This window comes from Musca autumnalis, unplaced genomic scaffold (genome assembly GCF_047663935.1).
Source record: "Musca autumnalis isolate F117 unplaced genomic scaffold, ASM4766393v1 scaffold_1, whole genome shotgun sequence".
Taxonomy (NCBI): domain Eukaryota; kingdom Metazoa; phylum Arthropoda; class Insecta; order Diptera; family Muscidae; genus Musca; species Musca autumnalis.
Window position 1 is genome coordinate 258,308,985 of NW_027411644.1, and position 576,716 is coordinate 258,885,700.

Below are 576,716 nucleotides of genomic sequence, written 5' to 3' on the forward strand. Positions count from 1 at the left end.
AAAAACTTAAAGTCAAAATCGGGAGGCTCGATTTTCACCGCAGACCTATGGTCTAGTGTACGCTCAGTTCTATCCCAGGAATAAGAAACGCGAAGGGCCCATTAAGGTTTTCAAATCGCCCCGGCCTAGTATACATACATATATCCTTACTAGCCTAAAAACTGAGGGTATAAAACCCGGGTAAGCTTCAAGTTGGCATATGGGGATTGCATTGGACCCACGCAATAGTTTTGGTGTGTAAGGATCTTGGCGAAAGTATGAAGGGACTCATTTCCTTCTGTTGCTAAGAAGTTGGGTGATCCTGATGGCATGACTGCAAATATCATATCGGAGTATAGGTTAGGTTAGGTTAGGTTTGGGGATGTGTAGTCAATATATATTGACTACGGCACTCGGAGACCTTTCGGTCCATTGTGATCATCCATAAAAGAGGTTCAGAATTACCTGAAAAGACAAGAGAAGAGAAAAGAGAGAAGAATAAAGAAAAGAGGGTGTGGTTGGGAAAGTAATAATAAATGGATTATTAAAAGATGAAGATATAATAAAGAAAGAGAGGGTGGTTTATTTGGTGATAGTAGAAAAACTGTCAGAGAAGTAGTTACGCTTATGGGTCGCGCCGTCCCAGCCAATTCAAATTTTTGATGATGTTGTTTATGTTTGTTGGTTCCATGTTTGAGTAGAAGGTTAAGCTTGGAGGAAAGCATATTCCTGTTAATCTATATCGCTTTCGAGTTAAAATCGGGCAACGACATAAAACATGCTCAATCGTCTCCGTTTCCTCATCATCTTCACAGAGCCTGCAATAGTCCACGCCATTATCCTGCCATTTGCCGATAAAAGCTAGGATGTTGCAATGGCCGGTAATGACTCCCGTCAATACCCTGATTTCTGACTTATTCAAACTTAAAAGTGAAGTTGTTCTCTTTGTTGAAAGAGTCGGCCAAATGGCCCTTGACACGTTGCACCTTGGTTCATTATGCCATAGTTCCTTGGCTTGTTCTTCAAAGAACGTCTCCACCTTCCGAAAAACGTGACATATGGGTGGTTTGATAGAATCAGTGATAGCTTGACTTGTTGATCCATGTCTTGCCAGTTCATCTGTCTTCTCGTTTCCCACAATGTCACAGTGTCCCGGTACCCAGAAGAGTCGGACAGCGTTAGTGAGGTTCGCCAAAGCAGTTCTACACTCAAGAATGGCCTCAGACTTGATATTGGGGGATTTGATGGCTTTAAGAGCCGGCTGACTATCAACGAAGATAGTCACCGGTTCAAAGATTTCAGCATCCAGACTTTTTATCAACTCTGCGGTCATTTTGATCGCGAAGATTTCTGCTTGGAAAACACTACTGTCGCTGTTCAACCTATATGAGTATTCGAGGCAAAGCTTTTCGCAGTAGACGCCAGCTCCGGTACCTTCTTCCATCTTGGAACCGTCTGTATAGAAAGCCAGACCGTCCAGAGGAGGGTTACTACGGATCCAGTCATCTCTACTAGGGATAACGACCTCAAAATCTTCAAATCTATGGATTGGTGATAAGTAGTCGCTGAATTTCCCCTGCAGATTTAAGCTAAGGTTTGGCCCTAGCAACCGAAGAATGCATGCATGTCACGCCAACGATTCAATTCATGTAGCCTTAGGGCACTACGTGCTGCTTGACCTTTGATGCTAAGTCTCGTGGGCAAAAGGTTTAGCATCGCATTCAGAGCTACTTGTGGTGTACTTCTAAAAGCTCCAGTTGTCAGGATCGAGGCTGCCCTTTGCACCTTGTCTATGTTGCCAGAGTTCGATTTATGTCGAAGCGCATGCCACCAGACAAGACATCCATAGGATAAGATGGGTCTCACAACAGTATTATACAGCCAGTGTATAATAGCTGGATTTAATCCCCAACTTTTCCCAATCGAATTCTTACATGACGTTCCTTTTCCATCTCAATTGAGAATCCAGGATTGTACCTAGGTATTTGGCCTCAGGAGATAGATGTAACTGCACTCCATCCAATGTTGGTGGCATGAAGTCGCCGAGCTTACGCTTTCTGGTGAACAATACCAGTTCTGTTTTCGTTGGATTTACACCAAGGCCATTTGTGGTGGTCCAACGGGACAGCTTTGATAAGGCTTCTTGCATAAGCTCCGAAATTGTGGAAAAGAATTTGCCAGTTATTAGTAAAACCACATCATCCGCGTATGCGACAACCTTGATGCCCTGATTGTCGAATTCCGCCAAAAAATAGTGTTTATCACAAGTAGCCACAGCAGCGGTGAGAGTACACCTCCCTGGGGAGTACCTCTAGTTACTGTCTTTGTTGTTGTCAACTCCCCAATGCTGGAATTAATGATCCTTCTCTCCAGCATTCTATTTATCCAGCAGATCAGGGTTTCCGGGGTGTTGACCGCTCTAAGCGAGAGATGAATGGATTCAAGTTTTACGTTGTTAAAGGCTCCTTCTATATCCAGGAAAGCCGCCAAGGTGAAGTTTGAATTCTCCATATTTCTCTCAATGAAACCCACGACCTCATGAAGAGCGGTTTCGACAGATTTACCTTTCATGTAGGCATGCTGCGAGTTGCTCAGCGAGCTTATAGGTCTGTAGTCTTTCGGTGCAGAGTGACTGGCTTTCCCCGCTTTGGGGATGTAAGTTACCTTTACCTCTTTCCACAGATCTGGTACGCAGGAAAGAAACAAACAGGCCCTAAAGATCTCCTCCAGAATTTGGTATATCTGCGGTGCGGCAAAATGAAGCATCGCAGGAATTTCTCCATCTGGACCAGGTGACTTATAGGGTTTGAATGTACTTACTGCCCACTTTATTTTGTTTCTGCTTACAACCTTATCAATGAGGCTCTCGTCCACTGACTCTTGGACTTGGAAGTTGTCACATTCAATGTGAAGGTTACTGGCGTCCGTGCAGTCAGGGATGTGGGTCTCAGCTAGAAGGTTTAGAGTCTCAAGACCTGAGTCCACGTGCCGTCCGGTTTTTTGATACTACCAATGGATTTGGGGTCCTTCGAGAGTATCTTACGGAATCTGGCAGCGTCGTTTACCCCTTCTACAGACTCACAGAAACAAACCCATGACTTCTTTTTGGCGCGCTTGATTTCACTCTTGTATTTGTTAAAAGTCGCTTTTAACGATTCCCAGTCACTGCCAAGTTTCGTCGAATGCGCCCTGTTTTACAGCTTTTTGGTGTTTTTCCGCAGTTCGCCAAGATCCTTGTTCCACCACACCGGTTGGGATTTCTTCCCGGGATAAGTTTATGGACAGGCATCCTTATGGCAGCGAAGAAGGATTTCTGTTAGGTTGGACACTTTACTGTTAAGCTCAGCAACTGTTTCTATCCTTCCGGAGAGTGTCAGTTGATGGTTCGTCAGATCAGTGAACCTGCCCCAGTCCGTCCTTCTCAGGTTCCTATAAGGATTTCGGCGGACTCCGTTGATAAAGTATATCCTCATATGATCCCAAAAGGAGCATATGTTGGATACCCTCCAGTTCTTGACGACAGAATCATCTAAATTTGACAGAGTTAGATTAATGACCTCCTCCCTGTCTCTAATTTTAAAGGTAGGGTCGTTTCCTTTATTACATATTCTTAGATTGTAAGATAATATAAAATTGAAAATCGACTCACCTCTAGTGTTTGTATCTTTACTGCCCCAGTGAAAATGGTGGGCGTTGGCGTCACATCCAAGGATTACGTTACAAACGCCCAGGTTCTCCTTTAGCAGCCTGTGTACCCCCTGATTTGGTTGATCAGGGTCCTCATATGGCATGTAGATTGAGGACAGGAGAGTGGCCTTCTCTCTACCGTTCTCCAGTCGCACCGTGCACATGTCTTAATTACTATAATTAGATAGAAAGATTAGATTGAGGTTCTTCCTACCTACCACACAGGTCCTCACCTTGTCCCCTTCGGACGATGCGAAGACCTCGAAGTTGGCATTGTTCCGTCCAGAGACCTTTTTTTGTATATATAAGGTTCCTGGACTAGAACAATGTCCACCTCTGAGTTCGTGAGGGACAGGAGTAGTTCGGCGGCAGCTGCTTTACAATGATGCAGATTAATCTAAAAAATGCGTAGCACCTGCCGCCTACCTACTCCTACTGGAGTATATCTAGCGGTTGCATTTAACGTGGTTATTTCCCGTTTGTTTCGAAACAGACCCGAGATGTAATGCTGCTTGAGTCGCCTGTTGGATGAAGAGTAATTCTCATTTGTAGCGGGACATTAGGCTTCTCTCGTTGCAGAAGTGGATTATGGTGTAAGGCTAAGGGGAATCCAACAATAAGGTTATACCACCGCACCATTTTGATTTTACCGAGGGAAGAAGTATGCAAATAGATCACCCCGGCATATTTTGGGATTTCAGGGTGTACTTGAGATCTTATTTATAGGAGCAAGAGAGACAACCTGGATAGATGTGAAGCGAGATTTCCCTCAAGGCTCTATTTCATGGTGGATTCCTTGTTGAGCTGCAACGTTTTAGTGAACAGACCATGAGCACCGTGAAGGTATGGGATGACAGAGATGGTATGAAGTGTCAAGTGACAAAGTGTCAATGTTACAAAAAGGTAGACTCATAGTCATCTTACACTTATTCAAGCTGGTGAGTGAACATGACATAAGGTATGTGAAACAAGTCAAGGAATTGAGACTGAATTTACTCCAAGATTTGATTCGATGAAGGAGAATATGACAGCATTTTATTATCGATTGGGACTGACCAAGTTATCAAAAATATTGGACACATGGTATTCCGAATCAAGTAGATAAATTGAAATGTATGAGCGTATGAACATTTATTCTTAATCCAGAAAGAAAATAAGACCGTTTGTCCTTAGTTAATCGTCAGTTTGTTGTTGAGAAAGGAGAGACACTCGGCACATGTGCCAGGTTTTCCACTCACTAAGTCCGATGTATTTTTTAATTCTAGAATAACACGGAGCAAGCAGATTCTTTCATGTACCGCGCCAAAGTATAAAGAAAACAAAACTGTTCACATCTTAGGTTTACTTAATATCTAAAAAACACATTTTATTACAAAATTACAATTAAAATCTACATAATAATACATTGTTAAATTAGTTGTTATTGTCATTTTCTACATCTACATTGTCGACACAGTAATTTCAAATCTCAAATACAAAAATACAATTGAAACAACGTAAAAATACCAATATTTATTTTGTATAAATTATATCACAGACTTACTAGCTACATACACTACAACAAGTCAAACCAGATATCAACCATATAAGGCTGTCCATTGCGACATTACATGATGACATCTGAACTGACTTTTCCTTTTCAAATTGAAGGCAAAGCTAACTACAACAAAAAATACATTCCTTATTTAATCTTACAACCACGAGTTACGAACTAAACAAAACAATTATCGTATCAAAATAAATTATCGAACTTAAATTAAACTACTTGGGAAAAATAATGGGATTTGTTTTTCTGTAGAATTTTGTGAATTGGTGATTTGTAGAAAACTTTTCCCCTGTTGACTGACCGTGTTTCTTCTTCCATCTCGAAATGTGACTCGTAACAATGAAATATGTAATTGCATTTCAATTTTTGTTTCAACTTAAATTCAAACAGTAACAGCGAGCGATTACGATGAAATGTGGATATGTGTGGTGGTATTTACAATGCTGTATTAACCGGGGCCCCTATACACTTTGGGGAGATGAAGGAGGAGGAGACGATTGTTGTTGTTGCTGTTGTGGCTGCTGTGGAATTGCTGCAGTTGTATCTGTCATATGCTGAGGCCAATAATCTTGATTATCATTGGTGACCAGTAATTCGCGCATGCCATAACGTTGTCTGAAATTATTAAGAAAAGAAGGGGAAGGAACATGAGTTAATACCGGAGAATTAATTTAATTAAAATGAATTAACATCAATTAACAACATTCTAAACTAAATCAAATGGAAACGAGAATTACCGTTAAGTGACAACTAAGAAAGAAAGAATGAAACGATTGTTTGTTTTTTAACTTTACAAAATAGTTTAATACTAAAAATAATACTTACTCAATGTGACTACGCCATATAACAACAGCAGCATATAACGCGATTGAAACCAAAGCCAAAACAACCAAAATTATACTCAAGATCAAATGACTTGTAGCCAGAGCTTTTTTATCGGCCCTCTCCTCCTCATCGGCTGCATTCATTTCAATATTTTCATTAATAAATTCATCCGTATTAATGACTATTGACGGTCCACGATAACGTTCTTCAAGTTCAGAAACTTCAGAACTTTTATCTTCACCTGATTCCAAAATTTCAACATCATATTTGTAATTATCAAAAACTGTTGTTAGTTTTGAATTAGCTAACATATCCTCCTCACCACGATGTGAATAACTTGGTTGTGAAGTCATCGATGAAGAGTCCTGAAATGAGATAGAGAAAGAGAAGAAATGTTAGAGTTGTTATATTCTACTTTGAGACGTAGAGAAAATTGGTTAATAATAATATTGACAGTTCAAATTACAAATTAAAATCGAATTGCTACATTTATCGATTTGTAATTCGAATTTATCCATTTGTAAATCGAATTATTTTATTTGTCATTTGAATTGATTTATTTGTATTTCGAAACATTGCATTTGTAATCCGAAAATTTTTGTTTCAAATTTCAAATGGAATAATCCGAATCATGGTATAAGTAAAGAGGTAGATTTAAATGGAAAAAATCTATAGAACCCTTGTTTTTCCTGAATTCCTAAAACATCAAAATTAGTAAACACAAATGCAACAAGTAGGTTTGTTTACAATACCAATGCTGAGCATTTTATAAAAAACACGAAAAATTAATGAAAGGCCAAGGTTTCTCCACATAATCGAGTTGTGGATATGATAAAATGTTTGTTTCAATGAAAAGCTGACAAATTTCTTCCATACAAATGTTCTAAAAACAAATTTAAAAACCATTGAATTCGATTGATTTTAAAATTGTTTGGCATATTATTCAAACTGCACACACACATACAAAGATTGTGTATATTGTGTTGACGTTTTAGGAACAGTTGAAAGAAAAAAATTAAATTGACAGGAAGCATTAGCTAACCTTTCTTATTAAACCATGATCCGAATTACAAATAGAATAATTCGAATTGTAAATGGAATAATTCGAATTACAAATGGAATTCTCGAATAACAACTAAATTGTTTCGAATTACACATGGAATAATCGAATTAAAATAATTTGTTATTAATTACAACTGGAATGTTTCGAATTACATCTAAAAAAGGTGTAGTAGTAGAGAAATTTACAAAAATTATTTTTGTTTTCCAAAATTGGGGAACAATTTTCATCTTTAGGGACACGCCAATATTTTGACCTATTTTTTGCTTTCCTTAGTTTCAATATGTTAACAATCAAATCTGATATAGAAATTAGCAACAGGTGACGACAATTTCTTCCTAGGTAATGACCAGAGGGGTACAGCACTGGCCGAGCAAATTTATGGCTCCACGTTTTGCACGGTGAACGAAGATGATCCTACGAGGATAAGAGGAGATTGCCACGAATCTCCCGATAACACCATTGTGGCACCAGGTCTGGTAAATAACGTATCCTGGCAACCCGTTTTAACCCCATTTCCCTTGGCTCAGAACATCTTCCTATCATCGTCTCCTTAAATAGATAAACTGACTGAACGCCGTACTGTGGGAAAGCGAATGGCAAGGGTTAAGAGAATTTAACAGTCACCGCTTCAGAGAGCTTCCCATTCCCTCAGATCCTCGGGTAACTGAGAGATCTTTCCGGAACATCATCACTGCAGAAACCGCCCACTACATACCTGCTGGTCGAATAGCCGAAATCAGAACAAATTTCTAGAGTTGGGCAATCTCGTTCAATTGATCGATCCGGATCACTGTCCTCGTTCAAAGACGAATAAGTAACATCATAAAAACCAACGTGTGAAATTAAGTATACGCAATTTTGTCAAAGAAATTACCGGTATCCATTAAACGAGATAGTTATCCGGATCGTTCAATTGAACGAGATTGCCCAACTCTACAAATTTCACAGCCGAGGCAACGAAACTAGCGTGATGAGCTTTGTCGTACGAACCCTGAAGACCCAAAAGTTATAGAACTTAATCTTTAAGCCAAAATACTAGTAGGCGGACATAAGCAGGAATAGAGGATTGAGGCGTGTTTGAAACGTTGGATAATCAATTATATGTGTGGACGCCAGTTGTTTGTAGAATTCAGACACAAAAAGTCAAAAACCCATAGAGTGAAACAGGGACTTCCCCAAGGCGGGGTAATATCTCCGGAACTGTTTAACCTCTACCTTTACTGAAGTCGCTGGCCGGTAGCACTTGGGGTGCTGACAAACAAACCTTGTTGACCTCTTACAAAGCAATATACGGTCTGTGGTATGCAAATGTTAACACTACGCAGTGGAAGAATATTCAAACCTGTTAGACTCCAGTGGACCATCTTCTTGGGGAGACGAAGGTTTTACCGGTACCTCAGCAAAACAGGATGTTGTCGATGCAGTGCCTGTTTGGGCGATATCGCAGTAAGCTTCCCTGTCACGATTTAATGAACAGGCTCCCCACACCCAGGCACATCAGGAAAGATCTTCATGACCAACGAGCGTATCAGGCAGGCATGGATAGCATTCACAATGATGCAGACTCGCAGCAAAAGAACGTCAGCTGCCAAGGCAAACACAATTCGTTTTGGGCCCGAACTGATGCCACGACATCCAGCATATGCCCAGCATGTAGACTGGAGCCACACGACATGCTGCATTTGTTTAGCTGCCCATCCAACGCTACCAGTCCAGGTTGATTTAGCGAAACCAGAATCAGATAACTGAAATAATACACGAATATATTTGGATTGTTACGACAACAACAACTACCGCTAAAGCAGCTGGGGAAAAGGAGATGGAAGGGTTTTAGAGGTCCGAATTTGCAGAAATCTGGTAAACAAATCACTGCAAACTTGGTGGCATCAAACTAGTCCAGCTTCTCGGGGAAGAACAGAGTTAATTGAAGGTGGAAGTAAGGTGCGGAGGAAGTCAGGTGACTTATACGACTGAATCCACGAACGCAACCACTTCATAACAGGCGTGTGTGAAGACAGTTTCGGGTTTCTGAGGATCCACAGACAGATACTAAGAGAATGGTGGAACATCAATTGGGGAAACAGTCAGATTCTAACGCCTATGTGGCCGCTCGCCAAATGGGGAAGGCCTGTAACCTAGGGCAAAAACCACACGAGCCATCAAGACCTGCAAGGATGATCGCCCTAGATGACCTAGATGATGGCAGGATCAGTGAGGGTCACTGGTTGCTGGTGGAAAGTCGCCTGAGGAAGGTCATAACTTCAGACTTCTGGCAGTGTTCTGTCCTACTATGACCTATGGTTGCCTAGTTTGATGGCATACACAGAAAAAAATAATTACTGCGTTTCAGGAATAGTGTTTATAAAGTTTTGACTAGGTTTAAATTTCTGCATTTCATGAACCCCTTCATAAAGCAAAAAAACCCTCAGCACTTATGCTAACGAAGGGTATATACGCTTTGATACGACCAAAAATGTGCCTCATCGAAATAACGGTTTTAGACCCTTATGACTTAGACAGACGGCAGCGTTAATTTGCATTAACTGCTTTAATTCAAATTAATTCGTGCATTATCCACATTCATAATGCACAAAATCAAACTAGGGATACGTAAAATCGACTTCGGTTAATCGATTAATCGATTATTTACCGTAAAATTTCCAAAAGTCGTAGTCGACTATTGACTGTGCGAAAACCGCATAATCGAATATTTTTAGTCGACTTTCGAAAGACAAAGTCAACTATTATTCGTAGTCAACCATTAGTCGTAGTCTATTATTAATCGTAGTCGGCTATTAATCGTGGTCGACTATTAGTCGTAGTTGACTATTGGGTGTGCTAAAACCGCATAATCGACGGTACTTTTTTATACATATAACCATCACTGATCGCATCAACGAAAATGGTCGATTATAGTCGATTAAAATCGGTTTTCGGCAGTTAACGATTAATCGAAAGTCGAGTTTTAAGTTTTTCGCGAAAACCGAATAATCGAAAAATCGATTATTGCAATTCACTTTGTATCTCTAAATCAAACAGAATTTAAAATGAATTTAGATATTTCAATATGGCAATACCTTAAAAGAGAACCCATATTCATGAAGAGAGAAAGCATATTCATGCTCTGAGACACAAGGAAAACAACAAATTGCAGGACAAACAAAAAAAAAACAGTTGTCTACCAGCAATCAGCTGTTTCGTAAATGCAGAAACTGTCGTCTGTCTAGGGCAGCGTCGCCCAACAGAATACCATCAAACTGAAGCAAGTGTTTATGTATAGGTGAAAAAACAACAACCACATGATGTTTATCAGTCGTGTTTTGCTCACGTAGACTGTGAAAGAGGGAGAATGGCAAAAGCAAAACAACTCAGTGGGCGCCCGCAGTATACAGATGGGCGACCCTAGACTCTAGGGTAAAAGTATGTTTGGACGAAAATCGTTTCAGACAATTTGGAGTCGATTTAGCCATGTCCGTCCGACTGTCTGACTGGCTGGTGCGCACGATAACTCTCGAACGGATCAACCGATTCGAACCAAATTTTGGGTATAGTAATATTTTATCCACACTTAGTTTAAGTTCAAAGATGGGCCATATCGGTTCACTCCTTCCGGTACCTACCCCACAAAAGTTCAACATTTTTCTGTAAAATGGTGTGAACGATAACTCTCGAATGGAGCAATCGATTTGGTCGTAACGTTGTACATCGTATTATTCCTTCCAGATATAGATCCGTTTCAAATATGGACTACATCGGTCCACTCCTTCGGGTACATCCCACACAAAATTCGGATAAAGTGAAGTTTAGGAGCTCCTCTCGGATCGTTTCGAAATTTCTCTCAGTAGGTTGTCCTTGCGGCTCCCTTTACGACGGTACAAGTTTTTTCTTGCGCAAATCCAAATTTCCTGAGATATTGGCCTAAAAGCTCCAAGAAACCCTGACGGTGCCAACCAAAATGACAAATCTGCAAGAAAATTCTCGCAGGGAGTTTCTGATTGGTGCAGACTTTGCATTATCCTGTCATGTGTCAGGTTAGAATGTGGACTACATCGGTCCACTCCTTCGGGTACCTCCCACACAAAATTCGGATAAAGTAAAGTTTAAGAGCTCCTCTTGCATCGTTCTGATTCTTTTTCAGTAGGTTTTTATAGCGGTCTTATACTAAAACGGCTACTATATACTAAAATGGCCACTGTGCAATATAACTTTAACACTTTTTCAAAAATTTCTTCCAAACTTAGTTTAGCGTAATTTAATATTTCGAATCCTTTATGAAGAAGTTTGGTTACTAAAAATCAATGGCATATAGATTTTGTATAGCCCCACATTATGGTCTGTACAGATTTCCCAGCAAACTCGTGATACAAAATCAATATATTTTATAAAGGTCAAAATTATTGTTTGGTTTGGAATTGTTGTTGTTTTTTTGTCAGTGGCTGAGGGTATATCTCCGTCAGCACAGCCGACTGATACTTTCTTACTTGTTATTTTATTTTCCTCTCTGCTGGATTTTATCACGCGAACTTCTGATTTGTAGCCGAACACACTATACACTGTGCCACGCGTATGAAAATTAAACGCTTACAAGTGCACTACCAACTGTTCTTAATTTTTTACCAAAAATCTCGCGTATCGATAGTAAGCATTGAACACACAGGCTGGGTTCGAAACCACGTCTTTGAAAAGCATAAGAAAAAAGTGCTGTCACGGCGTGTTAGCGTTCAGAGCCAAACTCATTACTTTCAAAGGCAGCTCTAAGCGTTTGTCATGAAAGAACATTTAGTGCAGATACCCATTGTTGTTGTAAAAAACAAAAATTGTATTTGAAAGAAGAAAAGTTCGATGACAGAGAAGCCACTCCACAGCCGATTAGTCTGATGAGCCGCTCTACCAACGGCGAAACATGCATGTCATATAGTGGTGGTTGTGTGGGTTCGAATCTTCGGCTTTCCTTTTTCACTTGCAAAAAAAGGTCATTAAGCTCGATTCCAACCCTTTGTATTTTGGATTTGTAGTCGGACACACATACTCTGTGCCACCGTAATTATTACATAGTAAGGAGTAAAGTAAGTAGTTATTTTTGTTTACATTATAGAGTTGTGCTAATCTAGTTCAATTGAACGACCTAGTTTACTATCTAAATTTTAGTTGCAATTCGAAAATTCCATTTGTAATTTGTAAGATTTTATTTGTAATTAGAGAATTCCACTTGTAATTCGAAACATTACAATTGTAATTCGAGTTATTCCATTTGTAATTTGAATTATTCTATTTGAAATTCGAAGTATTCTATTTGTAATTCGAATTGTTCTATTTGTAATTTGTATTATTTTATTTGAAATTTGAATTGTTTTATTTGTAATTCGAATTATTCCATTTGTAATTCGAATTATTATATTTGTAATTTCAATTGGAATAATTCGAATTACAAATGGAAAAATTCGAATTACAAATAAAACAATTCGAACTACAAATAAAATAATTCGAATTGCAAATAGAATAATTGGAATTGGAAAACTAGAATAATTAAAATTTCAAAAGGAATAATTCGAATTACAAATGGAAATAAAATGTTACGAATTACAAACAGAATAATCGAATTACAAATGAAATGTTACGAATTACAACTGGAATGTTTCGAATTACATGTGTAAAAGGTGGAGTTCAATGGACACCGGATGTTTGCATGAACAAACTTCGTATACGTAATTTCACACGTTAGTTTGTATGACGTTACTCATATTTTTTGAACTAGGACAGTGAACTATGAACTGGATTGCCAACTCTATTACATTATTTTGTATAGAGTTACATAATGACTAACGGATCTGAATTTATTCTGGGTAATTGCAGCAATGCATCTATGACACATATGTGGGAGGACAACAACATTGAGTACCGAAAAAACTGCAATTAATAACTACTATACTTAGTGTTCGAATATGATTTATGCATACTGTGTGTGTAGTTTAAATCTAAATCCAGAAATGGTTTACCAATAAATCAATACAGACGTTAATTTAGAAAATTGTTGCATTGAAATGAGTAAAAATTATTTATATTTTTTGGGTTCAACTATAATATCCACACTAATATACATATTAACATACAAATTTGTATATGAAGCGCCTGTTTAATTTTGGCACGCTTCTTCAACTTCCTTAAGAAGAATATCAGCCCAATAAATAAATATTTGAAATGCTTACTTCGATCATCATCGTCGGTGTATATATGGCGGCAGGCAACAACACTCGCCGTCACCAAATAAAATACAAAATAAATTGTTGAACATAAATTATTTGAAAATATTTTAATGACTCATACGTTAAGAGAGTGTTTAACGCATTTACCTTTGCCCATTCGACTTCAAAAAGTGTTAAAACGTACCAAAGGTAATTCCAATAAAATTCTAAAGAATTTCATTGTGATGGTACTTTTATAATTCCAATTTGTGGCAAAAAAACAAAGTGAAGCAAATGCGATGAGTAGAGCAGTATTTTAAGGTAATGATTAAATTTGATGTGAGGGAGGAAGAATGACGAGGGGAGCCATGATTGTGTGTTGTAAATGTGGCCGGAAAAATGTATCGATGTTCAAATGGGTTAATCCAATGAATCATATCATAAGGCATCAATGTTGTTATTCAGAGGGTAATAAATTGATAAAGGAAGTGGTGATAATCGTTCATTGACCTGTAGTAAAACAATGAGTCCATTCATGTAGGGGGAATCACATATGTAATTGAAAGGTAAGTCTAATAACTGAGAAGTATTGGTTCTTATTAGCCTTTCAATTGAAGGGGCAACCCGAATTAATTCAAATTGCCTAGAATCAATAATTCGGCATGTTATATCTCGAACGGAGTAACCAACCGATCGTAATATTTCTTCCAAATTTAGATCAAGGTCACACAATTTCGACACCTCCCCTACAAATGGTCAAGAAAGATTCATAAAGTGTCCTTTCACCGAACATTGTCCTTGTGTCCCTAATTACTTACTTACTTACTTAGTTGGCCCATTACAGAACATTTGTTCCATTGACCGAACTAAGAAAAGATCTCCATTCCTCTCTGTTTTTCGCTTGACTTTTTGGTATACCGCGCCTTTTCATTTCTTCATCGACTTGTATGCTCCATCGAAGCTTAGGCCAGCCGATTCTGCGTGCACCGCCATCTGGAATGTATTCATACGCCTTTTTAGCGGGTTCATCATCGCTCATTCTCATGATATGGCCTAGCCAACGGAATCGTTGCATCTCGATACGTTTAACTATATTCATGTCTTTGTATAGCTTATATAACTCGTGGTTCATACGACGTCGATATTCACCGTCAACGTAAATAGGCCCGTAGATCTTTCGAAGAATTTTCCTCTCAAACACACCAAGCACTGCCTTATCTGCTTATGCAAGTACCCATGCTTCGGAACCATACATTAGCACGGGTAGTATCAGCGTTTTGTATAGTGTTATTTTTGTTTGACGAGATGTGGCTTTGTTTTTAAATTGCTTACTTAAACCATAGTAACATCTGTTGGCCAATACAATTCTTCTTCTTATTTCACAACTGATGTTGTTTGTTGTGTTTATGGCAGTGCCGAGGTAGACGAAGTCTTTAACTACCTCAAAATTGTAGGTACCAACTTCCACAGTTGGTCCGAGCTCTATGGACGCTTTGCGCGTCGACACCATCAATTTGGTCTTTTCGCTGTTTACAGCCAGACCCACTTTGGCAGATTCTGCTTCGACCTTCCTAAAGGTATCAGTTACTTCCTCTACTGATCATCCCATGATGCCTATGTCATCAGCATAGGCAAGTAACATGTGGCTATTGGTGTAAATTGTGCCATATCTTTTGACATTTGCATCACGTATTACCTTTTCCAGCAAAATGTTGAATAGGTCACACGAAAGGCTGTCTCCTTGTCTGAAACCTCTTTTGGTACAAAATTCATCGGAGAGGTTCTTTCCAATTTTAACTGAGGACCTAGTATCAGTTAAAGTCATCTTACAAAGCCGGATGAGCTTTGCGGGGATACCAAATTCAGACATTGCATGGAATACCTTTGATCGGAGGGGAGTGTCGAATGCTGCTTTATAATCTACAAAAAGGTGAAATGTGTCGATCTGCATCTCTTGGGTCTTCTCTAGGATTTGCCGCAGGGTAAATATCTGGTCAATGGTGGACTTGTCAGGTCTAAAGCCACATTGGTATGGTCCAATTATTTCTTTGACCATTGGCTTTAGTCGTTCGCACAATATCCCTGACAATCCAATCCAATCGTCGGGTACGCGTTCTTCCTGCCAGATGGTGCTAACTAGCTGATGCATACACCTTATCAAGGCGTCGCTGTCTTATTATTCTTCAGCCGGTTGATTGCTGTTTTTACCTCATCTTGGCCGGGAGGTATACATTCTATACCATCTTCTGGGATTGGATCTGTGGTATCATCGTCTTCGCTACTATTGGATACCAGCAGATTGGAGAAATGTTCCTTCCATATTCTGAGCACGCTATCTGTATCTGTTACCAGATTACCTTGCTGGTCTCTACAGGAGGATGTGCATTTACCAAAGCCCTCTGTTTGATGTTTTACCCTTTGGTAGAATTTTCGGACTTCATTCTGCCTCTTGTACATCTCGATTTTTTCACACTCCCGCTTTTCCATCTCTCTCTTTTTCCTGCGGAAAAGACGTTTCTCCTATCTCCTTTTCTCCCGGTATCTCTCTCGTGCGCTACGCGTTGCTACGGATTGTAAAGTAGCCCTATATGCCGCATTTTTCTCTTCGGTAGCAGCACGACACTCCTGATCATACAACGGATTCCTTGGTGGAGGTCTCTGGTATCCAAGTATGGATTTTGCAGCTATTTGCATGGAGTGGGCAATACTTTGCCATTTCGCTGATATGTTATCGGGATGAGGGGCGCTTTGATTAAGCAATTGGTCTAGTTGAGTGGAATATGCTGTGGCTATCTGTTGTGATTGCAGCTAACCGATGTCCCACTTCCCTGTTGTGTCTGTTCGTACTTTGTTTGTTACGTTTAACCGGGTGCGTACCTTTGCTGCAACAAGGTAGTGGTCCGAGTCTATGTTTGCTCCTCGGAATGAACGCACATCCAACACGCTCGATGAATGTCTTCCATCTATCACAACGTGATCAATTTGATTTCTTGTTTTCTGATCCGGCGACAGCCAGGTGCCCTTATGGATGTCGAGATGTTGAAATCTGGTGCTGCTGACTACCATGTTTTTGCCGCTGCGAAGTCTATCAGCCTCATACCATTGCAGGTGTTTCACTGTGGAGACTGAATTTTCCGACTGTTGGGCCAAAGATATTTTCCTTTCCAATTTTGGCATTAAAATCGCCTAGAATAAGTTTAATGTCATGGGCAGGACAACGGTCATAAATTTCTTCTAAGCGCTCATAAAATATATCTTTGGTCAGTTCGTCCTTGTCTTCAGTGGGAGCATGAGCGGAAATAAACCTGATTTTGAAGAATTTTGCTTTAATTCGAATTGTAGCAAGTCTTTCATTCACTGGTGTGAAGCCGGAGACCAGGTGTTTTAACTTCCGACCAACTAGAAATCCGCAACCAAACTCATCCTTTATGTCATGGCAGCTATAATACAGTGCGTCATCTTTAGGCGTATTTGTGACGCCTTTCCCATTCCATCGTATTTCCTGAATGGCAGTAATGTCGGCCTTGTACTTTTCAAGTACATCTGCGTACAATGCGTAACCTGCACCTTCTCTATAAAGAGTGTGAACATTCCGTTTGCGGGGGTCGTCAACTTTAGAGGGATTTGTTTTTCTTTTCTTTTGTTTTTTCATAGTAGGCTGCTTTTTCTAGGGGAGGGTTACTAACCCTGCGCCCAAACCCAAGTTTTTAACGTTCTTATGGGTGAACGCGCGGCACATTTCAGCTTACTACCTTGAACGGGTGTTAAAGGCAGCTACCCCAGGTGACACCACGGGGAGGTCAGTGTCCACTTGAGACGAAAGAGGGACGAAGATAAATCCTGGACTTTGAAATGTTAAAGTCGGTCAGGACCGTTCCTTGGTATCTTTCATCCCCTACGTCACCTAATTACAACGATATAATTCTTAAAGTTATAAAAATTGCAACTATCGGAGTGGCTGACCTTGGCCCTAATTTAAGCAGTGTACACACCATCAGTTTTGACTGTCGACGTTTGCTGAATAACAGTTGATTGTCAGTATGGCCATTTAAGTGGGGTACACACGATCAGTTTTGACTGTCAGTTTTGCTCAAATAATCGGTTGCTTGCCAGTGTGACCGTTAATTTTTGTCAGTCATCAGGCAACCACAAAATATTTGGTTTTTGCCAGTTTTGCCAGTCATCATGCAACTACAAAACGTTTTGTGGTTCTTGGACGGTTTGACAGCAATCGATATTTTCGAGAAAAAAAAAATCGACAGTCAAAACTGATGCTGTGTACCCCGCTTAATACGTTACGATTGCACCAATACGGACATTGTTAAATTTAAAATTTACATGTCCTTAAACCCAAAACATAAATAATGAAATAAATTTTGCAGAATTCCATTAACCTCTCTCCATACTTTATTGCATATTTGTATTACCTTTTCACAATAAAAAAAAAACATGGCCCAAAGCAAATATACTGTAGTTAACACTAAAATAAAATTACATGCAACAAATCACTTTCTTTTAAACGATATCTTATATTTATTACCTGCCTGCCTGCCTACAAACGTGTGGGGCTGTGCTGTTATTGTTGTTGGTGCCGTTGGCATTTTGACTTCATTTAATTCAATATTTCACAACTTAAGGTGTATCTATCTTATCAAGATTATTGTAAAAAGTACAACAAAAACGCCACAGCAAAATGTATGAATGGTGTGTAAAAAAATCATGAGCGCAATTTTTCATTAAACCTTGTCCAAATGAAATAATAAAGAGACAATTTTTATCTTCAGACATACTTACATAGTATCTTGCAGTCATACATTTATTTACATTTGTATTGAGAAATTTACAATGATAAACCGCTGATAATGTTACACTGATGTAAGACCATGTGATGTTTTTTTTGGATATTTTTGAAAGTTTCCTACAGAATCAGGTTAAAACAACAACTACAACACTATGACACCAATGGGATGTGGATTTAGAATTGAGATTGTACATGTTAAGTATTTAAGTACTAAAATAGAAATTGGTTACAAATCTCAGAAACACCTACTGGCTGATTAATTTTATTGTGCCAAAGAAAGTAGAAATTATAAGCTTTTATTTAAGATGAAGTTACGAATTAAAAGAAGTTTAACGAATTGTCTGTAATTATAAATTAAAAAACAGTTTGGAGTAGAAGTTTCTTAATTCTTTAGAAAAAAAGTATATAATTTATATATAGCTTCTGAATTTATGTTTTACTTAAAGCAAATAAGATGAGAAATAACAAGCCACAAGTTTTATTAATAATTAAATTATTAATTAGGCAGATTGCAAGATATGATTTATATGGAAATTATTGGCCTTATATGAAATATTTATAAAAACAATGAATTGAATGACTTGTTTCCTGTATAAATAACATGATATTATGGTTTGCCAATGTAAGTCATTGTACTCTGCAATTTCCAAGAATAAGAAATTTGATGAAGGGATTTATAAATAACACCCTAAAGAATTTCCGGCATTTGTATATTATAATATTTTGAGGTCCTTGTTATTTACCGATAGGGTGAAAATTATGCACTGATGTATTATAGGTATATAATATATTTTTTATTTTATAAATTTTATTTTAGTTTTTTTATTCTAATTTATTTTTTTTTTCTAATTATGCTTTATAACTTAAATTTTATATTTCATATTTATTATTTTATAATTTATATTTCATATTTTATATTTTATATTTTATATTTTATATTTTATATTTTATATTTTATATTTTATATTTTATATTTTATATTTTATATTTTATATTTTATATTTTATATTTTATATTTTATATTTTATATTTTATATTTTATATTTTATATTTTATATTTTATATTTTATATTTTATATTTTATATTTTATATTTTATATTTTATATTTTATATTTTATATTTTATATTTTATATTTTATATTTTATATTTTATATTTTATATTTTATATTTTATATTTTATATTTTATATTTTATATTTTATATTTTATATTTTATATTTTATATTTTATATTTTATATTTTATATTTTATATTTTATATTTTATATTTTATATTTTATATTTTATATTTTATATTTTATATTTTATATTTTATATTTTATATTTTATATTTTATATTTTATATTTTATATTTTATATTTTATATTTTATATTTTATATTTTATATTTTATATTTTATATTTTATATTTTATATTTTATATTTTATATTTTATATTTTATATTTTATATTTTATATTTTATATTTTATATTTTATATTTTATATTTTATATTTTATATTTTATATTTTATATTTTATATTTTATATTTTATATTTTATATTTTATATTTTATATTTTATATTTTATATTTTATATTTTATATTTTATATTTTATATTTTATATTTTATATTTTATATTTTATATTTTATATTTTATATTTTATATTTTATATTTTATATTTTATATTTTATATTTTATATTTTATATTTTATATTTTATATTTTATATTTTATATTTTATATTTTATATTTTATATTTTATATTTTATATTTTATATTTTATATTTTATATTTTATATTTTATATTTTATATTTTATATTTTATATTTTATATTTTATATTTTATATTTTATATTTTATATTTTATATTTTATATTTTATATTTTATATTTTATATTTTATATTTTATATTTTATATTTTATATTTTATATTTTATATTTTATATTTTATATTTTATATTTTATATTTTATATTTTATATTTTATATTTTATATTTTATATTTTATATTTTATATTTTATATTTTATATTTTATATTTTATATTTTATATTTTATATTTTATATTTTATATTTTATATTTTATATTTTATATTTTATATTTTATATTTTATATTTTATATTTTATATTTTATATTTTATATTTTATATTTTATATTTTATATTTTATATTTTATATTTTATATTTTATATTTTATATTTTATATTTTATATTTTATATTTTATATTTTATATTTTATATTTTATATTTTATATTTTATATTTTATATTTTATATTTTATATTTTATATTTTATATTTTATATTTTATATTTTATATTTTATATTTTATATTTTATATTTTATATTTTATATTTTATATTTTATATTTTATATTTTATATTTTATATTTTATATTTTATATTTTATATTTTATATTTTATATTTTATATTTTATATTTTATATTTTATATTTTATATTTTATATTTTATATTTTATATTTTATATTTTATATTTTATATTTTATATTTTATATTTTATATTTTATATTTTATATTTTATATTTTATATTTTATATTTTATATTTTATATTTTATATTTTATATTTTATATTTTATATTTTATATTTTATATTTTATATTTTATATTTTATATTTTATATTTTATATTTTATATTTTATATTTTATATTTTATATTTTATATTTTATATTTTATATTTTATATTTTATATTTTATATTTTATATTTTATATTTTATATTTTATATTTTATATTTTATATTTTATATTTTATATTTTATATTTTATATTTTATATTTTATATTTTATATTTTATATTTTATATTTTATATTTTATATTTTATATTTTATATTTTATATTTTATATTTTATATTTTATATTTTATATTTTATATTTTATATTTTATATTTTATATTTTATATTTTATATTTTATATTTTATATTTTATATTTTATATTTTATATTTTATATTTTATATTTTATATTTTATATTTTATATTTTATATTTTATATTTTATATTTTATATTTTATATTTTATATTTTATATTTTATATTTTATATTTTATATTTTATATTTTATATTTTATATTTTATATTTTATATTTTATATTTTATATTTTATATTTTATATTTTATATTTTATATTTTATATTTTATATTTTATATTTTATATTTTATATTTTATATTTTATATTTTATATTTTATATTTTATATTTTATATTTTATATTTTATATTTTATATTTTATATTTTATATTTTATATTTTATATTTTATATTTTATATTTTATATTTTATATTTTATATTTTATATTTTATATTTTATATTTTATATTTTATATTTTATATTTTATATTTTATATTTTATATTTTATATTTTATATTTTATATTTTATATTTTATATTTTATATTTTATATTTTATATTTTATATTTTATATTTTATATTTTATATTTTATATTTTATATTTTATATTTTATATTTTATATTTTATATTTTATATTTTATATTTTATATTTTATATTTTATATTTTATATTTTATATTTTATATTTTATATTTTATATTTTATATTTTATATTTTATATTTTATATTTTATATTTTATATTTTATATTTTATATTTTATATTTTATATTTTATATTTTATATTTTATATTTTATATTTTATATTTTATATTTTATATTTTATATTTTATATTTTATATTTTATATTTTATATTTTATATTTTATATTTTATATTTTATATTTTATATTTTATATTTTATATTTTATATTTTATATTTTATATTTTATATTTTATATTTTATATTTTATATTTTATATTTTATATTTTATATTTTATATTTTATATTTTATATTTTATATTTTATATTTTATATTTTATATTTTATATTTTATATTTTATATTTTATATTTTATATTTTATATTTTATATTTTATATTTTATATTTTATATTTTATATTTTATATTTTATATTTTATATTTTATATTTTATATTTTATATTTTATATTTTATATTTTATATTTTATATTTTATATTTTATATTTTATATTTTATATTTTATATTTTATATTTTATATTTTATATTTTATATTTTATATTTTATATTTTACATTTTATATTTAATATTTAATATTTAATATTTAATATTTAATATTTAATATTTAATATTTAATATTTAATATTTAATAATTTAATATTTAATATTTAATATTTAATATTTAATATTTAATATTTAATATTTAATATTTAATATTTAATATTTAATATTTAATATTTAATATTTAATATTTAATATTTAATATTTAATATTTAATATTTAATATTTAATATTTAATATTTAATATTTAATATTTAATATTTAATATTTAATATTTAATATTTAATATTTAATATTTAATATTTAATATTTAATATTTAATATTTAATATTTAATATTTAATATTTAATATTTAATATTTAATATTTAATATTTAATATTTAATATTTAATATTTAATATTTAATATTTAATATTTAATATTTAATATTTAATATTTAATATTTAATATTTAATATTTAATATTTAATATTTAATATTTAATATTTAATATTTAATATTTAATATTTAATATTTAATATTTAATATTTAATATTTAATATTTAATATTTAATATTTAATATTTAATATTTAATATTTAATATTTAATATTTAATATTTAATATTTAATATTTAATATTTAATATTTAATATTTAATATTTAATATTTAATATTTAATATTTAATATTTAATATTTAATATTTAATATTTAATATTTAATATTTAATATTTAATATTTAATATTTAATATTTAATATTTAATATTTAATATTTAATATTTAATATTTAATATTTAATATTTAATATTTAATATTTAATATTTAATATTTAATATTTAATATTTAATATTTAATATTTAATATTTAATATTTAATATTTAATATTTAATATTTAATATTTAATATTTAATATTTAATATTTAATATTTAATATTTAATATTTAATATTTAATATTTAATATTTAATATTTAATATTTAATATTTAATATTTAATATTTAATATTTAATATTTAATATTTAATATTTAATATTTAATATTTAATATTTAATATTTAATATTTAATATTTAATATTTAATATTTAATATTTAATATTTAATATTTAATATTTAATATTTAATATTTAATATTTAATATTTAATATTTAATATTTAATATTTAATATTTAATATTTAATATTTAATATTTAATATTTAATATTTAATATTTAATATTTAATATTTAATATTTAATATTTAATATTTAATATTTAATATTTAATATTTTATATTTTATATTTTATATTTTATATTTTATATTTTATATTTTATATTTTATATTTTATATTTTATATTTTATATTTTATATTTTATATTTTATATTTTATATTTTATATTTTATATTTTATATTTTATATTTTATATTTTATATTTTATATTTTATATTTTATATTTTATATTTTATATTTTATATTTTATATTTTATATTTTATATTTTATATTTTATATTTTATATTTTATATTTTATATTTTATATTTTATATTTTATATTTTATATTTTATATTTTATATTTTATATTTTATATTTTATATTTTATATTTTATATTTTATATTTTATATTTTATATTTTATATTTTATATTTTATATTTTATATTTTATATTTTATATTTTATATTTTATATTTTATATTTTATATTTTATATTTTATATTTTATATTTTATATTTTATATTTTATATTTTATATTTTATATTTTATATTTTATATTTTATATTTTATATTTTATATTTTATATTTTATATTTTATATTTTATATTTTATATTTTATATTTTATATTTTATATTTTATATTTTATATTTTATATTTTATATTTTATATTTTATATTTTATATTTTATATTTTATATTTTATATTTTATATTTTATATTTTATATTTTATATTTTATATTTTATATTTTATATTTTATATTTTATATTTTATATTTTATATTTTATATTTTATATTTTATATTTTATATTTTATATTTTATATTTTATATTTTATATTTTATATTTTATATTTTATATTTTATATTTTATATTTTATATTTTATATTTTATATTTTATATTTTATATTTTATATTTTATATTTTATATTTTATATTTTATATTTTATATTTTATATTTTATATTTTATATTTTATATTTTATATTTTATATTTTATATTTTATATTTTATATTTTATATTTTATATTTTATATTTTATATTTTATATTTTATATTTTATATTTTATATTTTATATTTTATATTTTATATTTTATATTTTATATTTTATATTTTATATTTTATATTTTATATTTTATATTTTATATTTTATATTTTATATTTTATATTTTATATTTTATATTTTATATTTTATATTTTATATTTTATATTTTATATTTTATATTTTATATTTTATATTTTATATTTTATATTTTATATTTTATATTTTATATTTTATATTTTATATTTTATATTTTATATTTTATATTTTATATTTTATATTTTATATTTTATATTTTATATTTTATATTTTATATTTTATATTTTATATTTTATATTTTATATTTTATATTTTATATTTTATATTTTATATTTTATATTTTATATTTTATATTTTATATTTTATATTTTATATTTTATATTTTATATTTTATATTTTATATTTTATATTTTATATTTTATATTTTATATTTTATATTTTATATTTTATATTTTATATTTTATATTTTATATTTTATATTTTATATTTTATATTTTATATTTTATATTTTATATTTTATATTTTATATTTTATATTTTATATTTTATATTTTATATTTTATATTTTATATTTTATATTTTATATTTTATATTTTATATTTTATATTTTATATTTTATATTTTATATTTTATATTTTATATTTTATATTTTATATTTTATATTTTATATTTTATATTTTATATTTTATATTTTATATTTTATATTTTATATTTTATATTTTATATTTTATATTTTATATTTTATATTTTATATTTTATATTTTATATTTTATATTTTATATTTTATATTTTATATTTTATATTTTATATTTTATATTTTATATTTTATATTTTATATTTTATATTTTATATTTTATATTTTATATTTTATATTTTATATTTTATATTTTATATTTTATATTTTATATTTTATATTTTATATTTTATATTTTATATTTTATATTTTATATTTTATATTTTATATTTTATATTTTATATTTTATATTTTATATTTTATATTTTATATTTTATATTTTATATTTTATATTTTATATTTTATATTTTATATTTTATATTTTATATTTTATATTTTATATTTTATATTTTATATTTTATATTTTATATTTTATATTTTATATTTTATATTTTATATTTTATATTTTATATTTTATATTTTATATTTTATATTTTATATTTTATATTTTATATTTTATATTTTATATTTTATATTTTATATTTTATATTTTATATTTTATATTTTATATTTTATATTTTATATTTTATATTTTATATTTTATATTTTATATTTTATATTTTATATTTTATATTTTATATTTTATATTTTATATTTTATATTTTATATTTTATATTTTATATTTTATATTTTATATTTTATATTTTATATTTTATATTTTATATTTTATATTTTATATTTTATATTTTATATTTTATATTTTATATTTTATATTTTATATTTTATATTTTATATTTTATATTTTATATTTTATATTTTATATTTTATATTTTATATTTTATATTTTATATTTTATATTTTATATTTTATATTTTATATTTTATATTTTATATTTTATATTTTATATTTTATATTTTATATTTTATATTTTATATTTTATATTTTATATTTTATATTTTATATTTTATATTTTATATTTTATATTTTATATTTTATATTTTATATTTTATATTTTATATTTTATATTTTATATTTTATATTTTATATTTTATATTTTATATTTTATATTTTATATTTTATATTTTATATTTTATATTTTATATTTTATATTTTATATTTTATATTTTATATTTTATATTTTATATTTTATATTTTATATTTTATATTTTATATTTTATATTTTATATTTTATATTTTATATTTTATATTTTATATTTTATATTTTATATTTTATATTTTATATTTTATATTTTATATTTTATATTTTATATTTTATATTTTATATTTTATATTTTATATTTTATATTTTATATTTTATATTTTATATTTTATATTTTATATTTTATATTTTATATTTTATATTTTATATTTTATATTTTATATTTTATATTTTATATTTTATATTTTATATTTTATATTTTATATTTTATATTTTATATTTTATATTTTATATTTTATATTTTATATTTTATATTTTATATTTTATATTTTATATTTTATATTTTATATTTTATATTTTATATTTTATATTTTATATTTTATATTTTATATTTTATATTTTATATTTTATATTTTATATTTTATATTTTATATTTTATATTTTATATTTTATATTTTATATTTTATATTTTATATTTTATATTTTATATTTTATATTTTATATTTTATATTTTGTGTTGTGTATTTTAAATCTTGAAATTCACTAAATAGAACATCACAAACTTTTTCCCCGATATGAATAAGTGAATCATTCCCGATGATTTTACATTTTTGTAAGAAAAATATACATTTTTATTTTTTGAATTGTTTATTTGACACATACACTATTCAAATGTAGTACACCCCCTTCAGTGTTACGTGAGTTTCCCACGGAAGTAATATGCGGTAATAATTTATAGGTAACTACGCTACACGCCGACTCATAATCGTAAGTAATGTTTATAGCGAGTGACGTTACGTTTATTTAGCTGTTGTTTCATTTTACGAATATTTATTGTTAAGAGGTACTCTTTGGTCACGATCTTCAATGAACTTGCCAGACACGAACATAAAAAACGCTACTGGAATCTCGGGTATTTTGTTCCAGTAGTTACTATCGTTTGGATTAGTTTTTAAGGGAAAATCAAATGTTTCATAGACTAGTACATTTTTTGGAAATGGATATGAAAATAGTAACTGTAATATATAAATAAACTATTTTTGTTTATTAAGTACAATAATTTAAAGATGGCTAAAATGTCAAAGAACAGTTTTAAATGTGTGTTGATAATGAATGTCACGTATGTATTTCTATTTTGTTTGTAGATTTTTTAGTTTTAAACGGAAGTTATGTGAGTTATGTGCAACGGTTAGCATAGGTTTAGTTTTCGTTCTTGGAAAAAAGGTTAATATAGGTTAATTTTCTAAAACAGTTATAAGCATGTTCACTAGTGTCACTATGAAATTAGGCCTTCTTTGATGAGAAGGTTACAATTTCTGAATGTATCCAACGGAAGCAGACATATTTGTCATTACAATAACAATTTCAAAATACTATCGAACATCTTTACGTTCAGTTTCTGTCATTCTTTTCCTCCCATCTATAACATTGGGTGTGTTCGTTTACTCAATAATTTGTACAAATTTGTACAAGTCCAGTAACTTCTTGCAACCGACTAAGGTCTTTTGCTTTTTACTGTGGAGTAAACGAACAACATCCAGTAACAATTTGTACAAATGTTGAGTAAACGAACACACATATTTATTCCAACAAATTCTCCAAAAATAAATGAAATTAGATCGGAGTACATCGATCGGACGATACGAAATGCATAATGTCAAAAAATTAAATCCTAGCTATGTATGCCATACAAATGTTTGGAAAGTTTACAAAAAATTAATGCTTACAAATTTTGAAATTTCTTTCAACCGTTTAAATAATTTTATTAAAAAAAATGTACATGTCGTCTTAATTTAATATCAAATCCGATTTTATCATTTATTACAACACGCATACATAATGAAGTACAATTTATGTTTGAAACTTACCCTCAATATGGCGCTTTCATTCAAATCATTAAGTTCTTCCAGACTCTCTTTAATCGGATCATCTTTCACAATTGTTGTGGGACCGGCAAGGCCTAAAAATTACAAAAACACACAAGAAAACGTAACATGTTAATACCAAAATGTCCATAAATCAGACAGAAAAAAAAACGTTTAACTGAAAACGAAAAAGAAATCCCTGCACAAACACTTCCATTTAAATAATGTCAAGAAGAATTATTTATTCATAGGTATTTACCTATGAATTTATTATTAATTTCAAAGTAAATTAAAATTTAGTTTGGAAATGAAACAAAAAAACGTTAAAGCCGATAAAAAGATAACAAACTTCAATGTGTCCACGGACGGTAAACGACGAAGCACAAAAACGTGTTTATACCCAGCAAAAAAAGTCATTACCAAGTAATGACTTTATTCAGTAAATTTTGGCAGTTGTAACTACTTACTAATTGGCCGTAAAAGTCATTATTTTTACATGGGGATGTCATAGGAAGGAAGTACTTCCTTAAATGTGAACTCAAAGTACATATTTAAGCACTTACCCGTAGTCGAAAAGGACGCTAAAAGCATATGTTCTATTTTTAGATCAATTGAGGTGAAAATATATTCAAATTCAACACTGCACACTTTTTGCTTTTTATTTTCTCCTTTTCTTTTATTTCGGTTCCTTCTAGTTTCGAACACACGAACTTCTGATTTGTAGTCAAACACACTACACACTAGGCCACTCGTACAAATAGTAAGGGTTGTTTAAAAACATTCATGTACATCAACATTTCTTCGTAATTTTGTCAACAAAAAACTCCATGCTGACGGTGAGCTTTGAACACACAAACCTAGGATTTGTAGTCAGACACACTAGCCCTGTGCCACCGTACTTATTCGTTTGTAAGTAAGTAGTAAGTAAGGATGTAACTACTTATATGTTAACTGTTATATATGTACTGTCTGATAATGCGGAGGGAAATGAGTACTCATTACCTGGTAATGCAGAAAGTAATGACATGTGCCTACCAAATTTTTGCTGGGTAGACTTGAAGATGAATGAAATGGAAGTGATTTTGTTTTCAGACTAAAATGTTCATAAATAAAATAGAGCATTATTTACATATTTACATTAAACAAACAGTAAAAGTGCATTCAGAGGAAAAAGTAAAATTATTTATTTTTATTGCTGTGAAACGTGATGCGGGTATTGCTAAAACGTACATCACTCATAGTAAATGTAAGTAATAATATTTTATTTTAATGGGAAACGTTTACGGCCTACCTAGGGTATTTAAATTTAGGTAATACAAAATTTACGTTTCCTATTCACTAGAGAAGAGGGTTTCAATGAATTTCTTTTCATGTCCAGTATTTGTGGCATTTTCTACTTCTTTAAGGAAAAGGACAATACTTCAAATCGGGCATCCGACTAGTATAGAATACATAATTAAACCCCACAGAGAAATAAGAAGGGATTGTTCGTTATACCCATTATTTAATATTTATTTGACGAAACAATTAAATGCATAGTAATTAGTCATCAAAGTATATATCGTCTGCTACTCAGGAAATGTTCGTAAGTCAATTTTTAAAAATTTTCAGGAGGACATTATAAAGCTTTCTATATTAAAGATTTTATTATGGTGGTAAAAGTAGCATTATCCGTTAATGTTTTCCGCTTCAATACCTGTATTTTCTTTGATCAAATTCCATCGCGTTTGGGAGATACATAGTTGGGATATCTTTGGACTCGTATAGCTTTGAATTTTTGTTGGGACTTACGACCTTTTCCTTCAATTTTTGGAGTTTTTTATATTTTACACAATATTTATATATTTTTACTTTACACAATAATGTGCAAAGAATATTATACGTTTTTTTTGTCCAATATTTATGTAACATCGCGAAATATTCGTCGCAGATTCCCCTTGTTATTTTTCATATCCGGGAGAAATAAAGCAATCCGTCCATTAAAAATTTTACTAAAAACTCCAGGCGTCAATTATGGAGCGATCGTCACGAAATTTTGTGCGGAGGTCAAGTTCCGACCAGAAGAGACCCCATTATTCGTTGATGATGACTAGACAGCGGAATCCTATGCAAATGCATATATGGCTAGGATGGTCGTAGAGAAAATCTAATTAGACAGAAACTAGTTTTATCACAAAATAAAACGAATTAGTTTTGTTTTTCAAAATATTATTAGGCCCAGAAATTTTTGCATATTTTTACATATTTGCATAAAATGAGCATATGCAAAACCATATTCAAAAATATATACAAGAATTTGTGGCCTAAAAATCCCACCGAAATGGCTGAAATGTGGTATAAGGTCTTCTTTAGGGGTATGAAACTTTAAATCTGAAATTTGTCAGTAGAGGTCCACGTCTTCATATAGCCCCCATAGAACGGCACCTCTCGATTTCCGATACTTTGAAGGTTGTGACCTCAACACCACACTAAACAGGCTGATATTTTGTACTAAGTCTTTGTTGGGAGTATAAAACTTTCTTTGTCGTACCTCCGGATTTCTGCTATTTAGAAGGTTGTGGCCTCCATATCCCTCCAAATGTGTGATACTTCGTATTAAGTCTTCCTTGGGGGTATAAAAGTTTCCACCTGAAATTTGTCGGTATAGGTCCACGCTTCATATAGCCCCCATAGTACGGTACCTTCCGATTTCCGGTATTTTGAAGGTTGTGGCCTCAATAACCCGCCAAAATGGCTGAAATTTGGCATTAAGTCTTCCTTGGTATTCAGTCGTCCTTGGGGATAAACAATTTCCAACTAAAATTTGTCGGTTTTGATTCGGGCCTTCATATAGCCCCCAAGAACGATACCTCCCGATTTTCGATATTTTGAAAGTTCTAGCCTTAACATCACACTTAAATGGCTGACATTTTGTATAAAGTCTTCGTTGGGAGTATAAAACATTCCACCTGAAATTTGTCAGTATAGGTCCACGTCTTCATATAGCCCCCATAGAACGGCTCCTCCGGATTTTCGGTATTTTGAAAGTTGTAGCCTCAATATCCCACCGAAATGCCTGAAATTTAGTATTTAGTCTACGTTGGGGGTATACAACTTTCCACCTGAAATTTCTGGATATAGGTCCACGTCTTCAGATAGCCCCCATAGAACGGTACCTCCGGATCTCTGGTATTTTGAAGGTTGTGGCCTTAATATCCCTCCGAAATGGCTGAAATTTGGTATTAAGTCTTCCTTGTGGTTATAAAATTTTCCACTTGAAATTTGTCGGTATAGGTCCACGTCTTTATATCGCCCCCATAGTAAGATACCTCCCGATTTCCGATATTTTGAAGGTTGTGGCCTCAACATCACACCTAAATGGCTGACATTATGTATAAAGTCTTCGTTGGGAGTATACAACTGTCCACCTAAAATTTGTCAGTATAGGTCCACGTCTTCATATAGCCCCCATAGAAGGGGGGGTATTTTGAAAGTTGTAGCCTCAATATCCCACCGAAATGACTGAAATTTGGTATTTAGTCTTCCTTGGGGGAATAAAACTTTCCACCTGAAATTTCTCGACATAGGTTCACGTCTTCAGATAGCCCCCAAAGAACGGTATCTCCGGATTTCTGGTATTTTGGAGGTTGTGGCCTCAATATCCCTCCGAAATGGCTGAAATTTGGTATTAAATCTTCATTGGGGGTATAAAACTTTCCACCTGAAATTTGGCGGTATAGGTCCACGTCTTCATATAGCCCCATAGAACAGTACCTCCGGATTTCTGGTATTTTGAAGGTTGTGGCCTCAATATCCCTCCGAAATGGCTGATATTTGGTGTTAAGTCTTCCTTGTGTTTATAAAATTTTCCACTTGAAATTTGTCGGTATAGGTCCACGTCTTCATATAGCCCCTATAGTAAGATTCCTCCCAATTTCTAGTATTTTGAAGGTTGTGGCCTCAATATCCCGTCAAAATGGCTGAAATTTAATATTAAGTCTTCCTTTTGGTTAAACAAACTCTCGATTTTCGGTATTTTGAAGGTTGAGGCTGTGGTTTTTTTTTTCTATTTTATTGACTTGTCTGAAAAGAATTTTAAACAGAAAAATTGTACATACAAACATTTTTGTACCTATTGTTGAAATATTTGTTGCATAGGAAAATATGTAAAATGCTTAAATTTGCACAATTTTGCATATCGCTCATTTACTCAAAGAGTGGCATAACTCAAAAAAGGGGTATTTTGAGTTACCAATTTCTATTTTTTCTACGACTTATACTTTATCTTGTGTCAAATTTTCAAGTTGATATCTCTAAAACTCAACGAGTTACAGTGTATTTTCTAGGAGTTTGGCATAAATCATCAAACAAGTTTTTTGCATGCTTGATCTTGCACAGAAATTTGGCACTGATATCTGGCTAGTTCTCTGCAAAATATGGTTCAACTAGTTATTTTAGCTTTTGTGTAATAATTTTTTTTAAGTTGGGAAGTCAAATTTCAATCGACAACTTAAAACGCGTTTTTCTCGAAACTTGATTTTTTGAAATGTGTCACTCTTTGAGTAAATGAGCGATATGTTTCGATTGCAATTTAATCAGAAGCCAAAAACATGCCCATTCCCAAAATTTGACATGAATCGGACCAAAAATAGGGGTTGCAGAAAATTCCGTTGTCTAGTGATGACTGTAAGGGGTAAAATGGATGTTAGCTCGATTAATCCAATTAATTAATTAAAAACAAAAACAAAAAGGTTATCTTATATTGCAGCGACTCTGGAAGTCGCAATTATGGTTTGATCGGCACGAAATATTAAGTAAGGTTTGTGTTTACGACAAAGAAGAATCTTTCAATTTAACATGATTATGCGAGTTTCAGCCATACCGGGATGGAAACAAAGATCGCTAGGTTGGCACGGGTTAACGTTAACAGAACGCCATAAAATTTGATATATAAGGTTTTTTAATCGAATGGAATAAATTTAGGGGGTAGGAAATCAAAAAAAGAAATGTTGTTTTTTTTTTAGTCACCCTAATGTACATTCTAGTGTGATGATAATCAGATGTTTTTGCCGTTGTACCTGTATTACTGTGCCGTGGTAACAACAGAGATTAACTCCATCTTTTGATTACTTTTCACAACAGATTTTTCCTATCTTATTTATTTACTTCTTTGAAGTTTTAAAGGAAAAAGTTTTGTAGTTGAGTATTATATTCGACAAATGTTCTCTTCAAGGAACACCTTAGGAAAAGGCCTATGTATTGGGAAACTTGTGAAAACTTTTATTAATATTGAGTGCTATTAGAAATGATCCTCGTTCCACTCCTTATGGCACCTCACTTACAAAAATTCAACATGTTCGTTTAAGTGCAAGGTCTGTTCGAGGATCTTTAGCAAATGTTTACCGAAGGTACTCCTTGTGTTTACAGCGATATTTTTTTGGTGAGCGAGTCAATGCATCCTGGTTCAATTTATGGCTCTAATTTATACGTTGATCATCTGAAATGGCTGGCGGGGAAAAGGAATGCCTCCGAAATAAGATCATAATCCAAAATGGAATATTTTGATTCATTTGTTTAGGTACCTCCTCCGCAACACTTTTATTCAAAAGCATATTTTTGTCGGCAAATTCATACGTCCAAAAAGGGCCACCAAGTTCTAAAAACCCCCAACAATTCACGAAGGGTATTTAAAACTTCTTCGTTTAAAGCTTCAAAGACGTAAATAAATAAGATAGGAAAAATCAGTTGTGAAAAATTGCCAATAGATGGAGTTAATCTCTGTTGTGACAATGGCACAATAATACAGATACAACGGCAAAAACATCTGATTATCATCACACTAGTATGTACATTAGGGTGACCCAAAAAAACAAAATTTCTTTTTTTTTTTTTTTTTTTTTGATTTCTACCACCTAAATTTATTTCATTTGATCCAAAAACCTTATATATGAAATTTTATGACGTTTGGTTAACGTTAACCCGTGCCAACCTAGCGACCTTCGTTTCCATCCGGGTATGGCTGAAACTCTGCACATCAATATATTCCGCATGATCATGTTAAATTGAAAGCTTTTCATTTGTCTTTAACCAAAACCTTACTTAATATTTCGTGCCGATCATACCATCATTGAGACTTTCAGAGTCGCTGCAAAATAATATAGCGATTATAATACAATAGGCCCCCTAAATTCGTCTACAAATATGTAGCATTTTGGACCACGGGACATTCCTGAACATTTTCTAAAAATTGCATGAAATTAAGTTCAGTAGTTTCGGAAAAATGTTACTTGCTTATGCCGATGACATTGACATCATAGGTCGATCGGTAAAGGAAGTAACTGATACCTTTGAAAAAGTCGAAAAGGATTCTGCTAAAGTAGGTCTAGCGGTAAACGGCGAGAAGACAACGTTAATGCTGTCGTCGCGCAATGCGTCCATAGAGATCGGGCCAACTGTTGACGTTGCTTCCTATAATTTTGAGGTAGTAAGGGACTTCGTCTACCTCGGCACCGCCGTAAACACAACCAACAACATCAGTTGTGAAATACGAAGAAGAACAGTGTTGGCCAACAGATGCTACTACGGGCTGAGTAAACAGTTTAAGAATAAAGCCACATCACATCAAAACACTGATACTACCCGTGCTGACGTATGGTTCAGAAGCCTGGGTACTTGCGCAAGCAGACAAGGCAGTGCTTGGTGTGTTTGAGAGAAAAATTACTCGAAAGATCTATGGACCAATCTGCGTTGACGGTGAATATCGACGTCGTATGAACCACGAGCTGCTCAGTATAGATAAATGTACCGAGATGCAACGATTGCGTTGGCTAGGCCATATCATAAGAATGAGCGATGATGAACCCGCTAAAAAGGCGTATAAATTTGGGCCGCATGGCGGTGCACGCAAATTGGCAGGCCAAAGAATAGATGGCGCAAACAAGTGGATGAAGAGATGACAAGGCGCGATAGAACGGCCGTGCAACAACCCTCCGGCCAAGCTTGAAACGTTGGATAGTCAGTTATATGTGTGGACGCCAGTCGTACTTGGAATTCAGGAACAAGAAGTCCAAACCCCGTAGAGTGAAGCAGGGAGTTCCCCAAGGTGGGGTGATATCTCCGGAACTGTTTAACCTCTACCTCTTCTGTATTCCGGCCCCTCCAGACGGCATCGAGATCGTAACGTATGCGGATGATTGCACGATCCTGGCGTTAGGTACCTATCCTGATGACATCTGTGAGAAACTGAACAACAATTAAACCAATCGAGGAATATGCACATTTCCGCCACAAAATCAACAGCCACTCTGGACCGCGCAGTTTGGAAGAGAATTCAATGTCGTGATCGGTAGCAGAATTCCGACCAAAAACTACCCCAAAATTTTAGGGGTCACATTCGACACTACTTTCAAGTTGTGCGCGCACGCCACAGCTATCTGCGACAAGCTGAAAAGTAGGAACAAGGTCCTAAAGTCGGTGCAGATAAAGAAACCTTGTTGACCACGCGATAGGTCGGTCTGTGGTGAGCTATGGTCCACAGGATAATGTGATACGAATTGGAAAAAGATTCAAACCTGCCAGAATGCCGCCCTGAGAACAGCAACAGGGTGCCTCCTCAAATCTTCAGTGGACCATCTACATGAGGAGGCAAAGATTCTTTCAGTAAAGCAACACAGTGAGATGCTTTCGTTGCAGTACTTGCTTGGGTGTTACCGTGATAGCCATCCCAATCACCATCTGCTGGCTAGGCTCGACACATTCAGGTATATCAGGAAGGATATTCATGCTCTAGAGAGGGAAGTCCAACAATATAGGAGAGAACCCCTAGATCAACAGGCATATCAAACTGGTTTAAATAGTATTCACACGGATGCAGACCATAAGCAAATATAGTGTGAAATACGTGAGGAGCGTCAGCTGCCACGACAAACTAGAGTAGTTTTGGCTCAACTACGCTCGGGAATTGGAGATAGACGCTGGAACTGGAGATAGACCCAGATTAAACAGAAGAACGAACATACAAACATAATAATAAACACTGTTACAACAACAACAACAGGCGCGGTATTCTAGAAAGCGAAGCACTAAACAGAGAGAGTTGGAGAACTTTTCTTAGAGGTAGTTTACACTATCTATCAATGTCATATGACACGAAATAAAAACATTCCATATTTACCCACGGAGGCAATGTGGAGACGTAGTTTTTTTACATTTTTGCTGGTGTGGACGCACAGAGTAAATGGCGTAAGGAAAATCTCCATTATTACACATATTAGCGAATATATAACGATGGAAAATTTCTTGTCATATGACATTTACATATAGTGTAAACTACCCCTTAGTTCGGCTTATGGAACAAATGTTCTGTAATGGGCCAGCTAAGTAAGTAATAGTGATAATGAATGAATTTTTGGCTATTAATGCCAAAAATAACGTTCATTCAAATTATTTTAAAAAAGGTCACGCACACTTTTGAAAAAAAAAATTGGAAAAAATGCTGCGAAATAAAAAAAATTGTTTCATCCTGAATTGAATGACCTTTTGCCTATTAATAACTAAAATAACTTTTATTCCTTCCTTTATTAGGTGACGTAGGGGATGGAAGATACCAAGGAACGGTCCTGACCGGTTTTAACATGGCAAAGCCCGGATTTATCTTGGCCCCTCTTTCATCTCAAGTGAACACTGACCTCCCCGTGGTGTCACCTGGGGAAATGCCTTTGACACCCGTTAAAGGAAGTGAGCTAACATGTGCCGCGCGTTCACCCATAAGAACGTTAAAAACTTGGGTTTGGGCGTCGGGTTGATAACCCTCCCCTAAAAAAAACAGCCTACTATGAAAAGAAAAACAAACCCCTCTAAAGTTGACGAACCCCGCAAACGTTTTAAGGACCATGATCTGCGAATATGCACCTGGAATGTTCGCACTCTTTATAGAGAAGGTGCCGTTTACGCACTGACAGATGTACTTGAAAGGTACAAGGCCGACATTACTGCCATACAGGAAATACGATGGAATGGGAAACAAAGCATGAGTTTTGTTGCGGATTTGTAGTAGGTCGGATGTTAAAATATCTGGTCACCGGCTTCACCCCAATGAATGAAAGACTCGCTGTCATTCGATTAAAAGCAAAATTCTTCAATATCAGCTTTATTTGCGCTCATGCTTCCACTGACGACAAGGACGAACAGACCAAAGATATATTTTACGAGCGCTTAGGAGAAGCTTATGACCGTTGCCCTGCCCATGACATTAAAATTATTCTAGGCGATTTTAATGCCAAAATTGGAAAGGAGAATATCTTTAGCCCAACAGTCGGGAAATTCAGTGTCCACAGTGAAACATCTGACAATGGTATGAAGCTGATAGACTGCAGCTGCAAGAAACATGGTAGTTAGTAGTACCAGATTTAAGCATCTAGATATTCATAAGGGCACCTAGCTGTCGCCAGGTCAAAGAACAAGAAATCTAATTGATCACGTTGTGATAGATGAAAGACATTCATCGAGCGTGTTGGATGTACGATCGTTTCGAGGTGCAAACATAGACTCGGACCACTACCTTGTTGCAACAAAGGTATGTACCAGATTAAACGTAGCAAACAAAGTGCGAACAGACACAGCACGGAAGTTGGACATCGGTAAGCTGCAATCACAACAGATAGCCACAGCATATTCCACTCAACTGGGCCAACTGCTTAATCAAAGTACTCCTCGTCCCGATAACATATCAGGACAATGGCAAAACATTGCCCACTCCATGCAAACAGCCGCAAAATCAGTACTTGGATACCAAAGACCTCCACCAAGGAATCCATGGTATGACCAGGACTGTCGTGCTGCTACCGTAGAGAAAAATGCGGCATATGGGGCTACCTTACAATCAGTAGCAACGCTTAGCGCACGAAAGAGGTATCGGGAGAAAATGAGAGAGGAGAACGTCTTTTCAGCAGGAAAAAGAAAGAGAGAGAGAGAAATGGAAAAGCGGGAGTGTGAACAAATCGAAATGTACAGGAGACAGAATGAAGTCCGAAAATTCTACCAAAGAGTGAAACATCAAACTGATGGCTTTGGAACTGGCACATCCTCCTGTAGAGACCAGCAAGGTAATCTGGTAACTGATACAGATAGTGTGCTAAGGATATGGAAAGAACATTTTTCCAAACTGTTGCTATCCAATAGTAGCGAAGTCGACGAAGATACCACAGATCCAATCCCAGAAAATGGTATTGAACGTATACCACCCGGCCAAGATGAGGTAAAGACAGCAATAAACCGGCTGAAGAATAATAAAGCAGCAGGAGCTGATGGCCTACCAGCCGAGCTGTTTAAAACTGGAGGCGACACGCTGATAAGGTGTATGCATCAGCTAGTTAGCTCCATCTGGCAGGAAGAACGCGTACCCGACGATTGGAACCTGAGCATCCTGTGTCCCGTCCATAAGAAAGGAGATAAGACTTTATGCTCCAACTATATGGGCATAAGTCTTCTCCCTATCGCCTACAAGATAGTGTCAGGGATATTGGGCGAACGACTAAAACCCATGGTCAACGAAAAAATTGGACCATACTTTAGACCTGGCAAGTCCACCATTGACCAGATATTTATCCTGCGGCAAATCCTGGGGAAAGACCCAAGAGATGCAGATCGACACCTACCACCTTTTTGTCGATTATAAAGCAGCCTTATAAGAAACGTCAAAAGAAGTGGCACAATCTACACCAATAGCCACATTTTACTTGCTTATGCTGATGATATAGACATCATGGGACAATCTGTAAAGGAAGTAACCGATACCTTTATGAAGGTCGAAGGAGCATCTGCTAAAGTGGGTCTGGCGGTAAACGGCGAGAAGACCAAGTTGATGGCGTCGACGCGCAATGCGTCCATTGAGATCGGACCAACTGTTGAAGTTGGTTCCTATAATTTTGAGGTAGTAATAGACTTCGTATACCTCGGCACCGCCGTAAACACAGCAAACGACATCAGTTGTGAAATAAAAATAAGAATTATATTGGCTAACAGATGCTACTTTGGCTTAAGTAAGCAAAAAAAAATTATCTTGTCGACGGTATATGCATTTCAGCAGATTTGGTATTGGGGGATATAAAATAATTTTTTACCAACATCTGAGCAGAATTAGATTTATTCGAAAAGCATGGCCTATAGGTATTTTCGATGCTGATTCCAAAAAAAATTATCCCCTCGACGCACGCGACACCGTTTTTAGACAGTGGACCCAACAGTATATAACACTCCAGCAGATTTGGTATTGGGGGTGTATAAAATAATTTTTTCCAACATCTGAACAGGTTTAGAACTATTCGTAAAGCATGACCTATAGGTATTTTCGATACGGATTCTAACAAAAATTATCGCGTCGACGCACGCGGCCCAGTTGTTGAACAGTGGAAACAAAACCATGTGTACTAAGGCCAATTTCCAAATGTGTACATTTTAAACGATATAATATCGGACGTACTAACATATCTAGAATTTTTTGGAAAGTGGGGTCTAGAAGCAATTTTGATGGCCTTTCCAAAAATACAATACCCATCGACGCACGCGGACCCGTCGTTGAACAGTGGAACCAAAACCAGCAGCACATGTTCCAATTTATTCAAATATTCGTATATAAATTAATTTGTATACTTTTTAATTTAATTTAATATTCTTAATATGTTACAGTTATTTATTTTAAATGCATTTTGAAATATCTCGCTTAATTTAGTTCAATATTATTTACACTTTTTGGTTATTTGTTATCCAATTTGCTAAAATTTAATTTTCCAGTTCAAATTCCAATTTATTTTCACACACATTGAAGGGACAAGGGAGACTTCTCTCATATTAATGAGTACACCCCGATTGGGACCTACTGTTTATCGCCGAGTCCGAACTGCGACTTGTACAGAAGTTTTACATGACTAAAATAATCAGAAAATGTCGCCAACATTACTGAGGGGTATTTTGCAACCGCTGAAAATTTTTGATGTTTCCTGGCCTGGCCTGGAGGATTTACACACCATTGCACAACGGTAGCACCTTTGATCTTTTCCTTACTTTTTTAATATTTAAGTAGAATAAACGTTATTTATTTCATTTTTGCTACAGAAAATCATTTTTGAGAAAAAAAGGTCAAAAAGTCATAACTCTAATAAGCACATAAGTTCTTATGTATGCGAATCTCTGGCTATACCAAACCATTAAATACCTACAACTTTATGGTTATGGTTTTAAATCGAGGCTTAAAAACATTCTTGGAAAAATCCCACTAAAAAGAGTCCCAAAATTACATTTCGCTTTAATGACGTCATTACCACAACATTCACTGCCTTTGCATTAAAAAATCTCCACTAAACTATCCAAACATAGAACTATGAATGGTGGTGTGGCATATAAAAGGTGTCTTGAGACTTTGTCATACACCACATCAACATTTCTAGTTCTTTAATTGCTTGGTGTGTAAAAGAACATCGTCTTATAAAACCATCAACTTGTAGTCTTAAATTGTGAAATTTACAACAGCTTATTAAGATTTTAATGGCATTCTAGAGCTATTTTTATGGCATTTAGTGTTTTTTAGTTTATTTTATTTACAAGAAGAAGACACCACGTACTGCATTCCTCACTCCACAAAGACAAAAGATCATAAACATGGATTAAAATGTTTATGTTCGTAAAAAGGCAAACGGACAGGTGGACAGACAGGCGGTTATAATTTCATAAAACACCTTATAAAGCAAAACGGGTGATATTTTGACCAGAATTCTTTGTTGGTTCTTTGGAAAATATCAGTTTTCAAGTTGAAGGGTATTAAGTTTAATAATTTCATAAGAAAAATAATCAAGCTGTCACAACATTTAATAAAACGTTGTCACACATACATACATACGTACATATGTACACATTCAATTCCGTGTACAATCGGTTAAAACAAGGTTAAAATCCCATTTGCCAAAGAAAGAAGGTATTTGTCTGATAACGTGTCCAGATACCTATCGTGTGAAACGGAATTCAAATAATGTGATAACGTTTCAATCGAACTTGTACTTTGGCCACAAAGCAAATAAATTCCCACCCACCCTAGTCACAACACTCACCTCTTCACCTAATTCCATTTAAACAAATGTTGTTTATAAATTGTTTATAACAAAATCGTGATAATTTTAGCAAAATGACAAACTAAGAATTTAAGTTCTTGGTAGTCAATATTAATAGCCGCTGTTCATTCATAATCACTGCTACAAGAATAGCCCATGTGACAAACGCTTTACACGTAAGTGGCGTACGCAACTACGCTACGGGAGGCATGTGTGCTGTGTTTCTTATTTTCACCGATTCTAGCCATAAATGAGTCATCTTCCACGGATGTTGTTTTTGTTTCTAACCAAAAACAAAAAAAAAACGGTAGCCACTTTATTTGGACAACGGCATGGGAAGCTCACAACCGCACATTAATTTTACTTTACAGTGAAATCGTTTTTTAAAAAATAAATAACATTTAAATCACATTTGAATATTAATGCACTTATTTTTGAATATTTATCTCCCAATTGTTTTTGTGCATTTGGAATGCAACAGGTGTGTTTGAATATTAATTCAAAATGGTCTACCACCAAATTTATTCTACGTTGCGAGCCGGTTTGTAGTACATGTTTGATTTGACATCGTCTGGAGTTTGAAGAATATTAATCAAAATCAAAAATTTCCCGAAACTGCCAAGCGTTATTACATGATGTGAAGGCTAGTTAGTAGAAGTCCTGATTACAACAAGTAAAAAAGTGCCGACAATGATATACTCTCACCTTCGGACCTAAAGAAAAGAAGTAAACATCATCAATCAACCAATTACTTAGGAATTGTGGACTTGCCCCGAAAAAACTGTATCGTCGTAGGGCCGCATTAGAGTGGTTTTAAAAAATCGATTACGGATTTTTGTACGCGGCACCCTCCTAAAATTTTTAGTTTTGTTAAAAATTAAGTTTGCCAAAGTTTGAGCTCAATCGGAATATGTTAACACGTGCCACTGGGGCCTCAAATTTCCATGGGGCCTTTGTATAGCTAATATTAAAATCTGAAAGAAGTAATCCTACAAAAATTTTTGAAAATCGGGTCAGATTTTAATATTAGCTATATAAAGGGTCCGGGTGACGTAGGGGATGGAAGATACCAATGAACGGTCCTGACCGGTTTTAACATGGCAAACCCCAGGATTTATCTTGGTCCCTCTTTCATCTCAAGTGGACACTGACCTCCCCGTGGTGTCACCAGGGGAACTGCCTTTAATACCCGTTAAAGGAAGTGAGCTAACATGTGCCGCGCGTTTACCCATAAGAATGTTAACAAGTAAAAAAGTATCAGTCGGCTTTGCCGACAGAGATATACCCTCAGCCTGTGTATATTGAAACAATTTTTTTCCAAAAAACGCATGTATTTAGGGAGTTTTAAAAATTTTGGTCGTTTGAACTGACAAAAATGTTGATTAGGATTTAATATCAAAAGTTTTGCGGAGGAGATACTAAAAAGAATGGATCTCCAGCCACTACATATGGTACCATAGGGGTTTTTTAGAACTTCAGGGATGTTTGCTCAAGAAGTATGAACTTGCCCCTGAAACAACTTTTACCATCGCAATTGAGGCAGCAATGCAAGTTGCTTCAACAAAAATCAAAGTGATTCGAAAGCAGGTCTTAAAGTGAACATGTATCCGAAATTTTGAGTGGGAGGTACCGGATGGAGTGGGCAAATATAGACCATATTTGAACCTGATCTATATCTGGTAGATATATTAGGATGTGTAAAGTATGGACCAATTCGGCCACTCTCTTCAAGAGTTATCGTACGCACAATTTTTCCGAACATTTTTGAACTTTTGTGGGGGAGGTACCTGAAGGAGTGGACCGATATGGCTTATCTTCGAACTTAAACTATGTTTGGACAAAATATTACTAAGGCCAAAATTTGGACCGAATCGGCAGACCTGTTCGAGAGTTATTTTGCCCTCCAACCTCCTCACACGGTGTCATAGGGGTTTTTTGCAACTTTCAGGCTATTTTCTCAGGAAGTATGGACTTGCCCCTGATGAAACTTATACCGTCGTATGGAGGGCAGTGAATACAAGTTGATAAAGCAAAAATCAAAGCGATTCGAGAGATGTTCCTAATCTGAACTTTTCCAAAATTTTGTGTGGGAGGTACCCGACGGAGTGGACCGATTGAGTCCATATTAAAACCTGATCTAAGTCTGGTACACGCTCCACGATGGGCAAAGTATGGACCAAATCGGTTACACCCTTCAAGAGTTATCGTGCGTACAAATTTTCCGAACATTTTCGAACTTTTGTGGGGGAGGTACCGGAAGGAGTGGACCGATATAGCTCATCTTCGAACTTAAACTAAGTTTGGACAAAATATTACGAAAGCCAAAATTTGAACCGAATCGGTTCATCCCTTCGAGAGTTATCGTGCGCTCCAGCCAGCCAGACAGACAGACAGACGGACGGACATTGCTCAATCGACTCCAAATTGTATGAAACACATTTCGTCCAAACAAACTTGGGGTCTAAAATCATTATTTCGATGAGGCACATTTTGCCCGTATGAAAGTGTATATACCCTTCATAGCCTAAAGGCTGAGGGTATAAAAACATGGGTTTGGGCGTCGGGTTAATAACCCTCTCCTAGAAAAAACAGCCTACTATGAAAAAACGAAAGAAAAGAACAACAAACTCCTCTAAAGTTGACGAACCCCGCAAACGTTTTAAGGACCATGATCTGCGAATCTGCACCTGAAATGTTCGCACTCTTTATAGAGAAGGTGCAGTCTTCGCATGGGCAGACGTACTTGAAAAGTACAAGGCCGATATTACTGCCATACAGGAAATACGATGGATTGGGAAAGGCGTCACAACAACACCTAAATGTGACGCACTGTATTATAGCTGCCACGACATAAAGCATGACTTTGGTTTCGGATTTGTACTTGGTCGGAGGTTAAAACATCTGGTCTCCAGCTTCAACACAGTGAATGAAAGACTTGCTGCAATTCGATTTATTTGAAAATCCCTCCGGCGATTTTTTCTTGTTTTTGGATTTTTCTCATCTATGAACATTGCTGTTTTAGAATCCACAAAAACTTCCCAGTTGTAAGCTCCTTTCATTATACCCTACACCACTATGTGGGGAGGGTATTATAAGTTGGTTTTGGCCAAAAAGTTTGTAACGCATCGAAATAATGGTCGTAGACCCATACATATATATATAAAAATGAATGTCTCGACGAGCTGAGTCGATCTGGCTATGTGTGTCCGTCCGTCCGTCCGTCCGTCCGTCCGTCTGTCCGTCTGTCCGTCTGTCCATCTAAACCTTGTAATCACGCTACAGGTCGCAATTTTGATCGGATCGTCACGAAATTTTGCATGTTGATAGGGGTCCCGGAGGGGAAGAAGCCTATTGATTTTGGTGATGGTCGGATAATATTTAGGGGTCGGAAAGGGCAAAAAACTTAGGTGGATAAAATGACAACGTTTTTTTCCAAAGCGAATATCTCAGCTTCTATACGGGGTATACCAAAAGCAAAACCTGACAATGAAAGAAGAAAATATCACCTTTCTAATGATGTAAAGCAGGTGCTCGTAGGTAATCAAACAACGAAGATATAACAATAGTAGCAAATAAAACCCCAATTTTCATTTTTGCGATTTTAACTATATTGACGAATATCACAGCTTTGGTTGAAAACTTTCCAAAAGCAAAGTCTGACTATGAAAGTAGAAGATCCCGTCTTCACAGTGATGCAAACTAGGTCGGCGTAGGTAACCAAATAACGGAGATATCGCAATAGTCGGTAATACATCCCATTTTTCTATTTTTTTGGAAATCACGCTACAGGTCGCAATTTTAATCGGATCGTCACGAAAACTTAAGGGTTAATGGGGGTCTCACAGATGAAGAAGCCTATTGATTTTGGTGTTGGTCGGATAATAATTAGGGGTCGGAATGGGCAAAAACTTATTTGGAGAAAAGTCAACATTTTATTTTAAAACCAATATCTCTGTTTTTTTAAGAGGTATATCAAAAGCAAAACCTGGCAAGGAAAGTAGAAAATATCACCTTTACAACGATGTAAAATAGGTTGTCGTAGGTGGTCAAATAGCAGAGATATGGCAATAGTCGATAATGCATCCCATTTTCCGATTTTCTTGTAATCACGCTACAGGTCGCAATTTTGATCGGATCGTCACGAAATTTTGGGGGTTAATGGGGGTCCCAAAGAGAAAGAAGCCTATTGATTTTGATGATGGTCGGATAATATTCAGGGGTGGAATGGGCAAACACTTATTTGGAGAAAGGTCAACGTTTTATTTCAAAGCCAATATCTCTGTTTATTTAAGAGGTACATCTAAAGCAACACCTGGCAAGGATAGTAGAAAATATCACCTTTACAAGGATGTAAAGCAGGGTGTCGTAGGTGGTCAAATAGCAGAGATATGGCAATAGTCGATAATGCGTCCTATTTTCCAATTTTTTTGTAATCACGGTTTTTTTGTAATCGGTCGCAATTTTCATCGGATAGTCACGAATTTTTTGGGAGTTGATGCGGGTCCCACAGAGGAAGAAGCCTATTTAGTTTGGTGATGGTCGGATAATATTCAGGAGTCGGAATAAGCGAAAAGCTTATGTGGAGAAATGTCAACGTTTTTTATGCGAATATCTCCGCTTCTGGTTGGAGTATTCCAAGAGGCAGAAGAAAAGATCTCGTTTATATTGATGCAAAGTATGTTGGCGTAAGTGAGCAAACCGAGATATTGCAAAATTCAGTAATATACCCAATATTTCCATTTTTTGTAATCACGCTACAAGTTGGAATTTTGATCGGATAGTGACAAAATTTTTGGGGGTAGATGGGGGTCCTACAGAGGAAGAAGCCTATTGATTTTGGTGATAGTCGGATAATATTTAGGGGTCGGAATGGGGAAAAACTCATTTGGAGACAAATTCAAAGTTTTTTTCTTTGTGAATATATCGGCTTCTAGTAGGGGTATACCAACGGCAAAGCCTGTCTATGGAAGAAGAAAATATTACCTTTACATTGGTGTAAAGCAGGTTGGCGAAGGTGGTCAAACAAGGGAGATACCACAATAGTCGGTAATGCATCCAATTCTTCCATTTTTTGCAATCAAGCTACAGGTCGTAATTTTGATCGGATGGTCACGTAATTTTGGTTGCTTATGGGGGTCCCAGAGAGAAAGAGGCATATTATTTTTGGTGGTAGTCGGATTATATTCCCTAAAAGAAATGTTTACCAGTGAAAAGCTTATGCACAGGGGTAGTGGTGTAGGGTATCACATGGTCGGCTCCGTCCCGACTATAGCCTTTGCTCACTTGTTTAACGTTGATATTGAACCCTCACGATAAAAATGCACCTCATCGAAATAATGTTCTTAGACTAATCATATGTTTTGACGAAACCCGCGTCAAACAATTTGGGAGTCGATTTATTCCAGTTCGTCCGTCTTTCTGGCTCGTGCCTATTATAACCCTCGAACAGATCAACAGATTTGGATCTCGCAATAGTTTGTCCAAACTTCCTTTGGGCAACAGACTTCAAAATGTTTCCCTAAAATCTTGAGCAAAGTCCAATTCAATTTTTTCTAGACCTAGAGTAGGTTCGAATATGAATTATATCGATTCACACCTTCAGATACCTCCAACAAAAAATTTCAATTATCCGATTTGACCGAAACTATAAACATACTAAAATTACGTACATATATCAAGTACCAAGAGGGTCTATTTTGGACAACATCTTCGGATACATCCATCACAAAAGTTCAACATCAGTGTAGTTTAAGGGCTGTTCGAGGAGCTATTGCACTTTTTGACCAATGGTACTTCTTGCGGTCGTGTTTAGAGCGATATTGTATTTTTAGTGCGGAAGTCCATGGTTATGTCAGGATTGGTCCAAAAGCTCTAAATCTTACGCCGACCAACGAAATTGAATTCCAAAATTAGGTCCACTTCCAAAATGAACTATATCAGTCGATACTTTCAGGTATCGTCTGTACAAAAGTGCAAAACTTTTGCGCTTTCATGGAAGTCACATTTTGAGCACAACATAAACATTTATTCGTAACGCCAACAATCGTGAAGTTGTACACCCCAATTTTTTCGAAATTTTTGTCGGAGAGTTTATACGTCCAAAAAAGAAGACGAAATTCTGAAACTTTTTGGCTATACAATTTATAGAAAAAATTGGCTATGTAGCCCGTATTCGATCTGCCTATATATAAAAGTCTCAACTCACACACGCTGAGGGTATCTCTTAGGCAAACCCGACTGTCACTTTTTACTTGTTTTTCAGAAAACAAAAGTTATGAATTTTCATTATTTTGTCTTCGCTGTGCCGACAGAAGTGATTGTTCGTTGGAAAGTTTTTAAGGTCATCGAGTCCATAAACATCTAGTCATACAATTAAGATAGAAATAAGCGGGAACAACAACCATCGCTGGGGTTTTTCGACTTAACCTTTTTTTTCAGGATTTAGCTAAAATGTTGCCGAGCTCTTTTTAGAGATATTTTTAGCGTAGTCTCAAACAGTACTGCGAGTTGGAGTCTATGAGTCGTAGATTGCAACGCCCAGCTCCTTTCACGGACTCTATCATTTCTGGTAAAATAGTAAAGTTTTGGTGTTTTTATGACATTAAAGAATATTATTTTCTTACAATAATACAAGATTTTTTTAAAGTTAGTGTGTGAAATACTTTAAAGAAGAAACGGCGTCATGTTCGGATCGAACTGTTTATATCTTCCAAACACTGTATATATCTGTTCGGCATATTCGTGAATGCAATCCCTGTTCGAACGTGGATCTATTTTCACCACTCTTTTCATGGAAGTTCTCCCACCAAAAGGATTTCCAAAATCCATATTACTGACGATATTTTTAAATACTATGCTAATAGCCTCGAATTATAAAAAATCTTTCAAAAGCTATTCGCTGCGGGATTTAGAACCCAAAATGCCAAGTAAGAGCTAATGTGGTTGAAAACTCTGGGATACACCAAAACGTACATCTATATGGGTAATATTCATTTGAAAGATTTTTTAATTATTGCTTCAATTATGTTGGAGAATTTGGTTAAAAACCTTTGTATGGAGACTATACCGAACGTGGTTTGATATGGTTCATTTTCAATTCTAAACATCCAATGACTAATATATTATAATCAGTTCAAAATTTCAATATTGTATCTCAAATATTGTGATCTCTATCTATTGAATGTATATACTTTGTGGCAATGTTGAATATACATAAAATCAACTAAAAACCCTTGAAATAGCTTTACGTAACGATACACAACATTTTTAATTTTCATGATTTTTGGTCAAGTTGTCAAAACTTAGTTTAACTTCGAAGATGGGTTATATCGGTCCTGCTCTCGAATCACTTTGATTTTTGTTGAAGCCACTTGCATTCGCTACCAACATTACAACGGTTAACCTTTTTTTCTTGGGGCAAGTCCTTACTTCTTGAGAAAACAGCCCTATGGCACCATATGTAGTTATTGCCCTTCGTTTGAAGATGGGCAATAACTGTCTACAACTTCCGGTATTTCTCCCCAATACTTAAAAATGTCACTAAAATGGTAAGCACGATATCTCTTGAACGGGGCAACCAGTTTGGTCCATACTTTGTATATCCTAATATTTTTTCCAAATTTAGTTTAACGTCTAAAATGGTCCATATCGGAGCTCTCCTTAGGGTACCTCCCCCACAAAAGTTCGACCTTTGTGCCTAAGTGTAGTTTAGTGTCTGTTCGAAGAACCTTTGGAAATGTATACCGATGCTGTTCTTTGTGATCCTGTTTACAGCGATATTTTGTTTTCCGTGGACAAGTCTATGTTTCCTGGCATACTGGTCCAAAAGTTATTCGATAACCCACTGAAATTACTAGTGGGCACGAAATCTATCGAAAAGATATGACACCCAAAATAAGATCCACTTCCATAATGGTCTATGTTGGTCCATTCCTTCAAGTACCTCCTCCTCCTCAGAAAAGACACCTCGATTCCAGACAAACAGTTACAACTAATTTCTTGTAGAGTTGGGCAATCCCGTTCAATTGAACGATCCTGATCACTATCCCGTTCAATGGACACCGGTAATTTCTTGGACAAAACTGCGTATACTTAATTTCACACGTTGGTTTTTAAGACGTTACTCATTCGTCCTTGAACTAGGGCAGGGATCCGGATCGTTCAATTGAACGAGATTGCCCAACTCTAATTTCTTGCTTTGTTGGCCCCCTACGGGACATTTTTCCTATAAGCCGAACTAAGAAATGATTTCCATTCTTCTATATTTGTTGCTTTATTTGCCCCATTTAGAATACCGCGTTTTCGAACTCGTTTTACACTTGTCTACTCCATCAAATCCTTGACCTTCCAGTTCTGCGTGCACCGTCATGCGCCGTATTTATACGCCTTTTAAGCGGGTTCTTCTCGCTCATTCTTATGACATGGCCACCGCAATTGATACAGCTTGCGATTCATACGACGTCGCTATGTATCGTTTACTCAGATTAGCCCGTAGATCTTTCTATTAATTTTTTCTCAAACACACCAAGCACCGCCTTATCTGCTTGTGCAAGTACCCATGCTTCCATGCTTCGGAACCATACATTAGGACAGGTAGCAACAACTAATTTCCCCATGAAATCTAGGTTAGCCAAATCGTTTATGTATAATGATAATAATAGTCGACCCAAAAACCTCCATGTTCTACTACTCCAGTATTTAATTTGACACCATAGATCTCTACAACTTTTATTCTTTTTATACCCTCCACCATAAGATGGGGGGTATATTAAGTTTGTCATTCCGCTTGTAACTACTCGAAATAATCATTGTAGACCCTACAAGCTATATATATTCTTGATCAGCGTGCAATTCTACATCGATATAGCCATGTCCGTCGGCCTGTCTGTCTGTCCGTCTGTGGAAATCACTCTAGCGTCCGAATGGATTGAAGTAGGTGGATGAAATGTTGGTAAATTCTATTATATGTACGTAGGACTTTTGGTATTAAAGGGGGCTATGTAGGTCCACGTTTTCGTATAGCCCCCATACAAAGTGACGCGTCGTCCTTTTAAGGAATTTTTATACCCTACACCACTATGTGGGGAGGGTATTATAAGTTGGTTTTGGCCAAAAAGTTTGTAACGCATCGAAATAATGGTCGTAGACCCATACTTATATATACCAAAATGAATGTCTCGACGAGCTGAGTCGATCTGGCTATGTGTGTCCGTCCGTCAGTCCGTCCGTCCGTCCGTCTGTCCGTCTGTCCGTCTGTCCGTCTGTCCGTCTGTCCGTCTGTCCATCTAAACCTTGTAATCACGCTACAGGTCGCAATTTTGATCGGATCGTCACGAAATTTTGGTTGTTGATGGGGGTCCCGTAGGGGAAGAAGCCTATTAAATTCGGTGGTGGTCGGATAATATTTAGGGGTCGGAAAGGGCAAAAAACTTAGGTGGATAAAAATACAACGTTTTTTTCCAAAGCCAATATCTCAGCTTCTATATGGGGTATACCAAAAGCAAAACCTGACGATGAAAGCAGAATATATCACCTTTCTAATGATGTAAAGTAGGTGCTCGTAGGTGATCAAACAACGAAGATATTGCAATAGTAGCAAATAAACCCCCAATTTTCATTTTTGCGATTTTAATTATATTGACAAATATCACAGCTTTGGTTGAAAATTTCCCAAAAGCAAAGCCTGACTATGAAAGTAGAAGATCCCGTCTTTACAATGGTGCAAACTAGGTGGGCGTAGTTAACCAAATAATGGAGATATCGCAATAGTCGGTAATACATCCCATTTTTCTATTTTTTTGGAAATCACGCTACAGGTCGCAATTTTGATCGGATCGTCACGAAAATTTGAGGTTTAATGGGGGTCTCACAGATGAAGAAGCATATTGATTTTGGTGATGTTCGGATAATATTTAGGGGTCGGAATGGGCAAACACTTATTTGGAGAAAAGTCAACATTTTATTTCAAAGCCAATATCTCTGTTTCTTTAAGAGGTATATGAAAAGCAAAATCTGGCAAGGAAAGTAGAAAATATCACCTTTACAATGATGTAAAGTAGGTTGTCGTAGATGGTCAAATAGCAATGTTATGGCAATAATCGATAATGCATCCCATTTTCCGATTTTTTTGTAATCACGATACAGGTCGCAATTTTGATCGGATAGTCACGAAATTTTGGGGGTTAATGGGGGTCCCAAAAAGAAAGAAGCCTATTGATTTTGATGATGGTCGGATAATATTTAGGGGTCGGAATGGGCAAACACTTATTTCGAGAAAGGTCAACGTTTTATTTCAAAGCCAATATCTCTGTTTCTTTAAGAGGTATATGAAAAGCAAAATCTGGCAAGGAAAGTAGAAAATATCACCTTTACAATGATGTAAATTAGGTTGTCATAGGTGGTCAAATAGCAGAGATATGGCAATAGTCGATAATGCATCCCATTTTCCGATTTTTTTGTAATCACGCCACTGGTCGCAATTTTGATCGGATCGTCACGATATTTTAGGGGTTAATGGGGGTCCCACAGAGGAAGAAGCCTACTGATTTTAATGGTGGTCGGATAGTATTCAGGGGTCGGAATGGGCAAAAACTTATTTGGAGAAAATGTCTACGTTTTATTTCAAAGCCAATATCTCTGTTTCTTTAAGAGGTATATCAAAAGCAACCTGGCAAGGAAAGTAGAAAACATCACCTTTACAACGATGTAAAGTAGGTTGTCGTAGCTGCTCAAACAACAGAGATATCGCAATAGTCGGTAATGCAACCCATTTCCCGACTTTTTTGTAATCACGCAACAGGTCTCAATTTTGATCGGATCGTCACGAATTTTTTGGGAGTTGATGCGGTCCCTCAGAGGAAGAAGCCTATTAAGTTTGGTAATAGTCGGATAATATTCAGGAGTCGGAATAAACAAAAAGCTATGTGGAGAAAAGTCAACGTTTTTTCTTATGCGAATGAAAGAAGAAGAAAAGATCTCCTTTATATTGATGCCAAGTATGTTGGCGTAAGTGGGCAAACAACCGAGATATCGCAAATGTCAGTAATATATCCAATTTATCATGTGGAGACAAATTCAAAGTTTTATTCTTTGTGAATATATTGGCTTCTAGTAGGGGTATTCCAACGGCAAAGCCTGTCAATGGAAGAAGAAAATATTACCTTTACATTGGTGTAAAGCAGGTTGGCGAAGGTGGTCAAACAAGGGAGATACCACAATAGTCGGTAATGCATCCAATTCTTCCATTTTTTGCAATCAAGTTACAGGTCGTAATTTTGATTGGATGGTCACGAAATTTTGGTTTCTTATGGGGGTCCCAGAGACAAAGAGGCATATTATTTTTGGTTGTAGTCGGTTTATATTCCCTAAAAGAAATGTTTACCAGTGAAAAGCTTATGCACAGGGGTAGTGGTGTAGGGTATCACATGGTCGGCCCCGTCCCGACTATAGCCTTTGCTCACTTGTTAAGATATATTTCCCATTTGACCACCGAATTGGTTGTTATATGGTATTATGTGTTTTTAGAGGCTAAAAAATATTTCTACCAAAGTTTGTTTATATAGGTCCACGTTTTGGTATAGCCCCTATATAACACCCTGTATATAGTATGCGTCACTTTACAATATTTTGAATGTATTAGTCCCATTTGACCACAGAATCGGTTGTAACATTGTATTTTGTGTTTCCAGAGGCTAAGAAACGTTTCTACCATAAAATGTTTACATAGGTCCACGTTTTGATATAGTCCCCATAGGACGATACCTCCCGATTTTCGGTATTTTGAAAGTTTTAGCCTCATTATCACACCGAAATGGCTGAAATTTGGTATTTAGTCTTCGTTGGGGGTACAAAACTTTCCCCCAGAAATTTGTAAGTATAGATCCACGCCCTCATATAGCCCTCATAGAACGGTTCCTCCAGATTTTCGGCATTTTGAAGGTTGTGGCCACATTAATCCACCGAAATGGCTGAAATTTGGTATTTGGTCTTCATTTGGGGAATTAAACCTTCCATATGAAATTTGTTGGTACATGTCCACGCCTTTATATAGCCCCCATAGAACTTACATCCCGATTTTCAGTATTTTGAAGGTTGTGGCCTCAATATTCCCCAGAAATTGCTGATATTTGGTATTTAGTCTTCGTTGGGGGTATAAAACTTTCTCCCAGAAACTTGTCGGTACAGGTCCACGCCTTAGTATAGCCCCCATAGAACGGTACCTCCTGATTTTCGGTATTTTGAAGCTTGTGACCTCAATATTCCACCGAAGTGACTGAAATTTGGTAGTAAGTCTTCGTTAAGGGTATACAACTTACAACCTGAAATTTATCGGTATAGGTCCGCGTCTTCATATAGCCCCCATAGAACGGTACCTCCTGATTTTCGGTATTTTGAAGGTTGTGGCCTCAAAATCCCATCGAAATGACTGAAATTTGGTAGTTACTCTTCGTTAACTTTCCACCTGAAATTTGTCGGTATAGGTCAACGTCCTCATATATTTATTTATTTATTAATCAACTTTACAAAAATTCTAAGCCATCGGGCCAATTAAAATGAATTACATTATATTACATATATGTATGTTATCACTACTCTGTGTTCATACTTTATATATATGAAATAATCCTATAGTTAAGAAAATACTTGAAGCCATAAGGCAAAAAAAATCATACAAATATTTATATTCCCCCATTGGACGATATCTCCCAATTTTCTGAATTTTAGGAATTCACTTCAATACAGTTCGTGGTGGAGGGTATAAAAAGTTCGGCCCGGCCGAACTTAACGCTTTTCTTACTTGTTTCAATATAACTTTGCAACAGTTGAATGTCCTTTCCTCCCATACCTCCTAAATTTTCATCAAGACCTTTACAAATAAAATTAATAATAATTGAGCACGACTCACTCACTCACTGCCTTTCTTGAATCAAAACTGCAAAGGACACATTTTCCCTGTTTTTCGAACAAGTTGTCTATTAGTGGCAGTAAAGCTATGTCAGAAATCTTAGGTTTTAAATAACTTTTTTTCTTGGGAATATGTATAATTGTAGCAAGTTTTAAAGATTCGTTATACATAGGTACATAGGTATTCTGAAAATCAGCTTTATAGGTATACATTTTCATGTTTTTTATTTATTTATATTAATCTAAGTTATAACGACCAATGTAAGTGGGTTGAACGTTTTGACTTTGTGCATTTGAATCCTTCTTATTGGCATTTTATAAGAAAACCACATAAAATATATTTTACCCCTCGATCCACCCCAATAAACAATGATTATACTCCTTTGAGCTGTTTACTTAAAACGAACGATCAACAAAAGCTAATTTCATAAAATCAATCCTCCACAGCTGGTGGGGAATAATTTATGTGGTAAGGAAACTCAATGTCTGAACAAAAAAAATGTACACATGTATGAACAAAGAAGAGCGAATGTCTGGACATACAGCACAAGGAACAGGCAGGCAGTCAGACGGAAAACTTACCCAGATCAGCAGCAGAGATTACCAAGAATAAAAATAGTAATTTATACAGTGTTGCTTTGGATGATTTCACCGGCATTTTGAGCAAAGTAATTTTGCGCTACAAATCAATATATTTCAAGAATGACGCACACACACTCGCGCACGTTATAAGACAGAAGAATCAGAATATGACGTTAAAAATTGATCAAATTTTCAAGAGCAACAGCAAAAAGGTGGTAGTATATACAACAGTTTTAACACAAAACTATGCACCGAGATACGTTATCAATCAATATGTGCGACAGCTTTAATTCTTTTGGCTTTGTTGTCAATAAAGAAAAAACATTGTAGATAAACACAATAGAAATCTACAAACGATAACAAATGATTTGCTTTCACAAAATCAAAAAACACAAACGTTTTTTTGCACACCAAATATATTTTTTTTGTTTAAAACACTTGGTCCGCCCGAAGGGATTTCTTTTGTTTAAACAAGTCTGAAACAACTGTTTGTTTGTTGTTCGTTCACTCTTGTCGTTTATTTGTATTTTACGCGAATGTCAAATGAATTTCGTAGCCAATTCTTTCTTTTGGTTCTTAACAGTACCGATCTCCAGCTGAATATGTGCAACCGTTACGATCAAATGTCTATCGACAACTGTTATTAGGTTTGTTTGTTTTGCCTCTTGGGGAGACTTGCGCCAAATGATTTGTTTTGTGTGTGTTATCTGATTTGTGTTGGTTTCTTTTTTTATTCGGCTAACTTGTCCAACCAGTTAAGATGATATTCCCCATGTCTCTCCTTCTCTTTTGTTGTGGCTAATTTCTCTTAATTAATTTTTACTGTTAAAATCTCTGAGAATTTTCTGTTTTTCAAAGAGTAACTGAATAAATTGTTTTCTGTTGAGTGTTGCCCACCCTTGAGTTTAAAAAGCACCAAACTTTACTTAGGCGGTCATCAGACCGTCTGCTTTTTCACATGTATGTTGTCACTTTGGGTATACTAATATACAGAACAGCTGATGCCATACATGTGAAAAAGCAGATGGTCTGATGGCGGCCTTACTTAATTGGCCCCTCTAATACCCTAGACAGATGGCAACGTTAATTTGCATTAAGATGTGCATTTAATTTTACCCTGACAGACGGCAGTTTAAGCATTTATGAAACAGCTGGTTTTTGGATAACATGTATTTTGTTGTTGTTTGTACTGCCTTATCATTTTGCACTGCAATATCCACTCCTTCCCAGCAAAAAATTTTGGAAGTTGTGCATGTGGAGTTATGATTTCACAACATCCTTCGATGCAGTCCACACGGAGTTATGAAAAATGCACTGCGTTGGATACAATTTATAAGCAGTTGCTTTAGAGATCCCTACAAAAACAGTTGGTTGATCCCTACCCGCCGCTGGCGAAATCATTTATTCTAAAAATAAGAGAGAGAGTGTATACATTTCTAAGAATTTCTTATTAGATTATTAAAGAACAACAACGGTGATCGTCTAATAGATCTCTGCCAAACATTCGACCTCATAATAGGTGGGTCTTTATTTCCCCACAAAAACATACACAAATACACGTGGACATCCCCAAATAATCAAAACCGTAATCAAATCCATCATTTATGCATCAGTCGTAAATGGAGAGGCTCGTTACAGGACGTGCGAACAAAGCGAGGAGCAGATATGGACACAGACCACGAACTTTTAGTTGGCACTATTAAAATAAAGCTTCGTCGAAATTATAAAGGAAAATCCAAAAAGATAGAGAGGCAACTCGATGTGAAGGTACTCAACAACAATATTCAGAAGAGAGAGACGGTCAGTGAACTCTTGGAAACATGTTACCCACCAACAACAAACCATGGGAGGAAACAGTGAACGTGCTGAAAACAATTGCGGAAAAGGAAATAGGATACAGACAAAAAGAAGCAAGAAAGATCTGGATATCTGACAACACCTGGAAATTAATACAGGAAAGGAATACCTTAAAGGAAAAACTACTCGGAGATGCCAATACCAACCAGGAATACAAAATAAAAGCAAAGGCAGTAAAAAAGCAGCCAGAACCGATAAAAGAAAATATATTGAAAATATAGCCATAGAAGCAGAGGCAGCAGCAGGAGCGAACGATGCCAGGAAAGTCCACCAGGTAATAGGCCGACTATGCAACAACAACCTACGAGCTAACCGAGGGCTAAAAGATCTCAACGGCGAAATAATCACCAATCCGGATGATCAAATCCATCTATGGAAACAACACTTTGAACGTATAAGCAATATTGAGCACGACAACAATCATAATTCCTATATTCATTTGAATACGAATACCCCCATTAACGAGTCGATAGCTGTACATATACCTATTGTAGAAGATATAAGAGACGCCATATTAAAACTGAAGCGCAATAAATCACCAGGAGAAGACGGCATACCGCCCGAACTACGGCAAACAAGTCCCACCGCATCAGCAAAAATTTTAGAACCGTATATGAAAGAAAAGAAAAGCTTAGATCAAATTAACACACTACGTATAATAATAGAGCAATCTATAGAATGGAAAACACCACTATATCTCATATTTATTGATTTCAAAAAAGCTTTCGCCTCAATAAACCGTGAAGCTATATGGGCAACTCTAGCAGCGAAAGGGGTGCACCACCCTCACTGTTAGTCACTGCGGCCTCACAAGTGAACACTTCCATACGAATGCGGGAGTTAAACAAGGTTGCCCCCTTTCCCCCCTTCTATTTGCAGCAGTTTTGTATGAGATTATGGTAAATGTATGTTCCAAAAAAAGAGGTATTAACTGGACCTTTGACCGACACTTGGAAGATCTTGATTATGCCGACGATATATGCTTACTGTCACACAACTTTAATCTAATGCAGAGCAAATTAGACGACTTAGTAAAAATTGCAAAAACTGTGGGTCTAGAAATAAACACAGCAAAAACATACGTGATGCGAATAAATAATACCAACGCAAACAACTTCATGATTGACAACAATCCTATAAAATACGAAAAAAGCTTCTGCTACCTCGGTAGCATCATGTCTGCAGATGGTGGAGTAAGCGACGATGTTGGAAATCGGATCAAGAAAGCAAGATCAGCATTCGGTCGCATGAGAAGAACGTGGAAATCAGCACACATTTCAAAGAACACGAAACTTCGGCTTTTTAACAGTTGTGTAAAATCAACATTACTGTATGACAGCGAGACTTGGCTAATGACCAAAAGCGTGGCACACAAATTACAAACATTTGTAAACAAATGTTTGCGCATCATATTAAAAGTGTTTTGGCCAAACACCATATCAAACGACGAACTCTAAGACAGACAAAGGAAGATCCAATACTGCAACAGATTATAAGACGAAAGTGGAAATGGATTGGCCATACATTGCGCAAACCAATTAACAGCATCACCAGAACAGCCTTGGAGTGGAACCTTCAGGGAAACCGTCGACCCGGACGTCCAAAAAATACTTGGAGGAGAACCATAAAGACTGAATTAAACCAGATAAATAAATCTTTCGATGAAATAAAATTAATATGTCAAGATAGATTAAGATGGAAATGTATTATAGAAGCCCTATGTTCCCAAGTGGAATAATAAAGGAAAAAAAATGTCGTTTTCCAAGAAAACCACAGAAATTTCCTATAAGCCGAACTAATAGTACATTTACTAAATCGAGGGGATTTCAACTGTCAATTCCTTTGTGTATACGTCAAATGAAATCTCATCTGAAATCCATTGCATTTAATTTAACGATTAAGCAATCGATCGTTTTCGATCCAAATCACAGCTTTTGATGTAGTCGTTTGTATTGAATTTAAAGGCACTCTTCGGATTGTGTTTTTAATCAATCTAAAGATGCAGTAAAAATGCAAGCTATTGCGAAATATCCCAGAATAAATAAAATGCACTTATTATTTGTGTAAAACAAGAATAAGAAGAACGTTAATAAAAACATTTCCATTAAATTCAATCACAATTGAATGTAATTCCTCCGTTCTCCATTTAATCCAAGCGCAACTGATTTTGTTTCGTCATCCTTCCCATCACTAGTTTACCTTTAGACTCCAACTCCACTCCATTAAAAAAATTCCGTCTCGTAAATTACCACAAAAATGTTCGCAACTTTAGTTTGTATTTTTTTATTTTATAACAAATTCTTCGCAATATATTCACACTTGTCAAATCCATATGTTAAACGTCAAATGAAATCCAGATGAGATTTCATTTGACGTGTGAGCTATGGAATTGACAGTTGAAATCGAGTGGATTTCGTAAATGTAAACTTAGCATAAGATGTAGCTATTGAGGTAAACTATGCCATTTCTTTTAACATTCGCATCTTGTGGCTCATTTTCCAACAGAATGTTGAAGAGATCACGCGAAAGACTGAAACCACTTTTGGTAGTATGCTGTTGGGAGATGTCCTTTCCAATTTAATTGAGGACCGGGTATCAGTTAGAGTCCAATTACTAAGCCGTAAAGGCCTGCGTACGTAAGCTGCCTTGCCTGCTTACCTTGCTTACTTCTGATAAAAGAATAAAAAAGAAAATGGCAACCCAGTTCGAAATTTCCTCGGCCTTCTTTATTCTTTTATTTTTATTATGTCAAAAATGAAGGAGGAAAGCAAGGTAATCAGGCAGAGCAGCTTATGTACGCAGGCCTTAAGAGCTTTTCAGGGATACCAAATTCAGGCCTGACTTGGAATACCTTTAAACCAGCCGTATGTACGAGCATCCACTGGTGTCGCTGCACGATACTCTTAATTTTTGTTAATTCCCAGCAAAATGTTCGATGCGAAAGATGTCATTCAATCATGGGTGCAAGTGATCTGGCATGTCATCTTTTAGCATCTTCATCGATGAATTTTATATGAGCGTGGACCCCAAAAGATACTATTCATTTTTGGATCCAAAGCATGTAATTTACACCAATGCTTTGACATGTCATTTTCACCAATGGTTTAGCATGTCATATCCGCCAATGCTTTGGCATGTCATTTTTACCAACCCTTTGCAATGACATTATCATACGACGAGAGTTTTTACAACGTTGGTTGTGATTTCGAGTCTCCGACAACATCAAGCCTAATGTAAATAATTAATGCTATATATTTAGAAAAATGTGTATAAATAAAACACAAAATTCGTCTCTATTCTATGTTCAAATGCTGATGAAATGATATGACCTTTCACGACTTCCTTTACATTGGTTCAAATTTTGATGAAAAGATCGGATCTTTCACGAAATCATGAAATCAAGTGATCGCATGGAAACCCCTCCTTCAAATTTTGCTGGGTTCAACAACATATGGACGTTTATGCATTTTTATACCCTCAGCCTTTAGGCTATGAAGGGTATATACACTTTCATACGGGCAAAATGTGCCTCATCGAAATAATGGTTTTAGACCCCAAGTATGTTTGGACGAAATGTGTTTCAGACAATTTGGAGTCGATTGAGCAATGTCCGTCCGTCTGTCTGTCTGTCTGGCTGGCTGGAGCGCACGATAACTCTCGAACGGATGAACCGATTCGGTTCAAATTTTGGCTTTCGTAATATTTTGCCCAAACTTAGTTTAAGTTCGAAGATGAGCTATATCGGTCCACTCCTTCCGGTACCTCCCCCACAAAAATTGGAAAATGTTCGGAAAATTTGTGCGCACGATAACTCTTGAAGGGAGTAACCGATATGATCCATACTTTGCCCATCGTGGAGCGTGTACCAGACATAGATCAGGTTTTAATATGGACTTAATTGGTCCACTCCGTCGGGTACCTCCCACACAAAAATTTGAAAAAGTTCAGTTTAGGACCATCTCTCTAATCGCTTTGATTTTTGCTTTAGCAACTTGTATTCACTGCCCTCCATACGACGGTATAAGTTTCCTCAGGGGCAAGTCCATACTTCCTGAGAAAATAGCCTGAAAGTTGCAAAAAACCCCTATGACACCGTGTGAGGAGGTTGGAGGGCAAAATAACTCTCGAACAGGTCTGCCGATTCGGTCCAAAGTTTGGTCTTAGTTATATTTTGTCCAAACATAGTTTAAGTTCGAAGATAAGCCATATCGGTCCACTCCTTCAGGTACCTCCCCCACAAAAGTTCAAAAATGTTCGGTAAAATTGTGCGTACGATAACTCTTGAAGAGAGTGGCCGAATTGGACCATACTTTACACATCTTAATATATCTACCAGATATAGATCAGGTTCAAATATGGACTATATTTGTCCACTCCATCCGGTACCTCCCACACAAAATTTCGGATACATGTTCACTTTAAGACCTGCTTTCGAATCACTTTGATTTTTGTTGAAGCAACTTGCATTCGCTGCATCAATTGCGATGGTAAAAGTTGTTTCAGGGGCAAGTCCATACTTCTTGAGCAAACATCCCTGAAGTTGTAGTGGCTGGAGATCCATTCTTTTTAGTATCTCCTCCGCAAAACTTTTGATCTCTAATCCTAATCAACATTTTTGTCAGTTCAAACGCCCAAAATTCCCTAAATACATGCGTTTTTTTTGGGAAAAAATTGTTTCAATATACACAGGCTGAGGGTATATCTCTGTCGGCCAAGCCGACTGATACTTTTTTGTTTTTATTTGATAATAATTTATTTAAAGGACTATTTTAGATAAGATTTATAAATTAAGAAAAATCGAGAAATATGACATTTGCCAAACTCAATTCAACTTGAAGACCGTAGATTTAAACGTAGTGGGCTGTCGAAGGCTGCTTTATAATCGACAACAAGATGTATGTGTGATACAGATCTCTTATCCTTATGCCCCTATAGTTAGAGAATACAGTCTTATCACTCAAATAAAACGCTTGAATTTGAATTAAAAATTGTGGCAATATTAAACGGCAAGCGTTTTATTTAAGAGATTCCGTCATGAAAAATTATTTTCTAGTGCATTTATAAATTCTGCTCTGAGTTTTAATTTTTTTTATTTTGTCTTCGAAATTTTGATTTTAGCTTCGAATTATACCGTGAGTTTTGAATATTAAAAAAAAAACAAATTGCACATCCATAAAATTTGACATGTTTTTCCTTCGAAAAATTGACTTTTTCCTAAAAACCTGTCCAAATTACCTATAGTGGACTGTCCAAATGACAAAATAACACACATCGTTTAAAAAATCACAACATTGACATCATTGATTCCATGAGTTTCAATGTAGAAATGTTATTTCCTCTCAATAGGTTTGTTCGTTTACTCAACAATTTGTGCATGTTCAGAAACTTCTTGTAATCGGCTAAGGTCTTTTGCATTGTACTGCATTGTACATCCAGTAACAATTTGTACAACGAACACACATAATAGCTTCGTTCCAGAACTAAAAAGTTTTTACACATTTAACACATTTGAGCGAGCAAAAATGTGCAACATGTTTGCCGGATTCCGATTGGCTGGCACGCCGACTTTGACATTTGTTCCAGCTTTTTTGACGTTTCTGCCATTTTTCCGTTCCCGTACATCTTGGAAAAATGTGTGCGTTGAACTCATTTTTGACGGTTCTCTCTTTTGCACATATTACCATTAAAAAAGTACTGGAACGGAGCTAATGTGTTGTGCTCTAAATTTTAATACATTAAATTTTATTTTATTAACTAGCACACTCGGTTCGACGCTGCTGGCCCGTCCTATTGAGTTTTAATGACAACTTATTATGGACTTTATGCTTTACCATTAAAAAATAGATATTTTCTACCTCATTTCTTCGGGTCCATTGTCAAACCGAGTTATTCATTGCGGATTTTAAATTTATCAACAGATTTTGTCTACAACCTTTCTTTTCTCTTACGGACTTTGTCGGATTGATGCTGTTTAGGATTTATTGTCGTCCATATCCTCTATCTTTATCTAAATCGATTTAATAAAAAACTTAAAAAAAAAAATGGTTGAGTCTATTCTCCCGCTTATTGAGACTTATATGTTTTACCCTCTTATTGAGACTTATATGTTTTTAGTTTCTCATGGCTGATGGACCGTTGAACCTCACCATTTAAGCAAATTTATGAATATATCGTTGTACACTCCCTGACAACTTTAGATTCAGAAGTTTTTGAAATTTTTTAAAAAAATTAAAATTGAAAAATTGGGCGTGGTAACATTTTCTTTGCAAAAAAACCTATGTTGGGTTATGACGAACATTTCAAAAAGAAGTATTATCCAGATTGGTCCAGCCGTTCTCAACTGATGCAATTACCAACGAATGGCATTTGATTTTTGTTTATAAAGATTTCTTCTTATAACAAATAATAATTTTCCCTTTCAAAATATTATCAGTAAAAAATTCTTTTGTTCATGTTATGTAATGTCAGGTGTGGGGTTCGAACCCACGCTCCCTCTCGGGAACCAGAGCTTAAATCTGGCGCCTTAGACCGCTCGGCCAACCTGACTGTTGCGATTCCATCATATTTCCATTAAAAAAATATGCTTGCCCACCACACACACACACACGCAAGTTAACTGAGAAATATTCTATTAGAAAAATAAACATTCATACGCTGTCATAAGTGTGCCATTCTGTTGCTATTTTTGATCTGCGTAATGTTATTAAAATATTCGCTAATAATAGATTATTCAATACACAGAAGAAAATGTTCATAACGCATAAAGGTTTTTCAAAATCTAGGAAAAAAAGTTAACGTCGGGTGTTGATAGAAATTTTCAGTGGAAATTTTCAGGTTTTTTTAAATATACCTATCATCTAACCAAGTTTATTGTCTTACCTAAAATAAAAATATGATAACAAATGTTATCTTTACTGTAACATTACTTCCCACAAGATCAAGTCACACATCTTCTTATTATGAAATGGAAAATCTAAATAAATTATTTATTAAAAGAACTAAAGTTAAAAACTAAAAATATTAGTATTCACTGGAATCATCATATCAATTTAAAGAAAATTCAATTCATCTCTATTAGGAGTGTAATCTGGTAGTAATTCCCAGATTTTCATGCGCCAACGTTGTCTTCTTTCTTCGGTTTCTTTTTCAAGCTGTAAAATTTGCGGTAGACGTTGCCAACAATCCAAAACTTTCCATTTCAAATGCCTAAAAATAATTTAGAAAAAAATATGTATGTATGTATAAAAATTCCACGGACCAGTAGCAAAAACTAATTACAGGTGAAATCGAACAGATTATGAAAGAAGGCCGAAAAAAAGAAGACACGTGTATCGGCGTTTTGAAATATTTTTGGAAATATTCCTGTTAGGATTCCTTGGAATCCTTCCATTTTAGGCATATGGTGTCTTTAGCAATATCACTGTTAACAATGTGAGGAATTTTTTTTAGTTACAAATTTTAACCCTAAAGTGAATCATTAAATTGGTCTTTTTGGTCCCTTTTTCCAAAAACGTTTTAAATCCCCTTTAAAATGTGATCAAATCGGAGTCGAATATTCTACAAAAATGTTCGCCATAAATTTTCACTATAGGCCCTAGAATACATCAGAACTCTATATCTAACCTGAAAGCCCAGAATCTATAAAAATCAAAACACGTTTTAGGGTTAATGTTGTACTTTATCTATGTTTAAGCCAAGTTGTCCCACAAAACATCATATTAGATGGATGACGTCAAAGACAAAAATATTCTGCGTTAAATTTTACTATAAGTCACCGAAGGAATGAAATATTTACATTATAGCTTCGTTCCAGTACTTTTTTAGTGGTAAAAGTTGCAAAAGAGAGAACTCTAAAAAATTGCTTTTATGTGCAACTTTTTCCAAAATGTACGGGAACGGAAAAGTGGTAAAAATTTGAAAAAATGTCAAAATAAAAAATGTCGTCACTTTGTGCCAAACTCTGACTAGAGAAACCTAGCTAAAAAGGACGTCAACAAAAATTAAACATTCCTCCAATAAATGATAAAACAGCTTTTCCATATCCATTTATCATGTTTTTTTACCAAAATTTTTAATACTTTTTATTTTTTCCATTTTATTATTTCCTTTCCGACATGTTTTTGTTTTTATTTCTTTTCCGACTTCTTGTTGTTTTTTTTTTTCCTTTTGTGTATATTCATCATTGAATCATTTTCCTAACTAGTTATCCCTGGTAATTAAATGTCAAATTTACCATTTGCTAGATCTGCAAGTTTCTACACAGCCAAATTTGTGTAGCAGAATATTGCAGAAGAGAGAACAATTCAGCGCCATATTTGTTCAAAGAGAACTGCGAGTTTTGCTACTTTTTGGTGTACAGGAACGCAATCCTATCACAATCTTGGAAAAATAGTACTAATGTGCAGGTTCTGGAACATAACTTATATAACATTGAAATATCTATATCAATTTTGCCAACAAAATAAATTTTACTATAAGTCAAATTTAACGGAGAATATTTTTGCCTTTGCCGTCATCCATCTAGAACAGGAGGAGGCATTGTGACTCACAATGATCTAGAATGATGTTTTCTGCATTGATGCTCAGAAAAGTTGGTGTATTGGTAGTGGTAAGATACTCTTTCCATTGCTAAACAATGGCAAATCAAAAATAAAGAGAGAATACGTGTGGTTTGTTTACACTTTTAAGTATGAGGGCGAGCATCGCTGGTTTTCTGGGACAACTTAGCTTTGTTCCTTTACTTTTTGAATGGTAAGGGTGGTAAAAGAGAAAAGTGTCAAAATTTCTCAAAATTGCTCTCTCATGAACATTTTTACCAGAAAAGTAAAGGAACGGAAAAATGGTAGATCTGGCAGCAATGTCAAAAAGAAACAATGTCAAAAGAATCAATTTTCGTCATTTATTTCACAGTTTTTAATTTCGTTTTGTCAGCGTTCGACTGTTTCTTCTGCTTTTCGTCCATTTTCTTCTTCATTGTGAAATAATCGTCAAACAAAAGTCGAAAAATCAGTTCTGCCATTTTTTACCTGCAGAAATTTTGCTGGTAGCCTGTGGTAGAAGAGAAAGCCATTTTCGTTCTCTCTCACTCTCTTAAAAATTGCTTCCAGTTTTGCCACTTTTCGGGGTTAAGGAACGCTTTGCAGGTTAAAAATGGTAACAAATGGTAAAAATGGTAACCTAAGGTAAGTAAAGGAACACAGCTCTTGTCATAAACATAGATAAAGTACAACATTAACCCTAAAACGTGTTTTGATTTTTACAGATTTTGGGCTTTCAGGTAAGTCCCGGTCCACACTAGCGTGAATTTTATTAAAAAATTTCATTAAATTATGCGTTTTTAAATCGAATTCCCCACTACAGCAATTTTATGATTTTACTCTACTATTGAAGTCGATCTAGAGCATAGCCGACCAAGAAGAGCGAGCGCTTAAATTGTTTATGTGTGGGTAAAATTACACTGACAGAACAGGGTGATGATTTTCATATTGAGTGTGAAATGAAAAATATATTGTTGGCGCGTTCGCTTTGTATGACTTAAATTAAAAATAATATAAATAACTTCATAATTTGAAAGTATTTTTCTTCATATGTTAATTTTTTTGAGAGAAAAAACAAATTGTATATAAAAATGATTTTTTAAGACTTTCTAAGCATACATACATTTTTTATTGATGCATTGCAGACGAGGCATTCTGCGTCATTAAAAATATTAATACAAAACAAAAAATCATTTTCAAATTCTTCCCTCCACATATTTGCTGTACAACTGCAAAATCTTTTCAGTGTACCAAAAAAAAAAAAACAAATAAAGCGGCATCAAACTGCTTGCATGGCATTCAGTACAAGACTGAAGTAAAAAAATTAAAACATTTGCTCTCTTACTTTGCGTTCGGGTCGCGTGTGTGTGATTTGCCGAAAAACTTCGTAACCATATCAATACCAACGAACGGGTTTGATCTAGAGACGCATAATTTCATGCAATTTTTTCAATGAAATAACTCTAATGTTGATCGGGACTAAGATATAGAGTTCTGATACTGACATTTTATGGCGAACATTTTTGTAGAATATTCGGATCCGATTCGATCACATTTTAAAGGGGATTTAAAAAGTTTTTGGAAAAAGGGACCAAAAAGACCCATTTAATTACTCGCTTGAGGGTTAAATTTTGTAATTAAAAGATTCCTCATATTGTTGGCAGTGGTATTGCCAAAGATTCCATATGCCTAAAATGCAAGGATTCCAAGGAATCCTAACTCGAATATTTCCAAAAATGTACAAATAGGGGGACCTTCCCCTACGCATTTAGGGTACTTCCCGGTGCAAACTTTCAAAACGCCGATACACGTGTTTACTTTTTTTCAGCCCCCTTTCATAATCTGTGCGGAGTTTCTTGTAATTTTAAAAAAGTTAAATTTTGTTGTACGTTGTAACCATTGACCACCAATGAAGACATTACTCACCATTCATGATGCATGGTGGCCTGTTTCATTTTTGTTTCTTCAATCATTTTCATGCGTTTAGTATAACCCAACCATTTGCCAAATGTCGATTCTGTCAATTTCAACTCATGATAATCAACTGCCACATGATATTTGCTACGCTCCTGTTCAGCGTAGAATTGCCAAAAATGAAGATATTTCCTTTTTAAAATAAGTTCATAGAAGTCATCAGCCTTTTGACAGCGACGAGTTTTCGAAATGCGATATATACTAAACCAGGCTTGAAAATAGGTTTTCTTGTACAAAGCTTGACGTAGCTCTTCACATTTACGCAAATTATCTCTTTTGCGTTGTATGAGGCGTTTGAAGCCCTCCATACCGATCCGCTTGAGTAGCAAACGTCTGTAAAAATCTTGAGCTTTACGTTGATTTTCCAAATAACGTTGACGTTCGCGTTCTTTGATGATTTTGGCCATTTTCTCTTGACGTCTCTTCTCTTTGAGGGCTTCGATTCGCAAACGTTTGGCTTCTTCATCTTCCAGGCGCTATAAAAATATTTAATAATTTAAAATTTTATTTAAAAACAAATTTTTTCTTACCTTAGCTTCTTCTAGGGCCATTTTTTGTGCCTCCCTTTCAGCCTCCTGCTGCAATCTACGTTGTCGTGCCTGTTCATGTTTAATACTTCGTTCTAAGGCTCTTTCCTGCATACTTTGCAAAAACTTTGGCATCAACATAGCCTTACATTGCAAATTGGCTAAATGTTCGTCTTCTTTATCGCGTAGATTACCAATCAATTGTAGGCATTTAGCTTTCGCCTTTGACTTTGCATCCCCCGAGCGTATAACAGACTTAAGTTCGGTTTTTAATTCCATCCTTGCTTCCCTAGCTTCTTCAGATAATTTACTTAATTTCAGCTCCATTATTATTCGTTCTTGCCGTTCCAATTTCAGCCGCTGTAGATCGATAATATCCTGTTGCACCTTTATTCTGTGAAGAAGGAGATGAACAAAGAAACAAGTAGAAATTCATTCGTGTATAAATTAAATTTACAAATTTCATAGTTTTACAGTCGGTCCTATCATAATAGGCAACAAAATCTTTGGACCATAACAAAGAACCTTTAGGGATCCTGTAGACAGAGATATGATATTATGATATTAAGATTCAAAAATAAGTTTTTTTATTACACCCAAAAGTTTAGAATGTGATAAGATGATCAGTTTATAACAGACGTGACCAAAAAGAGAACAACCCAAAATGTGAATGTATTCAAACTATTGGCAACTTATGACTGTGTGTTAGTGTGTTTTTATGCACGCACGCTACAAAACAAAAACAAATCAAAACATTATCTCTTTTTCGTACGCTCTTTTTTGCATTCGGGTCGTATGTGTGTAAATTGCCGAAAAACTTCGGCACCGCTGTGTCAAAGAAGAACACATTTGGTTTATAAGAGGTTCAGAACAAACAAGTAAGGAAAGCGTTAAGTTCGGCAGGGCCGAATTTTTTATACCATCCACCACGAACTGTATTGAAGTGATTTCCAAAAATTCCTAAAATTGGAAGATATCGTCCTATGGGGCTATATGAGGGCTTTGACCTATACCGACAAATTTCAGGTGGAAAGTTGTATACCCTTAACGAATGCTACAAAATTTCAGTCATTTCGGTGGGATATTGAGGTCACAACCTTCAAAATACCGAAAATCAGGAGGTACCGTTTTATGGGGGCTATATGAAGACGACCTATACCGATAAACTTCAGGTGGAAAGTTATATACCCTTAACGATGACTTACTACCAAATTTCAGTCACTTCGGTGGGGTATTGAGGTCACAAGCTTTAAAATAACCAAAATCAGGAGGTACCGTTCTATGGGGGCTATACTAAAGCGTGGACCTGTACGGACAAGTTTCTGGAAGAAAGTTTTATACCCCCAACGAAGGCTAAATACCAAATATCAGCCATTTCTTGGGAATATTGAGGCCACAACCTCCAAAACACCGAAAATCGGTAAGTTCTATGGGGGCTATATAGAGGCGTGAACCTATACCAACAAATTTCATATGGAACTTTTAATACACCAAATGAAGACCAAATACCAAATTTCAGCCATTTCGGTGGATTAATGTGGCCACAACCGTCAAAATACCGAAAATCTGGAGGAACCGTTCTATGGGAGCTGTATGAGGGCGTGGACCTATACGTACAAATTTCTGGGGGAAGTTCTGTACACCAAACGAAGACTAAATACCAAATTTCAGCCATTTCGGTGTGATAATGATAAAACCTTCAAAATGCGGAAAATCGGGAGGTGTCGTCCTATGGGGACTATATCAAAACATGGACCTATGTAAACATTTTGTAGTAGAAATTTTCTTAGCCTCTGGAACCACAAAATACAAAGTTACAACCGACTCTGTGATCAAATGGGACCAAAACATTCAAAATATCGTAAAGTGACGCGTACAATATACGGGTGTTATATGGGGGATATACCAAAACGTGATCCTATATAAACAAACTTTGGTAGAAATATTTTTTAGCCTCTGAAAAGACATAATACCATATTACAACCGATTCGGTGGTCAAATGGGACAAATATCTTAAAAATTACCTAAAACGACGAAGCGTCACGCGTCACTTTGTATGGGGGCTATACGAAAACGTGGACCTACATAGCCCGCTTTCAATACCAATACGTACATATAATAGATTTTACCAAAATTTCATACACCTACCTACGCTAGAGTGATTTCCACAGACGGACATGGCTATATCGATGTAGAATTGCACGCTGATCAAGAATATATATTTTATGGGGTCTACAATGATTATTTCGAGTAGTTACAAAAGGAATGACAAACCTAATATACCCCCAACTTATGGTGAAGTGTATAAAAAGCACCAACCATTGAAGGAAATTAGTGCGGCCTTTAGAGGAGGACATCATGGCAACACATTGAGAGGAGAAAATAGTACAAAACTGACATCAACTCCACCAACACTCCGGAAAAGAAAGAAATGTATGTAAAAAGTATGTCAGCTTTGGCGACAAAGAGAGAGAGAGAGTGATGACCTAAGCCTCTAATGCTATTCTTCCAATTTATCTTATACTAGCAGACCCGGGACCGCGTTGCTGGCCCGTCGTTTTATTTTTTTAATGGCAACTTTTTATGCCTTTTATACTTTACAATTCAAAAATAGGTATTTTGTATTTCATTTCTTCGGGTCCATTGTCAGACTGAGTTATTTATTGAGGATTTTAAATTTATCAACAGATTTTATCTGTAATCTTTCCAATCTCTTACAGACTTTGTCGGATTTTTCCGCCCAATGATGCTATTTAGGATTGATAATCGTCCATGTTCCCCATCTTTATCCTAACGCAATATATTTATAAAAGTATAAACAAAGTCGAATTCTTTTTAGTTTTTCATTGCTGACGGACAGATCTCACCATTTAAGGTAATTTGTAAATATATCTTTTTTCTTGATATCGTGTCACCTCCGAAATTCATGCCTATGCACACACAAAATTTCATGAAAATCGGTTTGTTAGTTTTTAAAATATAACATATACAAACAAGTTGTCGTAGTCGGACCTTCGGGCCCTAAGTAAGAATATTTGATCGGGAGCGCAACCTTCATTGTCTCGAAAATAAATTTACAAGCCGATGCATTAATAAGTTTAGCAAATATAGCGATTATAAAGCAATTGGCCCCCGAAATTCATCAACAAAATATAAAACATTCCTTATCATTTTCTGAAAATTTCATGAAATTAGGTTCGGTCATCAGTTTTAAAAAGTGGGCGTGGTCCGGTATTTTGGCTCCATATGTGTACCTAAGGTCGGAGACACAACCCATTGCCTCCTAAATTTAATGCTGAAACCGATATGGTCATCAGTTTGTCATATACATATCGCTCATTTACTCAAAGAGTGACATAACTCAAAAAATGCGTTTTCTGAGTTAGCAATTTCTATTTTTTCTACGACTTCTACTTCATCTTGTATTAAATTTGCACGCCTATATCTCTAAAACTCGACGAGTTACAGCTGATTTACTACAAGTTTGGCATAATTCAACAAAAAAGTTTTTTGAGTTTATGAAGCACTAAAACATTTCAAATCATGCTTGATATTGCACAGAAATTTAGCACTGATATCTGGCTAGCTGTTTGCAAAATATGGTCCAAGTAGTTATTTTATTTTTTGTGTTATAATCTTTTTAAGTTGGGAAGTCAAATTTCAATCGCCAACTTAAAACGCGTTTCTCTCGAAACTTGATTTTTGGAGACGTGTCACTCTTCGGGTAAATGAGCGATATAACGTTTTAAAGAAGGGCATGGGTATGGCAAATGTTCAAATTTTATGGAAATCGAGAAATAACATATATAAAAAGTAGGCGTGGTTGGGTCTTTAGGACCCAACGAAGTACATAGATTCTAGATAAATTTGTAAATTTTCAAACAGATTCATTCGTAATTTTTTTTGCAAATATAGCGTTTTTCGAAAATCAACACAATATGCATCCTATTTTCACCGGGGGACATCCCTGTACATTCCCTGAAGATTCAAGAAAATCCCTTCAATAGTTTTAAAGTCTTTGGGTACCAAATAAGTATCTCAAAATAATTTTAAAACCGTTATTACTGCTAATATTGCTCCCTCCGAAATTCAACAAAATATGCACCATCCCTGTACATTCCTTGAAAATTCAATAGTTTTGAAGATAGAATATATTAAAAAGGTTGGGCTAAGACGAACATTTTAGGAAAAAATATCCAAATCGGATAAATCCAGCAGTTCTCAACTGATGCAATTACCAACGAACGACATTTGATTTTTATTTATAAAGATTAAATAAAAGATAAATTTTATAAATAAATATTCTTGATGAGGAAAAAATTCTGAGTTGATGTATGCATGGCCATCTGTTGTAATCACCCTAATTGAGCTAGAGCGCTATGTTTTTGCAACCGAGTGTCTTTTTCCATAGGCAGGTCAAGTTCGAATATGGGCTATTATCGGTCCACGTTTTGGTTTTATCTACATTTTTGGACAGAAGTACCTGTTATTTCACATTTGAGGTTCCCAGTGGTCATACAACATCTCAACTAAAAATGTTCAGCTTAGGTCCATGTTTTGGTATAGCCCCCATACAACATTACCTCCCGATTTTCGATATTTTTAGAATTTTATCTACATTGTTGGACCGAACTATTCGCAATTTAACTTTTGCGATTCCCAGTGGTCACAAAACATCTCCAACAAAAATTGTCAACATAGGTCCATGTTTTGGTATTGCCCCCACATAACGGCACCTTCCTATTATAGGTATTTCAAGAATTTTAACTACTTTCTGACCGAACTACCTGTTATTTGACATTTGAGGTTCCCAGTGATGACAAATCTTCTTCACAAGAATTGGCAACATAGTTTCCTCTGGATTTTCGTTATTTTGAGGGTTTTAGCTACAATTTTAACCGAACTTGCTGTAATTTGATAATTGAGGTTCACAGTGGTCACAAAAATTGTCAACATAGCACTGTGGTGGCACTTACATAGGAAGGTGTGACAAAAATACTTCTAGATAATATATCGAACTGAAATTTGTATCAATAAGTCCTAGTGGTCTGAAAGCACTTTAACAAAAGTATTGTAGTCCTAGGTCTAAGTTTTCGCGTGGTTCCCATGTAACGAATCATCATGAGTTGAAGTATTTTACTGTTACCAACACATTGTTCAACCAAATTTGCCAGTACCGTACCAGTAGTTCTCGATTTATTTCGACAGATGTTAACCAAATATTCAAACCGAATAATATGTGTGACCACACACACCACAGCTTCCACATAGGGTTACCATTTATTTGTCGGTATTTTATAAGATTTAATCATCTTTTTTGCAGAATTAATAACTTATTTTTGGTTCTCAATGTGGGAAAATGTTCACGTTTTGGCATGTTGCAACATTAGGGTGTCCCAAACAAGAAAAAAATATTAAAGTGCATACCCCCAAAACCTTTTATTTTTCTTTCACGAGTTTTCAGTGTGGTTCCAGGTTCCATGATAAAAAAATACTTAAAAATATTCCAAAAAATATAAATTCAGCACATAAAACCAGGCTAAACTTTTGGCCATAACTGCTAAAACCGCAAATGTCCGCAAAAAGTGTAAACAATTTTGAAATCTACATACCCTTGGCTTATTTTGGTACTAGTGGTGATTCTTGCATATGCTTGGAAAGTAACTAAAACATTAAGGAAATTCATATATCTATATAAAACATTTTCATTTTGACCAAGATTATAACTAAAATATTTGGTAACCCTTGCAAATTAGAGGAATTGTTATAAGTAGGAAAACGAAGTTTTGGAGACTTACCCCCAGTTTTTGTAAAAAAAATTATTCTTCTCACACGAATTGTCAAATTTTGTAGATCGATTTACTCGTCTTACCGCAAATGTAGAGCTCTGATTTTTAAATGAGGAATTCTTTACTAAATATGGAACGCGTATACGAAAAATTAGGTCTGTATGTCATTTGGGTGAAGAGCAATGGATGCCTAAATTATTACGAATATTGAGGAACGAACAAAAATTAGTTACAAAAACAGGGGGTAACTAAATCATTCAACATAAGTTAAGGCCTGAATAACAGTCCATTGTTTCCGAAACTCGCTTATAACACTGTGACACAAAATGGAGGAGAAAATCTGGGTCAGAGATAATTCCTTTTGGGGATGAAAGCCCATGGTGAGTATATTAAGAATCTCGAAGGACAGATCCGCCGAGGGTCGAACTTACGAGTTATGGCGTGATGAAGTTTCTGCTGAAGTACCTGTAAGGCATCTGAAATTAGCGTTGTTGTTGTTTTAGCTTATTTATGAGATGACATGTCGAATGAAGATCATTTTCGTAGAGCATTTCGACCTTCTTACTCGCTTCCTTCAATGTCCATTTCGTCCCTTATTTTAAGAACCGCTATAAAAGTACCACAAGTGTGTAGTTAAAATAGATTTACTTTCGAGAAAGGCAGAGAAGACTAGTTTCGTCCCACGCCACTTGGACTCATCTTAGTTCTTTGTATTGAAACAATGAACCAATTTTATGACGACTCGAGCTCAAGAATAAATGTGACCGATGAATTCGTTTAAATGCGAATTCCATAGAAACATTCGCTTTTTTACTTGTTAACTTTGGGAGAGAGGTAAAGTTACGGCCAAAAGGATACTTAATTCTTTAGAAATCGAGCTCATAAGTTACTTGAGTTAGTTCCGGCAGGAGTCATTGGGTCATTATCTCAGGAAGCCCTAAAAAAATATACCATTGTAATAGGAGCCACGAAAATTAACAAGAAAGAAAGGGTTAAGTTCGGCCTGGCCGAACTTGTTATACCCTTCACCACGAGTTGTATTGAAATAAAATGGAACAATTAGTTTCCTTTCGTTTATAAAGAAGACAAAATACCAATTTCAGTCATTTCTGTGGGATATAAAAACTTCTGAACCAAATATTGACTCTCTATCTTTAAAATTGCGAGCTGTATCTTGATTTCAACAGACGGACGGACGGACATGGTTAAATTGACATAGAATTTTGTGCTGATCAATAATATATATACTACTTTATAGGGTCTCCGACGAATATTTCGATGTGTTACAAACGGAATGACAAATTTAATTATACCCTCCATATGGTGGAGGGTATAAAAATTTTGTAACGTTGTGTGGGAGGTACCATATTCGAACCTGATATGGAAGAAATATTAAGATAAATACTTTTGGACCAAATCGGTCGATCCATTCCATCACGCCCACCATTTTCATTTTAGTGAAAAAAGTTAAACTTTTGTGGACCTATCTTCGAACTGGATCTAGGTTAGAACAAAATATTACAAGATCCAACGTTTGGACCAAACAGCCAGACTGACGGGGCTATATAGACTCCAAATTGTCTGAAACGTCCAAACATATCGCACCTATTCAACAAAAGGGTAGTAAATCGAAATTTTAAATAAAATATTTCTAAATTTGTTTTTATTTTCGCGGAAAATCAACAAATATTGAAAAAATTTTAGAGTAAATTTAATTTATTCTAACTCAGAGTCCATATAAATCTCATAAAAATAAATTTAAAATCTCTACAGAATCTAGACAATGTCCAGAAAAATGTGAGACCAAAATTTTAAAGATTGGTTTTTTTAATTTGCATATTGCAGCAACAACAAATATTATAATCGCGAATAAAGGATTACATTTACATATGTAAAAATAATCAAAGAAAATCGCGGTTCAATTCGCGGAATTTTCAAAATATATTTTTGCAGATTTTCCTACTTTCAAGGTATCTATATCCGGCGTTTTAGTGGATGGATTCGAAAACGGAAGGGCTTATTAGATCCGGCACGTAAAAAACTAAAATTACGAGGGGTTCAGGGGTACCTGTACGACAGTTGTAAATTTAAAAGCCGAAAAATAGGTTTTTTTCAGAAAATTTACGGACCAAATTTTCGCCTTTGGACTCCTATTACTAGGAAGCTGTACGGAGCACACTCATGAGATACATCGAACGACGTGAAATCGTGAGTTCTACAATCCTATAAATAGTTTGGATTATTATCTATTTGCACCCTCTAATTATAAGAAAAATTAAAAAAACAAACTGAAATCAAAACTTCAAAATGTCAGCATCGATTTTATCGAGTGTATATATCGAAAAGTCATAAACTAGAACCATGTTGCCCAAGGGGTATTCTTTAGTTCTTTCTTTGAGCAAATGTTTGAATTTTGCGTGGTTCGCCCAGAAATCAAGAAAGAACACAAAAAAACTTGTTTACATAAACACATTTTTCCCAAATTTTTTTATATTACAACCAACGCAGCTTCCACGAAAATTATTTGTTATGGTCCATATTATGAAATCGTGGCTAAAACACTTCAATTAATATAAATATATTCATATTTTATAAAATATATTAACAGTTCGCGACTTAGAAAATGGTGAACCTCAACTTCAACGATTGTAAAACTTTTTTGAATATTACCATATACATACTACTTACTTATTTTGATATTTCTTGTTTATTTTCAGATTCTCAATACTCGATTTTTTGGTCGGCACCAATGAAGAACTAAACTCTGCACCATCATCTTCCTCTTGTAACTTTTCGCATTTCTTACGACGACTCTTCTCCAGACGTATTTTATCTAAGAAAATATTAATTTTTCTTACACGATCAGCATGACCATCAACATGTTCCCTTTCGATTTTCTCCACATGGGTAAAATGTAACCATTTGAGAAAATATCTACGCATTATACTAATCCGTGAATGGGCATTTGTTTCAAATAATTCTTCAATGATTTTATTTTGTTCATGGCTGGAAGATAAATCATCACCAACAGTTGTTTGTTCTTCTGTGGAATCGGAAGTTGTGGAATACAATATTTGTTTACATTGCGGTTTTCCTTCTAGCTGTCTTTTCGCAAATGTTGGTGGCATTTTTCCTTGAATAAACAAATCTCCACATTCCTGATTATTCACATCATATGAAGTACTACTGTTTAAAATTAATGTACTCTCCTGAGAATTTTGTTTATTTGTTATGTCAGTTTCCGACTTTGATGTCATTGTGGAAGATTCTTCTTTTTCTGCTTCCTGTTGTAGTTCCATTAATGCTTCTTCTGCCAATTCAGATATTACAGAATCTATACCCTCACTGGTGTTGGAACATGTAGAATTTTCCCTTTGAAATTGGCATACATTAACATCTTCATCGAAGCGTACACAGCGCAGGTGGAGACCATTACTTTGTTCAATATTCTCTTTTAGGGGTTGTAAAACATCATCTGTATTGGCCAATGGACTTGGTGTTCGTTGTGGTGGAGTTTTTGAGCGACTTTCATTGTTTCTATCAAACTTTAAGATTTCGGGAAATTTAGCTGTAATTTCATCCATTATCTGCCCACACCCATCATTAGATTTTGTATTCTTGGTGTCCGACAAAAACAAATTTTCTGTTTCCATAACTATTTCTTCAATTACATTCTCACTTTCTATTGTTTTCAAATCCTGATGCATCTCATGCCCAAACATTGCATTAACCTCTTCTAATGCCTCAATTGGTGTGTTATAAAAGTCCTCTATGTGGCGTTGTGATGTTTCCAAACTATCCATTATACCTTGATTATCTATCAACAAAGAATTGATTTTCTTTTCACAATAACGATTACGTTGGTTTTGCTTTTGCAAATGCTGTCGAAATTGTTGTAATTGATTTTCTATATAACGCTCCTCCACTGCAATATTATACGATTTGCAAATATCAACATTTTTGGAAAATGCCACCGTAGCTAAGGGTAATTTTCGGGGTATTTGTTTGAACTGTTAGAAAGAAAAGTTAGCATCTGACTAATCTTTGATGAAAATGGTCTCTACTTACCATTTCATGTCTTAAATCCATTACTAGTACGGGATCTAACTTATTTTCGAGTTTAATTGCACCATTCATTAAGTTCTGCTGGTTTTTTCCAACATAGTCGATTTCTATAAAACGTTTAACAGTCTCCGTTTTGAGATTAGCAGAATTACCACTGCCATGACGTTTTCGTATACGATCCCATCGTGTATCTTTATTGTGGGATGTTAATTTATTTCGCTTAATATGGGTCATTTTGTTGTAAATTTGTGAAAATGTTTTAATTTTTCTGTTAGAATGAATTTTTTTCTTCTATTAAAAAGTTGTTTGTTTGTTTGTTTCCGGATATCGTCGTCTAGGAAACACTTTGAATATTTCAGAGTTGTAATAAATGGGGAGCAAAGCAGCAACTAAGGTTAACAATAAAATAACGGTCAGAATAATTTACTTTGGCTTTTGGCAACTCGTTACCAGACTTATTAGTTCTGTTCCCGTACTTGTTTAAAAGTTGCAAAAGAGTGATAGTTCGCTCCAAAAAGCACGAGAACCGAAAAATTACAGAAACGTTACCAAGTGAGACCAAACTTTCCAGCAGAGGCGACGCCTAGCAAATGAACGTGATGAGCTTCGTCGTTCCAACCCCAGTGACCACTAGAGTCAATGAGCTGACACTGGAAGTTAACAGTTGATCGGTGCGCATAAACGGAGCAAGTGGTTAAATCATTTGAAGTGTTGCAACTTTGGAGCCAGAATAAGAAAATTGTGGGCAAATGTTACGTCACTCTCGAATCCTGGAAAGAAGGATGACAGGACCTCAGAGGTTGCGAAGTTATTTCAACTAACAGTTCGTCTAGCACCCTGGAGTGACGGGGCGAAGAGAAGAGTACTACGTCGCATCAGATCTCTTCCTGTCGAGGTTGAACCACCACAGTTTACAATGGATGATGTTGCGAATGCCAAAGACTTTTGAGCCTTCTCTCCTCCCCAGCAACAGAAATAGCTATCCAGAGGCTCAATTCTGTTTCTATGAAAGAGTGAAATGAAAAAATATATAAAGGAAATAAATTTCAAATGAAAAAAAATATAAAGAAAATATTTTACATTTTAAATTTTCATAGAACAAGAATCCAGCCCCAGTTGCCGATCATCAGCATGGATTCCGTAAGCAGCACATCAGTATAACAGCGCTGCACGCCATCTCCACACATACTTGTCGATGACTCAACCAGGATAAGCCGTGTGGTAGGACATTAATACTATGTTTACATTTACGAAATCCACTCGATTTCATTTGTCAATTCCTTTGTGTATACGTCAAATGAAAATTCATCTAAAATCGATTGGATTTCATTTGACGTTTGAGCAATGGAATTGACAGTTGAAATCGAGTGGATTTCGTAAATGTAAACATAGTATAATGGTGGCGCTGGACTTATCAAAAGTCTTTGATACTGTCAGGCATTCCACGCTGTTTGAGGACATTGAGCAGATAACACTCTGGCCAAGTCTGAAACGTTAGATAATCAATTACAGCTTTGTTCAAGGAACAAATTACCCCCAAAATTCTAGGGGTCACATTCAAAAGCACGTACTAGTCGCCCGCGTATGCCGCAGGTATGTTCGGCAAACGGAACAAGGTCCTCAAGTCCCTAGCCTGCAGCATTTGGGATGCAGATAAAGATACGTGGCGCCAGTTTGGTCCGCGAGTGTAAGTGGAACGCAATAGAAAATAATCAAACTTGGCACATGTCTTCAGTGGACCATACACATGAGGATGCAATGATACTTCCAGTACGTTACAATGCTTGCTCAGGAGTTACCGTAAGAGCCATCAACATCACCATCTGGTGGGTAGCCCTAAACATTCAGGTACTTCAAGAAATATCTTCACGTTCTAGAAAGGGAGGTCCAACGATACAGGAGAGAATCCTTAGATCAAAAAGCATATCAAGCAAGCTTGAATAGCATTCACATGGACGTTGTTGCAAAGGTCATTAGCAACTATAGTGAGAATAAAATCCTCGGAATACATCCGCCATCTATCGGAGCTGTAGTGCGATTCTCTAACACATTTTTCGAGTTAACGACAGAAATCTGTAAAATTGAAATGCTTATAAATTCGGTAATTACCAATATTTTTCGGTAAGCTGGCGACCAAACGAAAGTAGTCATAAAGTTCTACCGATAGCAACTGTATTGTCAACTTGTATTTGAACTTTTCATTCATAACTTTCCGTTTTAATTTTACCTACATTTGTCGTTAAGTCAAAAAAATGAGTTACAGAATCGCACTAATAAGGAGCGTTAGCTGCCACGACACACCAGAGTAGTTTTGGCTGAACTACGCTCGGGATATTGCAGACGCCAGAATTGGCAAACTTCTGCCCAGCATGCGGCATGGGTCCGTACAACATACTGCACCTTTTCAACTGCCCTGCCAAAACTATTCATCTAACTCCAGTGGATCTGTGGTTACATCCCATCGAAGCAGTCGCATTCCTGGAACTGGAGCCAGATTGAACAGAAAGAACACCCAAATATACAATAATAAGCACTGTTATAACGACAACATATTTGCTTTGCATTTTTGTTTAAAGAGAAGTGAACATTTTTTTGATGTAGTAGTTAAAATTGTAAAAGCTTTTTAGTTCTGGAACACAACTATTATATCAAATATTTTACGTTGGCAACCCTACAAACATAAAGATTATTGTTGGCAACGATTGGTCTGTTCCTTTACTTTTGAAAGTGGTAAAACCGGCAAAAGTAGCAAAAGTTGTAGTCTGGTTCCATATGAATTGTATGGTGTCTGAAGTAAAGGAACGCTTTTCGAGTAAAAAGTTGTAAAACTTGAAGATTCTTGCACGTAAAGGAACAGAGCTGATGTCTGTTTAAGTGATGTTTACACTAGCCATCAATGTCGTATGTCCCAATTTACATTAGGCGAGTTTACTTGCGGCAATTGTCTGTTTGTAGGTGAGAGAGGGTGCTGAGAGGCAAAGGGTTACCATATGCCTCACCTCTCTCTCCTACAAAATGACAATTGCCGCAAGTAAACTCGCCCAATGTAAATTGGGACTATGAGATGTCAAATTTGCTACCTGTGAATAGCTTTGTTCCAGAACTAAAAAGTTTTTACCCATTTAACACATTTTTCCCCAAAAAGGCGTTCCCGTACGCCAAAAACGTTGCAAAATGTTCACTTCTATTTGAAAAATGGCGCTGAATAGCTTTCTTTTTAGAAACTTTTTACGAACACACCTAATGTCATTTGAAAATAACATTTGCAGGTGTGAACGCACAAATTGAAAGTTGTATGGATTACGCAAATTTTGACAAAACAATGTCGAGTGGATAAAAAAAGTGAAGGCCTTGACAGAATCAGCTCGTCATAGTACGGTTACATTAGAGATTTTTACCGGGTTAACCTACTTCATGAGGATTTATTTGACGTTTGCGTTATGGAATTGACATTTGAAACCCAAACCCACTGGGTTATCCGGTTAAGTGTAACCGGGATATTAGGCCATGTTTATATTATAGCCTTTTGCAGGGTTAACCTTCTTAATGAGGATATATTTGACGTTTACGCAAAGGAATTGATATTTGAAACCCAGTGGGTTTCTTAAATCCGGTTATATATAAGTTTTGTCTTTTTACTTTTTCAGTTATAATGATTCAGTAAATTCTTTTCAGAGAGTAATGCTTCGTTTACATTCGGCGTCGTTTCGTGATTTCGAAGGCGTTTCGTGATTTCGCGCGGAATCAAACTAATTTTATCATGATTTCGCATACAAAAATGAAATCATCTCATTTCGTGATTTCAGCGAAATCAACATCGAAATCACAGTACACATGATATACAACCTTTCTTTTGCCTAAAAAAGTACCAAAAGTTGCAACACTTTTCACGTATCACAATAAACAAGGTAGATGTGCGAATTGCTGGAACAAAAAATGTTAATATCAAAATTTGTAAACAATGTGAAAAAATATTAAATTACATTGTTACAATGATATTTTTCATTGTGTTCCCGTACTTTTTTTAAGTCCCGGTCCACACTAACGTGAATTTCATGAAATTAGGCGTTCTTAAATCGAATTCCCCACTACAGCAATTTTATGATTTTACTCTACTATGGAAATCGATCTAGAGACGCATAATTTCATGCAATTTTTTCAATGAAATCACTCTAGTGTGGACCGGGACTAATGGTAATGTTAGAAAATAGACCGAATTGTCAAAAATTGCTTCCCCATACAAATTTCGTAAAAAATACGGGAACGGAAAAATGAGGGAAATTGCAAAAACTCCAGCAGAAATGTCAAAATCAACGTATCAGCTATAATATTAGATACCAATGAACATATGAACATGCTTGCTGCTAGTTTCTACTAGGCCAAAATTTTATGGCAGAAAACATGAGAAGAGTGTGTTATTCGGCGCTATTGTTGTTTAAAGAGAAGTGCAAGTCTTGCTAGATTTCGGAGTACGGGAACGCATTTTTAGCACTAAATGGAAAAACTACTGCAAGTACTAATATTTTGCAGATTCTGAGCAAAACTTTTATCTATCAAAATTTATTATTATGATGTCTCAACCATAAAATTATTTTTTATTTTTTCATTTGTTAGTACTATACACAATTAATACGATATATAGATAATTTTACGATAATTTTCCAAATAAATTTGTAAAGTTCTATATTGTCGTATATTTTTGACGATTTAGCAATTTCTCAGCAAACAACTGTCAAAATTGTTCTCTCTCTTCGCTCTCTTTTACTGAACTTTTGTGTAAAAAGACGGCATTTAGTAACAAGTATTACAAATTATCACGTAAAAAGACACACCTACTATACTATTACTTGCTTTCAAATAGGCCTGTTCGATAACTCAAAAGTTTGTACAAATTTGGAATGAGAAGTTGTTGCAAGTACTTGCAAATACTTTTTACTTGCGAAGTTATCAAACAGACCTAATGTAAAATTATATTGGGTAACGCCGGCGGAATTGTAAAGAGGCTCTGGCATTCCTGTATAATTTGACATTTGGGAAGCCGGCCGCGACATTGATTGCTAGTGTAAACAACACCCCTTTACGAAAGAAAATTACATCAGCTGACTCCATTATTTGTTTGTATTATTTGTACTGCGTATTTGGCATATTTGTACTGTATATTAAAAGTATATTAAATATGTTAAATTATATAAATTATTAAATTTGGAGCAAGTTGAATGTTTTCATTAAGCTCTGATCGGGACCAAATTTTTTTCACAGGTAGGTCTCGTCACCCTGATCACAAATATATATAACATTTATTGCGGAAGTCCATACTTCCCGAGATATGGGCCTCTGAAGTTCCGAATATTCCTTTGTGTGTAACTTAGCTATTTTTGAACGGATAATGATAATATGGATACTACTGTAAAGCTTAAGGTATATACTATAATATTTATACATTTTATTATAAATAGACGGTCTTCGGCCGAGGATTTAAGACTTTTTCTATGGACAGGTGCAAAATCTAGGGAACGGCAACAAAATTTTCTTTAACATCATACATTTTCTCTAAATAGCCGGCCTTCGGCCGGGGATTTAAGACTTTCTCCTATGGACAGATTCGAATCTAGGGAACGGGAACCAAATTTTCTTTAAAATCACAAAAGTTTCTCTAAGTAGCCGGCCTTCGGCCGGGGATTTAAGACTTTCTCCTATGGACAGGTGCAAATCTAGGGAACGGGAACCAAATTTTCTTTAAAATCACAAAAGTTTCTCTAAATAGCCAGCCTTCGGCCGGGGATTTAAAACTTTCTCCTATGGACAGGTGCAAATCTAAGGAACGGGAACAAAATTTCTTTTAAAATCATACATTTTTGTCTAAATAGTCGGCCTTTAACAAGGGAATTTTCGGAACTTCAGAGGCCCATATCTCGGGAAGTATGGACTTCCGCAATAAATGTTATATATATTTGTGATCAGGGTGACGAGACCTACCTGTGAAATAAATTTGGTCCCGATCCAAGCTTAATGAAAACATTCAACATAAGCCTTAAATTTAATTATTTAAATTTTCTCAATACTCAGAATTCGGAATGATTGCTGGAAGGAATTTAAATCTTCTAAGGAACAGTTTCCTCACAACTACCAAACACATTTGGAACACACCAACTACAAATGCACCGGTCAACAATGCTTCCAGACAACTTTGGGGCTATGTGGCTATTGCATTTAATCGTGTAGATGCTGATCGCCAGAGATTGGTAGGACCTGATCGTCTATGTGCGGAATGGGTAATTAAGAATGGCGGTGGAATCTGTACAGTCGATGCACCTAACCGCCTTATCAACAGCTACAATATATTACCTCCTGAAGACCATAGATTTAAAGTGAAGGTTGTCGATGGGTCTGGAGCATCACTAATGAAAATTGGATTGGAGCATTTTAAAGGCTGTAATCACATAGATACCGTTATTTTTCATAAATGTAAGCACTTGGAGTCGGATGGTTTAAATGGATTGGTGCATCTTAAGGATACACTGAAATCTCTACAAATATCGGAATGTAATAACATTAGTGATGATGGATTTGATGTTATTGGGGAAATGAAAAAGTTGCTTGAGTTGCGCATATTCAATATGAGTTATGTAAAAAATCTGGATGCAATTGTTCAAAATCTCAAGAAGGCGCTGCCAAATTGTCACATCGAAACCACGGAGAAGCAGAATGACGAAAAGTAGATTGCCTACTGCGAAATATTATTAATTTATTGACATTATTTATTTATTGCGTGTAAATGTTTAAGAATATATGAGATGTTAACGAAATTGAATGTGAGGTAAGCCACAATATTGTTTGTTTTTTATTTTAAATAAGAAAAAATTCTTTATTTTTTTATATGTGGAAGATATAAAGATCTAAACCTCAAGAAGGCTCTGCCAAATTGTCACATCGAAACCACGGAGAAGCAGAATGACGAAAAGTAGATTGCCTACTGCGAAATATTATTAATTTATTGACATTAGTTATTTATTGCGTGTAAATTTTTAAGAATATAAGAGATGTTAACGAAATTGAATGTGAGGTAAGCCACAATATTGTTTTTTTATTTTAAATAACTATTAATTATTTTTTTATATGTGGAAAATATAAAGGTCAAGGCACATTTATAGAAGGCAAGAGTACAATCAGCTGTATTTTTACTTTTTTTTTTTGTAAATTTGGTTTTCAAAATGAAATTTGAAACTTCGAAATTTGCTACCATAAAATACTTCTTTTCATCCTAAACGTGTAATAAAAATTACCTACGACAGTTCTAAATGCTTTTTATTTACATTTTGATTCAAATTTCAAATTTGTTCTATTTTAGAGGATTTTCAAAATTTATTTATGTTTTTCCTAAGAACATTTTTGGAACGACCCTGTTGTTTTTGTAAATTTGTTAGATGTGTAATTCATGCATGTACCTTATGTGCCTTGATTAAGATAAATGCGCCTTGATAAAGATAAATGTGCCTTGATAAAGATAAATGTGCCTTGGTATTCTATATATAGAAGGCTGTCTAAATGCATTCTATAGATGAAAAAGCTAATGATCTTATATGTATGGAAAAGCTTTTAAAAAGTCATCTTTACATGGTAATTATTCTTATATGGATTCTCTAGGGAACACATTCTATCAACTACTTGAATGAAGTACACCCTAGCTGCTTTCGAATGGAATGTATCCACCATGCTTCTGAAATGTATAACATCACGGCCAGTAGGTAACGGGGTTTTATATGCAGTAATTTGGTCATTTTTGATTTTGAACTACTTGCTCCATCAAAGTAGATTCTATTCTTCTTTTTTATATCCAAACTGTTGTTGATACAGACGTACCTACCTAATGGACAGTGTAAAGCTTGGGTCATTTCTGATCACATCTTTTAAGACCGCCTCTAACATAGGGTTAGGGATTATTCTGAACGAAAATTTTCCGAGAGTTTTAATTTAATTTATTTCAAGATTGGTAACCAAAACAATAAGGCCGTATATGTTACAAAAACAAACTTAACACAAACCGCCGTTTCAACTTCCCGGTAACCCATGGGATCCAGCTTCGATTGACTTACTACTGTCTTGTCCTCACCCGGACATGCAGTACATTTCCAATACCTTTTCCTGGTATTGGTTCTGTTGTTGTTGTAGCAGCATGAAACCTACGTAGAAGTGTACGTTTGATGCTGTGTTGGCAGCCGCAGGCCGTATTGGTTATGTGGTACCTTCCTCTTCATCACTGGATACCAAATTACTGAAAAAGTGAAATTTCTACAAACTTTGCGTGTTTCCGTTCCTCTATTTGGGTGAATGTGTTAAATTTTTTAACTTCAAAAATTCCCCCCACATTTCTCTTTTTTTCGTGTGCTTAATTTGGCTATTGAATTGCTAGATACTCTTGGTCAAACCACGATATGGTTTCTTTTCAGGCAATTATCCACAGGTTCGACAGCGAAACTGTTGCAACAACGGTACTATTCATTTCTAAATATTGCCCCATTCAAGTTAAAAACATCTCTCTGTTGTAATTTTACTTTATTCCTCGTGTTGTTTTTGACAAATGTATGTAATATCGCTAAAATAATGAATATCGGGAGTTAAAGTTACAATTTTCTGCGTTTAATCATTTTAAAACTAAGAACATTTTTCCTTGTGAATAATAAATTAGAAATACCTTAGAAAATACCATTTCGAAAACAAATCTCCCTTAGAGTTGTCATATAAATTGCTACTGATATTGGGATTTCATAGTGAATTGTTGTATTACTTTTTAAGCGTATTATTATTAGAAAATGCATAATTATCGTTTTCAAATGTTTACTTAAACTATGGGCCTTGTTTTTTTAGTCTAAAATTTATGCAGCTGCAGCATCTTTCTTGTTACCACCCTTGCCAGCCTTTTTGTTGGTGGCAGCAGCAGCAGCTTCAACATCAATAGGAGCAGGCTTTACAAATGGAATCTCATCTTGGTATTTTTCGGGCATATATTTCTTTAGGGGTTCTGGCACCTTAACACCTGTCTCTGTTTGATGTGTTTCCAAGATGGCACAAATGACACGTGTAGCGGCACACATTGTAGCATTCAACATATGTACATAGTCGACAGCGGCATTCATTTTCTTGGTTTGACCATAACGTACCAAAAGACGTCGGGCTTGGTAGTCGAGACAATTGGAACAGGATACCAATTCACGGAATGCACCACTACCGGCAAACCATGCTTCCAAATCCAATTTCTTTGCAGCAGCATGATTAAGAGCTCCCGAAACAATGTTCACAATGCGATATGGGATACCCAAAGATTGGCAGAAAGCTTCAGCATTACCAATCATTTCATCCATCATTTCCCAAGATTTGTTGTCGTGGGGAGAAGTCAAAACGAATTGTTCCACCTTTTCGAATTGATGGACACGGAAGATACCACGGGTATCACGGCCATGAGAACCGACTTCTTGACGGAAACATGTAGACAAACCGGCATATTTGATGGGCAACGATGCTTCTGGTAGCCATTCATCACGATGATAGGCGGCAATTGGTTGTTCAGAAGTAGCAATTAAGTATTTTTCATCCGTGCCAGATTCTTCAGCCTTTTCACTGCCTTTGCCAACTACTTTGTAAAGTTCTTCATCGAACTGGGACAATTGGGCAACTTCTTGCATAACCTCCTTACGCATAAAGAATGGTGTATACAATGGTACATAATCCTTGGCGTACAACAAGTGAAGGGCATGTTGAATTAAGGCCTGTTCCAAAAATACAGCAGGACCAGTTAAAAAGTAACCACGTCCACCCGATACAACAGCGCCCTTATCACCATTCATACCATCGATCATAACAATCAAATCAACATGAGAGTATTTGTTGCGTTTTGTGCAATCACCAAATGTCCTCTCCACCTTGTTTTCTTCTTCATCATTGGACACAGGAACGGATTCGTGCAAATGATTACCCACTTCTCTCAAAGCTTGATTACGTTTTTGTTCGGCCTCTTGCAACAGTCTTTCATTCTCAAGCATAGCTTGGTCAATCAATACACGAACTTTCTTGATTTGATTTACTGTTAGGGTGGATAATTTTTCAGCATTCAATTCGGTTAAATCCTGTTGGACCTCAGCTGGAACTTCTTCAGCTTCATCGCCTTGAGGTTCCTTCTTTTTCATTTTCTCACCAATAACCTTGCTGCAAACATTTTTCACCTTGTTCAGATTATCGGCACGATGACGTCTTTGACGCCACTCGGTATCTTGGCTGATGACAGTCTCGACCAGAGCCACGTCTTTAAAACGTTTTTCTTGATTCTTACGAATGGCATCGGGATTACCACCCTTGTCACTGCGGAAAAGATCCAAATCCAAGACCATTTTGATTTAAGAAATGATGAAATCGGCAGTAATTATCCTTTTTTTATTCCGTAAACAGAATGCAATGCCAATCGATTCGCTTCTTCTTCGTTCGGGTGAATCACAACGTAACGTGGCTGGCCAAATGTCTTGGGTTTTTTCTTCTCTTCAAAAAAAATTTGCGAAACATATGCTTGCCAATGTTACCACATCGAGTAGAGAGAAATACTTAGGGGTAGTTTACACTATATGTAAATGTCATATGACACGAAATAAAAACATTCCATATCTACCCACGCAGGCAATGTGGAGACGAAATTTTATTACATTTTTGCTGGTGTGGACGCACAAAGTAAATGGAGTAAGGAAAATCACCAATATTGCACATATTATGTCATGTTTACACGAGCGTTTCAATTACGTTGTTCGCCTGTCGAACGACGTACACGAATTAACCCGTTTCCACGACACCATTCGTAATTAACAGAAACATAAACAAAATTTCCTTAATTTTTGTTTCCTTGTTTTCTCGAAAATTTGAACCGAAAACACATAAAATATGCATTAAATCAATAGGAAAAGCAATAGACTTTCCTTCAAATGTATCTTCTATATTCAACTACACACATTTCATTCATTTTTTCCATAAATTCAGAATAATTTTGTATTTTCAATATATTTTTATATGTTTCTATTTTCAAAATTAAAGAGAGAGAGACATGACAAAACAATGTTTGTGTATACAGACTTTCAGTTATTTGTTTCCTTTTTGTTTCTGATTTTTTACGCGATTTTGAACTAATGGACATGAAATGTGTGTGGAATTAAGAAGGAAACACAACCATCTTCCATCTGCATCCATATAAAATGTTTAGTTCATTAATTTTCATTCATCTTTTTTCCTTTTTTCTAAAAATATTTGTGTTTTCAACAAATTTTTTAATTTTGAATTTAGACATGTCATAATTAATTTTTTCGATAAATTCTCTCATTTGTTAGAGATGGGACATATTTTATCGTTGTTCGGAGAGTATTTCTAATCGAACAACGTAGAAAAATCGTCGTTCGTTCATAGAATTTTGTGTGGGGAAATAAGTAATTTTATTTATTTATTTATAGTTAGGCTTATAGTAAATATAAGACTAATATACAAAATACAGCATTAGCGACAAAGGCCATCAGCTGATACATTGTGTTTGTATAATTTTTAAATAATTAAATTATTTTGCTTAATATATTGAAATATACAATTTATATTTTGGATGTTGATATTTTTAAGCATTTCCAATCCTTGGTTTTGTAGAATGGTTCGTTGTTGGTGAGATAGAAATCTGCATGTTACGAGAATATGTTTAATGCTGACCATTTCGCCACATTTTGGGCATCTGTTGTCAATATTCCTGTTTATTAGGTATCCATGTGTTAATATGGTGTGACCCATACGTAATCGGGAGTAAACCTTGATTTTCTTTTTGTCAACGTTGGTGGGATATAATGCGATATTGTAAAGTGGATTAATTTCACTGTAGTGATTATGATAAAAGTTGCTCATGTTGTCCTTATGTAGTTGACGCAGTCGATTAAAAATGTGAGTTTTAATATCGAGGGTTTCGACTATGGCATTTTTTATAAGAGGTGCTTTGCATGCATTTTTTGCAGCGGTATCAGCGAAAACGTTCCCTGCTATGCCAACATGGCCAGGAATCCATATTAGTTTAATATTATTATTACTGGATATTAGCTCATCTCTGATTTTATTGATACCAGTCCATTTTGTATTAGAGATATTTCCTATGCATTTCATCGCCGACAAACTATCGGATAGAATTAACGTTTTACTTTTGGTTCTTTTAGCGATATTAACGGCTTCGAGTATACCTGCTACTTCCGCTGTTAACGTTGAGCAATAATTTGATAGTATTTTCGATGAGAGAACTTTACCAGCACTACTCACTACTGCGTATGCCGTGATGAAGTCGTTTTTTGATGCATCTGTAAACAGAGTGTCCCAGTTTGTATGTTGTGCAATTAGACGATTAAAATTGGTTATATATATCTCATTGGGTGTGTTATCTTTTTTGTACACAGATAAAGATATATTACAGGAATCTTCGGAATACATCCATACAGGATATTTCTCAGTATAGCTTTTTGTTTTCCCCACAAAGTTTAATACATTGTTTTTAACACATTCATATATTATAGATGGAACTTTGGGATTCCTTTTCGATGTAATTACTTTTTTGACGTCTTGATTGATTATTGAGGAGGTTATGGAAAGAATTTTAGGTAATAATCTGTTCCTTATTTCAAGGTACCTTTCCTCTAAGGGCGGTAAACCTGATTCAATAAAAAGCGTTTTAATAGGCGTAGTTCTGTATGCGTATATACTGGATCTAACAGAACCATGGTAAACCGACTTAATGTATTTTAATGAAGAGTTTGGACTGTTTCCGAAGAGATAAAGGCCATAATCTATTTTGCTTAAAACAAGTGTTTTAACAAGATAAGTGAGTGTGTTAATATGAGCGTAAGATTTGTTAGCAAGGTATTGAATTATATTTGATCTAGGTATAAGATCCTTTTTTAGCCCTAATAAATGGGTTCTCCAGCGATAATTTTTCTCAAATATTATTCCGAGAATTTTCAATTGAGTTACATATGGAAATGCTATATTGTTGACTGAGAAATCATTCGGTTGGCATTTCTGTTTTCTGCAAACGTGTAGTATAGATGATTTAGATGGGGAAATTCTTGTTCCCGAAATTTTACACCAGTTTAAAATTTCTAATATTATTTTAGAAAACGTGTTGTTAGAGTCGGTGTTATCCTTTTGTTGACTTAAGATGTATACGTCATCAGCATAAAGGCAGTGGTATATTTTTTGGTGGTTGTTGATTATAATGCTTATTTGATTGAAAGCAATTTGGAACAGTGTTACCGAAAGGGGTGGTCCTTGAGGTATACCGTTTTTTAGTGGGAATGTTTTAGAGAAGAAATTGTTGATTTTAACACGGAATTTTCTGTCAGTTAAAAAGCTCTTATGGGTACTTTACACGATATGTTTTTAACATATGGCTTGTCACTTTTTAAATACAAAATGTATATGCAAAGTGACAACCCACATGTAAAAAACATATCGTGTAAAGTACCCATTAATGTAGTTTAATATTTTAGCTCCACATCCCCAGGACGACAAGGAGTCTAATTTATTCGTAGTTATGGGTCGAACAACGAATAGAGAACGAACGAGGTACCGTGGAAACGGGCTATTAGCGACTATATAATGATGGAAAATTTCATGTCATATGACATTACATATAGTGTAAACTACCCCTTAGGCTGCTTTAGACTAAATGGAATTTAGTGCAATGGAACAAAATTACATCCGAAACTCGAATATTTTCTTTTCTGTCGATAGGCCTTGTCTTTCTGTTTACGGCAACATTTTATTTATTTTCTGGCTGGAACGTACCCGTTGAATTGAACCCAAGGCGTATGCTTTTTTTGAACCCAAAGTTTGAACAAAAGACCAGATGTGAAACCGGTTATACCAAAACATACATTAAAGATAGGTCATGTAGACTGCCGGTCTTTGGTGGGTAATTCTGGTTTTTTACGGTTAACACTTAAAATAACAAAACTTTAAAAGGTGGGCAAGTTGGTACAATACTCAAGGCGGAAAATGTAGTCAACGTCCATACTAGAGTAATTAAACTCAATTTTTTTCAAAAACGTGTTAAAAATGATCGAAAATCGCGCTATTTCTACTAATAAATGGAGAGAAAAATAATTGTTCCAGTATCTTGGATTGCTGTAGCATTTTGTTGATGCATCTCCCTGATTAAAGTGTCACGATTTGAATCAATAGGATGGTAACTCTGTCTCATGCCAATCAACCAGAGTTGAATAGTTCATGAACGAACTAGTTCAATTGAACGATTCATTGAAAAGAGCGTATGAACTAAATCAGTCGATATAGTTCAATAGCTCACTGAGCGCCGCCCGAAAGATCCACGAAGAAGATCAACGACAACAACAACGCTTAAACCGCCATGTAGAAGAAAATAATCTGAATAGATCTTATGCCTACAGGAAGCACGTATCTACTTCAACTTGTATCAATGACATACTTCATACAATTAACATTTATAAGGAAAAGAATGATAAAGTGTTATTACTGTCAATGGATGTATCTAAAGCAGGCCTGCTCAAGGTGCGCACCTGAGCTGTCGGTGTGTGTCAATTTTCTCACACACACAATTTAAAAAGAGAGCTTTTGTTTTTGTTTTGAATATTTTCAAAATTAAAAATCAGTCTCTATTGAACATTCAATGAGGAAGGTTCTGTTTTCGAATTTGTCTATGAATTTATATGCGTACACTGAAAAAATGAATGAAGATACTGAATACGAATTTTTATTTGCCTAAAATTTTTACGGCAAATTAGAGTGTTTGGTTTGTCAACGCACTTTGGTTTGTCACGAACTTGATTTGCAACAAATTATAACATCAACAGTCACATTTGGTCAAAATAAAATAATTATTCTACTCTATATTTTGAAATATAAAATAAAAAAAAAACTGTTACGATATTTCTCACAGTATACAGAGAGACAAAGGAAAATTGAAATTTGTGTATTTCAAAACCAACACAATTACAAAATGTGTTTGTATGTGTCTGAGCAGGCCTGATCTAAAGCGTATGAATGCGTCGACATTAGCTGTCTTTTTACCATATTGCAGGAATTGCATATACCTGAACAAATTAGGACATGGATTATAAACTTTATATGCAAAAGAACACTCAGAATGGGAAATTCCCGGCTTAATATATACAATGACATTCCACAAGCAAGTTGTCTAAGTCCCACTCTTTTCAATCTCTACACGCTAGGACTGCATGGCATATCAGACGATAACACCAATCTCTTCCAATACGCGGATGATTTCATCATAATAGTTCACAGCTTCAACTTTGAAATTGTAAATAGGATACTACAGCATAAAACGAATACTTTTGTATCTCTACTAATGAAATTAAATCTTGGTGATGTATGTTGCAAAAGGAGGCCGTAAGAGACCTTGTGTGATGATCAATAGTAACCAAGTCAATGTCGTAACGTCCATAAAGTTTTTGGGCAGGCACATTAAAAATTGTTTAAATTTGAATTTGTTAACGTTTCTGTAATCGTTTTATTTAAGATGTGCGGCTGATTGGGCCACAGCATCCGATCCTAGTGTTGGGGCTGCCAACAAACCCTCTAGGCCGGGTAGCCTTCTCACTTTAGCTATCGACAGACGGTTGTCTGTGCGATATTACCAGGGAATACTTGATTTAAAAAAATCGGAAGTAGTGAGCTGCTTGAAAAGTTCAACAAATGAGTCACCTCTGGCCACTCCCAAGTGAGTGGCGATCAGAGGCTTTCCGTACCGAAGTACACATCTGAGAAAATTCCCATACCGCCCTATGTTCAACATGAACTTTGTTTGTTTTGAGATGTTTTCATATCATTTTGTATCACATTTCTTTATCAAATAAAAAAGGACATATATATACATTAAAAACACAGCCCAATCATGAATGAAAATTCCGTGCGGAATTTCTCTCTTTTCCCGTCTTTGCTATCACAAACAAAAAATCCGCACGGAAAAAAATTCCGATGGAGAAAAAGTAGGTATCATGAACGCTCTCAAACGTGTGTTTTCCTCCAAAAAAATCTCCCTTGCAAAACTGAAGGGAGATTACAAAAAAAGTTGATATTTCCCAAAAATTTTGTACAAAACATGCAAAATAAACAGTTTTGTTGGGTTTTAATACTAAAATCTTCAATTCGCGGTTGGAAATTTATTAAAAAATGAACATATTTCACAAAATAACATTAGTTTGCAAACTCGGTCACTCTCAACTTTTTGTACCGATTAACGAAGGGATGGCAGAATTTTGCATATACAAAACACCGCTTCGCTATTGTTGAAAAACACTGGATAAATGCATATTTTCAATTATTTTTATTTCAACATTCATATTTTTTCAATTTTTGCCATATTTTTATTAAAAACACTTGTTTTTGATACACTCATGATAGTGGCAGTTCCATAGCACAATACACTGTTTCCTTGGAATTTTCCAATCGTATTTGATGATTTTCATAACAAGTAACATCTTCTGAATATCCTTGATGTGTAAAAGTTTAATTTATTTGATTACATTTGTTTATTTTGTCTACACAAACATTTAACATTTTCTCTTTGTTTTCACAACAATTAGGGCACACAAAAACAAATCTGCAGCCAACTTCAGGTTGTATACGAAGAAAAACGAAACAAAACAGAATTTGCCAGTACAGAAGTGTGTGTACCCCCTCTTATTCCTCTCTACTCCCTCGCCCATAAACTCAATTTTCTTCCCCATCAACTTTCCCTGTAAAAACAGGGACTAATGAGTTTTGTGAATGTTTTGGATCACTGTGAAGTGTCAACCCCATTGTAATAAAAGTAATTTCTACATAAATAACATATTTGACATACATATCCCAATATATCGAATCTATTACATATTCAATAGGTTTGTCCTTGTACTTTCTCAGTAAATATTACTCAGTAACTTCTTTTTAGAGAGTAATGCCAAGTTTATACTTGCGCTCCAAAATCCACTGGATTTCACGAAATCCTGAAATACACCCCGGTGTTTACACTTATTTTTTTGTTGATTTCAAACATATCACAATGATCAAGGTGGATGCATATGCGCAGCTGATCGAACATGAATTTTCAAAACAAGTTGTTGTAAATTGAATTAAGCATCAAAAATATACGACAATATAGAACTTTAAAACTTTATTTGGAAAATTATCGTAAAATGATCTATATATCGTATTAATTGTGTATAGTACTAACAAATGAAAATATCAAAAAATGATTTTATCGTTGAGACTTCGTTATAATAAATTTTAGCTCTGTTCCAGAACTAAAAAGTTTTTACAATGTTTACCACTTTTACACATTTTCGTTCCCTTACACAAAATTTATATGAAAATCGTTTACGACTTTTACAACTTTTACCACTTTATAAAGTACGGGAACAGGCCATTTGATAGATAAAAATTGTGCTCAGAACCTGCACAAAATTAGTACTTGCAGTAGTTTTCCCGTTTAGTGCTAAAAATGCGTTCCCATACTCCGAAATCTAGCAAGACTTGAACTTCTCTTTAAACAAAAATAGCGCCGAATAACACCCTCTTCTTCTGTTTTCTGCCATACAATTTTGGCCTAGTAGAAACTAGCAGCAAGCACGTTCATTGGCATCTAATATGATAGCCGATACGTTGATTTTGATATTTATGCTGGAGTTTTTGCAATTTCCGTCATTTTTCCGTTCTCTTATTTTTTAAGAAATTTGTATGGGGAAGCAAGTTTTGACAATTCGCTCTTTTTTCTAACATTACCATTAAAAAGTACGGGAACACATTAAAAAATATCATTGTAACAAAGTAATTTAATATTTTTTTCACATTGTTTACAAATTTTGATACTAAAATTTTTTGTTGCAGCAATTGACCATCTACCTTGTTTATTGTGATACGCGAAAAGTGTTGCAACTTTTGGTACTTTTTTAGGCAAAAGCAGGATTGTATATCATGTGTGATTTCGATGTTGATTTCGCTGAAATCACGAAATGAGAGGATTTCATTTTTGTATGCGAAATCATGATAAATTTTGCTTGATTCCGCGCGAAATCACGAAACGCCTTCGAAATCACGAAACGACGCCAAATGTAAACTAAGCATAAAGCATTTTATACTCTTTCAAAGGAAAAAATTAAAAAAAGTAAAAAGACAACATTCAGTACAAATTTTCAATTTCATTAATATTTACGTTTATGATATTTGAATATTTTAAACTTTTGACAACTGTCTAAAGCTACAATAGTTACTGAACAAAATTCCTTCAGTAAAAATTATAAGTTCTCAGTAATAAAAATTTCTAAACAAGTTTCTCAATTCATTCTCTTTTACTGAACATTTGTGTAAAAAAACAACATTCGGTAATAATTTGTAATAATTATTACAAATTATTGAGTACGCAGACACACTTATGCCAAGTTTACACTTGCGCTCTAAAATCCACTGGATTTCACGAAATCCTGAAATACATCCCGGTGTTTACACTTATTTTTTTGTTGATTTCAAACGTATCACAATTATCAAGGTAGATGCATATGCGCAGCTGATCGAACATGAATTTTCAAAACAAGCTGTTGTAAATTGAATTAGTTATCAAAACTACGAAAATATAGAACTTTACTGCTTTATTTCGAAAATTATCGTAAAATTATCTATATATAGTATTAATTGGTTATAATACTAACAAATGAAAAAATAAAAAATGATTTTATCGTTGAGACATCATAATAATAAATTTTGGTTGTGTTCAGAACATGCAAAATATTACTACTTGCCGTAGTTTTCCCGTTTAGTGCAACAAATGCTTTCCCGTACTCCGAAATCTAGCAAGACTTGCACTTCTCTTTAAACAAAAATAGCGCTGAACAACAAATACCCTTTTCTCTTGTTTTCTGCTACACAAATTTGGCATAGTAGAAACTTGCAGCATGTTTATTGGCATCTGAATATGATAGCTGATACGTTGATGTTGACATTTCTGCTGGAGTTTTTGCAATTCCCGTCATTTTTCCGTCCCCGTATTTTTTCAGAAATTTGTATCGGAAAGCAATTTTTGACCATTTGCTCTTTTTTCTAACATTACCGTTAAAAAAGTACGGGAACACAATGGAACATATCACTGTAATAAAGTAACTTAATATTTTTTTCACATTGTTTACAAATTTTTATAACAAAATTTTTTGTTGCAGCAATTGACCATCTACCTTGTTTATTGTGATACGTGAAAAGTGTTGCAACTTTTGGTACTATTTTAGGCAAAAACAGGGTTGTATATAATGAGTACTGTGATTTCGATGTTGATTTCGCTGAAATCGCGAAATGGGATGATTTCATTTTTGTATGCGAAATCATGATAAATTTTGCTTGATTTCGCGCGAAATCACGAAACGCCTTCGAAATCACGAAAAGACGCCGAATGTAAACCAAACATTAATGTGTTTGGACAGAAAAAAGAATGAAATAAAAAGAAACATACATACACAAAGTTTTTTTTTCGCAGTGATAATTTCTACACAAAACAAAGGATTTTTTTTCAGTCACTTAAATAAAATTCTAATTGCAATTTTTTCCGAAGGAATTTTTTTCTAAATTTACAGCGTGTTTTTGTAAAAAGTTTTTGCCCATTCGTTCGTCGATTTCATGAACGAAGACACAATTTGGTTTTCATAGCGGTTGACGTTTGTATTCGTGTGACAAACAAATGAAAGCTTTTTATTTTCGTAATTTTTTTGGTTTTCGTAACAAAATCAGACGAACGAATACGTCAAAAATAAACGAATGGAAAAGACCCATCGTTTTGAATGAAAATGAAATCATTTGAGTAATAAAGGGCACAAAACACACGAAAACGGGAAGGGAATGCAATTTTATTTATTTCCATAGAAGCACGCGCGTATATGTTCATCCGTTTCTTCATATTATCACAATTATTTTTGGACAAATTTGATTACATTTTTTTCTTATGTTTTGTTTGTCATCTGTTTATGGGGGTTGCCATCAAGTAACACATTTTACGTGCAGATGCCTATGCAAAATTCACAAAATAAGTATCATGGAAACCCTGAAATATAAAAGCTTTTATGAAAGTCCCAATTTACATTAGGCGAGTTTACTTGCGGCAATTGTCAGTTTGATGGAGAGAGAGGTGAGGCATATGGTAACCCTTTGCCTCTCAACACCCTCTCTCACCAACAAACTGACAATTGCCGCAAGTAAACTCGCCTAATGTAAATTGGGACAAATAGACGAAAGCTTTTAGATAAAAACGAATGGTTTGCAAAATTTTACAAGAACCAAATTTTGATCGTATACGTTTTAGTACGAACGGTTCGTGTGGCAGGCAAGCATTTTTACAAAAACACGCTGTTAATGCAAACTTAATCTTTGTTTATGAATGGAATAAAAATATGTAATGCCAAGTTTACACTTGCGCTCTAAAATCCACTGGATTTCACGAAATCCTGAAATACACCCCGGTGTTTACACTTATTTTTTTGTTGATTTCAAACATATCACAATTATCAAGGTGGATGCATATGCGCAGCTGATCAAACATGAATTTTCAAAACAAGTTGTTGTAAATTGAATTAGTCATCAAAAATATACGACAATATAGAACTTTACAACTTTATTTCGAAAATTATCGTAAAATTATCTATATATCGTATTAATTGTGTATGGTTCTAACAAATGAAAAAAAAAATGATTTTATCGTTGAGACATCATAATAATAAATTTTGATCGATAAAAGTTGTGTTCAGAACTTTGCAAAATATTACTACTTGCATCCGTTTTCCCGTTTAGTGCTAAAAATGCGTTCCCGTGCTCCGAAATCTAGCAAGACGTACACTTCTCTTTAAACAAAAATAGCGCCGAATAGCACCCTCTTCTCCTGTTTTCAGCCATACAATTTTGGCCTAGTAGAAACTAGCAGCATGTTCATTGGCATCTAAATACGATAGCTGATACGTTAATTTTGACACTTGTGGTGGAGTTTTTGCAATATCCGCAATTTTCCATTCCCTTATATTTTAAGAAATTTTTATGGGGAAGCAATTTTTGACAATTCGCTCTTTTTTCTAATATTACCATTAAAAAGTACGGGAACACAATGAAAAAAGAATTGTAACAAAGTAATTTAATATTTTTTTCACAGTTTTACAAATTTTGATACTAAAATTTTTTGTTGCAGCAATTGAACATCTACCTTGTTTATTCTGATACGTGAAAAGTGTTGCAACTTTTGGTACTTTTTTAGGCAAAAACAGGGCTGTATATCATGTGTACTGTGATTTCGATGTTGATTTCGCTGAAATCACGAAATGAGATGATTTCGTTTTTGTATGCAAAATCATGATAAATTTTGCTTGATTCCGCGCGAAATCACGAAACGCCTTCGAAATCACGAAACGACGCCGAATGTAAACCAAACATAAATGTAATATTTTTGTAGTTTAGTTATACTATTCTACTGTTTGTTCCTATTTGGTGTGTGTATGTGTTTTCATCAAGCGAACGATTAAGAGCCCGTGAACGATTCTGATCCGAATGATTGAACTGGATAGTGAACTATGAACTAGATTACTGAACTAGTTCAGTTAAAAGAGCTGAGCTATTGAACTAGTTCTTTCAAATGAACTAGATTGTACAACTCTATGCCATATGACACGTAAACGTCAAAAATATTAAAAATATGACGGAGATCTCTTTCATCTATCGAATTTTATATTAAATTTCTCCCGTAAAAAACCAGAAGAAATATTTCTATAATAGAAATATTCCATCTCCTCCTCACCCATTTACCAGATTATGAGTATTATTGAATTTGAAATCGAAGAAGTACGAAAACTTTGTGAAAATGTTGTGCCCAACTCAAAAATAATTGCCTGTACTGCTACTCCTCCAGCACCGTTCATACGTGTTGATATTCAGGAAAACAAATATTTCCGTCAGCTTACGGCTTGTCTCCGTTTTCCATTGGATTATCCTAAAGAAGCGATTCTAATCGAATTGAAGAGTAAAACTCTATCGGATAAATTTCTTCAAGGATTAACAAGTGTCTGCGAAAAACAAGTCAAGCAAGAGTTTCTGGGAAAGCCACAGGTTTTGAAAGTACTCAAGTTTTTGCAACAGTATGTTCAAGATAATCCATTGTGTGTTTGCTTTGATGAGATCCAACAATTGCGTAAAGATTTGGGTCAAGATGCCACTACGGACCAGTTAAAGTTAAAGCAGAAAACGAGTTCAATTAATTTCACAGCGAAAGGTGGAGAATACTATTATCGTGTCAAGGCAGTGGTACCAGATGATTATCCACAACATTGTGTGGAATTGCAACAACAGGAGACAAATCTTCCTGCCATCTTATTGCGGTATTTGAATGGTCAATCTCGTGAGATTGCCCGTCAATGTGTGGAACCTCCATTACGAATGCCCAAGGGGAAGACATTAGCTGATTTTCAACCAGTACCCTCCCTATATCGGGCATTGAAATTTTGTCTTGAAGCTACAAGGGGTTTTCATATCGAAGAATGTCCTATATGCGGGCAATTGGTATTACCCCGTAATCCAAATGATCTGGAAAAGGATGAGAATAAAGACGCATACGTTGAACGTGTTTATTGTGGCCACTTGTTTCATCAAGGTTGTTTAAAGTTGTACCTGTCAGAACCTCCATTCCCCAAGGGTGGAAAACTGTGTCCAGCAAAACGCCGTCATTTACGTTCTGATGCAACATACTATATGGGCGGAATGCAGCAAAATTCAAAAATGCCAACAATTTTGCCAGATGAAGGTGGTGCCTGTGGTATACGTTTGGCCCATGATCGTTGGGTGGTTAATGTAAAAGTCGCCGAGAGTCGTTGGGCTCAAAAGCAAGCACGTCAACGAGAATTGGAAGAGGTTGTGGATTTTTTGAAGTGATGAATACTGTGTACATATGTGGACCAAGTAAATATCATAGAATATGTACATAATTATTTTGTTTGGAAGATTTTTTGGGAATACAAACTTGTTTTGTATTATTTAAATAAATTTGATTAATGATAAGTATGTTGTTTGTTTTTGGAAATGCATATTTATGTTCTTGTCATCTATTGGATCTGCAGCGCATAAAATTATGTTGAATAGATAAAAAACCGAAAGTTATATTGAACTACCTACTATTTAAAAAAAAATCTGAGAAGTGGCCTTAAACTGTATGAAAGTGCCAAAGTGTTGGTCACCACAGGATTTTTGAAAGCTTTTGAACCATTATGTCTCAGGTATCATAGAAGTGCCCACGAAAAAATATCGTTGTAATCAGAATTATAAGGACTACCTAACTTCGATAACAAAGTTCAAACTAATCCTCGAAGAGTCCCTAATTACGACATTCGATTCGATCGAGTATTTACTCGTGAATGAAAAAATCGAACTATGAAAACCTATTCGCGCCACCAACTGTGTATTTACTAAGGTAGATGCATTAGAAATCTGTTACAACAATGTCAACATGTTTTACAAAAATAAATCATTTCGTACATTTTTCTGGCATAACTTCATTCCGAAATTATTACCCAAAATGTTGTTCATCGAATTCAACAAATATTTACATTTTTTCATTATTATTTTTTTTTCTAGTTTTTGCTTTAAAATAAACAACATTTTTTACCATATACCTTCTTAATGTTCTTTTAAACACACATAGGTTTTCATAGTTCGATTTTTCATTCACGAACAAATACTCGATCGAATCGAATGTCGTAATTAGGCCCCTGAACTTAAGCGAACCGACCAGTAGTGTGATTCTCTAACTCAATTTTAAAGTTACCGACAATTGTCGGTAAAATTAAAATGCTTATAATTTCGGTAATTACCGATGTTTTTCGCTAAGTTAGCGACGAATAAAAACCAGTCGTAAAGTTCTACCGATAACAAGAGTGTTGTCAATTTTTATTTAAACTTTTCATTCATAATTTTGCGTTTTAATGTTAACCATTTTTGTCGGTAACTCAAAAGATGAGTTAGAGAATCGCACTACACATCTTAAATTGCACTTATGCGAAAATTTTGTGTTTTTTTAGGAAGGAACCCGAAGATTTTGTCTTGGAAAGTCTTGGAATTTACGTTTGGAAGAAACTCTACGAAGATATTTTGTGTTGTGTATTTAAATTGAAAAGAAGCACGCGTTTAATAAGTTTAAAGAATAAGGCCATGTTTATATTATAGCCTTTTGGAGGGTTCTTCATGAGGGTTTGTTTGACGTATATATAATGGAATTGACATTTAAAACCCAGTGGGTTTGTTAAATCCGGTTATATATAAACGTACTATAATGCTTTATTTAATTAAAGATATAACAACAAAGATGAATCGAATATAAAAATGGGGTCGAACATTTGATATGTTCTGAGACATTTTTTTCACCTACGATTCATTAGGGTATTTAAAAAGAGGAATAAGCCCTAGTCCGTCCATAAAATACTCGAAAAAAATCATAAAGGGGGCGAACAAAATGGAAGTTATTATCATATGTTCCTTTTTATTATTAATTACAATGCATTTTCAAAAAAAAGAGAGACATTTTTCGAAAAATGGACATTTAAGAAAAATAAAACAAACCATTTTCAAATTTGTTTCTTGAGATCTCAATGGAGAAAAATGAATACGAGTTGTTTTTATTTTTACTTACAAACATAGTTAATAGAGGGAATTAATAAAGTTAATTATAGTAGTTTTTTTTCTTTATGTATAATAAATGTGATGGTATACAATAAATAATAAATGAATGAATGGAATACAATAAGCCTTTTATTTCTTAATATATGTTTATACTTTGCCGTTTTTTTAATACGTTGTCAATATTTTGTTTATTAAATTTCTACATCATACTTTTGTTCTTGCTTAAAAGTTATTGTCATATTTTTTATGAATAAATTACGTGAATGTGAATTCATGTTTATATTTTAGATATATACGTAAGTACATCAATCGTCAATTTATTTGTTGCTATGTTTTTTTTTTCTCTTTAAATCGTCACCTAAAGACAATTGCTTCTTTGTTTGGTATGTTGTGGTTATGTTAAATGTAGAATATATATGTATGTTTTCTTTTGTTATCTCTTTTTTAGTTTCTCAAAATTATATTTTCATTTTATTAATTCTAAATACAACAACAACTTTAATAACTTATTAGTCTAATGATGTTTATTGATTAATTCTTTTTTATGTTTTTTTTTTCTTTATTAAGTACATTTAATATGAAGATACAGTCTGTGCCATAAAAGTATCATTTTTCAACAGTTTTCAAACACTTTTTTGGCCATCTGCATGCATGCACTTTTTTATACATATAACTGACTTCACTGAATATAATAATATATTTAACGAATTTTAGTTGTGTATATTTTTTCTGTTTTTAAAAAGGAAAATTATATATTCATGTATATAAGGAGTTTGACTAAAATTATACAGCAATGATTTAAAATACACATAATAATATAATAAATTGCATATAACAAAATGCAAGCAGCATACAATTTTACTAATATATAATACTATTTATTTTAAATGCGTTCATTTTATCTTTTAGTTGTTGGCACAGTGTTAAACCAACTGTAAATAATACTAGGACATCGTTGAGCCAACCAACCGAACATTCAGCTTGGGTTGCCTCCATTTTCACCGTACCCTGTACATTGAGTAACTGATAAACAGCGATGATCAATTTATGGCATTGTAAGAAGAAAGATATTGCTTGATCTTCGGGCAAATTTGGCGTTAAGAATTTCATATTACGACCCTTCATTAAGTCATCAATGGATTTTTTCTTTGGTATAATAAGACTAGTACGTCCTCGTTGTAATGCTCCAATTAATTCGCCAATTATTTGCAGAACTTCTTCGGAGGAACGAAATTTATAATTTTCATCGACATTGTCAATATGATTAATGGCCTGTTGTAAATGATTGGCAGCATCTTGTACTTGTTGTAATTTCCAGGGAGCTTCTGATGTTATTGCAGTTCGTTAAATTTGGGATGAGGAACGTTTCAATTTAAAACTAATTTCCGCTTGTGTAATACTATCTCCAGTTAATGTTAGAGAACATTTTAGTTGATCCTGTGCCGCAACCAAATGAAATTTTTCAGTTCGTTTACCCTCATTGTCGTACAGGGGGACAGGAAAGCGGCGGGCACACTCCACTAAAATTTCTCTTAGCTTCCTCAAAATAGAATGAACCTCATCTCTCATAACCCATTCAAATTCAATTTGTAAGTTTTTCACTTCTTCACTTTCTATGTCTTCTATCATCATTATCACTAAATTGTATTATTTTTATTTTTCCGAAATAAATTCTTTTGATTTTTTTACACTTTTTAAATTAATTGTTAACACTTTTCTTTGAGGAGATTTCAAACAAAACAACAAACAATTTACACGGAAAACTTAAGTACATATGACAAAAAATTTAGTGTGTCTCAGAATATACCCGATTATTTCGGTGAGACACATCTTTGATAGTATGTCAAAGTTTATGTACTATGTTTTATAAAATAGAATAGAAACATCTTTTGTTTTTTCAAAATAGTCTGGCTTAATCCCATTGTTGTTGTTTTAATATTTTAAAACAACTAATTTATTAGTGGAAAAAGTTTGGCATTGGCATAGAAACAATATTTCTATTGTCATTGATCATCGAAAAAAACGCTTGGTTCTCGAAATGGCATTTTTGAAGTCGGTGCCAACGATAGCTCGAAAACGAATTGACCGATCTTCAAACGGTTTGGTGAGCTTATAAAATACATAAAAAGCTTGCATTTAAGCGAAACAGATTTTTTTTAATTTTTTTTTGCCCGATTTTTTGACAAGTACTGTCAATCGAAATTTTGACTTTGACAACTAACGTGTGTTGTTGTTATTGTTGACCTGTTGTGTATTTACAGCTAACAATTTTGTTTAAAATAGATTTACTAAATTATGTTTCGCTAAAAAACAAGATTTTTTTTTAGGTTCTTAAAACGTCCAGAAAAATATACGAGGATCGGCACATCCGTTTTCGAGCTATCGTTGGCTCCGCAAAACGCTCTTACTAAAATAGGGTTTCGCAGGTAGCCTCTCTACAAGTCTCTCTTTCAGATGAAAGAAAGAACCACTTAAAAATATTTGTAGTTTCTTTGAAAAATTCATGAAAAATGATTTTTTTTTGCGTAATGTCATAACAATCCATATTAACGGTTTGTTTGTTTGAGCCGAATAATCAACCAAAAATATTAAAAGAGAATTAAACCAGTAGTAGAATTCTGTAACACGTTTTTCGAGTTACCGACAAATATTGGTAAAATTAAAATGCTGCTGTCAATTTTTATTGATATTTTTCATTCATAATTTTGGGTTTAATGCAGGCCTTCTCAGACACATACAAACACATTTTGTAATTGTGTTGGTTTTGAAATACACAAATTTCAATTTTCCTTTGTCTCTCTGTATACTGTGAGAAATATCGTAACAGTTTTTTTTTTTATTTTATATTTCAAAATATAGAGTAGAATAATTATTTTATTTTGACCAAATGTGACTGTTGATGTTATAATTTGTTGCAAATCAAGTTCGTGACAAACCAAAGTAAGTGCGTTGACAAACCAAACACTCTAATTTGCCGTAAAAATTTTAGGCAAATAAAAATTCGTATTCAGTATCTTCATTCATTTTTTCAGTGTACGCATATAAATTCATAGACAAATTCGAAAACAGAACCTTCCTCCATGGTAGAACAAGAAAAGGTAGCAGCAATACCCAGCTGACTGAACTGGGTTGTAGTGTTAGTGTCAAATTCCATTCGACATTTTATGTATTTATTTCTATGTTCGATGTATATTAGGGATATATATTTTTGAAGAACAAATTTATTCATCAGAAAAAAAAACTATTTCCCATAAAGACGGCTTCATATCATTGACATGTAACCTCCTCCAGGTCCGAACGACATGCCGCACACTAAAACACCGCTTATAGAGGCGGTACAATATTTGTTAATATGTGTGGTATTTTCTTAAACTTGAAAAGAATAAAGCCCTAATAAACATGTGCTTTTTTGTTTTCAAAAGCAAATGATTGAAACATCTTCTCTTTTTTCAATGAATTACCAGCGACCCGAAACATTTTTGCAAGTATTCTACTTTCTGCGAGAAATTATGCATTTAGTGGAATGATATGGAAACATTCAAATTGAAAATCTAACGAGTTTTCATTCATGTTTTCCAAAATATTCAATCAAATGTGAAAAATTATTAGTTTTTTAAATTCCAATAATTTATAGACATTTCCTTGTTTTGTTTACATTTACGTTGACACTAAGGTTTACAAACAAAAACAAATTCCTTTGTGGTTGTTGTTCGAGTTGTATTTTGTGTAGTATTAACTTTACCTTGTATTTGTTCTACCATGACCTTCCTCATTGAATGTTCAATAGAGACTGATTTTTAATTTTGAAAATATTCAAAACAAAAACAAAAGCTCTCTTTTTAAATTGTGTGTGTGAGAAAATTGACACACACCGACAGCTCAGGTGCGCACCTTGAGCAGGCCTGGTTTAATGTTACCGATTTTTGATTTTTGTTGGTAACTCAAAAAAAGAGTTACAGAATTCCAATACAGTAGTGCGATTCTGTAAATTAATTTTTTGAGTTACCGACAAAAACCGGTAAAATAAAAATTCTTATAATTTCGGTAATTAACGATATTTGTCGGTAAGTTAACGACCAATAAAATGTAGTCGTAAAGTTCTACCGACATTAAAAGTATTGTTAACATTAATTTAAAGTTTTAATTCATAATTTTACGTTTTAATCATGGCACAACTACCAGGTAGTGGTATCACACCAGCTGATCGAATATGAAAAGTCAAATCCCTTTATAAAAAAATTATTTTTGTTGTAATTTCTCCAACAACACAAAGAAAGTTTTGACATAACATATTCAAAATTACGATGCCAATACCTGGATAATTGCGCCATGGTTTTAATGTTACTGATTTCTGTCGGTAGGTAAGTCAATAAATGAGTTAGGGAATCGCACTACAGTTCACGAATAAATAACATCAACGCTCATATATGAATTTTCAGCATAAACTAAAAAATTATTAAAAATGCATATTTACACATACATATTTAGTCACATAAATGCCTTGTAACTACATCCATTTGGTTCCTGTAAGTAATACAGAGTTTTTTTATCCTAGGTGCGTTGTGAATTCTCGTATTTCACCCATTTTTACTAACTTTTCTCCATATTTCACATATTTTTATAAACTCGCAATTTTTACCCTGAAAACGGCATTGCTCTTATTTCTGACAATCGTGTTGAAAAAACTACAACCTCTTCTCTAAACATTAGTGAAAAAATCAATCGAATCGTTTCTGTATTTACTGAGATATTCCCATTTGAAGTTGAATATGTGCCATAATCTGCCTACTTTTCTGTTCTGTTCGCCTGTTACATGAAAATGAAAAACTCTGTTTCTGGTTTTGACAAAAAACACAAAATTCATGTAGGTAGGGGTTGCCAACCCTTATTCAAGACTCACATAATGTCAAAGCAATCAATGTAAGTAAAATATAGAGCATACTTTCAGGCGTTTTTATACATATCCAACGTTGCCATATTCTTTCAAACAATTTTGGTGCAAAAAGTTTTAACAATTATTAGCATACTTTAAGGCGCTTAGTAAAGAGCAACAAAAGCAAGCAACATTTTGTATAAAGTACCCTTTATATATCAAATATCCTAATTAAAACAACATTGTTATTTTTTATAGACATATTAATTTATTTCTCTTATAAAATGTGTGTTTTTGTGTCCATTATATCATTTTGTTGTTCTTTAATACTAGGTATCGATATTAATATAATTATTTTTGATTTTTTTATTGGAAACAATTTCAAAATTATTAAAAAAATTTATTGTAAATGATAATACTTACAAGAGTTAATTTATATAAAGGAAATGAAATAATTATGAAATTTTATAACTAACCTAATAAAAATAATGCCCGTTTTTATTGTAATAACAAGGAAGTGATTCATTTAAATTTGTTTACAATTTTCTTGTTGAAATATAAATTTTATGCAAAGATGTTCATTAATTGTTTTATTTTTAGCGTTTCATGTGTGGAAGGATTATGTTTGTATGGTGTTGTCTACATAAAATATACTATCTACTTTGTTTTATATATGTATGATGTTTGTATAAGAATTTATTTATTGTTTCTGTTATGTGTAAAAATATTTCATGCCCATTGAAGTTGGGGTTTTCTTTGTCACATGTGTGTTTTCATTTAGTTTTCTTTTTGTTTATATATGCAATTTGATTTTAATTTAGATTTCCTGTTATGTTGCATTAGTTCCATTTGTTTCCTTTATTTTATAATTTTAAATTATAAATTTGAAATATGTTTGTGTCTTAATTTTTCTTTTCATTATACATTAAAAAATAATTTTAAATATATATTTTTTTATTAATTTATTTAGCACCTAAATTTTTATACGGTTTACCGCCATGTTTTTCCCATTCACGATTAAATTCATGTTCCAGAATTTCCGCACCACGTTTGCGTGTTAGACCGGTCTCTTCTAAACTTAATTCACACATCTGCATATCGTCGATTCCTAAAAAGGATGAAAATAAATTAAAACGTTACTGATGATGTTTTAAAAGATAATAATCAAATGTCATAAAAGATTATTGTGACGATCTCCCAAGCCCAAAGTCTTATTTGATTCCTTCGAAAGTATTCAAAGTTATCAGGGTGATTATGAATGTAAACTCCCCTTGAGTTTTGTCAACTTGAAGGAAAAAGTGAGAAAACTCACAAAGAGTTTATATTCATAATTGGGCTGTATGTTTTTCTTATTTAAAATATAGGGCGTTCATTTCTTTATAATTTATTTTATATTGAAACAAGAACTCTTCCCCCAATTTAATAGCGACGAACTCAAGAATTCATTTAAACGAAAATTCCCAAAAGAGACTTTAAAAAACTTCTTGCTTTTATAATAGCGGTATTCACTCATTGTAGTAGATTTACAACTCTTGTTAATGTACTATATGTACCAGGGTTTTTTTACAACGAAGTGTGAATGTCTTTTTTGTGAATATCGTAAACAAATCAAAGCATCTTAACGTCGTCGTAAGTCTATCTTTTAGTTTCAGTTTTATTACACTTTTTTCATAAAAAAATATTTTTTTCTTGGCCGCCATTATTTTATTATCTTTTATTCTTTTTATTTTTCCCATTTTTCCACCAAAAAACAAAACTCCGACATAAAATAAAACTCACAACAAAGTGACGGCACAACAATCAGCTGTTCTAACCCTTGTAAAAGTACAATGGAATGTTTACAAGACTTTTAGGTCGAGTAAATTAACAACCCTGTGGTAAATTAAACTTTCATGTATTTTGTTGTTGTGGTATTGTAAACACTTGTAGATCTACAATATTAACAACATGTACAAGATCTACAATGCCACTTTACAACGATGAGTGAATACCGCTAATGTAAAACAACAAAACTGAGATTAAGCTAAATTATTGTACCTAATAATATATATTATAAACTGAAAATTCAATATTTAACTCACCAGCGGTCAATAGTATTGGTGGTTTATCCGCATGTAATTCCATTTGTCTGGCTATCCATTGACCATCGAAGTGGGCATACCATAGACCTCGTTTTGCTATAAACAAATAATACAAACAATTTTTAATTTTATCAAATATGAAATTGAATACTTTCGTGCTTACTATTCTCTGGAGCATTAGCTCTCATAAATGGTATGCGGAAATAACGATGCTGGGCAGTTGTAATTTCTTGTTTAGGTTGTACCAATGGCGGGGCCTTAGAAGCTTGAAAAATAAAATAATTAGCATAAATTCTATAATATTTCGACCTTATCTCAAATTTGTAATTACCTGCTTCCATAACACTTTTTGGTGCCCGCTCATTTTCATCCATGGTGGTACGTTTACGGTTCTTTGCCTTCCAGGCATGATAAACCTTCAAGCGACGGTGGAATTCTTGACGGCAAGCCTGAAATTAGATGAGTAACATTGTTTCGCTACATTAATTCAGTATAAAAAAGTTAAAAACAGTCGAAACCCTTGCCAATATTATTAAATATTTATAAAGAGTAGGAAAACCACCGACTATTCTGATAAGAAAAAAATTCTCAATAACAGTTTTATCTGCCCACAGGCCCCGATCGAAAACAACTCCATGTACACGGTGCTCTTGAAGCATCTTTAAATTGAGGGAGCTTACGCCTGGGAAGTTTTTGCGGATTTTGAAACTACAATGTTCATAGATGAGAAAAATCCAAAAAAAAAACAAAAAAATCGACGGAGCGCTTTTTAAAAAATCGCGATTCAAGTTGACATTTTCTGTTTTTTTTTTTAATTTTCATGATATTGCTTGGAAACCGCTATGACAATTCTCTACAAGATTGTCTTTTATGATAATTTCGTAGGTTTTACCGTTATTGAAATATAGAAGTTCAAATTGGGACAATGCATTGACTGTATCGTATACCTTATAAAACAATGCCATACATGGTGCGCCTTAACTAAGTGAAAACGGCTTACACCTGGAAGAATTTGCGGATTTTGAAACAACAATGTTCAAAGGTTAGAAAAATCCAAAAACAAGAAAAAATCGCTGGAGGGATTTTTAAATAAATCGCGGCCAAAATTCACATTTTTAGGTTTATTTTAGATTTTCGCGATTTGGCTTGGAAACCGAAAGTCCAATCACGATTCGCTTGAAAACGGTAAGTCTTATCGAAATGGGACTAGAGAGAATTTGTTAGCTGTAAAAATTCTCTACAAGATTGGCTTTCGTAAATTTTCCTAGGTTGTACCATTTTCGTGATATATAATGGGTCTATCTTGTATTGCCACTAAACTTGAGTTGCGTTGTCAGTTGTCCGCGCGACTGAGACGAAATGTTGTACCATTAATGTCAACTCAACTGGGTGGTCGATAAACATGTTATCGATCAGTGTTTTTTCAAACTTGTGACCTCTATTCACCAAAAAAAAAAAACATTTTAAAAATAATTGCGCTTTAGATAACTCTTTTGTGTATTCTGGACAATATTTTAATATTTTGGCTGAGTTTTCGAGCAAATTTGGAAAACAACCCAAGATTGGAATATAACCTGCCCATTGAATCTTCGGATCGTCAAGTTTTATTTGATGTCCCAAAAAATGATAAGTTCGGTGGAATTATTTTTTGATGATGAAGAAAATGTACAGGACATTGCATATATTAGAAGAAATTTGAGGGACAAGTCGAATCCATTGGAATTGCCATCTGCACTGTAAGCTGATGATCATGCGGAAAGATCTGTATAATCAGTAAATTATTTCAGGTTTAAGGCGTATTTTCGATTGCCAAAGGATCCCGTAGTTTACGTTGTGGAAACGTTAAAGGATGACTTCAAAGTAAGTTACAGATCAACAGCAATACCCCCACTTTTAAAAGTGTGCGCAGCGTTGCGATTCTTTGAGGACGGACGTTTCCAAAAGTCCCATGGCAATGATTTCAACAATTGCATGGCTCAATCTACATTGTCGAGAGTATTGAAGGAAATTGTCCACTTGATAGACGACAAATTGTGTGTTTCGAAGTTGACAGCGGAGGAAAAAAGGCAAAATAAAAACCATTTTTATTCAAAAACGAAATTCCCTGGTGTAGTTGGCTATATAGATGGAGCACATGTGCACATTATGGGTCCAAAGGAGGATGTTCGTCATTTGTACTTAAACTGAACCTACTGTATCTGTCACCAAATTCATTTGCAAAAGATTTGCTGCTGTCCGCTCCAAAGGCGATAGATTCACTTATTGTGATGGACCACCACCAGCGTCGTTGAAGTTTATTTTATTTTGAGGCATTTTCTTTTTCAACTTTGCTTTAAAGTGAATCCAGGCTCTGCCACTCTTCAGGTGTTCGTGTTGGAAGTTCATGGCTGTTTAAACTGTCCGAAATGGACCTCCACGCTTCATCCGCTGTGGCTTTGGTTTCACCAAAACTCCCGAACTCCTCGGGCTAAGTTTGGATTTTCACTCAGTTTATCAATTAATATTTCGAACTGTTGCTTTGTCGTTATTTTCACCCAATTGATACACAAAATTAATTAATGATGCAAAGAATCAATAATTGTTAACAAAATGTTTATTTTTCCTTCTATTTTACTTCTTGTTTCTTCAAAAATGTTCACTGCAACTGAAAATTGGTGGTTGCTGAAAACCAGCCGCTTCGTCAACTGAGATTCGCAACTTCAGTTGAGAGTTGCCAAACGTGGATCAATTTTGACAACTGACAACGCCACTCAACGATAATTGTTATCGATGATCGACCCCTAAGTTTAACAGCCTGTTTCTGTATGTCGAAAGAAGAATGTGTGCAAATGAAACACGCCTAAACTTTAGTTTTACATTTGCTTTTGCTTCAAAACAAAAAAAAAAAAAAAAAAAAAAAAAAAAAATGAAAAACACACAAGAGTTTGGACGTGTTTCATTCGCACACATTCTTCGTTCGACATACAGAAACTGGCTGTAATTGGGGAAATTGCAGTCATGACATTGTTTTATAAGAAGGCGATACAGTCAATGCATTGTCCCAATTTGAACTTCTATATCTCAATAACGGTAAAAGCTACGAAATTGTCGTAAAGGTCAATCTTGTAGAAAATTTTTATATTTTATTTTGATGTTATAGTTGACGTAGGGGATGAATGATACCAAGCAACGGTCTTGACCGGCTTTAACATGGCAAAGCCCAGGATTTATCTTGGTCCCTCTTTCATCTCAAGTGGACACTGACCTCCCCGTGGTGTCCCCTGGGGAACTGCCTTTAACGCCCGTTAAAGGTAGTGAGCTAACATGTGCCGCGCGTTCACCCATAAGAACGTTAAAAACTTGGGTTTGGGCGTCGGGTTAGTAACCCTCCCCTAGAAAAAACATCCTACTAAGGACCATGATCTGCGAATCTGCACCTGGAATGTTCGCACTCTTTATAGAGAAGGTGCAGTCTTCGCATTGGCAGACGTACTTGAAAAATACAAGGCCGATATTACTGCCATACAGGAAATACGATGGACTGGGAAAGGCGTCACAACAACACCAAAAGGTGACGCACTGTATTATAGCTGCCATGATGTAAAGCATGAGTTTGGTTGCGGATTCGTAGTTAGTCGGAGACTAAAACATCTGGTATCCAGCTTCACCCCAGTGAATGAAAGACTTGCTGCAATTCGAATAAAAGCTAAATTCTTCAACATCAGCTTTATTTGTGCTCATGCTCCCACTGAAGAAAAGGACGAACAGACCAAAGATATATTTTACGAGCGCTTAGAAGAAACATATGACCGTTGCCCTGCCCATGACATTAAAATCATTCTAGGCGATTTTAATGCCAAAATTGGAAAGGAGAATATCTTTGGCCCAACAGTCGGGAAATTCAGTCTCCACAGTGAAACACCTGACAATGGTATGAGGCTGATAGACTTTGCAGCTGCAAAAAACATGGTAGTTAGCATTACCAGATTTAATCATCTCGATATTCATAAGGGCACCTGGCTGTCTCCAGATCAAAGAACAAGTAATCAAATTGATCATGTTGTAATAGATGGAAGACATTCATCCAGCGTGTTGGATGTACGATCGTTCCGAGGCGCAAACATTGATTTGGACCGCTACCTTGTTGCAGCAAAGATACGTACCCGTCTAAACGTTGCAAATAAAGCAAAAAAAGCAATAGGCTGCATACACAACAGATAGCCACAGCATATTCCACTCAACTATCCCAATTGCCTTACGCGAGCACTCCTTGTGCTGATAACATAACACAATGGCAACATATTGCCCACTCCATGCAAACAGCCGCAAAATCCATACTTGGATTCCAGAGACCTCCACAAAGGAATTCATGGTATGACCAGGAGTGTCGCGCTGCTTCCGAAGAGAAAAATGCGGCATATAGAGCTACTTTGCAATCAGTAGCAACGCGTAGCGCGCGAGAGAGATATCGGGAGAAAAGGAGAGAAGAGAAACGTCTTTTCCGCAAGAAAAAGAGAGAAATGGAAAAGCGGGAGTGTGAAAAAATCGAGATGTACAGGAGCCAGAATGAAGTCCGAAAATTCTACCAAAAAGTGAAACATCAAACAGATGGCTTTGGTACAGGCACATCCTCCTGTAGAGACCAGCAAGGTAATTTGGTAACTGATACAGATAGTGTGCTCAGGATATGGAAAGAACATTTTTCAAAACTGTCGGTATCCAATAGCAGAGAGGACGACGAAGATACCACAGACCCAATCCCAGAAGATGGTATTGAATGTATACCGCCCAGCCAAGATGAGTAAAGACAGCAATAAATCGGCTGAAGAATAATAAGGCAGCAGGGGCCGATGGCTTACCAGCCGAGCTGTTCAAAACCGGAGGCGACACGCTGATAAGGTGTATTCATAAGCTAGTTAGCACCATCTGGCAGGAAGAACGAGTACCCGACGATTGGAAACTGAGTATCCTGTGCCCCGTCCACAAGAAAGGAGATAAGACTGTATGCTCAAACTATAGGGGCATAAGTCTTCTCCCTATTGCCTATAAGATAGTGTCAGGGATATTGTGCGAACGACTAAAGCCAATGGTCAACGAAATAATTGGACCATACCAATGTGACTTTAGACCTGGCAAGTCCACCATTGACCAGATATTTACCCTGCGGCAAATCCTAGAGAAGACCCAAGAGATGCAGATCGACATATTTCCCCTTTTTGTCGATTATAAAGCAGCATTCGACAGTCCCCTCCGATCAAAGGTATTCCACGCAATGTCTGAATTTGGTATCCCCGCAAAGCTCATCCGGCTTTGTAAGATGACTTTAACTGATACTAGGTCCTCAGTTAAAATTGGAAAGAACCTCTCCGAAGAATTTTGTACCAAAAGAGGTTTCAGACAAGGAGACAGCCTTTCGTGTGACCTATTCAACATTTTGCTGGAAAAGGTAATACGAGATGCAAATGTCAAAAGAAATGGCACAATTTACACCAATAGCCACATGTTACTTGCCTATGCTGATGACATAGACATCATGGGACGATCAGTAAAGGAAGTAACTGATACCTTTAGGAAGGTCGAAGCAGAATCTGCGAAAATGGGTCTGGCGGTAAACGGCGAAAAGACCAAATTGATGGTGTCGACGCGCAAAGCGTCCATAGAGCTCGGACCAACTGTGGAAGTTGGTACCTACAATTTTGAGGTAGTTAAAGACTTCGTCTACCTCGGCACTGCCATAAACACAACAAACAACATCAGTTGTGAAATAAGAAGAAGAATTGTATTGGCCAACAGATGCTACTATGGTCTAAGTAAGCAATTTAAAAACGAAGCCACATCTCGTCAAACAAAAATAACACTATACAAAACGCTGATACTACCCGTGCTAATGTATGGCTCCGAAGCATGGGTACTTGCGCAAGCAGATAAGGCAGTGCTTGGTGTGTTTGAGAGGAAAATTCTTCGAAAGATCTACGGGCCGATTTGCCTTGACGGTGAATATCGACGTCGTATGAACCACGAGCTCTATCAGCTATACAAAGACATGAATATAGTTAAACGTATCGAGATGCAACGATTGCGTTGGCTAGGCCATATCATGAGAATGAGCGATGATGAACCCGCTAAAAAGGCGTATGAATACATGCCACATGGCGGTGCACGCAGAATCGGCAGGCCTAAGCTTCGATGGAGCAAACAAGTGGATGAAGAAATGGAAAGGCGCGGTATTCCAAAAAGTCAAGCGAAAAACAGAGAGGAATGGAGATCTTTTCTTACCCCCAGTTTTTGTAACTATTTTTTGTTCGTTCGTCTATATTCGTAATAATTTAGGCATCCATAACTCAGCCGCCAGATGACACACGGACCTAATTTTTCGTAGACGCGTTCCATATATAGTTAAGAATTCCTCTTTTAAAAATCAGAGCTCTACATTAGCGCTGAAGCGAGTAAATCGATCTACAAAATTTGACAATTCGTGTGAGAAGAATAAAAACTTTTACAAAAACAGGGGGTTAGTTCGGTCTATGGAACAAATGTTCTGTAATGGGCCAACTAAGTAAGTAAGTTATAGTTGACCTTTGGAGTTTATCTTCTTTGATTATTAGTTTGGCTTGAGGTCATCGGAAAATAAAAAAGCAAGTTTTATTTTTGGGGTTTTTTTTTTATTTTATGACTTTATTTTTGGAAAAATAAAGTTATAAAATAAAAAAAAAAAAATAAATAAAACTTGCTTTTTTATTTTCCGATGACCTCAAGCCAAACTAATAATCAAAGAAGAAAATTTTTATAGCTACAATATTTTCTTTTGTCCCATTTCGATAAGACTAGCGATAGGACAAAGCAAAATCGTGAAAACCTAAAAACTTTAAAAATGCCGACTAGAATCGCGATCCGGCGATTTTTTGTGTTTTCTCCTTTTTCCTTAGACCTTCGGGTAGCTGAGAGAATTTTTCGGAATATCACAGCTGTAGTAGCTCTCTACATACTTATTGGTCAAATACCCGAAATCAGACCGGGGACCAGGAGCCCTGGTTACGTCTGTGGGTGAGGGGACTGATAATCGTGATGAGATTCGTGCAAACCCTGATGACCCAACAGAACTTACTCTTGACCACCTGAAGCAATGCAACATTGGTACAGGATTGAATAAATTGTGGACAAATCAACACCATAATCATCCGGGAAAGAAGAATAATATAAAGGGAATTTATTTTCAATGGTGTGGCAGTAACGTATCCAAAGTGTTGTGCGTGTTTTTTTAACGGGTAGTTTGTGGAGCACCCCAAGTATGAGAGAGCGCAGAGGAGTGTGCTATGTCATAGAAGAAGATCCCTCCAAGCCGAGGGAAACGTTGGATAAGCAACTATATGTTGTTGTTGTAGCAGCTTCTACAAGTACGTGTAAATCTTTATTTTATTGATACGGCTGTGCCTCCAGCTCCAAGTTCAGAAAGGACGCCACCTGAATAGGATTAGTCCAAAGAGAGAGAGAGAAAGAGAGGAGTTAAGTCAGTCGGGTTGGCTGGGCAGTTAAACAGGTGCTGCGTAGTATGCGGACCGGTGCCACATGCTGGGCAGATATTCCGCGTGCCATCAATCCTGGCCCAGTAAGAATTGAGGCGGCTGCACCAACCAGATCTAAGTTTTGCCAACACGTTTGTCTTGGCAGCTGTTGTTCTTCCGCTGCCACGGGTGGTGGATGATCTTCGAGGACTATATTCACACTGTAGTCTGCCAGATCCTCTGCAACCGCATCGGTATGAATGTCTCTTAAACCTGCCTGGTATGCACGTTGATCTAGAGGTTCTATTTTATATCTTTGGACCTCTCCATCTAGACCTCTACCCCCCTCCCTAACTTGCCTGGGGGGTTCAGCCATATCCACCAGATGGTGATTTGGGTGGTCTTGCCTATAGCATCCAAGCAAGTACTGCATCGTCAACATCCTGTTGTGACGACGCACAGTGTTGCCTCAGTGGACAAAAATCGAAAAATGTGTTCTTTATTTTTTTATAATTTTATGGTTTTATTTTATTGAGAACACTTCAAAAAGGACAAACCTCAAAGATGTTGTCGATATTTTGTGTTACTATAAAGTTATAGCTCGTTAAACATAGAACATTTTTCGTATGTGACATTTACTAAAATGTATTTAAAAAAGAAACCCATGTTCATGGAAATTTTTTAAAGAAGTTATTGACATATTCCACAACTTTTGAATAGGGAATTAAAGAGTGGTCGATAGTCTTGCAATTTATGAAAAAAAGTTTACATATAATGTGTATACATAAAGTGCCGTTATGTTGATTGAAACAGTAACGTGTTATACAAAACTCACGAATTTCGCTTCTTTCATGGAGTGTATCTAAAAATTTCAGCAAATTGCAGTTTCGACCATTTGGTACATGAAACAGACATCCCTTTCGAATTAAAAAAATCAAAGTTTACATCCTATAAAATCCGATTCTTGGAGCCACAATCATATCATCATAAACATATTAAATTTGAAGGCGGTTCAATTAAAAGTGGCTGAGTTACAGCAAAATCGGGGAAATACATATATGTGGGGGCTATATCGAAATCTGATCCGATTTTTAACAAAATCGTAACGTGTTATACAAAAACTGATCAGAGGCCCAAGCAAATATCGCATATTAAATTTGAAGGCGGTTCAATTAAAATTGGCTGAGTTATAGCAAAATCGGGGAAAAATATATATGTGGGGGCTATATCGAAATCTGATCCGATTTTTAACAAAATCGGTAAAACTGATCAGAGGCCCTAGCAAATATCGCATATTAAATTTGTAGGCGGTTCAATTAAAATTGGCTGAGTTATAGCAGAATCGGAGAAATATATATATGGGGTATATATCCAAATCTGAACCGATATGGACCAAAATGGGAATTTTTCATTCCTATGCCCGCATAAGTACTTGTATAAAAATTCATCGACCTAGGTCAACTCCTTCTATTTTTGTCCGGGTTTACAAGAAAGCGGCAACACTGTGCGACGCACAGGAAGGATCTTTGTCTCCTCATGTAAATGGTCCACTGCAGACATGAGGTGACAACCTGTAGCTGTTCTCAGAGCAGCATTCTGACAGATTTGTAGTTTATCCCATTGCGTATTACTTACGTTAGCAAACCACGCTGGCGCCGCATAGCTTACCACAGACCGACCTACTGCGTTGTATGTGGTTAACAAGGTTTCTTTATCCGCACCCCAAGTGCTGCCGGCTAAAGACTTGAGGACCTTGTTTCTGTTTCTCAGCTTATCAGCAGATAACTTTGTATGCTGCGACGACTTATACATGCTATCGAATGTGACCCCTAGGACTTTGGGGTAGTTTGTGGTCGGAATAATTGCACCGTCGATCTGCACATTCAGTGGGAGCTTCATTTGCGCCGTCCATGTGGTGAACAGTGTGGCTGTTGACTTAGTGGTGGCTATTTTCATATTCCTCGCGTGGGAAAACTCTACAAGATCAATGAGATAGGCATTTAGCCTGTCACAAACGTTACCGATATTGAGACCTGCCGCCATGAGTGTACAGTCATCCGCGTACGTAATAAACTCAGGGCGTGGAATTGCAGAGAGGTAGAGGTTGAACAGTCCCCCTCCTTGGGGAATTCCCTGCTTCACTCTACGGTGTTTGGACTTCCTGTCTCTGAATTCCACGTATGACTGGCGACCACACAAATAGTTGATGACCCAGCGTTTCAGACAAGGCCGGAGGGTAGTATTCTCGATATCCTCGAACAGCTTGGCATGGCAGACCGTATCAAACGCTTTGGTCTGATCCAATGCTACCATCACTGTTCTGTGACATGGTTTGTCCTGGTTGAGTCCTCGTCCAATATATGTGGAAATGGCGTGCAGTACTGTTGTGGTACTGTGCTGCTTCCGGAACTCGTGTTGATTATCTGCAACTGGATAACACGTTCTGATGTGTGGGCGCCAGTCGTTTGTCGTAATGTATGCGGATAATTGTACGACCTTGGCGTCGGGTCATATCGTCGATTACATATGTGGTAGTTTAAATGTCTACATAGCTGACTTAGTTCTTCGATCTAAAGTATATGAAAATATCCGCCGCTTAAGCCACTGCCACACTATTCGCAACCTAGGCGGCTGGAATGAGGCTCCTCTGAAAATATTGGTCGATGGTGTCCTGATTTCGATCAATAACCAGTCGTTACCGATCTTCGTAAACCCGAGGTATATTCGAATATCAAGAACTAAATCAAGGGCACATTGTTTACCACGAGGATTCCAGAGATGAGAATTCCACTGATTGTGAAAAGCTGTTAAACAGTGCCGACAACTAATTATTTCAAAACCCTCAAGGTAAGATCGGATAAGATATTTAGTCGTTAGTAGAGCTGAACATAGTTCACAGTCCTTGTTCAAACAAGTATGAATAACGTCATATAAACTAACATGTAAGATTACGTCATGCAAATGACCTGAGTCCATTGAACTAGGACATTCAATTAAACTAGATTAGCACAATTCTAGTCGTAAGATTCGATAAGAAACTTAGCTTTGTGTCTATGTCAGCTAGAGGAACAAGATGCAGTCGCTGTGTTTTGAAAAGGTTTTCACTTTTGCGACAATAACTAAATAGATCCATAAAAATTATATACAGGTATGTGATGGAAAACGATTCGACTCGTATTCGCATAAATCGAAATCGTGTATTTCGAATTTTGGTGAATATTTAATTGAAATTTAGAATAGATTTTGAAAATATTATTCAAATAAGGAGCGTTTGCGAAGCAAAACTATATACAGTGCTCGACATATCAATGGAAACTTTTTCCGAAAACTAAATATAATCATTTTTGTCGAAGTTCAGTGCGAAATAATAATTCAAACAAATATTTAATCTGTATTCAGCCAATCTACCTAAAACTGCTTCTGACAAAATATCCATTACTTCAAAAGCCTTTGCAAAACAATGGAAACTTCCACAAGTCTTCTCAAGTATTTATGATTACAGATTATTTTTCCAAATTTCTTTCATTATTAATACAGAATAGAATCGGAGTTGAATCAACGGCCCATTTTCCCTTCTATATATAATCCTTTCATGACGTATGAACGGTCGTGGTGTCGATTCCCAGGCCAGGCAACATAACATTTTCAATGGTGGCAAAATACCCCTCAGTTATGTTGGCGACATTTCCTGAGTATTTCAGCCATGTAAAACTTCTCTACAAGTAGTGTCTTAGGACACGCCGTTCGGACTCGGCAATAAACAGTAGGTCTCATATCATAGAGCTAATATGAATCGGCGTGAACTAATTGATATGAGAGAAGTCTCCCTTGTCCCATCTGGGATGTTTGTGGAACAATTATAATTATTAGTTTTCTGAAAAAGTTTCCATTGATATGTCGAGCAGTGAATATCATCAGAGGGACCCAGAATATATACCATTTCTATTCTGCAAATCGAGTCGATTCGGTTTTCATCATTTCTTCTTAACTTACCTCAAGCAATTCAATATCACAGGAAGTGTTAATTGCATCACGCAGCTCCGAATATTTCCATTTTGATAAATCGTATTTTTGTTTTCCCAAAGCCTGTTGTTGAGCACGAACATTTTCAGATCTGTTGTTGGCGAATAAAATATAATCAATTAGTTTCAAAATCCACAATAGAAATGTAAAACGAAAAAAATGTAAATGAATTAATGTTGGTTGGTGAGTAATTCAAATGAAAAAAGAAACCTCTACCTTGTTGATTAATTTACAAATTCCTTAGAAAGAAACATAAATAATATTTTTTTAAAACAAATATGTTTATGTACAAATGTAAAAAATAATTATGTTTTTGTTTTTAATAAATGTTAGTTACGCTACGACTACAAAAATTTCTGAAACTAAAAATTGCTATTAAAAAACACAATTGAAAATGTGATGATCTGATAAAAAAATCTAGCAAATTCTAAATTTTGTAGTCAATAAAAGAACCTGAACTCACTTCTGTCTTAAATAACGAGATGCCAATTCTGAGACATCTCTCGTGAAACTTTTTTTGTTAGGGATAATTATATTTAAATTATTATTTTTTTGTGTTGTTGGTGATGGTGGTGGCAAGTTGTGGAAAAGAAATTAGTAACAATAAAAAATAAATTAGCTTCGATTTGTTTTTGTTAAAAACCTTGTAGAATAGAACCATTTTGTTAATATTGCTTAGTTTTTGTTTTTTTTTTTTAAGAGATTAAAATGCAAAAGGGGGAGAGAAAAGTTGGTGTAGTTTTGTTTTGTTGTTTACTTATTTGTGGTATATACCTGATCAGTTTATTTGGACCCACTGGCGACATATCCGTTTGACCACTGTTGCAAAAAGAGAAACCAAAATAGTACATAATGTGGAATTTTGTTTTAGAATTTTGTTGTGTGGAAATAGGGTGATTCAGCCGAAGGTAGAATAAAAAATGTAAATAAAAAATATACAAAAATAAACATATTTTAAAATAATAATAATTGGACAAGTTACAAAATGTTGTGTTTAATAATAATTAAAAAAAATTATAAATAAAAAATATTCTTCCTCCAATACAATTAATTTTTGTACAAAAGGACAAGAACACAGGTGCATTTGTTGCTTGGATTTTTTTCTGCTTTAAAGCTATTTACAATAAAATTGAAAATATTTTAAGATGTTACTTACTTTCGTATCATTGGCGGACTATCTTCAACTTGGCCATTCGATTCCGTTGCCAATCTTAGAGCCAATTCATGATCACGTCGCTCTTGTTCCAATTGTTGTCTATACTTGGCATCGTCTATTGCCTCCTTTTCTAATTGTGCCTGCAGAGCCAAAGCTGCTCTACGATCCTCTTCTTCTTGTTTCACTCGTTGCACTTCTTCAGCCTTACGACGAGACTCCATTTCAGCTTTGCTGTAAGCATATTCATTTTGTCAATATAATTTTTTAAGTGTTTTGTTTTTAATTAGTATACTCACAGTCGCTTATTTTCTTCCTCCTCACGTAAACGTCGTTCCTCTTCCTCTTTAGCACGACGTTCGGCCTCCAGAGCCTCTTGTATTTTACGCAAACGTTCCTGTTCTTCGGCCTGTTGTTGTTCCTGTAACAAAAAGAAAACGGTTTTAGTTAAATTTGTAAGCAAGGTATAATTCTGTAGTTTTCACAGAAAATGCCAACGCAATTCGAATATTTATTCGGCGTAAAGCAAAGATTCTGTGGTTGCCTATGTAAATTCAATATTTTCGATACACACCTTCAGTTTAGTGTTCAAATCAACCGTAATCTTATTCATATTAGCCATGATATTTGTGTACATGCCATCAATTTCACGAGTGGTAATTTTCTCATTTGCCTAAAACAAAAACAAATATTTATAAAAACATTTTCCCACTATTTCCATTTTTTAGCACACATACCTTAATTTTGCGTATACTTTCATCAATTTGCCGCTCAATTTCAGCAACTTCATTTAGAATAAATTCTCGACCATTTTTCAAGCCACCAGCAATTTCAATGGTCTTTTCGGCATTCGTACGTATTTTATTGATTTTAGAAATACCCTGGAAACGGGGACGATGTTGTTTGCGAGCCAAGAAACCTCGAACCGTGCTTTGTATGACCAAAACACATTTATTGCGATATTTAATACGATTGCGTACTGTGGTAGATAGAAAAGAAAAATATATTTTAAATTTGTTTATAAATTTTGTAAAAAACTCCACTTACACTTGATCACACACACCGCACCCAAAGTAGATTTAACCCATCTGGAACGTATCAACCATTTCTTAACCTTGGCAACAATTGCCAACAGATTCTCTGGATCTGATTTCATAATACGATCAAATTCTACAAATTTACCAGGCCGGAAGAATACTTTGGTTATACCAAACTTGAAATCTTTTGAACTTAAATTCAACGACTGTAACATGGCCTCACAGAAGGTACGTGGTGGCAGTTTAGCTAGTTCAGGTGGCAATGAGGATTTATACATATTATAGAGATCGGAAAATGGTACACGTGAGGGATAACCATGTTCCATCAATTCCAGTACAGAAATTGTACCAGAACATTTAAGTTGTGCCAAGGCCAGACCGCCTTCAAATTCACGATCAATCATTTTGCTATTGGGTTTTATGCAACGTATAAAATTGGTACCCTACAATAAATAAAATTCAAAATTAAAAACAACTTTCTCGTAAAGTGATATTCAATAATAACTTACATTCTTTTCCAGCTTCTCCATTAATTCAGCCAATTGTGTTTTGAACTTTGAACCAACTGAAATGAAATTCAATTTACCCCTTACAGACGTTGTGCCGGAGGAAAACAATGATTTCAGTAGAGGATTTTCACATTCCTGTACCAAACCCTCCAGAGATGCATGTAAAGCATCATTATTTTTCTCAATAAATTGTTCTGTGTTATAACACACAGCTCCTGCAAAGTGGCGTACCAAGAAACCTTCTTCATCGCGCAACGTACGATGGGCCTTAAGACGTGATGAACGCGGTAAACCTAAACGGAAATGATTTGTCCATGCCTTGTGCACCTCGGTGGTAAAATGTACTGCTGCCGGCTTTGGCAGTTTACTTTCCTCATCCAATAAAGTGAAGATACCATTCGATTTATTCTCAATAAGATCGATAATATCTTGATTATCGGTAAATGTAATTTCAGGAACATTAAGACCTTCACGTTTGTACAGCTCTTGTTCATTTTTCAAAATGTTATCGTTAAAGAACTTTTGCAGCTTTTCGTTGCAGTAATTAATGCAAAACTGTTCAAAGGAGTTGACAGTGAAATATTCAAAACCAGCAATATCCAAAACGCCGATATAGAAGTTGGAGGCTTGGAATGGTATACTTTGATTGATTAAAGCCACAATGCGATCGAACAGGCGGCTGTAAATGGCCTTGGCCAAGGCATCGCGAGCATTGGAGGCTTCATAAATTTTAAGGGGGACCCTGAAAACCAAAGGAAATTTTTAAAATCTGGTTGATTTTACAAAAAAAAAAAAAACAAATGAGGGTTGTCACTTACATAATCACGGTTCCCTTGAAACCGCCACCTTTACTTTGCATAACACGTGAAACCAAAGCCTGCCGCAACTCATCAGGATCAACACCCAAAAGACGACATGTTGTTGTTAGTGACTTTTCCGACGATTGTGAAACCTGGCAACCACCTCGAACATCATCGGGTATCTCTTCAAAGGATATATTTCCCAAATGTAGTACTGCTGCCACCAAGGAATAGATTTCTAGCTTTTGTACTTCACTCAAACCAAGACGCCCCAGTGCTTTATCCAAATTTTGAAAATGATTGTAATCATCAATAATGGGATCCTTGAGGGGACCATTTTTAACGTGTGAAGCTGATTTCTGTGTTGTGGGTATCAGTTGTTCTGTCTTGCCATTGGCAAAATACTGGGTACAGCCGGAAAGATACTGAAAAATATATGAAAGATGTTAGGTTGAGATAAAAGGAATGAAATAAAATTAAAGACGAAGAGCGGATTTTGTCAACATTTATCCCAAAGCAAAGTCTAGACAATAATTGTGGGATTTTTTCAAGATTTTTTGGATGATTCGAAATTACGTTTGACAGAGTCTACAGTTCGCTTCGTAGGACAACCAAAAAGCGTGGATTTTTAATACTCCCGAGGGAAGACCAAAAATGGTTAATGAACGAGGATCTCTAAAGGACTTTTAAGAGGACCAAAGAAGTCAAAGAACGTGGATCTTTAAAAGAATTTTACGAAGACCAAAAGTGGTCCATAAAGTAGATCTTTTAAACCCTTCTAAGAGGACCAGAAGAGGTCAATAAAAGAGGATCTTTAAAACACTTTTTAAGAAGACCAAAAGAAGTCAATAATCTTGGATCTCTAAAAGAGGAACAAAAGATGTCAATAACAAGTAAGAAAAGCGTTCAGTTCGGCCGGGCCGAACTTTTTATACCCTCCACCACGAACTGTATTAAAGTGAATTCCAAAAATTCCGAAAATTAGGAGATATCGTCCTATGGGGGCTATATGAGGACGTTGACCTATAACGACAAATTTCAGGTGGAAAGTTCTATACCCTTAACGAAGACTAACTACCAAATTTCAGTCATTTTGGTGGGATATTGAGGTCACAACCTTCAAAATACCGAAAATCAGGAGGTACCGTTCTATGGGGGCTATATGAAGACACGGACCTATACCGATAAATTTCAGGTGAAAAGTTGTATACCCTTAACGAAGACTTACTACCAAATTTCAGTCACTTCGGTGGGATATTGAGGTCACAAGCTCAAAATACCGAAAATCAGGAGGTACCGTTCTATGGGGGCTATATAAAGGCGTGGACCTATACCAACAAATTTCATATGGAACGTTTAATACCCCAAATGAAGACTAAATACCACATTTCAGCCATTTCGGTGGATTAATGTGGCCAGAACCTTCAAAATACCGAAAATCTGGAGGAACCGTTCTATGGGGGCTATATGCGGGCGTGGACCTATACCTAGAAATTTCTGGGGAAAGTTTTGTACCCCCAACGAAGACTAAGTACCAAATTTCACCCATTTCGGTTTGATAATGAGGCTAAAGCCTTCAAAATACCGAAAATCGGGAGGTATCCTCCTATGGGGACTATATCAAAACGTGGACCTATGTAAACATTTTATGGTAGAAATGTTTCTTAGCCTCTGAAAACCCAAAATACAAAGTTACAACGATTTTGTGGTCAAATGGGACTAATACATTCAAAATATCGTAAAGTGACGCGTACTATATACGGGGTGTTATATGGGGGCTATACCCAAACGTGGACCTATATAAACAAATTTTGGTAGAAATATTTTTTAGCCTCTGAAAAGACATAATACCAAATTACAACCGATTCGGTTATCAAATGGGACAAATATCTTAAAAATTCCTTAAAACGACGACGCGCCACTTTGTATGGGGGCTATACGAAAACATGGACCTACATAGCCCGCTTTCAATACGTACATATTACGTACATATTATAGATTTTACCAAAATTTCATCCACCTACTTCAATCCGTTCGGACGCTAGAGTGATTTCCACAGACGGACGGAACTGGCTATATCGATGTAGAATTGCACGCTGATCAAGAATATATATAGTTTGTGGGGTCTACAATGATTACTTCGAGTAGTTACAAACGGAATGACAAACTTAATATACACCCCCATCTTATGGTGGAGGGTATAAAAAGTAAAAGACTTTTAAGAGGACTTTTAAGAGAACTAAAAGATGTCAATAAACGTGGATATTTTAAAATACCTTTCAGAGAACCAAAAGTGGATTTGAAAGGGCTTTTAACATGTCCAAAATACGTCAATAAAGGCGAATCACTAAAAGAGTTTAAAAAGAACCAAAAGAAGTCAATAAACGTGGATCTCTAAAAACTTTTAAGATTACCAAAAGAGATCAATAAATATGAATATTTAGACATCTAAAATGACAAAAAGAGGTGAACAAACGTCGATCTTTAGAAGACTTAAGACATCAGCTCGACCTTTAAAAGACTTTTAAGAGGTCAATAAAAGTGGGTCTCTGAACGATTTTTTGTAAGGGTCAAAAGGCGACAACAAACGTTGATTAAAGGCTTAAAGGTTGTCAGAGTTTTGTGGCTTTGTTGGAAGCATCAACTTGTCGACAAAAATATAGGGCGCTTTCGGAATTCTGGGGTATTATCTTAAAGACTGTAGACGTTTCCAATAAATACCAATAAATTTTAATTTGGATTGAATTGCAAAAGTGTTGAAGTGAGGGAATGGGCCGACATAGTTCATCACTAAAGTTGTTATTATTGTGGGAGTCATCCCGTCGATAGTTAAAGGGTTTAAGATGCAGATAGAACATTACTTTATCTAACAGAGGTCTGCTTTAAGTATATCGAATAAGTAGAATTTATCTATGATTCAGACTAAGGGTAAGAAGATCCCTTGAATTGGGCTAAATAGAAGAACGTGTTGTAGTCAGTGATAAGCGTTAAAAAAACTCCAGACTTTGTTTTCTTATAAATGCCCCAATCCTGATGGCAAAGGCAATCGTTAATCTCTTATGTTTACAAATAAAAAATTAAAGGTCATTTATAACTTTTTTTTGACACATTAAGAACCAAATATGTATGTCACTTATATCTTACGTGACATTATGAACTAAATCTCCGTAATGTAAATATTATCATGCTCCAATTTCTCACAACTTGACAAGTGTAAATTACAAAATGTTTATACAAACCCAAAAACAACAATTATTTAGGCATTTTTGTAATGATAAAAAAATGACCTCAGACTCTCCTCAATTTTCTTGAAAAAATAATAAAATAAATTAACAAACAATTATCTAATAAGAAGATGGCATTCTATGTTATCTCAAATCTTGAGCAATTTAAACAGTTTGTAATTTCCACCTCCCACCCAACAACAAACTAATGACGTAAAGAAATCTAAACACACAATCACGGTAAAAAATAAAAAAAACCAAACGAAAGATAACATATTAAATAATTGTTAAGAAAGCACAGAAGAAGGTGATGTTAATGACGTTGGTTCCGGCTTCACTCACTTCCACCAACACTTACCCGATAATCATCTGGTTTGCCTAAGCTTAATTTATCACGCAATTGTTGTGGCGCTCCAGCCAATAGCATATAGAATACATGATAGTTACGCTCCTCTGCACTTTGGGAACAAATGCGACTTTTCTCCAGCAGATAATGGGAAATATAACCACCGACCACTTGACATTTAGCATCGTAGTGAACTTCAATGAATTTACCAAAACGTGATGAATTGTTGTTGCGTGTTGTTTTGGCATTACCAAAGGCTTCGAGGACAGGATTTGCTATAAGGGAAAATAACAATTCAAGTTCAGTTAAGGACAAGTGTAAGTGTAAGGAGTATAATGTAATACATACCATCTAAGATTTTCTGTTCTATGGGACCGGCACTGTCATGTGAATGACACAAATATTTCAATAGATATTTTGTTGATTCGGTTTTACCAGCTCCAGATTCACCAGAGACAATTATCGATTGGGATTCTTTGTATACGCGCATATCACGTATAGCCTTATCAGCTAAAGAGGAAGAAAAGAATAGGAACGATTTCAGCTAATTAAATTTAATTTGTAAAATTAATTTCTCTTACCTATGGCAAAAACATGGGGTGGCAATTCACCCAAGGAACGTCCATTATATTTTTTAATAGTTGCAGGTGAATAGAGATCTGTGATTTCACGATAGGGATTTATGGCTACTAATATGTTGGCTACATATGTCTGTAAAAGAGAACACAAAAATGGTTAATGCTATTTCAATGAAGGTGTTTAAAAGCCGTTTTGGTTACTTACATAGATTTTGTCCTTGTAATAACGTGTCTTTAAATTATCCAAAAATGTGGCCTCATTCAGTAGCATTAATTCGCCTGAAATAAAGAAGGAAATAAAATAACTTCATTCCACACTAAGTACATAAATAATGTTTACGGGGTTTTATTTAATTAACTTAAATTAGCGTTGGAGATTACAAATTAATTCGTCAGCTTTGCCGACGGAGATATACCCTCATCAGCCCGTGTGAATTGAAACTTTCATCAATTGACAATAACAAATTGAATACCGGCTACGCAACCAAAATCCTTTTTCCCAATAATTACGTATGAGAGGGGTTTACCGATCTTTGTGGCCCATTTTGAATGCCGACAAAAATTATATATTTGGGTTAAAGTTTAAAAGTGTTGCAGAGGTGGTACAAGAAGGAATGGTTCGATATAATCTATTTTGGAAGTGGATCTAATTTTAGGAGTAATTTATTTTCCTCCAGTCATTTCAGTTTGTCACCGTATAACTTTGAGCTTTGTAACCACTATGACAGTAAGCATGAACTTGCCTGCGAAAAACATAATATTGCTGTATACATGACCACTAGGAGTAACATCGCTATTATTTCCCAAAGGATATTGGAACAGATCCTAAACTGCACTTAGACAAAAATGTTGAACTTTTGTGGGGGAGGTAACCTATGGAGAAGACCGATATGTTCCATTTTCGATGTTAAACTACATTTGTATTACTATTGGGAGATACAAACTTTGGACCAAATCGATTGCTCCGTGCAACAGACATAGCGCGTACCATTTTACTGACTTTTTAGTAACTTTTGGGGGCAGGTACCGGAAGGAGTGGACCAATCAATATGACCCACCTTCGAATTTAAACTAAGTTTGAACAAAATATTTTTAAGGCCAAATTTTGGACCGAATCGACTCATCCGTTCTAGAGTTATTGTGCGCTCCAGCCATTACACATGGTGTCATAGGGGATTTTTACACCTTTCCAGCCATTTATAAGTCCATATTCAAACCTGATCTATGTCAGGTATAAATCTTGCGATGTGCAAAGTAGCGAAAAGTTTCGTACTTTTGTGGAGAGGTACCCGAAGGAGTGGACCCATATGACACATCTTCGAACTTAAACTAAGTTTGGACAAAATCGCTTGATCCGTCGAGATCGTTTCTAGATTCCGTAGAAACGTAGGGTTTTGATGTATAAACACGGGCGAACATTTTTCCTTTTCGATCGAGTTGACTCCTTCTTTGTCATCCACAACGGCTCGATAAAGGACAACAGAACATATGCATTTTTGGAGTTCATGTGTTCATACGTTTGCCTCATATCAGAGACTTTCCGGGTTACCTTTCTGGATTAGACTAATGACAGAAGCAAATCACCCAGAAGCAAACTTTCTATAAGAAAGGGTACTCAGGATCACCTGTTATATAAGAAAGCGTCCTTAGAAGCACATGAGAAATGGTTGTTGTTGTTGTCGTGTTGTTGTAACAGTGTTTGTTATTATGTTTGTATGTTCGTTCTTTTGTTCAATCTGGCTCTGGGTCTATCTCCAGTTCCAGGAAAGTAGCTGCTTCGATGGGATGTAACCACAGATCCACTGGAGTTAGATGAGTAGGGTTGGCTAGGCAGTTGAAAAGGTGTTTTGCGTCGTGCGGGCCCATGCCATATACTGGGCAGATGTCTTGCACGGGGCGGTCGATTTCCGCCCAATAAGAATTTAGGTGACTGCAATATCCTCTGCGTAGTTGAGCCAAAACTACTCTAGTTTGTCGTGGCAGCTGACGCTCCTCAGCTGCAATAGATGGGGGATGTATTTCGAGGACTTAATTCACACTATAACTGCTTAAGGCCTTGGCAACTGCATACGTGTGAATACTATTTAAACCTGCTTGATACGCTTGTTGATCTAGGGTTTCTCTCCTGTATCGTTGGACCTCTCCCTCTAGAGCATGGATATCCTTCCTGATCTGCCTGTATGTGCCGGGCCTACCCATTAGATGGTGATTGGGATGGCTCACACGGTAACATCCAAGCAGGTACTGCAACGAAAGCATCTCATTGTGTTGCTTTACTGGAAGAATCTTTGCCTCCTCATGTAGATGGTCCACTGAAGATTAGAGGAGGCACCCTGTTGCTGTTCTCAGGGCGGCATTCTGGCAAGTTCGAATCTTTTTCCAAATCGTATCACATAATCTCGGGGACCAGACTGGCGCAGCATAGCTTACCACAGACCGACCTATCGCGTTATATGTGGTCAACAAGGTTTCTTTATCTGCACCCCAAATGCTGCCGGCTAGGGACTTAAGGACCTTGTTCCTACTTTTCAGTTGGTCGCAAATAGCTGTGGCGTGTGCGCACGACGTGAAAGTAGTGTCGAATGTGACCCCTAAAATTTTGGGGCAGTTTGTGGTCGGAATTCTACTACCGTCGACCACGACATTCAATTCTCTTCCAAACTGCGCTGTCCATGTGGTGAACAGAGTGGCTGTTGATTTTGTGGCGGAAATCTGCATATTCCTCGAATGGAAAAAGGTGGTAAGATCGGTTAAATAGTTGTTCAGTCTCTCACAGATGTCATCAGGATAGGTACCCGACGCCAGGATCGTGCAATCATCCGCATACGTTACGATCTCGATGCCGTCTGGAGGGGGTGGAATACAGGAGAGGTAGAGGTTAAACAGTTCCAGAGATATCACCCCACCTTGGGGAACTCCCTGTTTCACTCTACGGGGTTTGGACTTCTTGTTCCTGAATTCTGGCGTCCACACATATAATTGACTATCCAACGTTTCAAGCTTGGCCGGAGGGTTGTCTGCTCAATGTCCTCAAACAGCGTGGAGTGCCTGACTGTATCAAAGGCTTTTGACAAGTCAAGCGCCACCATCACTGTTCTATCGCACGGCCGTCTCTGGTTGAGTCCTTGACAAATATGTGTGGTAATGGCGTGCAGAGCAGTTGTCGTGCTGTGCTGCTTACGGAATCCATGCTGATGATCGGCAACTTGATAGCTATTTCTGATACTGGGGGAAAATGGTCCTCAGGAGCAGCCTTACTAAAAAAGTCCTCAGACGCACCTTTTCTATAAGATAGTGTCCTGAGAAGAACCCATTCTAAGCACACTTTCTATAAGAAAGTGTCCACAGTAGCACCATTTGTAAGGCTATCAGAATCACTATAAGAAAGGGTCCTCGAATACCAACTTTTCTTGTTGAAGTTCATGTCCCACTCTTTGGCCGGAAGGTGATTAACCCTACGTCTTCACAATACTAAAGGTTTTAGTAGGTCAATTGCCATCTTCACTGTTATGTGTATCTGGATGCCTGGGACGTTAAGTCCTCGGATGACGACATAAATAAAATCTGTCTGCAAGACTTTGCTGGAATATTTATCTGACACCCGTAACATTACCACCCGATTTCCAGCCTGGATGGGGTTACATTAGGGGAGCTTTCTTTCGAAGCTAAATACCTGGGTACAATTCTGCACCACCGCATGAAAATCGAGGATCTGACAAAGATTAGACTTATTGCACTCTATTTCTGCAAGAACTTCATTCGAAAGTGTTTGGGACTTTGACTACATGTCATACACTTGTTGTATGTAACCTTCGTTCTGCCCATCCTAACCTATGATGGACTTGTCTTGCGGCAAACACTTGGGAATAAGGCACTTTAGTTCAAACAATCAAATGTGCAAAGAACTATGCCGCCAATTCTGATCACCGGAACAATCTGCAATCTTTGGATATTCTGGCTCAGCTTCACACTGCTAGGAAAGCTGTTAGACTTCCGAGAGTCAGGAACATGGGAAGTTTCACACATTGGCCATGTCAAGTCATGAACTTTACTAACAGTAAGAGGATGGGAAACGAAATATTTGATGATATAGCTCGGGTGGTTCTAAGTATTCAAGCCAATCCGGCCTGCGATCTCCTAACCTGTAATCATTTTCCATCTCTCACATGATAAGTTAAGGTAAAAATCGCTGTGGGACTTATTACGGGTCACTGCATATTAAGATTTTTAACTGGAAGATGTGATGGCGTGACGTCGACTGCTGCAGAAGTCCAAGTAGAGTAAAAGAGAGATTTCCCCTTAGATGGGGTGATATCTCTGGAACTGTTTAACTTCTAGCTCTTCTGTATTAAACCCCCCAGGCAACATTGAGATCATAACGTCAGGTGCCTTACATGATGTCATTTGTGAAAAGCTGAGCTTCTATTTGGCTTATCGTACCACCACCGTCAGGTGCCTTCCCTGATGTCATTTTAAAAGGCTGAATTTCTATTAAGTTCATCTTACCATTTTTGCCGCGCCAGTGTGGTCCGCGAATGTAAATGCAACGCTATGGAAAACAAGTAAAAAAGTATCAGGCGGCTTTGCCGATAGAGATATACCCTCAGCCTGTGTGGATTGAAGTACTTTTTTCTCAAAAAAAAAAAAAAAAAAAACAAAAAAACACGTATTTAGGAGGGTTTTCCAAATTTTGAGCGTATGAACCGACAAAAGTATGGATACGATTAAAGCTCGAAAATTTGCGGGGATAATGATAGATAGATAGAACTTTTTTTATCACACTAGCCTACGAAAAACATAATATCGCTGTAAACAGGGACACTAGGAAAACCTTCGGTAAAAATGTCCAAAGGATCCTCGAACAGACCCTTAACCACACAAAAATGTTGAACATTTGTGTGGTTGGTACCACAAGGATTGGACAGATATGGCCCAAATTTGAACATAAACTAAGTTTCGACAATATTTAGAGATCCAAAGTTTGGACCAAATCGGTTGCTACGTCTATGAGAAATCCCGCGTACCATTTTAGCGAATATTCTCGAACTTTTGTGTGGGTGGTAACGGAAGGAGTGGACCTATAAGCACCAATTTCATCTAATATTCGAAGAAATAAATCAATATCCAAAGTGTGGGTTTAACGCAGTATTCGGTTCGAGCCCTCCAGCCACTACATATGAGCCCTCCAGCCACTACATATGAAGTATGGACTTGCCCCTGAAAAAACTTTTACTGCCGTAATTGAGGCAGCGAATTCAAGTTGCTTCAACAAAAGTCAAAGTGATTCGAGAACAGGTCTTGAAGTGAATTTATCCAAAAATTTGTGTGGGAGGTACCCGAGGGAGTGGGCAAATATAGTCCATATTCGAACCTGATCTATATCTGGTAGATATATTAGGATGTGTAAAGTATGGACCAAATCGGTCACTCCCATCAAGAGTTATCGTGCGCACAATTTTTCCGAACATTTTTGAGCTTTTATGGGGGAGGTACCTGAAGGACTGGACCGATATGGCACGGTGCTCTTGAATCAAATTTAAATGGAAGGTGCTTACACCTGAGAAGTTTTTGCGGATTCTGAAACTACAATGTTCAAAGATGAGAAAAATCAAAAAACAAAAAAAAAAACAAAAATCGCCGGAGCCCTTTTTAAATAAATCGCGATTCAAGTTGACATTTTTAGGGGTTGTTTAGGTTTTTGCGATTTTGCTTGGAAACCGCAAGTCCTATGAAAATGGGAATAAAGAAAATGTTGTAGCTATCAAAATTCTCTACAAGATTGACCTTAATGATATTTTCGTAGGTTTTACAACTTTTGAGATATAGAACTTGAAATTGGGACAATTCAATTCTGTATCGTCTCCTTATAAAACAATGTCATGACTGCAATTTCTCAACTTAAACTTATATATCTAAAAAAAATTACATAAGCCAGTCTTGTAGAGAATTTTCACAGCTGTAAGATTTTCTCAGGTCCAATGCCGATAAGACTTGTCGTATTCAAGCAAAATCGCGAAACCCTAACAAAAAAACCTAAAAATGTAAACAGAGCTTCTTTATCTCAAAAATGGTACAGCCTGAGAACAAATCATAAACGTCAATCCTGTAGAGAATTTTCACAGCTACAAAATTTGCTCCATTTCGATAGGACTTGCGGTTTCCAAGCTAAATCGTGAAAACCTAAAAAATACCTAAAAATGTGAATTTTGACCGCGATTTATATAAAAATCCCTACAGCGATTTTTTCTTGTTTTTGGATTTTTCTCATCTATGAACATTGCTGTTTCAGAATTCACAAAAACTTCCCCTGTGTAAGCGGCTTTTATTAAAAGTTAGTTTTGGCGTACCCTTCATGACATTGTTTTATAAGTCAGTGCATTGTCCCAATTTGAACATCAATATCTCCAAAAATGGTAAAACCTACGAAAATACCGTAAAGGTCAATCTTGTAGAGAATTTTCATAGCTACAACATTTTCTTCAGTCTCATTTTGATAGAACTTGCAGTTTCTAAGCAAAATCGTAAAAACCTAAACAACCCCTAAAAATGCTAACTTGAATCGCGATTTATTTAAAAAGCGCTCCGGCGATTTTTTTTTGTTTTTTGATTTTCTCATCTTTGAACATTGCAGTTTCAGAATGCGCACAAACTTCCCAGGTGTAAGCACCTTCCATTTAAACTTGATTGATTGAGAGTTATCTTGCGCTCCAACCACTACACACGGTGTAATAGGGCTTTTTTGTACCTCTCAGGCTATTTTCTCAGGAAGTATGGACTTGCCCCTGATGAAACCTATAGCGTCATATGGGGGGCAGTGAATACAAGTTGCTACAACAAAAATCAAAGCAATTCATGAACAGGTCCTAAACTGAACTTTTACGAAATTTTGTGTAGGAGGTACCTGAAGGAATGGACCGATTGAGTCCATATTGGAACCTCATCTAAATCTGGTAGAAATTTCACGATGTCCAACGTATGGACCAAATCGGTTACTTCCTTCAAGAGTTATCGTGCGCATAATTTTTCCGAAAATTTCCGAACTTTTGTGGGGGAGGTACTGGAATGAGGAGACCGATATAACCCATCTTCGATTATTATGTGAAGAATAGATAGTGACGATCGAGCCTTTATTTTGCAGGTGTCCCTTTCTGCAGCAAGACACCGATTACTGGGTAGATATAAGATATATACTCTCATCTTCTTATCCGACATAAATCCCATTACCCTGTTTAAAATTTCCTATAACCTATCATGGTTTGTCAGTAACGCTTAATTTATTTATTTCTGCTCCGGTACTAACCATGCCACAATAATACAAAACTATCCCTCTCCTTTAACAAACAATATCCTGGATGAACCCAAGGGATCAAAGGTCTCAGAGTGAAGTGGAGTACATGGACCCAATGCAAGCTTATGATCGCAGCAAAATTTGCTAAATACAAATATCTTTATTTATTATTTATAATATTAATACCACTCCGAAAAAATATTCAAATTTCCAAATTTATTCCAAAACAAGCAAAAAAAAAAAAAAGAAAACCATAACAACAAATTATGTGCTGATTTTGCATAAGCGATTTATGTATTTTGGCATTTCATTTGCGCTTCTTTCGGTCTCTTTCTCCAATTCATTCATTTTTTTCTATTTATGGTTAAACAAAACAATAGTAAAAGTGGAGTAGTTTTGTGTTTTGTTCAAATCTTTAAACATCTTTCAATGAACGTTCATACGTAAGAAGATACACGGATTGCCTTTTGGAGTACAATAACTGAACCTTAACAATGAATTGCTTAACTCTACACAAGGCATGTCGTTGTCCGCGTCGTCTTCTTCATTGACAATGCAAATGAAAACTTTAAAGCTGGATGGAACGAGATACCAAAAAACGTGACATTTCTTTTACAATCATCAAGTCAACAAGACGACGACAACAACAATCAGAGGCAGGCAGGAAGAATCAACAAACAATGTTGACGATGACGTTGGAGAAATTCATAGACAAAATTGTTCATTAAGAATTCATTGACTTCGTTTTTTTTGCTTCTAAGAAGTTTGCCCTAAAAATCGCCGCATTTACCGCATCCAGCAGGCAGGGCAGTTAGTTAGTCAGTCAGTCACCATTGCTACTGCTTGCTTTTGCTGCTAGTCGTCTGTGTGTCAACATGAGAACGAAATGAAACAGAAAAAACATGTACATGACTGGAAGAAATCGTCAGAAATGTATATAAACCAAAACGTGATCTACATAATACCATTATTTTTTATTACTATTTGGAAGAAAATAATTTTACTTTGTCTATAACGGCCAGAATACCATACCGGTCTGCCAGGCAACCCGTCAAGCAATATAGTCACATCGTTTAGATATTTAACCTAATTTATTTTTATAACAAAATTTGCCTTAACTATTTTTTTTTGTTTCATTCGTACATACTTACATATGTAAATACGCAAAGGAATTATGGCGGAATGACGGACGGGTAGAAGCTCGTCATTATTTGACATTTCCATCAAATTGCAACATGAGCGATTTAAAAAAATTATGGGTACACATGTACTGGTATGTGTATTTTATCACTGAGCACATAAACTCGCTTTAAGCTCCACATTTGATATAAGGTTACTAAAAATGTTTCTCTTGCCGTGAGATATCATAGATTCCAAGTTCAGCGATCTTAATTGTAATTGTCTTTATCTTTTTATACCCTCAGCATTTATGCTAATTATACTCTCAGCGTTTAAGCTAAAGATGGTATGTACACTTTCATACGTGCAAAATGTGCCTCATCGAAATAATGGTTTTAGACCCCAAGTATGTTTGGACGAAATCCGTTTCAGACAATTTGGAGTCGATTTAGGAATGTCCGTCCGGCTGGTGCGCACTCGAACTATCGAACGGATGAACCGATTTCGTCCAAAATTTGGCGTTACTAATATTTTATCCAAACTTAGTTAAGTTCGAAGGTGAACCATGAGATGAGTTACCTTCAGGTAAAGGTAACTCCCCCACAAAAGTTCGAAAATGTTCGGAAAAATTGTACGCACGATAACTCTTGAAGCTAGTAACCGATTTGGTCCATACTTTGCACATCGTGCAATTTCTACCAGACATAGATGGAATTCCAATATGGATCCCATCGGTCCACTCCTTCGGGTACATCCCACACAAAATTTCGGAAAAGTTCAGTTTAGGACCTGCTCTCGAATTGCTTTGATTTTTATACCCTCAGCATTTATGCTAACGAGGGTATATACACTTTCATACTGGCAAAATGTGCCTCATCGAAATAATGGTTTTAGACCCCAAGTATGTTTGGACGAAATGTGTTTCAGACAATTTGGAGTCGATTGAGCAATGTCCGTCCGTCTGTCTGTCTGGCTGGCTGGAGCGCACGATAACTCTCGAACGGATCAACCGATTCGGTCCAAAATTTGGCTTTCGTAATATTTTGTCCAAACTTAGTTTAAGTTCGAAGATGGGTTATATCGGTCCACTCCTTCCGGTACCTCCCCACAAAAGTTCGAAAATGTTCGGAAAATTTGTACGTACGATAACTCTTGAAGGTAGTAACCGCTTTGGTCCATACTTTGCAAGTCGTGAAATGTCTACCGGACTTACATGAGCTTCCAATATGGAATCAATCGGTCCACTTCTTCGGGTACCTCCCACACAAAATTTCGGATAAGTTCAGTTTAGGACCTGCTCTCGAATCGCTTTGATTTTTGTTTTAGCAACTTGTATTCACTGCCCCCCATACGACGGTACAAGTTTCATCAGGCGCAAATCCATACTTCCTGAGAAAATAGCCTGAAAGTTGCACAAAACCCCTATGACACCGTGTGAGGTGGTTGGAGCGCAAGATAAGTCTCGAACGGATCTGCCGATTGGGTCCAAAATTTGGCCTTAGTAATATTTTGTCCAAACATAGTTTAAGTTCGAAGATAAGCTATATCGGTCCACTCCTTCAGGTACCTCCCCCACAAAAGTTCAAAAATGTTCGGAAAATTTTTTCGTACGTTAACTCTTGAAGGCAGTATCCGAATTGGTCCATACTTTACACATCCTAATACATCTACCAGATATAGATCAGGTTCAAATATGGACTATATTTGTCCACTCCATACTGTACCTCCCACACAAAATATCGGATAAGTTCACTTTAAGACCTGCTATCGAATCACTTTGATTTTTGTTGAAGCAACTTGTATTAACTGCCTCAATTACGATGGTAAAAGTTTTTTCAGGGGCAAGTCCACACTTCATGAGCAAACAGCCCGAAGGGTGTAAAAACACCCTATGGCACCATATGTAGTGGCTGGAGATCCACTTCCATAATGGTCAATGTCGATCCATTCCTTTAAGTATCTCGTCCGCAAAACTTTTTCTCTTTAATCCTAATCAACATTTTTGTTGGTTTATACGCCGAAAATATTTAAAACACCCTATATACATATGTTTTTTGGGAAAAAATTGTTTCAATATACAGAGGCTAAGGGTATATCTCTGTCGGCCAAGCCGACTGATACTTTTTACTTGTTGTTGTTACAATTGTATTCGCTGCCCCCATTTCGACGGTACATGTTTTATCAGGTACAAGTCCATAGTTCCTGTGAAAGGCTTAAAAAACACGTATTGCACAATGTGTAGTGGTTCGAGCGCACCATAATACCCCGGATACACTTAACCGGATTAACCCAGTGGGTTTGGGTTTCAAATGTCAATTCCATAGCGCAAACGTCAAATAAATCCTCATGAAGCTGGTTAACCCGGCAAAAAAACTCTAGTGTAACCGTGCTATAACTCTCGAACGGATCAGCGGATTCGTTTTTAAATTTGGCGTTCATAATATTTTGTCCAAACTTAGTTTAAGTTCGAAGATAGACCATATCGGTCCACTCCTTCAGGTACCTCCTCCACAAAAGATTGAAAATGTTCGGAAACATTTTGCGCACGATAATTCTTGAAGGGAGTAACCGATTTGATCCATACTTTTCGTATCGTAATATCTCTACGGTACATAGATCAAGTTCGAATATAAACTATATATCTCCACTCCTTCGAGTACTTCCCACACAAAATTTGGAATGAGTGCCGTTTAAGCCATAAGAAAGGAGATAAGACTTTATGCTCCAACTATAGGGGCATAAGTCTTTTCCCTATCGCCTACAAGATAGCGTCAGGGATATTGTGCGAACGACTAAGGTCCATGGTCAACGAAATAATTGGACCATACCAATGCAGCTTTAGACCTGGCAAGTCCACCATTGACCAGATATTTACCCTGCGGCAATTCCTGGAGAAGACCCAAGAGATGCAGATGGACACCTACCACCTTTTTGTCGATTATAAAGCAGCCTTCGACAGCCCGCTACGCTCAAAGGTATTCCAAGCCATGTCTGAATTTGGTATTCCCGCAAATCTCATTCGGCTTTGTAAAATGACTCTAACTGGCACAAGATCTTCAGTTAAAATAGGAAAGAACCTATCCGAAGAGTTTTGTACCAAACGAGGTTTCAGGCAAGGAGACAGCCTTTCGTGTGATCTTTTCAACATCCTGCTAGAAAAGGTTATACGAGAGGCAAACGAAAAAAAAGAAGTGGCACAATCTACACCAATAGCCACATGTTACTCGCTTATGCTGATGATAAAGACATCATGGGACGATCAGTAAAAGAAGTAACCGATACCTTTATGAAGGTCGAAGGAGAATCTGCTAAAGTGGGTCTGGCGGTAAACGGCGAGAAGACCAAGTTGATGGTGTCGACGCGCAATGCGTCCTTTGAGATCGGACCAACTGTTAAAGTGGGTTCCTATAATTTTGAGGTAGTAAAAGACTTCGTATAACTCGGCACCGCCGTAAACACAACAATCGACATCAGATGTGAAATAACAAGTAAAAAACTATCAGTCGGCTTTGCCGACAGATATATACCCTCAGCCTGTGCAAATTGAAACACTTTTTTCACAAAAAAAAACTTATGTATTTAGGGGGTTTCAAAATTTTGGTCGTATGAACCCACAAAAATGTTGATTAGGATTAAAGTTCAAAAATTTCGCGGAGAAGGTACTTAAAGGAATGGACCGACATAGACAATGGGGGTGCAATAGGGGGTTTTTACACCCTTCGGGCTATTTTTTCAGGAAGTATGGACTTGCCCCTGAGGAAACTTGTACCTTCGTATAGGGGACAGTGAATACAAGATGTCACAACAAAAACCAAGGCGATTCGAGAGCAGGTCCTAAACTGAACTTTTCCGAAATTTTGTGTGGGAGGTACTCGATGGAGTTTACCGATTGACTCCATATTGTAACCTCATCTAAGTCTGGTAGAAATTTCATAATGTGCTAAGTATGGACCAAATCGGTTACTTCCTTCAAGAGATATCGTGCGCACAAATTTTCCGAACATTTTCGAACTTTTGTGGGGGAGGTACCGGAAGGAGTGGACCGATATAATCCATCTTTGAACTTGAACTAAGTTTGGGCAAAATATTACGAAAGCCAAATTTTGGACCGAATCGGCAGATCCGTTCGAGAGTTATCTTGCGCTCCAACCTCTTCACACGGTGTTATAGGGATTTTTATAACTTTCAGGCTATTTTCTCAGGAAGTATGGACTTGCCCCTAATGAAACTTACAGCGTGGTATAGAGGACTGCGAATACAACTTGCGTAAACAAAAATCAAAGCGATTCGAGACCAGGTCCTAAACTGAACTTTTACGAAATTTTGTGTGGGAGGTACCCGAAGTAGTGGACCGATTGAGTCCATATTGGAACCTCATCTAACTTTGGTAGAAATTACACGATGTGCAAAGTATGGACCAAATCGGTTATTTCCTACAAGAGTTATCGTGCGCACAAGTTTTGTGACAATTTTTGAACATTTGTGGGGGAGGTACCTGAAGGAGTGGACCTATATGGCCCGTCTTCGAACTTAAATCGAATCTGGACAAAATATTTCGATACCCAAAATTTGAACCGAATCGATTGATCCGTTCGAGAGTTATCGTGCGCACCAGCCAGCCAGACAGACCGACAGACAGACGGACGGACATTGCTAGATCTACTCAAAATTGTCTGAAACGGATATCGTACAAACATACTTGGGGTCTAAAACCATTATTTCGATGAGGCACATTTTTGGACGTATCAAAGTGTAAATACCCTCTTTAGCCTAAAGGCTGAGGGTATAAAAAGAAGAATTGTATTGGCCAACAGATGCTACTTTGGCTTAAGTAAGCACTTCAAAAACAAAGTCACAACTCGTCAAACAAAAATAACGCTTTACAAAACACTGATACTACCCGTGCTGATGTATGGTTCCGAAGCCTGGGTACTTGCGCAAGCTGATAAGGCAGTGCTTGGCGTGTTTGAGAGAAAAATTCTTCGAAAGATCTACGGACCAATCTGCGTTGACGGTGAATATCGACGTCGTATGAACCACGAGCTGTATCTGCTATACAACGACATCAATATAGTTAAACGTATCGAGATGCAGCGATTGCGTTGGCTAGGCCATATAATAAGAATGAGCGATGATGAACCCGCTAAAAAGGCGTATACATTCGGGCCACATGGCGGTGCACGCAGAATTGGCACGCCAAAGAATAGATGGCGCAAAGAAGTGGATGAAGAGATAACAAAGCGCGGCATTCTAGAAAGCGAAGCACTAAACATAGAGAATTGGAGATCTTTTCTTAGTTCGGTCTATAAAACAAACGTTCTGTAATGGGCCAGCTAAGTAAGTAAGCAGTTTAAGCCCTGCTCTCAAATCGTTTTGCTTCTTTTTGTAAAAACTTGTATTCGCTACGTCCATTACGACAGTACACGTTTTTTCAGTGGAAAGTCCATACTTCCTGAGAAAATAGTCCGAAAAATTAAAAATACCCCTATGACACCATGTGTAGTGATTAGAGCGCACGATAACTCTCGAACGGATCAGCCGAATCGGTCGAAAATTTGGACTTCGAATCCCTTTGGATTTTGTTGTGACAACTTGTATACGCTTTTTCCATTACAGTACATGTTTTTGAGGGGCAAGCCCTTACTTCTTCAGATAATGACCCAGATGATCCAAAAAAGACTGCCGGTACCAACTAAACTGGGTAGTACGTAAGATAACCCTCAAAGAGTAGTACGTAAGATAACCCTCCAGACGTTGTAAATCGTATTATATAGGCGTCAGAAGTACTGTTTGTTGCTTCTTTTTTTAGGTCCGAGGCTGAGGATATATGTATCTCTGTCGGCCAAGCCGACTGATACCCTTAAACTTGTTTGTTTATTATTTTACTTTAAGGTTACATATTGTGTATTAGTATATTTTCCCACCCTGGCTATGAATTTTGGCTATGAAAAAAAACAAGTCCCAATTTACATTAGGCGAGTTTACTTGCGGCAATTGTCAGTTTGTTGGTGAGAGAGGGTGCTGAGAGGCAAAGGGTTACCATATGCCTCACCTCTCTCTCCTACAAAATGACAATTGCTCAAGTAAACTCGCCCAATGTAAATTGGGACAAAAGGCATCCCTAAATGTTGAATTTCCGTAATTTTTACAGGGAAGGTGCACAGTAAAAGACACTGCGGAAATTAAGACTGATATATTTGCTTCACATAGAGTTCGTTTATGGGATAGGTGTCATAAAGAGTGGGTCCAATTATTCCACTGACAGACCCAATAAACACAGGGTTTTTGAAACATTCGGTCCATCATCGAGAGTTGTAGCTTTATAACTAAGAGAAACTTTAGTGGGAGAGGTATATGAAGGAGTGAGAGTACATATTGGGATAATTCAGAGCCCATACCTCATGAAGTATTTGCGTCCAAAACAGCAGAAATATAATTTTGTAGTCATGATCACAAATTAACAGGAAAAAAAGTTCACTGTGACACAAAATGGAGGTGAAAATCTGGGGCAGAGATAATTCCTTTTGAGGATGAATGCCCTTGGTGAATATATTAAAAATCCCGATGGACAGATAAATGCACAAAAGGGCTATGAAAAGGCGACCATATCGATAAGTTGGCAATGAGAACCGAACCTAAAATTTTCTGCAGAACATTTCGAAGCTAAAAAACATCATCTTGTGGTACTTTTATGGCGGTTCTTAAAATAAAGGACGAAAAGGACATTGAATGAAGCGAGTTAGAAGGTTCAAATGCTCTACGAAAATATTCCTCATTCGATTTGACTGAAGACATGTAATCTCATAAATAAGCTAAAACAACAGTTAACAAAGATATAACGATAATTTCAGATGCCACCGTAGTGCAATGGTATGCACACCCGCCTTGCACGCTAAAGGTCGTGGGTTCGATTCCCCGGCCAGTCAACATCAAACACTTTTCAACGGTGGCAAAATACCCCTCAGTAATGTTGGCGACATTTTCTGAGTATTTCAGCCTTGTACAACTTCTCTACAAGTGGTGTCTTAGACACGCCGTTCGGACTCGGCGATAAACAGTAGGTCCCATATCATTGAGCTAATATGAATCGGGGTGCACTCATTGATATGAGAGAAGTCTCCCCTGTCCCGCCTGGGATGTTTGTGGAACAATTATTATTACAGGGTCTTCAGCAGAAACTCACGGCGAATCTGTCCTTCGGCATGCTTAATATACTCACCAAAAGGAATTATCTCTGCCCCAAAATTTCGGTTCACAGTGGTATCAGTCGACGTTGCCGATAGAGTTATACCTTTGTGAATTGAAAGTTCCACCTATTGAAAATATCGAATACCAGCTACGCCAGCGAATGCATACATTTTTGCATATGCAAAATTTATGCATTTTACATATTTTGTTATGCAACAAATTTTTCAATAATAGGTACAAAAATGTTTGTGTGTAAAATTTTTCTGTTTAAAATTCTATTCAGACAAGTCAATAAAATAGAGAAATGTATAGCTACAGCCACAACCTTCAAAATAGCGAAAATTGGGAGGTATCGTTCTATGGGGACTATATGAATGCCTGAACCTAAACCGACAAATCTTAGGTGGAAAGTTTTTTACCCCCAAGGAAGACTTAATACAAAATTTCAGCCATTTCGGAGGGATATTCAGGGCACAACCTTCAAAATACCAGAAATCCGGAGGTACCATTCTATGGTGGCTATATAAAGAGGTGGACCTATACCGTCAAATTTCAGGTGGAAAGTTTTATACCCACAACGAAGACAAAATGCCAAATTTCAGTCATTTCGGTGGTATATTGAGGCCACAACCTTCAAAATACCGAAAATCGGGAGGTACCATTCTATGGGGGCTATATGAAGACGTGGACCTATACCGATAAATTTTAGGTGGAAAGTTTTATACCCCCAACGAAGACTTAATACCAAATTTCAGCCATTTCGGAGGGATATTGAGGGCACAGCCTTCAAAATACCAGAAATCCGGAGGTACTGTTCTATGGGGGCTATATGAAGACGTGTATCTATACCGACAAATTTCAGGTGGAAAGTTTTATACCCACAACGAAGACAAAATGCCAAATTTCAGTCATTTCGGTGGTATATTGAGGCCACAACCTTCAAAATACCGAAAATCGGGAGGTACCATTCTATGGGGGCTATATGAAGACGTGGACCTATACCGATAAATTTGAGGTGGATAGTCTTGTACCCCCAAGGAAGACTTAATACAAAATTTCAGCCATTTCGGAGGGATATTGAGGGCACAACCTTCAAAATACCAGAAACCCGGAGCTACCGTTCGATGGGGGCTATATGAAGACGTGGACCTATACCGATAAATTTTAGGTGTAAAGTTTTATACCCACAACGAAGACAAAATGCCAAATTTCAGTCACTTCGGTGGGAGATATTGAGGACACAACCTTCAAAATACCGAAAATCGGGAGGTACCATTCTATGGGGTCTATATGAAGACGTGGACCAATACCGATAAATTTCAGGTGGATAGTTTTATACCCCCAATGAAGACTTAATACTAAATTTCAGCCATTTCGGAGGGATATTGAGGGCACAGCCTTCCAAATTTCAGAAATCCAGAGGTACTGTTCTATGGGGGCTATATGAAGACGTGTATCTATACCGACAAATTTCAGGTGGAAAGTTTTATACCTACAACGAAGACAAAATGCCAAATTTCAGTCATTTCGGTGGGATATTGAGGCCACAACCATCAAAATATCGAAAATCGGGAGGAACCGTTCTATGGCGGCTATATGTAGACGTGGACCTATGCGGACAGATTTCAGTTGTAAAGTTGCATACCCCTAACGAAGACTTAATACCAAATTTCAGTCATTTCGGTGGGATATTTAGACCACAAATCCTTCAATATATTTTTGCATGTGGTTTTGCATATGCTCAGTTTATGCAGATATGTCAAAATATGTCAAAAAATGCACGATATGCAAAAAATGCAAACATTTCTGGGCCTAATTTGTTTTATTTTGTAATAAAACGAGTTTCTGTCTAATCAGATTTTCTCTACGACCATCCTAACCATATATGCATTTGCATAGGATTCCGCTGTCTAGTAATTATGTATTAGTGGGTTTTCAGAGTTTGTGTCCCTTTGAGACGTATGGAAAAATATATTTTGATTAAAGTTCAAAAGTGTTGCAGAGGAGGTGCCCAAAGGAATGCATCGACATAATCAATATTGAATGTGGATCTTATTTTGGGAGTAATATCGAATACCAAATTTTCGACCGAATCGGCTGATCCGTTCGAGAGTTATCGTCCGTTCCAGCCAGACAGACGGACGGACATTGCTAAATCGACTCCAACCCAGCAAACATACCCCTACTGATCCATTATTTTAACAAGGGCATGTCGCGTGAAATGATTATTTATTTTTTGGACACTTAAATAAGTAGTCGCGACTTTTAGTAACTACCTTTTAAAGTACTGATTTAAGTGGCCAAAAAATAACGACTTACTTTGCGCGACATGCCCTTGTAAAAATAATGAGTAAGTGGGAGGTTTTGTATTGAGTTTTTTTTTTGCTGGGAAATTGTCTGAAACGGATTTCGTACAAACATACTTTGGGTTATTTCGATGAATCACATCATGCTCGTATGAAAATGTATATACCCTCATTAGTCAAAAGACTGAGCGTATAAAAACGCATTAAACAGCTTTGCCTGTGACTGTAAAAAACTTAAAAGTGCTAAGAATAGATCCTCAGTTTTAAAGATAAACAGTCCCTAAACTAGATTTTAAAATGTTTGAGTTTTTTGAGGGAATTGTCCGTGAATTGTCCGGAAAAAAAATTGTGCCGCCATAAAAGAGGCTGCGAACACAACCAGCTGCAAAACATTTTATGATGACCCTAGCAGTGTTCGTAGACTGCACTTGTCCCAAATATTTTGAAATTTTGTGTTGGAGGTACCCGGTCCACTCCGATCGGCTTTCGTAATACTTTGTCCATACTTGGTTTTAGTTCGAAGATGGGCCATCGGTCCACTCCCTCGGGTACTTTTTCCCACAAAAGTTCAAAAATTATCGCAAAAATTATGTGCACGATAACTCTCGAAGCGAGTTACCGATTTGGTCCATACTTTGTACATCGTAATATTTCTACCATACATAGATCAAGTTCGAATATGGACAATCGTTTTGATATTTGTAACAACCCACCGTTGTCACCATTACATGGTACAAGATTTTTCAGGGGCAAGTCCATACTTCCTGAGAAAATGGCTCGAATCTGTAAAAACCCGCTATGGCACCATTTGTAGTGGATGGAGCGCACGATAACTCTCAAACGGATAAACCGATTCGGTCCAAAATTTGGCAGTCGTAATATTTTACGCAAAATTAAAACAACTTGTAAGATGAACCATATCGGTCCACTCCTTCGGTTACCTCCTCCACAAAAGTTCTACACTTTTCACTACAATGGTGCGCACGATAACTCACAAAGGCAGTAACCGATTTGATCAACTCCTTCGGGTACCTCCCGCACAAAATTTCGTAAAAGTACATTTTAGGACCTCCTCTTGAATCGTTTTGATTTTTCTTGCAACAGGTTGCACTCACTCAAGGCCTCTATTACGATGGTACAAGTTTTTTGAGTGGCAAGTTCATACTTCTTGAGAAAATGACCCGTAAGCTGTAAAAACCCCTACGGCCAGCACGTGCTGTGTTGGTCCATACTTTGTATATCGTAATATTTCTTCGAACATCAGATGAAATTCGAAGATGGTGCTTGTAGGTCCACTCCTTCTTGAACCCCACCCCCCACAAAAGTTCGAAAATACTCGCTAAAATAGTAAGCGCGATATATATCATAATCGGAGCAACCGATTTGGTACAAACTTTGGATCACGTAATATATTGTCCAAACTTAGTTTAAGTGTGCGCTATCGGTGCACACCTAAGGGTACCACCCATTGTTCGAGGATTCATTGAAAATTTTTACCGAAGGTGACACTGTTTACAGCGATATTATGTTGTTCGTGGCCAAGTCCATGTTTCCTGATATAATGGTCCAAAAGCTCTAAAGTATATAGTTATCAACTGAAATGTCTGGTGGGCGCGATATCTATCGAGAGGAATGACTACCAAAATAAGACCCACTTCCAAAATGCACTATGACGGTCCATTCCTTTTGATCTTTAATCCAAATCTATATTTTTGTCGGCAACTTCGTGCGCCCAAAGTTCTACATAAATTTTTGGGAAATATTTGGAAAGGACTAATTTTGTAATAGATAAGTGGGTTTCAATGCAGGACATGATCCATCATTAAATCCAACTTTATATTGGCCCATATTTTGTTAACTTGTCCCATAATTATTTGCACATGCTAACTGAAAAAAAGTTTCAATTTGTTTATTATGGATTTGAGTTGATCATCTATGAACCATATTTTCCATATATTAAATGAACTAACTGCTCATGTATGTAAGAGTATTATATTATGTACATTGTCAGTCAGTTAGTTGATACAGTCAGAAAGTTTGACCGATATGCTGCAATGATTTGTAACAATAGTCAGACAAAGGCAAAAACTTTTTGTTGGCTCTGAGGCCATGCTCGAAAGCATGTGAATGTAAAGGCATGTTTACTTCCACTGGCCCGACTGACTGACTGACAGTCTAGCGGGCTGGCATGTTAAACAGGGTTGTGGTGATGGTAGCATGCCGGATAATCATGTTTGACTTTAGGAATTTTTTTTCAGTTTTCCCCATTTCCTTTAATCACTTTTCCATTCTCATTATTATCATCATTATTGTTGTTGTTGTGGTGGTGGTATTACAATAATGCAATTGTGTGTTATTGGGGGCCTGGCGCTGGTTGTTGGTTGACTTCGTTTTCTCATTTTAATATGACTCCATATTTTATTTCAATTATGTGGATAGTTTTTGTATTTTTTTTTGTGTGGAGCAACTAACGTTCATAGATAGATTTGTGTCTGCTTTCTTTAGCCACCAACCACCATCCATTTAGTCATTCATTGGTTATTCATGTTTTCTGTTGTGGAAAATTATGATAATTTCGTGTTATTATGCACGATTTATTCGTTTAGTTTTAAACTATTTCTTTTTCTTAGTTGTTATTTTGTTTTTTTCTTTTCTTGAGGCTTTTAGCCGAATGTTTAATGGCTTGAAGATGTCATGCAAATTTTTGCAACATATTTCTTAATGACGAGAAATGTAAATACATTTCAATTCAAATCAGATTAGAAAGAGATTTTTTTTCGATTATGTTAATTGGTTGTTTATCATGATTATATCCACACCTTATGGCTATATACAAATGTTAACCCATTTTGCCGGGTTAACCCACTTCATGAGGATTTATTTGACTTTTGCGCTATGGAATTGACATTTGAAACCAAACAACTTCTAGTATGCATTTTTTGAAAGTACATATTTAGACTACAAAAACCCTAGTAGGGTTTTGTCCTGTCAGATCCAGTTCGGATTTTATGGCCTCATCTAAACCGGGCTAAACCTACATTTTTTTGCATTTATCAGGCCTTTATCTCAGAAACGAATAGGAATTTGGCCTTGTTGTCTTTAGCAATATTGTAGCCATAAACTAGTAGAACTTATCTTTTGAAAAAACCACATAAGTAAAACTCCATCTAGGGCATCAAAATCTATAAAATATAGAAAATTTTACATAATTGCAGAAATTCTGGTCAGTATCGGCTAAACTATTGGGAATTGAACCAAGTAACCTTTTGCAAAAATCTTTCAAATAAAGTTCTCAACAATTCTTTAAAACATTCTGAAACTCTAAAATGCTTACTTCATGTTGTTTCAGCGGTATCTTGCATAATATCTTTTACAACACGTATTTCAAACACATTTCACACCAACAGTTTATTCTCACACTTCGGATTTCACTAAAACAAAATTTTTCTAAAACAAAATATTCAGAAAAAATTAACGGTTTAGGAGATACGGTGCCAAATGTATAAAAATTCTGGAATTTTTGCATATATTTTGAAATTTTAGGCAATAAATGTAGTTTTTCGAGCTTATAATTTCTCCTAATATTTTATTCTTGTCCTTATCTACAAATTTGCTTCAGAGGTCAGAAGAAGATTCACATTGGTTTCAGAGATATAGCCCCGAATTTCTTTAAAAACTCAATATTTAACCATGTTTAGATGGGTCCATAAAATCCGAGCTGGATCTGACACAACAAAACCCAACTAGGGTTTCTTGTCGTTTGGGTCTGTACTTTCAAAAAATCCTCAGTTCGAATTGTTTGCACAAGATCACCTTAAAAATGTTGCGCAGTGTTATCAAATATGTCCATTTGGGCACGTCCTTGCGTCTGCGTTTGGCAGGCTTGTACGAATAACTCTTGATGAGAGTAACTGATTTGCACAATATTTCTTACCAACAATTTAAAGGAATGACCATATCGGTCGACTCATTCTGTTGCCTAATCCCCGGGTTTGTAGATGAACGCACAGGTTCTGTGTCACCGTTACTCATGAGTAAAATAATGGGTTTTTTTTCTTGTAAAATTTTATAAAATAAGCCATTATTTTTCATCCGAAATCCGTGCAAGAAACAGCTTGATCAAGGAGTACTGCAGGGTGTGCAGTAGGGTTATACTGTTTTTTTTGCATTCAAAAAAATACCACTACATAGGCGTGTAGAGCATATTAACACGCTTAGCGCCGAGAATTTTTTGCGAGAACAATTTTGTATGAAAATTATATTTTTGAGAATTTTTTTAAGAAATAACGTACTTTTTTCAGTGGCAAGTGCATACTTTAATGCTGGGGCGCACGATAACTCTCGATCGGATATGCCGATTCGGTCGAAAATTAGGCCTTCGTAATATTTTGTGCAAACTTAGTTTAAGTTCGAAGATGGGCAATATCGGTCGACACCTTCTGGTGCCAATTGGCTATTATACCAGGGGGAAAATAAAAAGTTTTCCGGGGGAAGTTATTGCTTCCCGAAATATGGGACTTTAAAGTTTCCAAGTACCCCCTTTATTACTCGGCTATTTGTAAAGAGAAAAATCTGAAATTGTATCTACTGGTAAGTCCTTTTGTTCTGATTACAAATATATGAAGTACTTTGGAATGAAGTCCATACTTCCGAGATATGGGCCTTTTATGTTCCCAGAAAAAGAAAATTTTGTTCCTGTTTCTGATATTTGCACCTGTCCATAGCAGAAAGTCTTAAATCACCTGCCGAAGGGCGGTTATTTAGAAAAAAATGTATAATTTAAAAGAAACAAGTAAAAAAGTATCAGTCGGCTTTGCCGACAGAGATATAACCTCAGCCTCAAAAAACTTATGTATTTAGGGGGGTTTTCAAAATTTTGGGCGTATGAACCGACAAAAGTATGAATAGGATTAAAGCTCAAAAATTTGCAGGGATAACGTTAGATAGGGCGTTTTTATCACACTAGCTTACGAAAAACATTATATCGCTACTAGGAAAAATGTCGGTAAAAATGTCTAAAGGACCCTCGACAATATTTAGAGATCCAAAGTTTGGACCAAATCGGTTGCAACGTCTATGAGAAATCGCGCGTACCATTTTATCGAACTTTTGTGGGGGAGGTAATGGAAGGAGTGGACCTATAAGCACCACCTTCGAATTTCATCTAATATTCGAAGAAATATTATAATATCCAAAGTTTGGACGAACGCAGTATTCGGTTCCAGCTCTCCAGCCACTCCATATGGTGCCATAGGGGGTTTTAACAACTTTCGGGATGTTTTCTCAAGAAGTATTGACTTGCCCCTGAAAGAACTTTAACTGTCGTAATTGAGGCAGCGATTACAAGTTGCTTCAACAAAAATCAAAGTGATTCGAGAGCAGGTCTCAAAGTGAATTTATCCAACATTTAGTGTGGGAAGTATCCGAAGGTGTGGACAAATGTAGTCCATAGTCGAACCTGATCTATATCTGGTAGATATATTAGGATGTGTAAAGTATGGACCAAATCGGTCACTCCCATCAAGAGTTATCGTGCGCGCAATTTTTCCGAACATTTTTGAGCTTTTGTGGAGGAGGTACCTGAAGGAGTGGACCGATATGGCTTATCTTCGAACTTAAACTATGTTTGGACAAAATATTACGACGGTCAAATTTTGGGCCGAATTGGCAGATCCGTTCGAGATTTATCTTGCGCTCCAACCACTACACACGGTGTCATAGGGGTTTTTTGCACCTGTCAGGCTGTTTTCTCAGGAAGTATGGACTTGCCCCTTATGAAACTTGTACCGTCGTATGGGGGACAGCGAATACAAGTTGCTACAACAAAAATCAAAGCAATTCGAGAGCAGGTCATAAACTGAACTTTTCCGAAATTTTGTGTGGGAGGTACCCGAAGGTGTGGACCGATTAAAACCTCATCTAAGTCTGGTAGAAATTTCACGATGTGCAAAGTATGGACCATATCGGTTACTTCCTTCAAGAGTTATCGTGCGCACAAATTTTCCGAACATTTCCGAACTTTTGTGGGGGAGGTACTTCGAACTTAAACTATGTTTGGACAAAATATTATAAATGCCAAATTTTGGACCGAATCGGTTGATCCGTTCGGGAGTTATCGTGCGCACCAGCCAGCCAGACAGACGGACGGACATAGCTAAATCAACTCCAAATTGTCTGAAACACATTTCGTCCAAACATACTTGGGGTCTAAAACCATTATTTTGCCCGTATGAAAGTGTATATACCCTCGTTAGCATAAATGCTGAGGGTATACAAATTTAATTTGTATGTTTCTTTTTGACATTGTTACCAGATCTAAAATTTTTCTGTTCCTTTACTTTTCCGGTAAAAGTGGTTTTGACAGTTTTCTCTTTTACCACGTTTACCATTGAAAAAGTATAGGAACAACGCTATTAATATCAATTTCGAATATGGACTATATAGGTCCACTCCTTCGAGTACCTCAGACACAAAATTTTGGAAAACTGAAATTTAACAGCTGCTTTCGAATCGCTTTGATTCTTTTTGCAACCACCCATTACGACGATACATTTTCTTCAGAGGCAAGTGCATACTTTCGGAGGAAATGGACCGAAAGCTGTAAAAAACACATACGGCTCCACGATAACTCTCGAACGCATGAATCGAATTGGTCCAAAATTGTGCCTTCGTAATATTTTGTCCAAACTTTGTTTAAATTCGAAGATGAGCCATATCTGTCCACTCCTTCAGGCACCTCACGTTTGGGGAAAAGGATTTTGGTTTTGTAGCCGGTATTCGATTCGATATTTTCAATGTGCCTCCTCGAAATAATGGGTTCGGACTCCAAGTATGTTCGGAAGAAATCCGTTTGAATTGAATTGAATTAGGCATGAATTGAATTAGGCATGTCCTTTCGTCTGTCTGGCTGGAGCGCACGATAAGTCTCGAACAGATCCGCCGATTCGGTTCAAAATTTGGCCTTTGTAAAAGTTTGTCCAAACTTACTTTAAGTACGCACACGATAACTCTCGAAGGCAATAACCGAGTTGGTCCATGCTTTGCACCTTGTAATATTTCTACGAGACATAGATCTAGTTTAAATATGGACTACATCGGTCCACTAGTTCAGGTACCTCACACACACAAAATTTCGGAAAAGTGCATTTTAGGAGCTGATCTCAAATCGCTTTGATTTTTGTTGTACCAACTTATATTCTTGTATTTTTTTCCAGGGGTATGTCCATACTTGCTGAGAAAATTGCCGGAAAGGTGTAAAAATCCCTATGGCACCATGTGTAGTGGCTGGAGCGCACGATAACTATCGAACGGATCAGCCTATTTGGTCTAAAGTTTGGCCTTCGTATATTTTATCCAAACTTAGTTTAAGTTCGAAGATAATCCATATCGGTGCACTCCTTTAGGTACCTCCCCCACAAAAGTTCAAACCCTTTTGCTAAAATGGTGCACACGATAACTCTCGAAGACAATAACCGAGTTGGTCTATGCTTTGCACATCGTAATATTTCTCCGAATCTTATATAAAGTTCGAATATGGATGGATGGAATCGATCCATTGGATGGATGTCGATCCATTCCTTCAAGTGTCACATTGTTGTTGGGAAGTTCAAATGTCCAAAAAGGGCCACAAAACTCTGAAAACCCCCTTTATATAATTTTTGGAGAGAAGGATTTTGTTTTTGTAGTTGGTATTCGATTCGATATTGTCAATAGATGGAAGTTTCAATTCTGTTGGTAAATCCGACTGATACTTTCTTACTTATTTATTGTTTAAAACACAACAATTGTTTTGCAAAATTATTGAAATCCATTTGATTGTTTTAATTCTTTTCACTTTGAAATATTGGGTATAGGTACAAACTAATCGAATAATTTGTTTATAATATTAGATGAGTCACAAATACACTTTGTTTCCATGGAAGAAAGATTAAATATCACATACATAAGTCACAGCTATTCATTTGGATAAGACTTGCAGGTATAAATTTGGTATTTAAGATTATCACATTTTTCTTGTTTCTTTTTTTATCAAATATAAATATGCACTTACAATTATCATCATGATCCTGTGGTCCATCGCACGATGAGAATATATCATCCATGTGACATGATCGTTTTGGGTATTTGCGATCGAGGGGTGTTACTTCAAAATCTTTAGCACCAATTTCTGATATTCGGCACTGTATATAACCCTCGATGGGATCACGGGCCCACACAAGTTGTGTGTCCATTTTGCGAACTGAAAATAGACAGGGGAAAACAAATGAAAAGGTTAAAAATACATTTCAAATCAAGGTTCCACAAAAAGTCAAAATCATACAATTTTATTCTAAAATTCCACAGAAAAACACGAAGGAATACCAAAAAAAAATAATCAAAGATACACACTCTTTGGTACAGAGGAAAAATATACGGAACAAACATCAACTGAGGAGCAAAAAAAAATGAAAAAAAACAACACCACAAATTGTAATCTTATCAGAGAAATGAATACAACAACATTGAGACAAGTACCTAAGTATCTAAGTCTGTATGTATTATGTACGTATGGTATTGTATGTACGTTTGTGTGTCAGCAAATTAAAAAAAGTAATGTCAAGTCTATGACAGGTGACACAGCTGATGAAACAAGAAGGTACAAAAAAATAACAACAACATCAACGGTAATGAAAAAAATGTTTGATCATTATTTCATTCTTTCTCTGCACCCGAACTTCGTTTTATGACATTTTATTTTATTTACGTGGAGTTTTTTTCCTTTCATATTCCATTCATTCACCTCGTTTTTCGTTTAATTCTCTTACCGGTAAAGTTTTGTTAAATTAAAAAAAAATAAAACAAAAAAATAACACTACAACAAAATATTTCCTTAAACAAAAAAATTGTTAACCGGCGAACGTATAAATTTAGACTAAATGAGCCAAACAACTCTCGTCTCATAACAACCTATCTCCAACCTCTTCCGCCACTCTTAACGCTGAGGAGAGTTAATTTTTCTAGTGTTTTGACGGGTTTTTGTTCTGAGTTTTAATGGGTTTTTGTTTCCCAAACAACCGCACAATGCAATTGAGAGACGAACGACCACCGACATTTGTTGTATTTTGTTGATATCTAAAACTGGTTGAGAGCAGAAAATTTACCCAGGTAGCAGCGAAGTGAAGTTACAAAGAGCATGGTGTGAGCTGATGGTGATTACGATTGTTTGTTTGGGAGTATGAGCTGGAAAAGAAGAAAACACCGAGAGCCAAAGGTAGACACAGTAGTTTTAGACAACGTGGCTGCCTGCAGATATTTTTGTTTTAACAAAAGATCCTTTTTTAATCGAGAAGTAAATACATATCTTTAAGATAGGATTTGACTTAATGCAAAACAAATAAAAACCAGTAATTAAAGGATCAAAGTCGGGCGGGGCCGACTATATGATACCCTACAACACTTAGAATAGGTAACATACATATGGGAGCTAAATCCAAATGTAAACAGATTACGATATAATTTGGCACATATATTTCTAGACCAAACACCGTCACTAGTCCGCGTTTCTGATTCCTGGGATTAAACTGAGCAAAAAAGTCCACTAGACCATAGGTCTACCGCGAAAATCGAGCCTCCCGATTTTGACTTTAAGTTTTTTATCCACGTTTTTTGGACATTTTAGCATATAACGTCCAAACCATTGAGATTTTCTATCCAATACAGAAACCACTATAACTTAGCCATTTGTGAACCGATTAAAAAAATAACTTGTTCGAAAGATATTACTCACCCCTTTGAAAGGAAGAAGGGTCAATAGAAATCCGTTGTGAAAAAAAGAAGATATTCCCGTTTAAATGTGAAAATGTAAGAAACCCAGATTTTCACTACTTTTGACGTTATAAAAAAAAAAATAAAACGTTGTCCATGGATCCCAACACGATAGAATTTTGAATATTTTTCTGGTCAACTTTTGTAGCACAGTGCCATTTATCGACATTTTCCGAAAAGTTTGCACTTTCTCAAGGCCAAAACTGCCGTAAGGAGCGTTCTAATGCTTTTGCGATGTATTAGAGAGTTCTTCTTCTTTTTGTCTTTGTATTGGATCGAAAATTGCAATGGTTTGGCCGTTATATGCTAAAATGTCAAAAACCGTCGATAAAAAACTTAAAGTCAAAATCGGGAGGCTCGATTTACGCGGTAGACCTATGGTCTAGTGGACTTTTTTGCTAAGTTCAATCCCAGGAATCAGAAACGCGAAGGGCCCATTAAGGTTTTTTCCTTCCATACAAATCGCCCCGCCCTAACCGTCACACATTCCAAATTTCATCCAAATTAGACATACATAGCGTCTTTGGTGCATCAAATACCTTAAATCGGGCTAAAATATATATGGGAGCTATATCCAAATCCGAAACGATTTCGATAAAATTTTGCACACTTATTTCTAGACCAAAATCCGTCACACATTTAATATTTCATTGAGATCGGACATATATAAGGTGTTTCGTGCACCAAATACCAAAAATCTGCCAAAAGTATATATGGGAGCTATATCCAAATCTGAACTGATTTTGATATAATTTGGTACACTTATTTTTAGACCAAATTCCGTCATACATTCTAAATTTCATTGAGATCGGACATATATAACGTCTTTCGTGCACCAAATACCAAAAATCGGCCGAAAATTTATATGCGAGCTATATCCAAATCTGAACCGATTTCGATATAATTTGGCACATTTATCTAGAGACCTAATTCCGTAACACATTCCAAATTTCATCAAAATTGGACAGATACGGCGTGTTTGGTGCATCAAATACCTCAAATCGGCCGAAAATATATATGGGAGCTATATCCAAATTTAAACCGATTTCTATATAATTTGGCACACTTATTTCTAGACTAAATACCGTGGCACATACCAAATTTAATTGAAATCGGACATATAAATATATATGGGAGCTATATCCAAATCTGAACCGATTTTCACCAAAAGCAATAGCGTTCTTCAGCCAAATCGAACAATTTTCAGCCAAATCGAACAATAAATGCGACCTGTGCGTTGCAAACGGACGGACGGACATGCATAAATCGACTCAGAAAGTGTTTCTATGCATATTCCTAGAAGGAACTATGGGTCTATCTCTTTTCCTTAGGCATGTTACATACAAATTCACTAACACATAATACACTTACCACAGGGTGGTGTAGGGTATAACAAATAAACAAGTATCAGTCGGCTTTGTCGACGGAGATATACCCTCAAGCTGAAAACACATCCAACGTTTAAGTAAAGTTTTGTGTTGGGCGTTGAGAAAAAAAAACAGGGTAGGGTATAACAAATAAACAAGTATCAGTCGGCTTTGTCGACGGAGATATACCCTCAAGCTGAAAACACATCCAACGTTTAAGTAAAGTTTTGTGTTAGGCGTTGAGAATAAAACAACAACAACAACAGGAAACATGGACTTGCCTACGAAAAACATAAATATCGCTGTAAAAGGGCCACTAGGGATACTTTCGGTAAAATTTTCCAGAGGATCATTGAACAGCCCCTATCCGCACTTAAAGAAAAATTTTGAACATTTGTGTAAGTGGTACCCCAAGAAGTGGACCGCCGATAGGGAGCAGTTTTGACCATAAGCAAAGTTTTGACAAAATATTTCGAGATCTAAAGTTCACACCAAATCGATTGCCCATTTTAGCGAATATTTTCGAACTTTTGCGGGGGAGGTACCATAAGCACGTGACCTATAAGTACCACCTTCGAATTTCATCCAATATTCGAAGAAATATTTTGCAAAGTGTGGACCATCGCAGCACTCGGTTCGAGAGTTGTCGTCCTGGCCATAGTGGGTTTTTAAGGCTTTCGGGTCATTTTCTCAAGAAATAATTGACTTGCCGCTCAAAAAACTTGTATCATCGTAAAGGGGCCTTGAGTGCAACCTGTTGGATGAAACATAAAAACGATTCGAGAGGAGGTCCTAAAGTGGACTTTTTCGAAATTTTGTGTGAGAGGTACCCGTAGGAATTGATATACATAGTTCATTTTGTAACCGGATCTATGTTTCCCAGAAATATTACGATGTGCAAAATATGGATCAAATCGGTTACAGTCTAACTCTCGAACGGATCAACCGATTCGGTCCAAAATTTGGCTTCCGTAATATTTTGTTCAAATTTAGTTTAAGTTCGAAGATGGGTTATATCGGTCCACTCCTTTTGGTACCTCCCCCACAAAGGTTCGAATAAGTTCGGAAAATTTGTGAGCACGATAACTCTTGAAGGGAGTTACCAATTTCGTCCATACTTTACCCATCGAAAAGTTTCTGCCAGGCTTAGATTAGGTTCCAATATGGACCCAATCCGTCCACTCCTTCAGGTACCCCCCACACAAAATTTCTGAAAAGTTATGTTTAGGACCTGCTTTTGAATCGCTTTGATTTTGTTGTAACAACTTGTATTCATTGCCCTCCATACGACGGTACAAGTTTCATCAGGGGCAAGTCCATACTTCCTGAGAAAATAGCCTGAAAGGTGCAAAAAAAAAACCCCTATGACAGTGTGTGTAGTGTTTGGAGCGCAAGATAACTCTTGAACGAATCTGCGGATTCGGTCCAAAATTTTTCCTTCATAATATTTGGTCCAAAATTAGTTAAGTTTCAAGATAAGCCATATCGGTCCACTCTTTCAGGTACCTCACCCATAAAAGTTCAAAAATGTTTGGAAAAAAATGTGCGAATGATAACTCTTGAAAGGAGTGACAGAATTGGTCCATACTTTAAACATCATAATATATGTACCAGATATAGATCAGGTTCGAATATGGACCATAATTGTCCACTCCTTCGGGTACCTCCCACACAAAATTTCGTATAAGTTACTTTAAGTCCTGCTCCCGAATTACTTTGATTTTTATTGAAGCAACTTGCAATCGCTGTCTCAATTACGACGGTAAAAGTTTTTTCAGGGGCAGGTCCATACTTCTTAAGAAAACAGCCCGAAAGGTGTTAAAACCCCCTATAGCACATATGGTGGTGGTAGTGGCTGGAGAGCACAATAACTCTCGATCAACTGATTTAGTCCAATATTTGGCCTTCGTCATAGTTTGTGCAAACTTAGTTTCAGTTCGAAAATGGCCCCCAATATTTAAAAATGTCACTAAAATGCACGGGGCAACCAATTTGGTCCAAACATAGGATCTCCTAATATTTTGTTCAAATTTAGTTTAACTTCTAAAATGGTTCATATCGGTCCTCTCCTTAGGGAACCTCTGGCACAAAAGTTCAACATTTGGTATGAGTGCAGTTTAGGGTCTGCTCGAAGATCCTTGGGATATGTATACTGATGCTGTTTGTTGTGGTCCTGTTTACTGCGATATTATGTTTTTCGTGGGCAAGTCCATGCTTTCTGGCATACTGGTAATAAGTAATACGATGTCTACTGATTGTGAGATATGACTCCCAAAATAAGATCCACTTCCATAATGGTCGGTCCACTCCTATAAGTACCTCCTTCGCAATACTTTTGAACATTAATCCTAATACACATTTTGGTCGGCAAGTTGAAATGTCCAAAGAAGGACACAAAATTCTGAAAAGGCCCTAAATACATTCGATCTGTCCATAGATGAAAGTTTCAATTCACATAGGCTGAGGGTATATCTCTGTCGGCATAGCCGACTGATATTTTTTACTTGTTATTTCACTTTTTTCCATCGTTGAAACCACTGTACTTGAACTGTAATGAGATGACCTTTTGTTTTCGTCAACACAATTGCCACACAACAATTCCTCTCATTTCAAGGTATCTTACCATCGATTTTTCTTCTCTATTCCAAAACAACAACAACAAAACATTAAAATGAATGCATTTGAAATGGGCTTTTTAATGAAGTTTTTCTGGTCTCTACCCAGAATGAAAATGGAAAAGTTAAACAAATATCTATAAAATCGTTTTATTTTATTAATTTTTCAGAAAACCCGAAAATGAGATTGTGCCACGATCGTAAAAAATAAAAAATCCAAACCTACCATTTTATACAAAAACGAAACCCCATGTTCCTCTCTCCACATTAATGGTAGTTGGAGAGTCAACTGTAATTAACTCTTTTTGTTGTTTTGTTAAACGTCACAATTCTACGTGGAACAGAGCGTCGTAGTGAGTGAGTGAATGATTCATATGGATCTTTGGTTCTGACTTGGGTATGTTGTCGTACACTCGGAAACCCATTAACCTAAACCGTTTCACATGATAACAAGGCAATAAATGAAAAATATTGAAAAAAAATAATTTTGGCGCGGTTTGTTGCTCTTTTGTTTTACCACTGTTTGTTTCTATTAATTAAAGTGTTGAATTTTGTTTTATTTTTTTGCGAAGGCCACAATTTCTTTTCAATTACACGAAGAAAAAATGCCAATGATAAGCATTTATTTATGTTTTGAATTGTGAAAACAAAAGAGTGAAAAGAAATATAGAATAGACAAATTAAATGGAAATTATTGAAATAAAATTCAGTTATAAATCCATTACTTTTTGATGATTTTTTAGATTAGTGTTGTAAATGACAACACATAAAACCGGTTCTTTACGACATGTTCTGGGTTATGGTTAAAATGAACCATTATAAACATTGTAAAAAAAAGACATAAAATTGTGAAATATGTGCCATTGAAGTCATGTCAGATGAAATACATATAAAGAAAGTAGATACTTTCAGGGTAATATAATTCTCTTTTACATACATACGGTTTTATTCCCATAAATGCTTCTAAATTGTACAGATAATAAAGTCATAATATGAATGAAACATTTTTTAAGATATCTATCTCCATCATGGCATGTCCATAAAAACCAAAATTTTAAATGAAATAAGTAATAAAGTTTAAAACTACTACATTTAAATACCAGTGTGGGAGGTAGGAACGTTTTGAGAAATTTTCTTGTGACCCATATTTTTTTTTGAAAATTGGAAATTTCAATTGAAATATTTAAAATATTCTATTTTTTCACTCTCATAAATTTGAATAATCTAATGATGATTCGGAATTGATATTGAAAATAAGTAAGTAAGACTTTTAGAAGAACATGGAAAAATGCGCCTCTGTACACATACAATGAGCGTCAAATTAAAGTTTACACCTCTCAAGATTTTTGTGATTGCATTATTTCACCGACATAGAGATATGTATCATACGTATAACATATAAATGTAATTTTTTTAAGTATTTTGTGGTGATTAAAAATCCAGAAAATATTAGGCCCTTCCAACATTTCATTAGGGAGTAAATGAAGATTACCAAAATAACCCAAAATTTGACGCGTCAAAATAAAGTTTACACTTTTGCAAACGCAAACAAAATGAAGGCATATTTTGGGTTTTCAATTTCTTTTTATTACATTCGAGCCTGCAAACAATAAGTCGAAGATTGTTTTGGTGTAATCCGGATTTCCCCGCATTGGACTCGCGGTACCTCTTTCGTCTTATTTTGGCATAAAATAGGCCTATATTTAACTTTCTGTGTAATTTTTTCGGTAAATACTCAATGGATTTGAAGTCTAGAGACTTCAATGAGTGATCCGATATACATATTTGAAGGGACCTCTAATAACTGGTAATTAAATCTAACGAATGGAGTGCCTTTTTCACGAGTCCGTTGGACTGCATCCGGATGTGGGTTAAAATGTGACAAATGGATGTCACTTTTGGGACGCATCCGAATGCTGTTAACATGCTTCCATTTTTTTGCTGGGTAGCTGTACTCCACGTTATAGGCCCAACATTAACCCATAGCACTATAGGTAATTTGCACAGGTTTTTAGGCAAAAACCGATTTTTTCACTTTTAATAACGGTAGTTTTCTAATTTGATTTGAAGAAAGAACATGTCAAAATATAGGGATATGCAATTTGTTTTCAATAATATTCAAAACTTGCGGTATAATTCGAAGTAAAAATCTAAATTTCGAAGGAAATATAAAACATATTAAAAAAAGATTAAAACTCATAGCAATATTTAAACGCAATTTGTAAGAGATTGGTAATAAACAAATACATATACATGATATCCCGTGGGGGATTGCTAGATCCTCTATCGGGACCCTCCCATTGGCGAATTGGGGATGTACGACTCACTACATAAACGAGTCGGATACCAGGGAAATAAAATACCTTGGGGTGACCAAAAACTAGCCTAAGGCACTGCTGCCTGTGCCTTAGTATCGGCGCAGTGGCATCCACATAAACGGCGATTAAACGGCAGCTATTATCCCAAGCCTCTGTCCTCCATGTTAAGAGCGGCTTACTTATCACTGCTAGTCTGGAAGCTTATTTGGCAGCCCCATCCCAGAATCGAGTGCATCAGGGTAATCGCCTGATCACTTTAAACCCCATGATTACAGAAACCACAAGAAGATACAACATTCAAAATCCCCCCTCGATGACGACCTTTGGAATGGAAACAAGGACACGATTTGGAACATGGAATATTCGCACAATGCTTGAACCCTCAAAACTTGCCCAGATAACAAAAGAGTTCTGCAGATATAAACTAACACTCCTTGGCCTCTGCGAAACAAGATGGCCGGACAATGGAGAATTTTCAGCAATCGATAATGTAACCTTTTTATACTCGGATATACCAGCTGGACAGCCAAGATCTAGTGGAGTTGGGCTTCTCCTTTCCAAAAATGCCAAGGAAGCACTTGCTGAGTGGAAACCCCATACGGATCGTATAATATCAGCAAGATTTTGTACGCGCGCTACCGTGATACAGTGCTCTGCCCCAACTGAGAACGCTGAAGATTCCGACAAGAGTGCTTTTTATAGCCAGCTCACAAATGTTTTAGATGCAACGCACAGAGGAGATAAAAAGATCTTAATGTGCGACTTCAACGCCCAGGTAGGACCAGATAATGGAAATTTGGAATGTGTAATGGGCAATCACGGCATAGGAAGAATGAACGAAAATGGTACACTTTCGGCAGAAATATGCGCCAGCAACGCTCTTGGATATCTCCGGATTGTTTAACGGAAAATCAGATAGACCACATCGCCATCAGTAATACATGGAGAGGGTCACTTCTGGATGTGTGTGTAAAAAGATGAGCAGATGTAGGTAGCGACCATCATCTACTGATAGGAACACCCAGGTTTAACGTAGCTGCAATTAGAACAGAAAGAACAAAATAAACGTAGACCACAATATGATGTTGCCAAACTACAAGAGACCGTGCGAAACAGATACTCAAGCAAACTCGCTGCAAAATATGCCGAATTACAAGCCGTCGAAAGTTCTAACGTAAATGATTACTAGGAAAAGGCTAAGACCAAAATTTTAGAAACAGCTGCCGAATATCTAGCTGCCGCGAGAAAAACGGAAAAACATAAAGTCGCAACTAAATGCAGCCAGAACAAGATCGATAAAACTTACCTTAAACAGACACTACAATGAGTTGGATAAGAAAGTTAAAAAAGTGTCAGAAACGACAAAAGACATTGGGCAGAAAATATGACAAAAATAATCGACCTTATTAAGCTCTCTATGATGACTCACACTGCAGAATTTTGCATGACGGCTTAACTAGCCAGAGAATTAAAATATGTGCAGGAGTAAGACAAGGATGCGTATTATCGCCGCTCGTTTTTATACCCTCAGCCTTTAGGCTAAAGAGGGTATTTACACTTTGATACGACCAAAAATGTGCCTCATCGAAATAATGGTTTTAGACCCCAAGTATGTTTGGACGAAATGTGTTTCAGATAATTTGGAGTCGATTTAGCCATGTCCGTCCGTCTGTCTGTCTGTCTGTCCGGATCAATCGATTCGGTTCAAATTTTGGGTATCGAAATATTTTGTCCAGATTCGATTTAAGTTCGAAGATGGGCCATATAGGTCCACTCCTTCAGGTACCTCCCCCCAAATGTTCAAAAATTGTTGCAAAACATGTGCGCACGATAACTCTTGTAGGGAATAACCGATTTGGTCCATACTTTGCACATCGTGTAATTTCTACCAAACTTAGATGAGGTTCCAATATGGACTCAATCGGTCTACTCCTTCGGATACCTCCCACACAAAATTTCGGAAAAGTTCAGGTTAGGACCTGGTCTCGCAAGTTGTATTCGCTGTCCTCTATATGACGCTGTAAGTCTCATTAGGGGCAAGTCCATACTTCCTGAGAAAATGGCCTGAAAGTTACAAAAAACCCTATGACACCGTGTGTAGTGGTTGGAGCGCAAGATAACTCTCGAACGGATCTGCCGATTCGGTCCAAAATTTGGCTTTCGTAATATTTTATCCAAACTTAGTTCAAGTTCAAAGATAGATTATATCGGTCCACTCCTTCCGGTACCTCCCCCACAAAAGTTCGAAAATGTTCGGAAAATTTGTGCGTACGATAACTCTTGAAGTGAGTGGCCGAATTGGTCCATTCTCTATACATCCTAATATATCTTCCTGATATAGATCCGGTTCTACTCCATCCGGTAGCTCCCACACAAAATTTCGGATAAGTTCACTTTAAGACCTGATATCGAATCACTTTGATTTTAGTTGAAGCAACTTGCATTCGCTGCCTCAATTACGATGGTAAAAGCTTTTTTAGGGGCAAGTCCATACTTCTTGAGCAAATAGCCCGAAGAGTGTAAAAACCTCATATGGCACCATAAGTTGTGCCTGGAGATCCACTTCCATAACGGTCAATGTCGATATATTCCTTTTAGTATCTCCCCCGCAAAACTTTTGATCTTTAATCCTAATTAAAATGTTTGTCGGTTCAAACGCCCAAAATTTTTAAACGCCATAAATACATGCCTATTTTGGAGGGTATACCTCACAGGCTGAGGGTATATCTCTGTCTGCAAAGCCGACTAATACTTTTTTACTTGTTTATTAAGAAGTTAAGTTATGGCAAATCGATAACGTATTTCTTACATCTTCTCTCCATTTTATACAGTTATACATGACGACTTATGTCTTCAGAATGCATCTAATGATTAGACGTAATATGGTCAATGGTGGAAAAAGTCAACACCAATCTAAATGTCTGAAGTTCAACGAGGCATAACCAATCACATTGACCTGATGCAATATGTCTGGCTGGCCGGTGATAATGTAAAGAGTTGGGTGACAAAGAATAACATAAAACCCATAACCTTGTCATAGACATGATGAAGTAAACGAATACAGTGGAACCTGTAATGTAAGCTGTATTACGTTCTACTGCACCTATCTCATCATATTTCATAACTTATTCTTTGTAAAGCCATCTAAAAACCATCTATGGACATTTAATATGTTTATGCATGCATGAGAAGTTTTTTGTTATGTCGCCGGTTGGTTGGTCATATGAGTCCTCGTCATGGATTTTGAAATGAAAAACTAAAACTTCTTAAACTAAAGAATAGAATAGAAAGAAGTTGGCTTCATTAGCCACCAACCATGGATAATGGTGAAGACAAGCAATTTTTTGCATTATGATTTTAATGGCATGTAATGTTATATGTATGTAAGTATCAGCGACAGTCTATTTTAACGACACTTTGAGGTATAAATTTACGTCAAAGTTACTTCGTGTGGCCATGATAAGAAAAATCAACGAAAGAAAACTTCTGTTAGAAAAATGAATACAAACTACAATATTCATCAAAGAGTGTCGTAGAATAATAAGCCTAAAAAAATGTTATTGTATTTTTTAATAATTGTTGGTTGTCATCAGTTTCCATAGAGAAATCATAGCTTTTTTATAATGAAATATCTCATATTTTTTCTTAGGTTTCATATATGTGAATGAAAGGTATTTTTGCCACAATTTAATATATCAAATTAAATGAACACTTGCACTATATACCTACAACAAACACACATTCTATTGGAATATATTATTACATTCTCATATTCTCACATTCAGATATATAAAATGAAATTCCCAAATGAATTTCAATATTCCCATTAAATTCAAAACGCGTGAGAATCGTCTAATCTAAACTTCAACACTTTATGGGACATTCATTTTTATTCATTCATTCGCATTCAGATAAGTTATTCTAGGGAGTAGAGAACTTGTATTTCTTCTTTCGCTCAACTCCTACATGTTGTCAATATTGTATTGTTGTCCGTCCCCCATCTTTTTCCTCGTCATCTCTTGTAGTTTGCAAAAAAAAAAATCCCTCTAGGGACTGTGGCCGATTTAAAGCTCACATAAAGCTAGCTTTTTTTTAAACATAAGTGGCATTTTATCGATAATTTTGCCTTATGCCAACTGACTAATTTTACAAGGCGATGAGCGCCTGAGTAGTCAGTATTGTCCAACGCCAGATTACTTTTCGACTGATAATAAACTAACTTTTTTTTGCCTATTTTTAGTCAGTTTAAAACATAATCTGAAAAAAAAAAACCATTTTTGTTTCTGAGTGTTTTTTATTTTTGACTTTTCATATTCTCTCTCTCCCTCTCTTTGTATCTCTCTCTTTTTTGTTAGAGAGAAGAAGGGGCAAATTTGTATGTTTCCTTTGTGTTCCCTTTTAATTCCAGAATAATATGAGAAATATGTACGAATATGTTCAGTCCATCAACGCTGTATTCTATAACTGGATGCTGCATTTATGCGAAGAATATTAAGAAAAAGCAAGTGCGAATTATTTATACATTTGTGCCTTATTTCTTCGACAATCACAAATACTTTGCAGACGGTACATGTTTCTGTTTTCAGAGTGGTTAATCTCTAGATAACTTTTCGACTTACTTTATATTGGTCGAAAAGTTATCCAGACATGCACAATTGCCGAAAATTTTTTCTGTTCAAAGTGGTTCATCTGTAGATAACTTTTTAGCCAGTTTTTAGCCAGTTTAAAAATTATCGATCTATTATCAATCATTTTATCAACTGGTTAATAAAAGTCCGACAGGGAAAATATAAACAATAGAAAACGATTACTTTTGATGCTGGATTTTCTACGTCATTGGTCGTTATTAAATTGTTCTTGTTTTGCATACAATGACCATACACACATTCATATGTATGTTCTAACAAAGAGAGAGAGAGAGAGAGAGAGAGACAAAGAGAGGGAGAGAGACAATATGAAAAGTCAAAAATAAAAAACACACAGAAACAAAAATTGTTTTTTTTTTCACATTATGTTTTAAACTGACTAAAAATAGGCAAAAAAAAAGTTAGTTTATTATCAGTCGAAAAGTTATCTGGCGTTGGACAATACTGACCACTCAGGCGCTCATCGCCTTGTAAAATTAGTCAGTTGGCATAAGGCAAAATGATCGATAAAATGCCACTTATGTTTAAAAAAAAGCCAACCTTAAGTGAGCTTTAAACCGGCCACAGTCCCTACAGGGTATGTACTCATATATATGAGTTAAGATGGCACAGTGTAAGATAAAAAATGAAAATGGAACCACCCTAATACAAAATTATTGGGGAAAATGATTTTGTATTAGGGTGGTTTCAGATATTGTGTCCTTTATGACCGTATGAACTAAAGTTCCCAAGTAACGAGGAGGAGGTACCTGAAGGAATTGATCGACATACTCCATTTTGGAAATTAATCTTATTTTAGAAGTCATTTAGTTGGTCACCGCACAGTGGTTCAGAATCGTTTTTTCCTGGTCAAAATTCTGTAATTTTTGAACGGATAGAGATATTTTCATAATTCTTTTTTTTGTTAAGCAGATAACACAATCAGTTCGGTCTGGTAGTTGCAGAGAAACTCAATGTCAAAATTAAACTTTTGAGTTTTTTTTTACTATTTTTCATCAAAATATCAGTGTTTTTGTGTTTTTTATATCTTCCTTTGTATTAAAGATGGTCAAACTCCAATAAATAAACTATGAAAATACCAAAAAAAAAAAACAAAAAAAAAATTTAAACTATTTTTTTCAAAAAATTTTTTTATTTCATTTTTAAAAAAAGATTACAAAAAATTTTAATTTTTTCAAAAATTAAAAAACACTGTGTGTAATTTTTTGTGTCATGGAAAATTAACCATATTCTGATACCGCAGCGTAATGGAAGACGAAAAATAAGAAGACACATGTCTCGGCGTTTTTCCCTCTTACTTCGAATTTCGCGGTTATGGGCCCCCAGAAACCTTAGGCCTTGATGTCAAAAAGGACCATTTTGTCAGGCACCGTTCAAAATTCAAGAATACAAGCAACTACAAAAATGTACCTAAGATCTCAGTTAACAACTTCCTAGAACATATGAACATTATTAGGAACGGTCCTTCATGTTCAAAATTCACTAACACTAATATTATGGTTAATGCTCAGGTCTGAAATAACAAACTGTTCAACACTCTAGGAAATTTGAAAGGTTTGTTATTTACGGACCTGACCAGGAAAGAATGAGTAAAACTAATGAAATTTTGAGCTTAAAGGGCCGCTCCTAGAATGTTCATATGTTCTAGGAAGATCTCAGTTAAATCTTAGGTACATTTTTGTAGTTGCTTGTATTCTTGAATTTTGAACGGCCCGGTATCTATGGACCAGAATCGGAGAAAAAAGTATAAAAATCGAATATTTTCTAATTTTTTTTTTTGCTATTTTGACCTTTAACAACAGTAGTGGGCTCTGATGTTCCACACAGTTGTATACTGATATATTCGCTACATTATTGTGGTTGAATGTTTTCTTGAATTTTGAATGGTTTAATTTCTATGGAGCAGAAACCGAAAAAAGAAAATAAAAATTGCATTTGTTTTGCTATTTTGACCTTTAAGAACCATTTCTACAGGGTTCGTATGTTCTAGAAAGTTGTTTATTGAGATCTAAGGTACATTTTTGTAGTTGGTTGTTTGATTCAATTTTGATCGGTTTGATATCTGTAGGCCAAAATCTGAGAAAAAATTATAACGGAAACTTGACCTTAACGATTTTGACCTTGAAGATAAGGTTGAATGGATTTTATGTCTTCACAATTATTATTCTTTAAGATGAGAGCTACAACTTTGCCTCCACGAGTAAACCAAAATTCTTGGCGGTTTAGAAGATATGAGTCTGACAAAATGGTCCTTTTTGACATCAAGGCCACAGGTCTTTGGGGGCCCATAACCGAGATATTCGAAGTAACAGGGAAAAACGCCGAGACACGTGTCTTCTTATTTTTCGTCTTCTATCACACTGCGGTGTCACAATGTGGTTAATTTTTATCGTGTCGCACAGTTCACAAAACTTATAAAACTCGTATAAAAATTCATATATAGCATTTCCAAATTAAATGAAACCTTTTCCAAATTGAATGAAACTTTTTCCAAATTGAATGAAACCTTTTCCAAATTAAATGAAACCTTTTCCAAATTAAATGAAACCTTTTCCAAATCAAATGAAACCTTTTCCAAATCAAATGAAACCTTTTCCAAATCAAATGAAACCTTTTCCAAATTGAATGAAACCTTTATTTTTATTAAAAGAAAAAAAGCCAGAATATTTTGAAAAGAGAAAGAAAAAAAATTATATGAGTTTTCACCGATTTTTTACTTAAATTCTAATCTTAAGTAATGACATAAAAGTGTACCTCCCTGCATGTTTTGCTTCCTTGAACTTAAACATTTCATAATTTTTAAAGTTATAGCGAAATAATCCTAAAGAGAAAATTTAGTTTTAAAAAATTCCTAATAACACTGTGAACAAAATGAAGGCGAAAATCTGGGGCAGAGATAATTCCTTTAGGGAATGAAAGGCCTTTTTGAGTATATTAAGAATCCCGAAGGACAGATCAGCCGTGAGTCGAAGTTCCGAGTTATGGCCTGATTAAGTTTCTGCTGAAGACCATGTAAGGCATCTGAAATTAACGTTATATCTTTGTTAATTGTTGTTTTAGGGTTTTCACCAAAAAATTAATCACGCCATAACTCGGAAGTTTGACTCACGGCGGATCTGTCCTTTAGGATTCTTAATATACTCACCAAGGGCTTTCATCCCCAATAAGAATTATCTCTGCATCAAGATTTCGGTTCACATTGTAATAACAGGGGCTAATTGTAGTACCTAATGAAGTGGTTCACGATTTGCTGCTTGGGGAATTCTCAATGGACATGGTCCTTACATAATTGGAGCAGTCGTGTTGATTGAGCTGTTCGATACTGTGCCCAATCACGTCAACGGTATTACTATCTATTGTCCGATCGCGTAGTACCACTTTGGCACACAATTTTATTCTTGAAAGTTTTTTTTAGGATAATTTGTATGCAATAGCTTAATAAGTAAACGAATACACATAATGATAGAATTAAACCGGTGTAATTTGAAATTTTGAGTGCCATATTCAGCAATGTTGAACCCAAAAGTAAAGGTATTTTCAAAAATACGCGATCAGACAATAGATCGTAATATCGTTGACGTGATTGAGCATAGTAACCAACAGGTCAATAAACAGGACTGCTCCAATTATGTAATGAGTATGTATGTCCATTGAAAATTCCACAAGCAGAAAATCGTGAACCACTTCATAATGTAATACAATTAGCCCCTGTTATTATTAGCAACTTTTTAACCCTTAATTCTCTCTTTAGCATTATTTCGCTATAACCTTAAGTGATGCCCAACACTTATGAAATGTTTAAGTTCAAGGAAGCAAAGCATGCAGTGAGGTACACTTTTATGTCATTACTTAAGATTAGAATTTAAGTAAAAAATCGTTGAAAACCCATATAATTTTTTATTTCTTTCTCTTTTCAACATATTCTGACTTTTTTCCTTTAATAAAAATAAAGGTTTCATTCAATTTGGAAAAGGTTTCATTTGATTTGGAAAAGGTTTCATTTGATTTGGAAAAGGGTTCATTTAATTTGGAAAAGGTTTCATTTAATTTGGAAAAGGTTTCATTCAATTTGGAAAAAGTTTCATTCAATTTGGAAAAGGTTTCATTTAATTTGGAAATGCTATACTTAAAACAAGTAAGAACGGCGTTAAGTTCGGTTATACCCTCGACCACAAGTTGTATTGAAGTAAAATGGAATAATTAGTTTCCTTTCGTGTATGAAGAAGACTTAGGGCCTGTTTATGTATGTCGACAAGAAAATGAATACGCAAGAAAAACTACCAAATTTGAGTGTGCTTTTCAAATTTGTTTTTTGTTTTGAAGCAAAAGCAAAGGAAATAATATTTTCAAAACTAAGGTTTGGGTGTGTTTCATGCGCACACATTTTCGTTTCGAAATACATAAACTGGGGGTTAATACTAAATTTCAGCAATTTCGGTAAAACAATGTAAGGCAGCGTTCTATGGGGGCTATATCAAAACGACGATCTATACCAACAAATTTCTGACGGAAAGTTTTTAGACTCAAAGAAGACTAAATACCAAATTTCCTATATTTCGGTTAGAGAATGTGGCTAAAATTTAAAAAAATACCGAAAATCAAGAAGTGCGCTTCTATGGGGATATAGGAAGACGTGGACCTATACTGATAATACTCTTCTGGCATATTTTATAACTCTTGAAAGATGAAATAACGAATTTCAGCCATTTCAGTGGGATGTTGACGTCACAATCTTCAGTATTACGAAAATCGGCAGGTACCGTTCTATGGGGGCTATATCGAAACGTGGACCTATACCGACGAATTCTAGTCGGAAATGGGGCAATATAAAAGCGTGGACCTGTACAAACAAATTTCTGGCGAACAGTTTTATATCACATTGAAGACTAAATACCAAATTTCAGCCATTTTGGTGGAATATTGAAGACACAACGTTTAAAATACGGAAAATCGAGAGGTACCTTCCCATGGGGGCTATATGAAGGCGTGGACCTATACCGACAAATTTAAAGGGAAAGACATAAATCTGGTTCGAAAATAGACTATATATGTATATCCAATTAAATTTTAAAACAAAGGGACATTATATCTCCGGCTGTTATACTGACATGGCATGTAGTCTATTCCTTTTATGCTTATTCGTGTTTGTTTTATGACTTGAGAACATAAAAAAAGTTTTGAGCTGTCTATATAGGCACTACGTCAGTAAAAAAGTCGGGGATATCATACCCCTTTGTGTTCAATTTGAATTAACATTTCCAGACCATTTTTCGAGAAGTTATGATGCATGAGGTCAACTGTGGCGCAGTTCTGAGCATGATATTGCTTTAATTTATACTGCCAGGATAGTTAAATAATGAAACTTGAGCAAAATACCAAATATTTTCAATGACCTTTGTAGTTTATTGATCCTAATATTACGAGTATTGCTAACACTTGATATTTACTCTCAGACAATTTTTGAAGCTTACGAGGGGTCTTACGAAATCAAAAAGTAATTGAAAGCAGTTTTATTAAAAAAAAATTTTTGTTGGAATAATTCTTTACTCAGCGTTTACACATGCCAGTGACAGTTCGAAAAATGCAATACGTGCACAATTTTTTACTATCACAATTAAATTTTTATACCCTCCACCATAGGATGGGGGGTATATTAAGTTTGTCATTCCGTTTGTAACTACTCGAAATAATCATTGTATACCCCACAAACTATATATATTCTTGATCAGCGTGCAATTCTACATCGATATAGCCATGTCCGTCTGTCTGTCTGTCCGTCTGTGGAAATCATTCTAGCATCCGAACGGATTGAAGTAGGTGGATGAAATTTTGGTAAAATCTATTATATGTACGTAGGACTTTTGGTATTTAAAGCGGACTATGTAGGTCCACGTTTACATATAACCCCCATACAAAGTGACGCGTCGTCGTTTTAATTAATTTTTAAGATGTTTGTTCCATTTGACCACCGAATCGGTTGTAATTTGGTATTATGTCTTTTCAGAGGCTAAAAAATATTTCTACCAAAGTTTGTAGTGTAGAGTCCCCATATACAGTACGCGTATTTTGAATGTATTAGTCCCATTTGACCACAGAATCGGTTGTAAGTTTGTATTTTAGGTTTCACAGGCTAAGAAATATTTCTACCATAAAGTGTTTATATAGGTCCAGGTTTTTATATAGACAGCATAGGTCGATATCTCCCGATTTTCGGTATTTTGAAGGTTTTAACCTCATTATCGCTGCGACATGGCTGAAATTTTGTATTTAGTCTTCGTTAGGTGAATAAAACTTTTCCCCGGAAATTTGTAGGTATAGGTCCACGCCCTCGTATAGCCCTCATAAAACGGTTCCTCCAGATTTTCGGTATTTTGAAGGTTGTGGCCACATTAATCCACCGAAAGGGCTGAAATTTGGTATTTGGTCCTCATTTGGGGTATTAAACGTTCCATATGAAACGTTCCCCATAAAACTTACCTCCCGATTTTCGGTGTTTGGAAGGTTGTGCCCTCAATATTCCCCAGAAATGGCTGATATTTGGTATTTAGTCTTCGTTGGGGGTATAAAACTTTCTCCCAGAAACTTGTCGGTACAGGTCCACGCCTTAGTATAGCCCCCATAGAAGGTACCTCCTGATTTTTGGTATTTTGAAGCTTGTGACCTCAATATCCCACCGAAGTGACTGAAATTTGGTAGTAAGTCTTCGTTAAAGTTATACAACTTTCTCCCAGAAACTTGTCGGTACAGGTCCACGCCTTAGTATAGCCCCCATAGAAAGGTACCTTCTGATTTTCGGTATTTTGAAATGACCGAAATGACTGAAATTTGCTAGTTAGTCTTAGTTAAGGGTATACAACTTTCCACCTGAAATTTGTCGGTATAGGCCAACGCCCTCATATAGCCCCCATAGGACGATATCTCTCAATTTTCGAAATTTGTATACCCTCAGCATTTGTGCTAACGACGGTATATACACTTTCATATGGGCAAAATGTGCCTTATCGAAATAACGGTTTTAGACCTCAAGTATGTTTGGACGAAATGTGTTTTAGACAATTTGGAGTCGATTGAGCAATGTCCGTCCGTCTGTCTGTCTGGCTGGCTGGAGCGCACGATAACTCTCGAACGGATAAACCGATTCGGTTCAAATTTTGGCTTTCGTAATATTCGGTCCACTCCTTCTGGTACCTCCCGCACAAAAGTTCGAAAATGTTCGGAAATTTTGTGCGCGCGATAACTCTTGAAGGGAGTAACCGATTTGGTCCATACTTTGCCCATCGGGAAATGTGTACCAGACTTAGATATGGTTTCAATATGGACTCAATCGGTCCACTCCTACGGGTACCTCCCACACAATATTTCGGATATGTTCAAATTACGACCTGTTCTCGAATCGCTTTGATTTTTGTTGAAGCAACTTGTATTCACTGCCCCGCATACGACGTTACGAGTTCAATCAGGGGCAAGTCCATACTTCCTGAGAAAATAGCCTGGTAGGTGCAAAAAATCCCTATGATACAGTTTGTAGTGTTTGGAACGCAAGATAACTCTCGAGCGGATCATCAGATTTGGTCCAAAATTTGGCTTTCGTAATATTTTGTCCAAACATAGTTTAAGTTCGAAGATAAGCCATATCGGTCCACTCCTTCAGGTACCTCCCTCACAAATGTTCAAAAATGTTCGGAAACATTTTGCGCACAATAGTTCTTGAATGGAGTGACCGATTTGGTCCATACTTTAGACATGCAAATATATCTACCATATATAGAACAGGTTGTAATATGGACTTTATTTGTCCACTCCTTTGGGTACCTATCATACAAAATTTCGAATAAGGTCTCTTTTAGACCTGCTTCCGAATCGCTTTGTTTTTTGTTGAAGCAACTTGCATTCGCTTCGTCAATTACGACGGTAAAAGTTTTTTGGGGGCAAGTCCATACTTCTTGAGAAAACAGTCCGAAAGGTATATATAACCGTTATGGCACCATATGTAGTGGCTGGAGAGCACGATAACTCTCGAACTGATTTGGTCCAAAATTTGGCCTTCGTCATATTTTCTCCAAACTTCAGTTTCTGTTCGAAGGTGGGCAATGCCGGTCCACAGCTTTCGGTACTTATCCCAATATTTAAAAAATGTCACTAAAATGGTATGCCTATGTCTCTTGAACGGGTCAACCAATTTGGTCAAAACTTTGGATCTCCTAACATTTTGTCAAAATTTTGTTAAACTTCTAAAATGGCCCATATCGATCCTCTCCTTAGAATACCTCCCCCACAAAAGTTCAACATTTGTGTCTAAGTGCAGTTTAGGGTCTGTTCGAAGATCGTTTGGAAAAGTTTACCGACGCCATTCGTTGTGGTTCTGTTTACAGCGATATTATGTTTTCCGTGGACAAGTCCATGCTTCCTGGCATACTGGTCCAGTTATACGATGACCAACTGAAATGACTAGTGGGCGCGATACCTATCGAAAAGATATGACTCCCAAGACTTTTGAAATTTAATCCTAAACCCCATTTTTTATCGGGAAGTTCAAATGTCCAAATAGTGTTTTAATTCACAGGGGCTAAGGGTATATCTCTGTCGGCAAAGCCGACTGATATTTATACCCTACACCACTATGTGGTAAGGGGTATTATGTGTTAGTGCATTTGTATGTAACATACAAAAGGAAGCGAGATAGACCCATAGTTCCTTCTAGGGATATACATAGAATCACTTTCTGAGTCGATTTATGCATGTCCGTCCGTCCGTCCGTTCACAACATACAGGTCGCATTTGTTGACCGATTTCGCTGAAAATTGGGGAATACCATTTTTTTAGCCGTCGGAAGATCAAGTTCGAAGATGGGCTATATCGGTCCAAGTTTTGGTATAGCCCCCATATAACGGTACCTCCCGATTTAAGGTATTTTAAGGATCTTAGCCGCATTTGTTGCCCAAACCAACTGAAATTTTACATTTGAGGTTCCCAATGGCCGCGAAATTGCTCCACTAAAAATTGTCAAGATAGGTCTACGGTTCGGTATAGTCCCCATATAACGATACCTCCCGATTTAAGGTATTTTATGGATCTTAGCCACATTTTTTGCCCAAACTAGCTGAAATTTTACATTTGAGGTTCTCAATGGCCGCGAAATTGCTCCACTAAAAATTGTCAAGATAGGTCCACGGTTCGGTATAGTCCCCATATAACGATACCTCCCGATTTAAGGTATTTTAGGAATCTTAGCCACATTTTTTGCTTGAACTAGCTGAAATTTTACATATGTGGATCCCAGTGGCCACGAAATTTCGCCACTTAAAATTGTTAAGATAGGTCCATGTTTTTTGTAGCCCCCATATAACGGTACCTCCCGATTTTAGGTATTTTAACGATTTTCCCCAAATATGGCTCCAATTTGCGTATTGGGATGTATACTAATTATTCCATTTTTACATATTTCGACTGGTGTAGGGTATTACATAGTCGGCCCCGCCCGACTTTGGTCTTTTCCTACTGGTTTTTAATTGTTTTTTTTAATTTTTAAAATTTGTCAATACAATTTTTTCTTTATACCAGTGTGAAACATTGGTTGTTTTACCAAATTTTTGCTGGGTTGTGTCACGTAGAATATAAACATCTCCCCCCACTGTACCATAATTTGAAACTACTGTAAACATTCGAGGTACACTGTACAGTCAAGAGTAGTAAATTGTATTGTAAAACAAGTGATGGGTGATGGGCGGTAAGCGACAGCTAAGCTTTGTGTCGGAGTACTTTGCACATATTTGGACCGTATAATAATTTTCATGGCCATTGTGTATATTCATGAATGTAGATGCAGATACATGTTATACACTTTCGTTGTAGTTGCTGTTGTTGTTGTCGTACTAGCATGCAAAATTCCCTTCTAGCTAACAAAAATAAAGCGCATGTATGATGACATCAAAAAAGATTTGCATGAGGGCAACTAAATATTTAATACAGCATGCTAAGATCATTAGGAGGATGTTAATGTTGGAATGAGTGGCATGGAATGATTTTGAGAAGCCCTACATAACTTCTTGGAATCGCAAGGGAAATTATGTTCCCAGGGGAAATATGGTTAAAAATAGTTTAAGATGTTCGTATTACTTCTGCCCATAAATATTTTTATAGCAGCTCTAGAAGTCGTTTTGTCTGACTATGAATATTTTGATTTGTGGGGATATTTAAATGTGACTGAATGGATATGTACCCCTTCTTTTTGTATTCAAATAAATGTATACAAGAGAGAGATATGGAGAAGATACTAGGTACCTACATAAATATTAATAAATTTCACCTTGTTAACCCACTTAGCGCCGAGAATTTTTTTTGCGAGAAAACTTAAAATTTTTTATGAAAATTATATTTTCGAGACTTTTTAAGCATTTTTTAAAAAATAACTTTTTTCTCTAAAACGTATAGTTTTCCTGCAATCGGGTCTTCTTTTAAAAGTGCCAAAAACTTTGGAGGGTAATATTGGTGTATCCTTACATGCCAATCCCTTGGTTTCTGATTGAGAAAATACTCTTACTATATTCCTAACAAATCCCTGACTTTATATGATTCTAACATTTATGATTAAAATTTTATCGCATATTTAAATTGTTCATCAAAAGTCGAAAATTACAAAAAAGTCGATTTTTTTGAATAGCTTGGGTTTTAGGCCAATTGCGTGAAAATGCGTAGATCAAATAAAGCGTTATAAGCGTGAAATGACAGATAACAGACAATGCTATATCAAAATGCAAAAAACCCCACAAAAATATTGGAAAAAACCAGAGTTTTACGCCAATTTTTGCAACCATTTTTTGTGGCGTTTAAACGACCAGTGGCTTTATCTGGGTTAAATGAGAAAGTCAACGTTTTGTAAAATTAAGCTCGAATAATGGATGTTGTTGCTATTCTACCCTACAACTAAATAAACTGATTGAATCATCTTTACATGGCAATGACTTTTTAAGACGACAATGGTCATCTTGGAGGGCACAATAAACAATACACGAAAACCTTGTGTGTCCTCTTCTTGTCCATTCATTCAACTTGCAACTTCCTTGTTTGCCAATTTAACCAACCAGTTATTCTTTCGCTTTTGAGGCTACCCTAAAGATGTAGATCACTTATTATAACGCCCACAACAAAACAACAAAAGTGTCCAGTGTTTAAATAAATGCCATATCGTAGATGTTCCTTCCATCATCATACTTTAGGATTTTCATATCTTAAATGTAAGCAGTTTTTTAAATCATTTGAAATGAAGCCGCGCCGCCAGCTTCATTTTGTGCAACATCAGCAAAAAGTTGTATATTCGCACTACATTTGTTTTTTTTATTTTTGTTGCTGTTTTTTTGTCTTTTTTGTAAACTAACAATTTCCATACACCGACCATGTGTTTGTTCTTTGTTGACAGAGATACAACAATGATGACAAGTTCCACTGAAAAGAATACAAAATTGAAGCAACAATAAACGAACATAAACAACAATCACGACAGCAGCAGCGTGTCATTGTCAATGTCGTCGACGACGCTCAAACGTCGACGTCAGTCGTTTAGTTTGTGATACTAAAAAGGGGTAGGGGCTTGTTTAAGGTATTATTTTAATGCGGAAATTAAAATAGCGAGCAAGTGAAAAATAACACTATGAACAGAAATTTTGGGGAAGAGATAATTCCTTTTGGAGATGAAAGCCCTTGGTGAGTATATTAAGAACCCCGAAGGACAGATCCGCACTATGCAACAAAATGGAGGTGAAAGTCTGGGGAAGAGATAATTCCATTTGGAGATGAAAGCCCTTGTTGAATATATTAAGAACCCCGAAGGACAGATCCGCCGTAAGTCGAACTTCCGCGTTGTGGCGTGATGAATATTTTGCTGGAGACCCTATAAGCCCTCAAGTATTAGCGTTATATCTTTGTTAGCTGTTGCTTTAGCTTATTTTTGAGGTGCCATGTCTGCAGTCGAATCGAATAAGGATTATTTTCGTAGAGCACTTCGACATTCTAACTCACTTCCTTCAATGTCCTTTTCGTCCTTTATTTTTAGAGCCGCTATAAAAGTACCACAAGATGACGTTTTTCAGCTTCGAAATGTTCTGCAGAAATGTCGCTCAGAAAAGTTTAGGTACGACTCTCATTGACAACTAATCGATTTTGTCGCGTTTTCATTGTCATTTTTGACATTTACTCCTGTTTGCTCAGAAAAAAACTGTGTTTTTTTGTTTTTGTATGTTCTGTAACGAATATTCAAAAAAACAAAATATAGTCTTTTCTGAACAAAAACAGGGTAAATGCACAAAACGACCACGAAAACGCAACAAAAACGATTAATTGTCAATGAGAGCCGTACCTAAAATTTTCTGAGCGACATTTTTCCAGAACATTACGAAGCTGAAAAACGTCATCTTGTGGTACTTTTATAACGGCTCTTAAAATAAAGGACGAAAAGGACATTGAAGGAAGCGAGTTAGAAGGTCGAAGTACTCTACGAAAAAAATCCTCATTCGATTTGACTGAAGACATGTCATCTCATAAATAAGCTACAACAACAGTGAACAAAGATATAACGCTGATTCTTGAGGGCTTATAGGGTCTCCAGCAAAATATTCATCACGCCATAACGCGGAAGTTCGACTCACGGCGGATCTGTCCTTCGGGGTGCTTAATATACTCACTAAGGACATCCATCCCCAAAAGGAATTATCTCTTCCCCAGACTTTCACCTCCATTTTGTTGCCATATTCGGCTGATCCGTTCTAGAGTTATCGTGCGCTCCAGGCACTACACATGGTGCGATATGGGTTTTTAAAACTTTCGGATTATTTTCTCAGGAAGTATGGACTTTCCCCTGAAAAAAAAAAAAATTGTGCCCAAACTTAGTTTAAGTTCGAAGATGGCCTATATCGGTGCACTCCTTCCGGTACCTCCCCCACAAAAGTTCGAAAATGTTGGGAAAATTTGTGCGCACGATAACTCTTGAAGGGAGTAACCGATTTGGTCCATACTTTGCCCCTCGTACAATTTGTACCAGACTTAGATAATATTTCAATCACTCAATCGGCCCACTCCTTCGGGTACCTCCCACACAAAATTTCGGAAAAGTTCAGTTTAGGGCCATCTCTCGAATCGCTTAGATTTTTGTTTTAGCAACTTGTATTCACTGCCCTCCATACGACGGTACAAGTTTTATTAGGGGCAAGTCCATACTTCCTGAGAAAATAGCCTGAAAGTTGCAAAAAACCCCTATGACACCGTGTGAGTTGGTTGGAGCGCAAGATATTTCTAGAACGGATCTGCCGATTCTGTCTAAAATTTGGCCTTAGTAATATTTTGTCCAAACATAGTTTACGTTTGAAAATAAGCCATATCGGTCCACTCCTTCATGTACCTCCCCCACAAAAGTTCAAAAATGTTCGGAAAATTTGTTCATACGGTAACTCTTGAAGAGAGTGGCCGAATTGGTCCATACTTTACACATCCTAATATATCTACTAGATATAGATCAGGTTCAAATATGTACTATATTTGTCCACTCCAGCCGATACAAAATTTCGGATAAGTTCACTTTAAGACCTGCTATCGAATCACTTTGATTTTTGTTGAAGCAACTTGCATTCGCTGCTTCATTCAGGGGCAAGTCCATACTTCTTGAGCAAACATCCCGAAGGGTGTAAAAACCCCCTATGGCACCCTATATAGTGGCTGGAGATCCACTTAATAGTCAATGTAAATCTATTCCTTTTAGTATCTCCTCCGCAAAACTTTTGATTTCTAATCCTAATGAACATTTTTGTCGGTTCAAATTCACAAAATTTTTAAAAACCCCTAAATACATACGTTGTTTTTGGGAAAAAATTGTTTCAATATATACAGGCTGAGGGTATATCTCTGTCGGCAAAGCCGACTGATACTTTTTTACTTGTTATATATTTTGTTCATATTCAAACCTGATCTATGCCTGGAAGTAATATTACCATATGCAAACTTATGAAAGTTATGGTCAATTTGGTCACTTTCTTCGAAAGTCATCGAGCACTCCATTTTAGCAAAAATTTATATACTTTTGTGGGGGAGGTACCGGAAGGAGTGGACCGATGTGGCTTATCTTCGAACATAAACTACGTTTGGACAAAATATTGCGATACCCAAAATTTTAACCAAATTGGTTGACCCATTCGAAATTTATCGTGCGCTCCAGCCACAACTTATGGTGCAATAGGTGTTTTTTTACATCTTTCGGGCCATTTTATCAGGAAATATGGACTTGCCTTAAAAAATGTTGTACCGTCGTAATGGAGGCAGCAGGAGGGCCTGCAGCGAATTTTAGTATTTCAATAACGATAACGCATGTATGAGTACAGATTAAACCCTGAGATGCACTCTCTATTGCATCTCACAGAAGTTTGAGTAGGTCGGCCACGGACCAAAATAATACGGAGCAGACATTTCGGAATATGCAACTCCAAAAAAAAAGACTATCGTAAAATATAAAAAGCCGTACACTGATGTGGCAGCCGAGCTTGTTGTTAATAAATGAGAGAAATATTATGATGTGTAAAGATTGGACCAATGTCAGCTACTCATTTCTATAGTTATGTGCCCACCTACAATTTTAGCTGGCCACAATAGGATTTTTAGATCTTTCGGGCCATTACATAAGGAAGCAAGAACTTGACCACGAAAAACATTATATCCCTGCAAACAGGGACACAAGGAGTATCTTCAGTGAAAATCTCAAAACAATTCTCGAACAGTCCTTAAACTTCACTAAGCGACCATTTTGATCTTTTGTGAGGAGTTGTCCAATACATCCCTTCTTAGAAATTCATGTAAGTTTTAAAGACATTTTACATTGTTTCGGACAAATCGGATATTGTGCACATCAATTATTTAAGTAGGTACTGGCAGGGGTTTTTAGAGCTTTCAGAACGCCGCCGGGACAACCTGCTGAAGAAATTTTAAAACGGTCTGAGAGCTGGTCTTAATCTGCAATTTTGTGAAAATGTTGAAAATTTGTGTGGAAGATACCCTAGTCTGATGATGTACATATTCGAACTTAATATATGTCTTAAGAAATATTACGATGTGTAAAGTTTTTACCAAATAGGGAGCACCCTTATTATCGTATGCACATTTTTTGCGAAACATTTTGAACCAACACCAAAACACCACGGATTGGAAAGTTTGGACAAATTCGTTACGCTCTTCGAATGTTATCGTGCGCACCAACAAGTCAGACGTTGATGGACACGATAACAATCGAAAGGAGTGACCCCCTAGACCAAGTTCCAAGATGGAGTATAACGGACCAGTTCTTTAAGATACCCCTTTCAACAGGGGTAGATCTCAAAAAATATATTTTCATTAATGTTTTTTTACATAAAACTACCAAGCTATTTGAATATATATTTCATGTACCAATTTTCTTCTCTATTTCAATTTCTTTCAAGGCCTACACACAAAATACTACGAGTATATTACTCAGACATCATACACATAGCCTCTAAAATACGCTGACTACTTGTGAATATTTGAACGCCCACAGGCATAAAGGCAACGAAAATAAAGTCACTGTCATAGAGTCATAGAAAAAATGAAGTGCTTCTGCCGCTGCAAGTCGTTCGTTCGTTCATCATCAGTACAATATGTCCGCTCAAATGCAACATAATCACTTGTGATGGTGTTGTTGATGATGACGACAATGAGGCATTTTAATATTTTTTTTTTCTTCATAGGTTGTTGTTCTCGAAGTTGTAACAGTGAAGAAAAAATAATAAAGGATGGTACAATGTCGAGGCTACGTTGAACTCTTAAAGTTCGAAGACAGGAGGCGATGAAAAAAGTTATAAAAGAAAGCAGCAACAACGGAAACGGAAGGAAGCATTTCACCATAGATGTTTGTATACATTTTTGTAATGCTGTAATGCTTAACGTTACATGGAATGTTTAAATATTATTTTAACAAAGGAAAAGGGAAGTGCGGTAAACGCATCAACTTCACCATGAACTTCCTTATGTTGTTGAAATACATACATACATATTTACATATACATATTCAAGAAGTCTTCTGTTGTTATTTTTTCTGTGTTAATATATATTTTGTATTTTAATATAGAAGGTATATAGCGATTGTAGTCCTTGTGATCCTGATTACTATGATATACTGTTTTTATACCAATAAATTCCAAGAAGGTCTATATATCGGAGAATTCGCAAAGGAAAAAGGTCAATAAAAGTGGTTTTCACTGGGCTGATCAGGTCATAAACAACACAAAGTAAAAATGTTAGCCTAAGCGCAGTTTTGGGGCTGTTCGAGGATAGTTTTGAAATTTTCACCTATGGCAGTCCTTGTGGTTCTGATATAATTGCCATCGTCATATTTATCTAAAACATAGGTTAAGTTAAGTAAATGGATAATGGTAAATGGAATGGTTAAGTAAATGGACCATATCGGACAACTCCATCGTGTATCTCCCCTACAAAAGTTCAAAATTTAACTTAAGAATATTTTAAGGGCTATTCTAGGAACGCTTTTAAAACTTGACCTAATGTAGTCTTTGTAATCCTGTTTACAGCAATTTAATAGTTTTTGTTGGCAAGTCCATACTTCCTGACTCAATGAACCAAAAGTTCTAAGGTGACCAAATAAATTGGCCTAGGGAATGAACGGAGATGTATAGCGCTGAGCAGATTCATCAATGAGGACGTCTCTTCAAAAATTTACGGAGAGTTCTCCAGCCATATCTATCGTGTCACTTGGTCTGACAAGTGACATCACCTGACAACCCGTCTAGAAAATGAGTGCGATGACCATTAGTGACCAGTGAGTCAAGGAGCTGACACTGGAATTTAACATAACGTTTGGTGAACACACGTGGAATAAGTGGATATATCATCTGAAAAGTTGTATCATTGGAGCCGGAAGTGAATTTTGAGCAACGGTTGAGACACTCTCGAATCCTGGGAAGAAGGAATCTAAAACCTCAGTCATGTTTATCGATGTTGCGCTAACTGATCAGAAGGGTTACGCAAGTTATCAACAGTTTGTCGAGCATCCGGGGAGTGACGGGATGAAAATAAGAGTTCTACATTGCATTGGATATCATCCTATGGAGAAGGAATCTCCCGAATTTACAATGGGCTATGTTCCACCCAGACACGTCAGGAGAGATCTTTATGATCTAAAGAGAGGTCCAAAGGTATTAACGAGAACCTCTAAACCAACAAGTCTATCAGGCAGGGTTGGATAACGTTCATGCAGTCGGGCAGGCATTGCAGAAATACATGAAGTCGAGGGGGTTTTACAAGATTCTCGCCTTGCCGGCTCTAACGATGGTGCACCATTGCACCGGGGGTCGCAAAACAATGCGTCGGCCAGCGCCCCTTTGGAATTACGCAGAGTACTCTTAGAGAGTGGTAGCTCTCCAAAGAGTCCCCAAGTCTATCCCGCAGGTACCAAGTCGAAGATCCACAATTATGGGCGTAGTCGAAACTACTACCAGTTTTTGTTCCAGTTTTTGTTCCAGTTTTTGTTCCACTGATGTAGCAGTCAAGCCAGATGCCAAGGCATACCCGAATGGCTTTAGGCCAGTTAAGATCCGGACGTAAGGGACTTTTTCACCCATTTCGTTTATATCCTCACCCTTTAGCAGAGCTCCGATTTACTCGCGAGTGAAAATTTGGAGGGAGGTGGTAAATTTGTTTGGGTGCTATTTTTTGGTGGTGATGGAGCAAGTTTATTTGAAGGTGATGTAAGTTTTTGTTTGGTGGTGGGGAGGGTGCGAGTTGCCCACCTCAACTTGCTCAATTTCGAGAAGAGTTTCACTCGCGAGTGAAATTCGAGCGAATTGTAGCGAGTATTCGGAGCTCTGCCCTTTAGGCTAACGAAGGTGTATACCCTTTCATATGGACAAAATGTGTCTCATCGAAGTAATGATTTAGACCCCAAGTATGTTTGGACGAAATCCGTTTAAGCGCACGATAACTCTCAAACGCATCAACTCATTGGAGTTGTGCTTAATGATCGAAGATTTTTTGCAAGTGAAAAAGAAAAGCCGATGATTCGAACCAACACAACCACCAAATTATTAACATATCGTCTGTGGAATGGCTTCTCTGGTAATTCCTCGAAACTTAAGCCGGAAACACATCTAACGTTTCAAGGGCAACTTCGATCGATTTGTATACCCTCAGCATTTATGCTAACGAGGGTATGTACACTACGGTTATGACTTTTTTACAACCTCAGAACCCTGTATTATAGTGTGGTGAGTTTCTACAAAAGATTACATAAAGTGTTATTAATAATGAGATTCGGTGAAAAACCTCTCGCACAAAATGATTTTAAAATTTGAATTGAAACTGTAAGCAGATATGTAATTGAAAATAAACTATAGAGTAAACGCTTTTTTCAAAGATAAACTTCTTTACAAACAAGTAAAAAAGTATCAGTCGGCTTTGCCGACAGAGATATACCCTCAGCCTGTATATATTAAAACAATTTTGTCCCAAAAAAAACTTATGTATTTTGGGGTTTTTAACAATTTTGAACCGAAATGTTCATTAGGATTAGAGATCAAACGTTTTGCGGAGGAGATACTAAAAGGAATGGATCTACATTGACCATTATTAAAGTGGATCTCCAGCCACTACATATGGTGCCATAGGGACTTACCCCTGAAAATACGTTTACCATCGTAATTGAGGCAGCGAATGCAAGTTGCTTCAATAAAAATCAAATTGATTCGATAGCAGATCTTAAAGTGAACTTATACGAAATTTTGTGTGGGAGGTACCGGATGGAGTGGACAAATATAGTCCATATTTAAACTTGATCTATATCTAGTAGATATACTGCCCGTCACTTGAATAGGACACCCTACCAATTTTTTTCCAACCTTAATTTTTTCCGGAATTATGCAAAATATAAGTGTTGAAGATTTTTTATATTTAGTTTCAAGTGTTTGGAGTAAACTCAGTCATTCATTTGTATTCATATCTGATTTATATAAGAATTATACGACGAAAGCAAAATAAAGTCAAAAATTCATGTAAAAAATTGCGTCATTTAAATAGGACCCCCCTTAAAAACTTGCGTATACATAAAGATTGTAGTAGAATATCGATGTACATTCACTCTATATTAAAAACGGAATAATTTCAGTAATATTCTGTAAAAGTATATCCCTCCAGATTAAGGATACACCCCTACATCCTGCTTTGGCAAGAAATCGCACAATTTCCTTTCATAATCACGTGTAATGCTTAACAATGCTTGCACTATTCCTTCAATAAGTTTATTTTTGGAAGCGTACTGACTGTCAGAGTCGTAGATTTTACACAGAAGTCTTTCCTATACATTTTAGAAAATATTTACCACTACAAAATATGGTGTACCTTCAGGATATCCCGATTTCTTCTGAGAAATGCTAGTATTCGCTGCTCGAAGTGTCTAAAATGGACCAATATCGTGATGAAATTACCACTCCGGACATCCGAAAATGCTTTCCACTACTGGAAAATACTCTTTTAGAATTCCTTTGTAAGATATCGTACGCATTTAGGGTGAAAGGAATTGATGTCAATGTCCTTCATAATTAGTAAAGAGTTTCAACACCATAAAAGCACCTTCATCGCTACTCAAAAATCTACGACTCTGACAGACAGTACGCTTCCAAAAATAAACTTGTTGAAGGAATAATGCAAGCATTGTTAAGCATTACACGTGATTATGAAAGGAAATTGTGCGATTCCTTGCCAAAGCAGGATATAGGGGTGTATCCTTAATCTGGAGGGATATACTTTTACTGAATATTACTGAAATTATTCCGTTTTTAATATAGAGTGAATGTACATCGATATTCTACTACAATCTTTATGTATACGCAAGTTTTTAAGGGGGGTCCTATTTAAATGACGCAATTTTTTTACATGAATTTTTGACTTTATTTTGCTTTCGTCGTATAATTCTTATATAAATCAGATATGAATACAAATGAATGACTGAGTTTACTCCAAACACTTAAAACTAAATATAAAAAATCTTCAACACTTCATATTTTGCATAATTCCGGAAAAAATTAAGGTTGGAAAAAAATTGGTAGGGTGTCTTATTCAAGTGACGGGCAGTGTATATTAGGATATGCAAAGTATGGACCAATTCGGCCACTTCCTTCAAGTGGTACCGAATGAACAAATTTTCCGAATATTTTTGAACTTTTGAGGGGGAGGTACCTGAAGGATTGGACCGATATGGCTTATCTTCAAACTTAAACTATGTTTGGACAAAATATTACTAAGGCCAAATTTTGGACCGAATCGGCAGATCCGTTCTAGAGTTGTCTTGCGCTCCAAACACCTCACACGGTGTCATAGGGGTTTTTTGCAACTTTCAGGGTATTTTCTCACGAAGTATGGACTTGCCCCTGATGAAACTTGTACCATCGTGTGAGGGGCAGTGAATACAAGTTGTTACAACAAAAATCAAAGCGATTCCAGAGATGGTCCTAAACTGAACTTTTCCGAAATTTTGTGTGGGAGGTACCCGAAGGAGTGGACCGATATTGAAGCCTTATCTAAGACTGGTACACATTTCACGATGGGCAAAGTATGGACCAAATCGGTTACTCCCTTCAAGAGTTATCGTGCGCACAAATTTTCCGAACATTTTCTAACTTTTGTGGGGGAGGTACCGGAAGGAGTGGACCGATATAGCCCATCTTCGAACTTAAACTAAGTTTGGGCAAAATATTACGAAAGCCAAAATTTTAACCGAATCGGTACATCCGTTCGAGAGTTATCGTGGGCTCCAGCCAGACAGACAGTCGGACGGACATTGCTCAATCGACTCCAAATTGTCTGAAACACATTTCGTCCCAACATACTTGGGGTCTAAAACCATTATTTCGATGAGGCACATTTTGCCCGTATGAAAGTGTATATACCCTCGTTAGCATAAATGCTGAGGGTATAAAAAATACAAATATTTGAATGGAATAAACGATATTTTAGTTATTGGTAGGGTTAACTTTATTCATTGTTGCAAAAGTAATAATTTCTGAAAAATATTTTTTTTTCATTTCATATATATTTTTAATTTTTTTTAAATCGATTTGTACGTGGCCTTAACTAACCCAAATGTATACTTTCATACGGGCAAAATGTGCATCATTGAAGTAATGGTTTAAGACCCCAAGTATGTATGTTTGGAAGAAATCAATTTCAGACACTTTGGAGTCGATTTAGCCTTGTCCGTCTGTCTCTCTGACTGGCTGGAGCGAAAGCTGTAAAAACCCTGTATGACACCATGTGTAGTGGACGGAGCAGACGTTAACTCTCGAACGGAAAAACCGATTCGGTCCAAAATTTGGCAGTCTTAATATTTTCCCATACTTAAATCAAGTTCTAAAATACACCTTATAGGTCCACACTTTGGGTACTTTCCCCAAAAAGTTCAAAACTTTTCCCTAAAATGGTAAAATGGTCCCACTCCTTGCGGTACCTCCCCCACAAAAGTTCGAAAATATTCGCTAAAATAGTACGCGCGATATCTCATAATAGGAACAACCGATTTGTTCCAAACTTTGGATTTTGATTATCTATCGAGAGGAATGATTCACAAAATAAGACACACTTCCAAAATCGACTATGTCGGACCATTCCTTCAGGCACCTTCCCCGCAAAAATGTGCCTCATCGAAATAACGGTTTTAGGCCCCAAGAATGTTTTGACGAAATTCGTTTCATACAATTTGGAGTCGATTTAGCCATGTCCGTCCGTCTGTCTGTCTGGCTGGGTGGTGCGCACGATAACTCTCGAACAGATCAACCAATTTTGGGTATCGTACTATTTTGTTCATACGTAGTTTATGTTCGAAGATGGGCCATATCGGTCCACTCCTTCGGATACCTTCCCCACACAAGTTCTACATTTTTCTGTAAAATGGTGCGAACGATAACTCTCGAAGGGAGCAATTGATTTGGTCCAAACTTTGCACATCGTATTACTCATTCCAGATATATATATATATATCGGGCTGGAATATGGACTATATCGGTCCACTCCTTCGGGTACTTCCCACAAAAAATTCGGATAAAGTGAATTTTAAGAGCTCCTGTCGTTTCGTTTTGATTTTCTTTCAGTAGAGTGTCTTTGCGGCTCCCTTTACGACGGTACAATTTTTTTCTTGTGGAAATCTATACTTCTTGAGATATTATCCTAAAATTTTCATGAAACCCAATCAAAATGGCAAATCCGCAAGATAATTCTCGCAGGGGGTTTCTGATCAGTACAGACTTTGCACATCGTATTATTTTATCCAGTCATGTATCAGGCTAGAATATGGACTATATCAATACTTCATGAAATAATGGCCCAAAAGCTCCAAAACCCTGCCTGCACACACTAAAATGACTATTGTGACCAATGACTTTTTCAAAATTTTTTTCCAAACTTAGTTTAATTTAATATTTGGAGTCCTTTATGAAGAAATTTGGTTAGTAAAAGTGTTTGGTGTATGTCAATGATTTGGCATAATTATTGTGTTTTGGTTTTGTTGTTGTTTTTTTCAGGCAGGGGGTGTATCTCCGTCAGCACAGCTGACTGATACTTTCTTACTTGTTTGTCAGCAAGTTCATACGCCCAGAATTCTGAAACTCCCAATGTGTGTGCCCGACTACAAATCCTAGGGTTGTGTATTCAATGCTTGCAGTCGGCACGCGAGTTTTTTGTTAAAAATATAAAAAACAGTTAGTGGTGCACATGTAAGCATTCAAACAACCCTCAATGTGTGTATGCGTAGCACAGTGTGTAGTGTGTTCCGCTACAAATCGGAAGTTCGCATGATCGAATCCAGCAGAGGAGCAAAATAAAATAAAATTATGAAGTGTGTTGAAATCGAAATCAACCTCAACTGGTCTAAAAATAGAACATATGTTTTTAGCTTATTTTTCAAATTCTAGTGAGCACACGCAGAAAAATATATGTTAGAAATATGTTTGAATCCAGTGAACATCTTTTGAAGAAACGGTAAGTTACAATGTTACAAAAAAAAGGAATTAATAAAAAGCAGCAAAATTTGTCTCTGCTTTGTTTGGTGGTGTGTGGTAGTTGTTAGTCAATAAAAACAAAAACTCGCCAAAATTGTTTTTTTTTTAATCTCTCAGAAAAACCAGTATTTTTTCTGCTTGCAAACAAATATATGTTTGCTGCAAAATATGTTTGGGACATATGTTAGAGAGGCCATGTGTGCATAGAATAACTAGTTATTCTAGTGGTTATAGAATAAATAGTTATTCAGTGCGGCATACCCTTGTTAAAATAATGGGTTAGTAGGGGGTAGTAACGACTACCAAAAAGTACTATTAAAACCCATTAATTTGTAATGATTTTTTTTTTTTTTTTGCTGAGATAGTTTTCTATAAACTCTGACATCCAAGGTATTGCTTAGAGTTCTATTGCTCGACATGCTTTTACTGTGAGAATATCTCTTATTCTGTGATTTATGCTGCAAATTCTTTACAAATTGCCACAACATCCAACTTCAATCATAATCCCCCCCAAAACTCTTTCAATTTGCTTCATTAAAAGTTATTAGCAATTAGCCTGCTGCTGCCTATTAACAAACAAAAAATGCCTTCTCTCTCTCTCTAAACACCAATTATTTTTGTGTGTTCCTTCTAAATACCGCAATTAAATAACTGAATAAACAAAAGTCCGCCACCACATAGAAGTTGTATTTCCTCATTCTATCCATCATAAATATGTAAGTATTCTATAGCTCAACATGGGATGTGTAACACACAAATTCCCCAGCTTTGCAAATTAGCCAACAAAACTCGACGATGACACAAGGAAGCCGTAGCTTGTTTCGGTCCATTTTCTTTTCTTGCAGACAATTTAACATAATCTTGACGGGAATGAATGTCATCTTCTTAGAAGTAGGTACGACGTACCACCACTCACTCATCTTGTACACGTTGTCTACTATCATGGGGCCACCACATTCACTTCATAAGTCTGATGATGTTAAGAGAGTGAAGTGAAGAAGAAGTACATGAAGCAGTACGAAGTCAAAAAAAGAAAGAATGTAGACAAGTTACTTGTTGTAAATTGAAGGCGCCAAGGCTCCTCAAAGGCATGCGAAGTAAATGCATTCTTTTGTTTCCTTTGTTGTTTTTGTTGGCGAAAAATAAGTCGAGAGATACAAAACAATTATTCGCTTACTTAAAGGGAGGATAATAACGAACAAAAAGCTACTTTCATGAGAATGATGACGAATATTCTTACTTTGAAGTAATACTTATGAATGTCTCAAGCTATTTATACTAGAATTTTAGTTTGTACAGAATTTACATAATTTGGACATGGGAAAAATGTAGTCTAAAAGAGTATTAACTTTTAAAATGTATGTTAATTTTCTTATTTCAAAGTAGTCAGTCAGTCTCATTCTCAATGCCTGCTGTTCTAATTTCTTAAACAACTTTAATTTATTTATTGAAGAAATATTTTATTTATTTGGTTTAGAGCTGAAAAAAGCAATACCAACGAACTTGTTATGTGACGGCACAGTAAAAAACTACAAATCTCGTTGCTAACCCATTATTTTAACAAAAAATAATTATTTCTGGCGAGATGAAATAAATTATGTTTTGGCCACTAAAATCCGACGAATAAGTATGTACTTAAATAAATAGCTATGACTTTTGTTGATATTTAGTGCCCAAAAAATAACTACTTATTTATGGCGATATTTTCTTGTTAAAATAATAGCTTAGTATGGAGATTTGTAATGAGATTTTTTTTCTGCGAACGTTTGTGCCAAAAATTACCCAGCAAAAATTCGGATCCGTTAGTCATTATGTAACCAAATACAAAGTAATGTAACAAGGTAAAACTACTTACTTCACCACTTACTAAGTACTGAGTAAGGTTACACCGGGCATGTGTGTCCGACTATAAATCCGAGGGTTGTGTGTTAAACGTATCAAAAACAGTTGGTGGTGCACATGTAAGCGTTTAAACAACCCTTAATGTTCGTACGCGTAGCACAGTGTGTAGTGATTTCAGTTACAGATCAGATATTCGCATGATTAAATCCAGCAGAGAGCAAGAAATAAAATCAAAATATGAAATGTGTTGAAATTGAAAACAAATTCTACCTCAACTATTCTAAAAATAGAACATTTTTTTCCTCTTGAATTTTGTGTTTCCGCCGTTTTAACTTAAGGAAGTGAACAAAAAAAAACTCACGGGGCATTTTCGTTCAGAATAACCCCCAGAACAACTAGTTACTCACTGCGACTACCAAAAAGTTTTACATGCAGAAAAATATATGTTAGAAATATGTTTGCATCCAAACAAATATTTGTTTGGGACTGATTGCAAACAAATATATGTTTGGATCCAACAAAAAAAAAATTGTATTATTTATGTTATTCTTTTTCATCAGTGTTCTAGAGAACATCGCTGAGTAAAGAAGGTAAAGTGAGTGAATAAATCAGTATTTTGTCTTTTCTTAAAGAAATTGTGCTTTTTAGTAAATTAAATGTCCAATACATTTTATAATTGAATCAAAAAGGAGAATGGAAATATATTATTGGACAAGGCATTTAATATTGGTAATTACATCAATACATTTTTCATATACATACATACATATCGTCACCTTAAATGCCAAAAGACGTAACCCTCAACATAACCCTTTGAGGGTTACGTCTTAGGGCATATGTGTTTCACATTGACATTTACGCTCCCTTGCTCTCAGAAAGCGCCCACTGGTACCCGTAGAACGGTACCTCCCGATTTTAGGTATTTTGAAAGTTGTAGCCTCCACCGAAATGACTGAAATTTGGTATTTAGTCTTCGTTGGGGGTATAAAACTTTCCACCTGAAATTTCTCGGTATATGTCCACGTCTTCATATAACCCCCATAGAACGATAGGTCCGGATTTCTGGTATTTTGAAGGTTGTGGCCTCAATATCCTTCCGAAAGGGCTGAAATTTGGTATTAAGACTTCCTTGGAAGTATAAAACATTCCACCTGAAATTTGCCGATATGGGTCCACGTCTTCATATAGCCCCCATAGTACGGTACCTCCCGATTTCCGGTATTTTAAAGGTTGTGGCCTCAATATCCCGCCAAAATGGCGAAATTTTGTGTTACGTCTTCCTTGGGGGTAAACAACTTTCTACCTAAAATTTGTCAGTTTAGGTTCAGGCCTTCATATAGCCCCCATAGAACGATACCTCCCGATTTTCGGTATTTTGAAGGTTGGGGCTGTGGTTATACATTTCTCTATTTTATTGACTTGTCTGAAAAGGATTTAAAATAGAAAAATTGTACATACAAACCTTTTTCTACCTATTATTGAAATATCTGTTGCATAATGTTTCTGCTGTCTAGCTATGATGCACATTTCTGGCTTAATGGGTATGTAAACAAGCAAAATTGGCGCATTTGGGTCGAAGAGCCACCTAATGAGCTTCAAGATTTGCCACTTTATGAAAAAGAACAACGGTATGACATCGGTCCATGTTCCTTCTAAATAAAAGGCGGTGAGAACGTAACTATGGTGCCATGATAACCAACTATTTGATGTCTGAAATTGAAACTCTTGATCTCGGAGACATTTGGATTCAATGAGATGACGACTGTGTGGGAACACAGTTTATTACGACAACAATTCGGTGAGCAGATAATTACACATTTTGGGCCAGTCGATTACCCACCAAGATCGTGTGATATCACACCGTTAGTCTTTTTCATGTGTGGATATGATGTAAAGTCGATTCAGGCCTTGTAGCAAAACATCATGCATGTCAGCCACCAAACGAAATGCTGGAACGAGTTATCGAAAATTGTACTCAACGGATGGACGTAGCCGCGGTCATAATCTTCAAAAAATAAATGCTTAAGAATGTTCTGATGATAATAAACATTTCCCGTTCAATTTTAATTTCTTTGTTTTTTTCTTCTTTAACAAGTAGGGAACCTCGAAATGAATCATGCTATATTCTTCCGAATGCTTCCCCTGGTAGCGGATAGATGAATGCCCAGGAGACATATTGGATGCAGTCCCTAACATCTCAGCGAATCTGAAATACTAAAAACCACGTTCACCCCCAAAATCGATAAAGACGGGAAAAACAATTTAAAAAGAGCCAGTCGATTTTGCCGACAGCCAAGTACCCTTAGCCTCTGACTGTACAAACAAGAAATTTTGGACCAAATCGGTTGCTCCATTCAAGAGATATCGCGCGTACTATGTCAGTTAAAATTTTTGAATTTTTATGTGGGAGATACCGGAAGTCGGGACCGTTAAGCAACATCTGCGAACTTTATCTAAGATTCGCAGTAATATTACGATATGCAAATTTGGACCAACGCAGTTCGCAGCAGCTACACAATTCTCAGGAATTGTGACTTGCCACTGAGAACAGCCTGTTTATACAATTCACAACGATTCGAGAGCATGCCTTAAAAAGCTATTTTCCAAAATTTTGTGAGAGAGGTACCCGATATAGTCCATATTCGTACCTTGGTCTATGTCTGGTAGAAATATTACCATGTGCACTATATGGGCCAAATCGTTTGCTCCCTTCCATAGTTATCGTGCGCACCTTTTTTGCGAGAAATTAAAAATTGTTGTGGTACCAGAGGGAGTGGGCCGTTGTGGCTGATTTTTGAACATTGTCTACATTTGGACACAATATTACATACATATATATGTACATATCGTCACCATAAATGCCCGAAGACGTAACCCACAAAATCAAAACTTTACAGGAGAAGCAATAGCGTTATAAAATGAGGGCGAGTATTCGGGATATTATCAATCCTATACGAATGGGAGTAATAAATGAAACCAAAACAGCGGAAACGCTTGGTTTTGGGATCCGTCATTACAAAAAAATCTGCAATATTATCCTATTTTCCGAAATGCCATTTCTTGAATAGGATCGTTGTTTTTGAACGTAGAAGCTTGAAATTTTGACAGAGCATGTATTTTATCTTTATGTATCAGATCCCATCAAAAAACGAATTTCGATTTGCGTGTGGGTTTCGTCTTCGGAAATTTTTGGTGACGATATGTACATTAGACTGACTCAAAAAAAAAAAAATTGGAACTCCCACCACCCTAATTTTTTTCCATCTGATCCAAAAACCTTATATATGAAATTGTATGGTGATCGGTTAACGTTAACCCGTGCCACCCGAGCAATCTTCGTTTCCATGGTAATTTGTATGGGACCAAATGTGCATTTTCACGAAAATTCTCTAAAGGTCGCAATTATGGTTCAATCGATGAAAAAACTTTGCCAGTTCATTATTATGGCAAAAAACGAATCCTACAAACATTTATGAAAATCGGCTCTGATTTTTATAATAGATATATTATAGGGCCCAAATTACCTATAATTGGACATATATGCATATGGAAGCAATATATACACAAAAAAATTACACCAGACGGATGGACATGGTTAAATCGACTCCATATTGTCTGTAACGGATTTCGTCCGAACATACTTGGGGTCTAAAACCATTTTTTCTTAAGGCACATGAACCATAATCCAATAATTTTAAAAATCAAATGCATTTTCGTAGGTTACAAAAGAAGTTTTGGAAGTTTCCAGCGTACATTTTAGGCGTTTGTGTGTAGGTATCATAACCATTGGGTCTAATTATCCCACTGTCATTGAACAAATCAACGCAGCAGTCTACACCAACAAAAATCTTTCTTATATTGCAAGAATGCCACTGGTGAGGATTTTTTTACATTCGGACCATTACACTGTGCGACAAAAAAAAAATGACAAGGAAAAGTGAGTAGATTATGAAAGTAGAGTTAATAGTACGGTCACACTAGAGTTTTTTGCCGTGTTAACCCACTTCGTGAGGATTTATTTAACGTTTGCGCTACACAGAAAAAAATCCGGCAATAAAAAATTATCATATTGACGAAATTATTTGATCGCAAAGTAAAAATACAACTGATAAAATATTTCACATATTGACTAAAATATTTAAAATGGAATATGTGGAATATTTTGATAAATATTTTTGTCAATATGTGAAATATTTTATCAGTTGTATTTTTACTTTGCGATCAAATAATTTTATTAAATTTTGTCAATATGACAATTTTTTTTAATGATAAATTTTTGATTGAATCTTTGAATTTTTTAACGAATGGCTAAAATTTGTTCCTTGTATGGAATTGACATTTGAAACCCAAACCCTTTCAGAGCAGGATATGAAGAATAGTTCTATTAAAAACATTTAATCTTTCAAAAAATCTTTCTACAACATTTTTCGTCCTAAAATTTTACTATAGGTCTCAAAATACACCAAATCTGTAAATCTTAGCCCCATCATTGTATTATTTTGGACCACGTCAAATCGTGCATGTGAGAGCCCATATGATACCTATATTTTCACTGGTCACCTATTTTCACATATAATATAAGCAACCACTGGCTTATCCTAACTACGTAATTTAAGTTTAAAGTACTAAAAATACGCAATCTTTCAAACTCCGGTCTGGCTTTTCTTTATTTTTCAAATATATGTTCACCACAAATATTCCAAAGGCTGTTTAAATGGAGCGCACAACATCTTCTGTATGAATATATAACGAAATCACAACGACAATCTTGATAAAAATTGTAAAATGTGGCCCTAAACCCTATATCAAAAACAAGGGCTGCTAAGAATGTTATATGTTATGGTTACAGATTTCTTTTATTCAAAGACCCATAGTGAAATTTGATTTGGAACATTTCTTTTTTTAACAATATCCCCAATAAGTGAAGGATTTTGTTAGATTTTGATCCAGTATGGAATTATGTAAAATTTACTGTCCAAAATTAAAACAAATAATTTCATCCTAAAATGTATAAATTTGTAATCAAATTTTCTTAAGGAAATAGTATACCTAGATATATGGTTTATTCTGAAATGCATAGTAAATTTTGTGTAGAATTTTTCTTGTTTAAACACTTTTTACATAGAACAAAGTTTTATATTACTTTCATGCATCAAATGGAAAAAAGAAGGAAACATATTTCATCAAAAAAATTGGGAAATATTTTCATGTTTTTTAGCAAAATTGATACTGATATTTTCATGATATATGTATAATGTAAAGAGACATTTCATTTCTTTGGTGACCCACAGTGAAATTTGACGAAGAATATATTTATTTTTGACGCCACCTCTCCAAAATTATGTTTTGTGGGACAATTTTGAATAAACTCAAATGAAGTCCGACTTTAACCCCAAAACTTGTTTTTAATTTTTAGAGATTCCTGGCGATTAGATACAATTTACAGATTTTGTGTATTCTGAGACCTATAGTAAACTTTTATGACGAACAATTTTGTAGAATATTTGGATTTGATATGATTACATTTTAAAGGAGTTTTTGAAAGATATTCGCAAAAAAGCTATTTTGCAAAAAATGACTATGAAGCATCATAAAGCGTTATGTCCAGAGGTAAAAATCAGGGCACAGAAAAAAAATTTTTGCACTTTTCTTTGAAATTAGTTTTGAGAAATATTGTTAACAATGTTTCGACCATGTTTGCTTTTATAAAAATAAAAATTTCAACACCCTTTGTCGCCATTCAAGCTCAAACAGTAATACTTCTTACGAAGCGTTTTGATAGCGACAGTTTAATTATTTAAACGCAGGTGTGTACTGGCTTCTTTCATAAGTAAAATGTCGATTTTACGCCAGATATACTTTCACCCGTGGTGCCACCGTGGTGCAATGGTATGCACGCCCGCCTCGCACGCCGAAGGTCGTGGGTTCGATTCCCCGGCCAAGCAACATCAAACATTTTCAACGGTGGCAAAATACCCCTCAGTAATGTTGGCGACATTTCCTGAGTATTTCAGCCTTGAATAACTTCTCCACAAGTGGTGTCTTAAGACACGCCGTTCGGACTCGGCGATAAACAGTAGGTCCCATATCATTGAGCTAAATATGAATCGGGGTGCACTCGTTGATATGAGAGAAGTCTCCCTTGTCCCGTATGGGATGTTGTGGAACAATGTTTGTTACTTTCACCCGAACTAAGAATTTTACTCCACACAATGTCCTCAAAAATACGACATTGACTGAAAAAACCTTCTATGAATATCGTCGAAGGCAGTAGTATTGTTTGGGCTTGAATACCAACAATGGGCGTGGAAGTTTTTTTTTTATAATAGCAGACATGGTCAACAATGTTTCTAAAAACTATTTTGAAAGAAAAGTGCAAAAACCTTTGTTCTATGTCCTGATGTTTTCCTCCATCAGGGCCGTTAAAGACTAGTCTAATGTGGGGTAAGCCTGGCTGATACAGGACTTTCCATATATCAATAAATTGTTTGTACGAACTCTAGCGATAACCCTTAATGATTTTTCATAGTAATTTTTTGGGAAATCGCTTCAAAAACTAGGAATTTCTAGCCAAATTTCCTACAAAGGGACATTAATTACAATGATGCCAAAATTACGTCATAATTTTTTCTATCGGAATCAATGACAAAACTACTGAAAACGATCATGATAAAGTTTAAAAGCTCTAATAAAGCTTTCGAAAGTTATTTTCAGGTGAAATACAGAAACGTCATTGCTTTCACAGGGAAAGTGCATGTGCGATGTGAAATGGATGCACGGTAAATTCCAGAGCATGCCCGTATGCACCTAAAATGCAGGCATTCCAAGATATCTTATCTCTAATATTTCATAACAACTATTTGGTTACTTTCCGATTTAAACTTTAAAAACGCCGAAGCACGTGTCTCAAATTTTTAGCTCTACTTTTATAATCTACTCGGTATGGGCTCAGGAAATATTGGTTTCCCCTTTGGAAAAAATCATTACTATCACGCGGCTTTAACTAGATTAAAGTGCAAAAGTATTGGACTTTTGTGCAAAAGGTACCTGAAGAAATGGAAAATTTATCTTGAAACTGGATCTAATTTCGGGGGTCATTCCTTTCCACACATATCGTGCCAACAAGTCATTTTAATTGGTCACCGTAATATTTTTGAGAGCTTTTGGGTGGGTCATTATGCCAGGAAGCATGGACTTGCCCACGGAAAAATGGTATCGCTATAATCAGAAGGACATCTTTCGATGAAGATTTCAAAAATATCCTCGAACAGTCCTTAAAATGCAAAATTTTGAATTTTTTGAGGGAGGTATAAATGAACATTTGGAATCATGTTTAATCATATCGGAAGATATCATGCTGATCAGTATTTTTTTTGGTGCCGGTTGGGATTTTTAAAACTTTCGGCCATTATCTCAGAAAGTTAGACTTTCCCCAGAAAAAAAGTGTACTGGCCATTAGTGCTTTAATCCATTGTAGTGAATCGGAAGACAAGATGTCACCTACTATCACAACCCCAGAACGAAACTTATCCTAGATTCGTGGTAGGTAAAAATACAGAGTGTCCTTTGGAGGTGTTTTCGTGATGAGTTTTTCAATCCGTTGCACCCTCTGTAAAGAATTCAGACATTCCACTTTTCTTTTCCATAATTTTAGGTGGATTTAGGTACGTTTATGCAGCCTTAAATTTGCCAACATATTAAATATTCTCCAACGATTCTAATAACAATTTTAAACGATGTACGTTTTTCATGAATTAGTTTGCAGATTATTAAAAGTTTATTGACCCACATAAGAACATAAGATGACTGTCAACAGAGCTGACATGAAGGATGTAGAACATGTTAGTCCTTTGGCAAAGAATCAATTTCACTCCCTCGGTTGTTTTTTTTTGTTCTTAACGATGATATATAAAACCAAGTGCTTTGCAAATAAAGTCAACATATGGATATTGTAGTTGTTGTTGTTGGTTGCTCCACATTTACTAGCTTCAAATTGTTTTACTTCAGCAGCATGCTTTTCAACGTTGACATTACAGAAGTTGATGGTGGTAATATGGATGAGGGAGAAGATTTAAGTGTTGCAAGGATTGTAGATTTTAATGATGATATAGTTTTAATGAAGATAATGGTAACACTCTATGGGGAAGACATTTTTAATTTAGAGATTTATGGGGAGAAGTTCTTTAAACTTCAACAATTGTATAGAAGGGATGGAATAACGAATGAATTTTAGAAAAATCTTTTTTTTTTCATTTTAAAAATTAATTGGACAAGAAAATTAATCAAAAATTGGTAAGACAATTATATAATTTTAATTGAAGGTATTTTAATGACTTATTGATATTTCATGCAAAAAACATATTGCAATTAAATATGAATAATTCGATTTGATATTGGTTGGTTTAATGAACGATATCCTTAATTTAATTAATTGTTGGCAAACAACTGTGAATGAGAAAGAATGTCAGTAAAATGAGCTAGCCGGCGACAAAGAAAGGGCAAAGAACTTAAAAATTAAAAATTCTTATCAATGAATTCAGACATAATCAACAAACCAAACATCAGTTACTAATCTAAACTAATTCAAGTGGTTGTAATTAACGTAATCGTATAAAACATCTAGGGCCGTAAAATATATCAAAATATGAAATGAATGCGACAGTGAATTGGCAGTTGCTTTTAGTCCTTCTAGGCAGATATTTGAACCTCTCACTGCAAACTAGGGTGGTGTTTAGTTTTGTTAGATTTTAAGATTGCCAAAGTGTGGGTACAATTGGAATATGGTAAAATGTGCCACTGGGACCTCAAAGTTTCCATAGAAATGTATGTTGTATGGCACCAAAGATGAATTTTCACGTGTTAACATATTCACATTGTGCTCAAGCTTTGGCAACCTTAAAATAGGTAGATAGATCGATAGATAGATAGATAGATAGATAGATAGATAGATAGATAGATAGATAGATAGATAGATAGATAGATAGATAGATAGATAGATAAATAGATAGATAGATAGATAGATAGATAGATAGATAGATAGATAGATAGATAGATAGATAGATAGATAGATAGATAGATAGATAGATAGATAGATAGATAGATAGATAGATAGATGGTCTTTAAAAGACAGGCGATTGTCTATGATAACGCCGAGGTATTTTAGACTTTCCGCTGTTGTTATTGTGCATTCTCCAATTTGAATATTTATTCTTTCCACCACCCTACGACTTGTAATAAAGACGGCTTCCGTTTTTTGATCGGCTAATGCCAGGCCTTGAGAGAACAGCCATGATCTGACGAACTGTATGCTGGCCTCTGTTACGGCTGTTTTTGCAACAATAACCAGCGCGATATCATCAGCAAACCCTATGATATTAACCTTCTGTGGAAGTTTTAACCGTAAAACGCCATCATACATCACGTTCCATAGAAGCGGTCCAAGAACGGATCCTTGTGGTACTTCTCCTGTTATTTGGTATTCCTTTGTACCTTCTTCAGTTTCATATATCAGGATTCTGTTGCGGAAGTAGTCCTGGATTATGGCAACAAGATATGTCGGGACATTTAACCGTCGCAGAGCCTTTAAGATATTCTCCCAATTGGCTGAGTTGAATGCATTTTTAACATCTAGTGTTACGACCACACAATAATCAGGGTTATCATGAACAAAAATTCCGTGCGGAATTTTTCCCTTTCCCCAATTTCATAATTTTTTTATTTCCATATTAATGTCAAAAAATGGAATATTTTTGTCGATTCGGCAAGAATATTCCATAAATAAGTAGTTTTAGTAGTTTTCAACCTTTTAAAATATTGATTTTAAAATAATTTCACTTTTTTAAATTATTTTCCGTGCGGAAAATTCCGAGGGAAATATTCATGATAACCCTGAATATTCTTTCGTCCCTTTTTTCCAGCTTTGACCATGAATTGCTGCCTTTGCGATGTCGATTACCATTTTTGTTGCATCAATCGTAGATCTCCTTTTTCTAAAGCCAAATTGACATTCGGATAAGCCTTCTGCACGTTCGATGAACTCCTCCAGTCTATCTCGGATAATGCTCTCAAGGAGTTTTCCGCATGTATCTATCATACATAGTGGACGATATGACGGGGGGTTTCCCAGAGGCTTGCCATTTTTATGCAGTAACTCTAGCCTTTGCCTTTTCCATATTGATGGAAAGGATCTAAATTCCAAGCATGTGTTAAATAATTTAAGCAACTGTCCACCACAGCACTTCACAATCTCTTTTAGGACATAATTGGGAATTCCATCTAGGATATACCCTCAGCCTGTGTGAATTGAAACACTTTTTTCCCAACAAACTTATGTATTTCAAAATGTTGGGCATATGAACCGACAAAAATATGGATTTGGATTAAAGCGGGGGAGGTACCTAAAAGAATGGACCGGAATGGTCCATTTTGGAAGTGGGTCTTATTTTTCCTCTCGATATACATATATCGCGCACACCTGTAATTTCAGTTGACCATATAATTTAGAGGTTTTGGATCATTATATCAGGAAACATGTACTTGTCTACGAAAAATATAATATCGATGTAAACAGAGTTATCGTGGCCACTAAGAGTACCTTCAGTAATAATATCCAAAGGATCCTCGAACAGAACTTTAATCGCACAAAAATGTTGAACAATTGTGTGGGTGGTACCACAAGGAGTGTACCGGACCACCTTTGCAAAAAATTAAAAAGAGTCTGCCACAGTGGGTCTGGCAGTCAACGGCGATAAGACGAAGTTTATGCTATCAACACGCAAGTCGTCCAGTAGACTCGGACCAAGTTGATAATTATAAATTTATGTTGATAATTATAATGTTGATAATTATAAATTTGAGATAGTTAATGACTTTATCTACCTCGGCACCGCCATATATAAAACCAACAATATAAGCCTTGAAATAAAGAGAAGAATAATATTGGCCAACAGATGCTACTTTGGTCTAAATAAACTGTTTAAAAGCAAAACCACCTCTCGTCAAACAAAACTTACACTTTACCGGACACTGATACTACCCGTTCTTATGTATGGATCTGAAGCATGGGTACTTGCGAAAGCAGATGAGGCAGAACTTGGTGTGTTTGAGAGAAAAATTCTTCAAAAGATTTATGGACCAATATGCGTTGAAGGTGAATACCGATGTCGTATGAACCACGAGCTATACCAGCCGACCGACATCGATATAGTAAAACGTATCGAACTACAACGATTGCGTTGTCTTGGCCATGTCAGCAGGATGGATAAAGATCCATTTGAATATGAGCCACTCGACGGTATATGCCCCAAGGGAAGGCCAAAACTCCAATGGAAAGACCAAGTTGAAGAAGATATCACAAAACTTGGCGTCCAAAATTGGAGAAGTAAGGCAAAAGATCGCTCCGTTTGGAAATCTATTCTTAGTTCGGCTTATGGAACAAGACGTTCTGTTTAGAAAAAAAAAGTATGAATCAAATCGGTTACAGCCTTCGAAAGTTATTGTGCGCACAATTTTTTCCGAACATCTTTGAACTTTTGTAGCGGAGGTACCTGAAGAAGTGGACCAATATGACTTGTCTTCGAACTTAAACTAAGTTTGGACAAAATATTATGAAGGTCAAATTTTGGACCGAATCGACAATACCGTTCGAGAGTTATCTTGCGCTCCAACCACTACACACGGTGTCATTGGGTTTTTTTGCAAAATTCTGGCTATTTTCTCAGGAAGTATGAACTTGCCCCTGATGAAACTTATACCGTCGTATATGGGATAGTGAATACAAGTTGCTAGAACAATCAAAGATATTCGAGAGCAGGTCCTAAACTGAACTTTTCCGAAATTTTGTGTTGGAGGTACCCGAAGGAGTGAATCGATTGTGTCCATGCTGGAACCTCATCCAAGTCTGATAGAAATTTCACGATGTGCAAAGTATGGACCAAATCGCACAAATTTTCCGAACATTTTCGAACTTTTGTGGGGAGGTACCTGAAGGAGTTGACCGATATGACCCATCTTCGAACTTAAACTAAGTTTGGACAAATTTTAGAGCGAATCGCTTCATTCTTTCGAGAGTTACCGTGCGCATCAGCCAGACAGACAGACCGACATGGCTAAATCGACTGCAAATTGTCTAAAACGGATTTCGTCCAAAACATACATGGGGCCTAAAACCATTATTTCGATGAGGCACATTTTGTCTGTCTGGCTTGCTGGTGCGCACGATAACTCTCGAAGATGGGTTATATCGGTCCACTCCTTCCGGTAACTCCCCACAAAAGTTGGAAAAATTTTCGGAATATTTGTACGCACGATAACTCTTGAAGGGAGTAACCGATGTGGTCTTTACTTTGCATATCGTTAAATTTTTACCAGACTTAGATGAGGTCCCAATAAGGACTCAATCGGTCCACTCCTTCGGGTACCTCCCACAGAAAATTTCGGAAAAGTTCAGTTTAGGACCAGCTCTCGAATCGCTTCGGTTTTTGTTGTAGCATCTTGTATTTACCACCCCCCATACGACGGTACAAGTTTTATCTGGGGCAAGTCCATACTTCCTGAGAAAATAGCTTGAAAAGTACAAAAAAAAAACTATAACACCTTGTGTAGTGGTTGGAGCGCAAGATAACTCTCGATAAGTCTACCAAATATATGTATCTACCAGTTTTGAATATGGATTATATTTGTCCACTCTTTTGCGTACCTCCCACACAAAAATCGAATCACTTTTATTTCTGTTGAAGCCATATGCATTCGCCTCAATTACGACGGTAAAAGTTTTTTCAGGGGCAAGTCCATTTTTCTTGATAAAACTGCCCGAAAGGTTAAAAACCCCATGGTACCATATTTAGTCGCTGAAGAGCACTATAACTCTCAAACTGATTAACCGATTTGGTCCAAAATTTGGCTTTCGTCATATTTTGTCCAAACTTAGTCTCAGTTCGAAGATGGGCAACAACTTCCTCAATATTTAAAAAATGTCACTAAAAATGCAAAACGGAATGCAAGATGTCCCTTGAAAGGGTCAACCAATTTGTTCAAAACTTTGGATCTCCTAATATGTTGTCCAAATTTAGTTTAACTTCCAAAATAACCGATATCGATTTTCTGGTCCAAAATTTATGCGATGACCCGCTGAAATGACTAGTGGACGCGATATCTATCAAATATAGATCAACTTTCGTAATGGACTATGTCGGTCCATTCCTTTAAGTACCTCCTCCCCACCACTTTTGAATTTTAATCCTTATCCACATATTTGTCGGCAAGTTCAAATGTCCAAAAAGGGCCACAAAATTCTGAAAAGACCCTAAATACATTCGATCTGTCCGTAGATGATAGTTTAAATACAGATAGGCTGAGGGTATATCTCTGCCGGCCGACATATACTTTTTTACATGTCTCTCTTTGAGTTAAAACCAGCCTAATGGGGGCTATACCAAAAAGTGGACCTTATAGCCCATCATCGAACTTGACCTGCCTATGCAAAAAAGACACTAGGGTGCAAAATTTTAGCGTTCTATCTCAATTATTGCGGACGCTAGAGTGATTACAACAGACGGACGGACATGGCTGGATCGTTTTAGAATTGTATCCTAATTAAGAATGTATATACTTTATATGGTCGCAAATGATTAGTTCGATGTGTTACAAACAGAAAAAGAAACTTAATATAACTTCAGTAGAGAATATCCACAAACAAAAACACGGGAACTGATGAGATGCAGTGGCAAGGATCGAAACTATAGTCTTCCCTGCTTTACACCTTGGCGAAAAATGACAAATTTTCTTCACCAATAAATTCGTTGCATTAAAATATTAAAACAAAAACATTGGGATTAAGCCACACTATTAAAAAAAAATAAAATAGTTATAATAAACAACAAACATTCAAAACTTACCATCAACATCTTTTTTCGGTTTATTTGTGTAGAAATCCATTTTTTGTTCGATTGAATTCTGTTCTCCTCGATTTTAATGACACAATATGACGATGTTTGTTTGTTTTTTTCTTTGTTGTTAATTAAATTTATTCCCTTGATTAAATTGCAATTAACGCTGAGTAGGGGGTATTGAGTTATGGCATAAGCAAAACAATACGATATCGAAGGCAATGATTTACAATACACTACGATAACTTGTCATTTGGCGTATTTAAACATTTGTGACGTATATTCTATTTATTTATGTATTTTAAAGAAGTTTGCTGCAAATAATGCTGCAGGTTCTGTAAATATGTGTGTGTGTGTTCTGCTTGAGTTTTAACGAAACAAGGGAAAATCAATAAAATGCACTTTTCCTTATCGTAGCCAATATAGGGTGTTTTTGATTTGATAGTGGAGGGTTGTTTACCCCACAACCATTTTTAATTTTCTCCACATTGGGAGAGAGAGAACAATTTGAACCACAACAATAACAATAACAGCAACAGCAACAACACAATACAACAAAATTCATTTTTTGCCCAACTCAAATAAACAAAACATGTGATTGGGGGTGTCAAAAACACAGGGTGGGGGGAGGTGAATGCCCTACCGGTGTTTTGTTTGTTTTTTCTACTTGAATGTGGAATATCGAACAAACAACATTGGTGGTGAGTGGGAAACATGTGTTTTCCATGGAAGCAGAAGAAAACATTGAACAGTAGGAAAACTAGTTTTGTCATTAAGGCTGAGGATAAACCCTGAAAAATTGTTTTAATTTATATAGAAAACATGTTTCGTGTTATGTTTTCTTTGACTTGCTAAAAGCCTAACCATTTTGGTTGGAAGTGTCACCTGTCGACCAGGGTGCGTCACCTCAACAATTATATGTTTGCGTTCGTATATTTTTTCACCATGGGATCGGCATTATATCACGGAATATGTCGCCGCTTTCCAGGAAACAAATCTCACCGTCCCCAGTAGCTTGCAACGTTGCGATGGGTACAACGTTTTGCGAAATAATCTTAGAAGAATCGGAGCAGTAAAACTTGTCTTCCTTATGCACCAGTCTGACCAGTATTTTTTACATACCGCTGATGAATAGCTGTTACTTGCATTATATGCCCGACATTAGTTCGCTTTTGGAGGCCAATAACTAACTGTCTGGTGTTTGGGAACTTCAATGCTCATCGCTAGCTTTGGTATTCAGCCCTTGGCAAAGAAAGTTCCACATGGTGAATGAAGACTTTTCTACGAGGATAAGAAGAAATTGCCACAGCCCGATAAACATTACCATTGTGGCACTTGGTTTGATAAATGACATGTCCTGGTAACCCGTTATTTCCTTGCATCAGACCATGTTCTGATCATTGTCTCCGTAAACAGTCCACTTGAATTCATAACCTTTACCCGTCGTACTTTTCTGAACCATGGTAAATCTGATTTGCAAGGATTCAGAAAAATTCACCTATCACCGCTTCAGAGAGCTGCCCATACCCCCAAATCCTCGAGTAGATGAACGAATTTTCCGAGACATCACCTCTGCCGCAGCCGCTGGCCACATACCTGCTCTTCGAATACCCAATATCAAATCAAAATTCCCAACAGATACGGCAGGACTTGCCAATGAGCGTGATGAGCTTCATCGTCGATTTGAAGAGCATACTCTTGAAGTCAACAGGCCATTGGGCGAACATAAGCGGAAAAAGTGGTTAGACCACTTGAAGCAATGCAACATTGGTATAGGATTAAGTAAATTGTGGGCACTCTCGAATCCGAAAAAGAAGGATGATAGAATGGCTGTTACTTTCAACGGCGTTATAGTAACGGATCCGAAGAGGTGTGCTTGTTATTTTAATCGGCAGTTTATAGATCACCTCAAGAGTGAAGAGGGCGAAAAGGAGTGTGGTACGCCATATAAGAAGAAGCCTCCCAGCCGAGGAGGTACCAACAAAATTTACGATGGGCGAATGTTGCAGACGTCATCCAAAACGGGAAATTATCCATAGCTTAAGCAACTGAATGAACCCGGTTTGAGTATTTAACAAGTGTCCTCAATCTATCGTTACCTACCTATATTGTACCAGAAGCTGAAACCAGTCAAGGATACCAGCAAAGATGAATCTACTGGTCGATTTCTCTCTTGTCGCCAGTAGCAAAGATTCTAGGGATAATACTCCTCCCCATGATGAGAAGCAGTTTCACAACAAATGCGCAGCACTACAACAGCTTTACACGTCTTACCCACACATATCAGTCGAAGACTCAAGCAGAGATGACCTTGCGACCGAACAGTTATAGTGACTCCTGATCTATCGTAAGCTTTCGATGCCGTCAAACATGTCAAGCTGGTTCGAGGATATAGAGAAGAAGACTTCGCTCCAGCTGTGTTTGAAACGTTGGATAATCAACTATATGTGTGGACGTAAATCGTTTTTCGAGTTCAGAAAATAAGAAGTTCAAAACCCGTAGAATGAGTTCCCCAAGGTGGGGGTAACTGATATAACTGTATAACCGTGGTCCTGGCAGAATTTTACTTAAAGGATCTGTGGTTTAAAATAAGTACCCTTACTGCAAAATGCTTTAAAGATTTTATTAGCTCAGGGGATAGCTGTCTCGATAAGCTTTCCAATGGTACCCATGTTGTCTTGGCAGAATTTTCCTTAAAGGATTTGTGGTCAAAATAAGTGCCTTATTGAAGGGTCATTCCCAAACACAATAAATATCGCGACATCGGGCCATATTTTTTAAAGGTTTTATTAGCTCTAGGGATAGCTGTCTCGATAAGCTTTCCAATGGTACCCATGTTGTCCTGGCAGAATTTTTCTTAAAGGATCTGTGGCCAAACTATGTATCCTTATTGCAGGATCATTCCCAAAAACGGTAAATATCGGGACATCGGACAATGTTTTTTAGAAATTTTATTAGCTCAGGGAATAGCTGTCTCGATAATCTTTCCTTAAAGGATTTGTGGTCAAAATAAGTACCTTTATTGCAGGGTCATTCCCAAACACGGTAAATATCGCGACATCGGGCAATATTTTTTAAGGTTTTATTAGCTCAGGGGATAGCGGTCTCGGTTATCTTTCCAATGGTACCCATGTTGTCGTGGCAAAATTTTCCTTAAAGGATCTGTGGTCAAAAATAAGTATCTTTATTGCAGGGTCATTCCAAAAACGGTAAATTTCGCGACATCGAGCAATATTCTTTAAAGATTTTAGTAGCTTGGGGGATTGCTGTCTCGATAAACGTTCTTATGGTATCCATGTTGTCCCTGTTGAATTTTCCTTAAAGGACCTAAAAAGTTATTTTTTTACAAAGAAAGCCATTTTTGAATATCTCTGTTAACTTTAACAGTGCTCTGCTAACGCGCTGTTAGCAAAAGCGTTAACATAGCACTTTGTGTCTCCGCTTGACTTACATTCCAAATTTTAAATTCTATCTTTACCCTGGAACAAGTCTCGTTTAGGGAACTTGCTCGCATCGGGCTGAAATTTACCACAGGTAGTCCTTGGGACCCTGATCTCAACGATATATAACATTTCCGGAGGAAGTCCTTACATCCTGAGATATGGGTCTTGATTTTTATATCCTCAGCATTTATGCTAACCTCATCGAAATAATGGTTTTAGACCCCAAGTATGTTTGGACGAAATCCGTTTCAGACAATTTGGAGTTGATTTATCAATTTGCTTCCTCTGTCCGTCTGTCAGACTGTCTGGCTGGCTGGTGCTCATGATAACTCTCGAACAAAAAAAATTTGGCCTTCGTAATATTTTGTGCAAAACTTAGTTTATGTTTGAAAATGGGCCACATCGGTCCACTCCTTCAGGTACCTCCCCCACAAAAGTTCCAAAATGTTCGGATTTGGTCTGTACTTTACATATCGTGAAATTTCTACCAGACATAGATGAAGTTCCAATATTGGCTCTATCGGTCCATTCCTTCGGGTACCTCCCACACAAAAATTTCGGAAAAATGCAGTTCAGGACCTGTAGGCCTATTCTGTAACTTTTAACAACTTTCGATATTGTTTAAATTTCTTTTGTTTTTGTAACAACTACAAAACAAACAAATGAAATTGTTGTAAAATAAACAATGAGTGAAGTTGTTTAAAAGTTACAGAATAGGGGGGCTGCTCTCGAATCGTTTTGATTTTTGTTGTCATAACTTCTATTAACTGCCCCCATTAGGGCAGTACAAGTTTTATCTTGGGCATACTTCCTGAGAAAATAGCCCAAAGTTTAAAAAACTCCTGTGGCACCATGTGTAGTGACTAGAACGCAAGATAACTCTCGAACGAATCAGCAGGTTCAATGCAAAATTTGGCCTTCGTAATATTTTGTCCAACCTTAGTTTAAGTTTGATGATGATCACTATCGATGCGCACATTCCGGTAACTCCCCCCACCAAAAAACAAAATGTCAAAAAGTGAACGGATCAACTGTCCAACGTTTAAATCTCCCAATATTTTGTTTCATATCCGTCTTCTCTTCCCACAAAAGTTCAACATTTTTGTTTAAGTGAACTTTTGGATCTGTTCGAAACTCCTTTGGAAAATTATACTGATGCTACTCCTTGTGGTTCTGTTTAAGCGATATTACGTTTTTCGTGGGCAAGTCCATGCTTCCTGACATAGTTATACGGTGACCAACCTAAATAACTGGTAGGCACACTATCTATCGAAAGTAATGACTCCCAAAATAAGATCCACTTCCAAAATCTACTATGTCGGTCCATTCCTCCAAGTACATCCTACGCAACACTTTTGAGCTTCAAACCAAATATATTTTTTGTCGGCAAGTTCATCTTTTCAATCCTTCCAATTCCGATTGTCGGCAAAGCCGACTGATACTTTTTTACTTGTCTTATAATAAATTTTTATACAATAAATACGTCAATATAAAAAATTACAAAAAAATATACATTGCGAATTTCAAACTTCTAATAAAATTCATCTTCGCCTTTACAAATTGTATTGAAAACATTTTTAATATTGACCTTCTACAGGTAAGCCTTTAACACAACAGACACACCCTTTAAACTAAACTGTCCATAACAACAACCTACACATCATCAACAACAACATTTTGAATCCTTTCAATTCCGATTGAAAGAAAACATAATCATAATAAATTCAAAGAAGCTCTTTGAAGACATACAATAGCAGGGTTTTCAAACACACATACACATATACACACGCCCACGTTCTAGAATTTTCCACAATATTTGTACATGAAAATCTAAGCTTATGTTTATCCTTGCAAATTTCGTTACCAACAAAAACAACGCTTTTGAAACATCTCAACGAAAAGCGTATTGAAAGTAAAACAGAATACTCGTACACCACCACCTATGTGCGTCAATTGGGTACAATGATGGGTTATTGGAGTGACCCCCACAGCATCAATCCATATGTTTGCAAAAATCTCCAATTACACTTAGCAATAAAGTTGATAACGTCATAAAAAGTGTTTGTAGAGTGAGGAGGAGAGAGGTGGCCAAATGTTGCGTTGTTACTGTTGATGCAACCAATAATATTCATTCGAAAATATGTATGCAACAATAAACAAATGTGTTTTTGTTATTTATTGCAAAATTTTCTTATTTCATTTTGTTTTGTTGTTATTTCACATTGCGTTTCACAATTGCACAATAATCACCTAAATACGTAATATAAACAGACGGGAGAGACCGCCAGCCACACCGACAGACAAACAGCAAGCTTACACTTTAGTGCAAATTACTTTGATTTTATTTTTTTAGTTTTTTTCGTAATTTTCGTTTTCAGATTCAATTTCAAAATAATTTCAACAACACAAGCCATACGCACTCGTCCGTCAGAGCCAGCTATTGTTGTGGTTTGACCATGGCAGAACTACCAGGTAGTGGTATCACACCAGCTGATCGAATATGAAAATTCAAATCCCTTTATAAAAAAATATTTTTGTTGTAATTTCCCCAACAACGTAAAGAAAATTTTGACATAACATATTCAAAATTTTACGATGCCACTACCTGGGTAATTGTGCCATGGGTTTGACCCACATTATGAGGGGTTTGTTTTGCACTTTGAGGTAAAAATTTCAGCTTATTTTTGGATAAATTTGTTTTCAAAACACACGTCGCACGTCAAAGACCACTTTTCAAAAGAAGCAAAAAACGGAACACAAAAAACACCAGGGGGCCTATTCTGTAACTTTTTAACAACTTTACTCATTGTTTATTTTACAACAATTTCATTTGTTTGTTTTGTAGTTGTTACAAAAACAAAAGAAATTTTAACAACTTTTCAATCGATAAAAGTTACAGAATTCCTATACAGGACTTAACACATTTACTCAAGCCAGAAGCTCATTAAAAAAGTTGAAGGATAGCAGTGCCACAATACGGAAGACAGGATAATAATTGCACACTTAACGTACACTAACATTAAAACGCGCACTAACACACGCACGCACACACTAAAACACTGTCGTCACTCGCTCGTGCTGCAGCAACTTGGTAACTGTGTTACTGGGTGTTTTCCTTCGCGTGTGCTTTATATTTCCATATATAGATGGATGACTGGCAGGATGGATATAAAACTTCGCAGATATATCTCTCGTTTTTGTTTCTTTTGCCAAATTTTTGTTGTTTGTTTCCTTTTCGTTTCACCCAGTAACCGACATTATCCACAATGGCTTTTGAAAACGAACCTACATTTGACACTCTCTTGCCGCCGCTTGTACTCTCTTCTTCTCTTCAGCGAACACACACAGGGTGTCACTTTTAATAGAATCCACTTCCACACAATTCAATTTCTTCTCATGGAAATTATTTTCATCAAAACATTGTTCAATTGTTTTCATCCGGTCGGTGTTGGTTGAATGGATGACGAATGCTGTTCGTTCGAATATTTCTCCCGACGACGACGTTGTTAATTTTTATTCAGTTGTTGCCAGTTGAACGTCACGTATTGCACTGTCATGTCGTGTGGCGTTAAAAGTCCAACGATGCACTCACTCACGTTCTCTAGTCCAACACCGCCCGCCACCACCATCATCAGCGTGAAAATTCCATTTTAAGGACTACGTTTTTGTATTGGGGTAGTTTCACAACAAATGCTGGAGAGATGTGAGATGAGAATGCTTACACCAATATCGTTTACGATATTTGCCACAAAGATGCCAGATTTAAATAAGGGATTTTAAAAGCGACCAGAATAGGAACCCTCTATAGATGAGCAGACGACGAAAGGGTGTGTTTATAGATGAACGAAAGGGTATGTTTATACACGCAGAAAAAATATATGTTAGAAATATGTTTGGATCCAAAAATAATGTGTATGTGTCCAAACAAATATATGTTTGCAACATTTTGTAACATATCTCAATTTTATTTGTTTGGGTGGGTACAAACATATTTTTATGTTAGAACATATTTTTTTATGGGTGGAGAGAGGATTTTTATCAAAGAGAGTAACAACAGGGCTCTCGCGGCCGCGGAATGCTGTTTTATAATAAAGAGCTGTACGTATGGTGTAATAGGAGACGCCGTTCAGTTTTCTAAATACAATCGTTGAGTAAAGACGGTAAAGTGAGTGAATAAATCAGTGTTTTGTCTTTTCTTAATGAAATTGTGCTTTTTAGTAAATTAAATGCGCAATTCATTTTATAAATGAATCAAAAAGGTGAATGGAAATATTTTATTGGACAAGGAAGAAATCGCATTTAATATTGGCAATTACATCAATACATTTTTCATATACATACATATGTATATTTGAAATAAGGATGTACCTATTTATTACATTATATAATCATTTGATTCCAAATGCCGATTTCGCTGATAATTTCAACTTTGAGGAAAATGTGTTTTATTTCAAAACTAAGGAGAAGCGTTCAACGATGTTTCTTATCATTTTTATACCCTCAGCCTTAAGGCTAGAAAGGGTATATACACTTTCAAACTGGCAAAATGTACCTCATCGAAATACTGGTTTTGGACGAAATGTGTTTTAGACAATTTGGAGTCAATTTAGCAATGTCCGTCCGTCTGTCTGGCTGATGCGCACGATAACTCTCAAAGGGATGAGCCGATTCGATTCAAAATTTGGCTTTCGTAATATTTTATCCAAACTTAGTTTAAGTTCGAAGATGTGTTATCGGTCCATTCCTTCGGGTACCTCCCACACAAAATTTCGGAAAAGTTCAGTTTAGGGCATGCTCTCAAATCGCTTTGATTTTTGTTGTAGCAACTTATATTCACTGCCCCCCATACGAAGGTACACGCAGAAAAATTTATGTTAGAAATATGTTTGGATCCAAACAAATATATGTTTGGGACAGGTTGCAAACAAATTAATGTTTGGATCCAAACATAATATGTTTGGGTCCAAACAAATATATGTTTGCAACATTTTGTAACATATCTCAATTTGATATGTTTGGGTACCAACATATTTTTTATGTTAGAACATTTTTTTCATGGGTGGAAAGAGGATGTTTGTCAACGAGAGTAATAACAGTGCTCTCGCGGCTGTGGATTGCTGTTTTATAATGAAGAGTTGTGTGTATTGTATAATAGAAGACGTAGAAGCGAAGAAGGGGGCTTTGGTGGCGTGTATGCGACAAACTCGTGTGTTTCTTGTTTTGTTGTTGTTAACCAACTTAGGAGGAGAATAAGAAAAGAAGAAATGATATGAATTATATTTTATTTCTTTCTTCAGTGTTTTAGATGCCTTTGTAGAGTCAAGACGGTAAAGTGAGTGAATAAATCAGTGTTTTGTGTTTTCTTAAAGAAATTGTGCTTTTTAGTAAATTAAATGCCCAATACATTTTATAATTGAATCGGAAAGTTGAATGGGATTATTTTATTGGACAGGGAAGAAATCGCATTTAATATTGGTAATTACATACATACTTATGTATATCTGAAATATGGCATACCCATATTTATTTATTACATTACATAATCATTTGATTCTAGAAGCCGATTCCCCGCTGATGATTTCAACTATGAGGACAATTTGTTTTATTTCACAACAAAGGAGAAGCGTTCAACTACATTTCTATATATTTTTTCTTTTTAAAAATGTGACTATTTACAAATTATTTCAATCAGTTTTTCTTTTATTAAATTGTGTTATGTATTTCTTTGGAATTTTGTATGTACCTATGTGTTTGTTGTTCTTTTGCCTTCCAATAAACAACCTCAACATTTGTGTGTATACTATGGAGATAGCCAGTGAGTTCTTACTGAGAGCAAGTGAGCACACATTTTAAAGTGTTTTACATTGAATTTTACGCTCCCTTGCTCTTAGTAAGCGCTCACTGGTGCATGTGTTTGTTTTTTTTTTGTGCCTTTTGGGTTTGTATTTTTTTGCACCCAAACATATAAAATGTTTGCACCCAAACATAAAATTGTTTCCACCCAAACATAAAATTGTTTCCACCCAAACATAAAATTGTTTTCACCCAAACATAAATATCTTTGCACCCAAACATATATATGTTTGCACCCAAACATATATATGTTTGCACCCAACCATATATTTGTTTCCACCCAAACATATATTATGTTTGGGACTGTTGCAAACATATATATGTTTGCTGCAAAATATGTTTGGGACATATGTTAGAGAGGCCGATTTTTTTTTTGCGTGTACAAGTTTCATCAGGCGCAAGTCCATACTTCTTGAGAAAAAAACCTGAATGGTGCAAAAAAAACCCCTATGACACTGTGTGTAGTGGTTGGAGCGTAAGATAATTCCGAACGGATCTGCCGTTTCGGTCCTAAATGTGGCCTTCGTAATATTTTGTGCAAACTTAGTTTAAGTTCGAAGATAAACCATATCGGTCCACTCCTTCAGGTACCTCCCCCACAAAAGTTCAAAAATGTTAGGAAAAATTGTGCGTACGATAACTCTTGATGGGAGTGACAGATTTGGTACATACTTTACACCTCCTAATATATCTACCAGGTATAGGTCAGGTTCGAATATGGACTATATTTATCCACTCCGTCTGGTACTTCCGACACACATTTTTGGATAAATTCACTTTAAGACCTGCTCTCGGATCACTTTGATTTTTGTTGAAGCAACCTGCATTCGCTGCCTCAATTAGGACAGTAAAATTTGTTTCAATGGCAAGTTTATACTTCTTGAGAAATAAGCCCGAAAGTTGTAAAAACCCCCTATGGCACCATATGTAGTGACCAGAGAGCTCGAACCAAATACTGCGTTCGTCCACAGTTTGTATATCGTAATATTTCTTTGAATATTATATGAAATTCGAAGGTGGAAGGAGTGAACCTTCCGATACCTCCCCCACAAAAGTTCGAAAATATTCGCTGAGGGTATATCTCTATCGGCAATGTCGACTGATACTTTTTTACTTGCTTCTTTTGAAAAGTGTGACTTTTTATAAATTGTTTCGTTCAGTTTTTCTTTCACTAAAGTCTGATTTGTATTTCTTTGGAATTTTAATGTACCTATATGTCTGTTGTTGCTTTTGCTTTTTTTTATGAATTTCAATAAACCACCACCATTTATAAATGTGTGTATATGTTTGATATAGCCAGTAAGGGTTTACTGAGAGCAAGTGAGCATACATTTAAATGTGTTTCACATATACAGGACCCAAACATATGTTATGTTTGGGACTGATTGCAAACAAATATATGTTTGCTGCAAAATATGTTTGGGACATTTGTTAGAGAGGCGTTTATTTTCCTCCGTGTAGATTAGCGGAAGGGAGTTTTTATAGTCGGGCTGAAGAGAGTCTTTATACACGAGCTAAAGGGAGACTCTATAGACGAGCGAAAAGGCAGAATGAAAGTGAGTCTTTATAGACCCGCAGAAAGGGAGGTTTAATGACGAGCAGAAAGGGGGTCTATATTAGACGAACGATAGGGATGTTTTCAAATTTGAGGAGAATGTGTTTTATTTCACAACTAACGAGAAGCGTTCATCGATGTTTCTATATTTTATATTTATTGGAATTATTATTTCCTTTTTTTATAAATTATTCTATTCCGTTTTTCTTTCAAAAAATTCTGTTGTGTTTCTTGTATTTGGAATTTTGTATGTACCAATGCGTCCGTTGTTGCTTTTGTGTTTGGTACTTCTATGCGTTTCAATAAAATAAACATTGTGTATGTTTTTTATGATTTTGTGTTTGTATTTATATTTCACCCAATCAAATATTTGTTTGCACCCAAACATATATTTATACCCTCAGCATTTATGCTAACGAGGGTATATACACTTTTATACGGGCAAAATGTGCCTCATCGAAATAATGGTTTTAGAACCCAAGTATGTTTGGACAAAATGTGTTTCAGGCAATTTGGAGTCGATTGAGCAATGTCCGTCCGTCTGTCTGTTTGTCTGGCTGGTGCGCACGATAACTCTCGAACGGATGAGCCGATTCAGTTCAAAATTTGTCCTTCGTAATATTTTGCCCAAACTTAGTTTAAGTTCGAAGATGGGCTATATCGGTCCACTCCTTCCGGTACCTCCCCCACAAAAGTTCGAAAATGTTCGGAAAATTTGTGCGCACGATAACTCTTGAAGGGAGTAACCGATTTGGTCCATACTTTGCCCATCGTAAAATGTGTACCAGACTTAGATAATGTTTCAATATAGACTCAATCGACCCACTCCTTCGTGTACCTCCCACACAAAATTTCGGAAAATTTCAGTTTAGGGCCATCTCTCGAATCACTCTGATTTTTGTTTTAGTAACTTGTATTCACTGCCCTCCATACGACGGTACAAGTTTCATTAGGGGCAAGTCCATACTTCCTGAGAAAATAGCCTGAAAGTTGCAAAAAAAAACCCTATGACACCGCGTGAGGTGGTTGGAGCGCAAGATAACTCTAGAACGGATCTGCCCATTCGGTCCAAAATTTGGCCTTAGTAATATTTTGTCCAAACATAGTTTAAGTTTGAAGATAAGCCATATCGGTTCACTCCTTCAGGTACCTCCCCAAAAAAGTTCAAAAATGTTCGGAAAAATTGTTCGTACGGTAAGTCTTGAAGGGACTGGCCGAATTGGTCCATACTTTACACATCCTAATATATCTACTAGATATAGATCAGGTTCAAATATTGACTATATTTGTCCAATCAAACCGGTACCTCAAACGCAAAATTTCGGATAAGTTCACTTTAAGACCTGCTATCGAATCACTTTGATTTTTGTTGAAGCAACTTGCATTCGCTGCCTCAATTACGATGGTAAACGTTTTTTTTTCATACTTCTTGAGCAAACATCCGGAAGGGTGTAAAAACCCCCTATGGCACCATATGTAGTGGTTGAAGATCCACTTCCAATGTAGATCCATTCCTTTTAGTATCTCCTCCGCAAAACTTTTGATATCTAATACTAATCAACATTTTTGTCGGTTCAAATTCCCAAAATTTTTAAAAACCCCTAAATACATACGTTTTTTGGGAAAAATTGTTTCAATATATACAGGCTGAGGGTATATCTCTGTCGGCATAGCCGACTGATACTTTTTTACTTGTTTGGTTTGTAAAAGCTCCACTCGGAGTCATAAACTTATGTATACTTATTATGTATGTATATCAGTGAATCAACTAATAAAAACCCAAACATATATTTTTTTGCACCCAAACACATACTTGTTTGCACCTAAACATATATTTGTTTGCAGGGCCTGTTTGCTGTAAAATATGTTTGGGACATATGTTAGAAAGGCCTTTTTTTCCTCCGTGTCATTTTAGATGTCCTTCTTGCTTGATTTCTACTCCAACTACTTTTTCTTCCTACCCTCCTCTTCTGGTTTCTCTCTCTTATCAGGATGAACACAATGGACCGCTGATCACAAAGTGAATTAGTGTCTACAACAACGGCAGCTGCATATGCTACAACCTAAACTGGAACATGAAGAAATATCACGGTTTACAAAGTTTCCAAATTTTCGAAAATTGTTGAAGTAGTGGGCCGATATAGTCCATCTGCAAACTAGATTATTTGTATGGAAGAAATAAATATAGAACTTCTTAATAACGAGGGCCTCTTGCTTCGGTAGGTAGAATATCAATGAGCTAATAGAATCAGAGTGAACTCATCGAGACAAGTCTCCCTTGTCCCTTCTGGGATGTTTGTGGGAGCAATTAAAAAAATAACAAAGTAAAAAATCCGTAAGTTCGGCCGGGTCGAACTTTTTATACCCTCCGCCATAAAATATTCTTAACCAAAATGGAATAAATAAGTAGTTTCCTCGCCTGTCCACAAATGTAGGTGCAAACATTGTTCGATCACGGATAATCCAAACGCAAAAATTATCTAATCTAATTTAAAAATTGTGTTCATTCAGGTGGTAATTTTATATGGGGGCTATTTTAAAGGGTGGACCTATGTAGACAATTTTTTGTGGAAAAGTTTTGTGACTGCAGAGAACATAAAATATCAAATTACTGGTAGTTCCGTCAAACAAAGTAGCTAAAACCCTCAAAATGGCGAAAATTGTAAGGTTCTGCTATACCAAATCATGGACCTATGTTTACAATTTTTTGGATTGACTGCAGAGAACTTCAAATGTCAAGTTTCGGGTAGTTCTGTCAAAAAATATTGTCGAAGCTCTGAAAATACTGAAAACTGTTATATGGGCCCCATACCAAAACATGGACCTATATTGACAACTATTGTTGGAGAAGTGTTGTGACCCCTATGAACCCTAAATGTCAAATTACAGCTAGTTCGGTTAAACATTGTAGCTAAACCCGTCATAATATCGAAAATCGGGGATATGTGGGCTATACCTAAACATGGACCAATGTTGACAGTTTTTGGTGGAGTAGTGTTGTGACCTCTAAGAACCCTAAATGTCTAATTACAACTAGTTCGGTTAAAAAATTTTACCTAAAACCCTCAAAATACCGAAAATCGGGAGGTTTTTTATATGAAGGCTATACCTAAACATGGTCCTGTGTAGACAGTTTCTGGTGGAGTAGTTCTGTGACCCCTAAGAACCCTAAATGTTAAATTACAGCTAGTTCGGGTAAAAATTGTATGGAGGCTATACCTAAACATGGTCCTATGTAGACAGTTTCTGGTGGAGTAGTTCTGTGACTCCTAAGATACTAAAATGTCAAATTGCATCTAGTTCGGTTAAACATTTTAGCTAAAACCCTCATAATATCGAAAATAGGGAGGTACCGTTATATGTGGGCTATACCTAAACATGGACCTATGTTGACAGTTTTTGGTGGAGTAGTGTTGTGACCCCTAAGAATTCTATATGTTAAATTACAGCTAGTTCGGTTAAAAAATTGTATCTAAAACCCTCAAAATACCGAAAATCGAGAAGTACTGTTATATGGGAGCTATACCAAAACATGGGCCGATATAGGCAATCTTCGAAATTTACCGGCCTATAGAAAAGGATACTCGGGTGCAAAAATCTAGTGTTCTATCTCAATTTTTGGGGACTCTAGAGTGATTACAGCAGACGGAAACGGCTAAAAACAAACTTAATCTACCCTCCATACTATGGTGGAGGGTACACAAAAAGTGTACAAGACCCTCTGTAGCCATAGGTATAAAATTAAAAATACCATCGTACTTACCTACTTTAATTTCTTAAAGGGAACAGAACAACGTACCTGAAAAGAAGAGAAATCATCAAATAGGAATGATTCTTGGATACAAATACATATTATAGGATCTTATAAAATTATTACGAAATAATAAATACATTTATAATGTTGAATTGAAAACATTTTCAGAATTATAATTTTGTACCCAAGCAGACGAGTCAATACGAGGAAATACTGGTATTTCCTTAAAATAAAACCATTTTCCGAACAAAAATATATTATTATAAAAATCTGACAACTCCCTTTCCAAAATAATAAACCAGGGAGAAGATTAAAGCTTTTCTACTCTGAGTTTATTTATTTATTGAGATGAGCGCATGCTCCATGGATGAGGTAGAACTTTAAATTGGACTTAATCATTTCCACCACATACACGGACGGATTACATGACACAATGTGCGAACATTCTATAAGGGTAGATTTACAAAGCAACAAATCCACACTATTGTGTTGTAAAAAAAGCCGCTGCAGTGCTGCAATGGCTACAGAAACAATGGGAATAACAGAGGCTGGCTAGCTACCTAACCAGCTAGCTGTGTCATTCGGTCACTAGTTTATAATATGCGACGCAATATGAGATGTGTTACTCTAGAAACCTCAATTTCTCATTGCATTTTTTTCTCTATTCCACATAAAAATAATTTCTATTGTAAACAATAATCAGTTAAGATGTGTTAGATATACTCGCCTCCCTCTTGCCAATTTCACCAGCTAAACAACTACCCACCCACTACGAGTATCATATGTGTTAGACACATCCATGGAAACTGTATTGCATCTCATCATCATCGATTCCAGATGATGATCAGACGTACATAGTTTATAATTTGTGAACGTGAGAGAAATTTACTATGAAGGAGGGTACGACAAAATCGAAATCGAAAGAAATGCGAATAGGAACACATTTCATTCATTTTGTGGTGTATTTCGAGGTCATTGAAATCCAACAAAAACAACAACAAATCGAAACACCAAGAAGGGGCATCATGGAAACCGGGTGTGAAAGCAGGCAGGGAGGGAGGAAGTAAATTTACAAATTCAGCCATAAAGCATTTAGGCATCTATCCATCCTCCACATGTTTTTGATTAGTTTATAATGTGAACTGTTGTTGTCATTGTTCCAGCAGACACCATTGTGGGGGATGGCGACCAGTGTGAATTAAAAGGGTGGTGTGAGAATTCATGTTTTTATGTATGTTGAGAGATGGATAGGGAATTCTTTCTTTCGCCAGTATGACAGGTAGTTTAGGGTGCATTTAGTGATCGAGTTCTAGGTGGTGGAAAAACAGAAATGGATTTGATTCTTGAAGACCATTAAAAAATCAATTTGAGTTTTAGAAAATAATTTTAAACGACTTTTAGAAAATAATTTTAAATGTGGACTTTTTAAAAATATTTATTTAAACGTGGATTTTTTAATTTTTTTTTAAATGTGTGTTTTTTTAAAAAACATTTTCAAACGTGGATTTTTTAAAACATATTTTTAAATGTAGATTTTTTAAAACATATTTTAAACGTGGATTTTTATACACTCAGCCTTTAGGCTAAAGAGGGTATTTACACTTTGATACGACCAAAAATGTGCCTCCTCGAAATAATGGTTTTTAGACCCCAAGTATTTTTGTACGATATCCGTTTCAGACAATTTTGAGTAGATCTAGCAATGTCCGTCCGTCTGTCGGTCTGTCTGGCTGGCTGGTGCGCACGATAACTCTCGAACGGATAAATCGATTCGGTTCAAATGTTGGGTATCGAAATATTTTGTCCAGATTCGATTTAAGTTCGAAGATGGGCCATATAGGTCCACTCCTTCAGGTACCTCCCCCACAAATGTTCAAAAATTGTCGCAAAACTTGTGCGCACGATAACTCTTGTAGGGAATGACCGATTTGGTCCATACTTTGCACATCGTTTAATTTCTACCAAACTTAGATGAGGTTCCAACATGGACTCAATCGGTCCACTCCTTCGGGTTCCTCCCACACAAAATTTCGGAAAAGTTCAGTTTAGGACCTGCTCTCGAATCGCTTTGATTTTTGTTGCAACAACTTGTATTCACTTCCCCCCATACGACGGTACAAGTTTCATCAGGGGCAAGTTCATACTTCCTGAGAAAATGGCCGGAAAGGTGCAAAAAGGCCCTATAACAACTTGTGTAGTGGTTGGAGCGCAAGATAACTCTCGAACGGATCTGTCGATTCGGTCCAAAATTTGGTCTTCGTAATATTTTATCAAAACATAGTTTAAATTCGAAGATGGGCTATATCGGTCCACTCATTCAGGTACCTCCCCCACAAAACTTCAAAAATGTTCGGAAAAATATTGCGCACCATAACTCTTGGAGGGAGTGACCGATGTAATCTATACTTTGCACATCCTAATATATCTACCAGATATAGATCAGGTTCGAATATGGACTATATTTGTCTACTCCTTCTGGTACCTCTCACACAAAATTTCGGATAAGTTCACTTTAAGACCTGCTCTCGAATCACTTTGATTTTTGTTGAAGCGATTTGCATTCACTGCCTCAATTACGATGGTAAATGTTTTTTTCAGGGGCAAGTCCATACTTCTTGAGCAACCAGCCCGAATAGTGTAAAAACCCCCTATGGCACCATAAGTTGTGGCTGGAGACCCACTTCCATAACGGTCAATGTCGATCCATTCCTTTTAGTATCGCCTCCGCAAAACTTTTGATCTTTAATCCTAATCAATATTTTTGTCGGTTCAAACGCCCAAAATTGTTAAAACCGCCTAAATATATACGTTTTTTGGGAAAAAATGTTTCAATATACACAGACTGAGGGTATATCTCTGTCGGCAAAGCCGAGTTATACTTTTTTACTTGTTTTAAAAAATATTCTTAAATGAGGATTTAAAAAAATTCTTAAATGTGGATTTTTTAAAAAAATCTTTTTTATGTGAATTTTTTTAAAAAATACACGCAGAGAAAAAAATATGTTTGATCCAACAATATTCCAAGAGCAAAATATGTATTGTTAACATATTGTTGGATTCCTCATGTAGTATTGTAAATCCAAAAATAGTTTGTGTCAACTGAACAATATTTCTCTCTTCTCTTCGAAAATTTGTTTCTCTTCTCTCGCTATTCGATGCCGTGTTGAAAAAACAATTTTGGTGAGTTGTGGTGTGTTTGTATGACATGCTGCCTTTACCTTTGTTTTTGTGTGTATGTACTTGTGAGACTCTTGTTTTTATTTGTTTCTGTTTTGTTTCATTCTTCTTCTTTCCTTTTCATGTTTGTTATGGTGTTTAATTATTCCTTATGTTGTGGTGGGTTCTTGTGGCTTTTTGTTTGTCTTTGTTGTCAGGCAATGCAGCAAACCATGCATTGTGTTCATCAATGATTGCAATATTATACGCGACATTTATATCCAAGTTATGCGAAAAGTGTATATGAGAAGTATATGCACTCAAATCAAAAATTTCTGGGCTGGTTTTCTGTATTGACAATACTTTTTGTAAACAAAATTAGATTATGATAGTTCCTACAATCGGTATTGTTAACGATTTTAACAATATTGCGGAAATTCGAAAGTTGTTTTTGTTTTCTATGTTTGGAACAAAAGATGGTATTTTTGGATTTGGATTACAATGTTTGAACAAAACAAATACATTTTTGGAACCAAAACATATATTTTTGTTCCAACAAAAGCGAAAAATATTTTTTCTCTGCGTGTATTCTTAAATGAGGATTTAAAAAAATTCTTAAATTTGGATTAAAAAATATTTTAAAACCTGGATTTTTACAAATATTTTTAACCTGGACTTTTAAACAAAGGTTTTTAAAAAATGTTTTTAAACGTGGATTTTTAAAAATATTTTAAACCTTTATTTTTAGAAAATATTTTTAAAAGTAGATTTTTAAAAATATTTTGAACGTGGATTTTTTACAAAACATTTTTAACCGTGGATTTTTTGTAAAACATTTTAAACGTGGATTTTTTATAAAACATTTTTAACCGCGGATTTTTTAAAAAATATTTTCAAACGTGAATTTTTTAAAAAATATTTTTAAATGTGGATTTTTTAAAAAATATTTTCTATATGGATTTTTTTTTTAAATATTCTTAAATGAGGATTTAAAAAAATTCTTAAATGTAGATAAAAATAAATATTTTAAAACCTGGATTTTTACAAATATTTTGAAACTGGACTTTTAAACAACGGTTTTTAAAACATGTTTTTAAACGTAGATTTTTAAAAAATATTTTCAACCTTTATTTTTAGAAAATATTTTTAAAAGTAGATTTTTAGATTTTTTATTAAAAAATAATACAAAATATTTTTTAAAAAATAATAAACATTTTTTTAATATTTTAAACAATTATTTACCATTTCTAATCGTGAACTTTTAGAACAAATATTTTAAAATATTTTTAAAAGATATTAAAAAATATTTTTAAAAGAACCTTTTTAAAAATATTGTTACTTGCATTTGGGTTTTTTAACCCACTTAGCGCCGAGAATTTTTTTGTGAGAAAACTTATAATTGTTTATGAAAATTATATTTTTGGGACTTTCTAAGCATTTTTTTAAAACGTATAGTTTTACTGCAATCGGGACTTCTTTTAAAAGTGCCTAAAACTTTGGAGGGTAATATAGGTGTATCCCAATCCCTTGATTTTTGATTGAGAAAATACTCCTACTATATTCCTAACAAATCCCTTTATTTTTTAGAAAATATTTTTAAAAGTAGATTTTTAGATTTTTTATTAAAAAATAATACAAAATATTTAAAAAAAAATAAAAAAAATTTTTTTTTTAAATATTTTAAACAATTATTTAATATTTCTAATCGTGGACTTTTAGAACAAATATTTTAAAATATTTTTAAAAAATATTAAAAAATATTTTTAAAAGAACCTTTTTAAAAATATTGTTACTTGCATTTGGGTTTTTTTTTACCCCACTTAGCGCCGAGAATTTTTTTATAATTGTTCATGAAAATTATATTTTTGGGACTTTTTAAGAATTTTTTAAAACGTATGTATAGTTTTCCTGCAATCGGGACTTCTTTTAAAAGTGCCTAAAACTTTGGAGGGTAATATAGGTGTATCCCAATCCCTTGGTTTTTAATTGAGAAAATACTTCTAATATATTTCTTACAAATCCCTGTCTTTATATGATTCTAACATTTATGATTAAATTTTTAACGCATTTTTAAATTTTTCATCAAAAGCCGAAAATTACAAAAAAGTCGATTTTTTGAAATGCTTGGGTTTTAGGACAATTGCGTGGAAATGCATAGGACAAATGAAGCTTTATAAGCATGAAATGACAGATAACAGACAATACTATAAAAAAATGCAAAAAAACACAAAAATATTCGAAAAAACCAGAGTTTAACGTAAACTTTTGCAACCATTTTTTGGCGTTTAAACGACCAGTGGCTTTATCTGGGCTAAAAAATATTTTTAAACGTGGATTTTAAATAAATATTAAATAATAATAAAAATATTAAACAATTATTTTTACAAAATATTTATAATCGTGAATTTTTAAAAACTAGTTTTAAACGTGGATATTTGAATAAACTTTTTTAAACATGGATACAATCAACAAATCTAAATAAATAAAAATAAAATCAAAATAAATAAGATTATTTTTAAAGAATTAAAAAAAAAAAACATTTTTAAAAAATATTTGTAGAAAATATTTCCAATCGTGGATTTTTAAAAAATATTTTTGAAAGACATTAAAATTTTTTTAAAAGAGTTTTCTCAAGAAAGATTTTCTTAAAACTATTTAAAAAAATCGTAAAACATATTATTATTGCATTCCTTTAAGAAATATTTTTAAAACAATATTTTTAAGTCATATTTCTAAAAAATATATATTTTTTTATTTTTTCACGAAAAAGTGAATTTTTTAAAAGACAAATTTTCATGGACATTTTTAAAGAATATTTTTCATGGACCATCAGTCCATGAATCATAAATTATTATTTCTTCTCTTTTTAGTAGACATCACAAACAAAAGGATTTTTAGGCTTTTCACAATGGAATGTCTTATAGAATTCCTTGAAATTTGATAGGACAGACATCAGCTTTAAACTTCCCGAAACATATTCCCCATTGGGAACAAAGGGTAGACTAGTAACGCCGTGATTAACATCATTACACCAGAGTTGAGCAAAGCTGATGAAGAACAATTTGTGGTCCTTGTAATCCAAGCCGGGAAGAACTTCCGTGGAAATATTTAAAGCTGCCAACAATGGACTGTGATACCACATATTAAAGGTTTTATAGGCCAAATGTAAACCATCAGTATCAGCCATAGTTTCCAATTCTGATTGCAGCTCTGGCAATTTCCTTCCACCATAGATATAATTGCCAGGTTTTTGTTTCGAATAGCAGAAGTTGCGTATAACTAAAGGCTCTGGAATTTTCCCCTTATTCCAATGGCTATATTGGCCATCATGATCATAGAAGAGACCTTCTGTGTCAATGGCATGCATTATTTCATGGGCTATGAAAAAGCCCAGTTGGCTTAATTTGATCGCAACGGGATACGAGGAATGCCATAAGAAGTTGGGTTGTAATAATCCCACCGGAACCACAAGGGTATTTTCTTCTGCTATGTATTTGGGTAGAAGCGAAATGGATGGGACATCCCAATTGGCAATGGGAGCAGCAGTTAACTTGGCTTTGCTTTCCATGGAATTTAAAATAAATATAGACTTCAAATTACCACAAAAATCATTTACATCAATAAGCAACTGGCCATATTCTTGAGAAAAATCATGATTTTCATGGGAATTTACAATAACCTTTAAGGCTTCCAGTTTATCCTTTATACGTTTCTGCATATTCGAGCGTAGCCAGGTATTTTGACGCAGTGAAAATTCCATGACAGTTTTAAAATCATAAACCATATTTATGACCGCCTGTTCGGCATCTTTGACATTGGTGCGCCGATAAACCATATTGTCCAGAATATTGGCAAAATGTCTCCGTGTAAGGCTAACACAACCCCTTTGCAAAGCGTCAAAGGAATTAGGGAAGGGTGTCAGCATAAAATTCCTCAACAATGAATAGAAAATGTAATTCGCCACAACTCTCTTGGGGGTCCGCTTCATTACTCGCACAAGATTTTTATGGTACATGGTGCATTTATCAATGATTTTACCCTTGGGTAGCGGGGCATCCAATGCCATCTCCAGATATTTCAACAAATCCAATTCTTCTGGATATTCCCTCTTCAAATAATCCACATATTCATAAGGTTGGGCGAAGACACTGGTCTCATTCACCGTACCCATGGCTAGGGCAACTTCAAAACCCAACATTTCTTGAGCCACCTGTTGAGCCACAACTTCATCCATACTTAAATAGTTGCGCAAATGTTCAACAATTGTCATCCGATACTCATCCACCATTAACTTGTAACCGGGATTCAAAAACATTTCCGCCTTCGGCAAACCAAATGAGGGCACATCAAAATACACCGTATTGCGTTTCTTATCGTACACATCTTTGCGCACATATTTGCCAATAATAATTTGTAGATCGTATTTTTTGGATATTTCCGCCACAGTTTTCAGCCAATCGAAATTGTCGTCTGACCAATTTTCCTCCAACACAGGCATTTGCCCAAATTCTGCTATTATTTCTTTCAGTTTTGCCACATACGACCAACCAGATTGGCGTAGAGTCAAACAGGAATTATAAAAGTCTTTAACTTTACGATCGCTCAATGTATCCATGGTGATGTTGGGGCTACTCAACACCGAGAGCATTATGTGTTCCAAGTCACCTTGCATTAGCCGCAAAACACTTGTCTCTGCCTGTTGACCCCAACTTGCCGGGTAGATACGTGGAAAATTGCCACAACTGAATTCATAGAAATTTTTACACGGATCAGCAGCTGGATTCATGAAATTTAGAATATTTTTCGCCTTGTTGGCGGTGGGTAATTCGGCTCCGCGACTCAATGTCACCAGTAAGAAAATTGAAAGTCCTTGCAGAAGGCTTCGTTTAATACGTGTCTTCATTTTAAATGAACTATATGGCATTCTTAATGCTACGAAATGATATTAACAACTGTTTTGTTTTAAAAATTCAAAATTAAAATTTTGCAAATTTTGATTTGTTATTCTATTCTAAGCAAACAAACATTGATACTAAAGGTTATCAAACTTTTATTGTTGTTGACTAAAATAAACTATGTATGATCTGGAAGATATGTTTTTAAGTTTGCACTGTGGGGCAATTTTATAGAACAAAATTAACGAACATTATTTTTTATTTATTTTTTTAACATAAATAAAAAACAATTTTCGTTGGTGACAAAAGAATTTTTGAATGTTTTCAAAGTAAATATACAGTACCATTTGGGGTAGGTATTATAAACAGTGGGCCTATTTGGATCATTTTTGATATAATATTGCGTTTGCATATAACCGTATTTAATAAATCCACTGTATTTCAAATGTCAAAATAGTAAAAAATATGAAAATATTTAGAAACATATTAAAGCACATTTTTATAAAAAAAAATATTCTTAAAAAATTTATTTAAAAAAGTGCTTAAAAATTGTATTTTAAATATATTTTTAAACTTGGATTATTAAAATATTTTTTTTTTTTGATTTAACAAAAAATATATTTTTAAACGCGGATTTAAAAAAATATTTTTAAATGTGGATTTAAAAAATATATTTTTAAACGTGGATTTAAAAAAAATATTTTTAAACCTGATTTTTTAAAATAATATTTTAAAAAGAATATTTTTAATTTAATATTTTTAAACGTGGATTTTTAAACCTGTAATTTTAAAAAATATTATTAACCGTGGTTTAAAAAATGTTTTTAAACACGGATTTAAAAAAATGTTTTTAAACGTGGATTTTTAAAAAAATATTTTTTAACGTGAATTTTTTAAAAAAAAAATATTTTTAAACGTGGGTTTTTAAAAAAATATTTTAAACGTTGATTGTTAAAAATATTTTTAAACGTAAATTTTTAAAAAAATATTTGTAAACTTGGATTTAAAAAAAGTTTTTACATGGATTTAAAAAAAATATTTTAAATGTTGATTGTTAAAAAAATATTTTTAAACATACATTTTTAAAAAAAATATTTTTAAACTAACTAAAAAAAACTAAAAAAAGTTTTTACGTGGATTTAAAAAAAAATATGTTTAAACGTGGATTAAAAAAATAAAAGTTGATTTAAAAAAATAATTTTTAAAAAAAAAATGATTTTAAACGTGTGTTTTTAAGAAAATATTTTAAATTTGGATTTTTAAAACATGGTGTTTTAAAAAATATATTTAAACGTAAATTTAAAAAATTATATTTGTATTTTGTAGGATTAAATAAACATCGTTTTAAACGTGAATTTAAAAAAAAATTAAACTTTGATTTTTTAAAAAATATTTTTAAATGTGGATTTACAAAAATATATATTTTTAAACATGGATTTTTAAAAAAATATTTTTAAATGTGGATTTAAAAAAAATATATATTTTTAAACATGGATTAAAAAAAATATTTTAAAACGTGGATTTAAAAAAAATACTTTTAAACGTGGAGTTTTAAAAAAATATTTTAAACGTGGATTTAAAAAAAAATATTTTTAAAGGTGGATTTTTAAAAAATATTTTAAAGCGTGGATTTAAAAAAATATTTTTAAACGTGGATTTTTAAAAAAATATTTTTAAAGGTGGATTTAAAAAAATGTTTTTAAATGTTGATTAAAAAATATTTTTAAACGTGGACTTAAAAAAAAATTTTAAACGTGGATTTTTAAATAAATATGTTTAAACGTGCATTTTTGAACAAATAGCTTTAAACGTGGATTTTTGAAAAATATTTTTAAAGGTGGATTTTTAAAAAACAATTTTAAACGTGGATTTTCGCAAAAAAATTTATTTTTAAACGTGGATTTTTAAAAAAATATTTTTAAACGTGGATTTAAAAAAAATATTTTTAAACGTGGAGTTAAAAAAAAATGTTTTTAAACGTGGATTTAAAAAAAAATATGTTTAAACGTGAAGTTAAAAAAATGTTTTTAAACGTGGATTTAAAAAAAATATTTTTAAACGTGGAGTTAAAAAAATGTTTTTAAACGTAGATTTAAAAAAATGTTTTAAACGTGGACTTAAAAAAATTAAACGTGGATTTAAAAAAAATTTTAACGGGAATTTTTTGAAAAAAACTTTTTAAACGTGAATTTTTTGAATTTTTTTTTTAAATTTTTATAAAAAAATATTTTTAAACGTGGAGTTTAAAAAAATATTTTTAAACGTAGATTTAAAAAAAGAAATAATTTTAAATGTTGCTTTTTAAAAAATATTTTTAAAGAACAAATATTTAAATATATTAAGAAAATAATTAAAATGTTTTTAAAATAATTAAAATAAAAAATAGTTCTAATCGTGGATTTTAAAAAGATATTTTGAAGCATATTTAAAAATATTCTTAAGAAGCATTTTTAAACAATATCCTTAACAAGTCAAAATCCTGAAGAGTGGAGAATAAAAACACAGCGTTGTAGCAAACAAAAAATACTAAAAACCCTATTGCGAGCTATTAATAGGGTCTCATATCTCATGATATCTATATTCGCTTCCTCTAGACAAAAAATACTGATTCTACTGACATGGAGTGTGGCTGACTTCCGTATCCTCAATTGATTTGTGTTGTTTAAACTTCGTCAACATATTTCCGTTTCAAACTCATACATTGTTCCTCAAAAATGCTAATAAATGCATCAGAAATAAAACTGATACATGTTTGATTTTTACCTGCGTTAAAAATGCGCAATTTTTACGTTTTGAAACACGTAGCTTCGCAGTTGTTAGTACAATGGCGTTAAGGAACATAATAGGTACTTCACACATTTGCAGTAATTTGCCAAGCAACCGACGATACGGAAGTCAGCCTGTATTTAAAAAAATGGATGGGTAAAATTATCTTTCCATAAAAACCTACGTTGGGCTATGACGAAAAATTAAAAAAAAAAAATATTTAAATCGGACCAGCCGTTCTCAATTGACGCAATTGCCAACAAACCGCATTTCATTTTTATTTATAAAGATATCCTTTTTAATACAAAAATATTGTCAAAATTATTAAAAAGCAAAATGTTCGATGCCAAAGATGCCATTCAATCATGGGTGCAAGTGATCTGGCATGTCATCTTTTTACCATCTTCATCGATGCATTTTTATGAGCGTGGGCCCCAAAAAATGCTATTCATTTTTGGATCCAAAGCATGTCCACCAATGCTTTGGCATGTCATTTTCACCAACCCTTTGCATACGACAAGAGTCAAGCCTATTGTAAATAATTAATCTTAGGCCATGTTTATATCATAGCCTTTTGCAAGGTTAACCTTCTTAATGAGGATTTATTTGACGTATACACAAAGGAACTGACATTTGAAACCCAGTGGGTTTGTTAAATCCGGTTATATATAATTCAACTCTATTGGATCGATGGAATGGGTTCAAATGCTGATGAAAAGATCGGATCTTTCACGACTTCATTTGAACCAACGCAAAAGATGCCATGAAATCACGACATCGCATGGAACCCGTTCCTTCAAATTTTGCTGGGATTGCATCTAAAAATAATTTTCTCTAATTAGATGTTTATCACTGGCATTTTAATGAGGTCATACATACAATCAAACAATGGAAATAATGTCAACCATTCTCATTATCCCAATTAACCAATTGTAAAAACAGAGAAAGAAGAACCCTAAAGAATTTCTTTTTTTTTCTAAAAATAGAAAAAATGTCGTCGACCATATATTTATATTGCAAACATTTGGCCAACGGCATCAAGCAGTCAGGTTGGCCGAGCGGTCTAAGGCGCCAGATTTAAGCTCTGGTTCCCGAGAGGGAGCGTGGGTTCGAACCCCACACCTGACAAGAGAATTTCTTTTATTAATTATTTTTTTTAGAAAGTAAATTAAATTTAGAAAGTACAGTCAACCAAAAAAGTCTACATACAGCCTATAAATCTCAAGTTTTAAGGGTAAGGAAACAAATTTATACATACATAGTTCTATTTCATATGCCTAATGAACAAAACTAAATACAACAAAAATATATTCCATAATACGAATAACGGTAAATTCTATAAAAATTAATAGGGAAAAAGTGTACATACACCACAATGAAATATTGAGATTAACGTAAAAGTTATGGAATAAGCAATACAAATTTTACATTTTATTGCTTTATCGGACGTCTTTGGTTGTCTGTGATATCTTTTTGGAAAAATAGAAACATACATACCTATATGTATACATATATAAAATATAAATATAAAATATATTTGTGGATTCTTCCTCTTTATTTACTCATCCGTTATCCGGATATAAGTGATCGTACAATTCATTTTGTTTTTTAATATTTATCGCATTATATTTATGTTATTGTATAGTGGTTGTCAGCTCTCTGTGTCTTGCAGCATTCAGCAGATCCGTTTCGTCAGTATAACCTGTCCAGTCCATGATGTTTTTGAGTCAAGATGTTTCTTTTCTTCCTCTAACACGCCTTCCATCAAGTTTTCCTTTTAAAATTGCTTGTAAAATGTTGTATTTGTTGTTCCTTAATACGTGTCCAATATATGCTATTTTTCGCCTTTTTATTTTTTTTTTATAACTGCCGGCTTACATTCATCCTTCTTAGTACTTCGTCATTAGAAATTTTCGCAGTCCATGGTATTTTCAGTACTCGCCGGTAAATCCACACTTCGAAGGCTTCCAATTTTCTTTCATCAGAGGATTTGAGCGTCCAAACTTCTGTTCCATTTTATAAAACGTACTTTCGTTGTTAAGTTTATGTCATGGCTTTTCATAAGTTTATTGTATTTACAAAAAGCATCTCGCGCCATCTCTATACGACTTTTAATCTCTTTCGAGGGATCCCATTGGTCGTTTACTAGTATCCCTAGATATTTAAAAGATCGCACTCTTTCTATTTCTGTACCTTGTACTTTTAAGGTCACATCTGCATGGGGATTTTTTCTGCTTATGACCATATATTTCGTCTTCTTCATGTTTATTTTAAGGTCATATTTCTCACTTACACGTGCAAGTTTCTCTACAAGTTTCTGGAGACCGGATATGCTTCCAGCCAGTAACGTGGCATCGTCCGCATACCTTATGTTATTAATTATTTTCCCATGAATTTTTATTCCGACTTTTTCTCCTTCTATCGTTTCTTGGAATATTTTCTCTGAATATACATTAAATAGTAAGGGAGATAGAAGACAGCCCTGTCTAACACCCCTTGAGATGCAAATTTCTTTTGTTGGTTCTCCACTTACTTCAATTCTTGCCGACTGATTCCAGTAGAGACTTTTTATGCACATAAGTTCATTGTCTTGCATTCCTATATCATATAGTATTTCCATTAATTTATCGTGTTTGACGGTATCGAGTGCTTTTTCGTAGTCAATAAAACACATGAATACATCTTTCTGGGCATCCCTAAATTTTTGTGTTATAATTTGGATGCAATATAATGCCTCTCTTGTACCCATCCATTCCTTCTTTAAACCCAAATTGGGTATTTCCCATGTGTGCTTCACATATTTTGTATATTCTACTATGAATAATCTTTAGAAATATCTTCAAGGCATGACTCATTAAGCTAATGAGTCTGAAGTCACTGCATTGTTTTGCATTATTTTTCTTGGGTATTGCGATGAAGGTTGATTTTAGCCAGTCTTCTGGATAGTTTCCAGTGTTGTATATGTAGTTAAAAAGGTTGACTAGTAGGTGTATATTGTTGGAATCAATAAGTTTCAGTAATTCTGATGGGATTTCGTCCGGTCCTGTAGCCTTTCTGTCTTTCAATGATTTTATAGCGCGTTCTACTTCGCTCTGCGTTATAGACGTCCCTCTTCTTGGAATTTCCGAAACATCCTCATACGATGATCGTTCGCTATCAGTAAAAAGATTGGTAATATATTCCTCCCATATCTGCTTCCTTCCCTGCATGTCAAATACAGCTTCATTTGTGGATTAATTGCCTTTATTTAAGGTCAGACTTCGCGTATACCTCATTAAAGCGGATCCTTGCAGATTTCGTTGAGTTTTTCAGTCTGGTAGCTTATAAAATACAGTGGGACCAATAATTTTGAGATCCTAGAGCGCTTTGAAGTTGGTCTTGCGGATAATATATGGTCCTGAGCTTCGCTAAATATACGAATTCCTGAGTATTCAAATAAAGTATATAGTTTTCACAGCATTCCAAGGGGAAAATTACATGCAGAAGCCTTGGAATTGCCTTGTAATAAGGTCTGATATAATTTTTGGATCTTAACTCAATCAGAAATGTACAACATTATTCTGCAAACCCGCTCCTAAAGTTTCCAAAGCATCAAGATAAAAGCACCACCAAAGAATGCGTGAAATTTACGCTGTTAACTACTATGCTCTCGTATTATGATCGTTAGGGTCACTTAAAGCGCTATAAATGTCGAATAATTTTACATTGCTGATTCAATGGATGCTCGAGGATTATACCAGACCTTATTACAAGGTAATTCCAAGGTTTCTGCATGTAATTGCCCCTTGGAATGCTGTGAAAACTATAAACTTTATGAGAAAACTCAGGAATTCGTATATTTAGCGAAGCTCAGGACCAAACAATAGAGTTGTACAATCTAGTTCATTTGAAAGATCTAGTTCAATAGTTCAGCTCTTTTAACTGAACTAGTTCAGCAATCTAGTTCATAGTTCACTATCCAGTTCAATCATTCGGATCAGAATAGTTCACCGGCTCTTCATCGTTCGTTGGATGAAAAGGCATGCATACATACTAGGGTTACTCATTTTTTTAGATTCAAAATCTGTGGAAATAGCATATAGGGCAGGCAAAAACAAGCAGAATTGCGTTTTTACTTTTTCGAAATTGTAAAAAAACGTTCCGCACAAAATGCAATTACTTTAGCTCAAAACCAACATTTTTATTTGAATTTTTTTGTGATTTTTAAAATTTGATAATATTTTTTTTTTGATTTCTCAAGCACTAATCCTCTATATCTTTCAATTATATTGATTTCTTTCGGAAATTCGTATAAATGGTATAGCGGCAAAACAGCTTTTTTTATTTCATTCGATATTTTTGACCCAGTTATCGCTGTTTTTTTTTTTTTTTTTTGACATTTTTGCAACTTTTTTTAAACGACATGGCGATGTGAACACAAACTATGAACAAATAATTTAAAACTCAAAACGATATAAATTATGTATTATGACATTACTTCTGTATTGTCAAACCTTTATTAGAGCAACTCGTTTAAAATTTTTAAAACTGGGAAATGAAACCGAGTTGCAAATTTTAAAATCGATGTAGCTTAAAAACTAAATTACAGATTTTTGATCAAATTGCATATTTGAAATCGATGTACTAAAACCAACTAAAAAAAAAAATATTTCCAAGAACAACTATTGCACCAAAAATTTCTCAAATTTAAAAATTTAGCATTTAGCAGCATTTTGTGCTGAAGGTTTTTTTACAATTTCGAAAAAGTAAAAACGCAATTCTTATTAAAAATGACTATTTATTAAAATGACTAACCCTAATACATACACCAAATATAAACACACACAAGATTTTTTGCCAGCCACATAAATGAAGGACGTTTTTCTTAAATTTATATCAACTTAATCTTTCTTTATGAATGGAATAAAGCTATGCAAATGTAATATTTTTGTTCTGGATTACCCCCCTGTTTTTGTAAAAGTTTTTATTCTTCTCACACGAATTGTCAAATTTTGTAGATCGATTTATAGCCCGTTTCCACGGTACGTCGTTCATTCTCTATTCGTTGTTCGACCCATAACTACGAATAAATTACTTATTTCCCCACACAAAATTCTGTGAACGAACGACGATTTTTCTACGTTGTTCGATTAGAAATACTCTCTGAACGACGAATAAGTATGTCCCATCCCTAACAAATGAGAGAATTTATCGAAAAAATTAATTATGACATGTCTAAATTCAAAATTGAAAAATTTATTAAAAACACAAAAATTGTTAGAAAAAAGGTAAAAGATGAATGGAAATTAATGAACTAAACATTTTAGGCTCCGCGAAAAATGGCCCCAATGCAAAATTGCCCCAAAGCAAAAGTGCAAAATGACCCCAAAAAATTGTGTACATTACAACAACACGCAATTTGGGGCAGTTTTTCACAAATTTTTGGGGTATTTTTGCACCAAAAAATTGGGGCATAATTGCATTTCAATAAAAATGAAATATGACCCCAAACATTAAAAATGCAAAAAGACCCCAAAATTATTTTCTGTCGATTTTTGGGGCCTTTTGCGTTTCTGAGATATTTTTCAAAAGTGAAAATTAAATTTTACAAGAGTTTGTTTTATATTTATAATCGTACAATAGCAATTTACGTTTTACTCCGTTGTAAAATATATCAACTTTGCAAACCATTTATTCTTAGATATTCTGTGGAAGTCGTAAGAAGTGTGAATGTGTAATTAAAAAAAGGAAAGAAAAAGTATAGAGTGCGTATTGGAGAGCATTTGATGTTAGTATGTTTATAAGATAACTGAAATATTATAATAAAAAACAAGTATTGGTGAGATTGTTTTAAAAATCGCGCGATTTTTAAAACAATCTCATCAATACTCCTTCACAAGTATTACAGATGAAATACGATTTCAAACAGTTCATAATATCAGTTTTTGTTTTAAAAATTGATTTCAAATTTGTGAATGAGCATTGGTATGACTGTTTTAAAAATCGCGCGATTTTTAAAACAATCTCACTAATGCTTCTTCACAAGTATTACAAATAAAAATCGATTTCAAACCGTTCATAATATCTGTTTTTATTATAATATTTCAGTTATCTTATAAACATACTAACATCATATAAAAATTAAGCGGGGGAAAGATTGTATGATTAATAAATCGGAGAAGCCACTAGAGAAAATTAAAAAATCGCGCGATTTTTTAAGTTTCTCTAGTGGCTTCTTCAATTTATTGATCATACAATCTTTCCCCCGCATAGTTATTTCACATAAAAACAGATTTTATAAACTGTGTGAAATCGATTTTTATTTGTAATACTTGTGAAGGAGCATAGGTGAAATTGTTTTAAAAATCGCGCGATTTTTAAAACAATCTCACCAATACTCCTTCACAAGTATTACAAATAAAAATCGATTTCACACAGTTTATAAAATCTGTTTTTTTTTTTAATTGATTTTAAATTTGTGAATGAGCATTGGTGAGATTGTTTTAAAAATCGCGCGATTTTTAAAACAATTTCACCTATGCTCCTTCACAAGTATTACAAATAAAAATCGATTTCACACAGTTTATAAAATCTGTTTTTATGTGAAATAACTATGCGGGGGAAAGATTGTATGATTAATAAATTGAAGAAGCCACTAGAGATTTTTTAATTTTCTCTAGTGGCTTCTCCGATTTATTAATCATACAATCTTTCCCCCGCTTAATTATTATATATTAAAAGTTACTTCAATTGTATCTGTTTTAATGGTGTCGATATATTTAGATTTTTATCAGAAAGTTAGAAGAAATGTTGTGAATATGTATTATAGAAGGACAATTTTTAAATTGTTGTGATGCTTCCTTGCAAACAGTTAAAGTGTTGTTCAACATTGGGTAAATCGAAACATTTTATTTGTCCTTACTGCATAGAAAGTGTAAACGATACTGTGGTTGGTTGTTTTTATATTACCAATAAAAATTATAAAATTTTTGGGGCAAAATTGCATTTTTTATTTTGGGGTAAAACTTCATTAGGCAAAATTACCCCAAACTTGGGGCAATTTTTCATTTTAGTGTTGGGGCGATATTGCATTATTTTGGGGGGAAATTGTTCGAGGTATATTGGGGTCAAAATTCATTATACAGTTTCACCCATTTTCACAATGCCTTTTGGGGCCAAATTACCCCAAACTTGGGGCAATTTTTCATTTTAGTGTTGGGGCGATATTGCATTATTTTGGGGGGAAATTGTTCGAGGTATATTGGGGTCAAAATTCATTATACAGTTTCACCCATTTTTCACAATGCCTTTTGGGGCCATATTTCCTGGGGCCATTTTTCGCAGAGCCAACATTTTATATAGATGCAGAACGAACATGGATGTGTTTCCTTCTTAAGCTGAAAACAGATACAACGTTTGATTAAAGTTTTGTGTCGTTTTGGCCGTTTTTACACTGTTGGGCATGATGCCGAAAAAGTCAAATTCATTTGAAATATATGCCGGCAAACAGATAAACGCTGGACTTTGGTATCGTCGTCGCCCTGTTGTTGTTGTTTTTTTCTCGACGCCCAACGCAAAACTTTAATCAAACGTTGTATCTGTTTACAGCTTTAATTCCACACACATTTCTTGTTCATTAGTTCAAAATCGCGTAAAAAATCAGAAACAAAAAGGAAACAAATAACTGAAAGTCTGTATACACAAACATTGTTTTGACATGTCTCTCTCTCTTTAATTTTGAAAATAGCAACATATAAAAATATATTGAAAATACAAAATTATTCAGAATTTATTGGAAAAAATGAATGAAATGTGTGTAGTTAAATATAGAAGATACATTTGAAGGAAAGTCCATTGCTTTCCCTATTCATTTAATGTATATTTTATGTGTTTTCGGTTCAAATTTTCGTGAAAACAAGGAAACAAAAATGAAGGAAAATTTTGTTTATGTTTCTGTTAATTACGAATGGCGTCGTGGAAACGGGTTAATTCGTGTACGTCATTCGACAGGCGAACAACATAATTGAAACGCTCGTGTGAACATGACATTACTCGCCTCAGGGCAAATATAGAGCTCTGATTTTTAAAAGAGGAATTCTTAACTATATATGGAACGTGTTTACGAATTAGGTCCGTATGTCATCTGGGGGCCGAGCTATAGATGCCTAAATTATTACGAATATAGACGAATGAACAAAAAATAGTTACAAAAACAGGGGGTAAATTATATATTTTTCTATTGTTTGTAGAAATTGTCATTGAAGAAAAAGCTTTGTGTGTGTGTTTTTCTTTTATTTTTTCCTTTTTTTCTATCCAAAACAAGGCACATTCAATAGGTAATGGATTCTCTATGTTTTTGTAGAAATCTTAAATTTCGAACATCTATTCCATGTACCTTGATCCAAAACGTAAACAGACTCATCACATAACGAAGGCATCACTTAACACAGACGACGGCGTCACTTTTTGCATTTGTGAACGACATGTTGAACTAGAATGTGAATCGTTCGTTCGTTGATCGTACGGTCACCGACACTGATTATAGTTCAGTGAACTATAATGAACTATATCGACTGATCTAGTTCATACACTCTTTTCAATGAATCGTTCAATTGAACTAGTTCGTTCATGAACTATACAACTCTACCAAACAATATATTATCCACAAGACCAAGAATCTCCCCTCAACTGTCGGATCATAATACGATCCCAGTGATCACAGAGTGTCTGAACTGTTTTTTTAATTATTAGTGGGAAAAAGAGGTCTGAGATAATGGAGCTATAAAATATGGTATTAGGGGGAGTACTTGAAAGAAATGGACTGTTGAGCTTTGGACAAATTTAAGCAAAAAATATAGATTTCATTGATATATCGATGCATTACGTTCTCAACCTCGTACCATAAAAACATTAAATTGTTCAGGAGAGATAAAAACAATAATTTGTTATACCTCGAGGTTTGGGTAAAAGGTTAAATAGGTACAATTATTAGCGAATTAGATGTACTCTATGAAATTCCCTGGTGTTGTCGGCTGTATAGATGGAACCCATGGATTTGCACTCAATTTATCAATTAATATTTCAAACTGTTGTTTTATTGTTATTTTCACCATATTTTTGATACACAAAATTAATTAATCATGCAAATAATCAACAATTGTTAAGAAAATGTTTTTTCCTTTCAATTTTACTTCTTGTTTCTTTGAAAATATTCACTGCAACTGAAAATAACTGGTTGCTGAAAAATAGCCGGTTCGTCAACTGAGATTCGCAACTTCAGTTGAAGGTTGCCATACATAAAGTAATTTTGACAACTGACAACTCAACGATAATTGCTATCGATAATCGACTCCCAATATTATCCTTGGACAAATTTTCAAAGAAATCAAAAATTTGGAGAACTGATGCCCTTTCAGGGTTTATCCCCATTTGCAACTTTCAAAAAATCATTAAATATGGAGTAAAAATTTGAAACAGATCGGAGCATAAATTGGCTGACATATCGTCGGTGTCATGCTTAAGTGTTCCATACGCCATTTACCTGATTCGAGAAAAACTCAAGTTAATGTTTAAGGCCATACAGGATAAAAATGGCGCAATAATCCAACACTTTAAGAGCTCAGTTATACTTAACTAAACTCATAGAATATGTCAGTAGTTTATTTTAGTCAGATATCTGTGATAGTCTAGAAGTTATGGCAAATTTTTGTAATTGCAAAAAGTTGCTGAATTGTTCCATGGAATCTTTTTTTCATGTTTTTGGCAGTTTGTGTCACATGGAACACGTTTTGTCACATTTCAACCAAAACACTTTTTATCAATCGTGTTCCACCTCCCTTAATGAAGTGCTACTGTGGAGTTTAAAAATCAGGACTTTAAATGAAACATTTATTTTTCTCATATAAATACAATAACGACCATTATTATAGGTTTATTAAAACATTTATTTAAGGGATTTCCCCCACTATTTTTTGTGGTAAAAATTTCGATCGGCCAAAACGGATTGATATTTTGCATTTCTAAGGTAACATAAAACATTTAAACGCGATTTTCTTATAATACCATTTTTGTAGTCGGTTAGCTTCAAGTCGAATGGCCGTTTTTGTGTATATTTTTATGGACTTTCATCAAAATTTTGTCTTTAAACTATGGATTTTTTGTTTAAACGATTGATACATTCTCGTTTTCATATAACAATACAATATTCAAAAATATTTGGATTTAGAAACTATTATTCTTCAGTTTTTAAACCAAGTCCTTTAAAACAATTTGTTCCATACGCCACACTTGTCCGTAACTTGGCAAAAATGGAAAATTTTTTGTTCCAAACGCCATCATTTTTGGTGCGGAACAATTAGTTTTTGTCTCTTTTTGTTCCATACGCCAAACGACATGGATATGGAACTAAAAAGTTCAAAGTTGTTTTGTTCCATACGCCAGGCTTTATGGATATGGAACAAAACGACAAGATTTTTTGGATCACAAAGCGGATATGGAACATACTGGCATCTGAAGATCTCAGAAACTATAAGAGATATAGAAAAACCGAACAAAAATCTGAAAGAGCATGGTTCAAAACCTTGTAAGGTACCTTTATCTCAAAATGTCAAAAATGGCGTATGGAACACTTGGACACTATGGACACCGACGATATTTATCTTAGTTTTTTGGTCGATTTATGGTAAAAATTTTCCATTTTATCGACATTTTTTAATAGATATTTAACTTAAGGTACTCAATATTAAATAAGGTACTCAATATAAAAAAATACGAAAGTAGGTTAAGATGTCTTATTTCAGATGAAGAAAATTATTAAAAAAAAGTTTGGTAGTTTTCCTGGAAAAACTCTTGAAAAAGTGGATTTTGTTGGGCCCCTTAAAATAAAAATCCAATTTTTAAAACTTTAATAAAAATATTTTTACTATACAAATTATTATTTCCTATTGTAAGCCCTAATGAAAATAACATTTAAAAAACATTAAAGTTAAAATTTAAACATTTTAAAATTTGTAATAAACATTTTTCGACACCAAAGAAACCAATTTTCTACATAAACAACCAGCAGTGTACTTGAAAAGAAAAATCAACAGAACAGAAGCGTCGTCGCTTTAATCACACAAGAGAATTTTACTTACCCTCTTTCCCCTTGCCAACAAACGTCATCATCGTCGTCGTCATCACCAGCAACCAACAGAGTGTAGAATTTTTCGTATTTACTAACATACACACGTACAGTCAGTCATCACTCGAACACAACCGGGTATTTCGCACAACGACGTTGTTACGGATGAGGGAAACGAAGTAAAACAAATCTATTTTTGGATTTTGTGGTGGTTTGGAAATAAATACACGAAGCATAGAATTGAATTTTAGCACATCCATCACAACAGTCAGGTTGGCCGAGCGGTCTAAGGCGCCAGATTTAAGCTCTGGTTCCCGAGAGGGAGCGTGGGTTCGAACCCCACACCTGACAATTTTTTTTTATATTTATTTTAAATATAAAATTATTTTTTTATTTATTTTAAAATTAAATTATTTTTTTATTTATTTTAAATATAAAATTATTTTTTTTATTTATTTTAAATATAAAATTATTTTTTTTATTTATTTTAAATACAAAATTATTATTTTATTTATTTTACATATAAAATTATTCTTTTTCAATTCAATTACAAATATATTTCTTTGTAGTTTTTTAGTTTTCATGGGACACGGTGCTCTTGACGCAACTTTAAATGGAAGGTGCTTATACCTGGGAAGTTTTTGCGGATTCTGAAACAAAAATGTTCATAGATGAGCAAAAACAAAAAAAATCGCAGGAGCGCTTTTAAATAAATCACGATTGAAGTTGACATTCTTAGGGTTTTTTAGGTTTTCATGATTTTGCTTGAAAACCGCAAGTCCTATCGAAATGGGACTAAAGAAAGTGTTGTAGCTACGAAAATCCTCTACAAGATTGATCTTTATGATAATTTCGTAGGGTTTTCCGTTATTAAGATATAGAAGTTCAAATTGCGACAATGCATTGACTGTACCGCTACCTTATAAAACAGTGCTAAATATGGGGCGCCTTAACTAACTTTAAGTGAAAACCGCTTACACCTGGAAACTTTTTGCGGATTTTGAAACAGCAATGTTCATAGGTGAGAAAAATCCAAAAACAAGAAAAAATCGCTGGAGGGATTTTTAAATAAATCGCGATTCAAGCTGACATTCTTAGGCGTTTTTTAGGTTATCACGATTTTTCTTGGAAACCGCAAGTCCTATGGAAATGGGACTAAAGAAACTATTGTAGCAGTGAAAATTCTGTACAAGATTGACCTACATAATATTTTCGTAGGTTTTAGCGTTTTTGAGATATATAGAAGTTCAAATCAATCACTCAGATTTTTTTTCTCAGGTCTTCAGGATTTTGCTTGAAAACCGCAAGTCCTATCGGAATAGGACTAAAGAAAATGTTGTAGCTACGATAATTTTCTACAAGATTGGCTTTCTTTTTCATAGGTTGTACTACTTTTGAGATATATAAGTTTAAGTTGGGTTTGTTTTATAAGGAGACAATACAGTCAGTGAGTGCATTGTCACAATTTAATTTTTATACCCTACACTACTATGTGGGGAGGGTATTATAAGTTGGTTTTGGCCAAAAAGTTTGTAACGCATCGAAATAATGGTCGTAGACACATGCTTATATATACCAAAATGAATGTCTCGACGAGCTGAGTCGATCTGGCTATGTGTGTCCGTCCGTCAGTCCATCTAAACCTTGTAATCACGCTACAGGTCGCAATTTTGATCGGATCGTCACCAAATTTTAGGTGTTGATGAGGGTCCCGGAGGGGAAGAAGCCTACTGATTTTGGTGATGGTCGGATAATATTCAGGGGTCGGAATGGGCAAAAAACTTATTTGGGGAAAAAGTCAACGTTTTATTTCAAAGCAAATATCTCCGCATCTATAAAGGGTATGTCAAAAGCATAAATATAAAGGGTATGCTGATGAAAGTAGAAAATATCACCTTTACAATGATGTATAGTAGGTTGTCGTAGGTGGTCAAACAACGAAGAAATCGCAATAGTCGCTAATACAACCTAACTTTTTATTTTTGCGATTTGAGTTATAATGACGAATATCACAGCTTTGGTTGGGGATCTTCCAAAAGCAAAGCCTGACTATGAAAGAAGAATATACCATCTTTACAATGATTCAAAGCAGGTTGGCGTAGGTGGCCAAATAACGGAGATATAGCAATAGTCGGTAATACATCCCATTTTTCAAATTTTTACAAAATCGCGCTACAGGTCGCAATTTCGATCGGATCGTCACGAAATTTTGGGAGATAATGGGGGTCCCACAGAGGAAGAAGCCTATTGATTTTGATGATGGTCGGATAATATTCAGGGGTCGAAATGGGCAAAAACTTATTTGGTCAAAAGGTCAACGTTTTATTTCAAAGCCAATAGCTCTGTTTCTTTAAGAGGTATATCAAAAGGAAAACCTGGCAAGGAAAGTAGAAAATATCACCTTTACAACGATGTACAGTAGGCTGTCGTAGGAGGTCAAACAACAAAGATATCGCAATAGTCGGTAATGCATCCCATTTTCCGATTTTTTTGTAATCACGCTACAGGTCGCAATTTTGATCGGATCGTCACGAATTTTTTGGGAGTTGATGCGAGTCCCACGGAGGAAGAAGCCTATTAAGTTTGGTGATGGTCGGATAATATTCAGGAGTCGGAATAAGCAAAAAGCTTATGTGGAGAAAAGTCAACGTTTTTTTCTTATGCGAATATCTCCGCTTCTGGTAGGAGTATTCCAAAAAGAAAGCCCGTAAATGGTAGAAGAGCAGATCTCCTTTATATTGATGCAAAGTATGTTGGTGTAAGTGGGCAAACAACCGAGATATCGCAAAAGTCAGTAATATATCCAACTTTTTAATTTTTTTTGTAATCACGCTACCGGTTGGAATTTTGATCGGATAGTCACGAGATTTTGGGGGTAGATGCGGGCCCCACAAGGGAAGAAGCCTATTGATTGTGGTGATAGTCGGATAATATTTAGGGGTCGTAATGGGGAAAAACTCATGTAAAGACAAATTCAAAGTTTTATTCTTTGTGAATATATCGGCTTCTAGTAGGGGTATTAAATTAAATTAAATTGGTGTAAAGTATGTTGGAGAAGGTGGCCAATCAAGGGAGATATCACAATGCATCCACTTCTTCCATTTATTGCAATCACGCTACAGGTCGCAATTTTGATCGGATGGTCACGAAATTTTGGTTGCTTATGTGAGTCCCGAGCAGTGTTGCCGAATTTGACGATTTATCGTCATTTTGACGATTTTTTGGCCTAAAATTGAAAAATGACGATTTGACGATTTTATGGTCCAAAATGACGATTTTTCACGTAATCCCGAATTGCATGAAATAAAACATGATAACTATATTTTGACCAGAATTTCACGAAAGTCTTTAGGGACAGCAATATTTCAAACTCGGTTTCATGAGCTATTTTAATGCTTTTATTTTTTCAATTTCGAGACGGAATGGCTTTATTTAGGCACATACATATCTGGAATAGAGGTATTTTCATAGTTTTGGCCTCATCTTGGATTTACATCAGCTGAACATTTTCATGTAGGATTGTTAATGAATGAATATCTTCCTTTAAAATTTTTCGAGATATAATACTTCCGACCCATGTCATCTTTAATGAGAGTTTTTGTCGATTTTCGACTGCCCATCAACAAAATGTACGTGTACCGACAAACATGGACGGTCACACTGTCAAGCAAGCGAAGTTTGAGGGAACAATTTCTTGATACTTTGAACGCGTTTTTTTCGAAATGGCATTTTTGAAGTCGGTGCCAACAATAGCTCGAAACCGAATTGACCGATCTTCACATGGTTTGGTGAGCTTATTAAATAAATAAAAGGCTGCACTTAAGCGAGACATTTAAAAAAAATTGGCAAAATTTTGACTTTGACAGTTAAATTTTTTTTTATAAAAAAGTTTGTTTAAAATTCTGTTTTGCCTTAAGGTAAGATTAATAGGTTCTTAAAATGCTTACACACATGTGCGATAATCGACGCATTCGTTTTCGAGTCATCGTTGGCATCGCAAAACGCTTTTATAAAAAAGGGCTTCGCAGATAGCCATTTACCACAAGACTTTGCAATATTTTTCAACAACAAAAATACCAAAAGTAGTAGCACATCTTAGCTCTTTCTTTCTTGATGAACGAACTTTAAAAAAATGGTAGTTTCTTTAAAAACAATTCAAGTAAATGAGTTTTTGTGGTCAAACTTTTAAGTGAGATTGGGTTATATTTATTGCTGTGGGTTGTATATTTTATGTTGTCGGTCTCATTGACAAACCTATCGGCTAAAAAATTGCATCAAACGGTAACCAAACCTAGTTTTGGATCATGATGACGATTTTTTGACGATTTTCCAAATTTTGTTGACGATTTGACGATTTTTTTGACGATTTCCGACCAAAAACTGTCGGCAACCCTGGTCCCGAGAGAAAGAGGCATAGTATGTTTGATGGTATTCGGATTATATTCCCTAAAAAATGTTTACCAGTGAAAAGCTTATGCACAGGGGTAGTGGTGTAGGGTAACACATGGTCGGCCCCGTCCCGACTATGGCCTTTGCTCACTTGTTTATATTTAAAAAATGTTTAAACCTATAAAAGTACCATAAATGTCAATCTTGTAGAGAATTTTCATAGCTACAACATTTTGTTTTGTCCCATTTCGATAGGACTTGCAGTTTCCAAACAAAATCGTGAAAACCTAAAAAACACTAAAAATGTCGACTTGAATCGCGATCTATATAAAAAACGCTCCGGCGATATTTTTTTATTTTTCTAATCTACGAACATTGTAGTTTCAGAATCCGCAAAAAATTCCCTGGTGTAAGCACCTTCCATTTAAAGTTGATTCAAGAGCACCGTGGGGACTATATATACATATTCAAAAGACAAAAGACAAACCCTTAAGACGAGCTTTTTTTAAAGGATACTTGAAAATCCATAACTCAAAACAACACATCAAGTTTTTGTCGCGACTATTCTTATCGTCAGGTTGGCCGAGCGGTCTAAGGCGCCAGATTTAAGCTCTGGTTCCCGAGAGGGAGCGTGGGTTCGAACCCCACACCTGACAGTAATTATAATACTTTTTAATTGCAAAAATAAGCAAATCTTCTTCATCCACAATGTTCAAAAATGAAAAAAGGCATTTAAAAAAATGTGACCTTTAATCCTTTTATTGATGATTATTTTTTTTGCACACTCTTTTTATGGTGTTTCCGTAAAAAGTAAACTTAATGATCACAAAAAAGTCCCTAAGATAAATGAACAAACCACATGATCAAATACTTTTTATCTTGCCGTCAGGTTGGCCGAGCGGTCTAAGGCGCCAGATTTAAGCTCTGGTTCCCGAGAGGGAGCGTGGGTTCGAACCCCACACCTGACAATAATTATAATAATACTTTTTAATTGCAAAAGTAAGCAAATCTACTTCATCCACAATTTACAAAATGTAAAAAGGGCATTTTTTTAAAAAAAATTGAACTTTAATCCTTTGAAAACCTTAGATAAAAGAACCCTTAGATAAAAATCCATAAGATAAAAGAACCCACCACATGATCAAATACTTTTTGTCTCGTCGTCAGGTTGGCCGAGCGGTCTAAGGCGCCAGATTTAAGCTCTGGTTCCCGAGAGGGAGCGTGGGTTCGAACCCCACACCTGACATGCAAAATGTATGGATCAACAGGTTTTTTATAATTGGTTCGACAAGCGTAAAAACAACAAATAATTAAGAACAAAAAAGAACGGATTAAAACATCAAATGATTAACACGGTGAGAGCATTCGCATGTTGAATCATGCGAAAACGTAAGGCGAGTGGTCGACGCGTTTATCTCTGGATTTAACACAGCGTGTTGCCAAGCGCCATTTGAAAGTTTTTTGGACAGTTTGACAGTTTTTAGGCTACTCAGGACAGTTTGTCATACGACCTTGTGTTGTTTCCAGTGACTTGAAAAAAATCACTTTGCAAAAAAATGGAATTTACTTGTGAACATTTTCGTCCGATCATTTTTCACAACTTTTTTCGTGCGATTTTCCCTCCATCCAAAAGTCGACCACGATTTTTAGACTTTTAACTGCAAAAAGTCGACTAATCGATTAATCGAAAGTCGACTTACCTATCCCTAACCGTGAGATAGAGGTATTCTTCGGCATTTCTTCTCGTTAGATCCACAAAAATTGGAGAATCGCTCAAAAAGAGGCTCTTTCGGATTTGTGCAAAGAAATAGTGAATAAAAGCTATCGTTGTGCTTCAAACGACATTTATAAGATCGTCCCACGCGACGAATCTTGGATCTATGCTTAGGAGCCCGAAACAAAACAGGAATCGACCGTTTAGGTCTTCGAAAGCGAGCCAAATCCAACAACAGTTTTACAGTGACTTGAAAAAATCACTTTGCTAAAAAAATTAATTTACTTGTGAACGTTTTTCTCCCATCACTTTTCACAACTTTCGACTCGAATAATCACGGAAAGAGTTCATTGATGAAATTAAATCTTTGTATGTCGATAAAGGACCATCCTATAGTACCATTAAAAACTGGTTTAATGAATTTTATCGTTATCGTCGTACAAAAGCTGCCGTTGTGCCAGAAAAAATTAAGCCGTGTGTGAACGGATAATCCAAGATCACCATATTATATACCGTGAGATACAGACATCCTTGGACATTTCTTCCACCAACTAACATACGATGAACACATTGCCGCAAAATGGGGTTTTATCGCTAGATCCAGCCCAATTTGACAATCGCTCAAAAAAGGTTCTTGTCGATTGGTTCGAAGAAATTGAATAAATACGATCGCGGTGCTTGAAACGACGTGTATAAGATCTTCACAAACGAAGAATCTTGGATCTATGCTCTATGCCCGAAGCAAAACACTAATCGACCGTGTGGGTCTTCGAAAGCGAGCCAAATCCAAGGGAAGGCTAATCATTCTGCATCATGACAATTCAAGCTCTCACACATCGATTCAAACCAGCGCATGTTTGACCGGACAAAACGTGGAATTGCTGGGTCGTCCGCCGTACAGCCCTGACTGGAGATCCAATGACTTTATTTGATTCCAGCATATCAAGAAAAAAAGGCGTGGTCAACGATTTTCGTAGCTAGAAGATGCAGTAAAAATTTTCAAAAACAATGTCTTGGACGTTTCTAAATCGGATTGGGAAAAGGGATTCAACAATTGGTTTAAGCGCATGAAAAAGCTTATAAATCATGCTGGAGACTACTTAAGAAAACAATAAAACTATATTTGATGCTAAATATTCGCGTTTTTATTGTTAATCCAGATAGTTATCGTTCAGCCGTCGTAGTGAAAGCAAGAATGGATCTCAAATATGACAGAATTAAATTAAACAGGAAGTAATTGTTTATTATATTGCAATTGTTAAGTAGCTGCCCGTCGTCAGGTTGGCCGAGCGGTCTAAGGCGCCAGATTTAAGCTCTGGTTCCCGAGAGGGAGCGTGGGTTCGAACCCCACACCTGACAGTAATTATACTAAAACTTTTTAATAACAAAAGTAAGAAAATCTACTTCATCCACAATTTACAAAAATGTAAAAAGGGCATTTTTAAAAAAAATGTGACCTTTGACGCTTTGAAAACCTGACATGCAAAATGTACAGACCAACAATTTTTTTTTATTGAAAAAAAAAAAAAATAAGAAACAAGTAAACCGGATGTTAAAGTTCGGATATTGGTGAAAGCAAGAATTGATCTCAAGCGCTTAAATAAGGCACATAAAACAATGTAGAAAATAGTTGGTTTTTATAAACATAATTACGCAGAAGTATATACGTGGTCAGGTTGGCCGAGCGGTCTAAGGCGCCAGATTTAAGCTCTGGTTCCCGAGAGGGAGCGTGGGTTCGAACCCCACACCTGACAAATGAAATATGTTTATTATATTAAATAGTTATTCTTCAGATATTATTGATTTGAATAGAAGGCTCAAATATATATCCAAACGACGATGAAAGAGATCCTAAACTTCGTTTACAAATAGAAGAATTTCTCAGAAATATAATATTGGGGTTTAAATTACGTGCGAGGAAAACGACGTTGGCAGTATTCGGCCTATCTGTACCAGGATAGGGAAGGATAGGTAAGTCGCTTTCGATTAATCGACTTTATGCAGTCAAATGTCTTATGGACAAACATACAATAAAGCATCGACTTTTATTTTCTGCACGCTAGCACGAGATTGAGTATTTACCACCTAGTCGAAGTGAGGTCATGACAAGTATTTTATCGGATAAAGAATAATAAGGTGGATCTGCTTGCGGAACTGTGCAAGACCGCTGGTAAATTTCTGATAAGTACTAGGCATCAGTTATTAACAAAATTTGTTCCGTGCATACGAGGGTCACTTGAAAACCTTCTGGCCTAGGCAGCTTGCAGTGTCGCCAGGTGTCGTTTGACATTTGTTTTTGGAAAGTTTGACAGTTTTTAGCCTAAGCGTACTCAGGTCTGTTTGACATATGACCATGTGTTGGGTTGTTGACAGTGACATGAAAAATCACTTTACAAAAAAAAAAAAAAAAATGGAATTTACTTATGCACATACATAATTTTCGACGTGGATAATCACGGCAAGGGTGCATCGATCAAACTAAATCATTGTATGTCGATAAAGGACCATCCTATAGGACTATGAAGAACTGCTTCAATGAATTCAATCGTGGCGGACACTCGCTAAAAATCGAAGGTCGTGAGGGTCGTCCAAAAACGGCCGCTGTGCCAGAAAAAATTAAAACGTGTGTGAACGGATAATCCAAGATCGCCATGTGAAATACCGTGAGATAGGGACATCCTTGGGCATTTCTTCCTCCAACTAAGATTTGATATTGCATGAACATCTGGCCGCAAAAATGCAATTTTCTCGCTGGATCCAGTAAAATTGGCAAATTGCTCAAAAAATTGCTCTTGTGGATTTGTGCAAAGAAATTGTGAACAAAAACGATCGCGGTGCTTCAAACGACATTTATAAGGTCGTCACAGACGGCGAATCTTGAATCTATGCTTAGGAGCCCGAAACAAAAAAAGGAATCGATCGTTTGGGTCTTCGAAAGCGAGCCAAATCCAACGAAAGTTGTTCATGGAAGAAGACCTTCGAAGTAAATGGTCGCCTGTTTCTTCGGCAAAACTGACCGTGTGGCGACGGACAATACGGTTTGAGATATGTAGGACGGTTAATTCAGAGTGATACACTACAATTTGTTGGTCTGAAGTCTCCTGAGGAATTCGAAAAAGGAACAAGAGAAGACGAATCGTTCTGCATCATGACAATGCGCGCTCTCACACATCGATTCAAACCAGCGCCTGTTTCACCGGACAAAACGTGGAATTGATGGGTCATGTGCCGTACAGCCCTGACTGGGAATCCAATGACTTCATTTGATTCCCAAAAATTAAGAAAAAAAAGACGTGGTCAACTATTTTCGTCGCCAGATGGTGCTGTAAAAGTTAATTTCAATAAGTACAATAGTGAAATTAAAAAGGCTAAACAGAGATCTTGGGTTTGCTTCGCTGAGTCTATAGAAGGAGTTAACGAAGCTGTCAGGTTTCGTAAGATTCTATCCAAGGATCCCAAACCCATGGGTATCATCAAGCGAGAAAACGGCACGTTGACTAACTCTGGTTTAGAGACTCTAAATCTGCTGTCAGAAGTGCATTTTCCAGGCTGTACTGACCAAGAGAGTGACTCGCAGCAAACGAATCACAATCAGGGCTCCACGGCACAGCACGAGCATCTGATTGACGGATTAACTAGCATCCCAAGAATAAAATGAACGATAGACAGCTTCCAGCCCTATAAATCTCCAGGACCGGATGTCTCCAGGACCGGATGGCAACGATAAAGGAGATCAATATGGCCTGCCTGCGTTTATCGTACATACCTAACCCATGGAAGGAGGCAACGGTGACTTACATTCCCAAAGCTGGGAAACCAAGTCACACACTACCGAAGGACTATAGACCCTTCCTCCTCAAAGCTCTAGAGAGACTTACTCGTCTACGACATCCGGTCTCATCTAGATGCATATATTATAAGCAACTCGCAGCACGCCTATATTAAAGGCAAGTCAGTGGACACCGTCTTACACGAGGTGGTTGGATATATTGAGAGGAATATGGAGTGTTCGTGCTTCACACTTGCACCTTCCTCGGTAGCCTTCAACAATGTGAATCTGGAATCCATCCATAATTCACGCAGGAGTTTCCTCTATCCTTGTTAAGTGGGTTGATGAGATGCTGAAGAGCAGAATCATCAACTCCCATCTAGGAGAGAGTTCCGTAAGAAAAAAAGGTTTGCGGGGGTACGCCTCAAGGAGGAGTTTTATCACCCCTTCTCTGGAAATTCAACCAGCTAAGGACGAAGGTGGTAGCCTACGCTGACGATGTTGTTATCCTCATAAGCGGCAAATTCTTGCCGACCATATCATGCCTAATACAACGTGCTTTAGTGCAGCTGTCTCGCTGGGCTCGCGCCAATTTATTTGGTGTGAATCCAGACAAAGACAGAGCTCGTACTCTACACGAAGAAGCGCAAAATTCCCGATTTCTCGTTACCAAAGCTGGACGGTGTTGCCCAAAAACTTTCATCGGAAGCCAAATACCTCGGCGTTATCCTGGACCAACGTCTAAATTGGAAAAGGAACACTGAGGAGGGGGGTTTTATGGGACTCTATTCCTTCAAGAACTCCATTGGTAAAAGTTGGGGTCTTAGACCAAAGATCATACACTGGTTGTATGATACGGTGGTTCTCCCCATTCTTACCTATGGCGGGCTTGTCTGGTGACTTGCTCTCGGGAACAGTGCACTTCTGTCCAAACTATCTAGTGTTCAATGAGCCGCATCTCTGCTAATCTCTGGTGCCATCAGAAGCACACCTCAAGCCGCCCTGAATGTGATACTTGGTCTCCAACCTCTGCACATCACTATCCACTTTCAGGCGGCGAGGACGGCTTTCAGGCTTAGAGAGTCAGGTGTGTGGCAGTGTTCACGATCTGGACATGCAAAGGTCCTCTCCCCTTTCAACGAATTACTTGAGTTTAGTGGATCCAATCGCGTCAGTGATTATATACCCACTGTACTCAACTTCAACCAAATTAACGTAACATTTCCAAGCAGGGATGCCTGGTCTAGTGGTAGCCCTCCTCTTGGCGGTCTGGCCATCTATACAGACGGCTTCAAGGTGGAGGATGGCACAGGTGCCGGGGTCTTCTGCGAAAACCCACAAATTGGGTCTTCTGCGAAAACCCACAAATTAAGCAATCCTTCAAACTCAACGATTACTGCAGCGTTTTTCAGGCAGAGATTTTTGCAATAAAGGAAGCAGTGGAGTTGGTCAAAGAACTTGGGAGCAGCCTCAAAGGACCGGTGACTATTTTTGTCGATAGTCTCGATAGCCTCAAGTCGTGGACCATAAATTCAAAACCTATCCTCGAATGCAAAAACGCTCTGCTTGAAGTACGTGATATCGTTGGACTTTGCTGGGTTCCAGGGCACAGTGATATAGGGGGAAACGAAGAGGCGGATGAACTAGCACGGAGTGGCTCTCAGTCTGTTGACTTACCAGTTAAGTCATCTACCAGACCACCAAAGCGCTACTACATCCGAAAACTTCGCGGTTTCTTTCTTGAGAAGGCAGGACAAAGATGGCAAACGGAACCTGGTTGTAAGGTATCCAAGGCAATCTGGCCCAGCTACTCCCAACATAGAACCAACTCTCTCTTCCCACTAAACAAGTTAGGGATAAAGACCTAAGTCCTACAGAGGTCTTTATCCCTAACTTGTTTAGTGAGAAGAGAGAGTTGGTTCTACCGGTCATAACATGGTCAGGTCCCTAACTTCTAGATGGGACAACAGTAGTGTAGACGACTGTAGGCTATGTCAAGATCCAGAAGAAACGGAGACGGCCGAACATCTACTATGTAGGTGCCCCTCGCTATTCACGAGGAGACATCGATTCTTCGGTAGATGTGAGATAAATTCTCTGACTTTATTCTCCGGCATAGACCCCATCTACATATGTATACCAATTTGCCAAAAATCTCACTTGCGTTTTTATTCTTCAATCAATTTACGTTTTTATTCTTCTTCACACAGGGGGATACAAATCGGCTCAACTATGAACTACACCTTCAGCGGGCACACACCCACATCCACAGTACATCACTCCACTACATAAACATCTTCACCACAACTTCAGCAGCTACACACCCATATCCAGTATTCATCACACCAAACCACTCTACATCAGCAAAACCAGTAATAGACCAACCACCGTATTTTTCACCTCAGAACAAACCAGTAAACACACATTACGCACAACATCAACCACAATATACCACTCTACTTCAACAAACCTGCAATTAACCAACCACCGTATATCACCTCAAATAGACCAGTCACCACCAACAACAATTTGTTTATAAACCGGCATCTATCATCATCACAACCTAATCAACATTACATCAACAACTCTGCAATAGACCAACCACAACACACAACGTTTCTAAGGATGATCACAATGGAGCTCAAGGTCTCCGAGTGAAGTAGCTGCTAACAATGGTAGCTGCGCGTCCTAAAACCAAACCCAAACCAAAAGCGTTCAAAAACCATGTTTTGCAGATGTCTCAATCAAGCCACTGAAAACAACCCAACAGATGGTCGCATGTCAGACTGCCCTGAGTACGCTTAGGTTAAACACTGTCAAACTTTCCAAAAAAATATCAAATGGCACCAGGCGACACTGTGTGTTGCCTAGGCCAGAAGATTCTCGAGTGACCCTCGTAAGAATGGAGACAAGACGTTTTGTGACAACTACAGAGGCCTAAGTCCACTCCTTCCGGGGTTGTACGAACTTGATATAAGTTTGAACAAAATATTACGAGAGCCAAATTTTGAACCAAATCGGTCGATCTGTTAAATCGACGCCAAATTGTCTGAAACAGATTTCGTCCAGGCATACTTGAGGTCAAAAACCCATTATTTCGATGAGGCACATTTTTGGTCGTATCAAAGTGTATATTAGGGTTATGACTTTTGCACCTTCTTTCACGAAAATGTTTTCTTGTAGCAGGAATGAATGAACTTTTGCCTATTAATGACTAAAATAACGTTATTTCATTTAAATATTAAAAAAGGTCACGATTTGGCATGATTTTTTTTTTTTTTTTTGAGAAAATACTATGTATGAAATGAAAAAAATTGTTTCTCTAACGCCTAAAGGGCTGAGGGTATAAACAGTTTTCCATGAGTGGGGAGAAGAAATATCGGTTTATATGAGTTCTCGACTGAAAGTGAGTTTTCAGGTTTTTTTTTTTAAAAAATTACTTCTGATGCTTCCAATAATCGAAATAAAGAGTTTAAGATTCAGTACGATGGCAGTTAAGAGATCATATCCTGTTGCTTTTGTGAATTTGGGACATATTACTGTATTTAAAGAGTCATTGCAGTTCCGTCTAATTCCCGTTTATACTCCTCAGATATTATATTGTATATGAGCTAACATGTAGTCAGGTTGGCCGAGCGGTCTAAGGCGCCAGATTTAAGCTCTGGTTCCCGAGAGGGAGCGTGGGTTCGAACCCCACACCTGACAAACCGAAAACATATTTTTCTACTTATACAATTTCAAATACAAAAAAACACCCCTGCAAAACCATGCCATAATTGTTTCCAACATCCGTCTACAAATAATTACAAAGTAACAATACATCAAAGCTTTGTATGTCGCCTGCCTTTGTGTGCTTGTGAAACAGGAAGAGAAAGGACGTGCTACATAAACAATGGCCCTGGAACAAGAAAGCAAATATGTGTGCTCCACTTTTATTTACGCTCCCTACTCCCAACAAAGTAATAATTGACTGCGAATAGAAAACTGAAAACAACTAACAAAATTTCTGCTCCAATTCATGGCAGACAGAAAGAGGATTTTTTAGTTTTACTACAAACAAAAGTCAACCAACATTCGACAATGTACTTTGGTCTGAACTTTTTAGTTGTTGTTACGCCATGGAAAACAAGTCAAAGTTCATTGCAGCCTCACAAGAAGGATGTGTTGTGGAATGACTTGCAGGGTTACATCCAACTTTGGAGTTGTAAAGTGAGTGCATACATATTTAGGTATGTGTGCGCCTTGTTTTGGAGGATGCAGAACTAATGAATGACTCCTGTGTTTTCAATGGTAGCCAACCCCATGAACAATGAATTCCATTCAGACATTTATATGAACCAGAAGTTTAGTGACACAAACGACGACATAGGAACTTAATCCTTCACCTTTTTGAAGTGGTGTTAAATGGAATGTTGGCAACCAGACAGACGTCAACACTACTAACTTAATAAGAGCTTTGTAAATATCAAATTCTCTTATTTTTGTAAAAGGAATGTTAGACTCAAAGGAACAAAAGGTAGTTCGATTGATTTATTATAGGAATGAAAACATGGTGTCAGGCTAATGGTTTTGGCCTTTAATTATTCGTATGGGGGGAAATTAAAACGAATTCTTAAAAAATGCCGACATCTAAAATACAGAAATTGGTTTTCGGGCGATATTGTTATGTCAGAACATTATTTATTGATTATTAGGATTTAATATTAACTAAACTAGGAACGTATAGTAAAAATATTAAACATTTAGTGTAACAATGATAAACTTTAACGAAATGTCGCTTCATGCACTTTATTTAAGCTAGGGCGGTTCATTGCGAACAGTACTAAATCAGTCGGTAAAAACAAAATTTCCTTTACAATTCCATTTAAAAAAAAAAATAAAAACATTTTTTGCGAGCATATCTACGATTTTTGGTATGGAGTTTAAGGAATATATTCTGGTTTCAAACCTGTTCGCGTTCACAAAATTAGCCGATACGCGCAAATTTTATAGCGGTTTTTATTCTCTTATAAAGAAAAAATATTTTAAAATTTCTTATTTGTTGTATTGAGAAAATGGATGCATAAATCAGTAACAGCATTTGATATCCAACCGTAGATGCACAATAATTTCTAAAATTTGTTTTTATTTTCGCGGAAAATAAAAAAAAAAAATTAAAAAAAAAATCTGGGAGCAAATCTACCGTAGTAGTCCGTAGTCCGTATAAACCTCTAAAAAATAAATTAAAAATACCTGCAGAATCTAAACAACGCGTAAAAAAATATGAAACCAAAATTATAAACATTGGCTTTATAAATTGCATATTATAGCAACAACAAAAAATAAAACCAGTAAGGAAAGGATCAAAGTCAGGCGGGGCCGACTATATGATACCCTACACCACTGTTAATAGGTAAAATATATATGGGAGCTAAATCCAAATGTGAACAGATTACGATATAATTTGACACATATATTTCTAGACCAAACGCCGTCACATACATTCCAAATTTCATCAAAATAAGACATACATAGCGTCTTTGGTGCATCAAATACCTTAAATCGGGCGAAAATATATATGGGACCGATCTGAACCGATTTTGGTATAATTTGGCACACTTATTTCCAGACCAAATTCCGTCACACATTCCAAATTTCATCAAAATTGGATAGATCGGCCGAAAATATATATGGGAGCTATATCCGAATCTGAACCGATTTTCACCAAAAGCAATAGCGATCTTCATTAAGCTAAAGAAATGATCTTCCCCAATTTTCAGCCAAATCGAACAATAAATGCGACCTGTACGTTGCGAACGGACGGACATGCATAAAGCGACTCAGAAAGCCAGATTGTAGCTCCTACTTTAACCTTTCCAAAATGGTGCTACATGTTGTAATACCTTCTCTGGATCCAGAGATGTGGCTCTTAGAATCTTGACAACCCGGTTTCTCTAAGTGGCTATTTATAGAAAAAATTATAATATAAAAAACATTTTGTTCCCGTTCTTGAGATTTGCTCCTGTCCATAGGAGAAAGTCTTAAATCCAAGGCCATAGACACCTATAATGTAAAGAAATGAGCCCTACAGAACCGAGTTGTCAAGATTCTCGGGTCCAATAACCGGGAAACCGGGTCTGTCCCCCAAGAAAAGTATACATTCCCATGATCAGCGCAACAATATCTACCCCTGGAAAAAATTTTCAAAAAAATCGTAGAGCTTTTACTAAACTAGAGTTGTTCCCAATATTTTCACAATCTTTCGTCCGCTTCGAACAAGGAACAGTGATCAACTAACATTCATTTTTTTTAAGTTTTGTTGTTCGTTTGCTTGAAAAATACAATTTTTTTTGTTTTACGAAAATAAATTTGCTACTGTTTGTGTCTAATTTCAAGCACATTCTGTTGCAATTGCAGTTTTTGCAACACTTTATGTTTAAAATTAAGCAGTTTGTGTTTACTTTCAAGTACATTCTGTTGAAACTACTGTTTTTGCAATAATTTGTGTTTGAAATTACGCATTTATATAAATTGCACTAAAATTTGTTAATTTTTACGCACCGCCTTAAAAAATAAAGAAAAAATTACTGCGATTTTCATTGCAATTTCAACCAATAAGTTAGAGTGTGCTGAAACAAAAATGTTGAACCTTTGTGGGAGAGGTAATATAAGGAGAAGACTGATATGGATCATTTTACAAGTTAATATAAAATTTGAACAAAATATTAGGATATCCAAAGTTTGGAGCTAATTAGTTGATCCGTTCAAGGGATATTGTACATACAATTTTAGTGATATTTTTGTAATTTTTGTAGGAGAGGTACCGGAAGTTGCGGACCGATATTGCACATCTTCGAGGTTAAACTAAGATTGGACAAAATATTACGAAGGCCACATTTGGAACAAATAAGTTAATTGGTTCGAGAGTTATCGTGCGCTTCAGCCACTACACATAGTACCATAGGGTTTTTTACACTTTTCGGGCTATTTTCCTTTTTAATAGGGGTAGCAAATACTAGTTGTTGCAATCAAATTAAAGTGATTAATGAGCAGTAGAGCGATTCTCTAACTCATTTTTTGAGTTACCGACAATTTTCGGTAAAATTAAAATGCTCATAATTTCAGTAATTACCGATATTTTTCGGTAAGTTAGCGACGCATAACAAGTAGTCGTAAAGTTCTACCGATAGCAAGAGTGTTTCAAGTTTTATTTGAACTTTTCATTCATAATTTTGCGTTTTAATTTTACCGATTTTTGTCGGTATCTCAAAAAATGAGTTAGAGAATCAGGCGGCCTATTCTGTAATTTTTTAACAACTTTACTCATTGTTTATTTTACAACAATTTCATTTGTTTGTTTATTGTTGTAACAAAAACAAAAGAAATTTTAACAACTTTTCAATCGATAAAAGTTACAGAATAGGCCTACAGTAGGCCGGGGCGATTTGAAAACCTTAATGAGCCCTTCGCGTTTCTGATTCCTGGGATTGAACTGAGCAAAAAAGTCTACTAGACCATAGGTCTACCGCGAAAATCGAGCCTCCCGATTTTGACTTAAAGTTTTTTATCCACGTTTTTTGGACATTTTAGCATATAACGCCCAAACCATTGAGATTTTCGATCCAATACAAAAACAAACATTGTAGCTAAGACAGTGATTAAGAACTCTTTAATACATCGCAAAAGCATTGGAACGCACCTTGAGAAGGTGCAAACTTTTCGGAAAATGTCGATAGATGGCACTGTGCTACAAAAGTTGACCAGAAAAATATTCAAGCATTCTGATGCAAAATTCTATCGTTTTGGGATCCATTGACATCGAAAATGCCTTTAGTTCGTTTGGGTTACTTCCTTTTTTTTATAACGGTAAAAGTTGTGAAAATCTGGGTTTCTTACATTTTCAAATTTAAACGGGCATATCTTCTTTTTTCACAACGGATTTCTATTGATCCTTCTTCCTTTTAAAGGGGTGAATAATGTCTTTCGAACAAGTTATTATTTTTGTAATCGGTTCACAAAAGGGTAAGTTATAGTGGTTTATGTCTGAAAACCCCCACAAAAAAAACTATAACCGAACAAGTTCACCATTGACTAGATATTTACCCTTCGGCAAATCCTGGAAAAGATCTTTAACCGCCTGAAGCAACTTTAAATGGAAGGTGCTTGCACCTGGGAAGTTTTTGCATCTGAAACTACAATGTTCATAAATGAGACAAAAAGTCCCCGGAGCGCTTTTTGAATATATCGCGATCAAAGTTCACATTTTTAGGATTTTTTAGGTTTTCACAATTTTGTTTGAACACCGCAAGTCCCATTTTCACTGCTACACCTTTCATTTAATACCATTCCAATAGAACTTGCAACAAACAACATCGTGAAAACCTAAAAAGCCTTTAACCGCGATTTACTTAAAAAGCCCTCCGGCAATTTTTTCTTGTTTCAGAATCCGCAAAAACTTCCCAGATGTAAGCGGTTTTCATTAGTTAAGACGCATGGTGCATGACAATGTTTTATAAGGAGGTGATGCAGTCAGTGCATTGTCCCGATTTGAACTTCTATATCTCAAAAAATGGTAAAACCTGCGAAAATATCATACAGGTCATTCTCGTAGATAATTTTCACAGCTACAACAATGTCTTTTATCACATTTGAAAAAGTGTCCACATCAAGACTTCTGGTAGACTCCGACCAAGTGTACACCTTTAATGGATCCGAGGCATGGGCACTTGCGAATTGCGAAGAGCAACGGAAATCTTTTCTTAGTTCGGCTTATAGAACAAATGTTGTGTAGAGGGCCAACGATTTGAGTAAGGCATACACAGATGACTTCGACATAATAGGTCGGTCAAAGTGAGCCGTAACAGCCACTTTTGGAAAAATTGAAAAAGAGTCCACAGACTCGGACCAACTGTACACCTTTAATGGATCCGAGACATGGGTACTTGCGAATTTGGGGTGTTTGAGAGAAAAATTCTCCGGAAGACTTATGGACCGATATGCGTTAACGTTCAATACCGGCGTCGTATGAACCATGAGGTACTAGCCTACCGACATTGACACTGTAAAACGGATAGAGTTACAACGATTGCTTTGGCTGGGGTCATGTAAATAGGATGGATAAAGATATCCCCCTAAAGGCATAGGAAAACGAGCCACAAGCCACTTGGCAGTCAAGGGAAGGCCAAAATTTCCATGGAGAGACAAAATATGGCATCCAAAATTGAAGACTTAAATTAGAACATCGGCGCGTCTGGAATTTTTTTAAGAAAGTAAGTAAATATCTATCGACTCCCAGAGAACCAATTTCAATTCCTCAACTATTGCAGTGTATTACAGTATATGTTCTGTTCATTTTTCGTTTCCCAAACATAACTTTTTACACTTGTGGACATTTTAATTAACCAAAAAACGATGTCCTATTTTCTTTTGCACCGAATTTCAAAGCAACAAACTAACAAATAGCGTGGGTTGTTAATAACACTTTAACGATAGCGATCCTGTAGGCTAACATAGCATTTTCTTTAGGCGGTGGTTGTGACAACACCAGAAATTAATTGTATAGGGACAATAAAGTTACATTTTTAGTTCAACTATAGTTTGTGATTTTTTCCAAGTCAACAAAATTAGTTAAAACACCCCTCATATAGTCTCAGTTTTTTTTATCATCTTAAAAACAGACCTAAACATTCGATTGAAAATTTCTCAACATAGAACAAAGAAAAGATAAACTAGAACAAATTTTAACAAATGCACTGAAATATCTGGGACCTACACAGCAAAAATTACTGCAGTTTAGGAATGGTGTTCAACCAGCCACCACACCACCAACCAAACCTTTATATAATGTTTTCATTTTGTATTATTATACCCTCCACCATAGGATGGGGGTATATTAAGTTTGTCACTACGTTTGTAACTACTCGAAATAATCATTGTAGACCCCACAAACTATATATATTCATCAGCGTGCAATTCTACATCGATATAGCCATGTCCGTCCGTCTGTCCGTCTGTGGAAATCACTCTAGCGTCCGAACGGATTGACGTAGGGGGATGAAATTTTGGGAAAATCTATTATATGTACGTAGGACTTTTGGTATTGAAAGCGGACTATGTAGGTCCACGCTTTCGTATAGCCCCCTTACAAAATGACGCGTCGTCGTTTTAAGGAATTTTTAAGATATTTGTCCCATTTTACCATCGAATTGGTTGTAATTTGGTATTTTGTGTCTCCAGAGGCCAAAAAACATTTCTACCAAAGTTGGTTTATATAGGTCCACGTTTTGGTATTACCCCCATATAACGCCCCATATAAAGTACGCGTCATTTTAATATATTTTGAATGTATTAGTCCCATTTGACAACAGGATCGGTTGTAACTTTGTATTTTGCATTTCCAGAGGCTAAGAAACATTTCTACCATAAAATGTTTATATAGCCCCCATAGGATGATATCTGCCGATTTTCGGTATTTTAAAGGTTTTGGCCTCATTATCACACCGAGATGGCTGATATTTGGTATTTAGTCTTCGTTTGGGGTATAAAACTTCCCCCCAGAAATTCGTAGGTAGAGGTCCACGCCATCATATAGCCCCCATAGAACAGTACCTTCCGATTTTCGGTATTTTGAAGGTTGTGGCCACATTAATCCACCGAAATGACTGAAATTTGTGGTGGAGGGTATAAAAAGTTCGGCCCGACCGAAATTAACGCTTTTCCTACTTGTTGTAATTTACCGTTTCTTTTGCAGATTTTCACGGTAGTTGTTATCGTATTGTAAAGCATAGCAGAACAATATGAACCATACATGTTGAGTCTATCTATCAGCACTAGATTGGGATATTAGATGTTGCCTTTATATTAAAGAAATTACAAAAATATTAGATGTGAACTATATCGTACAGCCAATCACTTTTTTTTTACAACGCTCTGTATATGTTTGGTTTGTTAGTTTTTGAGACGGTGGTAGTTTATCGTAAAGCGTTTGATTTATTTGTTGATTGTAAGACGATGAGACCAATCAAAAGAAAAATAGAACGCAGTTGAGAGCATTTACCAAACATGAGAGAAAATATGAGAGCAAATAATGGGAATGTAGGGAAAACTAGGATGGTGATTTTGCATCTCATGAAAATCTTACATATATTTGAAAAAATAGAAGCTTGGATATAAGAAACATCACATGTATTAATAAGTTGTTTGTGTTCTGAATATAGTGCGTATATGCAAATTAAGCACGTATTGTAAATGTAAGCTTAAAAAATAGAAATATGCTAAGTAATCTAAGAACTATTGTTTGACGTAAGTTATCACATTATTGTTTATGAATTCTGAATCAATAAAATTGAATTGGATATAAGAAACTGTACGTGTATCTTATGTGAGGTACCTGTACAGTACGAAAAAACTACACCATAAACGAAAATATGTAAAATTCGTAAAACATTTTTTCTGTGCACGAGAAAAGATTCCTTTGTCCGTCTTCAATAATATTTGGAATCTTTCTCTTTTTATAGCTAATTTTTCTGGAAGTATGGACTTGCCCCATTACGATGTACAACGTTTGGACTAAATCGGTTTCTTCTTTGAGGGTTATCTTACAAACTACCCGGTTTAGTTGGTGCCAGCAGGGTTTTTTAGAGATTTTTTTTTTGGTCATTATCTCAAAAATTACACCGCCGGAAGACGAGATGTTTAACTGGAAATTTTCTAAATTTTATGTTGGAGGTACGGTGAAGGAGTATACCGATTTAGTCCATATTCAAAACTGATCTTTGAATATTTGTGGGGGAGGTATCTGAAGGAATGGACCTATACGGCCTAACATAAACTAAGTTTGGCCAAAATATTACGATGATCTTTGAACTTTTGTGAGGAAGGCACCTGAAGAACTGGACCTATATAGCCTAACTTAAAATAAGTTTGGACAAAATATTATGAAAATTTGAAGCAAATCGAGAGCTACCGCGCCCATCAGGCAGCCAGAGGAACGGATGGATTTCGTCCAAACATACTTCAGGTCTAAAACCATTATTTCGATGAGGCACAATTTTGGTCGTACCAAAGTGTATATACCCTCTTAGGCCTAAAGGCTGAGGATATAAAAAGGGTTCCAGAACCTTAAAGACACTGGGCAGACTTGATAGAAAAAAGTTTCAAAAATAATTCATATTTCCAATAATGTTGGTATAAATAGAAGTTATCAAACTCCGCCTTTGGCTAGCCAATGATGGACTGAATAACCTCTAATGAAACAGTCGTAACATATTATTCGGATGTGTGGGACTTCGCTAGATATTACTTTTTCAAGTTTTATTGTCTCATTTTAGAGTACAGTTAGGATAAAATATGTTGCAAAAATTTTCGAATCGATAGGACAAAAATTATATAAAATTATATATGACCGGTAGAAAGGAAAAATTCATTGTAATTTGTATGTGGCAACGAACGCGGTTTCCTCGAAATGGCATTTTTGAAAGCGGTGCCCACTGTAACTTGAAAACTGATGATCCGATCTTAATATGTTTTTGTGGGATTATTATACACATAAAAAAATTGTGCTTAAACGAGAAACTTTTTTTGAAAAAAAAAAAATGTGACGGATTTATGGAAAAAAAACTATCCATTTTTTTTTTACTTTTAAATTAATAATTTTAAATTCCGCTTCGCTTAAGGACAAGATTATTAGGTTCTTAATGATCCCACAAAAACATACGCTGATCGATTTATTCGGTTTAGAGCTACAGTTGGAACAGCAAACTACTTTAGTGAAAACAGTGATTCGAGGGCGGCCATTTTTTATTTTTCTCATCTAGGAACATTTTAGTTTCAGAATTCGTAAAAACTTCCCATTTTCATTTAAAGTTAGTTAAGGCGCACCGTGAACAATAAATAAAAAATCTTTTTATTGCAAGGATACCACGTGGGCGAGAAAAGTATGCAGAATAAAATTATAGCATTGTACCTAACAAAGTATTAACAAGGAAAAAGGTATCAGTCGGCTTTGCCTATGTGAATCGAAACTTTCATCAAGGACAGATCGAATGTACTTAGGGTCTTTTCAAAATTTTGTGGCCCTTTTTGGACATTTGAACTTGCCGGGAAATATGAGGATTAGTTTAAGTTTAAAAGCTTAGCGAAGGAATGGACCGACGTAGTTCATTATGGAAGTGGATCTTATTTTGGGAGTAATATCTTTTTGATAGATATCGCTCCCACTAGTCGTTTGAGTTGGTCATCGTATTACTTTTGGACCAGTATCCCAGAAAGCCTGGACTTGTCCACGGAAAACATAATATCGCTGTAAACAGGACCACAATGAACATCATCGGTATACATTTCGAATGGATCTTCGAACAGACCCTAAACAGCCCATAGACACAAATGTTGAACTTTTGTGGGGAAGATACCGTAAGGAGAAGACCGATGTGGGCCATTTTAGAACTTTTGTGGGGGAGGTGCCTGAAGGAGTGCACCGATATGGCTTGTCTTCGAACTTAAACTAAGTTTGGACAAAATATTACGAAGACCAAAATTTTGGACCGAATTGGCAAATCCGTTCGAGAGTTATCTTGCGCTCCAACCACTGCACGCGGTGTCATAGGGGTTTTTTTTGCAACTTTTAGGCTATTTTCTCAGGAAGTATGGACTTTCCCCTGATGAGACTTATACCGTTATATGGGGGGCAGTGAATACAAGTTGCTACAACAAAAATCAAAGCGATTCGTGAACAGGTTCTAAACTGAACTTTTCCGAAATTTTGTGTGGGAGATACCCGAAGGAGTGGACCGATTGAGTCCATATTGGAACCTCATGTAAGTCTGGTAGACATTTCACGATGTGCAAAGTGTGGACCAAATCGGTTGCTCCCTTTAATAGTTATCGTGCGCAAAAATGTTCCGAACTTTTGTGGGGGAGGTACCGGAAGGAGTGCACCGATATAACCCATCTTCGAACTTAAACTAAGTTTGAACATAATATTACGAAAGCCAAATTTTGGACCGAATCGATTGATCCGTTCGAGAGTTATCGTGCGCTCCCGCCAGCCAGGCAGACGGACGGACATGGCTAAATCAACTCCAAATTGTCTGAAACGGATTTCGCCCAAACATACTTGGGGTCTAAAACCATTATTTCGATGAGGCACATTTGGCCCGTATAAAAATGTATATACCCTCGTTAACATAAATGCTGAGGGTATAAAAACTACAACGCAAGCGGTCTATGAAGGAGCAGGTCCAAATATTAGGACATTTCGGAACCCATTTTTCAATAAATATTCTTAGGTAAATATTATTATTTTATATTATATTATGCTCTGTTCCAGAACCTGCAAGTAGCTACTATTTTTTACTACGATAACATTTTTATACCCTCCACCATAGTATGGAGGGTATATTAAGTTTGTCATTCTGTTTGTAACACATCGAACTAATCATTTGCGACCTTATAAAGTATATATATTCTTGATCAGGATAAAATTCTAAGACGATCTAGCCATGTCCGTCTGTCTGTCCATCTGTTGTAATCACTCTAGCGTCCGCAATAATTGAGATAGAGTGCTGAAATTTTGCACACGAGGGTCTTTTTTCCATAGGCAGGTCAAGTTCGAAGATGGGCTATATCGGTCCACTTTTTGGTATAGCCCCCATATAACGGTACCTCCGGATTTGAGGTATTTTGACGTTCTTCGCCACATTTGCAGACCAAATTAGCTATAATTTGGCATTCAGGGTTCCTAGTGATCAACAAACTTATATCCCAAAGGATATGGGCATAGGTCCATGTTTTGGTATAGTCCCCATATAACAGTACCTCCCGATTTTCGGTATTTTGAGAATTTTAGCCACAATTTTTAACCGAACTATCTGCAATTTGACATTCGAGGTTCTCAGTGGTCATGAAGCATCTCCACGAAACATCGTCAACATAGGTCCATGTTTTGGTATAGCCCCCATATAACGGTACCTCCCGATTTTCGGTATTTTAAGAATTTTAGCTACAATTTTTAACCGAACTAGCTGTAATTCTCCATTTGAGGTTCTCAGTGGTCATGAAATATCTCCACCAAGCATCGTCAACATAGGTCCATGTTTTGGTATAGTCCCCATATAACAGTACCTCCCGATTTTCGGTATTTTGAGAATTTTAGCCACAATTTTTAACCGAACTATCTGCTATTTGACATTTGAGGTTCTCAGTGGTCATGAAGCATCTCCACGAAACATCGTCAACATAGGTCCATGTTTTGGTATAGCCCCCATATAACGGTACCTCCCGATTTTCGGTATTTTGAGAATTTTTGCCACAATTTGTAACCGAAATATCTGCAATTTGACATTTGAGGTTCTCAGTGGCCGTGAAACATCTCCACCAAACATCGTCAACATAGGTCCATGTTTTGGTATAGCCCCCATATAACGGTACCTCCCAATTTTCGGTATTTTGAGAATTTTAGCTACAGTTTTTAACCGAAATAGCTGTAATTTGACATTTGAAGTTCTCAGTGGTCATAAAACATCTCCAACGGAACATCGTCAACATAGGTCCATGTTTTGGTATAGCCCCCATACAACGGTATCTCCCGATGTTCGGTATTTTGAGAATTTTAGCTGCAATTTTTAACCGAACTAGCTGTAATGATCGGTATTTTGAGAATTTTAGCTACAATTTTGTCTATTCTAAAATAATCGTCAATATAGGTCCATGTTTTGGTATATCCCCCCATATAACTGTACCTCCCGATTTTCGGGAATTTTCAGTGGTCACGAAATTTCTTCACTAAAATTCGTCAACATGGGTCCATTTTTGAGGGTCTACATTGTTTTGATGAAACTAACCTCAATTTGACTCTTGAAGTTCCCTGCAGCTATAAAACTTTTCCGCCAAAAAAATTAAAGATAGGTTGACTCTTTGATATAGCCCCGTAGGTGGTACCTTTCACCTAGCTGAACACATTTTTTTAGATTAGATCAGATAACACTGTGCAACAAAATGGAGGTGAAAGTCTGGGGCACGGAAAATTCCTCTTGGAGAAGAAAGGCCTTGGTGAGTATATTATGAACCCCGAAGGACAGATCCGCCGTAAGTCGAACTTCCGCGTTATGGCGTGATGAAATTTTTGTTAGAGACCCTGTGGGCCATCAGGAATTAGCGTTATATCTTTGTTTACTGTTGCTTAAGTGTTCTACAAAAACAACAAACAAAGATATAATGCTAATTCATGATGGCTTACAGGGTCTCTTGCAAAAATTTCATCACGCCATAACGCGGAAGTTCGACACGGCGCATCTGTCCTTCCGGGTTTTTAATATACACACACCAAGGGCTTTCATCTCCAAAAGGAATTATCTCTGTCCCAACATTTGTGTTCACAGTGTAATTTAAGCAATAGTGGGAGGCAGTAGGAATCTATCCATTGTCGAAAAGTTGTTCCACCTAAAATTGTAAAAGGACCCTAATTAATCCATTTTAATTAAGACTATATTATGGTGGAGGGTATAAAAAATTCGGCCCGGCCGAACTTTACGACTTTTTACTTGTTTCCTTTATGTTATCGAACAAAATAGTAGAAATTAGTAGATTCTTGCAGTACAGGAACAGACCATTATTTTCAACTTCTTTTTCCATAATATTTTTTTTAATATTAAACATTTTTCGACAGCAAAGAAAACAATTTACTATATGTATAAACAACCGGCAGTGTACTTTGATAGAAAAAGCAACCGAACAGAAGCGTTGTCGTCTGCTTTAATCAAACAAGCTGAAAGAGAATTTGTTTACCCTCTTTCTCCTCGCCAACAAACGTCATCATCGTCGTCGTCATCGCCTGCAACCAACAGATTGTAGAATTTTTCGTACTTACTAACATACACACGCACACAGTCATCACACGAACACAACCGGGTATTTCGCACAACGACGTTGTTACCGATGAGGGAAACGAAGTAAAACAAATCTATTTTTAGATTTTGTGGTTGTTTGTACACAGCAAGCAACAAAAGCATAAAATTGAATTTTAGCACAACCATCGCAACAGTCAGGTTGGCCGAGCGGTCTAAGGCGCCAGATTTAAGCTCTGGTTCCCGAGAGGGAGCGTGGGTTCGAACCCCACACCTGACATAGACGAAGCATATGAAAATGGACGCAATTCCATACTTTTTTTAATTTTTATAATTTTTTAAGATATGATTTTTTGTTTGTTGTTGTCATTTGGTTAAACTATTTATTCCATATTTCAATTGTCTTCGAGAATCAGCTTCAGTGTTGTGTTATAAATAAAATTATGCCGTAATTTAAATACCAAACCATAAGCTTTACAATTCAAAGCAAAATACATTTTACTGAATGATAAGACTCGACTTTTGTTTAAATATGCCAAAATAGTTAAGTTGGTCAATAGGAATAATAAAGGGAGAGTGCCTAGCAAACATTGCAATTAATTACTCACTCTTGAATAACTTCCAATATATATTTATGTAGGTTATAAATTCATATAAAACTCCCTTTTGTATAATAAATAATAGTGTGTGCATTACATTGTCACATAAAACCGAACTCCCATATTCTTTTATGCATTCAACCAAAAGGAAATGAGTAACAAAAGCCGACAAATCAGTTGCACTTTTTCCGGTTATTGTACCGTTGCTTTATGTACAACTGCTTCTGTTTTTTTTTTTTTTTTTTTTTGTTTCCAAGCTGGACAAAATATTAAAAATTGTCATACCGCCACCGCTATTGACTGAGTGAGACTCCCTTCCAGCGAACAATATACTGTTTGGTATTTGTAGCAATTGCTTGGTTAGTTGGTTGTTGGTTAAAAGGTAGCCGACCCAGACAGTCAGACGAATTGTGGGTTGGTAGTTAGTATGGCAGATTGCAGCACCACGACCCCCATCCTCATCGTCTGAATCGACTTGGTTTTGTTTGTTAACTGCTACTATACCAGAGCCAGCTACTAGCATGGTCTGATTAGTGTTTTTGTGGAAAAATGTATTTTTTTTTTCATTTAACTTTTTGCTAGACAATAGGAAAAAAATAGGGGAAAAGAAGTATTAAAAAATCATGTCCGTCATTGTGTTATTCGTTCGTTGGGTTAGTCTTTGGATTAATAAATATATATCTTTTTACCTTTATGTACATAAATACAAATGTATTTCATTTTCCCTTTTCCCAATATTACTTGAACTAGTTGTTAACTATTGTTGTTTGCAAAATCATCATAGGGGAAATATGAAACTAACAAGAAAGTATTAATTTTCAGTTGATGGAAATATTAAAGAGAATATTCTTCTTGTAATGTTTAATTTTAAGTAAAATTTAAAAGCTGTGTAGTTCTTATTTATTTAAATATTTCAATTATGATTGAATTCTATATTTGTGCATAATTGTTGTTAAATAATAATGCAATATTTACCAAATAGTTTAACGATAACCGTCTAAATTGCCAGAATGTATTACCTGAAATAAAAAAAAAATAAACAATAAGATTATTTATAACTATCTAAATTAAATACATATATTTCTTATTAAAATTATAAAATTAAAATGCTTTAAAATACAATCTTCAATTTCGCATATAAGTTTTCTAAAAAATTCCATGTAAATCAAACATAGAGAAAATTAAATTTTTTATCGCGCTGCTGATGCAGTTGTCTTTAATTTTTTAAATGCGTTTAAGGACACAAATGGATATCTCCGGATTGTTTTACGGAAAATCAGATAGACCACATCGCCATCAGTAAAACATGGAAAGGGTCACTTCTGGATGTGTGTGTAAAAAGAGGAGCAGATGTAGGTAGCGACCACCATCTACTGATAGGAACACTCAGGTTTAAGGTAGCTGCAATTAGAACAGAAAGAACAAAAAAACATAGACCACGATATGATGTTGCCAAACTACAAGAGGAGACCGTGCGAAACAGATACTCAAGGAAACTCGCTGCAAAATATGCCGAATTACAAGCCGTCGAAAGTTCTAACGTAAATGACTACTGGCAAAAGGCTAAGACGACAATTTTAGAAACAGCCGCCGAATATCTAACTGCCACGAGTGCACCCAGGAAATGCTGGATATCAGACGATGCGTGGATGCTCATCGAACAGCGGAAAAACATAAAGTCGCAACTAAATGCAGCCAGAACAAGATCGACAAAACTTACCTTAAACAGACACTACAATGAGTTGGATAAGAAAGTTAAAAAAAGTGCCAGAAACGACAAAAGACATTGGGCAGAAAATATGGCAGTACAAGCGAAAACTGCAGCCTAATCCAACAAAACAAAAGAAATGTACCAAACATTAAAGAAGCTCAGTGAAAAAAAGACAAAATTTTCAAAAGGTAAACCTTTAGTTGGCCCAGATAGAACATCACACACAAACAGCCAATCTCAACTTGATATATGGGTACATTACTATACCAACATTCTGTCCAGAAACCAAACAGTTCGGAATTCAAATATCTGCAACTGCGAGCATCACGAGACAAGAGATGACATAAGCACAGCACCTCCTTCCATAGACGAAATATGTCATGCCATATCATTTTTAAAAAATAGTAAAACAGCAGGCATTGACGAAATCGCACCTGAAATGTTAAAAGAAAACCCATTCACAAGTGCACTGATCTTACATCCAGTCGTCAACAACTTTTGGAGAAGTGGGGAATTGCCATCCGACCTAAAGGAAGGTCTGGTAATAAATGTGCCAAAAAAGGCAATCATTCTCAATGCTCAAACTACAGGGGCCATAACTCTTTTGAGCATGGCAAATAAAACAATTGCATATATTTTAAACGACCGAATTTCATCAGCAATTGCACCCGAACTAAGGAAACAGCAAGCTGGCTTTCGACAAAACTATTCCTGTGTGGATCACATAAATACTCTAAGAATCATCATAGAGCAATCTATAGAACTAAGATCATCATTATAACTAACGTTCATAGACTTTCAAAAAGCATTCGACACTATATCCCACAATGCCATATGGGCGTCCCTAGTATGTAAGGGTGTTCCAACAAAAATAATCGACCTTATTAAAGCTCTCCTCTATGATGACTCACACTGCAGAATTTTGCACGACGGCTTAACTAGCCAGAGAATTAAAAGGAGGAGTAAGACAAGGATGCGTATTATCGCCGCTCCTTTTTAATATTGGTCTAGACCAGCGACGACCATAGAAATACAACCAAAGCGAAGACATGTATGAACGTATGAGTGAAAAAAGCAACAACCACATTATGTTTTTGTTTGTTTTCATTAATTTACACTGTACGTGAGAGAGAGAAGCAAATGCAAAAACAACTCAGTGGGCGCCCTCACTATACGATCTAAGCAAAGAAGCTCGTCCCTGGTCTAGACACGGTGATGGCTGCTGCGACGCGGGAGCTTGGTGGCATCCTTTGGTATTTAAACGGCAGATTGACTTATTTAGACTACGCTGATGATATATGCCTTTTGTCGCATCAGAACTCAAACATGCAACATCAAATAAACCAAGTTCAGGAGTATGCGCAGAGAGCTGGCATTCATATAAACGTATCTAAGACTAAATGCATTCGCATCAATGCTGGAAACGCAACATCATTAACCTTGGACAACACCCCTTTGGAAGAAGTAGAAGAATTTATTTATCTAGGCAGTATGTTAACGTCGACAGGAGGCTCTGAAGAGGATATATGTAAATAGCCGCATGCGAAAGGCAAAACAAGCATTCGTAGCACTCAACAATATATGGAGATCATCGCAAATCAGACGTGGTACAAAAATACGACTATTCAACTCAAATGTAAAATCTGTCCTATTGTACGGATGCGAAACATGGAACATGTCCTCAAGAATAGCGAATTTACTCCAGGCATTCGTCAATAGGAATACATTGGCCTAATGTGATTACAAACCAATTTCTTTATGAAAGGTGCAACCAAAATAAAATAGTCAAGGAAATCAAACTAAGAAAATGGAGATGGATCGGTCATACATTGAGGAAACAAGAAGGAAATATTGCCAAAGAAGCCCTTGAGTAAAACCCGCAAGGTAGCCGCCGTAGAGGTAGACCTTTGCTAACGTGGAGACGACAAGTTTTAGAGGAACTGAGAAAGGCAAATAAATCATGGAATGAAATTAAAACTTTAGCTTTAAATAGAAATAATTCGAAAAATGTTGTTGTGGCCCTATGTTCCACCTAGGAACCTGGATATTAATAATAATAATAGGACACAAATCGATAATGGAAATACAGTATCGGCCAAAACTAAAGCACCCCCTCAGTAAATTTTTAAATTTTAAATTTTAAATTTTTTTTATGAAAGCTAAATTATAAATTTATTTTTTATTTTTTTTTTTATTTATTTATATCTTTATAATTGAAAAATACAAAAATAAGGAGATCAGAATTTAATAAACAAAAGTTAAAATTCAAAAAACATTTTAGGTCGCAAATATAAGCGGACAAAACTAAAGCACCCCCTCATTTGAGGTACAGCAAAAACTATTGAAATCAATATTTCGTTGCTTATCCTCTATTCTGGATGACACAATCACATCTTTTAGGCATAAAGGATACTAAATTATTAATTATTGCAGGCGAAATAATCGGTTTTCGGAAAATTTAGCTTAAATCCTCATAATACTGAAAATCGGAAGGTACCGTTATATGGAGGCTATACCCAAACGTAGACCCAGGTCCACGATTTTTGGTGGGTATGTTTTGTGACCACTAAGAACCCTAAGTACCAAATTACAGCTAATTTAGTAGGAAAATGTGGCTTAAATATCCAAAATACCGAAGATCGGAAGGTACCGCTATAAGGGGGCTATACCAAAACATTAGCCGATATTGTTCATATTCATCCAAAAGTGATGCTACTGCATTCTCTGGTCAAATACTAAATCCCTTAGGTTTAAAAATTAGCAAAAGAACGAATTGCAAAAGAACGGTAGACGCCGGCTTATTCAGTCGACGACCAGCAAAAAACCTTCTGCCTACATGTTTTACAGCGTCTTTGCAATATTTAGGATTTAACGGTTGCCCATTTGGTCCAAGCCTTTTACCATCTGAATACTTTAAATTAAACATAGATTCGTCGGAAAACAGTTCAAATGGGTCTTGACGAATGCCAGTCTGGCTCCTTCATTTTTAGTCGATATGAAAGGTTTTTTTTTGCTGGTCGTGGACTGAATAAGCCGGCGTCTATCGTTCTTCCGCAATTCGTTCTTTTGCTAATTTTTAAACGTTAGCGTATTGTATTTGACTAGTGGATGCTGTAGCATCATTTTTGGATGAATATGAACAATATCGGCTAATGTTTTGGTATAGCCCTCTTATAGCGGTACCTTCCCATCTTCGGTATTTCGGATATTTAAGCCACATTTTCCTACTAAATTAGCTGTAATTTGGTACTTAGGGTTCTTAGTGGTCACAAAACATATCCACCAAAAATCGTGGACCTGGGTCCACGTTTGAGTATAGCCTCCATATAACGGTACCTTCCGATTTTCAGTATTTTGAGGATTTAAGCTAAATTTTCCGAAAATCAATTATTTCGCCTGCAGTAATTAATAATTTAATATCTTCTATACCAAAAAGGTGTGATTGTGTCATTCAGAATAGAGGATACGCAACGAAATATTGATTTCAATAGTTTTTGTTATACCTCAAATTGGGGGGTGCTTTAGTTTTGTCCGCTTATATTTGCGACCGAAAATATTTTTTGAATTTTAACTTTTGTTTATTAAATTCTGATCTCCTTATTTTTATATTTTTCAATTATGAAGATATAAATAAATAAAAAGAAAAATAAAAAATAAATTTATAATTTAGTTTTCATTAAAAAATTATCATTTCAAAAAAATTTACTGAGGGGGTGCTTTAGTTTTGGCCGATACTGTAGATATTCCAAAGACTCACTAAAATCTTATAAGAATATTGGTCAAACAAAAAAAACTGGCTTGAATATTTGTCATATATATTTACAAAGTCTGTAGTGCGATTATCTAACTCATTTTTTGAGTTACCGACAAAAATTGGCAACATTAAAACGCAAAATTATGAATGAAAAGTACAAATAAAAGTTGAAAACACTGTTGCTATCGATAGAACTTTACGACTACGTTTTATTGGCCGCTAACTTACCGAAATTATAACTCAAAAAATTAGTTAGGGAATCGCACTAAAGATGAACAAAGTTGAAAAATTCAAATACAGATGTGGCATAAAACATAGCACCGTTGCACTTGAGTACATTTCCATTCGATTTTCTTTTTTAGGTTTTCTTGCCAGTTGGACCTATTACTGCACATATCAATAAAATATATTCTATTTTATTAAAAACATTAAAAATAATAATTTATTTATTAGGGTTTCAGGAAATATTTGGCAAAAATCCTGAAAATACGCAATTTTGGCCGGAAAAAATATCACTTTTTATAAAATATACTTTTATAAAATAAAACAGATATTGACAAGCAAAAAGAGACAACAGCCTTGGCACAATATGCAATGAGCACTGGTCACTATTCTGACTTTGAAAATGTCACAATATTAGATAAAGAAAGGGTTGAAAAGAAAAGATTGATTATTAAAAGTCTGAGAATACAACAGAACACTGAAAAAACAATGAATCTAAAAGAAGACACAGAGAATATTAGTTCGTGCTATGGTGTTGCCAAGTAAACAGTGGGAAAGACGAATTCACGGCGTTTTTATAGTTATTAATTTAAATGTAAAACACCTTTAAAATAAAGTTTAAAACTGTTTATATCATTGAGCATAAATTTTTTGTAATCGAAAAACAATTTATATAAATATTTATTTAAATAGACGAATTCCCCAGAGGAAGTCGGTAATAAAAAGGAATAAAATCTTTGTTTTATTTGCTCAAATTATCAGACGTCGGAATGCTTAAGGAAAACCCACAATACAATATTTTAATTTTTGCAAACTTTGATTGAAATTATTGTTTAATTTTATTAAAAACAAAAAATCGAATTTACTAAGTCGTCACATCGATTTATGCTAGGAATCTTTTACCACTGCCGATAGTTCATTATCATTTGCTGGTTTTGCCTCAGAAACATATGTCAGCCCACAGTTTTTTTTTTCAATTGGGTTAGGGGTCTGGTGACTGTGCTGACCATTCCATCACTTGAATACCATTATCTGCAAACCATTGTCCAGTACTTCTGCTAGTATGCTCCGGTTCTCTATTTTGTTGAAAGACACAACGCAACGGCATTTATTTCTCGGCATAAGGAAACATCACGTTTTCAAAATATCTACATAAATATGGTCCATGGGTGTGTTAATCGTGTATGGGACCTACGCCGTAATAATATGAAAAACATGCCCATATCATTATACTGGATCCTCCGTGTTTTATAGTCTTGTTTGTGAATTTTGGGTTATATTGTTATGTGGCCAATCCAATTCCATTTTCGGATGCATATTTATCGCACAATGGGTTCTTGTCTTGTTATCTTGAGTAGGTCCTCGTTAGAAATTATGTTGGGTCAAAATATTCAACATATTATTCGTAGGAAATTGTTCACAAATACTTGTATTCGCTGGGTTATGTTATTGTTCATAAGCCACGTTTCGCCTCCATAGAACAGGTTATATTTTACATAGGAATTGAATATTCGTAACTTTGTAGTTCGAGATCTGTGTTAAGCGCCAACCTGTCAGCATGTCTCCATTGTCGCGTTTATGCCCATTCCGTGTTTACCCATTAAATAAAATCACCCATCGTAAGGAAAATATCGTGCTTTGGAACATATTGTTTTGTAAGAGTTAATTTGTCGAAAAAAAATTTTTTAGGGTGGGTTCAGCATCCTACATTGGACTGTAACATTGTATTATATGTAGGCATCTTCTTATTTTTGTAAAAAGTTTTATTATTACAATGCGTTCTGAAATTCGCTTCCAGTCTTTTTGAGATTGCTTTATTACTTTCGATATTATGAAGCCTACGCCATGTTCGCTCTTCTCTTTCTTGCAAGTATGCAAGATCAGATTTGCATTTTCTGATGTTGTTTAATTGAGTTTTCATCCGATAAGCAGGTGATTATCCTTGCAAACGGAAACGCTTCAGGGTGTTTTTATTCTTAAATTACATTCTATTACTCCTAAAATTTTGTTTGCCTTTTTTCGTGCTGTCGCCTTTTTAGAAAATGACAATCAAAAGAATGCAAGTTTTTGAAGTTTGGCTGAAAGAGATAAAGCGACTACGCAACTTTCAGCGATATCGCAGTATATTTTAAACTAATTAATTTGAATATCGAAAAAGGAAGCGATGAATATGAAAAGGTTGAAAATATAGCTAAGGATTGTATGAAGCCAGGTGCTTTAAGGGTGTTTTTGAAAGTAAAAAAACTTCCCAAGCCAGTTAGCCAATCGATGAGATTATGTTTAGAACAAAGTCAGACGAGAATCGGGCAACATATAAAGCTGCTGTCAGAATGAGTGAAGCTGCAAAAAAGAAAAAAATCGGATCTGGTTAAGAAGAGGTCGCCCTTGCTACAAGAATGAGCTTATACAAAAGTGGCAAACGGAAATAGAATAATGTCCACAAACCGACACTTGAAATGAGCCCATATACCCCCGATGAAGCTTGGCTCTACATATTGATGGCAATTACACTAAAAGTTCCTATATTTTAATAATTAATTGGTAATGGGAAGTGTAAAACACACATTTTATTTCGCCATGAAAGACGGAAAGGTTTTTAGTCAATCATTCACACCATCATGTGGTATTTGTGGAGCAACTATTAATGACATGAAAAATCAAAAAAAAAAAACTTGCAGCTTTAAAACCAAACATTGAAATGTATAAATATGGTTTGTCAACTCTTCACGCTTGAATACGATGTTTTGAGTGTTTACTACACATTTCATACTTACTAGGCTTTAAAACATGACAGAGAGAAATTGAATATTCTCGTTGATATCCCTAAAACAGGATACGGAACAACAAATGATGGCAACACTGCAAGGATATTTTTCATCAAGCCTGGCATACCCGCAGATATTATTGGACTTGATAAGGATTTAATAAAAAAAACCTTGGAATTATATTATCCGTAAAATTTTGAGTTATATATTAGAAACTACTCATGGTACAAAATCCCATCAAGTGCTCACAAAATGGGATGCTCAAATAAGACATGGAGTGAAATTATTAAAGATGCTGCATTACCAATAGGAATGTTTTCGGAAGAAGCATTAGACCTTCGAAAGTGCAGAGAGTTTTATAGCAGAAAAATGTATAGACAGCAGACAAAAGAATATTTGGGTTAAAAATATTGAAAACAATAAAATTTTTAGAAACAGAATAAGTAAAACAAAATGTTCATTAACGAGGTCCGAAAAACAAAATAAAATATTTTACATATTTATATCCAATAAAATTGGTCACAAGGTGCAAAACGTCATTACCGTGCGTGTCCCCAACCGTTTTATGTTCAAAAAACACTGATATTCATTAATTTATTAAAATGTAGGTCTGTCTGGTTACCCTAAAATTTGCAACAATTTGTACCAATTGTTGCTGGAAGTTGTCTGTTAACACAAAAAGTCAGCAAAAGAGAGCATTTCGAGAGAGACATTTTGACAGTTCTTTTAGAGAGAGTTTGCAAATTCTTGCTGGACAAATTTCTTCTAGCAAGAACTTGTAACTCTTCTTCTTCCTGTAAACAATCAATCATCTCTTTTTATTTTTCGTTGATTTATGTTTCTGAAAATTAAAAACAATTTTCTTGCGGAAATAACAAGTCTAATTGTATTATTTTTTTGTAGAACAAAGTTGCAAAGTGGAAAAATCCATTTTTGGGTCATTTTGTTTTTTAATTTTTTAAAAAAATACAACATTTTTGCTTCCTTTGGTTCCTTTATTGGCGGCATTTTGTTCTGTTTGGCAAGTCAGCTGATTGCTTGCTGGGAAGGTGTTTGTTTACTTTTTACAATTTTCTAGCAAAAAAAGAATAAAAACTCCTTACTCTCTGAGAAAACTCTTGCTGGACAATTCTTGGAAAGTAACCGGACATACCTTATATTATATAAATGAAGTACGCCGAGTTATTCTAGAAGAATGAACCAAGTCAATTTTGATTTCATAAAGATAATTTTATTTTTTAAATTATGTTTTTGACACATTTTTGTCGTGTCCCATTTTTTCGTCATTCCCGTGCGCCAATGTGTTTATTAAGAAAAAATGCTTTAAACCGGTTTTTTGAACGACAAATCCCGTTAGTTTTAAAGATAATCGACAGAAGTGAAAAATGTAGTCAGTTGTATTAGAGCTGTTGAAGTGTTCAGTGTTTTTTTGTGCATGTTCCACAAATTTCGTCATTCCCGTGGTGAGTATATTTTCCGTTATTTATGTTATAATTTCCAAATTTATGGTATGTGTATGTTAATCTTTTTAGTCTGTATTTAATTATTTTAAATTTTATAAAAAAAATAAGATTTGCACATTTAAATCCAAGAATACTCACGTTTCCATCATTACCGTGCGTATAATTAATGTAAATTCGAGATTATTCAATCTATGATAATTATTAAATAAATTTATCATAGGATTTTTAAACAAACCATCAAATAGAACATGGAACAATAAACAAAAAGTAGAAATACAGAGGAAAAATAAATATGTAGGTAGGTGCGTTACGATAACTTTTAAATTTAAGTCCCAAGACACAAACCAGATATTTGACCATTTTAGGGCTAAGGGTAACCTCCCAAAATGGTCAAATATCTTGAAAACTAGCTGAACTTTTCAACAGTTTAATTATTTCCATTGGTACCCTTTTTGACCCTGCAGAATTGTCCTTGCGGACGCAGGAGTTAAAATAATCGTCCTGACTAATGTCATGTTCACACGAGCGTTTCAATTACGTTGTTCGCCTGTCGAACGACGTACACTAATTAACCCGTTTCCACGACACCATTCGTAATTAACAGAAACATAAACAAAATTTCCTTCATTTCTGTTTTCTTGTTTTCACGAAAATTTGAACCGAAAACACATAAAATATACATTAAATGAATGGGAAAAGCAATAGACTTTCCTTCAAATGTATCTTCTATATTTAACTACACACATTTCATTCATTTTTTCCATCAATTCCGAAGAATTTTGTATTTTCAATATATTTTTGTATTTTTCTATTTTCAAAATTAAAGTGAGAGAGACATGTCAAAACAATGTTTGTGTATACAGACTTTCAGTTATTTGTTTCCTTTTTGTTTCTGATTGTTTACGCGATTTTGAACTAATGAACAAGAAATGTGTGTGGAATTAAGAAGGAAACACAACAATCTTCCTTCTTCATCTATATAAAGTGTTTACTTCATTAATTTTCATTCATTTTTTTCCTTTTTTCCAAAAATTTTTGTGTTTTCAACAAATTTTTCAATTTTGAATTTAGACATGTCATAATTAATTTATTTCGATAAATGCTCTCATTTGTTAGAGATGGGACATATTTTATCGTTGTTCGGAGAGTATTTCTACTTGAACAACGTAGAAAAATCGTCGTTCGTTCTCAGAATTTTGTATGGGGAATCATGTAATTTATTCGTATTTGAGGGTCGAACAACGAATAGAGAACGAACGACGTACCGTGGAAACGGGCTATAAGGGTAACCTCCCAAAATGGTCAAATATCTTGAAAACTAGCTGAACTTTTCAACAGTTTTATTATTTCAGTAGATGCTACTCTTCAATAGCTTTCCATTGGTATATATTTTGTCCTTGCAGAATTGTCCTTGTGGACGTAGGACGCAAAGGACCTATCGATATACTTCTGTTATTACATACAGGTTGTAAATAACCATAGAGCCGGCCTTCCTTGGTAAACAATAGAAATTAGTAAAAAGTGTCCTTTTTGATCCTTTTTAGGCTGAATTGAGTAAATAAATTCGATTTTGTAGCAAAATCTATTTTGTAATAGCTTTAATGTTATGCGCTGCTAACGCTCTGCCAACTGAGTGGTTTGTGTCTTGGGACTTGAATTTAAAAGTTATCGTAACGCACCTAAAATAAATAGTCAATAAGGAATGGATCATGTCGACCGGGTCCGACTGATACCCTACCACTGTGAATATGTTAAATTGGATTTGGGAGCTATTTCCAAATAGACCAATTTCAAAGTCAAGGCTGTAGTTAATTAAAACTATGAATCTTACAAAATTTAATATTTAAATATCATTCCCGTGCGACTACCGTCATTCCCGTGCTTTGAAAAATTCCTTAAAATCCATAAATATATATGCCCCCCGCATATATCTGCTTTTTCACATGTATGTTGTCACTTTGGGTATACTAATATACAGAACAGCTGATGTCATACATGTGAAAAAGCAGATGGTCTGATGATGGCCTAATTAATGCATAAAATAGTCTTATACTACAGTATCAAACGAAAAATAGTTATTTTTCGCACTTTGCCGTTTTCGACCCCAAAAACGAGTCTTTTCGCAATATTCACCCATTTATTTCATAAACTACTTCTATGCTCAGATCCATTGATATCAAAAAATAACAGCTCATTTTATGACAGAAATAAATACAAATCATGAAACATGTTCGAATTCTGAAGATGAATAGAAATACTATTTAGTTTTAGAATTTTTTTTGTTTAATTTTGAATTATGTTTTGTAAATAAATATACACAACACAAAATACCGTTGAATTTATAAAGGTTTTGAATAAGTTTGTATAAAAACCATTTTTAAAACAAATGAAAATTATTACATTTAAGTTATATTATTAAATTGTTGTTTCTTAATGGACAAATAAGTACCAAGAAGGTAATCCTAAATCCCGGATCATAAGTTTTAAATTACAGCTGATTCGGTCAAAAAATGAGCTGAAAACTGGGAGCCCTATAAAAACGTGGACCTATGTCCACAATTTTTGGTGGAGAAATGTGTTGATCTCTTAAAATACAGTTACTTCTATCAGAAAATAAAGCTGAAAATATCAAAGTACCGAAAATCGAGGCTATCGTTATATGGGGGATATTACAAACAATTTTTGCTATATGAGTTTCTTGACACCTAAGAACCCTTAAATGATAAATTATAGCTAATTCTGTCTGAAAATGTAGCTAAAAACTTCAAAATAATAAGTGACAAAGCGGTCATATTCCTGAACATTATGCATACAGGCATAAGAAACAATCTACAAATACTTTAAAGTTATAAATTGTTTAACCTACTCCGCCAGTGTCCCAATAGTAACACGTAAGTATCGCCTGAATACTGTTGTCTATGATGTTTGTCTTTGGATACAATTAATTTCGGTTCTAAAACTACTCTGTATTCCACATGCCTGCATCGGAACTTGTAAAAGTCGATTGATGTCCGGTGATACGACATTTTGGATCTCCGGGCAGTGACATACATATGTAGTCCTTTTGGGTGTGTCTAGGCAGTCGATCCTGCATCACTATATGGTGATGTATGGTCAGGCTGAATAATGGCCATCGTAAAGTTGGTAATACCGTTGAACGAAGTTGAGCCTTATGACCATGGGGCGATCGTCGAGATCATTGGTGTAAAATTGCTTTATTAACAGCAGAATCCTTCACATTAAAAATACATTAAATTCGATACGTGGATCATCAATTAATGTCGCAACAAAGGCACAGCTATAATATCCATACATACTATACAAACATACATACACATTACGTCTGTCCATCCATATAAATTATGTATGTATTTGGTTGGGAAAGAAGTCCAACTGGTTGTTGTTCAAGAAACCAAAAAAAAGAAAACATTCTTACAAAAAAAAAAGACAAAACACAACGCCGAACATCTTTGTTGCATTGTGAAAACTCAAAAGAGAACGGAACTTGTTCAAAGATACAACATATCACCGTAGTGTGGTAAGAGGAACGAATTAATTCTGCATTCAAGCCACTTAGTCACCGCTGCAGCAAACAACAACGAAAAGGAATGAGGAAAACTCACAAAATAACGAAAGAAACCGTTAAAACATGACGACGATGTTGACTTCATGCATGAAATATATGAAATAATGCAATACTAAATAACAACAACACCAACAACAAACATAACGTAACAACAACATGTGCCAAGAAAATGCGAATGAACTGATTTGCACAAAACAAAAAAAAAAGTAAAACAAGAATGAAATGAAAAAAAAACTTGTTGAACTTGATATTGAACTGAGTCGAACACAAAAAAAGTCGATTTCTTTCTGTCCAAACCATAATAAACATCAAACAAGTTGCACAAATGCTGGTGGTGTTGGGATGGTGGTGGGCATAATAAATGGGGTTATTAAATGTGATGATAATGAATTAGTATTGATATTATTTTGAATTAATGCCTTATAACACCACCCACATATACGGGTCCAAAGACATGTTATTCTGCCAAACTTGACTCTCACTCGTTTTGGGACAAAAAAGTAAACTCTTAAAATTTCGCATTTTCGCTTTTCTTGGGTCAGACTATTTTCTATCGTTTCAGTTCGTTTATAAAGCCTCCCTTCAGCTCGTCTATAAAGACTCCCTTCAGCTCGTCTATAAAGACTCCCTTCAGCTCGTCTATAAAGACTCCCTTCAGCTCGTCTATAAAGACTCCCTTCAGCTCGTATATAAAGACTCCCTTCAGCTCGTCTATAAAGCCTCCCTTCAGCTCGTCTATAAAGACTCCCTTCAGCTCGTCTATAAAGACTCCCTTCAGCTCGTCTATAAAGACTCCCTTCAGCTCGTCTATAAAGACTCCCTTCAGCTCGTCTATAAAGACTCCCTTCAGCTCGTCTATAAAGACTCCCTTCAGCTCGTCTATAAAGACTCCCTTCAGCTCGTCTATAAAGACACCCTTCAGCTCGTCTATAAAGACTCCCTTCAGCTCGTCTATAAAGACTCCATTCAGCTCGTCTATAAAGACTCCCTTCAGCTCGTATATAAAGACTCCCTTCAGCTCGTCTATAAAGACTCCCCTTCCCTCGTCTATAAAGACTCCCTTTCCCTCGTCTATAAAGACTCCCTTTCGCTCGTCTATAAAGACTTCCTTCAGCTCGTCTATAAAGACTCCCTTTCGTTCGTCTATAAAGACTCCCTTTCACTCGTCTATAAAGAATTCCTTCAGCTCGTCTATAAACACCCCCTTTTGTTCGTCTATAGAGACTCCCGTTTGTTCGTCTAAAAAGACTCCCTTCATCTCGTCTATAAAGACTCCCTTCAGCTCGTCTATAAAGACTCCCTTCCCAGCTCGTCTATAAAGACTCCCTTCCCAGCTCGTCTATAAAGACTCCCTTCCCAGCTCGTCTATAAAGACTCCCTTCAGCTCGTCTATAAAGACTCTTTTCAGCTTGTCTATAAAGACCCCCTCAGCTCGTCTATAAAGACTCCCTTCAGCTTCTCTATAAAGACTACCTTCAGATGGCCTATAAAGACTCCCATCAGCTCGTCTATAAAGAATCCCTTCAGCTCGTCTATAAAGACTCTCTTCAGCTCGTCTATAAAGACTCCCTTCAGATGGTTTATAAATACTCCCTTCAGCTCATCTATAAAGGCTCCCTTCAGCTCGTCTATAAAGACTCCCCTCAGCTCGTCTATAAAGGCTCCCTTGAGTTCGCCTATAAAGATTCCCTTCAGCTCGTCTATAAAGACTACCTTCAGATGGTCTATAAAGACTCCCTTTGGCTCCTCTATAAAGACTCCCTTCAGCTCGTCTATAAAGACTCCCTTCAGGTTCTCTATAAAGACTACCTTCAGATGGCCTATAAATACTGCCTTCAGCTCGTCTATAAAGACTCCCTTCAGCTTGTCTACAAAGACTCCCTTTGGCTCCTCTATAAAGACTGCCTTCAGCTAGCCTATACAGATTCCCTTCAGCTCGTCTATAAAGACTACCTTCAGATGGTCTATAAAGACTCCCTTCAGCTCGTCTATAAGGACTCCCTTCAGCTCGTCTATAAAGACTCCCTTAAGCTCGTCTATAAACACTCCCTTCAGCTCGTCTAAAAATACTACCTTCAGATGGCCTATAAGGACTCCCTTCAGTTGCTATAGAGACTCACTTCAGTTCGTTTATAAAGCCTCCCTTCAGCTCGTCTATAAAGACTCCCTTCAGCTCGTCTATAAAGACTCCCTTCAACTCATCTATAAGGATTCCCTTCAGCTCGTCTATAAAGACTCCCTTCAGCTCGTCTATAAACACTCCCTTTCAGCTCGTCTATGAAGACTCCCTTTCGCTCGTCTATAAAGACTTCGCTCGTCTATAAATACTCCCTTTCGCTCGTCTATAAAGAATCCCTTCAGCTCGTCTATAAACATTCCTTTCAGCTCGTCTATATACACTCCATTCAGCTCGTCTATAACGACTCGTCTATAAGACTCCCCTCAGCTGGTCTACAAACACTCCCTTCAGCTCGTCTAAAAATACTACCATTAGATGGTCTATAAGGATTCCCTTCGGTTGCTATAAAGACTCACTTCAGTTCGTTTATAAAGCCTCCCTTCAGCTCATCTATAAAGACTCCCTTCAGCTCGTCTATAAAGACTCCCTTCAGCTCGTCTATAAAGACTCCCTTCAGCTCGTCTATAAAGACTCCCTTCAGCTCGTCTATAAAGACTCCCTTCAGCTCGTCTATAAAGACTCCCTTCAGCTCGTCTATAAAGACTCCCTTCAGCTCGTCTATAAAGACTCCCTTCAGCTCGTCTATAAAGACTCCCTTCAGCCCGTCTATAAAGACTCCCTTCAACTCGTCTATAAAGACTCCCTTCAGCTCGCCTATAAAGACTCCCTTCAGCTCGCCTATAAAGACTCCCTTCAGCTCGCCTATAAAGACTCCCTTCAGCTCGTCTATAAAAACTCCCTTCAGCTCGTCTATAAAGACTCCCGTCAACTCGTCTATAAAGACTTTCTTTAGCTCTTCTATAAAGACTCCATTCAGCCCGTCTATGAAAACTCCCTTCAGTTCGTCTATAAAGACTCCCTTCAGCTCGTCTTGAAAGACTTCAAAATATGTATAACTAAATCTCTAACCCTTTTGACCACTTCCTCAAAGCATTCGACAAAAATGGAAATGGTCAAGACAACAATTATTTCCAGCTGAAACCAAATTGAAAGATCTTACACACAAAAAACAAGTTTGGCCAAAATAAAAAAAACTCCTTGCAAAAATAGGAAAAACTGGAAATAATTAAACAAAATATAACAAAACTGATGACCATATAAACCATAGGAATGGTTGGCATGCATGGCCAGTTATAAAAGTAAAAAATATGAAATAATGAAACCTTTCTTTCTTTAAAAAGAAAGTATAACAATTACCAGAAAAACGGACCATTGTCTGGTGTTTATTACCATAAAAGTATAACCTCAATTAAATATTACTGTTACTGTCACCAGCCGCAGCGCGGCTGGGGAGAACAGACAGCCAGTTGTTGGTTAAAAGAACTTCTTTCTCCTGGTATATTGCGTTGGCTGGTGACTATCTTGCCGACGAACAAGAACAAGAAATGATGTTCTTTTTTTATTCTTGTCGGTCCATAAAAATGTTGCTTTAATTGTTTTAGAAAATGTAATTGTTTTGATATGCCACAAAAAATAATGTTAAAAATATATAAAAATGTGTTGATGTTATCAGAACACAACATTTTGTTTTTTCTCTTTTAATAACTCAAAATTTCTAAGAAACTATTTTGAAATGTAGGTACACATTTATCTAAATTATGTTAAAATGTTATATGTTTGAACTACATATCGAATAAATAAAAAAGTGAAAATGGCCAAGTGGAAAAACTCCTTGTTTGCTTCAGAATAAAAATATAACTATAACAAATTTGCACTTGTTTAAATATATTGTAACATTGACGCATACGAAAAATATTTCTTGTAATTATGGCTCTTAGAATACGAATTACAATAACAATATTAATAAAACATAATATTAAACTTATTCCATTGAATTAAAAAAAATGCAAAAATTAACCCAAATTTTAAATATGAAAAATCTCTCCCTACTCAGAATTTTCTAAAGTGTTGTGGAATAAACAGTTTTGTTAAATGCCAACATCCCAGCTCGAATAATATTCATGATGGGGAGACAGGTAACGAAGCGTAACTCTTTTACCTACAAAATGAGTTAGGGATGGATGATTATAAAACAACAACAATGTTATTTTACGCGTAATATATATCACCTGCGTTTCGCTATCACAACAAATGCCAGACTCTTCGAAAAAAAAAAATCAAAAAAGTGTTAAAATATGGGGAATAATTAAAACAGAGCAAAAACCTCATAAAAATTTCAGATGAAAATAAAAATAATTGCATTTCCCAGAAATATAAACAAAATTAAAATGTATTACAAAACGGCACTCCCTCCAAGTTGTATGTAAAGACACTCTTCTGGTCGCCAATAAAATACAACATCCAGGCCGACTAGAAAAACTCCCTTCTGATCGTCAAAAAAGTCTACATCCAGGTCATCTAGAATGACATCGTCCAGGTCGTCTATACATATCTACTGTAGGTCGTCTATGAAGACTCTCTTCTGATCGTCTATAAAGACTTTACAGGTCTTCTATAAAAACTTCATCAAGGTCACCCATTAAGACTATTTTCAGGCCATCTATAAAGAATTCGTCAAGGTCAACATCAAGACTTCTTACAGAGTTCGCTTTTACAGATTCCAGCAGGAAGTCTGCAACGTTCAAAACGTCTATTACCTCAAACTTGTCTATAAGGACTCCCTCTAGGTCGTCTATAAAGACTATCTCCAGCTCGTCTATAAAGACTCCCTCTAGCTCGTGTATAAAGACTCTTCCAGCTCTTCTATAACGACTAGCTAAAGCTCGTCTATAAAGACTCCACTAGGTCGATAATAAAGGCAACCTCTAGCTCTTCTACAAAAACTTCTTCCAGTTGTTCTATAAAGACTCCTTACAGCTCTTCTATAAAGACTCCTTCCAGTTCTTCTATAAAGACTACATCCAGCTCGTCTTAAAGACTCCCTCGTCTATAAAAACTCGCTCTAGGTCTTAAAAGACTCCCTCTAAGCCGTCTATAAATACTCCCTCTAGGTCGTCTATAAAGACTCTTTCCTGCTCTTCTATAAAGACTATCTAAAGCTCGTCTATAAAGACACCATCTACACCTTTTTCAGATGTAACTCGAAACATTTTAGTTGTAATTCGTAACATTTCATTTGTAATTCGAGAATTCTATTTGTAATTCGTAACATTTTATTTGTAATTCAAATTATTCCATTTGAATTACAATTAAAATAATTCGAATTACATCTGAAAAAGGTGTAGGTCGTCTATAAAAGACTCTCTCTACACCGTCTATAAAGACTCCCTCTAGCTCGCCTATAAAGACTCTTTCCAGATCTTCTATAAAGATTATGTAAAGCTCGTCTATAAAGACTCCCTCTAGGTCGTCTATAAAAGCTCCCTTCAGATCGTATATAAAGTCTCTTTCCAACTCGTCTCTTAAGACTCCCTCTAGGTCGTCTATAAAGACTCCCTCAAGGTCGTCGATAAAGACTCCCACTAGGTCGTCTAAGACTCCCTCTCCTTCTAGGTCGTATATAAAGACTCCCACTAGGTCGTCTATAAAGACTCCCACTAGGTCGTCTATAAAGACTCCCTCTAGGTCGTCTATAAAGACTCCCTCTAGGTCGTCTATAAAGACTCCCTCTAGGTCGTCTATAAAGACTCCCTCTAGGTCGTCTATAAAGACTCCCTCAAGGACGTCTATAAAGACACCCACTAGGTCGTCTATAAAGACTCCCTTCCGCTCGTCTATAAAGACTCCCTTCCGTTCGTCTATAAATACTCCCTTCAGCTCGTCTATAAAGACTCCCTTTCGCTCGTCTATAAAGACTCCCTTCCGCTCGTCTATAAAGACTCCCTTCCGCTCGTCTATAAAGACTCCCTTCCGCTCGTCTATAAAGACTCCCTTCCGCTCGTCTATAAAGACTCCCTTCAGCTCGTCTATAAAGACTCACTTCAGCTCGTCTATAAAGACTCCCTTCAGCTCGTCTATAAAGACTCCCTTCCGTTCGTCTATAAAAACTCCCTTCCGCTCCTCTATAAAGACTCCCTTCCATTCGTCTATAAAGACTCCCTTCAGCTCGTCTATAAAGACTTCCTTCCGCTCGTCTATAAGGACTCCCTTCCGCTCGTCTATAAGGACTCCCTTCCGCTCGTCTATAAAGACTCCCTTTCGCTCGTCTATAAAGACTCCCTTTCGCTCGTCTATAAAGACTCCCTTCAGCTCGTCTATAAAGACTCCCTTCAGCTCGTCTATAAAGACTCCTTCCAGCACGTATTTAAAAACTCCATCAACTATAAAGACTCCCTCTAAGTCGACTATAAAGGCAACCTGCAGCTCATCCCATGTGGATATCTATCAAAATTCGCTCCACCTCGTCCATCAAGACTCCCTCCAGCTCGTCGTCTATAAAGTCTCCATCCTGTTAATTTATAAAGACTACCTCTATGTCACCTCTAAAGACACCCTGCACCTCATCCCTTCTGTTGGTCTATCAAGACTCTCTTCAACTTGTCTATATAGACTCCCTCCAGCTCGTCTATAAACACTCCTATTAGATTCCCCTTTAAAGACTCCATTCGGCTCGTCTATAAAGATTTCCTCTTAAGCTCTTTCATTAAGATTCCCCCTAGAATCTATTTAAAGACTTCTCCCTATGATAACATAGGCTGCCTTCGGAAACGTCAGTTGCTTTGTAGTCGTGCATGAAACTAGGGGTTCTTGGATCGAGTCTCCATTGCTGTAATTTCATAAATTTACTCTAGTATGGAACTCGATCTAAGAACCCCTAGTTTAATGCACGGCTACAAAGCAACTGACGTTTTTAAAGTCAGCCATATTTATAGGAATATAACTCAAATTCTAACGGAGAATTTTCAATATTTTATATTATTTATTACAATGCATTACCAAACCAATCTGGTTTTAATATACGAGTTCATTGACGTCGTTCATTTCTAACATAAAAAAATTGTACATATTTTTTTAAAAATCCTAACGGAAGTCAATAATTGTATGCCAATATCGTGTCATTATAAACAATTGTTAGACGGTCACGGACGGTAAAGTCATAAAATTACAGCACATACTAGTCGTAGTATCTTTGTAACAAACTCAGTGAAACATTTCAAACATTACGGCAGTCAGTGACCAATCCGTTATTAATTAAAAAAACTCAAATAATGAAAAGCAAAAGTTCAATGAAATGAAAATAGTGGTTGGTTGGAATAATAAATACGGAGAGCTATTAAATGTTGTATTAGTTAATAGTTTTTTTGCTATTGTTTTTATTTCCTTTACTTTCATTCATTAATTTATTCCCAGCATCAAAAGGAAGTCGGATGTCCAAACAATATTTAAGACATGTTGTGTCCATTTTTTTGAGATATTAAACTGCGGGCGAGGGTGGTAGTGCAAGAATTGCATGAAAAATGTTCATTTATTTTAATTGTCTTGTTTTTGTTTAAGAAGAAGAAAAAAATGTCTTAATTATGTTTGGAACATGTTGTGGGAATATGCAGTTCCTTATTATGTACGTAAACTATGGTTGAATTGTAAATATCTAATTTATATATATTTTTAATTTATTTTACCACGAAACTTTGGTAGAACATTTTAAAATCAGCTTAAAAGTATGGGCCCAAAATTTTAAATTTTCATGACAATAAAATTAGTTCGTCAATGGAACCTCAGTCTTGTGGCTAAATACTCCCATCCTGTGATCATAGATGGCAAGCGAAGTTTTGCAAGTTCTCAGTACACATTTTTAGACATTTGTGTGATAGGTGCATATAATAAACAGAGGGCCTAATTATTTCACTGACAGACCAATTAAACACACTAACAAATACTACTAAAACGTTAGTGCAAGAGGTGTATAAAGCAGTGCTCACTAGCGAGCCCTTACTGAGAGCAAGAGAGCATACATTACAGCAATGGTGGGCAAATTGCGAGAGACTCATGTATTTTTTACACTTTTGTGTATGAGGCCGAGTATTTCTGCCCAACAGTGCATTACAGTGTGATTTACATTGAAAGTTACGCTCACTTGCTCTCAGTAAGGGCTCGCTGATCAGCACTGGTATAAAGCATAGCCGACCAAGAAGAGTGAGCGCTTAAATTGTTTATGTGTGGGTAAAATTACACTGACAGAACAGGGTGATGATTTTCATATTGAGTGTGAAATGAAAAATATATTGTTGGCGCGTTCGCTTTGTATGACTTAAATTAAAAATAATATAAATAACTTCATAATTTGAAAAGTATTTTTTTTCATATGTTAATTTTTTTGAGAGAAAAAACAAATTGTATATAAAAATGATTTTTTAAGACTTTCTAAGCATACATACATTTTTTATTGTTGCATTGCAGACGAGGCATTCTGCGTCATTAAAAATATTAATACAAAACAAAAATCATTTTCAAATTCTTCCCTTCACATATTTGTTGTACAACTGCAAAATCGTTTCTGTGTACCCAAAAATAAACAAATAAAGCGGCATCAACCTGCTTGCATGAAATTCAGTACAAGACTGAAGTAAAAAAATCAAAACATTTGCTCTCTTACTTTGCGTTCGGGTCGCGTGTGTGTGATTTGCCGAAAAACTTCGTAACCAAATCAATACCCACGAACGGGTTTGGTATAAAGCATGGGTAGGCAATGTGCGCTTACTGAGAGCAAGTGAGCGCACATTGCCTATCCATGGTATAAAGCGGATTCTGAAACAGCTATGTTTGTAGATGGCAAAAATCCAAAAACAAGAAAAAATCGCTGGACGGATTTTTAAATAAATTGCGGTCAAAGTTCACATTTTTAGGGTTTTCACGATTTTGCTTGAGAGCGGTAAGTCCCATGGAAATGGGACTAAAGAAAAAATTGTAGCTGTAAAAATTCTTAAGAGGATTGACCACTCTGATTTGTTCGTAGGTTTTACCATTTTTGAGATATTGTTAGGTTTTCACGATTTTGCTTGGGAGCGGCAAGTCTTATCGAAATTTTATAGCTGTGAAAATTCTCTACAAAACTGACTTCTGTAATTTTTTCCTTGGGTGTACCAATTTTGAGATACAGTCGGACCTCGATTATCCGTGATGGTCGGGACCGGAGGCATTACGGATAATCGATTTTCCCGGATAATGGAGGCAATGCTTTTATGCAGTTTTTGAACATATTTTGAAGTAAAAGCGGCATAGTATCGTACAATAATATGAAAATCTGCAATTTTTTTAAGTTTTTTACCGCAATCCACCAAAATTTGAAAATATACTTAATATTATCATCATCAGATTCATCTGAATTGACTTTGTTCCATGGTTTTTGTGATACCATAAATACACAAATTGTGTAATACGGGAGAATTTCCAGTTTTTGTTTGTTTACCTTTTGTTTGCTTAATCAATTTAATTGGAATGTGTTCTTTTAATGCGGGGGAATGAAGTTTATAACGAAAAATAGAGGAAATGGAACGAAGTCCAACATTTCTTTTCTATCACGGATAATGGAGGTTCCCGGATAATCGATTCACGGATAATCGAGGTTCAACTGTATATAAGTTTAAGTTGGGAAATTGTAGTCATGGCATTGTTTTGTAAAGAGGCGATACAGTCAGCGTCGACGATTATGTCGAACTCTAAGAAGAACAAGAGATCCAGACAGATACCCCGCCTTAAGAGCGGATATCAGGAATCTGGATCACATTATGGAAGATTCCATCCGCATCTTTGAGCAGGATAGGCTCAAAAATTATTTGGGAAATGTAAGGGTTGATGGAAGAACCTTTGCAAAAGTTAAAAGGGCTGCCGGAATTGGTGTTAAAAAATCCATTAGTTCGCTGGTTGACAATAAAGGAAGAAATTTGACGCATGACAGTGCAAAGGCCGAAGCCTTAGCAGATTATGTTCAAGGTACCTCACAGAGCACGGGTGGACCGAGTGGCAGCTTCTCAGGTGGCCCAGTTAATCGGGTCCCTGGGGAGTTTGACTCCTTCCGCGGATCTGTTGACAGAGCTGCTGAAGCGGTCAATGACCGGACACCTATGGTAACATTCTGTGAAACTTTTTCTGCTGATGGTTCCTCAGTTGATGATGATAATTCCCGCTGGAATGACAATGGGTTCCTGCGTGCAAATTGTGTGGGCCGGGCTTTGGCTCTAAGGCCAGCGCGCAAGTCTTCCGGACTGGACAAAATACCAGATGTTGCATTAAAAAGGCGGGTGATGTTATAATAGGATTTATCACAATTTTTTTATTTAATCATTGCCTTAATCTGGGGTACTTCCCCCGGGCATGGAAAGAGGCCATGTTGGTCCCTATTCATAAGAGGGGATCACCCTCCAATCAATGTGGTTGCTACCGACCGATTTCAATTCTGTCTGCCTTCGGAAAGCTTTTCGAAACTTTCATCTTAGACAGAATGAAACAAATAGTTGAGGACAAAAGAGTATTGAAGGACAACCAGTTTGGGTTCAGAACAGGACTATCCACTGTTCATGCCCTCACTGCCTTCTCCTCTTATGTTGCTCAGGGCCTCAATAAACGGGAAGTGACCATTGCCGTAGGGCTGGACTTCACTAAGGCCTTTGATTCCATCTGGCACCATGGGCTAATTTATAAATTGCCTCAGTTTGGATTTGACTGGCAAACCGGCAGATTAGTAGGTAGTTTCCTAACTGACAGGTTCTTCAGAGTAAAAGTAGGCAATCAACTCTCTGGCCTTGGGCCCGATGTTGTATAATATCTTTGTGAGCGACATGCCAAATCCCCCACAGTGGGGTTTGGTATTGTCATACGCAGATGATGTGCTGGTTGCTTTTTCAGGACCTATGCTTCGTGTGGCGGAAGGACATCTGAATGATTACCTGGCTATTTTAGACAGGTATTTTACCGTATGGGGGTTAAAACTAAATGGGGACAAATATTCGGCAATAATATTCAAGGGCAAATACCAACATATGCGGCCAAACTTTAGGACATATATGTAGGCCTGTTATACAAATAGGTCTGAACATTGTTGATGTCAAGGACACTATAAAGTACCTTGGGATCATTTTTCACGAGAAATTTGAATTCAACAAGCATGTTGATTTTTTACTGTCCAACAAATCTTCTTCAGCTATCAAAGCCTTATGAAGATGCGGGGTGGCTTATCTAAACAGGTCAAACTGTTGATATACCGCCAGATAATCAGACCCATTATCTCCTATGCCTTTCCAGTCTGGTTTGACATTTCGTCACACCAGATGGAGAGGCTTAGTAGATGGGAGCGGCAAGTTCTTGCATCATGTTTAGGCATGAGGGGTCTACTGTTAAATAGAGATGATAGTGTCAGAAGACACTCTAATAGAGCCATATACAGTAATGTAGATGATGAACGAATAACAAGTGGTCTGGAATTTCTAGCCAAGAGTGCTAATCTAGATAATAGGGTTGTTGCGGATGCCCTGAGTTGCGATCTAGATGCAAATAATCTCAGAGAATGCTGGCACCTACCACCGGGTGCTTTAAAATGTCTGCTGGACGAGGGCTTGCTGTTTGTCAACGGAGAACTGAGGTTCTATCATCGTAGATACGGAACCCTAGATGTTGAGGATATTGTGTATAATAATACTCAATAAATGATTTTCTATATAGTGTAAATAGTATAAATAGTAGTTTGTAGTACCTAGTTTTAAGTATATTTTTAATTCGTAGTTTTAAGTTATATATGTAGTTTAATATCGCCCATTTTTACTTTGGATTTTTTGGGGCTTACATGAACTGAATTCACATACTATGTTTTTTCTCCTGTCTGATAGCTGCTTGTGGATAACCCACAGCGATGTTTTTGTATATAATGTAGTAGGTGGCGAATAGCTACGTGTTTATTTAATTCCAATAGCACAGTAAGTCATATCTGTTACTCTTACGAATATATTCCAAATAAATATGGCCATTGGCTAAAATGAAAATGAAATGAAACTTCGTAACCAGTGGTAACCGTTTGTTCTTTAGGATTCCCTTCTGTTCATCTAAAAGATTCCCTTCGGTTCATACATAAAAACTCATTTCTGATCGTCTATAAAGACTCCCTTCAGCTCATCTATAAAGATTACCTTCAGCTCGTCTACTTACAGCTCATATATAAAGACTCCCTTCAGCTCGTCTATAAAGACTCCCTTCAGCTCGGCTATAATATGTATATACACCCCTTAGCTCGCCTCTAATGACACCCTTCAGGTCGTCTTTAATGACTCCAATCAGATCGCCCCAGAAAAACTCCCTTCTGGTCGTCTATAAAGACTTAAGCTTTCCCTTTAGCTTGCTTCAAAAGGCTCTCATCAGCTCGTCCATAAATACATGCTTCTTTTTTTAAAAACTCTCTATCCTGAAGTTAATATTCTTGTTGTTGACTTCAATCATTATCATTCACATCTGTTTTAATATCCCTACGTCATGATCTAACATCCCTCCCTACATTTCATAGTCATCTCGTAGCATTTTTCGTGGCACGCGCCACTATTTAAGGGGGTAAATAATCCGGTTTGTCAAACACGAGTATGGCAATTATTATTTTGCAGCTGGCATTTTTGTGCAGCAAAACGATTGAAAAGTTTTGTCAACACACTTAGTTTTGAAAAAAAAAATAGTTCGATATGGGATTATAAAGCTGTGTGTTAAAGATTGATTGTTTGCAAATTTGTGTTAACAGCTTTCAATTTTGATAGAATATTGTTTCAAAAGAATTAAACAGAAAGGTGAAAGTAATTTCATAGAAATTTAGATTTACGAAGCAAGCTTATGTTGTCGATAATCGTTTGTCACTATTGATGTCGTTTAAAAAGATGAATGTTACAAATTTGCATATTCTGGGTAGGTTCAACATTTCCCTTTCATTTGTGTTAATATTTTGGATTGTGTTTTTAAGGTACGAATCAAAACTTTAGAAACAGGTTCACAATTGACCGAAAATACATGTTAATTTTTTTTATCCGGGTTTCGAAATGTCACAGTGGTTAAGTGCAACAATTTTCAAATATGATTAAATTCAATGTGTGTATTCAAAAAGAGTACATTTATAAACTAGGGGCATTTGCAGACGACCAAAAGGTAGATTTTATAAACGACCGAAAGGAAGCCTTTATAGGAGACCAGAAAGTAGAATTTAGCGATGAACAGAATAAAGCCATTATAGACAACTAGAAAGCAAAAGAGAACTGACGGTAGTCCTTATGGACGAGCTTAATGGCATAGTTTTAGGCTACTTGGAAATCAGAAAGAAACACAGCTCATTTTGTTATATTTTTCCTCCTTTCTCTGTAAAATGTTCTGAAGATTGTGTGCATTTATTTTTAGATTTGTTTCGAAAAGTCAAAGTACCCATTAATCATGTTAACGATTATGATTTTAAAACAGTTTGTTAAATATTGGCATTTTTTTAAATGATTACAGCTAAGTGTGAATACGAAGAAAAAGGGTAATAAGCAAATCAAATTAATGTGAAAACAAGCATTTTTTGATTGTAAAAAAATTAACTGTTAACAAACAAAATGATGAGAAACAACAGAAGCCACAAATACGTTTCAGTGATTTAATAAGTCATTGATTTTTTGTTTGTTTTGTTTTGAATTGGTATAAAAAAATATTGAAATTGTTAATCATGTTTCTTTCAAAACGGCATGAAATGACATACCACTTTCATTCTACTTACATACATACAAACATTCCCTCTAATACAAACCTCCCACAGCAGTTTTCAAAAATGAAAACAAATATTCCCAAGTCAGATGGTCACTTAACAGGTCACATTTCTTGGCAACAATTGTCAAAGGGTATTTTTTATTGTAATTTTAAACCCATTTTATAATCCGATTATAACGAAATGCCACCACACATTTTTGAAATGAAGAAACCTCAGAAACATTAACGAACGACATTGACATTGCCCCAAGTCACCAATATTGGCATGAATGAGAATTACATTGCATATCTTAGCTTGCACTGTCCATAAGCTCCAGTTAACAAGACTCGATAACGAATTATGTATGTTTACTTAACATAGATGTGTCAAGAAAACAGAAAGGAAAACACACACAACCCAAAATGGCAAAATAGTGATGAATACCCCACCCATCCGCCTCCATCTATTCCATCCACCCAGACTTGCTGTTAGGAATTAAATAACATCATTTGTGGTCATAACTACGTAACGGCGTTCATGGCCATTGTCAGTTGAACTATGAAATGGCCAACATGAAAAGCCGTCATTTAATGACCACAAAAAATCAATAATTTTTGTATTGCCAATCTAAACGTTGGTCGTAACACAAAGAATAACAAGAAGAAAAAACATCAATACTAAATTGTTAAATTGTCATTTTATTTTATTTAAAAGCTTTTTCGTTTTCATTTTATTTTGCTTGGTGATTTCACTAGTTTTCGATTTGTTTAAATTATTTTAAATCAACTCTTTTACAATTGTTCAATATATCGCATGATAAGATGTCCAAACATGGGGAAATGATTGGAAAATCAAATATTGCGATGTAATTCTAAGAATTTTATTAGGAGCGATAAAACTGTCCTTTATGGACGAACTAAAGGGAGCCATTATAGATGAGCTGAAAGAAGCCTCTATAGATGATCAAGAGCGAATCTCTATAGACGAAAAGAAATGAGGAAGGAAGACTTTATATACGACCAGAAGGTAATCTTTATAGACGAGCTGAAAAGAGTCTTTATAGGCGACCTGAAAGGAATATTTAAGGACGAGCTTAAGAGTGTGTTAGACGACCTGAGGGCAGTCTTTATAGACCATCGAAGGAAACTCTTTATAGACTATCACTCAAGAGAGTCTTTATAGACGAGCTGAAAGGAGTCTTTATAGACAAGTTGAATGGAGTTTTTATAGACAAGCTGGAGGGAGCCCTTATAGAGGGGCTGAAGGGAGTCTTTATAGACGATCTTAAAGTTTTTATAGATGTATTGAAGGGAGTCTTTGTAGATGAGCTGAAGGAGTCTTTATAAACGACTAAAAGTGAGACTTTATAGACGAGCAGAAGACGGGCTGAAGGGAGTCTTTAAAGACGAGCTGAAGGAAGTCTTTATAGACGAGCTGAAGGGAGTCTTTATAGATGAGCTGAAGGTAGACAAGCTGAAGGGACGACCCCTTTAAAGACGATCAGAAGACAGTCTTCATAGACGAGTTGAAGGGAATTTTTATTGCCGAGCTGAAGGGATCCTCTATAGACGAGCTGAATGGAGTTTTTATAGACAAGCTGAAGGGAGTCTTTATAGACAAGCTTGAGGGAGCCCTTATAGAGGAGCTGAAGGGAGTCTTTATAGACGATCTTAAAGTTTTTATAGATGTATTGAAGGGAGTCTTTGTAGATGAGCAGAAGGGAAAGGAGTCTTTATAGACGAGCCGAAGGGAGTCCTTATATATGATCAGAAGACAGTCTTTATAAATGAGCTGAAGGTAGACGAGCTGAATGGACTCTTTATAAACGACCAGAGGGGCGACTTTATAGATGACCTGAAAAGGAGTTTTTATAGACGACCAGAAAGGGAGTTCTTATAGTTTGCCAGTACGATACACTGCACCTTTTCGACTGCCCTGCCAAACCTACTCATCTAAACCTAGTGGACCTGTGATTACATCCCACCGAAACAGCCACATTCCTGGAGCTGGAGATAGACCCAGAGCCACGTTACAATAACAACAACTGAAATTTTTAACAGTCTTGACGATTTTTGTTTCAATAATTTCATTTTGTGTTGACCATAGGCTTTAGTCGTTCGCACAATATCCCTGACACGATCTTGTAGGCAATAGGGAGTAGACTTATGCCCCTATAGTTAGAGCATATAGTCTTATCTCCTTTCTTGTGGACGGGGCACAGGATACCCAGGTTCCAATCGTCGGGTACTCGTTCTTCCTGCCAGATGGTGCTAACTAGCTGATGAATACGCCTTATCAGCGTGTCGCCTCCGGTTTTGAACAGCTCGGCCTTATTATTCTGCAGCCGATTTATTGCTGTCTTTACCTCATCTTGGCTGGGCGGTATACATTCAATACCATCTTCTGGGATTGGGTCTGTGGTATCTTCGTCGTCTTCGCTGCTATTGGATACCAACAGTTTTGTTCTTTCCATATCCTGAGCACAATATTTGTATCAGTTACCAAATTACCTTGCTGGTCTCTACAGGAGGATGTGCCTGTACCAAAGCCATCAGTTTGATGCTTGACTCTTGAATTTTCTGCTTGAATTTTCGGATTTCATTCTGGTTCCTGAACATCTCACATCTCCTGTACATTTCACACCCCCGCTTTTTCATCTTCCTCTTTTTCCTTCGGAAAATACGTTTCTTCTCTCTCCTTTTCTCCCGATATCTCTCTCGTGCGCTACCCGTTGCCCTATATGCCGCATTTTTCTCTTCGGTAGCAGCACGACACTCCTGATCATACCCTGGGTTCCTTGGTGGAGGTCTCTGGTATCCAAGTATGGATTTTGCGGCTGTTTGCATGGAGCGGGCAACACTTTGCCATTGCGCTGATATATTATCGGGATGAGGAGTGCTTTGATTAAGCAATTGGGCTAGTTGAGTGGAATATGCTGTGGCTATCTGATGTGATTGCAGCTTACCGATGTCTAACTTTCGTGTTGTGTCTGTTCGTACTTTGTTTGCTTCGTTTAACCGGGTGCATACCTTTGCTGCAACAAGGTAGTGGTCCGAATCAATGTTTGCGCCTCGGAACGATCGTACATCCAACACGCTCGATGAATGTCTTCCATCTATCACAACGTGATCAATTTGATTTCTTGTTTTCTGATCTGGAGACAGCCAGGTGCCTTTATGGATGTCGAGATGTTGAAATCTGGTGCTGCTAAATACCATGTTTTTGCCGCTGCGAAGTCTATCAGCCTCATACCATTGTCAGATGTTTCACTTTGGAGACTGAATTTTCCGACTGTTGGGCCAAAGATATTTTCCTTTCCAATTTTGGCATTAAAATCCCCTAGAATAATTTTAATGTCATGGACAGTGCAACAGTCTTAAGTTTCTTCTAAGCGCTCGTAAAATATATCTTTGGCTTGTTCGTCCTTGTCTTCAGTGGGAGCATGAGCGCAAATAAAGCTGATGTTGAAGAATTTTGCTTTTAATCGAATTGCAGCGAGTCTTTCATTCACTGGGGTGAAGCTGGAGACCAGATGTTTTAACCTCCGACCAACTACAAGTCCGCAACCAAACTCATGCTTTGTGTCATGGCAGCTATAATACAGTGCGTCACCTTTAGATGTTGTTGTGACGCCTTTCCCATTCCATCGTATTTCCTGTATGGCAGTAATGTTGGCCTTGTACTTTTCAAGTACATCTGCCAATGCGTAAACTGCACCTTCTCTATAAAGAGTGCGAACATTCCAGGTGCAGATTCGCAGATCATGGCCCTTAAAACGTTTGCAGGGTTCGTCAACTTTTGAGGAATTTGTTTTTCTTTTCTTTTGTTTTTTTTTTATAGTATGCTGCTTTTTCTAGGGGAGGGTTACTAACCCGACGCCCAAACCCAAGTTTTTAACGTTCTTGTGGGTGAACGCGCGGCACATTTTAGCTCATTACCTTTAACGGGTGTTAAAGGCAGCTACCCCAGGTGACACCACGGGGAGGTCAGTGTCCACTTGAGATGAAAGAGGGACCAAGATAAATCCTGGACCTTGGTATCTTTCATCCCCTACGTCCATATCAATGCGGCTTTAGACCTGGCAAGTCCACCATTGACCAGATATTTTTAACCTGCGGCAAATCCTGGACAAGACCCATGAGATAGATACAGATCGACACCTACCACCTTTTTGTCGATTACAATGTTTTTACTGCGTTCAAAGGTATTCCAGGCCATGTCTGAATTTGGTCTGAATTTAACTGACACGAGATCCTCAGTTAAAATAGGAAAGAACCTCTCCGAAGAGTTTTGTACCAAAAGAGTTTTCAGACAAGGAGACAGCCTTTCGTGTGATCTCTTCAACACCCTGCTGGAAAAGGTTATACGAGAGGCAAACGTCAAAAGAAGTGACACAATCTACACCAATAGCCACATGTTACTTGCTTATGCTGATGATATAGACATCATGGGCCGATCAGTAAAAGAAGTAACTGATACCTTTATGAAGGTCGAAGGAGAATCTGCTAAAGTGGTGTCTGGCGGTAAACGGTGAGAAGACCAAGTTGATGGTGTCGACGCGCAATGCGTCCATTGACCTCGGGCCAACTGTGGAAGTTGGTTCCTATAATATTGAGGTAGTAAAAGACTTCGTCTACCTCGGCACCTCCGTAAACACAAAAAACGACATCAGTTGTGAAATAAAAAGAAGAATTGTTTTGGCCAACAGATGCGACTTTGGTTTAAGTAAGCAGTTTAAAAACAAAGCCACATCTCGTCAAACAAAAATAACGCTGTACAAAACATTGATACTACCCGTGCTGATGTATGGCTCCGAAGCCTGGGTACTTTCGCAAGCAGACATGGCAGTGCTTGGTGTGTTTGAGAGAAAAATTCTTCGAAAATCTACGGACCAATCTGCGTTGACAGTGAATATCGACGTCGCATGAACCACGAGCTGTATCTGCTATACAACGACAACAATATAGTTAAACGTATCGAGATGCAGCGATTGCGTTGGATAGGCCATATCATAAGAATGGGTGAAGATAAACCCACTAAAATGGCGTTTAAATACGAACCGCTTGGCTGTGTACGCAGAATTGGCAGGCCAAGGAACAGATGGCGCAAACAAGTGGATGAAGAGATGAAAAGGCGCGGTATTCCAGAATGCAAAGCAACAAATAGAGAGAATTGGAGATCTTTTCTTAGTTCGGCCTATGGAACAAATGTTCTGTAATGGACCAGCTAAGTAAGTAAGTAATTTTATCTTGTGTAGACCTCGTTTATTGGGTTTGTCAGTACAATAATTTATCAAACCCACTGGGTTTCAAATGGCAATTCCATTGCCTATATTTCAAATAAATCATCATAAAGAAGGTTAACATTGTAAAAGGCTATAATATAAACAAGGCCTTTTTTTCAATCTTATTTTATTGTTTATTTTTAAAATTTTAAGTCCGTTTATAGTTCGTTTAAGATAACCATTCCTGTTATTGTTTTCCTGCTAAAAATTATTTGTCGCTATTCATGTCCAAAAGGATGTACCTATGTATCATGCCCATTTCACAGCGAAAAAATTGTCATTTGTTTGTTCAGAAAAATGTCATCCAGGTGTTCGACATATTCCATGGGGACACAAATACGCAACAAACACACACATCGTTAATTCCTTCAACTTGAAAAATGATAAAACACAATACAGTTATGCACAAATCCAACAATAACGAAAAAAACTTCCGAAATCAACCAAGCGTTAACCCTTTTCAAACGGCAGCAACAACAATACAAAACACTCGTGGTTAATATCGCAACGGAAGTTCTATTGATAGATAGGTACATATCACGTTGAAATAACTCGTGGACAAGAGTGTACAGCAGCTTATAAAGGGTTCTGTTGGAAAAAGTACATACATATAGACATATAGATATGCCTAGGTACAGGTAACTACAGACGGTCAATATACTGCTGCACAATGAAAGCGCAATCAACCAAAAATTAATCATTGTCCGAATGCAAAAGGAAGGAAATAAAACAACCAGCCAAAATGATAATCCGTCATGCGGATAGGTACGTTATGGTCATATAGGTATCTACACATTAGAGGGACCACTGATATGATTCTATTTGAAGAAAAAGGTGAACAATTATACGTCACACTTTTTTCTTTTCGTAATGGTGACAACATTGATCATTGACAGGGGAAATGGCGCGGGGGAGCATAAATTGTGCGTTCATTCACATGGGGTGTCGCTTAACTGGCAGTTAAATTTTTTGTCGTCATATTCACAGAAGCCGGCCGGTAGTTTTATACTGGACAGACAGACAGTCTTGCTTGGCGTCCACAAGAAATTCTTCTACGTCATCTAAAAATAGACATAAAACGTGCCTAACTAAGGCCAGCAAAAGCGTAAGAGTGCGTAACATTGAAACGCTTAGAAAAGGTGTTGTTGATAGCCGATTGGTTTTTGTTGTTGTCCATTTTTTGAAAACTTGTTTTTCTTATTAATTGCTACTTTGGACAGACTTTTATGGTTTAATTGGCCTGTTGTATTTGGTTAAGTTCGAAGATTTTTTAAACGAATAATATTAGGAACATTTTTAGAATTGATGATAATTATAACATTAATCACGTGCGGTTAATTAGTTGGCAATTATTATGAATAGTTTGACATTGAGGAAAATGTGAAACAGTTTAACAACAATTGAATTCCCTAAGAGAATTTTCGACAAAAATTGGTCAATTGTGAAATTAAAGGTATATGATGGTCGCGAACTCACCGAAAATATTCGACAAAAAATGTAAAAAAGTATTAGTCAGCTTTGTCGACAGAGAAATAGTGGGCCTAACTATCCCACTGACAAGTCCAATAAAAAAATCTACACAAAAAGCCATAAAAACAATTCTCTAGATTGTTATGGAAAATAAAATAATAATAACACAAAGAATACCAAACACTTTAGTGCGAGAAGATTGGTATATTGGTTAGGACGGGGCGATTTGTATGGAAGGAAAAAATGTTAACGGGCGCCTGGAGTTGCTGATTCTTGGGATAGAACTGATCAAAAAAGTCTACTAGAACATATGTCTACAGTGAAGGTTTCAAGTTTTTTTTTTTTTGATATTTTGGCATATAACAGCCAAACCACTGAGATTTTCGATCCAACACAAAGACAAAATCCTAAAATCCTTTGAACAATATTTTTGTAGAATATTTGGATGCTGTAAAATCTCGAATTGTGTTACGTTTACTACGGCTCAAGAAAGAAAGGACGAAAAGGTATGAGATGTTCTACAAAAAGATTCGCCATTCGATTTGACTGAAGAGATGGAATCTCAAAATGAAGCTATAATAACGCTAAACAGATATATAAAGCTATTTTCTCACAAATTAAGAGGCCAAAATTAAACCATTAATCACGCGATATTTCAGAAACTTGACCTATGGTGAAAATTTCCTTTTGGGTTCTAAAAAAACTCACCAAGGGCTTTCATCTCCAAAAGGAATTTTTAACCCACTGAATTTCAGTCCCATTTTGTAGTACAGTGTAATTTATCGATATTTTCCGAAAAATGTGCACCTTCTCGAGGCCATAACTGACTGAAGGAGAGTTCCAATGCCTTTGCAATGTACAAGAGAGTTCTTAATTATTGTCTTGGCTACAATTTTTGTCTATGTGTGGGTTCGGAAATCTCAGTGGTTTGGCTGTTATATGCCACAATATGGCAATAACCTTGAAAAAAACTTCAAGCCAAAATATGGGGGGGGGGGGGGGGTCAATGTTCACTGTAGGCATATGGTCTAGAATACTTGTTTGCTCAGTACAATCCCAAGAACCAGAAACTCTAGGCGCCCGTGGTGGTGTTCAAATCGCCCCACCCTAATATTGGTATATTTCGTGATCCATATTTCAGGCAGTAGTGATTTCCCCTAGCAAAAAGAAAAAAAGAAGTAAAAAAGTATCAGTCGGCTTTGCCAACAGAGATATATCCTCAGCCAATGTGAAGCGAAACTTTCACTTCCGGACAGATCGAATGTATTTAAGGTCTCTTCAGAATTTTGTGGCCCTTTTTGGACATTGAACTTGCCGACAAAAATGTGGATTAGGAATTAACTGCACTAAGACACAAATGTTGAACTTTTGTAGGGCAGGAACCCTAGAGAGGATCGATATGGACCATTTTAGACGTTAAACTAAATTTTGATAAAATATTAGGAGATCCAAAGTTTGGACCAAATTGGTTGCCCCATTCAAGTGATATCGTCATAGCATTTTAGTGACATTTTTTAAATATTGGGGAGAAGTACCCAAAGTTGTGGACCAATAATGCCCATGAAACTAAGTTTAGATATAATATGACGAAGATCAAATGTTGGACCAAATCGGTTGAACAGTTGAACATATGGTGACATAGATGTTTTTTACACCTTTCGGGCTGTTTCCCAAGAAATATGGACTTGGGCTTGCCCCTGAAAAAACTTTTACCGTCGTAATGGAGGTAGCGAATGCAAATCGCTTCAACAAAAATCAAAGTGATTCGAGAGCAGGTCTTAAAGTGAACTTATCCGAAATTTTGTGTGAGAAGTACCAGAAGGAGTAGACAAATATAGTCCATATTCGAACCTGATCTATATCTGTAGTGCGATTCTGTAACTCCTTAACGACAGAATTAACGACAAATGTCGGTAGTTAACGATAATTTTCGGTAAGTGCTATTCTGTATACCAATTTTAACGATTTTTGTCGGTAAATTTTGTCGTTAATTACTGAAAATTATTGTTAAGTTAACAACCAAAAAAAAAAGTTGTCGTAAAGATTTAACGACAGCACATTATTGCAATATTTTGCTGAATTCTTTTAACAACGCGGTTTTTATATGAACATATGTTATGTTAATAAGGAGGGGACACACGGTAAATTCCGCCTTATTGAGAAAAATCTTCTTAAGGCATTTACATAAGGGTTAACTATGTACGATAACATGGGGCAGCTTCGCCACTGTTGTGCTTTCGCCAGCGCCGATTTTATTGAAGCTGCATAAAGATCGCCAAAGAGAAAGTTGTAGATCTTCGATTAACTCATAACTTTCCCTTGGACGATCTACATGTAGCATCAATTAAATCGGCGCTGGCAAAGGCGCAAAAGGCAAAAAACGTTAGCTAAATCTTCAAAAGAACTCAAGTGTGGTACTGTTATATAAGACCTATACCAATGCCCTTAACACTATCTTTCTGAGAGGCCAAAACGTGTATAGTATTCCTATAACCTACTTGGTTCTGTATTAATATTATAGATTTAAACTCAGCATCACTAAAAATCAGAATGCTAAAAATGGCGTATATGTTCGGATTTCCGAACCTTTCATACTCTCCGCTATGAGAAATTCCATTTGATGTGGGCGTGAATTGAATATATGAATATATAAACTCAAATGACGGTAACTTGGATCCACGTACACCATTTTAGGGGCTTAAGTAATTCCAAAACTCAATATTCATATGGCAAAGTTCGTTTTATTGCGGTGTTAAAAATGTCTTGATCTGTACATGCATAATAACACAATTCACTCCAAAGTGACCTTTTGACCAATGATTCTGATTACACTGTCCTGCCCACTCCAAACATATAATGCCTTGTCGAGCTATTACTTGGATGCGAATGACTGTTTATTCATATCCTGGAATAAAACCACGAAAATCTATGAGATTATTTGACTCCTAGAAGTTCATACATACATACACACTTGACGTTTTAGAAGTTGAAATAATACTTGTGTTTCGCATTGTTGGGATACTTGCAGATACTTATGTTAGCGCATTTCTTCAAAAAAACTGACCTTTTTACCTCCCTTACGCGTTTTATGCCTTTATTTGCGAAGAAATAACATTTTTAATTCAAAAATACATTAATAAATATCAAAATATAATATTTGACAATTTGCCTTTCCATCGATATTCGTCGGTATGTGCTAACGATTTCTACAATCGTTAACATAATGTTACAGAATAGCACATTCGTTAACTCAACCGAATATTTTTGTTAAGTACCGATGTCGGTTCGTTATTCAAAAAAGTTACAGAATCGCACTACTGTAGTGCGATTCTGTAACTCCTTAACGACAGAATTAACGACGAATGTCGGTAGTTAACGATAATTTTCGGTAAGTGCTATTCTGTATACCAATTTTAACAATTTGTGTCGGTAAATTTTGTCGTTAATTACCGAAAATTATTGTTAAGTTAACAACCAAAAAAAAGTTGTTGTTAAGTCTTAACGACAGTACATTATTGCAATATTTTGTTGATTTCTTTTAAAAACGGCGTTTTTATATGAGCATATGTTATGTTAATGAGGAGTGTACATAAGGTAAATTCTGTCTTATTGAGAAAAATCTTCTTAAAGCGTTTACATAAGGGTTAACTATGTATGATAACATGGGTCAGCTTCGCCACTGTTGTGCTTTCGCCAGCGCCGATTTTATTGAAACTGCATAAAGATCATCAAAGTTCTCTTTGATCTTCGATTAAATCATAAATTTCCTTTAGACAACCTTCATGTAGCATCAATTAAATCGGTGCTGGCGAAGGCGCAACAGTGGCGAAGCTGCCCCATGCTATCCTACATATGAAGACTACGCTAACCTTTGTTTTACTTACTAAAGAGGAAAAACGTTAGCTAATGCTTCAAAAGAACTCAATTGTGGTACTGCTATGTAAGACCTATACCAATGTCCGTAACACTATCTTTCTAGGAGGCTTTCGTTGGCTTTAATTTAGCATTGAGGCCAACACGTGAATAGTATTACTATAACCTACTTTGTTCTGTGATAATCTTATAGATTTTAACTCAGCATCACTAACAATCAGAATGCTAAAAATGGCGTATAAGCTTGGATTTTCGAACTTTTCATACTCTCCGCTATGAGAAATTTCATTTAATGTGGGCGTGAATTGAATATGTGAATATATAAACTCAAATGACGGTAACGTGGATCCACGATCACTGAAGGGGCTTAAGTCATGTCAAATATCAAAGCTGAATTTCTGTACAGAGCGCCACAACCCAAAATATGATCCCAACTTTTAATTAAAAAAAATACAAATGCGCTTTTAAAAAAGATTAATGATGGTTTTATCACTTTTATTACTTTTAAATCACACACACAATAAAAACATCTTAAGAAATCCTTCTTTACTGGCATCCGTATTCATCCAAAAGACACACATTTGAGCCAAACTCCTTCAAAAATCTGAATTGTTTCCTTCTTAAACGCTTTATGTTTTGTACTCGCGACGAAATAATGTTTTTAGCTTCATATTTTAATTAATATTAAAATATAATATTTGACATTTCCTTCCTATCGATTTTCGTCGGTATGAGTTAACGATTTCTACAATCGTTAACATAAAGTTACAGAATAGCACATTCGTTAACTCAACCGAATATTTTCGTTAACTACCGATGTCGGTTCGTTATTAAAAAAAGTAACAGAATCGCACTACTGGTAGATATATTTGGATGTGCAAAGTATGGATCACATCGGTCACTCCCTTCAAGAGTTATCGTACGCAAAATTTTGCCGAACATATTTAAAGTTTTGTGGGGGTGATACCTGAAGGAGTGGACAGATATAGCCCGTCTTCAAATTTAAACTATGTTTTGATAAAATATTGCGAAGGCCAAATTTTGGACCGAATCGACAGTTCCGTTCGAGAGTTATCTTGCGCTCCAACCACTACACAAGGTGTCATAGTGGCTTTTTGCACCTTTCCGGCCATTTTCTGAGGAAGTATGGACTTGCCCCTGATGAAACTCGAACCGTCGTATGGGGGGAAGTGAATACAATTTGTTACAACAAAAATCAAAGCGATTCGAGAGAAGGCCCTAAACTGAACTTTTTCCAAAATTTTGTGTGGGAGGTACCCGAAGGAGTGGACCGATTGTGTCCATATTGAAACCTTATCTAAGTCTGGTACACATTTCACAAATGGCAAAGTATGGACCAAATCGGTTACTCCCTTCAAGAGTTATCGTGCGCACAAATTTTCCGAACATTTGTGGGGGAGGTACCGGAAGGAGTAGACCGATATAGCCCATCTTCGAACTTAAACTAAGTTTGGGTAAAATATTACGAAAGCCAAAATTTGAACCGAATCGGTTTATCCGTTCGAGAGTTATCGTGCGCTCCAGCCAGCCAGCCAGACGGTCGGACATTGCTCAATCGACTCCAGATTGTCTGAAACACATTTCGTCCAAACATATTTGGGGTCTAAAACCATTATTTCGATGAGGCACATTTTGCCCATTTTGCTGAGGGTATAAAAACAAGTAAGAGAGTATTAGTCAGCTATGCTGACAGAGATATACCCTCGGCCTCTGACCAAAAAAATGAATGAGGGTATAGTCAATAGGTGTGTACGATAACTTTCCCAGCAATAATTACTCAGTAAGTTCCAGCAACCTCTCTCAGTGAATTTTACTCACTCAAGCAAGAAAAATTGCAGAAAGTTATCGAACAACATTTTGCAAAAACTTGCAAGAAAGTCAGCTGTTTCCGAAAATGTATGAAAATTGTTTTTGTTTCTTTTATATTTTAAACCAAATGGAACAAAAACATACATTTTAAAATATCATTTGACTTATTTAAAGCAGTAATCCTATCCACAAAGCATTAAAATCTAAAAAATGTAAAATTGTGAAATCTTCTTGGTCAAAAATCTAAACATTTCAAGTTGTGTACATTGATCAGCTGATTCAAAGTCAGCTGGCCGACCTTTTTACGGGACAAATTTTCCCAGCAAAAATTTGCAAGTTCTCAGTCACAGAACTCTCCAAAAATCTCTCCAAACTCGCTCTCTTTTGCTGGATAATTTTGTTATCGAACAGCATTCAGTAAAAATTTGTATGTACGAATTTGTACAAATTTTTGGGTTATTGTACACACCTTATGTGTGGAAGAATTACTACTCTCTTGCAGAGTTATGGCGCTCCCAAATTTAAGAAAATTTTGAAGTTTTGTGGCGGAGGTACCCGAAGTTGTTGACTTATATGCTCAATCCTCGGACTTGATCTATGTTTGGAAAATATGTTGTGAAAAATTTCTACAAAGTCGTTCCATTGTTTGGACCAGCACCAGCAAAATAATTTCGATGAGGCTAATTTTTATCGTATGAAATGACCGCAATATTCTTTAATAGAACACCAGACTCCTCTGCAGTATCAAAAGATCTACTCATGAAGGCCAATAGTTCATTTCAATGTACATTAATTCTTTAAGAAAATCTCTGCAGTAAATACGCCAACACGCATTCTCAAAGAAGACAAGAAGATCTTTTCATAGAAAACCCACAGGTCTTCTTTTAGAAGACACAAATGTCTTCTCATGAACAACAAGTGGTTTTCTTAAAGAAGACTAAAAGGTCTTCTTATTGAAGGCTAACAGTTCTTCACAAAATACCAAAAGGGATTCTCATGGAAGACTAAAGGTCTTCTCATAGAAGACCAACAGGTCTTTTTGTGGAAGAACAACATATCTTCTTGTGGAAGAAAAACAGGTCTTCTCGTAGAAGATAAACAGGTCTTATCATAGAAGATCCACAGGTCTTCCATAAATTACAAACATGTCTTCTGTGAAAGAATAACAGGTCTTCTTGTCAAAGATAAACATGTGTTCATTTAGAAGACCAACACATCTTTTCATAGAACACCCACAGACCTTCTCACAGAAGAACAAGACTTATCATTGAAGACCCACAGGTCTTCCTGAGGAAGAACAAGAGGTCTTCTTTTGACAAAAAAAAACAGATCTTCATGTGGAAGAACAACAGCTCTACAAATAGAAGACCCACAGGTCTTCTCATTGACTTCAAAAATTCTTGTTGTGTAAGAAGGCAGGTCTTCTTGTAGAAAACCAACACGGGTTCTGATAGAAGACCAACAGGTCTTCTCATAGAAGAGCACAGGACTATTCATTGAAGATCAATAGGGCTTCTCATGCAAAATCCTCTCATAGAAGACCAAAGAAAATAAACATATATTTTCATAGATGACCAGCAAGTCTTATCAGAAAAGACTTATTCATGAAAATCTAATAAGTCTTCTAAAAGAATATTAATAAGTCTAGATCTGATGGAGTATTGTATTCACGACTTTTTGTATGAACAAGTACACTTGGATTCGAAACAACAACAGTACATGACTACGGCTCTGATGCCCTAACATAAAGCCTCAAAAAAAATTATTTATTATGCAGCCTTAACAATACTAAAATGTATGTCTATAAATATCAGTAAAAGTTAATCAATATCAAATCTATTTTTAGAACGAAAGGAGAACTATGGAGAAAAGAAACATACAAAAAATAAACAAATAAAACATCCAATTGCAAAGGCAATCAATGTGGTGCTGTTTAAAAATAAAACTTGGGCTAACTTACCTGTTGCCAATGGTAGATTAGGATTAGAACACAGCAAGAAGAAAAGATGCCCACTAAGTTGACTTGGTAATACAGCCTTAATGTCTGAATTGTAGTCACTGTCGTTCGTTCTTTCTTTGTTCACTATTTTGTCCAATACAGATTGGATATTATTCACTAATTGATGATAATAATGATGATGTCTTTCCAAAGACAAGCTATACACAAAACACAAATGACTTTAATGACTTTAACACCACAAAGTGTAATTCTATGGAGGAAGAGAATCTCAAAATTAAATTGGGTATGCAACAATGAATTTGTAAATTGATTTCCTTTTTTTCTTTGCTTTTTTTAGCCACAAACTATTTTTCCATTAGTATTCTTTTTTGGCTTTATCTATAAATTATCACAAAAACTTCCACCGATTTCAAGTTGTTTCTTCTTCAATGTAATACAAAAAGTTGCTGCGTATTCTCCCAAGATTACACAAGGATTGTGAGAAGACAAGTTTGGTTGCACCAACTTCTTATAAATGTTGAATGTGAAGTTGGCCAATTCTTTACAAGTGGAAAAACTGTAATGAACTTCTTTTTAGATTTGTTTGAAACTGGCTTACACGACACACCACGAACAAATTAAAAAACCCACACAAATCGGTTGGGTTCGTCCGCAAACAATATTGTTTAACCGATGGACTCACAAATGCAACTGACTCTTTACCTGGCTTTTCTAATTTGATTTGGTAAGGTGGTGCTGTGGGTTTGTTTTGTGCCTGTATTGGAATTGTTTGGCTTTACTTGGCTTTTAGTTCTGTTTTTGTTTTGCTGATCTAGCAGTGCCATACATTGAATACATTGAATGTGGCTAACATAAAACCATGGAAAGAAATGGCTAGATTGCACTCAACTCAATGCATAGTGCAGAAGGGGAACAACAAAACCAAATCCAAAGAATGAATGAACGTTATTGTCCACAAATAAAAATCGATCTGAAATGTAGATGTTAAAAATTATGTTTTAAACGTATTAAACCGTACAAGGGTAATATCACATACATACGTATTTCACAAATATTTGTCAACACAATTAAGTTTGGTATTTCTGCAAATCACGAAAATTTCGAAAACTTAACGATTTTAAATTTCAAACAAAGTGACACAAATGGTCTGTTCCAGTACTGCACATTTCTACACATTTTTACTATTTTTTTCGATAACATAAAGGAAAAATCGGTTATCGGAGTAAAAATGTGTAGAAATGCAGGGGTGCCAAGTAGAGCTGGCAAAAAATCGATGGCACTATCGATAAAATCGATTGTTTTTTAAAAATTAAATATCGATAGATAGTTTTGCCTATCGATATTATCGGAACAAAAACCCCCAACCCAAAACTCATTAAAACAAATAAAAATTTCGCTGCTTTTAGGTTTTTGTGTGTGAGAAAATAAGCCCGTAGTCACACGTACATATTTTTCGGAAAGGTAAAATGTATTTTTTTAATATTTTCATAATATAAAAGCAATTTTATATTCTCCTTTGCATTTCTGTGAACTACTTGTGCAAAATGTCAAGAAAAGCATTGACATTTCCGCCATTTTCATCTCCAAATTAATGGTGTTGACAGCTTACCGATAATATCGATAGTAATCGATATTTTAAACTATTATATCGAAAATATCTAATGTTGGGAATATCGATGGTTTGCCAGCTCTAGTGCCAAGTTGGTGGTTTTCCCGCTACTTGTGGTGATTTTTGACGTACAAAAACCACTGTTTAAGCAGTAATGTCAACTGTTTTAAGGTAAAAATCGCTACAGACCTATGGTGCGTATGTGGCTGTAGCGATTTTTACCTTGGAACAATTCGCATCCCTGTAGAAATGTGTAGTACTGGAACAAACCAAAAGTCAAACTGACACTGACACGATGAGAAAAGATATTTGGTCTGTTCCAGTACTGCAAGAATCTACTAATTTTTACTATTTTTTTCGATAACATAAAGGAAAAATTGTTATCGTAGTAAAATATAGTAGCTTCTTGCAGGTTCTGGAACAGAGCAATTATTTAGGTAATAATTACTGAGTGTACGTAACGCAATAAACCCACATTACTGGTCTGTTCCAGTACTGCAAGAATCTACTAATTTTTACTAGCTCTGTTCCAGAACTAAAAAGTTTTTACAATTTTTACCACTTTTACACATTTTGCGTTCCCGTACACAAAATTTATATGAAAATCGTTTACGACTTTTACCACTTTATAAAGTACGGGAACAGGCCAACTATTTTTTCCGATAACATAAAGGAAAAAATGTTATCGTAGTAAAAAATAGTAGCTTCATGTAGGTTCTGGAACAGAGCATACGAATCAGATATACAGTCAGGGACAAAAGTTTACATACACCCCATAAATCTCGACGTCCAGGAAGGTATATTATGAGCAAGAACAACTTCAAAGCTTTCTAGAGTCTCAAAATTTGCCATCTGACACTAATTTTATGCTTTTTATAAAGTACAATACCTTAAAACGCAAAGAATTAAGCAAGGGTCAGCATTGATGAGGAATACAAGAATTCTGACCTTAAATAACGGCATTTAACCCCCCAAAATTATTTTTGTTTCTCTAAAATATATCTTGGACACCCAGAGTCTTTCGCTGAAACAATAAAATTTAGAAATTTTGCCGCTAATTCCATAAATTCTACGGCAATACACAATTTCCTTGGGGTGTATGTAAACATTTGTCCCCACCATTTTTTGGTTTTTGTAAAATTTACCGTTATTTGTATTATGGATTATACTTTTGTTGTTTCAAATATTGTTTATTAGTGAGAAGAAATAAAACTGCATACTTGGAATTTCGTAAAAGTCATTACTTGTCCTAAAACCCGAGATTTATGGGGTGTATGTAAACTTTTGTCCCTGACTGTATATGAAGAAAAAGTCAGTAAAGGGGTGTTTAGACTAGCCATCAATGTCATATGACACGAAATAGAAACATTCCATACTCTTGTGCCAGACACTTTACCACTTTCAAAAGTAAAGGAACATACCATGGTATAAGTAAAGAGGTAGATTTAAATGAAGAAAATCTATAGAACCCTTGTTTTTCTTGAATTCCTAAAACTTCAAAATAAAAGCAACAAGTGGGTTTGTTTACAATGCATTTTTTGAGCATTTTATAAAAAACGCGAAAAATGAATGAAGAGTTAAGTTTTCTCCACATAATCGAGTTGTGAATATGATAAACTGATTGTTTCAATGCAAATCTCACCAATTTCTTCCACACAAATGGTCTAAAAACAATTTTAAAAATCATTGAATTCGATTGTTTTTAAAATTGTTTGGCATATTATTCAAACACCACACACACATACACAGTTTGTTTATATTGTTTTGAAGTTTTAGGCATACTCGCATGAAAAAATTTAAATTGACATAAAGCTTTGGCTAACCTTTCTTATTAAACCATGGAACATACTGTTACGAATGTAACTGATAGGTTTAAGCTAGTTTAGTTTAATTTCCGTTAATTTAAAAATTTGAATTGTAACGTAAAGTTTTTATTACGCAGTTACTTTATTTAAGCAACAACAACTACCATGTAGAACTCTCTTCATTATTCTAGATGTTACTTTACCTTTCATTAATGTGCTTTTATTTTGTTTTGCCATAATCATGTAATTATTGTTTAGTTTGTTACTTCTTTGCACTTGTTTGTTGTAGTTACGTCATATATATGCAAAGTGACAACTCATATGTAAAAAACATATCGTGTAAAGTACCCATTAGTGCGAATGTGCGTCTGTGTGTTCGCTGCACAGATTCGAGATGTTGCCATATGTGTTCTGGAGGACTCTAGAACAGGGAGACTTTGGGGTATAAATACCGGGGAAATGGCAATAACGTAGTAGTTGTGTTTTAAGCGTTGAACTGAACAGATCGGTTAAAGAATAGCTGCGTGCTAACTAGAGACTTGCTGTGTGCTTAGTAATTAAAGTCGGTTCTGAATAAGTGTAATAAAGTAAATAAAGCATTGTAAAACGAACCCTGTTTTATTTGGTACAAATCGTACTGGGGAATAAAACAACGTCTACAGGGAGATTAGTTAAATCTAATTCCGTAACAATACCAAATGTGGAAACGTAATTTCACTGCATTTTTAAGGGGTGTTTACACTATCTATCAATGTCATATGAACTGTCAATTCTTTTATCCATTCGACATCCTTTATGTTTGTCAAACTACATACCACTCTTAGTTTTTGCGTTCACACAAGCATACAATTTCGCATAAATCACGCAACACACACAATTTATTTTGTTAAAAACTTAAATCGCGCGAACATATTCGTTTCATATTTTCTTCATTTGTTGTTAAAATTGTTTTCTTCCAACAAATTATTTCTCAACTGCATACGAAAATACATAGCCGAATAGAACGTTCCCTTAATGAAAAATTTACATATCAGTTGCCACATTATTTTGATAGATGAAAATTTTCATAGTGGTCACACTGTAGCTGTGTTCCTTTACTTACCTGAGGTTACCATTTGTTACCATTTTTAACCTGCAAAGCGTTCCTTAACCCAAAAAAGTGGTAAAACTGGCAGCAATTTTTAATACATACGCACACATACGCCTTTCTCTTCTACCACAGGCTACCAGCATAATTTCTGCAGGAAAAAATTGTAGAACTGATATTTCGACTTTTGTTTGACGACTATATCACAATGAAGAAAAAATGCACGAAAAAACAGAAGAAAAAGTCGAACGTTGACAAAACTAAATTAAAAATAAAAGACGAAAATTGATTTTTTATGTTTCTTTTGACATTGCTACCAGATCTACCATTTTTCCGTTCCTTTACTTTTCTGGTAAAAATGTTCATGAGAGAGCAATTTTGAGAAATTTTGACACTTTTTTCTTTTACCACTTTTACCATTAAAAAAGTAAAGGAACAAAGCTAGTGTAAACACCCTTTAAATGGCGTAAGGAAAATCCCTAATATTGCACACAGCGATTCATGGTACAAATACACAGGTAGCCGCATCGGCAATTGTTGGCAACATAAGATGTCAAAATTTGACATCAATTCAATGCAATTGACACATTATGTTACCATCAGCTGGCATGATAATGCTACCTGTATTATTGTACCATGCAGCATGGTACAAATACACAGGTAGCCGCATCGGCAATTGTTGGTAACATAAGGTGTCAAAACTTGACATCAATTCAATGCAATTGACACATTATGTTACCATCAGCTGGCCTGATAATGCTACCTGTATTATTGTACCATGCCATGCAGCGATTGTACATGGTACAATAATACAGGTAGCATTATCATGCCAGCTGATGGTAACATATGGTCTGTTCCTTTACTTCTGAAAATGGGGAAACCGGCAAAAGTAGTAAAAGTTGTAAACTGCTCCCATATGAATTGTGTTTGAAGTAAAGGAACGCTTTTCGAGTAAAAAGTAGTAAAACTTGAAGATTCTTGAACGTAAAGGAACAGAGCTATAATGTGTCAATTGCATTGAATTGATGTCAAATTTTGACATCTTATGTTGCCAACAATTGCCGATGCGGCTACCTGTGTATTTGTACCATGCGATTGTATAACGATGGAAAATTTCAGGTCATATGACATTGATGGCTAGTGTAAACACACCTTAACGAATGAATGTATAGTATAACAAATCGAAAAAATTGAAAAATATACAAAAAATCAACAAGTTATGATATCGATATAGAGTTTAAAGTAATGAGATGGTTAAAAAGTGTCGCATGCCATTTTTTTAAATTTTTCAATGTACGTTTCTCCCAGCAACCAGCTTTTGCTCACATTGGGTTATGGCTGATGAAAATTGCTATACAACACTAGATGGCGTCCATACACACTGAAGAATTTGAATGACAAAAGCTTCGTTCCCGTACTTTTTAATGGTAAAACTCGTAAAAGAGAGAACTGCAAAAACTTTGTTGTCACACACAAGTTTTTTGAAATAGTTCGGGAACGGAAAAATGGAAAATACGTCAAAAAAACTGGAACAAATGTCAAAGTCGGAGTATCAGCCAATCAGACGCCGGCAACCATGTTACTATTTTTATACTCGCTCAAATGTGTCGCGTAAAAAGTTTTTAAAAAGAGAGTCATTCAACGCCATTTTTGTTTAAAGAGAAGTGAACATTTTACAACTTTTTTGTGTACGGGAACATTTTTTCAAGTAAAATGAAGTCGTAAATATTTTAAAAACTTTTTAGTTCTAGAACACAGCTAAAATTGGGGTATTTACTACCTTCCGTGATTTGCCAACTGTTTTTGTAACTTATTTTTGATCGTTCGCAAGGTACATTTATAGAAGGTAGAAGTGACAATCAGCTGTATTCTTACTTTTTTTGTAAATTTAGTTTTCAAAATGTAATAGGGTCTACTCATGAAATTTGAAACTTCGAAATTTGACTCCATAAAATACTGTTTTTCTTCCTAAACATGTAGTAAAAATGACCTACGACAGTTCTGAATTCTTTATATATATACATTGTCATTCAAATTTGTTCTATATTGGAGGATTTTCAAAATGTATTTATGTTTTTCCTGAGGAAATTTTTGGAACGACCCTATTATTCAATATTTTCTTTGTCCATATTTACATTAGGCAATTTTCCTTGCGGCAATTGTCAGTTTGTCGATGAGAGAGGGTGTTGAGAGGCAAAGGATTACCATATGCCTCACCTCTTTCTCCTTCAAACTGACAATTGCCGCAAGGAAAATTGCCTAATATAAATATGGACTTTGACAATTAATTTTCAATACCAACAATGTTGTTTTTGTAAATTTGTTAGTTGTTGTAATTTATGCACATACCTTCTATAAATTTACCTTGATCGTTCGTCTATGTATGTATATTCGTAATAGTTTTGGCATCCATAGCTCCGCCCCAGATGCCACACAGACCAAATTTTTCGTAGACGCGTTTCATATATAGTTAAGAATTCGTCATTTAAAATCCAGGCTCTACATTTGTGCTAAGGCGAGCAAGTCGATGTACAAAATTTGACAATTTGTGTGAAAAAATAAACAATATTTCAAAAACAGGGGGTTAATGAAAGGATATAATAAAAATAGCTATCGGAAAACTCCTTCATGAAGTCCAATGCAGTATCTCGCATGATTTTGCAATTCAAATGCAATGGATTCTGTGGAAGATTGTCGAACACTTTTTTTTACAAACTGGTGGATTACGTGCAACAGCGTGCATTTTAAAATAATTTTAACAATGTCCGAGCAATAACTGAAACAACGCAATTTTATGACGTATGCAGTTTTACACCTGGTTTGCGAGTTCTTACGAACCGAATTGACCCTAAACCATGGTGTTACGGCCAACGGCTGCTAATCCTGCATCAAACCTATGATTCAAAGTAGGTTTCGTGCTGCTACAACAACAACACATCTGCAGACAAACACATAAGCTTTCGATACCGTCATCCATGCCATGTTCGAGGATATCAAGAAGACTTCCCTCTGGCCGTGTTTTCAATGTTGTATAATAAACTATATGTGTGGAAGCCAGTCTTTTGTAGAATTCAAAAATAAGAAGTGCAATGAAACAGGGAGTTCCCCAAAGCGGTGTGATATATCTTGAACTGTTAATCCTCTACCCTTCTGAAATTTCACACCTCTGGAGGCATAAAGACCGTAATGTATGGGTACGATCTTGGCATCTGATCCTATCGTCGATGACATATGTGATAGTTAAAATGTCTACAAAGCTGCTGCATTTCTTCCATCTGAGGAATAAAAAATATCCGCCAATAAATCCCCTGCCACACTGTTCACCACCTGGACGGCTGAGATGAGTCTGATTCCGACCAATAACTATTAGGCCACAGCTATAAGCGACATGATCTGAACAAAGTTCTCAAAGAATCCTTGTTGACTTTTTATCAAGCAGCCGGTCAGGGTTAAGCTATGCGTTACGCAGTGGAAGAGTATTAAAACCTGCCAGAATGCCACCCTGAGAACTGCAACAGGTTGCCTTCTCATGACACCAGTCGACCATCTTCATGAGTAGGCGAAGATTTTACCGGTACATCAACACAACAAAATATTGTCGATTTCGCCGTGAGGATCTCTGCTTCGATCTTTGCGGACTAGCTTCCCCGCCCAGATCCTCGTGATCTGGAGGGATGGGTGCAAAGATGTAAACGATAACCTCCAGATCAACGGGACTATCACGCAGGCATGAAAAACATTCATTCTGATGCAGTTGCGCAGTACAAAGGTACATTGTGAATGCCGTACTCGGAGACAATTCCCTATTCATCGCAGCAGAAGAATGTCATCTGCCATGGCACACACAAGTGGTTTTAGCCCAGTTAAAGTCCGGACCATGCAGCTGCCTCCATTCATATTGAATGGAATTGATGCCATGATACCCAGCACATGCCAATGTCCTGATTTTTTATGGACACAGCCAGTCCAAGTTGCAGAATTTTTGAATCTGAATACAGTCAAACACGCTCCGCTCTGGAACTTTGGTATGGATATAGTAACATTCTCAATTCTTGCCGAGAACGCATTGGAACCCTCCCCTCAAAGCCACATAGATTCATGGTCTAACTGCAATAAGATGGTGCAGTTTCTCCGCCTGCCCATAAAATCCAATTCTATGTACACAATTATTAAAATTAGTTTTCTTTCCTTTTCTACATTTATTTCTTCAGGAAAGAGCCATCCGACCAGATTCCGGACGAACTGTTACAACAATTGCAGACCCAGGATTGGACACCTACATGCATAGATTCGTCGAGAACAGACCATGTCACAGAAGAGTTATGGAAGCATTGGACTTATCAAATGCTTCTGATTCGGTAAACCATCCCACCGTGTTCGAGCATATCGAAAAAAAAGTATTCTTCCTCCTATGCTGATTTATGGCATCATGAAAAAAAAACTATTCTTCCTCCTATGCTGATTTATGGCATCATGAATTGAATTTCACCACAGATTGATCACAACAATATACATACATTTTATCCGGGGGAAGTACTTACTTCCCAAGATATGGGCGTTAACATTTCCAAAGAATTAAGAATATGTTTTCACAAGAGTAGAGGTTTTGGATACTTCCATAGGTGAAAGACGTAAGCCTCTTCCGATATCGTATTTAGTTGTACAGAATCAAAATGAGGGACGAAAAGAAAGAACAAGTTGCATCCGGCAGACGCTATGAAGGATATCGCGATTCGGAGATTAAATATCAAAAATTACGTTGAAGAAGAACACAACACAAGAAATGAAAATTAGTACATTTTTATTTGGAAAATGTTGTTGTTGCACGTGTAAATTGGAAAACAATTTTTTGGATTATTTGGAAAAAAATATTTTGGAAAATGTTGTTGTTGCACGTGTAAATTGGAAAAAAAAATTGGATTATTTGTAAAAAAAATATTTTGGAAAATATTGTTGTTGTACGTGTAAATTGGAAAAAAATATTGTTTGGATTTTGAAAGTGAAAAAAGTGAAGGACGTTTTCAAAACATGAGTTCGACGGAAAATATTGTTATGTGTGTATTGGACATTCTGCATCGCTGTATGGACCTTTTAGAAGGTTCCGAAGAAATTATTAAGAAATTGCTGGAGGTTCTAATAAAGGTAATGAAGATATTGGGAGGAAAATCAACACCATCAGCAGCAGCGGCAACATAACCTCAATACATCACTGAAGTTGAAAGAGAGAGTATTCATAGCCCTATAGAGGATTCATAGCCCATTGCTCTTCGGTACAGATTCCGAAGAAAGTGATGGGATATATACTCCATGCACCCCCACACCCGTCTGCTCACCGATGCGAAGCCCACTTGGCCCCTCACCTGCCTGCAAACCTGAACCCACAACATACCTCCCCGTGAAGGTAAAAAAAATACACTTTTTAATTGAATTTTCAGAAAAATCTTTATTCTGGGAATTGTGATTCTTTCATAAATAAATTGTATGCTCCTTCCAAATTGTCGGTGCATTCGATGCAGGCATCGAATCGAGCCTTTGCATACTCCATGTTAGATATTGTTGGCATAGAACCTGTTCGTCGTCTTACATCTTGGAAGAATTTTTCAATTGTATGATGAGTTGTGAGGTATTGATAATACACATCACCGTGTTCATCAAACAATTTCTCCCATACAGTTAATGTGGTGTATAGATAATCTAGGGTTTCCAGGAACGATTTGTATTGCCTGATAATTGTTCTTTTATGCTCTAGTGATCTTCCTCCCACTTTTAGAATTCTTAATAATTTTGTATTTATAGATACGAATTTAAATATATTCTGCAAGTCCTTGTCAGTGTTATTCAAGCGCTATTTCTGCTCAAGTTCAGCTGCACAGGCGTTTTAAAAATTTGCTCATATCTTTCAAATGAAAATGTATCGTAGTTGTAAAATTCCAATAGCATAGATTTATTCATGTCGTCCTACAGCGCAAGCTTATGCCGAACGACCAATTTATTGCAGCGTACTTCCTCAAACAAGAAGTGTGCTACTAAATTTGAAAATAAATGCACCATGTCAATAATAAATAGTTTTCCACGATATTTGAAGTTATGAATAGAATAATTTGGTACCAATCCCATGTGCTCGGTAGCAGCATCGCAGACGTTGGCAACAATTACAACGCCGATGCTTTCTGCTGCATCATAAATACGGCAAAGCATTCCGTTGACATCCGCTGTGGTGTACTTGACCCTGTTTTCAATAAAATCAGTTCCAATGAAGAGCATCCACTTCGATTTCATACCAATTAAGAGGAAAGCATATACACCTGTACTCAAAGCATCGAAGGACAGGATGCATTTTTTAATTTCTTCGCTTTTACCAGCGAAGAAGTCGAACAATTCTTTCCGCGTGGATTCCACAAATCCCATCCTGTTCCACGGGTACTACGTACGCTCAACAACATAAAGTGGAGGTGTACCAAGAACAATTTGGTCCTTGGCATACTTCTTTCTCGATTCTAAGGCTTTCAAGATTCTATCCGCTCACACAAATCCAAGTTGTACCAAATTTGTTACATTAGAGTTTTCCAATTCTAGGTATTCCCGTTCGTCGAATACAAAGGGTACCTTATTTAGTACCTTTTGGTACTTTTCGTACGCTTCTACTTCGAATTTCCGAAAACCCAGCCTTATCTCACCCTACACAAATTATTTTCTCCTTCTTTTTTGCAGAAGATGATGTTAAGCAGAAAAGGATAAAGAAAGATTGTTCTGGAAAAAAAAAACCAAAAATTTTCAACAGCCGGAAAGGGTGTACTTATAACGCAAAAGGATATAAACATAGGATAGCAGATGCAATACAAATGATTGATACAACTGGTGCCGCTGGCTACAAGGCGGCCCATACATATGGCATCCCTAAAACAAGTTTATATAGGCACTATAAACAATTCCTCTCAAATAAAGAAACGCCTGCATCCTCCACCATCCATGGTTCAAAATATGCTATCGAAGAGGAAGGGGATCGGAAGTCTTCGCCACCGGCTATATAAATCCCTTTTGTAACTTGTAATTTGAATAATTACATTTGTAATTTGAAGAATTCCGTTTGTAATTTGTGATTTGAATAATTCCGTTTCTAATTTGAATTTACTCTTTTGTAACTTGTAATCTGAATAAATTCACGCATCAAATTTTGGCCCTTAGACTCCAATTACTAGGATACTCATGACATATACGAGTTCTATAATCCTGTTATTATATTGTTGCGCGTTCGTTCAACTCATTTTTACATTTTTGCAAACACATGATGAAAATTAATTTTAATGGTGGACATTATGGGAACTCCTCCCACTTAATTTAAGTTTAAGAATGTATGTGTGAGTTTTGAATGTACTACAACAACAACGTTAGCAACACAAGCCTCACTTATTTTTTACTTACAATTTGACAACTTTGTCTTTACTAACAGAAGCCACTTTGGAATCATCAGGGGCCCAATTCACAGCTAAAACTTCATCATGTCCGCGTAATTCTTCTGCCAATTTCTTTGTTTCCACACTCCAAACTGAAATATAAATATATTTTGAATGTGCTTCAACATGACTTACTTATCTGGCCCATTACAGAACATTTGTTCCATAAGCCGAACTAAGAATAGATTTCGAATTCTCGCTGTTTGTTGCTTCACTATGACTACGGATATATAAACCTACTTTATAGTGTACAATCTTTGCTTCCACTGAGAAGTAATGTAGAATCTGGCGACCATGCCAATGTGTAAACTGCCTCAACATGACCACAGAGATTGTTTAAGAATTGTCCATCTTTGGCCTGCCACAGACGTACAGATTTATCGCATGATGCTGAAGCTATTGCTTTTGCGTTTGGTGAATATTTAACATCATTAACAACATCTAAATGACCAGTCATTCGATGTACACATTTATTTCGATTCGATACATATAGGTACAAAGTATTATCCGAACAATATACCAATGATTCAATGTCATCAGGACACACTTGTTTGTAACGCTCCAATGCAATATTTTGTAATTCCTCCTCTGAAAGATAAAAAGAAATAAATTTATCTTAAGATATGACGATTCCTCGTTTGTGTTAACCTACTCTTTATGTCACAATATTTCTTATTCTTATCCTGGAAAGGACCTGTTCGTAGCACGTACTCGGTATTGAGGGCAATATTATTTACCCTATGAGGATGGCCAGTAAATGTACGACAAAGTGATCAATCTGCTGCACGCCATATTTTAACGTTCTATCTTTCGATGATGTATAAATTAATCCTGCCCCTCCCCAACGCACGGCTGTGACTGCAGTTTCGTGAACTACAAAAACATTTACAAAAGTTAAGATAAAATATAATTATTAACACCACTTTCACTTACTCCACATTTCCATGCAACATTCTCCCAATACTGTGTCCCAAATACGACAATCACCATCACTACTGCCGCTTACAATTTTACGACAATCTGGATTTTTGTGATACGGCTCCCAACTCAAACAATTAACACATTCCTTGTGGCCCGTTAATGTGCGACCCACTTGTTTTCCCGTATCAGGATCCCATAGTATGATGTTACCTGTCTCACAGGAGCTGGCCAATTTCTTTCCATCTGGTGACCATGTTAAATACCATAACCAATTCCTTATGCACACGACATGTAAAATGTGGTGTTTCTGTATTTAAATCCCAAAGCCGTACAATATTATCACCTGAACCACTGGCTAAATGAGCACCATCAGGACTGACAAGTATTGAAATGACAGGCTCAACATGTTCAACAGTTGGTGGTAAATCATCATTTACTTTAACTCTTTTCGCCATTTTTTATTAATGATATCTCCAACTCAAATTTTACACCTGCAATGGTGACAAGCCCTCTTCTTCTTTTCCTATAACAATGCACCAGGGAATGTAACTTGGGATAGGTAAGTCGACTTTCGGTTAATCGACTTTTTTACTGTTTCAGAGTGTACAAAAACATAAATTATGTATTGTGGGTAAGTGAATGTAAGCCCATATCCATAGACTAATGGGTCGATTCCCGATTTCCAACCATCAGTTTTGAATGGAGTTGCATTAGAATTTTCTCGCCTGACATGGAAAAGAAATATTGAAGTGGGGGTAAATAAAGGTCCTATTGCATTCAACTTGTTGTTTTACACATTTTTGTTTAATTAATTTTATTGATTATTGTTTAATATAATTTATAATTTGTTCGTACTTAATTTATTTTAGGAATATGTATATGTATGTATATGGCGATAAAAACCTTAATTTTCTTTTGTAATTTCTTTAGATTAAAAACCAATTTTTAAAAGAATAACTGTACACAATTGGATTATAATAGTAGAAACGACAAGGAAGGATGGGGATAAAAATGAATGAATGAAGTTAAGTAATATACTATAGATTTAGAATTTAGACAATTAATATATTTTTATTTTCGAATTGAAAATATCAGAAATATAAGGGAGTCATTGGGTGATGGAGGTGGTAGCTTGTGTTATATTTCTTTCGTTTTGCAATTTTGCAACTATTCGTTTAACTATTAAGCTAATCACTATCGTAATCGTTTTTTCCAGCCACTGTTAGGGGTCGTCGTGATTCATCCTCCGAACCATAGACAACTTCTTCATCGGAATCATTAATCATGGAGAATGCCGGATTATCTTTGGTCACTGAGATTTCAGCTAAAAACGAGAAAGATATTTAAAAATTCCACATAAAAAGCAACACATGTTAGGCACTTCTTACCTTGTGAAAATCGTCCACTGGGCGCATAAACATAGGCCATTGTAAATAAATAAAAATTTAAAAGGCCATAGAAACACATAAATTGTGCTGAACTTTTATAGGTGGTATTTAAGCTGGCTACAAAATTATCCTCCAATATTCCGAAACCAAAACGACACGTAGTTACCGTTATGGTTATTGATATGACAAAGAGCATTAGAAGGGTTAAGAATTTCAAACGCATATCTGTAATTGTAAATGAAAACGATATTGTTTTTGAAATGCTTCGAGTGGAAACTTTATAATCTTACCAAAGAAAGGCATTGATCTTAATTCTGTATAGGCTCGCAAGATCAACATGGCCAAATACAAAATATACATACAGCCAGCTATGTAGAAGAACATTTTAAAACCCTGCAATAAAAACAAGTTATATTTGAAACTTTGGAAATATAGCTTATATTAATATTTATTTATTGCGATTAAAGCTTTTAAGCCAATAAACATCGCAATGCGTAAAACTACTACAAAATCATATTCTGCATAACAAAAAATCTTAAAACTATTATTAATATATTGGAATATTGAATCCTTCCACATTATTTTTTATTATGTTTGATCTGTCCATTGCAGTGTAATATATATTCATGGCACAATTACCAAGGCAGTGGTATCTAAAGATTTTGAATATGTTATGTCAAAATTTTCTTTATGTTGTTGGGGAAATTACAACAAACAGCTGGTGTGATACCACAACCTGGGTAATTGTGCCTTGATATACTTTCAAACAGCTCGATGAAACTCGGATGACGACATTTTGAAAATGTTGGAGTCCACATTAAAAGATAAATGGATATAAATTCGCTAACCGATTTATATGGTTATCTTTGCCATTTTTCTAATTTCAAGAATCATTGTTCTACTGATTCTAAGCTATGACGTTACATACTCGTCTTGCAGACAAGTATTATTCAGGTACAACGTATAAAGTGGACGGTTATTACATGCTGGGCAGATGTTCAAATATTGATTTGGATCGACCTATCGTGCACATTCAATGAAATCTTTTTCTCTGCAGTCCATGTGGTGAACAATGTTCGGCGACATGGCCTGTCCTTCTAGAGACCTCGTTTATCTTCGCTAGCTGGCATCCTTGCCTAGCCCCAATAGCCAGACCACCCTGCCCATTTTCTAGGCTTAGGGAACTTTTTGTGATGGGTAACGATAACTTGATGACTTTGCCAAGATACACGATTCGTTGTTCATGCTTTAGCATTACCTTTGAAATTCCGTCATGTCTAAGCGCTTTGAGTGATTTTGCACTTCGGATAACATCCGCAACATCACCCAACTTAAATAGTAATTTTTGACTGTTAAAATAAACTGCGTAACTGTACGGATCTGTTAAAACATTCCTTAAGTCCGATCATTCTTTTTCCCAGTGTTCGATAACGCCTTAACCGTTGTTTATAATTCACAACAGAACATCAGATGCGCTAGCCATTTTTAGTTAGTGTTCACCGTCAATGTCTGCCCTAGGTTTCGTACGGCGATCCTCATCATACTCATTTACTATACCCATCGCTTCGCCTAGCAAATTATGTATTATTTCAGGCATTCGACAATATGGCGAAGGCTGCAGCAGTGATGATGTCTCGAAAATTCATCTCTGCTATCCGAACATCAAAGGGATTAGGGACTTTTCTAATGTGTTGTTTGGTAGATTCCCTGAAACCTTGCCAATTGGTTTTTTATGTTTAAGAAATGTATGGCGATCAGAGGTTATGAAGTCGGATGGTCTATTGATTAAAGTGAGGAGAGGGAAATGGCGGGTTGCCAATTCGTTTCATTCGTCAGTCTAGGTGACATAATGGATATGTCAGGCAAGCTATGGCAGTCTCTTCTCTCTATGCACGGTGGAAAATGTGGAGCTATCTACCAGCCAGCGCTATGCCTCTCTGGTCACATCCACCAGATCTTGATAGGCATGCTCCGTGTGATAAGAATCCAGCGGGTACTGCATCGACAACATCCAGTTGTGTACCGGTAAAACATTCGTCTCCTCATGAAGATGTTCCACTGGTGTCATGAGGAGGCAACTTGTTACAGTCCTCAGGCCGGCATTCTGGCAGGTTAGAATATTCCTTCACTGCGTAGCGCGCTTACAACAGACTGGTATATTGCTTTGTAAGAGGTGAACAGGTTTCTTTCAGAACCCCAGAGGTTTGTGCTGCCGGCCAACGACTTAATGATCTTTTTCCTACTTCCGATTAGATGAAGGTGCGCGTCATGTCCGTGCATAGTGCGTGTTCGTGCCTTCTCGAGAAACGCCGTGTTTGTGCGTGAAAGTGCATAAATATTTTGGTCCGTGTTTGTGCATGTTCGTGCCTAATTTTTTTAGGCACGCGCCCGTCTCTACTTTTGATCTTATCGTAAATAGCTGTAGCTTGCGTGGACGACTTAAACATGCTATCGAACTTTACACCCAATATTTTGAGGTAGTTAGGGGGTCGGAATCAGGGTACCATCGACCTATATGTTCAGTGGGAGCCTCATTTCAGCCGTCCTAGTGTTGAACAGTGTATCAGTGGATGATAGTACGATCTTGGCGTCGGGTTGAATGTCTACATAGCTGACCTTGTGCAGTTCTGCCCTCTGAGGAATAAGAAAATATCCGCCGCTAAATCCGCTGTCACACATTCCTATAATTTATTCTATCTCGATAGTTTGACCCTTGAATTCAAGTATTGGTCACTAGATTCAAGCGAGATAGGCATGTACTGGACAGACTGATGCAATACCACCGCCATCACATCTTGTACGATTTAAGAGCAGCGCTTTGTATGATTTGCATATCCGAAGACGGCAGGTGTTGGTCAACTTCGTTTCTTGAATCGCCGCTACCATTATCCTTCTCCGATTCATAAAACCCAAAATTTCATTGATCTTCCCTCGAAGACCATTGCAGTTAAACTGCAGGAATGTCACATTGTTCAAACTCGACGGTTTCACACATGACCGCTGCTCCCATACACTCCAAGTATGGATCACTAGAGTCAATCTCAAGCGATATAGGTCTGTATAAAAGTCTGAAGGCGACGAACAAGAACATGTAGTTGGCGGCTGACGGTCGCCGGTCGACGTGATGTTTTTTCGGGTCAATTCGTTACATGGTTGTTGTTGTTGTAGCAGCATTTAAACCTACGAAGAAGCATGGGTTTAATGCTGGGTTGGCAGCCGCTGGCCGAATCACTATGGTTCGGGTCAATCCGGTACGAAAGAACCCGCTGTCGTGGGATTGTTACATCCATCGCCATTCAGCTGCGATAGATGGGGGATGTACTCAGTTACAAGGTTGGTTGGTTTCGTGGTGGCCATTATGTCCAGCCTGATGATATGAGAAATCTCAGAAGGTCTCCCAGACCTAGTTCAGTTGTCTCAGCGAGATGTTGCAGGAAAAGTCGTCTTAGAACAGCGTCACTTAAGACATTCCCATCAATGTTTTAGTGTATGTGTAGGTTTGAGTGAAGAAAACAACAACCATATGATGTTTATCGTTTGTTTTTGCTCACGAACACTGTAAGTGAGAGAGGGAGAAGCAAATTCAAAAACAAGTCAGTGGGCATCCTCAAGATAATGTCTTTTCAAAGAAGTCCATCTCTGTCTTAATGCTTTCAATCTTCGTTGCATTTGTGTAGAGGAGGAACAGAGGAGGCGCCTAAAATCTTCTTCATCATCATAGCCTTTGTGTGGTATATGTAGGCGCTTTACATGGTTACCAATAGCCCAATGATCGATCCGGTCGCCACGAGTTTCATGGAGCATGCCCATTGACTTGCGTTGTGAACCTAGGGTTCATTTGCATTTAAATAGGACTACGTCGGGTGTTTTTTTTTTAATAACAATAACACACAAAATTCGAAGTTTTGTGCAGATTTGAAAATTCCCAACATAATCACCAAGCAGACTGAACCTACTTTCATTATTGCTTATTTTATACTTACATTATAATTTTTCGTGTCAACAAAATGACTATAGGTTGGATCCTTCAATTCATTGCATTTCTCCCACGTGGCTAGGACAATAGCACACAGCCATATTGGCATTACCACAATTAGTTTTGGCAAATAGAAACGTAAAAACCGTCGCTCATTTTGACGCAGGCCATGATAGATGCATAACCAAAACATTAAGAGGGCACATAAAAATGTTGCCTGCAACACAGCATCCAACATGCCAGGCAACCATGAATTCATTAGGAATATCAATGGAAAGAAGGGGTCTGCAAAGAGTGAAATCAATTAAAAACTTTTCAAGGTAGTCATTTAGAATTACTTACTATCATATAACAATAACAATGGCAGGAGAACTGATATCCATTTTTGTTCTATTGACCAATCATAAATGGGATACTTTCTCAAGCTGTGGGCATACCAACACTGTAAAGGGAAATATGTATGTTTTATAGAAATTTATAAAGAACTCAAGAAACTGCTTTAAAATGTCGAATGAAATCCTTTCATAGAAATTTATATTTTAAAATTACATTGGAGTTCCATTCGACATTGTCTAACAGATTCTCATTCCGTGACCACTTACTATCACAATAAAGGCAAACAGTAAAAATATAAATCGGAACCATATTTCAATTTGTGTAAATTCGGGACTATAGGTTTTGAACTGAAAAGTGGGGAAAAAGAATGTGAACAATTGGTTATCCATGTCCTTTGTTTCTATATTTTCTAGTAATACTCACATAAAATGTTATTCCCGTTATATTATATTTCTGATGAAATGATTCCAAACCGAAAAATCTCACCGTAATTATATAATGGGCATATTCCAGAAAACCCAAATGCATTACCGTAAATTCTTCACAATCATTGCGAATACAGGATAGATGCCTCGTACGATTATGAACATTATTGGAAGCAAGGATACTTAAGGGTTTGTGCTGTTCCGTAATGCCATCGATACCGACACTAACGTAAAATCGTTTATCATATTTTTCATCTGAAAATGGATTAGAGATAAACAAATGAAAATAAATTACTGTGAATGCGGAAACGTTATTCTCTAAATCAAAATAACAATAGGTATCGTCTTTCTCTGATTATAAAAGTCTGAATATTGTTATTATTTCTTTTCTTTCGTTTTTTCATAGTATGCTGTTTTTTCTAGGGGAGGGTTACTAGCCCGACGCCCAAACCCAAGTTTTTAACGTTCTTATGGGAGAACGCGCGGCACATGTTAGCTCACTACCTTTAACGGGTGTTAAAGACAGTTCCCCAGGTGACACCACGGGGAGGTCAGTGTCCACTTGAGATGAAAGAGAGACCAAGATAAATCCTGGGCTTTGCCATGTTAAAACCGGTCAGGACCGTTGCTTGGTATCTTCCATCCCCTACGTCACGACGATACCACAGTCCCAATCCCAGAAGATGGTATTGAATGTATACCGCCCAGCCAAGATGAGGTAAAGACAGCAATAAATCGGCTGAAGAATAATAAGGCAGCAGGAGCCGATGGCTTACCAGCCGAGCTGTTCAAACCCGGAGGCGACACGCTGATAAGGTGTATTCATCAGCTAGTTAGCACCATCTGGCAGGAAGAACGAGTACCCGACGATTGGAACCTGAGTATCCTGTGCCCCGTCCACAAGAAGGGAGATAAGACTGTATGCTCTAACTATAGGGGCATAAGTCTACTCCCTATTGCCTACAAGATCGTGTCAGGGATATTATGCGAACGACTAAAGCCAATGGTCAACGAGATAATTGGACCATACCAATGCGGCTTTAGACCTGGCAAGTCCACCATTGACCAGATATTTACCCTGCGGCAAATCCTGGAGAAGACCCAACAGATGCAGATCGACACCTACCACCTTTTTGTCGATTATAAAGCAGCCTTCGACAGCCCGCTGCGTTCAAAGGTATTCCAAGCCATGTCTGAATTTGGTATCCCCGCAAAGCTCATCCGTCTTTGCAAAATGACTTTAACTGACACGAGGTCCTCAGTTAAAATAGGAAAGAACCTCTCCGAAGAGTTTGGTACCAAAAGAGGTTTCAGACAAGGAGACAGCCTTTCGTGTGATCTCTTTAACATCCTGCTGGAAAAGGTTATACGAGAGGCAAACGTCAAAAGAAGTGGCACAATCTACACCAATATTCACATGTTACTTGCTTATGCTGATGATATAGACATCATAGGCCGATCAGTAAAAGAAGTAACTGATACCTTTATGAAGGTCGAAGGAGAATCTGCTAAAGTGGGTCTGGCGGTAAACGATGAGAAGACCAAGTTGATGGTGTCGACGCGCAATGCGTCCATTGAGCTCGGGCCGACTGTAGAAGTTGGTTCCTATAATATTGAGGTTGTAACAAGCTGACTTTTACACTAGATATATATTTTACAAGAAGTTATTTTATGTTTATTCATGTCTATAGATAAAGCACGAAATGCATTTTCTTCAATTATTTTACTATTATTTGACTGCTATTTATTTGATCATAATTGTTTTCGTTTATTGCAATTATACTCATTTGCTATAATTATTGGTTTCTCTCATTTTGTTATTGAAACACTCATTTAATATTTTGTAACAACAAATCTATTATCATTCAAATGTTCTCAATGTCTCTTTTTATAAAAAACACTCAATTGATATTTTGTAACAACAAATCAATATGTTTTAATCCCTATGTACTCTTTGTCTCATTTTGTTCCCGTTAACTTTATTTTGTCACATTGTAAAATTCTTATAAGTGATGATCATTTCTAAAATCATGTCATTCTGCTTGTGATCGTCGTCAAATAAAGACTTCTAAAAATACAATACCCGCTTTCATTTGGGGTTTTATTGGGATACCAATATAAAATTATATATTATTATAAATAATATTATTCGGGAAGATTTCCAGATTGGACGTTCAACGTCTGTCACGGATTCTCCCTTATAAATAAAAAGTAGGCGAATTTGACGGAAAACGTCTGTTCGGCCTAATAATAAAATCATATATTGGAACCTAAAAGCAGAACACCTCATCTCATGCTCATCCCCCCTTATTACATTGGCGCCCAACAATAAATTATCCACATAATTGGGAGATATTGTTACAGTTTGTAGTTGTTGTTTGGAGATTTGTATGGTTTGTTTGGTTGTGGGTACAGAACATTTATAGTGAAAAGATGATTCGTCGTAGTCCCAGAAACACGCCATCCACTTCATGCAATAATGCATCAACGTCTTCAAATGGCGATTTATCAAGTCAACCTAGGGGTATTCCACGTACTGTCTCTAATATGGCTTCGATAAATCAGAATTTCGCTGCAAGCTCAGCACATAATGCTCCTATCCCAGCTCAAAATATGGATGTTGCCCAAAACGCTGGTAACGAGAATCCAAATCCAGCTCAAAATATGGATGTTGCACAAAACGGTGGTAACGAGAATGCAAATCCATTATTGCAAAACGTAAATGTTTCGCCAAATGTCCGTCCAGCACCCATATTATCAGCACATTCTTCTAGTATGTCGCAAAATTCAAGTATATTTGCTAATAGTAGTCATTCCAACAATAACCCCGTAAATGTGACACTTACCCAGGACCAATTCCATCAACTGATGAATAACTTTAATGCAAAGCCTGAACCAAAAACGTCCTTTGTAAATTGTAGTGCAAGATTTAACGGTGGTCGTAACGCCACGAAAGTCGAAGATTTCATAGCCACGATACTTGTCTACAAAGAGGCCCAAAACGTGCCAGACAATTTAGCATTAACCAGTTTTCCGTTGCTATTGGAAGGTTATGCGTCCACATGGTGGCAAGGAGTCCAACATGAGGCTACAAATTTTGATATGGCTATTGATTTTTTGCGCAAAGCATTTTCACCCCCAAAACCAGATTGGCGCATATTTGCCGAAATAACACAAGATAAACAGAAAATGCTCGAATCCACTGACTCTTTTGTATGTCGAAAACGTCGGCTCTTTGCTCAACTTTCGGAAAGATTGTCTGAGAACACCATGATCAATATGATATTCTTTCAATTGAATGTTTCCATAAGGGAGAAATTATCTAGAGATGATGTAAGGTCTTTTCAAGATCTGCTCCACAAGGCTAGAAATATTGAAATGTTTCTCAAAGAAAACAAAACGCCTAAACCAAGACCAGAATCGTTTGAAAAGCCTACCAATAGATGCTCTTTTTGCCGAAAGAAAAATCACACAATTGATACATGTTACAAAAAGATTGAATCGGACAGGAGAGGTAACATAAAAGAACGAGAGCAGACAATCAATTGCTACGGTTGTGGTGCAGCAGGATATTTTAGAGCAAACTGTCCCAACTGCAACAATAACAAAAACACAAACAGTAGTCCAGAAAAATTGGATTTCAATTCTCTTTCAACTACCGTTGTCGGCAGAAACGTTCCAACAGTTGCTATCAACATAGAAGGCATGAACGGTGAAGCTTATTTTGATACAGCAGCCCGAACCAGTGTGGCGGGATATCAACTTTTTCAAAAACTCAGGGAGAGAAAGTTCGAATTCCAAAGTGTTTCAGCAGAAATAGTTTTAGCTGATGGCATACCACGCCAGGAAACAGTGTTTTCGACCATAGTTAAAATTGTCGTAGGCAAACGATTGCGGAAAATACGTTTTATATGCTTACCAAAAGCTAGAGATAATCGAACGCTGATTGGAATAGATTTTATGGAACAAGCCAATATAGTTTTAGATCTGGCAGATAGATGTTGGCATTTCAAAGATGAACCAAATAAACATTTTGAGTTCAAAATGAACAAACCTGGAGAAATTAGTTCGATACCAATAACACATACTAATGTTAAGAAGCATAATGAAGTAAATAGTTATTTGTCCTGGTTCGAGCAAACCAATAACAAAAAGGTTACCACATCTAACAACGTGACTGATTACTCGCCCAGATCAATAAATCGAATTTTTGAAGACTCTGTCCCACAAAACTATCTGCCTGAGTTTGATGCAAAATTGTTTCCTCCTCCCTTGAAACGTAGAAGAGATTCAGAAGAAGCATTAGAGCTGAATGCGTTTGATTTCACGCTTAAGGATCAAGAAGGAACAAATTTGTCTGTGAATGAGAAAGAAGCGGTTGAAAACCTTTTAACGAGTGTAAAGGACGTCTTCGAAGACAAAATGGAGACAGTTCCATATATTGAACATTCCATAAATACCGGCAATAATGCTCCAATATCATGTCCTCCATACAGACTTTCTCCAGCTATGAGAGAAAAGCTAAAAGTAGAAATTGCTGACATGTTGAAAAAAGACATTATTGTAGAAGGAGAATCCCCGTGGGCTTTCCCAGTGGTCATCATCCCAAAGAAAACAGGTGAAATTCGTGTATGCGTAGATTATAGAAAATTAAATGCCATCACAATAACCGACAAATATCCCTTACCTCGTATGGACGACTTATTGCATGCAGCCAAAGCCACGTCGTATATGTCAACTATAGATTTGAAGTCAGGTTATTGGCAGATAAAATTGGCCACTTCAGATATGATTAAAACAGCATTTACTACACCTTTTGGGATTTATATATTTAAGAGAATGCCATTTGGACTCAAAAATGCTCCGGCAACTTTTCAAAGACTTATAGATAAGCTCAAAAATAGTCTTCCGCAAGTTTTGATTTTGGCTTACTTAGACGATATTATTATATGCTCTAAAAGTTTTGAGAGTCATATAAATGATCTACAATTGGTTTTCGAAAAAGTACGGAAATTCAAGCTCCAGCTTAACCGTGATAAGTCTTTCTTCTGCAGGTCAGAAGTTAAGTATCTTGGTCATATTTTAACGGTTAATGGACTGATGCCAGACCCAGATAAAACGAGTGCTATTATGCAGAGACCACGCCCTAAAAATTTAAAGCAGTTATTGTCGTTTCTGCAAACCTGTTCGTGGTTCCGCCGTTTTATTCCAAACTTTGCTGAAATATCGAAACCAATATCTAAACTAACAAAGAAAGACGCTAAATTTATTTGGGCGGAAGATCAACAACAAGCGTTTGAGAAATTAAAAATGATGTTGACATCTCCACCAATTCTTAAACAAGTCGATGAAGATAAACCATTCAATTTAAAAACAGATGCCAGCGACTATGCGCTTGGGGCAGTTTTGATGCAGGGGGAGAAAGAGAATGAACACCCCATAGAATATGCCAGCCGTTTGATGCTGCCAGCCGAGCGTAATTACTCCACTACGGAGAGAGAGGCGTTAGCAGTTGTTTGGGCTGTGAAGAAATTTCGAGGCTACATTGAAGGTTCCACTATAAATGTCCTAACAGACCATCAGCCATTAAGATGGCTCTTTTCAATAAAATCACCAACAGGACGATTGGCAAGATGGGCTCTCGAGCTACAATCATTCAACATTAAATTTGGGTATACCCCCGGAAAACAAAATGTTGTAGCAGATACCCTTTCGCGTCCTCCCTGTCCAGTAGAAACCCACACCGACACTAAATGTGAATGCTTTTCCATATCAATTGATTTCCCTAGAAAAGGCGCTGCAGAAGTACGAAATTTACAATTGGAAGACAGTGATATCAAAGAAATAATTGATTCATTTGAAGCAAACGACGATAATGTCTTGAGATATACAGGCCGAGGATACTTGTTAGTAGATGGCGTATTATATAGATATTGTGCAGATCAGGATTCTGAGTCAGGTCAGTTGGTCATTCCAAAGTCAATGCGTGCAGACATACTTAAGAGATACCACGACGACCCAATGGCTGGCCATTATGGCGTTGATCGCACAACTCACAGAATAACTCAAAACTACTACTGGCCAAAAATGCGAAGTGAAATAGCGAAATACGTGAAAGAATGTCTGGAATGTCAACGTTATAAGCCATCCAACTTAAAGCCGGCAGGATTACTTCAAACTGTATCAAGTAGACAAAGATTCGAAGTTATTGCTATTGATCTCGTTGGCCCGTTGCCACGAACACAAAAAGGTAATCAATGGATTCTGGTCATAGAGGATATATGCAGTCGTTGGGTTGAAATGTTTGCAATAAAAGAGGCCACTGCTGAACTTTGCTCCAAAATCATACTAAATGATATAATATTGCGATACGGAGTTCCAAGACGGATTCATACCGATAATGGTCCGCAGTTCATATCGGCAATAATGCAAAAACTGACATATTGCTTAAATATAAAACAGTCATTTACACCAGTGTATCATCCAGAAGCAAATCCTGTGGAGAGGAAAAATCGTGACTTAAAAACACAGCTTGCCATATCTGTTGGCACTGATCACACATCCTGGGATTCAAAACTTCCAATGATTCGTTTTGCAATGAATACTGCTAAATGCGAGAGCACAGGGAATTCGGCAGCATATTTAACCTTTGGACGTGAATTAAGGAGTCCCATAGAAGTAAACCTTGACTTAAAAGCTGTTATTTTGTCCGAGAACTTTATACCTCAAATCACGCCTTATTTGTTGAAAATGGCACATTTCTTGGATACAGCAAATGAATCAGTGGAAAAGTTACAAGACCGAAACAAAGTGTATGCAGATTTAAAACGTAGAAAGGGTTCTGAATTCAATATTGGAGACAAGGTTCTAGTAGCGACACATGTTTTAAGCAATGCTGGCAAAAACGTAACATCGAAGTTCGTACCCCGCAGGGACGGACCATATGTAGTAACTGGGAAAAAGGGTTCTACATGTTATATAATTGCATCCATTGAAAATCCTGAAATACCCATTGGAACATACCATGCATCGCATTTAACATCATATGGTGGACAAACCAATAAACCTATATACCCACTAAGAAAAAGGGGTCGTCCAGCTGCAAAATCAACAAATCCCACAAGTTCGTCAGTACAGAACAACGATAAAAACATTGACAATATTCAGATCTCCAAAGACAAACAACAAGACTGTAATAATACAACAACAACTACTGAAGCAAATAATAGCAATTCCAACAATACAGACGACACTGGAAGAGTGCTCCGCCCACGAAAAGCTAAGAAGATGACTTAGATGCTGCCACATCGTCGGGACGACTTCTATGGCAGAGGGGGAGGTTGTAACAAGCTGACTTTTACACTAGATATATATTTTACAAGAAGTTATTTTATGTTTATTCATGTCTATAGATAAAGCACGAAATGCATTTTCTTCAATTATTTTACTATTATTTGACTGCTATTTATTTGATCATAATTGTTTTCGTTTATTGCAATTATACTCATTTGCTATAATTATTGGTTTCTCTCATTTTGTTATTGAAACACTCATTTAATATTTTGTAACAACAAATCTATTATCATTCAAATGTTCTCAATGTCTCTTTTTATAAAAAACACTCAATTGATATTTTGTAACAACAAATCAATATGTTTTAATCCCTATGTACTCTTTGTCTCATTTTGTTCCCGTTAACTTTATTTTGTCACATTGTAAAATTCTTATAAGTGATGATCATTTCTAAAATCATGTCATTCTGCTTGTGATCGTCGTCAAATAAAGACTTCTAAAAATACAATACCCGCTTTCATTTGGGGTTTTATTGGGATACCAATATAAAATTATATATTATTATAAATAATATTATTCGGGAAGATTTCCAGATTGGACGTTCAACGTCTGTCACGGATTCTCCCTTATAAATAAAAAGTAGGCGAATTTGACGGAAAACGTCTGTTCGGCCTAATAATAAAATCATATATTGGAACCTAAAAGCAGAACACCTCATCTCATGCTCATCCCCCCTTATTACAAGGTAGTAAAAGACTTCGTCTACCTCGGCACCTCCGTAAACACAACAAACGACATCAGTTGTGAAATAAAAAGAAGAATTGTATTGGCCAACAGATGCTACTTTGGTTTAAGTAAGCAGTTTAAAAACAAAGCCACATCTCGTCAAACAAAAATAACGCTCTACAAAACACTGATACTACCCGTGCTGATGTATGGCTCCGAAGCCTGGGTACTTGCGCAAGCAGACATGGCAGTGCTTGGTGTGTTTGAGAGAAAAATTCTTCGAAAGATCTACGGACCAATCTGCGTTGACGGTGAATATCGACGTCGTATGAACCACGAGCTGTATCTGCTGTACAACGACATCAATATTGTTAAACGTATCGAGATGCAGCGATTGCGTTGGCTAGGCCATATCATAAGAATGAGCGATGATGACCCCGCTAAAAAGGTGTATAAACACGGACCGCTTGGCGGTGCATGCAGAATTGGCAGGCCAAGGAATAGATGGCGCAAACAAGTGGATGATGAGATGAAAAGGCGCGGTATTCCAGAAAGCGAAGCAACAAATAGAGAAAATTGGAGATCTTTTCTTAGTTCGGCCTATAGAACAAATGTTCTGTAATGGGCCAGCTAAGTAAGTAAGTATATTGTTATTATTATTTTTTTTAACTCAAAAAATTCCAATTCCACGGCGGCAGGTTCTGCGACATGGGATTTGTTTATCTTGTTTTTGTTTATTGGAAGCGGCATATCCCGGAATGTGTATGATTGATCCGTGTCGAGATCGAGCAAAACTCGGCACCAATAAGGATCCACCTCACACAAATTTCGATGAGATTCAATAGGTTTTGGAAGTGGAAACAACAGACACAACACCAATATTTCACGACGCTTTAAGAAAAACCCTTACATAGAATTCTTTTTGCAGATCAGTTGACGTGTTATATTGCATTTCATGTCGGAAGTATATCTTGGTAGAGCCGGTGCAGGTGCGAGTTCAAAAAAATTTAGATTGTTAAGGACTTCATGCGTAATTTTATTTTATTTTTTATTTTATTTCAAAATTCATACATGATACAAAGCCTCAATGGCCAAATAAACGTATCTCAAGACAAAAAATACCTGAGTTATAAAATAATAAATTCAATTCAATTTACTTAAATACATTAATATATAACAATAAATTATTATTTAAATGCATATATATTTCTTTCTTCGGCTCCCCAGCCATAAAAACAGTTAAAGAAGAATAACAATAACAAAAAACAAAAAAAAGTCCAAAGAGTAGTAACTCAACATGTGCTGATTATTCAAAGAGTAACATATTATACATGACTTTAAATATATATGGATTGTTGTTCACGTAGCCTTTGCATGTATCTAAGGATTTTCAAACGAAAAGAGTTATTGGTGTGAGAAAAAATACGTAGTTCTAATGGTAAATAATTCCAAAACCGAGCGACTCTGACTAAGAAAGACCTAGAATATACATCTTTCCAAATCCTAGGAATAAAAATCTGAGGATTTCTGGTGAAGTTTAAAAAAGTAAATATCCTTCTAAGGGCAAACGGCATATTCGTTTTAATAAGATTGTAAAAAAGCAACACACAACGATATTTGACAAACATATCGAATGAGCACCCTAGAAAACGAATGACATGGCCAGACACATGACTTCTTCGCCGAAGATTAAATAAAAAGCGTGTAATAGTATTCACAATACGGTTCACTTTGTCAATATTTTCGCCAATAGTGCCAGAATATACTTCTAACCCATACAAAACTTGAGATAACAAAAGAGAATTCGCCAGCATTAACTTAATTCTGTAAGGAAGATATAAATTTGATCCATAAACTCTACGCAACATGCCCCAGACTCTCCCAGACAAAGCATCAATATGGCTTCCAAATGAAAGATCACAATCAATAATTACACCCAGACACTTATGTTGCTGTACAAAGTCGATTTTAGTGCGATCCAAGAAGATGTCAATATTAGGCAAAAAATTGTTATTGCTGCAAAAAAATAACGCCTTGCTCTTGGAAGGATTGACTTTTAATGAATTCCTTGTCGCCCAGCGAACAAAATAATTTAGATTTGAATTTATATTACTTTCAAGAATATTGATAGTATCACGTCTGCTATTAAAGAGCAAGAATATATCATCTGCAAAAATAAAAGTAGAGCAAAAAGCAGAATTCATGTGAATAGGAAGGTCATTCACATATAGGATAAATTGAAGGGGACCAAGTACAGATCCTTGTGGGACACCAGAGAACAAGGGTAGGAAACTAGACTGACAACCATTTAGCACAACAAACTGGCTCCTATCACACAAGTATGAATAAATCAGTTTACAGGCAGATTTAGAGAAGTCAAACTCATCTCTCAATTTTAATATAAGTGAGGTATAATCAATAGAATTGAAGGCTTTGGACAAATCTAATGATACAAGAACACTAACCATATCATCATTTATGGCTTTACGAATGGAGTCAGTTAATTGAAGCAATAAATGAGTAGTATTATGTCCCTTGCGAAAAGCAAATTGACACTCATTAATCCGACTTTCGCAAATCTGAAGCATTTGATTTTTAATGACATGCTCCATAATCTTAGATACAGCTGGCAAAATAGAAATTGGCCTCAAGTCATCAGATTCCCTAACAGACCGCGATTTTGGAATCGGCACCACGCGAGCCGTCTTCCACGCAGATGGGAAAACTGATGTAGTCAAAATAGAATTAAAAAGATTTAGCATAAGACCTGAGACATATGGAAATACAAGTTTAATGAAGGATATAGGTATGCCGTCAATACCGACAGATTTAGAGGCAACCTTATTCATTGCTTCACAAAGCTCTTCTTCATTAATACAGCGAAAAGAAAAAGACGAATCAGCATCCAGGAAATCATCAACATTAAAAAATAAATCATTAGATCCATCAGAAGCATTAGCAAAGAACTCGTTGATAGTATTTACATCAATATTTATCACCTCATTGTTGTTTCCAACACAACCATGACTTCTTAGAACCTTCCAAAGCCTAGTGGAATCCATTCTCCCATAAAGCCTCGCATAATGAATTCTCCTCTCTTTGCGTATAACAGATTTTGACTTGTTCCTGTACTTACAATAGATCCGCCAGTTATTGCTCTAGCGAATTCTATGGCAATCGTTCATCAAAGAAAACTAAAAATTTTATTTTTGCCTTATTAATACCCCGTTTATATATAACCGGATTTAACAAACCGACTGGGTTTTAAATGTCAATTCCATTGCTTATACTTCAAACAAATCCTCATAAAGAAGGTTAACCCTGCAAAAAGCTCTAATATAAACAGCATATAAGGCGAAGGTCATTTATAGTGAATTTTTTATTTAATTAATTAATTTTCTTTCGAGTTGAGCTTTCATGACCTAAGAGATACATTGAAAAATTAGGATTCCACCGAAGTCCCACGGATCCAACCGATCTTCAGGCGTATTAGGATGTTGTTTTTGTGGAAGACGAAGGCAAAGCTTGGTAACTAGTAGAGTTTTGCCAAAGGAACTATATGGAACTATCTATTTCACTTCGCAGTTCCAAGGCCTACATTTTTTCTTTGAACAAACTGCGTATACTTAACATCACACGTTATATTTTATGATGATACTCATACGTTTTGGAACTAGTACTTCATTAGATAAATGCATATGCGAAATTATGTCAGTTAATTGAAACTCCAAACTTTTCCTATAGTCCTGCTTGGTAATCCCACTTTTCAATGTTCACAAATACTATGCTATACTATACTTTTATTCCTACGTCATTAGTAATTCCTCTTCTAATCAGAAGATTTTTTGATTGATTTTCAATGTATCTCTTAGGTAATGAAAGCTCAACTCGAAAGAGAATTAATTAAATAGAAAACTAAAAATTGTTGTTGGTTTAGGGATTTTATCAACGACCATTTTTAGGTTTGTTTGATGAAAGATTTCCATGGAGTTCGCTAGTGTAATGACGTCTGAAGTCCTTAACAATCTGCAACAATCTTCGTCGGCACAACTACTCTCCGGATATAGTAAGCTACTAAATTCCTACAGAGAACGTATTGTACCTGTTACAAGCTATTGCTGGTGTCATCTAGCCTGCCAAACTGCCAAATTTCAGACAGTTTTACAATTTACGCTTTAGAGAACTGTCAAGAGAACATTCTTCTTTATTTGCCAATTCGTTTTCCGAATGTTAGCGACCAATACAATTATAAATAGATTTGTTTTTATAAATACGTATATATACAATATTTGTTTAAAGATTGCTTAGTATGTCTGCAAACGCATTTCTATCTCTAGCCGTTGATAATAGGGTTGTAGTATCTCGGATGCCCGTCCATTCTGTAATATTATCCATCCATGTTGTCTCCTTTCTTCCTCTAACAGGTCTTCCTTCTATCTTTATTATGTTTTGTAGCAATTTATATTCTTGATTTCGCATTATATGCCCCAGGTACGCAGTCTTTCGTCTTTTTATAACTGAGATAAGTTCTCCTTCGCAGTGCATCCTTCTCAGTACATCGGTATTTGTCATATGGGCTGTCCAGGGAATTTTGAGTACTCTCTTATAAATCCATATCTCAAAAGCTTCCAGTCTTCTTATATCAGCACTTTTAATTGTCCATACTTCCGTTGAATATAATAACACTGACCAGACATATGTTTTGATAAAACGAATCTTTGTTTCAAGGTTAATGTCATGACTCGTAAGTGCTCTCTTATATTTTGAAAATGCTTCTCTGGCCTGTTCAATTCTGCATCTTATTTCTTGCGAGGACTGCCACAGTTCAGTTATTGTAACTCCCAGATATTTGAAACTTTTAACTCTGTCAACATAGGTATTGTGAATTTTCAATGTTGTATTATTGTGTTCATTCTTCTTGCTTATAACCATGAATTTGGTTTTGCGGATGTTAATTTTCAGACCGTATTATTCACAAGGCTCTGGGGTCCAGTTATGCTATGCGCCAGTAAGGTTGTATCATCAGCATATCTTATGTTGTTCAGAAATGTTCCGTTTATATGAATGCCGATTGGGATTTTGTTTATGGATTCATGAAAAAATTTTTCTGAGTAGATATTGAATAGCAAAGGTGACAATATGCACCCTTGTCTCTTTCCCTTAGATATGTCAATTCTATCTGTCATTTCCCCGTCCACTTCTATTTGTGCACTTTGATGCCAATATAGACTTTTGATACAATGCACTTCTTTCTGGTCTAGGCCAATGGAGATGAGGATGTCAATCAACTTATCGCGTAACACTGTATCAAAAGCTTTTTCGTAATCTATGAAGCATAGAAGTGCGTCTTTTTGTGCGTTTTTACATTTCTGGACCAATGTTTGTATCGAAAAAAGTGCTTCTCGGGTTCCCATACCTTCCTTAAATCCAAACTGAGATGTTTGTTAAATGTGCGATGTTTTCGTCATCTATTAATTTAAGGATTTTCGAAGGAATCTCGTCAAGGCCACAAGCTTTCCTATCTCTCAGATTGTTTATTGCTGTTTCAACTTCTCTTCGACTGATGGGATTTCCTGTAAGAGATTGTTGAGTCCGTTGTTCAAAAGTTGTTCGATTTTCATCTGTAAAAATTTGTTTTATATAATCTCTCCAAATAGTCTTCTTTTCGTCTGTATCAAACACAGGATCATTATTATCATTATATAGTACTTTTGATTAAGTTTTGCGGTATACACCAGCCATTTCGTTTAACTTTTTATGGAGATTAAAGTCGTCGTGAAGGCTTTTCAATCTTTCAATCTCCTGACATTGCTTATTTATATGATTGTTTTTCGCCATGCGTATAGCGACTTTGATTTCCCTGTTTAGTTCCCAATACAGTTCAAAGTTCATGTTTTTATGTTTTCGTCTCTCTTCCATCATGTTGAGAATATCCTGTGTCATCCATTCCTTCTGTGTGGATTTTTTGCCGTATCCGAGGGTATTATCTGCTAGGGGTTTGAGCGTAGTCCTTAGTGTGTTCCACAAGTCGTCAATGTTTTCAGTATTTATATTTCTTAGTTCTCGATTTATATTATGTCGAAGATTTGCTTTCAAGAGAACATAAGAGGAAAGAAAATGTAGCTAAACAATCTGTATTGTCGCAACATTGGAGGCGGAACAAGTTAAAAGGTGAAATAAAGAGAGGACATTATTCAAGTTTGGGGACGTTCTTTATTTATTTATTCATATTTAATACAAGATAAGTAATTGCTTTGTTCCAGAACCTGCAAGAAGGCGCCTTTTTTGAATACGATAACAATTTTTCCTTTATGTTGTCAAAAAAATAGAAAAAATTAGTAGATTCTTGCAGTACTGGAACAAACCAAAAACATAGCATGTCTTCATCTCAATAATTCGGCTCTGCCTCCAAGTTCAGAAAGGACCTGTATAGGATTAGTGTAAAGTGAGAATGGAGTTAGGTGAATCGGGTTGGCTGGGCAGTTAAAAAAAGTGCTGCGTAGTATGCAGACGGGTGCCGCATGCTGGGCAGATGTCCAGCGTGCCATCAATCTTGGTCCAGTAGGAATTGAGCCTGCTGCACCAACCAGATCTTAGTTGCGGCAACACGACTCTCGTTTGCCTGTTGTTGTTGTAACAGTGTTTATTATTATGTTTGTATGTTCGTTCTTCTGTTCAATCTGGCTCTGGGTCTATCTCCAGTACCAGGAAAGTGGCTGCGTCGATGGGATGTAACCACAAATCCACTGGAGTTAGATAAGTAGGTTTGGCTGGGCAGTTGAAAAGGTGTTTTGTGTCGTGCGGGCCCATGCCGCTTACTGGGCAGATGTCTTGCACGGCGCGGTCGATTTCCGCACAATAAGAATTTAGGCGACTGCAATATGTGTCGGGCCTAGCCAGCAGATGGTGATTGGGATGGCTCTCACGGTAACACCCAAGCAAGTATTGAAACGAAAGCATCTCATTGTGTTGCTTTACTGGAAGAATCTTGCCTCCTCATGTAGATGGTCCTCTGAAGACTTGAGGAGGCACCCTGCTGCTGTTCTCAGGACGGCATTCTGGCAGGATTGAATATTTTTCCAATTCGTATCACATAATCCCGGGGACCAAACTGGCGCCGCATAGCTGTGTGGTGCCGACCTATCGCGTTATATGTGGTCAACAAGGTTTCTTTATCTGATTCCCAAGTGCTGCCGGCTAGGGACTTGAGGACCTTGTTCCTACTTTTCAGTTTGTCGCAGATAGCTGTGGCATGAGCGCACGACTTGAAAGTATTGTCGAATGTGACCCCTAGTATTTTGGTGCAGTTTGTGGTCAGAATTCTGCTACCGTCGACCACGACATTCAATTCTCTTCCAAACTGCGCTGTCCATGTGGTGAACAGAGTGGCTGTTGATTTTGTAGCGGAAATCTGCATATTCCTCGAATGGAAAAATGTGTTAAGATCGTTTAACTAATTGTTCAGTTTCTCACAGATGTCATCAGGACAGGCACCTGACGCCAGGATCGAGCAATTATCCGCACACGTTAAACAGTTCCGGAGATATCACACCACATTGGGGAACTCCCTGCTTCACTCTACGGGGTTTGGACTTCTTGTTCCTGAATTCCACGTACGACTGTCTTCCACACATATAATTGACTATCCAACGTTTCAAGCATGGCCGGAGGGTTTGTCTGCTCAATATCCTCAAACAGCGTGGAGTGCCTGACTGTATCAAAGGTTTTTGATAAGTCAAGCGCCACCATCACTGTTCTATCGCACGGCCGTCTCTGGTTGAGTCCTTGACAAATATATGTGGTAATGGCGTGCAGCGCAGTTGTCGTGCTGTGCTGCTTACGGAATCCATGCTGATGAACTTGATAGCTGTTTCTGATACTGGGGAGGACTAAGGTCTCAAGGGTCTTTGCTACGGGCGACAAAAGCGAAATCGGCCTGTACGATTTACTTTTGCAGGCATCCTTACCTGGCTTCCGTAGCGGGACCACCCTGCCCATTTTCCAGACTTCGGGAACAATGAGGCTGGCTAGCGACAAGTTGAGAACTTTAGTGAGATACTCCACTCCCGGCTCATCCAGCTGTTTCAACATTACCATGGAGATTCCATCAGGGCCCAACGCTTTGGATGATTTAGCGTTCCTGATGGCATTGGCAACATCATCCATTGTAAACTGTGGTGGTTCCTCCTCGGCAGGAAGAGATCTGATGCTACGTAATTCTCTTCGCCCTGTCACTCTCGGGGTGTCGATTGAAATAACTTGCGCACCTCGTCGGGTCAGTCAACGTAACGTCGCCAGTGACTGAGTTCCTATCTTCCCTTCTTCCAGGGTTCGAGAGTGACATAACCGTTGCCACAATTCACCTATACCGGCTCCAATGTTGCAACTCTTCAGATGATTTAACCACTTGTTCCGCTTATGCTCGCCGACCAGCCTGTTAACTTCCAGTGTCACCTCCCTGACTCTGGGGTCTTTGGGGTTGGTTCGACGAAGCTCATCACGCTCATTTGCTAATCCCGTCGCCTCTGCTGGGAAGTTTGGTCTTACTTCGGGTATTCGACCAGCAGGGATATGGCGAGCGGCTGCAGCAGTGAAAATGTTTCGGAACGTCTTTTTTGCTTCCCGAACATTACGACGCCATGAGTGTACAATCATCCGCGTATGTAATAAACTCACTACCGTCTGGAGGGCGTGGAATTGCAGAAAGGTAGAGGTTAAACAGTTCCTGCTTCACCCGGGGTTTGTATTTCCTGTCTCTGTATTCCACGTATGACTGGCGACCACACAAGTAGTTGATGACCTAATGTTTCAGACAAGGCCGGAGGGTAGTATTCTCTATATCTTTGAACAGCTTAGCATGACTGACCGTGAGAACGGCCTGTATTATTCACCTTTGATCAGATCCTTGTCAGGTTTCAGCAGCGGGATCACCCTGCCCATCTTCCAGGCTTCGAGAACTTTTAGGGTGGCTAGCGATATGTTGAGGACCTTACTTAAATACTCGTCTCCCGGGTCATCCAGCTGTTTTAGCATCACCAGCATAACGGAATTTCGGGTCCGAACGCGTTGGACGTTATTGCTCCTCGGATAACATTTGCAACATCACCCATCGTAAATTGTGTTGGTTCCTCCTCGGCTGGAAGAAATCGCAAACGACGTAAAACACTTCTCTTCTCCCGGTCGCTATCGGGGTGCTCTATAAATTGTGTGCAAAAATAGCCGTTAATTTGACACTTCCGTTGACAGTTGCAAAAACCGTGCTTGTTAGCAATACCAGATGTTTGCAGAACTGCAAATGAAGCGAGTTAAGGGGAGTACACACTAGCAGTCAAAACTGACAGTCGACGTACTTTTAGGACAATTTTCCGGCAAATAACAAGTCCCAATTTACATTAGGCGAGTTTACTTGCGGCAATTGTCATTTTGTAGGAGAGAGAGGTGAGGCATATGGTAACCCTTTGCCTCTCAGCACCCTCTCTCACCTACAAACTGACAATTGCCGCAAGTAAACTCGCCTAATGTAAATTGGGACCAACTTTTATTTAGCTAAAAACGTTTGAAATACAATATTTACGGTATTATTTAGAGATTACAAAACAAATTTTTCAGTTAGGCTTTGATATTCACGAAATAGACCTCGATGACTGTCAGTTTTGCTTGTCAATGTGTACTATACTTTAATGACGTTGTGTTAGATGGAACATACTCAGCAAACATCGACTTGGTTTATAGCCTTGGAAATGTTCGTTCCGATTAGACGTAGCGTTCGTCAAGTACTAACAGCGACAGCAAGAGTTTTGTACATAGGCTTATGAAATATAAATGTTCTGTATCGGATCGCATAATCAACTACTCATTACTAGTGTTGGGCAATCTCGTTCATTGAGCGGATCGATCTTTTTCATTCCGTTCACCAAAAAGATCCGGGTCGTTTACTTCGTTCGTTGGCTCTTTTTCGTTCAACAATACATTTGACTGTGTTCGTTCACGAATGACACAACTGTTGTGTTACTTGCTTGTTTGTGTGCTAATGGGGGTGGTTTTGTTTCTGAACGTAGTGATGGTGGTTTTGATATGAAAGAACCAGATGAACGAATGCTGCAAAAGAAAGATATGACCGAGATGTGCCACTGAATGAGGTGAGTTACTGAGCGAGAGTAGCTCTCTGAATCATTGTTTGTTTTGTGTGGAAATTTGTGCTGCTTCCGCTAACGCAGCGTTTGTTTAGAGTTTGACTGCAAAACCAATGCTGCTAATTTTGTAAGCAGCAATGACTCGTCCATCGGGGATCTAAATGAACAATATAAAAGAATGAGCTGGATACGGATCCGTTCGTTCTTTTCACGGAATCGTTCCTTTGAGCCGGTTCGTTCATGAACGACGCAACTCTACTCATTACACATGTCAGGTATCAAGACATTATCCTGCAAAGGCCATAACCCCCTAGTAGAACGCTCGCTAGTCACATTTTTTGAGTATATCGGCTATGGAAAACATGGTCTGGATGAAACCCGAACTCCATCTCCCCATTACTACGACCTGGAGTGTAAGTATACTTTATATATATCCAGATATATTGACAGATGGATGGACGAGCACACAGAGCTAGATCGCTTAATCTCGTCGAGATATGAAAATCGGTCAGATTATGCCCAAAGCAAGTGTTACATGATTTTTGGGGAAAAACAAAATTAAAATGTGCTCAAAATAAATTGGCTTAAAATACTTTACAACTATGTACAAACGGTCTTTTCATGTCCTTTTGCTTCCGAAGAAGATTTGTGAATTATAATTAGTTCCATGTTTTTTAACCAAAAGAAAAAAAATAAGTCTCATACTCACCATCATTATTATTCGTTACAATTTTGGCAATTAACCACAACTGCTGGGAATACGTTGTCATCAGAGGAGATTTCATGGCAAAAGGTCCCGTTGCCAAAACGCTCGAGGAATTTGCCAATGTTGTACGATTCAATATAGTTTTAGCGGTAATTTCTGTTGTGCTTGTTATCGGTGGACCGGTTAAACCAATTATTATACCCAAACCGAAGCAGGTGAAAAATCCCAAAAAGACCATAACAAATTCACGTTTGTGCATTGAATATAAACGCATATGAACGGAACGTTCACAGCGATCATGATGATATGCTGGAGCTATGTATTTATTAAATTCACTAAATAAATCACTGAATTGTGAGAGGGAATTTTTAAGGCGCAGTAAGATACCTCCGGATGGCAAATGATACGCATAACCTAAGTTATCAGAGGGTGGTTTGGCCATATTGATGATGATGTGGTGTGTTTTGTTGCAGTTGTTTTTGTTGTTGCCAAACTGGGGCCTGTTTGTCTGCTGAAGTCAACAAAGCCAAAAAGGATGTGGGGGGCAGACACAAAGAACCACACTTAAAAAAAGGATTATCTAACGAAATTGCCAAATAAGAAATATTTCCGTTGACCTTATTTAAGTAAAGAAATTTTAAAACTTTTTTCGTTTGTAATTACTTATTTTTAAGACAATAAACCAGGACTTTTGTTTGTTTGTAGTCATGTATTTGCTAAAACAAATAACTTTTCAAGGTTTCGGGGCTAATTTATTTGCTTGTCGTTTATTGTTTTCGCCATCTTTTTTCACTTGCAGTATAAATTTCATTTTTTTCGTTGAGATATTTTTTAATAAAAACATTGATGATTTTTTAATCATTTACACATTTCATTAACTTGCTCATTCATATTTAACCACTTATAATAATTTATTTCTTGAAATTATAATTTTTTATTGATTTTACATTTTTTGCCTTTAACTTTGTGTAAAAATCACGACGAAACTTTGTAACATTTTTTCCAATGGATACACTTACACATATGTTGGTTAAAACTCGATGGGGTGGTTTTTGGCGTTTGTCAAAAATGACAGTATGTTGCATATTTTAAGGCGCATGCCCCGAACCAAATGTTGTGCTATTGATAACTCGAGCATGTGTTAAAATTTGTAATGATGTTTTGTTGTTTGTTTGCATTACCGGCATTTATTTTTTATGTCCCCGTTTAAATTTCTTTTCTAGGGAAAGGTGTGGTGATTTCGTTTTGTAAACAAAGCTTCGCAATACTACTATATCGGGGTACAATAGCCTGCAAACTGTTGATATTTTGTTTACCTTTTTGACACAATGTAGGATCCATGAATATATATGTATGCACATTTTGTATTGTCTTCTTGTATTTATAAATTATACACATTATTTATTCTCATCAATGTGGTCAACTTAAATATTATTCACATAGCATAACATTATAATTTTAATGATATTATTAAAAAAATTAAAACTATTTTTTCTAATTAGTTTCGCAAAAACTCCCAACATTTCCTCTGGACTGCCAGCCGTTCAGTCCCAAAACTTTATGAGGCCATCCCAACCGGCTGTTGCAACTTTACTTGCTTCATGAGGATGCCACAGCGTACTAATACACACACCATCATGTGCCTGCCATTTTTTATACATTTTCGATGTCTTCCAATCCCAGATGTAACATTTACCATCACCATCTCCAGACACTAAATAACTCATATCGGGTGAGAAATCCAATTGACAGGCATAACCGGATACCATATGACCAGTAAAGGATTTCTTGCGATTCATTTTGAAACGATTCAAGGCGGAAAAGATTACAATTTTATTATCCAAGCTCTGGCAGGCTAACCATTTGCCGTTGGGTGCGAGTGTTACGGCAGGCATGGAATGCATAGTAGGATCGGCAATATATTTCATATCGACCGGTATATCCCATTCCCAAATGCGCATGGATTTGTCATCAGAGGTAGTGACAAAACGACGATTTTCATCAACGAATGTAATGGTATTGACAGCTCCCAAATGGCGATCATATTCCTGGACAATATCACCGCTCCGTGTATCCCACTGAAATTAAGAAATAAACAATTAAAAATAAACTTTTATTCTAAAAAATATATAAAAAAATTAAAAATTATCCCTTCCCCGGCGGGTTCTACGAAATCGGATTGACCCGAAACCACACCCGTGTTTTTCTCGAACTCAGGGATACCTGCTCCGACTTTTTTGGTTAGCGCCGTATCGGAAGAAAACCCTAAATCAATATGTATATGTCCGGCCTGTCCCACCCACCATATTCAAACATAGATGTAAATTTGCCAAGGTATATAAAAACTTCCCCAACCATCGTGACACCTGTTCTGACAAACAATTAAGATCACCCCCTTGTCGTCGTCTCCACCAGCAAAACGACGCTGAGAAAGCTAATTGGCCAAATTTCAAAAACAGTTCAAAAACAGATACGTTAGATTACTGCCCAAACCTTCGGATGTTCAGAAAGCAGAACGGAATTTTCGGACATCATCGCAGTAGCTCGCTAAGTACTTGTTGGACGAATATCCGAAGGAAATAAGCGTTGTGATCTATGTCACAAAACAATGTCACATCAGATCTCTTCCTGTCGGGAAGAAACCACTACAATTTACAATGGACGTTGATGCCAATCCCATTGAGAACAGAAATTATGCAAAGCACTGGGCCCTCCGCAACGTCAAAAAAAAAAAAAAAAAACAATCCAGTTGCCAGTCATCATGGTTTTCCTAAGAAGCACAGCACTAGAACATCCCTGCACGCCATCTCCACACATTACATTCGAGGACTCAACTAGAACAAGCCGTTCGATAGGAGGGTGTTGGTGGCGCTCGACTTATCAAAGCACATCGAGCAGAATACCCTCCGGCCTGATTTGAAACGCTGGATAATCAATTATATGTGTGGACCAAGAAGTCGAACACCGTACAGTGAAACATGACATCAAATAAGGTGGGTTGCTAAATGCAGAACTGTTTGAGATGTACTTCTCCTATGTTCCATCCCTTCCATATGGAATTGAGGTCATTACGTCTGCAGACTATATAATTTTTGAAAGATTGAACAACACCAGATTTACGCCCAAATGAATGCGGAGATGAGCACAGAATAGAATGTCTACTGGTCTCTCCGACCATTAATAAGCCCAAGAATCGCGAATGCTACAATTAACAAGTCCCTAGCAGAAAAAGAAACCTTGTTGACCACATACCTAGTCCGCGAAAATAAATGCAACGTAATTGAATTTTATTCAAACCTGCCAGAACGACGCCCACTGGAACAGGGTATCTCCTCATGTTATCAGTGGAAAATTTGAAGATTCTTCCAGTATGACAACACAATGTTATGTTCTCGCTGCCGTACTTGATATGTAATTGCCGTGAGAGTAATCCTAATCACCAACTACGTTCAGAGTTAAGGTTTGGTAACACCGTGAGAAACATTTGCCTATTATGTGGCACAGACCCAATTACATTTAAGTTTCTATTACTTGTATACTTACACAAATAATTTTCTTATCCGATGTGCCAGCAACAAACAAATGTTGTTTACTATTGTCCGGATGGAATTTAACACAGAACGGCATTTTGCGGGCGGTAAAACGTGAAACAACTTCTCCCGTTTCGGCATCCCATAGCTTAATGTAACGATCATATGAAGCTGAAAGAAATTTGCTACCCTTGTTGTTCCAGGCAATATCTTTTATAGCCTGTCGATGACCATTAAATGTGCGTATACACCGACGTTCACCATAGACTTCCCATAGTTTAACACGACAATCCATTGATCCAGATAGTAATAAATGCGCTGTTTTTGGGAACCAACGTATGGCGGAAATGCCTTTTGTGTGGCCAGTCCATGTGTGTATGTGCGCTTTGGGTAGGAAACATTTTGTTGGTGGTGCTCCTGTTCGTAAATTTACATCCAAATCATGGGGAGCATGTAGATATGAACGTCCTTGATAATCATAGGCATCTTTGACTATGGTGGAGATTAAAGAAGTAAACAGAAAATTATTAAATTAATAGATAACTTTGAATATTACCAACTTACTGTGTAATATAGATTTCTCTTCCAATGGTTTGTCTTCTGGTATTCTATTGCGCCGATGTCTTTTAGATAGAATCTCTTCCAATTCAGCCTTTTCTTGTTCATTTGGTTTGGCAACACGTTGTTCATCCCTGTATTGAGCCCATGGGCCAAGAAAACCTTCAATATCTTCAGGATTATCATTTTTCTCTTGCTTTCTTTTCTTCTTCGGTTTGGGTGCCTCAAACACTGTTTTACCATCGTCATCATAGGCCTGTTGTAAATCTCCCACAAACGACCGGCCATCAGCTTCTTCATCCACCGATGGATCCAATGCATAGCCATATGTGTGAAATGTTCTACGTTGATTCTCAAATTCGAATGCATTGATATGTGCCTTCTCCACATAACCGGCCAATGTATTGCGTGGTGCTCTCATTTGTTGCGTCAAGTCGGGGTTTTCAGGACCTTTAACTGGTGCAAACAGTTCTTCATAGCGTGGGTTATATTCCACCTCTTTGAGTGTTGGATCAATGGTACGTTGGACAGCAGCTGCACCCATGGGCACCACCTCTGGAGCCGCACATACTGCCAACGATTTTGCTACCGAAAGCTTTGGGTCAATGGGTTTGAGATAGTCTGGTACTTCTTTCTCCTTTGTTGTTGTAGTTTTTTCCTCAGCAGTTGACTTTTCTTCATTATCGGAGTGTTCTCCTTCGGAAGAACTTCCATAATTTTGTATTCCTAACATATTTTAAAGGGAGGAAGAAATCTGAAAATCTACCAAACACAATGAATGCTAAACAAACGAACAAAAACGTTGTTGTGACATTTCATTTGACAGTTGGCTCGATATTTCGATAATTATCGAAATTATTTATCGGAAGTGGTGAATGACGGACGCTCATAGTTTCAATGCAATGAAAGTATAAGGTCGGACTAGTTTCGGTCCACACTAGAGTAATTTCAATGAAAAAATTTCATGAAATTCTGCGTCCCTAGATCGAGTTCCATAGTCCCGGTCCACACTAGAGCGATTTCATTGACAAATTTCATAAAATAAGGCGGTCTTAGATAGACCCACTGCTACAATTTAATGATATTACTCTACTAGAACTCGATCTAGTGATGCTCTATTGTGGACCGGGACTAACAGCCTGTTTCTGTATGTCGAAAGATGAATGTGTGCGAATGAAACACGTCCAAACTCTCGTGTGTTTTTCCAAATTTGTTTTTGTTTTGAAGCAAAAGCAAAGGTAAAATTATTTCGAAATTATTTCGACATACAGAAACAGGGTTTTAATATAACATAATTTATAATTCATAAATCATGCAAAATGCAGCATAATTTTACTACTAAAGTGGTGTTTACAGTATCCATCAATGTCGAATGAAATATCAAATTTGCTACCTGTGAATGTTGTACACATATGCTCTGTTCCAGAACCTGCAAGAAGCTACTATTTTTTACTACGATAAAATTTTTTCGTTTATGTTATCGAAAAAATAGTAAAAATTAATATATTCTTGCAGTTCTGAAACAGACCAATAGTGTGACCAATATGGAAAATTGTAGCTCTGTTCCTTTATGTCATGTCCACACGAGCGTTTCAATTACTTTGTTCGCCTGTCGATCGACGTACACGAATTAACCCGTTTCCACGACACCATTCGTAATTAACAGAAACATAAACAAAATTTCCTTCATTTTCGTTTCCTTGTTTTCACGAAAATTTCAACCGAAAACATATAAAATATACATTAAATGAATAGAAAAAGCAATAGACTATCCTTCAAATGTATCTTCTATATTTAACTACACACATTTCATTTATTTTTTCCACAAATTCTGAATAATTTTGTATTTTCAATATATTTTTATATGTTTCTATTTTCAAAATTAAAGAGAGAGAGAGAGAGAGAGAGAAAGACATGTCAAACAATGTTTGTGTATACAAACTTTCAGTTATTTGTTTCCTTTTTGTTTCTGATTTTTTACGCGCTTTTGAACTAATGGACAAGAAATGTGTGTGGAATTAAGAAGGAAACACAACCGTCTTCCTTCTGCATCTATATAAAATGTTTAGTTCAATAATTATCATTCATCTTTTTTTCCTTTTAATTTTAGTGTTTTCAACAAATTTTTCAATTTTGAATTATGACATGTCATAATTAATTTTTTCGATAAATTCTCTCATTTGATAGGGATAGGACATACTTATTCGTCGTTCAGAGAGTATTTCTAATCGAACAACGTAGAAAAATCGTCGTTCGTTCATAGAATTTTGTGTGGGGAAATAAGTAATTTATTCGTAGTTATGGGTCGAACAACGAATAGAGAACGAACGACGTACCGTGGAAACGGGCTATTACGTGCAAGAATCTTCAATTTTTACCACTTTTTAACCGAAAAGCGTTCCTTTACTTCGGACACCATACAATTTATATGAAAGCAGTTTACAACTTTTACCAGTTTTACTATTTTTAAAAGTAATACTTCGGATACCATACAATTTATATGGGAGCAGTTTACAACTTTTGCCAGTTTTACCATTTGTAAAAGTAATAGTACGTTTATATATAACCGGATTTAACAAACCCACTGGGTTTCAAATGTCAATTTCATTGCTTATATTTCAAATAAATCCTCATAAAGAAGGTTAACCCTGCAAAAGGCTATAATAGCTCTGTCTGGTTACCCTAAAATTTGTACCAATTGTTGCTGGAAGTCGTCTGTTAACACAAAAAACCAGCAAAAGAGAGCGATTCGAGAGAGACATTTTGACAGTTCTTTCACTGAGAGCTTGCAAATTCTTGCTGGACAAATTTCTTCTAGCAAGCACTTGCAAGCTCTTCTTCTTCCTGAAAACAATCAATCGGCTGTTTTTAGTTTTTTGTTGATTTATGTTTGTGAACATTAAAAACAATTTTATTGTGGAAATAGCATAGTCTAATTGTATTATTTTATGGAGAACAAATTTGTAAAGTGGAAAAATACTTTTTTGTTTCATTTTCTTTTTTATTTTTAATAAAATACAACGTGTTTGCTTCCTTTGTTGGTGGACAAATTGTTCTGTTTTGGCAAGTCAGCTGATTGCTTGCTGGTTTTTGCTGGGAAGGTGTCTGTTTACTTTTTACAATTTTCTAGCAAAAGAGAATAAAAACCCCTTACTCTCTGAGAAAGTTCTTGCTGGGAAAGTAACCAGACAGACTTAATATAAACATGGCCTAAAGGAACAGGACAAATGTTAAACATGCTAACAAAACACTTTCATTATCCACATTTTTATTATTGACAAGAAGTGGATGATGTCCCAACTACAAGCAAAACCGTTTTATCGACGTAAAACCTGCTTACCGCCATACCTCTCACAAAATATAATTTTATAGTACAGACAAACACCTTAACCATGGAAAAGAAATCATAAACTAATGAATCGTATAGACAAAAAGATTGTAGTGTGCTTCTCTTTTTGTAGGTGTCGCCCTTACGGAAACAGCTTAATCTCTTCGCTCAATTGCTCAATGTTTTGGGGTAAATAGCAATATTTTGTTGAATTTGTTTATATGAGGATGTAGATCTGGCCAAAGATTATCCACATGTTTTTTTATCAGAATAAATAGTTTAAAATCTATAGTAACTATAAATAAAACAACTAGCGCCATCGACCAATTTTCGAAAAGTCGAAGATAAATGCTGAGAGCAAATCTATGTCTATACCATGGTAGAATAAAGTGAAGGTAGGCCACAGCTAACAGCTGATTACAATTTTTTTCTTTTTATGGCCTAATCTGTCAAAAGCAGGGTTGACATTTTGTACTGTTTTTGACATTATGCAATCATAAAGGTAGATGTATCGCTGAATTGTTCCAACAAAAAACTTTTGCTGTAACACTATATCTTAAAATTGAAAACAAGGACAAAAAATGTGTATTCGCGTGGCAAAATAAAATAAAACTTACGAATGAACGATTTATCAAATATTGATATTAATTTAAATTTGTTCCAAAAGTACGGGAATGTAAAAATTACAATTTTTGTAAAAATTCTGCTGTCATTTATCTGTAAATCGGATGCCAGCAATCACTATGTCAGATTAGCCAAACTTGTTGTGACAGTTTCTTTTAAGCGGAGGTGGTACAGTGGTGTTGGGCTACGGCTTAGCTCGCCGGAATGGGTGTGGTTCTTTCCGCTTCCACTGCACATATAAATTTATGTACCATCAGGGTTATTTTTGTAACAGAAATTTTTAAATTTAAAAGTTAATAAACAAAGATAAGGAAACGGATGTATTTGATTTCATATCCCCTTTCACAGTTCAAATTAAAATGGATGCTGAGTAGATTTCCATCTTTCTGAGGTTTTTGGTGTTTAACCTCGATGGCTTTTTGCCCTCCCCATATGACATCTTTCAGTCATCCTTGGTATTTTCACGCCATCATCTTTGTTTGAAAATACCCCAAAATCGACTTACCACATACCAAGCAAATATTCAACCCATTATGAAGTTAGATTTCAAAACATTTTGTAATATTAACAAAAAAATTAATTTATTTTGATTATTAACATAATTTTGTTATGCTTTTGCTTTCTTTTATAACATTTTTACGAGAAAACAAGACTATTATATTTACTTTTCAGGTATTTCATATAAATATAATTTTTGTAATTTATGTGGCAATAATCAATTGGGACTTATATAATCATAGGGTACATATATTTATTAGTTACAACAATTTCTAAATTTTGTAAAAAAAAATATATGTATATAATTTTTCTATTTTTTATATAGGTTATAATGGCATGCACATTTTTTTTATGGTTTTGAATATTTCTATATTTTTTTATGTATTTTTAAAAATTGTTGTAAGTACAAGGTTTGTATAATATTTTTTTTAATATTTCATTACTTATTTCTTATTTAAATTTTCTTTTTATATATCTCTATTTTTTATGTTCTTAATTTTAGGTTTTAAAAATCTTCAGAAATTTCACACGTGGGTTCTTTTAGGTTAATTTTACGAAATGTTGTTGTAATTATACTGATTTTTATGAAATTTTCAGATTTTTTTCTTTTCAGCTATTTTTATGGTTTTTATGACACACCCTAATGTTTCCATAGCAAAAGAAACTACTTCATGCCTTAACTTATGCTATACATTCTAAACGAATTAGATCCTTTTGAAAGTAGAGGTGAAATAAACCACGTGTAGTGATGTGGCTCAAATGAAGATGGGGCTTATTAATTTTTTTTTTTGTTGATAATTTGATGTATAGATGGAGGTAATGGCAATTAAATTTTGTGGCACTTTTAACTATTCCAGATCTTAATAGAGGACACTTGTTGCTTATCTTACTTGACAGTACTCACTCATTAAGTTGTTCAATTTTGGACTTTTCTTCCATAACCAAAAATTCTTCATATGGTCCAATTTCTATGCATGTCTCTGCTCTAAGGTGGGGCTCTGAATATGTGATATCATCATCAACATGTCTTTGCCGGCATTTGGCGATTACCGCGGTGATCAAATCGTCAAATGGCCAATATTTTATTTTTCCACAATATTCTATATGGGTGAAATAATAATATGATTCAATGATATAAATTATGAATCACAATTTCACTATTTTTGTTTAAAATATGCTTACCAGAGCAATAATATGCACAACATTAATCAATACAAATCTTCTTAATTCAAATTATTTACTAATTAAGTGATACTAAAAGAAAAAAAGTTAATTTTTTTATAACAATCACTATTTTTAGGACTTATAATTTTCACCTTATAAATTATGGTTTCTAATTTTATGGCTATTCAATGTAACTTAATCGTCACTAGTACCAACTTTAAAATGAATCGAGAAATTTCAAGGTGACTTTGATTGAGGTTGAAACTCACATGTTGGTTTCTAGTGATGAGAGATCTTTTCGGTGTAATTATAGTGATATTGTGATATCGGTTTTATCGGTGTCAGCTGTCGCTAACAGTTGAGTCTTGATTAGTGAACTTGGTAGCACTTTTTAGGTTATATTCTATATCGATTCAAAAAAAAATGTTAAAAGTTAATATTGTGTTTTATATCTTTTCAGAAGATTAGCCCACGTTATTTACATTAAAAAAAATAGTTTTGTCCTTAATATTACTGGATTCTATTGTTATTCTTAGGATTTATCGACCATATTTACTTGTTGGTCATCTTAAAGCCTAAAGTGAACATAAAATTGCACGAAGAACATCTGTAGTCAATTAATAATGTGGCAATTATGACTTAAAATTCCAAATTTACTTGTTTTGATTTTTAAAATTAAAAAAAATCATATAATTATGGTTATATAATTATGGTAATGTAAACACATAGTAAATTTTAGCTCGTTATCGAGTTAAACCTTTTCTCAAGAGGCCTTAACTTTATGCAATGAAATTGGCATTTGAAACTCTAAAGATTTACTAAATCCAATTACGCATTATTAACCATTTTATATCAAGCATTTCTGTCAACAAGATTTAAACGGCACTTGCGTTAGAGTTTTTTGCCGCGTTAAACTTCCTCATGAGTATTTATTTGACGTTTGCGATCTGGAATCGGCATTTGAAATCTAGTGAATGTATAAGATCCGGCTATATGTAAACCGTATATTATTGTCATTTTATTCCGTCAATGTTGAAGGTGTTTTCGTAATAATTAACGCCATCTGTACAATATGCATCATATCATATACTGTGGTGTAGCTACGCCCAGATAAATCACAAAGGTCAAAAATCCACTGCGGAATCCCTTTGTTTACATTTCTTTATTTGGCTGAAGGCAAACAAATTTGAGACCGAAAAGTGAAAGAATATTAAAAATGATTTAACAAAGGAAATTATATTGAAACAAAAATGTGCTGGAGCATTTTTATACCACAGCCAGTGTGGCTGTTACAAAGCCAGCTCTTTTAGCGCAATCTGTGTAGCTAAAAGAGTTGGGAATATTTACTATATGGAAAAAGGAACAAAAAGGTAAACATTGGTGATCTTGTCTAGAAGGTATTGTTAACAATCTCTCTTTTTCTTTTAGGACATGGATAAAATGTGTGTTTATAACACACAAATAGCTTAACAAAACAATATTTTGGTGCAGTCCAATATTTATGAGTGTATGCTTATGGAAATAAGAGGTTTAGGTAGATGAAAACGAATGCAGTCATCATGGACAAAAGTATTATTACACCAGGAAAGTATCTTTCCAAAAATTGTTTGTATGTTTTTATGATACTAATAACCCTTGGTTTCGTTTTCAGGTACGTTACAAAAAGGGTACCGAAAAGATTGTTTTTGTATGGTGTTGATAATTGTGTGCAGGCATAGCTGTTTATTTATGAAAATGATAGATGGTAGTAAGTCAACATGAAACAAAGAAATATATTGTTCATTTTTTTACTTTGCAAGCAACATCGATGGTGAGTATATTGAAGATATGTGCATTAATTGCTGTATTAATTTTTATTTTATATCATTTTTGTTATTTTTTAGATATAACGACAGGAGTGATTTTGCAATTGTGTCAACAGTCTGTTGTGTTTATGAATGAAGATTGCAATGTGTTTTCCCATTGGGTATTCATTGTCAAAGGTGTCGAAAGATGAAATATGTTTGCCTGATTAATTGTGATGAAGAATCTTGTGCGGAAAGCAATAAAATATGTAATCGTTAACACCAAAGTGATGCTGATTGATAACTTTGTGTATTACTGAACGTACATGCCAGGGCAATCCCGTTTGACGTCCTCGCTCAAAACGTATGGGTAATGTCAAATCAGAGTGTAACATTAAGTATACGCAGTTTTGTCATACAAACTACATGAGTCCATTGAATAAGACAATGAACTGGATTGTTCAATTAAACGAGACCGGCACGAATCCAACAAATGTTAAAGTGACATGAATGTGAGTTCTGGATGGAAATGTGGTATTTTCTCTACCAGTGCATATTGCTTTGAAATGTTTACAAAAATTATTATACGGTACGTTAAGCACCATATGTGACCTGATTTGAGCAATTGTATATAATTCAAACCTTTACTTAGTTCAAATGTATTTTTGTTTTGCAGGTAGAATTACTGAAACGGGCAGATTGGAATGTTTACACTCTATGATGTGCATATGCAAACGGCCATAGTGTTTTTTTATTTGTTTGTGGCAAACACTACTAGAAACATGGAGAAATTTTAACTGGGTACATTTCACAATTTTGCCTTGTAGATGCTTTGTCATGTTTGGGCAATGTGCCAGTATGTCGTTGTTAGGACTAGTGACAATGGATTGCAGTCCATATAATATAGTCATTAAGGACATCAATTGTAAAGATAAGTACATCTATTAATGAATATTTGACATTGATACTAATTGTTTTTTTTTTTTCATTTACAGGTACAACAACGATTTTATTTTCTTGATAACTAATTTTTCCATTTCTTTTTCAGATGATTCCCGGGTAATTGGATAAAATGCAATAAACTAACATTGTCATCAATTTTGTGGATTTTACTGCAATAAAATATCATCACTTCAAAACAACGTAGCAGTTATTTTTATCAAATTTGGTGATAAGAGTAGTTATTAAGAGTATTATTAGAATATATATAGACACTTTTACTACTGTTTAAGATGTTGAGCGTGGATAGTTCCTATTAGTTCACCTTTAAGGTTTTCGATTTGATATAAACTGTTACCTAGGGCTTTTCTTATTCTACACTTAATCCATTGTTTGCATAATTTAGAGTTGATCCCCTTTGCGAAATTGCTTTGCACAAAATTCCTGCGGAACACTTCTTGGCCTGGTTTGTAGGTAATAACTCTACATCTTTTATTATATGACCTAGAATTTCGTTCGTATGCTTCATGTAACTTTTTGTTGATCTTATTATGCAATATTTGCATTTGATCCGATTTAGGCAGTAATACTGTTTCACCATCTTCTAAGGAATTTAATTTCTTCAAAATTTTGTATGCATCTGCATGAGTAATCATTTGGTATCCTGTTAAAGCGAAGTATGGTGTTGTACCTGTAGAAGCATGGATCGTAGAACGCAATGCACATTCAATCTTTGGGAGTTTTTCATCCCACCTAGCCTGATCAGTTTGTAAATAGCTACGAATGCTGCTAAGGATAGTTTGATTTACTCTCTCACTTGCATTCGATTGGGGTGCATGTATTGCGGAACGAATGTGCTGTACGCCAAACATTTTCAGTAGCTCTTTAAAGGCCTCAGAGGTAAATTGTTTACCATTATCTGAGTGGATATATTCGGGGACTCCGAATTTGTAAAACACTTCTTCAACTAGGAATTTATTAACTTGAGAGACTGTTGCTTTCGTCATCGATTTGAGCAAAACAAATTTGGTTTTATGGTCTAAAACTATAAATATAAAACTTTTGCCTGACTTTGACCGAGGATACGGCCCTAAAAAGTCAATGTAAACTTTTTGGAATGGCCGAATTGTGATTACTTCATTTCCCATTGGTGGTCTGAGGATTTGCTTAGGATGTTTTATTTCCTTGCACGTATCACAATTGCTTATAAAGTCTCTTATTTCTGTGACCATAGAAGGCCAGTAGAAATATTGTCGTATATTGTATATTGTCTTGGCTATACCACCATGGCATGTGTTGATCTCGTGTGACCTTTTGATGATATCGTTGGTCAGATTACTTGGAATCCATATCTTCCAACAAGCCTCTTCGTTTTCAATGTCTATGGTATTGAACCTAACCCGTTTATAGACAACACCTTCTTGTACCTTTAAATCAGGTAGTCGATCTTTATTTTGTTCAATGGTGTCTATAAGGCTGAGGTAATTTGGATTTTTGAACTCTTCTGAATCAAAGTCAATGAGGGGTGTTGTGTCAATATCAATTTCATCCATGTCTAAACGTGATAGCATGTCCGGTACTACATTTTTTGTACCCTTACGATGCTCGATAGCAAATCTGTACCCTTGTAGTTTCAAACTCCATCGGGCTAATCGTCCATTCAAATCTTTTTGTCTCATCAGCCACTGTAGGCTTGAATGGTCAGTGATGACTGTAAAGTCCATCAACTCTATATATTGCCTGAATCTCTCAATGGCCAGAATGACTGCCAGACACTCTTTCTCTGTGGTAGAATAGTTGCGTTGGGCACTGTTCAATTTCTTGGAGAAGTATTCGATGGGGTGTTCACCATCGTCATCATCCTTTTGAAAGAGAACAGCGCCAACTCCGACGTTCGAAGCGTCACACTGCACAAAGAAGGGTCTTGAGAAATCAGGGCTCGATAACACGGGACTTGAGACCAGACATATCTTTAACTTTTCAAAAGATTCAATTGCCTCTGGAGTCATTACGAACTTCGGTGATTTTTTCAAGGTATCTGTAAGGGCGGAAGTTAGAGTGGAAAAATCGTGAATAAATCTACGATACCACCCTACAGTACCTAGAAATTTTCGAACGTCCTTTTGAGTTTTGGGTATTTTTATATTTACAATGGCCTCAATTTTTCCAGGATCAGGCTTTAGCTTGCCTGCTCCCACGATATATCCAAGATATCGTAATTCTCTATAACAAAATTTGGATTTGTCCATATTTATTGTTAAACCAGCATTTGTTAGCTTATCTCCTACAACTTTGAGCATTTCAATGTGTACATCGAAGCTCTGGGATACCACCAATAGATCGTCGAGATACACAAAAACACGGTCCTTCAACTCTGGAGGAATAACTTTATCCATCAGGCGGCACATCCTTTGAGCAGCATTACATAGTCCAAAAGGCATAACCTTAAACTGGTAGTGGGGTCTACCTTGGACCGTGAATGCTGTCAAAGGACGGCTCGATTCCTCCAGAGGAATCTGCCAAAATGCATCTTTTAGATCTATTGCTGATATATAATGGGTATCTCCGAGTCTAGCTAACAACCCTTCAATATTGGGCAAAGGATATGCGTCTTTACGCGTCACCTTATTGAGTTCCCTTGCATCCAAACATAACCTGTTTTTATTTGGTTTCATGACTAGGGTAACTCTGTTATTCCACTCTGCATTTCGTGCTACCTCGATTACATCGAGCTCGAGCATACGGTCTAGTTCATCGTACATAAGTTTTTGTACCGCTGGACTAACTGGGTAGTACCTCATCTTTTTCGGAGCTGCACTACCGATATCTATCAGGTGCTCTTCCAGATGGGTTTTCCCTAGACCGTACTTCGTGTAGCAACGAAATGAGAGCTTAGCGTTCTCTAACTTTACAGATTGCTCGTGAGATAAATTATGCATTTTTCTGTCTTCTTCAATTTCTAGTATTTCTTTGCCTATAATGTCTGGTTCAAATGAGATTTTAATATTGAATTTCTGCCAAAAATCATACCCTAATATAAGATTTTGTTTCAGATTAGGTACTAAATATAATGTCAGTTTATTGACTTTACTTCCACATTGGACATTGACTACGATTTTGCCTACAATTTGTTGTTGTTTTCCGTCTGCTGTTCTCAAACAAGATTTGAAATTCAAAATTTGAGCATTAATTTTCTCGGCATTTTCTATGCAATTGCTACCTAAACAACTTATAGATGCTCCACTGTCCATTAGGCCAGTGAATTCTACATTGTTAAGTTTTACCTTCATATAAGGCCTTATATCATCGTCGATTTCTAGGTACGCTGATGCTATGGTCTTTCTTTCTGCCTTTCTCTTCATATACCCTTTTCTTGCCTTTGCAACCTTTTTGCTGATTTCCGGTACAAAGTCTTTAAATATTTCCGCTCTTTTTTCATTATAGGATTTCAATCTTTGTTCATATGGAATAATAGTTTTTATTTTTGTTGTGGTTGTAGGACATATTGTCTTGGCTATGTTTATATTAGTTGGTTGTTTGTTGAAAGTTTGGTCGTTATGTGTAGTTTGTGTGTCTGGGATGGAAATGTTTACTGGGATGTCTCCTTCAGCGAACATGGGTTCCCAGCATTTCCCATGCTCTTGAAGCGGTTTCCCACGCATCTAGGGCATTTGGGTGATGTTACTCCATCGAACCCACATTTATAACAAAAAATATTGCGTTGTTCGACTTCGCATTCAATGTATGAGTGGCCTGCTTTCTTGCAATTCCAGCATGTCATTTGCCTTGCTGGTGTTGATGCATGAATAGCTTCAACGTCTGGATTAGGTTCGCAGGACTCATAATCAAATTCTACCTCATGCACTCTCCTAAAATTGCTTTGCTGTTGCCTATAGAGCATGCGTTTAGCAATATTCGCTTCCGCTCTTCTGCATTCCTCTATAAGAGTATCAACAGAGTCTATATTCCTTGGATAAATCAATTGTACAAGGCCTTCTTTCAGATTATCCTTTATAATGCGAACTATTTCAATCTCAGGGATGGGAACCCTCATTTGATTTTTTAGTTTGATTATTTCAGATATATAGATGTCGGCAGTTTCAGAAGGAAGCTGTCGACGATCTATAATCTTTCTCTGGATTTCAAAATCAGATTCGTAATTCCTAAATTTCTTAATGAAACTGTATTTTAAGTATTCCCATTCGCACCAAGGATTTTGCTGACGAAATTGCCATATCCAATCATAGGCTCTTCCTGTCAGCAAATGATGGAATCCTTTGATGAAAACATCCAATGGGCAATTGTAATCCATCCTTAAGGATTCAGCCCTGAAGACAAATTCCTCAACACTTATGTTCTTTGAAGTACCGTCAAACTTCAATCCCCATTTTTGCATCTGAAGTGGGGTTATTGGTTTATATCCAATTGCAAAGTTCTGACTAACATTTTGAGAGTAACGGTTTTGATTATTATTGTTAGTTTGTTGTTGCTGTTGTTGGAAATTGTTTCTTGGGATATATTGAAAATTCGATATTGGTTCTGGTTCGGTTCTGTTTGGGTCCTGAGAATGAAAAGACAAGTGTCTAAGAGAGTCTATAGAACTTCTGACCGCTTGAGGTATCATAGCTGTTAACCTGTCTTCCATTGTTTGTATGGCTTGGGTTTGAGCTATTCTAACAGAGGCAGTTATATATTCCCGTAGACTTGGACCGTCATTGCTATGAATAGGGGCTTCCAGATTTATGGCTTGTAATGCTGGTTGTTGTCTAGAATCTCTCTCAAACTGACTTCTTACCTCTTGAGCAGCTAAGCTACTAAATTCTGGGCTAGCCATATTTGTAGCTGTCTCTGGTGAAGATGCCGTTTGAGGACCTGTTGGTGGTTGGACATTTAATGACATCAATGGTGGAATTCCTGCTTGAACAACAGTTTGGTTTGTACCTTGTGCAGAAATATTTGAATTATTCATGTTGGGCAAAGATTGATTACCAATAGAGTTATTGTATTGAAGTGCTGCATTAGAAGTGCTAGCGATAGGTTGGTTTTGGGAAGTTGCACCAGGATTATTTCTATTAGCAATCCTACTAGAAGACCTATTCGGTAATTGGTTTTGATTTCTACTAGCCATTTTGGAAAATTGGAGGTGAAAAATAGGTGAAAAGAGTTTGTATGACCAATATAAGATTGCAAAAACTATGTATGTATGTGTAGAATTTTCTTATAATTAGAAATGGAATATATATTAAGTTAAATTTTTATATATGTATGTTTTTATAAATTTGTTGATGTAAAGATTATTGATAATATTGAGTTTTTTGAAATTTAATTATAAATAGTTTTATGTAATTATGTAATTGCTAAATAATAGAGCAATTGCTATATATATGTTTTTACTTTTGTTTTTAACTATTTTATATAAACTTCTACTAATTTTTACAATTTTTTTATCTTTATCTTTTCAGATTTTACCACTTTTTGGGATTATTTTCTCGATTTTCTTCTTGTTGTTTCTATTATTTTTAAGATTTTTTTTATGTTTTCTTTAATTTGGTATTTTAAATATTTATATATTTTTAATTGGTATAAATAAATGTATTTTATAAAAAATATTGCATAACAAAAAGTTTGTAATATTTGAATTATTATTGTTTATAATGAAATGGATTTCTGGGTTGAATTTTATTTGCTGGATTGCGGTTTATATATTTTTTTTAAAAGTTTGATGGAAATCTGCAGTACAATTATTAATGTTCTCTAAAATATTAACATTTTCTAATATTTCTTAGAAAAGTAAAAATTTAGGATGCAAATTGTAACGTATACTTAATCATGGTTATATTTTTAATAAACATTTAAATAATGCATCTACTTTAATTTGAGTTTTATTTTTGTTTTCTTTACCAGTTTTTTTTGGGGTTTTATGTAATAAATCAAAATACAATTTGGAAACAAAATTTTATGAATTTGTACCTTTTTAGGTCTATGAGTAACACGTTCATTGAAGTACGAATAAACATCAAGCTCTATAGCCACAGATTATGATATTTCAATGATCGTGATAAACATTTTCCTAAATTGATAACTCGCCATTTCACTATTTCAGGGTATCTGTACAGCGCGTCGTGGCATTATATGTGCCATCCGGGATACCTATACACTGATAATAGTTTAATGTAGAGTTTAGGCTATTAAAAGATCAAAGATTTAAATGAAGCTCGAAAGTTGGGCGCCATATATGTGACAGTTTCTTTTAAGCGGAGGTGGTACAGTGGTGTTGGGCTACGGCTTAGCTCGCCGGAATGGGTGTGGTTCTTTCCGCTTCCACTGCACATATAAATTTATGTACCATCAGGGTTATTTTTGTAACAGAAATTTTTAAATTTAAAAGTTAATAAACAAAGATAAGGAAACGGATGTATTTGATTTCATATCCCCTTTCACAGTTCAAATTAAAATGGATGCTGAGTAGATTTCCATCTTTCTGAGGTTTTTGGTGTTTAACCTCGATGGCTTTTTGCCCTCCCCATATGACATCTTTCAGTCATCCTTGGTATTTTCACGCCATCATCTTTGTTTGAAAATACCCCAAAATCGACTTACCACATACCAAGCAAATATTCAACCCATTATGAAGTTAGATTTCAAAACATTTTGTAATATTAACAAAAAAATTAATTTATTTTGATTATTAACATAATTTTGTTATGCTTTTGCTTTCTTTTATAACATTTTTACGAGAAAACAAGACTATTATATTTACTTTTCAGGTATTTCATATAAATATAATTTTTGTAATTTATGTGGCAATAATCAATTGGGACTTATATAATCATAGGGTACATATATTTATTAGTTACAACAATTTCTAAATTTTGTAAAAAAAAATATATGTATATAATTTTTCTATTTTTTATATAGGTTATAATGGCATGCACATTTTTTTTATGGTTTTGAATATTTCTATATTTTTTTATGTATTTTTAAAAATTGTTGTAAGTACAAGGTTTGTATAATATTTTTTTTAATATTTCATTACTTATTTCTTATTTAAATTTTCTTTTTATATATCTCTATTTTTTATGTTCTTAATTTTAGGTTTTAAAAATCTTCAGAAATTTCACACGTGGGTTCTTTTAGGTTAATTTTACGAAATGTTGTTGTAATTATACTGATTTTTATGAAATTTTCAGATTTTTTTCTTTTCAGCTATTTTTATGGTTTTTATGACACACCCTAATGTTTCCATAGCAAAAGAAACTACTTCATGCCTTAACTTATGCTATACATTCTAAACGAATTAGATCCTTTTGAAAGTAGAGGTGAAATAAACCACGTGTAGTGATGTGGCTCAAATGAAGATGGGGCTTATTAATTTTTTTTTTTGTTGATAATTTGATGTATAGATGGAGGTAATGGCAATTAAATTTTGTGGCACTTTTAACTATTCCAGATCTTAATAGAGGACACTTGTTGCTTATCTTACTTGACAGTACTCACTCATTAAGTTGTTCAATTTTGGACTTTTCTTCCATAACCAAAAATTCTTCATATGGTCCAATTTCTATGCATGTCTCTGCTCTAAGGTGGGGCTCTGAATATGTGATATCATCATCAACATGTCTTTGCCGGCATTTGGCGATTACCGCGGTGATCAAATCGTCAAATGGCCAATATTTTATTTTTCCACAATATTCTATATGGGTGAAATAATAATATGATTCAATGATATAAATTATGAATCACAATTTCACTATTTTTGTTTAAAATATGCTTACCAGAGCAATAATATGCACAACATTAATCAATACAAATCTTCTTAATTCAAATTATTTACTAATTAAGTGATACTAAAAGAAAAAAAGTTAATTTTTTTATAACAATCACTATTTTTAGGACTTATAATTTTCACCTTATAAATTATGGTTTCTAATTTTATGGCTATTCAATGTAACTTAATCGTCACTAGTACCAACTTTAAAATGAATCGAGAAATTTCAAGGTGACTTTGATTGAGGTTGAAACTCACATGTTGGTTTCTAGTGATGAGAGATCTTTTCGGTGTAATTATAGTGATATTGTGATATCGGTTTTATCGGTGTCAGCTGTCGCTAACAGTTGAGTCTTGATTAGTGAACTTGGTAGCACTTTTTAGGTTATATTCTATATCGATTCAAAAAAAAATGTTAAAAGTTAATATTGTGTTTTATATCTTTTCAGAAGATTAGCCCACGTTATTTACATTAAAAAAAATAGTTTTGTCCTTAATATTACTGGATTCTATTGTTATTCTTAGGATTTATCGACCATATTTACTTGTTGGTCATCTTAAAGCCTAAAGTGAACATAAAATTGCACGAAGAACATCTGTAGTCAATTAATAATGTGGCAATTATGACTTAAAATTCCAAATTTACTTGTTTTGATTTTTAAAATTAAAAAAAATCATATAATTATGGTTATATAATTATGGTAATGTAAACACATAGTAAATTTTAGCTCGTTATCGAGTTAAACCTTTTCTCAAGAGGCCTTAACTTTATGCAATGAAATTGGCATTTGAAACTCTAAAGATTTACTAAATCCAATTACGCATTATTAACCATTTTATATCAAGCATTTCTGTCAACAAGATTTAAACGGCACTTGCGTTAGAGTTTTTTGCCGCGTTAAACTTCCTCATGAGTATTTATTTGACGTTTGCGATCTGGAATCGGCATTTGAAATCTAGTGAATGTATAAGATCCGGCTATATGTAAACCGTATATTATTGTCATTTTATTCCGTCAATGTTGAAGGTGTTTTCGTAATAATTAACGCCATCTGTACAATATGCATCATATCATATACTGTGGTGTAGCTACGCCCAGATAAATCACAAAGGTCAAAAATCCACTGCGGAATCCCTTTGTTTACATTTCTTTATTTGGCTGAAGGCAAACAAATTTGAGACCGAAAAGTGAAAGAATATTAAAAATGATTTAACAAAGGAAATTATATTGAAACAAAAATGTGCTGGAGCATTTTTATACCACAGCCAGTGTGGCTGTTACATTGTCAAGTAGAAAATAAGTGAATGACATTTTTTCACTGTCATAAGTTTGGGAAGAACTTTTGCTATTTAGCTAAAGAAATGTTTTACACTATATGGCACTTTTAACATATAAAAAGTGAAGCTCTAAGTTCCATATGTTTTTGTAATACGGGATAGCTATGCAGGTACATCTACCATTATTATTGTACCATGCCATTTGACGTTTTAAGCCATGGCTGCAGGGTGGCATTTCTCAGTGATTTTCATACCTGGCCTATCTCTACTTTATTGTACCATGGTCTATACCATGGTTCAATTATTTAGACGTAGTTTACACTATCTATCAATGTCATATGACACGAAATAAAAACATTCCATATCTACCCACGCAGGCATGTGGAGACGTACTTTTATTACAATTTTGCTGGTGTGGACGCACAAAGTAAATAGCGTAAGGAAAATCCCCAATATTGCACATATTAGCGACTATATAATGATGTAAAATTTCATGTCATATGACATTTACATTTAGGGTGTCACCGTGGTGAAATGGTATGCACACCTGCCTTGCACGCAGAAGGTCGTGGGTTCGATTCCCGGCCAGACAACATCAAAATTTTCAATGGTGGCAAAATACCCATCAGTAATGTTGGCGACATTTCCTGAGTATTTCAGCCATGTAAAACTTCTCTCCAAGTGGTGTCGTAGACACGCCGTTCGGACTCGGCGATAAACTGTAGGTCCCATATCATAGAGCTAATATGAATCGGGGTGCACTCATTGATATGAGAGAAGTCTCCCCTGTCCCGTCTGGGATGTTTGTGGAACAATTATTATTATGACATTTACATATAGTGTAAACTACCCCTTAGGTAGAAACCTCAGCGAATTACTACAACAAATCAACTTTTTTGTAATGTTAAATGTCAAAATTTTCGCCAAATGGTCTCTTGTTGTCTCTTTTTATCGCATGTGTTTGCTTATAAAGCGAACACATTCTATCTCTTACTTACCAAATCATATGTTTTTTTGTTTTGATTTTTCATGGCGAATTCTTAGTTTTTTTGACGTTTTAGATTCGATCAGCTTGGCTGAAGCATCTACCTAATGGGTACTTTACACGATATGTATTTTACATATGGGTTGTCACTTTGCGTATACATTTTGTATATAAAAAGTGACATAAGTATTTGTACCATGGTCTATACGATTCATTAGTCTATGAGTTCACACTTTCTCCACAGTTAAGTCAGTAGTCACACGTACAAAATTTTCGCCATAGAAATTGAGTTTTTAGGAGAGAACGGAAAGAAAGGAGCGCTTCTATAGTCATTCCTACATTTTTAAATTCAATTTTTAATCCGTAACCGAGATTTGCACCTGTCTAGAAAGTCTTAAAACCCAGCTGAAGGCCGGTTATTTACAGATAATTGTTCCAGAACTGCTAGAATCTACTAATTTTTACAATTTTTGTCGGTATCATAAAGGAAAAAATTTTATCGTAGTAAAAATTAGTAGCTGATTATATTGGGCCTGTTCCAGAACTACAATAATCTAGTAATTTTTACTATTTTTTCCGATAACATAAAGAAAAAATATTATCATAATAAAATGAAGTAGCTTCTTGCAGTTTCTGGAACATAGCATATATTGGGCCTGTTCCAGAACTGCAAGAATCTACTAATTTTATGCCTGTTCCAGAACATGCAAGAAGTTACTATTTTTTACTACGATAACAAATTTTGCTTTATGTTATCGAAAAAAGTAGTAAAAATTAGTAGATTCTTGCAGTACTGGAACAGACCATTTTACTATTATTTCCAAAAACATAAAGTAGAGCAATTATGTCTGTTCCAGAACCACAAGAATCTATAAATTTTTACTACGATAAAATTTTTTGTTATCGAAGAAAATAGTAAAAATTAGTACATTCTTGCATTTCTGGAACATACTAAGTGTATTCCATAAGCTTTACAATGATATCCATATTATCATTATCCATTCAAAAATGAAGACGTTAAAAACATGGACATTTTCGAAACTTCAAATATATCTCGGGAAGTATGGACTTCCCCCAAAAGAACTTTGTATGCCTGTTCCAGAACCTTCAAGAAGCTACTATTTTACTACGATAACAATTGTTCCTTTATTATATCGAAAATAATAGCTTCGTTCCCGTACTTTTTAATGGTAAAACTCGTAAAAGAGAGAACTGCAAAAAATTTGTTGTCGCACACAAGTTTTTTGAAATAGTTCGGGAACGGAAAAATGGAAAATACGTCAAAAAACTGGAACAAATGTCAAAGTCGGCGTATCAGCCAATCAGACGCCGGCAACCATGTTACTATTTTTTACTCGCCCAAATTTGTCGTGTAAAATGTTTTTAAAGAGAGCGTCATTCAGCGCCATTTTTGTTTAAAGAGAGGTGAACATTTTACAACTTTTTTGTGTACGGGAACGATTTTTCGAGTAAAATGTGTAAAAGTCGTAAAAATTGTAAAAACTTTTTAGTTCTGGAACACACCTAATAATAAAAATCAGTATATTCTTGCAGTACTGGAACAGACCATATATTTTTTTAATCAGGGCAAAAATACATACAGTTAGGCAAGAAATGTATTGCAAAAACCAAAATTGTAGAAAATTTCATATTAATTGTTCGTTATGGCAACAAATTATGTAAAAACTATACGGTTTTTTGTGCAAATCTCTTGCTATAGGTCCTTACAACAATATTCCGTCAAAATATGCAAAGGTTATTTGCGATTTATAACAAATACGGACAAAAATAAGAATTAAGTACTACTTGGGGGTGACAATAAAAGTATTGCAAAAATTACCAAATCGATGGTTTCTTCGAGAATTACCAAAGGTGTGTTCCTTAATGAATTGTCTATCCACTTTGGACATTCATTGGAGCATTAATGAGCTTAGTTAAACCAAAAATTAAGGCTCGGTATGTTCCACTCTAAGGTTACAGGTTCCCCAATTTTTAGTAAATCTTGCTCCTTCGTTGGAGGATGTTTTTGGAGTTTTTTGTTAAATTGGACCCAAACATTTTATGAGGGTTGATATCAGGATGTTGGCCCGATGTATTTAAGAGTTTTGTGTTATTATATTACATCGGCAATTTACACAAATACCTGTAGTGGGATTCTGTAACTCGTTTTTGCTGTTATCGATAATTGTCGGTAAAATTAAAATGCTTATAATTTCGATAATTAACGAAATTTTTCGGTAAGTTAACGATGAATAAAAAGTAGTCGCTAGCCTCTACCGACACAAAGAGTGATGCCAACTTTTCTTTATGTTTTTAGTCATAATTTTGGGATTTAATTTTACCGATTTTTGTCGGTAACAGCAAAATGAGTTACAGAATCCCACTACTGGTCTTTGGAATGGTGGTAGTTGACTTTGTTTGAGCTTTCGGGATAGATTTTTCTGACTTTCAGACTATTGACTATTAAATATTTCTTAATGATGTCAGTGGGGATATTTTCCCAATCATTATTATATCCGTGAACCCAATTTCGCATACTATTTCCTTGTTAATGAATATAGTACCCAAATATTCGGTATTCCAGCTTCACCAGTAGCGGTTTAGTTTCCATATTTGATGGGATTTATTGGATTTGGCGCAATTTTTTGGACTTATTATGATAGCAGAGGACAATATCTATCCACTATATCTTTTTTATTCTTTTATCAGAAGTAAGCAAGGTAAGCAGGCAAGGCAGCTTATGTACGCAAGCCTTAAATTCTTCACAATCTGTCTTATCTGCGTACAAGCCCAGTTGTGGTAGCTGAAAGCTATTCATCGATATATTCGAGGATCAATCATTGCGCTAAATAAAGCCATTTTTCATGATTTTTTTTTTCTTTTTTATTAGATTTTTTTTCGTCTGAAAGAGCACAACTTGATCTACGTTCTGAATTTTTCTTGTTGAAAAATATTACGTAGTTTTGTGGCAATTGACTGTCCATAAAACCCTGTTTTTATTAAAGCATTTTGCGGTGCAAACTTTAACTCGAAAACTAATTAACCGATCGTCATATACAGTGAGTGTCAAAAATATTCGGTTTTCAATTTCACCAATAATAACACCTCAGTATTTTAGAAGCTCATGGCCAATATCCAAAAAACCAAATATCTCCTGAAAAATTACGGCTAAACCGCCTTAATTTTCTTGAAATTGGTCACTGAGTCCTAAATGACTTTCAGAAGATAGCAAATATGCACTTAAATTAAAAAATGTTTAAAAATAAAATTGATCGATCAAGGACTAGTTTTTGATGTCCTTGACAACCCCACACAATTAGAGTTGGGCTATCTCGTTCATAGTTCACTGTCCACGTTCAAAAACGTATGAGTAACGTCATAAAAACCACCGCGTGAAATTAAGTGTACGCGGTTTTGTCTTACAAAATACCGGAGTCCATTGAACGAGGTAGTGAGCCGGCTTGTTCAATTGAACGAAGTTGGCCTAACTCTTCACACTATAGCTCTGTTCCAGAACTAAAAAGTTTTTACAATTTTTACCACTTTGTTACATGAGCTTTGGTAGGGGGTCCTTGTCCTTATGGGCACCGGCTAGTTTGGTCGCCTCTCTGGGTGTGGTCCCAACCCATTGCCCCTACTCCTGACATGTACCAATCAAACAAAGGAAAACTACACACACTGACACTGAATTTACACCAAGATGCATCACCCCCTATATTACCCCCAACTGTGACCCATACACTGCCCACCCAACCATGATCACTACCTCCTTCTGTTCCACTTAGTGACCCCACACCCCGCCCACATCACACCACTTACCTCGCCCTTTAGTCCTCTATCGAAATATCTAACACATCATCTTTTAAAATCTTTATAAAAAATATCAAACCATATTTATTGTAGTTTTAATCCTAACATATAATTAAACAAACATACCAACATTAAACATATGAATACTATTACTAATAAATTTTCTTTTCTTCAATTTAACAAAGATAAATAGATAATAAAAATAGAAATGATAAAAAAAAGCAAATTTTCGTTGTTTTAAATATAATCCTAATTAGGAATTTTTAAAATTTTGGCGGTTATTTACCAACTCAACACAAAAAGCGAAAGGTCTGTTGACCAATAAACATGTACCCTAATGGGCCTATTTTATCGTTCCATTATACTGAACATTAACATAAAAAAATAAATCAACACTCGCAAAGCGATAATAATCGGAATCCACTATGACCGTGGTCTTAAATATCAATAATTTCAAACATTCAAACCCACCCTAATGTCCTCAACAAAGAGCTCTTTTATGAAGGAATCGATGGGGAACAAATTTTCAAAAAAAAAACTAAACTTTGGGAATGCTGAAACAAAGGTTCAAAAATTATCAAAAAAAAATAATTAAAACTAAATATAAATATTACTACGTCAATCTTAAATAAATAGAAGAAATATATTAAATAATACACTAATAATAATAACTAATGAGAAGAAAATAAAAACATAAAACAATGGATATGTCAAGGGAAATTTTCTATTCGCATGTAATCTGCTTGGTTTTTTTGGTTTTGACTCAATTGTCCTTATAGGTTGTCAATTTATTTCTTTTGGTTTGATCTCCAATGATTATTCACATCAATGTGTCTCAAGGCCAGTTTTCTTGCTCTTTGACCTCAAATTTTCATAAATCAAACAAATCTGCTTTCTAATTTCAATGATCTTGCCAGGTGCGCGTATTGGAATTTCACTCACAGTAAAATTAGAACAGCTAGCTGTGGACACTATTTCGTGTCTCGGATAAGGTATAACAGGTATAACAATTCTGTGGCGTTGAACTTGGAAATAATCTTGGCTCATAGGTGGCGCTCAGCCGATGTTTTTAATATAGGGAAATATAACTTCCTACCTTATACCAAGTGGGGTGTTGTCCGGGATGGTTTTAGTTTTACCAATGTCCACTAGATACCACTTGTACAAATTTTTGAGCCGGTAAACATGTCCATACAATTTGGCTTGCCTTTTAACTTTCGCCAGGATTCCTATTAAGTTACGGATACAGACTGCTGACCAAAGCTCTCTTCCATAAACAAAACACTACCTTTTCCTTTTAATCTTGATATGTTCACTTTATTGTTTCTTATAGATGTTATATACTTTTTCAATTATCTTTTAACTCATATAACTTCACTATTGACTGCAATTAAAAGGTTTTATGTTCAACGCCACATTAAAACTACTCACCTCTCTTTAAGGGCTACTCTCTTTTATAGACTTTTCAGTGCGCAGATGTAACTTTCCACTGATGGACATTTTGCAGACGGACACCAATACAACACCCTTTATCCTGCTCTAAATTTGCATAAAGTGTCCCTTTCTACTGCCATTTTCAAATTAGGTTTCACTCAAAAAAAAATGAGAATCTAATTTCTCCAAACTGCCATTTAAGAGAACACACTGTACCGGTAATACAGTATCCCTAATTGGCCGTATATATGGCTGGCAACCCCTATCCATGCTATCGCACCTACGTGCATGACATTCATAGCCAATTGACGTCTAACACATCTGACATTTTTCATTGTTTGTTTTTTCATTTGGTGGTATATCGTTCATTGTCGAGAAAAAAAATTGATTTTACAAAAAAATTAATTGATTTACATTTACTAACCAGATTTTCTTTTTCTTTTCAGGTATTCCACATGTGATGGAGTGCAGGAAAGTACCCAAAATCTCAGTGAACGTGTTCACTGATGGAGTTTGGACAGCTTATGTACTCCTTCACATGTGGATTTTGTTTGCTGAAAAATTCAATCCTGGCCACCATACCCAGGCATCAAGGGTGTATAGCTATACAACAACCAGCGGCACCCCAACGATTGGCATACTCCAAAAAAAGACTAAATCTTTGCCAAAACGAGTTGAATTGGTGGAATACAAAAAAAAATTGCCACCCCCAGATACCCATACACAACAACAGGCAACAAAATTTTGCCTCCCCAACAACACCTAACCATACTAACAAGGCATGGCTAACCACAAAAAAATAAAACTAAGGTTACCCACAGCAAGTGCCTAAAAAAAACAAAAAAATACTAATATTTTTACTAACTTTTAGCTCTTTCTAGCTTCCCCATCTTTACTGGCAAACACGGAAGCTAGGAATAATTTAATTTGGCCGTGGTTTTGAGACCGCCACGAAGGCAAAATGGTCTCCCCTAAGGAACCCTCCACGCAAAATTTTTTTTTGCTGTCCAGGACCGGACTTGGCTTTTAGAGGGCCTCGCAACAAAACTCCATCACTGGCAAAGGATGCCGTCAGTGATGGTGTGCGATGGGCCTACAGAATTTATGCGGCATATGGTGAAACAAACCCAACGTGGGGAATTCTCACGCCCTGAGATAAGCCGGGCATAGTAATTAGGGAAGTATTTAGATATCTTTTGTCTTAAGTTCCGACACTTGGTGACTGGTTCTTTTCCTTTTAGGTATGGGCCTTCTGAATATACGTTATCACCGACATTTTGGACATTCCTAAGAATGAGGGAGGGATTACTTCGAGCCATTGGTTCGGTAAGTCTTATATAAAGGTGTGTATAAAAAGTTAAAAAAAATAGGTGTATAATTACAAAGGGGTGTATAATCAGGTATAGGGTATAATTAGATGAGGTGTAAAATCAGATGTATAATTATTAGGAGAAGTGTATAATCAGGACATTCATGAACATTAAAAATATCAGGTACTTGGTCTATCACAGCTATCAAATCATAATATTGCACTATTAAATCGAACTTAAATACTATTAGGACAACACAAACATAAATGCTTAGTTCTAATAGTATCACAGGTTCGGTTCCATATTGCACATTAGGATTTAATATCCTTTACATGATAAACCCCAATGGGATGTCCTTTAAGATCCTCCAGTTCGTACATATTGGTCCCCACGGGCCTCACAATCCGACATTTAAGAAATTTTTTGCAAAATTTTGCATTAATATTCTTTGCAAAGTCGGATTGGACCATATTTCGCCGATATACTTCCTGACCTGGTCTATATTTCACTAATCGGGCCCTCCTGTTATATCTTTCCGAGCTCCTCTCATAAGCCTTATGGAGGTTTTCTTTTACCTTGTCCCTAATCATCTCCAGTTTTTCATGCCTTTGTAGATCTTTTAACTCATGGTCTGTCATCGAAATTAGCTTCCGCGCCAGATTATAGTCGTGGCCACTGGAAAACATGTGAAATCCGAATAGTGCAAAGAATGGCGTCATTCCTGTTGCAGAATGTACCGAATTACGTAATGCACATTCGATTTCGTTCAAATAGAGGTCCCAGTCCCTGTGGTCCTCTTCTAGGTATGTCCTTATTGCGGTGATTACAGACTGGTTCACCCGCTCAGAGGCGTTGGCCTGGGGGGAGTAGTAGGCAGTCTTTAAATGGGTAATTTTGTACGACTCGATCATATGCTGGAAAGTTTTTGACACGAATTGGGCCCCGTTGTCACTATGAATAACTTCGGGGACCCCAAATTTGTGAAATATTTCTTCTATAAGAAACTGTACAACATTTGCCGCTGTGGCTTCCTTCATGGCCTTTAAAAAGGTGAATTTAGAGAAGTGATCGACAGCAATAAAGATATATGTGTTCCCTTTTTTCGATCTGGGATACTTTCCCAGAAAATCTACATATAACTTTTGGAAGGGTCTGTCTGTAACCACTTCCCTACCGATCTCCGGCATTAAATGTTGGTTACTCGCTTTTGCTTCCTGGCATTTTTGGCAATTTTTGATATACTGCCTGACCTGGCTTGCCATCCTGGGCCAATAAAAAAACCTTTTGATCCGTTCTAGGGTTTTAGATATTCCCCCATGACACGCCGTAAGGGATGTGTGGGCCTTGTCAATAACTTCATGAGTAATCGCTGTTGGTAACCAAAGTTTCCAGCGAAATTCATCGCCTATTATGGGATCCGGAAGAGTCTTCTTATAGACCATTCCGTTGTCTACCTTGAGATCGGGCAGTCTTTGGCTATTCTCATTAACAGTTTTTATAAGATCCAGGTATTCATCGCTCTCAAACTCCGTTGTTTCAAAATCGAGGACTTCTTCCATATTCAGTTCATTTACCTGATTATCTACGGGAGCTCGAGACAACATATCGGCAACGACATTGTCCGACCCCTTCCTATGTTGGATCTCGAAATCGTAGGCCTGTAATTGGAGAGACCAGCGGGCTAATCTACCACTTAAGTCCTTTAGGGACATTAGCCACTTTAAGGAGGCGTGGTCGGTTATCACTGTGAAGGGCATCATCTCCACATAAGGCCGGAATTTTCTAATCGCCATCACCGCTGCCAAGCACTCTTTCTCGGTCACGCTATAGTTTCTTTGACACGAGTTAAGTTTTTGTGAGTAGAAGGCTATAGGGTGTTCTTCCTGATGGTCGTTTAACTGGTATAGAACGGCCCCTATGCCATACTCAGATGCGTCGCATTGTATGTAAAAGTGCTTGGTAAAGTCTGGGTGGCGTAGAACGGGAGCTGACGTTAGGGCCTTTTTAAGATTTTCAAATGCTTTTATGCCTTCTTCACTGATCTCGAACCTTTTCGACTTTTTAAGACTATCTGTTAGTGGAGCTGATATCGTTGCAAAATCCTTTATAAACCTGCGGTACCAGCCCGCGGTTCCTAGGAAGCTCCGAACTTCGCGTGGATTTCTGGGTACCTTTATGTTCCTAATTGCTTTGATCTTATCTGGGTCCGTTTTAAGTTTACCCTGGCCAATGATAAAACCTAGATACTTTAGTTCCTGAAAACAAAATTGGGATTTCTTCATCCCTATTGTTAAATTAGCCTTCTTTAAGCATATTGCCACTTCGTTTAGGAGTCGAAGATGTTCTTCAAACTCACTCGAGATAACCAAGAGGTCGTCCAGATAGATGAATACGTGTTCTTTTAAGCGCTGAGGAATGACCTTGTCCATCAGTCGGCATAAGCGCTGCGCTGCGTTACAGAGCCCGAAAGGCATTACCCTGAATTGGTATAATGGCCTCCCGGGTACTGTAAACGCAGTGCAGGCCTTGCTTTCCTCGTCAAGTTCGATTTGCCAAAAGGCATATTTCAAATCGACACTACTAATGAAATACGTTTCATCTATCCGGCTCAAAATCCCATCAATATTTTGAAGTGGGTATGCGTCTTTCACGGTTAATTTATTTAATTTGCGGGCATCGAGACAGAACCTGTTCTTCCCCGGCTTTCTAACTACAGTTGTACGATTACTCCAAGGGCTCTCGCTTTCTTCTATTACATTGAGCCGGAGCATATTATCTATTTCCCCGTAAACTATAGCTTGGACAGCCGGGGACAACGGATAATGTCGATCCTTTACCGGTTCTGCTCCTTCTACTAACTTTATTGTGTGTTTTTCTAGAGTAGTTTTACCCAAACCTTTGTCTTCAAAAGTATCAAAATTTCTAATGACCTCATTTAGTTGTTGCTGTTGTTGGGGTGACAAATTGTGGGGATTAAGTTTATATGCTTCATCTTCTAAAATATCCTTTTGCACTTTTTCTATATTAATTTCATTTACCTCCAGATCTTTGGGTACCAAATTATATGATTTCCAAAAATCTATGCCCAAATACAATTCTCGTTCAAGGTCAGGACAAAGGAAGAAATCCAAGGTTCTGATTTTATCATTATATTTTATATCTAATTTAACTTTTCCAATTATTCTATGTTGCTGGCCAGAGGCAGTTTTGACGTTGGTGAATAGAGGTTTAATAGCGACATCTATGGATTCTATAAATTCCCTACAACCTTTTCCAATGATACTAATTGAGGCCCCTGTATCTAATAGGCCCCTGATTTTTACACCTTGAACCTCTACCTCGGCAAATAAACGTGGGTCAGAATTAGTACCAAATTGCTTTACTGACTCTATGACCAATCTCATCTCATTATGCTTGTTCTTGAATTTTTGGCGCATTTTCTTGATTTTGGAATCATTTTCTTTTGGGACTTGACTATCTCCCATTATCCTTGCTCTGACTTTATCATAATTTTCTTTTCGCATTTCAAGTGGGACATAATGTCTCATATTGGGTTCATATGACCCGTTATTAGCATTAGAAATATGGTCTAATATAGATCTCTGGTTTGTAACTGGACGATATTGAACATTCTGAATAACCTTTAGGGGTTTGCAGTTGGACGTGGCCCCCCCGTCATGTCCACGCCCCTGTTCCGGTTTCCCTGTTGGCATATATCGCATTGCGGGGTTTTAATTCCAGGCTTACCGCATTTATAGCAAAATAATGCCCTGGTTGTTGCTTCGCATTCGCGGAAAGTATGGCCAGATTTTTGGCAATTCCAACAACTTATATTTAGGTTTCGTTGTCTCCCTGCTTGTAGGGCAGCAATCTCTTCAAACCCCTCTTTATTCTGGTAAGTCTCTTCTTGGTAATAACTCCCGTCAATCTCTATTTCATTCGCCTGTCTCATCGGTCGAGATGGTGGTGGAATGTAAGCTCTATTTTCTCGTCGAAGAAAATTTTTTTCAGCTTCGTTGCATTCCACACGAAGTTGTTCCACTGAAGAGACCTGTATGGGATAAACAATTCGACTTACGTTTTCCCTAATATTTCTCTTCATTATTTTTATCATGTCAAACTCTGACAGTGGTTGAACCAACTTCGCCCTCATCTGACCCATGACATGAAAATACGTATCAATTGACTCACTGGGCTGTTGTCTCCTTTGGGCCAATTCCGTTATAAGCTCCACATTGGTTTTTGAGGATTGGTATTGACTCAATAAACTATGTTTGAGTTCATCCCAATCATGGAATTTATTAGTTTTCTCAAATAGCCAATACCACGACGCAGCTCTTCCAGTAAGCATAATGTGAAAGTCGCGTATCATTTCAGTCCACGGGATATTGTATTGGCGTTGGAAGTACTCTACACGATACACGAACTCTTCGACTGAGAGTCCTGACGAGCTACCGTCGAAATGGAGTCCTAGCTTGTTGATTCTTATACCAAAATTGGGGTCAAATCGTGTCGGATTATTGTTTTGTACCGGACCATGCCTTGCCAAGTGGTTAGAAGTGGAATTGGGCTGTGGGTTTGCATCTTCCCTGTTAGAAGTTACTCCCATTGTCCCGTTGATAGGAGCTAAGGATGTGGGGTCGCTATTTAGGTTTGGAACCTGTCCTGTCAATTGGTTTGAAATTAGATTTAGTTGATGAGTCACCAGTCTGCTAGTAGAAGCTACATTTTCTGCACTATTAGTAAACATTTCTGGCCTTTCAGGTCCCTGATTACGACTTACACCATTTCCATTCCCTTCATTTATCGCCTTCGTCAAATTGATTAATGTTTTCTTTATCTCATCCATTTCTGATTTCAGATTTTGCATTTGATTCTCCAAGATCCGCTGACCTACAAAAGTTCCCTGTGCAGTGGCTTCATTTTCCTGAGGACCACCTTCTGGTGCCCCATGCAAAAAAACTGGCCCTAACGAGTTAGTAACTGGAGAGCCAACGTTGATGGTCGCTGACAAATCCCTAAATTGACCCGGGTTATTTGCGTTACCTTCTGCCATTTCCTGGTTAATATCGTCTTTCTTTTTCTTATTTTCAATTAGTAAGGATCTATTTAAATCAAATGTTTCAGGTCTATCTCTTTTTCTATTCAGATCTTTCGTTTTGGAACGCGTTGATAGATGCATCCCCAACACAACGGTTACAATTTGAACTTCCCTACTAGTAATTCAAAAAAAAACTATTTACTATTTTAATATATGTAATTATTATTCACTAAAGTTCACTTTTTCATTATTAGCGAGGACTTCTGGACGAGATGTGATATGTGCGGTTTTTCTTGGCCTTTCAAGGGGTCTCTCTGGACGGTGATGCATAAGACAACATTAAACATAATCACTAACAAAACTCATAATTTGCGATGTGACACGATGCATCGTTGTTACGAGTACATCCTTAACTATTCAACATGGACAGATACAACATATCCTAACATATTTCTAGGACGGCTATCTAACGTTTGAACAGGCTCACAAAACAAATACACTAACACTAACATTCAAATTTTTTTTTTCCCCAGAAAATGATTTGCAACTACCCCGGTGTACTTTCTCCCACGGTAGGCCAAATCCTTTCCTGTTTTGAATATAGTCATTCCCCACTTTCGCCCCAGTATTCCAATATGTTTCACTCCATACAACAGTCTGGCTCATGTCCAGACTGGCTATGAAGCGAGAACACTTTGGACACTGAAACTCGAGTAGGAGACTTTGGGCTATTTCATTTTCTTTAATGGGCTATTGCCGAGTGTTTTGGTGACATACACTCCGACATAACAACCGATTTTATATCTGGTTCACATTATTCTTGGGCGCCATATTGTTACATGAGCTTTGGTAGGGGGTCCTTGTCCTTATGGGCACCGGCTAGTTTGGTCGCCTCTCTGGGTGTGGTCCCAACCCATTGCCCCTACTCCTGACATGTACCAATCAAACAAAGGAAAACTACACACACTGACACTGAATTTACACCAAGATGCATCACCCCCTATATTACCCCCAACTGTGACCCATACACTGCCCACCCAACCATGATCACTACCTCCTTCTGTTCCACTTAGTGACCCCACACCCCGCCCACATCACACCACTTACCTCGCCCTTTAGTCCTCTATCGAAATATCTAACACATCATCTTTTAAAATCTTTATAAAAAATATCAAACCATATTTATTGTAGTTTTAATCCTAACATATAATTAAACAAACATACCAACATTAAACATATGAATACTATTACTAATAAATTTTCTTTTCTTCAATTTAACAAAGATAAATAGATAATAAAAATAGAAATGATAAAAAAAAGCAAATTTTCGTTGTTTTAAATATAATCCTAATTAGGAATTTTTAAAATTTTGGCGGTTATTTACCAACTCAACACAAAAAGCGAAAGGTCTGTTGACCAATAAACATGTACCCTAATGGGCCTATTTTATCGTTCCATTATACTGAACATTAACATAAAAAAATAAATCAACACTCGCAAAGCGATAATAATCGGAATCCACTATGACCGTGGTCTTAAATATCAATAATTTCAAACATTCAAACCCACCCTAATGTCCTCAACAAAGAGCTCTTTTATGAAGGAATCGATGGGGAACAAATTTTCAAAAAAAAAACTAAACTTTGGGAATGCTGAAACAAAGGTTCAAAAATTATCAAAAAAAAATAATTAAAACTAAATATAAATATTACTACGTCAATCTTAAATAAATAGAAGAAATATATTAAATAATACACTAATAATAATAACTAATGAGAAGAAAATAAAAACATAAAACAATGGATATGTCAAGGGAAATTTTCTATTCGCATGTAATCTGCTTGGTTTTTTTGGTTTTGACTCAATTGTCCTTATAGGTTGTCAATTTATTTCTTTTGGTTTGATCTCCAATGATTATTCACATCAATGTGTCTCAAGGCCAGTTTTCTTGCTCTTTGACCTCAAATTTTCATAAATCAAACAAATCTGCTTTCTAATTTCAATGATCTTGCCAGGTGCGCGTATTGGAATTTCACTCACAGTAAAATTAGAACAGCTAGCTGTGGACACTATTTCGTGTCTCGGATAAGGTATAACAGGTATAACAATTCTGTGGCGTTGAACTTGGAAATAATCTTGGCTCATAGGTGGCGCTCAGCCGATGTTTTTAATATAGGGAAATATAACTTCCTACCTTATACCAAGTGGGGTGTTGTCCGGGATGGTTTTAGTTTTACCAATGTCCACTAGATACCACTTGTACAAATTTTTGAGCCGGTAAACATGTCCATACAATTTGGCTTGCCTTTTAACTTTCGCCAGGATTCCTATTAAGTTACGGATACAGACTGCTGACCAAAGCTCTCTTCCATAAACAAAACACTACCTTTTCCTTTTAATCTTGATATGTTCACTTTATTGTTTCTTATAGATGTTATATACTTTTTCAATTATCTTTTAACTCATATAACTTCACTATTGACTGCAATTAAAAGGTTTTATGTTCAACGCCACATTAAAACTACTCACCTCTCTTTAAGGGCTACTCTCTTTTATAGACTTTTCAGTGCGCAGATGTAACTTTCCACTGATGGACATTTTGCAGACGGACACCAATACAACACCCTTTATCCTGCTCTAAATTTGCATAAAGTGTCCCTTTCTACTGCCATTTTCAAATTAGGTTTCACTCAAAAAAAAATGAGAATCTAATTTCTCCAAACTGCCATTTAAGAGAACACACTGTACCGGTAATACAGTATCCCTAATTGGCCGTATATATGGCTGGCAACCCCTATCCATGCTATCGCACCTACGTGCATGACATTCATAGCCAATTGACGTCTAACACATCTGACATTTTTCATTGTTTGTTTTTTCATTTGGTGGTATATCGTTCATTGTCGAGAAAAAAAATTGATTTTACAAAAAAATTAATTGATTTACATTTACTAACCAGATTTTCTTTTTCTTTTCAGGTATTCCACATGTGATGGAGTGCAGGAAAGTACCCAAAATCCCAGTGAACGTGTTCACTGATGGAGTTTGGACAGCTTATGTACTCCTTCACATGTGGATTTTGTTTGCTGAAAAATTCAATCCTGGCCACCATACCCAGGCATCAAGGGTGTATAGCTATACAACAACCAGCGGCACCCCAACGATTGGCATACTCCAAAAAAAGACTAAATCTTTGCCAAAACGAGTTGAATTGGTGGAATACAAAAAAAAATTGCCACCCCCAGATACCCATACACAACAACAGGCAACAAAATTTTGCCTCCCCAACAACACCTAACCATACTAACAAGGCATGGCTAACCACAAAAAAATAAAACTAAGGTTACCCACAGCAAGTGCCTAAAAAAAACAAAAAAATACTAATATTTTTACTAACTTTTAGCTCTTTCTAGCTTCCCCATCTTTACTGGCAAACACGGAAGCTAGGAATAATTTAATTTGGCCGTGGTTTTGAGACCGCCACGAAGGCAAAATGGTCTCCCCTAAGGAACCCTCCACGCAAAATTTTTTTTTGCTGTCCAGGACCGGACTTGGCTTTTAGAGGGCCTCGCAACAACTTTTACACATTTTGCGTTCCCGCACACAAAATTTATATGAAAATCGTTTACGACTTTTACAACTTTTACGACTTTTACCACTTTATAAAGTACGGGAACAGGCCAAATTATATGACAATCGGTTTATTAGTTTTTGGGGTAGAGTTGGCACCGTTTTCAAAAAGTAATTTCGAGTAAAAACGTTTAAAGTTTCCAAGGCCTACAGAAGGCCTACATTTGACAACAAACATAATAGATTTTACATTATTGTGATCAAGGCCTATAGAAGGTCGGTCATTCAGAGTTCTGTTAACAACTTTTGACAACAAACATAATAGACATGGTACAAATACACAGGTAGCCGCATCGGCAATTGTTGGTAACATAAGATGTCAAAATTTGACATCAATTCAATGCAATTGACACATTATGTTACCATCAGCTGGCTTGATAATGCTACCTGTATTATTGTACCATGATAATAGATTTTATATTTTTGTGATTTGAGTTTCTTTGTATTTTAAATCACAATAATGTTTTTGACAACAAACATAACAATCAGGTGGGCTTAGTGTCCAACTGTATAATTGTGATTTTAGTTTCTTTGTGTTTTAAATCACAATAATGTTTTTGACATCAAACATAATAATCAGCTGGGCTTATTGGCCGACCTTATGTAGGCCTTGAAAGTTTCTATACCGCATACAAATCCCAATGAATTTTTCCCTTATTTGAATTACAACTCAGTAATTTCACATAAAAAAATTTAAAAACTGCTGTACATTCAAGACAAATGTGTCATATAAATACGGTGGTACACGCAGAACTGTAGTGGGATTCTGTAACTCGTTTTTGCTGTTATCGATAATTGTCGGTAAAATTAAAATGCTTATAATTTCGATAATTAACGAAATTTTTCGGTAAGTTAACGATGAATAAAAAGTAGTCGCTAGCCTCTACCGACACAAACAGTGATGCCAACTTTTCTTTATGTTTTTAGTCATAATTTTGCGATTTAATTTTACCGATTTTTGTCGGTAACAGCAAAATGAGTTACAGAATCCCACTACTGGAAGGCCAAGTCTTCGATGGAGCGAACAAGTGGAAGACTAGATCGAAAAACGTGATATTTTCATGGATTGATAAAATAAAATAAGTAACTGATCCATTTAAAAATTCGAAATAAAAAGAATCTGCTAAAGTGGGTCTGGCAGTGCATCCACAGGACTCAGACCAATTATGGACGTTTGTATCTATAATTTGGAGGTAGTTTAAGACTATAAATACAACAAATAACATCAATTGTGAAGTAAGAAAAACAGATGCTTAGACTCGTTGAACTAAAATCACGACAATCTAATATCACATTTTATAAAACAATCGTGCTAATGTATGTTTTCGAACCAAAAAGAAATAAATCAATTGATTTTCCCATTCCCAAACGTTGCATTTCCAGAATGTATGCAAATAATAACACAAAAGATTTAAATTTTTCAATAAAGATTTTTATTAATTTTTTTATTGGCATTCTTTTTTGTGTGTTTTTTTTTCTTCTTCATTATTATAATTGTAAATTTTATAATTATTATAAGTTTGGTTTTTATTGTAAATTTTTTATATATAATAATATTATATGAATGACAAAAAATTCTTACAATTTTGATTAAAATACATAGAATTATGTATATAAGAATAATATACTTTGGTTTATTTTTTATGGCATTTTTAATTTTGTTTGTTTTTTATATATAACACCTTAAACATTTAATATTTTTTAATTATTTTTAATGTATAACTATGTTAAAAAAAGAACATAAAATAAAACAACTTAAAAAACCATGTAAACATAAAAAATAATTCTTATAAAAATTAACTGAATGTAAAAAAATCTCTGTATAATAAATTGTAATAAAAAAATAATACATTATTGTTGTAATTTGTGTGTGTCTGTAGAAATATCTATGTACAAAAGCTTTTTTTTGTAAAAAATAACAAAAATATTAGGGAAGTATAGAGGTTTGTATGGGTGTAGGTAGAGAGCAAGAAATGACAATAATTATAACAATATTTATTTGTAAGTTTATAGTTTAAAGTTATTTTGTGTAATAAGGCCTTAAGGAAAAAAACATAAAGGTTTTTTTGTGTTGATCCTTTGTTGTTTTTTTGTTTTGTTATCTTTGGGATAAATTATGGGTATAGTATTTAAAGAAATGTTTGGCTTAAATAATAATAACAGTTGTGTGTGTTTTTCTTTAAGTTTTCTTTTTTTAATTTTTTAAAGCGTTAAATTATGCTAAATTGAGTTTTTAAGAGTTAAAGGTTTACATCTAAATTTTTAAGTTTAAGTTTTATTTTAGTTTTTTTTTATTAATTAATTTTTGAGCATAAGTTAGTGTATTTGTTGTTGTTTATAGTACAAGAGTGTCTTTGGATTTTCTAGCTTTGTGTGTAGGTTTTTTCATATATAAACAAAATACATTTTTATTTTTTTTAACTTAAACCAAACTTAAAGTATTAAGTTCATGTTGTAAATTTAAACAATAATAAATAAATGCATTTTCATTACAAAAAATATATGTTAATATATTTATGTATTGAGTATTGTTGACGACCCATTTGGAGTTGGTGGTGAGTGTGGTAATTAATTATTTTGTTCGTTGTTTTGGAAACCTTGTTTGTTTTTGGTGGTTACTTTTTTTTTGGGGAGGGACAAATTAACTAAAATAATTTATGTGTTGCAAAAAAATTAGTTTTGATTATCGGCAACTATTGTTTCTTGATTCGTTGTAATTTTCAAAATTTGTGAAAAATAAAAAATATTGAAAATGAATATTTTTCTTAATGTGTTTCTTGTTCTGGGTTTTTAGATTTCATTATATATTTAATTTCTTGTATTTGTTGTTTGGTATATTTTTCTTATTGTCCTTTGAAATAGTTTTATTATTATTTTGCTAAATTTATTTATACTCATTTACATAAATTGTTTGTTTTTTATTTAATTAAAGTTATGCTTGTTTTTTTTTCTTTCTGTTTAAATTACAACACAACTCTTTTTTAAGATTATTATTTTTTGTTTCTGTTTTACTTAATCATACGAAAAAATCTCTATTTGCTTACCATAGAATTAAGTTTTTCTTTTAGTTTTTATTAAATAGTGTTTAAATCTATTTTATTTAAATTAATTAAATATTTTTTTAATATATAAGGCCAAATGAATAAGTTTAAGTTATTATTTTAACTGTTTTTAAGCTTAGTTTTTAATTAATTAATTTTTGTTGTTGTTTTTTTTTCATATAAATCTATCTTATGTTGAAAAAAAGGTAAGAAACTTTCATTGTGTTTGTTGTGTTTCAATAAAACCCCCCTTGTATTGTAATGAAAGTTCTTCATGGAATGATTGGTATAGGTATTTGTTTCAAAAAAAAAAAAAAATTTAAGAAAATTTTGAAAATGAAACTAATTCTAAAATATTTTAAGCCAATTTGTTTCTTTTTTAATTTACAATTACACCAAAATATATTTCTTGTAGTGGTTTTTTTTAATTATTGTTTTCTGTGAACGGTGGGTATTTGTTTTTTATTTTATTATTGTTATTGAAAATTTTGAAGAGAAATGTGATTTTTTTTAAAGTTAATAAATTCTCAACTAAATTTAAAAAATACAAAAAATGTGATTTAATTAATTTTTTTTTTAATCTTAAGTATTTTTTAACTTTACAAAAATTAGGAATACTTTTTATTCATTTTTCATATAAAAAATTGTTTAATTAAATCAAATGATTTAAAAAAATTAATTAATTAATTTTTAATAAACAAGTTTTTAATTTTTTCTTTTTTTTAATTTTTTTTTTTATTAAAAATATTTATATTTTTATTAAAAATATTTATATTTTTATTAAAAATATTTATATTTTTATTAAAAATATTTATATTTTTATTAAAAATATTTATATTTTTATTAAAAATATTTATATAGTTTATTAAAAATATTTATATTTTTTATTAAAAATATTTATATTTTTAATAAAAATATTTATTTTTTTAATTAAAAATATTTATATTTTAAGTAAAAATATTTATTTTTTTAATTAAAAATATTTAAATTTTCTTTATTAAAAAATATTTATATTTTTAAATAAAAAATATTTAAATTTTCTTTATTAAAAAATATTTATATATTTTTTAAATATGTATATATCCCTTTTTTCACTTGCAAAAAAATTTTCGATCATTAAGCTCAGCTCCAACGAGAAAATTATTAAAAAATATTTATATTTTTTATTAAAAATATTAATACTTTTTATTAAAAATATTAATATTTTTTATTAAAAATATTAATATTTTTATTAAAAAGTATTTATATAGTTTTTAATTAATTTTAAAAACTTTCAAGATTTTGAAAACTAAAAAATTTTTTCTTTTAATTAACATAATTTAATAAAAAATATAATTTTTGTAAAAATATTCCTAATTTTTGTAAAAAAAATAGTAAAATTTAAAAAAAATAGAAACTGAATTTTGTATTAAAAAATAAAACTTTCAAATAATTCTGGTGTAATATTTAGACTTGTACTTAATTTTTAAATTAAAATTAGAGAAAATTTCGAGTTAAAAATTGCTTTAAACCCAGCCTGTTGAGCTATTGTGTGAACGAAAAAAGTTAAACAGGATAAAACATTAGCTGAAATACCAGAGAAGTACATAACAACGTATTCAGATGCTTGTTTACTTTGCATTTCGATAAGGCGTTATGTGAGGTAAACCCTTCAAATCTCCGTTAATCAGCCAATGTTTTCTAATCATACAAAAAAAGAGAACATAAATTGCTTTGAAACCCAGCCATAATTGTAATGTTTACAACAAAAAAATATTGCAATATTTGAATTTGTTTTGTAATAAAATAGAAAAATCATTAATTTATTGCATATAATAGAAAATCATTTATATAAAAAAACTTAAAAAATAATAATAAATCAATACTTTTAATAACTAAAAACGTAAAAAGTCACATGCTATATATATTCAATTATATATAACCTATCAGTAAATATTGTTGCAATGAGTATTTCAAATAAAGGTACTGGCCTTTAGTTTGGTTTGTTGCATTTGGCATTTTTTTTTAACTAAAATTAATACAAAAACAAAAGGAAGCTCTAGTGAATTAGTGTCTCTTTCCATTACAAAAACAATAAAAAGAAACAAAAAATATACAAACTTAAAAATAATAAAACTAAAATTATTATTGTACAAAACTAGCTACAAAAAATAAATTCGAAACGAAAGGTTTTTCTTTAGAATTTGTTTAAAAAAATTCAGCAAAATATAAAAAACAAAAAAAGTTCAAAAATAAATATTTTCGTTACATTAACAATGACCATGAAAAAATATCAAAAAAAGAAGAAATCATGTGCCTGCACAAAAAAAAATTAAAAACTATTTTTTAAACCATTTAAAAATTTAAATGTTTTAAAAAATACAAAAAAATAATATGTTTTTGTAAAATAAAATTTCCAGTGGTTGTGTTATAATATTAAGTACGCTTTTAAGTGCGATTTGAGTTTGGCATATTTGTTGTTGTTGGTTTTTTAGATCAGCAAAATGGTGTTTAAAAAATACCTTAAAGCACATTCATTTTCAAAAAAACTTTTTGTTGAGGAAATACAAAAATTAATTTTAAATCTTATTGCATTTTTTTATAAATTTCTTTTCTAGGTGATTTATCCCTTATCTAATTCATTAACATCTTTTGATTGTAAAAGTCAAACGGTGTAGTTGTTGTTGCGGATGCACTAAAATGATGTTGTTGTTGATGGGAGGACGGTAAATTTGTGTGCATAGCAGTAGAAGGTGGTGGTTGACCATTGAAACGTGGCAAACCAAAGAAGCCAGGATTCCTAGTCATTGGTGAGGCCATTGCATGACCGCCAACACCAACGCTATTGCCATGCATTACTCTTGTATTTGCAAAACCAGAAGGATTCAAAAGATTCCAGTTGTTCATTAAGTGTGGAGGCGGTCTTACGGCCGCCGCCGCTGCTGCTTGTTGCTGAAAAACAGCCATTGAAGGTAAATGTGGGATGTTGTGTTGTTGCTGCTGTTGGTGGTGATGTTGCTGATGCTGTTGTTGCTGCTGTTGCCGCATAGCAGCATTGGCCATACTAAATTTTTTATGAAATTCATGCATATTCAGCATACCACGATGAGCTGCTGAATTGCGTCTTGTGGACGTCGCTGATGTTGTTTTACCCATCCCCACCGCCGCAGGGACATTGGTATTATTTGTGGCGCAGGCATTCGTTTGTCCATTGTCGCTTACCTATTCCCTGTATGGTTTGCAGTAAGAGTAACGGTGGTTCATGTGCTGTGAATAGGAGCCGGAATGTGAGAAACGTTTTAGGCACTTGGAACATTGGAACGGTTTTTCGCCGCTATGCAAACGTTTGTGTTCCGTCAAATGATGTTTGTGCTTGAAAGCCTTTGGACAGTCCATACACTGATAGGGACGTTGGCCGGAATGCTCATATTTATGTCTCGCCAGCGAGCTTTGTTTAGCAAATGCTTTATCACATTGATCACAAATGAAAGGCAAATCAGGATCACCAGCATGACCGTGAGTCTCGGCCTTGGCCCGTTTGGGTTTGGGTGGCATAAGGGCGGCGGCGGCCTGAGCTTGGGCATGGGCATATTCATCTTCATGTGATATCCGTGATTCATCATCACGCCATGAACGTTTCTCGGAGCCGGGGCTTAAGCTATTGCCTCTAAAGTCCAAAGTGGAACCCATTTTAATACTGTTCATTAGAGAATGTTGACGGGCATAATCGGCTGATCCAGGTGTCATTTGGAATAGCGCCTCCATGGGCATAAGACTGCGCTGGGCAGCTGCCATGGCGGCGGGCATCATGTATGGGGGTAATTGTGAAAATGAGGGGAATGCAGCAGCGCCTCGTGGCGTGGAAGTTTGTTGGGGACCCAACAGTGGGGCTTCAATGGGTGAGGGAGTTTGTCGTAGATTGTGAGGTAAGTTTGGTGCACCATTTGCCTGTGAGGGAGCAGCAAAGTAAAGAGCTGCCGCAGCAGCTGCAGCCTGGGCTTGTTGTTTGAAAACAGCCGGCACAGAGGCAGCCGAGTTGGGTGACAATGAGGTGGGTGGTGACATTTTGCGGCTTAGATTAATGGCCTCTGCCAAATCGCCAGCGACATTAGCATTTGCTGTCTGCATTGGGGCAATACCATATAATGGAGAATGTTGTTGTTGTTGACCGGAATTTCTTTGTGGCTTAACAGACAAATCCAAAGGCAATTCTTCAGAATTTCCCCCGGACTTGTTTAGCGGGGCATCTTCAAAGTTTTGTGTCTGACCTGCAGCCATTGGTGGCAAAACGGGCAAGGGGAATGCTGGTTTCAAATTGTTGTTGTTATTATTAATATTATTATACTGCATTTTACGTTCCCTTGAACGATTATTTTGGAACCATACTTGTACAACACGAGCATCCAATTGTAGACGAGAGGCAATCAAACGGAATTCTTCACGACTTGGACGTGAATTAATGGCATAATGCTGTTTAAGATGTTGCTGTTGTTCCTCAGTAATGGCGGTACGTACACGAACTTTACGTTCAGCATTACTCTCTCCACCACTGGAACAATCATTGCGTGAAATGGAATCACGCTCATCCTGGTCATCTTCTACATCACTGGCAGCCATAAACGAGCTGGAATTTTGTGATTGATCCAAGACTTGTTGTTGCTGCTGTTGATGGTACTGTTGTTCCAGTTCTTGTTTAATGAAACCACACAAAACTTTTTCATGCTGCACCAATTCTGTGGGATGATTGAATTTCTTATCACAACGACTGCAGCGCAATTCAGCAACTGTCATGTTATTTGCTTCTTCAGAGGTATTTTCTTGGGCTGAGATTTCTTCTTCGTCCTTGTTGGCGGTATCTAATTGTTCTTCAGTTTCTTCTAGTTTTTCTTGTTTAATTTGTGTGCTAATGTTGGTGGGAGTGGTTATGGCATCGCGGCTTTCGTTTTGTTCTTGCTTGATGGGACTGACATTCAAGTGGGGATTTTGTGATATTTCAGCAGTATCTTTGGTAAGTTGAGATTCTTCAGTTTCTTTTTCATTTTCGTTAGTGGACTTTTGGGATGCATTCTGTTCCGCCGTTTCCTTGTTATCTGCATCACCGGCATCCAAATCCATTACCAATTTAGGTTCATCTTGATTATCTTCTTCCTGTAGTTCCACGGATTCGGAATTTAGATCTTCTTCTTCATCACCGGCATTACTGCTATTGGAGATTTTCAAATCTTTGCTGTTATCTTCCTCTTCTTCATCATCATTTTGTGTGGTGTATTGAGGAGGAGGTGTTAAAGTTTGTGATTGTTGTTGCTGTTCGGGTTCTTGATTATGTTGTTGTTGCTGTCCAGCAGCAGTCAATTCCAATAATCGCTGTATACTATATGGATGTATACGTGGATCCAATGCCATACTATAGAATGGATTGGGGAATGATGCTAATAGGGCAGCATTCATGGCACTATTATAATCGCCATATTTAGGTAGTAAATTGGAATAGAAAGGATTCGATTGAGCATTAGCTGCCGAGGCAGCATTTGAATCTCCAGCAAAATAATTCATGGGATTTGTTAGATTGTTGACCATGTTATTAGCGGCGGCGGCATCATTTTTACCATTTGGCGAGGTTACTTTGAGGCTGTTTGGTGATGCGTTGGCAGATTTCATGAGATTACGGCTATTATTGAGCTTGAGACCCATGCTAATACATTTCTTGGAGGTCATGTGCGATGAAAAGGAACCGGAATGCGAGAAACGTTTGCCACAGTTATCACAACCAAATGGCTTTTCGCCGGAATGTATGCGCACATGCTCTTTCAGGTGGTGCTTAAACTTGAAGGCCTTATCGCATTGATTGCACTTGAATTTGCGCAACAAAGCCGATTCATCATGGCTAATCATGTGACGTTGCAGGCGATAGACATTGGCAAAAGCTTTGTGGCAAATTTTGCAACTCTGTAAAGAAAGGGAAAAATAGACGTTTTGTTAATAAAAAACACAGGTCATTGACTTTATTAATTAAACTTAGTATTAAATTTGCAAAATCACTGGCTGCTGCTTATCAGTTTGATTTTTTTGCTAATTCGTTAAACGGCCAAATTCTTTTAGGCAGATAACACGAATTTGACTTTCTGTTCATTTCCTACAGGGTATTATGAGATTGAGAGTAAAATTCAATCTCTCTCGCAATACAATTTTAATTCATTAATTTTATAGTATTTAAGTTAAATATTTACCAAATTATGTCCCATTGATAATTTCAAATTCATTTTGATGAATTCTTCAAAAAAGTTTATTGTATAAAACACATTTTATTGAGATTTTACAACCGTGGTACTCTTGTGATGTTCTCTTCTCTAAACTCAATTTAAGACTGTCAAAAGGTGCAATCACACGTTTTGCACGTTTTGCCTTTGCATTCCAAAGGAAAAAACACGGTTTGGGTTATTGTCGCCAATGATTGCTGTCATCATGTCGCGATCATAACAACATTACTGTGTATGTTGTCTGTCAGACCGGCCGTTGATTCCTCTGTCTCTTAATTGTCAATTAAGCTTTGTTGGAGGTAGAAATTATTTTACCTCAACTAGAAATAAACAACAACAACAATGAATGTGTATGAGAAATGTACCCCACCACCTTAAAAAGTAAAACAACAAATAAACAAAGGTGGGGAATTACACAAACAACAACCACATCAATTACAAATGCAAGGTGTAAACATCAAAGTCAAAAAACCCCCCGAAAGAGAAATAGAACAAAAGTGTGAGAGCGAGAGCATGAGTGAGCAAAACAATTCAAGAAGAAGAGTGCTCCAAATAAAAGTGGGTTCAATGATTGTATTTTGATGTGGTATGATGACTGAACGCCCCCTGCAAAAGTAATTGTTTTATTTGTTTATTTATCTGCAGGCTGTTCATAATAAACACACGCAGCCAGACTTTGGGGAATAGGAAATAAGTAGGAGTTTAATGAGTATGGAGAGTGGAGACTGGCTAGAAAGAGAATGTTGACATGTACGTTGCATTATCAAAACAAAGAAATCATAAATTTATGAGAGTACCAATGAAAAGGTGCAATACTTGCAGATGCTGACATATGGTTGTCATAATTTTGGAGGAGATTTATTAGTGATATAATCAAATAGTGGAGACAAGTACTCGTTGTTGGGAAATCGAATACTTGAAGTGAAATTAAATGAATGGGTATAATTTACCAATCAGAAGGAGTTACATTTTGCAATGACTTCATTATTTTTATTTATTTTTTTTTAACTATAGAAAATTATGAAATAAACACAATAAAAAATCTAAACACTTTTAATGTATACCACTACCACCTATGATTATTGAGTACAATATGTATCCATTCATTGTTAATATTTTTTTGGTTTCCTTTTAAAAAACCGAACGTTTTCATGTGATCGTCCACTTGAAACTAAAATACATTGTAGAAAATGATAAAAACCACATAAGGTACATATATGCAAGCATTTACCTTTAAAAAAGATAACAAACAAAAACATATGCTTAATAATTACTCTATATTGCACACAAGAACAACCTGAATTTTAAAATGTTCCAGGGCCAAAGATTGCCTAGACAAAAAACAAAACAAAAGCAATACTCAGTTTTTTTAAGTGCTTAAATTAATAATTTCAATTAAAAATTGGCGCCTATTTTTTATAGAACATTATTTACTCTTTTTTCTCTTATATTCGTATTCCAACAGTTGTGTGTCGATTTTGCATCGATTGTGTTATGGGGTTTTGAGAAACTGGTAAAAAAATAAATGTTAATTAATTTGCTTCAATTAAAGATGGGTTACTTATACACACACTGAGTATTATATTTGCGGTGTAGTAACCAGAAATCATGAATCACTACCGCCACTTGTATACAGCCAACTAATTATTGTATGTAGCTTTGTATATAAGATGGATGAAATGCTTGTAGAAAATGAAAACATGGCTTGATTGTGGCTTTATTTCCATTTCAGTTTCATTGTGGACAAAGTTCAGTATGAAATGTATTTATACATAGTATGTATGTAAACCTAGGCGTAGACCATGTGTGAACAAACTCATCTCTACGGGAATGATATATCATGAGTTTGTTTGCTGTGTTGTTTTTGTTTTTATAGGTCCATTCTATTGTGTGCCATAAATCGAGCGATATGACTAATAACATTAATTAGCGTTTCGTTTTTTTTTTGCTACGTTTAGTCATTTGAAACCTCTTGAAACTTGTAATAATATTCTAGCGGTTTACAGGTTTTTTTATTAAACGAATCATAAAAGAACAAGGAGATGAGATCATTTTTAAGATGTTATAATTATTTTTTTTGTTTTTGTAAAAAAAGATTCTTTGGAAATTGCGTATAATTGAAGTTTATTGAATTCGTTTTTTTTTTCTTTTCCATATACATATGTATATTTATTTTTTCTACAAAAGAAACAAAAAAACATTTATTTGTTTTAAAAACAAAGACATCTGACAGCGTCAATGTTTTCATGCCGCCGCCGCCGTTCAATTGTATTGTCAAAATATTTTGTTTTCTAACACGAAACCGGAAATTTTGTTTAATAAATAAAAGTCCAAGCTAAAGTCATTAAATGTGTGTCGTTTTTTTTTTTAATTTTTATATTTTCAAAACTTTTATTTATGTTTGGTAATACAAAAAAAAAACAACAACAACAAAAATATGTATCCGTTTCCTTTTTGTCATACCTTGATGATAAGAAAGCTTGGCTAAACACAAAAACAAAATAAACACCAGACATGATGGCTACAAATAAATTTTTCTACATGAAATTGCGCCATATTTTGTTTGCCTTGCATGCTCTGGCCATTCATTGGCTACAAATGTTTCCAATTTCAACTACCACAAATACCTGTTTCCATGACAATGTCTTTTTTTTAACAATTTAAATGGCTGACTTATCTACCCGGTTACCTGTTAATTCAATGGCTGTCAAACACTAAACAACAACAAACACCTGTTCTTTTGTTTCCATTTTAAAGTCACTGTACCAATCACAATAGAAGTAACTAACGGCCGTTACTCACTCTCCCCCCAAAATTTCTGGCTCTCAGAGTTGGAGTTTGGGGTCATTTGACATGTAATTAATCTCTTATTGATTAGTTTTAATTGTCATTTCCGCGAGTTAAGATGTCCGTTGTTGGTCGTTTTTTGTCCGCCGTTAGTTGTTTTTTTTTTGCAAATGCTTTTTGTGCCTAAAGCCAGTAATCAAACGGATATAATTGTTAAAAATACACTTAATAATTGTGAAAACAAAAAACTTGTGAGAAATTGTATTCAAGTTATTGTCATAAATGTTAAAGAAATTTATGTAAATTTCCCGGGAAGTTCGCGTCGTTTTTCGGTAAATGGAGTGTGTGTGCGTTCGTGTTCCGGTTCGTTTTTCGTGTTTTATAAAGAAAGAAAATTGTAACGTTGAAAATAATGAAGTGCTAAATGGAAAATATCGGTTAAATGATGTGGAGTGATGTATCAAATCGAAACAAAGTTGATCATGCTGCAAAACTATTGCCACCCTCCACCCACCCACCAATCATGTTGATAAAGCGGTTATGCATGACATCATCTTCCATAAGTCAAGTGAGAGACTTACCGGTGTACTCGTTGTCTTGTGTGATTGCATTGTTGTTGTTGTTTTGATGAAAGTAACGTCGTGAAATAGAGAAATTATCAAAAAGTTATGGAAAGTCATCGGTTGAAAAATATCATTAAAATGTGGCAAACAAAGTTGATCGTGTCGTAAAATCCCCATCACCCCACCCTTCTATTAGACAATGACGTAATCGTTAGTGAGTCTTGTTGGGATTTGCCGGTGTGTTTATTATTTACGTATATGTGTTGTTGTTGTTGTGATATGGAAAGAAACCCGAATTAACTATCGTAGTACGTTGAGTGAGTCGTTAAAATACTAATGAAACATCGTGTAATGAAGAAAGGCTTCAATTAATAAATGAAAAAAAAAAATAGATACGAAAACGAAAACAATAGATACGAAGACGAAACCGGTCGTCGGGTTTTGTACGTTAAATAGAACTTGGGGGATGGAGTTAAACAGAAGAAATAGTACGTAATGTCATATAAAGGAAAAATGGATATCAACAGAGTTGCAGTTGTTTAATGTTTTGCTAATTTGGCGAGTGGAGATAACGAGAAATCCAAATAATCAAAAAAAGAAAACAGAAATACCTAGGTATTAGCAGATTTGTCATATCGTATGTTTTATGAGTGCGGGAAATAGTGAAGAAACGGAAATAAAATATGTAAACGGAAATACAACTAGAGTTGCCACATTGTTCAGATAAATAGAATACAGGCAAAAACAAAGTAGAACAACACGAATTAATAATAAATGAGGTACGCTAGATAGGTGGAGATAAAGAAGACAAATTAATTACTATGTGTGATAGAGAAATTCAAATAAACGAGAAAACAAAATGGGTGTCGGAAGTGTGTATTAGTGTCGTGTCACAAACATGAAATAGAACAACATGTAAGTGTGGTGAGTGAAAGAGATATCAATAAAGCGGAAATTAAAACAATCGGGAATGCAATAAGAGTTGCCACATCGTTCAGAAAAATAAAAATCAGGCAGACAAGCTGAACGCTGCGCAAGATATATAAATTGTACATAATAAAATATACCTAATAAAGATGAATTAAAAAAAAAAGCAAAGTACCTACATCACAAATTAATAAAAAAATATATTGTGGTTGATGAAAATGACAAACTAAAGCAGAAATTTTTGTTTGCTGAAACACACAATAATACAAAAGACTTCAACTGCATAAGGGTAAGTTAAGATAAAGTGTTTTGTGAAGTAAAAATAAATGTCCCAAAACATATTTTGATTATTTCAAAAAACTATTCTTGGTAATTTTGTGGCTTTTAAAAAAAGTAAACAAACATTTGTTGTGTTTGAATTCGTGTAATCTATTTTTATGAAGCAAGTTTGAGCCGCAACTTGGTTTAGTAATGAATCATGCACAAATATATTTTTTGGTAAAATTAAAAGCCCCAAACATTGTTTAATTATTTAAAAAATTATTCTTGATTATTTTGCGGCTTTTTAGAAAATAAACAAACATTTATTGTATTTGAATTCGTGTAATCTATTTTTATTAAAAACCTTACACCGCAACTTGGTTTAGTAATGAATCATGCATGAATATTTTTCTTACCCAGAGACCTTTACACTAAAATCCCCTTTCTTTAGAATAAAGAAACGTAATTTCCCAGTTGCATTTTATTGCAATAATAACACATGATAACAACGATGTATACCTTTCTTTCATAACAACAATAGTATTTTTAATTGTTATTGTTTTAGAAAAATAATAATAAATTACGCAGAAATAAATAACTACAATTTTAAGGTTTCAAAAACCTCACATTTATTTTAAGAGCCACTTGACTCTGGAAAAAGTAAAACCCAAAACAAAATTGAATAAGATTTCGTAATAATTCTTCTAAAGGCTTTTATTTTTTTTTATTATACTAAAAAATCCCCAAAGGTATTTAACAATTAATTATAATTTTGAGGTTTCGAAAATTCTTAGCAAGGAAAAAAGTAGAAGTAATACAAAGCTGAGTCAAATTTTGTTTTGATTTTCTTTTTTATTATAAAGAAAAAAATCCCAAAGGCGCCAACATTCTCTAATGTGAATTTAAGCTATTTTAAATACCCATTTTCAAAATGTTCAAAAAAGTGAGCCAATATTCCATAGGTGGTATTAAGAAGACCACAAAATCTTTGTACAATAAAATTTTGTTAAAAAAATGTCTTTTTTAATTCTGTGTGACACCCAGCATGGTGGCATATTTAATAGTCATAAAAGCTAACTGTCAAACAATGACACATGGTTGCCAGATTTGCCCAAGATATAGGAAAGAAAGGCGCTTGTTGTTGTGCCTACACTTAAAGAAAACATGTTGGCTATGTCATCATTGTTTTCTGGCGGCTGTCGTTTCTTTTTTGGTTTTATTTCAAAATTGTTGAAATAATTAGCATTTTCAGTAGAAGTAGAGACATACACACAAACACACTCATCAAAGGGATTGACGTGTGTTTTTAAAGAGGGGTCGGTCGGTGGGATGTTTATATTTTTTGTGATGTTGCTCTTTTTGTTATTTGTGCATAAGGCACCTGTTGTGGTCTGGTTGAAACGTATTTTTATTGATGATTTCTTTCAAGAAGCTTTTTTATTTAACATTTTTTTCAACGCAAATGCCAATTGAAATGTTTTTTCGTCTGCAACTTCCCATTTTTTCCTACCTTTCTAAAAATTGTCTTATCAATTTGAATGCTTGCTTTTGTTGTTACTTTTCTAAATATTGAATTTATTGTTTTGAAACAACAACGACCTAATTTTTAATAATTATTATTATGATTGTTTAAACATTTTACTATGAATTTGAGATGCGTTATCACCACAATGGAACAAATCACGCCGTTTTTTGTATTTCTAAAAAGCAAACGTAAAAAAGTGAATGAAATTCAATATTCACAATTACGTATAATGTCGCGCCAAATCAAAAAAGTACCCTTATCTACCTATTTTTATACTAAGGAATATTCAACGTAAAAATAATAAAAAGTTCAAGAAGAATCAGTAAGAAAAGAAAAGTGGGCTAAACATCAAGCATACACACACTTGCATCACACAGAGATCAATCTTGGGGGTTATCATGGACCCCTTCAGAAATATTCTCAATGTGGTTTTTGTCGTCACAACAATTTCACTTGTTTGTTATGTCCAAAAACAGGTCTTGATTTTGATCAATCCATTTCTTTTTTTTTTCTTTTTTTTTTTTGCTTTGGAAATGAAATGAGTTCCATACACTCGACCCAAAAGTTCAATAACATGGATTTTTATATATAGAATAATACTGTTGAGTTGTGTGTTTCACCCAGTCATCTTCATCACCATCACCTATTAATTTACGTAGTACCTATTTTGTCAAATTTTAAAAGCATTTCAATATATTTTGCAAAAATAATTTCCGAAACCACACCAACCATGTCGCCCGGTGGATTATCTTAAATTATGTGGTATTCCAATATATGGAAAATTAATATTTCACTTAATTAAACAATCACAATTTTTGTGGTTTTCTGTCTTACCATCATACAAAAGAAGAAAAATAAATCGAAAACCTGAAATATGAATTCTTACAACAAAACTGTTGAAATTACATTTCTTTCATTTGCCGTTAAAATTATTTACGTTCAATATTTTGTGTCAGCAAATGGGCTGTAATATCAAAAGAGTTGAATTTCCCTATAAATTTAATTTTTTTTTCATTTCTTCATTGGCCAGCCATCTGTCGTCCTCCTGCTCCAAAGAATTTTTCTCAAGATCTCTGCGTTGCGTTAAATTAATTTTTTTGTTTTGTATGTTGAATATTGTTGTAAATAAATGTACCCACAACAAGAGCGGCGGAAAACGTGACGGCAACAACTAATCATTAGCACTTATCAATGGGGAGAAGAAGAAGAACGAAAGACAGATGAGAGGAACAAAATCCCATATGAACCGTTTTTTCAAACCACATAATGTGTGTTGGGGAAATTAGGTCTCCTGGGATCGATGTTGATCTGGTGATAATGTTTGAAATGCTTTATGATTCTATGAATTAATGATTGTGCATATGTTTGCTTGCTTCATTTACTTGTGATTTGTTTTTTTTTTCGTCTCCATAATTTATGGGATTTTTACTAAAATTTGAAATGTAACTCAAGTGTATGGAAATTTAATTAAGAACCACTTGAGGTAAACTAATTAACAGGTGGGTGTAACACAAAAAGGAAATTGGTTGAGTACTATCATATAGAGGAACTTGACATATTTGTATTTAAAGTTATTTGAATTTAATAGTACGGCTACACAAGAATTTTTTGCCGGGTTAACCCACTTCGAGAGGATTTATTTAATGTTTGCGCTATGGAATTGACATTTGAAATCCAAACCCACTGGGTAAATCCGGTTAAGTGTAACCGGGGTATAACGTTTGGAAGTTACAATAAACATCAAACCTTTCTATTTTGTATTTGTAAAATGGCTTTAAATCTAAGGTTAATTTTCTGTTCAGGAACCTTGAATTTATTTAGTTTTCATAATTAAAAGTATGCGTAATTAAAAAGTTCATATCACCCATGAATAACATACATAAATCGCAAGCTCACTTGCTACAAAATTCAAATTGCAATAATTTTAAATAAAGTTGGAGACAGAGAAACAAAGTTTTTAATAATTTGCTGCACGCTCGTGCAAAAAAAAATAAAAAATAAACACATACATGGTCATTTTTTAAAAATTATTGGAGTTCACATGAAAATGAATTCTTTTAGTCCATTTTTTTCCTGCATGCTGCCAGAGTTATATGCGTAAAATAAATTGCTTTTAATTTTTCACTTTACGTGGTGGGGAAAAACGCAATGGTAACAACAATCGTCATCATCAGCATCATTGTTATTTACTGAGAAGAATGAAGATGAGATGCAGAGGGGGTCCAACAAATGCCACACAAAAAAAGTTGACCTTTTGAGAGTTGAACTGAAGGTTTTTGTGCGAGCTATATTTGCTCTGCGTTAAGCACTTGTAATTGTTTGTCTGTGCATTATGAGCTTTTATTTCATGTAGCAGCCAGCCACCAGTCAGTCGTCAGCAGGTCAAAAGACAACAGCAGCATTTTGTTGCTCTGCCTTCACCTAAAGTGGATGCAATTTTTCAATTTCGAAATGTAAAACTGTTTGGTTGTTTCTTTTTTTACCTCTGGACACTCGTCACTGACTGCCAATGGAGCTTGGCAGTGATGTCTTTCCCTCTGCCGCCTGCATCTGTCTGTGGTTTTTACAATTTGAAGTAGTTGAAGGAAAAACAAAAATGAAAGTAGGAGGAGGCAAAACCAGCTTGTGCACACAAAGGTAACAAATGGCTTCAATGGTTAAAAATTGTTTAAATAAAAGATAAAAAACCATCATCAACAAATGCGCAGTTAAACAAATATTTAATTGTTGCAAGCTTCAACAACGATGCTATCTACCTACAGTGGAACAAGTTATGGAGGGTTTAAAGTTCATTTAATTTTTCCATTTATGTGGAGTACCAGAATATTTTAAAGTTTCCACTGTCCAGTGCAGTTTTTTCTCGTATGAAATGAAACAAACATTGACTGAGTGAATGATTTGCTTGTGTTAATGTTGTTTGCTATTTTACTTCCACATAACCTTCCTCACATTGAAATGACAACGAAGGAGAAGAAGAAAAAAAGAGTTGACCAATAATTTATGGCCAGTCATTTGGTCAGCAATTATATTGTGTATGAGGAGTTGGACGAGAGTATTTGACCTTTTTTAGTCCAACTCAAAACTGCAGCATTTCAAGTAAGTCAACAACAATTTATTTATTCACTAACTGAAGTTAAAGCTTAATTTTTTATTTTATATTTGGTGTTTTAGCTCAGATATTTTGGAGTAAATATAACTTAAAATTATTGGCTATTCATCCTGATGTTCCGTAGCTTGTTTACCGATTTTTTAAGGGGATTAGTCTATTTAAAACTTTTAAAAATAAAAATTACAATTAAACCAAAAAAAAAAAAAAATAACCAAAGGGTTGCATTTAAAATATTAATCACATCTACCTTCAATAAATATTTAAAATTTTAATTAATCTTATTTTAACGTAGTACATGATCTTTTTAACAATTTTAAAATTAACATTCTTATAAAATATTCTAATGACCCACTTAACTGTGGAATTCCGTAAGCTTACTAGGGAACACCTTTCTCTCTTAGCCTAAGGCCAAATCATATGTATTAAAAACTGTAAATATTAGTTCATCTGTCCATTTGTTGCTGTGTCTGAACAATCATCTCATGTGGTGTTGACCATTTAAAAAATGATGGTCAACAGAGCTATCAACAAACCCATCAACAGTTAAAAATGTTTAACTGTAAATAAAAATCCCCATTATTGTATGTATAAATGTCTATATATTACATACATACGTAGATATTTAAACATTGTAAACAATTTTACAATTTTTTTCTGTTACTCAATGATTTTTCATATGCCTGAACCGCATCCGAACCCTTGGCGGGCGACCTTTTTCAACCATCACGTGGTCAAGTGGGTGATGCCAAATCCATTTGCAGAGCGGCAGTCATTGCTACTGCTGCTGTTGATACTATTCATTTATTTGACCTATGAATGTTGGCTTTTGTAGACTTTGCTGTCCACTCCGGCTTACAGTTGAGTTAAATTCAGTTTTTCTACTGTTGCTGCTGCATTGCAATGTTGAAAATGTCACCACATAGTGGTTAGCCATATACTTTATATGGCGAGAAATGTTGATGGCCGAACGAACAAACGACTGACCAACCAACCGTTGGCCGGTTTGTTATATAGTAAATATATCACATGTGTGTTAAACTGGATTTAAATAGGCGCGCAACAGCCAGCTTTGCATTGTTCAATATTGGTTAAATTTAATTTTTTTGAGCAACCTCATAATTTGCTTTAATTTTTAACTTTTTTGTATTACAAAAGGACGTAAACACAACAAAGCTTAACGTGAGCTATACATTCTTCTTTTTCTGTTTTGTTATGTTCAGCAAATAGTTAATAAGTTTTAAATGCGATTAATCTGTGCAACAATTCAACCCGCCAAAAGCTATAACATATGCCACTATTTGCATAATTAATTGGTTTTCACACATAATTGTATTATTGTGTCCACCAGTAGTGGTGTGGTGGCCTCTGATGATGTTGGTTAACAAATTGCCAACAATGCCATAAAACTGTTCACACTGGTTCATTTATGATATTGTATTATGTTATGAATTTAAATGTAAAAAAAAATTTTTGCAAATTAATTACTTTTATTTGGTATAGTTCCACGTATTCTCTTGTGTTTATTGTCAGATATTAAAAGTCTTGTAGAAGTTTAAAATATTATTTTTTTTTTATTTCTAGATTTCTTCGTGTTGAATCTCATGCCTAGTTAAAGAACCTGAATTAGCAAATCAATCGCGTAATTTACGTATAAATGGTTGTTCCCAAATTTGGGTTTGCCAATGCACAAAAATAACGTCTAATATGCCTGATGATCGAACTGAAACCAACCATGGAATGTCCATAAAAAACAATTGAAATTGTCAAACTTGACATATTTGCATTTAAAGTTATTAAAAGGAGACAGATTCCTGTAACATCATTTTTTAAACGATATGAGCCGCATAACCAACACCGATTGACTTACATTTGCCATATTTGCATTTAAAATTATTAAATCGAAACAAAGGAAAAAAGGACTCTTAGAGTTGGTCCTGAACAGCCTTAAGAACATTATTGAGACGATGAAAGACTGAAGAATATCTTGATATATTTCCTTTCAAATGTATTAAACAGAAATAAATGAAGTTAGCAGAATTCATTCAAAAATCTTGTAGGTGATCCAGTTCAAACTCTTTGGAAAAGGGGGCTTGATGTAGACATTGAAGAAGAAGAAGCTAGGCATGTTTGGATTTATTTGCAAAGTTAGTAATAGAAAACCACAATAAAAACTCAAAAAAAAAAAAAAAATAGTGGCAAGTCTAACTAGCCTCTAGTTACCCGTAACGTAGAACATCCTCGATTGAGATCAACCCAAACGTAAAATGAAATTAAACCCTTATTTTTTGTCATAAGTATTTTCAAGTGAACGCAAAATCCAATGATTGTGTTTACTCAATTCTTATCTCAAAAATATATTGAAATATATAAAAATACTATGAATGAATGCATAAAACAAAACGTAGGCGTATACCTCTTAATTCGAAAACAAAAACACTTGCATAGTGTTCTTTTTTCTTTACTTCTCTCTGTACCAACCGTATTTCCGTTCATGGTAAACATTATCAGGAGACTAATAAAAAAGCCTAAAGGTTAGTAGTTGTACTAAGGAATGCTCCTCCCCTCTTTCTTAGTAGTAAACACAGTGTGGAATAGGGTTTTTGTACTAGCGAAGATATCATTTGCCACTTGGTCTTGTTTCAACAACAATACAACATGGGTTTTTTATCTCTTCGTCATAACTTTCAATTGTTTGTCTTGTGTGTGATGAGTGGAGGCCATAGTTGTATAACTGAAACTGATAAGATTTCTTATTACAACTACCTAGGCAGGGGCATATAGAGACTAAAAAAACCCAAACAACATCAAATGCCTACCATACTTATAATAGTTTTGTTTTTGTCTTACTTTTACTGATAAGAAGGTAAGAAAACGAAGAACTTTTTTCTTCGCTTAGAAATGGCGTCTTGAGCCATAAAAAAAGCAACAACGCATAACTATAAACACATATAGAGCAAACCCGTTCGTTGGTATTGATATGGTTACGAAGTTTTTCGGCAAATCACACACACGCGACCCGAACGCAAAGTAAGAGAGCAAATGTTTTGATTTTTTTACTTCAGTCTTGTACTGAATGTCATGCAAGCAGGTTGATGCCGCTTTATTTGCTTTTTTTTGGGTACACTGAAAAGATTTTGCAGTTGTACAGCAAATATGTGGAGGGAAGAATTTGAAAATGATTTTTTGTTTTGTATTAATATTTTTAATGACATAGAATGCCTCGTCTGCAATGCAACAACTGTGAGGTAGAAATCGATGTTGTTTAACAATTTTTATTTTTTGTCTAAATTTACCCGAATTTCGTTAATTTTATTTTATTATATTTATGTTAAGACCCTTAATGTAAAAATATAAAAAAATAACGAAATCGCTATCATTAATTAACTCTTAGCAATCGCAGTTTTAATAACAGAAACTGAAGTGGATACTTTTGACTGTGATTCACTGTATATTATTTTTAATTTTAGTCATACAAAGCGAACGCGCCAACAATATTTTTTTTCTATTTGAAAATTTTGCCTTTTTAGGCGAAGATCATTTTTAGTATTATTTTTTTTTTTAATTTATTAATCGAGCTTTTTTATGATCTATAATGCAAATGAAAAAGGAAAGCCGACGATTCGAACCCACACACCCACCACTATGTTTGACTCTGAACGCTAACACGGCGTGACAACTTTTTTCCTGTGTTTTTCATTTCATACTCAATATGAAAATCATCACCCTGTTCTGTTCTGTCAGTGTAATTTTACCCACACATAAACAATTTAAGCGCTCGCTCTTCTTGGTCGGCTATGATATAGAGATGAAAATTATGACCCTCATCCAAAATGTAAGTTTATATTACATTTCACTAAGGTGCTTGCTTGACATTATCACAAAAACATAAATTATAATTTTACTCGCAACACAGCTTACACCCTAACCCAAATAAAACCCACAATCTATGGGTCAGTTAGTTGTTCATGACCATAAGGGGTGGTGGGTAACACCCCTTATGGTCATGGACATAAATTCATTTCTAATGTATGGCGTTTTTTTTTTTTTGTTTAGCTAGGAGTCATTTTTTGTGTTACAAAAATATGAAATAATCTTCACAGATTGTTTACTTAAAAAAGCAAGATATGCAATGCATGTTTAACTTCCTGTCGAATCCCCTTCCTATACTCACAATTGGAGGAGGGTGGTAGAATAGAGGGAAAAGCGATTTCATCAGTCATATTAGAACTTTGCTGGCGAACAAAAAACTAACATGCTACCTATGGCTATGATGAGATTTTGTATTTGTTCTTGAAGTCTCGAGGGCAGTTTTAGGAATATTCGTTCTCCACTTTACTTCCTCGCTTTTCCCTCATATATCATATATTTGATGCCAAAATGTTTATGCAAAGTATGACCGCCTAGAGTTAAAAAAAAACTGGGGGCGTCTACCAAACCAAGAGCAAGAAGAAAAACTCAATTTAAATAGAAACTAAAACTAATTTTGCTAAAATGTTTTAAAAGGGAGATTTTATTAAACACGGTTTTTGCAGATATTCCAAAAAATCTAAATCAAAGATTTTGGAAAAGGTAGGGAGGACATTATGCGTCTACAAAGGGAGTTTTAAACAATCTAAAATGAGATTTGCTATAAATATCCAGTTTTAACGTCTTTAGCTTATTAGAAGTTATCAAAAGTTAAGATTCTACGCTCTTTCTCAATAAAGTTTGACATATTTACATTTAAAGTTATTATTGGACCTAATATTTTGGATGCCTTGCATATTGATTTACTTGTATTAAAATTTTGAGAATATCCATAGTATGTAATTTTCCACAAACTCATAAAAATTCTCAGATATTTAATATGAATTCCTGTTTAGAACCGGAAATGCCACATGCACACAAATATTCGTTTGATTTCGTTTTTTTCTCAGTTCAGATACTGACGCTGTTCATTCATAGTTTGATTAATCAAACAAAAAGTATACAAAAAACAACAACTTCAATCAAATCTTATTCTTGTTATGACTCAAAAGTCACAAATCAATTTTTTTTTCTTGAAAATGAAAGCCTCAATGGTCACCATACAAATGTACATGGGAAAACCACAAGAAGCCATTTTTAAACAGCATTCCAATCACATCAACCGAACAACCAACCCAACTTCTTGAGGTATTTAAATGCTAAACAAAGCTTACGCTTTGTTCTCATTTCTTAGTATGTACATATGAACGTGTAAAATGGAGGCAGGCAAATCGACATGGTACAAAGATCATTCTCAAGATTAAAAAGAAACAGCATTTAAAAAGTATAAGGTATAAAATTATGTGTAGCTGGGCGGCATGGCGGACAATGAGAATTAAACCTTTGTGGTTTTGTTATAAAAATAACGCACATAAAATAATTCACGTTTGTGGTTTTTATATAAATAATGAGATAGTTGCTTTAAACTGATATGAATCAGTGAAAGAAATCACTTGTTGTTGTTGCTTTTTTCCTTTTTCAAGCCTACATTACATTTGAGTGGCTATTTGAAACTTTAAGAAAATCAAGAAATTCCCTGGGCCTTATCAAATTACATCTCTTCAGAGTTGGTTCTTTCTTTTATACTCTAAACAATGTAAACTCTTTGTATTTGTGTTTAATGATCATGGAATTCAACCCCACCCCTTTGTTCTTTCTCGATACTTCTTGTTTTATGACTTTGAGTTACGAGCTCCGTTTTTTGTTGTTTTTTCTTTCAAGTGTACTTAAACATTTTCTTATTTAACGTATCATTAGCACTTGCAGTCATTATTCTTAACATAAAATATTATTCCAAAAGAATGAAAGAGAAACAAAAAATCTACTTACTTGATTAACACCATTTAGGGACTGTGGCGATTGCGCATTGGGTGAATGCATAATTTCATGTTTCTCCAATTCATGACGTGTCTGAAACAATGCACTACAATGCATACACTGATACGGTGGACTTATACTGCTGGCTGCCGAATTGTTATCACTGCCACCACATGAACCGGGACTTGAGGTGGAACGCATTGTATCCATGGTGGTATTATCGTAGGAAGCATGATGTTGCTGCTGTGCATGATGTGTAGGCAGTTGATGATGGTGAGCATTGAAGCCACCTAATAAATGGGATGTGGGTGAAGTATTGCCAGGATGATTTTGTTGTTGGTGCTGTTGCTGCTGCATGGCTAAGGCAGCCATGAATTGTGCTGCAGCAGCTGGATGTAAATTATGAGGCAAATGACCAGCAAAGGGAGATGTAGATAAATCTCCAAGTCCATTATTTGTGTTATGCTCTCCTCGCCCAATTTCTGATGGAGGTGGTGTATTGGGGGCGGAAGATGGGTTGTGATGGGTGGGTGTGTTTGTCTCATTATTAATACTATTGTTATTCTTTTCTTGACTATTGTTGTTATTGTTATTGAACATTTTCGTTTCACTTGAACTTTGTTGACTGTCATCACTATCCACCCCGGGATTTGTGGCATTTTCTGATGCTGTAGCACCGGCATGTTCACGATCCGCAGGCGGACTTGGATAGGAGGGTTCTATGTTGAGTTTATCATGAGGATGTTGAGTGGCAATGTGATCACGTAGGGACTAAAAGAAAATGGAAAGGTATATTTTGAAATATTTTCCTAAATTCTAGCTGAGAAAAGTAATAAGCAATAAAATTTTATATAAGAAAACTAAAAACGATACAAATTTAGGTTACTTATGAGATCAGATATTAATAGTGCTCGGATTTTGGCAATATATACTGACATTGAAGAATATGAGGGCTAACATATGCTGGTTAGTTGTGCTTGTTTCCATTCGTATCAACCTAAAGCCTGGCTTTAAGAACCGTCAAGAAAATCTATGTATGTATACCTCAGTAGTGCGATTCTCTAACTCATTTTTTGAGTTACCGACAATTGTCGGTAAAATTAAAATGCTTATAATTTCGGTAGTTACCGATGTTTTTCGGTAAGTTAGCGACGAATAAAAAGCAGTCGTAAAGTTCTATCGATAGCAAGAGTGTTGTCAACTTTTATTTGAACTTTTCATTCATAAATTTGCGTTTTAATTTTACCGATTTTTGTCGGTAACTCAAAAAATGAGTTAGAGAATCGCACTACAGATAACCTACTTTTTACTACATAACTGTACTGATTTAACTGATTGTAACTGAATATTGAAATTTGGTATTGTCTTTATTCTCTTTGGTATTTATTGACTGGTGTATTATCTCTTGTATACATAAGCTCTCAAAATTATATTTTGCCTTTTCTCTTTTTTTGGCTAATATTAAAACAATGTCAGCTTTATATAATTTATAATTTTCAAAAATATGCCAAATCCAAAGCCTATTTAAAAGTTATTAAAAAATACTTACTTCAAAACCATTCAATCGCACATGACATTGTGGACATGTAACCATAAAGTCCGTCTGTTGAGGTGTTGGGGAAGTGGCGCCCAACGAGGATGCTGGGGCACCATTTGAGTTTTCATCATCAACAGTTGTACTGCCACTACTGCTCTTTGACTGGTGATGATGATGTAATGTGGAGGTCAATGAAGGAACTGAAAAGATAGCAATGGAAGATAAAAATCATTAATTAAAAAATATTTCACAGAATTTTTTCTAATTAAAATAGGGTGAAATTTAAAAAAGTAGCCACTCATTTTATTTAATCAAAATAAATTACCCTGAATGTTATATCGGATAGAAGGAACACATTTGCTAAAGGTATACACCACATTGTTGCCGATGATCTCATTTTGAATTCTGTTTAAAGAAGGCGTAGGAAATTCAACAAAAATATACCTCAATCAAATTCGCTGGATGTACTGGATTGTTGACTTCATTTTCCTCTTCTTCTCTTTCTTATTTTTATGTTCAAAAGGTCGCCTTGCAAGATCACCATGTTGAATTCCATATTCTTCTACTTGTTGTTGCTGCACGCACATACTTAAACCAAGAAGGTGAGACACAAAAGCAACAAAACGCAAAAGACACTACAACCATACCGCACTTAAGTCAAGCTGGGCATTACTTGTGACGGAACACATTGACTCTCAGCCGAGAGAGTAGAGGAAGCTAGTAGGTAAGACGAAAGCCAACCAACCGCACAAAAGACCTGTCAAGTCATGGTGAGACATATACAAAGAAGAAGAAAAAACAAAGCAATCTCAAGATGGTTGTTGGTTGGTTGGCTTGATTGCATTCTTACCTCTTGCTCCTCCTCCTCCTCGTGCCACTTCTTGGCTTCTTCTGGTCCTCACTTAATACTTTACGGTAAACAACAAAAATGGAGTTGATTATAATAACAAAAAAAGAAAACACCAGAGACCTTATCTGTGTGACTGCTGCCTGCCTGCTTGTATTTCTATGTATGAATGGTTGCAGAGTACAGTTGCTTGTATGAGATGACGGTGACTACAAATACGATTTAGTAACGGGTGATTGTTAACATTAATTTCAATTGAGAAAGAAGATTGTGTGTAACAATTTCTTTTTTGTTGTTGTTATTTTTCGAATGTGAGCGACCGGCTCTTCAGTCAGCGAACTTTATTTGTAAAAAATAAAATTCGTAGCAGGCATTAAATTGCCGATCTCCCCCCTCTGCTGTATCATCAGAGAACATTGCTTCATGATCAAATGTCATTTGATCACACAGCCAGGCCTATACTACCTTAATTTACCTCAATTAACAATAAAAGCCGGCATACAGCAGCCTGCAATCGTTGGCTCTTCACTGCTGCACACTGACGCTATTATTCTGCTCAAAAGCATACTGTTACATGCGGGCGTGCGCATGCACTCATCACATACACGTAATGCTTCATATTGGGGAAGGAAGGCATAGCGAGAGGGAATTTATAGTGGTTTTCTGTATGTATACCTTGGAACACACATGCGTGACCGTTGCAAATTTACAATACAGCAGCACTTAATAATAATTCTTGTTTTTTTTTTATTGACAAAATTAATTTCTCTATAAAATTGTACTTTTATTTGTTTTTTTATGGAGCATTTTATCGGGGAAATATAAGGAATTGGACATAGAAGAAATCAATTAAAGGGAGTTATGTTCACAAAGTCAAAAAATGCGGGTTTGAATAAATAAAGTTTGGGGTTGAGTGATCGATCCTATGAAGAAATGTAATTAAGAGACCGAACTCCGCTGTGAGGTGTTTTAAAAAATTCCCAGAAGAGATGTTCCAATACTATGAGGTGGTTGGTTAATAAAATTCCCAGACTCAATTTTTTTTCTTTTTGTTTTAAATTAATTTTTTGTTTATTTGTTGATGGCCAATTATGCCAAATAAATTTGTATCCCGAAAAAAGTGAAAATACATGAACATTTAATAGATTTTAATTGATTGTCTAACGTTTCCTCTACTTTGCCAATCAGAAAGCCCTTACGGACGTAAAAGACACACCAAAGACACGTTGACAGCTCAATAAAAGCTTGGCGAAGATATATTTGAAATTTATTTTAATAATGATATAAAACTTTTATAAATATTTGGACACTTTTGGAGAACTAAATTGTGGTAAATTTCTTTTTTCAGTTAGAAGAGTGGATGAAACTCATGTGGGTCCAATAAAACCTTGACGGAAGCTCTTAAATTAGTTTTTATTTAATCAAATGATAATTATATACTCTATTTTTAGCTCACATCAAATATTGAACTGAACTATTTCCAAAGGGATTTTTTTATTTTACAATATCAATGAAGAAAAACTACAACACTGATGTTCAATGGATTAATGAGTTTGATAATGATTCTTTTCAGATATCCCAAGAAGAAGCTTAACAGTTTCAAGATTGACATATTTGCATTTAAAGTTATGAAAGAACACTCAGTATACGAATGAGCGAACCTAGGTATGAGACATAAAAAACAATAGTTGTAGATAGCCGTTACGTGAATTTCTTCCATCGCAAACTTGTCATATTTGCATTTAAAGTTATTATTATAAATAATATTTCCTTTTTTCCTTCATCAGTAATATTGAGATTTTACTTTGGTAACCATAAGCATTTACGTTGTTCCATGCCTGTCGCCCTTAAAATAACTCCATTTTTAAAGTGAAGTGTTTGCTTAACTTCACGACGACTGTCTTTTTTTGGACAAATTATTTTTTCAATTGTTTCATGTTCCTGGAAATTGTATTGGATAAAAGGATTTACATACACATATACTATATTGCAATTGTAATCGTTTCTTTACATAGTAGGCCTATATGTTTTACTGTGTTAAGTAAATTGTTTGCCAATAGGTTTTTTCGCTTTTTGTTGTGGAACACACAAAAATATCTCTTTTTACTCCCTCTCCCCAAGAACAGACGAAAAATAAAATCAAGTAGATGTTGCTGTCCAAAAAATATATAAAAAAGAATTGCTTTTCGAAACAGTTGTAAAACTGAAAATTGCATGGAATGTTTTTTGAGTTTCAATGGTGAACGAAAGAAAAAAAAAAAGAAACATAAGCCAAACATATGCAAAAATACCTTTTGGGTAAAAATTTGTGGGCCCCCTAGCCGAAAATCTACTATGAAAGTGTGAGTGGGGGTTCCATGCACACAGGAAATAAAATACAAATAAATTCCCAAAAAATACACAAAAACAAACGAAATACAACTGAATGTTGTGTTCTTTCTGTTCATGAAACAAACGAAGATTTTCGGGAAAATTTTTTTAAAGGCCACATTTATTTGTTTCTCTTTTTTGTCTGGCTATCTGTTGGCTGACTGTTGGTATCGAGGAATCCATCCTCCTGTTGTAGAACAAAGCCAGTTTTTTTGGCGTTCTCCTTGCTTTTTTGGGGGGTATTAATTTTAAATAAAAATGTTCGCCATATTATTTAACAAAAGCCTAGCCTTTGGCTACAATGCAACACGACGCCTGCATAATAGTAGATTTTTTGTAAAAGAGAAATGTTACTCCTACCTCCTGCCTTCTTCTTTTTGTTTGGTTTTGGATTTGTTGTGGTTATGTAAATCCACATACCATGTGTATGGATTTTGATGTTGTTTTGTGTTCAATAGTTATAAATTTCACACAATTGCCAAGTAATTGTTAAAAAAAATCGTTAAATACAATTCAATGAAACACATCATGCATTTGGTTAAAGTTTTATGGAGCTTGAAACAAATCAGTAGAGAGCAAAAACAATGAATGAAGCGAAAATGAATAGCTGCAGTAATAGTAATGCTCAAAGGGAATTGTTTATTGATGGCAATTGGAATTTGTGGAGGTTTTTTAGCTATTGAAAAAAATTTAAAGAGAAATATTAAATTCTTTAATATTTAAAAGTGAAATAGGGTTATATCGAATAATGCTAAAGATTCAAACGAAGATATTCTAAAACAGGACTTATACACTAACAATTTGGTTTGCAGTTACACTACAATGAACGGTAATTTGGTCCATCGAGATGGTTTCAAAGGTTATATCTCACACAGAATATTGATACGAAAACCATAATTTTGATGGTGTACTCCTCTATTCAATGAATTGAGACAAATTGTCTCCATTTATCATTTCTCTGAGTTACAATTTGTCTTCTTACCTAATGGAGGGAGGAGAGACGTTCTGAAAAAATTTCTGATTTGTTCTCTAAAATTTTTTAGAAGTTTTCTGTTTTGTTTTTGGCAAAAATTATTCCCCATACAATGTAACAATGTCGCCCATTCCTCAATTCATACAATGTTGTATTGTTGTTTGATAGCACATTTGCGTTGGCCCTGATCAATACCAACACCGAATTGTCTGCGGTATACAAAAATTGTTTTGGTGCGTTGGCTTCCTGGCAATATCACATCTATCATGAGCCGGTTGTGACAAGTCTTCTAACTTAAATGGTGTCTGTCCATACGCTGTTTATGTCTCCCTCCATCTGTTTGACAGACATTACCAACAACTTCAACAACAACAGGAGCAGCTAAAGCTAAAATTAGTTTGTAAACTTTGCAACAAAAATCACAGGTCGGTTTTTACAACACAACCGAGAAGACCATTGCCTTTGTCAAGCAAGCAGTACACATAGTGTTGCACCTTTGCAATGGTTATTTAAAACCATTCAGAAGATATTTTCTGATGCATTACTGCAACACTCAAGTAAAAGTGTTGTGGAGAAGAACACTACTCTGCATAGCAATGAAATGAATCACTTTTCACAAAGAATCAAGTAAATGCTTTTTTTTTTTTAGGTTGGACAGACATGCCACATATGTTGTGGATAGATGGATGAATGGTTGCTGGCTGCTGCTGGTGTTTTTTCCTTCTCCCTTTTTGTAAAAGGCAATTTAAAAATTTACCTAAGATTTTTTTGTTTTAAGTGGCCTATAGCCCAGTGATTATCATATAAATATACAAGCCCACCTACATGCGTACTCATGTATGTACATGATGATAATATTGAAAGTGAATTGAATTCATTCATCTACTCTAGGAACAATAAAATTCAAGCGTAATAAAGGTGCGGTGCTCTGGAATACTGGATATTTAAGTGTTGACTTGGCATTTGTGTTTTACATCACCGTAAAAATCTTACTAAAAATAGTCCCCGGCAATGAGTGACATGATGGAAAAAGGTATGATGTGCTGTGCTACAAAAACAATTATTAGTGGTATCGTTGCATTGCCTGCCTGGCTGCCTACCTACAATTTGCTATGCTTTGCCTTAGGGCTAAGAGGTAATTCAAGTAGAAACATGTGGTTTCAATATGTTTTCTCACCCACAAAAAGAAACAATCTGCCAGAAAGGTGTGTTATGTTTTCGTTTTTTGCCTATAGGAATGGAAATTCCTTTTGAAACCAAATCACAAGACTAGAATAATATTTATAGAGAGGAAAGGAAGATTGTTGAAATGAGGAAGTTGTTAAGTTTTTCGGAAGTATAATTTTTTACTTAGATTGGCCCATGTAAAGGTATCCAAATGATTGATTGGCCAGAATACCACGTTATTTCCATTATAAGCTTGATTTAGTGGTTCGAGTTAGTCGAACGTATCGTGCAATTTTAAACTAAATCATTTGCACTTATTATAATTAAAGAGGGATAGCTGAATGTCTTGGAAGATATTTTTTAATATTGTAATTGTTGTAAATGAGTTTGGCTTAAATTAGTGGCTAGAGTTAGTCGCAACGTATCGTGCAATTTGTAAGCTAATTGTAGGAAATTCAATGGTAATTTTTTTTAAATTAAAGAGACATGACATGAGACTCCTGGGCAACGTTTTTTTAATATTGTAAATTTTATCATTGAGTTTGACCTGAATTAGTGGGTACAGTTAGTTGAAAAGTAACGTGGTATTTGTGTGCTAGTTGTATCGAATCATGAAGAGAACACTTTTTACTTAGATTGAACCATACAAATGATTTGGAACAGTGATTGACCATAATTCCTCATTGCTTCCATATTTGGTTTGCATTGGTGAGTACAGTTAGTCACAACGCAAGGTGGAATTTGGAAACTAATTATAGGGCATGCATTGGCAATTTTCAAAAAAATTAAGCAGATTTATCTTGCTTGTCCTGGACTAATAATAAGCTTGAATAAAGTGGTTGGAGTTAGTTAAAACGTATCGTGAAATTTGTAAATTAATTACTGGGAATTCATTGGCAATTTTGAAATGTTTATGATTAGTTGTTAGAGTTGTTTTTTTTTAATGTAAAGACAGACGAGTAGTAAGTTTTTGAAATAGCCACTGTGAGTTATTCAACACGTGTCGTGCCCATTAGAGAACTGTTGAAGCTACTTAAAAATAAATCTACTTCTACAAAATTTATTTCTTTACCAAAACAATTCACCTGTGCCGCCAACTATGACATTGATGATTTCTGCCATGAAATGGTATAAACTATGGTTTGTTGTTGTTGTTCTTGTTTTAGAACAACAACATTGTATATTTTCAATAGTATGAATTTTATGTTCTTTTTGCGTCATTTTTTATGGCCACAATAAAAACGTATTAATTTTTTTGTGGTCTTTTTGGTGCGTGCTCAAAGATATCTCTTTCCGACGTTGTTTTCTTCCTCTGTCTATCGTATAGAAAATTGTTAATATTTAAAATTTATACTTTGAAATCCCTATGGTGGTGATTTATATTTTTTAAAATTGTCCAAATGAAATGTTGTTTGAAACAGAAAAATTTTATGTTATTTTTGGTATTTTAGTATGTATGAACATATATAGTATTTGTTGTAGACATCGCTATTAATTTCGGTGGATACCTCAAGGTTTTTGTTTTGTTGTGTTTTTCTTGGGTTTTTATGAGCGTCTTTTGTTTGGCAGGTTTGCTCAAAATTAGAATCAGTTGCTGCTAATTTGTACCTGTTGACACAAACATGTCATCAAAGCGATGCCCAAAAATGTCATTGGAAAATTGTTTTCTAATAATTTAATGACAGCCATGTGTCATGATTCCAATACAACAAACATTTTCATAATTTCAATGGTGTTCTTTGATGTCCGCTTCAATTTTTTTCCATTTGCCCACACATTTGTTGATATACTTTACTCATGTTTATGATTTTAATAGTCAATTTTCCGTAATCAAATATCAATGTTTTGCTCAACTTTAATTCCTTATTATTCTTTTCACACTTTCTTATTTTGTCGTGTTTTTTTGCCTTAAGCTACAAAATTTATGTGTTTTTGTGGATTTTGGGCAATTTTTTTAACTCTTTAATTTATTATTATAGTTTTTATAATATCATAAAGGTGTACTCTAGAATGTCCATTGACATATTTTTTGTTGTTACCAAAAGCACAAAAAGAAATCACACAAACAACGTGCAAGGTTTTAAATTCCATCTACCACCTCCTCTTTCCCCATTTGTCTTTCACCATACGCCTTAGTTTTAAAGAGTGCGCCCACTTGCTTTCACAAGAGAAGGAAAAAAACAAAAAAAACTTGGCAATCTTTATGTTAATTTTTATGACAATTTATGGCCATAATGTTGTGTTGTCTCTGCTGTTCTGTTGTTTTGTTTTTGGAAACAGGTGAAAATGTTGGTTTTTTATGATAATTGCTAACAAATTTGATAGCTGAAATAGTCGTTGTCGGTATCTTTTTTATGTTGTTGTTTTGTTTTTGAGCATGCGAATTCCGTGAGAGATGAGAAAACTGCCAATGAACTTTCAAATCACACCTCTTCTTGTTTTGATTTTAACTGGAACATTTTTTGTCCACAAAGAATTTAGTTTTGTCACTTTTAATTTATTTACTCATAAAACAATATGTGTGGCCAAAACTGGACATTTCTAAGTGGTCTTTAAGAGAACTATAATTCGTTTAGTTAATATATTGTCTAATAAACTAGGTCGAAGGACCATTTTTATCACACAATTGATAAGCAACAATCAAACAACGATAAATGTAATAAAAAAGGGGCATACATTAGGAGAAAAAAATGAGAGCTCTAAACGTTGTAATAACAGAAGTTTGAGAAGCAAAGAGAAACGAGAAATGTGGACATTCACCTGCTTTTGATAGCGTCAGAATAGTGGACAAAGAGCGGAAAACTGATGATTGAAATTTTGCGAATAGTATAAACCAAGAGAAAACGATGAACTTGAAAGATGACACTGATAACATAAGCGCCAGTTACGGAGTTGCAATATTGTTAAGAGCTTTGATATTAGTCTTTGATTTTGATAGCGTCAGAATATTGGACAAAGAGAGGAAAAACTGATGATAGAAAGTTTGCGAATACTATAAACCAAGAGAAATCGATGAACTTAAAAGAAGACACTGATAACATAAGCGCCAGTTACGGAGTTGCAATATTGTAAAGAGCTGTGATATTAGTTTTTAAGTCGTGTTTATTGTCTTTTAGGTTTCTTTAGTTTAAAATCAATGTAATGTGTCTTAAAAATAGCATTTGAAGTTATAAGTTGTGGACTTCACCGAATGATCATTTGCAATTGAAGATTTTAAAATGTGAAGTCACCAATAGTCGTATTTAGATTCTAAAAAAAATTGAATTTGTGTAAAATTTTGAGGCCGAAGGAATACGCTTGTATTTTTATTTTTAAACTATTAACTAACTCTGACAAAGCATTTCCTTATCATTTTCTTTTACGTCGGCATTTATACACAATTAGCATTTTATAGCTTTCCTCAGCTTTTTTTATATCTCATATAAATTTAAATTTTAAGACAAATTATTTCATACACACACGCATAAATGTACGCGGGGAGTATATAAAAATGTCATAAAAGTATTTTCGAAATAATTTTGAAGGAAATAAAATTGAATTTTTATGTCACATGTCATAAAGTAAGGCGTCATAAGATGAGTTATGTGTACAGGTGATTATTTTGACAAAAACAAATAAAAAAAAAAACGAAAACAGAATACTAGACTAATCAAGTGGTCCTTCGGGACAAAATTAAAACGAAAAGAAATAAAAAATCGCTCTTGCCGAATTTCCAGTACATTTGTTTCTTAATTTATCAACATTCATACAATTTGTCAAAACAAATATTTTGTTAATTTATTTGCAAAAGCACTTAAGCAAGGGGACATGTTTTCTTCTCCCAAAACAAGTTAATTTTTTGCCACATATTTTTAACATTAACACCTGTTGTTTGTGGCAAAATAAAAGTATATGTATGCTCTTTATGAAAGAAATTTGAAATATTTGTTATGTTTTTGCGAAATGGAAAAATTCCACTCTAAATTTTTTTGTGGATTTAAAATGGAAATTATTTATTATTTTTCGAGATTTCAAAGGTGATGTTGGCGCATATTTCGAAATTTTTCTTCATTATATTCTCTCACTTAATAAAATAATTTTTTTGTCCGAGAATGTGTGTTGAAGAAAATTAATTTTCTATATTTATTTTCAAGTTTTAAATTAAGCGTGAAATATATATTTGTTTTTTTTTTTCTTCTTCTTACTTCATAATTTCATGCTGCCATAAATCATAAGGCCTTAAGTGCTTTTTGTTGGAACATATGAGTGATTTTTTTGTTCACCATATCTGTTTTTTCATTTTTTCAATATTTATTCCACTACCGCTGTCTTTTCAATATTGATTTCTTTAGGATATTTGTCTAATTTTTTTATATTTCTACACGTTTTCGTGTGCCTTTCATAAGATGTTTTGTTGTTATTTTAAGTTTTTTTTTTTCGTTCATGGTTTTCTGTCTTAAAAACACAAAAACGATGAAGACTGTAACAGATCCACCTAAATATTATTTATATCAAAATGTTATACGCCCAAATTTTATATATTTGTAAAGACCATGATTTTTATTAATTTTCTTAATTTTTAAAATGATTTTCATTGCTTTTCTTTGGACGCCACAATATCGTCAATTTTTTATGAAATAGTTGTGGTGTCTTTTTATTCAAAAGTAAAAATTTTCTGCTTAATTTTATGGATTTTTGTATTTTAGAAAAATATAAAACTTCAACAACATTCCTACTGTCCCTATCTACTTATTTTTGGTAAAGGTAAAGATTGGACACAAATCATATGGAGTTTAATTTGCCTATTAAGCCATATGTATATGGATTTTGGTAATAAAAGAAACGAAACAGAAGGATTTTGGTATTTCGATCGTTATTAAACCCGAATCCTACTGTCCCTATCTACTCTTTAACAATATTATTGTGTAAAATTACCGTTTTATTAAAGAATTATTTTGGGGAGTTTTTTTCAATTATGATGGTCCTTCGAGTAAACGTGAACGGGATTCCTACTGTCCCTATCTACTCATTTTATGAATTGTATATTTTTATGACTGCTTGTATGAATCATATAATTTTGTTTTCCTATTAAATACCAATATCGCTCAGATCAGTCGTTGAAATTGAATAGGATTTTTCAATATTTTTAATTCTTAGCTATAAGTAGATAGGGACAGTAGGAATCTCGTTAGTTTGAAACAGTGATTTTGATATTTCGTTTTAAATAATATTTAAAAAACCATTTCCATTTGAAATTTAACAGCATTTTAAATTTACTTAATTTTCCAATACGAACATTAGGGTTATGACTTTTTGACATTTTTCCTCAAAAATGATTTCCTGTAGCAGTGATGAATGAACTTTTGCCTATTAATCACTATGCTATCGTTTATTCCATTGAAATATAAAAAAAGTTCACGCACAAATCGATTTTAAAAAAATAATTTTTTGAAAAAATATATGAAATGAAAAAAATTTTTTTTTCAAAAAATTATTTTTTGTTGCACAAATTAATAAATATAAACCTACTAATAACTATAATAACGTTTATTTCATTCAAATATGAAAAAAGTCGCGAAAAAAGTCACTTTGAAAAAATTTTAAATTTTTTGTTTTTTGTTAAAAAATTATATTTTTGAATAAAAGCGTTTACGACATTTTTACGATTCTCAGAATTGAAGAAAAATAGTGAAAAATAAATTTTATGTCATTTCATTTATGTCATCATGTGGCTCTAAAGTTTATTTTCAATTATATATCTGTTTTCAGTGACTTCATAAAATTGTCCATAATTTTGAGAAATTCAAATTTTAAAATCATTTTGTGCGTGAGGTTTTTTCACCTAATCACCTTATAATTAAGATTTTATGTAATCTTATGGCAAAACTCATCACGCTATGATACAGGGATATGAGGTTGTAAAAAAGTCATAACCCTAATGAACATATAGCATCAGTAGGACTAGGGTCCTTCGAGTACAAATGGGAATCCTACTGTAGCTATATACCCATTTTTTTGCTATCTACCCATTTAATTTGTTGTTTTTTAACAGGTTTTAAGAATGCAGTAAAATTTATGCTCTAAATTTGAATATTTCTTAATTAATTTCCTAATTCCTCTTTATGAGTAGATAAGGACATTAGGAATCTCGTTAGTTTTGAATTTAAATTTATTAAATTGTTTTTTTTTGTAGCTCATTAAAATATCACTTCCATAAACCTTTAAATCGTCTGAATCATTTCTTAGAAGTAAATAGGTACAGTAGGAATTCAATGTCTTTTGAAATATTGAATTTAGTTACTGAGTAGTTATGGACAGTAGGAATTCCGTTACCTTAAAAAAAACTAACAAAAATCCTTTCTTAGAAGTAAATAGGTACAGTAGAAACTCAAATGCCCTTGAAATATTGAATTTAGTTACTGAGTAGTTATGGACAGTAGGAATTCCGTTACCTTAAAAAAAAACTAAGAAAAATTCTAAAAAAATTTTTTCACTTAAAACATTGTAAATCTGTCATATTTTAATGGCCCTATTAATTCCATTCATTTATTTGCCTTCGTCACATCCATTGATCATGAAATATTCTAAAAAAAAAAAACAAAAAATCTTTCAGATATAAATATTGGAATTATTTTTGATTTATTGGCTTGATGGGTGCCAAAATATGCCGCCAGCATCCAAGAAGAGAAAATAAGGCCATAGGTATTAGGGAACCGTATAGAAGAAATAGACAATTTCAAAATGAAAAAAAACATATATTTTGCATTTAGCAGAAACTAATTAATATCGGAAATCCACTTGAGGTGTTCTTTCGCCCAACCAAAAACGAAACGAAATAAAAATATAGGTGCTGGCAGCTGCCTTATGACAATCAAAAACCAAGAAGCAAACCTAAGGTAAATTCAAACTACATCACTTTTTTGGGGGTGTCTAGAGGAGGTGACTTTGAGGTGGGGGGAAAATGAGACAAGAAACCTGTAAAACAAATTAGTGAATTTTCTTTTTGATTACTCTTGCTGTCACCCAGTGATTTTGATCGATTTCATATGAGGTGATTTTTGTTGTTGTTGTTTTTTCATCATAGCTAATTTTAAATTTTCCCTCAGTCAGTCAGGTTTTTCTGTTAGTTTTGTTGTTTGTTCTTAAAGGGCAAAACCAAATGTGGGTGATGCTGCTGCAATGGCTTTGGTGGCTTGTTGTCACTTTGCCTATGATTAAAATACTTGTCTGCCATTCTAGCTGCTGCTGCATATACACGCGCTCACCATCATAATACATGGCATTATACACCTACTAAAACGCCCATAAATTATATTTGTTTTCACATATTTAAACAAATTTTTTGAAGAGTTTTTTTCCCAATATTTTTGAAAAGCACTCACAATAGCTACAGTCGTTGTCGTCGTAGCATTTTATTTTATTTGTTTTTAAATGACGCCAACGTTTCGAAAAAAAGTGCGACGGTATTGCAATATAAACGTGTGGACACTGGGCTATTAATCTTGACAAAAAAAATTTCAATGGAAAAAGTATGTAGCAAAACTGTCAAACATACACACTTAAGCAAGTGAAAGACCCTACAAAAACTTTTTAAATAAATATTTATGCGGCCACCTCAATACAGTTTTTTAACCATACGTTTAGACCTTCCATTTTCGTAAAACAAACATATTTTCACACCTTACCAAATGGAAAAGGCAGGTTCCTACTTAAGTTTTATGAATGATTTTTCATCACTGACACATTTATGTTTTGTTTATAATTTTCATATTACCCAAAGTGCCTGGCTCTTCTTGGCGTTCATAAAAGAAGTGCCTACGATGCCATTGTTTATACACCCATTCCATGTTATTTGTTTAATAATATTTATTCTCCATTTTTTATTAAATACATAAACAATAATCTTATTTCTTTTTCAAAAAACACAACATGCACTAAGTTTTATTAGTTTGTATAGTTTTTTCAGATTTTTTTTCTCTCCTACCGTTTATTACTTAAAGGCGTGAACAAAATTTTCCAACCCAACGAAAATTTACTTGTTTTACTACAATTGATGATGATGGGAAATTTGTTGTTGCTGCTGCAATTTTGGTGGGAGGCGGCGTATAGAAAAGTGATTTAATGTTATATTACTTTTAACAAGCTAATAATAATTTGTAAATTTATTTATGTTTGTATCTGTGTGTGTATAGTACAAGTTGTGTATTATATACAGTAGATGATTTGTGCAAAAATTTATATAGTCAGGCGGCAACAACGCCATCATCATCATCATCTATAGCCAAACCAACACACATCTTTATCATTATTTTTCGCATTAAAGGCGCCATCTCTCAAAATATATACCATAAATCTAAACAGACACACAAACTTTCATTGAAATCGAATGTGTAAATAGTTTATTTTTTGAATGAATTGAAAAACCATACACTGCAAAGAATAATGAGAGGGATTGTATTTAATAAAATCGTTTGGAATAGTTGTAGACATTATTTTATGTCTTATCAGAAAATTATTTAATTTCGTTGGTCCTTCGAGCAAAAGTGATTGGGATTCCTACTGTCCCTATCTACTCATTTTAGGATTTGGGTATTTTTATTTAATTTTTCCCATTTAATTCCAGTAACGCTTACATCAGTCTTTAAATTCTAATGAGATTTTGAAATATTTGTAATTTCTACTTATAAGTAGATTGGGACAGTAGGAATCTCGTTAGTTTTTGGTAGTTACTTTGTTATTTTCTTTTAGAAAATAAAGTAATATATTGGTTTTTAATTTTTATTTTTTTTTGTGCCGCCTTTCAAAATCTATCCGAATCTCTTTAATTTTTCCTTATGCGTTAATAGGTGACAGTAGATATGTGGTCCTTCGAGAAGAAGTAAACTGGATTCCTACTGTACCAATCTACTCATTTTAGGATTTGTATATTTTTTATTTATTTTTTTACTACTTATTTACATCAGCCTTTAAAATATAATGAGATATTTAAATATTTTAATTTATATTTTTTTATTTAAAAATCTAACGAGATTCCTACTGTCCCAATCTACTTATAAGATTGGGACAGTAGGAATCTCGTTAGATTTTGGTAGTGATTTTGTTATTTTCTTTTAAAGAATAAAGTAATGTTTTTGTTTTTAATTTTAAAATCTATCCCAATCTTTTTAACTTTTCCTTTTGAACAATATAGGTTACATTAGAATTTTGGTCCTTCGAGGAGAAGTAAACAAGATTCCTACTGTACCTATCTACACATTTTATTTGTTGAACTGATTTTAAAAATGCAGTATAATTTGTGTACGTAATTTGAATATTTCTTATTTATTTAATCAATTAATTTATTAATTGAATAGATAGGGACAGTAGGAATCTCCTTAGTTTTGACTAGTTGATTTATTATATTATTTTTGTGTAGCTCATTTAAATATCGCTTCTATAAAATTTTAAAACCTTCTGAAACCTCTTTAAGAAGCAAATAAACACAGTAGGATTTATTTATTTTTGTCGACTCGAAGGACCATTTATTTAAATATCAAACAAATTTGGAAGACAAATTGAAAATTTGAATTAAGAAAATATAAAGAATAATTAGCCAGCTAGAAATATCGGTTTATTGAGATTTTAGGTTACTTGAAGGATCATTTTTATTCATGGTCGAAGGACCAAAATACTGGCTATGGATAATATTTAAAGTTTAGTTTATTTTTTGAAAGAAGGGAAAAATTCACTGCGAATAAAAAAGGAAATAAAAATGTTAGGTATTATTTTTTCTCATAACTTTGGCAACCGAAGGACCATTTATCTAAGTATCGGACAAATCTAGAACACATATTGAAAATTGGATATAAGAAAATATTAGGAATAATTTGGAAGTTAGAAATAACGATTTATTGAAATTGTAGATCACTCGAAATACCATTTATAATCGAAAGACCAAAATACCCACCATGGGAATTACATGAAAATTTGGTTTATTTTTTAATTAAGTGGAAAATGCTCTTCAAATTAAACTTTCGTTAAATAAATACAATTTAATTCTTCGCACGTGCTGCTTGATTGAAGGATTATTTCTACTAATCGAAGGACCGAAATATCCACCATGGGAATTACATAAAAATTTGGTTTATTATTTTTTTTTTAATTAAATGGAAAAAACCCTTCAAATTAAACTTTACTTAAATAAATACAATTTAATTCTTAGCACAGTCCGCATGATTGAAGGGTTATTTCAACTAATCAAAGGACCACATAAATCAAGATCAAGCATGTCTTATTTCACCAAAATTTTAACTAAACACAGCAAACTAAAATGTCTTTTGTCTATTTACATGTTTTATCAATTGCAAATATTTTTCTATTTACCTTTGCCACCACTAATCACCTACAATTTGACAAATAACCCCTGTGTAAACTACTTAATAAAACAAAGGTTTATTATCACCGCTCAAAATGAAAACAAAATACCTTTATTTACTTCATTGTGTTATCTACAACAACCGTTTTTGTGTGTGTTTTCCACACAGTAATTATCGTCTCGACAAGTGACCACAAAAATAATCAACGCCTTATTTGTAACTTTTTTTAAAACGCCATTCAAGTTGCATGGCGTCTCTATGGACGACAACCAACCACACTCCTATGCTACCTGTTATAGCTGGTAGCTAGGGCACTTGTGGCTTTGAAATTGAATGAAGGTGTTATCAGCAGGGGGTTTTTCCAGTTTTCTACCTGTTATCGTGTACATGCGCATACTTGTCTTAAGGTGTGTTGTGTTATGGCCATTTTTCAACTTTTCGACTTTATTTGATTGGTTGAGTTGATGGTTGGTTGGTGAGTGATAGAGGGATATAGGGAAATTTCTTAATGGAAATTAAGGCAAGAAGGTTCGAGTGTGAATGAAGAAGTAAGGAAAATTAATTGACTGTTTAGTAGCTCGAAGGACCAAATTTGTCATTGAAGCCCAAAAGGCCATTTCAGAAGATCGAAGGACCATTTCATTATGGAATATTCCCATAGTTTAAATAAAAATCAGTTTATAAGATTTTTTTGTTTTAAGGTCTAGCTCCTAACATATGTATCCACTCGAAGGACCAAATGCATAATTCTAAAGTCATTTTTCATTTATCTTCCTCAAACTAATTTCAGTTAAAATAAATTTTAAATATTTTTCTCATTATCACCTTAAGCCAAAATATTCAAAAAAAAAAAGAAATGTTGAGATTGTAAAAAATTCATTTTAGATATTATTAATTAATTAACATGCATTGTCATGGCATAGTAGATTCTTTAGCATATTTTTGCGAGAGACAAATGTTTCAATTCATTTTGAAAAACATTAACAATTTTGTCACAAAGATTGCCACAATTTAAGATTGTAAATGTGAACAAAAAATGCCAAGCATAGTGTCGCCTGTGCAAAAAAATGAGGCGTAGCCAAAAAGAGAGCAGAGTTTGTGAAATAAAAAAAAAAATATATGGCAAATGCGAAGAAATACTAAATGTAACAATTATGAAAGGCGCTAAATAAAATATAGAATATTTACTGTAGAAAATTTCATAACTTTAAGCTTTTTAGAATTGGGTGGGAAAATAAAAAAAAAAAAATAATTTTCATTAAGTTAGCAAAGCAAAAGTAGTCCTTCGAGCTACTTTCCTTGAGAAATTGAATACACTTTAGACGGGTTTGATTTTCATTAATGTTGTAAAATTAAGTTCTTGGAATATTTTGCAAACTTTATCCTATTTGATTTTAATCTTCATTCCCCTCCTCATTACTATTAACTTTGTTTATAAGAAAATATTAAGGTGTTTATTTTCAATATTGAACATCATCCTTTCCATTTTTTTTTATTTTTTGATTCAAAAGAATTGTTCTTTTGTCTGCACTTTATGGCCATTGAAAAAAATGTAATGTTACCAAACAAAGGGGAGACTTTACTCCTTTACTTTTGAAATTTGATGCAAAATATTGTTTATTATTTCTTCCCTTCAATTTATAATTTTGGCCTCAAGACTTTGTAGATCACACCGCACACACATCTCTCGTATGAAATGTGATGTCTTGTGTATTTTGAAAGTGTGATGGTTTAAGGTGAAATTCATCTGATCGTTTATTGTAAGGATTTTTTTAAGGGAAACAATAACAGTTCGGTGATGTGTGTAGGAGTAGTTTGTTTTTATTCGGATTATTATTGTTAAAGTTTGCAGTTTCAGCAGGTTGCATGCAAGCCATCGAAGGAAGACCACCCAGGTTTTTTGATTCATTTTGGAAATTTTGAAGTATGGTTAAAATTCGATTTAAAAAAAATTAAAAGAAACTCCCAACAAGTTGCATTTAAAGGCCTTTATTAATTGTGTTCGAAGGACCAAAATACGTAAATTTAAAATTGGTTGCATCAATATTGTTTTTTCGATTAATTTTGGAAATTGTGAAGTATAGCTAAAATGCGATTAAAAAAATAAAAAGAAACTCCCAACAAGTTGCATTTAAAGGCCTTTATTGTGTTCGAAGGACCAAATATCTAAATTTATATATTTTCGGTTTGTATTAGACACATATAGAATACAAATTATAAATTGGGTATACGAAAATATAAGAAATAATTTGGATGTTAAAAATGTAGATTTATTGATATCTTAGGTTACTCGAAGGACCATTTCTTAATTTGATTGAACAAAGCCTAATACAGGCCATTAAAGTTACACATAACTAATCTGGAATAAATTGTGTTACTGTAACTCCTGTTTCATTTGGTCATAGCCGAAGTACCAATATGCGGATCTTGAATTAGCAAAGCTTAATACAGTCCATTAAATTTACACAAAACAACTTAACATCAACTAATTTGGAATAAATCGTGTTACTGTAACTCCTGTTTCATTTGGTCATAGCCGAAGTACCCATATGCGGATCTTGAAAATTACCTAAAGACTTAGTTCCTTTATATATAATAACTCATAACATTTAAAGGCCTTTAATATGTGTATTAATGGCGTTCGAAGGACAAAAACATCTAATTTTTATATATTTTCGGTTTGTGTCGGACACATATAGAATAAAAATTTAAAATTGACTATAAGAAAATATTAGAAATAATTTGGAAGTTAGAAATATAGATTGATTGATAGCTTAGGTTGCTCGAAGGACCATTTCATAATTTGATTAATTTCAATCCTAATACAAGCCATTAAAGATACACAAAGCAACTTAATATAACTAATCTGGAATAAATCTTGTTACTGTAGCTTCTGTTTCATTTGGTCATAGCCGAAGTACCAATATGCGGATCTTGAAAATTACTTAAAGACTTAGTTTCCTTTATATATAATAACTCATAACTTTTAAAGGCCTTTATTATTTGTATTAATTGCGTTCGAAGGACCAAAATATCTAATTTTTATATATTTTCGGTTTTGTATCGGACACATCTAGAAAAGACATTTTATAATTGGCTATAAGCAAATATTAGAAATAATTTGGAAGTTAGAAATATAGATTTATTGATATCTTAGGTTACTCGAAGGACCATTTTTTAATGTCACTTCGTAACAAAGCCTTATACAGGCCATTAAATTTAGACAAAACAACTTAACATAACTAAACTTGAATAAATCGTGTTACTGTAACTCCTCTTTCATTTGGTCATAGCCAAAGTACCAATATGCGGATTTTGAAAATTACCTAAAGGCAGCTTAACATAAACTAATCTGGAATAAATCGTGTTACTGTAACTCCTTTTTCATTTGGTCATAGCCGAAGTACCAACATGCCGATCTTGAAAATTATCCAAGGGCTTAGTTTTCCTTTAGACGATCTAAAAGGGTTTAGATATTTATTTGAATGGTGGAATGGAAAAAATTACCATTTTAATATTAGATCGATTGTATTATAATTTAACTGTTCAAAGAAACTAGAATAAGGAGTTATTTGTATTGGAACTTGAGCTCGAAGGACCATTTCTAAACAGAAAATAACCCGTAGTAAATATTCCATAAATATGTCTCATAGTCCAACATTGACGTCGCAATCAGTTTTTATCGATATGAACTCTTCAAAAAATAGGCTCTTCTAAAGTAAACTAAATTTTTAATGCGGCTAGACCTAATCATATCTCTTAATTCAACATTGACGTCGCAAATAAGCCTCTTCAATCAACTCTGAAAATAAATTACGCTGCTGATCTAAAGTAACTAAAATTGTGAATTGGTTAATAACGGATCAATTATTCATTGTTGAATGATTTTTTTATTAAAAGTTATTTTTTGTTTTAACGGAAAGGTAAATTCCATTTGAAAGCAATTCCTTTGGGATCTTCGCAACTGTTTTTTTTTTGTGGTTTTCATTAAACGGCAATTTACTTAGATCAAAAAACCCCTCTCTGGTGACCCTATAGCAACTACATTGGCATTCCCCTTCTTTGAAATAAATTAACTCCTTCTTCCTCTTTTTTTTGGAATTTAAATTAATTAAAAAAGTTGTTCTTTAATACTTACATTGCATGGTGAATGCTGGTGATGAGGGCATACTTTGATTTATAATATTATCCTCTTGACCAAAACGTGATGTTGACGACGGCACCAAACACGACAACATTGGAATGGTGTGTTTTGTTAGGCGTTTTTCTATAAAAGAAAACGTTGATGTTTTGAAAAGAACTCTTGGGTTCTTTTTCTTTGGGGTAATTGGGTAACTTTTCTCGGGTATGTGATATTTGATACTTTTGAGCTAATCTATAACTTTAAAGCTGGACCTTATAGCTTCATCGAATTAAAAAATCACTACAAGGTATCCAAAATTTAGGGTTTGGTTGAGGTTAGAGATTCATTTTAAATCCAGTTTGGGGCTATTGTTAAACTGCAAATAACACTGGGCTCAACATTTTGCTGTTGTTATAATCCAAATTTTAAGTTTGTGTTTTGTTTTTTCAATATTGGTTTTTTTGTCACACACTTGTTTTTCAAAATCGATTGATGTTTGGTTTTTATAAGTTTAAGAACTTTTAGAATTTTTCCTTCCTTATTGGAAAATTGCACTCTTTTTTCTTTCCGTTTTTTTTTGTAAGTAATTCAATTTAATATTTTTTTTGTAATATTTTGTTACAAATTTTTCTCTTTGTTGTTGTTTGATTTGAATTTTTGTTTGTGTTTCTTTGTTGTAATAACTTTAATAATTTTGTAACTTGTATTTATTTTGTATTCTTCTTCTTCAATTGTAATAAACGTTTTTTGTTGTGTTATATTCTTGTGATTCTTCTTTTAAATATTTTGTTGTTTTGGAAAAATAATAATAATAGAGAGGAGAACAGCGCGTGTGTCTTTTCGCCGCGACGTTCTGTTCGCTACTGTGTTAGAACACGTTTGTACGCGACAAAGTGATTCCAATTTTTTCACCGTTGCATTTGACTGACTGTGAATGAAACAGCTCTGAAAGACCGACGATACGAACTGGTGAAACTCAGACAAATCGCACACACAAAACACCACAAATAACAGCAGCAGGCAGGCAGCAGAAAAAAATAACACATCCAGTTGAAAATGAAAGAGGCATTTACGTCGTTGTCGTGTTGTTTCCTCAACAAAACTCTTTTCATCTGCGAGTAACGTATAATACGGTTGTTGTCCGTGTAACGTATTCATTCGTCCCGTATGGCTGTGGTATCAGCAATAAGAACATTTGCACACACACACGCGAACGCATTCAGAGATAGGCACACACACCTACTTTGGGATATACGACAATCAGAAAACGACCCTCTTTTATTAGTATTTACTACAATGAGAAATCTCTCTGCTCGCACACACACACACCCATAACTAGTCGCACTTTATCTCACACGCCCGCCCGCCATGCGACCAACATCCAACTGTAAATGGGATGTGTAGTATGTTGTTGGTGGTTTTCCGTCTGTCCATGCACACACTTTTTACGTAGCCCACAACTCACAAAAATATTCATCCAAGAGAGAGAGCATCATCACAAAACCTCAAAGGGTATATTACGCTCTCACACTTGAACTAGTACAGATGTAAACATCATTATTATCATAAAGATTTTCTCCCACAGCATCTCAAAAAACGAACTAATTTTCTCTTTACAACTCTCTCTCTCGTTTATCAAAGTTCGCTCTTTCTCTGGTGTGCCAAGTGGTTTCTCTCCTCCCAAAACTATTACCGTTAATTATCATTAGTTTTGTCCCGTTAGGTAAGTTGGGTGGTGGTTGTGTTACGGTGCTTTAACGGTGGTTGTCGTGATGCTTAAAAATTCTCTGTTTTGATAAATTTTCTTGTGTGTGTGTAACTAAGAGCGAAAGAGAGAATAACATGATAACTGTAAATTGTTTACATGTTCAGTGTTGTAGGTGTTGCTTTTGTCGTTTCATAGTGACATAAACTTAACAGAAGGGGTATTTTATGTTATTGCCTAACGGTGACAGAAAGAGATGCAAGGTATCGACTGACGCTGCAACACTGTTTTAAGGAGATCACATTTGATATCTACTTCATTTCCGTTTCGGAGTCCAATGACTACAGACACGCACACAAGTTGCTGGTATTCCATGGATTATTTTAATTTAAAACTGCAGCTAAGTGGACAATTTAACAAAAAATACGTACTTCGAACTGAAGATTCGTTCGTTTGGCCCACCTCCTTAACTGTATTGTGGCTTAGAGTTGCAAATAAAATTCAAATCAACGAATTTCGCAGATTTCTTTAATAAAATAAATCCGTAACCAAAAAACCTAGCTTAATCTAATATTACGACAAAAGTTTTTAGGCAATATTTTGAAGATTTGGTCAATAACTCCAACGAAGTCTCTCTACCACCACCACAAAACATAGAAGTCGCAGATTTAAATATAGGATTTACTATCCATAAATTGAAGAAAATATTGCATCATTTTTCACAAAATTATTTGCAATATTTTATAAATTAGATCCTAATGAACCAGCGAATTATGGTTTTATCTATCAAAATTACAAATTATGATGGTTCATCAAATCGAGGTGAACGGAGAAATGACCGAGAGTATACCTATGTATACTAGGGTTATGACTTTTTTACAACCTCATATCCCTGTATCATAGCGTGATGAGTTTTGCCATAAGATTACATAAAATCTTAATTATAAGGTGATTCGGTGAAAAAACCTCACGCACAAAATGATTTTAAAATTTGAATTTATCAAAATTATGGACATTATTTTGAAGTCACTGAAAACAGATATATAATTGGAGCCACATGAGATAATTAAAATGACATACTATTTTTCTTCAATTCTGATAATCGTAAAAATGTCGTAAACGCTTTTATTCAAAAATATAATTTTTTAACAAAAAAACAAAAAATTTAAAATTTTTTCAAAGTGACTTTTTTCGCGACTTTTTTAATATTTGAATGAAATAAACGTTATTATAATTATTAGAAGGCTTATATTTATTCATTCGTGCAACAAAAAATAATTTTTTGAATTTTTTTTTTTCATTTCATATATTTTTTCAAAAAATTATTTTTTTAAAATCGATTTGTGCGTGAACTTTTTTTATATTTCAATGGAATAAACGATAGCATAGTGATTAATAGGCAAAAGTTCATTCATCCCTGCTACAGGAAATCATTTTTGAGGAAAAATGTCAAAAAGTCATAACCCTAATGTACACCTATAGGAGTCAGACAGGGATGTATATTTGCTCTGTTCCAGAACTTGCAAGAAGCTCCTACTTTTTACTACGATAACATATTTTTCTTTTATGTTTTCGAAAAAATAGTAAAAATTAGTAGATTCTTGCAGTACTGGAACAGACCATTTGTCTCCAATGGTTTTCAATTTTTATTCCGAACAAATATTTCAGGAATCTGTCAATAGATTTCGAAATGGTATTAATACATGCGGTTCGGTTTTAAACAACATTAAATTGTATGCTAAGTCTCGGTCCACACTAGAGCGATTTCATTGAAAAACTTGTATGAAATTATGAGTCTCTAGATCGACTTCCATAGTAGAGTAAAATCATAAAATTGCTGTAGTGGGGAATTCGATTTAGGAACGCCTAATTTCATAAAATTTTTTAATGAAATTCACGCTAGTGTTGACCGGGACTAACGATACAACATTAACGACAGATAGCAGGTCTCAACTTCAGAACCTTGTGGATACTTTACAGTGAAAAATATGGCTTAAACATTAACAACCAACGCGGTATTAAAAATATACAATTCAAACGTAGAGAGAGGAAAGTGTTTTAAATATCTCGGACCTATAATTAAAGAGCAATGGGAGAAGGAGATAAAATGCTGAATCGAATTGGCGAGAGATGTATTTTTGAAGTGCAATGCCGTTAAATCAGGTGATACTAAAATTCCTACGTTTCAAATGCAGAAGTATTGATGAAGATGCAATGCGAAAGAGAGTTCATCACCGCATAAAAAGGAGAAAAATTGCGTTTTATTAGGAACCAAAAATATAAATTATTACAAATCATAACCCGCATAAAAATTGAAGGAAATCCCATTAGAGGAAGAAAAGAGTTAATATGGATTGATAACATCACGGAATGGACTGGTATCAGCGATGTTACAGACCTATTAAGCACGGCAAGAAGCAGAGAGGCATTTGCTTAATAATTTATGAAAACAATATGTATCTATATGTTAAATATGTAACTAAATTGTATTGGTCGCTTACATTCGGAAAACGAATTTGCAAATAAAGAAGGACATGTTTTTCCTTAGGCGAAATAAATAAAAAATAAGGCAACAGGCGACTAGTTTCATAATCAGCTTTTCGATGCATACAATATCATATTGCATAGCACTGTGAAAATAGCAACAATCTTCAACAAAACAATAATATTCTCAATATATAAGAAAAGTGGTCTAATAACCCAGCAAATTACAGGGGCATATCAGTTTTGAATTGTGGAGTGAAGATATTTATGGGGCTTTTAAATGAAAGACTATATAATTGGATAAAGAAACATGATATTCTAACCAAATATCAAGCTGATTTCCGGAAAAACTATTCAACGATCGATAATACCTTAATCTTGCTTCTATTTTTAATATATTATTGACTTCAACTTTTGACAATATTTCAAGTCAAGTATTTATATAAACTGCGTAAAATATCCTGCTCCAAAAATATCCTTCATGCGTTCGTCTATGATAGAACAATTTTATAAAAATACTCAGTCTACAGTGTGGGATGGAAGTGGACTCCCTGAAGGATACCTTCTATAGCCACTGTTGTTTGCTTTGTAGAAAAATTATCTTCACGAATTCACTGAAGGTGGATTGTTTGTCGGTGATCTTTTATATGCAGACGGACATTTTCTTACTAGTAGATGCTGCCAAATATAATACATAAACTGACGATGCAAAAATCATTGCTAAATGTTGAGTTTGGATTTACCTATCATAATTTGAAATTATGGTATTCAGATATGGGAGATACGTAAATATTAAAAGTCAGTGGTATTTTTATTACAAAATAAAACACAAAGTAAAATAAATAATAAAAAACTAAGGATGGCTATGACATTAATTAGTCTGTCATATAGCAGAAAGTTGTCAGGTTTTACCAATGTGTCACATTGTTGAATAAACTCAGAAAAGGCCACATATTGCCCAATTTTCGTAACCAAGAGCGAAGGATCTTGATAACACTAGAATTTAAACTTCCGTTTACCCTATATTTCGATGAAGTGGATATTATCAGGGAAGAATTCACCGCGAATACAGTGTGCAAAAATTGCTACTCTTCTATTTTAAATTAGTTTCATAGACCAGAAGGAAATCTGGGTAATCTGGGTTAAGTTCCCACATGGTCAAGATGAAAGCAGGTGCTACACTTATATTAATTTCGCTGCTAAGTTAAACAAGAAAAGGTAATCTGATGAATCGAACTTCAGATCTTCAGCCACCGAAGCCTCCGTGTCCGGATTTGAAACTTATTATCCCTTGAAAATACTCGTGATCCCTATTTTGTTCCCAAAGAAGAGCAAGTAACAGTGAACCGTCTATCACAAAACGAAATGGACTAGGCTGGAATGATCCCAAAGTAATTCCGAATTTATGATATATTTTTTGGAAACGGAAGAATCTAATGGAGACAGATCTTAGTTCAATTTCCTATAGAAAACGCCAAGTAGAATTTCGGCTTTTATGCAGCGTGGATGCCAGAACACACATTTCCATATAGCAATGACATCCGATTTTTATACCATTAGCCTCTAGGCTAGAAAGGGTATATACACTTTCATACGGGCAAAATGTGCCTCATCGAAATAATGGTTTTACACCCCAAGTATGTTTAGACGAAATGTGTTTCGGATAATTTGGAGTTGATTTAGCCATGTCCGCCCGTCTGTCTGGCTGGAGCGCACGATAACTCTCGAACGGATGAACCGATTCGGTTCAAATTTTGGCTTTCGTAATATTTTGTCCAAACATAGTTTAAGTTCCTTCCGGTACCTCCCCCACAAAAGATCCAAAATGTTCGGAAATTTTGTGGGCATGATAACTCTTGAAGGGAGTAACCGATTTGGTCCATACTTTGCACATCGTGAAAATTCTTCCAGACTTAGATGAGGTTCCAATATGGATTCAATCGGCCCACTCCTTTGGGTACCTCCCACACAAAATTTCGGATAAGTTCAGTTAAGGACCTGCTCTCGAATCGCTTTGATTTTTGTTGCAACAACTTGTATTCACTTCCCTCCATACGACGGTACAAGTTTCATCAGGGGCAAGTCCATACTTCCTGAGAAAATGACCGAAAAGTTGCAAAAAGCCCCTATGACACCTTGTGTAGTGGTTGGAGCGCAAGATAACTCTCGAACGGATCTGTCGATTCGGTCCAAAATTTGGCCTTCGTAATATTTTATCAAAACATAGTTTAAATTCGAAGATGGGCTATATCGGTCCACTCCTTCAGGTACCTTCCCCAACAAAAGTTCAAAAATGTTCGGAAACATTTTGCGCACGATAACTCTTGAATGCAGTGACCGATGTAATCTCTACTTTGCACATCCTAATATATCTACCAGATATAGATCAGGTTCGAATATGGACTATATTTGTGTACCAGACTCTCACACAAAATTTCGGATAAGTTCACTTTAAGACCTGCTCTCGAATCACTTTGATTTTTGTTGAAGCGATTTGCATTCGCTACCTCCATTATGACGGTAAAAGTTTTTTCAGGGGCAAGTCCATATTTCTTGGGAAAACAGCCCGAAAAGTGTAAAAAACCCCTATGTCACCATATGTGGCGGTCGGAGAGCACGATAACTCTCGAACTGTTCGACCGATTTGGTCCAACAGTTGGTCTTCGTCATATTATATCCAAACTTATTTTCATGGGCAATACCGGTCCACAACTTTCGGTACTTCTCTCCAATGTTTAAAAAATGTCACTAAAATGCTAAGACGATGAATGGGGTAACCAATTTGGTCCAAACTTTGGATCTCCTAATATTTTATCAAAATTTAGTTTAACTTCTAAAATGGGCAATATCGGTCGTAAGGGTACCTGCACTACAAAAGTTCAACATTTGTGTCTTAGTGCAGTTAATTCCTAATCCACGATTTTGTCGGCAAGTTCAAATATCCAAAAAGGGCCACAAAATTCTGAAGAGGCCTTAAATACATTCGATCTGTCCGTAGGTGAAAGTTTCGCTTCACATTGGCTGAGGGTATATATCTGTCGGCAAAGCCGACTGACACTTTTTTACTTGTTATTATTAGCCTTCTGATTGTTTGTACAGGGCCACGAGTTCTGGACATGATTCTTATTCTCTTGGTTGCTGTGCCCAATGCTCTTTTTGTTATCATTTCTACTAATCCTAAATATTTAAGATTTTTTTTAAAGAAATATCATGTCCGTCCACTATAATTTGCGGGATAGTGAAAAAGCGCTTTCTGGTAACTAAGATCGCTTCAGTTTTGGTTGCGGCCAGTGATGAAGTCTTTGATCTTAGCCATCTGGATATTCTTGACAGGCAGTCATTTGCAATGATTTCTATTAGGGGTGCAGTAGGTTAGTCAACAATTAGTGCGACGTCGTCTGCGAATCCGATTAGTTTTGTTCCTTCGGGTCATAGAAAAGGTCCTAATACAGACCCTTGTGGAACCCCAGACGTTATCCCATATTTTTCTGTTCCCAGATCAGTATCCAACAATAGTGTCCTATAGCTGTCTATCATTCTGATTAGATAGCTAGGTATACATCGGTCCCTTAATGTCTGCCTTATATCAAGAGTTATAATTGTACAAAAACGTGTTTGATGCATCGATAACCTAGCTGCCTCTACTACATTTTTTTATGTCATCTACCGTTGACTTTCTCTTAATAAAACCAAACTGCAATTTTTAGAAGAACCCGTTTTTGTTTAGTTCCTCCTCCAATCTTTTTATGCATCATAGATTAAGACAAGTAAAAAAGTATCAGTCGGCTTGGCCGACAGAGATATACCCTCAGTCTGTATATATTGAAACAATTTTTCCCAAAAAACGTATGTATTTAGAGGGTTTTAAAAGTTTTTGGCATATGAAACGACAAAAATGTTGATTAGGATTAAAGAGCAAAAGTTTTGCGAAGGAAATACTTAAAGGAATGGATCGACATTGACCATTATGGAAGTGGATCTCCAGCCACTACATATGGTGCCATAGGGTGTTTTTACACCCTTCGGGTTGTTTGTTCAAGAAGTGTGGATTTGCCCCTGAAAAAACTTTTACCTTCGTAATTGAGGCAGCGAATGCAAGTTGCTTCAACAAAAATCAAAGTGATTCGATAGCAGGTCTTAAAGTGAACTTATCCGAAATTTTTTTTGGGAGGTACTGGATGAATTGGACAAATATATTCCATATTTGAACCTGTAGATATATTAGGATGTGTAAAGTATGGACCAATTCGGCCACTCCCTTCAAAAGTTACCGTACGAACAATTTTTCAATTTGACCGGCCGATCGACCATATGGAAAGATGTGAAAATTGAATAAAATTATAAATACGCACAATGAACAACAACAAGAAAATAACAACTGCCACTACACACGTAGCAGAACTTAATAAGTCAATAAAAAACGACATGGAAATTAATTGCATGTGTAATAGGGCAAATTAAAATTTTATTTAATAAGGATTATGAGGAGTCTATAGTGGGTGCTGTTTTTTTTCTTCTTAAAAATTAAGCTTTTACACTCTGACTGTTTGTTAGCAAAAATAATTTCAAATTATGTTTTTTTAATTAGAAACATTGTGGCGTTTTTATTAGGATAGCGTTTGCAATTTTGTTTTTTCAAAATAGTTGAAATTCGACGACACATAAGTACTAGTGGAAAAGGTTTGAATTGTTTTCGCAGACACTTTCGTCGGAGTTGTGTGAGGTTGCCAAGCAAAAACTTCTCATTGAACTTTTTTCTTTGCTTACCTTTATACTTCGAGCTGACGATTGATGTTTGGGTATAACAAGTTTTTCCGAACATTTTTGAAATTTTGTCGGGGAGGTACCTGAAGGAGTGGACCGACATGGCTTATCTTCGAACTTAAAATATGTTTGGACATAATATTACTAAGGCCAAATTTTGGACCCAATCGGCAGATCCGTTCGTGAGATATCTTGCGCTCCAACCACCTCACACGGTGTCATAGGGGTTATGTGCAACGTTCAGGCTATTTTCTCAGGAAGTATGGACTTGCCCCTGATGAAACTTGTACCGTCGTATGGGGGGCAGTGAATACAAGTTGCTAAAACAAAAATCAAAGCGACTCGAGAGCAGGTCCTAAACTGAACTTATCCGAAATTTTGTGTGAGAGGTACCCGAAAGAGTGCACCGATTGAGTCTATATTGGAATCTCATCTAAGTCTGGTAGACATTTTACGATTTGCAAATTATGGACCAAATCGGTTGCTTTCTTCAAGAGTTATCGTACGTACAAATTTTCCGAACATTTTCGAACTTTTGTGAGGGAGGTACCGGAAGGAATGGACCGATATAACCCATCTTCGAACTTAAACTAATTTTGGACAAATATTACGAAAGCCAAATTTTGATCGGTTGATCCGTTCGAGAGTTATCGTGCGCTCCAGCCAGCCAGACAGACAGACAGACGGACATGGCTAAATCAACTCCAAATTGTCTGAAACACATTTCGTCCAAACATACTTGGGGTCTAAAACCATTATTTCGATGAGGCACATTTTGTCCGTATGAAAAAACACGAACTTTTGAAAGATATTTTGAATAAGATAAAATATTTAGAGCATAAATGAGACATTTCATTTTAAAACTTTAATTTCATTTTGTCGTTAATGCGGCTTTCCAATAATTTTTGCTTTCGATACAATTGGAATTTGAGGAGTAAATGAGTGGTAAAAAGAACTCTCGAAAATGAACCAAGTTTCAACCTGGTTAATGAATCTCTGACTAAAATTAAAAAAGAAATATTGTTGCCCCAATCGATATTAACTAGGGCTAGTGAACATATTTATAGAAGTTGCAGTAAGAAATAATATAGGAAGTAAAAAACTTATGGAATGCGAATATTTCTCAAAATTATAAAATGAGAACCACCGAAAAGCCTGGGATTCCATTAAAGCAGCTATTGATGACATTTTGGGAAAGAATACAGTAAAGGAAGAAATGGTGAAATCTATGCTAACAAATTTTAGATAGATAAATGCGTCAATGACTTTAGAATTACACTTTCTACATTGTATCCAAATTGACGATTTTTTAAGTAATCACTCACCGAATCCAATGAGCATGGAAAATGCCTCTATCAAAATTCTTTACCAATGAAAACATTTGCTGTTAGTTAATTAATTTGTTGGCGGATCCAAAAGTTGACCCAGAACCAAGGTGCATGCGCCCTCTTCTTCATTGGAATCATAGAGTATAATTTCCGAATACCGATATCAAGGCTTTATCACGATGGTTATTATCGCCTTTTTTATCTTGGTTGATTAATTCTTACTAGACATTCGTTTGAAATTGCTCATGGTTTCCGTGAGAATTTTACTAGAAGTAAGCTGTGTATTTCTTTTATTCCTTTCTTAAAGAGTTTAAAAAGGGGGTTCTGTTGATGATCTTATTTACTTTCAAATTATGTTAATAACCCTTAAATGATTTCGTATTGTGATTATTATGATATGTTTTATAAATTATTACATATCAACAGCTAATTGCAATAACTACTTCTCTCTATCAGAATATTCCTTTCCGTACTACCCGTATTTACAGCACATGTGTGTTCGTGTGTGTTCAGAGTCACCTTTCCCCATGCCATTCGGAAAGCAATGTAAAAATAGGGGAAATTCGTTTACATTATCGTAAAATATTAAATCAGGCCATTCACACAATGTGATAACAGAAGGCTCTCCTTTCGCTCTCGCCACCAATATTCCTTTATTTTTTACATTCTGTTATCGTTACAACCGCCACAATAGCATTGCAATGTTCAATACGAGAAATCTTGCTTTCTTTCATGAGGGTTAAGGCATCAGTAACGCCGCCGTCCGCTGTTGAATCCCGGTTATCATGACAGTGCGACGATGATGACGACAACAACTACAGCCACATTTATGTGTGGCAGCAAAAGAAGGTGGTAGTTGTTTTTGTTGCGGAGTTTCCAATTTCAGTTTGACCGGCCGATCGACCATATGGATAGATGTGAAAATTGAATAAAATTATAAATACGCACAATGAACAACAACAAGAAAATAACAACTGCCACTACACACGTAGCAGAATTTAATAAGTCAATAAAAAACGACATGGAAATTAATTGCATGTGTAATAGGGCAAATTAAAATTTCATTTAATAAGGATTATGAGGAGTCTATAGTGGGTGCTGTTTTTTTCTTTAAAAAATTAAGCTTTTACACTCTGACTGTTTGTAAGCAGAAATAATTTAAAAAAATATTTTTTTAATTTCGAACTACATACATACTGCTAACACAACAAAGCGGTGACGATACGATAAAAAATATAACCTCTAGCGGGATATGTTACAAACATTTGAAGCAAAATGAACCTCAAAAAAAAAAATAAATCTGGGAGTTTTATATATATTGCATGTAGATATTTATCTCGCCATCCTAAAATGCTTCAATACGGCACAGGACAGGCACAATGGAAAAGTTCCACAAAAATGAATTGTGCGTCCTAAAACAAACATTCATTAGTTGAATCAAATCTTATAATGGATAAACAAGATATTGCAGACTTCTTTAAACTGCAGGATATCGAATTAAGAAACATAAAAAGATGAATATCAATCTCAACATGGCTATTAATGCAACATAAGTTTATGTTTTAAAAATCTGGGAATGTAAAATAAAGTCAAGGATGCTGGAAGCATAGCGAGCCAATGAAAATCAAATACCAGATGAAATATAACATTTGCAACTCAGATCCCTATATCACATTCAATCTATTTTTAGGGACATTTTGAGTTTTAAATATAGGTATTTGTTTTTGTTATTTGATTATTGAACATACATATTTTCAAGATTTAGAAATGATTATTCAGTTATGAACACTTATGTTACAAAAATGTGTGAAATATCGGAGGAACACATGTTTTAGCCTGCTCAAAACATTGGCAAATCCGTGGTACGAATATCTATTAGTTAAATTTTGACGAGTTTTTTGTATTGATTGGCATCATATTGTTTTTAATCAGAAGAAGGAGGCAAAAAGCTTTCATTAGGGATACATTTTATCCCACCTACGTTTACTTTTGACAGACAAGTATGCCGAAAACAAGACATGTCTAATCTTTTAAGAAAAACTTAAATTATGACCAGAAATTTATATCAAAGCTTTGCTAAAATGTTAATTGTTGAAAATTGTGGATACAACGAAGTCCAAAAATAAACATAGGAACACCACAATATCTAAAACAGAGCTGGATACAGCGTAAAAAAAACTAAAATCGCCATAAGATGGGAAAGAGGTGTAAGGACAACATCTCCAGCAGGGGGTGATCAAATAATTATACGAATTATTAAAATAAGATATAAAATAAGACGTGACACCGATAAATCTATACAAACCCATAAGGTACAAACCAAGGATAACGGTAAACCAAAATGGGCAAAATTTTGGGAAAACATTAATATCCAGGAAAAATGGAATTTTTCATAGAAATTTTGCAAAAAATGTCTGGTTTTGTTTTTGGAGTAGTGTATCCAAGTATCCTTGCAGTAATTGTCTGTTTGTAGGTGAGAGAGGGTGTTGAGAGGCAAAGGGCTACCATATGCCTCACCTCTGTCTCCATCAAACTGACACTTGCCGCAAGGAAAATTGCCTAATTTAAATATGTACTTTGAGCACAATGTTTGCCCAAGTACGGTTTTTTTCCTTTACTATCTTAAAATTTTTGCACAGTGTAATCAGACTTTTTAAATATACATATGTATGTATGTATGTATGTATCTATATACATACATATGTATGTATTATAAAAGACAGTGATGTTAGTTACAACGCGTATAACTCAAGAACGGCTGAACTGATTTTAATAATTCGCACCAATTCGGAATCGCGTCATGGAAGAAAAGGATAAAACCTAAAAAATCGCGAAAAATCTGCGAAACATATTTAAAAGAAAGTTAGTTTTTCCAAACATTTCTTTGAAGAATTTATTGCTATTTTTTTCTTACCACTTTATTTTAATTTTTAGCGAAGAATGTACGTTTACGCACAAACTGAATGTGACATTTTATGTTTCTGCTTTGCCAATATTTGAGTGTTCTAAAAATTATTTTATTTACTACAATACATTTGATTTGCATTAATATTATTTTAAAGAGATAAAAAATATCCAAATTGTAAACACGGTGCCCTGTCTAATAATTTTTTGGGGGATTATTTGGGAAACTAGAATCATTTCGGGGTTAATTTCATATTTTGTAACCGTGAGTAACGACAAAAATGCTTTTCGTGTGGTTGTGATATATTTTCACATATTCCAGTGCCGCGATAAGATTCGAATAAATCCTATCAACTGAATATCCGTAACCAAGATTACGCACAGTGTCATGTTGAAACAGTCAGACTTTGAGCAGAAAGGAAGAAGACAAACAAATTTTTGGTGGATAACCCCATAAAAATACCGAATATCGGGTATCGAAAGGTGTAAGAAATATTTGTACCTCTACCGAAGAGCAATTGGTACTTGCTCTGTTTCTATTGCATAACGTGGCTTACGCTTAAGCCTTAAAAAACCGAAAATCTGGTGATTCCGCTCTATGTTGGTTATACGCAAACGAAACGTCATTTGACATTTTTTGGAAAGTTTTACCGTTTTTAGCCTAAGCGCACTCAGGACAATTTCACATACGACCATGTGTTTTGTTGTTTACAGTGACTTGAAAAAATCACTTTGCATAAAAAAGTGAATTTACTGGTGAACATTTTCGTCCGATAACACTGTGCAACAAAATTCATTTTTTTTCAAAATGATGGGAAAAGTCGATTAGATGATGGAAGTAGAGCTAAAAATATGAGACACGTGGCGTTTTTATAGTTTACGTCGGAAACTAACCAAAGTAGGCAAGTTCCGCCCATTTCTTTTTTCTTCTATTCTTTTCGTTTTTTCCAAAATATTCGAGTTAAGATATCTTGGAATCCTCGCATCTTAGGTATATAGTGTCTTTGATATTTCTGTTAAAATTTTTAACCCTAATGCGGTTCATCAAAAGAGTCTTTTTGGTCCTTTTTTCGAAAATCGTTCAAAAACTCCTTTAACATGTGATCATATCAAATTCAAATATTCTACAAAATTATTTGTCATGTAAATCTTATATAATAGCCAGGAATCTCTAAAAATGAAAACCCCGTTTTAGGATTAAAGTCGAACTTTATTTGAGATTGTTCAAAACTGTCCCACAAAACATAAATTTAGAGAGATGACATCAAAGACCAAAATATTCTTCGTCAGATTTCACTATGGTTTACCAAAGAAATAAAATGTCTATTTACATCATATATGATGAAAATATCAGTATCAATTTTGCTGAAAAAACATGAATATATTTCCCAATTTTTTTGATGAAAAATGTTCCGTTTTTTTTTCGATTTGATGCATGGAAGTAATATGAAACTTGGTTCTAGGTGAAAAGTGTCAAAGGAAAAAAATTAAAATTAAAATTTCGGAATAAACCGTATATCTAAGCATACTATTTCCATAAGAAAATTATATTACAAAATTGTATATTTTAGGATGAAATTATTTGTTACATAATTCCATGCTGGATCAAAATCTCAAAAAATCCTTGACTTTTTGGGGATATTGTTAAAAAAAGAAATGTTCCAAATCAAATTTCACTATGAGTCTCTGAGTGAAAGAAATATGTAACCATAACATATAACATTCTTATCAGCCCTTATTTTTTACATAGGGTTTAGGTCATATTTTACAATTGTTATCCAGATTGTCGTTGTGATTGGACACTATAAATAACTTATTGATGGTTTTTCGTTATGAATTCATACAGAAGATGTTGTGGACTCCATATAAACATTTTTTGAAATATTTGTTGTGAATATATACATATGTATTTGAAAAACATAGGAAACTCGGATCTTTGTAAATTTGCGTATTTTTAGTACTCTTAACTTAAAAGTACGTTAGTTAGGATAAGCCATTGGTTGCTTATATTGTATGTGAGATGTCTACGGCTATGGTCCAGTGAAAATATTAGTGTCATGTGGGCCCTCACATACACCATTTGGCGTGGTTCAAAATAATACAATGATGCGAGTGATTGCTGCTTTGGTGAAATTTACGGAATTAAAACAAATAATTTCATCCTAAAATATACACATTTGTAATCTAATTTTCTAATGGAAATAGTATACATAGATACATATATGATTTATTGTGAAACTCATAATAGAATTTTGTGTAGAATTTTTCTTCTTTTTACACTTTTCACCTAGAACTTTTATGCATCAAAACGAAAAAGAAGGACAATTTTTTCATGTTTTTTCAGCAAAATTGATACTGATATTTTATGATATATAATGTAAATAGATATTTCATTTCTTTGGTAACCAATAGCGAAATCTGACGAAGAATATTTTTGTCTTTGATGCCATCTCTCTAAATTTATGTTTCGTGCAAATGATGAATCTTAGATAAAATCCGACTTTAACCCTAAAACGTGTTTTTCATTTTTAGAGATACCTGTCGATTAGATAAGATTTACAGATTTGGTGTGTCCTGAGACCTATAGTAAAATATTATAACGAATAATTTTGTAGAATATTTGAATTTGATATGATCACATTTTAAAGGAGTTTTTGAAAGATTGGTCCAAAAAAGGACCAAAAAGAACCTTTTGATGAACCGCATGTGGGTTAAAATGTTTAACATATCCTCCTCCGTAAAGTTGCCAAAGACACTATATACCTAAAATGCGAGGTTTCCAAGAGATCTTAAATCGAATATTTCGAAAAAACTAGAAATGGGCGGAACTTTGGTTACTTTCCAACGTAAACTTTAAAAACGCCGATACACGTTTTTCATATTTTTAGCTCTACTGTCATCATCTACTCAGTTTTCCTTGTCATTTTTTTGGTTGTCGCACAGTGCAATTTTTCACAACTTTCGACGTGGATAACCACGGCAAGAGTGGATCGATCCTGAGGGTCGTCTAAAAACGGTCGTTGTGCCAGACAAAATTAAGCCGAGCGTGAACGGATAATGCAAGATCGCTATGTTATGTACCGTGAGATAGAGGCATCCTTGAGCATTTATTCCACCAACTAACATTTGATAATATCAAAAAATAATAATAATAATAATAATAATAATAATAATAATAATAATAATAATAATAATAATAATAATAATAATAATAATAATAATAATAATAATAATAATAATAATAATAATAATAATAATAATAATAATAATAATAATAATAATAATAATAATAATAATAATAATAATAATAATAATAATAATAATAATAATAATAATAATAATAATAATAATAATAATAATAATAATAATAATAATAATAATAATAATAATAATAATAATAATAATAATAATAATAATAATAATAATAATAATAATAATAATAATAATAATAATAATAATAATAATAATAATAATAATAATAATAATAATAATAATAATAATAATAATAATAATAATAATAATAATAATAATAATAATAATAATAATAATAATAATAATAATAATAATAATAATAATAATAATAATAATAATAATAATAATAATAATAATAATAATAATAATAATAATAATAATAATAATAATAATAATAATAATAATAATAATAATAATAATAATAATAATAATAATAATAATAATAATAATAATAATAATAATAATAATAATAATAATAATAATAGTAATAATAATAATAATAATAATAATAATAATAATAATAATAATAATAATAATAATAATAATAATAATAATAATAATAATAATAATAATAATAATAATAATAATAATAATAATAATAATAATAATAATAATAATAATAATAATAATAATAATAATAATAATAATAATAATAATAATAATAATAATAATAATAATAATAATAATAATAATAATAATAATAATAATAATAATAATAATAATAATAATAATAATAATAATAATAATAATAATAATAATAATAATAATAATAATAATAATAATAATAATAATAATAATAATAATAATAATAATAATAATAATAATAATAATAATAATAATAATAATAATAATAATAATAATAATAATAATAATAATAATAATAATAATAATAATAATAATAATAATAATAATAATAATAATAATAATAATAATAATAATAATAATAATAATAATAATAATAATAATAATAATAATAATAATAATAATAATAATAATAATAATAATAATAATAATAATAATAATAATAATAATAATAATAATAATAATAATAATATCAAATTGATATTGCATGAACGCTTGGCGTCAAAAATGGGGATTTTTTCGTTGAATCCCGTGTTGGTCGGTGAAAGAAATTTCGAAAAACTACGCGGTGCTTCAAAAGACGTTTATAAGGTGGATCCAGGTGACGAATCATGAAACTATGCGTATGATCCCGAAAAATCGCAGCAATCGCCAGTAGATGTGTTCAGAAACCATGTTTTGGACCAACATTTTGGAAATTTATGTTTCCATAAATTTGTTATTTAACAATGATGTAAAACTTATTGTAGACTTGTATAACTATTACTAGTACTATTATTAATGTAATTATTTTTTCATTGAAATGACGTAAGACTTCTTGACCAATTTCCGTTTTTTAGAGCACTTTGCACAATAACTCGGAATAAATACATATATGTTTATCAAATTGGAGACCCCGTCAGAACACTTCGGAAGTAGGCTATAACTCACACCTACAGTATATAAATGTCATTCAACTCAGTGATATCACTTAGGTAAGCCCAACGTAGTTTAATGACCAAAATAAAGGGTATGCAGTCGGAAAACCTAGGAAATATCTTAAAATTTTAATAAATAATGTTTCGCAATTGGCGCCCAATCGAGGGTGTGTTAATGATAAGTTCTGTCGCTCAATCGTGCATCCGACAATACACTAATTTTGGCATTCAATTGTTTGTCTTCTCTTAGAGACATTCTGGTTTATCCTCGTGGATCCCTTAAATTGTTCAGGAGGAAACAAAACTCTGGCAGTCTTGAATTCTTTAAAATGAATTTCTGGCGACCAATCCAAGGTCTAAACATGTGTATGAAAACTATTAGGTTGTGTAAAGAATTTTTCTTTTAGCAAAAATCCATGAACACAATTTTGCCCCATCTACATTTTTTATACCCTCAGGCTTTAGGCTAATGAGGGAATTTACACACTTTCCTACGACCAGAATGTGGCTGATCGAAATAAAGGTTGTAGGTCCCAAGTATGTTTGGACGAAACCCGTTTCAGACAATACGGAGTCGATTTAGAGATGTCCGTGCGTCTGTCTGTATTGCTGGAAAGTCCAATAACTCTCGAACGGATCAACCCCTTCTATCCAAAATGTGGGCCTCGTAATATTTTGTCCCAACTAAAATCAAGTTCGAAAATGGTCTATGGGTCCACTACTTCGGAAACCTTCCACAGAAAATGTCCATAATTTTCACAAAAGTGCAGTTTAAGACCTGCTCTCAAAACGGTTTGTTTCCCGGGGGCAAGTCCATTCTTAATGAAAAAATGGCCCGGCATTTGTAAAAAACGCCTACAGCCACCATGTGCAATGGCTTGTGCGTTGGTCAAAAGTAAGAATATCGTAATATTTATGCGAGTCTTCGATAAAGTTGGAAGATTGTGTTTATCGGTCCACTCCTTCCCCACAAAAGTTCAAACATTTTCGTTAAAAATGCGCGCTCGATATTTTTAAACGGATTTGCTCCAAACTTTGGATGTAGTAATACATTGTCCACAAATAGTTTAAGCTCGAAAACTCTCTCACAAAGGTTCAACATTTTTGTTTAAGTGCAGTTTAAGCTCTGTTTTTTTTTTCGTGGACAAGTCTATCTTTCCTGACATAATGTTTCAACAGCTCTAAATTATACAGTGACCAACTGAAATGACTGGTGGGCGCAATATCTATTGGAAGGAGTTGTGATCATTATTCCAAATCCATATTTTTTGTCGGCAAGTTCACACGTCCAAACAGGGTGACACATTTCTGAAAATTCTCTAACTACATAATTTTTGGCGAACAGTATTTTGTTGGTGTAGCCGGTATTCGATCTGTCCTTTCAATTCACACAGGCTAAGGATATATCCCTGCCAGCAAAACCGACTGATACTAATTTACTCGTTAAGATTTTGAGGAACAATTATCGGTTTCCCATCTGTTTTTATACCCTCAGCATTTATGCTAACGCTGGTATATACACTTTCATACGGGCAAAATGTGCCTCATCGAAATAATGGTTTTAGACCCCAAGTATGTTTGGACGAAATCTGTTTCAGACAATTTGGAGTAGATTTAGCCATGTCCCTCCATCTGTCTGTCTGGCTGGAGCGCACGATAACTCTCGAACGGATCAACCGATTCGGTTCAAAATTTGGCTTTCGTAATATTTTGTTCAAACTTAGTTTAAGTTTGAAGATGGGCTATTTCGATTCACTCCTTCCAGTACCTTCCCCACAAATGTTCGGAAAGTTTGTACGCACCATAACTTTTGAAAGGAGGAACCGATTTGATCCATACTTTGCACATCGTGAAATTCCTACCAGACTTAGATGAGGTTCCAATATGGACTCAATCGGTCTTCTGTTTCAGGTACCTCCCACACACAATTTCGGTTAAGTTCAGTTTATGACCTTCTCTCGAATAGCTTTGATTTTTTGCAACAACTTGTATTCACTGTTCTTCATACGGCGATACAAGTTTCATCAGGGGCAAGTCCACACTTCCTGAGAAAATAGCCTGAAAGGTGAAAAAAACCCTATGACACCGTGCGTAGTGGTTGGAGCGCAAGATAACTCTTGAACGGATCTGCCGATTCGGTCCAAAATTTGGCCTTCGTAATATTTTGTCCAAACTTAGTTTAAGTTCGAAGATAATCCATATCAGTCCACTCCTTCAGTTACCTCCTCCACAAGAGTTCAAAAATTTTCGGAAAAATTGTGCGCATGATAACTCTTGATGGTAGTGACCGATTTGGTCCATACTTTACACATCCTAATATATCTACCAGATATAGATCAGGTTCGAATATGGACTATATTTGTCTTCTCCTTCGGGTACATCCCACACAAAAGTTGGGATAAGTTGGCTTTAATAACTGCTCTGGAATTACTTTGATTTTTGTTGAAGCAACTTTCGTTCGCTGCCTCTTACGCCGGTAAAAGTTTTTTCAGGGGCAAGTCCATACTTCTTGAGAAAACAGCCCGAAAATGTAAAACCCTCTATGGCACCATGTTGTGGCTGGAGAACACGACAACTCTCTAACCAAATACTGATCCAGATCCACTCCTTCGGTACCTCCCCCACAAAAATTCGAAAATATTAGCTAAAATAGTACGAGCGATATCTCATAAAGAGAGCAACCCGGTTAAGGGTCTGTACGAGGATCCCTTGAACATTTTTACGTAATGGTCCTGTTTGCAGTGATATCATGTTTTTCGTAGGCAAGTACATGCTTCCTGATATAATGGTCCAAAACCTTTCAATTATATGGTGACCAACTGAAACGCCAGGTGGTCGTGATATCTATCGAGGGGAATGACAACAACTTTCAAAATGGAATATATCGGTACATTCCTTTAGATACCTTACGCGCAAAACTTTTTGAGCTTCTATCCATATCCATATATTTGTCGGTTCATACTCCCAAAAATTTCAAAACCCCTTAAATATATAAGTTTTTTTGGGAAAACAGTGTTGCACAGGCTGGGTGTATATCTCTGTCGGCAAAGCCGACTGATCCTTTTTTACCCGTTATAATATATTTTAGTAGTAAATTTGCGATCGTCGCATGCAGTCTCCCTGCAAAGTAATTTTAAACTTTATTGTATTTAACATTTCGTGAAGACAGATGAGTTTAAAAATATTTAATATAAGTTGTTATTTATTGTAACTCGGATTTTACACTTAAAACATGTGACAACCGATTTTCATTCAACTTGTGTACTTTTTAAAACTATTTTGTAGGGAGTGTCGTAGGATGGCGCGTAGATTTTTTATTTTATTTTTAGTACATATTGTTCTTAACAAATTTGTAAAGTTTCAGCTGCAACAACCTGCAACAAAATTGTTGTTATTGTTATTATTATTTTTTTGATCGAAAATTAGTTGTACCTTTCTGTGGGGGCCATATCAAAACGTGAACATATGCCGCCAATTATCCGTCGCAATATTTTATACTCCCAACGTAGACTAAATGCCTACTTTTAACTAATTCAGTTGGATAACGTGGCTATAACCTTCAAAATTACCGAACTTAGGGGTATCGTTTTACGGGGGCTATATAAAAACGTGGACCTACGCCGAAAATTATTATAGGAATATGTGTATAACACCAGCGGAGACTAAATATCAAATCTAAGCCATTTCGGTTGGATAATGTGGTAGAAATCTTTAAAATACCGAAAATCGGCAGGTACCGTTCTATGGGTAAATATACAAATTAACTAAATATAATAATGAATGGACTACAATTGTCAATCTAGAGCTGTTCTTATCCAAATTATGGACAAACATACAATAAAACATCGACTTTTATTTTTGGCGCGCTAAATCGGTCCTTTTTTCCACTGTGCGGTGGTTGCAGGATATGTTGAGTTCTTTGTTGATCATTTCAGTTTTTGGTTCATACATACTTCATTACTTTAAAGTTACACTCGGTAATGTACACATGTATGTATAACGATAAAAATTAATTTCAAAGATAATATTTCATTATTTCTTCATATAAAAACTAAATCTATTACTTTATTTGTTTTCTTTCCAGAACATACTATTCGTGATTATTTATAAGGTGGGTACTAATATCTCAATATGTATAACTTATTATATTTAAAACTGAATCATAGAGACATCTACATCACACCATGTACCTTATAGGTGTAGGTCCATAGGCTTGTTATTAATGTCGCAGGTATACCTAGAATGTACGAAGACATGGGTATACTGTTTTATTATTATAGTATCAACATGTTTGTGGTTTAAGTAACCTATTGAGAACCTTAATCCGAGCAAACTGATTAATGTGTTTTAACTAGTTGTTACAATGTTTGTTCCAGATGTTTTAATAATTCACATTGTTGTTGCAAGGTGTATTAGTTATTAAAATAAATAACGATGAACAACGCATCACTTATCTGAACCATTTATAAACAATTCCAAGTAAAACCACCGAGATAACAATATTTATTGTTATTTATAAAATATGGGTGTGGTCAAGTCGTATTAGTATAAAGTAAGTAGGCACATCATCTCTCTGCTGCTTAATAGAATACCTTGAGTACTTTATTGTTTCATTTCTTGAAATAAAGAATGCGGTTAACGCCATGATTATTCTACCATTGCCTTGATTTGTTACTGTTAATTACCTCAAGATTGCTCATTATCGACGTCAAACATACAATAAAAAATACTTCATAGATTTGATAATATGTATGTATTTATTGGTATCTGAATAGAAATCAAAACCACAATAAGACAAGTAAGCGTGTCTACATTCCATAATGCACGTCAAGAGCTGAGTCGATGTGGCTTCATATGTCCGTCTCGCTTCATCTAAACCTTGTAATCATTTGATTCGATCCTTACGAAATTTTTGGTGGAGATAGGGGACCCAAAGAAGAAGAAGCCTATTGATTTTAGTGATGGTCAGATAATATTCAGGAGTTGGTCACTTAACTTACCCAATTTCCAATTTATGGAATTTTATTTAAATTTATTGATTTGCTTCTGTTCGATGTATTTCCTGAGCTGACCATGAAATCAATATCACATGTATTAGTGTTGATGGCCAATTATGAGAGTTACTTCAAAATGCTTTAAGAGCTCCCTCAATTTTAATTATTTGAAATTCTTATTTTAACGAAAAATATCTTTGCTTCTATTTGAGGTATTAAAAAGAGCTACAGCAACAAGTGATCGAATGTGGTCAAATATGAAACTCTAGCAAAATGTCCGCTACTTCGTATGCGGAAAGGGAATAATATGGAAATAAACTATATTTAATATGAAAATGGTGGAGACTGAAAGTTTTGTTGTACTAATACCTATTTCGCACACCTACACATCAACAGGGTATTTGAAGGGTAGTAGCTGTAATATCTGAATTTGTGATATCAAAATGGAGAAAACCCTTTGACATGGCCTCTATGTTAACATTTTTTTAACATTTTTCTTACTTTCTTGTAAAACAATAGTCGCATAGATCTACATTTTGAAATATTCTTTCTAAAACGTTCAGAGTAAAAAAGAACAATTTTGTTCATCGTATCTTTGACTTTTTGATTTCAGTGCATTATTTAGAAAACGCATTCGCGTTTACATCCATGGTATTACATGTAAGGCGGATTTTCATAAATATTCTGATCCAATCTCAACAGTGATCCTCATAACAAAATACATTTATCGGTTCTCTCAATACCAGTGCTTCAATATTTAGTATTATTTAATACTTCTAGTACACTTACCGTACTACCACCTCTAACAGTGAACCGGACATATAAATAATAAATCAGAATTCCACTTTTATTCCTTAGCTTATTACCAAATTGATTGCACTTTTGTACTTTCCGCACACAAATTATATAATTCCAGCTTCACCCAACACCAAATTTAGTACCATTTTGTACTTTTCGTATTTCCAACACCAATTCAATAATTCAGTCCTCAGCGACCTCCATACCTAATTTCAGAATTTGTATCCATTTCAAAAACTATATATCTAAACACCAACACAGACCCTTTATGCAACATCAGGACCAAATTTAGTGCTTATAATAGGTATAACTTCAAAAAAGAACGTCCCTATATCTAAAACTATATACCAACCGCGATACTCATTTACGGCTCTATCTGTTCTCACAAAAGCAGTTATAATAGTGTTTAGTTCTTTTCGTATACATACCTCCTCCTTGATTTGTTACTGTTACTAAGTACGAATTTCCAAGACAACATCTATATCTCAATCGTACACTGCAACAGTAATCATTATTCCAAATTTCAGGTTCTCAGTTCTATCCGTTCACCCAAAACCAACCTGTTCTAAATTTAGTACCATTTAGTACTTTTCCCACGCAATAAGTACGAATTTCCAAAATGACCTCAATCTTACACTCAAACAGTAATGTTATTTCCAAAGTTCAGAATTCCATATCTATCAGTTCAATCAAATCAAAATAGTACCAAATTTAGTCTCTTTTTAGTACGAATTTCCAAAAACACCTCCATATCTCAATCATCCACTCCAACAGTAATCCTTATTCCAAATTTAAGGATTCCATCTCTATACGTTCAATTAAATTCAACTAGTACAAAATTTAGTACATTTTAATTACGAATTTCCAAAAATACTTCCATATCTCAATCCTACACTTCAACAGTAATCTTTATTCCAAATTTCAAGATTCCCCTCTATCCATTCACCCGAATCCAAACTGTACTAAATTTAGTACCGCTTAATACTTTTCGTACACATAAGTACGAATTTCTACAACTACCTCAATCCTGTGCTCCAACAGTAATCATTAGTTTAAATTTCAGGATTCCACCTCTATTCATTCATCCAAATCCAAATTGTACCAAATTTAGTACCGCTCAGTACTTTTCGTACACATAAGTACGAATTTTCAAAACTACATCGACCTTATACCCCAACAGTAAACATTATTCCAAATTTTAGGTTTCCAGCTCTATCTGTTTACCCAAATCCAAATTGTACCAAATTTAGTACCATTTAGTAATTTTCATACACATACATAAGTACTAATTTCCAAAGCTACGTCCATATCTTAATCCTACACTTCAACAGTAATCCTAATTCCAAATTTAAGTTTTCCACCTCTATTCGTTCAACTAAATTCAAATTGTACCAAATTTAATACCGCTTAGTACTTTTCGTACACATAAGTACAAATTTCTACAGGATTAACTCCAACAGTAGTCATTATTTGAAATTCCACCTCTATTCATTCATCCAAATTGTACCAAATTTAGTACATTTTAGTACTTTACGTACAGTTAAGTTCGAATTTCAAAGCTACCTCAATATCTCAATTCTACACTTCAACATTAATCCAAATTCCAAATTTCCAGCTCTATAAGTTCACCCAAAATCCAAGCTGTACTAAATTTAGTACTTTTGGTACACATGAGTACGAATTTCAAAAACCATTCTCTTATAAACACCATTTCCTAACCTTGATTTCCATACCAAATTCCAAGATTCTAGCTTTCTAACTTTTAGTACTTTTCGTACACCTATAGGTCGAATTTCCAAAAACCTTTTGATACATCTTTTTAACTTTCCATCAGTGACCCTCATTCCAAATTTCAGAATTCTAGCTCTTCCCGTTTGCCTAATATAAAGGGTACCATATTTAGTACCTTTTAGTACTTTTGGTACCCTTCCAGTTCGAATTTCCAAAAACCAGCATTATCTCACCCCTACACACCAACAGCAACCCACACGCAAAATTTCTAGCTTCAGCCGTTTCGTCTGGGCGATGATCTGTCAGTCACTCACTCATCACTAAGCTCTTTTATATACATATATGTATAGATATGGAACATGTACCTCCACTTATCTGAATAATTTTACTAACAATTCCAAGTAATACCACCAAGATCTGAATAATTATTGAAATGTTTGTACTTGATTATAAAATGTGACTATTATCAAGTGGTACAGTAACTAGGTAGACTCTCTTTATTTTTTCCTTCTTAATGGAATACCTTTAGTAACTGATTGCTTCATTTCTTGAAATAAATAATGCGGTTTACCGCATGGCTATTCTCTCCATTGCCTTGAATCTTTACAGTTAAGTACCACAAGATTTGTCATTATCGACGTCAATTGAATATTCTACGGCTTGGCACATAAAAACGTACCCTGCAAGCAAAAACTATCGCGGAAGTGACTTAGGCGTGTCGCCCAGGGCGATGAAAACAGTCGCGGCGATAGTCGCAGAAGTCACCCTGAAGTGACCTCCGTTGTGAAGAAATGAACCACGCCGGGGTGTCATCTTGGAAGTCACTCCAGCGACACTTCTGGAAGATCATATCCGCGATAGTTCTAGAAATTAAAAAAGATATTTTTTTATTTATTTTTTTCTATTTATTTATTTAAATTTTTTTATTTTTATTTTTTTAGTTTTATTTTTTTAATATTTTTTATTTTTTTATTTTTATTTATTTTTTTATTTCTCTTCTCTTTTAGAGAAATTATTCTTTGCAATTTCCACATACATTAATTTTGTCATTTTAAAAATGTGATGTTTTTTTTGCCTGACTTGGGAAGCGAACCCGGACCTTCAGAGTGCAATGCGAGTATGCTTACCACTGCACCACGGTCTCATAAAATCAACAGATAGAAAATGTTCTATATTTGTTCAAATGTGTTGAATCATTAAATAAATGTAAACAATCGCCTTGGAAGTCACTCAGTAGTCACTCCGAAGTGTCGGCATACGCGATAAAACGTAATCGCAATAAGGCTATAGAAATTGTTTGTGTAATTCACCGACGATCTTCCTTGGGGTGTCTCCGGAGTGACCTCTTAGGCGAGGGAGTGCGAAACTCACTTCCAATTGCTGGCAGGGTACAAATAAATATATAAAGTGGTGGCCAATACATTTGCAAATTTCTCGTTTTAGAAAATTTTATTTTAAATTGATTTTGGAACATTTTCTAAAGGTACATCCTATTTAAACTTCAAAAGGCCAGTATTCATCATTCTGATAAGGCCAATTTCTACGCTCATATGGTTTTCGAAACCCAGACTTCCGAATTTTCTTAATAAATGAACTCTGAATTTTTTTTGGTTTTTTTCATATTTTCCTACTAATAAAAAGATCAAACACCAACAAATATACCAAAAATTAAAAAAAATGTTTTTATACCCTCAGCATTTATGCTAACGGGGGTAATACACTTTCATATGTGCAAAATGTGCCTCATCGAAATACTGCTTTTAGACCCCAAGTATGTTTAGACGAAATCCGTTTCAGACAATTTGGAGTCGATTTAGCAATGTCCGTCCGTCTGTATGTCTGGCTGGTGCGCACGATAACTCTCGAACGGATGTATCGATTTGGTCCAAAATTCGTAATATTTTGTCCAAACTTAGTTTAAGTTCGAAGATGGGTTATATCGGTCCACTCCTTCCGGTATCTCCCCCACAAAAGTTTGAAAATGTTCGGAAAATTTGTGCGCACGATAACTCTTGAAGGGAGTAACCGATTTGGTCGACACTTTGCATCACATCACATCGTGAAATTTCTACTAGATTTAGATGAGATTCCAATATGGACCCAATCGGTCCACTCCTTCGGGTTCCTCCACACAAAATTTCGGAAAAGTTCCGTTTAGGACCTGTTCTAGAATCGCTTTGATTTTTGTTGTAGCAACTCCTATTCAGTGTCCCCTAACTCTCGAACGAATCTACCGATTCAGTCCAAAATTTGGTCTTCTTTTGTCCAAACTTGGTTTAAGATCGAAGATAAGCCATATCAGTCCACTCCTTCAGGTACCTCCCTCACATGAGTTCATAAATTTTCGGAAAAATTGTGCGCATGATATCCCTTGATGGTAGTGACCGATTTGGTCGATACTTTACACATCCTAATATATCTACCAAATATATATCAGGTTCGAATATGGACTATATTTGTCCACTCCCTCGGGTACCTCCCACACAAAATTTTGGATAATTTCACTTTAAGACCTGCTGTGGAATCACTTTGATTTTTGTTGAAGCAACTTTAACGATGGTACAATTTTTTAGGGGCAAGTCCATACTTCTTAAGAAAACAGCCCGAAAGGTGTAAAAACCCTCTATGGCACCATATGTAGTGATTGGAATGCACGACTACTCTTAATATCGTAATATTTCTTCAAATATTAGATGAAATTGAAATTCGAAGGTAGTGCTTGTTCAAAAAAATTCGAAACAAGTTAAAAAGTATCAGTCGGCTTTGCCGACAGAGATATACCCTCAGCCTGTGCAAATTAAAACACTTTTTTCACAAAAAACTTATGTATTTAGGGGGTTTCAACATTTTGGTCGTATGAACCGACAAAAATGTTGATTAGGATTAAGTTCAAAGATATTGCGGAAAAGGTACTTAAAGGAATGGACCGACATAGACCATGGGTGTGCCATAGGCGGTTTTTACACCTTCGGGCTGTTTTCTCAAGAAGTATGGACTTGCCCCTGAAACTACTTTTACCATCGTAATTGAGGCAGCAAATGTAAGTTGCTTCAACAAAAATCAAAGTGATTCAATAGCAGGTCTTAAAGTGAACTTATCCAAAATTTTGTGTGGGAGGTAAGGGATGGAGTGGATAAATATAGTTCATATTCGAACCTGATCTATATCTGGTAGATATTATGAGAATGTGTAAAGTATGGACCAAATCGGTCACTCCCATCAAGAGTTATCGTGCGCACAATTTTTCCGAATATTTTTGAACTTTTGTGGGGTAGGTACCTGAAGGAGTGGGCCGATATGGCTTATCTACGAACTTAAACTAAGTTTGGAAACAATATTACGAAGGCCAAATTTTGGCCGGAATCGGAATTTCCGTCCGAGAATTATCTTGCGCTTCCACCCATGAACATGGTGACATAGGGTTTGTTTTTCAACTTTCAGGATATTTTTTCAGGAAGTATGGACTTGCCCCTGAGGAAACTTGTACCTTCGTATAGGGGACAGTGAATACAAGATGTTACAACAAAAACCAAGGCGATTCGAGAGCAGGTCCTAAACTGAACTTTTCCGAAATTTTGTGTGGGAGGTACTCGAAGGAGTTTTCCGATTGAGTCCATATTGGAACCTCATATAAGTGTGGTAGAAATTTCATAATGTGCAAAGTATGGACCAAATCGTTTACTTCCTTCAAGAGTTATCGTTCGCACAAATTTTCCGAACATTTTCGAACATTTGTGGGGGAGGTACCAGAAGGAGTGGACCGATATAATCCATCTTTGAACTTGAACTAAGTTTGGACAAAATATTACGAAAGCCAAATTTTGGACCGAATCGGCAGATCCGTTCGAGAGTTATCTTGCGCTCCAACCACTACACACGGTGTCATAGGGTTTTTTGTAACTTTCAGGCTATTTTCTCAGGAAGTATGGACTTGCCCTTAATGAAACTTACAGCGTCGTATAAAGGACAGCGAATACAACTTGCGTAAACAAAAATCAATGAGATTCGAGACCAGGTCCTAAACCGAACTTTTTCGAAATTTTGTGTGGGAGGTACCCGAAGGAGTGGACCGATTGAGTCCATATTGGAACCTCATCTAAGTTTGGTAGAAATTACACGATGTGCAAAGTATGGACCAAATCGGTTATTCCCTACAAGAGTTATCATGCGCATAAGTTTTGCGACAATTTTTGAACATTTGTGGGTGAGGTACCTGAAGGAGTGGACCTATATGGCCCATCTTCGAACTTAAATCGAATCTGGACAAAATATTTCGATACCCAAAATTTGAACCGAATCTATTGATCCGTTCGAGAGTTATCGTGCGCACCAGCCAGCCAGACAGACAGACAGACGGACGGACATTGCTAGATCTACTCAAAATTGTCTGAAACGGATATCGTACAAACATACTTGGGGTCTAAAACCATTATTTCGATGAGGCACATTTTTGGTCACTGCGCAACATTTGTAAGGTAATCTTGTGCAAACAATTTGAGCTGAGGATTTTTTTTAAAAGTACACACCCAAACGACAAAAACCCTTGGTGGGTTTTGTTGTGTCAGATCTAGTTTGGATTTTATGGCCCCATCTAAACATGGTTAAATATTGACTTTTTAAATCAATTCTGGGCTATATCTCTGAAACCTATGTGAATCTTCATCTGGCCTCTGAAGCAAATTTGTAGATAGAGACAAGAAAAAAATATTTGGAGAAATAATGAACTCGAAAAACTACATTTACTGCCTCAAATTTTATAAAATATCGAAAATTTTCATAATTTGTATACATTTCGCACCATATCTCCAAAACCGTTAATTTTTTCTTAATGTTTTATTTTGGAAAAATACATGTCATTGTTGTAATATGCCTCTATCACGTTGTCAATAATGTGGTGAAATCCGAAATGCGAGAACAAATAGTTGGTGTAAACTGTGTTTGAAATACGTGTCGTAAAATATATGATGTAAAATAACGCTGAAACAACATGAAGTAAGCATTTTAGAGTTTCCGAATGTTCTGAAGAATTGCTGAGAACTTTCTTTTTGCAAAAGATTATTTGGTTCAGCTCCTAAAAGTTTAGCTGATACTGACCAGAATTTCAGCAATTTTGTAAATTTTCTATATTTTATCGATTTTTATGTCCCTTCTTATGTGGTCAGTTCAAAAGATAAGTTCTACTAGTTTAGAACTGGCTACAATATTGCCAAAGACAGCAAAGCCAAATTCCTATTCGTTTCTGAGATAAAGGCCCGATAAATGCAAAAAAAAAACTTAGCCTGGTTTAGATGAGGCCATAAAATCCGAACTGGATCTGACAGGTTAAAACTCTACAAGGGGTTTTGTAGTCTCAATATGTATATGCTTTCAAAAATAAATACTAGAAGTTGTTTGCATTTTCAGTGTTACATAGCGTCTTTGGAAACTTTACTAAAATCGTTGAAGACCTCGTTTAAAATGTGATCATATCAAGTGCAAATATTCTACAAAATTTTTCTTCATAAAGTTTTATTCAAATCATAGCAAGTCTCAGATTATAGCAAATCTGTAAAACTTCTTTAAACGCCAGGAATCTATAAAAATTAAAACGCGTTTTAGGGTTAAAGTCGGACTTCATTTGAGTTTATTCAAAATTGTCCCACAAAACATAATTTTAGAGGGATGAAGTCAAAGACAAAAACATTCTTCGTCAATATAGGTCAACAAAAAAAAAAATGAAGTAAGTCTCCATTTACATTATATATCATGAAACCAGTAAGGAAAGGATCAAAGTCGGACCGGGCCGACCATATGCGCCTGTACGTTGCGAACAAAAATACATGGACAGACGGACAGACATGCATACATCGACTCAGAAAGAGATTATATGTATATCCCCAAAAGGAACTATGGGTCTATTTCGTTTCCTTTTGTATGTTACATACAAATGCACAAAGACATAATACCCCTTACCACAGTGTGGTGTAGGGTTTAAATATACATAAGTATCAATTTTGCTGAAAACAACAAAAATATTTCCCAATTTTTTTGATAAAATTTGTTTACTTCTTTTTTCGAGTTGATACATGAAAGTAATGGTGCCCGGACATAACTCCCAAAATGATTTTGGGCGTTACGTCCGCTGCGCTTTGCGGACATAACTCCCAAAATTCGTTGGGAGTTATGTCCGCTTTGCTTCACGGACTTTCTTAATTTATAAATTATTTCTTTATTTTTTTTTTTTTTAAATTTTAGAGTAGAAGTTTGAATGTAAGCGGAATTATACATTTGAGAAGGCCTAAGTACCTACCAATGCCAAAGTATCCACAATATACTCCTGATTTCATAAAATTATTTAAAAACGTAATTATGCCCAAAATTATGTAAGTAGCAGTTAGGAGAAGTTTTAAATTGTACAAATATTTGTTAAAAAAATCGCGCGATTTTTTCAAAAATATTTTCGCCTGTGGCGCATTTCATTTTTCAGAAAGTTTTTGAATATCTTTACAAACAGTTTTTATCTTCTTAAATTATTGTAAAAAATCGCGCGATTTTTTTTTTCAAAAATATTTTCGACTTTTTATCTCATTAAATTGTGAAAATATTTTTCTAAAAAATCTTCCGATTTTTTTCAAAAATATTTTCGCCTGCGGCGCTTCCGTTTTTCAGAATTTATTTGAATATTTTTACAAAAACTTTTTATTTTCTTAAATTGTAAAAATATTTTTGTAAAAATTCGCGAATATTTTTACAAAAACTTTTTATCTTCTTAAATAGTGAAAATATTTTTATAACAAAATCGAGCGTTTTGAGAAAGTATTTCAATATTTTTACAAAAACTTTTTATCTTATTAAACAAAGAAAATATTTTTGTAAAAAATCGCGCGATTCTTTTCAAAAATATTTTCCCCTGCGGCGCTTTTCATTTTTCAGAACGTATTTGAATATTTTTACAAAAACTTTTTATCTTCCTAAATTGTGAAAATATTTTTGTAAAAAATCGCGAATATTTTTACAAAAACTTTTTTTATCTTCTTAAATAAGGAAATATTTTTATAAAAAAATCGAGCGATTTTTTTTGGGAGTTATGTCCGCTGGGAAGTATGTCACGGCACAGAAAGTAATATGAAACTCGGGTTTTCTGGTAAAACTAGGCATGACAGGCATTAAAAAAGTAAAGGAACAAAGCTAATGTTGTAAAACATTGCATTACTCAGCAAATGTGGGCAACATTACATTGATGAGTATTTTTGTCACCGTTAAAAAATTGATGTTGTCTGGCCTCGTAGTCGAACCTGAGAATTCAGGGTGTACCATTACACTACGGTGCCACATTATGAATACAACAGGGATGCACAAAGAGAATCTGACACATTTTCTCTTAAATATTTCACACTGCATTTTTGTTGGCTTTTCTTAACTTTTTTATGTTTTAATACTTTAATTGTATTCTAAAATAGTAAAAGTTGCATATTATTAAAAAATATTTATAAAAGAATGTGTATATTTTTTTTTGATTGTACTTGTGTCAATATGGCTGCGATTAAGAGTAATCGACGCTAGAGTACTGTTTTGTTCATCATTGGAATACAAGCATCTCCCGCCATTTCCGCATGATGGGAGCAAATCTCCTAAGTAACGCGTTCAATTTTGCCATTTTGAATTTTGAGAGTTGCTGTGCAAAGAACTCATACAGAAAAACATCTAATTTCGGGCCCTAGGAGGCTGTTTCTGTGTAGGATATTTCACTACCATTGCATTCGTAAAAACGACTATGGTTGCAGTGAAATTTGATGTTAAATTGATTGATATCGAATGTGGGACAAATAGTAAAATACAAATTAAATAATATGTAACAACCAAACAATGTGTAACATATCAAATAATTATTTATTCATTCCATTGCAGAAAAGTAAATGACACGCAAGTAAAAGTAACAACAACAACAAAATAAAAAAAAGAAGAATAACAATCCAATGCAACGAGTAGTCAAAAACAAGAAGAAAAATAATTCAAAGTCGCTGGCATACATTAAAAATAACAACAGCATCAATACTATAATAGCAGCAACAACAGTACTGTTTTTTTTTCACCGACATCTAAACCTCCAACCACAAAACGTTAATGAGAAGATCTTTTTTTGAACACACGACGATGACGATGACAGTGTTTTTTAATTGTTTGTTGTGTTTGCTATTTGGCACAGAATACAGAGTGAGTCGCTTGTTTGGTGGTATGTGATTGGGTTGGAGGTAGGTGGAGCTTCATTTACTCACAAGTGATACGGTTCTGCTACTGCGGCTCGATTCTGAAACTTAACTCGGCTGTTTATCACACAGCCCAAACAACTCTCTGCCACATTAACTGGCACACTTGTGTCCGTAATAAGCCTATGCTGCGTTGTTGTTGTTCCAATGTTTGTACGAATGTTATGCCTTCAATACTCAAGACTTTTTTAGCTCTTTGGCCACAAAAATCTGAATAGCATTGTTGTTATTGTTGTCGTCATTATGTATTTCATTTCTTTGTTTTATCGACGATGTTGTTGTTGTTGTGTCTCAGTGTATGTCATTCGGCATTTTTTATTGCTGTTCAGCTCTTGAAGTATGATGGCTGTGTTTTTTGTTTGTTTTTGCTTTGCTTTGTTGGCTAATACAGGTTGTACATATTTTTGTTGGGTTTTTGTTTTGGGGGACCACAAATACATATGTACATTAGGGTGACCAAAAAAAAAAAAAAAAACAAAAACAAAATTTCGTTTTTTTGGATTTCCTACCTCCTAATTTTTTCCATTTGATCCAAAAACCTTATAGGGTAAGTGCTCCTATCTCCGGCATGTACCAGTAGTCGGCATATTTCGTATTTGAGTTTAAATAACTCAAAATTACTGTAACAAAATATGAAAATAATATCAAAAAGGCTTCAACAGTACTCTCAGCTAACTACATACATACATATGTGTAAAATTTCATTGAGCTAAGACCATTTATTATATCGGAATTTAACCTTTTGTTAGTGAGCGTTTTTCACCACAACCGAAAATGCATGTCTCTTAAGAAAAAATTAGTGGAGACGTCAACATACATAATAATGTCTGTAATTATATTAAAATTAAAAAAAACTTGTACAAAATTGTTGTTGTGTTCGTAGAGAATAGTCAAAAGAACACTTTAGAAAAATAAATTATTAAAAAAATACTTTAATTCTGGTCTTTTTGCCGATGCCGACTTTAGGAACAACAAAATGTAAAGTTTGCCAGAAGTTGGCATGGGGTGAAAAACACCCGACTTGTCCGTTATTTTTAGCTCAAAGTCTAATTAATAAAAATAGTTTGATTAAAATAATGACTTTTTAGTGATTTTAGGCATGGTTTGAAGTGCGTACATTTGTGTCATGCCGGCAATTGGGTAATAGTTGCCGACTATAGCACCAACTAATTTATTTAAGCAATATATTTACAATTTCCTACTTTTATGATGCACAATTATTTGGAATATGAACTAATACTGTAGATACTACTGACCATTCAAGTAATTTAGTTTATGTTAAAAACAAATCTAAAACGAAAAATTTTAAATGAATTCCAAATGTTAACAAAATCTTTATTTTATTTACCTTTTAAAAACAATATCGGTTAAAATATGTATTATTTGAGTAAAAGTGTGCTTTTTGTTATTTAAAATAATAAAAAAGGTAATTTCGCCCATTTACTCAAAGAGTGGCATAACTCAAAACAAACACGTGATGCCGACTATTGGAAAATGGAGCCGACTACTAGCAAAAAAGCACTATTCTAACAAATTCGCAAATTTCACAAGTTTTAAAAGAAATAATTCAACATTTCTTTATGTCATCGGAAAGTAAACTAAATTTCGAAGCAAATAAGCTGTACTTCATTGCAATTGGCCAAGTTGTCTCGGAATGGCGAACGCTTAAAGTGCCGACTATTGGTGCACTTACCCTATATGAAATTCTATGGCGATCGGTAAGCGTTAACCCGTGCCAACCTAGCGATCTCTGTTTCCATAGTAATTTGTATGGGGCCAAATGTGTATTTTCACAAAAATTTTCTAAATGCTTCAATTATATAGTTCTGGCGTTAAACCAGGCTCGAACAATAAAAGTGCTTCTACGGCCTCTTGTTCTTGGGAAGTCAGCTGGGAAATAGTTTTAAAACATTCTCGCCTATATCGAACTTGGATTTGTCGTTCACAGACTATTCTTATAGAAATCGCGTGAATATGTTTGGATGTGCTTCCAAACTTGCAGTCAAAAATCCCTTTCAACAAGACTTCTAATAAGTTTGTACGCAGGTACAGGAGGTCTCGACCTAAGATCTGCTCGAGCTGGTGAGACCCCATTATTATAGACATTCGCACACTGTTATGTCTTGTTTCTCCCCTGAGCTACTGTCAGTTTCAGGAACGCCCAGGAGTTGTTATTTATCCCTATGTGACACTACAACAGCAATCCCTTCTTTCTGCTCTGTTTTGAGAACACCTGGTAAAAGTTTTCCATGCCAGTGCACGCAAATAGTCTCGTTTTTGTGTATCTTAAGACATCCTTCAAGTTGTTACTGTTTGTTGGGATCCTCTCGGAGAGCTTCACGAAAACTATCTGGCCTAGGCAACACTAGAGTTGTGTAGTTCCGGAACGAACTAGTTCCAAGGAACTATTCCTAATAAGGAACTATTGGAACTATATCCAGCTCTTGCTTTTATATAGTTCACTTAGTTCCTTTTGTTCACCTCGTTCTTTTAATTTATCACATACGTCGATCTTTTTTCGTTGCGTTAATTTTTCTTATTTTGCGACATTGGCAAATAAACGTAAACAACATCGCTGCAATTCATATATTATTATGTCAATTCCACTCTCGGAACTATTGGGGAAGAAGGAAACAAAAAGAACGATAATTCAGAAAGATTCATGGAACTATATCGCTCTCGGAACTATTGGGAACGAAGGAAACAGAAAGAACGATGAAAGAGAAAGATTCATGGAACTGTTTCGCTTTTAGAACTATTTGAAACGAAGGAAAAAGGAAAAACGATGAAAGTGAAAGATTCATTGAACTATATCGCTCTCGGAACTATTTAGAACTATGGAACTATATTAACGAACTAGTTCCCTTTTGGTAAAAGGAACTAGAAAGATCGATCCGCTCCGGGAACTAGATTGCCCAACTCTAGGCAACACTAAGTGTTACCAGGCGCCATTTGAATTTTTTTTGGACAGTTTGACAGTTTTTAGCCTATACAGACTCAGGACAGTTTGTCATACGACCTTGTGTTGTGTTGTTTACAGTGAATTGAAAAAAATCGCTTTACAAAAAATGGAATTTACTGTGAACATTTTCGTCCGACCATTTGTCACAACTTTCGACTGCAAGAGTGCATCGATCAAATTAAATCTTTGTATGCTGATAAAGTGTCATCCTATAGGACTATGAAAAAACTGGTTTAATGAATTCAATCGTTGCCGACACTAGCCAAAAACCCGATGTCGTAAGGATCGCTCAAAATCGACCGTTTTGTCAGAAAAAAATTAAGCCGTGCGTGAAAGCATAATACAAGATCGCCATGTTATATACCGTGAGATAGAGGCGTCGTTGGGCATTTCTTCCACCAACTAACATTTGATAATGCATGAACACCTGGCCGCAAAAATGTATTTTTCTCGTTAGATCCATCAAAATTGTACAATCGCTCAAAGAAATTGTGAACAAAAACGATCGTTGTGCTTCAAACAACTTTATAAGAACATCACAGACGACGAATCTTGGATCTATGCTTAGGAGCCCGAAAAAAAACAGGAATCGATCGTTTAGGTCTTCGAAAGCGAGCCAGATCCAACGAAAGTTGTTCATATAAGAAGCGCTTCGAAGCAAATGGTCGCCTGTTTCTTCGACAAAACTGACCCTGTGGCGACTATACGGCTTCAGAAATGTAGGACGGTTAATTCTGAGTGGAACATTACAATTTGATTGCCAGAAGTCTCCTGAGAAATTCAAAAAACGAACAAGGGAAGACGAACCATTCTGTATCATGACAATGCGAACTCTAACTCATCGATTCAAACCAGCGCCCACTGCACTATAGGTCAAACAGCCCATTTTACTGGCCAAAAGTCAGATTTCGGACTTTGTATTTTCACTTATTTTGAGTTACTTTCTTGTAAGAAACACTTCAAATATAATAAAAATAAATTTTGTTTTTGTATGAGAAATTATACCGTTACATGGCAGGCTGCCAAATATGTATTATCCAAATATCTTTAAAAACTTGTTAACGGAATATGATTACTTGTATACGTTCAGGGTGAAACAAAATCACAATATTAGCATAAGTAACGATTAGATTAGAAAGTATTCAATATCTATTTATCAAAAATGACCTCCTATCATCATTTATGTGTATAAATAGTTATTAAATGGGTGTTAACTTTGAATTTTCGAAGAAAGTAGAACATTTTGAGGTTATGTACGCTTTTAAAGTCTCGGCAACGTTCGGCAATGAAAGTGAAAATTGAAATTGGTTCATTAACTCGTGCCGAATGCAGAAAATTTTATGTGATTTTGCGTAAATTTGCTCGACAAGAATTATACAACATTTTTTAAGTTACCATATTTTCCATAATATTGATTTTTTGAACCAAATAATGTTAGCCAATTTAGAGTCTACAACATTCTGATGTGTTCTAAAGTCAAATTATTTACAAACCTTTTATAAATATATACAGTTATAGTCAAAATATGTCACATCATATTGTGGGATTTTCAAGGAACTAATTTTAAGGCATATTCACATTAAAACTAAAACGAAACACAACAAAAAAGCTTCTGAACTTATCGGACGTCGATGCCTTAAATTCTGGAGACAAATAACAGACCTTCCAGTTTTTGTCCCCAAAGGGTTAAGGTACCAGTTGTGTATTTGGTCCATAAAGGGTTAATTTTTTGGCCCACGTTGTTCCATTTTTCTCCCTGAATCTAAAAACGCTATATTAACTTAATCCAAATACTTGTTTTAACTTTAAGACTTTTGGCCAATAAAATGGCCCGTTTGACCTATAGTGCACTGGTCGAAACCACTGATCTAGCGGCGCGAAAGTGCAAAAATCAAAATATAAAATTGCGAAATATTTTGCATTGTATCGATTACAGACACTTTGCTGACAAAAGTTTTGATTTTTCATTTTTGTTGTTGTAAATATTCACTCAGTTATTTACTATCAAATACAAGAAATATGAAAATATGGACCTATCATGAGAATTTTTTGCATGGAGGAGTTCAATCCTAAAATACCATCTTCTTCTTTATTTGCCTATTCGATTTACGAATTTATGGCGATCAGTGCAATTACATAAAATATATTACATTATATTTAGTGCATATATGTATTTATACGTTGTTTATTATTTCAGCAAAAGATTGTCGATTTCTGCACCTGCTGAGTAGAAAAAAAACCATATTATAGCTAAATCCGGTAATAAATATGGGATAATAAGTAAAAATTCAGTGAATCCGGGGTACCATAAAAGGGGGCTACATCAAAACATAAATCCACATTGAAAATGTTTTGTAAGAAGATTTTAAACGCAGTGATAACACGGAATGCAAAATAACAGCCAAGTCGGTTGAAAAACTTGGTCATGATATTCAAAATACCTTAAATCGGGAGGTACGGTTACATGGGTACAATATCGAAACGTGCACCTATGTTCATAATTTTTGATGGAAACGTTTTGTGACCACTAGGAACCCTATGTACAAAATTACAACTAATTGGCAACGAAAATGTGGCTTAAATCCTCCAAATACGGAAAATCGGAAGGTACCGTTATATGGGGGCTGTACCAAAACATTACCCAATATTGTTCATATTTGGCACATTATTACCCACAGACATAGGGTGTGTTTGTGCAAAATTTCAGTTACATATCTCAATTCGATTTTAAGTTATTAATTTCGCGCCGCTAGATCAGTGGTTTCGACCACCGTGCAGCGCCTGTTTGATCAGACAGAACGTGGGCTTGATGGGTCATCAGCGGTACAGCCTTGACTGGGAATCCAATGACTTTATTTGATTCCAGCATTTCAAGAAAAAGAGGCGTGGTCAACGTTTTTCCTACCCAGAAGATGCTGTAAAAGCCTTCAAAAACCATGTTTTGTAGGTGTCTAAATCGGAGTGGATAATAATAGGTTTGAGTGCATGAAAAGCCGTATAGATCATGCTGGATACTACTTAAGAAAACAATAAAACTGTTTTTGATGGTAAATATTCGCGTTTTCATTGTTAGGCATTGTTTTGGGACATTAGCTTTATTATCACGAATTCAGTAATACTTAAGTATTTTGTTTTTGAAAATGAACAGAATGGCCTTTAATTTAATGCATAATACGGGAAATAGCTTAACATATTCCAATTGTGCTTAAATTTTGGCAATATTAAAATCTAACAAAACTAAACAGTTTAGGCGAAACCCTTTGCCTAAAAAATCCGACATCGATTTGTTCCCTATAAGTTAAAACTAGCCGAATGCTACAAATTAATACAAAGAAAATATTGCTTTGTACATAAAATGTTTCATATTTTATAAAATTTTATATTTTTGCATAGTTTAATAATAAAACAATGGTATTACAATACCATATTTGTATACCCTACACCACACTGTCTGCTAAAAAATCGACGTTAAATGGCCAACAATCTTAATTTAGAACACTTTGACGATTTTTCAACTTTAATAGACAATTTTACGATTTTCGGCCAAAAACTGTTTGCATGTATTTTGCATATTTTTTGCATTTTATTGACCCCAAATATCGAAAAATTTACCCAGAAACATTGTGGCGTTTTTTTTTTGGGATAGTGTTTGCAATTTTGTTTTTTCAAAATAGTCTGGCTTAATCCCATTGTTTTTGTTTTAATATTTTAAAACAACTAGTTTATTAGTGGCAAAGATTTGGCATTGTTCGTCAAGGGGTAAGGCAGGGAATACTATAGTTTCGATTCTTGCCACAGAATCTCATCAGTTCCCTTGTTTTTTGTTTGTGGATATTCTCCACCGAAGTTATTTTTCAATAACTTCTTCAACAAAAAACTTGTTATACCCAAACATCAATCGTCAGCTCGAAGTATAAAGGTAAGCAAAGAAAAAAATTCAATGAGAAGTTTTTCCTTGGCAACCTCACACAACTCCGACGAAAGTGTCTGTGAAAACAATTCAAACCTTTTCCACTAGTATGTGTCGTCGAATTTCGACGAATGCACACACCAAAATTTGGTTGGTCTGCTTTACAGCAAAAACAACGCACGTCGTGCCAGTGTCTTCAATTAGAAACATTGTGGCGTTTTTTTTGGATAGCGTTTGCAATTTTGTTTTTTCAAAATAGTCTGGCTTAATCCCATTGTTGTTGTTTTAATATTTTAAAACAACTAGTTTATTAGTGGACAAGATTTGGCATTGTTCGCCAAGGGGTAAGGCAGGGAATACTATAGTTTCGATTCTCGCCACAGAATCTCATCAGTTCCATTGTTTTTTGTTTGTGGATATTGTGTGAGGTTGCCAAGGAAAAACTTCTCATTGAACTTTTTTCTTTGCTTACCTTTATACTTCGAGCTGACGATTGATGTTTGGGTATAACAAGTTTTTTGTTGAAGAAGTAATTGAAAAATAACTTCGGTGGAGAATATCCACAAACAAAAAACAAGGGAACTCTTGGCGAACAATGCCAAATCTGTTCCACTAATAAACTAGTTGTTTTAAAATATTAAAACAACAACAATGGGATTAAGCCAGACTATTTTGAAAAAAGAAATATTGACCCTTAAAACGCCTAGATCCAAAATTTAAGTCAAATCGGATAAAAAATAAAAAAAAACATGCAAAAAATCTGATGTCTACCGATCGCCATAAAATTTCATATATAAGGTTTTTGGACCAAATGGAAAAAATAGGACGTAGGAAATCCAAAAAAAAAACAAGTGAGCCAAGGCTATAGTCGGGTCGGGGCCGACTATGTGATACCCTACACCACTACCCCTGTTCATAAGCTTTTGACTAATAAAATTCAAAATATTAAAATTGGGATAGCTTAGCGCCTTTGCTCTGAATGTCTTCATTAACACAGGTCAATTTTTTTGAAACGCATTTAAGTGCATCGACAGTACAACCCAATTAAAAAATGGAAAAGTGGGATGTATGCCAACCATCAATAGGCTTCTTTCTCTGTTAGACCCCCATCAACCCCCAAAATTTCGTGAGGATCCGATCAAAATTTCGTAGTGTGATTGCACAAAAATGGAAAAAGGGATGCATTACCGACTATTGCGATATCTCTGTTGTTTGACCACCTATGACAACCTACTTCACATCCTTGTAAAGGTGATATTTTGTACTTTCCTTGCCAAGTTTTGCTTTCGATATACCTCCTACAGATGGGAGATATTAACTTTGAAATAAAACGTTGGTCTTTTTTCCAAATATTTTTTTGTCACATTCCGACCCCTGAATAATATCCGACCATTATCAAAAATCAAAAGGTTTTTTCCTCTGTGGGACCCCCAATAACACCCAAAATTTCGTGACGATCCAATTAAAATTGCGACCTGTAGCGTGATTTCCAAAAAAGTGAAAAAATGGGATGTATTACCGACTATTGCGATATCTCCGTTATTTGGATACCTACGCCAACCTGCTTTACATCATTGTAATGATGGGATTTTTTACTTTCATTGCCAGACTTTGCTTTTGGAAGGTCCCGAACCAAAGCTGTGATATTCGTCATTATTATTAAAATCGCAAAAATGAAAAATTGTGTTCTATTAGCGGCATTCGCGATATCTTCGTAGTTTGACCACCTACGACAACCTACGTAACATCGTTGCAAAGGTGATAGTTTCTACTTTCATTAGTTTTTTGCCCATTCCGACCCCTGAATATTATCCGACCAGCACCAAAATCAATAGGCTTCTTTTTCTGTAGGATCCCCATTAGCCCCCAAAATTTCGTGACGATCCGATCAAAATTGCGACCTGTAGCGTGATTACTAAAAAATGAAAAATGGGATGTATTGCCGACTATTGTGATATCTCCGTTTTGTGGCCACCTACGCCAACCTACATTGCATCACTGTAAAGATGGCATTTTCTACTTTCATAGTCAGACTTTGTGTTTGGAAGATCCCCAACCGAAGCTGTGATATTCGTCATTATTATTAAAATCGCAAAAATAAAAAGTTGGGTTCTATTAGCGGCTATTGCGATATATTCGTTGTTTGATCACCTACGAGAACCTACTTTACATCATTAGAAAGGCGATATTTTCTACTTTCATGGCCAGGTTCTGCTTTCGGTATACCCCATATTGAAGCTGAGATATTCGCTTAGGAAAAAAACGTTGTCTTTTTCTCCAAATAAGTTTTTTGCCCATTACGACCCCTAAATATTATCCGACCATCACCAAAATCAATAGGCTTCTTCATCTGTATGACCCCCATTAACCCTCAAAATTTCGTGACGATCCGATCAAAATTGAGACCTGTAGCGTGATTTCCAAAAAAGTGGAAAAATGGGATGTGTTGCCGACTATTGTGATATCTCCGTTATGTGGCCACCTACGCCAACCTACTTTGCATCACTGTAAAGATGGGATTTTCTACTTTCATAGCCAGGCTTTGCCTTTGGAAAGTCCCCAACCAAAGCTGTGATATTCTTCATTATAATTAAAATCGCAAACATTAAAATTTGGGTTTTATTTGCGACTATTGTGATATCTCGTTGTTTGATCACCTACGAGAACCTACTTTACATCATTAGAAAGGTGATATTTTCTGCTTTTATTGCCAGGTTTTGCTTTTGGTATACCCCGTATAGAAGCTGAGATATTCGCTTTGGAAAAAAACGTTGTCTTTTTATCCACATAAGTTTTTTGCCCATTCCGACCCCTAAATAGTATCCGACCATCACCAAAATCAATAGGCTTCTTCCCCTCCGGGACCCCCATCAACATCCAAAATTTCGTGACGATCCGATCAAAATTGCGCCCTGTAGCGTGATTACAAGGTTTAGATGGACAGACGGACAGACGGACGGACGGACGGACTGACGGACGGACACACATAGCCAGATCGACTCAGCTCGTCGAGACATTCATTTTGGTATATATAAGTATGGGTCTACGACCATTATTTCGATGCGTTACAAACTTTTTGGCCAAAACCAACTTATAATACCCTCCCCACATAGTGGTGTAGGGTATAAAAAAAAATAAATGTTGTGTTTTTTATGTCACCCTAATGTACATTGTATATCAAACTCAACGTTATGGCGTTCTCATTTGAAAACATTAAGTGTGAATGTATGTGTGTATATGTACTATGTATATAGGTGTAATGTAATTATAATTATGTATTCATTATACAATGTACATATTTACTCCCACTACCAATGTGCTGCTTATAGGTATTATGTCATAAAAGAGGTGTGTGTTTAGACAAGTGTTCGTTCGTTTATTCATTCGTTGTGTTTTACATTTTGTTTGTTTTTTTTTCTCTAAAAAGAGAATAACCTGTCGGTTTTAGGTGTGTTCTTATTCTTTCTGTTGCATTTGTTTTTGGCTAAGTTGCGAAGGTGTGAATTGTTAATAAAATTAGTGGGAGTGGTCTTTTTGTTTGGTCGGAAAGCACATATGTAGGTATTTTCAATTTTTTTACATTATTTTATTATATTTAGGCACATCTAAATCTGTGTTTCCTGACCATCTAGTCACAGCAGATACCATGTTAAATGGTATCTAAAAAACCTTGTGAAATTCCTCAAAAGTCCACATTTACTTACTTGGCCCTCCAATAAGCCCAACAAAGAGAAGATTTCCACTCCTCTCTATTTGTCCAATTTAAAATACCGCGGTTTTCGATCTCGTCTTCCACTTGATTACTCCATCGAATCCTTGGTCTTTCAGATTTTCGCGTTCCGCCATGTGGTCCGTATTTGCACGCCTTTTTAGCGGGTTCATTGTTAATTGTTTCATAAGGAGAAGCAAAAAAGTTATAAAATGAAAAACTCTTTTATGGAATATTAATTTTATGAGGGTGAGTTTTTGGGATATTATCAATCATATACGAATGGGAGTAAGTAATGAAACCAAAACCGCGGAAACACTTGATTTTGACATCCGTCATTACAACAAAATCAGCAATATTATCCCATTTTCCGAAATGCCATTTCTTTGATAGGATCGTTTATTTTTAACGTAAAAGCTTGCAATTTTGCAGGAGCATGTATTTTAGTTGTAGTTGTATTTAGATTCAATCAAAAAAACGAATTTTGATTTTTTTTGGAGATACGACATCGGGCATTTATGATGACGATATACAACATGTACTATGTGTAATATCCCCCACATTATTCCTCATACTTTTGGACTGGGTAATGGAGGAAACAAATTCACAAGTTCCTGAGGGTATAAGATGGAATTTAAATAGTTTTCTTGGTGATATTGACTACGCAGACGACATCTGTCTGATGACTCATAAACACTCTGTTATGGAAGCAAAACTTATCCGAAAACGCGAATAAGGTCGGATTACGAATAAATTTCACCAAAACCAAACTAATGCGTATATGTTCCGAAAACTCAACCCCAATGACAATCAATGGTACAACTATTGAAGATGTGTCTTCATTCAATTGCCTAGGATGTACAATATCTAGAGATGGCGGTTCAGCGAAAGACATAAATGATCGTATCAATAAAGCGCGATCAGCATTTATGAAATTATATAAAATATGGAGATTCAACACCATATCCATGAAAACTAAACTTAAAATATTCAACAGCAGCGTCAAGTCTGTTTTGCTATATGGATGTACAACATGGAGCTTTACAAAAGCAACGCAATAGAAATTACAATCATTTGTGAACCGCTGTCTGAGGCAAATATTACGCATTTATTGGCCCAACTGGATCTCAAACGAAGCTTTATGGCAAATGGCAAACTGCAGACCATTACCCGTTGAAATAAGGAAGAGAAAGTGGACATGGATTGGTCACACGCTTAGACGACCACCATCAGAAATGGAATGGAATCCTCAAGGGCACCGCAGCCAAGGGCGCCCACGTAATACATGGATACGATGTGTGAAACAAGAATATGAAGCAGCTCAACTTTCATAGAACCAAGTCAAGATGCTAGCAAGAAATAGAGAGAGATGGAGAGATTTTGTTAATGCCCTATGTTCTTCGTGAACGTTTTGTTTGTGTATATAACAATTGTATTAGCAAAAATTATACATAAATAAATAAAGTACATATATATATATATATATATATATATATATATATATATATATATATATATATATATATATATATATATACAACATTTGAAATTAGAATCTTTAATACATAGCGCATTAAAATAAAGTTAAAATTTGTTCGGTGTTGTGTTATTATGAAAGTCGCCAGCGCCTAGGAATGTTTTCCGACTTTTTTAGAAAATCTAAACTTTCCTTTGAATTTTTCCAGCCCAACAAAGCCATTTTTCATGATTTTTTTTCCAAGAAAACTTTTTTCGTAGATTTTTATTTCATCTAACATAGAACATCTTAATCTTCTTTTTAAATTGTTATTGTTTGAAAAATATGACGTAGTTTTGTAGCAAATGCCCGTCTACGAAAACCTGTTTTTATTACAGCGTTTTGCGGTACCAACTCTAGCTCGAAAACGAATGAACTGATCGTCATATATTTTTGTGAGCTTATTTACAACATAAAGATCTAGTCCTTCATCGATCGATTTTTTTAATATTAGGTTTTACGAATTGGAGGACCAAAAAAATCAACATTTCAATTTTTTGCTTAAAAAAGTGATGCTTTTCGGTCATAAAACGTGCAAAAAAAACAATATATTAAAAACGATCGATAAAGGACTATATTTTGATGTCCTTGATATGCCCACAAAACATGGTGCTCTTGAACTAACTTCAAATGAAAGAAGCTGCCATCTGGGGAGTTTTTGTGGGTTCTGAAACTCCATCTCATCTATGAGAAAAATCAAGAAACAGAAAAAAATCGAGGTCAATGTTCACATTTTTAGGGATTTTAAAGGTTTTCACGATTTTGCTGGGAAAACGCAAGCCCTTTCAAAATAGAATTAAAGAAAATGTTGTAGCAGGGACATTTCTCTACAATATTGACCTTTATGATATCTTTGTAGGTTTTACCATTTTTGAGGTATAGAAGTTCAAATCGGGACAATTCACTGACTGTACCGTCTCCTTATAAAGCAATGACTGCAATTTCCTAACTTAAACCTATATATCTCAAAAATGGTACAACCTAAGAAAAAAATTGCGAAAGCAACTCTTGTAGAAAATTTTCACAGCTACAATATTTTCTCTAATCCTTTTTCGATAGAACATGCGGTTTCCAAGCAAATCGTGACAAAAACCCTAAAAATGTGACCTGAACTTCTATATCTCAAAAATGGTAAAACCTCACGGTGCCCTTAAACCAACTTTAGATGAAAGGAGCTTACAAATAATAAGTTTTGCGGATTCTGAAACTATGTACAATATTCATAGATGAGAAAAATCGAAAAACAAAAAATTCGGGAAAAGGGATTAGGGAAAATATTGTAGCTGTGAAAATTCTCTACAAGATTGACCTTTACGATATTTTCTTAGGTTTTACCATTTTTGAGATATGGAAGTTCAAATTGGGACAATATACTGAGTGTATCGCCTCCTTATAAAACAATGTCATGTACGGTGTGTCTTAACTAACTTTAAATAATACCCGCTTACACCTGGGAAGTTATTGCGGATTCTAAAACAGCAATGTTCATAGATTAGAAATGATTAGATTAGAAAAATCCAAAAACAAGAAAAAATCGTTATAGGGATTTTTAAATAAATCGCGGTCAAAGTTCACATTTTTAGTTTTATTTTAGGGTTTCGTGATTTTGTTTGTAAACCGCAAGCCTTATCGAAATGGGGCTAAAGAAAATATTGTAGTTGTGAAAATATCGCCAAACAAATGTCGAAAAATCAGTTATACCATTTTTTACCTGCAGAAATTTGTCTGCTAGCCGGTGGTGGAAGAGAAAGGCATATGTGCTTTCTTCCTCTCTTAAAAATTGCTGCCAATTTTACCACTTTTTGGAGTTAAGGAACGCTTTGCAGGTTAAAAATGGTAACAAATGGTAAAAATGGAAACCTCTGGTAAGTAAAGGAACACAGCTTTAAAAAGAGCTTAGGCGATTTTTTTTATTTTTTTTTTTTTGAAAAAAGGAAAAAAAAATCTCATCTATGAATATTGTAGTTTCAGAATCCACAAAAACTTCCAAGGTGTAAGCTCCTTTCATTTAAAGTTGGTTCAAGAGCACCGTGACGTAGAAAAAATCATAACGGTCAATCCTCTATAGAATGTTCACATCTGCAACATTTTCTTCAACCCCATTTCGATAGGACTTGCAGTTTCCAAGCAAAATCATGAAAACCTAAAAAAATCCTGAAAATGTGAACTTTATTTAAAAAGCGATCCGCCGATTTTTTGTTTTTTTTTTATATTTTTCTCAGGTGTAAGCACAATTCATTAAAAGTTATCTCAGGCGCACCGTGTATTTCTTTCTTTAGAAATTTGCAAAAATTACGTATTTTCCAAAATAGCGAAAATTTTCCGACTTTAGAAATACGCCACGCCCACAACTTCCAATATTTTAACATAGTTTTTTTTTTTTTTTTTGGTTTTCTTGGTTTCAATGTGATTACTATCGAATCCCATATAGAAATTAACAAAAACAATTAAAAAAGAATCAGAGATATACCCTCAGCCTATATTTAGGGTCCTATCAGAATTTTTGGCCCTTTTTAAAAATTTGAACTTACAGACAAAAATGTGGATTAGGATTAAAGTTGTATTTGAAGGAATGGACCGACATAGTCCATTATGGTAGTGGATCTTATTTTAGAGTCGTATCTTTTCTATAGATATCGCTCCCACTAATCATTTCAGTGGGTCATCGTATAACATTTGGACCAGTATACATTTCCAAAGGATATTCGAACAGACACTAAACTGCACTTAAACAAAAATGTTGAAGTTTTGCTGGGTTGGAACCTTAAGGAGAGGACCAATATGGGCCATTTTAGAAGTTAAACTAAATGTTGACAAAATATTAGAAGATTCCAAGTTTGGACTAAATTGGATACCCTTTTCAAGAAAGTGTATCGTGCATACCATTTTAGTGACATTTTTTACATTTTTGGGGGCGCCACTACACATGGCGCCATAGGGATCTTACAACTATCGGACTATTTTCTCAGAAAGTATTTACTTGCCCATGAAAAAACTTGTACCATAGTAAAGGGGCTCAGTGAATGCAATTTGCTTCAATAAAAATCAAAGTGATTCGAGAGCAGGTCCTAAATTGAACGTATCCGAAATTTTGTGTGGGAGGTACCCGAAGGAGTGAACCGATTGAGTCCATATTGGATCCTCATACGTCTGGTAGAAATTTCATCATGTGCAAAGTATGGACTAAATCGGTTACTCCGTTCAAGAGTTATCGTGCGCACAAATTTTCCGAACATTTTCGAACTTTTGTGGGGGAGGTAGCTGAAGGAGTGAACCGTTATGGCCCATTTTCGAACTTAAGCTAAATGTAGGCAAAATATTTCTATACCTAAAATCTGGGTCGAATCGGTTGATCCGTTCGAGAGTTATCGTGCGCACCAACCAGCCAGCCAGGCAGACGGACGGACATTGCCAAATCGACTCCACATTGTCTGAAACGGATTTCGTCCAAACATACTTAGGGTCTAAAACCATTATTTCGATGAGGCACATTTTGCCTGTATAAAAGTGTATATACCCTCGTTAGCATAAATGTTGAGGTTGAGGCCAGGTAAAACGATTTCTGAACCATTGTGCGACGTCGATATTCACCATCAATGCAGATTGGTGCGTAGATCTTTCGAAGAATTTTTCTCCCAAACACGCCAAGCACTGCCTTATCTGCTTGCGCAAGTACCAAGGCTTCGGAACCATACATTAGCACGGGTAGTATCAGTGTCTTGTAAAGCGTTATTTTTCTTTGATGAGATTTGGCTTTGTTTTTAAACTAGTTTACTCCATATTTCACAACTAATGTTATTTGCACTTACGGCGGTGCCGAGGTAGAGGGAATCGTTAACTACCTCAAATTTAAATGAACCAACGTTCACAGCTGGTCAGAGTTCTATGGCCCGTTGGCCCCATACAAACTACTATAAAAACTTTGGCATGTGTTAACATATTCCGATTGTTCTCAAACTTTGGCAATCTTAAAATCTAAAAAACTAAACACCGCATAAAAAAATCAGACATCGATATTTTAAAACCACTCTAATCCTACACTCTCGATGAATCTTTTTCCATCTATCACAACGCGATCAATGATGATTTCTTGTTCTTTGATCTCTGGACAACCAGGTACCCTTATGAATATCCAGATGCTTAAATCTGGTACTGCTAACCACAATGTTTTTTGCTGCGAAGTCTATCAAACTCATTTTATTGTCAGATGTTTCACTGAATTTCCCGACTGCTGGGCCAATGATATTCTCCTCTCCAATTTTCGCATTAACATCGCTTAGAATAATTTTAATGTCATGGGCAGGACAAAGGTTATATGTTTCTTCTAAGCGCTCGTAGAATATATCTTTGGTCTGTTCGTCCTTGTCTTTAGTGGGAGCACTAGCGCAAATAAAGCCGATTTTGACGAATTTTGCTTTTATCCGTATTGTAGCAAGGCTTCCATTCATAGTACGTTGCTTTTTGAAGGGATGGGTTACTAGCCCAAAGCCAAACCCAAGTTTTTAACATTATTGTGGGCGAACGTGAGGCCCGTGTTAGCTCGCTAGCTTTAAAGGGTATTAAAGCCAGCTTCCAAGGTGACACCCCAGTTGTCCACTTGAAATGAACGAGGCGCCAAGATAAGTCCTGGGCTTTGTTAAGCCGGTAGGGCCGTTGCTTGGTATCTTTTATTTCCTACGTTACCCAGAAGTCCACATTTGACCCCAGAAAATTTTCAAGCAAATACCTATTCAAATTGATGCACTCTACCTTGAGTAGTGATGCTAAACATGCCACTTTCAACCTAACCTTGTCTCGTGCCATATGTTTTGCTTAATAAATACAGTTTGACAAGTAATTGTTTTCAAACTGAGAAAACGAACACCTTTCATGCATTAATTACTAAAAAATGACAAATAGTTGTGATAAAAATGTCGGGTTTTTTGCAAAAATTAGTTGGTCGACTTATTTAAGACCAAAATGAATGGATAAATAAATAATTAACCCGCTTAGTTCAACAATAATAACCAAAAGAATAATTAACATGTAATGCAAGGTGCCAAGAAAATGTTTTCAAAATGTAATTGAGGTTCCAAAAACCCCATTTTTTCGGTAAATACTTAAAAATCATGACATTTTATGAATTTTATTCTTAACAGGGATTAGTTGCTAACAGGTATCAACAATATTAGGCATGGAATATCCCCACTAAGAGGGTTACCATATGGACCAAGGGGGTACCAGTTCATATTACATGTAAACGATGTCCTATAGGTCTCAAACCGGGAATATCTGAAAACTAAGACATTTTATGAGTATTTTTAGTTCACCAGGATGGACTTCCATCAATTACAATAAATATTGCCTACAGAATAGCTCGATCAGGAGGGTTGCCAGATCGACTAAAATAGTACCAGGTCTTATTAACATTAAAAGGGACCAACTAGGCCCACAACTACAGCCTACAGGTGGTTCATTCAACTCAAAATTTATTAAGAGATAAGAATATTTCATGAAACAGTCGAAAATAGCACATTTGGAGACTACTATTCCTTAGAAATTTGTGGGGTACAGATTTCTACAATTTTCGCAAATGCTTACTATTACCTACTGGAGACATTTTGTGTACTGTGAAGTAATACTGTGACAAAAATTTCTAAGTGATGGGGAAATAATGCTACAGTGTTACCATGGTATACCATCAAAGCCAAAAAACTTCCGGGAATTCCTCAATCTGGCTGTTAATAGATAAAATTGGATGTCTATAGCAAGCTCATTATAATATAGCAATATCTTCCACATGCATTTCTAACCGATTTTTGTACTTCTTGGTTATATTTTGGTTTGTTTTAGTGAATATCCTTATCCCTAAATTAAATTTCAGTTAAATAAACTACTTTTAAGATCTAATTGTGGGCCTAGGAGATACAGTTTACTGTTATTAAGACCTGGTACATTTTTGTCGATCTGGCAACCCTCCTGATCGAGTTCTGCTGTAGGTAATATTCATTGTAATTGATGTCATACCATCTTGGTAAACCAAAATACTCATAAAACGTCTTAGTTTTTAGATATTCTCGGCTTGAGACCTATAGGACATTGTTTACATGCAATATGATCTGATACCCCCTTGGTCCATATGTTAACCCTATTAGTGGGGATATCCCATGCCTAATATTGCTGATACTTGTTAGCAACTAATCCTTGTTAAGAATGAAATTCATAAAATGTCATGATTTTTAAGCATTTACTGAAACCATGGGGTATTTTGGAACCTTAATTACATTTTGAAAACATTTTCTTGGCACCTTGCATTACATGTTAATTATTCTTTTGGTTATTATTGTTGAACTTAGCGGGTTAATTTTTTATTTATTCGTTCAATTGGGTCTTAAATAAGTCGACCAACTAATTTTTGCAAAAAACCCGACATTTTTATCACAACTATTTGTAATTTTTTAGTAATTAATGCATGAAAAGTGTCGTTTTCTCAGTTTGAAAACAATTACTTGTCAAACTGTATGTACAAAATCCTTTTGTACCTTTATAAGGATTATCGACACTATCAAAACAACGTGTTTCTCTCAAAGAGCTATAGACAAGCGAAAGGTGTATTTTCAGGCAATAGATTTCCCTTGAAACGCGTGTCAATAACCATTCATATCCTGAGTGCATTTATTGTCCTCCATCCACATCATTGTCATCTGCAGCATCTTCAATGCCGCCCTACAACTCCTCTGTTGGATCTTTATCATTCCATTTGTATGAAATGAATGAAATATTTGTGTCAATTTATTTGTCTCCCTTTACCGATTGTTTGCCATTCTGTCTGTCCACTCATGCACCCCTGTCTTCTATTTGTGTATACGGACGGATTTTCATCAACTTCATCTGCATTTTTATTTACCGCATAAATGCTGTTATCCTTGCGTTTGACATTAACATTTCATGTGGCAAACACTTTAAGGATTCTAAGGATGCCATTGTTGAGGCATTTATGGAAAAAGACATTCTTAATGCATAACCCAAATCCAATACCGCTATGCTAACACACATCGAACGGCACAAGACAAGGCACCCGTACAACCTCAATTCCGAATGACATTTTAAAGAGTCACATTAGTGAAATATTTATGAATGATGGCCTGTTTTGCTTGCACCACAGGCAAGGATAACAGATTTCAACCCTTATGTATGCATTCATCCTTTCACCCATTAATAAAGTGAACATCGGTTTTTAAACAGAAAAGTCCTGCTACATAACAGGATTTCTTTTCGATTTCAATACCTTGAGTTTGTTTGATTTGAAGAGGAAATAGAACTCATTTGCAATATGTTTCATATGCACATAAATGGCCCGTGCTAAATGAAAATCATCTGCTTAATGTATTGACTGGTATTTTATCATATTTGCGTAACTCTTTTATTAGTAATACCGTTCTAGTGCCATAATACAGTTAGAATGCTGATCCTATCGATATTTGCAGAGAGAGTATGTATGAATGCATTCTTTAAAAGTATTCCAGATGTTTCACAATCTAATTTTATTTCATATTTTATATTTTGTCACTGCAGCTTAATTTATGTTTGGTTATTTTTAAGTAGTGGAGAAGATTTGGCATTGTTCGCCAAGGGGTAAGGCAGGGAAAGCTAGTTTCGATCCTCGCCATAGTAAGGCGTATTATGTCTTTGTGTATTTGTATGTAACATACAAAAGGAAATGAAATAGACCCATAGTTCCTTTTGGGGATATACATATAATCACTTTCTGAGTTGATTTATGCATGTCCGTCCGTCTGTCCATTTATTTTTGTTCGCAACGTACAGGTCGCATTTTTTGTCCGATTCATCTGAAAATTTGGGACTAAAATTTTTTTAGCCATAGAAAGAACGCTGTTGCTTTTGGTGAAAATCGGTTCAGATTTGAATATAGCTCCCATATATAATTTCGCCCGATTTCACGTATTTGTTGCACCAAACACGCTTTATACGTCCGATTTTGATGAAATTTTGAATTTGTGACTGAATTCGGTCTAGAAATAAGTGTGTCAAATTTTATCGAAATCGGTTCAGATTTGGATATAGCTCCCATATATATTTTCGGCCGATTTCAGGTATTTTCTGTACCAAACATGCTATATATATATCCGATTTCGATGAAATTTGGAATGTGTGACTGAATTCGGTCTAGAAATAAATGTGCCAAATTATATCGAAGGCCAGCTTCCATCACACATTCCAAATTTCACAGAAATCGGGCATATATAGCGTGTGTGGTACATTCCAAATTTCATTGAAATTGGACGTACAGAGCGTGTTTGGTGCATCAAATACAGGATATCGACCGAAAATATATATGGGAGCTATCTATATTCATATCTGAACCGATTTCGATATAATTTGGCACATTTGTTTTTAGAACAAATTTCGTCACACATTCCAAATTTCATTGAAATTGGACATACATAGCGTGTTTGGTGCATGAAATAAGGAAGTCGGCCGAAAATATATGTAAATGGGAGCTATTCCAAATCTGAACCGGTTTGAATATTATTTGGTAAGTTTATTTCTACATCAAATTCCGTCACACAAACCAAATTTGGAGATTGTATCTGTAACAGTTCTAAAGATATTTGCATTCAAAATCTAATTTTTTTGGAGGTATCCCCGGTTTTGATGCTATATCTCCAGATCAACGCGGAATTTCAAAAAATGATATAGCCTATTTTCATTCCAGGCGATGTAGCAATATACCCCAAAAATTTTCAGGAAGATCGGCTCAGCGGTTTTTGAGTCTATAAGGCACAAACAAACAAACGTACAAACATTTTTCTATTTTATATATAGACTAGCTGAACCCGGTGCGCTTCGCAACCCCAACTAAGACTAAATATATTTGAATGAACTTTAATTACATAAATGTTTAACCCAGATAAAGCCACTGGTCGTTTTAAAGCCACCAAAAGATGGTTGCAAAAATTTACGTAAAACTCTGGTTTTTCCAATATGTTTGTTTTTTTTTTTGTTTTTTGCATTTTGTTATAGTATTGTCTGTTATCTGCCATTTTACGCCTATAAAGCTTCATTTGACCTATGCATTTCCACGAAATTGGCCTAAAACCCAAGCTATTCAAAAAAAATCGACTTTGTTGTAATTCTACTTTTGATGAAAAATTTAAATATGCGATAAAAATTTAATCATAAATGTTAGAATCATATAAAGTCAGGGATTTGTTAGGAATATAGTAAGAATATTTTCTCAATCAAAAACACTTTTAAAAGAAGGCCCGATTGCAAGAAAATTATACGTTTTAGAGAAAAAAGTGATTTCTTAAAAAATGCTTAAAAAAGTTTCAAAAATATAATTTGAATAAAAAAGTTTTAAGTTTTCTCACAAAAAAATTTCGGCGCTAAATGGGTTAATTTCAGCAGTTATTCAGTTTTTAATAAAAAATAAGTCGTTTAAGTATATTGCATATAGTGGCAGTCTTCTGTGCCTACTCTAAAGTATATAAGATAGTAGGTTTCATTTACCAAGGTCTAACACTTGAAGGCTATTTCGTCATCTGCTTTAAAGAAGAGCGTTTCAGTAGAGGATAATTAAGTTTGAGGATAATTAAATTTAATTTCATAGTGGTAGTAGTGGTAGTAGTGTTTTCCAAGTGCATACTTCAACATTTTTGGCACCGTAAATTGTTCTTTGGCTAACTCTCTGTTGTATTGATTATTTTTACTTAAGTAATGATTTAGATACTTCCTTACTTACTTAGCTGGCCCATTACAGAACATTTGTTCCATAGGCCGAACTAAGAAAAGATCTCCATTTCTCTCTATTTGTTGCTTCGCACTCTGGAATACCGCGCCTTTTCATCTCTTCATCCACTTGTTTGCGCCATCTATTCCTTGGCCTGCTAATTCTGCATGCACCGCCAAGCGGTCCGTATTTATACGCCTTTTTAGCGGGTCCATCTTCGCTCATTCTTATGATATGGCCTAGCCAACGCAATCGCTGCATCTCGATACGTTTAACTATATTGATGTCGTTGTATAGCAGATACAGCTCGTGGTTCATGCGACGTCGATATTTACCGTCAACGCAGGTTGGTCCGTAGATATTTCGAAGACTTTTTCTATCAAACACACCAAGCACTGCCATGTCTGCTTGCGCAAGTATCCAGGCTTCGGAGCCATACATCAGCACGGGTATTATCAGTGTTTTGTAGAGCGTTTTTTTTGTTTGACGGGTTGTGGCTTTGTTTTTAAACTGCTTACTGTTGGCCTACAATTCTTCTTTTAATTTCACAACTGATGTCGTTTGTTGTGTTTACGGAGGTGCCGAGGTAGACGAAGTCTTTAACTACCTCAAAATTATAGGAACCAACTTTAACAGTCGGCCCGAGCTCAATGGACGCATTGCGCATCGACACCATCAACTTGGTCTTCTCACCGTTTACCGACAGACCCACTTTAGCAGATTCTCCTTCGACCTTCATAAAGGTATCTGTTACTTCGACGATCAGTAAGTCCCATGATGTCTATATCATCAGCATAAGCAAGTAACATGAGATCGCAAGAAATGCTGTCTCCTTGTCTGAAACCTCTTTTTAACTGAGGGCCTCGTGTCAGTTAAAGTCATTTTACAAAGCCCGATGAGCTTTGGGGGGATACCAAATTCCGACATGGCTTTTGAACTTTTGAACGCAGTGGGCTGTCGAAGGCTGCTTTATAATCGACAAAAAGGTGGTAGGTGTCGATCTGCATCTCTTGGGTCTTCTCCAGGATTTACCCCAGGGTAAATATCTGGTCAATGGTGGACTTGCCAGGTCTAAAGCCGCATTGGTATGGTCCAATTATCTCGTTGACCATAGGCTTTAGTCGTTCGCACAATATCCCTGACACGATCTTGTAGGCAATAGGGAGTAGACTTATGCCCCTATAGTTAAAGCATACAGTCTTATCTCCCTTCGTGTGGACGGGTCACAGGATACTCAGTTTCCAATCGTAGGGTACTCGTTCTTCCTGCAAAATGGTGCTAACTAGCTGATGAATACACCTTATCAGCGTGTCGCCTCCGGTTTTGAACATCTCGGCTGGTAAGCCATCGGCTCCTGCTGCCTTATTATTCTTCAGCCGATTTATTGCTGTCTTTACCTCATCTTGGCTGGGCGGTATACATTCAATACCATCATCTGGGATTGGGACTGTGGTATCTTCGTCGTCTTCACTGCTATTGGATACCAACAGTTTTGAAAAATGTTCTTTCCATATCCTGAGCACACTATTTGTATCGGTTACCAGATTACCTTGCTGGTCCCTACAGGAGGATGTGCCTGTACCAAAGCTATCAGTTTATGCTTGACTCTTTGGTAGAATTTTCGGACTTCATTCTGGCTCCTGTACATCTCGATTTTTTCACACTCCCGCTTTTCCATCTCTCTCTTTTTCCTGCGGAAAATACGTTTCTCCTCTCTCCTTTTCTCCCTGTATATCTCTCGTGTGCTACGCGTTGCTACTGATTGTAAAGTAGCTCTATATGCCGCATTTTTCTCTTCGGTGGCAGCACGACACTCCTGATCACACCATGGATTCCTTGGTGAAGGTCTCTGGTATCCAAGTATGGATTTTGCGGCTGTTTGCATGGAGTGGGCAATGCTTTGCCATTGCGCTGATATGTTATCGAGATGAGGAGTGCTTTGATTAAGCAATTGGGCTGTGCTGTGGCTATCTGTTGTGATTGCAGCTTACCGATGTCTAACTTTCGTGTTGTGTCTGTTCGTACTTTGTTTGCTACGTTTAAGCGGGTGCGTACCTTTACTGCGACAAGGTAGTGGTCCGAATCAATGTTTGCGCCTCGGAACGATCGTACATCCAACACGCTCGATGAATGTCTTCCATCTATCACAACATGATCAATTTGATTTCTTGTTTTCTGATCCGGAGACAGCCAGGTGCCCTTATAACTACCATGTTTTTTGCAGCTGCAAAGTCTATCAGCCTCATACCATTGTCAGATGTTTCACTGTGGAGACTGAATTTCCCGACTGTTGGGCCAAAGATATTCTCCTTTCCAATTTTTGCATTAAAATCGCCTAGAATGATTTTAATGTCATGGGCAGGGCAACGGTCATATGTTTCTTCTAAGCGCTCGAAAAAAATATCTTTGGTCTGTTCGTCCTTTTCTTCAGTGGGAGCATGAGCGCAAATAACGCTGATGTTAAAGAATTTAGCTTTTATTCGAATTGCAGCAAGTCTTTCATTCACTGGTGTGAAGCTTGATACCAGATGTTTTAGCCTACGACTAACTACGAATCCGCAACCAAATGCTTTACGTCATGGCAGCTATAATACAGTGCGTCACCTTTTGGTGGTGTTGTGACGCCTTTCCCAATCCATCGTATTTCCTGTATGGCTGTAATATCGGCCTTGTACTTTTCAAGTACGTCTGCCAATGCGAAGACTGCAGCTTCTCTATAAAGAGTGCGAACATTCCAGGTACAGATTCACATATCATGGTCCTTTAAACGTTTGCGGGGTTCGTCAACTTTAGAGGGGTTTGTTTTTCTTTTCTTTCGTTTTTTCATAGTAGGCTGTTTTTTCTAGGGGAGGGTTACTAACCCGACGCCCAAACCCAAGTTTTTAACGTTCTTATGGGAAACGCGAGGCAGTTCCCCTGGTGACACCACGGGGAGGTCAGTGTCCACTTGAGATGAAAGAGGGACCAAGATAAGTCCTGGGCTTTGCCATGTTAAAACCGGTCAGGACCATTCCTTGGTATCTTCCATCCCCTACGTCACCCAAGATGTTTAAGATACATTTTTAAATAAAACAACAAAACAAATGTTAATAAATGCAACGTATTATGTTTTTGGTAAAATAGCATATTTTGCATAGTGGTATATAGGAAAAACTTCATTAATAAATTTTGAAAAATTTTGAAAAAATAGTTATCATTCGAATCCCACAACCAAACAGGGCTTAAAATTTTTGTAATTGATCGTAGTTTAATACAAAAACAAAATTCAAGAAAACCGAAGGGGTCAATCATTTTTAAAAATTGATTTTAATTATTAAATCGCGAAAATTGCGTCCAAGCCCACTGTTCAAATTTTTTTCTATTTTTATTAAATAGCTGATAAAGAACAAACCATACAAAAAAAGAGTTTTTCAAATTGGACCAATATTAAAGAAGTTATGAGTATTTTTTTGCATATAGTTTTTACAGAATTCGAATTTTGCAAGGCGCGATATCTCTGGAGCCGTTGGTCGAAAAAAAGAAAATTAAAAACCTCATTTTGAAAATGTGTCCGATTTCACTCAGAAATCCCCATATATAAGTTTTATGTTAATTTTTTTTTTTTTTGGATTAGCATTTGAATTTGTATACATATTTCCATTATAGTGTTGTCAATATTTCCAAATTCAATGTCCCAATTTACTCACCTTGAAATTGTAAAAATTTGCAAATATTTTCCCACGACTCACAACACCCACATTGAAGTTGTCTTAAATCCCCTAAAAACGCAAATGTAGAATGTTGAACGAAATTAGAGCATTCTCCGTGTATTTTGAAAATCCTTTGTCATTGATTTTTAATATTAAAAGTCCGTACGCTACATATAGTTTTACCGTTCATTAATCTTTTGAAGTCTGCTGGTACCGGCATAAACAACACATATCCGACAAGCAACAAACCGTCCAACCCATTGTGTTCTTCCGTTTCAACATTGATAGGAAATAATCAATAGTCCATCATATTTTTGGCATTAAGGAAAATAATCGTAACTTCCCAAAGTACTTGGGAATAGTCTCATTGAGATAAATGAAATTGAAAAAAAGTGGAAGTTGAGTTGAAACTCTATATTGGCGATTAGCAATTGAATTGATGACAGCAACCACATTTATTTTATTTTTTTTGGGTAAATATCTGTTGCGTGTGAATATTTTTTGGGCTAGACAGCAGAAATACCAGCGTTCACTTAAAGGGGTTTTCATGCTGAGCCCAAAAAGAAGAACTTAATTAAAAGTAATATAAAATTCCCGCATAATGTCTTAGAGAAGAAAGAAAAGTCCTTCGTTTGCCCATTATCGCACCTACATATGTACATTCCTACCAAACCACCCTCCCTCCTTCATTGCCTTTGATTGCTTACCTCTTCTTGAGCATTATTGACATAAACTACTTAAATTTCACACTTTAGAAACAGAGTTTATTTTCTTTCCAAGAGGGCCCCCTTTCTTTAAGTAGGTTCGTTGTTTTTGTTGTTGTTATTTACAGTAAGTGTGTGAGTGGGATATGTAAGTGGGTTTTTCATTTCGTACCATAAACCTTCGTATGTGTATATTTTCTTTCTCACACATAAATTTTATTTGGTAAATTTCAATGTCAATGTATCAACCATACATTGACTTTAACTTCCGCCTATCCTTAGTGGTTTACCCTTCATATGCTGGGTGATTGATATGTTTCCTTGTCTATAGGTATGCGGTGCTTTGAGATTTTTAGGAAGATAAAATATTCTAAGGCTATCCTTTATATTTAGGTTCTTATTTGGATCTCTAGCGGACAGTCAGTCTTTGATTTTTAAAATATATTTTAAATGAATATATTTGTATTATTATTGTATTATTTATTGAGACTTCTTTCGTTTCATTATTCATTTAAATGAATATTCTTTTCAAAAATCGTGGATTTTTTAAAATAATTTTTCAAACGTTGTGGATTTTTTAAAGAATATTTCTTTAAATTATTTTTTTCAAAAATAGTGGATTTTTAAAAAAATATTTTTTTCAAAGATCATGGATTTTTTTAAAGAATATTTTATCAATTAGTGGAATTTTTTAAGGATTATTTTATCAGAATTCGTGGGTTTTGTTTAAAGAATATTTTATCAGAATTCCTGGATTTTTTTAAACAATAATTTTTTTTCAAAAATCGTGGTTTTTGTAAAGTATATTCTTTTTCAAACAATCGTGGATTTTTTAAATAATATTTTTTTGAAAATCGCGGATTTTTTAAAGAATATTTTTTTAAAAATTGTGGATTTTTTAAAGAACATTATTTCAAAAATCGTGAATTTTTAAAGAATATTTTTTCAAAAATCGTGGATTTTTTTTTCAAAAATCATGGATTTTGCAAAGAATATATTTTTCCCAAAATCGTGGATATTTTAAAGTTTTTTTAAATATCGTAGATTTCTTAAACAATATTTTATCAGAATTCGTGGATTTTTTAAAAAATATTTTATCAGAATTCGTGGATTTTTTTCAATAAAATTATTTAAAAAATCGTGGATTTTTTTCAATCTTCTTCTTCTTCTTTATTTACTCATCCGTTATTCGGATATTGGTGATCGTACAATAATATTTCAATGATACATATATGATACCAAGTATATATTTATAATTATTTGTTGTTACACAATGATGTTCAGCTCCCTGTTCTTAGCGGCTTGTAAAAGTGTGTATTCATCATTATAGCCGGTCCATGTCTGGATATTTTTGAGCCAGGTTGTTTCTTTTCTACCTCTTCCGCGCTTTCCGTCGATTTTTGCCTTAAGGATTGTTTGTAGAATCTTGTATTTATTATTTCTAAGTATGTGTCCAAGGTATGAGACTTTACGCTTTTTTATTGTTGAGATTAGCTGTCGGTTCACATTCATCCTTCTAAGTACTTCGTCATTTGATATTTTTGAAGTCCGGGGTATTTTCAGTACTCGTCGGAATGTCCACATTTCAAAAGCTGCCAATTTTCTTTCATCGGACATTTTAAGTGTCCAGACTTCGGAAGCATATAAGAGGACTGACCAAACATAGCACTTGATAAATCTTATTTTTGTTGTCACATTTATGTCGTGACTTGTTAATACTTTTTTGTGTTTAAAAAAGGCATCTCTCGCTATTTCTATTCGGCTGTTAATTTCTTTTGAGTAGTCCCAACGGTCATTTATTAGTACTCCCAGATATTTAAATGTGTGTACCCTCTCGATTTCCGTTTCCTTTATAGTAAGCTTCACGTTGCGATGGTCGTTTTTTCTGCTTACTATCATGTATTTAGTTTTTTTCATATTAATTTTTAACCCATACTTTTCACTTGTGAGTGCCAATTTTTCTATAAGTTTCTGTAGACCTGATATGCTCTCAGCCAGTAGTGTGGTGTCGTCTGCATATCTTATATTATTCACAATATGTCCATTTATTTTTATTCCAATATTTCCTCCATCTAGCGTTTCTTGAAATATTTTTTCCGAGTACACGTTGAATAGTAATGGGGACAGTATGCATCCCTGTCTAACTCCTTTTGAGATAATAATTTCATCACTTTGTTCACCATTGACGTCGATTCGTGCTTTTTGGTTCCAATACAAATTTTTAATACATCGTAATTGTTTTCCTTGTACTCCGATAGATGTCAAAATGTTCATTAGTTTATCATGGTTAACCGTATCGAAGGCTTTCTCATAATCGATGAAGCAGATGAAAACATCTTTTTGGGCTTCTCTGCATTTCTGGACTAAGACTTGTAAACAGAATAGAGCTTCTCGGGTACCCATCCCTTCCTTAAACCCAAACTGCGTTTTTCCCATAGCATGTTCGCACTTGCTATATATTCGTTGATGTATTATTTTTAGGAATACTTTCAGTACGTGACTCATTAAACTTATTAATCTGAATTCACAACATCGTTTTGCATTGTTTTTCTTGGGAATGGCTATGAAAGTAGATTTGAGCCAATCTTCTGGATATTGTCTAGTGTCGTATACATGGTTGAAAAGGGTGATGAGGAGTTCTTTATTGCTGGAATCTATTAGCTTTATGACTTCAGAGGGTATTTCATCAGGTCCTGTGGCTTTTTTATCTTTTAGAGTTTGTACGGCGCGTTCTACTTCTAATCTTGTTATTGATGATCCAACTAGATAATTGCTTAAATTATTCTCGAGAGGTGCTCGCTGCTCATCCGTGAAAAGTTTTTCTATATAATCTTTCCATATAGTCTTTCTTCCCTCCATATCAAACACTGCTTCATTATTATCATTAAATATAATTGCACTTGTCTTTCTTTCCCAGTACCTTTCATAATTTATATTTTTATGTCTACTTCTTTCTTCCCGAAGTTCTCGAATTTCGTCTGTTATCCAGTCTTCAGTTCTTGCCATTGATCGGTTTCCCAGGATGCTTTTAGTTACTGTGTTTATAGTAGTTTTTAGGTTGTTCCACAGTAGATCCGGATTGTCTTCCTTGATGTTTTCTAATTCTCCATTGATTTGATGTTGCAGTTGGTTTTTTATGGTAGGATCGCTAAGTTTTCCGATATCGATTTTTGGCTGGGTTTTCTTTTTCCGTATAAGCGCGAGTTTGAGGCGCAGTTTTGAGACCAATAGATTGTGGTCTGTTGGAACATCTGCACCTGGATATGTTGTACACTTGGAAACACAGGAGTCATATCTTTTGTTTATCAATATATAGTCTATTTGATTTCTTACTATATGTCCATGGTTGTCTTGCGGTGATTTCCATGTGTATAATCTCCTGGGGTGTAGACGATAAAATGTGTTCATGATCTTCATATTGTTTTCTTGGCAGAATTGGATAAGTCGGTCACCTCTTTCGTTTCGGTCTCCAAGACCATATTTCCCAGTGATGTCTTTAACTTCATCGTTACCAACCTTCGCATTAAAATCACCTAGTATAATATTTATTTCATGACTTTTTGTCATTCTTAATAGTTGCGAAATGTTGTTATAGAATTCCTCGATGTCATTGGCATTTGCATCGCATGTGGGAGCATAAATTTGGATTATGTTGATGTTTATTGGTTTTGCCATTATTTTGAGTAGGATGACTCTATCTGATAGTGGAACATACCCAGTTACGCATGAGGCTATGTGGTTTTTTACAATGATACATACTCCATTTCTATGAAGGCCGCGCTGATTTCCCGAGTGGTAAACAGTGACATTTTCTGATCTAAAATCACAACTGTCCTTCCACCATGCTTCGCTAACACCTAATATGTCTATTTTAAGACGATTCATTTCACTGATGGTGTTGTTCAGTTTTCCAGTTTCATAAAGACTTCGGACATTCCATGTCCCAATTGTTAATTTTTGTTGGTTTTACCTCCGGGGATTCTTAGCACCCTCTCTTGGCCGGAGACTGAGGGCCGTGTATTTTGCGTTGTATTGTTCATGTTTTACGATTTTCAAGGGATGTTACTTCAGTGGTTTCCCGTTGCCTTCTGAAGGGTTTATAGTTATCCGTCTACATATTCAGCCGCTCCAATGGAGTACAGACGCTGTTTGCTGCCGCCGAATCTCGATCAGACGCTGCCTTTTTCCTTTTATTTTTGGTTCGCCCCACATATTTTATTTTTGCGGTACCCGTCATATCTGATGAGCTTTCCCCTATCCACCACCTGGGGAGGCGTCCGATGGGAGAAAAAAAAAAAAAAAACTCAATAAAATTATTTAAAAAATCGTGGATTTTTTTCAATAAAATTATATCAAAAATCGTTGATTTTTTTCAATAAAATTATTTCGAAAATCGTGGATTTTTTCAATAAAATTATTTCAAAAATCGTGGATGTTTTTCAATAAAATTATTTCAAAAATCGTGGATTTTTTTCAATAAAATTATTTCAAAAATCGTGGATTTTTTTACTATTTCTATGTAAGTTAAGCTTAATCCCATATTTGTTGTTTTCAAATTTAACAAACAACAAGTTTAAAGTGGGTGTAGTTAAAATTGATTACTTTTGGGGATGGCAGAGAAGACTAGTTTCGCCGCACGCCACTTGGACTCATCAGTTCTCTTAGTTCTTTGTATTGAAACAAAGAACCCTTCCCCAATTTTATGACGACTCGAGCTCAAGAATAAGTGTGACTGACGAATTCGTTTAAATGCGAATTCAACCGAAACACCTAAAAACTCTCGTAGCCGCATATGTAAACCAAATTAACTACTCCCACTGTCATGTGTCTCCACATTGCAGAGAATGCACATAACTATTTTCATAGTTTTTTTGTTTTGCCTTATTAAGGCGAAGGTCATTTTTAGAGTGATATTGAATTAATTCTCTTTCGAGTTGAGCTATTTAGACCTAATAGGTACATTGAAAAATTAGGAATCCACCGAAGTCCCACACATTCAACCACTATGCTACGTTTCACGGGTGGTTAGACCGATCATCAGGCATATTGAATGGTGTTTTTTAGTGGGTGGACGAAGGCTAAGCTTGGAGACTAGCATTTATATCACAAATCATTCGAAATTTGTATATTCGAATTATTTATTTTTTTAATGTTAGTCATTTTAATTCCAAACCTTTCCTATGGTCCGACTTGGCTGGTAACCCTATTTTTCAATGCTTTATTACAAATACTAAGGCAGCTTTTTTCCACCTTTTTATTTTATTTGTTCTTCTTATCAGAAGATTTTGATCATCAATATTTGTCATCGGAATCTTTGACAAGTTGATGGTGGCTTAGAACGCTAAGACGCCTGCAACCGTGTCACTTGGTTGTTGGGGTCCCAGGTTCGAATCCCAGCCTGGCTCATGCTGAAATCATTTTTTTGTTTTGCCTTATTAAGGCGAAGGTCATTTTTAGAGTGATATTTGAATTAATTCTCTTTCGAGTTGAGCTATTTAGACCTAATAGGTACATTGAAAAATTAGGAATCCACCGAAGTCCCACACATTCAACCACTATGCTACGTTTCACGGGTGGTTAGACCGATCATCAGGCATATTGAATGGTGTTTTTTAGTGGGTGGACGAAGGCTAAGCTTGGAGACTAGCATTTATATCACAAATCATTCGAAATTTGTATATTCGAATTATTTATTTTTTTAATGTTAGTCATTTTAATTCCAAACCTAGTTGTCGAAAAATAACAACAACCAATTCAAAAATCGTGGATTTTTTTTTCAATAAAATTATTTCAAAAATCGTGGATTTTTTAAAGTATATTTTTTTTAAATCGTGGATTTTTTAAAGTATATTTTTTTAAAATCGTGGATTTTGTAAAGAATATTTTTTTTTAAAATCTTGAATTTTTTAAATAAAATTATTTAAAAAATCGTGGTTTTTTAAAGAATATTTTTTCAAACCCGTGGATTTTTAAAGAATATTTTTTTCAAAAATCGTGAATTTTTAGGGATTTTTTTTAAAATAGTGGATTTTTTAATGATCAAAAATCGTGGATTTTTTAAAGAATCTTTTTGTTACATATCTTGGAGTTCTAAAAGAGTATTTTATCATAAATCGTGGAGTTTTTAAAGAATATCCTTTCAATAATTGGAGATTTTTAAAGAATATTTTTTTTTCAAAAACCGTGGATTTTTAAAGAATATTTTTTTCAAAAATCGTGTTTTTTTAAAGATTTTTTCAAAAATCGTGGTTTTATAAAGAATATTTTTTTTTCAAAAATCGTGTTTTTTTTTAAAGAATATTTTTTTTCAAAAAATCGTGGATTTTTTAAAGAAGATATTTTTAAAACAAGTAAGAACGGCGTTAAGTTCGGACGGGCCGAACTTTTTATACCCTCCACCACAAGTTGTATTGAAGTAAAATTGAATAATTAGTTTCCTTTCGTGTATGAAGAAGACTTAATACTAAATTTTAGCAATTTCGGTAAAACAATGTGAGGCACCGTTCTATGGGGGCTAATAAAAACTTCTGTACCAAATAGTGACTCTCTATCTTTTAACTTGCGAGCTGTACCTTGATTTCAACAGACAGACGGACGGACGGACATGGTTAAATCGACATAGAATTTTATGCTGATCAATAATATTTCGATGAGTTACAAACGGAATATTTTTTTTTAAATAATATTTTTTCCGTGGATTTTTTAAAGAAATTTTTTTAAGAAAATCGTGGATTTTTTAAGGAATTTTTTTTTTTAAGAAAATCGTGGATTTTTTAAAGAATTTTTTTTAAGAAAATCGTGGGTTTTTTAAAGAATATTGTTTCAAAAGATCGTGGATTTTTTACAGAATTGTTTTTTTTTTAAACCGTGGATTTGTTAAGGAATTTTTTAAGAAAATCGTGGATTTTTTAAGGATTTGTTTTTAAGAAAATCGTGGATTTATTAAAGAATATTGTTTCAAGAGAGAGGGTGACGTAGGGGATGAATGATAATAAGCAACGGTCTCAGGATTTATCTTGGTCCCTCTTTCATCTCAAGTGGACACTGACCTCCCCGTGGTGTCACCTGGGGAACTGCCTTTAACACCCGTTAAAGGTAGTGAGCTAACATGTGCCGCGCGTTCACCCATAAGAACGTTAAAAACTTGGGTTTGGGCGTCGGGTTAGTAACCCTCCCCTAGAAAAAACATCCTACTATGAAAAAACGAAAGAAAAGAAAAACAAACCCCTCTAAAGTTGACGAACCCCGCAAACGTTTTAAGGACCATGATCTGCGAATCTGCACCTGGAATGTTCGCACTCTTTATAGAGAAGGTGCAGTCTTCGCATTGGCAGACGTACTTGAAAAGTACAAGGCCGATATTACTGCCATACAGGAAATTCGATGGATTGGGAAAGGCGTCACAACAACACCTAAAGGTGACGCACTGTATTATAGCTGCCATGACGTAAAGCATTTGGTTGCGGATTCGTAGTTAGTCGAAGACTAAAACATCTGGTATCCAGCTTCACCCCAGTGAATGAAAGACTTGCTGCAATTCGAATAAAAGCTAAATTCTTCAACATCAGCTTTATTTGCGCTCATGCTCCCACTGAAGAAAAGGACGAACAGACCAAAGATATATTTTACGAGCGCTTAGAATAAACATACGACCGTTGCCCTGCCCATGACATTAAAATCATTCTAGGCGATTTTAATGCCAAAATTGGAAAGGAGAATATCTTTGGCCCAACAGTCGGGAAATTCAGTCTCCACAGTGAAACATCTGACAATTGTATGAGGCTGATAGACTTTGCAGCTGCAAAAAACATGGTAGTTAGCAGTACCACATTTAATCATCTCGATATTCATAAGGCACCTGGCTGTCTCCAGATCAAAGAACAAGTAATCAAATTGATCATGTTGTAATAGATGGAAGACATTCATCCAGCGTGTTGGATGTACGATCGTTCCGAGGCGCAAACATTGATTCGGACCACTACCTTGTTGCAGCAAAGGTACGTACCCGTCTAAACGTTGCAAATAAAGCACGAACAGACACAACGCGGAAGTTGGACATCGATAGGCTGCAAACACAACAGATAGCCACAGCATATTCCACTCAACTAGCCCAATTGCTTAACGCGAGCACTCCTTGTCCCGATAACATAACAGCACAATGGCAACATATTGCCCACTCCATGCAAACAGCCGCAAAATCCATACTTGGATTCCAGAGACCTCCACAAAGGAATTCATGGTATGACCAGGAGTGTCGTGCTGCTACCGAAGAGAAAAATGCGGCATATAGAGCTACTTTACAATACGTAGCAACGCGTAGCGCACGAGAGAGATATCGGGAGAAAAGGAGAGAAGAGAAACGTCTTTTCCGCAAGAAAAAGAGAGAAATGGAAAAGCGGGAGTGTGAAAAAATCGAGATGTACAGGAGCCAGAATGAAGTCCGAAAATTCTACCAAAGAGTGAAACATCAAACAGATGGCTTTGGTACAGGCACATCCTCCTGTAGAGACCAGCAAGGTAATCTGGTAACAGATACAGACAGCGTGCTCAGGATATGGAAGGAACATTTCTCCAATCTGCTGGTATCCAATAGTAGCGAAGACGATGATACCACAGATCCAATCCCAGAAGATGGTATAGAATGTATACCGCCCGGCCAAGATGAGGTAAAAACAGCAATCAACCGGCTGAAGAATAATAAAGCAGCAGGAGCCGATGGCTTACCAGCCGAGCTGTTTAAAACCGGAGGCGACGCGCTGATAAGGTGTATGCATCAGCTAGTTAGCACCATCTGGCAGGAAGAACGCGTACCCGACGATTGGAACCTGAGCATCCTATGTCCCGTCCACAAGAAAGGAGATAAGACTGTATGCTCCAACTATAGGGGCATAAGTCTACTCCCTATTGCCTATAAGATAGTGTCAGGGATATTGTGCGAACGACTAAAGCCAATGGTCAACGAAATAATTGGACCATACCAATGTGGCTTTAGACCTGGCAAGTCCACCATTGACCAGATATTTACCCTGCGGCAAATCCTAGAGAAGACCCAAGAGATGCAGATCGACACATTTCACCTTTTTGTCGATTATAAAGCAGCATTCGACAGTCCCCTCCGATCAAAGGTATTCCACGCAATGTCTGAATTTGGTATCCCCGCAAAGCTCATCCGGCTTTGTAAGATGACTTTAACTGATACTAGGTCCTCAGTTAAAATTGGAAAGAACCTCTCCGAAGAATTTTGTACTAAAAGAGGTTTCAGACAAGGAGACAGCCTTTCGTGTGACCTATTCAACATTTTGCTGGAAAAGGTAATACGAGATGCAAATGTCAAAAGAAATGGCACAATTTACACCAATAGCCACATGTTACTTGCCTATGCTGATGACATAGACATCATGGGACGATCAGTAAAGGAAGTAACTGATAACTTTAGGAAGGTCGAAGCAGAATCTGCGAAAGTGGGTCTGGCGGTAAACGGCGAAAAGGCCAAATTGATGGTGTCGACGCGCAAAGCGTCCATAGAGCTCGGGCCAACTGTGGAAGTTGGTACCTACAATTTTGAGGTAGTTAAAGACCTCGTCTACCTCGGCACTGCCATAAACACAACAAACAACATCAGTTGTGAAATAAGAAGAAGAATTGTATTGGCCAACAGATGCTACTATGGATTAAGTAAGCAATTTAAAAACAAAGCCACATCTCGTCAAACAAAAATAACACTATACAAAACGCTGATACTACCCGTGCTAATGTATGGCTCCGAAGCATGGGTACTTGCGCAAGCAGATAAGGCAGTGCTTGGTGTGTTTGAGAGGAAAATTCTTCGAAAGATCTACGGGCCGATTTGCGTTGACGGTGAATATCGACGTCGTATGAACCACGAGCTATATAAGCTATACAAAGACATGCATATAGTTAAACGTATCGAGATGCAACGATTGCGTTGGCTAGGCCATATCATGAGAATGAGCGATGATGAACCCGCTAAAAAGGCGTATGAATACATGCCACATGGCGGTGCACGCAGAATCGGTAGGCCTAAGCTTCGATGGAGCATACAAGTGGATGAAGAAATGGAAAGGCGCGGTATTCCAAAAAGTCAAGCGAAAAACAGAGAGGAATGGAGATCTTTTCTTAGTTCGGTCTATGGAACAAATGTTCTGTAATGGGCCAACTAAGTAAGTAAGTAAGTTTCAAGAGATCGTGTATTTTTTAAATATTATTTTTTCATAAACCGTGAATTCTTTAAAGAATATTGTTTCAAAAAATCGTGGATTTTTTTAAAGATTTTAAAGTTTATTTTTAAGAAATCCTGGAATTTTTAAAGAATATTTTTTTCAAAAAATCGTGGATTTTTAAAGATTTTAAAAATTACTTTTTCAAAAATGGTGGATTTTTAAAGAATATTTTTAAATACTGTTTCTTAAGGAAGGGATTTTAATATCGTGCATTTGTTAAAGAATGTTAAAAAAATCTTGCATTTTTTAAAGAATATTAAAAAAGTCCTGTATTTTTTTAAAGAATATTTAAATAATCATGTGATTTTTAACGAATATTTTTAAAGAAATCATGAAATTTTCAAAAAATTTTTTACAAAATCTTGGAATTTAAAAAAATCCTGGAGTTTTTATATTATCTAAAAATATTTTGGAATTTTTATAAATCGTGTCATTTAAAAAAGGTGTTACTTTTTAAAAATCATGAAATTTAAAATAAAATGGTGAAATGTTTAAAGAATACTTAAAAATTGTGGATTTTTAAAGAATATTTAAATATTGTAGATTTATATTTTTTAAACCGTTAATTTTTAGAGAATATTTTTAAATATATTTTATAATATTGTGGATTTTAAAAAAAATCGTGGATTTCTTAACAATATTATTTTTCAAAATATATAAATAAAAAATATTTTTTTAATAATCGTAGTTAAAATGGTTGTTTTTTTTATTGTTCTTTAAATCGTGTTCTTTATATTGTCGTGGATCTATTAAAGTAGTCTCGATGCACTGGTCGTTCTAGTTAACCGATAATAGGTCTCATATCATTGAAGAATATTTTATAGACTAATCTTAGATCTATTTATTAATGTTTTTCAAATCTACTTATTTGGATACAAAGTGGGTAAATAAATTTGCATTCTTCTTGCTATACAATTGGAATTTAATTCTAAAATAATTTTCATAAATTTCCACGACTTTTGTTGGGAACATAAACTGTGACCATCTGGACAATTAACTAAATCGAATTCTTCCTCTTCTATTTGGTTTTGTGTTGGTTTATCTAAACAAGTATTTCAACAACTTCCGATTTCCCACAGACTACTTCAATAGTCGAAGAAGAAGAAGAACCAACAATTTGTGTTAGCTATAAAGCTAGCCAACCACATCATCAAAACCACAAAATCTTCCCACACTTGTAACTCTTTTTGTTCTCGTAAAGATGTTCTTTGTTCGTGTCGCTGTGCTGACACTGTGGATGCGGGAAAAACAAATTTAATTGAAAATCATATATCTTTTACCACTTGATATGCCTTTCGGTTTGTTGTAATATGCCAATAGAAGTTTATAAAGGAAAAATCAAACAAAAATTCCATCCAAACATGTTCTCACACACCGCCCCCCCACCCCCCCTTTGAGGGGAACCAATTTCAACTAGTGGCTCCAAATAGCAAAAGAAACACGAATTTTGTAACAAAAGTGTCAAATTGGAGGAAAAATCTCACAATAAAAGGCAAGGGGGGGAAACATTGCACATTATGAAAGAGGGGGAAGGGGTGAAAAATTAACCCCATTTCTTTGGTAGGGAGTTGCAATAGAACATGTGTTGAAAGTATCCAAAAAACGAATTGAAAAAGAAATAATGTAACTTATAGGGTCCAAACATATGTCCGCATGTCTGTCCATTCATTCCCTTGCTTCAAACACCACTTGAAGGGCCTCAGCTTGAATGCTGCAACATTCATGCCATAACCAATTTGAATGAATGAAACAAACTACAAATGGATTTATGAACTCATTACGATACATTTACACCCCTTTCCCGTTTCTATTCGATACAATTCTTCTTCTTGTTTCATTGGTGGGACCCGAAAAAATAATAAAAGATGTAAATACTCCTAGTCACACATTCCGCTGCACATGTAGCGCGGGAGTACTTACATAGAATATTTGTGGCTTTATTTGTTGCTATTGCATCGTCATTTTACAGTCCAACCAGCCAGCCATTCATTGAGTCCAAAGCAAATGAAGTGAATTGGATGAGTGTGTGAATGGAATTATTTGGTGTGACATTAACAAAGAGTTTACTGCTAATTAAAAATGAGTTTATTAATGTCCTAGAATTTGCTGAGTGAAAAGAAAATCGTGTTGTTGCAGTTGTTTTTCTTCAATGATAGTTTCAGGAAGAGAAATATTAATTCGTAGTTTTTTTAATTAGATGGTTGAATATGGATGTTGATTAAATAAACGTGTGAAAAATTAGCAAACAAAATTATTTCCAATAAATTTAAAGAATAGTTTTTCCAATGACTATCACAGCTAACACCGCCAAAGACGGCCCCCAAGTACGGAGGAGGGATTGTCATGAGTGGTTCATCCTTGTACATTCCATGAAAATTTCAGTAAAATGGGTTCAATAGTTTTGTAGATGTAACCTATTTTAAAGAGTGGACGTTGTCAAGTCTTTAGGTCCAAAATATGTATGTAAGGTTGGAGACACAACCATAATGCTGCCATTACCAAGGAATGACATATGATTTTTATTTACTTACTTAGCTGGCCCATTACAGAACATTTGTTCCATAGGCCGAACTAAGAAAAGATCTCCATTTCTCTCTATTTGTTGCTTCGCACTCTGGAATACCGCGCCTTTCCATCTCATCATCCACTTGTTTGCGCCATCTATTTCTTGGCCTGCCAATTCTGCGTGCACCACCAATCGGTCCGTATTTATACGCCTTTTTAGCGGGTTCATCATCACTCATTCTTATTATATGGCCTAGCCAACGCAATCGCTGCATCTCGATACGTTTAACAATATTGATGTCGTTGTATAGCAGATACAGCTCGCGGTTCATTCGACGTCGATATTCACCGTCAACGCAGATTGGTCCGTAGATCTTTCGAAGAATTTTTCTCTCAAACACACCAAGAACTGCCTTATCTACTTACGCAAGTACCCATGCTTCGGAGCCATACATCAGCATGGGTAGTATCAGTGGTTTGTAGAGCGTTATTTTTCACGGTGCTCTTGAAACAATTTTAAATGGAAGGTGCTTACACCTTGGAAGTTTTTGCGGATTCTGAAACTACAATGTTCAAAGGTGAGAAAAGTCAAAAAACAAAAAAATCGCCGGAGCGCTTTTTAAATAAATCGCGATTTAAGTTGACATTTTTAGGGGTTGTTTAGGTTTTCACGATTTTGCTTAGAAACCGCAAGTCCTATTAAAATGGGACTAAGGAAAATGTTGTAGCTATGAAAATTCTCTACAAGATCGACCTTTATGGTATTTTCGTAGTTTTTACCATCTTTAAGACATAGACGTTCAAATCGGGGCAATGCACTGACTGTATCGCCCCATTATGAAACAATGTCATGAAGGGTGCGCCTTAACTAACTTTTGATGAAAACCGCTTACACAGGGAAAATTTTTGTGAATGTTCATAGATAAGAAAAATCCAAAAACAAGAAAAAATCGCTGTAGGGATTTTTAAATAAATCGCGGTCAAAATTCACATTTTTAGGTGTTTTTTAGGTTTTCACGATTTTACTTGGAAACCGCAAGTCCAATCTATTGTAGCTGTGAAAATTCTCTAGAGGATTGACGTTTATCATTTGCTCCCAGCCTGTACCATTTTCGATATAAAGAAGCTCAGTTAACATTTTTAGGGTTTTTTGTTAGGGTTTCGCGATTTTGCTTGTGTTTACCGTATTAGTTTATCGATATGGGACCAGAGAAAATCTTAAAGCTGTGAAAATTCTCTACAAGACTGGCTTAAGTAACTTATCCTTAGTTGTAACATTTTTTTAGACATATAATTTTAAGTTGGGAATTTTCAGTCATGACCTTGTTTTATAAGGGGGCTATACAGAATTGAATTGAATTTGAATTGTCCCAATTTGATCTTCTATATCTCAAAAACGGTAAAACCGACGAGAATACCATAAATGCCAATCTTGTAGAGATTTTTTATAGCTACAAAATTTTCTTTAGTTCCATTTTGATAGGACTTGCGGTTTCTAAGCAAAATCGTGAAAACCTAAACAACCCCTAAAAATGTCAACTTAAATCGCGATTTATTTAAAAAGCGCTCCGGCGAATTTTTTTTGTTCTTTGATTTTTCTCATATATAAACATTGTAGTTTCAGAATCCGCAAAAACTTCCGAGGTGTAAGCACCTTCCATTTAAAATTGTTTCAAGAGCACCGTGTTTTGTTTGACGAGATGTGGCTTTGTTTTTAAACTGCTTACTTAAACCAAAGTCACATCTGTTGGCCAACACAATTCTTCCTTTTATTTCACAACTGATGTCGTTTGTTGTGTTTAGGGAGGTGCCGAGGTAGACAAAGTCTTTTACTACCTCAATATTATAGGAACCAACTTCCACAGTCAGTCCGAGCTCAATGGACGCATTGCGCGTCGACACCATCAACTTGGTCTTCTTACCGTTTACCGCCAGACCCACTTCAGCAGATTCTCCTTCGACCTTCATAAAGGTATCAGTTACTTCTTTTACTGATCGGCCCATGATGTCTATATCATCAGCATAAGCAAGTAACATGTGACTATTGGTGTAGATTGTGCCACTTCTTTTGACGTTTGCCTCTCGTATAACGTTTTCTAGCAGGATGTTGAAGAGGTCACACGAAAGGCTGTGGTCTTGTCTGAAACCTCTTTTGGTACCAAACTCTTCGGAGAGGTTCTTTCCTATTTTAACTGAGGACCTCGTGTCAGTTAAAGTCATTTTACAAAGCCGGATGAGCTTTGCGGGGATACCAAATTCAGACATGGCTTTGAAATACCCGCAGCGGGCTGTCGAAGGCTGCTTTATAATCGACAAAAAGTTGGTAGGTGTCGATCTGCATCTCTTGGGTCTTCTCCAGGATTTGTCGCAGGGTAAATATCTGGTCAATGGTGGACTTACCAAGTCAAAATCCGCATTGGTATTGTTATTATTTCGTTGACCATAGGCTTTACTCGTTCGCACAATATCCGTGACACGATCTTGTAGGCAATAGGGAGTAGACTTATGCCCCTATAGTTAGAGCATACAGTCTTATCTCCCTTCTTGTGGACGAGGCAGGTTCCAATCGTCGGGTACTCGTTCTTCCTGCCAGATGGTGCTAACTAGGTGATGAACACACCTTATCAGCGTGTCGCCTCCGGTTTTGAACAGCTCGGCTGGTAAGCCATCGGCTCCTGCTGCCTTATTATTCTTCAGCCGATTTATTGCTGTCTTTACCTAATCTTGGCTGGGCGGTATACATTCAATACCATCTTCTGGGATTGGGACTGTGGTATCTTCGTCGTCTTCGCTGTTATTGGATACCAACAGTTTTGAAAAATGTTATTTCCATATCCTGAGTACACTATCTGTATCAGTTACCAAATTACCTTGCTGGTCTCTACATGAGGATGTGCCTGTACCAAAGACATCAGTTTGATGCTTGACTCTTTGGTAGAATTTTCGGACTTCATTCTGGCTCCTGTACATCTTCACACTCCCGCTTTTCCATCTCTCTCTTTTTCCTGTGGAAAAGACGTTTCTCCTCTCTCCTTTTCAACCCTGTATCTCTCTCGTGCGCTACGCGTTGCTTCGGATTGTAAAGTAGCCCTATATGCCGCATTTTTCTCTTCGGTGGCAGCACGACACTCCTGATCATACCATGGATTCCTTGGTGGAGGTCTCTGGTATCCAAGTATGGATTTTGCGGCGGTTTGCATGGAGTGGGCAATGCTTTGCCATTGCGCTGATATGTTATCGGGATGAGGAGTGCTTTGATTAAGCAATTGGGCTAGTTGAGTGGAATATGCCGTGGCTATCTGCTGTGATTGCAGCTAACCGATATCTAACTTTCGTGTTGTGTCTGTTCGTACTTTGTTTGCTACGTTTAAGCGGGTGTGTAACTTTGCTGCAACAAGGTAGTGGTCCGAATCAATGTTTGCGCCTCGGAACGATCGTACATCCAACACGCTCGATGAATGTCTTCCATCTATCACAACATGATCAATTTGATTTCTTGTTTTCTGATCTGGAGACAGCCAGGTGCCATTATGAATATAGAGATGATTAAATCTGGTACTGCTAACTACCATGTTTTTTGCAGCTGCCTCATACCATTGTCAGATGTTTCACTGTGGAGACTGAATTTTCCGACTGTTGGGCCAAAGATATTCTCCTTTCCAATTTTGGCATTAAAATCGCCTAGAATGATGTTTCTTCTAAGCGCTCGAAAAATATATCTTTGGTCTGTTCGTCCTTTTCTTCAGCAAATAAAACTGATGTTGAAGAATTTAGCTTTTATTCGAATTGCAGCAAGTCTTTCATTCACTGGGGTGAAGGTTGATACCAGATGTTTTAGCCTGCGACTAACTACGAATCCGCAACCAAACTCATGCTTTACGTCATGGCAGCTATAATACAGTGCGTCACCTTTAGGTGTTGTTGTGACACCTTTCCCTATCCATCGTATTTCCTGTATGGCAGTAATATCGGCCGTTTCAAGTACGTCTGCCAATGCGAAGACTGCACCTTCTCTATAAAGAGTGCGAACATTCCAGGTGCAGATTCGCAGATCATGGTCCTTAAAACGTTTACGGGGGTCGTCAACTTTTGAGAGATTTGGTTTTCTTTTCTTTCGTTTTTTCATAGTAGGCTGTCGTTTTTCTAGGGTAGGGTTACTAACCCTACGCCCAAACCCAAGTTTTTAACGTTCTTATGGGCGAACGCGCGGCACATGTTAGCTCACTACCTTTAACGTGTGTTAAAGGCAGTTCCCCAGGTGACACCACGGGGATGTCAGTGTCCACTTGAGATGAAAGAGGGACCAAGATAAATTCATATTAAAACCGGTCAGGACCGTTCCTTGGTATCTTCCATCCCCTACGTCACCCCCGTCCGTTGTACCCTTTTTTTAAATTTATTGAAATTACATGGGTAAAAAAGTGTGTGTTTTTCCATACCGTTTACCATATTAATTACAGATTTTTTACACAGATGGACAGTTTCTTCATAAATGAGTTTTTGTATAAGTTATATGGGTCTTATGAAAAGCCAAGGAGTATTTTTTTAGTTTCTCAAAATTTCAACTTTGACTTGAATTCCTCCGCAACTAGACCGAATTTGATGTATTGGAAAGCCGAATGTATTATCAGTCGAACAAAAAATTATGGAAATATCTCTATCTGTTTAAAAATTACACAGTTTTGACAAGGAAAAAACTATTCTGAGCCACTGTACCATGTAAACCAACCAACCAATTACAACTATAAACTAAGATATATCAAGCATACCGTGGAAGTGACCGACGTTATATGACAGTGATATTGTAATTTGACGGTATCAAGGCCACTGGGTAAACTTGTCATTCCAAAGATTTGTAAGTCACGCTAGTGCAAAAATAATGGTTGATTCATCTAAATAGACACAATTTCGAACCTCTTCGTGATCGAGTTTTTTGCTGGGTACTTTGTAAAAGCTTTTTTAAACAAATGCACTGCTCTCTGATTAATTTACATTATATTTATATAAAAAGCTCCTTCCATTTAATAATTAAAGGACGTCTATTGTCCATTCACCTTACAATGGCCAACTGACCATATCGAGTTTAACCAAACATTGGCTTCAAAAAATCTTCGTACCTTTCAATTTTTGTTTCCTTTAACTACCGCTCTTCTGCGAATTCTAATTGTTCAAAAAATGGGTAAGAAATCCTACTTTCCGTGTCTCGTTTTGTTATTTCAGCATTATTGTGTGTTTTTAACAAACGTTTGTAAGTGAGTCAGCCTCGTGGCTGACGCACTTTTGCGTTTTTATTTCAAAATTTAGACCTAAAGAATAGAAATAATAAAAAGTGTTTTAGCTTTGATTTTTTGTACCTTTTACCGCTGTAGTGGCATCAGTCTCACACCGAGGGCCTTATTAACTTTGCATCCCTTATGGCGGTGAGGCTTGCACACACACACACGACACATAACTCAATGATGTATTGTCTGAATTTACCTTGATCCTGCTTACCGGAAAAGCAGGAATATTTTTGCTTGAGTGAGTCTGTAATTGTGTATAGAAAACTGGAAGTGTGAGGATAGCATTTGCTTTTTGTGGCATTAATCATTAAATCTTTATCCACATTCGGGCACAACTCACACATACACACACATGCTGCGTAGCGTACACAATAAAGGTGCACAAATGAATTGTATTCATGACCAATTTGGTAAATTTTTTGCTGAAATGCACAATTACACCAGAGCTACACACGTATGTATGTGTGTGGAAAAAGGTGGTTGCAAGGACATTGCTTTGTATATTTCCTTATTTGTTGGGGTAGTCTTACTCAAACCAACAATGAATTTGTCAGTGTACTTTTGGCGGAAGGACATTTGTATCACTGGTATGAGTAATGAAAGCAAAAGTAAGCTAACAGTTGTGGCATCAGGTGAGAAGGTATGAGATTAGAGACTTTGGAAAGGGAAAAGTCTCTGTTTGTATAGTAGAATATGTACAAAGTTTGAAGAATATCAGCCTCTAGATTAACAAGGGTATGTAGACTTTGATACGATCATAATGTGCCTTATCTAAATAAGGGTTTTAGACCACTCGATTTATACGTGTCCGTCCGTCGGTCGGTCTGTGAGATGGTACTCACGATAACTCTTTGTACCTCGTAATATTTTAACCAAATTTAGATCAAGTTCGAAGATGAACCATATCGGTTCACTCCTTCGCGTATCTCTTCCACAAAAGTACAAAAATGTTCGCTAAAATGCAGCGCACGATAACTCTCAAAGGGAGTAACAAATTTAGTCCAAACTTTGCACATCGTAATATTTCTACTACACATAGATTAGGTTAGAATATGGACCATACCTTCTTCGGATATCTTCCATACAAAATTTAAATTTTTTTTCAAAAAAATCAATAATCGGTGTCAATAGTCGACTTTTCGTTCTTTCGATTTTTACATATTTTTACTATTTAATCCTGCTTGATAGGCTTGGTGATCTAGGAGTTCTCTCTTGTAACGTTGGACCTCTCTTGCCAGATCATGAAGATCCCTACTAATATGCCTGGGAAGTCCTGTGATGGCGCTCACGGTAACACCGTAACAGGTTTAAATATTTTTCTAGTTCCACTTGTGATCGCGGATCACACTGGCGCCGCATACCTTACATCAGGCCAAACTATAGCATTATATGTCATCAATAAGGGTTCTATGTCTGCACCCCAAGTCCTGTTGGTTAACGTATTGATGATATTGTTCCATATCTCAGCTTGTCACGGATAGCTGTGGCATGTGCGGACGACGTGAATATGCTGTCGAATGTTACCCCTACAATCTTGTGGTAGTTAGTGGTCGGAATTCTGCTACCATCGACAATAAAATTCAAGTCAGTGCTCACCTCTGCAGTCCTTGTGGTGAACATAGTGGCCGTATATTTAGTGGCGGATATTTGCATATTCCTAGCGTTAAAAAAGTGGTATGATCGATCAAATAAGAGTTTAGCCTATCATAAATGACCTTAGAAAAGGTATCCGACGCCAAGATCGTACAGCCATCATTATACGTTACGATCTCAATGCCGTATGGAGGGTGTGGAATACAGAAATGATTAAAGGTTGAACAGTTTCACACCACCATGTGGAACTCTCTGTTTTACACTGCGGGGCTTGGACTTCTTGTTCCTGAATTCCATGTACGACTGGTGTCTACTCATATAATTGATTATTTAATGTTTCAAGCTTGGCCGCAGAGTAGTCTGCTCGATGTCCTCAAACAGCTTGGAGCGTTTAAAGGTATCAACGTTTTTTGATAAGACAAGCGCCTCCATTACTGTTCTATCACACGGCTTGATCTGGTTGTGTACTCGACTAATACATACATATGTATGTGTGGAGATGGCGTGAAGCTTTTGTCTTGCTGCGCTGCTTACGAAACCCATGCTGATGATTGACAACTGGATAGCTATTTCTGACGCTGCGGATGATTAAAGCCTCAAGGGTCTTTGTGACAGGTTCAGAACTTTAGTGAAATACACGACTCCCGGCTCATCCAGCTGTTTCAGCATAACCATGGAGATTCCATCAGGGTCGACTTATTCCGGCTTCAATGTTAAAACTCTCCAGATGATTTAGCCACTTGTTCCGCTTATGCGTATCAACCAAAATTTTATCTTCCAGTATCAGCTCTGGGATCACTGGGGTTGGCACGGCGAAGCTCATCACGCTCATTTGCTAATCCCGGGAAATTTGACCTCACTTCGGATATTCAACCAGCAGGTATATGGCGAGTGAATGCAGCAGCGATGATGTCTCGGAAACGTCCTTTCTGCTAACCGAACATCAGAAGTGTAGGGCAGATATTTGAAGCTGTGATTAGTGAACTCTCTAAAACTATTCCAATTGTTGAATGATGAAAGTGCGAGGTGATGAAACCTGGCGGTCTGCAGATGGAGACAATTTTTATTATCCAGTATTATTTTTGCCAACTTACAGCGGTAATATGCCAAGTTAAGTCGAAGAAGTTGAGATTGTGGGACCTTAAAAACGAAAAAAGATCCGCAAAGCATTCGTAGCTTATGAGTGAAATTATAGAAAAATTAAGAGGTAAATGTACAATTTCCAAAATGAAACTTATAGTTGATGGCATTGATAATATTCTTACGAAAAAAGGGCAAGTCTATATTTTTTTGTATATACAGGAGAAAGTCTCTAGATTACGATGAAAAGAAATCAAGCTGCCACCATCTGCCACCCTGTAAGTTATTCCCCTTATACCACACCTGTAAAATCGCCAAAATTTCGAAAATTGGGTGGTACGTTTATATGGGAGCAATACCGAAACGTGGACCTATATTGAACATTTTTTGCAAGGAGGTATGGTGTTCCCTCACAACTTAAAACGCAAAATTACAGCCACATCGGTTGGAAAATTTGGCTAAAATCGTCAAAATACCGAATATAGGGAGGTACGTTTATATGAAAGCTATACCTAAACGTGGACCTATATTAAACATTTTTGGCACGGACGTATGATCTTCTTCAAAATACAAAATTACAGCCAACTCGGTTAGAAAATCTGGCTAAAATCGTCAAAATACCGAATATAGGGATGTACGTTTATATGGAAGCTATACCTAAACGTGGACTTATATTGAACATTTCTTGCAAGGTGGTATGCTGTTCCCTCAGAACACAAAATGCAAAATTACAGCCAAATCGACTGGAAAATTTGGCTAAAATCGTCAAAATATAAAAAATCGGTGGGTACCTTTATATGGGGGTTACTATCAAATGTGGACCTACGTCCATTAAATTTGTTTTTCTCCTTTTGGGCTCGTTATAAAACTATGTTTAAAATTGCCAGGCGATAACTCCATTAGAACTCTTTTTGGCACTCTTTTCGATACAAGTTGGACCACTGTGCAGGGGCGTCCTCATTAATTGTGCAAAATGTAGCGCAGTCCATCTGGTCAACCAGTACTATATACCCCTGGTCGTTTCCAAGGACCACCGAATACCACAACACACAATGAGCATTAAGGTGTCCCAAGAGCAGACGGTTATGAACTTTCAAAAGCCGACTAATGTTGGGCCAATAAACTGGAAAATATATATTTATCGGCTAAATGTTTACGTTGAGCAACTCTAACTCGGCCGTTCCAGACCCGTAGTGCGATTCTCTATATCTCATTTTTTGAGTTTACGACAAAAATCGGTAAAATTAAAACGCGCACAAATTTTCCAAACATTTTCGAACTTTTTTGGGGGAGGTACCGGAAGGAGTGAACCGAACTTAAACTAAGTTTGGACAAAATATTACGAATGCCAAATTTTGGACCCGATCGGGTGCTTCGTTCGAGAGTTATCGTGCGGACAAGCCAGACAGACGGACAAACGGATTTCGTACAAATTTTACCCGTATGAACATGTAGATTCCCTCGTTAGCATACATTCTGAGAGTATGATAATAAGGCAGCAGGAGCTGACGGGCTACCAGCCGAGCTGTTCAAGACCGGAGTCGATAAGGTATGTGCCTCAGCTCATTAGCACCATATGACAGGAAGAACGCGTGCCTGACCATTGGAACTTGAGTAGCCTATGCCTCGTACATAAAAATAGAGATAAGACTGTATGTTCCAATTATAGATGCATAGGTCTGCTCCCCATAGCTTGTAAAGTAATATCCATCTATCTATATCTATAGCCAATGGTCAGTGAGATAATAGGACCATATCAATGCGACTTTATACCTGGCACGTCCACCGTCGCACACTGGTGGAAACCACTGATCGAGCGGCGAGAAAGTCCAAAACTCAAACTATAAAATTGCGAAATATTTTCCATTGTATAGATTACAGACACTTTGCTGACAAAAATTTTGTTTTTTTTTTATTTTTGTTATTGTAAATATTCACTCAGTTATTTACTATCAAATACAAAAAAATTTTGCTGCATCAGATTTTAAAAATTTTGTTGCTAAAAATTGTCTCCATATTTGTTTAAATGTTAAATACATTCGTAATAAAAGTGAACCTAATTTATTTTTAATTGATAGCGGAGAGTGTGACTTAAATTATAAAAAAATCGATGTGGTCCCAACATTGCACATCGTCTTATTCCTTCCAGATGTAGATCGGGTTCGAATATGGACTATATTGGTGCACTCGGGTATCTCCCACACAAAATTCGGATAAAGTGAAGTTTACCTACTCCTCTCGGATCGTTTTGAAATTTGTTTCAGTAAGTTGTCCATGCGGCTGCCTTTACAACGGCACAATTTTGTCAAATATTCCAAGTAACCCTGACGGCACCACCCAAAATGGCAAATCCGCAAGATAATTCTCGCAGGGAGTTTCTGATTGGTGCTGACATTGCACATCATATTATTTCATCCAGTCATGTATCAGGTTGGAATATGGGCTATGGTCCACTCCTTCGGGTACCTCCCACACAAAATTGGGATAAAGTGAAGTTAAGGAGCTCCTCGCGGATCGTCTTGTATTTTTTTTTCAGCAGGTTGTGCATGCGGCTGCCTTTACGACGGTACAATTTTTTCTTGTGCAATTCCATACTTCCTGAGATATTGCGCTAAATGTTCCAAGAAACCCTGATGGCACCACCCAAAATGGCAAATCCGCAAGATAATTCTTGCAGGGAGTTTCTGATTGATGCTGACTTTGCACATCATATTATTTCATCCAGTCATGTATCAGGTTGGAATATGGACTATATCGGTCCACTCCTTCGGGTACCTCCCACACAAAATTCTGATAAAGTGTAGTTTAAGAGCTCCTCTCGGATCGTCCTGAATTTTTTTCAGCAGGTTGTGCATGCGGGTCCCTTTACGATGATACAATTTTTTCTTGCGCAAGTCCACACTTTCTGAGATATTGGGGAAAATGTTCCAAAAATCCCTGACGGCACCACCTAAAATGGCAAATCCGCAAGATAATTCTCGCAGTCAGTTTCTGATTGGTGCAGACTATGCACTTCACATTATTTCATCCAGTCATGTATCAGGTTGGAATATGGGCTATGGTCCACTCCTTCGAGTACCTCCCACACAAAATTCGAAAAAACTGAAGCTTAAGAGCTCCTCTCGCATCGTTTAGATTCTTTTTTCAGTAGGTTGTTCTAGTGGGGTCATTTACAACGGTACAATCTTTTTCCGGAATATGTCAGTACTTCCTGAGATAACGGTCGAAGGTCCAAAAGCCTGCTGGTACATACTCAAATAGCTATCGTGCAAGATAACTCTAAAACTTTTTCCAAAATGTCTTCCAAACTCAGTGTAATGTAATTTAATATTTCGAGTCCTTTATAAAGAAGTTTGTTTACTAAAAATGTTTGGTATATGTCAATGACATTACGGTACATACAGATACAAAATCAATATAAAATAAAAATTGTGTTTGGTTTTGTCCGACAGCACAGCTGACTGATACTTTCTTACTTGTTTTTTTCATCTATAAACATTGTAGTTTCAGAATCCACAGAAACTTCCCAGGTGTAAGCACCTTCCTTTTAAAGTTGGTTCAGGCGCTCCGTGTGCCTTGATGTTGTCATAAACAGGTATATCATCTCATATGTAAAAAAACCTAATATCTAAATTTTAAGAACCCACCGTTTGCAATAATTTTGTGGACTAACTTCCCAGCAAAATTTTCGATGCCAAAGATGCCATTCAATCATGGGTGAAAGTGATCTGGCATCTTATCTTTTTAGCATCTTCGTCGATGAATTTTATACGAGCGTGGACCCCGTACATAAAAATAGAGATAAGACTGTATGTTCATTAACATTTATGCTTTGACATGTCATTTCCACCAATACTTTGGCATGTCATTTTCACCAACCCTTTGCAATGACATTATCATTACGACGAGAATTTTAACCACGTTGTAATTTCGAGTCTCCGACAGCATCAACATGGAAAGATCGGATCTTTCACGACTTCCTTTGTATTGGTTCAAATGCTAATGAAATGATCTTTGACGACTTCGTTTGAACCAACGCTAAATCAAGTCATCGCATGGAACCCCTTCCTTCAAATTTTGCTGGTTTTATATCTATATCACAGGCAGATAATACATAGATATGTCATTTTGTAATTCAAAATGACCGTACATCCATTATATGTATGTAAATAAAACATTTTAATATTTACTGAAGATAACTTTGTTACTTTTATGACTGAAGTATTTGATTTCCCATTCTAGCCAATGTCAAGTCTAATAGGAATTTCTTTGGCCCCTATGAACACATATTGCACCCGTATGTGAACTTTTGTTCATTATACGTGTAAAATACGAAAAATTTGTCACGCTTTTGTGTGTGTTTATGGTACAAAATACCACGTTCCAAAATCGCCGTCTGGCTGTTGTCATTCATGCACCGCACCACTAATTTTACCTTTCAAAAATAGTACCTTTTTCATTATTTCCTTACAATCAGAATACCATACGAAGTTGTAAGAGAACGAACGAACCCACTATGTATGCGGATTATATTTATGACTTTTCAAACAGACAAAAGGTAAAGTCTAAAAGTATCATTTACCTGTGACTGCCTGCTGATTTTTCCCTCACCAACCAGCACACACACACATGCATGTATCTCACTCTCATCTGTATATGCCACTCACTTCATACGTATCCTTAATATCCTTACACACAGAAACATCATCAGTGTTCCGAACCACGCATTCATTCATTCATTGATTCGTGGCGTTTTCTGTTATCCTCTGGCTCTCCTGCCCATCCTGATATGTGTGATTTGTGCACAAATATCACGTGCTATTTGCTTTTGTTTTTATTGTCTACCTATCCTCTGCACTTCTTCGCCTAATTGTGTTGCTGCTGCGAGCGAGTAAAGTGAGAGTGCGCATAATTTTGAGGAACATGTGAGAATGTTTGTTGACAGACACATGAAATGCAGTTCCACCATTAAGGGTTGATTTCCAATTTAACTTTGTTGTGCGGAACTCAAACACACCTTCCCATAAAAGGTGATTAACCACCAAAGGTATTTTTAATCGGTGGAAAGGTGTTTAGCGCCGTTGTTATTTTTGGCTCATGCCAAAGTGTATGGATTTGTATTATTTGAATTGTATTTCGAACCCTATATTTTAAAATTACTTTTAGATATATAATTAGTATTGAAATTCAAAACAACAATTAAGTGTTGTTTTCATAGAGCATCGGGGGAAAATGATTTTAGATCCAATAATATAAACGGGTATTTTGTTAACGTCTTTTAAAGAACACTTCAGCAACCAAAGATTACAATAATCCATATACCCAGTAACACGGAATTTACGTTCGGAATAAATCTGATATTTGTTGAAGTGGTCTTCTCATAGAAGAGCAGGACGTCTTTTCATAGGAGGGCAGGATGTCTTCTTATAGAAAAGCAGGAGGTGTTCTTATAGAAGAGTAGGACGTCTTCTCATAGAAGAGCAGGAGGTCGTCTCATAGAAGAGGAGGACTTCTTCTCATAGAAGATCGGGACGTCTTCTCATAGAAGAGCAGAGGGTCCTCTCATAGAATGACAGGATGTCTTCTTCTTGAAGAGCAAAAAGTCGTCTCACAGAAGGGCGGGATGTCTTCTCATAGAAGAGCAAGATGTCTTCTCATAGAAGAGCAGGAGGTCTTCTTATACAAGAGCAGGACGTCTTCTCATAGAAGAGTAGAACGTTTGCATTGAGAAGGGCAGGAGGTCTTCTCATAGAAGAGCAGAACGTCTTCTCATAGAAGAGCAGGACGTCTTTTCAGAGGAGGACAGGATGTCTTCTTATAGAAAAACAGGAGGTGGTATTCTTATGGAAGAGCAGGAGGTCCTCTCATAGAAGGGTAGGATGTCTTCTCCTTGACGAGCAAAAGGTCGTCTCATAGAAGGGCAGGGAGTCTTCTCATAGAAGGGCAAGATGTCTTCTCATAGACGAGCAGGAGGTCTTCTTATACAAGAGCAGGACGTCTTCTCATAGAATAGCAGAGGGTCATCTCGTAGAAGGGCAGGTGGCATTCTCATAGAGTGCTGGGGGATCTTTTTATAGCAAATCTCATACAAGAGTTGGAGACCTTCTTCTAACAAAACTAGAAGACCTAGGGTCTTCTTATGGAAGATCTGAGGCCTTCATATAGAAAAACTGGAGGACTTCTTATAGAAGACCTGAATTTCTTCTGAAGGACTTCTTATAGAACACCTGAATGTCTTCCTAAAGAAGGGCTGGAGGTCATCTTGTAGAAGACGTTGGGAAAGGAGGTCTACTTATACAAGATCTGGAGGTCTTCTTATAGATGATCTAGGGGTTTTACTATAGAAGATCTGGGAGTTAAACAAAGTGAAACATTTCCGTTGGGAAAAATCTATGCCGTATGGCATAATATGAAATATAAAAAATCTGGCAGCTCTATTGAACTATATTTCGGATCTTTTTTTCGTTTTAATTATTAAGGCAATGATTATCTACAAAATTAATTACAAAAAGTTAACAAAAAAGCTTTTTTTGTTAATCCATACATATAAAAGAGCTTAGTGATGACTGAGTGAGTGAGTGAGTGACTGACTGGCATATCATCGCCCAGACGAAACTGCTGAAGCTAGAAAGCTAAAATTTTGGCTGTGGGGTGCTGTTGGTGTGTAGGGGTGAGATAAGGCTGGGTTTCTGGAAATTCGACCTAGAAGGGTGCGAAAAGTACTAAAAGGTACTAAATATGGTACTCTTTGTATTAGGCAAACGGGAAGAGCTAGAATTCTGAAATTTGGAATGAGGATAACTGATGGAGAGTTAGAAAGATGTGCCAAAGGGTTTTAGGAAATTCGACCTCTAAGTGTACGAAAAGTACTAATTTTTGTACGAATTGTATATTTTGAAAGGATTTAGCTAGAAACTTGGAATTTGGTATGGAAATCAAGGTTGGGAAGTGGTGTTTATAAAAGGAAATGGTTTTGGAAATTAGTACTCGTGTGTACGAAACGTTCTAAATGGTACTAAATTTAGTACAATTTGGATTTAGGTGAAAGGATAGAGCGGGAATTCTGAAATTTGGAATATGGGTCACTGATGGAGTGTTAGAAAGATGTACCAAAGGGTTTTTGTAAATTCGACCCATAAGTGTACTAAAAGTTACTACATTTAGTACCAGTTGTATATTTTCAACTGGTATAGCTAGATGCCTGGAATTTGGTATGGAAATCAAGGTTGGGAAGTGGTGTTTATAGAAGGAAATGGTTTTGGAAATTCGTACTCATGTGCACGAAAAGTTCTAAATGGTACTAAATTTAGTACAGTTTGGATTTGGGTGAACGAATAGAGCTGGAAACCAGAAATTTTGAATTATGATTATTGTTAAAGTGTAAGAATGAGGTGTAGTTTTGTAAATTCGTACTTATGTCCACGAAAAGTATTAAATTGTACTAAATTTGGTACAACTTGGAGTTGGATAAACAGATAGAGCTGCAAACCTGAAATGTGGATTATTGAGGTAGCTTATATGTACGAAAAGTACTAAATGGTACTAAATTTGGTACAATTTAGATTTGCATAAATGGATAGAAGCGGAAACCTAAAATTTGGAGTAGTGATTACTGTTGGAGTTTAGGATTGTGGTAGTTTTGAAAATTCGTACTTATGTGTACAAAAAGTACTAAACTGTTCTAAATTTGGTACAATTTGGATTTGTGTGAACGGATAGAGCTGGAAACCTGAAATTTGCAATTAGGATTACTGTTTATGTGCAGGATTGAGTTATGTAGGTAGATTCGGAAATTCGTACTTATGTATACGAAAAGTACTAAAGTGTACTAAATTTGGTACAATTTGGATTTGGATTAATGGATAGAGGCGGAATCCTAAAATTGGGAATAGTGATTACTGTTAGAGTATAGGATTGTGGTAGTTTTGGAAATTTGTACTTATGTGTAGGAAAAGTATCGTGAAATTTGGGATATAATTTGGGATATCGCGATGTTATTTTTGAAACGTTTACCTATTATAAGTACTAAATTTGGGTGTTTGTTGGTTTGTTGGTGTTCAGATAAGGAGTTATTGAAATGCATACAAATTCTGAAATTAGCTATGGAGGTCGCTAAGGACTGAATTATTGAGTTAGTATTGGAAATACAAAAAATACAAAATAGTACCAAATTTGGTGTTGGGTGATGCTGGAATTTTATAGTTAGTGTGCGCAAACTACGAAAGTGCAATAAATTTGGTATTGGGCTAAGGAGAAGTTGTCAGTTTCACTGTTAGAGGTGTTGGTACAATAAGTGTACTAGAAGTATTAAATAGTACTAAATATTGAAGCACTGGTATTGAGAATGTCTATAAAAATCCGCCTTTAAAATGTATGCAGTGTTTCTGCATGTAATACCATAGAGTTTTAAAATTGTATCGAATAGTGTGCTAATGCTTTCATGTTAACGCGATGGTGGTTTCTAAATTTTACACTGAAATCAAACAGTCAAACATATCTTTTGAACAATTTTTTTTTTTTTTTATTCTGAACGTTTTAGAAAGTACATTTAAAAATGTAGATCTATGCGACTATTGTTTTACAAAAAGGTTTTTATCCCCTGTGAACAAAAAGGGCTAAATTAAAATGTGTAAAAAATAACTGTTATATAGGGGCCATGTCAAACAAAGCGTGCGCATTAAGTAACATTTTTGACAAATGCCGAAATTACAGATACTTCGGTTGGAAAATTTTAATAAAATCTTCAAAATACCCGTACCGTTCTAATAAAACATGGACTGGAATTTAAAATGAGTATTTTTTTGGAAATTCGAACATAAGTTACTTAAAAGAAATTAAATGTCAATTAAACAAGTAAAAAAGTATCATTCGGCTTTGCCGACAGAGGTATACCCTCAGCCGGTGTATATTGAAACAATTTTTTCCAAAAAACGTATGTATTTAGGCGGTTTTAAAAATGTTGGGCCTTTGAACCGACAAAAATGTTGATTGGGATTAAAGATCAAAAGCTTTGCGGAGGAAATACTAAAAGGAATAGATCGACATTGACCATTATGGGAGTGGATCTCCACCCACTACATATGGTGCCATAGGGGGTTTTTTACACACTTCGGGCTGATTGCTCAAGAAGTATGGACTTGCCCCTGAAAAAACTTTTACCATCATATTTGAGGCAGCGAATGCAAGTTGCTTCAACAAAAATCAAAGTGATTCGTTATCAGGTCTTAAAGTGAACATATCCGAAATTTTGTATGGGATGTATCGGAAGGAGTGGACAAATAAAGTCCATATTTGAACCTGATCTATATCTGGTAGAAATATTAGGATGTGTAAAGTATGGACCAATTCGGCCACTCCCTTCAAGAGTTACCGTACGAACAATTTTTCCGAACATTTTTTAACTTTTGTGGGGGAGGTACCGGAAGGAGTGAACCGATATGGCTTATCTTCGAACTTAAACTATGTTTGGACAAAATACTACTAAATCCAAATTTTGGACCGAATCGGTTCATCCGTTCGAGAGTTATCGTGCGCTCCAGCCAGCCAGACAGACAGACGGACGGACATTGCTCAATCGACTCCAAATTGTCTAAAACACATTTCGTCCAAACATATTTGGGATCTAAAACCATTATTTCGATGAGGCACATTTTGCCCGTATGAAAGTGTATGGGGATTTCTGAGTGAAATCGGACACTTTTTCATGATGAGGTTTTTGATTTCCTTTATTTTTTGCTGTGGTGATGCTGCTGATTAACAAAACATTTTAGTATATTTTCAGATTTTTTTTGACTAACGGTTCCAGAGATATCGCGCCTTGAAAAAGTCAAATTCTGAAATAACTACATGCAAAGAAATACTCATAACTTTTTTAATATTGGTCCAAATTGAAAAAATCTTTTTTTGTATGCTTTGTTGTTTTATCAGCTATTTAATAATAAAATATAGCAAAAAAAATTGCATAGTGGGCTTGGATGCTATTTTCGCGATTTAATATTTAAAATCAATTTTTAAAGATGTTCGACCCCTTCGATTTTCTTTAATTTTTTTTTGTATTAAACTACGTTCGATTACAAAAATTTTAAGTCCTATGTTGTAATGGGATTCGGACGATTACTATTTTTTCTGAATTTTTTTAAGTTTTTCAATACAATTTTTCCTTTATACCCGAGTGAAACATTTGTTATTTTACCAAAACAATACAAAATAAATTTTTTTATATTGGTTTTGTTGTTTTATTTAGGAATTTATCTTAAACATCTTAAAAAGTGCGTAATTTTTCTATTTTGAAAATGTATTAGCAATAAGTGTACCAGCCGGACAATAAGCTTAATAAATTGATAATAAAATAACCACGGTTTGGGAATTACATGAATGGGCATCTGAGCCAAATAATCTACCAATTATAAAAGAGAGATTTTCTCAAGAAGATGATTATTTAAATTCGAAAGAGGAGTTGAATTTGAGATATGAAGTGGCTAAACTTATCGCGGGCACAAAAAACGCCTTTCAGTCATACAATAATTGTTAAATAGAATAATTGCTAAACCATCTTCAAAATCGAAAAATGTCGCGGTTTTTAAGACTTTTAAGATAAATTCGTAAATAAAGCAACAAAACAAATGTTAAACAAATTTAATTTTGTATTTTTTGTGTAAAATAACAAATGTTTCACACTGGTATAAAGGAAAAATTGTATTGACATATTTTAAAAAATTATAGTAATCGTCCGAATCCCATTACCACATAGGACTTAAAATTTGTGTAATTGAACGTAGTTTAATACAAAAAAATTAAAGAAAATCGAAGGGGTCGAACATCTTTAAAAATTGATTTTAAATATTAAATCGCGAAACTAGCATCCAAGCCCACTGTGCAAATTGTTTTTGCTATTTTTTATTAAATAGCTGATAAAACAACAAAGCATACAAAAAAAGATTTTTTTTACATTGGACCAATATTAAAGAAGTTATGAGTATTTCTTTGCATGTAGTTTTTACAGAATTTGACTTTTTCAAAGCGCGATATCTCTGGAACCGTTAGTCAAAAAAAATATAAAAATATACTAAAATATTTTGCCAATGAGCAGCATCACCACAGCAAAAAATAAAGGAAATCAAAAACCTCATCTTGAAAAAGTGTCCGATTTCACTCAGAAACCCCGTATATACCATCGTTAGCATAAATGCTGAGGGTATAAATAGGTATTAGTACATCAACATTTTCAGTGTACACCATTTTCATATGAAATATGGTTTATTTGTATATTATTCCCTTTCCGCTTACGAAGTAGCGGGCATTTTGCTAGTAAAATGTATAAAATTATAAGTGGTATTTTCATGCAAATTTTAAATCGAAAGAGGAACACTCGCTCTTTGAGACATAACAATGTAAAGGGCCCACCAATCAACATTTTTTTTCGATTTATTTTTATATAACACTTCAGAGAAAAATACAAAATTATTAAAAAAAGGGTACCCATAAGTATTTTGCCTTAAAACGGGTTTCGAAAACTGGCTATGCCATATGACATAGAATCACCGAAAGGGTTAAATAACATTTGTAGGGTTTTTTAGACTTGCCGTTTTCAAGCATAATCCTGAAAACCTAAAAAGCCCTTTAAATTTGAACTTTGACCGCGATTTATTTAAAAATCCCTCCGTCGACTTTCTTTTTTCTTTTTTCTTTTGTTTTTTGATTTCTCTCAGGCGCACCGTGCACGGCAATCGGTTCTATGCACCGAATTGACTTGGACGAATCCTCGACCAGGGGCTGTCACTTCAACAATTATCAGATTTATTCCGACGTAAATTCCCATGAGTCTTCACACTCTCTCCTTTATGTTAAAACCACAGAGAGACAAAACTCACGGGGAATTTACGTTCAGAATAAGGCTGCATGTGTTTGTGTTCGTGTGTTTTTTATTTAAATGTTCTACAATATATCACATATATATCTGTATATACCTGCTTTGCCGTGACAGGATAAACAAGAACACCGGGCCATGGATTTTTCCGATTGCCAGATCCGCATGCCCTAAGGTGAGATGTAATAGATGTATGGAATGGGTACCCTTCTGAGGCTATTAGGATAAGAGTTATGTTGCTGCGGCCGAATGAATCAAGGCGGAGGCGGATCTCAAACTTTGTCGTCGTAGTACTCGTACGAGACACACCCACAGTCTATCCAATGTTGTTGTTCAACGCACCGGAAGATTTGTTTTCCTTAAACGACAGTACGACCAGTACCGACCTATGTATCACGCTTGAGCTTGACCCTAGTGACGTTTCATGCATGGGATAACGGTAAATATGGAAATGCCGAGGTAAAGGTGGTTAATGTGTACATGCCCTTGATGAATAGCTGAGCCTTGCGTTATATTTCTGACAATAGTTTGCTTTTGGACATTAACCGTATGGTGGTAGGGGATTTTAAGGTCTATCATGAACTTGGTATTCCGTCCTAGGTACTGCGCTGGACAAGCAAACTCATACATCCAAGAGGTGATTGCGTCGCCAAACACTAACATTGTGGTAGCCAGCCTGACAAATGACATATGCTGGCGACCCGCCAGTTTGCTCGACTCAGACCTCCTTCTTAAAGCTGATTGGCAAGGGTTCAGAGAATTTACCAATCACCACTTCAGAGATCTGCCCAGTCCCTCAGATCCATAAGTAGCTGACAGAATCGCCCGGAACATTACAAAGTTGCAACCGCTGACTACAAAAAATGTGGATAAAATCTAGGATGACCCACTCCATAACCATTTAAGGCTTCTGCAGTATTATAACACGGCCGCAGGATCTATGGAAGATATGTAATATAGAGATGCAATCATATTGGCACCCAACTACCTGTGTCTTTTGTTTATCAGACTTGAATACCGACAGATAAGGTTCTCGATTGTTTCAGTCGCACATTTCCTGTAGTACACAATATTGCTGTTCTCCCACCTACTTGCCATAGATCTTATGAAACATTGACCAGTAATGACCCCTGTGATTACCGAACAGATTGGTTTCTATAACTTGCACACAGGTCCCTTCGGCCAGATCTTTACGCTATTAAAGTAGAACTCATTGATTTTTTTTAAGGACAATCAAAGCGGTAGCTAGAAGACTGATAGGAAACTGTGAACCCCATCTTGGTAGGCCATCAACCATTTCACTTCCCTCAACATTACCCAACAAAATTTAACAAACATACCACAAGTTTTTAGAATACCATAAGTTTTTGTCCGTGGACCACACCATATTGGGCTTCTACTGTCTGCCACGCGTTCACCTTCGCGTTTGAAGTCGAGTAGATTCTAGGAGGATCTTAACCTCTTTGCCTATGTCTACTGCCAATTGGTCTTCGAGTTTCCACTAGCCTGCCTTGAGGTTGATGGTCCTTAAATAATTTGACTTCTCGCAGCATCAGTCTCTCTCCTCCTTCTAACTCCAACTTTTCAAGGGCTAGACTTGTTTGGAGCGGCCGAAAGTGCAGTGATCTGTGAACTAGTCATATGCAGGTTCGAAGCTCCTTAATATTTCTCGCTTTTGTTTCCTGGATAAGACCTTGTATGGCGCTTCTCCAAGTTGGGAACGGGAGGCATCTTAATAGGTTCCGGCCGTGATGTTGTCTTTGGGGGGCTATAGTGTCAAGTTTCCCCACACCGCCACAGACAGCACTGGTCTCCGCAAGGGAAACCATCAAATTTTCATTTTTCTCTGCAGTCGATATAGTCAGCACATCACAGTCATCGGTTGGAGACCACATCCACACCAGGGGTCGGAAACCGCTCGATCGAAAAGAAACGCTTCTCGACGTTAGGGCATCACCTTTCGAAACGCCATACGAATCGAAGTTTTAATCTAAATTCCCAAAATTTTGTTTGTATGACATAGCTTGGGTTTCTTCCAATAACTTTGTGGCAGTACTGCACTTCGCTGGTCAGGTTGGTACTTCCAAGGGCAGCTAAATAAGGCAAAATCTGTTCGATGTTTTCCCACTTGCTCATGGCAGAACTGTCCTGACTCAAGCTAAGAGTTGTGATATCCTTTAGGAGATGGAACAACTTTCGAGTTACTTTCAACGGCGTGGCAGTGAAAGAGTCGATGAGGGGCGCGTGTTATTTTAATCAATAGTTTATAGAGCACCACAAGAGTGACAGGATGAAGACACTGATACCGTTAACCATGCCAAGCTGTTGGAGAACATAGAGGAGACTTCCCTACAGTCGTGTTTGATCAACTATATGTGTGCATTTCAGTCGTTTGTGGAATTCAGTAATAGAAAGTCGAAGCCACGTAGAAGGAGACAGGAAGGTTCCCAAGGCTGGGTGGTATCTACGGAACTGTTAGAGATAGACCTTTCTGAAACTCCACACACTTCAGACGGCATAGAGATCGTAATTTATGTAGATGATTGTACGACATTGACAGCGTGGTGCAGTGGTAACCACTCCCGCCATGCACTTAAAATGTCTGCGGTTCAATCCCCAACCAGAACATCAACATTTTCGGCGGTGGCAAAACCTCTCAATGTAGTATTGGCTTATATTTTCTGAATATTTCAGCCGTGAAAAACATTTTTCACCACCTGGGCGGGTGAAATGAGGCTCGCCCTGAACATATTGTTCGCTGTGTCCTGATTTCAACCACTAACGATCCCAATATATTGTTACGTTCGATAGCAGTTTAAGTCGCCCGCGCAAGGCACAGTTTTTTGAAATTATAACAGCTATTTGTAAAAATAACAGAGCCAAGTCCTAATGTCGCTGGCTGGCAGCACTTGTGGTGATGACAAAGAAATGTTGTTGACTGGTCAAAAGTTAGCGCTATTCAGTGGAAGACCTGTCAGAAACCTGTCAGAATGCCGGCCTTAAGACCTAAAGCAGGATGTTGTCCCCTCATGTCAACCGTAGACCACCTTTATGAGTGGGCCAAAATTTTACAGGTGCGTCACCACAATAAGAAGTTCGACGCAGTACCTGCTTGAGTGTTATTGCTATTTGTACAATATTTGTACCAGGCAGGTGAGGACAGGTCCAAAGGTACAGATGGGAATTTCTAGAAAGTTATAAAAAATTCTAAGGTAACCAGGTAACTATCGAAAGGAGTAATGTCCCAAGAATTAAATCAAGTTCGAAGATGCAGTATATGTACGGAGACTAATAATATTGGATGAAAATAGAGTACATATACGAGGGCAAATAAATACGTTTCTGTCCTAGGCTACACTACGTGTTGCCTCGCGTGACTTGACATTTCAATTAGAAAGTATGAAATTTTTATACCTTCAGCCTTTAGGCTAAAGAGGGTATTTACACTTTGATACGACCAAAAATGTGCCTCATCGAAATAATGGTTTTAGACCCCAAGTATGTTTGTACGATATCCGTTTCAGACAATTTTGAGTAGATCTAGCAATGTCCGTCCGTCTGTCTGTCTGTCCGTCTGTCTGGCTGGCTGGTGCGCACGATAACTCTCGAACGGATCAATCGATTCGGTTCAAATTTTGGGTATCGAAATATTTTGTCCAGATTTGATTTAAGTTCGAAGATGGGCCATATAGGTCCACTCCTTCAGGTACCTCCCCCACAAATGTTCAAAAATTGTCGCAAAATTTGTGCGCACGATAACTCTCGAAGGGAGTAACCGATTTGGTCCATACTTTGCACATCGTGAAATTTCTACCAGACTTAGATGAGGTTCCGATATAGACTCAATCGGCCCACTCCTTCGGGTACCTCCCACACAAAATTTCGGATAAGTTCAGTTTAGGACCTGCTCTCGAATCGCTTTGATTTTTGTTGCAACAACTTGTATTCACTTCCCCCCATACGACGGTACAAGTTTCATCAGGGGCAAGTCCATACTTCCTGAGCAAATGGCCGGAATGGTGCAAAAAGCCCCTATGACACTTTGTGTAGTGGTTGGAGCGCAAGACAACTCTCGAACGGATCTGTCGATTCGGTCCAAAATTTGGCCTTCGTAATATTTTATCAAAACATAGTTTAAATTCGAATATGGGCTATATCGGTCTACTCCTTCAGGTACCTCCCCCACAAAACTTCAAAAATGTTCGGAAAAATTTTGCGCACGATAACTCTTGAAGGGAGTGGCCGATGAAATCCATACTTTGCACATCCTAATATATCTACCAGATATAGATCAGGTTCGAATATGGACTATATTTGTCCTCCTTCTGGTACCTCTCACACAAAATTTCGGATAAGTTCACTTTAAGACCTGCTCTCGAATCACTTTGATTTTTGTTGAAGCGATTTGCATTCGCTACATCCATTACGACGGTAAAAGTTTTTTCAGAGGCAAGTCCATATTTCTTGGGAAAACAGCCCGAAAGGTGTAAAAAACCCCTATGTCACCATAGGGCCATTACCGGTCCACAACTTTCGGTACTTCTCCCCAGTATTTAAAAAATGTCACCGAAATGCTAGGACGATATCAGTTGAATGGGGCAACCAATTTGGTCCAAACTTTGGATCTCCTAATATTTTAGTTTAACTACTAAAATGGCCCATATCGGTCCTCCCTAAGGGTACCTGCCCTACAAAAGTTCAACATTTGTGTCTTAGTGCAGTTAATTCCTAATCCACATCTTTGTCGGCAAGTTCAAATGTCCAAAAAGGACCACAAAATTCTAAAGAGACCTTAAATACATTCGATCTGTCCGGAGGTGAAAGTTTCGCTTCACATTGGCTGAGGGTACCTATCTGTCGGCAAAGCCGACTGACACTTTTTTACTTGTTTAGTATAACTTTTATACCCTAACTTTTTATACCCTCCACCATTAAATACTCTGAAGCTAATATGGAATTATTAGTTTTCTTTCTGATTCGAAAGTACCTATGGCCACAATTTTAGGTGGAGAAGTTACTTGACCACTAGAAACCCTAAATGCCAAATTATAGGTTATTCGGCCAGAAAATGTAGCTAAAACCGTCAAAATACCTGAAATCGGGCGGTACCGTTATATGGGGGCTATAGGAAAATGTGGACCTATATCCATAATTTTTGGGGGAGAAGTTTCTTGGTCTCTGGGAACCTTTAATGTCAAATTATAGCTAATTCGGTCTGAAAATTTAACTAAAAACGTAAAAATAACTGAAATCGGGCGGTACCGCTATATGGGGGCTGTACCAAACCGTAGACCTATGACCATCATTTTTGGTGGGGAAGTTTCTTGATCACTAAGAACTCTAAATGTCAAATTGTAGCTAATTCGTTCAGAAAATGTAGCTAAAAACGTCAAAATACTGGAAATAGTGCGGTACCGTTATATGAGTGCTATAAGAAAACGTGGACCTATGTTCAACATTTTTGCTGGAGAAGTTTCTTACTCACTGGGAACCCTAAATGTCAAATTATAGTTAATTTGGTCTGAAAATGTGGCTAAAAACTTCAAAATATGTGAAATCGGGCGGTACTGTTATATGGAGGCTATACCAAAACGTGGACCGATATAGCCCATCTTCGAACTTGATCTAAGTGTAGACAAAAACACATTTTTACAAAATTTCAGCCTTGTAGCTCAACTCGTTCGGAAGATAGCGTGATTACCACAGACGGATGGACCGACGGACATCGCTGATGAATATATATACTTTATAGGGTCTCCGATGAATATTTCGATGTGTTACAAACGGAATGACAAATTTAATTTAAACGCGTTTTCTGAGTTAGCAATTTCTATTTTTTCCACAATATCTACTTTCTCTTGTGTCAAAGTCCATATTTGCATTAGGCAATTTTCCTTGCGGCAATAGTCAGTTTGAAGGAGAGAGAGGTGAGGCATACGGTAACCCTTCGCCTCTCAACACCCTCTCTCACCTACAAAGTGACAATTGCCGCAAGGAAAATTGCCTAAGGTAAATATGGACAAATTTTCATGCGATACCTCTAAAACACCCTCCATATTATGTTGGGTATAAAAATAGATATAAGCTAAAAATATGTTCCATTTTCAGAACAGTTGAAGTGGAATTTGTTTTCAAACTTAACACACTTCATATTTTTATTTTATTTTGCTCTCTGCTGGATTTGATTATGCGAACTTCTGATTTGTAGCCGAACACACTACGCACTCTGCTATGCGTACGAACATTAGGGGTTGTTTAAACGCTAACATGTGCATATTGTTAACAACAAGCTCACGAGCCGACGATGTGCGTTGAACACACAGGCTCTGCGCCACCGTACTCATTACTTACTAAGTAGTTTTACCTTGTTCCATTACTTTGTAATGGGTTACATAATGATTATGATTTTTTAATACATAAAACGATATAAAAGACACAAAAATACTCATATGTTGATGAAATAGTATTTTTTACCGTTTTTACCGTTTTTGTTACACCGAAAAGCTGACCGTGTTATCTGTGGAACAATTAAAATTTAAGAATTATGAATTATTAAAAATGGAATTAAAAAAATATCTCTATCCGTTCAAAAGTTACAGAATTTTAACCAGGTAAAAACTGGCATCCTTGCGCATTTTTCCGCCAGCTTACATGAACACCTGGCCGCGAAAAAGGTTTGTTCTCGTTTGATCTCGTGCTGATCGGTGCAAGAAATTTCGAAAAAATACGATCGCGGTGCTTGAAAAGACTTTTAAAAGATCGTCGCAGCTGACGATTCATGGATCTATGCGTATGCGCCCGAAAGGGAGAGCTGAACCTGCTGTTGAATCGTTCAAAAATCACGTCTTGGAAGTGTTTCAATGCGAGTGGAAAAAAGGCTTCAAAAGAAAGGAATACAATAAAACTATTTTTGATGATGTGTAAATATTCCAGTTTTCATTTTTAGACCAGAAACTTATACGAGCAACGTATTTATTCACACCTATTTATAGACCAAAGCTAAAAATAGGGGACAAAGAGTACATCTAATGAAAATAGGGGACAAATAGAGTACGGACACCTTAAATAGAGTACTGGTGCTGGATATCTGTTCTATGAAAATTTTAAATGAAAAATATTTGTCTTATAACATTTTTCATTTGACATTTTTTTCCTTTATAAAAGTTTTCATTTAAAATTTTCATGGAAACAGAATTGAGCCCCTTTCCATTGGAGTGCAGTTTAAGGACTTTTCGATTCTTGATTACAACGATATTTTGTTGTCGTGAGCAAGTTTAGGATTCCAGACATAATGACCAAGGGCCAAGGATCGTGTAGAAATGTTAATAGCGGACAGTCATTGTGAATATGACACACAAAAGTTCAAAATTTTTGTTTATGCGCAGTTCAGGATCTGTTCGACGAACCTTTGAAAAATGATACCGATGTCATTCTTTGTGGTTGTGTTTAAGCGATTTTATGTTTTTTGTGGGCAAGTCCATGCTTCCTGACATCGTGGTCCAAAACTTTTAAGTTATACGGTAACCAACTGAAATTACTGGTGGGCACAAAATCAACAGCTACAAATTTTCTCTATTAAACCACCTAATTTTAAATAAGACGAAATTCATCTGTTTTTCCATATTTTTTTTATTAAATTTTTATAGCAATGCGATACGTGTAACTCTTTCCATTGTTTGTTCTCTCTTAAACAACGCCACTTGAAGTATTTGAAGAACATTGAAAAACTATCAAATTTTGATATTTGTTGGCTCAAGCTAAAATTTACTGTTGAACAAAAAACAAAACACACTTTGATATTTGAGGGTAATATGATATTTTTTGAATATTTTCATATTTATTTAGCGGTTGTGAATGTCAGAGAATATTGGATGCAAACGCATATAATAGAATGCGCACAGCACAGTTTTCAATGGGGAAAGGAGCGGCAAAGAAACACAAATCTGGCAATCAAAAGTGAAACAAACATTTTTTTCATTGTATTTTAGTTTAATACAACAACCACCACAGTTAAACGCTTAAATAGCCTAATAAAACAGCTGAGTAAATAACGCGAACCAAACATATACGAAAAAATGAATGCTTAAATGATGGGTTTTTTATATGACAGAAGAAAAAATAACAGGATGAGCAAATCTTGAAAAGGAAGTTGTTGATTTCGTCAAAATTTATTAACGAGGACGACAGGGAATCAAGGGGTGAGTTGGTGGAATATCGATGGCATCAATTTCTTAGTTAGGAAAAATATAAACAAAAAATAACAGGACTTGAATATGTATCCTTTGGTTGTTTCCAATTGATACTAAAGTTTGCCAGCATCTTTTTCATTAATTTTTAGATATGAAAAAAAAAGAACTGAAACATTGTTGACTGTTTTCACAAGACGTGTGCCAACAAACGCAATAACATTCGTAATGCGCTGTAACGAAAAATAACAAAAATATTTGAAGTAACCGACGTTTTAATAACACAGCAATCAAAACGTAACGCAACATTTGCCCTGTGGACAAATCGCAACAAACTGTGTATCAAAGTCAATATCAAATAAAAAAACAATTGTTTTTTATCTTCCTTTTGAAACGTGGCATACCTTGCAAAGTTATTAATTTGCATTGGCATAAAAGATGGGTCGGAGTTAGAAAAATTTTATATTGAAAAATAGAAGAACTAAGCTAATGATAAATGAGTAGAAATGTCTATTTATATTCTGAAGCATCACGCATTTCAAAAATTGTAGGTCTTTTAAACTTAGCACTGTAATTCAAACAAAACAGAAGAGGCACCTATGAGTACATAAAAATACAAAAAAATTAAAGCTATTTAGGCAAGCGGTAGGTATTATGATATGATATGATAAAATCAGTACTCGTATTACATATTAAAAACAAGTATCAGTAGGCTTTGCCGACAGAGATATACCCTCAGCCTGTGTGAATTGAAACGTCCATCTATTGACAATATCGAATCTACGAATTGCGGATTTTGTAGCCCTTTTTGAAATTTGCCGATAGAAAATATTTTTGCTCAAATGGGTTGCGGGAACGCACTTGAAGGAATTTACCGACATAGTTCATTTTGGAAGTGGATCTTATTTTGGGATTCATTCCTTTTGATAGATTTTGTGCCCACCAGTAATTTCAGTTGGTTACCGTATAACTTAAAAGTTTTGGACCACGATGTCAGGAAGCATGGACTTGCCCACAAAAAACATAAAATCGCTTAAACACAACCACAAAGAATGACATCGGTATCATTTTTCAAAGGTTCGTCGAACAGATCCTGAACTGCGCATAAACAAAAATTTTGAACTTTTGTGTGGGGGAGGTACCCAAGGGGAAGACCGATTTCGGAAGTAAAGCTACATTTGGACAAAATATTAGGAGATCCAAGGTTTGGACTGTTGCTCCGTTCAGCAGATATAGCGCGTATTATTTTAATGACATTTTTACTTTTGGGGGTGGGGGAGGTACCGTTAGGTTCGCACCTACAGTATCAATCTTCAAACTTAAACTTAGTTTGGACCAAATATTGCGAAGCCCAAATTTTGGACTGAATCAACTGATCCGTTCGAGAGTTATGGTACGCATAGTGCCATAGCGTTCGGGCTATTTTCTCAGGAAGTATGGACTTGCCCCTGAAAAAACGTGCACCGTCGTCATGGCGGTAGCGAATAAAAGTTGTTACAACAAAGATAAAAGGGATTCGAAAGCAGGCCTTAATCTGCATTTTCCGAAATTTTGTGTGTGAGGTACCTGAAGGAGTTGGCAGATATAGTCCATATTCAAGCACGATCGAAATATATATTACGATGTGTAAAGTATGGACCAAATCCTAAAGGAATGGAACGATATGGCTCACCTTCGGACTTAAACATAGTTCAAACAAAATATTACTATGGCGAAATTTTAGGCCGAATCGGCAGATCCGTTCGAGAGTTATCGTGCGCTCCAACCACTATACATTGTGCCATAGGCGATTTATACAACTCTCTGGCTATTTTCTCTGGAAGTGTGGACTTACCCCTGATAAAACGTGGACCTTTGTAGTGAGGGCAGCGAATACAAGTTGCTACAACATAAATCAAAACGATCCGAATGCAGGTCCTCAACCGAACTTTTCCTAAATGTTGTGTGGCAGGAACCCGAGGAGTGGACCGTTAGAGTCCATATTGAAACCTCATCTTTGTCTGGTGGAAATTTCAGGATCGGTAGCTTCCTTCAAGAGTTATTGTGGGCACAAATTTTCCAAACATTTACGAACTATTGTGGCGGAGGTACCTGAAGGAGTGGACCGATATGATCCATCTTCGAACTTAAACTAAGTTTGGAGAAAATATTACGAAAACCAAATTTTGGACAAAATCGGTTCATCCGTTCGAGAGTTATCGTGCGCACCAACCAGCCAGACAGACGGACGGACATTGCTATATCGACTCAAAATTGTCTGAAACGGATTTCGGATTTATTTCTTCAATTTGGAATAGCATGTTTCTTCATCCACTTGTTTACTCCATAGAAGCCTTGGCCTTCCAGCCATGCGGCTAGTGTTTATACACCTTTTTAGCGGGTTCATCATCGCTCCTTCTTATGACATGACCTAGCCTAAGTAGTGTTGTATCTCGATATGTTTAACTATACTGATGTGGTATAGCCGATGCAGCTCGTGACGTCGTCATCATATTGGCCCGAATGTCTTTCGAAGATTTTGTTCTCTAAACACATCGAACACTTTCTTATCTGCTTGCGCAAGTACATACATAGACTTCGGATCGACACATTAGCACGTGTAGAATCAGTTTTTGTGACGAGATGCGATTTCTTTTTAAATTGCTTGCTTAAGCCAAAGTAGCATCTGTTAGCCTGTACTAGTCGTCTTATTTGACAACTGATGTTGTTTGTTGAGTTTATGGTGGTGCCGAGGTAGACGAAGTCGTTAACTACCTCAAAATTATTTGAACCATTTTCCACAGTTGCTCCGAGTTCTATGCACGCATTTCTTGTCGATACCATCCGTTTGATTTTGTCGCCGATTACTGCCAGACGCACTTTAGCAGATTCTACTTCGAGCTTCGCAAAAGTATCAGATACTTCTTTTACTGATCGACCCATAATATCAATGTCGTCGACATAAGCAAGTTACATGTGGCTGCATATGTGGTGCATATTGTGTCATTTCTTTTGACGTTTGCATCTCGTATAACCTCTATTAGCAGGATGTAGAAGAGATCACATGAACGGTTGTCTCATTGTCTGAAACATCTTTTGGTACTTTTCTGTTCTTTCCTATTTTAACTGAGAACCTAGTATCAGTTAAAATCATGTTACAAAGCCGAGTGAGCTTTACGGGGATACCAAATTCAGACTTGGCTGCCTTATAATCGACAAAAAGGTGGTAGGTATCGATCTGCATCTCTTGGGTCTTCTAGTCGTTCGCATAATATCCCTGACAGGGATACTCAGGTTCTAATCGTCGGGTACGCTGATGCATACACCGTATCATCCTGTCGCCTCCAGTTTTGAACAGCTCGGGTGGTCAGCCATTGGCTCCTGCTGCTTTATTATTCTTCAGCCGGTTTATTGCTTTCTTTACCTGATCTTGGCTGGGATGTATACATTTAATACCACGTTCTGGGATGGGATCTGTGGTACATCGTCTTCGCTAGTATTGGATACCAACAGTTTGGAAAAATGATCTTTACCTATCCTGAGCACACCGTCTGTATCAGTTACCAAATTACCTTGATGGTTTCTACCGGAGTTTGGTGTATCACTCATTTCGGACTTCATTCTGGTACTTGTACATCTCCATTTTTTTCAGCCTTCCGCTTTGCCATTTCTCTGGTTTTCTTGAAAAGACGTTTCTCCACTCCCGATCGTACCATGGATTCCATGATGGAGGTCTCCGGTATCCAAGTATGGGTTTTGTGGCTGTTTACATGGAGTTGGCAATACTTTGCCGCTGTGTTAACACATTATCGGGACGATGTGGGTTTTAATTAAGCAATTGCGCCAGTTGAGTGGATTATGCTATCTGTTGTGATTGCCGCTTACCGATGTCCAACTACAGTGCACAGAGGCCAATTTTACGAAAAACTTGGCCAAAACTCTAAAAATGAATGAACTTAAACCTTAGCTTGGGTTCTTATATTCTTATACTCAGATGGTCATTAAAGGGGTCTTTTTCGTCCATTCTCCTATGAAATGTGATCGTATCAGATCAAAATATTCTACAAATTTGTTCGTCATCAATTTTTACTATAGGTCTTAGAATACACCAAAACTCTACATCTTACTAATCTCCAGAAATGTGCAAAATTAAAAACAAATTTTAGGGTTAAGGCCGTACTTCAGTTGAGTTTTCGCAAAATTGTCATACAAAACATCATTTTAAAAGAATGGCGTCAAAGACAAAAATGTTCTCCGCTAAATGTTACTATAAGTCACCAAAGAAATGAAATCTCTATTTCCATTACATACCAAGGAAATATCAGTATCAATTTTGCCAAAAAGCAAGAAACTAAAATAGGGTTGCAAGCTTCTGCCATTTCTACAGTTCTGGAAATATTTGGATTAAGATTACTTGGAGTCCTTGCACTTTACTGACAAGAATGCGAGGAATATTTTTCTTAAAAAAATAACCTTCGTGTGAGTCATAAAAGGGGTCTTTTTGGTCCACTTTTCCACTAATCTTTAATATCTCCTATAAAATGTAATCGTATCAGATCAAAATATTCTAAAAATTTGTTCGCCATAAAATTTTACTATTGGTTCTGGAATACATTAACATTTTAAATTCGTTTCACATACTTACGTTTAATTACAATTACAAAGAAAAATATTTAAAACGCGTTGTTTATTTTGGATATTATATTATTAAAAAAAACTTAAATTATGAGAATTTTTTTCCAAATAGGGTCACTTTGACCTGCTTTTATGCCCACTTACTAAACAAGAAGCGTATACATATATTTGTACATAACTACACGCTATTTGGTGTAACTTGATATAATTGTTTTTCGATTTTTCGGCCACTGTGCAGTGTTGTGTCTACTCGTACTCTATTTGCTACGTTTAATAGGGTAAGTAGCTTTGCTACAACAAGATTGTGGTCTGAGTCTATGTTTGCTCCTCGGAACGATCATACATCTATCACAATGTGATCAATTTAATTTCTTGTTTTTTGGTCTGAATGTCGAAATGCTTAAATCTGGTACTGCTAACTACCATTTTTTTTGCCGTTGCGAACCCTCATTCCATTGTCAGATGTTTCACTGTGGAGACTGAATTTCCCGACAGTTGAGCCAAATATATTCTCCTTTCCAATATTGGCAACGGTCATATGTTTTTCTAAGCCCTCGTAGAATATATCTTTGGTCTTTTCGTCCTTGTCTTCGGTTCGAGCAAGAGCGCAAATAATACGCACGTTGATGAAAATTGCTTTTTCCGCATTGTAGCAAGTCTTTCATTCACTAGGGTGAATTTGGAGACCATATGTTTTAACCTCCGACCGACTGAAAATCCGCAACCAAACGCATGTCATGAAAGCTACACTTTCCCAATCGTATTCCTGTATGGCAGTAATGTCGGCCTTGTACTTTTCAGTACAGTATAACGAGTGCGAACATTACAGATGCATTAAAGCTATTGCGGGGGTCATGAACTTTAGAGGGGTTTGTTTTTCTTTTCCTTTGTTGTTTCATTGCATGGTGCTTTTTGGAGGGGCGGGTTACAAACCTAACGCCCAACCCCAGTTTTTAACGTTCTTATGGGTGAACGCGAGGTACCTGTTAGCTCACTACCTTTAACTCATATTAAAGGGACCTCCTCAGGTGACACCACGGGGAGGTCAGTGTCCATTTGAAATGAAAGAGGGACCAAGATAACTCCTGGGATTTGCCATATTAAAGCAGATCAGGGCCGTTGCTTGGTATCTTTCAACACCTACATCACCCACTTTTTATTTCATATTTAATAATTTATTTAATTTTTATATTTAATAATTTTATTTTTTCTTTCTCTTTTCAGGTTAGTGTTTATATTAATATTGTATTATATACGGAATAGTAAGTTTTATGCTAAAATTAAACCACCAATCCATTATCATTGTAGTAAACTATCATAAGGATGAATAATCTATGATATAAACAATATCAAAACAATCCTGCATTTCGGGACATGATTCCTCACACTACCTCTCGCATAGACAATCACACATTTTGACTCTAAACCAAACCCGTTCGTAGGTATTGATATGGTTACGAAGTTTTTCGGCAAATCACACACACGCGACTCGAACGCAAAGTAAGAGAGCAAATGTTTTGATTTTTTTACTTCAGTCTTGTACTGAATGTCATGCAAGCAGGTTGATGCCGCTTTATTTGTTTTTTTTTGGGTACACTGAAAAGATTTTGCAGTTGTACAGCAAATATGTGGAGGGAAGAATTTGAAAATGATTTTTTTTTGTATTAATATTTTTAATGACGCAGAATGCCTCGTCTGCAATGCAACAATAAAAAATGTATATAAACAAAGGAGAGGATTCGAAATGCGGTATATGTATCTGTTTGCTTTGATGAAAGCACTGATATAAGGGACACAAGTCAAATGCTAATTTATATTAGAACCGTAGACAATTTGTTCAATGCATTTGAAGAAATTTTAAAGTTTAAATCGCTATCATTAATTAACTCTTAGCAATCGCAGTTTTAATAAAAGAAACTGAAGTGGATACTTTTGACTGTGATTCACTGTATATTATTTTTAATTTTAGCTCTGAACGCTAACACGCCGTGACAACTTTTTTCCTGTGTTTTTCATTTCATACTCAATATGAAAATCATCACCCTGTTCTGTTCTGTCAGTGTAATTTTACCCACACATAAACAATTTAAGCGCTCGCTCTTCTTGGTCGGCCATGCTCTAAACCCATTTCCATTGCTTACATTCAATAAACATGCATATGAAATCGAAAGTTAGGCCAACAAAGAAATTGTCAACGAAGCGTTCATTTGATTGTAAAAATTCAGACGGTAGGTAGTCTCTGATCCACGTGACATAAAAACCTTAATAACGCATAAAACCCTTCCTAAACAGTTACAAAAATAACAGCCAAAATGAAGAAAGCGCAAAAAATACATTCACAACAGCAATAATAGTAATCGCAATTTGCAATCAGAAGCACATTATCAGCATCGGAGCATGAAACGAAACCGAGCGAAAGAATAACAAATAACACATATGATATGTACGCGGATTTATACACCTTTCAGAGATTTGCACACACAGTTATTTCATTTCATCCAGGTCGACGTTGTCGCCGTCGTCGTGGTTGTCGTTTTATATCAATACACTGATCTTTATCCTTTGGCAACAATGAAAGAAACGGGCACAAACGCATTCATATGTCTCTTCCATGATTGAACGTCCACCATCCCAATAATATTCACCTTTAATTGCATTCCGCAACCCCTGTTTTAAATGGATTTATAACTGGCAAAATTTTAGCCCACCCCTTCTTCTACCTTTCTAATATCAGGCAGGGTGGATTTAATTCCTTCGCAAAGTTTTTTTTCGAGTCTTTTATACCTCATTTCGAAACCATTTACTTTGTTTCATTTTGGTCTCATTAGATCCTTTGTATGCGTGTAATCAGCAAAACGCAAACGTTCGTTGTGGCTTTGTTTTTGCCTTTTTTGCCAATTCGCTTTGAAATCAGCGACATCACATATAGCTTTTGCAACACCGAAAGCAGCGATAATCACTAACGTCGACTTTGGTAATGTCAGGTTATTATGTGATTTTCTCATAAAAAATATGCGTTTCGAAACCCCTCCCCCTCTTGGATCAATTATGCACGGCGTCATTAGAATAAGCGTGTGAGGTGTAAAATTTAAAATATATATAAAACATAAAATATATAATATAAAAAAAAATAAAATATAACATATAAAATAAAATATAAAATTAAAAATATAAAACATAAAATAAAAATACACAATACAAAATATAAAATATATAACATAAAATATAAAATACAAAATATAAAATATAAGATAAAAGGTATATATATATATATATAAAAGAGCTCAGTGAGTGAGTGACTGACATATCATCGCCCAGACGAAACGGCTGAAGCTAGAAAGTTGAAATTTTGGTGTGCAGGGGTGAGATAAGGCCGGGTTTTTGTCCTAGAAGGGTACGAAAAGTACTCAAAGGTACTAAATATTGTACCCTTTGTATTAGGCAAACGGGAAGAGCTAGAATTCTGAAGCTCACTGATAGAGTGTTAGATAGATGTACTAAAGGGTTTTTAGAAATTCGACCTATAAGTATTAAAAGTTACCAATTGTATATTTTGAACGGTTATAGCTAGAATCTTGAAATTAGGTATGGGAATCAAGTTTGGGAAGTGGTGTTATTATAAGGAAATGGTTTTGAAAGTTCGTACTTATGTGTACGAGAAGTACTAAATGGTACTAAATTTGGTACAATTTGGATTTGGGTGACCGGACAGAGCTGGAATCCTGAAATTTGGAATTAAATTACTTTTGGAGTGTAGTATTGAGATAGTTTTGGAAATTTGTACTTATTGATACGAACAGTACTAAATTGGGTTCAATTTGGAATTGGGTGAACGGATAGAGCTGGAATCCTGATATTTGAAATTAAGATTACTGTTGGAGTGTAGGTTTGAGGTGGTTTTGAAAATACATACCTATGTGTGCGAAAAGTACTAAATGGTTCTAAATATGGTATAATATGGATTTGGGTGAACGGAGATAACTGGAATCCTGAAATTTGGGATTTAGATTACAGTCGGAGTATAGTACTGGAATAGTTTTGGAAGTTTGTACTTATGGTTACGAAAAGTACCAAATGGTACTAAATTTAGTACAATTTAGATTTGGGTGAACGGACAGGGGTGGAATTCTTAAAAATCGGAATAACTGTTGGAGATGGTAATTGAAATTCGTACTTTCATACGAAAAGTATTAATTGTATTATGAATAGAGCCGGAATTCGGAAATTTGGTATTATAGCCGCTGTTGGTGTGTAAGCTTGAGATATGAATGTAGTTGTGGATATACATACGTACAATAAGTGTGCGAAAATTACTAAATGATCATTATAGCTCAATTAATTCAATTTAATGAAACTGGCACAGAATTTGGTTCAAATTGTTATTGTGTAAAGGGGTAGAGCTGTAATTGTGAAATTCGGTATTAGTATAGCAGATGGCGTTTATAGTGGAGATACAGAGGAAGTTTTGGAAATTATGTGTACGAAAAATACTAAATCGCAATTTGGATATAGTTTTGGATAAAAGGAAGTAATTTTTTGAAACTTATACATATTATAAGTAGTACATTTGGTACCAGTTTGGTGTTGCATGAAGGGGTTTGAGGGTTTGTGTTGGTGTTTAGATAAGGATTTTTTGAAATGCATACAAATTCTGAAATTAGGCTGGGGGCTGGCTGATTTATTGAGAATTAGGAAATGTACTAAATGGTATTAAATTTGACTTTGGGTGTAGCATTGAAGCTGGAATTACACTATGCAACACTGAAAATGCAAACAACGTCTAGTATGCATTTTTTGAAAGTACATATTTAGACTACAAAAACCTTAGTAGGGTTTTGTCCTGTCAGATCCAGTTCGGATTTTATGGACTCATCTAAACCGGGCTAAATCTACACTTTTTTGCATTTATCAGGCCTTTATCTCAGAAACGAATAGGAATTTGTTGTCTTTAGCAATATTGTAGCCCTAAACTAGTAGAACTTATCTTTTGAAGAAACCACATAAGAAAAACTCCATCTAGGGCATCAAAATCTATAAAATATAGAAAATTTTACATAATTGCTGAAATTCTGGTCAGTATCGGCTAAACTATTGGGAGTTGAACCAAGTAACCTTTTACAAAAATCTTCCAAATAAAGTTCTCAACAATTCTTTGGAACATTCTGAATCTCTAAAATGCTTACTTCATGTTGTTTCATCGGTATTTTGCATCATATCTTTTACAACACGTATTTCAAACACAGTTTTCACAAATTTGATTGCGATTGAAATAAATATTCTCTAAACATATCAACATCGGTTATACGCCAAGTTAAGTCGAAGAAACTGTGATTTGTATGTGAGGCATTAAAAACGAAAAATACATCCGCAAAGGATTCGTAGGTTATGTGTAAAATTATAAAAAATTGGAGAGGTAAATGTGTAATTTTCAAAATGAAGCTTATAGGCGATGGCATTGACAATGTTTTTGTGAAAAAAAAAACAAATTGTTTGAGTGGAGTATTCATAATTCATAATTCGTTTTCTAACTTCATTAAAAATAAATTCTTTATAAATGAATTTTTCTGCTATTTTTAATATAATTACTGTTAATTTTTTATGTTGAGTTTTACTAATTTTGTGAGTATTTGTGAGTCTCGAATTTTTTTTTAAATGCAGGGGAAAGTCTCTAGTTTACGATTAAAAAAAGTCCAGCTGCCCCCATCTGCCACCCGCTAAGTTATTCCTCTTATACCTCGCCTGTAAAATCGTCAAAATTCCGAAAATCGGGAGGTACGTTTATATGGGGGCTATACCTGAACATAGACCTATATTGAATTTTTTTGCAAGGAGGTAGTTTATTCACTCAGAACTCAAAATGCAAAATAACATCCAAATCGGTTGGTAAATTTGGCCAAAATCGTTAAAATACCAAAAATCGGGCGGTACCTTTCTATGGGAGCTATACCCAAATATCGACCTACATCCACTAAAAATGGGTTTCTATCTTTTTGGCTTGTTATAAACCTACGTTTAAAATTTGGAGGCGGTAGCTCGATTAGAACTATTTTTGGCATTTTTTCCATACAAGTGGGACCACTGTGCAACAGTTTATTCTCGCATTTCGTATTTCACTACATTATTGACATTTTTATTAAATCGCCGTTGAAAAATGTGCTGAAAACAACGGCATAGAGGCATTCTACAACAATGACATGTTCCGAAGAGTTGTGTATTACATTCCAGGGAATATGTTTCTAAAAGAAAATATTCAGAAAAAATTAAGTAATTGAGGCAATAAATGTAGTTTTTCGAGTTCATTATTTCTCCAAATATTTTATTCTTGTCCTTATCTACAAATTTGCTTCAGAGGTCAGAAGAAGATTCGCATTGGTTTCAAAGATATAGCCCCGAATTTCTTTAAAAACGCAATATTTAACCATGTTTAGATGGGACCATAAAATCCGAGCTGGATCTGACGCAACAAAACCCAACTAGGGTTTCTTGTTGTTTGGGTGTGTACTTTCAAAAAATCCTCAGCTCGAATTGTTTGCACAAGATCACCTTAAAAATGTTGCACAGTGTTATATAATTAGTGTGTGAAAAGTACAAAATTGCAATAAGTTTGGCATTGGGCTAAGGAATAGAAGTGGAATCCCGATTTATTATTTGTCAGGTTCATTGTTAGAGGTGGTCGTACAATAAGTGTACTGGAAGTATTAAATAGTACTAAACATGAAGCACTGGTATTGAGTGAATCGATAAATGAAATTTGTTATGAGAATCACTGTTGAGATCAGAGGATCAGGATCAGAATGTTTATTAAAATCCTTTATTACATGTAGGAGCCTTTCATACATGGCTCCTACATGTAATACCATTGGCATTGGGTGAACAAGTAGAGTTAAAACTGTGAAATTTGAGCTAAGGTCGTGAAAAGTAATTTTTCAACAAAATTGTTTTTATTTTTGTTGTTTATTCTGAACATTATAGTAAGTTCATTTGAAAAAGAAAAATCTATGCGGCTAATGTTTTACAAGAAGGTTTTTACATCCTAAGAACAAAAAGACCTGAAATAAAATGTATCAAAAATTAACTGTTATATAGGGTAACATCTTTTGAATAAAGGTTTTCTACATTTTGATATCACAAATTCCAAAATTCGATAGGAAAATGTGGATAAAATTTTCAAAATACCCATTCCGTGCTAATAAAACATAGACTGGAGTTTAAGATGTATGCCGCTGTTGAAGTGCAGAGGTCTTTTTTGAAATTCGAACAAAATATGTACGAACAGTACTTAAATGAAATTAAATATCAATTCAAATAGGTATTAGTACATCAACACTTTCAATGTTCACCATATTATATATTGTTTATTTGTGTATTATTCGTTTTCCGCATACGAAGTAGCGGACATTTTGCTAGAAAGTATAAAATATGAAATATAAAATATAAAATACAAAATATAAAACATTAAATAAATAATATAAAATATAAAATTTGTTATATAAAATTTAAAATATAAAGTTGAAAATATAAAATTTAAAATATAAATATAAAATAAAAAATTAAAATATAAATTATAAAATATAAAACACAAAATATGAAATCTATATCTATAAAATATGAAAATGTTTGTACGTTTGTTTGTTTGAAGTCTATGGACTCAAAAACCGCTGAACCGATCTTCCTGAAGCTTTCAGAGTATATTACTACATGGCCTGAAAGTGTCATAGGCTATAAAAATCTTTGAAATTCCGCCCCGATCTGGAGATATAGTCTCAGTGTCAGAGGTACCTCCGAAAAATGTAGATTTTGTATGCTAATATCTAAAGATCGGTTACAGATACAGTCTTCAAATTTGGAATGTGTGACGGAATTTGGTCTAAAAATAAATATGTCAAACTATATTGAAATCGGTTCAGATTTGGATATAGCTCCTATATATATTTTGGGCCGATTTCATGTATTTGATGTCCCAAACACGCTATGTATGTCCAATGTGTAACTAAATTTGGTGTAGAAATAAGTATAGAAATCGGTGTTGATTTGGTTATAGCTCCCATATTTATTTCAATTAAATTTGTGCGGTATCTTCAATATATATATAAAGTAGAAAAATGTTTGTACGTTTGTTTGTTTGAAGTTTATGGATTCAAAAACCGCTGAACCTATCTTCCTCAAATTTTCAGAGTATATCAGTACATAGCCTGAAAGTAACATAGGCTTTAAAAAGTTATGAAATTCCGTGTTGATCCGGAGATATAGCATCAGAATCAGAGGTACCTCCAAATATTTAGATTTTGTATGCAAATATCTATAGAATGGTAAAAGATAATGTCTCCAAATTTTGGATATGTGAATGAATTTGGTCTAGAAATAAGTTTGCCAAGTGATATTGAAATCGGTTCAGATTTGGATATAGCTCCCATGTACATATATTTTCGGCTGATTTCATGTACCACAATATTTTGTATTTTGACATTCCTTCCACCTCCTGTATATGAAACAATCAAAGTCACCCAAAATTGTCTGATTCATATTCCTTTTTGTTGTGTTGTTGTTGGTTTTGTTCTAATTCATATCAAATATCTGTCCATTTGACTGTGTGTCTTGTAAAACTATCTGTTTATTTGTTATCCTGGGTGACACTACTGCAATGATTGCATGGGTCGTCAGGACTGTGTGGTGATGGTGGGCACTGATATTTGTCTTTGTTTCAAATGGCCCAGTATCACAACCCTTTAGTTCGTTGTGTTGTTCCTCTCCATGTGTTTGTGTTACGGTCGATCTGATATCTTTTAACAAAAAAAAGGAGTATGTTGCAGAGAGGGGAAGAGGCACACTACGGAGAAAATGAGAGGGAAAGAGCAAAAAGTGCGAAAACCTTGTGGCAATTTCAATACTGACAGATGGCATGTCTGAGGCATGAACTTGAAATACCAGATTTCAAATCCGATGATGAACAGCAGTAGAAAAACACCACCACCATTGTCCTGCTGCAGTGCGGCGGCAAAAACTCAATCTAACAGCAACTCAAACAAAAAAGCAACGCAAAAACCTGAAAGGAAACAACTTTCATCTACAACAATTTGGCACACGTTGCATTTTTAAGCTGTTTTTGTTTGAATTGGTGGCGATTCTGAATTTGGTTGCTACCTTGACTGCTGGTGGTAGTTGGCTGACTACGTTCCTTTGGATGCTGGTGGAATTGTGGTTGTTTGTTGTTTTTTGTTGCTCCTGCTGCTATGACTTCCTAACAGGATAATGGTTGAACAGGCTAAAGATTGGATTCCATTCAAAGTTGCCCTACAAAAAACTATACAAATATAAATAAACGAAACAAACAACGTTGTGATGTTGTTGCACCCATGAGATGAGAATAAAAACCTGAATAGTAAACGTGGTTACAACAAAATCGTAAAAAAGTGCAATAAAAACTGTTGATATAAAAACGAAAAAACATTGACAGCTTAAAGAATTTTGCTTTAGCAGCGAGGCTAGTGATATTATTTCGGCCCTTAGTTGGAATCCATTTGTCCGTACAAAATTACATTTTTCCCTCGAACAATTTTAGTAGGGAAGTGGGGATTTACGTTTAGTATTAGTAGTATGTAAGGTTATGTGTATTGTTATAGTGTCTGTTATCCTTTAGGTGTGGGGATTTTTAAAACTTTAGCCTTTGTTTACATTTCTCGTAAATCTGGTTTTTAGTTAAAGTCAATCGCCAGATTTTCATTTTCGTAATTTAAACGGTAGCTATTTAAGTTTAGATGTATGGGAATGATATGTTATTTTTCGAAAAACAATGATAACAGGTTTTGATAGTTGAATTTAAAAAGTCTAATAACTGAGTGAAGTAGGGAATTTTAGATACCAAGGACGGTTCTGATCGGCATGGTAAAGTCCAGGATCTTCGTGTTACTATTTCGTTCCAAGTGTAGGTTGGTTGGCCAGTCTTTTAAAAACATTCGAAAACATCCATCTTGTTATCTCAAAGCAGCCTTGGCCTTCTGGTTCTGCTTATGTCGCCCGTATTTATAAAATTTTTAGTCAAAGCAGATGGACCTGGAGATGTTTCATTGCCATGCACTGCCTAAAATAATGGTTTTAGACAATATATGTCCGAAATAATTATATCCTATACCACCATGTGGGGAGCAGGGACGTACGCCAGTTGGGCCTTTGGGGCCCGGACTATATCTCGAATTTGCTTAATAGGCCACAATTATTTTTCACTCGGTGAAAAAATTTTATCAGTTCATTGTTGTGGTTAAAAAACGAATCCTACGCAAATTTGTGAAAATCAGCTGGTATTTCAATATAGATATATTATAAGGTCCAAATTACCTATACATATGTACATAATACGCATTGCCTATTATATGCATTGGAGCAATATCAAAATCTGGCCCGATATTCACAAATGTTTGTTTTTCAGCCACAACATGAACTGGGAAAATGTTTTTGAATCAATTATGGATCTCTTAATATTTTGTCCAAATTTAGTTTAAGCCATATTGGTTCACCTCTTTAGGTATCCACAAAAGTTCAAAATTTTGGTATGGAATTTCGATTATATCGGTCCATTCCTTCAAGTAGCTCCACGCCAAATTTGAAGAATATCTTCGAGTACCTGCCTTAAAAAAGTTCACCAAAACTTCAGTTTATGGACTGTTCGAGATTCCTTTTGGCAGTAGGACCAAATGTACACCTTGGAGGCGTTATAGCTATCGAAAGCAGAGGCTCTCAAAATAACTTCCAAAATGGGTATTTCAGTTCATTCCTTCAGATACCTTCTCCGTGAAGTGCAACCATTTGCTATTCTATCGTAAAGATAAATGCCCCAATAGTTTTGATATTTTTATAAGCAACTTCATGCGTCCAAAGAAGATCTCAAAATTCTGAAAGCTCCCTAAATACATAATTTTTGTTGAAACATATTTTGGTTGTGTATGCGCCAAAGACTTAGATATGCTATCGAATATGATCGATATGACATTGGGGTAATTGGTGGTCGGAATTATTGGTACATCGACCTGCACATTCAGTGGCAGCTTGATCAAGAATTCCACGAGTTGGGGTATATTAAACCTCAACTTAAAAAAATTTCACGAGTTGGGGTTTAAACTTTAACAAGTAAGAAAAGCGTTAAGTTCGGCCAGACCGAACTTTTTATACCCTCCACCACGAACTGTATTGAAGTGAATGGGAACAATTAGTTTTATTTCGTTTATGAAAGTACTAAACTCTTCCTTTTTATTGCAGGAGTAGTACATATATCTCAACTGAGAATGCTCCCTTCAAAACAGTTAATATGGGGCGACATTTTGTTTCTTTCCGAAACATGGACCAATATTTACAATTTTCCGAATTGAGCGATATACATAACATTGGGCAAAACTGACTACACCTAAACTGGATATTCTGGATTTGGATAGTTAACAACATCGGGTGCGCGTTTACCTGTACCGATAAATTTCTGGAGTAAAGTTTCGTAACTCCAGCGAAGACTAAATACCAAATTTCAGTTATTCCCATTGAATATTGTGGGTAAAACTTTCAAAATACCGAAAATTGGGAGGGATCTTTCTATGGGGGGTATATGAAAACATGGAACAATACGGGAAATTTTCAGGTGGGAAGTTTTATACCACCAACGGAGATTAAATATTAAATTTCATCCGTTTCGATGGGATATTGATGACACAACCTTAAAATACCGAAAATCGGAAAGTACGCTTCTATGGGGTTATTTGAAGAAAAGGGCTTATACTGATAATTCTCTTCTGCAATATTTTATACTCCCATGGCAATTTAAATACTAAATTTCAGTCATATCGGTGGTGTATTGAGGCCACAACCGTAAATAGGAAGGTACGGTCCTATGGGGGTATTTGAGGACGTCGACCTATACCGGCACATTTCGGCTGGAATGTTTCATACCTCTATCAAAAACTTATTACCAAATATCAGCTATTTTGGTGGAGAACGAGCTATATGTAGAAAATCGGGAGGTACCGTTCTATGGGGGCAATATGAAGACATGGACCAATACCGACAAATTTCAGTTGGAAAGTTTTATACCCTCAACGAAGACTAAGTACCATCTTGCAGCCATTTCCGTGTTATAATGAGGCTAAAACCTTCAATATACCGAAAATTGGGATCTACCGTTCTATGGGGTACCCCCCAAAACATCCACGTTACCGACAAATTTCTGAGGGAAATTTTTGTAGCCCTGAAAAAGACTAAATACCAAATTTCAGCCACTTCGGTGAAATAATGAGGCTAAAACCTTCAAAATACCGAAAATCGGGCGGTGCCGTTCTATGGGAGCTATATGAAGACTAATTTCAGGTGGAAAGTTTTATACCCACAACGAAGACTATGTACCAAATTTTAGCCATTTCGGTGTTATAATGAGGCTAAACCCTTCAAAACACCGAAAATTGGGATGTACCGTTCCATGGGGTGTACATTAAAGCGTGGACCGATACAGATAAATTTCTGGGAGAAAGTTTTGCATCCCAAAACAGGACGAAATATCAATTTTGATAGTATAGCTAAAACGTTCAAAAATACCGAAAATTGGGAGATATCGTCCTATGGGACTATATGATGGCGTGTGACCTATACAGACAAATTTCATATGGAATGTTTTATACCACAAGTGAAGACTAACCACCAAATTTCAGCCATATCAGTGGATTATTGAGGCCACAACCTTCAAAATACCGAAAATCGGGAGGTACCGTTCTATGGGGGCTATATGACGTGGACCTATACCTAAAAATTTCCGGGGGAAAGTTTAATACACCCAATGAAGACTAAATACCAAATTTCAGCCATTTCGGTGGAATATTGAGGCTAAAACCTTCAGAATACCGAAAATCGGGAGATATCGTCCTATGGGGTCTATATCAAAACCTGGACCTAAATAAACATTTTATGGTAGAAATATTTCTTAGCCTGTGGAAACACAAAATACAAACTTACAACCGATTCTGTGGTCAAATGGGACTAATACATTCAAAACATCTTAAAGTGACGCGTACTAAATGTATATGGGGCATTATATGGGGACTCTACCAAAACGTGAACCTATATAAACAAACTTTGGTAGAAATCTTTTTTAGCCTCTGGAGACACAAAATGCCAAATTACAACCAATTCGGTGCTCAAATGGGTCTAATACATTCAAAATATCTTAAAATGACGCGTACTATATCGACACCTCCAAATAATAGTATGCTAAGTCTGAAAAGTGAGTTTTGTAGGAGAAGCTCTCAAAGTTTACAGTTTTCTTTGACCTTCACTACTATTCTGAGTAAACATTTGTTTATAACTTCTATTCGGATTGACCGATCATTACCAAAATTTGACAGAATTTAAGTTAAAGGACGTAAAATTTAAAAATGTAAAGAACTTGAAAACATGCTAAGTCGACTTAGCATACTATTGTTTGGAGGCGTCGATATATGGGGCCTTATATGGGGGCTATACCAAAACGTGGACCTATATAAACAAAATTTGGTAGAAATATTTTTTAGCCTCTGGAGACACAAAATACCAAATTACAACCAATTCGGTGGTCAAATGGGACAAATATCCTAAAAATTCCTTAAAACGACGTGTCACTTTGTATGGGGGCTATACGAAAACGTCGACCTACATAGTCCGCTTTCAATACCAAAAGTCCTACATACATATAATATATTTTACCAAAATTTAATCCATCTACTTCAATCCGTTCGGAAGCTAGACTGATTTCCACAGACGGACAGACGGACATGGCTATATCGCTGTAAAATTGTACGCTGATCAAGAATATATATAGTTTGTGGGGTCTACAATGATTATTTCGAGTAGTTACAAACGGAGTGACGAACTTAATATACCCCCCATCCTATGGTGGAGGTTATAAAAAATTCCACGAGTTGGGATATATTAAACCCCAAGTTAAAAAAATTTCACGAGTTAAACGTTAAAAAATTTCACGAGTTGGGGTTTGAACTTTAAAAAAATTCCACGAGTTGGGGTATTTGGGGTTTTTAAACCCCAACTTTAAAAAAATTCACGAGTTAGGGTTTAAACTTTAAAAAATTGCACGAGTTGTGGTGTATTAAACCCCAACTTAAAAAAATTTCACGAGTTGGGGTTTAAACTTTAAAAAATTCCAGGAGTTGGGGTTTAAACTTTAAAAAATCCCACGAGTTGGGGTGTATTAAACCCCAATATGTGAAATCGGTCGAAAATATATATGTGAGCTATATCCAAATCTGAACCGATTTCAATATAATGTATTCTAGACCCAATTCAGTCACACGTTTCAAATTTCATCAAAATCGACCGTATATAGCGTGTTTAGTGCAGCAAATACGTGAAATAGGCTGAAAATATATATGGGAGCTATATCCAAATCTGAACCAATTTTCAGCAAAAGCAATAGCGTTCTTCATATGGCTAATAAAGTTATATTCCCCAATTTTCAGCTGAATCGGACAATAAATGCGAGCTGTACGTTGCGAACAAAAATACATGGACAGACAGACGGACGGACGGACATGCATAAATCGACTCAGAAAGTGATTCTATGTATATGCCTTGAAGGAACTATGGGTCTATCCCGTTTCCTTTTGTATGTTACATACAAATGCACAAAGACATAATACCCCACAGTGTGGTGTAGGGTATAAAAAACAAAAGCAACAACAGACACATAGGTACATAAAAAATTCCAAAGAATTATATAACGGATTTTAATAAAAGAAAGTCTGAATAAAATAAGTTATAAAAGTTATAAAAAGTCGCACTTTTAAAAAGAAAAAAATATATAGAAACATCGTTGAACGCTTCTCCTTAGTTGTGAAATAAAACATTTTTCTCAAAGTTGAAATCATCAGCGGGAAATCGGCATCTGGAATCAAATTATTATATAATGTAATAAATAGGTACATCCATATTTCAAATATACATATGTATGTATGTATGTACTTACTTACTTAGCTGGCCCAGTACAGAACATTTGTTCCATAGACCGAACTAAGAAAAGATCTCCAATTCTCTCTGTCTATTGCTTCTCTTTCTGGAATACCGCGCCTTGTCATCTCTTCATCCACTTGTTTGCGCCATCTATTCCTTGGCCTGCCAATTCTGCTAGCACCGCCATGTGGCATGTATTCATATGCCTTTTTAGCGGGTTCATCATCGTTCATTCTTATGATATGGTCTAGCAATCGTTGTATCTCGATACGTGTAACTATATTCATGTCTTTGTATAGCTGATATAGCTCGTGGTTCATACGACGTCGATATTCACCGTCAACGCAAATCGGCCCGTAGATCTTTTGAAGAATTTTCCTTTCAAACACACCAAGCACTGCCATGTCTGCTTGCGCAAGTACCCAGGCTTCGGAGTCATACATCAGCACGGTTAGTATCAGTGTTTTGTAGAGCGTTATTTTTGTTTGACGAGATGTGGCTTTGTTTTTAAATTGCTTATTTAAACCATAGTAGCATCTGTTGGCAAATACAATTCTTCTTCTTATTTCACAACTGATCTTGTTTGTTGTGTTTATGGCAGTGCCGAGGTAGACGAAGTCTTTAACTACCTCAAAAGTATAGGTGCCAACATCCACAGTTGGCCCGAGCTCTATGGACGCTTTCCGCGTCGACACCATCAATTTGGTCTTTCCGCCGTTTACCGCCAGACCTACTTTCGCAGATTCTCCTTCGACCTTCCTAAAGGTATCAGTTACTTCCTTTACTGATCGTCCTATGATGTCTATGTCATCAGCAGTGTGACCAGATTTAAAAAAGTGTTGCAGCTAAATCAGCATTAAAATAATGCTAAATAATGCTAAAATAAATATTAAAATGCTAAAAAATAATGCTAAATTTAAAAACGTTATATTTTAATAAAATATACCCTCCACCATAGTATAGTATATTAAATTTATTTTTCCGTTTGTAGCGCATTGAAATACTTATCTGCGACCCTATATTAATAATAATAGTAAAATTCTTAGTCGATCTGTGATTGTCCGCCCGTCTGTGGTAATCATTTTAGCATCCACAAAAATTGAGATGGAACACTGAATTTTTGGAAAGATCCGTCTTTTGTTTGCAGGCAGGTCAAGTCCGAATATGGTCTATATCATTCCATATTTTGATACAGCCCCTAATTAACTGTAATTTAGAATTTAGGGTTGTCAAAAAACGTCTCCATTAAAAATTGGGAACATAGGTCAGTGTTTTGGAATAGGCCCCATAAAAAGGTACCAACTGATTAAAATTATTTTTGGGTGTCATTTTGATTCAAAGTGGTTAAGCAACTTCTTCACCATAAATCACAATCACAAGCCCATTTTTGGGGACTATCGGTTTTAGTTTTTTTGGTATTTTCGGGCAAAATTGTATATCATTTGGTATTTAAAGTTCGCATTATTAAGAACTTCCCCCCATATAAAGGTACCGCCGGATTTCATGAAGTTTCAAGTTTTTAGAAAACTGAATTATGAAGTATTTGGGGATGACACTGGTCAAAAAAACTTTTCCACCTAAAATAGTGGCATTGGTACTTTCGTAACAAGAATAAAAACTAAATATTCCATATCAGTTCTGAAGATTTCATGGTGGAGGGTTTAACAGTTCGACCCGGCGAACTTTACGTTTTTTACTTGTTTTATTGTATTTGCGTATTCACATTTCCATTCCTTTAAACCAGAGCAAAAACGAAAAACTACGTTGATTTGAGCTGTGAAAACAGCTGTTCTATTCAATTCAACCAACATTTATCTTATTTTTTTATAACAAAGTTCAAAAATATCTCAGATTTCGTGAATAGAATAATGCTAAATTAATATTGAAAAAATGCTAAGAAAAATGCTAAATGCTAAATGGAAATTTTGCGGCTAAATACAAAAAAATAATGCTAAATTTAGCTGCAAAAATGCTAAAATCGTCACACTGGTCATCAGCATAAACAAGTAACATGTGACTATTGGTGTAAATATTGTCATTTCTTTTGACATTTGCATCTCGTATTACCCTTTCCAGCAAAATGTTGAATAGGTCAAACGAAAGGCTGACTCCTTGTCTGAAACCTCATTTGGTACTGAACTGTTCGAAGAGGTTCATTCCAATTTTAACTGATGACCTAGTGTCTGTTAAAGTCCTCTTACAAAGTGTCGATCTGCATCTCTTGGGTCTTCTCAAGGATTTGCAGGGTAAATATCTGGTCTGGACTTGCCAGGTCTAAAGCCACATTGGTATGGTCCAATTATTTCGTTGACCATTGGCTTTAGTCGTTCGCACAATATCCCTGACACTATCTTATAGACAATAGGGAGTAGACTTATGCCCCTATAGTTGGAGCATACACTCTTATCTCCTTTCTTGTGGACGGGACACAGGATGCTCAGGTTCCAATCGTCGGGTACGCGTTCTTCCTGCCAGATGGTGCTAACTAGCTGATGCATACACCTTATCAGCGCGTCGTCTCCGGTTTTAAACAGCTCGGCTGGTAAGCCATCGCCTCCTTCTGCTTTATTATTCTTCAGTCGGTTGATTGCTGTTTTTACCTCATCTTGGCCGGGTTGTATACATTCTATACCATCTTCTGGGATTGGATCTGCGGTATCATCGTCTTCGCTACTATTGGATACCAGCAGATTGGAAAAATGTTCCTTCCATATCCTGAGCACGTTATCTGTATCTGTTACCAGATTACCTTGCTGGTCTCTACAGGAGGATGTGCCAGTTCCAAAGCCATCAGTTTGACGTTTCACTCTTTGGTAGAATTTTCTGTACATCTCGATTTTTTCACACTCCCGCTTTTCCATTTCTCCCTTTTTCTTGCGGAAAAGACGTTTCTCTTCTCTCCTTCTCTCCCGATATCTCTCGTGCGCTACGCGTTGCTACTGATTGTAGAGTAGCCCTATGTGCTGCATTTTTCTCTTCGTTAGCAGCACGACACTCCTGGTCATACCATGAATTCCTTTGTGGAGGGTTTACAGCCTATCGATGTCCAACTTCCGCGTTGTGTCTGTTCGTGCTTTATTTGCAACGTTTAGACGGGTACGTATTGTTACGAATGTAACTGATAGGTTTAAGTTAATTTAGTTTAATTTCCGTTAATTTAAAAATTTGAATTGTAACGTAAAGTTTTTTATTACGCAGTTACTTTATTTAAGCAACAACAACTACCATGTAGAATTCTTTTCATCATTCTAGTTCTTACTTTACCTTTTATTAATGTGCTTTTGTTTGTTCTCCATAATCATGTAATTATCGTTCAGTTGCCATTTCTTATTTCTTGCATTTGTTTGTTGTAATTACGTCATTAGTGTGCTTGCCCACTTGTATTTATCTTCCCCCATGTAAGTGAGTATGGTTGTTCGCTTAGTGCGAATGTGCGTCTGTGTGTTCGCTGCACAGATTCGAGGTGTTGCCAGATGTTCTGGATAATTCTAGACCAAGGAGATTTCGGGAATAAATACAGGTTGGAACGACGGTTAGTTGTGTTTAAAGCGTTGAACTGAACAGATCGGTTAAAGAATAGCTGCGTACTAACTAGAGACAAGCTGTGTGCTTAGTAATTAAAGTCGGCTCCGAATAAGTGTAATAAAGTAAATAAAGCATTGTAGAAACGTAATCTGAAACGAACCCTGTTTTATTTGGTACTAATCGTACTGGGTAATAAAACAACGTCTACACGGAGATTAGCTAAATCTAATTCCGTAACAGTATCTTTGCTGCAACAAGGTAGTGGTCCGAATCAATGTTTGCGCCTGGAAACGATCGTACATCCAACACGCTCGATGAATGTCTTCCATCTATCACAACATGATCAATTTGATAACTATCTGTCTATCAGCCTCATACCATTATCATATGTTTCACTGTGGAGACTGAATTTCCCGACTGTTGGGCCAAAGATATTCTCATTTTCAATTTTGGTATTAAAATCGCCTAGAATTATTTTAATAGCACGGGCAGGGCAACGGTCATATGCTTCTTCTAAGCGCTCGTAAAATATATCTTTGGTCTGTTCGTCCTTTTCTTCAGTGGGAGCATGAGCGCAAATAAAGCTGATGTTGAAGAATTTAGCTTTTATTCGAATTGCAGCAAGTCTTTCATTCACTGGGGTGAAGCTGGATACCAGATGTTTTAGCCTCCGACTAACTACGAATCCGCAACCAAACTCATGCTTTAAGTCATGGCAGCGCCTTTCCCAATCCATCGTATTTCCTGTATGACAGTTATATCGGCCTTGTACTTTTCAAGTACGTCTGCCAATGCGAAGACTGCACCTTCTCTATGAAGAGTGCGAACATTCCAGGTGCAGATTCGCAGATCATGGTCCTTAAAACGTTTGCGGGGTTCATCAACTTTAGAGGGGTTTGTTTTTCTTTTCTTGCGTTTTTTCATAGTAGGCTGTTTTTTCTAGGGGAGGGTTACTAACTTTAACGGGTGTTAAAGGCAGTTCCCCAGGTGACACCACGGGGGTTTAGGTACGGCTTAGAGTTTTGGTTCATTTGGGGGCCTGTAGTAAAATTTTATGACAAATAATTTTGTAGAATATTTTGATCTGATACGATCACATTTTAAATGAGTTTTTAAACGTTTTTGAAAAAAGTTACCAAAAAGACCCCTTTAGTGACTCGCATGAGGGTTAATTTTTTCATAAAAAGATACCCAGCATTGTTGCCCGTAATATTGCCAAGGACACTTTATATCTGAAATGCTAGGATTCCAAGGAATCTGATGTCGAATATTGCAAAACCTGTAGAAATGGGCGGAACTTGCCACGCCTATTTCAAAACGCCGATACACGTGTCTTCTTTTTTATACCCTCAGCAGTTATGCTAACGAGGGTATATACACTTTCATACGGGCAAAATGTGCCTCCTCGAAATAATGGTTTTGGACCCCAAGTATGTTTGGACGAAATGTGTTTCAGACAATTTGGAGTCGATTTAGCAATGTCCGTCCGTCTGTCTGGCTGGCTGGCTGGTGCGGACGATAAATCACGAGCGGATGAAGCGATTTGGTCCAAAATTTGGCCTTCGTAAGATTTTTTCCAAACTTAGTTTAAGTTCGAAGATGGGCCATATCGGTCCACTCCTTCCGGTACCTCCCCCACAAAAGTTCAAAAATGTTCGGAAAATTTTTGCGCACGATAACTCTTGAAGGAAGTAACAAATTTGGTCCATACTTTGCACATCGTAAAATTCCTACAAGACTTAGATGGGGTTCCAATGTGGACTCAATCGATCCACTTCTTCGGGTAGGTACCTCCCACACAAAATTTCGGAAATGTTCAGTTTAGCACCTGCTCTCGAATCACTTTGATTTTTGTTGCAGCAACTTGTATTCACTGCCCCCCATACGACGATACAAGTTTCATCAGGGGCAAGTTCATACTTCCTGAGAAAATAGCCGGAAAGTTGCGAAAAACCCCTATAGCAGCGTATGTAGTGGTTGGAGCGCACGATAACTCTCGAACGAATTTGCCGATTGGGTCTAAGCGTTGGCCTTCGTAATATTTTGTCCAATCAAAGTTTAAGTTCAAAGATAAGCCATATCGGTCCACTCCTTCAGTTACCTCCTCCACAAAAGTTCAAAAATGTTCGAAAAAATTGTGCGCACGATAACTCTTGATGGGAGTGACCGATTTGGTCCATACTTTACACATCCTAATATATCTACCAGATATAGATCAGGATCCAATATGGACTGTATTTGCCCACTCCTTCGGGTACCACCCACACAAAATTTTGGATAAATTCACTTTAAGACCTACTCTGGAATCACTTTGATTTTTGTTGCAGCAACTTGTATTCGTTGCCTCAATTACGATAGTAAAAGTCTTTTTTAGGGGTAAGTATATACTTCTTGAGAAAATATACCGAAAGTTGTAAATAACCCCTATGGCACCATATGTAGAGACTGGAGAGCTCGAACCGAATACTGCATTCGTCCACACTTTGGATATCGTAATATTTCTTCGAATATTTGATGAAATTCAAAGGTGGAAGGAGTGGACCTTCCGATACCTCCCCCACAAAAGTTCGAAAATATTCGCTAAAATGGTACTCTAAATATTGTCGAAAGTCAGTTAAAAAACCCTATCTAACGATTTGAAAACCCCCTAAATACGTAAGTTTTTTGGAAAAAAAGTATTTCATTCCACACAGGCTGAGGGTATATCTCTGTCGGCAATGTCGACTGATACGTTTTTACTTGTTTTATCGATATTTACTTTGATATTTATCAAACCTTATTGTATATGTGACAATTTTTTTATCAAATAAAAATTAAAAAATCGATAAACCAGTTTGTTAATATGAAAAATATTTTATCACTTGACAAAAAACAAAATTCTTAGTTAATATGAGAATTTCTTTATCAAAATAATTTCTAATGAAAACAACAAATTTTTTTTTATCGACGATTGTCAATATGGACATTACTTTTATCGGCAAAAAATCAATTAAAAATTAATCAGATTTTTGAATTTTTTTATCAAATGGTTACAATTTTTTTCTGTGCAAAAATATTTTTATTGTCATTTTTCTTCCACACTCCTATTTTTTTGAACAAAAAACTTGAAGACGATTTATAATGTTGGTGTAAACGGTATATAATTTAAAACAAATTGCCACATTTCTGTTGAATTAACAGTTGGGATGCGAACAATGTTTATCAAATATAAAATAGGCCAAAATGGAGAAGCTTTACCACGTTTTTTGGACCATTCTATTTTGTGTATGGGTGGTACTCCTATTATTTTGAACGCAGCTGTATGTATATTTGAAATATGGATGTACCTACCCAGCAAAATTTTTAGGAAGGGGTTCTATGCGATGACTTGATTTTATGGCATCTTTTGCATTGGTTCAAAGGAAGTCGGGAAAGATCCGATCTTTTCATTAGCATTTGAACCCAAGCAAAGGAAGTCGTGAAAGATCCGATCTTTTCATCAGCATTTGAACCCATTCCATCGATTCAATAGATATGAATTTTGTGTTTTTATTTATACACATTTTTCTAAATATATAAGATTAATTATTTACAATAGGCTTGATGTTGTCGGAGATTCGAAATCGCAACCAACGTTGTTAAAACTCTCGTCGTAATGATAATGTCATTGCAAAGGGTTCACCAAAACATTCAAAAGCATTGGTGAAAATGAATGTCAAAGCATTGGTGTAAATGACATGCTTTGGATCCAAAAATGAATAGCATCTTTTGGGGTCCACGCTCATATAAAATTCATCGATGAAGATGCTACAAAGATGACATGCCAGATCACTTTTACCCATGATTGAATGGCATCTTTGGCATCGAACATTTTGCTAGGTATTTATTACATTATATAATCCTTTGATTCCAGATGCCGATTTCCCACTGATGATTTCAATTTTGAGGAAAATGTGTTTTATTTCACAACTAAGAAGAAGCGTTCAACGATGTTTCTATATATTTTTCTTTTTAAAAGTGCGACTTTTTATAAATTATTTCATTCAGTTTTACTTTTATTAAAGTCTGTTATGTATTTCTTTGGAATTTTTTATGTACCTATGTGTCTGTTGTTGCTTTTGCTTTTGATACCCTACGCCACACTTTGGAAAGGGGGAAAGGGGTATTATTATGTCTTTCTGATTACTGAAATGGCATAAAAAGCGAAAAATTTGGAAATTATTTATCGATGATTGTGGTGCATCATTTTTAACGTTCATTTTAAAAATGTCTGTTTTTTATTTTTTGGTATATTTTTAGTATAACGGTACTGTAAACGCAATCTAAAGACAACTTTTCAGCCTATAAAATTGTTTTTTGAATTGTTAAAAAATCTCAACTTGATTCCAAGTTATCAACGTTTACATTTTTTATTTCAGATTGCATCATTTTCAGTGACAGTCACTGTATATCTTTGTCGGGAAAGCCGACTAATATTTAAGGTATCTGTTACTTTTTTTTTACTTTCTTTGGATAGGAAATACGCACAAAAGCACACCCCATAGACACCTCATAATTATTTGATTATGATTTGAATTTCTTTTATTCAATGTGGAAGTTAGCTTCAATCTGTTCGTGTTTTGCCTCGAACAACAGTTGTCACACACACAAAAGGGTTGTTATAAATTCTTTACTTTAACAGCTTAATTTCAAATCACCCCATAGGCGCACCGATTATTCCAAAGTAAATCTGCATTACAGCCATTTATTCGTTTATTCATTCATTCTACCTCATGCACAATAAAAAAGCCATCGAACGTGTTTCTTTCCCCGGTGTTTTTGTGTGCAACTCTCTCTCTGTGCAAAATTATCCATTATCCATTGTATATTTAATAATACTTAAGAACGCTTGATCAACCTGGACGTACCTTACAACAAACAAAATCTGGCGGAAAAAAATACTCAGACTGAGGCTGCTGTATTATTCCTGTGAGTGAGCCATGAATGATGGCAATGGTGGAAAAAGTGATTATGCATAATCGTTTCCACTTGTGTTGCCACTGAAGTGAATCGTGATAGTCCTTGTGATTCGACTACCACCATACAGTAAAGCAAAGTAAGCAAGCAACCTGATGACGATGATGAGCTTACAGGATTTTATGTAACAAATAACAATGTTCTGTGCTTGAAGTTTACCTACCTATAACAATGGCAGGACAATGAGAAGAAGTAAAAAAATACGAAAAAAACCTGAAAAAATCTACACAGTTGTTGCATTTCAGTTTAAGCTTTCACAATGATGATGGTGGTGGCGTAGTTTACAATTGCCTGAGCAGGACTTAAAATTTAAAATGAATAGGGAGTAAAAAATTGAAAGAAATTTAAATTAGTTTAATTGATTGAAATGCTACTGTTGCCACTGCCACTGCCACCGCCTTAGCTACAGTGGAGGGTGATGTCTGTTGCATGCCTCGTCATCATCTGGCGTTTTACCGTCAGGGAACCTTCCTGCTCCTGTTGCCATATTATCACAGTTAATGTGCGTTTATGTTGTGCGGTTGATGGCTTTGAATGGTGTTGATGTTGATCATCATGGCCATCATCACTCTATTCGTTTTTTTTGTGAGATTTTTTTTTTTAATTTTTTCCAAGTCCTGCACTGCCTTATGATGAGTGATGTTAATGCCAGGTTTGACAATGACATGGCGGAAGACATTCCACATGCTGTCATCAATAGTGTGGTTCAGATTATTAATTCATTTTACAAAAGTGTTTAAAGCATCATTAGATTTGATGTTAAAGGGAGAGTTATTGTGGAGTGATGAGAAGTGAGAAGCATTTTATACTAATTTCTTTATTCTATATTAACGTTTCAAATTCCACATCCATCATTACATTTTATGACAATAAAGTTTCCTTTTCTCATTTAAATATGACGTCTATGACAAAACTGATATGTAACTGTCAATGATGACGATTATCCTTGTGCTGTGTAGTTGTGGTGGTGGTGGAAGTGAGGAAGTTGCATCTATAAAATTTAATATTTCCTCACATCCTACCGTCGCATTAATGGTTTTTAAAACTATCCATTGTAGAAAAATTTCGTGAGATTTTTTATTTTTTTCTACAGCTTAACTCCTGGTGGTAATGGTGGCGGTGGTGTTGATGTTTTGTGTCAAAATCTCATTTGTTAAAGGTGTGAATAATCTAGAATTAGTTAAATGAAGTGAAAAGTTTTTTTTCGGGGGATTTCATCTCGTATTCTCGACATTAATGTCGTTTCAATGTGAGCGTTGATGGATGAAGGAACGAAAGAAAATCATCAAAATGCACTTTACGTTTATGTTGCTGTGTCAACGATAAGGTGTTGAATGCAATGTGTGGGAATAGTTGGCTCGGTGTCTTATAGGAATCGATTGGAGTTTTGAGTTTTATAAATATTAACTTTTAAGCATTTATGAACAAAAACAAATTAATTGTAAAAATATCTAGTGTATGAAGTACTTTCGAAATATTTTTTGTACATGAAAAAAAAAACATATTTATAATTTGTTCAGTCTGTTGAGTTCATTGTTTTCCCAGGCATTTTAATAAGCAATTGTCAAACCATTTAATTAAACTCAACATCCACTCTTTCTCTTCCCGGAATGAATTTAAGGCAATTTATTTTGAGCGTATATGCAATTAAACGACAACGTTTGTGCTTAAAAAGGCCAGAACTATTCAGCAAATATACTTTCACACGAAGTGCAAAAATTATAATATTTTTTAAACTAAAATTAGCAAAATATTTAAGTAATAATTCCAGGACAGTTCCAGTTTTATAAATTAACGTAAGCACCGACATAAAAACCTGATCTACGGATGAGAACATTGTGGTTTTAGTTGGCATATCAATGTTAATTACACTGGGCAACAAAATTAATCCACATCGCACAGTGGATGTCCCCAACGACAAAAATAAAAAAATTCGTGTCATCATTTTAAGAATTTAAAGATGCAAGACGCTTCTACACATTCCAAATTTTTCGAAACTCAACATTGTTTTTCCATTTTCAGCGGTTCTTAAGGAAAAAAAAAACCTTGCAAACATGACTAATTTTGGAGAAAAAATGTATTTAAAAATGAAACAAGTAAAAAAGAGTCAGTCGGCTTTGTCGACTGATCGAATGTATTTAAGGTCTCTTCAGAATTTTGTGGATATAATATGACGAAGACCAAATGTTGGACCAAATCGGTTGAACGGTTTGAGAGTTATCGTGCTCTCCGACAGCCACATATGGTGACATATGGATTTTTTACACCTTTCGGCCTGTTTTCCTAAGAAATATGGACTTGCCCCTGAAAAACTTTTACCTTCGTAATGGAGCTAGCGAATGTAAATAGCTTCAACAAAAATCAAAGTGATTCGAGAGCAGGTCTTACAGTGAACTTATCCGAGGTGTGAGAGGTACCAGAAGGAGTAGACAAATTTAGTCCATATTCGAACCTGATATATATCTGGTAGATATATTAGGATGTGCAAAGTATGGATTACATCGGTCACTCCCTTCAAGAGTTATGGTGCGCACAATTTTTCCGAACATTTTTGAACTTTTGTGGGCGAGGTACCTGAAGGAGTGAACCGATATGGAATTTAAACTATGTTTGGACAAAATATTACGAGACCAAATTTTGGACCGAATCGGCAGATCCGTTCGAGAGTTATCTTGCGCTCCTTCCACTACACACGGTGTTATAGGGGCTTTTTTCATCTTTCAGGCTATTTTCTCAGGAAGTGTGGACTTGCCCCTGATGAAACTTGTACCGTCGTATGGGAAGCAATGAATACAAGTTGTTGCAACAAAAATCAAAGCGATTCGAGAGCAGGTCCTAATCTGAACTTATCCGAAAACTTGTGTGGGAGGTACCCAAAGGAGTGGACCGATTGAGTCCATTTTGGAACCTCATGTAAGTTTAGTAAAAATTTCACGATGTGCAAAGTATGGATCAAATCGGTTACTTCAAGAGTTATCGTGCGCTCAAATTTTCCGAACATTTTCGAACTTTTGTGGGGGAGGTACCGGAAGCAGTGGATCGATATAACCCTTCCTTAAAGTTTTAGTTACTTTCCAAGCATATGCAGAATCATCACTAGTATCAAATTAAAGCCAATGGTCTGTAAAGTTCAAAACTGTTTAGACTTTTCTTTTTAGATAGGTGGAGCTTTTTTATCACACTAGCCTACGAAAAACATAATATCGCTGTAAACAGGGCCACTAGGAAAACATTCGGTAAAAATGTTCAAAGGATCCTCGAACAGACCCTTAACCACACCAAAATGTTGAACTTTTGTGTGGGTGGTACCACAAGGATTGGACAGATAGGGCCCAAATTTGAACATAAACTAAGTTTCGACAATATTTAGAGATCCATAGTTTGGACCAAATCGGTTGCTACGTCTAAGAGAAATCGCGCGTACGAATATTTTCGAACTTTTGTGAGGGCGGTACCGGAAGAAGTTGACCTTTAAGCACCACCTTCGAATTTCATCTAATATTCGAAGAAATATTACGATATCCAAAGTGTGGACGGACATCGTATTCGGTTCGAGCTCTCCAGCCACTACATATGGTGCCATAGGGGTTTTTACACCTTACGGGCTGTTTTCTCAAGAAGTATGGACTTGCCCCTGAAAGAAACTTTTGCCGTCGTAAATGAGGCAGCGAGTGCAAGTTGTGTCAACTAAAACCAAAGTGATTCAAGAGCAGGTATTAAAGTGAACGTTTTTTAAATTTTGTGTGGGAGGTACCCGAAGGAGTGGACAAATGCAGTCCATATTCGAACCTAATCTATATCTGGTAGATATATTAGGATGTGTAAAGAATTTACCAAATCGGTCACTCCCTTCAATAGTTATGGTGCGCATAATTTTTCCGAACATTTTTCAACTTTTGTGGGGGAGGTACCTGAAGGAGTGGACCGATATGCCTTCTCTTCGAACTAAACTAAGTTTGCACAAAATATAACGAAGGCTATATTTTGAACCGAATCGGCAGATCCGTTCGAGAATTATCTTGCGCTCCAACCACTACACACGGTGTCATAGGGGTTTTTTTGCACCTTTCAGGCTATTTTCTCAGGAAGTATGGACTCAGCATTTATGCTAACGAGGGTATATACACTGTCATAAGGGCAAAATGTGCCTAATAGAAATAACGGTTTTAGACCCCAAGTATGTTTGGACGAAATGTGTTTCAGACAATTTGGAGTTGATTTAGCCAAGTCTGGTAACTCTCGAACGGATCAACCAATTCGGTCCAAAATTTGGCTTTCGTAATATTTTTTCGAAACTTAGTTTCCACTCCTTCCGGTATCTCCCCCACAAAAGTTCAAAAATGTTGGGAAAATTAGTGCGCACGATAACTTTCGAAGAGAGTAACCGATTTGCTTCATACTTTGCACATCGTGACATTTCTACCGGACTTAGATGAGGTTCCAATATGGACTAAATCGCTTCCCACCTTCGGGTATCTCCAACACAAAATTTCGGAAATGTTCAGTTTAGGATCTGCCTTCGAATTGCTTTGATTTTTGTTGTAATAACTTGTATTCACTGCCACCTATACCACGGTACAAGTTTCATCAGGGGCAAGTCCATACTTCCTGACAAATTAGCTTGAAAGATGCAAAAAAACCCTATGGCACCATTTGTAGTGGTTTGAGCGCACGATAACTCTCCAACGGATCTCCCGATTCGGTCCAAAATTTGGCCTGTACGGTATGGTATGTACGGTATCTTTTAAACGGTGCAGCCAATTTGGTCCAAACTTTGGATATCCTAATATTTTGTCCAAATTTAGTTATCTTCTAAAAAGGCCTATATCCACAAAAGTTCAACGTTTGTATCTAAGTTCAGCTTCTCAGGGTCTTCTCGAAGATCCTTTAGAAAGGCATACCGAGCTGTTCATTGTGGTCCTGTTTACAGCGATATTAAGTTTTCCGTGGACAAGCCATGTTTCCTGGCATACTGCTCTTGCGCAATTCCATACTTCCTGAGATAGTGGCCTAAAAGATCCAAGAAACCCTGACGGAACCAACCGAAATGGAAAATCCGCAAGATAATTCTCGCAGGGAGTTTCTGATTGGTGCAGACTTTGCACATCGTATTATTTCGTCACAGTCATGTATTAGGTTGGAATATGGACTATATCGGTCCACTCCTTCGGGTACCTCCCTAGGAAAAACTGAAGTTTAAGATCTCCTCTGGCATCGTTATGATTCTTTTTTCAGTAGGTTGTTCTAGCGGCCCCATTTACAACGGTATCATTTTTTTCTGGAGTAAGCAATACCTCCTGAGAAAATGGCCCAAAAGCTCCAAAACCCTGCCGGCACATACTAAAATGTCTATCCTGCAAGATAACTATAAAACTTACAGCCAGTTTCTGTATGTCGAAAGAAAAATGTGTGTGAATGAAACACGTCCAAACTCTTGTGCGTTTTTCAATTTTTTTTTGTCTTGAAGCAAAAGCAAAGGTAAAATTATTTTGAAAACTAAATTTTGGGCGTGTTTCATTCGCACACATTCTTCTTTCGACATACAGAAACAGGCTGTTAGTAAATATTTCGAGTCCTTTATGAGTAAGTTTGGTTACTAAAAATGTTTACAGATTTTAAAGCAATCTCTTGATTCAGAATCAATATATTTTATATATAATTATAAATTATAATTATAAATTAAGGAGTACGGAAGAAAAAGGACAATAAAAATAGTATTAGTTCAATTTACGACCAAAATTGTAAGCATTTTAGTTGATAGTAGTAAATCCAATAGATTTTGATTTGTTAGAGAACAAAAGTCCTTTTGGGGTAGCAAAAAAAGCTATAGTCCTTGTGCCGATTTTTCCCATAAATTGAGCAATTATTGGCCAATTCAATGGATTTTATAGACAAAACCTTTAGTGATTAGAGTTGTTTCACACTCTGACTGTTACCTCGAACAATGTATAATGATTGGTGTCTCATAAAATTGTGTATTTTGATCCTTGAGCCCAGGTTAAGCCAATTTTCATTAGCCCTTTATGTAAGGATCGGCCAAAAAACGTATCTATAAGGCATTCATTCCTCGACCAAACAATGTTTTAAGCCCCTCGGTATCTTATCTGCACGCAGGACAATTAGTTTGTTCATATTTGAAAAATTGGATGATTGGCAGATATAAGATATTTTTCCTAACGCTTTCTTAAAAAGCAATCTTTAATGAAATACTCTTGAAATTGCCCTACGAATTTGTTTATAAGGTTTTGCATAGTATAAAACACAGCTTTCTAATGGAACTAATCTAAATTAAGCATTTATGAATGAAAAACGTAAGTTTATGTAGAAAAATATACTACGGTGTATACTAACCATGGTGTAATCAAATCCTGCCTATCACAAAATGGTGTAAACCTACATTTCAACTTATCACGCTTTGAGATTTTTTTGAATAGAAGCGAAATTGATTGTATACGCAAAATTAACATCCTGAGAACCTCAAAATATTATTCGGTGGAGGAACTAATGCCTTATAGATAAGTTTTTTTTGGCCTATCCTTACATAAAGGGCAAATGGAAATTGGCTAAACCTGGGCTCAAGGATAAAAACAACAAATTTAAGGGATACTAATCATCGGGAGGTATCGTAATATGAAAGCTATACCGAAACCTGGACGTAATATCACAATTTTTGGCTCTGAAGGTCTTTGACCATTGGGAACACCAAATACCAAAGTACAGCCAATTAGGGCCGAAAATGTAGATAAAAGCTTCAAAATACCTGAAATCGGGTGGTACCGCTACATGGCGGCTATAGGAAAAACTGGACCCATATTGATGATTTTTTGGCTAAAGTATTTTTAACAAAGTTTTAGCATATACTGAAAAAATCAGATTGATCCGAGGCTTATAAATATTTTTGTCGCACCCAGGGTTTCGTAGTCGGAGTCGAGCAATGTTGATGGAGTCGGAGTCTGAGTCGGAAAAAAATAACTCGACTCCGACTCCGGGCCATTTTTTCTACATTATAGAAACATAACACTAAATTCGGCACACCAAAATTTTTCAAAAAACATTTTTTTATTTGAAAAGAAATCTGTAAGAAAACATATAAGCGAACGGTAGTTAGAGGACGATTCCCAGGATATTTAAAATCCTTTGAAGTCTAGACTTTTCAAATCTATTTTGATTACAAAATTCATGTGAAAAATATTGTTTGATCCAATTGATCCTTTAAGTTTTTGCAAGCAAAAGTAAAGTTCTATAACAATTGAGCAATAATTGAACATTTTACGTCTTCTGCATAAGTCCTACAAGTCTTCTGTCAGAAGACCTACTGGTCTGCTGGTTTTTTCATCTTATCTTTTGTGAGAAATCATCCTTGTATTCTATTAAAGCACCTGTTGGACTCCGTCGAAAGACATTCTGGTCTCTTCGATATCCTACTGAGTTTCTTCCATGTGCGTTTTCTTCTTGAACTGAAAATTAAAGACAAGACGGGATTTTCTACATGAAAAAATTCTACAAAAATGTTCCTCCGAGAATTTTATGTAGGTTCCAAAAAATCGATATTGGCACGTTTTCATTGTCCTTTATAAGTTTTACCCGTTTCATTCTCAAAAAATCCGTATGTTTATGTATTTCGGTACATTTCGTATAAGTTATTACCTATGTATGTATGAAATACGGATGGTTATTATGAATATGATTTTTTACAACCTGATATTCCTGTGCCATATTTTGAAGAGCTTTTATATAAGATTAGATAAAATCTTTTTTATAAGGACACAAAATATATGACAAACGGTTTATTAGTACATATTAGGTTTGGCACCACAAAAAGGTTTTTCCCAAAAATTTCGCATATATTTTTCAACAAAAAATTCAGAAAGTATATAAGGTTATACTCTTTCAAATGAAGAAACAATCTACCAAAAAAGTTTCGTAGTTACGTAAGTTTCACGAAAAATGGCGCTTCAACTGGGGGTCATTATTAAGGTTCTAGAAGCACTGTACAATTTTGGCTTACATACATTTTAAAACCTGGTCATGAATTGCTTATCATTTTCACATATTTTGATGGCACGATTTTCGCACGGAGAAAAGTTCCTTCCAGAATATACTCGGGAAAATGGTAAAAACTTTCTAAGTTGTATTTTGGTGCTTTTTATCAATATAAGATTCAGTACAAATAACACTGTGAACACAAATTTTGGGGCAGAGATAATTCTTTTTGGAGATGAAAGCTCTTGGTGAGTATATTAAGAATCCTAAAGGACAGATCCGCCGTGACTCGAACTTCGCGTTATGGCGTGATGAAGTTTTTGCTAGAGACCCTGTAAGGCATCAGGAATTAGCGTTATATCTTTGTTCACTGTTGTTTTAGCTTATTTTTGAGATGACATGTCTGCCATAACTCGGAAGTTCGACTCACGGCGGATCTGTCCACCGGGGTTCTTAATGTACTCACCAAGGACTTTCTTACCCGACAGGAATTTTCCGTGCCCCAGACTTTCACCTCCATTTTGTTGCACAGTGTAATATAAATATGAATGTTACTTCATATTTATTATGTTCTGTAGTTGAGTATTAATGAACATTCTAAAGAAAACAGATTTGCCTATATGGGCCAAATATAGGAAGAAGTTAAACATTTGTCCATATTTTATTAATTTTTAGTGGTATAGGAATTTACTCTCGGAGTCAACTCGGAGTTGGAGCCGGAGTCGCGAAAAAAACTGACCTGGAGTCGGAGTCGAGCCAAAAATACCTCGACTCCGAAACCCTGGTCGCACCTTCCCATACATGCCTACCACTGTGCAGCGATATGTGTATCAACTGGAAGTTTTTTTCCATATCGCGGTCTTTAATTATTACTCAATTTATTAATAAACCCATAAGGTCGAATAAAACACACCATATGGAGTTTTCTGACCTCTTGTTCCTCTAGTTTCGAGGGCAAAATTAAAAACAGGACCTATACCGATAATTCTCCAAAAAAAATGTTTTACGAGTATATCCCTAGTGAGGACTAATTAAACTATGCAACACTAAAAATGCAAACAACTTCTAATATGCACTTTTATACCCTCCACCATAATATGGATGGTATAATTAAATTTGTCATTCCCCAGCAAAAATACTCATTACAAATTGGCCTACTTTCTCATTATTTTAACACGGGCATGTCATAGGGAGAAAGTACTTATTTTTTGGCACTTAAAAGTAAATAAATAAGTACTTAAATAAGTAGTTACGACTTGAAGTAACCAGGGAGTAACTACTTATTTACCTACTTTTTAGTGGCCAAAAAATAAGAACTTACTCCCTATGACATGCCCGTGTTAAAATAATGAGAAAGTAAACCAATTTGTAATGAGTATTTTTGTTGGGTCCGTTTGTAACACATCGAAATATTCACCGGGGACCCTATAAAGAATATATATTCTTGAACAGGGTAAAATTTTAAGTCGTTATAACCATGTCCGTCTGTCCGTCCGTTCGTCTGTTGAAATCAAGATACAGCTCGCAAGGTCCAGGAGGAGCATATCAATTCATTCCGATGATACTAATATCGATATTATCTGTGTCTACATTCCCCCCTTCTACAGAATTACTGCAATTTATCACCCTAGCAATGTTGATCCCCTTTGATCAGATGGATTATGATCAAAGGGGAGCAAAATTGTCACATGAGATTTCAATGTTCATCACGACTTATAACACCCTCAGTTTTCGACACCGGGCGGATCGGTGTTATTATTACAAAGCAGATAGACGAATCCAACTTTGCTTCCATCACTGGGGGATCCTTTACTAGAGTTACAGCCAGATGTTCGAACTTTACGAACATATCCATCGTCGGTTCGTCGCACGTGCCCTTGTAAATGTCGATATACTTAAATCTGGTGCTGCTAATTACCAAGTTTTTTGCCGAATCGAAGTCTGTCAGCCGCATTTCGTTGTTGGATTTTTCACAATGGAAGCTAAATTTTCTGACAGTTGTGCCAAGGATATCTTCCTTTTCTTAAATTTTTTCCAACGGTGGGCTACTAACCTGACGCCATATAACATGTTTCAATCGTCTACTCTTATAGCAATGTTATGGGCAATATTTGTTAGGTCACTACGTTTATATAAAATATGTTTCTTTGTACCTAATTACCAAAATTAGAACACCGAGGCAACGCTCCTGCAATCAGCCACTGGATTGTCGGTTCAGAAACAAAAATCGACACGCTACAAATCATGAAATTTTCGGTTGACCGGATCAGTGAGGGCCTGCAATATAATTACCAACGCCTACCTAGTACCGGCAGAATATTTGTAAACTAGTGTCGCCGCGAATGAGTCATTTGCAAATATTTCGCACACTGATACTACAAACAACAAAAAACAACCATAGACAGACAACCAATGAAACTGAAGTATAAAATTATATTAACGTTAATTGGCAACGTCGACCGACCGTGTGGAAAAAAATTAAAATGTAACCAAGCCACCACATATCACAACATATTGCGGTTCTCAACATCATATCATGACGATGATGATGAACCTCATTTACTGTAACCATATCGCCACAAAAGTATCCTCCTCCTCCCTCTTTTTAACACTTCGCAAGAGCATAATACGTAGCAGCATCAAAGCAAAAAAATACGACTTAAACAAAAGGTCTTGCTGTCGTCATCAATATGATAATCGCTAACATCATTATGACCCCCATATTTCATGGCACAGAGAGTATTTGAAGCTTACCAAGCGATTGCAGGTTTACTTCAAGTCAATGTCCTTTGAGAGCTTGGTTTCCAATGGAATGTTAATTTTTTTAGTTCCCCATATTATTCCCCTCGCTTTCCTCCTCTCTCACTTGCTCCTTAGAAAAGGGAATTTTTGCATTGTCGCAACTTTAATTAAAGCAAACATTTGACACTTTTTTGCTTTTATTGTTGTTGTTTGTCATCTTTGCTCGTTGATGTTATTTTTAATTGTTGTTATTTTTAACACAACTTCTTCCTGATGCCCACCAAACAAGAAACCAGAACGAAAACAAGAAAAAACAAAACTCCACGCATATGTTAAGAGGAAGAGAAGAGTTGGTTGGTTCTGTGGCTTAGCATGCAGTTTGATTCTTATGATCTTTATTTTCAACTCCCTCCTTGCCATTCCGTAATGGTTGCCTGACTCAATGCATTTTTTGTCCACGTCGTTAAAGCTTTATTGTAAAGGAATTTCGTTTCGTTTTGTTGTTGTTGTACAACTGGTTACAAGTAAACAAAAAATGGCGTTGGTGTGCGAATAAAAATTACGATGCTGATGAGGTTGATGAAAATGACGCCACAGGCTAAAAATAGTCAAGCGAGTTTTAAATTAAAACCTCAACAAAACAGTGTGAGGTAAAAGTTAAAGGTGTGAATTTTTAAAGGTGGGTTTAGTTATTTAAAATTTGTTCGCCAATAGAGTTTTAGAGGGGCCGTAGAAGGAAGAACCAAGTAAGTCAAAAAATCGGAATGATTTAAAAATAGGACAAAAACCAACACTCATTTCAATTTGGACCTGTCTCACCGGAGCTATGTAGTCTGGGTCTGGGCCATAAATTGAATGGGGTGGCAACCAAGTGTGAATCCTGGTACGCATTGTAGATGAACATCAATTCCCTTTTGATCGTCCTATGCTATGGAATTTCAATACCCATAATTGGTACTCCGTACAAGTTTTTGACAAAGCGATACGTTATAGTCCGATGTTATTCAAAAGTTTCCACTTGAACCATTAACGAGGGGAAGAATAAAACAAATGAGAACGACGGTAGGTTCGGCCGGGCCAAACTTGTTATACCCTCCACCACGAACTGTAATGAAGTGAGTAGAAGCGCAATTAGTTTCTTGTCGTTTGTGAAAGCTCTTCCTCTTATTCCTTGCAGAATATCATAACTGATTATATTCCCGGTAAAAGGGCTCATATGAGGCACTATCGTTGCTCTCTACAAAACAGGGATCAATATTTACAATTCTAAACTTTGGCTAACATTTTCAAAATAACGAACATCCGGAGCATCTTTCTATGGTGGCTGCATAAAACGTTGACCTATACACACGAAAACTAAATACCAAATTTAAAATTTCGGTGGGATATTGAAGCCAAAATCTTCAAAATATCGAAAATTTGGGAGGGGCAATTCTACGGGGACTATATGAAGACGTTGGGCAATACCGAAGAATTTCATGTGGAACGTAGACAACGTAGACCAAATACCAAATTTCAGCCGCTTGGATATTGAGGCCACAATCTTACAAATACATACCGAAAATCAGGAGGTACCGTTCTGTGGGGGCTATACGACAAATTTCAGGTGGAACGTACCCCCAATGAAAACTAAATACCAAATTACAGCCATTTCGGTGGGATATTGAGACACATCCTTCAAAATACCGAAAATCAGGTGATACCGCTCTATGGAGGATATATGAAGGCGTGGACATATACCGACATATTTCAAGTGGAGAGTTGTATACCCCCAACGTAGACTAAATATCAAATTTGAGCCAGTTCGATGGAATATTGAAGCTAAAATCTTCAAAATACGGAAAATCGGGAGGTACCATACCTTGAGGGCTATGTGAAGACGTGGACCTGTACCGCCAAATTTCTGGTGTAAAGTTGTATACCTCTAACGGAGATCAAATACCACACTTCAGAAATTTCTGAGTAATGTTGAGGTCATAACCTTCAAAATACCGAAAATCGGGAAGTACTGTTATATGGGGGCTATGGGAAGGCGTATACCTATACCGAAAATGATCAGGTGCAAAGTTTTATACACCCAACGAAGACTAAATACTTAATTTCATCTATTTCGGTGTAATATTGAGGCTACAACCTTCCAAATTCCGAAAATCGGTAGGTACCGTTCTATGGGGGGCTACATGAAGACGTGGACCTATACCGACAAATTTCATATGTAATCCCAGCAAAATGTTCGATGCCAAAGATGCTATTCAAGAATGGGTGCAAGTGAAATGGAATGTCATTTTTTCAGCATCTTCACTCATTCTTTTTACAAGAGCGTGACCCCCAAAAGATGCAATTCATTTTCAGATCCTAAGCATGTCATCTTTACTAACTCGATGGAATGGCATCTTCAACAATTCTTTGGCATGGCATCTATACCAAACCTTTGGAATGCCATCTTAACCAATTCCCAAGAATAGCATTTTCACTCATCTTTGGCATGTCATTTTCACCATCCCTTTGGCATGTAATTTTCGCGTCTTGTTCGGAAAATGGAAAATGCTGTATCGAAAAATGATTTTCATTTTTTTTTTATTTTTTTAATTCAAAGGAATTAATGAAATAGGTATAATTTTTTTATCATCATAAAGTTTACATCTATAATTGCAGTTTGTTCTCGTTGTTGTAACAGTAGTTAATATGTTGGTATTCTCATTTTTCTGCTTAATCTGACTCTGGGTCTATCAGTCGTAAGAATGTGTCTATTTCGCTATTTATATGGTTTGTAACCACAAAGCTGCAAACTTAAGTTTCTTAGCAGGATTGGTAGGGCAATTGAAAAGGAGCAGTGTGTCGTGGGGGCCTGTGCTGTATCCTGGGCAGATGTTTTCCACGGTGTCATCAGTACTTGCCCTATAGGAATTTTGACGGCTTCACCATCCCGAGCATATTGACCCAAAACTACTGTGGTTTGTCCTGACAGCTGGCGCTTCTCAGCTGCGATAGATGGTGGATGTTCTCCAAGGACCGCATTCACACGATAACTGTTTACTGCATCTGCGACTGCATTCGTGTGAATGCTACTTAAACCTGGTTGAAAGGCTTGTTGATCTAGAGGTTCTCTCTTGTAACGTTAGACTTCTCTTTCTAGATTATGAAGACCCCCTGGCTGCCTGGGTCTGTGGTCTGAATTCTGCTTTCATCGACCATGACATTCAACTCTATTGTTCCCAACTCTGCCGCCCAGGTATTGAACAGAGTGGCCGTAGATTTATTGGCTGGTATTTGCATATTCCTCGCGTGGAAAAAATGGTAAGATCAGACAAAAAGGAGTTCAGTCTTTCACAAATGTCGTCAGGGAAGGCACCTGACGCCAAGATAGTAAATCATTCGCATACGTTACGATCTCAATGCCGTCTGCAGCGTTTGGAATTCAGAAGATGTTTTCTTCACTCTATGGGTCTTGGACTTCTTGATCCTAAATTCTACGTACTACTGTCATCCACACTTAAACTTTATTATCCATCGTTTCAAACTTGGACGGTGCGTAGTCTGCTCGATTACATCAAACAACGAGGGTGCTTGACAATATCAAAGGGCTTTGCTAAATCAAGTGTCACTATCACTGTTCTATCGCACGGCTTGCTCTGAGTGAGTTCTCGGCTAATATGGAGATGGAGATGGCCTTCAGCGCAGTTGTTGTGCTGCTTACGGATCCTATGCTATTGATCGGCAACTGGAAAGTTGTTTCTGATGCTGGAAGAACTAAAGCCACAAGGGTCCTTGCTACGGGCGACAAAAGCGAAATCGGTTTGTAAGATTCACCTTTGCTGGCATCCTTTTCGGGCTTCAGTAGCTGGCCTATTTTCCAGACTTCGGGAACGATGTGTTTGGCAAGCGGCAGGTTGTAAATTTAAGTGAGAATCTTGACTTCCGGCCGTCCCAGCTGTTGCAGTCTAAACACCGCCGCTGCACGCAACAGAGTTTACTTCCTCCGCAACAGGTTTTGATTCATCTTACAAAAGGATTTTACTTCCCATCAGTGCAGTGCAGATTTCGACATTGACTCCAACTGCAGATTACTATTTCGTGAATTTTATTATACAACGTTTTGGAAATGTTTGTTGTTTTGTAGGGATCTACAAATCGACTTGTTGGGCGGGGTTCTCTAGTGCAGGCAAGGAAACTTTTATAACTGGTCTGTTCCTTTACTTTTAAAAATGGCAATTGTTGCAAAAATGGTAAAAGTGGAGAACTGCTCTCATATAAATTGTATGCTTTTAAAAGTAAGGAAACACTTTGCGGGTAAAATCTGGTAACCTCAGACACGTAAAGGAACACAACTAATACCAAAGAGCGCAGTCCGACTCTACTTTTAGCTCAATGATTGGGACTTCCTAGCATAATAAATCTTACATTGCTTTAAACGTACATATTTAGATAAATAAAAGAATATACATATACATGTGTAAAAATAAAAACACAAAATTCATCTCTATTGGATCGATGGAATGGGTTCAAATGCTAAGGAAAAGATCGGATCTATCACGACTTCCTTTGAATAGGTCGAAATGCTGATGAAACGATCGGATCTTTCACGACTTCCTTCGAATGGGTTCAAATGCTGATGAAAAGATCGGATCTTTCACGACTTCATTTGAACCAATGCAAAAGATCCAGTGACATCATGGCATCTCATGGAACCACTTCCATAAAATTTTGCTGGGATGTTTTATACCTTCAACGAAAATTAAATACCAAATTTCAGAAATTTCGGTGTAATATTGAGACCGCAATCTTCAAAATAACGAAAATCGGGAGGTACCGTTCTATACGGGCAATGTGAACACGTCGACCTATACCGACAAATTTCATGCGTAAGGTTTTATACCTTCAACGAAAATTAAATAC

General features: G+C 35.3%; 11 protein-coding genes, 4 long non-coding RNA genes, 10 other non-coding genes and 2 pseudogenes across 64 annotated transcripts; 13 read left to right on the forward strand and 14 right to left on the reverse strand.

Annotated features, from left to right (window-relative positions):
- Nucleotides 1-5,001: 5,001 nt before the first annotated feature.
- Nucleotides 5,002-55,388, reverse strand: LOC141389456 (uncharacterized). Its single transcript, XM_073960949.1, has 4 exons — nucleotides 54,670-55,388; nucleotides 28,109-28,200; nucleotides 6,038-6,402; nucleotides 5,002-5,827 (listed from the first exon to the last, which is right to left on the reverse strand). The coding sequence occupies exons 1-4, from the start codon at nucleotides 54,743-54,745 to the stop codon at nucleotides 5,674-5,676; spliced, it is 687 nt and encodes a 228-aa protein (XP_073817050.1). The 5' UTR covers nucleotides 54,746-55,388; the 3' UTR covers nucleotides 5,002-5,673.
- A 7,600-nt stretch (nucleotides 55,389-62,988) lies between these two features.
- On the reverse strand, nucleotides 62,989-63,072 carry TRNAL-UAA (transfer RNA leucine (anticodon UAA)). Its single transcript has one exon. It is a non-coding gene; the product is annotated as a tRNA-Leu (tRNA).
- Nucleotides 63,073-63,480: 408 nt separating this feature from the next.
- Nucleotides 63,481-78,421, reverse strand: LOC141389439 (uncharacterized). Its single transcript, XM_073960930.1, has 5 exons — nucleotides 77,422-78,421; nucleotides 76,042-77,363; nucleotides 67,568-67,958; nucleotides 66,990-67,513; nucleotides 63,481-63,732 (listed from the first exon to the last, which is right to left on the reverse strand). Exons 1-5 carry the CDS (start codon nucleotides 77,650-77,652, stop codon nucleotides 63,576-63,578), a joined length of 2,625 nt encoding a protein of 874 aa, XP_073817031.1. The 5' UTR covers nucleotides 77,653-78,421; the 3' UTR covers nucleotides 63,481-63,575.
- A 4,027-nt stretch (nucleotides 78,422-82,448) lies between these two features.
- Nucleotides 82,449-87,925, forward strand: LOC141389455 (ATP synthase subunit s, mitochondrial). Of its 7 annotated transcripts, none has more exons than XR_012409049.1 (4): nucleotides 82,453-82,583; nucleotides 83,485-84,235; nucleotides 84,305-84,481; nucleotides 84,552-87,925. XR_012409049.1 is itself a non-coding variant. In XM_073960947.1 (2 exons), the coding sequence occupies exons 1-2, from the start codon at nucleotides 82,635-82,637 to the stop codon at nucleotides 84,135-84,137; spliced, it is 696 nt and encodes a 231-aa protein (XP_073817048.1). In that variant the 5' UTR covers nucleotides 82,541-82,634; the 3' UTR covers nucleotides 84,138-84,240. The 7 variants fall into 7 exon arrangements, 1 of the variants encoding a protein (XP_073817048.1); XR_012409047.1 differs by having other exon boundaries at nucleotides 82,537-82,677; XR_012409050.1 differs by lacking the exon at nucleotides 84,552-87,925 and having other exon boundaries at nucleotides 82,449-82,532; nucleotides 84,305-84,492.
- SerRS (Seryl-tRNA synthetase) lies at nucleotides 85,955-87,800 on the reverse strand. Its single transcript, XM_073960940.1, has one exon. The coding sequence runs from the start codon at nucleotides 87,798-87,800 to the stop codon at nucleotides 86,292-86,294; it is 1,509 nt and encodes a 502-aa protein (XP_073817041.1). The 3' UTR covers nucleotides 85,955-86,291.
- An 11,184-nt stretch (nucleotides 87,926-99,109) lies between the features above and the next one.
- Nucleotides 99,110-100,512, forward strand: LOC141389452 (uncharacterized). The gene has a single exon (XM_073960944.1). It carries the CDS (start codon nucleotides 99,274-99,276, stop codon nucleotides 100,384-100,386), a length of 1,113 nt encoding a protein of 370 aa, XP_073817045.1. The 5' UTR covers nucleotides 99,110-99,273; the 3' UTR covers nucleotides 100,387-100,512.
- A 2,470-nt stretch (nucleotides 100,513-102,982) lies between these two features.
- LOC141389454 (protein rogdi-like) lies at nucleotides 102,983-105,869 on the reverse strand (annotated as a pseudogene).
- Nucleotides 105,870-107,530: 1,661 nt separating this feature from the next.
- On the reverse strand, nucleotides 107,531-212,686 carry jar (Myosin heavy chain 95F jaguar). Of its 33 annotated transcripts, none has more exons than XM_073960898.1 (21): nucleotides 212,391-212,664; nucleotides 205,668-205,942; nucleotides 154,183-154,371; nucleotides 128,437-128,510; nucleotides 128,235-128,364; nucleotides 128,002-128,163; nucleotides 127,666-127,928; nucleotides 124,102-124,508; nucleotides 123,284-124,025; nucleotides 122,785-123,217; nucleotides 122,475-122,716; nucleotides 122,312-122,410; nucleotides 122,037-122,158; nucleotides 121,741-121,971; nucleotides 121,359-121,403; nucleotides 121,048-121,095; nucleotides 120,555-120,675; nucleotides 109,412-109,529; nucleotides 109,244-109,345; nucleotides 109,081-109,176; nucleotides 107,531-108,107 (listed from the first exon to the last, which is right to left on the reverse strand). In XM_073960898.1, the coding sequence occupies exons 2-21, from the start codon at nucleotides 205,705-205,707 to the stop codon at nucleotides 107,962-107,964; spliced, it is 3,810 nt and encodes a 1,269-aa protein (XP_073816999.1). In that variant the 5' UTR covers nucleotides 205,708-205,942; nucleotides 212,391-212,664; the 3' UTR covers nucleotides 107,531-107,961. The 33 variants fall into 33 exon arrangements, with proteins under 33 accessions (XP_073816999.1, XP_073816997.1, XP_073816995.1 ...); XM_073960896.1 differs by having other exon boundaries at nucleotides 205,668-205,984; XM_073960894.1 differs by having other exon boundaries at nucleotides 205,668-205,993.
- A 7,586-nt stretch (nucleotides 212,687-220,272) lies between these two features.
- On the reverse strand, nucleotides 220,273-312,270 carry LOC141389457 (uncharacterized). Its single transcript, XM_073960950.1, has 4 exons — nucleotides 312,187-312,270; nucleotides 311,853-312,120; nucleotides 311,151-311,347; nucleotides 220,273-220,308 (listed from the first exon to the last, which is right to left on the reverse strand). The coding sequence occupies exons 2-4, from the start codon at nucleotides 311,972-311,974 to the stop codon at nucleotides 220,286-220,288; spliced, it is 342 nt and encodes a 113-aa protein (XP_073817051.1). The 5' UTR covers nucleotides 311,975-312,120; nucleotides 312,187-312,270; the 3' UTR covers nucleotides 220,273-220,285.
- On the reverse strand, nucleotides 226,277-228,323 carry LOC141391220 (neprilysin-1-like). The gene has a single exon (XM_073964134.1). It carries the CDS (start codon nucleotides 228,320-228,322, stop codon nucleotides 226,286-226,288), a length of 2,037 nt encoding a protein of 678 aa, XP_073820235.1. The 5' UTR covers nucleotide 228,323; the 3' UTR covers nucleotides 226,277-226,285.
- Nucleotides 232,125-232,208, forward strand: TRNAL-UAA (transfer RNA leucine (anticodon UAA)). Its single transcript has one exon. It is a non-coding gene; the product is annotated as a tRNA-Leu (tRNA).
- Nucleotides 242,449-242,532, forward strand: TRNAL-UAA (transfer RNA leucine (anticodon UAA)). Its single transcript has one exon. It is a non-coding gene; the product is annotated as a tRNA-Leu (tRNA).
- Nucleotides 247,143-247,226, forward strand: TRNAL-UAA (transfer RNA leucine (anticodon UAA)). Its single transcript has one exon. It is a non-coding gene; the product is annotated as a tRNA-Leu (tRNA).
- Nucleotides 247,455-247,538, forward strand: TRNAL-UAA (transfer RNA leucine (anticodon UAA)). Its single transcript has one exon. It is a non-coding gene; the product is annotated as a tRNA-Leu (tRNA).
- On the forward strand, nucleotides 247,733-247,816 carry TRNAL-UAA (transfer RNA leucine (anticodon UAA)). The gene has a single exon. It is a non-coding gene; the product is annotated as a tRNA-Leu (tRNA).
- Nucleotides 249,560-249,643, forward strand: TRNAL-UAA (transfer RNA leucine (anticodon UAA)). Its single transcript has one exon. It is a non-coding gene; the product is annotated as a tRNA-Leu (tRNA).
- Nucleotides 249,955-250,038, forward strand: TRNAL-UAA (transfer RNA leucine (anticodon UAA)). The gene has a single exon. It is a non-coding gene; the product is annotated as a tRNA-Leu (tRNA).
- Nucleotides 255,675-255,758, forward strand: TRNAL-UAA (transfer RNA leucine (anticodon UAA)). Its single transcript has one exon. It is a non-coding gene; the product is annotated as a tRNA-Leu (tRNA).
- TRNAL-UAA (transfer RNA leucine (anticodon UAA)) lies at nucleotides 269,070-269,153 on the forward strand. Its single transcript has one exon. It is a non-coding gene; the product is annotated as a tRNA-Leu (tRNA).
- Nucleotides 312,271-323,346: 11,076 nt separating the features above from the next.
- On the reverse strand, nucleotides 323,347-324,674 carry LOC141390831 (protein Notchless-like; annotated as a pseudogene).
- Nucleotides 324,675-324,810: 136 nt separating this feature from the next.
- On the reverse strand, nucleotides 324,811-350,030 carry LOC141389447 (transmembrane protein 181). Of its 2 annotated transcripts, none has more exons than XM_073960938.1 (9): nucleotides 349,673-350,030; nucleotides 349,013-349,589; nucleotides 330,150-330,406; nucleotides 329,993-330,073; nucleotides 329,733-329,832; nucleotides 329,398-329,675; nucleotides 325,705-325,807; nucleotides 325,415-325,639; nucleotides 324,811-325,350 (listed from the first exon to the last, which is right to left on the reverse strand). In XM_073960938.1, the coding sequence occupies exons 2-9, from the start codon at nucleotides 349,449-349,451 to the stop codon at nucleotides 325,214-325,216; spliced, it is 1,620 nt and encodes a 539-aa protein (XP_073817039.1). In that variant the 5' UTR covers nucleotides 349,452-349,589; nucleotides 349,673-350,030; the 3' UTR covers nucleotides 324,811-325,213. The 2 variants fall into 2 exon arrangements, with proteins under 2 accessions (XP_073817039.1, XP_073817040.1); XM_073960939.1 differs by having other exon boundaries at nucleotides 349,876-349,896.
- Nucleotides 350,031-350,369: 339 nt separating this feature from the next.
- Nucleotides 350,370-353,909, reverse strand: LOC141389440 (pre-mRNA-processing factor 17). Its single transcript, XM_073960931.1, has 3 exons — nucleotides 353,104-353,909; nucleotides 352,553-353,031; nucleotides 350,370-351,087 (listed from the first exon to the last, which is right to left on the reverse strand). The coding sequence occupies exons 1-3, from the start codon at nucleotides 353,828-353,830 to the stop codon at nucleotides 350,554-350,556; spliced, it is 1,740 nt and encodes a 579-aa protein (XP_073817032.1). The 5' UTR covers nucleotides 353,831-353,909; the 3' UTR covers nucleotides 350,370-350,553.
- A 3,310-nt stretch (nucleotides 353,910-357,219) lies between these two features.
- Nucleotides 357,220-359,354, reverse strand: LOC141389431 (uncharacterized). The gene is made up of 3 exons (XR_012409041.1): nucleotides 358,864-359,354; nucleotides 358,730-358,801; nucleotides 357,220-358,647 (listed from the first exon to the last, which is right to left on the reverse strand). It is a non-coding gene; the product is annotated as an uncharacterized lncRNA (long non-coding RNA).
- A 7,960-nt stretch (nucleotides 359,355-367,314) lies between these two features.
- LOC141389432 (uncharacterized) lies at nucleotides 367,315-369,433 on the reverse strand. Its single transcript, XR_012409042.1, has 3 exons — nucleotides 369,344-369,433; nucleotides 369,210-369,281; nucleotides 367,315-369,127 (listed from the first exon to the last, which is right to left on the reverse strand). It is a non-coding gene; the product is annotated as an uncharacterized lncRNA (long non-coding RNA).
- Nucleotides 369,434-376,627: 7,194 nt separating this feature from the next.
- Nucleotides 376,628-384,547, forward strand: LOC141389433 (uncharacterized). The gene is made up of 2 exons (XR_012409043.1): nucleotides 376,628-377,519; nucleotides 377,581-384,547. It is a non-coding gene; the product is annotated as an uncharacterized lncRNA (long non-coding RNA).
- Nucleotides 384,548-386,025: 1,478 nt separating this feature from the next.
- LOC141389434 (uncharacterized) lies at nucleotides 386,026-389,189 on the forward strand. Its single transcript, XR_012409044.1, has 2 exons — nucleotides 386,026-386,402; nucleotides 386,464-389,189. It is a non-coding gene; the product is annotated as an uncharacterized lncRNA (long non-coding RNA).
- Nucleotides 389,190-391,494: 2,305 nt separating this feature from the next.
- Nucleotides 391,495-433,429, reverse strand: zfh1 (Zn finger homeodomain 1). Its single transcript, XM_073960929.1, has 4 exons — nucleotides 432,329-433,429; nucleotides 412,512-412,699; nucleotides 410,975-411,733; nucleotides 391,495-395,656 (listed from the first exon to the last, which is right to left on the reverse strand). Exons 1-4 carry the CDS (start codon nucleotides 432,426-432,428, stop codon nucleotides 392,933-392,935), a joined length of 3,771 nt encoding a protein of 1,256 aa, XP_073817030.1. The 5' UTR covers nucleotides 432,429-433,429; the 3' UTR covers nucleotides 391,495-392,932.
- Nucleotides 433,430-576,716: the final 143,287 nt, after the last annotated feature.

What these genes read in the sequence shown, in the direction of transcription:
- jar (XM_073960898.1), bottom strand. Translation starts at nt 205,707, where the DNA reads ATGGATTTCTACACAAATAAACCGAAAAAAGATGTTGATG. An exon ending in TTCAAGGGAACCGTGATTAT is followed by an intron (nt 124,026 to 124,101) that starts GTAAGTGACAAC and finishes TTTGGTTTTCAG; the next exon opens with GGTCCCCCTTAAAATTTATG. An exon ending in AAAAAGTGTTATGGAAGCAG is followed by an intron (nt 109,346 to 109,411) that starts GTAATTACAAAT and finishes TTATTTTTCAAG; the next exon opens with CTTCTAAGGCCCCGCCATTG.
- SerRS (XM_073960940.1), bottom strand. Translation starts at nt 87,800, where the DNA reads ATGGTCTTGGATTTGGATCTTTTCCGCAGTGACAAGGGTGGTAATCCC.
- LOC141389447 (XM_073960938.1), bottom strand. Translation starts at nt 349,451, where the DNA reads ATGGCCAAACCACCCTCTGATAACTTAGGTTATGCGTATCATTTGCCA. An exon ending in TAACGGGAATAACATTTTAT is followed by an intron (nt 330,074 to 330,149) that starts GTGAGTATTACT and finishes CCCACTTTTCAG; the next exon opens with TTCAAAACCTATAGTCCCGA. An exon ending in AAGATCAATGCCTTTCTTTG is followed by an intron (nt 325,640 to 325,704) that starts GTAAGATTATAA and finishes TTACAATTACAG; the next exon opens with ATATGCGTTTGAAATTCTTA.
- LOC141389457 (XM_073960950.1), bottom strand. Translation starts at nt 311,974, where the DNA reads ATGGCACTGCTAGATCAGCAAAACAAAAACAGAACTAAAAGCCAAGTA. An exon ending in AATCAAATTAGAAAAGCCAG is followed by an intron (nt 311,348 to 311,852) that starts GTAAAGAGTCAG and finishes TTTTGTGTATAG; the next exon opens with CTTGTCTTTGGAAAGACATC. An exon ending in TAATCTACCATTGGCAACAG is followed by an intron (nt 220,309 to 311,150) that starts GTAAGTTAGCCC and finishes TCTTCTTTTCAG; the next exon opens with GTACGTTGTTCTGTTCCCTT.
- LOC141391220 (XM_073964134.1), bottom strand. Translation starts at nt 228,322, where the DNA reads ATGAAGACACGTATTAAACGAAGCCTTCTGCAAGGACTTTCAATTTTC.
- LOC141389440 (XM_073960931.1), bottom strand. Translation starts at nt 353,830, where the DNA reads ATGTTAGGAATACAAAATTATGGAAGTTCTTCCGAAGGAGAACACTCC. An exon ending in AGAGAAATCTATATTACACA is followed by an intron (nt 353,032 to 353,103) that starts GTAAGTTGGTAA and finishes TCTCCACCATAG; the next exon opens with TCAAAGATGCCTATGATTAT. An exon ending in CGGATAAGAAAATTATTTGT is followed by an intron (nt 351,088 to 352,552) that starts GTAAGTATACAA and finishes TCTTAATTTCAG; the next exon opens with TGGGATACACGGAGCGGTGA.
- LOC141389439 (XM_073960930.1), bottom strand. Translation starts at nt 77,652, where the DNA reads ATGACCCATATTAAGCGAAATAAATTAACATCCCACAATAAAGATACA. An exon ending in AACAAGAAATATCAAAATAA is followed by an intron (nt 67,959 to 76,041) that starts GTAAGTAGTATG and finishes CCTTCTTCACAG; the next exon opens with AATAAAGGTGCAACAGGATA. An exon ending in GCCACCATGCATCATGAATG is followed by an intron (nt 63,733 to 66,989) that starts GTGAGTAATGTC and finishes AATTATTTTTAG; the next exon opens with GCATTTGAAATGGAAAGTTT.
- LOC141389455 (XM_073960947.1), top strand. Translation starts at nt 82,635, where the DNA reads ATGTTTTCATTAAGCTCTGATCGGGACCAAATTTTTTTCACAG. An exon ending in GGACCAAATTTTTTTCACAG is followed by an intron (nt 82,678 to 83,484) that starts GTAGGTCTCGTC and finishes CTCAATACTCAG; the next exon opens with AATTCGGAATGATTGCTGGA.
- LOC141389452 (XM_073960944.1), top strand. Translation starts at nt 99,274, where the DNA reads ATGAGTATTATTGAATTTGAAATCGAAGAAGTACGAAAACTTTGTGAA.
- LOC141389456 (XM_073960949.1), bottom strand. Translation starts at nt 54,745, where the DNA reads ATGCCGGTGAAATCATCCAAAGCAACACTGTATAAATTACTATTTTTA. An exon ending in ATGAAAGCGCCATATTGAGG is followed by an intron (nt 6,403 to 28,108) that starts GTAAGTTTCAAA and finishes ATCTCATTTCAG; the next exon opens with GACTCTTCATCGATGACTTC. An exon ending in ATATGGCGTAGTCACATTGA is followed by an intron (nt 5,828 to 6,037) that starts GTAAGTATTATT and finishes TAATAATTTCAG; the next exon opens with ACAACGTTATGGCATGCGCG.
- zfh1 (XM_073960929.1), bottom strand. Translation starts at nt 432,428, where the DNA reads ATGTTGTCGTGTTTGGTGCCGTCGTCAACATCACGTTTTGGTCAAGAG. An exon ending in ACCAGCATTCACCATGCAAT is followed by an intron (nt 412,700 to 432,328) that starts GTAAGTATTAAA and finishes CTATCTTTTCAG; the next exon opens with TTCCTTCATTGACCTCCACA. An exon ending in CCCTAAATGGTGTTAATCAA is followed by an intron (nt 395,657 to 410,974) that starts GTAAGTAGATTT and finishes CTTTCTTTACAG; the next exon opens with AGTTGCAAAATTTGCCACAA.